This window comes from Vulpes vulpes, chromosome 11 (assembly GCF_048418805.1).
Source record: "Vulpes vulpes isolate BD-2025 chromosome 11, VulVul3, whole genome shotgun sequence".
Lineage (NCBI taxonomy): Eukaryota > Metazoa > Chordata > Mammalia > Carnivora > Canidae > Vulpes > Vulpes vulpes.
In genome coordinates, this window is record NC_132790.1 from 77,118,649 (window position 1) to 77,612,979 (window position 494,331).

Sequence of the window (494,331 nt, forward strand, 5' to 3'; positions counted from 1 at the left end):
CCAGGATTTTTAGAGTCTCTGTGGTAATTCTAGGGTGCAGCCAAAGCTGAGAACCACTGGTCTAGAAAAACAGAAAATTCATGATCACAAAGAACAGAGGATCCAACTTTTTTCAGTGGTCACACCTGCTTTGCCTGTGGAAAAGGCCTGCGGGCTTGGTTGACTCCACACCTTATATTCAGGCATGCAGTCAGCTTTAGCAGGTGACCAGCTGGGCTAATGAACACAGCAGGAGAGCCCCACTCTGGGCAGTCTCTGCACTGCACCCTGTTTAAACAGACAATCACATTTTTCCCAGCACACGCTAGCTGCTAATTACAGATCTTACAAAAATGACAGCTTCTGCTGACGTACATAATTAGGATTACTCGAACTCCATTTGAGGATGCCTGCCATTTCCTCCTTCCTACAAAGCAAATTGCTCATGATTACATATTTGACTGGGAAGCCATTTTACAAATTATTCCTTCTTAAGGATCTAAAACAAAGGACACGTGAATAAGACATCACAGTTAAAGATACTATTCCCTAGCTCACAAAATGTGGGAAAATGCATCTAAGGAAGTCTAACAAGGGACGTTTGATAGGGGTAGGTGTTCAATACAGAGTGGTTCCCAAATAGAGATAAATGTCTACTAAGCAGTGAGACATCCTGGTAAGACCTACAGGTGCTACTTCAGTGGGTCAACACTTGGGACAAGGCAAGTAGTTCCCATCTGAGACTAAATCACAGAAGCAGGGTCCAGTCACTAAGCAAAGATTTTGGGGGTAGACTTCATTCTTAGAAGGGACCTGAGTTCTTGGATAGGGTTGGGTGTTGAACCCTTGGATAAAGATTAATGCCAAGATCGAGGGAGAAGAGGGGGAAAGAAACCCTCAATGGCACTAACTGTGGTCCTGACTCTTTCTATGAGGGCCTCACATGCCATCCAGGTTCCATCCAGGTTTACCCCAGAGGGCCCTGGGTCCCAGTCTGCAATTCCAAATGGCAGAACTGGAGATATTATTGTAGCTAGTAGGTATCTCTGAACTACCAAGTGGTGGTAATAGCAAGAGTGAACCAGCCTGGATCAGGGATGTGAATCACTTAATGAGATTAAATGAAACGGTACTTTAAGGTAGTTAGCAGAGTGTTTGCACATAGTAAGTTTCAATAGTTTAATCTTACATATTTCTTGCTCAGTTGGAAGCGACTCAAGATTGTGGTCTGGGGAACTTGCGTGAATTTACATGTTAAGACAACAATGGACTCAGCCATGATGTGTCAGGGTTCAATCCAAAGAAACAGAAGAACCATGAGTGATAGAGAATGAGGGATTTGTTAAAGGATTGGACTTCCACCTAGTCGTGAAAGCTGGTGGAGGCATAGGCAAGGCCATTACCTCTACCTGATGTTGAGCCTAATTTGGTAGCTAATTTGGTAGTTGGAAAAGAAGGCTTGATATGAACAAGAGAATAGTACAACCTGGAACCCACATCTGCCTTTCACCACCTCCAACCCCGATGCTGTGGTGACTTCCAGGGGAAGCTGGTGCCCTTCCCTGTGGAGTTGCACAACCAGTCGGCCTAGAACAAGGCAAGCTAGTAGGTCAGCAATAATGTGTGTGAGCACCCACTCTTCCTGGTTCCCTGTTCCAACCTTCAGAGCATAAAAATATGTGTGCTGCTTCACAAGTCTTTCTCTGGTGGTCAGTGATAGCTTAGAACCATACAGGGAAGGGAACTCTGGGAAGATAGTCCTATAGTCCCAGTTTAGCTAAATTGGCACCACATACAATGTTGGGGAAGCCAAGCCAAGAGTGGGGACAACTTTGTTTTTGAGCAGGTAAAATGATAATAGCATGATGTCATTTTGATTACATTGTGATGTTGATATCATTATCCCCATGTTGACTGAAACCAGGTCTTTGTCAATGCGTCAGTCAGGCATGGTTGTATTACAAACCACCCAAAACTTAAAACAGTAGTCGGATATTCTCTCTTGGGTCGAGGGGTCAGCTTGGCCGATCCTGGCTGGGTTTGGCTGGATGGCTGTAAACAGCAGGCTGGTTCTGGCTCTGTCTCGCACAGCCCTTCTTCCTCAGACCAGGGGACTAGCCAGGACAGAGGTGCAAGAGCCACGTCTGCCAACTTCCCACTGGCCAAAACAAGTCACGTGGCCGAGCTCAAAGTCAAGGTGGCAGGGCAATCCAATTCTCTCAGAGAGGCAGTGGGAAGGGAGGGAGCGACTATTTTTGGAAAGTAATCTAATCGGCCACAGTCATGAAGTGTCAGACTCGCATTTTGATCTGATACTTTTGACTCCAAATTGCATGTTCTTTCCTCTGTGGCAGGGTTGGAATAATTGAAAAACTTTCCAAGTGATAAAATGGAAGCGGTTTGAAACATTAAAACATGTCAGCAGTCTCATGTTGCTAGCCAGACACCAGCCAGACATCATCAGCAAGCCCAAGGGACTCATTTTTTGCTACATAGGCGTTTTGAGATAAGCAAGGCTTTGGCTATGTTTTCCATATTCAAATTCAGAGCAATATAACACTAGTAATAACAGATTAATATTTCCAAAGTCTGCCATAAATATCCACTTGAAGATATTTATTAGCTCTAATTATAGAAGGAAACGGGACTTAGGCTCATATGATGTCATTAAAAGTGAGATGTAATACCCATGGGAACCTACACTATCCACCTTCCTGACGTGTCTGTTTCCTGGTTGCTGGGATTTGGGGATGATCATTTTGAATGTTTCTATGGCAACTAATTCCCTGGTGCATATTAACGGTACCCAACAGTTGGCTATCCAGACTGTTTCAGATCAGGTGAGCAGCACTCCCTTCAAGTCCCAGGTGACTTACGTTGCCATGTCTGAAATCTTGAACTTTGGACAAAGTCTGCCAGATATGGCTTCTATGTTTCTAGCCCAGTGTGGCCTACTCATGATCTGTCCATCTGGCATGGCTAAGCACTCATCATACTATGCTGAGTTGCGAAAAAAAAAAAAAATCAGTCAAGTTAGACATGAAGCAGGATTTTCTGCTTATAAAATTATTAAGATTGTTAGTAGTTACCCCCAAAATGGATAAGTAGTGTCATTCAGTCAGTAAAGATGCCCCAAGCATTTTTTTGTTTATGAGAGTTGAGTCTAATCTCTGCAAGGGGGAGATTTAAAAGATAGAATTATATTATGGAGACTCTTTTAAGAACAGCATGGAAATGTTTTTCACCCATAAGTGACCCAAATGCATGGGTAGTTAAAGGATTGGAAACTTGGTTCTCTTTATTCATCGTCACTTTTTTAAAAAAGATTTTGTTTATTTGTGTGTGAGAGATAATGAGGGGGTGAGGGAGGGGCTAAGGGAGAGGGAGAGGCAGGCTCCCTGACACTGGGCTCTATCCCAAGACCCAGGGATCACGATCTGAGCTGAAGGCAGACACTTAACTGACTAAACCCCAGGCGCTCGCCATCATCACTTTTAAGGGAATCACTGTATGGATGTAAATAGGCAGAAGGAATGCCTGAATGTGGCCAGATGGCTCCTGTTTTCTTGCTTACACAGGTGTTCCTGCCCCATCTGTGGGCTCAGTGGGTCAGGGCCCTGGGTAAAGAGGCCAAGGACACAACTGGTCACCTCTCCAGGCCTTAGTCTCTTGGCTATAAAACTGGGAGGAGGGCATGAAAAAATAATTCTGAAGGTCTCTCTCAGCTCTGTTCTGATGTGACTTTTGAGCAAGTGAACGTTTATTTCTGTTTACTGATGAAGTTGTCTTGATTTACCTGAAGGAGCAACCTAGGGATGAGTACTGTGCTCTGGGCTGAGGAAGGGGTGGAAAAAGAGAAGGATTAGAGTGCTGACAGGGGCCAGGGCCTGTGGGGAGAGTCAGAGCCCCACTGAATAGGACTGTTGACAGCCCAAACCCATGCCAATAGCCAAAATGTCTCTGAGCCCACAGGTTCTCCTTCCCAAGGGGCAGCCTACTTAATGAGAATGACATCTGTGGAAGCTTCACTCCAAGGTCTGAGGCAAACACAGCCCACTGGTTACTGGCCTAGGTGACATGTAGAGACCCACCTAGCAGGGCTTTTGCATTCTGGAGCTACCCTATCCAACATGGTAGCCACAGGCTACACGTGGCTTTTTAAATTTACATTTAAACTAAGATGAAATAAAATTAAGAAGTCAATTCTTAATTTTGAGTACCCATGTATACACATGTCGCTGCAGCTTGTGGCTACCATACTGGATGATTCAAGTAAAGGACATTTCCATCACCACATGAAGTTCCATTGAATGGCTCTGTTCTGGAATGTGGCATAGTGCTCAAATGCTGAGGAAATATAAAAGGCCTCTCCTGATTTTCCCTTCTTATATTACCTTTCCTTCTTTGCTTGCATTAGAATGGGCTACCATATATTTAGAAGCTGAAAAAGATGAGATATTTGATATTAAAAACCCGGGTTCACATTTCAGCTCTCCCAAGTTTACAAGAGTCACTTCATCTGTTTCTCTGTCCATAAAATGAGGATAATAAACCACCTCCCCAGATTGTGAAGATCAGATGGAATAATCAACATGAAGTTATTGATAAGCCCTCGCACTACAAATTCTCACCGAGTGACGCACAAAAAGCAGAAGGAGGGGACACCTGGGTGGCTCAGTGGTTGAGCACCTGCCTTCCGCCCAGGGCATGATCCTGCAGTCCCAGGATCAAGTCCCACATCGGGGTCCCTGCATGGAGCCTGCTTCTCTGCCTATGTCTCTGCCTCTCTCTCTTTCTCTGTATCTCTCATGAATAAATAAATAAAATCTTAAAAAAAAAGCAGAAGGAGGAGAGATTGTCAATAGAGTTCTGTCAAAAAAGGGTGGGTTTTGGAATAATATTGGTGGCTTTTCAGGTAAGGTAAAATAAGTACACTTTCTATGAAGGCAAAAGCACTTCCCACTCCCCACTCCCTAGGGAGTCTTCTTGCAAACACAATAGGCCTGAGAAGAAGCACGACCTTTTTTTTTTTTTTTTCCACATTGATTATTTATAATATTTTATTTAAGTTCAATTTGTCAACATATAGTATAACACCCAGTGGCATGACCTTTTGATTTTATAATCCAAGGTCAAGAGCCTTCTGCCCCCTGGAACTGTAAACATACACCATGAAAATGACCTCAGGAGTCTCTGGAAGTATTCAGGAGATAATCACAGGGCCCACCATTTGTCTCTCAAGGAGATGAAAGATGAGAGATGTTCTCTTTCTTCCTTCTTCCACCTTACTGCATAAAGTCATGTGAAATCGTATCCAGACTCGTTACTTTCAAGTCACCTCACATCTGCATCTACTGGTTCTTTCCTAACGATAAATTGCGCTTGCTCTCTTCTGTGTGGGTATGAAGGGGTCTTTTTGCTGGCAAGATTGTTTTATTTCCCCAAAGGACCAGACAATACTTGCATTTCTGATGTGGAATGGAGCTGCCAAATGGAAAGCACCCTTCTGGAGGAGATGGGTTCGGAGGAGGGAAGGGCTGGGTTTCTATCTGATTTGCACACCCGGGATGCCACATTTGAGACCCAGGCCAGAGGAGAGCAGCAGCTCTGCTATGCCGAGGCCCAGCAGTGACAGAGCCCAAGAAGGGAGAGGGACTACATGCCAATACTGAGACTGCCTGGTAGTAGAGTGGCTCTATGTCTTTAGCATAGCGACTCACTGATGACTCTGAAAATATTACCTCATAAAAGTCCTTGAAGTGAAATTTCTCTCTTTTCAAAAAATATTTTTATTTGTTCAGTTATTTACTTATTTATTTATTGAGAGAAAGCGTGTACATGCACGTGCACAAGCTGGGGGAGGGGCAGAGGAAGAGAGAGAAGGACAATCTCAAGCAGATGCTGTGCTGAGCATGGAACCCCATGAGGGGCTCAATCTCATGACCTTGAGATCATGACCTGAGCCAAAATCAAGAGTCAGATGCATAGCTGACTGAGCCACCCAGGGACCCCTGAAATCCGTTTTAAGGGCTACGGGGCTTTCCCTTACATGAGATTTCAAATCTCTAAGCTTTCAACAACAAAGGTCCTCACCACTTCCTGGAAGCTGGAAGGAGCCTCAGGTCATATTATGAATTAGTGGTGGAAGCAGGTGGCAGATTTGGAGAGCCCGTGTGCCCTTTGTGAAAGGGTGGTGGGTGATCACACACACATTTAAGTGCAGCAATACACAGGGGCAGTGTGTGGGGTGCGGATGCAGGGCGAGGGGCACCCAATGACTTTAAGATCTAAAATGGCTGAGGGACAAAGAAGGGGGGAAGCCATCTCCTCCCACCAAACCTGGGGCTCACATTCAGTCCAAAAAGCAAGTCAGCGGGCAACTTCTAAGAAGAATCAGGCCAAAACCAATATATACATATATTGCAGTCAGTATTATTTCAAATATTCCTGATTTCGTTACATCTGGGATATTGGACAACTGCTTTGCACATGTATGCACTTTTTTGTTTGTTTTTGTTTTTGTTTTTTTTTAAATGTATGCACTTTTTAAAAAAAAAGATTTTATTTATTTATGAGAGACACAGAGAGGCAGAGATACAGGCAGAAGGAGAAGCAGGCTCCCTGCGGGGCTCCCTGTGGGAACACTGATGCAGGGCTGGATCCCAGGAACCCGGGATCATGACCTGAGCAGAAGGCAGACAGTCAACCACTGAGCCACCCAGGCATCCCGCCCATATATATGCTTTTGGGGAATTTCCCCCTCACTACATCTCAAATAACCCCAGCTGCCCACAGAGAAGCTAGAGTCCTCAGTACTACATGCAAATGCCCTGTGGTTCCCAAGAGCATCATGTGCTGTGGGAGGTGTTGCCAATAAGCTGGGCCTTGTGGACACAAGGTAGATCTTCAGTATTAAAACAGGCTGGAGGACAGTAGATCAGGGTCAAGGGAAGCCTGGGAAATTTGGAGGGGCCCAAAGGATGGTAAGGGGCTTCTATAGTTCTAGGGTAGAGAACACAAGTTTGTATTTCATTTTTTTTTTCAAATTTGTATTTCAATAGAAATAGAAAGGATGACTGTATGTCCTTCCAATACCATATGGGTATTATTCAACAAGACCGACCTAAGGATGATCCAAATCTCTATAGAAACATGCCTCTGGCTTACAATTTATTATTGATTAGGGCTCAACTCCATGAAATTAGATGCTAATTGAGGAAGAGTGGTCAGTTCTAAGTGATTTGATCCTGGTACAGAAGCAAATAATTTCTATTCACCAGCAAATATAACTCCCAAAGGTTTTACTGTCTTGTAAGACACTAATTTCCCATCTATTTAAACATTCTTTCTTCCTCTAAGTGATTATGCCAATCTCTCCTATTCTTCTTTGAACGAACTTTAACACTCTACTGATTCCCTCATTAATGAGTTAAGTAAAACTTTGGCACATGCTTACTATAATTTGAAAGAGGGTTATTTAAAAAAAATCTATAACAATTCACCATATCGACAGTGTGGTTGCCAGCTTGTGATAGAGTCTGCATGATATTGCCCTGAGGTCTCCCCCCGCCCCCAGGGCATTGTAATCTGCACTCTCATTATTCACCCAGTGCCTACCTTGTGCCTGGCACCATGCTGAGGTTGAGGGGGTGGGGTGGGGAAGAAGCAGACACTGATCTCAAAGAACTCACACTTGTATCCAGAGGAAAGTTTTTTGTCTCTTAAATCGACAATTATAATGAAATGTGAGTTAAAGATTAGACACAACAACCCCCAACTGATGCCTGTATTTATGTCGTCCTTCATGTAATTGGCATTTAAATGGATATTTAAGATGGTAGCTGGACATAAAAAAGAACGAAAGGTTGCCATGTGCAACGACATGGATGGAGCTAGAGTATAATGCTAAGTGAAATAAGTCAGAGAAAGACAAATATCATATGATTTCACTCATATGTGAAATTTAAGAAACAAACAAAGAAAAAAGAGAGAAACCCCCAAGCAGACTTTTAAACTATAGAGAAGAAACCTTAATGGTTACCAGATGGGAAGGAGGAACGGGAGGATGGGTGAAACAGGTGACAGGGATTAAGAGAAGAAGAAGAAGAAGAGGAAGAAGAGGAAGGAGGAGGAGGAGGGGGAGGAGGAGGAGAAGGAGAAGAAGAAAAGAAAGAGAAAAATGAATAATCAAAACGGTAAATGGAATCTTCACTGGCTGAACTGATTTGAGCTACTCAAAAGTATGATGATGCTTAAAAGGAAATAGGAGTTTCCTGTCCCGGAGTGGCTTCACCGCATCAGGGCATGCCCAGCAGTCCATGGGTTTTGAACTTTCCTGAAATCTCCGGGAACTGTTTGTTCTTCTTTTGTATTACGGCGGCATTAACTTCTCTAGACTTTTTTTGGTCATGGTGCAGGGGTGAGGGTGGGCCGCAGATGAGCCCCTTGTTGCCCCAGGCTTTACAAGCCTTTTTTAGGGGCCCGTAGATCGCGCCTCTAACAGTTTGATGCGCCCTGACCTGGTGCCTATTCTGATTCTGCCACGAGGTGGCGCTAGTTCACCTGTCAGGGCTGCCGCAGAGCCGCCCTGCAGAAGGAACGCCAGCGCCCTGGGTCCGGTGCTTCTGGATTGCGATCCTTTGTCAGGTTTGCGACCTCGGGCAAGCCAGCTGCTCCCTCTGTAAACGTGGGGTGATGAAAATCACCACCAGTGATGCTGCTCAGGACGGCTCCTTCAGGACGGCGTTCGTGGGCCAACGTGCCCTGGATGGAGGGGTGTGCGAGACAGGTGGTTAGGGCTGGGCTGTGGGCGAGTTGCATGGGACACTAACTAAGCCAGTGGGGTTTCTGTCCTAGGCAATGGGGAGCTACAGCAGCCTTCTGCGCAGAGGAACTATGGGACAGTATCCCCAGTCATGACCCCTGGGGAGAGCAGAGACTGTCCAAAGCTGGGGACTAGATCATTTCATCTTCATTTCCTCCCCAAACCTCCTCCCTTCACTTACCTCTTCCCTTTCTCACCTTCACCCTCTTCATTCATTCATTTGTCCATTCAACAAATATATATTAATCATAGACCATATTGAAGCTATGTTTTAGGTACTTGAATTAATCAGTGAACAACAGTGACAAAGCTTCTTCCTGAAGCTTACAGAAATCCATTCATATTACTGTATGTGTATATGAATTTGTCTTCTTTAAAATGGGCCTCCTGAGCTGTTTAGGGCCACCTTCCTCTCCATGTAAAGAAGCCATTGTCATGCTCCTCTGGGTTGGCCAGCCTTTCCTTCAATTATTCGAGAAACTTCGATGTACTCCCACTAATCTCCCTGCCTCTGTAGCACTAAGCTCACTTAAGTGCATGTCTGTCACATGCCACCAAAAGATGCCTGTTAAAAAGGCTGACCCCTCAAAGAAAACTGAAAATAACTTCTTGATTATGTTAGGATGCAGGACCAGCCCTAGAGAGGCCTAGGGTCCCATGGCAGGATTCTCAGAGGCATCTGGATATCTGGGTCCTGTTCTATTTCTGCAGCCCTAAGTTGGAGAAGGAATATACTTGGCATCCATTGTGTTAGCCTGGAAAGCTGATGTAATAAAGGAAGACTGTTCACGTGTGGTTTCATTTGGATTCTTTTGAAAGCAAGCCTGAGACAAGAATTGGATGCAAGTGGTTGATGTGGGAAATGAGCCTGGGAAGTAGGACTGTAGAAGTGAGGAAGTGAGACGGGGAGGAAGGGAAAGCCAATGTAAAGACACATCCTCAAAGTTGCAGCTTGATTCTGCTGACCCTTCCAAAAAGTATACCGAATGCCTCCTGGAATGATCCAGCTAAAAAATGGAGACAGGAGCTTCCATGCACTGGTTCCTATCCTTGCAGTGACTAAGAGTTGTTTGGGAGTGTTAATTTTCTCAGGAAGCCAAGATGCTTGCTCCCCGGCTCTGTGAACAACTCTATTTTGGGAGAAGACCCTTAGCGTGGGGCTTAGGGAATCAGAGCTGCACAGAGCTGTCCAAGAGCAGTGGCTGGAAGCAGGAGAGGTCTGACCGCAGGTGATGCAGACCCAGAGGTGTCTCCAGCAGTGCCTTCCTGAATTTTGTATTTTATTTTTTTTTAATTTTTTTCTTTATTTATGATAGTCACACAGAGAGAGAGAGAGAGAGAGGCAGAGACATAGGCAGAGGGAGAAGCAGGCTCCATGCACGGGGAGCCCGACGTGGGATTCGATCCCGGGTCTTCAGGATCGCGCCCTGGGCCAAAGGCAGGCGCTAAACCGCTGCGCCACCCAGGGATCCCCTGAATTTTGTATTTTAAATTGTATAACCTCAGGTTAGGTGAGGTGCTGCTGGCCAGATGAGCTCATCTCTGGCTTATATCCAGAATACTAGCCTCTGTGCATAATTCCAGGATTAAACATGGCGAGAAATCATTGAGCTTCCAGAAATTCTGATGCGATCCTTCTTTGACTTTGCACAGTTTAAGTGGTAATGGTGAGGCTGACTTGGGGACCAATAAGTCTGAACCTCCTTTGGAACATATAATTTTTCTCTATCATGTACCCCAGCTGCACTGACTTCCTTAAACCTTTGATTGGCCCAATGGCATTAAAATGCCTGGCTGTCCTCCAGCCTGGGCCACCACCAGCATTGGTCACCATGGTGGCCATGCACAAACCTTGCTTTAGAAACTGTTCTATAGGCTCCAAGTCCCATTTAAAGTTCTTCTGTGATGGTTACAGCCAGCAGCAGAATCTGCAACATTGCCTATCACTTTCCTCCATGAGAGCCTGACTCCGTTAAATACTTTGTGGCTGAGGGGATTATCTGAGCTGTCACCATCATGCTTTGTCACCTGTGCACAAACGACAGGAAATGAATCAGTGAACCCTGCCAGTTTCCAAGGTCAGACCATGAATATCATGGTTGTGAGTCACTGAGGAGATGGAGAGAATCGACTCATAAGTCTCCAGCCACACTTAGAGCTTTTCAAGAGACAGAAGAGCCCTCCTGACCTGTGCCTGTTCTGAGCCCTGCACTTCATGAACTGACTTTGCTTAGAGCCATGCAGCTAGGCTAAGGGAGCACCTGTCACTCTCATGAGAGCATGCAGCCTGTATCATATGAAACCCGAGAAAGAAAAAGACACCAGCCACGAGGCCTGGCACCCATACCTGCACTGCAGAGTTCCCTCCCCTGCTTAACCCACAATTTCACGGAACACCAGCAATGGACAAGTTTGCTTTGTGACCACGATGGAGTGAAGTAGAACAAAGCCATGTTGTCATCACGTGTGAGGAAAGACAAAAGCAAGAGCACTGGGACAAACTACAAAAATGGCCAAATAGCCTTTCTCTCTCTGGAAAACATGAGTGGTTGTTGATCAACTATAGCTTTAACCCTGCTCTGGCCCTCCTATCACCTTCTATATAAAATTACCAAGATGCCCAATCATAAAAACTGCCCCCTTTTCTGACAGCTTCCAGTCTAGAGCAAGACCATATTTCCTGGAACTCTTCCCCCAAATCACCTAACCCAAGCTCTTATCTCATAAGCCTCAACAGCCTCCTACATGGTTCCTCATGTTTGTGGTGTCCCTTGTTGCAACAAGTGCCAAATAACCCAACTTTGATGGGCCAGAGGTGTATTCTGGTGGTATTGGCTGGTGCACTGACAGGCCCAAAGGGAAGGTGGCCTGCACTGATCTGCTGCACAGGAGGGGCCCCTGGGTGCTCATCACATCAGCTGCAGAAGTGCTCCTCTAACCATTTGGCAAGATGATTTGGGCTCTGATACTGCAGGGGACATTGGTTGGTTGGCTCATGTGGCAGATGTTTTTGGTACCTAGAGTCACATCCCTGGCCCTCTTTGGATTTCAGCATCAGCTCTGGGAACAGGTTTCCATATAGGTTAGACTCATCTTGCACCATGTGAAGGTCAAGTCCACGTCTTCATACTTTTATGCCTTGGGATCTTCTCTGAGGCCTTGGGAACCTGCTCTGCTCCTGTAAGTGCTACCTGAAGGGTGCACTGGAGAAGTCCCCAGGACAGCCTCCAACTTAAGGGAAGGGACCTGGTAGAAAAATGTCCCAGAGTAAGAAGAATCAAATTACATTGCTCACAATGCAAACATTGGCTCTTCCTCTGTCCTGGTCCCGTTCCCACTATTCATTCACTCTTGCTCTCTGGGCTTACCTCCCAAATAATGCACCTGCATCCAAAACCTTGTTCAGGTCTGCTCCTTAGGTTACCCCAAACTAACATCCCTGTCCAGAATCCACCCACCACCATTTCCTCCCTGTAGGATTTCTTAGCCATAATATTATTTTTTACTTTCAGCTCCAATCAGAATTTCCCAAGCTCCCAAACAACATTTCACAGAGATTGGCTCAGGGGCAGATGCATTCCTCAAGTCAGTTTAATCAGTCAGTAAACCTCAGAGCTTTTGCTGGGGGTTCTAGGACATAGACTCAGTCTTTGTCACTGGGCATATAGGGGTGGTGGCTTAAAGATGTCCATACATTTTTTTTGTTATTCATCCCTTTGACAGGTGAGATTTGTTTCCCTTCTTCTCAAATCTGAAGTAATAATGTGTGATTGCTTTGAGCAATGGAGAACAATGGAAGGGGTGCTATATCTGTTCCAGGTCTGGCCTTTAAGGGGACTAGCAGCTTCTGTATTGGTTTCTGGGTGTGCTGAGCCACGGTATAAGACTCCTGACAGTACTGCGGCAGAAACCATGCAAAAGGCCCTGGGACTACGTGGAGAGGGGAGGGCAGCTGAGCCCAACCTGCCAGACACCCCTGCTGAATAGCCCAGCATGTGAGTAAAATTCTTTTGGACCCTCTAGGGTAGACCAGCTACAGTTGAATACCACCAAGTGACACCACATGAACAAAGGAACTGCCTAGTTGAGCTATTCCCAAACACCTAACCCACAAAATTCTGAGCTATTATAAAATAGTTGTTTTAAGCCATTAAATTTAGTAATAATTTGTTACAGAACAATAGAGCACTAGAGCAGTGTAGTGGGGAGGGGGCAGCAGGGGAAGTCTGGGATTATTGTAGCCAGAAGAGGAGTCTAAAGCCATCAAGTGGCCATCTTGGAAGACCAGGTAGTAGAATTAAATCAGGGAAAACCAGGGCAAGTGATGGATCCTTGTGATCCCTTTTGAGTTCTGGATCAAACCAGACCTGAAGGTAAACCATTCCAGATTTGCTAATTACATGTGTTTATTATTTACCTCTTTTGCTTAAACCAGTTTGGGTCAGGTTGTCTTTTGCTTGTAAACCAAAATATTCTGAATGATCTAGCCCCCCAGTTTTCCTTTATGTTGTGAAGATAATAAAATTTAATTTTGTCTCAGTGTCTGCAATTGTTGAAGGGCAGTTGCCTGATAAGGGTACATTTCAAAGACATCAGAAACCCCGAACCTGGCTACCTGTCAGAATCATCTAGTGGGGCAGCCCAGGTGGCTCAGTGGTTTAGCACTGCCTTCAGCCCAGGGCCTGATCCTGGAGACCTGGGATCGAGTCCCACATTGGGCTCCCTGCATGGAGCCTGCTTCTCCCTCTGCCTGTGTCTCTGCCTCTCTCTCTCTCTCTCTCTCTCTCTCTCTCTGTCTCTAATGAATAAATAAATAAAATCTTAAAAAAAAAGAATCATCTAGTGATCTTTTAAAAATATGGACACCTTGGCCTCACCTCACCTTGTCTGTACCATTTACTGCTTCATGGGAAAAATGAAAACTCAAAGAAAAGGTTTGAGAGTATGAAACCCTAGGTTCTGAGGGGAGGTGAGGGTATATCCACATATCTCAGAGCTCACCCGAGGAGCCAAAGTGAAGCTTCCATACAAGCCCCCACCTCATAGTCTGAGAGATCAGATATGCCCAGATGGAGCCTGGCCAACTTGGGAAAAGAGTAGAGGGGGCAGATGCTGGTATGTGCCATCAGGGGGCTGTCAAGTGCCGGCTGCATCTGTGCCTCTGCAAGAGGACTCTACCTCCCTGGTCTGCTCTGAAACCCACAGACTCCAGATAAAATGCCAAGCCTTCCGTGGGGGAAGTGTGTGCTTACTTCCTGCCCTCAGCACCGCTATCATTCCTGTTACCACTTCCAGACCCTTTGAAGCTTTTCTCCTGAGTCTCTTTGATTAGAACAATGAGTTGTGTTCAGTTCATTTCTGGTCAGCGCACTCTTGGCTTTCCTGATTTGTGTCCCTGTGCGCACCGTTTGAAAAAAAAAAAAAAGATGATTCTACTTTGCACAAAAATTCCTTTTGATCTCAATGAACTAGACTTGTTCAGCCTTCACACACACACACACACACACACACACACACACACAAATCCTTTCTCCACTTCCTGAGAATCTTGGTCTCCTAGGCCACAGACTCTGAAAGACTGAAAAGTGATGACAAAATCCTCTGAAGTTTGACCTCATATAAGAGCTGAATTTAAGTTCTATAATTTTTCCTCTCTTGCTTTTACTTCACCTGACTCTGGGGACACACACACACACATACACACACACACAGAAGATGTCATTACCACATTAGTTCAAGTTCTGTAAACATGCATTATGTATCTAACAAAAGTCAGAAAGTGTGCAAAGAACTCTGGGCATAGAGATTGACAAAATTGGATTAGTCTAGTAGAGGGAACGTGTGCGGTCCTTGTAATACAGAGTGGTTGTATTTTGATAGAGCCACATATCCAGCAGCCCAGAAGAGGGGCATTTAGCCGAGCTTAGGAGTTTGGAGAGATGATGCATGAACAAATCTTGCACGATGGACAAGAACAAGTTGGTGAGAGGAGAGAAGAGTGCTCTGGGCTGAGGGAACAGTGTGGCAAAAGTAGAGACAAGAAAGTGTTGTATTGGGGACTATGTGTTTTTTGTTTTGTTTTGTTTTAAGATTTTATTTATTTATTCATGAGAGACACACAGAAGGAGGCAAAGACATAGGCAGAGGGATAAGCAGGGTCCCCATAGCAAACCTAATGCGGGACTCAATCCCAGGACCCCAGCATCATGACCTGAGCCAAAGGCAGATGCTCATCCACTGAGCTACCAGATGCCCCTGGGGACTATGTGTTAGGAGATGGTGTTGTGAATCCAGAGGGTCAGGGCCAGACTAGGAAGGACCTTGTAGGAAGGTTGTTTTGGGAAAGCAGGGCATTGTTTTGAAGGGAATGGGGAGCCATGGAAGGATTTCTGGCAGGGGAATACTTAAGCGACATCACTTGGGCTCTAGTGCCAGTTGAAGATGCTTGGATGAGTGAGTCTGAGGTTGCAGAGGAGTCAAGGCTGGAGAAATACTTGGAAATTATCTGAACATAGGTGAGTTATATTTTGAGGATCACTGAATGCTGGGCATGTCCTCACAGCAATTTTGGAAAAATAATTGTTATTTACAAATTTAGTTCTATTTTGTGTCCCACTTGGCAAGTACATCAAAAGGCACATTTGTTTCCTTTCCTGGAATTGTTTTGAACTATCTCTGCCTTCCCAGAAACTGAAGAGTACATATCCAACTCTGTCTGAGTCTGTGCTGACATAGTATTCAGTGAAGATGATATTTTGCAATATTTCTGATTCATGGGTGATTCATCAAGATCATCAGAGCTAACAGTTCAGAAAACACATGGGATAAGGACCTGGAAATGTTCTTGGTACATAGTAGATATTCAAGGAAAATTTATAGTTTTTTAGTTTGGAAAGTAACCCTAAGAGTTTAGAATTCACTCTGGAAAGAGCATTATAATCTGGGTTTATGGTAGTAAACATATCACTCAGACATTTAACTTTGTGCTTTGTAAACCTAAAGCCAAGCCATTGAACTTTCTTGGCTTTTCACTGCATGGCATTGCTTTCAGAAAACAGAAAGATTTTAACTTTTCCAACTCGCACTCAATGGGTATCAGCCAGGTTCTCTTCCCTTCTGTGGTTACTTACTGGACTAAGAGGGAAAAGATTAGAACCAAAGGGTTAGGGGATTTTGTCTTAAGCCCCTGCCTTATGGGAAAGCCTTGAGAAAATCCAGAGGCCCCTTGACATGATCACATAATAGCTTTCCTACTCATGGGAAACAGATGGGTTAACAGGCTGTGACTTGTTTTAAGCAAAATTCCCAAGCATCTTCCTGTATCATATACTCCCATATGATATACAATAAAGAAAAACCACAATAAATCCCATGGGAAGCTATACCCTCTAATTTTTTATAAGCCATGCTTACCTTTTATGTTTTTTTTTAAATTTTATTTATTCATTCATGAGAGACACACAGAGAGAGGCAGAGACATAGGCGGAGAAGCAGGCTTCTGCCGGGAGCCCGATGTGGGACTCCATCCCAGGACCCTGGAATCACGACCTGAGCCAAAGGCAGACGCTCAACCACTGAGTCACCCAGGTACCCCTTTATGTTTCTTTATAAAGCAAATAGAAACCTGCCCCTCAGAGACAGGAATAAAAGAAAAGAGTTTTTTGGGATGGTACTTTGGGGCCACAGTTTTTTTTCCCAAAAGGTGTATAATAAAAGAGATCAAAACACTTTTGCTTTGTGGGAGATCTGACCAGTGGTGGTGGTAGAGGGTAATATCCAGATGACCGGCACCTTTATGCCTTCCTCATACCCCAGCATGAGTCAACTGAGCTGGGTCTGGGGCAATTGAGGATTCCTACTTTGGTCACAGGGCAGGAGTTGATTGGGTAATACCTTGGGGTTAGGTACGCAGAACTTTATAGGTCTTTAGCTCAGTGTCCTGCCATTCTCATATCATCGTGATTTAAAAAAGGGGCGGGGGAGAAACAGCCCGTTCCTGCTTGAGAGAGGAATCATCCCCCCAGTACAGGCACTGTCACTGGCTATCCATCAAGCAGCTTCCCATCTTCTCTGATTGCAGACCCCAGTTAGGTTCTGGGAGGCAATGTGCTCAGCCTATTCCCTCTTTACTGAGATACCTTCCTGGTCACTTTCCGAGCCTCTCAAGTGGCAAAGGTGACCACGTGTCACAGTTCTGACCAGTGAGACAGAAGAAGTCCACTGGGAAGAGGGCAGGCGGCAAGGAGGTGGGGAGGACCTCTGCGGAAGACTAGAAGTAAAGATGTTAGGGACGCCTTGGGATGGCTCAGTGGTTGAGCGTCTGCCTTCTGCTCAGGTCATGATCCTGGGATCCTGGCATTGAGTCCCGCAGAGGGATCCCCACAGGGAGCCTGCTTCTCCCTCTGCCTATGTCTCTGCCTCTCTCTGTGTGTCTCATGAATAAATAAAATCTTAAAAAAAAAAAAAAAAGATGTTAGAGAGGAGCTTCCTTCTGCTGCCTCTCTTCCTCCCTATTTGGGATTCTGGGGCACGGATGCAGTGTTTGGTGTTGTGGTGGCCTTCCATAATAACAAAGAGCTAGATAGCAGAATCAAAAGCCATGGGGGATGCTAAATGGAAGGTTAGGAAGAGTCTGGGTCCTAGATGATGTCTGTGAGTCACTGCACCAAATATGGAACTAGCTACATTTGGGTTGGGCATGTGAGATAACCGAAGATCTTGATTTCTTTAGCCTCCAGGAATTGGTTCTTCAGTTACTTGCACCTGCACTCATCCAGACTGATAAAGCTAATCTTGGCAGGTCCCAAAACACCTTGGCCCTTATTTTCACCTAGCTCCATTTGGAAGGTCACCACTTAACTTCGTTTTCTTTGCTCACAAATACTGAGAGGCAATAAAATGTGTAGGTCAAAAGTGAAGGACTTGAAACTAGATGAGCCTGTGGTCTAGCTGCATTGCTCTCTAGCTGTCTGGCTTCAGGAAAATTATCTATGTAAGTCTCACTCTTCTCAACTGTAGAATGGTACATGATAATGTAAAATAGAATAAGAATGGGACCTACTTCGCTGGCCTATTTTGAATATAAGAAGAAATAATGTAAATAAAGAGCTTAGCACAGGCTTCACACTTGTGGTTATTACTATTGTTTCTGATGATAGTACATATATTTGTTCACAGATATCTTACTGTCTCTTGCCCATATGGTATCGAGTCTTTTATATCTGATTTTTCTCCCAACTCTTGAAATTTCACTCTTCTATATCACAACTCCTGGATTTTTCTTCTCCATAATATAATCCACAGAGTCAGGAATCCAGCCCTGTGGTAATGGTAAGGGTGAAAACAGGGAAGTATGGATCATGGCTCCTTGCTAAAACAAAATGCCTATTGCTTAGTCTGGAATAGAAATCTACCATAAGCCATATTGAATAGCAACACAGGACAGGAATCATCTTAAGGCAACCTATATTATGTTTCCATCTGGATTCCACCTACAAGGTGGGGGCCAGCTGGGTAGGGAGGCTATGCAAGGAAGTGGCAGATGGCTTGGAGAAAGGTGCTGGAGACCTACCTGACCAGCTGGGAGGGCCATTACTCAGATATATGAAGGGATGTCATTACTGCGCACAGAGCTGGAAACTGAGGTAGACAGTGGTGGCTCTATCACCATACAAACCAACCTACCACCTAGAGTTATGTGTGAGGGCCCCCCATGGAGAGTAGTCAAGGATATTCTTGAAGGGTTGACTGAAGAAGAAAATTATTTTCCCAATGAATAGTAAGAACAGGGGCTTCTCATCCTTCCATTACTTTAAGCATCTGACCAACATGGGAAGCAAAACAGGATCTCTCCAAAATAGAAGTCAATAGGCCTCAACTGTATCTCCCATCTGGGTAACCTGAGCTATGGATCTATCTGTGCATGGTGAAGGCTCACAGACAATGACAGGTGGGGATAAGCAGGGTGCAGAGTAGACCCGTATATTGCAAGGTAGAGATGGGGTTGGACAGCTCTGGTTCTGTCCATGACAATGGGGAGAAGGAGGCACTCCAAGTTTTTTGTTTTATCTGGAGCCAGCCTTGGACGTGCCAACATTGACACTTGAAGGGGCGCGGTGGGCTAGAAGCCCCAAATATAGATTATAACAGGCAGAAGGCACCCCAGGATCTGGCATTTAAGCATGTGTTATGGGCCTATGGTGGCTTAGGAGCACAGGGAGTGAGGTTTGTTGGTCTGGTACACCCTTGGTCTCAAGCCAAACTACTGGAAATCCCTCTGGGCCACTTTATTTTTGCTGTTTGTGCTTTGAATCCTGATGAACCTGGATGTCAGGGATGAGAGTCTATGTAAATAACACAGGGGTTATTGTTCTTGCCCACACAAGAGCTTGTATCTGATTGTCTTCAAATCCTGATTGCGAGAGAACTGTGGCAGGAAAGGGAGGGAGTGTGTGCATTGCCCTTTGTGTCTTAACCACAATCACGAAAAACTACAGTGGCAATTTTATCTGTTAGCACAATTTAATCCCACCAGCTTAGCGAAAATGCTTCTTAGCAGCCCTCCCTCCCACATTGCTGTTCTAACTGCAGCCTGTGGTCTCACTAAAAAGGCTTGTTCTGCCCAAGCCCTGGTGACAACGAAGGCCTCTGGAATCTGTGTGTTTCCAAAGGAAAGAAGGCTGTGGGCTGAATGTCAATGTTTTATATTTTGATTAAGAAATAAAGATTTCGGGGCAGCCCGGGTGGCTCAGTGGTTTAGCATCGCCTTCAGCCCAGGGTGTGATCCTGGAGACCCGGGATTGAGTCCCATGTCAGGCTCCCTGCATGGAGCCTGCTTCTCCCTGTGCCTGTGTCTCTGCCTCTCTCTCTCTCTCTCTCTCATGAATAAATAAATAAAATATTTTTAAAAAAAGAAATAAATATTTGTTTATTCCTATTTCTTTCTAAAAAAGATTGAAGTCTGCTTACAGTGAGAATATGATATATATTTTCCCCTTTTTTCTTTGCTTTTTGTATTTGCTTTTGTACCAATTTCTTTGGTAGTATTTCTCTGTTTTTTAAAAATCTATAATTTACCTCCTTCTACAGCTGGGTCAAAATCTCTACTCCAGGGGGTGGCAAACTACAGTTGTGGGTCAACTCAGTTTTTGAAAATAAAGTTTGATTGAGACACAGCCACACTCGTTTGTTTATTAGTGTCCATGGCTGCTTTTGTGCTACAGTACAGTTGTGAGTAGTTGTGACAGAGATCATGGGGCCCATAAAGCGAAGATATGTACCGTCTCACCCTGCGTAGGAAAAGTTCACTGACCTTGCTCTAGTCCATAGTCTAAAATAATTTTAACATATCTTGCCTCAGTGAATTTATCCTTACTGACATGATGTGGTGGCAAGAACTTGTGTTAGTTCTCTACGCCGAAGTTAGCCTGCTTCCACTAAATGCCCAGTCTCACTGGTATCTATCCAACCTGCAGAGACTTCTCTCTTTTCTCTCTATTCTGGACAGGAGTTCAGTCCTGTTCCTTGATTTCCATCCTCCAACACAGCACATAAGTCAGTATATAAGTCTTGGCCAAAAGTTTAAGGTGAGGGATGCCGGGGTGGCTCAGTGGTTGAGTGTCTGCCTTTGGCTCAGGCATTATCCTGCCGTCCTGGAATCAAGTCCTGCATCAGGCTTCCTGCAGGGAGCCTGCTTCTTCCTCTGCCCATGTCTCTGCCTCTCTCTCTGTTTCTCATGAATAAATAAAATCTTTAAAAAAACAGTTTCAGGTGGAAATAAGGTGACACCTTTATAGTGAGGACTAAAATAAGGTGACACACTTTATTAGTCACCTAACCCTGAAAATCCCTCTGGCAACCTCTCTGCCCCCAGTGGAAATACTCCCTGGATCATCTTGCTCTTCAGGACTTTACCATATTGTTTGGCCGATCTCCTCCTCAATACCTACCTTATATCTAAGTGCCCCTCACCTAATCATGGAGAACAACCATGCTTTCTGCTCTTAGCTTACATAATGTATCTGCACACCCTCCAACACTGGTATGTACCAGTTATTGCACAATAACTAAAATATGAAAGGGAACATTGTGTGTGTGTGTGTGTGTGACTCAGGAGGAACCTAGGCTTTCCTACGCTTCAGGTTTCTACAAGGAGGGATATCAGTTCTTGGAATACTTGTGGCCTCTCACTAACCCTCATTTATTCTTCCCCAAGAAGGAAGGATGTCTAATATTAATGACATGTTTGAGATAAGGACTGAGCAGTTTGCTCCTTCCTCAGCCTCTCCCTTCCTGAGACACAGCTGCCTAGAGGCCCATACTCTGGTCTTGCAGTTCAGTGCAATAAGTTCAGCTCAGGGGAGTGGGGCATCTGGTACATGGCGGGCAACTACTGATAAACAGTGGAATTTGACGAGCAGAATAACTCCCATAGGTAGAAGCTTCTGGAGACCCAGGCCATGTATGTTAAGGTGAGTTTCCCTTAGGAGACACTGAAATAAGGATTTGAGTATAAGTGGTTTACCTGGAAAGTGAGTTTGGGAAGCACCAGTGAGGGGGGTGGGAAGGGAATATAGCCAATTAAAGATGTATTATCAAGCCAGCTACCACTGTGGGTGATTAGAGTATAATCCCACAGCGGGCCCTGGGAAATGGTGTGGGATTTGCATGTCAGCATTATCCTACTGGAGAGGTAAGGGAACTGAGGTATCTATACTCTTAGCAGTCATTGATTGAGGACTGCTCTTTATGGGTGACATTCTGGCCTGCCCCACATCATAAAGCAGCCTTCTTCAGCTTTAGGAAAAACCCTCAAGGAAAGAAATGCAGATAATAACAGTTGGAAGTTCTTTAGGAGCTCCCTGAAGCTATAACACCAGAGGGAAGTGAGTGGGGCCAGAATACTGTGTCACTACCAGAGACTCCGATGTCAAAGGGTGAATTTGGCGTCTCCTTCTTTTTTTTTTTTTTTAAAAGATTTTATTTATTTATTCATGAAAGACACAGAGAGGGGTGGGGAGCAGAGACACAGGCAGAGGGAGAAGCAGGCTCTATGCAAGGAGCCCAATGTGGGACTCGATCCCGAGACTCCAGGATCATGCCCTGGGCCGAAGGCAGGCGCTAAACCACTGAACCACCCAGGGATTCCCTTGGCATCTCCTTCTTAGTTAGTTGTGCTTTACCTTTATTGTGTGACTTAAGGATTGAAGGAGTCAAATTTTGGGCTTTGGCAGGATTTGTTTTCTGATCATCTATTCTTATGTCTGGCTATTATATGTGACTATTTTCAGAGGTTATGGGTCTTGGCCCATCTCCCAATAGTCTCCTATAGCTTCCTCTCTGTAGATCCTCTAGATAGGGCTACCTGCCGGCAGACGCCGGCAGCTTCCTCAAGACAAGGGCTGTATTCCCATGATTAGTAGCAGCATCTCTAGTAGCTCAACCATCTCACATCCATGTGAAATGATATTTCTACTCCTCCATACTCTGGATTCCTCCAAGACAGAAGCTAGGGCTGAGAAAAAACTAAAAAATCCAGCAATTGATTGATGTGCTGCTCAGTGCTCCAAAAATCCTTTGGAGAAACCAGTGGTGTTCACTTCATCAAGATCGGTCAGTTGGACTTGGTGATGGAAAGGAATAGAGGGTCAGAAGAAGGAATGGGAGAGTAAGAGAAAAGCTGTCACAGGACCATGGATGCTGGAAAAAGCAGCGTTGATCAGAGATGAGAAAATGAGGGAAGCTGAGGACAAGATAAGCAAAATAAGGAGATCACAACACAGGCCAAGCAGCAAAACAACAAAACTAACTCTCCTGGTCAAAAGAATAGAACTAGTCAACAGAAAGAGAAAAAGGAAAAGTGTGGAGGGAAGAGAGGAAAAGGTATTACTTTGAACAAGGTGTGTTGTCCAACATCCTACAGGATCAAACCATCTTGCTATGTGGATTCAAAAAAGAGATCTGTGAGAAGCAAAGAGTAGTCCAAGAACTGGTCTGGTGGGCGTTCTCCTAGTTCCATGTAGCAACAGAAGACTGCTGGAATAGTTTAAACCTTAGCTATTCAACATGAGAGACACCTAACTCTGGGAAACGAATAAGGGGTGGTGGAAAGGGAGGTGGGCAGGGGGTTGGGGTGACTGGGTGACAGACACTGATTGGGGCACTTGATGGGATGAGCACTGGGTGTTACGCTATATGATGGCAAATTGAACTCCAATAAAAAATATACAAAAAATTAAAAAAAATAAAATGTGAAAAAAAACTTGAAAAAAAATAAACCTTAGCTATTCAGAGAGTGGTCCACAGACCAGCATCAGCATCCCCTGGGAGCTCATTAGGAATGCGGAATCTCGGGCCCCACCCCAGACCTACCAAATCAGAGTCTGTATCTTAACACAATCCCCATATGATTTGTGATCACAGTGAAATTTGAGGAGCATTGGATTAAACGATAGTATTATGGGATGTCTCACAGGCTCTGAGGACAGGGGTCTAGCAAGACCTCAAGAACAAACTAGAACCAGCAACCTGAATACTAACAAGGTATCCCATCTATCTACTCCTGAACAATAAAGTCCAGTCAGGAGCTTGCACTCCTGAAAACAACAAGGTTCAATCACAAAAGTGGAGATCACACTCTTGGAAATAAAATCTTTCAATTGCCAGGTTTCTCTACTTTTAAAATGATCATTATGGACAAAATTAAAGCAGAGTCCATAGAGAACAGAAATTTGAACACTTGATTACACTATGAGGAGAAGGTTGAATTTCTTTTAGAACTAAATGGAGACATCTGTTTTGTTTAAATTAAGGATCTGTAAGTACCAGCTAGGGACAGAGTTGACAGCCATTTCTACAATAAAGTAATAAATCATGGGGATGGTTAAGGAAGCAAGGAACCCCACATTCTTGCTTTGTTAAACCAATTAAGCAATAAGCCATCTGGGTCCTTTTGTTAATTACTGTCAAACACAACTTACACAATTGAATTCAGCCTTTTATTTAATTATATTAATTTATTCCAGCAACTTCAAACACTCACAATGCCAATAATTAAGTTTACTTAAAAAAATAGAGGTCTTGTTTAATTTTTAGTTTGCAACTATTAATACCATTTACAAGGTTGCCATCTGAGAATTTTTAGCTCCATCTCAGCCTCAGGATGTTAGGAGAATTTGTTTTAAATATAGAATGTCTGAAGGAAGCAGACAGTGGCTAAAATCTCTTCTCTCAATGGGCTGATGAGTCTATCGAGATCAGCACTATCCAATAGAACTATTTGCAGTGATAGAATGTTCTGTATCTGTGCTCTCCAATACAGTAGCCACTAGGCACAAGCAGCTATTAAGCACTAGAAATGTGACCAGTACAACTGAGAAACTGAGTTTTAATTTTTATTAAAAATTAACATTTAATTTAACATTTAAATAGCCACATGTGGCTAATAGCTACTGTAGACAGCACAGGTCTGGAGTGTATTCTGAGGAAGGAAAAATGCAGTGGGCTATTGACTTAAGCTGATGGAAAAAGAATACATAATTATGATAGGCATTGCTTAGAAACCCTCACTTCCTACCTAGTTTTTCTTATTTGAAACACTCTAAATTATGAGACAGCCCAGAGGAGATAATAATATCTTTGAAAGGAGGTTTCTAAGCTGACCGTGTAGAGATCAAACTCCACTTAGAGGAGAAATAGGGGGATAAATGGTGTCTTCTTAACAGTATAATCAACTTCACTCAACAGCTCCCTATGGCCAAACTAGGTAGGCCAGGTCACAGCAAGGAGAGCCCTTCAGCTCTTGCTAGCACTGGCTCTGCTCTAGCTGAGGCATGTTCCTCCCCCAGTTATGAACATTCAACCTGCAGGCACATTTGGGGATCCCAGGCTCAGAAATGGCCACATCAGCCCTAATGGGTATTGATACCCAACTCTGGTTCCTTTCATATGAGTTTTGGCTCAAGTGCAGGCATGTCCCTTCTGAGGAGGCTTGTTTCTTTATGGAGGTTGCTATTTCTGATTCAGTCAATGCAAACCCTATGACAGGGCATCAGGAGAATTTCTCAATTGTATATACTTTGTTACTGGGAATGCTCAGTCCAAGCTGACCCTTCCAATACCAATGATTAAAGAGAAATACATTGCATGAGATTCTGGTTGGGGTTAACCAAGCTAGAGAAGGGCTAGGGCAGGGAGAATGGAGGTAGAAAGTATGGAGGAAATTCTCATTTACATGAAAACATCCTATTCCAGGTCTGCTGACTTTCCAGCTAAGCTGAGCTGGAGAATTGGGTCAAAGCTCTTCCATCTTCTTTTCAACTCTACTCTTCCTCAGTGGCCTCCCTTTCTTCTTCTGAGCTATGGCTCAGCCAGTGAACATGGAATTTGTCCTAATGAGCTTAATCCAAAGTTTTTGGGATGTCAGGCCATTATATCCTCTTCACACTTGAATTTTCATGGTTGGCTACACAGAGGATCCAAGGTAAGGCCATTTGCAAAAGATTTATCTATTAGATTTATGTATCATTGGAGATGTTGCCAGAGACTGCCCATGCCTCTTTCTTTTGTCAGAGATAAAAAGCAATTATCAAGTGCTCAATGGGAAAAAAACCCCTAATCTTCCATACTATGTAATGACCATCTACCAGTGATGAAGACAATGAGCAATGAATTTTTTTTCCTTTTTCTAAAACAGCCAGCAGTCAATGCAATAAGGTGTAAGAAGCAAAGACTTTCTATATTCATTCATGGAGCTTTCTTTTCTACTGTCACCAGAAGCACAAACACAAAAGGGTCTGCTTCATGAAATAAACATGCTCTTTCAGTTCTCTGGGGGCTGAACTGTGATGACTAAACTTCTGTTTTCCCTTTGACAGTCACCGTTCATCCACAGTGTTGACATTGTCAAATCGCCACAGCTGGCTGGCTTTTCCATCACACTGGTGCAAATACAAATCTTTACTGTTTTCCTGCACCACAGCTTCCATGCATTTTCCAGAAAGAATGTGGACAATCATTCCATTCTGAAAAGAGAAAAAAAAAAAAAGGAAAAGAAAAGAAAACCAGTCAATTCTCTACAATCAGTCAACAAAGAAGGATATTTCTAAGCTTTGTGTTCATTATTATAAGAATTATAGAGGTGGTCTGGGGATCCCTGGGTGGCGCAGCAGTTTGGCGCCTGCCTTTGGCCCAGGGCGCGATCCTGCAGACCCCGGATCAAATCCCATGTCGGGCTCCCGGTGCATGGAGCCTGCTTCTCCCTCTGCCTACGTCTCTGCCTCTCTCTCTCTCTCTCTGTGTGTGACTATCATAAATAAATAAAAATTAAAAAAAAAAACTTAGAGGTGGTCTGAACTGGCTGATAGGAACTGTAGTATGTTGGCTAATATAAAGTATAATTTAGGGATGCTTGGGTGGCTCAGCAGTTGAGCGTCTGCCTTCGGCTCAGGGCATGATCCTGGAGTTCTGTGATCAAGTCTCACATCTGGCTCCTTTGCATGGAGCCTGATTTTCCCTCTGCCTATGTCTCTGCCTCTCTCTTTCTGTGTCTCTCATGAATAAATAAAAAGAATAATAAAAAGATTTTAAGAATCTTTAAAAATATAAAGATTTTTATATTTAAATCTTTAAAAATATAAAGTATAATTTAGGTAGCCCTAAAAATAAATATTATTTGGAAGCTTGAGGTCATTAATTAAATTGTCTTTGTTGAGATTGTATAATTGTGCCAATTCTTAGAGAGTTGTGGTTAGTAGCATGCCAGTGTACAGAGCATGTTCAGTCTTTATACCATATTGGAGACATTCACTGTTATCCTTGTCTTGCATATTTTTGCTTTCGAAAATATTTTAATCTGGTCTCTGCCCACTCTGGATCCTGCAATTTAGTACTGCTGCCACCGGGTTGCAGTAGAAAGTGAAAGCTCAAGGATATATAAAGTGCCTAAGTCAGTCATGTTTGAAGGATGATAGCCGCTTCCTACTCAAAAGCAACCAGATTTAATATTGAGTCTGCCTATCCTTTTTTCCAACAAAAATTGATTTCTATTTTAAAAGGTTTTATCTGTTTATTCATGACAGACACACAGAGAGAGGCAGAGACATAGACAGAGGGAGAAGCAGGCTACCTGCAGGGAGCCCAATGTGGGACTTGATCCCCAGACCCCAAGATCACACCCTGAGCCAAAGGCAGATGCTCAACCACTGAGCCACCCAGGTGCCCCCCAAAATTTATTTCTTTGTGAAAAGTTAAACATTTAGACCAACAATGCTGATAATGTCCATTTGGTTTTTTTTTTTTTTGAGTTATAATTCACACACCATAATATTCACTGTTTTATAGAATACACCTTGATGGCTTTTAGTATACTCACAGATTCCATGCAACCCTCACTGTAAAAAGAAACCCACCATCCATTAATAATCATTTCCTGTCTCTCCCTCCTTCTAGCTCCTGGAAATCACTAATTTGGTTTCCATATTAATGGATTTGTCTATTCCAGACATTTCCTATAAGTGAAGTCATATAATATATGACCTTTTGTGATTGACTTCTTTCTCTTTGCGTAGTGAAATAGTACCTAATTTCTTTTTTCTTTTCATTGCAGTAAAAACAAATTACATAAAAGTAACCATCTTAACCATTTTTAAGGGTAGTTATGTAGTATTAAATATGTTCACATTGTTGTGAAACACATATTCAGAACTTTTTCATCTTTCAAAGTTGAAACTATACCTATTAAACAACTCTCCTCTCCCCCCAGGCCCCTGGTAACCACTATTCTATTTTCTGTTTCTATGAATTTGACTACTTTAGATACCTTCTACGGGTGGAATCATATCGTATTTGTCCTTTTCTGATACATTTATTTCACTTAGTGTGATGTCCTCCAGGTTCATCCATGTTGTAACTTGTGACAGAATTTTTCCTCTCCTTTTAGGGGAATAGTATTACATTATATACATATGAATATATAGGTATTTATAAATAAATAGTATTCCATTTATTTATTTATGTGGAATACTATACCACATCTTGTTTATCCATTCATCCATCACTGAATGCTTGGGTTGCTTCTACCTTTTGGCTATTGTAAATAGTGCTACTATGAACAATACTTCACTCCTTTTCATGGCTAAACAATAATACTTTTTTAAAGTCTTAGTTTTTAGTATATGTGCTGCCGAAGCAAGCACAAAGTCTTAGTTTTTAAAGCCTGAAATACACTGGGTGTATCTTACTAATCTTTTACTTATTATTTTAAAATGCTCTTTTTAAAGCATTTCTTATACATAGGACTTGAGTTGAATGGTCCTTTGTGACCATTCATAATGGACCTTAACTTGGTTTCCAAGATGTCTTTGAGCATGTGTGGGCCTGAGTCTTAGATCCACTTATCACCAAGTAGAGAAGGAAGGGCCTTTCTATTGCTCCTAAAACCACATCACTGAGGTATTTGGCTGCTTCTATAACATACTCCATGGTCTTGCTGGTGACCTGAGCTAATAAATTTCAAAAAGGGACTGTCTCCTCTCTCTTCCATGATCATAGTCAGAGATTTACAAAGACATGGCAAATTAGTCTTCAAGAGGCTGTTGGTCCAACTTTGCTACAAGGTTGGCTTTATTCCTCCTGAGGCCTTAACACCAAGTCCCTAAGTTCAACAGAGGGGCACCAGCCTGTATGATAACACTTGACTCTTGGAAGACTCCAGAACACAGTCCCAGCCAGAAGCATTGCTGAACACTTCCTGAGTAGATTACTCACCTCTTGGAAGTCCCAGTGCTGTTGATGGATAGCAGGGCCTTCCTTGGTGCAGTTCTGAAGAATCACCTGCTCTTGCCTGACATCAAAGCACAGGTGCTGTGGGCTGCCATAGAGGATCTGCTTCCTGCTGGTGTGCTTCAGGTGCTGTGACAGAGGGGATGATTGTTAGCATAGCTAGAAGGAGATCTTTTCCAAAGCTAGAGATGAAGGAAGGAGAACTCAGGTCTAGGGGAATCTTTAGATCCTATTAGGGTCAGCAATACAATCTCTCATAGTCCAAGCTACACATACAATCCTAGACCAGACCCAGCCACTGAAATCGCCATGTGCCACATGCTGTTGTGTTCATGATTATACATTTTGGCATGTTTCTCCATTATTCTTTTTATTGCATCATAGGTGAGGCCATAAGGAATACCTGTGTATCGTGTGAGTGCACTGCCTGAAGAGCAGATGGGGGACACTCTTGAGGCCCAAGGTTATCTCTTTCTGGAGAGATCTAACCTGGCCTGTAACTAATTCTCCTGCTGTCTGTTGCATCTGCCGACTCTCACTCATGGTCATTTTTAGCTCCCATGTTTTGTAGTGTTGGATTGTGCATATCTTTGCAGAGGGGCTTTAGCTGTAGGAAGCCTGTGTAGCCTGGCTGGAGAGTACCTTCTGATAAAACCATTTTCTGTTTCTGCCAGGTACAGCTTGAATGAATTTTTATATTAATTTTGTGGCTGGGAGACAGAGTTGGGTTCATGGGTGTGCGACCTGTGCATTCATGTGAGGCCTCATGCCTAGAAGGGCTTAGTGTTTTTGGTTTAATATACTTAGTTTAATGCTCTATTGTCACTACCTTGAAATTTTTAATAATTATTGAATGATGGGCCCCACATTTTCATTTCGTTCTGGGCCTCACGAATCAGGTAGCCATTCCTACTACCATACATATATTTGAACCCGAAACCCATATTAGGTGCAGGCTGGTGGTTAAAATTTTTTTTTTTTAAAGTAACTTTCTCTATACAAAGACCCTGTGGAGACAGACAAGCTTCCTTTTCATCTTCCTGTGGGAGTGGGTGGATTTTTCTAGTCAAACTTTTCACAGATGTGTTACTCTTTGAAACTCAAAGTTGGCTTTCTATGATATCTCATTTCCAGCTTCTCATCTGTCACAGGCTGGAGTTAGGCTCTCATTAACTACTCCTGCCTGTAACTAATGCCTCTGGATTCCCCTGGCTCCCTCACCTCAGGCAGGATAGATTGGCCCATGCCCTATGGCTCTATTTTCAGCTGCCTCTTGATTTTTGGGCCCTGGAGATTTCCCTTTGTTACAAATTCAGTTAGTTTTGTGTTTCTTCTTAATTTTTATATGGCATATATAGGTGCTTTTATGAGAAGGGCTTTCGACTTAGCTAGTTCATGATTTTGCTACATGTAGAAATCCTTGCTAATCTTCTCCTTCCCAATAAGATTCAGAAAACCCACCAACACTAACATTCTGTTTGCATGCAGGAGACGGGATTATTGCCAGCTGCAGAGGAGGAAACCAAGACTTGGAGGGGTTAAGAAGGCTTCTGATATCATACAGTTAGAAAATGGTGAGTTGTTTCTACCACCTTACACGGCTTCCTCACTTAGCACTTTATCTCTCTGTCCCCCTCCCCTGTGCCAGGTGTGAATGCCTTTTGGTGTGTTCTGGAACACTGGTTAAGGGCCAAGCCAAAAGAGGCCACGTGCATCCTGAGCACCTGCTTCCCCACAGGCCCTCCAGATGCAGGCTTTCCCCCAGGGATCCCGGGGGAGCCTGGCCTCACGGGTCCTCCCTGCAGGGCTGGAATCCAGACCCTCCAAGACATGTTCTGGCATTTGCCCCCAGGCTCTTGGGGCCTCACCTCACTTGTTGGAGCAATATCTCCAGCAACTTGTACTTTGTTGTTTGTTTTCAATAGAGGCCTTAATGCAAATCCTTGTCATAGGCCAAAAGAGATTTGGGGACAGACTAGTCTTTCTAGGTTCATCCAAGTCCTGAAAACCCTCAGCATCACTGAGGCTTCCACCATCTTGGGAGTTATTTCGTGATGGAAATTTTAAAGAGAAGCTATACCCTAAGATACAAAGAGACCTTCCTGATAACCAAGAGGCCTACAGGATGCTACACCTTCCCCTGACTCAGTAACCTTCTTCTTTCCTCAGACAATAGAGGGCATGAAGTTTACCAATCATTGGGGTACTGAAGGAAGAGACATGGTTCTACCCTTCGACTCTTTCTTTTAGCTTCTGGAAATTATAACCCAGGGGTTTTAGAGCCCCATGGACCAGAGAGAGCTTCAAGGGATCTATGAACCCTGGGAATTGTTAAAATTTTGTGCAGATGCACTTTTTTCTGGGGAAGAGTCCTTAGAATTCATCACCTTCTTAAAGGAACTGTGTGACCTGTGATGGTGTCTGCTAGTCTGACCTCTGAGCTTTCAAGCCCCACCCCTTCACCTTATCCCTTTGCTCCACCTCTGGGCAAGCTCATAAGAAAGCCCTGTGCTTTATTCAATGGTGTTGGCAGAAAGTTCAAACCAGGTATGCCCAGCCAGAGTTTGGGTACCCTCACCTGGCCCGCCCCCCGACCACATAAGAGCCAAAGCCAGTTGTCTCTTGCTGTCTCAACCCAGTTGCTGGCCTACCTGGGAGCCTGCCCAGCTCTCCCCCAGAAAGTCTCATAGCATGAATAATGATGCTTTCCATTGTTTCATTGCATGTGTGAAGTCATGAGTCTCCATATCTGAACCAAATTTGGGGTCAAGGGTTGATCACGTGTCCCACAGGGCAACCACAAGATATAACCTAAAAAAGGTTAAGAACCATGGGCAGGGAACAAACAAGCCACTAGACTGACCCATCCTTACTAGGCCTACATTTTCATCAGGTGTCACCTGGATTTCTCAGCGCTGATTTCAGATTGTCTGTCCCATGGTGAGCTACTGCTATCTGAGAATGGGAACTCTGGCTCAGGGAGCAGCCTCTCCCTGTGGTCAGGGTGCCTGCCGAGCATATTCAGCATCTCTCTTCAACTGCCCTTTGGGCAGCCCCATCCTTGTTGGGTCCAGATAGGTCCAGCCGCATTGCAGAGTGGGGCCTCAGGGAAAACTGTGTGATTTGTCTTTATTGCTGCCTCTTGGTCCCTCCCTGAGCAAGTCATCAGAGCACTGTAACCTGGGGAGTGGCCCCACCAGCCCTGGCATCCCAGAAGAGCTTATGTGCTATTCCCCTCTGCTCTGAAGGGGTGTTTGTTCTCTCTGCTTTGCTTCTGACCGTGGAGTGAAAGGCTTCCTCCCTGTGGGAGGAATTTCACAGACCAAATTGCTCTGTGCATGGGAAATGTTCTGAATGAGGCCAATGCTCTGCAGCTTGGAGCCAATGACTCCATCTGTGTGGGAGCCCTCCTCTGGCAAGCGGAGCAGATGGTCATCTGAGGCCACAAGGCCTGTCTGCTCCCAATCCAGCCCTCCTCTTATGCTTCACATAGACCACAAAAACGTGTGTGTGCAGAGACACCCACACAGACAAACAGAAGCACACACGCCAGGCTCCTGTGGTGCCCTATTGATTCCCCTTTGTGAACTCTGGCTCCCTTAGAGCCACATTAAATTCCTGAAAGCCACACCACATTTGCTTGCGAGGCCTCAGAGTCAGAGAACTGAGACAAGACTGCAGCCATGAGTTGTAGGTTTGAGACTCCACTGCAAGTGGGGAACACTTTCTGGGCTCGCCTTGCCTCCTCAGTGCTTCTGTGTCTACGGTGCCCACTTGCGTGACCCTCCCTCCCGTCTCTGGTTCTAGCTGGCCGACGATCTCTGGCTGGTCCAGATGTTTCAAGTGGTGGCCTGGCGGAAATGTGAGTGCCCACATGGTGGTCTTCTCTGATTTTGGATGATAGATTTTTAATTTAAGTAGGGAGATTTTCCATAAACTCTGGATTTCAAACATCTTTCAAAACTTGGGGGTGATCTCATAATATTGGGCCCACTTTCATACAAAAGAGAAAGCATTGCTGAGGCTGGGGAATGGTGCTGCTGCCCTTTCAGATGGGCACATGTTCTGCAGACACTCCTCAGTCTCCACCCAGCTCACTATGCTCTCTTTCTTTCCCTGCCTCACCCTGGGCATATATGACCTTGCAATCCCTGGGCTAGTCACTCTCTGAGCCTTAGTTTCCTCACCCGTTAGATGAATGGCCAGATACTCTCCATTTCCCCCAGGCTTGGATAATTGTATTCTCTGATGATGGTCCATGTCTGTGCTTGTGCCTGAGGGTGGGGTAGGCAGAGCTGGGATGGGTCACTGGAGTAGGGGACACAGGACTACTGAAAGGAGATGTCCTTAAAGGGAAACGAGGAGCATCCCAGGAAAGACCACCCTCAGGTCTTCCCCGGCTGTTGAATGCTGAGAACTCTGACTACCTACCTGTTGCTGCCGGCTGTCACTGCAAGGAGCTAGCATCATGGCACAGCCCGGGAAGTCCCCTTCCGCCTGGCAGTCTGCACAGAGGCCAAGTCCGGTATTGTGGAGCTGGAAGTGGACACCCATGCAGATATGAACCCCCCTGTCAACTGTAAAGACACCTGCTGTCCAGTGCCATTCCTGCAGTATAGCTCAAGGTACCAGGTTCAGACCACAGAAATAAGCAAGGTCAAGCTGAAAGCTTTAACTCCCAGGGACAGGAAGCAGGCCACACTTGTCATGATGAAGGGCCCTGAAACAGGCTTTGCAGCAATCCAGTCACCTCCCTCCAGGTAGGCATGAAAGCCTCTGAGGCCCCAATGAGCTGGGGACAGTGTGGCTAGGATCATGGTCAAACATCTGAACATCCATCCAGTTCCTGTCTTGGGAAGCTGCCCCCACCCTTCCTCCTCATCTTCCCTGGGTCATGCCTTGCCTTTCCAGAGAACCTCAGCCTGCACTCAGACGGGTACAGCTCAGGGTAGATGTTGGCCAGAAACCAGTGGAACATCCGACACCCCAGCCTTCTTTGCAGCTGCAGACGTTCTGTGCAATCTGGCTTCTCGGCCTGGGGCGGGAGAAAGACACAGGTAGGGAGACAGGTGAAGGCTGCTGTTCACCACCATTCACATTTGGGGAGGGACAGAGGTGGCTGGGAAGAAGCTGCAGGAATGGGACTCAGACAGGGGACCAAAGCCATAGTTCCCCAGGGCTGCAGACAGGAGGGAAGGTCATGTGTTGGGGGAAGAGGTCTGAAGAGGACAGAATAGGATGGATCCTCCGTATAGAGAGCTGTGGAACCAGTAATGTGGTTGTGAGGTCACTCCTTCCCCAAAATCCTTCATTTTTTCAGTTGACAGAGACCATTATATCTGTGCTTTAAGGACTTCCCTGTGAAAGCCAGTGAAGCAGTGGGGCTTTGCATCTAGGCAGGTGAGGTGCAGCACTATAATGAGCCTTATGGAGGCAGGAATTGACCCAAAGGCCACTGAGATTAAATAAGCTGGGAAATTGTGGGTGGGGTGGGGACAAGGCAAGTTTACTCCTCTTCTCCTCTAAGTGCCCAACCTCCTCCATTAATGAATCATTCCTTTGGGCTATGCTATCCCCTTTCTTTGAAATTTTCCTTTATAATACAGTTGTCCTGGGATGGATATCAGGTAAGTCCTTAACACTTTAGTATAAATTTATGTATTTGGCTGTATTGATAAGATGTAAGGAAACCTACATATACATTTGCTACTAAATCCTGGATATCTTTAGGGAAGACAGAGGTGCTAACGAGGAGATGGAAAGATCAGAAACAAAAACAAAGAGAGAGGGGTGCCTAGATGGCTCCGTTGTTTAAGCGTCCGACTCTTGATCTCAGCTCAGGTTGTGACTTCAAGCTGAGTTGGGCTCCATGCTGGGTATGGAGCCTACTTAATAAAAGAGAAAGTGGGGTAAGGAGAGGAAAAGAGAGAGGGCTAGAATAAGAAGTCCATGTCCTCTAGGATGGCAACTAGACACTGGGTGTTATAACAGGCTGTATCAAGTGAGTTTGGTTTGATTCAGCTTTCTCCCTCTTCTACTCCTCAGATGGCAATGTTGGAGGGGTAAGGTCTGAATCTGCCATACTGAAATGCTCTCGGCATGCTTCTCAAACTGCTATCCCAAGCACCTGGCTCAGAAATGCCCAAGGAACTTGTTAAAATGCAGATTCCTAGGCCCTACACTAGAGACTATGATTCCATAGGCAGGGGCAGCACCCTGGAATCTGCATTTTAACCCTCTCTCCTGGTGAATATTATCCACAGGAACCTTGGGAACAACTTCTCTAAGTCAGGAATGTCTTATTTATTTAGCATATTTACCTAACATTAAACCAAAGAGATCTACTATTTTCCTTTAAGGAAATTAGTATAAATTTTTTGTAGTTTCTTGGCATTCAGAGTGTTCACTTGAGACTTTGCCAGCCATTCTGTAGAGTTGGACTTTGGTCCCAGAGCAGGAACGTTCCTTCATGCATATTCCATCACCTTCAGCTTTCTTGGTAATGAAACAAACTGGTACATCTAGCCAGCCCTTGTCTGACCTCAAATGAGGAAGGATGCTGACAATGAACTTGCCCTTCTGTACAACCTTGCCTGAGAGGAAAACAAAACAAAACAAAAAACAAGAGGATGACAACTCTTCCAACAGTGAAACCCCAGCCTTGTCTTTTGAGTGCCCAGAATTTCTGTATCTCAAAATCCATACGAGGATTTTGGGGTTGGGGTAAGAAAGGGGATGGAAGGATAGAAATTGTAGAGCAAAATGAGGCAGTGATATTATTAAAATCTTTTTTTTATAAATTTATTTTTTATTGGTGTTCAATTTGCCAACATATAGAATAACACCCAGTGCTCATCCCGTCAATATTATTAAAATCTTGATACTGATGTAAGCAATAGGACAGTTCCAAAACATGAATTAATAGGAATGTTTAAAGGGGTGGAAAAAAGTCTTCTCATTTACCAGTAGGAGGTGCCATTGTCTTTGTGAAAGTCAGATGAACAGATGGGGAGATTTCTGAATCAGAATAGAGCTATGCTGAGTGAAGTAAGTCAATCGGAGAAGGACAAACATTATATGTTCTCATTCATTTGGGGAATATAAATAATAGTGAAAGGGAGTATAAGGGAAGGGAGAAGAAATGTGTTGGAAATATCAGAAAGGGAGACAGAACATAAAGACTCCTAACTCTGGGAAACGAACTAGGGGTGGTGGAAGGGGAGGAGGGCGGGGGGTGGGGGTGAATGGGTGATGGGCACTGAGGGGGGCACTTGACGGGATGAGCACTGGGTGTTATTCTGTATGTTGGTAAATTGAACACCAATAAAAAATAAATTTATTAAAAAAAAAAAAAAAGAATAGAGCTCGGCCCTGCAGTGTAGGCTGGTGAGGGGCTTTTGGGAGTTGTCCCGAGACCTTTGCGGGTGGTGGAAATCTTACCTCAGGCGTCCCCACACCCTGCATAGCAAACATTAATGGGAACCCACATCTGAAGTTGAATAGTATGTATGTGTCAGCCACAAGAATTGAGGTGAGTGGCAGTTGAAAATGCACTGTTTGTGGACGTTTAATCAAATGTTTAAGATTTTAATTTTTCCATGGCTTGTATTAGATCTTTATGTTTATACTTACATTTGTTTCATGTCTTGGATAATTTCATAGCCTTGAGCATTTTGCCCAGGTTGAAAAGGCCCTCTGAGACCTGTTACTGCTAATATTCCCTGCCCAATCTGTCCTCTGCCCCAGTGTGTCCTACACCCCATGGATGTCATCCAACAGACATCAGGGGGCTGCCGACCAAGACCAGCTGGGATGCCCTGATGCTTGGGAGAGACGCTGGGGAGAGACAGGCAGCCCTGCCAAGTAGAGGAGCCACTTGAGAGGAACAACTTAAGGGAAACACAAGGTGGAAGCTTTTATTCCCCCCCACCCCAGGCTAGAGGGGGAGGCACTCCCTGGCCCACTCTCCTGCTGGTGGCCCTTGTGGCACGTCCAGAAGCCCCCACTAGGATCTCTCCTTACCTTGCTCAAGGAGAAGGCCTCTGGGCTGTGCCTGTAGAAGGTTTCTTTGAATGAGCCCAGCCAGGTCTCAGCGATGCGAACCTTGTTCCGCACAGTAGCCTCCTGATCAAAGGGGGAATGGGTTTCCTGATTTCGGTAGATGTGCCCCACTCGAGAGCAGGGCAGGATTTCAACAGAGCCACCACAGAGCCAGACCTGCCAGAAAAGGAGAAAATAAACATCTAAACACCATTCCGAGGACATGGGAAGTGAGGGACCCTGACAGGGGCTGGCAAAATGTACACGATATCAGGAGCAAAAAATGGTTAAGAGAATTAGAATCCTCAGGGTGCCATAGTTTCCAGATCTGGGAGTTCTGGGCAGGGGAGTGACAGGGTGGAAAGAATGAGTATATTTGTTCCAGGACAGAACCAGTGGAGTAAGGGGGCCACATCCATGCAATGTGACCTGCCCCTGAAGCACACCTGCAGCACTTTTAGAGATGTGGCCATGTGGATTAGCACCCCTGTTCCTCAAAGCTGCTTTCTCGGGGAGCAAGGGGTCCCTAGTTCTCAGAGAATTTCTAAAAACTCATGAAATCTCCTGCTGCAAAGGCACCAGAGCCATTTATGTGAAGATCAAAACAAGTTTTCCTTTAACATAGTCGGTCTCTCCTTCTTTAGGAGGGCTCTCCCTGTTCACTAATGCTCCTGCCTCCTCCCAAATACCTGGAATTCATTTGATAGGAAGCCTTTCATTTCATACTTGAGGGTAAAGAAGAAAGATGAAAACATTCCTAGCATAGGCAGCATATAAACTGAAACACACCACACATGGAGTTCCCAAACTGTGTGCCAAGGTACCCCCAGGGTGCCCCAGCAATCTCAAAGGTCTTGCAGACAGGCTCTTTTAAATGTTTGGGAGAAACATAGTGACATCTGTTGGATGTTCTGCAAACTACAAGCTTGAGCTAATTCGTGGTTTCAACGTTAGATGGCTGCACTTGATAACATTCATCCTTATTGGGTTAGGTTTTCAGTGGTTGCTGTGATGAAAAAGCAAGTATCGTGTTAAAATCGACATGGAGGGACATCTGGTGGCTCAGTGGTTGGGCATCTGCCTTCCGCTCAGGGCATAATCCCAGTGTCCTGGGATTACGTCCCGATCAGGCTCCCTGCTCCGCTCCATGGGAGCCTGCTTCTCCCTCTGCCCATGTCTCTGCCTCTCTCTGTGTGTCTCTCATGAATAAATAAATAAAATATTTTAAAAATCAGCATGGAATGGGAAATGAGGGTGGCGGTGTCTGATCTGATTCCAAGGTTTGAGAAGTTGTGTGGGGCTCAACAGGTGCTAAATTTTTAGGACAAATACTTATTTTACTTATTTTTTAGAGCTCTAGTAGTTCCCTCTTATCCATGGGGGATATGTTCAAGAACCCCAGTTGATGCCTGAAATCACAGATAGTTCAAGAATCTATATATACTATATTTTTTCTTATACATACACCCATATATGCCCATGATTTAACTTATAAACTAGGCACATTAGGAGATTAACAACCACTAATAAAATAGAATGGTATAATGATAAACTGTAACAAAAAGTTATGTGAATATGGTGTTTCTCTCTCAAAATATCTTCTTAGAGCATACCCAGTCTTCTTGTGATGCTGTGAGAGGATAAAGTGTCCACATGATGAGATGGAGTGAGAGAAATGATGCAGGCACTGTGATCTATCATTAGGCTACTACTGACCTGACCATACCTCAGAAGGTGGCTCATCTGTTCTGGGCCATGGTTGACCAGGAACACCAGAAACCGCAGATAAGGGGGGAACCACCAAATTCAATGTGCAGAACTGCTTGGCATTTGTTTTGACCTATGGGTGCTGTGAATAATGGCTGAGATGCTGAGGGTGCCATGCCCAGAGAATGTACAGGAAACTTTGTGCTACGGTATACATGGCTGATACCATGCCCTTTCCTATGGGCAGGTTTGATAGCTGGGTTCACTAGGGAATATAGGGCATGAGAGAGATGGGAAAGGGAGTTTTGACACACCACATTTCATGACTTTATACTTTGCCTGCAGCCTCAGACCCACCTAGGGGCATTTACTGGCTGCCAAGCTGGGACCTTACACAGGACTCCATAGAACCCACCTGGCTCCTCCTTTGATCCAGGACATACCTTGAGAGATAGTTCGAGGTTTTCACCACCCTGCAGTGACATGAGAGGGTCATAGGCTCCAGTGTTTTGGAAGTAATGTCTGTCCATGGCCACAACCCCAATGGGCACCACAGGGCTCCTGGGCAGAAAGAAGACAGGAACGATCAGGTTAATATATAAATTACGTAAGTCCAATTATTAGAAAATCAAGACAATTTTTTTTTTGCACTTCTAAGCTTATGGCTTATCAAACTTCTGTTAGAGTCACACTCCCTTGAATGGACCCTTGGAAGTCCTGGTTGTGCCTAATGTCTTCATTCTGTGTCCCTGTACTAGACACTCAGAGGCCACCAGAATAATTGGTTGGCATTGGGCAGTATATGACGGAGATGGACTGTGGCTAATGGAGATCCACTGCCCAGAGGTGAGCACCACCACCCTTGTCCCAGAGGCTCTTCTTACAATGTGACATTGACATTGCTTTCCCTGAGAGGTGGGGTCTATATTTCCTTCCCATGAAGAAAATACCTGTGATTATGTTGGAAGTGACCCTGGGTGACTTCTAAGGCTTGGTTAGAGAAGAGGATAATGTACTCTGAAACACTATACTAAGTGAAAGAAGCCAGACACAAAAGGTCACATATCATATGATTCCATTTATATGAAACATCCAGAATGGATCCATCCATAGAGACAGACAGTGGCTGCCAGGTGCTGGGAGGGGCGGGGAGGAGATGGTGGGAAATACCACTTAATAGGTATGAGATTTTACTGTATTGTGATGGAAATGTTTTAGCACTAGATCCAGGTGGTGGTTGCACAACACATGCACAACATTGCTACTTGTTTGTTTATTTTTAAATGGTTTATTTGTGACATGTGAAATTCACCATTCATTTTTAAAAATTATTTTTATTTTTTAAGATTTTATTTATTTATTCATGAGAGACACAGAGAGATTCACAGAGACACAGGCAGAGGGAGAAGCAGCTCCCTGTAGGACCTGATCCCTGGATCCGGGATCCCACCATAAGCCAAAGGCAGAGGCTCAACTGCTGAGCCACTCAGATGTCCCTCACTCATTTTTTTTTTTTAAAGGAGGGGGGGATACAGCTTGTTTCACCTGGCTGGCCATCTTGGGATACATAGTCTCAGAACCCAGTGCCATGGGTAGCAAGCCCCACGTGCAGAGATCTCATGGAGGGAGTGGGTGAAGTTCCCACGGAGGTCCCAGCTGATGGTTAGCACCAACCTACAGATATTCAAGGAGCCTCAGGGCTGCCTCCTGCCCCACCATCTTGAGCCATTTCCTGCCATCCCAGATACCATGGAGCAGAGACAACCAACCCTGATGCTTCCTTTCATAATTCCCAGCCAGCAGAATATGTGAGCTTAATAAAACTGTTGTTGTTCTACGCCATTAAGTTTGGGTGGTTTGTTATACAAAAGAAGATATCTTGAACATCTTCTTAAACAGAATAATTGCTCAAAACCCAAACATGCTCCAACACTAAAGCAAGCAAACAACCCACAAAATTTGATGTATTTTGAGAGTTAGGACGTCTTAGCATTCACCTGACTGAATCCTTCCTTTTTAGCAAGAAAATACCTGAGGTCAGGGAAATTCTTGGGGGAGGTAGAGTTAGGTCAACATCTCAGTTCAAGGGATGCCTGGGTGGCTCAGTGGTTGAACATCTGCCTTTGGCTCAGAGTGTGGTCCTGGGGTCCTGGGATCTAGTCCCGCACTGGGTTCCCTGCAGGGAGCCTGCTTCTCCCTCTGCCTGTGTCTCTGCCTCTCTTTCTCTCTCTCTCTCTCTCTCTCTCTCTCTCTCTGTCTCTCATGGATAAATAAATAAAACCTTAAAAAAAGAATAAAAAGATCCCAGCTCAGGCTCTCTCACTGCCCCACTAAGGGGCGTCCACTGAAGCTACCTGAAAGAGTTTAAGCTGGACTCCATTCAAATAAGAATATAACAATAATAACACTAAGGGTTGAGTGCCTGGCATTCTCTCCATGCTTTTCATGTAGTGACTCTTTCAATCTTCACAACAGCCCTGTTATCCTCAATTCACTGATGAGGAAACTGAGGAACAGATTAACTTGCTAGGAAACTGATGAGACCAGGATTAGATCCTAAGCAGTTTGGCTGCCGAGTCCCTCCTGAGGAAGCAAAGGAGAAGCAGGCTGTGTGATAGAGCCTCACCTGATGGGGCTGATGGGGGACTGGAGGACCTTCCTTTCTCGCTCGGGCAAAGGCTCCCAGTGGAAATCCAGCTTCCAGTCCAACACCCCGCGCTGCAGGTCCTTGGAAGGGTAATATTGGAAAGTCTTCCAGTCGATCACATCTATGACTGGAGACACCACCCGGCTCCTGGAAAGAATTGTGGAATCAAATAAGAGATACAAACCATTCACTTGCTGGGGGATAGAAACATAATCTACACCCGTGTTGCCTAATACGGCAGCCAGTAGCCACATGTGGCTAGAGGGCACCTAAAATGTGGTCTGTCTGAATTGAAATGTGGTGTAAGTATAAAAAACACACTGGATTTAGAACACTTAATACAAAAAAATGAGTAGAGATCTCAGTAATTTTACACTGATTACATGCTGAAATGATAACGTTTTGGATTTAGTGGGTTTACTAAAATATGTTATTAAAATTAATTGCATCTGTTTCTTTTTCTTTTATAATGTGACTATTAGAAAAGTTTAAATTATATACATGGCTTGTTGTATTTCTATTAGACAGCACTGTTCTAGAAAACATGTTTTTCCCTAAGCAGCTAGGGGCCCATTTCATTAAAGAGCATGCCTGCCTCTTTCTCTTTTGAAAAACTTCTGTTGACAGCACCCAAAGACAGGAAAGCGGGGTTCTAGGCTTAGCTCTGGAGTATGTCTCTGGGCCTCAGTTTCCTCATTTGTAAAATGTAAAATGAGGGAGGCAGAGATTGAACCACTTCCCATAAACACCTTTCTCAGCTGAAACATTCTAGGACTCTTGACTTCTTTTTGGGCCTTTAATCCCTTTGAGAATCAGGGGGAAACTATGGGCTTGTCTTCACAAAAATAATCATATGCATATATCCAAAATACTATGCACAGTTTCAGAGGGTTCATGGGCCCCTGCTCTAGGATCTGGTTTTTATTCTTCTCTATATCATACAAGTTGATTGGCTTTAAGACTCAGGACTGCCAAGTTCCAGAAGTGTCCCTGGTGTTGAGCATGCAGTGTCTATAAGCAAACCAAAGTCCTGAGTCTAGGCTTATCTGCTTGCTCATTTACTGATGCTGTTGGTGGTTGTATTTTATCCCCTTGTTGTTGTTGTTGTTGTTGTTGTTTATTTTGTTTTGTTCACACATCCTCAGAGAGGATGATGTGGAAAATGGTACAGGCCAGAAACTTCACTTTTAAATAAACAGGTAATCACTCAGGTGTACAGGAGCTAATCTCCACCTAGCCAATATCTCATTCACATTTTTTTCTGGCCTGTCATGACTGTTATTTCTAAAATCTATCCCATGGGGCCCCTGGGTGGCTCAGTTGGTTAAGCCTCCAAATCTTGATTTCGGCTCAGGTCATGATCTCAGGGTCATGAGATCAAGCCATGCATTGGATAAAATAAAATAATTTAAAATCTATGCCATTACATGGATCAGGCTTGAACTTTGGGGATACTGGAAGATGCCACTCTAAGAGAAAAGAGATTCCTGGCAGAGAGATACCAGCCATACTGTGTTTACACTTCTATCAATTTCCATCTCTGATCCTTCCACCTCAGACACAGCCAGGCTGGAGTGGCCCAGGCTACCTAAAGAGGGCCAGGCTGGTCCTAGGACTCAATTATCTGTCCCTAAGTGACTGACATTGGCATGAGGAGTCATGGGGTTTATACTTAGAACAAGGATCCCAATATGATTTTCTTGCCCTTTTCACATTGTGCCCTTTAGAATGTAAGGGAAACTTAATCCCTTTGGGTCCCCACTACTTCTGGCATCCTGAATTGACCTAAGAAAACTGAGAAGCAGGATCAAGGAAGAAAGGAGGACACCCAGCCCCCCTCCCAAGTCCCCACTTACTGTGGAGTGAACTGAACAGATGGGATGGATTTGGCTACTGGCAAAGCATTTTGTGGAATTTCAGAATCAAGAGCCAGGGAAGCCGTGCAGCAGAATCCTGAAGAATCCCATCAAATTTGTGCCATCTTAGTAATCAGGACAAGAAAGGAAATAACATCTGAGCATCCACACACCTAGCTTGTCCTAGACCTTTGAGCTGTGTCTTTCCTGACAAAGGTGTACATTACTTTTGACCAGAAAAATGGCAACTCTAGAATTTATCAAATGTTTCTTTTTGCTCTGTCTCGCCGGAACCCCAGAGTCCTATGCGAAACTCACTGTTAAAAACTATATTACTCCAAATATCTAGTGCTATCTTTTCCTGTCTGAGATCTCCGTTTCCTTCTATTTTAACCAGACACCTAAGTGATGAATCACGAGACACTCTGAGTGCCTTTTGGATAGAGATGAAGAGGATAGCAGCTGCTTAACCATGGCTGAATTAGGGAGTAACTTTAGTCTAGTGACTCAAAAATGGTGATTTAAAAAACCCAAACAGTATTATATTTAGCTTTGAGTTTCATACCTACAGATGTGTCTGGTGTTCTTGGAATACACTTAAAGCAAAATGGCAATGCTGCCCTGTTTGACTTGGAAGGAGCTAGAAGTGTCTGCTTACACCATCATTCTCTCTTTCAAATTGAGTTTTAACTCTCAGGCAAGTACAAGGTTGATTTTCTCTTAAGACCTTCTAAGCTTCAAGGGGTCAGGCACTTGGGTTTCAAAAAACAAACAGAGGTAAGTTGAGCTGTCAACCAAGACTGGTTGACTGCAAAACGTGGGGTCAACTAATAAACTACTGCCCAAGTATTCAAAAGCCAACTGTGGCTTCAACCTTACCAACCAAACCTAGGTTACTTACAAGGCCTAGCTTATCTCATCCCTTCTAATTACTTCTGCACCTCCAAGTTCCTCTGGGCCTGTGGTCTCTAAAGTCATTTTGGGAGTTCACTCAAGTTCTTGGTGCTGTGGAAAGTATCTTATATCAAGAAGCAAAAGGCTCTGGGTTCTCTCATCCCAGAGCTCTTGCTTCTCAAGTGTGACCTCAGGACTCGTGTCAGCTGTTGCAGTACTGTATCATGCTGGGGCCTATGTGGTAGGGTGAGGGCTGGAGAGTTTCCCTGGGGCATGAGACCAAAAGAAGGCTGCTAGCTGCTTCCCTTGTGGGCTGGAAGTATCTTGGTCCCCCGGCTGCTCCTCACTACACACACACATACACACACTCTCTCACATGCTCATACTTTCTTTCACACACATATACACACTCATACTCTTTCATACTTTCGCACGTACACACTCATACTCTCACAAACACACACACTCTCTCTCTCACACACACACACATACTCACACTTTCACATAGGATTCCTCAGATTGCTTTCCATCATTTAACCCTTTGTAGGGCAGAGAGCGATGGGAGGTGGTCTGTTCCCTGTCCCTCCTTGCTTCTCCCCATTGAGCAGGCTCAGCCCTATAACCCATTATATAGGAGGAAAGTAACGGCAAATCCATATTTATAAGTAGATGGCTTATGTGTCTCTAAAATAGAGGACCAGACCAAATTCAAATGGAAAACGGCTTGGACAGCCTCTGGAGCCAGCATCACCCCTCAGGAGTTGTTGTCTTTCAGCACTTCACTAAGGGACTGCCCCTTCTCCATTGGAAACTTTCATTTTTCTAGGGCCGTGACTCTCATTCTGTGGCGTGGGTATTAGAGTTCACATATAGCACAAGGCAGTTGACAGGTGGCACCTGGAACAACAGCTACCCTTGATCTTCATCTTTGTTGCTTTACATGGAAACCAACTACCAATCAGCACCTCTAACACTGCTCTAAAAACTGCTCCTTGAGCAACTCTGTCTGGGGCTGCTATGTACAGTTATGTGGGTTGTGCACTGCCCAAACTTAGAGAATGCCTCAAATATCATAGACATTGTAAATTTGCATAATTCTAAAATTTCTGGCAGTTAGCATTAAAGTAGCTTGTTCTAAAAAAATGAATGTATTATGACACATGTTCTGAGAAATGAGAGTAAAGGGTAATGAAGAAGGGATTCCTTTTACCAATTCATACAAAGTTGCCATATGGCTCTCTATAGACCTGTTCTGTGGGTAGGGGCAGGGAACCAGGGCTAGGAACTAGGCCTGGAACCCTCTGAATAGGATGTTGAGGAAGTTATGACTCTTTGACATAATTGATTTGTGGCTTATTACCTGTTACTCATCATCTCATTCCACATTTTTAATGAAAATTCTTAAAGACCTTTGTCTATCTTCTGCACAATAGGTCCTCACCTGGTGACCGAAATCTCTTGCCATGAGCATCAGCGGCAGCTGGGACCCCTTTCCTCTCCTGAAGAGTAGCAGCTATTAGAAGCTGTGCCTAATGGCTTCTACAGCTTTGCTTTACATGAGGTGAGCTGCCATGGGAGGCTGGAGGAAACACTAGAGCAAAATTGCTGTAGGACTAAGCAAACCTTAATAGGGGGCACTCCCCCGCCAGCCACAGCTTTCAGAGCATCACTGTGTGTAATGGAAAGGGATGAGAACTCAGACCCAAGAGAACTGACTTTTCTTTCAGACCCTCACCTGCAAAGGCCTGTAAGCTGAACATTAGGTCCCAAAGAAAACAGGGCACACAGGAAGCTATGAATGAGGCATGGGATGACAAAAAGATAGTTAAACCATAGGAGAGAGGGGACCTGAAGAGGAAGCCAAACCAGAATGGGTCTAAGACCAGAGGTCGTGTGTGTGTGTGTGTGTGTGTGTGTGTGTGTGAGAGAGAGAGAGAGAGAGAGAGAGAGAGAGAAACAGAGGGGGGGGGGAGGGAAAGAGGAAGAATGAAAGGGAAGGAGAGGGAGAGGGGAGACATTTGATAAAGAGAGGAAGGGAAGAGCCCAGGAAATGAAAATTTCACAGACCCACCTCTTAACTGTGGAAGGTTTCTCAGGGAGCCCCATTTTATTTATAGCTGAGGACACTGAGGTATTGCCAAGTCTTCCTCTCTCAGCCTAGAGTGAGAAATCTCCAGATCTGCGAAAATGGCACCAATGTGAGAAGCAGACATGAAGGCCTCATTCTAATCAATGTTTTAACACATGTCTCACAACCAGGGTGGGGAGGGGGATGAGTAAATATCACTCCCTCATCAGCTCCTCCAATTCTTAAAATAATTCTTAGACAACAAAAAGAGCAGGAGACCGAGCATTAGAACACCTGACTCAGCTGTAAAGTCTCTGTGTGCCCCCACAGATCATTTCACCCCGTGGAGCCCCACTAACTCTGCGAAACCAAAGCAGAAGTACTTGCCTGAGGCATCTCACAGGCGGGGGTCTTTGAAGAATTATATGAAAACAGTCTACAACAGTCATACATACATAAGGCTTAATGATATCAATTCTTGAGTTCCTAAACATCTGCATTAAAGAAACATAGAAAATAGCCTAGTTATTGAGTGGCTGAGTGACCCTGAGGGGTCTTCTTGCCCTCTCTTGAACTCAGTTTTTTTTCAGGAGTGAAATCATGGGATAGGACTAGGGGATCTTACAGGTCCCTCTGAAAGGCATCTGTCTATGACACAGGGATGGGAATTAGATGGGGAATAGGCGGGATCAACTTTAGCTCCCACGCCACAGTCATTGTGACTTTGAAGACGGAATCCAAGATGGCAGTTTGTAGGGTTTGCATGTTTGCTTGTCCCAGTCCTGGTTCTGGATTTATACATGTATCCTTCTCTTCTGAGATAATAGCCAGGAATGGGCAGTAATCTGTGTCACAGTACTGGGCAAAACTAATCCTTGATTTCATTTGAGCTCCGATTGTTCTTTACTAAAAAGGAATTGCTGGACTGTTAACAATTTACGTTGTATTGCTTGCAACCTCCTCTATCTAGTGGATAATGCTAATTCTACCAGCATATTCTTCTATCTCCTCATCCAGAAATGTCTTTCCTATACGTTGTCACCCCCAACATCAAAGGAGACAGTGAATGTTTACCGTGGGGAGGAGTATAAGAATAGGGGTCATAAGGCTTGGTTCTGGCATCAGCCTTATCTGGAAGGGCATCATCAGAAGTGATAGTTTGTTGAGTTCCTACCGTGTAATACACCTCTGCAAACCCCAAGGGTATGCCTGAGGGAGTCCCAGGTGGGCTAGCCACCAGGTTTTGCTTTTCCTTTGTGGGATATTCAGATTGAGGAAAATGGTCGACAGGACACGTTTAGGAACTGTATGAGGAGAACAAAGAAGTGGGGAGCAAATGACAGCAGGATAGGGGAAGAAGAACAGAGAAATGGTCAAAGAAAAATTTTGAATGTTTGACTAAGGGGTGTGTAATGCAGTTCTCTATGATCTCACATTCCTGAGACATTGGTTATAACATTAGAGACCCCTCATCCAGAAAACCAATGCTGGTTTTTGATGGAAGTTTAGCAATCACAGAGTCTAGTGCTTTCTGTTGAAGGGTAAGTACCTATGAGCAAAATATAAAGACTTTTTCTCAGGTTATATTACAATCTTGATTAAAATTGCTGACTTAAGGGGCACCTGGGTGGCTAAGTGGTTGAGTGTCTACCTTTGGCTCAGGGCATGATCTCGGGGTCCTGGGATGGAGTCCCGCATCAGGCTTCCTGCAGGGAGTCTGCTTCTCCCTCTGCCTATGTCTCTGCCTCTCTCTGTGTCTCTTATGGATAAATAAATAAAATCTTTTTAAACAAATTGCTGACTTAGGCACTAAAGAGAGTGATAACTATAGAAAAATGTTACCCTATCCAGGAGTATTTGCAACTTAATAGAAGCTGTCCTCCAAGACCCAGTGTTTTGTTTTGTTTGTTTTCTTTTTGTTTGTTTGTTTTTTAATCTAGAGAACAAGGCAGATGGACTGGAGGACCTCTAACTTCCTTCCAACATTACCTCTCTATGCTTTGGAAAAGGCTCAACTTCAAACATCTGAAAAAAAAACAACAACAAAGAAACATGTTGCTCTCTAATGGTAGAGACTTGGGGCCTTTTTCAATGGTGTATAGATGTTCTGTGAGTGGCTGGGGCTGTAAACTATTTCTTCCAGTCCCACCTCTACTCCCCAGACCCCAAGGGCAAAGTTACCTGTCACCAGCTATTCTGCTGAGGAGAGGCTCCAGCCAGCCTGGGTGGCACTCACAGTGGGAATCCATGAAGACCAGCACATCCCCGGTGGCCCTGGTGGCCCCCAACATCCGGGCCCTGATGGCACCCAGCCTTTTGTTGCTCCTGAGCAACTTCACCCCCTCCAGCCTGGCCACGTATTCGCTGAGAGAAGACTTGAGTTGTCCTAGAATCAACAGAGTTGTGGTCACTGGGGACACAGATGCCATAGCCAATGAGACTGTGATGCCATCCCTAGGATTCTTGTCATCAATTCTCTCTTGGGAGCTGTAGTGAGCATAAGGGTCCTAAGACCCGATACATTACATTGTAGTTGCTGCTAAGATGTCAGTTGCTTCAGTAATTTGGGGTGGTTGGTATTCCCTCCAGTAAAAACCAGGAGAGATGGTGTGATCAAACCAGGAGAGGAGAGAAATGTCCTGCTTTCTCTAACTGCAGCAGTGAGGTTATGCAGATACTGTTGGTGCCCTACTCAAATGCCCCATAGTTCCTTTTACTGGTTTGATTTGGTTTGCAGGTACCCAGCAGCTATCGGTTTGCTGCTAACTAGTCTGCACCCTTCTCTGGAGACATTCCTTTGGGTATAAAACTGCCTCTTCTGTGAATGCCAGAGAGTTATGCAGAATGCCACCTCTGGCCCCAGGTGCCCAGGGTCAATGACCAACCTAGTGCAGGGTTACCAAAGCCCACTCCTTTGCTTCAAGGGAGGACAGATTCTGAGGTGCAGTTTGCACTACTGAGCTCTCTGTGGGATCAGGGTATGGCTAGACTTCATCTGAAACCTCAACCTGGCCCAGTTCCTTCCTCTGCCTCTTATCCTTCCTCTACTCTCCTACAGGGCTCCCCTGACAGAACACTCCCTAAAAATCACAAGCACATGAATCCCATCTCAGGCTCCACTTCTAAGAAATCTGACTTAAGACAGCGGTCAAGGAGGTCAAATCCAGAGATCCATTAAATGTGGCCACTCGTAGGTCATTGGTAGGACTGGCCAAAGTGGTCTCATTGCAGTGGTAGGGATGGATGGGCAATGCAGTGGGTCAAAAAGAAAGTGGGATATGAAAAACCAAGACAAGAGTCTAGACATTCTTTTAGGAACAATGATTCTATAGGAGATAAAGGAAGAGAGAGGCTTTTTTTTATTAGGTTTTATGTTTAAGGTAAGAAAAGTTGTATGTGCATGCACACACACAAACACACACACACACGAATACACCAAGATGACCAAGTCAGTCAAGACAGAAGGAATAAAGCATTCACAAAGAAGTAGTGTCCTCCCTCCATGAAGTCTTGGAAATGGGGTCCCCATCCTCTGAACTAAGAGCTTCTCAAGGGCAGGGATTATACCTCATGCATTTCCACTGCTCTGATCCCTAGTGCAGGGCTGGCCCATGGTAGGCACTTAGTACATGTGTGTTGAAGAGAACTATGCCAAAGAGCAAGAATGTCTCTAGTTCCCCAGCCCAGAGGTAATCTTGACAGGGACATGTGTAGTAGCCTTGCTACTTTGGTGGCTGGGTCTCCAAGGAGCTGGGGAAGGCTCAGGCAGCCTGACCTGAAAACCGCACCAGACTCCCTGGAGAGCTGCCTTCTGAGCAGTATATGGCTCCCCAGGAAGACTGTTCTGCAGAAGAAACTGTCCTGAGCAGTGGACATAAGGATTCCCAGTCATTGGCTGTTGAATTTCTTGGTGATAAAGTATTATACCAATTTATTACTTTATAATTATTTTTCTGGCAAGCTTGTTAGTTCCAAGTCCATTCCCTAGAGAAGGGCCTCTGTTAGCAAAGCTATTAAAATTTCTGAACTTGATTGTGTGAGAACCAGCCCCTCAGTGGCTCCACTGTACTGAGCACAGCTAGTTGTTTTATCCAACATTCATTCTCCCCTTCTACCTTACTAACTGAAACTTGATTTTGCTCAGGACAGCTAAAAACAGTAATCTACCGAGACCCCATTGCTGTTAGTAATAGCCTTTTAATCTAACTCTGGTGGAAATATATTAGGTAAAAAAATTCTGGAAAAACTATTGTTTTACTAATTTTTTCTAAAAGGACAAACTTGGCTGACCTCTGCCTATCTGCATTTCACTCTTTCCTGCTTGGAATGCGATGTAATGTCCAGAGGTAGAGTGGCCTCATTGGATTATGAGGCCAAAAACCACACTCCAAGTAGGGCTAAGTGAAAGCAGAAGATGCTGAGGACTGGACACCTGGGCGGCTCAGTTGGTTAAGCATCTGTCTTTGGCTCAAGTCATAATCTCAGGGTCCTGGGATTGAGCGTCAAGTTGAACTTCCCATTCAGCGTTGAGTCTGCTTCTCCCTCTCCCTCTCCCCCTCCTCTCTGCTCTTGCTTTCTCTCTCTACCAAATAAATACATAAAATCTTATTAAAAAACAGAGTGAGAGTATTAAAAAAAAAAAAAGAATATCCTGAGAACATTGGAGGTCCCCACTGCCCTAGGACGCTTCCATCAGCCAACCCAGACCAGCCCAGGAACTGATCATCCATTTTGCCTAATGGCCAACAGCCATATGGCCTAGACAGCCATATGTACCTCAGTGACCTCACACACTTCCAGAGCCTCTGGCTAGTTTGACCTGCTGCTATGCACCAGCTGGACAAATTCTCAACATGAGGACCTTTGGAAGAACCAACAGAGGTATGTGGCCACTTGATCCTGTTTTCTGTCATTCCCCCTAGAAAGTTTTTATTTTTTATCTCAGCAAATGTTCAGTTGCCCTTGGAGCAGTCTGTTCTCCCCACAGGACCAGAGGGGGCCTCCACAGGCCATTTTGTTGAGCCAAAAACATAGACCTGAGGCCCCAGGCAAAGAAGAGCAGTGGTTCTCAAAGTGTCATCCATGGATCAGCAGTATCCGCATCAGCTGAGATCTTGTTAGAGTGCAAATTTGTGGACTCAGTGCCAGATCAGGAAACTCTGGGGCAGAGCCTAGCAATCAGTGTTTTAATAAGCCTGACAGGTGATTCTGATGTACATTCAAGTTTGAGAACCACAGACCTTCTTTTGTCTCCACCTTCTTTTAGCAACTCAGCCATGCAACGGGCTGGACCCTAGTAGTGAATCTCTTGTCAGTGGAAAACATCTGAGCAGATTCTGCAAGTCTGGACTCTGGGCCTGACTCTGCTGCCCTTGGCATGACTCAGCCCTGGTCAATTCTCTTCTGTAGACCTCAGTTTCCTAGTCTGGAAAATGAGTAAATCAGGCTAAACAGGAATTATTTAGTGACTAGCACACATCAAGTGTTTCACCCAGTGTCTAGGAGGCAGTGAGCGCTTAGGAATGGCTACCCTGCCATGATACATGAGTGTCTTGAGGAGAAGCATATTGGACTGCATGGAGGTTGGGACTGGGAGAGATAACCCTGGGATCAGGCTGGAGTGGCCCCCTTGAGATCCTTGCCAGGACCACCTTGCCTTGCCTGGCTGCTTTGCCTTCTATGTCTTCTCCCCCCACTTCCTTACTCATTGTCTCAGGGCTCTTCATTGATGAGTTACCTGTACCTGAATCCTCATCTGGAGGGAACCTTGACGATACAGGCTCCAAACCCCACACTGCATGGGAGCCCCACCCCCCACCAACCCAGGGTCTAGGCCCACCCGAGGAGCCGGGAGGAGCCCATAGCCACCTTGCTGGCTGAGGTCGTCCACCAAGATGATCTCCTTCAGAAAGGCCCTGGGGACCGTGTCAAGGATGCTGTGCACCGTCCTCAGGAGGGTGGACCAGGCCTCGTCGTGGAAACAGAGGATGATGCTGGCTGTGGGCAGGCTGTCCCAGGGGGGCTGCTGCAGACACCTGCAGGGAAGAGAACCAGGGCATGGGAAGAGAAGACTACAGGAGCATTGGACATCCTCTAACTCACTCCGTAAGCCCTGGCTGGGGCTCCTTTAGCCAGATGGCTCTCCCCCAGTTCAGTAGCTCTCTGGGTTTGCTTGAAATTTCCATGTAAAGAGAACGCATCACACCCTCACAATAGTGCTGTCCACTGCCTTCCAATACTCAAATCCCTAGAGCAATGTTTTATCCATGCCTCACTCATAGCATTTGAGAGGTGTGGCCACCATTCCCAGCAAACAACCATTCTAACCTGTAAAATGGGAATGAATGACATCATCAACCTCGTGGAGCTATTCTAAGGCTAAAATAGGATAAAGTACACAGTAAGTGTCCCATGAACACACATTGTCATTTATTTAAGGGCAAGAACACTATTTTCTTTATTTTTGTATCCATATAATCTAGCATAGCACCTGGCACATAATAAACATTAAGTATTATTGTTCTTGAAGAAAGGCAAGGATTGAACATTTGTGAGTGCCAGTAATATGCCACATACTACTGGGCTAAGGCCCTTTACACATATTACTGCTTGTTTACACTAAAATAAGTCTTTGGCCCTTACTTCATTTTGTGGATAAGGAAACTGAGGCTCCGAGAGTGGGCAAGACTTATCAAAGCTCACACTATCAGTAAGTGGCAGAGCTTTAAGCTACCCTGGCCTTTCCCCTCTGCTGGTTTTTGGGTGGATAGGTGGGAGTGTGAGGTACCACCTCTGCCCTAAGCCTGCCTGGGTTCCCTCCTTCCTTTGCAGATGAATAAGATGCTCTGTATTTGCTTTGCATTTCATCTGCTGAGAGTTCTGAGTGAGACCACAGTGGAATAAATTAGAACAACAGTATGCATGGAGCAGTGTGTAGCTCACAATTGTTCACAAAAGGTGCTTTTTTCTAGGTAGCTTTTAAATGTCCCTCCCTGAGGAGTATTTGCATTGAGTAGGGGTTGTCCCAAGGACCTCCAACTTCCAACACCTAAAGGCAATTTGTGATGGTTGACCTGCTTGCAGACAGACAACAAGATTAAGGCTGGCCCAGCCTGAGGGAAATGCCGTGCTGTTCCTCAGCTGAGCATCCCTCTGCCTGCTACAGTTCTAACCAAGGCTGAAACTCTCAATGTGCAAGACACCTGCATGTAATTCCAGGCAAAAATCCTATGCTGGGGGCTGGTGGGAACTGATATTAGGTAAGTACTTTAAGGTAATAACAAAATAGAAATCCTAGATTAAAAAAAATAACCCAAATGTAAGAATATCTCATAACCAGCTGTCAATTATTTTATTAGTTTATATATTTATGCATTATTTCTTTCCCTAAAGGATTTGAGGTCACTCACAAGGAATATGTACAATAAAATAATGATAATATAAAGTAAGGATGAAAAGTCAAGAGGAGGGAAATAGAAGTAAGAATAGAAAGTCAAGGGGCACCTGAATGTCTTCAGTCAGTTAAAGATCTGACTCTTGATTTCTGCTCAGATCATGATCTCAGGTCGTGGAATGAGTCCTACAACAGGCTTTGTGCTGAGCGGGGCGTCTGCTTGAGATTTTCTCTTTCTCCCTCTGCCCCTTTCCCACACAATGCTCTCTCTCTATCTCAAATACATAAATAAATCTTAAAAAAAAAAAAAAGAATATAAAGTCAACATTTGGAGAAAGAAGATAAATATATAGGCCATAAAGGGCCTTGGAGTTTCCAGAAACTTTCTTCCAGAAAGAATTTTAAATTTGAGCTTCCTAGTAGCCAAAGGAAAATAGAAGTTTATTCTGTAGCAGAATTGTCACAATCAGAGAAGCTATATGCTTCTATATATTATCTATATAAGATCTTTTTTAGAGAAAGTGATTCTCTTTCTTTTTTAAAAAATATTTTATTTATTTATTCATGGGAGACACACAGAGAGATAAAGAGAAAGAGAGAGAGAGAGAGAGAGAGAGAGAGATAGGCAGAGGGAGAAGCAGGCTCCATGCAGGGAGCCCAACGTGGGACTAAATCCCTGGTCTCCAGGATCACACGCTGGGCTGAAGGTGGCGCTAAACCACTGAGCCACCAGGGCCGCCCAGTGATTCTCTTTCTAGTACTTTTTTTTTACAGTTTATAATTTTTATTTTGAAATAGTTTAAGAATTGTAAGTAGTTGCAAAAACAGTACAGAGAGTTCCTGTGTTATCTTCACCCAGCTTTGCCCAGTGGTGATAGATTACATAACCTTCCACCATGAGCAGAATCAGGAATTTGACACAGTTCAAATAGTATTAGCTCAAAGACTTTATTTGAACTTCAGAAGCTTTTACATCTAGCTCTAGTTTTTAAGAGAAATTCCTATGAGCTTTGGAAAGAGGTCCCCAACTGGGTGACAGTGTCCTTAGTAGCATCCCTATGACAAAAAAAAATAATGAATTTTTAAAAAAGATTTTATTTATTGTTTATTTGAGAGATGAGAGTGAGTGAGAGAGAGAGAGTACAAGCAGAGTAAAGGGCAGAGGGAGAAGGAGGTTCACCACTAAGCAGGGAGCCAGATGTGGGGGCTCTATCCCTTGACTCCGGGGACCGTGACCTGAGCCAAAGGCAGACGCTTAACCAACAGAGCCACTCAGGTGCCCTTGAAATAATGAATTTTATGTGCATGTTTACAGGTTGCTTTCAGGGTTGTTTTCACATCACAAGTTCAAATTGCACCCCCATCTCCTGTAAGGTTTTTGGGAGATTAATTGAGTCCCGGGTATGTGCTGTTGATTCTGCTGAATGACTTCACCCCTGCAGCCCCTCCCTGCAGTCACCTTCTTCTCCCCACCCCATGCCCTCGTGAAGCCTCCCTCCTCCACCCCAACTGACTTTAAGAATGTCCACTCTGCACTCAGAATTGCTCTAGATCTGCTCACAAACAGGTTCAAAATTTCCTTCGTGTCCTCTCTATTTCCTTTGTGGTTGGGAGTGGAGGAAAATCCAGCGGTCTAGGACCAGGGCCTCCGGTGGCTGTGAAAAGAAATCATGCCTCGGTGAATTCAGTGGGTGCAAATCAAACCGAAAACATTACTAAGGCAGTGGCTTGGGGGCTGGCTGTTTTCCAGCTCTGATAGGAGAGATGCTTGGGGACAGAGAGGCCTGCATGTGGCATTCTCACGGCTGCAGTTTTATAGGGACTGAGTCTATCACTTGAGGGCAAACAGGGCCATGCCTTTTGGAGGGATCGGTCTTTTCTCTCCTCCAATCCACCGATCACAAGCACCAGAAACAGCGCCAGTGTGTGGTGTGCGTGTGAGTGCATGCATGTGTGCGTCCTTGAAGAAAGTGGTTAAAGAGCTTAGGCTTCAGACTCATATTCAGATTTGAATCTTCACCCTGCTGCTTCCTAACCCCTGGGGTAATATATTCAATATTTACAAGCCTTAGTTTCCTCCTCTGAACACTGGATTATATTTACCCCTTGGGCCTGTTGTGAGAATCTAAGAATAATTATAGGCACTCCATAGACAGTGGCTCTTTTATAGCTCTCTTGGAAAAAATGTAATTAGCATGTATACTGTATTTATGATTATCTTTGTAAAACATAATAATCTTTAAGCAACCACCCTACAGTGTAGCGTTACATGCTGCCTGAACCACTTTTGGAAGACTTGTTTTTCCACATCTGCACCAGGGGAATGCTCCGCTTCCAAGCTTTTGTAAGGAACAAATGTTTAGCTTAGCACAGTGCCTGGCCTGTAGTAGGGGCTCCATCAGTAAAAGGGATTCCTATTGAAACTCTAGCTATTTGGGACCACACTCCTCACACATTCCTCAAAGTCAGGAGACAGGAGAGCTTTCTGTCCTGCTAAATAGCTGGTGAGCCCAGGGCTACTGACTTCCCTTCTTCGGCCTTGGAGAACATGCTCCACGGACCAGGAGTCTAGCTGATGATTCAAGCCATGGATACTGGGGCATCGCCACTTCCTAGCTGTGCAAATGACCCTGGGGAGCTGCTTAGCATCTTGGTGTCCTGGTTTCCTCAGGACGGTGATAACAGCACCCGCTTCGCAGAGCTGCTGTGGGGAGGACCGGCCTTCATAAAGCACAAAGCTGCCATCGTTAGAAGCTGTACCATCACTCAGAAGATGATCATGGAAGCTCTTCCAGCCTGGAAATTCTGTGTTCTTGACTCTTTGGGGCCCACTACAGGTAGGCGAGGGGAAAGCAAGAGGAAAAGCCAGGCGAGCCGGGATTTCGAAGAGAATTTGGTTAAGATTCCTCTCACTCCAGCTGTTTTGCTGGAGGATTTTCTGGGTCTTGTGGAGAGATACAACTGTGCTCTTGCTTCACAGTGAGAGAAGATGGAGAAGAGATGAATGGGGTAAAGGAGTGTGACTGGGATAAACTTGACTAAGCTGCCAGCTTTTTTTGAAAAGCCAAGTGGGTTTCTGAGAGCTGTTGCAAGGCTAAGGGAGATGCCCCCCAACTCGAGCTGCGGTGATGAGTGCCCTGGCAATAACAGTTCAGACACAACTGTCACCTGCTCTACAGAAAGCAGCTCACACAGTCTCCAAGACATAAACAGACAGTCTGGGGCACCTCTTCAGGCAACCGCAGGACTGCTGGGAGCCGGAAATAACAGTGGAAATAATCTAGAGTTTCAGGAGAAGACAAGCATGGGCTCTGAGTGAATCCTGTGGTTTACCAAAAGGCCCAGCACTCTTGGCAAAGTTCTAGAGTGCAATGCTAACTATTAGAAACAGAAGTTTGGCAAGGCCTTGTGTCTCAGAGCACATTAGATACTTTTCAGAGGAGCCAGGAATTGATTATTTTGTTTCTGGTGAATAGAGTGACTAGGTGGAGGGGCCTGCAGACAGTGTAGGCTGTGTAGCCTCCAGATACCAGTGGAGGAAGCCGGACCCGCTGTATGCATGGCCTTATGGAGGGGGTCCATGGTCATCATTCCAGGGATGGGAATCATCAGCCTGTGGGTAGCCCTGAGTCTTGTGGGGATGGGCAGATAGGATGAGACCCCTCCATGCCCACAGACCCAGTAGTAGCACAGAGTGGAGGAGGGTGTGACACTTGATGCCCTGAAATTAGCTAAACCCCATTCACCTTGCTCAAAACCTGTCAGTTTATCATCTTGGGAAAATTCTATATGTCACATGGACAGAGATCAGCTTTGGCATTAAGTTTTAACCTTGAATCTGTTCTCATGTGGCTTGGGCAAATGACATAAGCTCTCTGATAACCATCTTGTCCTTCCTTTCAACAATTTCCAGATCCACAGACCCAGTTATATCTACAATAATCAAATCTTTTTTTTTTTGCAATCCTTTTGATTCAAACAAGTCCTTTTTGAGCATGTAATATGCTTAACCTCCATTTTCTTATCTGTAAAGTGGGGGTGTTAGAAGGGTCAAATGAGTTAATATATATAAAGTACTTAACCCAGTGCCTTACTCATAGTAAGAGTTCAATAAATATTAGTCTTTATTTTTTCTTGCAAGCCTTCTGTGTGCCAGGATGCCTCTCTAGGCCTCAGTTTGTTTATCCATAAAATGAGGATAACAAGTGAAGTTACTTTAGAGGGCTATGTAAAGATTATATAAACAAAGAGATGCTTTGTTCATACCAAACTTTTAATAAATGGAAACTGTTGCAGTTTTTTTAGGTTTTTAGGTTTTTTAGGTTAGTGTATGCTGGCTAGTTTCTGGTATTGCTTCTGCTTCTCATCATAGAAGACTGGTCTGGTCAGTTGTTCTAAAAATAATGATCCCTGATATTTGTAGGATTTTCCCATGTGCTTTGTCATTTAATTCTCCTTCTCATCATGGGGGCTGTTGCATTGCCCAACTCCAGGGGGTGCCATGCCCCCACAAGACCACGTGATGGTGCCTCTTGGAGGAGTTGTGCAGCATGAGGGTGCAGTCTACCACAGAGGATCTCAGACAAGTGACTAGAACTCATATAGATCCCCTGCTGGACCCATCCTCTGTATAACACTAGCCTAGCAGTGAGATGTTCTCAATTGCTCTGGCAGTCTTTGGGAACAAAGTCCTGCTGTACACCCAAGTGGCCTTGGTGGCTTCCATTTTGTTTTGTTAAAATACAGGAAGAATTCTCCTTGAGAGACTAAGGCTTGTGATAGCAAGCATCCCCTCATCCCTTATTTGATATGAGTGGGTAAGGTTGAGGAGATCCTGAAGGAACAGAAGGAAATGTGGGGCCCTGATCACTTGTGTTTGGGAACCCTGGTCCCCTAATATCACCATGGGGACATGAGATCCCTAAGGAGAAAGAGGGCACAAGGAGGGAGGTGGGGAATGGGAGTAGAAGGCAGGTGGTACTACAAACCTACCATCTGCTTCACAACTGCTCTTCCCGCCTACCTCCCACCAATTTTTAGAGCTTTGAGGGGTGGGGAGTGAGAGGTGTAGGTAGGCCAGAACTAGGGAGAGAGGTTAAGTAGTGATCCAAAGAAGCTATTGGAAGCCTCTAAAAAGCAAGCAAAAGAAACCCAAAACAAACCCTCTAAAAGTCCAGCCAAGATTGTTTAAAAGGGGACTTAAAGTTCATTTAGTGCAACTCCTCCTTGCAAGTGCTCTTTGGTTGGATACAGAGTGAGCACACACTCAAATGTCTACTCAAATGTCAGGCAGCCAGGGGACAGTGACCCAACCCATGGGGGTTCCAGTGAGCTAGAGACCACATGGCCTCCCCGAGAGCAGCCAGTATTACCAGGAGGAAATTCAGCTCAACATTGCCAGATCTTTCTGATTTTCAGAAAAAAGCCATAAGCCTGAATTGTTTATGGGAAATCTCTCAATTTTTAAATGTTGGTCACACTTCCAAAAAAAACCTGTGGCCAGGGGCGCCTGGCTGGGTCAATCACTAGACCATGTGACTCTAGATCTCAGGATTGTGGATCCGAACCCCATGTTGAGTACAGAGATTACTCAAAAATAAAATCTTAAAAAAAAAAAAAAGTAAAACCGCAGCCAAACAACATATCTGCGACAGAACACAAGCCATGGGCTGTCATTTTGTGACATCTGAGTTATCCCTAACTCCAGGGACTCCTGTCCCTTCATCCCAGGCAAGACTTTGCCTTCTGCACATCTTTTCCCTCGAAGACCCTCCTGCTGGGAGCTGGCACTGTGATTACAGTACAGCCTGAGCCAGGAGACTGGTCTGGAAGGGAGAACATGAGACTAGGTGTCAGAGGGCATGTGTCATGTGCGCTGAAAGAAGACCTATGCCATGCTCAGACCTCTGAATCCCTTGTGAGAAAGGGAAGTAAGGGACTTTGAGCTGGTCCGTAACTTCTCTGGTCCTAGTTTTCACATATGATGAAGGAGGGGTTCACTCACTATGCAATGTCTAGACATTTCCAGCTTTGCTGTCTGCAATCTGTTCTCGGCACGGGGGATTGGGGAAATTAGGGTGTAATGTCCTATTAATATTCACTGTAGCCACCACCCAATGAGCGTTCCTATACACCAAGTGCTTGCGAAATACATACGCTATCACATGTAATCCTCCCAAGTGCCCTTTGGAATAGGTATTTTCATGCGTGCAGAGATGGTCGTTATAATTCTATAATTCACCCTCATATGCGTGCTCCTTTGCAACATGACTCTGCCACTTTTCTCATCAAGAGGGGCGACCTATTTCTCCACTCCCTGAACCTGGCTGATCTTGTGACTTCTGATAGATAGAATGTACTGGAAGCGATATTCTGGGACGTCCAAGGGTAGATTCCAAGGGGCCTTGCAACTTCCACTTGCTGCCATAAAATGCAGTGTAAGGAAGCCTATCTACTCTAACAGAAGTTGAGAGGCCACTTGGAGAAAAGCTGAGGTGCCCCGGGAGGGAACCAGGGTCAGCAGCCAGATACATGAGTGAGGCCGTCTTGGATCCCTCAAGCCCACCTGACCTCCAGATGAATGACAGCAGCCACAGGAGCGACCCCAGATGAGGGTGGCAGAAGAAATGCCCAGCTAAGTTCAGTCCTAATTATAGACTTGTGGATAAATGGTTATCGGTTTAAGCCACCAATATTTTGAAATAATAATTTTATGGGGATATAATTCATATATCATAAAATCTACCCTTAGAAAAGTATACAATTCCGTGGTTTCTAGTATATTCACAAACTTGTGCATCCATTACCAGCATCTAATTTCAGAATATTTTCATCATCCCCAAAAGAAACCCATTACCCATTAGCAGTTACTCCCCATCCCTCTGGCAACCACCCTAGCTCCAGGCAAACACTAATTTGTTTTTTATCTCTATAGAGTTTCCTACTCTGGACACTTTATACAAATTAATGAAATCACACAATATGTAGCTTCTTCTACTCAGCAGAATGTTCTCCAGGTTCATCACTACATAGCACATGTGTTAGTATTTCACTCCTTTTTACTGCCAAATAATATTCCACTGTTTGAGTATACCACATTTTGTTTATCTAATTGCCAGTTGATGGACAGTTAATGTTTCTGTTTTGGGTTGTTTTGAGTAATGCTGCTATGAACATTCATGCACATGTTTTCATGAACTTATAAAACAAGTTTTTAGAACATAGGAAATATGTTTTCAATTCTCATGGGTGTATACCTAGGATTGGCATTGCTGAGTTATGTGGTAACTGTTTAACATTTTGAGGGGCTGCCAAACTGTTTTCCAAAGCAGCTGTATCATTTTGCAATCCCACCAGCAACATGTGAGGGTTTCAATGTCTTCACATCCTTGTCAGCATCTGTGATTGTCTTTATTTTAGCCAGTGGGTGGTAAAATGGAATCTCATTGTGGTTTTTGATTTGTGTTTTTCCTTACTGGCTAATGGTTTGAACATCTTTGCATGTGCTTTTTGGCTATTTCTATGTATTCTTTGGAGCAATGTCTATTCGAATCTTTGCCTATTTTTAAATTGGGTGTCTTTTGGTTGGGTTGGTTTGGAAGGGTTCTTGATCTATTCTGATACAAACTCCTTATTAGATTTGCAAATATTTTCTCATTCTTGGGTTGTCTTTCACTTTCTTAAAGCACAAAAGTTTTTATTTTCATGAAGCTCAATTTATCTGTTTTTTTAAGCCATTAAATTATGGGGTGGTGTGTATGTAGTGCTAGATAATGGATACACATTCCCATTTTAGAGATGAGGAAACTAGAGCCCAGAGAGCTTAAATGACTTGTTTTAAGTTACATAGCAGATACCTGATTGGGCAGTCTGACTCTTCTTCAGTTTGGTTGCCAGGAAGCTCAGAGTAAGGAATAGGATATTTTGTCATTGAGAAGGTTCCATGCATTGCCTACCTTTGATCTCATTTTGTCTTCGATCTTGACTTTCCCTCTTCCTATCCAGTCATCTAACAGATATTTAATGATAACCTGACACCTGAGAAAGATGAAGTAAGTAGGTATGATCCTTGAAGCAGAACCTATGGTGCCCTGCCCACACCTCCTTGAGCCATAGCAGTACAGCAGCCTGCCTTCCAATTGCCTGAGGGCTTTCTCTGCCTACTGGAGATGCTCTCTCCTTTGTTGGCCTAAAGAGCTGGAGAATCGACCTCCCACCCTCTCCTGAGAGCTGCCCTCAACCAGTGACTAAAAGTGCTGTGGTGGGCACCTGGGTGGCTCAGTGGTTGAGCATCTGCGTTTTGCTCAGGGTGTGATCCCGGGGTCCTAGGATGAAGTCTCACATCAGGCTCCCCACAGGGAGCTTGCTTCTCCCTTTGCCTATGTCTAGGCCTCTCTCTCTGTGTGTCTCTCATGAATAAATAAATAAAATCTTAAAAGAAGGGGTGGGGGCAGAGGTATTAATACCCAGCAACCCTGACCCTGAGGAGGTTGGACACAGAGATGTGTGTTTCATAGCGCCTCGCAGGTTCCCAGCAGGCTGAGCCCTGGCTGCCCACAGAAACAACTGACCTTTTATGGCCTTCTATTTTCTGCTCCATGGTCCCAGTCCCCAAACAGGGCTCCCTGGCATCGTTTCCAAAACGAATTCTCCTCTCAGGGTCTGCTTTGGAAGAACCCAAACTAAGATAGTCTCTGATGTCATGGAGTTTATAGCCTCTTAAGCTGATAACCAAATACTTATCTAACAGCTGTAGCAAGTGCGCCAAGGAGACACTCAGGACTGGGGCAGTGATGTGAAAACCAACACCTGAAGGATGACCTGGATGCAGCTGAAGGAAGGTGTGTGGGTGGGGAGCAGTGTTCCTTACTGGCAGATGTCTCAGCCCCTGCTCAGGCCTGGAGGAGAAAAGGAGATTGGGTATACCAGGAACTGAAGGGAAGATATTCCAATTTTATTTCCCCTTATCTTGATTAACATTATATTCATAGCAGTTTTTCTATTTTTATGATGTATCCTTAAATCCTTGAGGGAATAAGGTTGGTAGATAAACAAACGAGTGAGCTCTCTCCCTGGGCAAGAGAGAGCCTTGCAAGGGGCATGGGCAAGTCATTTAGCCTCTCCACATCTCACATTCTTTGTCAAGTGGGGATGCACATTCTCCCTGCTGTGTCTCTGCCATGGCTTTGCTGGGGCAATCAGTGAGGCGGTGCACAGGGATAGCTTTTGGACATTGCAAGGTGGTACCCAAATGTGACAGGTAGTTGTGAACAGGTTCCATGAAGAAATGCATGTTCTTATTATTTACTAATGGGGTTACTTTCTTTGTCTTTCAACCATGTCGCTGGTGGATATCTTTCTCTTTCAGTTATACATCCAATAGCTCACCCTGACCTCATTTGTCTATCTTCTGAGTGCCAGCAACAGGGAAGGAAGACCAAGGGCTTTGGAATCAAATCAACTCGGCTTTGAATCCTGGCTCTATTTACATCCCCTAATTAGCCAACACAGGGATGCTGATAGGTTTCTATTACCCAGGGGTGCTGCTTGGATTAAAGGGATCATCCTGGCCCAAGAGGGCGGCTGAATAAATGTTAGCTTCATAGCTTCACACTCCAAGATCAGAGGAGTCCAAGGTCTGTGTTTGTACACAGATGCACGCCCTCTCTGCATGCAGCTCCAGGATCCCCTGTGAACTCAGAAAACGCATTTGGGTGATGATTCTGAAAAGGATGAGTCACAGCTTTGCACCAGATGGCCTGGCTTTGGCACAAACACTGCCCACCCCCCATTTCCTCACCTGGCTAGGGCAGAAAGGTTTCTGCTGGGTTTTCTGTTTGGGGGTTACTGACCTCCAGCCTCCACCAAATAGGCAGGGGTCCCCAACTCAGATGAGTTTCCATACTGCTGCCTTGAGCCCACCAAGGTAACAACCTGGTTGCTTATCTGCATCCCGCATGCACCCCAAGCTCCTTGGGTTTGGGGCTGGGTCTTGCTCACCTTCTCACCTTTCATAGTTGCTAAATAAATATTTGTTCAATGAATGAAGGTAGACATTGGTCTTGCTCACGAGGAGTATATAGACTGGTTGTATAAACAGGAGGGTAATACATAGAGTTTTTTGAAAATCTCAGGGATCAGTGTATTTTGTCTGTAATTGGTAGGGCTCATCTCAGGAATACTAATTCTAGGCCAGGCCTGGAGATAGAAAGGCTGGGACACAGCCTAAGGATGATCCTTTGAGGGATGGACAACATTCCTACAAATGAGAGAGTAGCATGGGACAGGCTTGAGCCTATAGCTGAGGCTAACGCTGCCAGCCTATCATTCCCCAGAGTTGGAAAGAAGTCACACAAGGACCACACAGTCCCCTTCTCTTCACGGGGTCCTCAGAAGCCTCAGAGCCTTCTTCTCAGGGACTCCAAGCAGCTGTGGCTTTGCTCTGATCCTGGCTCCCCAGCCCCGGAGTAAAGATGGGCACTGCCAGGGAGTCACTGGTCTGAACCCTGACCACAGCCTCTGAGACACCCTGGGACAGTAGTCCCCCTAAAGGCATAGCCTCCCCCAAATGGTGACCAGGTGAACTTTCTTGCTCCTCTGTATCAAGGAGTTTGATATTCAGACATAGAGGGAGGGTCAGTAGTTGGTAGCAGGTCATAGAACGGGCAGGAATCCAAAGATGAGGCAGCAGAAGCCAAAAGGCTGCCCAGTGCCTCTCAGATGTTAACATACACCTGATCTACCTGCACCTGTACCCCCCCACCCCTGCCCCGGGTCATCTCTGTCAATGCAGATTTGGATCTAGGAGGTCCAGTGGGGCCTGCGATTCTGCACTTCAGGATCTGGATGCTGCTGACCTCTGGACCAGAGCTTGGGTAGAAGGCAGTGGTCTCTAGTGGCAAGACATTGGCAGGTAAGTGGCTGTGAGGGCAACATGAGCAGGCTCTGGGGACAGCAGCCCCTGGAGGATGTTGGGAAGGCCCAGGCCGAGAGGTACTGTGGCTTGGGAGCCTCTTTCTTATCCTCCTCCCGCAGCCCCCTGCCCTCCTCCACAGACTGTCCCTACACCTCACTCACCGTGTCTCTGCTCCTTTGCACCCCAAAGGGCAGCTGCACATTTGAGTCACTTAGGAGATTCCCAGTGAATTGTATTTAATTGGTTGATCTAAGGTGGAGCCTAGATAGGCGTGATGATTTGTAAAACTCTCCAGTTGATTCTAATGTGCAGGCAGGGCTGTGAACCATTGGCCTCATCAGAGTTCCTGAAACTCTGACATGAATGTAAATCAGCTAAGGATCTTGTTAAAAAATAGAGATTTTCATCTATTTAGTAGGTTTGAGTGGGGCCTGAAGTTCTGCATTTTTGACGCTGCAGGTCTGAGGACTAGACTTTCAGTGGAATTACCAGTTTTCCTAAGGATTAAAAAAGATAAGACGGGAGTTAACCACCTCTGATCTGATCCCCAAGCCTCACCTGAAGCACAATGAAGACTGATGCATTGACTACCAGGAGTACATTTGATCTCAGAGAGTTATAGTCAGCTTGTCTATACCACAAGCCCACTGAGGGGTGACAGATCCAGGGTGGAGATCCAGGAGGGGTGGTGGGTGGGGGGCAGCGCTCCCAGCCATGGCTGCGCTAGGCTTGAGGAGTGACAGCTTGGAACGTGTGTATTCCCTTTGTGACTCGGCTGGCCAGGACTCGGAGCCAGCACTCCGACTGTCCACACTGGGTTGTCTTCCCTCCCTTCCTGGTTGGGAGGGTGGATAAGCTGAGTCCCAGCACTAGCTGTCTGCCCCAGCCTGCTGCTTCTTGCCCTCCCCTCCCTGCCCCTGTCCCAGGGCCGTGGCCACTTGCTCAGATTTATTGATGCCTGCCTGCCAGCTGTCTTCTCTGCCTTTTGCAGCCCAGGTGTCAGAGCCAACAAAGGGGTAGGGAGTCAGCCTGGGGTGGCTCCCTGCCTGCCGGGAACTGACCAGACAGGAAGGTACACTAGACACAACCCTCTCCTTGACAACAAATCTTTTTGTATTTTTAAAGACTGTTTATTCATGAGAGACACAGAGAGGCAGAGACATAGGCAGAAGGAGAAGCAGGCTCCCTGCAGGGAGCCCAATGCATGACTTGATCCCAGGATCCCAGGATCCCAACCTGAGCCAAAGGCAGATGCTCAGCCACTGAGCCACCCAGGCGCCCTATGTTGACAACAAATCTGCTGCCAAAGTGGCCTCTGGACAGGAGGGAGGGAACAAAGGAGAGAAACCCTTCCTGTGTCTCTCCACCTGCTGTGAAATGCCACTGCCCACCTGGTGCCTCGAAGCCCCAGTTCTCAGCCCTGGCTGTGCATCACAACCACCTGGGGAGGCCCAGGCCCTCCCCGGGCCAGCTAAATAGGAATCTCTGGGAGTAGGACCCCAGTATGAGTAGTTTTTAACACTTAGCAGGTAATTCCAATGTGCCACAGAGTTTGTGATGATTTCGCAGCCCGTGGGGGTAGAAAATAACTCTTTGATCAGAGATAGGACAGTGACGTGATGTCCACAGCTGCCTGCTCTGACTTTTCTCCATTTCTCATTTCACTCCTAGGCCCTATGCTCAAGAATATGATAAGGACAACTTCTGTTTGGACTTGAATACAGAGAGGGGAAGTCATCACACATTCTATCTCATTCAACCTACAACCCCACTCAAGGCTGTTATTTTAGCTACATTTTAGAGGAAACTGAGGCATACAGAAGTTGAGTGGTCCCCCAGGGTCCCCCAGTAAGAGCTGGGGCTGGGATTCAGCCCCAGGTCCGCTGTTCTTTGGGTATATGAGTTAGTCACAGTTGTGGGGATATAAACCAGGGAAACATGGACCAAAATAGAACACAAGTTATAAATTGACGCAAGTAGGTAGTGCAAAGCCAGGTATGGAGCTGACATTTATATTTAAGTACAAAACTCTGGGTCGTGAAAGGGGACTGTGTTCTTCTCTGCCTCTCTTTTCTATTTTCCAATCCCAGGACTACCTCCTCCATGGAATCTTCCAGAACTCTACTCCCTCTTCACTCGCTGTCTATATCAGCAGTTCCCCAAACTAACTTTTAAAAATCAGATCACTGCCCTCCAACTCTGAACTATGGAGAGTCTCCAGCAAAGACGCTTGAAAATCTACATTTTAAAAAAAGCAATACTGGGGAATCTGACAAGTACATACTTGGGTGAACCAGTGATATAGCCTCTTGCTGCTCAAAAATGTGGTCTGTGGACGAGCAGCACCAGTACCAGCTGGGAGCTTGATGCAAGTGTAGCATCTGGGGCTGAACCCCTGGCCTACTACATTAGACTGTGCATTTTAACAAGATCCCCGGAGTGGGGGCGGGGAGGGGGGTTTACACATATTTTAAAATTCGAGAAGTGCAGCTCTGTCTAGCCTGTTAGGTATAGAGAGTGTCCTCAGATCAGCAGCATGAGCATCACCCAGGAAATTTGTAGAAACCAAATTCCTGGGCCTTACCCTTGACCTACTGAGTCAGGCACTGTAGGGGGGGAGGCCAGGAATCTGCATTTTTGTAAGCCCTCTAGGTGATCCCACGTGAACTCAGGTTCGAGGGCCACTGCCTGGACCAGGCTCAGTCAGAAGCCTCTGATCCTGGCAATCAGTGGCCCCATGATGGATGCCAGGACGATCAAAGGAAAGCTAGGCCTAGAAGAGCCTTGAAAGCCGTCATGCCACACAAGGCTGAGTGGGGCAAGACCCATTCTTCCCCAACCCCCTCGTGGACGGCAGCTTTGAGGGACTGAGTCAACCCTAATCTTCAGACTGGGGCTCTTTATTTCATCTATGTATTCATTCACTTCTGGTCCCACCCGTGTCCCCAGGATCTTGCCCTCCCCATAGCATGGCCAGTCTATGGGGCTTCATGTGTTCTTATAAAGAATGTACTGGTTAGTGTGCATGGAGCTCACATTTCCCAGGGATGTCATGCCATGGACCTCTTTTCTGCATCTTACTTGCTACGCTCCGTGTGGTGCTTAAAGGCCTCCCTCCATCACTGTTGTGCGCCCAGTCTGTGGCCTCTCCCTCCCGCAAAGTACCTCTGGGGCTGCACCCAGCTCCCCTAGCGCCCTCTGATGATGTGCTCCGGTGGCTTCCCACTCCTTAGTACGCCCAAGGACACTGTGACAGATGTCCTCCTCCGTGTCTTCCTGTGGACCCATGGGAGTTCTCCCTAAATTTGTAAGTGGAAAACTTGAAAAACTTGAAATGCTTTCAGCCCAACTACCCAGGTAGTTAAGAACATGACTTTGGTGCCAGACACACCTGGTCAGGTAACCTGGCCTCAGTCCCTTCACCTTTCTGTGCCTCAGTTTTCACATCCATAAAATGGGAACGATAATAGGATCTAGCTTATGGGTTCATTATGAAGATTAAATGAATGAAAACCACTTAGCAGGGGCCCTAGCACATAGTAAGTGCTCAGATGAATGTTCACTATAATTTGGCCTTTATTTTCAGGGCCTGCCTTTTGATTGTTTGCACTGATTTTTTTTTTCTATTTTGGTTTTGCATCATTACTGATTTCCTTGCATGCCTATTTTCAAAATGACCTTCCTAGAGGTCCTCAGAGAAAACCTATGGCCTGGGGGGTACGGGTGGGGGTGATAAGCAAAGGCCAGAGTTGGTTTGGAGATTTTGATGCATGAATTGGGGCCAACAGGACTTGTCTGGGTTAGGACAGGCTTGTAGGACACCCTGGGATGGGAGGTGCTTAGCACACTACAGCTGAAGACAGAGGCACTGGGATTTCCAGAATTCTCCTAGCCCTAGTGGGAAAGCAGTGCATACAGCTGTATTCTTAACACATGGCTGTTCTTTTATGAGCTGTATTTGGGCCTAGTTTTAAAGTGGTGAGGGAAGCAAAGTCGTGTCAACCTGGAGGGAGAGTAGGGGGTTATTGCCTCACTTTTGTAGATAACCCCTTGTGTGTCCTGAGAGGGGCCCCAAGGGGAGATACCAGCACTGGACTGCAGAGGGGAGCCAAGAAGCTGGGGGCCCAGGCCCCAGCCACACAGGCTGCATGGAGTGGCTGGGGCCAGCAGAGGGTGCCACATACCTCTACACAGAGCTGACAGCTGGCCTGTGATGACCAGGGCAGGCTGGGCACAGGGAGGCCAACTGTCCCTGTTTGCCTGGGACTGAGGGGTTTCTCAGCCGGGAAAGTCCCAGACAAACTGAGACAAGTTGGTTACCCTGGCTTGAAGAGGCAACCACTGAAGCGGTGCACACACATACACACATATCAGTGCATATTGTACACATGACACAAAATGTACCCACATTCACACCACACGTGCACAACACACACCCCTGCACTTCACACCACAGGCATAACACCTGTAACACACTTGCACACACATGTGCACAACTTGCCCAACACATTTATAATATACACACAACACACTCAATGCACACATGCAACACACACCAAATGTGTGTTGCACACATGCAACACACACCAAATGTGTGTGCACACATGTACCCACAAACATGTAAAATACTGCTTAGGAGTGTATATTTAAAGATAGCTACTATACCTTGTCTATCCTTTACCCTAATCTTGAATAACTGCACGTTCATGCAAAATAAAATTTCTACTTTATAGGAACAGGAGCAGTCTGTAAACTCACACCACCACATGCACAGCATACACAATACGCACATGTACTATGTACAGGCACATAACACACATGCTGCAAAATTCACCCATACTTGTACCACATGCACACAAACACTCATGCACTTCACACTGCATGGATAGCATACATAGCACACATACACATATACAACTCAAATAATAAGTTTTTACCACACATGTGCAACACATGTAACCCACAGTCACACAAGCACATCATGCACATGTAACACAGTCACAACAGAGTATCATGCACTAGTATACCACAAAAACACAAACAAAACAAAACCCCAATTACAACACACACATGCACAATGCATGTCACACCATGTGTAAAACATGTGTGGTCATACAAGTACCACATGTGCCACTTCATACATTAATGTGCACATACATGTGAGAACATGAACACATCCACAACACACATGCATATGTGACTACACATCATATAACTCATACCTATGCACATCACACCACAACACATGCAGTCACTAGGCACACAGGCACCACATAATGTACCACATACATATACTACACACAACACATATACAATCTGTTTAATGCATACACAACACAATGCATACACAACATACACATGCACAAACACACACATACAATGCACACACAGATATGCATATGCACAGCACAGTTGCATAAGGCAGACACACACACACACACACACACACACACACCTGTAGGTAGCCTGAGACCCTCCTGTTTGATATTTCATTGCCAGCAATGTTTCTTACTGGCAAAAGGAGGACATTCATTCCTATTCTAGGCCAAAGAAAAAATGTATCCAAAGAATCTGAAAACAATATATTCTTCATTAAGCCATCATGTCTTTACTGTCTGCATGGAAGAGACCTGAGCATGGAACAAACATTAGTAACCATTTAGCTTTGGTTGTAGTATATTTAAAACTTCTGAGAGCACAAAATTGCACTGGCGTGGACCTGGCTGGGCCTGGAAATTTCCTGAAAAGAGCCCAATGTGGGGCTTGATCCCAGGACTCTGGGAAAATGACCTGAGCCAAAGACAGATGCTTAACTGACTAAGCTCCCCCAGGAACCCCAAAAAGAGCTTTTTAAGCCAAGACCTGAAGTTGGAGCAGCAGGGTTGGGATGGGTAAAATGAGTGAGCACCCCCACACACCCGCAACACAATCTAAGGAGCCACTCTCAGGGGCAGACCTGCATTTGCATTACCCTGAGGGTGAGTGCCCAACAGTGAGACCAACAGGAACACCAGGGATCAGAGGAGTACATGGTTTTGCTCTTGACTGCAGCTCTACATGGATCCATTCACCTAGAAGTTCAAAACATGTGTTTGATCGCAGGGAAACTCTCTGGGCTCTAGGAAGAGCAGTGGCTTATAGAGATGGGACTTCCCCGAATTAACCAGCTGCCTTGGCCCTGGATGCTGGACCAGAGCCCTCCTCTGCAGCCAGCCATGGTGATGGTTGGGGAGGACAGGGGATGTACAAAGCAAGCTCTGCAACTCCCTGGGTCCGGCCTGCATATTGTCACACTTCCCAGCTTGCCTTCTGTGGTGGGACCACACTCCCAGGCTAGGCTGCATCTGCACAGCATTCTAGCCCCTGGGCACTGGGACTGTGCTCTTACTCTAGTAGACTAAGGAGGGCAGCATGGAGTGGCAGTCCAAGGAGACTGGAGCTTCTTGGATTCAAAACCCTGCGTTGGTACCTGCTAGCTGTGTGACTGGACAAGTTACTTGACTTCTCTGTGCCTTGTTTTCATACCTATAAAATAAGCCTGATGGTGATACACTCATCTTACAGAGTTGTAAGGACTAATATATGAACAGCTCTTAGATTAAAACCAGGCACATGGTAGGAGTCACATAAATGTTAGTTTCAATTGCTCTTTTGGCCCAAAATGAAAGCAAACAATAACAACAATCATAATATCAAAAGTATCAGAGGCAGCATGTTGGAGCTGGAAGGTAGGTTGGAGAACATCTACCCAGGCTCACTATGTGTTGTATGGATAAGGCTGTTTGACCTGATAATCCTGAGACAGGATTAGAACCAGGATGGGGAAGCGAAGAGCAAGTAAGGGGCCCTCCTTTTCGCACCTGGTTAAATCACTGGACTCACCCAGAGTTTCTCACTCAGTGGTTCTGGAATGTGGTCTGAGACTCTGCATTTCTAACAAGTCCCCAGGTGATGCTTCTGCCACTAGTCCAGGGACCACACGCTGGGAATTGCTGCCCTAAGGACGGTGGAGGCAGAGTGGAGAAAGTTGGCATCCCTGAGTCCTCCGCAGATAACGGGCCTGGGGATCTGGGGAAGGGAAGCCAGGGCCTTACTTACAGTGGATGCCGTACCTCGGGCAGCGCCCTCTGCAGGGGGATGCGGGCACTGAGCGCCTCCTCCAGGCTCAGCGGGGTCAGCTCATCTTCAGCTACCTCCCCATCCTCCTCCTCCTCGGCTGCCCAGTCCTTCCCTGGAGCCTCTTCATCCTGCCTTCTGCTCGGCTGTTTGATGAGCCGGTAGCTCCCACCTCTCCTGCCCTGGGTCTTGTTCCTTCTGGCCCTGGGTGAGGCCACTGCCACCAGGAGCTGATCCTCCCGCAGTGAGATAAAGGGGGGCAGGCCCTCCAGGGGGCCGTACTCTTGGCCCTCGTCCTCGGCCTCCAGCACCCATTCCTGGGATTCCCCGAAGTCCAGGCGATACCCAGCATCCAGGCTGCGCTGGGCGGCCCGGGCTGTGGGCGCAGGGTGCGGGGCGATTGGGGGAGGGTGCAGCATGGCCACCATCAGCAGCGCGCACCCCAGCATCAGCAAGAGCAGCAGGAACTGCAGTCTGCACGGTCCATGCCTGCATCGCTTCCTTAGGAGCATGTTGCTGGAACTTGCCAAATGCAACAGGTCATATTCGAGTTCGCTGCCTCCTCCTGCTCCAGGTTCCTTCGGGCTTGCAGGAGAACCTGGCTTCCTAGTTCCACCTGGAAGTTTTTTCCTGGTCACTTAACCTGCTCCTTTCCCCCCCATCTGACATCTGTGTAAGAGTGACTTCCACTTACAATCAGAAAGCCACGGGACCCAAGTCCCACCCTGGCTCCTCTCTGAGTGGACTTCTGTTAATTGCCTCCTGAAAGCCCATTCACAGGGTCTTCAAATGGAATTGTTTTGCCCCTTTTACCCCTTTTATCTCCTTGGGGAAAAAAATTATTCCATTCTGCTCAGGTGTCTAGTCCCACGTGTTTCATCTCCCCCCCTCGCATGATTGGTCAGGTTGCTATGCGATGTCTTGGGGGGAGCTGGTGGGTCCTCGGTCCAGCAGAGCTGACAGTCGTCCTCCTTTGGACGCTTCAAGTCAGGTCAGATCAACAGATGTGAAGCCGGCAGGCAGCGCCTGATCTCCTTTCACACATAGCTCTGAACTCAGCTGAGAGCCCTCTGCCAGACACATCGGAGCCAAGCGTGCGCCTCGCTCCTGGTCCTAATGCCCTCACTGTTCCCAGGCTTTGCACAATCCCACGGAACACAGCTCCGGGGCAAAATAAACACTGTCACTGCCAGGACCAAACCCAAACAGGAACATCCCAGGAGTTCAGATTTGAATCTCGTTCATAGGAAGACTTCTCTCCCCACCCACAGGGGCAGGAAAGAGTATTCCTTCCTGATTTCAGAAGGGCTGTATCTGTGACATAGATGTAAACAGCTAACTGTTTATTTGCACCCTCAGCCTCCCACAAGTGATCTGGAAAGTTAGGCTGAAGTCTCCCTCCTTCTTGAGGACCATGGTCCTCATCCTTCTGAAAATCAGGGAAGCTGGGGGGAGATGCTCCTATAAGCCCCTCCTGCCCCCAAGAGCTTGTAATGCCTCCTGTACACGGCCAGTAAGGGGAACCATCAGGAGAGAAGGGGCATGTTCCTTCAGTTGTGAAACCTCCTAAATTCAACCAACAAATATTAATGAGCACCAACTATGTGCCAAAACTGTGCTGGGGCTGGAAATCCAACAATGAGTAGAACACCAAAATTTGTGCCTCATGGAGTTGACATTCTAGCTAGAGAGACAGGCAGATAATTAATTTAAAAATGCAGTGGGCCAGGTGGTTTGATAAGAGCTAAGGAGAAAAGTGAAGCAGGGGAGGGCTAGGGAGCATGTGATGGGAGTTGACAAGGGACACTGCGTGGCAAGGAAAGGTTTCACAGAAGAGTTAGCATCTGTATAAAGAGGAGGGCCAGGCAGTTATATGGGGATGAGCACTTGGGGCTGAGGGGATAGCAAATGCAAGAGTCCTGCAGCGAGCATATGCCGGCCTTTCCAGGAGCAACAGAGAACCTAAGTGGCAGGAATGGAGTGAGGAGGGCAGAGTGTGATGAAGAACAGGATGAGAGAGGTATGGGGTGGGGGGTAAGTGGTGAGGAGGGATCATGTAGGACCTCGGAGGAGGGCATTGTAGGGATTTTGGCTTTTCCTCTTTCCTCTGAGTGAGATGGGAACCCTTGGAGGGTTGTGAGCAGAGGACAGACACAATTGACTTAGATTTGAATGGTATCACTCTGGCTGCTGTTTCGGGATCAGACTGGGTGAGCAAAGGGCAGAAGCAGGGAGACCAACTCAGGCACTGTTGCAGCAAGACATGGTGAAGGTGTGGACCAAAGTGGCCTCTTTGGAGGTGGTGAGGAGCAGTCAGCAGGCATATATATTTTTTTAAAGATTTTATTTATTTATTTATTTATTTATTTATTTATTTATTTATTTATGAGAGAGAGAGAGAAGCAGAGACACAGGCAGAGAGAGAAGCAGGCTCCATGCAGGGAACCCAATGTGGGACTAGATCCCGGGACTCCAGGATCACGCCCCTTGCCGAAGGCAGGCACTAAACCACTGAGCCACCCAGGGATCCCCAGCAGGCATATTTCAAGGATGATCCTATAGAACCTGCTAATGAATTGATATCTGTTGTAAAAGAAAGAAGAGTCAAGGATGATTTCAAGTTTTCGGTCTGGTAATTGGAAGGACAGAGTTGCCATCGACCAAGATAGGGAAGGACTGTAGTAGGTAGAAGGGGATGTCTGACAGCGGCTGTTTGGACCATGTCAAGTTTGAAATGTCTTACAGAGAGCAGAGGGGAGATGAAGGGTGGGCAGCAGGATATGCACTAGCTGGAGGTCAGAGGGGAGCTCTGGCCTGCCGATGGTAAAGCAGCACAGGGATAGTGTCTGAATCCATGAGATCCAAGGCGGGGTTGTAGATGGGAGAGAGAAGGGAATGCAGCATGCTCGGAGTCCCTGGGCTGCTGGCTGGAAGAGCTGATTCAGGGTGACTAACCATCACTGTGAGGTGTGTTTCTTCTGATGACTGCAGAACTGCAAGGCAGCCCAGTAACCAGGGGTGAGTGGCGGAAAAACTGCCATTAGGGAATTCCTGAAATGAATTGCTCATTGTTTCTGTTTTGATTTTGATCTTAGAATGTGAGCTTAAACATCTCATGGAAAAAAAAAATGTTTTTCCCTTTGAATCACTTGCTTCTTCCAGAGCTCAAGCTCATGCATGTATGTGTGTGTTTTCCCTGAAGACATTCAGAACCAGAGGTGACATAGTGGGTTATATGTGATTGTCCTTCATAGCCTAGCATAGTGTCCCAATGGACAGCAGTAAAGATGGCTAGATTGGACCATATTTTCCAAATCCCACATCAGGGTATACTGGGGTGGGAGTTCTATGGCTTTCAGGTTCAAGAGGCAGGCACTCTGGGAGATGTAATTTAGAATTTCTGGGACATTTTGAGGTTAACAAGGATGAATCTGGGAGGCTTTCAGAGAACAAGGAACATGCAGTCTCCAGCCTCAGAGCAGAACACCCTCCCCCACCTTCTCCAGCAATAGAGGTTACAAACTCACCGACCACCTCCCACCTCAGGGCCTTTACCTGGCCAATCCTTTGCTTGACTGCGCCTTCCCCAGAAAGCCAGCCATAAGGCTCATTAACTTGCTTCAGTGTTTCCTCCAATGTCACCTAGTCAGTGAAGCCTCTCCTGACTCACCTTTTCACACCAGAAGCCCCTCCATCTACGCATGGCGCTCTCTGTCCTCTTGCCTTGCTCTCTGAGGATCTCTGTGGATTTCCCCAACACTTGGTAAGTAAGAAACTTGGTTCTTTGTTGTTGATGCCCCCATCCCACCCCCATAAATGGTAAGCTCAACAAGGAGAGCCATTCCACCTGTTTCTTCATTGCTGTTTCCCCAGAGGGCTGTGTCTGACATAGAGTGGGCCCTCAACAAATATTTGTTGAATGAACATAGGGACAACAACTTAGCTATTCTGATTCAAGTGAGGTCTGCATGGCCTCTGAGACTTCGGGATTTTGATCAGCCCTAACAGGATTCCACACAGCCCAGAATCATGGGATGATACTTGATCTGCTCAGAATGAAATAAAATTCCCATATACTTCTCCCATGGGCGGAGTCATCCCGAGTGGAGGGAGCCGTAGGCCTTCCTGGCTCCAAGCCACTGGGACCCTCTACGTATGCTGCTCTGTCCCATCCTAACTCCTGTCTCGTGGTTGTGTTGTTTTGCTGATGGCTCATCTTCTCTCAGGTGGAGCCTCCCCTTCAGCACCCAGATGTCAGCAATGCATCCTCAGTCTAGAATAGAACCTTGGCTCTTAGCTTCTGTTTTCGTGAAGCTGGAATTTTCTGCTTGATGTCTTCTGCTCAGAAACAAAACCAACCAAGCCATCGATCCCCAAACACAACACAAAGTCCTTTTAGTCTTCTTTGCCTATTCCTCCCAGCCTGGCTGGCTCAGTCAAAAAAGCATGCGACTCTTGATCTTGGGGTCATGGCCTCAAGCCCCTGTTGGGTGTAGTGATTGCCAAAAAAATAAATAAACTTAAAAAAAAATAAAGAAATGAGACTTACCCTCAAGATGTCCCTTCTGTCACTGCCCAAAGTCTCAGGGGCTACCCTGCCCCTGTCCGGGGCTGGATACAGTCTGATGGCCCCTGTCCCCTGTCATCTTTCTCCTCTTTCTCACCTGTGTTCTATTATGGGTTGAACTGTGTCTGCTCAGAAGATGTTGAAGTCCTGTACACTGGTACCTAGGAATGCAACCTTATTTGGAAATAGGGACTTTGCTGATAATCAAGTAAGATGAGATTATTAAGGTGAACCCTAACTCGACATTACTGATGTCCTTATGTGAGGGGAGATTTGGGCACAGACACACACACAAGAGGAATGTCGTGTGAAGATGAAGAGATCAGAGTGATGCACCCACAAGTCAAGGGACACCAAAGATTGCCAGCAGACCACCAGATGCTAGGGGAGAGGCCTGGAACAGATTTCCCCTCACAGCCTCAGGAGGAACCAATCCTGCCGACACCCTGAGTTCAGACTGCAGCCTCCAGAGCTGTGAGAAAATGAATGTCTATGGTTCAAGCCACCCAGCCTGTGGCGCTCTGTTACAGCAGGTCTGGAAACTAATACAGTTCCTTCTGCCTGCCCACTTTCTCCTTCCTTCAACTCTCCTTCTCCCTGTCTTTCCTTTCTCTTCTCCCATTCCACCTCTCATCCTGTATCACACTCTCTTTGGTGCGTGTGTCTGTCTTCCCACAGTGCAGTCAGCCCTGAAGGAAGGCTCCTCTAAGGACTGGACCTGGCTTGGCTCTGGCCTGGGGCTCTTGGTTCTGGTTTAAGACAAGCCAGGTCTGGGTCCCTCCTGAGTCTGTGGCCTGGTTCTCCTCATCTCAAAGCTCCTGTAACTAACTTCCTTCCTTCCTTCCTTCTTTCCTTCCTTCCTTCCTTCTCTCTTCCTTCTTCTCTCCCGTCCTTCCTTCTTTCCGCCCTCTCTTCCTTCATTTCTTCCATCCTCTCTCTCTGTCCCCACCATGGTTTTTTTCTGATCACTGAATTGTTGAAAATGCCAATCATATTCTAAAACTATGGTCAACCAGTAATTCCTGATGCTGGGTAAGTGCTGGGGAATGGTTTGAGTTTTGTTGATTCTTAAATTGAGTTTTCAATTTTAAAGTTGAGAATCATAGACTCTAAATGAATTTTTTTTTTTTTTTTGGTTTCGTAATGGTACATAAGGTACCAAGAAAGTTATAACTTAGGGTTTGGCTGTGGGGTTTCTTGCTTGTTTGTTTTTGTATTTTTTTTAATGATTCATTAACTTTTCTAACTTTACTGAAATTTGCAGCTTATACCTCGATAGAACAGGGGTATTTTAAATCACACAGCTGCAGACAAACAGGAGCAATACTGGGAGCTGGGACAATGAACCCTCCAGTTAGGTGCCCATTGGGATTTCTGCATGTTATGTCCTTTAGCTTTTATCTGTTTTCCCACAGTTCCCAGCACCTCTAATGTAGAAAAGTCTGCTATTTACCTAAAAAAGAGTTGAGTTTTCATTTTTTAAAAATATTTATTTATTTATTTATTCATGAGAGCTACAGAGAGAAGCAGAGACATAGGCAGAGGGAGAAGCAGGCTCCCTGCAGGGGAGCCCGAAGCAGGATTCAATCCCAGGACCCAGGGATCAGGCCTGAGCCAAAGGCAGATGCTCAACCCCTGAGCCACCCAGGTGCCCCCAAAATTGAGTTTTCAATTAAATTTGGTATCAGGTCAAAGTGTTTGAATAAGTCAGAGACTGAGAACCTTCATTGAAGAACAATGGCCATCAGCTAGTAAAGAAACCCTCTGCTGTGCAACAAGAGTCGCCTGGCCCAGGTCATTCAAGACATCATCAACAGGTGACTGATCACCATTCAGTTCCCATCTGAACTGGAAGCGAAGAGAAGAGCCAGAAATAAGATGAAAAAAACAGTTCCCTCAAGCACTTGACTACAGTCGTGTCCTCTGTGTGATTTTGTTATAACGTGGGGATGGCTGTTTGCTTTTTTGGCCTCCCCTGTTAATGATCACTCCATCTTCATCTCTCCCACATGTAACCCAGTGCCTGAGTCAGAAACACGTGTCAGATGCATGGTTCTTGGAGATGAGACCTGATGTACACTACACATTGTGCACTCAATGAATTGTTGACAATAAGGTAACAGCCTGGGATGGGGAACCAATGTTTGGCTTCAGAAAGGGGAGAAGGGAGTGAGTGGCCATGCCAGCCCCACTTACTCCTTTCCTTCAGAGCACCTGACAGGACTGGGCCTGAGGTGGCCAACCCCACTCCTGCTTCTCTGATATAACCCATTTGGCTCAGCTTTCTTTGTGCAAAGATCGTACTGGGAAAGAACATTACCACTGATTAGGGTGTGTCCAATGTATAAATGCCATGATGATAGGCATTGACAGAGAGTGGTTTTTACACAGGGCTACCTCAAGGGAAGAGTGGCATCTATGATGCCTGTAAGCACCCCCTCTGTGCCCAACCATCACCAGCAGGGTCATCTTCAAATGCAAAAGTGACCAAGAATATAGACACCTTCTTAGGTCCTTCTCAGATTTCCTGAGCTAGAGTTGATGGGGTGGGCCCAAGCATCTGTGTTTTAATAAGCCCTCCAGATGCTTCTGACATCTGCAAAGGATGGAGAGCTCTCTCAAAAGGAATGCATATCCTTCAACGTATATCATTGTCACATCACTATGTTGTACACCTAAAGCAGGCTCCATGCAGAGAGCCTGATGGGGGACTCGATCCCAGGACTCCGGGACCATGCCCTGGGCCAAAGGCAGATGCTTAACCGCTGAGCCATCCAGGGATCCCCATGTCTGCTCTATTTCAATTCAAATAAAATATTTAAAAAATAAAGAAGGCATCTCCCTTAACATGACAAAGAAAAAATCCAAACTCGGTTTGCTTCTGTCTTTCTCTCTAGTCCAGGACATATCCTTCCTGGGCATGAGAGGGAAGCAACAGAGCTCAGTTTCATGTGTATAAACTTCAGATGTGCAAGGTCACATTCTCCTCAGTGTGGATTCAAAAATAAAAACACTCTTCTGGCCTCACACATAAACCAGTCTTGGTTGTTCACAGTTTCCCCATCTCTCTCCCCAGGGCAGGCTCTATGTTATGGGTGCTACACAGGGCCCGGGCATGAGAGGGAGCACACCTGTCCTCATCCTTGTTTTAATCAATGCCACGGTGTCCTGAAAGGGCCTGCAAACCCTTACAGAGGTTCTGCTGAATCCACATGCTCTCCAAACACCAGGCTTCTTTGGGCCACAGGCTTCCTGAGACACAGCTGCACCCCTCTTCTCGGGGGGCATGGGGAACTCTGTAAGACTGCCTCACTCCCCACCACCCTAAACCCATGGAAGACTTTTCTCCTGCTCGCACGCCATGCTGGTTGAAGAGGACTCTGGGGGCTTGTCACTGCCCAGGACTGTACCTGAGCATGGGGACACTGGTCCTCTCTCTGTGGGCCTTCTGTCATTTACCTCCACATATACTTTCTGCCTTGGGAATTAGCTTAGAGGAAGGGCGTAGGGCCCTTTCCAGGGATTTACTGGGATCCAAGGTCTCTCTACTCTCCCTTCAATCTTTCTGCTTCTGGACTAGTGGGTTTAAAATATATAGATTTAAATTTTGCTTGTTTGTTTATTCCTAAAGAGACTGTAGCAGCTGTGGTTGATTCACTGCACTAGATCCCTTGGCCTTGCTCTGAGCTCACCTGTAGCCACAGATGGGCACTCGATGGGTACCCAGACAGTGTGCCATGGTGCCCGCATCCCCCTGCCTGCCTGCAGATCTCTCCAGCATCAGGGAATTCGCACTCCTTCCTACAGAGCAAGTCAGGAGTGCTAGGGACTTAACTGCAGGAGCATCTTTAGCCATTAAGGAAAGGAAACTGGAGATAAGTACCTCAGTGAAATATAGCAAATAAGCTCAGCACAACCATTCTGAAATGTGGTCTCCATCATTCATTAGAGAATTCCCAGCAGGCGTGAGGCCTCGGTTGTCCACGGTGGCAAACTGCTCATCAATACACCCTTTATCCACGTTCTCCCTTCTTTGTCTCCTTCTCACCACCCACTCATGTGTACTTCTTGGTTCTCTTCCCAAATAAGCTGCTTACATCCAAGTTCTGACCTCAGGGTTTGCTTGCAGAGGAATCCAAAGTAGGCAGGGATGCCGACCAGCAGAAATATTTTATCTATCCCTTTTATTTTCTGGTTGTGGAGGAAAGTAATTGCTGAAAGAAATAACTTCCTATAGTATCCTGCAAGATTATTTGTGTTCTTTTTGTGTAAGTCTGAATGTGCAATGAGATGGATAGCTATGTAATCAGCACTCTTTTAGATCTCAAGTCCTCAAAAGAGTGAAACATTCTTCAGCATATTCTATATGATGTCTAGAATAATATGTTGAAGGGTAAAGGCCTGACGCTGTAAAGTCAGTCCATCTTAAAAGAACAGTTAATCCCAGGACCCTAACAGCATTTTGGTATTCATGAATTATCCAATTCCACTGAAAGAAACTTTTTAAAAAGATCTTTTTATTTTGTTTTCAAGTCATGATTATGTATTTTTTAAAGATTTCATTTATTTATTTGAGAGAGATAGAGAGTACGCACAAGTGGGAGTGGAAGGGCAGAGGGAGAAGGAGGAGCAGACCTCACCCCTGCCCCACTGAGCAGGGAGCCCCATGCAGGCTCCATCCCAGAACCCGGAAACCATGACAGACACTTAACCAACTGAGCCACCCAGGAGTCCTATGACTATGTATTCTTTAAGGGCAACAACTTTTCTCCTAAAAACAAGAATTCAGAAAATTATTCCTGCTACTCAGTAGGCTGCTCAGCAATACCAGGTGGGTGTCAGATGGGGAGGGCAATCATGGACACTCAGCTTATCCCCCATGGACCCATCCAGATAGTGGGGTGGGGTGGCAAGAGCACTCCTGACTCTGCCTGCCTGGGGAGGCCTAGACTCAGGCAGTGGCCATGACCCAGTTCGACATCTTGCTGAGCCCAGAAACAAGACTTCAGACAGCTCCTGCCAGCTCCACACGGTACATGTAACAGAAAAATTACTCCATACAAATTCAAGTGGTGTGCATTTCAGCTTCATGTTGTGAGAACACTCCAGGAGAGTCTGTACTTATTTCTTCCATCTTCTCAGCTACCACTGACTCTCTTGTCTTTGTGAATGAGGACTAAGATTCTCATAACCACCCTAGACTAGCCACGTGAGCCCTCTCTGGGTGACATCTGTCACTGTCAGTGCTATGATCTACTCTCAACAGACTCTGCTCAGGGGACCTCTGGCTCTTGTATAGGACAGGGAGGCTCTGTTTATAGTCTTCAGGTGTTCTTCCTTTTTTTTGGAGTGGGGAGGCATTTATGTCCCTACTTAGTCTATTGAACCTGAAAAGCCAAGCATTTGACTTCTTTGTAAGCAGTTTTCTTCAGTGCCATCCTTTTCCCAAAGCAATGAGGATGGGTGCCAGTTGTTAGAATGGGGAAGGCTAGCTAGGGTACAGAAGAAATTACAGAGAGCAAACTTACCAGTTATCCTGCCATTTGAGTTCCAGGTATCTTTGCAGGTCTAAGGGATCTAGGAGAACAATGCTCCCCTGTCCTTCATTATTCTTCTAATTCTGAGAACAAAGGTCTACTTTCTGTCCTGGTGAAAAAAGCAGAATGAATTCACTACCCTCTTTACTCAAAAATGTGTAGTTTGTGTATGTGTATGTGTATGTGTGAGCATGTGCACGCATGCATATGCACTTACAGCATACATTTGAAATAGACTTTGCAGATAATTACACTGACTTGAATGGGTTGAAGGGATTAAAGATGCTGCCAAACCTTTGGGAGTACCTGGAAGAATAATTGCAAGGGTGTGGTGTGCATTTGGGAGATAGAAATGAGTTATGTGACCAATATATGAGGTTTGAAGTACCTATAATTATTCTTTTGGAAAAGCGCTGTGAAGCCCTACTAGGCATATTTATTATTATATTGTCTCCATTCATTCTGAAAACATTACTGAATACCCACTATGTACCAGGCAAGGTGCTTGGCATGGTGGATAAAAAGATGAATCAGATGTGGCCAGTAAGACAGGTCCACAAGCAATTATAACCACAATACTGCGCTGGAAGTAATCACAGAGATGCCCACAAACTAATATTTGGGTAAATACGAAGAAACCAAAATAAACTGTAAAGGCCTGACATTTCCCCAAGCCTTTTGGTAAACAAAAGTGCAATTACCTCTCCACCCTTTTGTAAGCTGTAAGATCTTAGAAAGCTATGTGGAATCTTGTGTGCTTGGCTCCTGCTGGTGCTGAGACTTCAAAAGGCTTTTTAGTAGTGTGTTAATAATGAATTAAAGCCAAATTGATTCCAACTTTGAGGCTGCCACTCTCAAAGCCTTGCCTTTGGTTCTGTGAAGCTAAGAAGGAGTTTCAACAGATGACCCTGAGGGAGGAGGATAATCCTGCCATGGATGATGAATACTTTGTTTACACAATTTTCCATTGTGTCTTGATCCATGGAAGGTGGGTCTAGAGGGAAAATTTTTGTTTTCATCAGCTCAGAATTCTGATCATATGGAGAACTTTTTTCTTTATCAACTCTGTTCCTGGACTTTTTGTATTACAGTTTTAGGAAAATATATAGAGAGACACTGAACTAGAGAGGCCCTGGTAAAAGGGATGAATTTTTGTGTTGGTCAGTTCTCAGGTTCTATTTCACTCTGGGAGGATATAAATGATGCGAAAAGTGGAGAAGAAAGAAAAGAAAGAGGCAGAAAGGGAGAGCCACCATGAGAGAGCCTAAGTTGATCCATATAATAAAGAGATGAGAGAGAAGAAAAGGAAAAAAAATGAAGAAAGCCCTATGGACTGGGCATTTAGAGTGAGATATGTCGAGTTTAGAGGAAGAGATGCTCTGTACTAAGAGAAGAGAGGAAAGGAATTTTAAGATGTGGCTCTGTTCTTCACCTCTCAATAGCAGAATATGCATTCTTCTCAAGTGTCTATGGAACATTCTCCACAATAGACCGTATGTTAAACCTTAAAACAAGCCTCAATAAATTTAAGGATTGAAGTCATATAAAGTATTTTCTCCAACCAAGTATTTTCTCCGTATGTTAAACCTTAAAACAAGCCTCAATAAATTTAAGGATTGAAGTCGTATAAAATATTTTCTCCAACAAATACTTTCTAAAGTATTTTCTCCAATTTTCAATACCAGAAGGAAATTTGAGAAACTTACAAATACGGAAATTGAACAATACACTCCTTAATAACAAATGGGTTAAAGAGGAAATCATATGAAAACTTAGAAAATACTTTGAAATAAATGAAAATTAAGATACAACATAGTCAAACTTATGGCATGTAGCTGAATAAGATTTAGAGGGGAATTTATAGCTCCATATGTCTATACTGAAAGAGAAGCAAAATTTCAAATCAAATCTATCCTACTACTTTAGGGTACTGCAAAATGAACAGTGAACTAACCCTAAAGCAAGCAGGAAGAAGAAAAAATAAAAATCTTGGGCATTTTCTCATGTAAATATTTATAAAGCTGTCATTTTATTTGATGACCATGTAGTATTTCATTAGATAAACTATTCAGTGGTTAATTTAACCAGTCTTGTACCAATACACACGTAGGTTGTTGTCAGTTTTTTTCTCTTATGATAATCTTGCTTTAAATATCCTTATACACACAAACTCTCATATGAATGTGCATATATTTGTGAATTCTGGGAAGTGGAATTTCTGGGTCAAATAAAATATGTATTAAAAACTTTAAGGCTATTACAAATCATACTCCAAAGAGGCTGAATTAATTTACACTTGCAATAATAAAATATAAAAATCCCTGTTTTCCCATAATATTACCAATACAGTGTTAGTAGCCCTTTTAATCTTTGCCTACCTGATAAATGAAAAATGGTACCTTAGCAACAAAAGCTCCAAGGTGCCTACTAATAAATCTCACAAAATTTATAGGGCCAACTATAAACTTTATCAAAGGAATAAAAGTAAAACTGGAGAGCAATACCATGATCCTGGGTTAAAAGACTCAATATCATAAAGATGTGAATTCTCCTAAAATTCATCTATAATTTCACTCTCATTTCATTCAAAGTTTTCATTAAGCTTTCTATAGATCTTCACAAGCTATCCTACAATTCCTACAGAAGGGTAAAGAACCAAGAATGGATAATTACAAAGAGAAAGGAAGGAGATTCCTCTTCCCAGACACCTAAATTTATAAAGCTATAATAATTAAAATAGTGTGGCATTGGCAAATGAATGAGAAAAAGATCAATGGAACAGAATAGAGTTCAGATACAGACTGATAAAAATGTTAAAGTCTGATGATACCAATTCAGTCGAGGATGTGGGGGAAAGGAATTGTTCACATTATTGGCAGCAGTGTCAACTTGTACCTTTGAGGAGCATTTTGACAATATCCAGTAATATTGAGGATGTACATATTGGAAAGCCCAACATTTGCACTTCCGGGAAAACCTTTTGCACATGTTCACAAAAAACATGTGCAAGGATATTCACCAAAGCACTATAATGGCAAAAATAAGAAATAGCCTAAATGTCCACATAATGTCACATAATGAAGTACACACAAAACTCTAAAACATCGTATCAAGTGAAAAGTTAAGTTGTAACAGGACAATGTAATATCTGTGAATTTTTGAAACAGTCAAAATGACACTACATAGTAAGCCTATGTGGTAAACATAAAAATTATTAAAAAGTAAAATACTTTTAGGAGATGAGCACTACTAGGAATGGAGAAAAAATGGATTGGAGTGGGGGCAGAGGGTGTAGTAATATTTGTAACTTCAAATATTAATCAAAACCAAAGTTCTGAGGCCAATATGACCACAAATCAACTTTTTAAAAACTTGTGATGTAACTTTATGAGTGTCAATTACATCATTTTCATTATGTTTGAGACACTTCTCATCAAAAGAAATTTAACTGGTATCTTACTGAGATTTGAATATCCATTTCTGCAGGGCCTCAGCATTTATTCAGGGTATATTAATATCATCTGAGAATGTCCTCAGAGATGTCCATTGAAAAAGGCAAACCCCTGGCCATTTTTATGTTTTACCGTCTGGTAGAAACAAGATCTATGGAAATTTAGGGTGCTATTTAGGACATTTCTCTCATCTTCATTTTGTTATTCTTGTCATCTATCCTTTCTCATTAATGAGTAGATAATCTTAAAACCAAAGGTTCCTATGTTTATTATAGAAGGGCAAAAATAAGGGAAGGAAATGGAGAGATAGAACCTCCATAGACCTTTCTTCCATTTCCTGGGAAGAATATCCCTTAAAAGTATAGCAAGCAACTCCCCACCAAATCTCTAAGGCCTGAATGAAGAAAGCTGAGGTGTGCTAGAAGCCACCTTAAACTGAGCATGGCAGGAAGCTTATGCACTGCTTCCTCTTTGACCATGTATCTGGGGACTTGGCCCCTAGTCTAGCTTCCCCATTGTGTCTCCTCCCAAGAACCACAAAAACCCACATACTGTCATGTTCCAGGGACAAACCTAAATGACCTGCAATTAGAAGCCACACTCTAACAAAGCCTCTAACTTCTCTTACTCTTTTCCTCTCTAAATTTCATTTTCTGTTTCTAGTTTCTATTGCTCAGTCTTCAAGTTAACTAATCTTTCCTACTGTAGCATCTAATCTGCTATTGATCCCATCCAGTGAGTCATTACATTTTTCATTGTAGGCATTCTTGTTTTATCACTAACAGTTCTATTTGGATCTTTTTTATATCTTTTGTGTCTCTAACATATTCAATGTGTTTTCCATTTTTGAACATATGAAATAAAGTTATAACAATGGTTTCAATATTCTTGTCTACTAATACTACCATCTGTGTCATTTTTTGGTCTGTTTCTATTAATATTTCACCTCACTATGGGTCATATTTTACTGGTTCTTTGCACGCCTAGTAGTTTTTTCTTTGATGCCAGATACTGTGAATTTTATCTTTTGATAAATTTTTCCCTCTGTTCCTTTAGGTGGCCTTGCTGTTTCCTTGCACACATGTTCTAATCAGAGCTCATATGAAGGCTCACAGATACTTGCATTGGAGCTTTCTCTGAGCACAGCTCTCCACTCTCCAATACTCTGCCTTGTGAACACTAACCACCTCGACATCCTTGGTCCCCAGCTCAATCTCTTCAACTTACGCTCCACCTGGTTCCTCTTTCCTGCAGTGCAGCCTGGAAATAGTCTCTAGGCAATCCTCTGGGGGAAATCATAGGACTTACCTCACTTGTTCCCCTCTCTTGGGGATCCTGTGGTTACTGATGGCCAATGCCTGAAACCATTGTTTTATGTTTCTTTCCAGTGTTTTTAGTCACTCCTGAATTATTCAAGAAGAAAAAAACATTTCTATGGTGCTATTTGGGTCCTCTGGAAGCAGACTGTGGGGTATAGTTGATATTCATCATTCATGGATTCTGTATTTGTGAATTTGCCTCCTTACTATAATATTTGTAACCTCAAAATCAACATTCATGGTACTTTCACATTCATCATGAACATAAACAGAGCAGCAAAAATTTTTAGCATACCTGATATGCCCATTCCCAACTGAGGTCAAACAAGGCTTCTTGTTTCAGCTCTTATATTGTAAACAAGTATCCTTTTCATGTTCTATTTAGTGCCACATTTTTCCCATTCTTGTTCTTTTCATTGGTGCCCCAAGCCTGGTACTGAAGTGCTGGCTAGTGTTCAAGAAGGCTGTGATGTGGTCTCTGGAGAAAATATGTGTGTTAGATAAGCTCCATTCAGGCATGAGTTATAGTGCTGTTAGCTATGAAGTCAATGTTTATGAATCAATAGTATATATTGAATAACATATCTTTGAGCATAAACATAAAAAAAGGTTATATATTGATTGGTTGATGAAAGTATTGTGACCAGAAGCCTAGGAACCCAACCCCCAGAAGTAATGGTTCAGTATTTGCTAATTCTGTATTCACAACAACTGCATAAAACATAGCAAATCTAAGTTCTTGTTATTGTAGAATAAACTATATACTCGATTTTATTCAGGTGACAAAAAAAGAAAGAAAAAGAAAAACTACTAGCAGTGAGAGAAGAGAGATAAGGAAAGTAAGGCAGCCTTTAAAGGTCATGTCATCCAGGCAGTTACCATGGTGGGTCACCAGAGCTTAATATCCTTGGGGACCTCTGGCAGCCAGGGTACAACATGTACCTCAGAGTGATCTCAAACCAGGGGAGGAGGCTGGTGTATTTATGCACCAACTCCAATCAGTTGGAGACTGCTGGGAAGGGTCAATTTTTGACCTGCTGGGAAGTAGACAGAGGGACTGGCTGCCAAAGAAAGTCCTCAGGCAAAGAGGTACAGATGTTGGCAATTGAAGTCCAGCCTAGTTTCCTACTATGGTGGGAGAAGGGGATCTCCTACCGACAGGATGATCAGAGCTACAAACTTAGGTGCCTCCAGAAGCCAGGCAGGTAATAAAAGCAAGAGAAACAGGCGAGGTGGGACTGCAGGAGCTGGCAAGTTCCTGTCTCTGTCAGACAGGAACAGCTGTCACTGAGGATAGCCAATTTTTGCCACGCAGGAAAATAGGTCTATCCTTGCCAAATCTTTTGATTTTTCAAGAAAAGTGGGAAATTCATATTTTTTAAAATGTGAAATCCCCAATTTGCAAAAGTTGGCAATAGCTTCAAAAATTTTAAAATACACCGTTAAGGCCAAAGAAAACATCTTGGCAGGCCAACTTCAGCCCACAGACTGCCAATTTGCAACCTCTCTGATAGAGGATGTGCAAAACTCCACCTGTTGGGTATGAGCCCAGGAAAATATATCTTTATCTCCTGTGCAATCTAAGGCATTCTGGGAGGGGCAAGAGGTGCCGAGAAGTTTGCCCGGACATGAGAGCATGGTGAGGCACCTCTGTGTCTGTCTAGTGAGCTTACCTCTCTCCTGCCTTGAGGTTTATTCAATGTCCAAGGACCACCATTTGTTGTGGCTGGTGGAATTCTCTTTGATTTCTTGTTACTGTTCTGGCATTTTTCTTCTCATGAAGAGATAGCTGAGCCTACTGGGTTATTTGTCTTGCATCTGCTTTTCTGCACAGCCAGTCAGCCCTTTCCAGAGTGGAGACAAGGCTGCCTGCCCAAACTTCCACCTGCACACAGAACAGAGATTGTCAGGAGGAACTTGCAAGTCAAGTGGCAGTGTTTGTGGAAGTGGAGACTAGGGAATTAGCCATCATGTGGCATTCTCTGTGATGCAGAGGGAGAGAGAGGTCAATGGTTGTGGTAAGTGGCAGAGTACCTCATCAGTCAGGGGTTGGGGGTCAGCCAAATCACCAGGAGATACATATATATTCTTCAATTATAGGCCATTATTCTTAAGTGGATCTCCCAATTGGTGAGTTGCAGCCTGGCTGATACCACCAGCATGATTCTTTGACTCATGGTGACCAATAAGGCCTCTGTAGCCAATAAGGACTTTTTTCATTGTTTGTTTTTTTGTTTTTGGCTGAGTCCAAGAAGGCTTGGCTGTTCTGGCCTGTGACCTCATTGTTTATCATTATGTTTTAAAGCTTCTACCTCCCTTCCTTAGGCTGGATCAGAGCTGGAGAGAGCAGGGTAGATGTGTGAAATAAACTCTAGCCAGTGTTACTATAATCTTGAACACCCAAACAATGGGTCACATGTCTACAACTCATGACTTCTCTGCAGCTTGGCTGGCCCTGAGCTCTTCCACTTTTAACCACCATTTGAAACGGGAAGGTATTAGAAATAGCTAATCTGTGAACATTTACAGTGTAAAATCCAAATGGGTAGGGAAGAGATCAATTGATGAGCAGCCCAGTCTTAGCCCTCAGGGAAAGACTAGAAAATACATTTAGTCTGATGTACAAAGGTCTGACATGATCCAGATGCTGCTAGTTCAGCATTCAACTCTCCCTACACTGTGCAGCACCTGGAAGGGAGAGGGTGGGGTGCTCTAGGACATTCAGGTATCAATGTATTTGACAATGAAAACAATGAAGACAATGGTCCCCAAGATGAGGAACTGGAATTTACTCCTTGGATGTTCTTTGTATAATGTCCCAATTTGCAAGAGTGGGAACATCTCTAGAGGAGGTTTTCGAAACCTTATGTGATCTCTTTATAAACATGAGATGATTCTTGAGAGAAAATATATAGGCTGGGGATGAGTCTTGACAAGAGTGGTTTGCTAAGAAGCAAGAGTGGGACAGGTTGAAATGTAGGCCTTCCTTGAGTTTAGAGAGGAGGCAGGGCTGGGTTCCTGAACAGAGAATTCTCAGGGCCTGCTAGAGCCTTCAAGTAGGCCTCGTGTTCAGAAGGCTATGTATCCAGACAGTTTGGGACATGAACTCCCCAGGCATTTCTGCAATTCTTGAAAGAAGTACATTGCCATGGGATGCCTGGGTGGCTCAGCGGTTGAGCATCTGCCTTCGGCTCAGGGCATAATCCCGGTCCTAGCATCGAGTCCTACATCGAGCTCCCTGCATAGAGCCTGCTTCTCCCTCTGCCTGTGTCTCTGCCTCTCTCTGTGTGCCTCTCATGAATAAATAAATAAAATAAAATAAAAAGAAAGAAATACATTGTTGTGAGTGTACCTTGAATGTACTGAGCAAGTTTGAAGGTAGGTCTGGAGGAAATTTCTGAAAGATTGTCTTAGAGTCTAGAATTGAAGTTTATGCACCTGATTCTGGGTTGGTCACAGATGTGGTGGGCATTTGATCCCAATCCAAATTCTGCAACTCAGTCTATGTGTAGTCCTGGAAGTTTCTATATATTCACAGAAGGAATGGGCTGGATAAGATGTTCCCTAGGGATTTTTCACCACTAATGTTCTATGATGTTAACTGGACATGCATTATAAAATGGAGATTTTACTTGAGCCATTTATACAGAACCTGTGAATAGTCATACAGCTAGAGGAAAGTGAATAAATCTTAAACATCCCAGGTAGCCTCCCTTCTTTCTGAATAAAACAGTTCTTGGAATAACCAAAGTCTTAGCATTTGCAAATATAACCCCACGGAGGACCGAGTCATCCACCACAAAGAGCTTTAGGCACAAGACTACCCTGAATTCCCATTAAAAATGCCCATGCTCTTGGCTCAAATATTTATTTACATTTTAGATTATATTTAAATATTGATTTCAAAAGATACACACACACATAGCTCTGTAAATAAATCAAATAAATTAATTAGGAAAACTGACTGTGGTAGCACGCAATCTAGCAGTGAAATCACTCTCACAAAGTGCAGAGTTGAGCTTGTAAACCAATCAAGATAATTGCGTCCTTGATTGGGAAAGATAAGTGTGTTGTTGAAGGCAATCGTTTGCTCCTTACTAGGACTCTTGGAGAGACCAGAAGACAATATCAGAGGGAGGCCAAAAGGCATTTCTTGGGTTGGGTATCTAGGCATTGGTACTTTTTCTGTATGAGTCATGGCAAGAAAGCATGCATCTTGAAAAGGTAGCTTTGGATTAAAAATTGGAAGGCTTGCATCATGAGAACCAGCATGATCTGCCTTGTAGAGTCTGTCCAATACTTTTTATGCTCTGCCTTTCCCTAAAAATAGCAGTCACCATCTGCATTTTATTTGTTTATATTTTAGGCCTTTCTTCTGAAAGGATTTATGGGAGCTCGTGTGTACATTGAATTTAATAGGACGGAATAAATAGCTAAGGACTTTGGGTCAAAGGGAAAGTCAGCTTAAAGAATAAGATGAAACCAGAAGTAAAGTTAGCACATGAAGCATAGACCATGAAGTCTATACAACTGTTAAAAGTAAATTGATCTTCCTAGCAGCCAGTGTAAAGAAGGGAATATGATTGGTCATCAGATCCACAGTATTCATAGAGTAAGAACATTCTGACTAAATAATCAATAGATTCTCCTGGTCATTGTCCATGAAACCTTGGGTCCAGGGTTTCAATCTTCGTTCTATTTTTTTCAGGGCTTTAATCTTTAAATGGCAAGTACCTAGAGAGAAAATGTCTCTGTTGATCAGGTAAAAGCAATGTCAAATGCTCTGACAATCAAGAAAATGTAATACAAGAGTTATATTCTTTTTGGTTTGAAAAAAATAATTGTTCACACCAGGACTTATGCCTGTGTGGAGATCCACTCCACACTTGGGGGGAGGTGGGTTAGAAGAGACTGTGGATAGAGGCAAGATTTTCTTCAGAAAATTCTTTTTTGGACATAGGAACATTCAAGTGTCCAATGTTGTAGGTCCTAGGTCAGTGGATCTCAACCCTGGCTGTGCATCAGAATGACTAAGAGCTTTGAACAGTATTGAAACCCAGTTCTCCAGGGGATTTTATTGTGTAACCAGAGATGAGGACCACTGCCCAGAGCATAGATGAGGTTGTTTCAGGTGGAAAATCCAACCCAGAGTAGCTACTACCAATCACCAATCATAGCCAGAGTTAGTAAGATGTCCTTGCTATATCTGACTGCAAGGGATGGGAGATCTTGGTGAACAATGAGGAAAAATGTACCTGGAGATAGTAAAGGAGTTGACGTGTTGTATCAAATCATTGGAACTTAGCCAGTTTGCCTTGGAGGATGCCAGCCCACAGGCAGGACCTAAGCCCTTTCAGAATGGGGCCTCCTGCTGTGACTTTGGTTTGTAAGGTGACCAACCATCTCAGTTCTCCCAGGCTTACCAGGCCATGGGGCTTTCATTTGCTGGGGAAATCCCAGCAAACGGAGATGAGTTGGTCATTCTACTGGTTTGGCTTCTTCTTAAGACACATCAAAGGGTAGAAAGGGATGACTTGGCCAATGAGGAGGAGTCAGGCCTGAGACATTTGTGACTCCTTCTGAGGCAGGACTGTGGCTCTCTGTGGATATTTATCTGGTGAGCTGTGGTCTCCTTTTTAGAGGGGCTGCCAAAGGCAGGGTTCTCTGCCTTCACCTCTGTCCCTATCTCCCTGGGACATCCTTGTGTCCTCTCCATATTCCAGCAGGGGCCCAGGACACCTTTGGTGTCTCAAGGAAGTGGAACTTCCCTAAACCCTGAGCTCTGTTCTGTTGGACTCCCTAGGATCATGGCTCTCTTCCAAATTCAGGACACAGACTTTTAAAACTCACTGCCTTTTACTTGGAAGCTTTGTCCTTAAAAATCAGGTGAGCAGCCCCGGGGTTACATACACTCAGATAATGCAGGATCCCCACAGGCACATGATGACCTGCTACCAGGGTTGGTTTTTATGGGCATTCAGAAAAGTCCTCATGATCAGAAGGGCCCATGTTTGGTTTAATGGTCTACCAGTTTGAAATCTCTAATAAATTTTGAACAAAGCATCCCACATTTTCATTTTATACTGGGTTCTACAAATTATGTAGCCCATCCTGCCTGCCACCCCAGCCCAAAGATTTCATTCTATCGCAACAAATTGCCTTCTGCTGCCTTTGCCAGGAGTGCCGTTATGAAAAAAAATTGACAATAAAATGGGTAGACTTTACCTCAGAGACTCACAAGCCTGGCCAACTCCTGAGACTGTTTTATAGCACATCATTATAAAGTGCTTCCAGATACCATATATGTAAATAACCTCAGGTGCATAGGTCTAATAAAATATGGCAAAATAATTTTGAGTATCCATTACTTTTTCTTTTAATATAATTCACTCAAGTATAAATTTGTATAATTTAATTTTTAATAATGATCATGTTCGACAACCAGCTAGCAAGATTCCTGAAATTTAACAACTGGCTCTCTTAAACAAGCACCAGTTGGCTCCAGCACATCATTACTTCTGGAACTGGGCTCAGTGATTAACAGTGCTGTGATCAATTAACAGTGTCTCTTAAGGACACAGAAGGGAAGATAGGTGGCACACATTGTCTGGAATGTCAGTGACTTCATAAAAACAACTTTTGTTTTTTTAATTGCCAAGAGCCTGGAAAGGAAATGGCACATTTCTCCCTGGGAAGGAACTTGTAGATCTTGTCCTTGGTTTACGATGCTTCTTCAATGGTATCTGACTGCATCTCACTGGCATTATCAAAGTTCTGGAAAGAAAAGAGTGAAAACAACCTGGATGAAAACTCCATTAAGTACCGTATACTACAGAAAAGTCAACTGCTGAAATGTGGGAGTAAATAATTTTGCGGGTTCTTTTGTTTGAGTAAAGGGAGTGTTTAAGGTCTGAATTTCACAGTTTAATATCTCATCAAGACTTTTGCACCAGCTTTCCCATTTGTCTTTTGTTTTTCTTGGTGGTATTCACCTGCAGATGAGCAGATCCAGGGTCTGCCTGGTTCTTGAAGGTACCAGGTAACAGCTGCCTGAGTAGAAGCACGAAGGAGTTAATGTGTATTCCAGTGTGTCAAAAAGTGTCTTAATGAGTTGTTAGTATTTGGTACACCTGCACCAATGGCTGTGACTTGAGGGCTTCAGATACTGCTTTGGGAGCTGAAAAAGTTCCCTGAGATTTAGGGACTAGGTTTGTTTTCCCCGCTCTTGCTATATCTGTGGTTACTGCAAGAATTTGCCCAGAGTGGGTGTTTGATAAACCTTCATCCCAAGTCGATCAATTGGAGGGTGTTAGTTACAGGGGAGAGGTCACCATTCTTACAGACTTTTTCTTCATTTCTTTATTGAGTTATAATTTACATGTATTAAAATACACATATCTCAAGTGTATAGCTTATAGCTCAGTATTGTTTTGCATGTACCTATATACGTATCCGTGTGACCACCACCCTATCAAGATGTAGAACATTTCCTTCACCTATAAAGTTCACCTGTATCATTTTCCAGTCAATGTCCACTTCCTCAGAAATAAACACTATTTCCATCTCATCTTAGGGTTGCCATAATAAAATATGATAGGCTAGATGGCTTAGACAACAGAGATTTATTTTCTCATGGTTCTGGAACCTAGAGATCCAAGATCACATTCCATCCAATCCAGTTCCTGTCGAGAGCCCTCTCCCTGGTTTTTTGTTTTGTTTTTTTAAGTACAATATAAACATTTTATTTTTTTAAGTACTCAATATAAACATTTTTTATAAATTTATTTTTTTATTGGTGTTCAATTTGCCAACATATAGAATAACACCCAGTGCTCATCCCATCAAGTGCCCACCTCAGTGCCTGTCACCCAGTCACCCCCACCCCCCACCAACCTCCCCTTCCACCACCCCTAGTTCGTTTCCCAGAGTTAGGAATCTTTCATGTTCTGTCTCCCTTTCTGATATTTCCCACTCATTTCCACTCCCTGGTTTGTAATGACTACCTTCCTACTGTGTCCTCACATGACCTCTTCTTTGTATGCGTGTGAGCCCTTTGGTCTCCCTCCTTAGAAAGACACAAATCTTATTGAATCAGAGCCTCTCCATTATAGCCTCATCCTACTTCAGTTTCTTTCCCAGAGGCCCCATCTCCATGTACAGTCACACTGGGAGTTAAGTCTTCAACACAGGAATTTGGGGGGCACACAAACATTCAATACATAATAGACCTCTATCACAGATTAGCATTGCTGGTTCTAGAGCTTCATATACATGGGATCATACAGTATATGCTCTTTTGTGTGTGCTTTTTCTTTAAGATTTTATTTATTTATTTCACAGACAGAGAGCAAGAGAGAGAGAGAGAGAGAGCACAAGCAGAAGGAGGGGCAGAGGGAGAAGAAAAAGCAGGTTCCCTGCTGAGTGGGGAGCCTGATGCAGGGCTCAATCACAGGATCCAGAGATCATGACCTGAGCTGAAGGCAGACGCTTAACCAACTGAGCCACCCAAGCACTCTGGGTGTGCTTCTGTTGCTCAGTGTAATGCTTTTGAGATTTGTCCGTCTTGCATGTATCAGTAGTTCATTCCTTTTTAGGAACAAATCTAAGTATTTGGGAATACTGAGTAGTATTGTTTTGTACAAATAAACCATAATTTGCTTATCCATTCTCCTATTGTTGAACATTCAAGTTGTTTCCAATTTACCAAGAGATGTATTCTTTAAAAAAAAAAAAAAAGATTTATTTATTTATTTTAGAGACAGAGAAGAGGGGGAGAGGCAGAGGGAGAGAGGGAGAGAATCCCAAGCAGACTCCCCACTAAGTGTGGAGCCTGATGTGGGGCTTGATCCCAGAACCCTGAGATCATGACCTGAGCTGAAACCAAGAATTGGACGCTTACTCAACTGAGCCACCCAGATGCCTCGAGATATTTATTCTTTGTAGGGCACTATGTTAGCTTTTGGGCTATAAAGAAATGTAAAATATGTCCCTGCCCATCAGAAGCTTATGCTTGGGATCTGTGCTTGAAAAATAGCCAAGACTGTACCAACATATCAAATAAAATATGACTCTGACTCAATGAATAGAGACTGAGGCAAGGACTCAGAAGGAAGAATTTTTAAAGGAACATCAGTAAAGTCTGTTTGTAAATACATGCACTTAGAAGATGAGCCAGCTTAAAAACATCTGCCAGAGAACCAAAGACAACTTCAAGTGAGGTCAGGGCTGGCAGGTATTCGGGTCTGTTGCAGGGTACCTCTGGGAAGCCTCAAAAATGCCTCATCGCCTATGTCCTAGGCCAAAGAGCTTAATGAAATGGACACAGGGTGAAAACATTCCCCTCGGAACACAGCTGGCTCTGGTTTTGTTTTTGTGGTTTTCTCCAAGAGGGTGGGGAGGGAAAGGCCTGTCCTCAGAAGGACAGCTAGATGCCACATCCGTGGTGAGGAAGGGCTCTCTGTGGACAGGCATAGATGTTCCAAGTGGTGAGAAGGCAGAGTGGGCAAAGGGGATATTGGTCCTGGATCCCAATTTGGAGTCTAGAGGGCGTGTATTCAGCAGCTCTGACCCGAGAGTGGATTTGGGTGAGTTGGGTAGAGTTTGGGGCACCAAGAAAAGTACCATTACAGTAAAGATGGGGCTGGAACATGACTGTCCCCTAAGGGGACCTGAGAGTCTATGCAGAGCTGCTGACACCTCTGTCCATGAGGCTGAGAGTTGAGGTCTGGTGTGTTTTCATTAACATTGGGAACCTCACCTCTTCAAGTCCTCTAATTCTTAGGGCTTTGCCTTCCCTTGCTCTGATCACAGAGCATGTTTGAGTTGAAAGTGACCTTGAAGTTCCTAAGCATTCATAGGTGAAGGAGTGATATGGGCAAGTTTGGGGAGATTTCTAGAGGGTTATTCAATGAAATCTCCTAACCATAATTTCATGACTGTGTTGGTGGTAAGAACATCAATAATAGCACATATTAATGCTTCACTTGCTTGGGTTTTAAATTTTCTTTATGTTTTTTTTTCATTGAAAGGATAAAAATCACCTTATATAAAATTTGGAGAAAAAATGAGAAATCTTTCTAATAGCATCTCCTCACAGATATTCCAGTTTACATCATATATACTGTCTTCTCACATGCTCACCTCAGCATTTTCTGTGTTGCTGTAATAGTCTTGACAATGATTATACTTAATAGCTGCCTAGTATTTAATGTTGACTTACCATAATTTCCTATTTTTTATTGCTGGACATCTTAGTGTCCAGGCCTTGCTATTATCTGTAACTCTGCAACAGAGTAAAATTCTTTTTATACCCAAAAGTGCCACTTACCGCAGCCCTGAGCGAGGACCAAGATGTCATCAGTGATTGAGGAACAGAAAGATGGAAAGGACTCATGACTTAAAACTGCATTTTTATGGGTCCGAAGAGAACCAAAAATGGAAGTGCAGTGAGAGAAACTTCCCAAAGCATAATTTTTAAAATGCTGAAAAAAGCATAATTCTCATACAAATATATTATGAGTACACGTCAAAGTTTTATTTTGACTCATTAGTAAGAGAACCAGGTGTCCAAGATGTATGAGATGACACATATATGGTAGTTAAAGAAAAAATGTGGAATAAGTTGGGCACCTGGGTGGCTCAGTCAGCTGAGCCTCCGATTTTCAGTTTTAGCTCAGGTCATGATATTGGGGTCCTGGGATTGAGGCCCTCATTGCACTCTGCACCCAGTGGGGAGTCTCCTTGGAATTCTCTCTCTCCTTCTCCCTCTGCCCCTCTTCCTGCTCGCTCTTGTGTGCACATCGCCTCCCTCTCTTGCTCTAAAATATATAAGTAAATATTTTTTTAAATGTAGAATAAGTTCACTAAGTTAGATACAGAACTAGTTATTTTTCTTCAAGGCAACAAAACTCTAACCTTTAGAGTTATAGTTTCTATCAAACAGAAGTCTTTTTGATCTCTATAGGAAAAAACTTATTTGTACCACTATTGGATAAAAACCATTTGTATCTTAATGATTTTCAACAAATTAATAGCTAATCTTGGAGAGCTCTACAATGTTGAGTCAAGAGTTAGTAGTAAATCAAACAAAGTTGCATTCTACTGGAAAGTTGAATGATTTTGAGGCAGACTTGACAATGAGGGTCATGCATCTATATTGCTTTATTTCTGACTTTTGGATATTGTTTTCTTGAAGAGAGGAGTCACCAAAGGGGAAACTCCATATTATCGATGATATGGACAGCCTCTCTAGCTGTTTCTGTGCAGGATGGCACAACTGGGTTGTTCTCATGGGCTACCCAGGGCCTGCGAACACAAGAAAGGGAGTTTTGAATAATGAATGCCCTGCACTGGGATAGAGAGGGAGGGCCCCACCGTGAGAGAGGAAATAGGAGTGGAGCTCTGGGATTTGGCTAGAGTCTGGACTGCCCCTAACTCCCAAGGACTCTTAGAAGGGCTGCCTGGAGGGGATCCTGCATGGCTCAGTTGGTTAAGCATCTGCCTCCGGCTCAGGTCATGATCCTGGACTCCCAGGATTGAGTCCTAGGATGGAGTCCCAGGATCAAGTCCCAGGATGGAGTCCCAGGATTGAGCCCCATATGGGAGAGGGGGGTGGTCCTTGCTTAGTGGGGTGTCTACTTCTCCCTCTGACCCTCCTCCTCCTTCTCACCATCCCCCCTCTTACCCACTTCCCTCTCATCCTCTCTCTCTCTCTCAAATAAATAAATAAATAAAATCTTAAAAAAAAAAAAAAAAAGCCTGCCTGGAAGAAAGGGACTTTACAAGCTCTGATAGAACCTGTTCATTTTAGAAATTTGAGTGATCCTTTCCTTATAGGGTAGAGTTCTGCCTCAGTACTTTTGAACCATTAACAGTGCTGTTCCCTTTCAGCACTGCCACTTTCTTACCCCAAACATCCCTTAGCACCCTGAACCTAGAAGCCTAAATGGCTGGCTGTACGTCTGGCTCTTTTCTTTCCTTCTAGACCCTGGCCTGGGATCATCTTTACCCCTCCCTGCTGTTCCAGAGCAGAAGGGGGTTCTGTGCGGCAGAGCAGTGGGGATAGCTGCTGGTTAAGGAAGAGAACTCCAGTTCCCACACTTCCAGGACTTTCCGGATTAAAAATTGGAAAGTCTCACATCCCAGGAACCCCCTCAGTCCAGGCAAACCGGGACAGTTGGTCACCTTAAGCCCAAGCCCACTTGCCATCTGAGCAGCTGTTGGATACTGCTATTGCCACCCTTGGTGTTCTTTTAACTCTTTCTGCTGGGGTTTCCTAGTTTTAATGCTCTCATTGTAGCTCTCTTAAATACCCTCTTCATTTGTGAAGCTCAGACCATACGTTGGGACTCATAAAAGCTTCCTGTGTATTTCAGTCTGGAACAGAAATGGGTACAAATTTTGCATTTTTGTTTTCTAGCAAGGAGATATTTGTGGAAGCTTCCAAGAAGACAAATTGAACAGGATGGGGTGTTTGCTTTCATGGATCAGAAAAGAATCACATTGCTTTCTTTTGATAATGACACAGAGTTGTGGAGTCACAAGAAGGAAACAGAAAAAAGTATTTTCTAGTGGAGATTTGTGAATAAAGGCTCCTGCATGGAGACCCAGGATTGCAAGACAGAGATTGATGGTGGTTGACTATGGTCCACTCTTGAAGTCCACTTAACTTGTCATGCGTATTTACACCTGGGGGCTGTTTCCAGATGCTCTCTCTAGGCATTTATTCTGCTCCAGGGTCTCTAGAAAAACAAGTTAATAACAAGGGAGGAAAGGGGGACTGTGTCAGTGGAATGGTCCATGGTCGAACTCCTCTTAGGGATGAAGGCAAAAGCAGATCCCTGGATGAGGGGGCATCATGCACAGCTCTGAAAATAAAACGTTATTGGCTCAAGCCTGAAACTGTCACTTTCCACTGAGATGGAATATATTACTCAGAAAAGAGAAGCACCAAATATTATGCAGTCTGACTTTGGGGAAAGAAAAAAAAAACACCCACTTCTTATAAAAACACTTTTTTGGGATGAAGGATTTGATTTCAACTGATGAATCATCACTGTTTTTTTACCACTGAGCCAAAAAATGAGGTTTTTAAAAAAGCATTTCTTGAAGCAAATTCTTCCATTGCTTGGGTTTCCCTCATCTGAGAGAAAAGGCATTCTAAGCACTTATATCCACAGTGCCAGAAGCTGTCCCAATTAGCGGGAAAGATATAGTGGGACAAGATTCATAACTATCAAGCTCCAGAGTCATCGTGAACAAGTAACCTCAAGGTAATAATTATGATTTAGAAAAGAGAAATCATCAAAAAATAAATTTTAAAAGACAAATTTCAATGAGCAAAGAGTATGTTTTAAATGACACAATGAATGTCAGAAAGGCAAAGGAATTTAAGAAAGCTTGGTGAGCATGGTAGGAAAGGTGACCTGTCTTGATTTGCCAAGGACAGTTTTATTCATGCTTGAAAAGCACCCACTTTCATTCCCAAAATGTCTTGCTTTGGACAATGAGTTATATGGCCACCTTAGGTGTAGTGGTTCTAAAACATGTCTGTAGACCCTTTGACACTCTTACCATCAAGAAGAGGTCTACATCCCCTCCCCTTGAAAATTGGTGAGATTTTGTAACTGCATGGATAAGTAGGGTGTGATATGATATGGCTTCCATCCTGCTCTCAATCAGGACACACACCCTAGAAACCCAGCCTCCACATGGAGAGGCCATGCATATGAATTCCATCCCATAGCTGTGGCTGAAGTCCCAGGAGATAGCCATCATAAGCATTGGACAGCTGAGTGCCTTTTCCTTCAAAGGATTCCAGTGCCTAACTTTTGAGTCACTCTAGCCAATGCCAGCAAGAACAGGGATGAGCTTTCCCCTTTGAGTGCTCATCAACATGATGCAGTCTGTTGTCATTGTTTTAAGACTAGGCTTTGGGATGGTTTGTTATGCAGCAATAGACAATCACAACACTACTGTATTTTTTATTTCTTAATACAGTCCCAATTGTGATATATACATTTTTTTAAGTGATTTGCCAAATGTCTGTTTTTCCTCCTATATTGCAAGTTCCATGAGAGCCAGAACCCTGAGTGCCTTATCTACTGTCGTATTTCCAGCACCTGACTGTGGCTGTTTACACCAAAGAGGCTCTTAAATATGTTTATAGAATGATTGCATGTATACAAAAGCCTGAAAAGTACAAGGGAATGCCAACAAAGTGGGAATGAAAATCAGAACAGTTCCTGAGGATACAAAAAAATTATCTTGGTTATTAGAAAATCGAGGAAGGGTATATTGCTCGTATAAGACATCTGTGGAGCTGGTTGCATTTTGTAGTTTTGCATTTATCAGCTATCCAACCACATTTGGGTGCACACTAACACACTATTTCAACAAAAGCCTTTGGTAATCTTTTGACAACTTTAAAAGTTAGGTTCAGGGTATATTCTTGGCTCAGGCAATTTCATTAATGCATTTATACAAGATTTAGCTGTACCAACATACCAAAACAAGTGTCATCTCTCATAAGTGGAAAGGTCTATATCTGACTCCACTCTTCAGAAGAGAGTTTGAAGCTGGGTAAATTTAAACTGGCAAAGTAGGAGACCTAAGAAGTTAACAAGTGTTACTGCAAAATACTTAGCTACTATTTTTGAGAATATGTGGAAGATTGAGGTCCCAGAGCAGGGAAAGGTTACAACAGTGCCCATTTTTCAAAAAGAAATAACTTCTCAAGAAAGGGGGGAAAAAAGAACAAGACACCAGTTTATAAATTTGTGAATGCGGCAGAATTTGAAGTCCTGAGCAACCAGCTTGGCTGGAAGAAGATAGATTCAGGACCAGCTAGTGGCCTCTGATGGGAGTGACAGGAGATATAAACAATGGCAGAGTTTGAATGACTGTAGGGGCTTCTCCGGGTGTTGACTGCAGGTCAACAAATCAAATGCCAAGGAGCTGGACCTGAGAAGAGTTGGTGAATATCTCCTACTACTGGTGGAGAAACAGACCACCTTGTGAATTGGAGCCACTCAAATGTCACATAAATTTCACTGGTCATCCTTCAGTGTATACTACTTCCATCTTCTGGTTCAGTTTCTCCAGTGACTGCATCTCCAATCTCCTTTGAGGTAGGAAAAGGGTAGACATCAAATACCCAAGATGGAGAAGGGGTCCTCACCCTATGATATTAGCTGTGATGCACATACCCCCTTCTTTTTAAATCCAGTGTTCTATCTATCCCATTTATAGTGCAATGGACTGAATGTCTGTGCCCCCATCCCAATTCATATGTCAAAATCCTAACCTCCAGTGCAATGGTACTGGAGTGTCCTTATCAATGGCACACTAGATTCTCTTGTCCTCTTTCCACCATGTGGGAATACAACAAGAAATCCGCAGTCTACAACCCTAGATGAGGGCTCTCACCAGAATTTGAACAGATTCTGATTTCTAGCCTTCCAGAACCATGAGAAATAAATTCTGTTGTTTATAAACCCCTCAGTTTATGGTTATTTTGTTATAGCAGCCTGATTTAAGACATCTACCAAAACTCTGTTCTCCCTCCCTCTATAAGTTTTCCCTGATGTGCTCTACCATTCCCCCTCCCACATGCTCCCTAGAGTTAACTTTGCTCTCCTCTTTCGAGAGTAAGTTAAGGCTATTGTAGTAGAGACCATCTGCACCCCACCAAGATCCCTGTTAGCTGGGCAGGTACACTCATCCCAGCTGCTCAAACCTGCTGCCAGCAAAAGCTTCTCCCAGAATTATGTAGGATGTTAGGCACCCTCCCCATGGGGAGCAGCCTATAGCCCACAACTGACTGATAAGGAGTACAGGAGCCTGGTCTCTTTGACTCCATGAGGGACAACTCTGGTTAAATTTACACTCTCTCCAGATATACCTCTGGGATCAGACTAAGGCTAGACTTCACAGTTGAATTCACATCTATGCCTACATCCATCATGCTTCCCTCATTTCTTCACAGATTTCTTCTGATCTCCTTCAATAAATCACTTGTCCAAAATTTCTCCTCTCAGGCTCTCCTTGGAGGGAACCTAACCCAGGCAGACATTGTCTCTTCTGGGAGACTTTCTTTCACCATTTCCCACCAAACTGAATTAGGGACCTACTTTTGCACACATACCTCTACACTGAGGTTCTCACCAAGTACTGGAATACTTGATTTACTTGTCAGTCTCCCCCATGATCCACTTGAGAGTAGAAACCTGACCCATTGATCTCTTCCTCCCCAGCAACCAGTATAGTGTTTATCTGGCCTTTAGCTGGTGCTCAGAAAAGTTTGATGAGTTGAATTCTTGGGGACATTTTTGAAAGAGAATGTGCTGGTGAAATATACAGAAGTAAATGGATGAGACATATTTGGTCTCCTGTGTTGGAAGAGGGTTCAGAAAAAAAAATCACAAGAGATGGTTATAGAAATAGGATATGAGCCATGGAATATTGGTTAGCACCATTGGAAATGGAATGTAATCTGTCAGGTGGGTCAATGAATGATTATCAAGTCAGTTACTTACAAGATACAATGGAAGGTTTTTAAAAAATAAAATATGTGAGCCTGCCTTCAAATAATTTAAAATCCAGTTTGGGAAAGATTGATTGTAAATTTATAAAGAGCCATTCCAGAGCAGAACACAAACCAACTTCTAGCCCCAGTGAAGAACAGGAAGAAATAGTTTTAAGCTATGGTAAAAAAAAAAAAAAAAAAAAAAAAAGGGAAAATCTCTAAATCAGCTTTCTGACTGGCAGGGCACTAGAAGTCTCATTAGCACTGACAAGGGCTCTATCTTTGACCACACTTGAATCGGGCTCCTCTATGTCCTCTTTTTGACAAGGCCTCAACCTTGGCCTATGAAAGCTGCAGACTTCCAGAACAAATTTTTTGTCCACCTTTCACACTAAGAGACTTAAACAACACCAGTATAGTTTCTAACAGCTCAAGGGCGCATTCCTAGAATGATGGCCCAGTCTCCTTAAATTCCTGCTTGAGAAAACTCAATGCTGCCAAAAGAATTTACTGTTTGTTCAAAAACATGACTATAGGCTCCTGACCTCTGTTTTCTTAGAAGCATTAGTTTTAAAAACTTGCAATTGTAAATCTTTTCTCTGTCCTTTTGTAATGTACTTTTCACAAGCCAGGGATGTTTTCCTCAAGGACCTGGGAGCCATCACTTTGAAATGTAATCATCAAGAAAGGTAGGGCCCTGTCACCCAGTTTCTTTGGGAGGATAAGAGCCTGACTTCAATAAGCAAGCATGGGTGGACTCTTCAAATCAGTCATCTTGACCTGACTCCAACTTTTAAAAGCACTTTTCCTTTAGCACACCCCAGTACTTAAAAAGCCTCCTGCCTTTCATTTCAGTGAAGTCAAACTGAGGTCTCTCCCCTACTGCAGTAGTACTGGATAAAACCTTACTGCCTTAACTAGTGTTTGGATGTTTCTCTTTGACAGCACCCAAAGGAAGCTAGGACTTCAACATTAGTGGACAGCTCTGAAAAGAAGAGCAACAGGGTTCCACTTCAGGGGTTTTGTCCTACAGAGAAGTTAGAGGTGGACAAGGTGACCTTTTAAGCCCCTCTCCTGACCAATTTGTCAGATGGTGGGTAAAATATCCTCCAGGAGCTCTGTGAGTTTCAGGGAAGGATCCAGCAATGAATTATGTCTCCAAAGTAAATAGAAAAGTTGTCTTTCTAGCAATTAAGAATAAGACTGGTCCGGACTCTCTGCTTCTCCATTGCTGAGTGACTTTAGATAGATCACAGAGCCCCCTGAGTCTCAGTTTCCCCATTCTATAAAAATAAGGGGTTGCACTAGATGATGTTCAAGCTCCCTTCCCTGAGTTCCCGAATTATTTGGAAAATCCCCCTGCTAATCACCCTTGATGGTTATATTGAAATCCCTGTCAACTGTGTGTTGAGGTGGGGGAAGAGCTCTCTACTGTGTGCCGAGAAAGAGCTCTCACACCTCTTCTAGGGCCATATGTGGCCAGGATCCCCTGGGAAACCAAAAGCACACGTGGTTGCCAGAGAGTCTAACTCTGTGACTCAGAAATTGCCATCTGCTAAACAGCTTTTAATTGAAGCTCCAAGAGGCAGAAGCTGGCTGGAAAAATCTTGCAAGTTGATCCAATAGGATTATCTTCTCTAAAAGAGGTTTTTCTATGTTTAATTAGTTGGAAGCCATTTTGCTACAGATGGATTATTCAGGTGTCAGTCCTTTTGGTGCCCTGCCCCCTCCCCTCTGTGTTTGAATCCCACAGATTCTTTACTTAGTAGCACCCTCTGATTTTTCCTCCCCTGAGAGACTGCACTACCAATCTTGAGACACCCAGTGTCACAGAAGCCTTTTCTCCACCATTCAGGATGCAGGTGAGCTATTTCAACATGGATGGAGAAGGCAAATGTAACCAGTTCTCAATATTTGGTGATCTGAGTCAGTTACATGCACTAGGAACCGGAAACTCATGGTCACATTGATTTACACTGAGTCACCAGCAATGCATGGCCTGAAAGACAACACTGATCAAAGGGAAACTGAGTCATTTCAGGGGCAGAGTGTTAACCCTTTGCAATCAGGATTAGAGAGGGCTTTCAGCTTCATATGCAGCTGGCAAGAAGTGGGTGAAAGAATAAGTAGCCAGAAGTCAGGTTTCTTCCGGTCTGGGATTTGGACTCCTGCAATTCCTCGTCTGTCCTCACGGGGCAGAATGTGAGATTCTGCTATAAACATGGGTAGAGTCCGGGAGTGGAGGGAGGCACAGAGTTGGAACCAATGTCAGACATGGCTGCAAAAATGAAGATGCTGTTCAAAGTGCTTCTAGGTTTGCAAACTGGGTGAAACACTTGATTTCAACTCACAGGTAGTTAATACTTTCTTCATATAACCTTTTTATTATGGAAAATGTCAAAGCATACAAAACATTTAAAGAATTTCCATATACCAATTGCCCAGTTTCAACAATTTATCAACTCGAGGCTAATCTTGTTTCATCTATACCCTCACCAATCTCCTCATGCCCACCTCACTCCCCATATAATACATATAATATCTTCACATTTTATAAGGAAACCAAGGCTACAAGCATAAATGAGGAAGAATAAATTGGGTCAGTTATTCTCAATGAGTGGGGAGAGGCAAAGGGTAGAGGCTATATATTACATTCTTTGGTGTGACATGTGTGTTTTGGAAAAAGCAAGGCTGATAATACACTGCCATTATATAATTTTTATTTGAAACATGATAAAACAATACCTATTGTTTTCATAATATAAATTACAGAAAGCAAAGCTAGACAAAAGTTTTCATGAATCAGAGGGTGGGAATGACATCAAACCTCTCAGTCTGTAAGATTTTTATGTTGATCAGAAAGAGGTCATGGGTGAGAATAGGTCATAAAATATAGAATTATAATCTATTCAAGGTTTCTTCCCTCTTTTACCTCCCAGGATTTACTATCGTAATAGCTGGGAATAGGAAGCCATGGCTATTCTCTTTTATAGCATCTAGCACAGTTCTAGCTAACCAGGAGTCTTCACTAAATGCCTTGGAGAAATGGCCTTTCCTAAAGTTGTAGTTAAAGTATGAACCAGTGGGAGATTTAGAGGAAATTGTTCATGAACAGCTTTCACATGGCATTTCCAAATTGGAACAATAAGCAAACCTCCAAATTGGAAAAATTGCTTAAAAATAAGCAAACTCTGTAGTTTTAAAACTCCGTTCCCTGGAACATTATAGCTGCAAGAGGGCATTGGCAAACGCTGACATGTCCCAATCAACTTTGGACGAACTGAACTCTGTATTGCTTCTGTTTTATATTTGGGTTTTGCTATACGATTTCACCAGCATTTCAAAAACAAGTTCTACTGCTAAAAAACCAACGATGATAGTCTCCTTCTACAGGAGAGGAGCTGGTGATATGGAAAGGGAGATGTGACTTGCCCAAGCTCACACAACAGGGTAGGGGAGTTGCTGGGGCCAGAGCCTGGTATCCTGGAATCCATGAGCAGTTGACATGGTTGTTGGATTGGGAGCCACAGACAAAAAGGGAAAATGCTTTGGAATGAAAGTGCTATCCATATAAGTTCTCCTGCTCTTCCAACCCCAGGTCAGGCTCAGCAACTTTTCAGTGGTTTTTCTGTAATGGTTCCTGTGAGGAAGAGGCACTGTGGTCCAGTAAAACAAATGAATAAACAAACAATAAGCAGAATCAGATGTATAAATGCATAGAACAAATTGACGGTTGCCGGCGGGGGGGGGGGGGGGGGGCATTAAGCAAAATGGGTAAAGAGGAAAGGGAGATACAGGCTTCTAGTTATGGAATGAATAAGTCATGAGAATAAAAGGCACAGCATAGGGAATACAATCAATGGTATTGTAATAGCATGGGGTGACAGATGGTAGCTACACTTGTGCTGAGCATAGCATAATGTGTAAACTTGTCGAATCACTATGTTGTACACCTGAAACTTATACAACATTGTATGTCAGGTCTACTCAAATAAAACATTTTTCAAAGAAACAAAGAAAAGAAAATGTCCTAGATCACCAGTGTGCTGCTGGTCGAGGGCACGTATGCTGTGCTCCTGAGCTCTCAGCCAGAAACTCACCTTTGCTAAATGTTCCTCTTTCACTCAACTAATTCCCCAGAAAGGAGAGTTGGACATTCCACCATTAAAGAGCAATAGAGGAACTTTGGACTGGATGTTTGGGAGGATTCTTGCAGAGAAAGCCATTGCTGGGAGACATGGCAATATGATGAGAACATAGGCTGTGGTTTTCTCTGCTGAGCTAGAGAACCCTTGACTCATGGACCTCAGAGTACCTGCTGGTTAAGCTAAGGCCATGTCAGTGGTTGCAAATGAGTGGCCAGTAGATTGAGCACTACCCTCAGGCATATTTTGTTTAGGTTGTATGGTGTTTGAATATTTTTTTGAGTTAGTCACCTACTTGAGAGATTAAAAACTAGATTTCTGGGAGCACCTGGGTGGCTCAGTCAGTTGAATGCCTGGCTCAGCTCAGGTCGTGGTCTTGGGGTCGTGGAGTGGGGTCATGAGATAGAAACCCGCATCAGGCTCTGCACTCAGTGCAGAGTCTGTGCCTTCCCCTCTCCATCATGAGCATGCACGCACCCTCTCTATCATAAATAAATAAATACATAAATACATAAATAAATAAAATCTTTTTTAAAACTAGATTTCGGGTGTCTGTTAAAAAAAAGAAAGAAAAGAAAGAAAGATCTGGTAACAGTGAACAACACTGACAACACATTCTTTTCAGTCTTTAATACATTCTTTTGTTAGCTTTAGTCCCCACCATTCCCTACTACCTTATACACAGCTTGCTTCCCTTGTTCAATATACCTCCTGGACCCTGTAGCCATCTGGCGTAGTGACTCCATATTCTGACAAAGTGCTTCAAACAAAAATTCTCAAATGTAGCATCAGAATTTTCTTAGTCTTGCCCAAGGCTCTACCCAAAAGATTATTCCAGTGCATTAATAAGCCTCAAGATTTGCACTATAAACCAGCAGCCCAGGGGTTCTGAGGCAGGTGGTTTTATGTCATCATTTAAGAAAAGCTACTATAAAATCAAGGTTCTCAATATCAGGAACACATTTGAATCACCACAGGGAGACTATACAATATATTCAGCTTTTAACCCCAAACCAAAAGAATCAGAAAACACTAGAGGCACAGCCCAACATGGTTAATATTTCTTCATTGCTTTTTTAAAAATTCCTCCAAATACATGCAATTCAGAAGAGTTCATTCAACTCGTTTAAATTTCTCATCTAAATGAACCAACTGTTAACATCTTGCCATATCCACGCCATCACATGCACTTCCTCTTGGCCAAACCAGTCAAAAGGAGGTTGGAGATGCTTTCTATCTTACCCCTGACCATTGCAGTATGCCTCCCTTTAGAAAGAGTATATTGTTTTACACAACCACACAGCATAACCAAGCCTAAGAAGCATAATTGTTTCCTTATGATTAGATTCAGGTCAGATATTTCCAGCAAGAATCTCATACAGGTTCTTTGTGATGTTCTGTATCTCCCACCACATCACATCAGGAGGCAGAAATGCAGTGGTTCACAAACTAAAGTATGCACCTTGAGGGCTTGTTAAAACCGGATTGCTGGACTCTACCCTTATAGATTCTGATTCCAAAGGTCTGGGATAGGGTCCGAGCATTTGCACTTCTCATGAGTTCTCCTATGATACTGATGCTGCTAGACCAGCCTCCCAGCGTGGAGAACAAGGTCATCCCAACATCGCAATAAGTATTGGTGATTATGGCATGCAGCCAACAATGGGAACCACTGCTAGTCTGGTCCCTTGATACTCAGATACAGTTCTCAGAGCTACAGCAGCAGCATCACCCAACACCTTGTGAGAGATATGCGATCTCAGGCTCCACCCCAGACCTACCAACCCAGAATCTGCATTTTAACAAAATCGGCAGTGATCCAGATACACATTCAGGTTTGAGCAGTTCTAGAGCACTTGGGAGCTTCTCCCACACCTTACCTGCTGCCTATGGCTCTGCACCCATGGCACCCGTATGGCTGAGGTGGTGACGGCTGTCTCTGGGAGCCAGCTGGAGCCTGCAATAGTTGTGGGGAGGGCTGTGGCTTTCAGGCCACAGCCCCAACCCTGGCCAGGGTTGGGGGAGGATACCACCTACCAGTTTCACTCCTCCCCACTTTCCCACCCTCACTTTGGGTTTGTCAAGTCGTTCTAAAGAGCCCTTAATTGAGTTCCATCCCTAATTTGGATGCCTTGTATTTCCTGCTCCTCTGACTTGGGTTTCCTCCTCACATATTGCCTTGTTTAGTCTTGGGATTTCTGAGTACACAGCATTTTGCTAAGCCCTGAGGATATGCAGGTGACTAAAGCAAATTCCCACCTTCGGGGAGCCTGCAGCCTGGTTCCATTTCCCAACTGACCACCTGCATGGCCTTATAAGGTCCCTACCTCAGCCCCACATTTCCACTTCAGTTGCCTGTTGTTCCCCTGGACTCCTTGGCTCTGGGCCTGCAGAATTGAGTCAGACATAGAATTTGCCTGACCTCTTTTTTTTTTTTTTTTTCCAGTTTAGAGGTGGTGAGGGCTATTTGGGGCCATCTACCAAGTATCATCAAATTGTCATTCATCAAACACATAGAGGAAACCAACTATGCACCAGGCCTTGGATCCCATGGAGATGCGCTTCCTGGCCTTTGATTACACACAACATGGAAGAGGAGATGAGGCCCTTACAGAAAAGGACAGAACACCAGGAAGAATGTGTTTGGAGACACTTGTGAGATTTCAGACTGGAGAGAAGTCACTTCCCATTATGGAATTAAAGCAGGCTTTGTGGAAGAGGAAGTGACATTTGGAAAAAGGCAGTTGACATCTTCAGGGTTGGATAAAATAACCAGGTGGCTTGGTTCTGCTTTTAAACAGGCCCAGAAGTTGCTCAGATTCAGACATTGTTTACTGCAAACCCACTTCCTCACCCTGGGCGTCAAGGAGAAGGCAATATATTTGCTCATAAAGCATTTTACAAGCCTGAGCAATGGGGCATGGATCGTAAAAGACTCTAACTAATTCAGTGCTGGGGTGGAAATAGCTTCAACATGTGGGAGGAGGAGAACCAAGTGGGTAATGTGACAACTGGGGATTGGAAACAGCCGTCAGAAGGACTGGTCTGCACTTTCCACTCCTGGCAGAGAGCAGGTCTATCAGGAATATAAGCAGATGGCTGGACCAGGGAGTTTCAGAAGCAAATCTGGGGCTGGCTAAACTGTTGTCCTGGGTGAAATTGAGTTTGGGGATAACCAGGAGAACTGGACAGGAGAAGAATCAGAAAGAGGGTGGCAGAGACACCATCTCCCCATCTCAGAGCGCCAGGCAAGGCAGAACCATGATTCCCTAGCTTAATCATCAGTTCAAAAGGAGGGCCCTGCTGGGGGTGGTCAGGGAGGGCTTCACGGGGGAGGGAAATCTTACAACTTGAGTTGAATCTTTTCAGGTCGATGAGGAGTGATGGGAAAGTAGAGTACAGTACACAGGAAGTACAGGGGTGTGAGCACATGTGCTGTGCCTGGGAGTGATGACACTATGACCGACCACCCTGGCTGCCCCTGTGCTGGCCCTGCCTCTTCACCTCCCCACCCTTGCATCCCTGCCCTTTGCTATAAGCTGGGGTACCTCCCACTGTGACTCTGGCCCAGCTCTCTGCTTGATTTGACTAATAGGATGAGACAGAGAGAGGTCTTGCAATAAAGGATTAACTCAGCAACTCTGATGGTCCAAACCATGAGCATTGCAAAGGAAGCTGTGGCCCTGGGCTGGTAACTGGTTCCTAGGAGGTAACCCCTAAGTCCTCAGAATAGCTTGCCTAATAGCTTGGGCTCCATGGTATCAGCTTAATCTCTGGAGAGGCTAGGGTTAGCCACACAGCAGTCAGCCAGGCCTATGTGACCAACCCTCTTCCACCACCACCACCACCCCTTAAGAACCTTGGGTACCAAGTCTTGGGGGAGCTTCCCTAATTGGCAATGTTCCATGTATGTTGTTATACACTGTTGCTGGGAGAAATAAGTATTGTCTGTAGAACTCCACTGGGAGAAGACAACTGGCATCTTGTACCTGGTATCTCTTAGACTCTGACTTGTGAGCTACTACTGATTTATTTAATCTGCATCTTTTTACTGTAGCAAATTGTAGCCATGAGTATAACAGCTTTGCTAAGTTCTGTGACTCCTGGTGAATCTGAGGGTGGCCTTGGGGACTTCCCAGGGACATACAGTATGCCGCTCCTGAGCCTAGGCCTGAAGAAGCCTCAAAAATATTTGTTTCTTCTCTGACATTCATTCAGTTGCCTTAAGAAGGGTATGCTTGAGTCTGCCCACCAGTCCAGTAGGGGAAAGAGAGATATATGGAGCAGGGCCACTTCTAACAGGTTTATCCTACGTCAGTTTACCACCATCTGGCTGTACAGGAGTGAGCCCCATTGAGAACAGCAGAACCACCCATCAACATCACAGCTGAACCATTCATCCCTGACACCAAGCTGATCTACAGGCTCAATGGGAAATTATACACACTTGTTCTAAGCTGCTGGGCTTTAGAGTGATGTATCTGTCATGCAGTAGTAGAATCGATAGGCCCCCAAAAAACTTCGGTGGCCCCAGCCCTGCTGTAACTGATACCAGGGCCTCAAAGAGCCTCCACAAGCAGGTTAGTCTGAGGGGCTGTCCATCCTCAGCTTCCAAGTCAGGATAGAAGTCTCAAAGTAGCCACCCAGGTAGCTTCACTCATGCAAATACAAATGATCAGTGTCTCCAAAATATGCCCATGTCTCACGAAGGCTTAGGGGAAAGGGAATGGGTAAGGGGAGAAAGGTGGTCTGAAAGCAGGTTTAGGTAAGAAAGCAGGTTTAGGGAGAAAGAGTGGGTCTCAGGGAGAAGTGCGAAAAGAGCAGAAAGAAGAATAGAAAGAAGAATAGAAGAGCAAAAAGAAAAATAAACATGAAGAAAAGGACTGTATGGAGGACAAGGTGGGGAAAAAATCTTGGGAGTATTTCTTACAACCTTCTATCCATGTACCTTCCAAAATGCTGCAGGCTTCCCAGGCTCAATCCTGGATTCATTTATGTCTTTCCTCAGGCTACTACTACTCTTCTTGGATACACCATTGACCTTTTGGATTTCACCATGGTTTTGAATTCTCTGGTACTGACTCTCTGTACCTTCCCTCAAACAAGTTTGCTTCATTCCTGGATCTATCCACTCCCAACTTCCCTGGTGTCTCACCCCTACGTGATGGAACCCTAGCCTCCAGGATCCTCCCCCAGGCTGATGACCTGTAGCCCAGGACTCTACAGACCACCTGTGGCAGATTAGATTACTTTAGAACAAATATTCACTACCTTTACACCAACACCTTGAAGGGAATTACTCACACACATTGATGTAGAGGTTGGCCATGTTACTTGGTTTTGGCCAATGAAATGTGAGTACCAGTAAAAATTTTCTCATTCCAAGCTTATGTCTTAAGGGACATCATATTTCTTCCTGTTCCTTTAGGAGATTCTGATCCCCACCATGAGAGATCATGCCCCAGGTCACTGCTGTCCTTTTATCTCAGGTCCAGGAGGAGACATGGGGGGCAGATGTGAACCTGATCCTCAGCTTGAACTAGAGCTACCTTGATCAACTCACAGGCATTAAAACCAATTTGGGAGCAGCTTATTATGTAGCACAGTATAATGGTTGCTAACTAATACACTACCCATGAAGGGAGAGCTAACATCTTGCTGAAGTAGGACCCCCATTATGACATTAACTACTACAAATCACTATTAAGGAAAATTCCTTTTATTCAGAGACACTTCCATAATCCCATCCTTGGTATCAACATTTTTAAGCAACATAGAATTTGGCTATTATCTGTTCATGAAATTTGGGGAAATAATGCTAAAACATGAATTCTCTGAAGAAAACTCAAGTGAGAACTGGTCTACTATCACCAGTCCAAATGAAGGCAAGGTACTAAGTGTTTTTACTGTCTAAGGGAAAGAACTTGTACACAGACACATTGAGCTTCTTTTTCATTTGGCTACTTTGATGTCAGAGGGATAGAATTCTTAGGGTGTGGGAGAGCTCGCTTGGTACATTGCTACAGGATGTGCTTATAAAGAAAAGAGTTTGCAGGGCTGAGAAGATAGGTACCTTGGAGTATGTGAAAGGTTGCCATGAGGAAGAAAGATTAGACTAGGTTTCTATGTGAGGTGGAAGACACAGGAGTCAGATCAACATTCAGAAGAATTCTCTGAAAAGAGACATCATGTACTGCCAAAGGAGAGGAGTTTTCCATTACTGGAGCTATTTAAGTGTTGAGTGGATGACCTCTTTAATTCAGTAATGAAACTCAATAAATTTCACTCAATAAATGTATCTGTAGAGCCTGCCACATGCCAGGTGTTATGTGAGGTGCTGAGTGATGAACAAAGGGAGCATAGCACCTTCCCCTCCTAGAGTTTTAAGTCTGGTGGTGAAATTAGATATGATACATGCAACACACATAAGTGGACATATCGTGGCAAACTGTAGAAAGTGCCTTAAGATTGCTTTACATTGGGTGGCCAGGGAGGATAGTAACAGACATTTGTCACTAATGTGATTGATTACTTCCATGCCTGAAACCTTTTAACTCGGGCAAACTTCCCCAGGACCAGAATATGACTTGAAGTGGCTATAAGCAGTCAGGGAACTCTCATCTCCCTTGATCAGTGACTGGTTATAGGGAAGTCATTTACCATTGAAATAAATATCATTTCTGGCCAATGAGAGGAAAGTCAAAGTCTGCTGGCTAAACCTTATTAGAAAAGTTTGCTATTCTGATAAAAAAAATGAATAGACTCAGATGGAATGGCCTTTTCTCTTTGTCCTTCCTTCTTTGTTCAGACTGAAATATTTGGATAATACCCGGAGATATGGCATTCATCTTGCAACCATGAGGCTGCAGTTCAAGTACCCTAAGAGTAGAGGGATGGAAAGACAAGAAGAGCCTGGTTCTTGACGGTATTACCAAGCTGCTGCATCAATCCCAAACTATGTACCCTTGACCTCTTCTTAAGTGAGAAACACCAAGCCCTATTTGTTTAACCTACAGAGGTTGAGTTTTTGCTTACTTGCGGTCAAACACATTCCTAACTGATGAGTCCAGTAGAACTCTCCAAGGAAATAACATTTACTGAGACCTCAGGGATGAACACATGCTATCTGAGTGGAGAATGAGACAAAAGCATTGCAGGTAGAGGGGCAGCATGTGTAAAGACCCTCAGCAGGAAGAAGCTTGGCATGTTTGAAAAACTAAAAGAAGGGCTGATGATCTGAAGTTATAACGAGAAAGCATGGCCAGATCAGGCCACGCCTTGTAGGATGTGATGAAGATTTTTCTTTTACAATGTATACTGTACATGATATTCAAGACTGGAGTAACGAAGCACCCCTTCGGGTCACATGTCATCAATGCATGCCATGTGCTACTGACCTCTTGCTGAGCCTGGACAAATATTTCCCTCTATCTTTCCCTTAACCTGATTAGTCTGGACGTGCATCAAGAGTAGGAAAATGGGATAAAAATATTTGGTTGTGTGATTACTGGCTGGTTTGTTTTGGTGCTAGCTATTGATAATACAAAGAGAAAAGTAACCATCTTTTCCCTTGGAGTATGGGTTCAACCATTTTTACTTTGACTGGTAATGGAAAGCAGCTTTCTACTGTTCATCATTAAGACTTTCAGGAACCTAGTTACTTTTTTTTTTCTTAATATGAGGAGAGTTGATAAAGGTACTATTTTCAAACTGTGTAGGGAAACTCCAAGGAATAATGCAGTATTTTTGAGGCCAGAAACCAGAGGATACTGACATCACCTCTAGGGCTGAAGGACTGGTAATGGCAGACATAGCAGAGTTCAGAGAAAGAAATTGTTAATTGACAAGGGCTTCCTAAAGGGGCTGTGACCTGTTGAAGGATAATCAGCCCACAGAGACTCCACAAGGAGGAAGCCAGAAGAATAAACATCCACCCTGGCTCTCCCACTCACTCCCATTTCCTCCCAGTGGTCCTCATTGGCAAAACCCAGCCAAAAGCCAGGAGCATGGGAGAAGATCCCACTGACTTTTAAATGACTAGAAAAGGGAATATAGGGTTTAATGTAACAGAAAAACAATATAGGAAAGAAAATTTGCATTACATTTGGAGAAGTAACACTCTGTTTATAACTATTTGTTATAATAGTTTTTAAGAGTCTAAATTGTGTCTGTCAAAGTTATTCCATTCAGAAAAAATCATCTCTACTTGGAGCTCCAGGCTGTTAGAAAGAGGCAGAACCATCTAGCTTCAAAACCATGTCAGTCAGGTGTCTTTGGGCTCCAGGAGATGGAATGATGCCAAGCCAGGTGGGAAGCAGGCTGGTGGGTATTCCCTCCCGTCACTCCCACATTTGTTTTAACACATATGCTGAGCCCTCCTGCCACCCTGCCCTAATGTTGATGGTACACAGAGCCATTTCAGACCAATGATGCACTATGAGGACTGTAGAGGCTTATCCATGGGATCTCAGACTCTGTAATGAGGAAACTCTTTAGTGGGGACAGCTGAAATCCAGACTCACATCCAGTGGATTGACATGGACACCTTGGCCTCGGTCACCATGACTAGGCCTTAACTTAGGGAAATACTGAAGTCAAAGAAAATTAAGTCCCAGAGCATCAATGGTAGAAAGCATGCACATGCACTCCATGAGCCTATAACCACATTCTTTCTCCACATTCCCCTTGGCAGAGGTGGGTGGGACTGCTTTGTCCTTACTGTGCGTTGCACCCCAATGTGGGTGTATGCAGGGTGGCTTGCCCTGAACCTAGCTGTGTTTAGAAAAGGCCCAACATGGGCAGCCTGGGTGGCTCAGTGGTTTAGCTCCGCCTTCAGCCCAGGACGTGATCCTGGAGACATGGGATCGAGTCCCACAGCGGGCTCCCTGCATGGAGCCTGCTTCTCCCTCTGCCTGTGTCTCTGCCTCTCTCTCTCTCTCTCTCTCTCTCTCTCTCATGAATAAATAAATAAAATCTTTAAAAAGAAAAGAAAAGGCCCAGCACACCTGGGCCTGACGAGGAACAATAAAGCTAAGAGATAACACCAAATAAATCCCACACGTGGGATCTTAGTACCTTGTCTTCCACCCATTAGAAAAATCAAGGTCTAGTAAATATGGACATCACTTACCAACGCTTGGACCTTGCTGCCACCTCCCCCACACACCCTGCCATCTAGTATGTCTGCATTTGCCCTCCACCAAGTCTGGAGTTGCTGTATGACCACCTGCCACATAGTTCCACAATGCCTGAAGGACACATCCTTTCTCGGACAGTTTTTGACCCATTCCTGGCATGTCCTAGCAGATCTGCCAGAGCAAACTTCACATCTGCAGCCTCATGACTCTAAGTGATGAGATTTCTGTAGAAGAAAATCAATACTTGGTTGCCACAGTGGAGATTTATCGTATTTGCCATTACAGTCTGATGGTTAAAACACGTGAGTGGCCATAATTGTCATTGATTGGTGTGCAGAGGAGTTAATGGAAACAAGGAGGGCCAAGTAGGAGACACACAGTTCACTCAGAGCTGGACCTCGTATTTGCACCTTCACAGCAAAAGAAAGGCATTGACTGAATATCAGGCACCAGCAGAGATTTTACCAACTGGGTTTGGGCTGAGAGGGAACCTTATGGGACTGCCCCTGGGGCTCATTTCTTTCCCCTTCCTCCTTTCCCCTCCTCCACCCCTTTTATTTATTTATTTTTAAAAGATTTTATTTATTTATTTATTCATGAGAGACACAGATTGAGAGAGCAGAGAGAGAATCAGGCTCCTTGCAGGGAGCCCAATGTGGGACTCGATCCCGGGTCTCCAAGATCTCGCCCTGGGCCAAAGGCAACACTAAACCACTGAGCCACCCAGGCTGCCCCCCTCCACCCCTTTTAAATCCCACTTGCCAAACTTGCCCCCAGACCCAGTCCCCAAGCCTCTCCCCTCAAGAGTCCATAAATCCAGCCTTTCAGAGAGATCTCCCTCTTCGAAACTCTGCCACCTTTATCGTCTGAGACCCCAGAACCTCTACTACCATCCTGACTTTGGCTGTCACTCAGCAAATGCTAGTGTTTTGAGAGTTTTACCTACTAGATTGAAACCTCTTGGCAGTCAAGGACTCTTTGTGACCCAGCTCAGTCATGGCTACTCTTAGTATTATCATGGATGATAAATTAAGATGCTGATTCTCTCCTTCGTGATACAAAGAAATGCCACATCTCCTGTTTACTCCTTTTGTTATAAAGTTTAAGGTACAGTTTGTCCTCCAACTTTCTTCTTATCCCTATCTTTCAGGAAATGCTGCTTTTGAGTTGCAAACATTGCTTCCTCTGAGTCATCAACACAGGGACCCTCCTCTAAAGGAGTTTTGTTCTGGAAGGTTTCAGGGGATGAGTTTCTTTACTACTGAAATTGAATGGATGAGACGCTTAAGGCAGCATTCACAAGTCACTTGTTCTTCTGGAACCTCCAGAAGCTCTACAGAGAGGAGAAGCTTGTAATCCAGTCAGGCTCAGCAGAAGAAATCAGAGCCTGGATTCCTCTGGGGAGTACCAGTGGAGTCACATTACTAATGAAAACCTAGGTTTATTTCTCTCTCAGAAATTCCAGCCTCTTGTAGGGCAGTCACTTCTGGAACCCCACAGAGGATGTCTCAGATATGCTCTCAGGAAAGTGCTCTTGGCTACCCCATGGTGGCCACCATGTTCCCTGGTCCTGCTCTGACTCTGGTGAGGTCCACAGTGCCTATGTAGATCCTTCCAGCACAGGATAACTTAAAGTAGCAGTTGTGGTAGCCAGTCTCCAGATGCCTCCACCCCCATTCTTGCTTTCTGGTTTTCATGCCTTTGTGTAGTCCCCTCCCATGCTAGATAAGGCCAACCTATCATCCAACAGCATGTGACTTCTAACTAGGGCAAAAAAGACACTTTGGCAAAAAAGACATTTTTAACCTTCATAAGACAGGAAAATTTACTATTCCATTGTAAAAAGAGATTGAAATAGAAAGGCAGGACAGGGGATAATGGTATGAGAATTATTGCACAATTTATCAAGATACAAGTACTCAGACATTCTTTTGTTTCTTCAAATCCCACAATAATTATTCTGTGTAGCTGAAGAGTCTGTCCATTTCAGGCAGATCACCCTCATTCAGCTCTTTATGTTTCTATGCAGCCTAACTCCCTTGCCTAAAATTGGTACCTCACTTTCCTAATTTATTCTGAAGACCAAATAAATATGGGCTGCACACATTCCCAGGGTCTATCATATATTCACGAAGCCAGGAGGGATGATGCTGGCGGTGCCCCCTGAGCTCATATGTCCATCTGTCTCTTTGAGGTTATCATCCCTTTGCATAGATACACATTTTGATGACATTTTTGGAAAATCATTAATAAACATCAATGACTATTGAAAAATTTGGAGTTTTGAGGAAATAGCTTCTTGTGGGGAGGCGGGGCAGGGATAGAAAGATGGGGCAGAAGATTTTAGTTCTCATGAAGAATACGAATAATGTATATAGCCGATCCTCATTATTCACTGTGTACTTGCAAATAGCACTTACTTGCTAAGATTTATTCATAACCCTCAAAATACTTGCAGTGCTTTCATTGTCTTTTACTGACGTGTACAGAGAAGCAGAAATTTTGAGTTGCCCAATATGCACATTCCCAGCTGAGGGGGTCGAAGGCCACACTCTGCCCTCTTGTTCCAGCTCTCACGTTGAGGTATCCAGAGGATGGAGGGATTGAGGTAGTGCTGTGTAGTGTAAGCTCAGTCTCTGGGGCTGGATGAATAGTTTGACTCCCAACTCTGGCACCTGTTAGAGTGGCAGCCTAGGGCCAGTCACTTCACTCTTCTGAATGTCATTTTCTTTTGTAAAATAAACAAAATAGAATTGACTGGAAAAAATTATTTTTAGGATTTTAAGATTATAATCTTTGTGAGGTGTGTGTGTGTGCATGTTTCCCCTAAGAGCAATGTTTCAGTATTCATTGATTAAGTGTTCCCAATAACTTTATACAACAAAACTATCATAAATAACAAAAATTGTGATCCCTGGGTGGCTCAGCAGTTTGGCACTTGCCTTCGGCCCAGGGTGTGATCCTGGAGTCCCAGGATGAGTCCCACATCAGGATCCATCAGGAGAAGCATGGAGCCTGCTTCTCCTCTGTCTGTCTGTCTGTCTGTCTGTCTGTCTCTCTCTCTCTCTCTCTCTCTGTGTCATGAATAAATAAATAAAATCTTTAAAAAAATAACAAAAGTCAACTCTATATTGGTCTAAGCCAATGGTGGGCATTCTGCTCCGTCCAACCACTCCAAAAAATGACCATAATGGAGAAGTCCAGTGAGTGGCATATACAGGACAATTGTCCAAGATCTTAATTTAAAGGCTGGAAAAGTTGGCCAAGAAGTCAACAGAGGCAAGTTGACATTATTTTTCAATTAGGTAGAGCAGTAGTTGAGCTATCCAGTCTGGAATCAGACCAATAAGAGGAGTTACATGGACTCTGCCCCAAGCAAATCAAAGGGGAGTCCATTCAGTTCAAAAATAATGTTTATTATAAGTGCTTAGCTCCTGCTACATACAAGGACTAGCTGTGAGGTTTTCAACTCCTATACCAGAGGCACAATAGTATACAGAGAATCCCTCAGAAGATACTGCCAAGTTTTTATTGTAAAAAATTAATAATTATTCTGTTTCTACAATAAGTATCCACTGTTCCAGTGAAAACTGTCAGTATGTGGAGTTGAGTGATTTGTGTGATATGTTCAGTGTACAATAGACCATGAGGAAGAGGTGATTCACAGCAAACAAACAAACACCCTGTGCCTCTACTGGTATACCTCCTGAGTATATGAAAGCTCTGAGAGGAGATGAGTCTAAAAGAAAAGTGAATAAATTGTGTAATAACTTGATACTGACTTCTTCAAGCATCCCCATCAGTACCTATATTTGAAAGTACAAAATTGCCGAGTCATGGGGTGTATAAGTAGATACAGCCCACTTTCTGAGGTCTTGGTATCAGTCTACATTCCCCTCCTTTCCAGTTTAAGATAATTCTAGTAGTGCCACATAGTCACCAACACTTGGTATTAGCAGTCTCTTTAACGGGATCTTGAATCTTGCATGGAGAGTCTCAAGGGTAGAGAAAGCAGTTGGAGCTTGTGTGTTCCAAGGAGATCACTCTGCCAAGACAGTCCACAGTTCCTGATACATGGTCCCTGGGAGCACCAATTCTGTGTGAAGCTCTTCTTCCCAGCAATTCTCTGAGCTCCAGCTGTCTACAGCTTCAGGGGCCACTCCTGGCAAGACTTAGACCAGTGGCTCTGAAACATCGACATTCATCTAAATCAGCTGGCAGTCCTATTGAAGCACAGATGGCAAAGCCACCCCAAAGCTTCCTGTTCAGTAGGTCTGCAGCAGACCCTGAGAGTTACATTTTTTTAAAGATTTTATTTATTTATCATGAGAGACACAGAGAGAAGCAGAGACATAGGCAGAGGGAGAAGCAGGCTCTCCACAGGGAACCTGATGCAGGACTCAATCCCAGAACCTCAGGAGCCAAAAGTAGACACTCAACCCCTGAGCCACCCAGGCATCCTGAGAGTTTACATTTCTAACAAGTTTCCAAGTGATGCCCATGCTGCCAGTCCAGATATTAACCTAGATAAAGGGAAGTAGGCATTCTAGGGAAGGATGAGAGAAATGATTCAAAGAATGTTGGAGAAGATCCAGACAGAATGAGCTAAAGGGCAATAGGAATGTATAACTTGGCCAAAAAAGTGCTCAGTGTGTGCTGGACAAAGCCTGACAGTGGAGAAGGATGCAGATGAAGCTCTAAGACCACCTCACAGCACCCAGGTGCAGGTGGACAATCTATGGTCAATGAAGGGCAGTGGAAAAGATCTCAGTTTGTTTTCAGATCTGCAGTCATATCTGGGGAATCTATAGTTTACAGGTTAGACACTGAGCAGGTGCAGCAGGAAGGAGTAGGCTCTAAGTCCGGTTGTCCTCAATTGTGTGCCTCTCTATCACTTAACCTCTCCCTCCAGGCCTTACTTACTTTACTTTCAGTAACCCCTCAGGGTTGCTGCAAGGATCAAAGGAGAGTTGGACAATGAGTCACTTCGTGAATTGTGACATTCTGCAGAACACCACACTTTAGCTACTGCTGGGGATGTGGAAATGAACAGGACTGTGTCCTTGTCCACAGGCAGGCAGGTCCTGGAGCAGGAGGTTCTGCACACACACACACCTGTACATCCTACTAGGACTTTGCTTCTCTTCATCTCCCTTGTTACCATCTAGCCTAACTAAGCAGCCTCATCGCCCTCCCAGGCCACTCAGCAATCCCCTGGGTCTTGCCCTGTAAGCCAACTATATGGCAGCCAGGGGGATTTTTTAAAAATCTAATCACATCATGTCGTTCACACACTTCAAACATTCAGACAGTTTCTTCCTATTGTCTTGAAACCAAGTTTAAGCTCTCTCCATAAGCTCCAAGAGTGTATACGCTCTGTCTGAGCCCATTTTTCTAGCCTCACCTGGGACTCTTCCCAAAGATGCCCACCCCACATTCTTTCTCAGAATGAAAAAAATTTCTCTGTTTGTTCTCTGTCTTCTGCCAGAAAAGCCCTTTCCTTCCACTCCTCCCCCTGTCTGCTCACCCTTTTAGATCTTACAGTGGCCTTTGGCCACCCTGCAATCTCAATTAGATCATCCCATGAAATTCTGTTTCATTTATTTCATGGCTCTTTGTAATACTTACTTTTCGTTTGTTCAGTGTATGTTTTTCTGACCCAATTGATAGGTTCTGAAAGCTGTGATTACATCGGTTTCATTCATTTTTGTATCCATCAGGGTGTTTTGGATGAAAGCAACAGAAATCAGTCTGGCTAATATAAGAAAAAGGAAATTCACTGGAAGGACATCTGTAGTTAGTAGTCAGGCCAGAGAACAGGGCTTGGAAACAAGCAAGAACAAGGCAGCTCAAAAAAGTAGGAAGTTAAAATGGCAGGAAATGTTCTGGTAAAAACAGCCTGATTGGGGTGTGAGATCCCTGAATGCCAGCTTGTTTTCAGTCTCTTTAATAATCTGTTTTGGTTTAAAATCCAGAGTGAGAACATTTAATTGTCCTGGCTTAGATCATGGACTCACCCTTGGCTTGGGGAGGGAGAGAAGCCTCATTGGACTGGATCCAAAAGAAAGTAGTAATCTCCATTAAAAAAAAAAAAAAAAGTGTTGGTTGGCTCTCCCAAAGGGGAGAATGCGTGCTGCCTATCCTCAAACAAGTTTATCTACTAGGCCACTATATTGATGCCTGCTGAATATCCAGACAGGGTAGCTACCCAATAAAAACATTTGTTCAGTGAATAAATGAAAATTTGCTTCTGGGCAAAGTTCAGAGCTTGTTCAGTACATATGCTTTAAAAAAAGCAATTGTAAATGCCAGTCTTGCTGCTTTGGAATATGAACCTCTTGGTGCATTTAAAGATACTTGGAAGCACTCATCCTGATTTAGTGTCACGGAATCCATAAGCAATCAGGGATACTAGGGAGTCATATACCTTTAGATGAGGACAAACCCAAAGTATTCCTGAAATGTCATGCCCAGAACTACTTTTAATGATCTCAGAAGGTGGTGATTTTTATCTCTCTGGATAACTTTCTCTGGCATTAAGCAGGAAGATTTTCTCTCCAGTCTTTAAGGATATACAACCTATCACACACTGAGCCCCCTCACTAGAGATTGGGCAATAAGACAGGAGGCATCTGAAGAGAGTTTTCTCTCTTGGTGTCTCAGGAGAACAAAAAAAAAAAAAATCTATGGCCTTCCCTTAAACTGATAGAATTATGGAGGAGGAAACTAGATATGTGAGAAAGGAATGTAGGGCACTAAGTGAGAGCTTAGTCTTATCTGGCTAGTTAGTGGATTCTTATACTTCATGGTTTAAGGATTTCTTTTTCTTTTCAGGATTTGTAGGTAAAATATTTTTAATTTTCAAGAGAAGAGGAGAGAATAGAGACATTTCCAGTTTCCATTTCCAGGGCCCTTTGGCTACATTCCCAATGCCAGAAAGTTTTCTCCAAGGGTCCTAGGCCAGATATCTGGATTTTTAGATGAGTTTTGTCGCCAAGAAAATTTTAGAGAGGAGACATGTTTCAGTTATTGTTTGTAGCTTTATAACCCCCCCCCAAATAGTGACTTAAAACAGCAGCAATTTCTAATTCTTCATGATTCTGTGGATTGACTTTATCAGCTGAATTATTCTTCTATTGCACACAGTATAGCTGAGGTAGTGCTCATGAACTATATTCAGCTGCGAGTTTGGCTGGATCTGGAACATCCAAGATGGCCCCTCATCCTCCAGGACCTCTCATCATCCAGTAGTTCAGACCAAACTTCTCAATATCATAGCAGTTGACTTTCAAGGAGCATCTCAAGAGGACAAGCCCCGACATAAATTCATTTATCGACCCTCTGTTGATACTATTTTGCTAATGTCTCTGACGACCAAACCAAGTCTTGTGGTCAAGTGCAGAGACAGTGTGGGAGGGGAGCCCACAAGGGTGTAAACATCAAAAGATGTGGTTCATTGGAGGCTACCAGTGTATCAGTGTATCCCCCAAGAGAGCAGGGCAGCTGTGCAGGCTGAACCTCCCCAGTTGTCAGTGCTTAGGTAAGGATGCATAACCCAATGTCCAGCCTATGATTTTGCAATTCCAGAAATTCACTATGATTGGTGCATCTAGCCCCATCATCTTCTCTGAAGCTGCCTCTCATCTACAGACCCTGCCAAAGAAATGAGTTTAGGTTGTTGTGTTTTTAAGATCCTGTCTCCTTTATTTTTATTGTAAGCCACTGATATTTTTGAGGTTGTTTGTTATGCGATGGTACTATGCCAGTAGCAGACTGATACAAATCTCAAAGCTAAAGGTCCTGATTGGCCACTTTTCTGCTCCACTGACCACTTAGGGCTTGGGTCTCCCTAATCTTGTGGTTCTACCAACCACTAGAGTATGATCCTGATCTGCATGTCTGGAGCCTAGTTACAGGCTTGTTTGGGTATCATCTTTGGGAAGAAGAAAAATGCATAGAGAAGCACATAGGTAATATTTTAGGCCAAAACTTGGAAGTTGAAGGCCTCATTTTCATTTACATTCAACTGGCAAGAATATAGTTACATGACCAACCCTAACTGCAAAGGAAGTTGTAAAATAGTCTCTACCTGAGTAGCCAGGTATCCAATGAAAGAAGAGGAAAACAGCTTTTAGTGAACAATTAATAATCTCCACTTATAGATGGAGACAACGGCTAAAAATCTTCGAAGATTTTCGTGAATAGTAGGATAGCATGAGTTATCATAGTGACATAGTTTCTGAAGCAAACTAGACAGTGAAACAAATTTTATGCTGGCTTGTACAAGCAACTGAGAAAATGTGATAGTCCTGGTTTTCCTGTGTTGTTTGACATGCCTCCACAGTACAGTGTCCACTTCATGGTCACCTTTTAGGAAAGACAAAGACAAACACAAGTGTATTCAGAGGGAGTGACAGGGTGATAAAGGCCTCAGAAGTAGGCCAGAAGCAGAATGGTTGAGGACTTAGGGACTTTAATGTTAAAGAGAATATTTGGGGGACAAAATGGCTGCCTTCAAACGTTTTAAAGTATGTCATGGTGAAAAGAGATAAAATTTATTCTTGAAAGTCTCCAGGAATAGATATAAGATAATAAAAGGAAACTACAGAGAAATATATTTATGTTCACTATAAGAAAAGAAGATTCTAGCAGAGAGGTCCAAAATGATTTATGCCTCAGATGCATTTGGGACAAGAAGCAACTGAAAAAATGCTAATGCTTGTCAAGTACCCATGATGTGCCCAGTACATGGTCAGGCACTTTCACATACTATTCCTTCCAAGCTCTGAAAGTCTATAAATGAAGAGGCTGTGCCCTAATTCTTTCTGAAGTCCTCTGAAGAGGCCACTTTACTCCACATAAATTCGTATTAGTTCCTATCTGGAAGTTTCCTCTTTTCCTGATTTTATCTCCAGATTCCAGAGGCAATTTACTGCAACTCTACATACTTTTCTTCAAATTCTATTTTATGGGACTCACTGATAATTCTGCAGAGAACATACATGAATTAAATTTGTGGGGTGGAACTTCCTAGGGAGAAAATCCTGGGATGTTGTATGTACCAAGTTGTGGGTTCTGTGGTAGATGGAGAAGCTGGCTATGGCAGGGAAAGAAGGAATCCTGTCACTTAGTAACTTTCCAATTCCCAGCAGAAACCTAAGATCCTTGAGAGGACGTTTATAGCCCGGACTAACATAGCTTTGTGGTGACCCTTATGTCTACTGTGTTACCGCATGGGGGAATCTGGAGAATGCTGCCAAGGAGGGTGAGTGGGCTGGTTTGGAAGCTCTGTCCAATGCACAGATGTCTAGTATCTTCCACATACCTCCTCTGGGAACTAGTGGGGAAAGATGCCTTTTCTGATACATTAGGAATTCCTCTTTATTAACTGGAGTTAAGAGTCTTTTTCTTATTCCTTATATCAAAGTTCCTCGATCTTCCAGATGTTTCCACTTGTTTCTCTTAACTCAACAGTCACCTCAGTCAATCCAGAGTCCCTAATGTTATGTTCTTCTATCAGTGGGAATCTCAAAGCAGGAAAGAGAAAGCGATGTTGAGGAAGAAACCTTAACACTCCAAATCTCCTTAAAGGGTGTGAGAAGCTTTAATGTTTTGTACACAGCTGCAATGGAGTGCTAAAAACGTCCCACACAGTCCCAGGAAATTGAGAGGGAGCTGAGAGGGTGAGGAAGGAACCTATAAGGACACATAAATATCCCAGTTAAGCTCTGAGGAAGGTGAACAGAGGACAATTCAAGGCCCCTGGAGTCATAAAGTGACTTGCCTGAGGAGCCTGCTTGAAGAATGAGGGTGTCCAATCTCTCATACCTATACACAGTCCACCCTTCAGCCCCCAGTCTCTTGTATCTTTGAAGCCCTCAAGCATCATATTTGGCCAGATGTTAGTAGAGGTTTGCTATGCTCAGGAGTCAGGAGCTCTAAAGTGTGATTGGGAAGGTTCTGGTCTTGTGACCTTGTGGAATAGAATGCTCACAATCCCATTCAGCCTTTCCAGTGATAAAAACTCCAGCCAGCCTCCTTTGATTTACCTAATGGAAATCATATTTCACCATAGCAAGCAATAATTTTTCCCAAGACAACAGGGTGTAGACTCAAATGAGAAATGCACATATTCTTCTTACCAGCTTTCTAAGGCCCTCTCATCTTTTGTCTTCAGCTACTCTTGTGGTAAGTGCTATCAAATTAGCTAAGAACAGTCCCAGCTGAGCATCCAAGAGGAGTGGACCCAGAGAAGATTGGGGATGGATTGGGACTCTTCATCAGAATTATTTCCTTGTTCTAGATTCCAATGAAGTGAAATTATAGAGTTAAACAATATTAACATTGTTCAGAACTTTGATACACATTGCGAAACTGCTTCCAGAAAAGTTATACCATCACTGCTATCTTGGGCTATTTTTCATATTTTGGTCCCTTAGCAATGTCCTTTTTATTTTTTTTAAAGATTTTATTTATTTATTTATGATAGACACACACACACACAGAGAGAGAGAGAGAGAGGCAGAGACACAGGCAGAGGGAGAAGCAGGCCCCATGCAGGGAGCCCAACGTGGGACTTGATCTTAGGACCCCAGGATTACACCATGGGCCAAAGGCAGCGCTAAACCGCTGAGCCACCCAGGCTGCCTGCAATATCCTTTTCCAAAGCTAGTGGCTATACTGTCTTCCTGAATTATATCACCGGCCCCCATTCTTAGAACTTAGTCCCTAACTTTGATACTTAGAACTTGCCCCACTCATTTGGGGCAGGGAACATTTGAAAACTGAGTTTAGAATAAATCCTTATTCATATGTGAAGCTCCCACTTCAGGATTTCACCAGCCTCATTACACAACCAATACATTAGCTATACCTTTGAAATGAACTCATCACATTAACTGGCAACATTTTGTTAGTGAAGGAAATAAGGGAAGGCTGTTTTTCTCTCAAAAAGAAAGAAGTGTCCCCAGGAAATCTCAGGTTGCCTCCTATATGTAACTTGTTTAAATGTTCCTATCATTAAAGGATTTGCATTGTCTTAGTCTCTTGATGGGGAATAGACTAAGGAAGACACTCAGGAAAAAGATATATTGAGATCTCCATTAAATTGCTCTTCAATTTGGGCTGTGTAATTAATTAAGGTGATTTTGACAAGTAACTAAAAAGCCAACTCAAGAAGTAATTTATGATCTCACACCAAATGATCCAACAGTGTTTTCAAGGAACTAACTCTTTCCTCTTCTACTCTATCATTCTCAATGTGTAGTCGGTATTGCCTCCATGCTAGCTCCTCCCAGTCACAAGACAACTGTGACCATATGTTGCTGCCCTAGCCTCAGACAGTTTCTTACATGTCAAATCTAAGGTGTCTATTAAACATCCAAGTGTAGTTGTTGAGAAGGCATTTGTGTGTATATCTCTGGAGTTTAGGAAAGAGAACTGGTCTGTGTATATAAATTTGTTAGTCATTGCCATAGAGGTGATGTTGCTGATGTTGCTGTCCTTGATAAGCACAGTTTTAGTTTAGTGTAAGGGCAAAATCCTGTTCGGCGTGGTTTAAGAGAGAATGGTTGGAGAGAAGATAAATACTGTGAGTCTAGAAAAAACTTTTCAATTTTTCTGCAAAGGGAAGCAAAGAAAATATAATCAAAAGAAGGGGGGTTTGATGGGAAAATAACAGCATATTTGTGCAAATAGGAATGATCTATAAGACAGTGAAAAAATAATGACATAGAGGAAAAGAGACAAATTATTGGGGTAAGGCCTTTGAGTATAAGAAAGTGATTGGGGATTCCTATTAAAGAAGATATTTCTTTCTAGAGGAGTACAGATAATCCATGTATAGTATTGGGTGGAAAGCAGATGGTGGCTGGTGGGTACATAGATGTAGTGCTGGGAGTTCATAGAAGCTCTTCTTTAATTGTGAAGAACAAGGTCATCAGCTAAGAGTTAGGATGGAGGGGGCGGAATTGGTGGTTTGAGAAGAAAGAAAAAGATCTGAAATTGTCGTATGAAAGTAAATAGACTAGGAAAGACCATGTGATTGGCAGCAACAAGAAAGGCACATTTGAAGTTCATGCCTATAATATGAGATGATAATAAAAACACTACATTATGAAGATTAAATAAGTTAATTTATGTAAAGTAATCAGAACAATGCTTGGCATGTGGTAACACTGCAGAAGTATTAATCATTCTTGTAGTAGCAGAAAGGGATAGTTTGTTAATTCAGCAGAACTGAAGCAGTGGGTGTGATTCCAGTTGAGTTACATTATTTATTATCGTATATCATATGTCTAATGGTAAATGTAAGTAATAGTATGCACAAGAAATAGTAGTAAAACTAGAAGTAAGAACATATTAATCTTGAGATGACTTTGAAGCACCCACTCAATGTCTACTTTACGGCAGCCCTTGAGTCATCTAGGTATTAGGAATCAGGATAGCTGTGGTCTTGTGGGGGGGGGTGAGTAGAACGGGGGAGTGACAAAGTCTTCTGAGAGATGGACAATAATTCTGTTTCTTGATCTGGTGCTGGTTACACAGATGTGTTTCATTTGGGAAAAAAAATGTATCAAGCCGTACACTCGAGAGATGTGCGCTTTTCTCTGTATTTCAATGAAAAGTTTTAAGCACATAAAATTTTACTTAGAAAAATTTTAACAAGTATAGAAACAGAGGCAGCCCCGGTGGCACAGTGGTTTAGCGTTGCCTGCAGCCCAGGGTGTGATCCTGGAGACCTGGGATCGAGTCCCACATCGAGCTTCCTGCATGGAGCCTGCTTCTCCCTCTGCCTGTGTCTCTGCCTCTCTCTCTCTCTCTCTCTCTCTCTCTCTGAATAAATAAATAAATCTTTTTTAAAAAGTATAGTAACAGGGAGATGAATGTCTGCTAATGTCAGTAGACTACCTCAAAGAATGATAAACTTGATCTTTATTTAAATTTTCCTTTTTGGGATCCAAGTTATCTTGAGTGGATTTCTTCACCCTGAGCATGAGTCCCAAGTCTCTTTCCCTGGGGAAGTAGCCCTGCATAATGCAGAGATTTGAGGCCCAGAACTTTTTCCTTCTCTTCCCTGCATCCTGGCATCTTTAAAAGTAGATGAATCTCTTCTCTGCAGAAAGTTAGGTAATCTTCAAATTATTAATCTCTACCATCTCATCGAGATCAACATTTATGGGACCCCTGGATGGCTTAGTGGTTGAGTGTCTGCCTTCAGCTCAGGTCGTGATCCCCCGGGTCCTGGGATTGAGTCCCCACATCGGGCTGCATGCAGGGAGCCTGCTTCTCCCTCTGCCTATGTCTCTGCCTCCCTCTGTGTGTGTGTGTGTGTGTGTGTGTGTGTGTGTGTCTCATGAATAAATTAAAAAATCTTTTTTAAAAAAGATCAACATTTATCAAATTCTGCTAAGAGTCTTGAGTTCTTTGATACAAGATAATGTGAACCACTAGCTACTTTCTCAACTAACAAGTCACTCTAAAACAGAGGCAGAGTCTAATGCTGCAGACATTCTAGTCTCAATTCACCCACCAAGTGTTCTGCGTCTGCAGAGGGAAAGCAGCGTATCTCATCAGCCTGGGGTGTGAGATGGGGATGCTGGCTAGGTTATCAGCCAACAGAGTGTCAGGACTCACAGTCTGAGATGTCTTATGACCAGCCCAGACACATGAGACTGTGGTTAAAGCTATGCTCTCAGAAGCTTGGTGATTTATACCCCCACCTCAGTCCCCTAGATGGCTTCATGAGAAAATAGAAACCAACTTGGAGTCCAATTCCTCCCATACAACTAAAGGGAACAGACATCCAGCCCATGAAGCAGAGGTAGCAGAGCAATGAGGTGCTTGCAGCCAAGTAGAGATCAGACCCTTGGCGCTGAGCCCTAACCCTCTACAGATGGCTCAGCTGCCCAAACCTAACCCTGACCCAGACAAATGAAGCAGCACCTACTTTAGACGAGCTCAGAGTGACCCAGCTTCATCCAATACAGTAATTATTGAGAAGCCAAAGCTATGGAAACTCGACTCTTGATATCTGTTCTTCATGCATCTTGTATGACCATTTTCCCTCTAACTTTTCCTTTTGGCTGGAATGGATGACTTCACTTGCCGCTAACCACAGTGACTAAGACTTAAAGACTGTGTTTGCTTGGAAATAAAATTTGGCTTCAATGGCATCATTCTGCCCCTATGTGGTTTGTATGTCTCCAGACCTCCTTGTACTGTCTAGAAGACAAGAGTTCTGAGACTCAGTGCTTCTGGCAAGTCCACTTAATGTCATGGCCGAGTGAGAACTTTATTCATTTACAAGTATTTAGCGAGCACCCATTCTGTGCCACAAACCACTCTATCTGCTAAAAATACGTCATGAACAAGATACACCAAGTCCCTCTGTCATAGAGTTTACATTCTAGATAGAGGGAGACAGACAACGAGCAAGTAAACAGATAACATTTTTAAAGACAATTTCAGCTATTGGTAAGACCTGTGAATAAAAACTAAACAATGTGGTGAGAGGAAGAGTGACTAAGGTGGGAGTGAGCTGCTTTAGTGGGGTGGCAGGAACAGACTTCTCTGGGGGAATGTCACATCTAAGCTCAGATTTCAACAAGGAGGTGCATGTAGGCAAAGATCTGAGGGAGGTATTCCAGGCAGAAAGAACAGCAAGTGCAAACACTTGAAGGCAGGGACCAGCTTGGTATGTTTGCAAACCAAAAAAAAGGTCAGTATGGCTAGAGTAAAGGAAAGAAGGCCTACAAAGCATGTAGGGGCTAGATCATGTAAGATTGTGGACTGTGATAAGAAATAAAATTTACGTGCTTGATAGGGACAGATCATTCAAATGTACTGCCAAAGGGAAAGAAACAGTTTTGAGTGTGAAGGACGGAATATAGCAAAGTGGTTAGGGGCTCAGGCTCTGGAAATACAGCTCTCTTGGGCTATATCCTGGGTCTACCACTATGCTGTATAAGCTGAAGCAAGTGGCTTAACCTCTTTGGGCCTTGGTTCCCTTATTTTAAGTTAAATATAATGGTAGTTTCTACCTCAGAGATATTATTCTGCTTTGAGGATTAAGGAAGTTTATACATTTATGGAGCTTAGGATCATTCCTGACGTGGTAATACTTACATTTTAAGTGTTCACTGTGGCTATGTTATTATTGTATAGACATATTGATTATGAGAAAAGGACTTTCAATGTACTTTTTACTATGTTACATTTTACATTTTTATTTTTTTAAAGATTTTATTTATTTATTCATGAGAGACACACAGAGAGAGGCAGAGACATAGGCAGAGGGAGAAGCAGGCTCCTTCTGGGGATCCTGATGCGGGACTCGATCCCAGGAACCTGGGATCACGACCTGAACCGAAGGCGGATGCTCAAACACTGAGCCACCCAGGTGCCCCACATTTTGCATTTTTAAATGGTTATTGGAATAACATTGTCACAAATTGTATTATGTGTCCTTAATTCTTCCTTCTATTCTTCTCCCATGGCTTCTATATTAGTCTGCTAAGATGAACAACAGAAAACTTTTTTAAATTTAAAATTAATAAAATTCTGGGTGGCTCAGTCAGTCAAGCAACCAACTCTTGGTTTCAGCTCAGGTCATAATCTCATGGGTTGTAGGCTAGAGCCCCACATAGAGCTTCAGGCTCAGTAGGGAATCTGAAGATTCTTCCTTTACCCCGCCCTCCACTTGTGTGCATGCACACCCTCTCTCTGTCTTAAATAAATGAATAAATATTTTTAAAAATAAAATAAAATTAATAACAACAGAAATTTATTTTCTCACATTTCTGGAAGCTAGAAGTCCAGGATCAAGGTATTAACAGGGTTGGTTCCTCCTGAAGGCCATAAATGGCAGATCTTCTCTGTCTTCACATTGTCCTCTCTCAGTCTGTGTCTCTCTGTCCAATTTCCCCTTTTTATGAGGAACCAGTCATTTCAGATTAAGGACCACCTTAATGCTCTCATTTGAATTCGACTACCTCTGTAAAGACCCTATTTCCAAATGAGGTCACGTTATGAGGTGCTGGGGGTTAAGACATCTTGTAGGAATTTTGGTGGACATAATTCAACAGCTTTACTGAGTGGAACATATCTCGTCATCCCACTCATTTGGGGCTTGGTCATATGACTTGCTTTGGCTAATAGAATGTGGGCAAAAGTGACAGTTTCCAATTCCAAGACTCTCAAGAGACATTTACATGTTTCCACATGCTTCTCTTGATCATTTGATCTCTGCAATCAGGATGTCATGCCCTGGATCACCACGGTGACTTTAGACAGAGCTTCAAAATGAAACTAAGCAGAACCTAACCTAAAGTCTTGAGTCCAGCCTAGCCAACCTGATCCACATCTGGCCCACCATCACCTGCAAACCAATTGGCAAGAAATAAATAAATATCTGTTGTAACAATAAGCCATTAGAAGTTGTGGAGTTATTTGTCATGCAGCATTATCACAGTAAACATGGACTAATAAAACATTAAAAATATTTCAAACATTTTTCACTCAGAAAATAATAATCAACTATCTTTGTTTTTCACCTCCATTCTTCCAATCTTGATCCTGGAGCCTGCATACTTTTTTTTTTTTTTTTTTTTTTTTTTTTAAGTAGGCTCCATGCCCAGTGTGGAGCCCAGTGCAGGTCCTGAATTCACGACCTTGAGATCAAGACCTGAGCCGAGATCAAGGGTTGGATTCTCAACTGACTGAGCTACCCAGGCGCCCTGCCTACACACATTTTTAGTGTTGTTTAATTGTGTGTCATTATTTCAGGCTCTAATTTTTTTTCTATTTAGCACCATGTCAGCCACTTTTCATGCAGTTTCATAGTTGTCTTAATAGTCAAATTTCCTGTCTACATAGCACCTCCTTCATCTGCTCCTCTCTGGGGGTCACCTGTGAACTCAGGCCACCTCTACCATATTTCCTTAGTCCTGACCATTTCTAATGCTTCCAGATTGTTGCAATTACAAACACTATCATAAAAGGGTATGGTAAAGCCAGGCTGCCTGCAGGCCTGCCTCCTGACCACCAGGAGGCCCCCAGGATGTGCCAGTCTTAGCCATCTCGCCACTAGTCCGTGAATGGTTTTCAGCCTTGGTGAATTTTAGAAGTCCAGCTGTGTCAGTGCTCCCGAATAAGCCAGATGCAAACAGACAGTGATGTAAACCAAACCTATGCATTTCCAGCAAGGAGAAGCTCCCCAGGTTAGGGATTAGATAGCTGCTATCCTGTAATGAGGTTTCCATTTTTCCAATGCTCTTGTTCTGGAGGATCTAAGTCTGTCCTAAGATTGGCAAATCAGAATAAGAATAAGAGAATAAGAGAGGAATGAGGATTCTGAAGGCTGTTTCATCCAGCCTGGGAGGGAGGTCTGATGAGAGATCATGCCACATTGTGCTGGGGACTCAGGTCTCTTACCTCACCCTATGCCAGACTGTCACTGAGTCCCTTAATCTCTGACACCTTGGTGTTTCTGTGTTCTCTAAGGAGGCCTCAGCTGCTGGAGATGGAATGAGTTCCCTCAAATTGCTTTTGTGTGGCTTAAAAACTAAACTGTCACCACTTGGGATAGTACATTTGGGCTAATTTCTAGTAATATACTTGAAGTATTATAAGAATATTTGGAATCAGAAGACCCAGGTTTGAGTTTTTATCCCTTATCAGCTTCCTGGATGGCCTTCGCTGAAAAACGTAATCTCTTCGAGCCTCAGTTTCTCCATCTGCTCCTGCAGGGCAGACTTTCCAAGGTCATTAAGGTGAACATGTTTTCAGATGCTGTTAGTTGTTGTTTCTGTGGCTGCCCGGGGCTCTCCTTCATTGCATAGAATTCTCCAGGCTCACCTAACTCCTTGCAAAGTTTGCCATAGTAGAATGGGTCAATGGCTATTACACCACAAAGAGGCCCCCAAAAAGCCCTTCAGAGATAAAACAGTAGCAGGAGATGTAAATAACTGCCTTCCTTCTGCACACATCTCCACTGCTCAGTGACCTGAAATTCCATCCTTTGTCTTCTCTCTTGAGCTCTCATTAAAGAATGGCTTTAATTTGGGGGCCCAGAGTGGTGTTGGTGATGTATGGAGATCCTAGAAAAATGTCAGGGTGTGCAAAAGTGACATGAGCCATGAATAGAATGGCCAACAATAATCAAGATAATCATATCTCGGGCCTTTCAGTTCTCAAAGTACTCTTGGAAAAAAGTACTCAAAGTACTTTGAGTACTTTTTTTTTCATTATTTGTAGTAATCTTCATTATTTGTAAACTGAACAGCATCTATACCAAGTGCTCCTGGGGTTTGTTTTTGTCTTCATCTTCTAGGTGTATTAAAAGTGGAAGGTGCAGGTGAAAATTAGCAATTGGTATTTGTGCAATTGATGTGTGTGCATTTGTGTGCATGCTTGCACATACATGGAGGGGACATAAAAACAGCAGGAAACAGAGAAAGAGAGACAGAAAAAAAGTGGGAGGAAAAAGGTGAATAGAAGAAGAGGAAGGAGAGACACTAAATGCTTACAATGCTAAAACAGAACTGAAAGGAAAATGGAAAGAAGGATAAAAGAGACGAAGAAGAAAGAAGGGGTGAGATGTAGCAGGAGAGAAGAGAAGAAGAAGGAAGAGAAAGTATCAGGGAGGCAGAGACACACCTCCCAGGGTGTCGGCTCCTCAAGCCAGTTTCAGGAAATGAGGCACGTCTGCCAGAAGTCACTCTGCTGTGTTGGCTCTAAACTTTTTAATTTCGTTAGAACACCCAGAGATGACCATGGGCTAAGAAATCATCAGTTCATACTAGCAAAATTCAAAGGATGTTGGAATAAACTCCAGAATAACACTTCATTATCAAAGATAAGCATTTCTCAGTATTCGCAAATTGCCGCCCATCCTCCTGAGCCCCCTCTTCCTGGACTCCAATGAAATGATCAATGTCAGGGACACCTGGGTGGCTCAGTGGTTGAGTGTCTGCTTTCGGCTCAGGTCATGATCCCGGGGTCCTGGGAGCGAGTCCTGCTTCAGGCTCCCCCGCAGGGAGCCTGCTTCTCCCTCTGCCTATGTCTCTGCCTCTCTATATCTCTCATGAATAAATAAATAAAATCTTAAAAAAAAAAGAAATAATCAGTGTCAGATTGGAGTTCTAACAAGTCCAGTGGGATATTTTGATCATCTCCCAGAAGGGCCCAGACTCAAGTATTTTCTAGCCAAAATGCTTATTTCTGTCTATGACTCTCCACAAGGTAGGTATTATCATTATGTCTGTTTTTTAGAGGAGAAAACTTGTAGACACTAAGTAGCTTGCCTGAGATCAAACAAATAGTGAGGATTCAGACTTCAGTCTGACCGCAGGGCCCGAGGACATGACAGGTGTGAGCATAGTTAAAAACACACCTGGGGATCCCTGGGCGGCTCAGTGGTTTGGCGCTTGCCTTTGGCCCAGGGCACGGTCCTGGGGTCCCAGGATCGAGTCCCGCATCGGGGTCCCGGCATGGAGCCTGCTTCTCCCTCTGCCTGTGTTTCTGCCTCTCTCTCTCTCTCTCTCTCTCTCATGAATAAATAAGTAAATAAATCTTTTTAAAAAAAAAGAACAAGAAGAAGAAGAAGAAAAGAAACACACCTGTCTCGTGGGAGACATTCAACACAGCTGCCACCTCTGCTACTAGACGCCACCAGGTGTCCAGGGAAATGGGCGATTCCTGTCACGGTTGGCCAAAGCAGTTCTCTGCCTGCTTTGCCTTCTGCATCTCTCAGCTTGCCTATGGATGCATCTCATGAACTAAGCCTCAGTCATGTATTGGAGCTTCCAAGATGTTCTGGGAATTGTTAAATAGTGGGCAAGAAAATCCATACCTCTGGCCTGGACTGATACACACAGCATGTTCGGGCGGAGTTGTCATTAGTTGAAACACAACAATACAGCCAAAGCATCTGTTAAAATATCAAAATCCTTCCAAACTAGTTGGTAAGCCATCACTATCCCCGGCTCCCAAGTGCCTGCCACCAGCCAGGAAATCCCAGTTCTCCCCTAAGATACTCCCTCAAGGCCTCAACTGTGATGGTTAATTTTATGTCACTTTTACTGGGCCACTGGGTTCCCAGATATTTGAGCAAACATTCTGAGTGTGTCTGTGAGCCTATTTCTATATGAGATTAACATGTAAATCAGTGGACTGAGTGTAGGTCCCTAACATGGGTGGCCCTCATCCAAATAGTTGAAGATCTGAATAGAACAAAGACTCCGGGCAAGAGGGACTTCTCTCTGACTGACTGTGTCAAGCTGGGACAGTGGTGTCTTCCTGCCTTTGGACTCAAACCCAGGCTGGAAGCTGACACCACCAGTTCTCCTGGGTCTCCAGACTCTTGCTCCCAGGATCACTCAGCCTCTGTAATGGGAGCCAATTCCTTCTATATTGGAAGATAGATACATACGTACATACATATAGGGGGAGAGAGAGAAAGAAAGAGATTCGATTTGGTAGATATTGATATTGATACTGATATCTGTTTCTCTGGAGAACTCAGACTAATACATCATCCAGAGTGTTGATGCCTGACCAACAAGCAGCCTTTGGGACCTTCCCTAAGCCAGTGTGCCAGAGTATTATTGTAATTAGTTACTGCCAGAGATCCCCGAATAATCAAGCATTTTGGCTTCGCCAACAGGGGTGTGCCTCTGACTGTGCCAGGCAAGAGCATTCCTGGAGAGCACAGAATGGCATTCAGGAGGAGTCACCAATCCGACCTTCTCCTACATCACTCCATGTCCCATCCATCCTGCAGAAGGAGCGGCAGGTTTCTCCTGCCTGCCCAACATCAGTGCCTGTTTCATCACGTCTGAGCCAAAATGCTTCAATAAGTCATTGCTATCTGTGGGTGGAATCTACTGAGGGGAAGCGGGGGACCTGGGAGAGGGAAAGGGGTGTAGTTGTTACTACGAGAGGCATATCCCATAGGTGTTTGACTTGTAATAGGTCTGTGTCCAAGATCCAGATCCCCGTGCCTGTAAGTCCCTGTGCCGAGAGCCCACGTGGAAGGAAAGCTCAGTTTTGTCTTCATTCTTCCCGGATCCATTCATATAGAGACTTATATGGGCAGGAACTGCGTGGTCTTTTCCACTCTGCATGTATTTTCCAGCATAATCAGATGTAGGAGGAGAACGTATCTCATCAAATAAAGAAGTCAGCTTGTCACAGAAACTTCTGTAGGAGGGGGAAAGACTCAGAAAAGCCACAGGAAGGTAGACAAACCCCCAAGTTTATAGGGAGTTGCTATTTGTTGTCTGTGCTCAGCAGTAAAGCAACCTCACCATTGGGGCTTTCTAAAAAATCGTCAGTCCCTGTGTGTTAGTGTGGGTTCAGCTGCATGCAGTCCTCGGGCCTCTGATTCTAGTCATTCTGCGTGAGAGATGTGTGAAAAGAGGGAACGTGTTCATGTGTAAGAGCTGGGATAAAAGAGGGAGGGAGGGCGGGAGGAAGAGAATATAGAAAGCAGAATTAAAGCAGCACTTGAGACAGATGGCAGGAGGGGAAACTAAGACATTTCCTTTCTTGGCTTAACTAAGGAACGCATCAGAGCTGAGTGATCAGCTCCAGAAGACCACTGTGTGAGAAGGCCCAAGGGGGAGCACTGGGGGTGCCCAGGAGCTAGAGCAACCCAGCCGGGGGTGCACACAGAGCCTTGGAAGCTCCTGAGTGGGCTGCTGTCTGTCCCCTCTCGCTCCTAGGTTACACAGGCTGACCAGAGACTAGCACCTGGCATTCCCGGGCGAGTCGGCGAAGTCCCGCACTGCTGCTTAGCCTTCCGATCGCTCTCCTCTACCTTCCCACAGCTTCTTCGGGAGAGGATGCAAGGAATCCCATTGGTGGCAAGTTATCGGTGGCCAGCTCCAGACCCAGGGCTCTTGGCTGGCCACTGAAAGCCAGAGGATGCAAGGGGCCCCAGAGAGGAAGGGCAGACTCCTGGGGACCCCTAAAGATGCAAGATCACCAAACCAGGAGCAAAGGTAGCGTGGGCTCCTTCTGCCTCGCCCGCACAGAGCCATGGCTATGGGAAGGGAGCGAGGAATGAATGAAGACTTTCAGGAGCTTAAATAAGCTTTCAGCTGGACTCGTGATGTCTCCTTGGCATGCTAAAGTGTCAAAAAGTCATGCAACTTTCCCAAGGTCCAGTGGGCCAGCCTGATCTCCGACCTACTCAGAGGAGTTTTGCAATACATTCCTACCCATTAGTATAATAGGAAGGAACTGTCTTTCCCTCTGAGCAGAGGGTGGACTGCAGCAGATTGTATTTTTCAAAAACAGCTGCTACATCTCTCATTGTACATGTCTTCTGGAACAGGGATCGACAGACCATGGCCCACAGGCTCGCTGTCCAGTTTCGCGATGGAAGTTTTACTGGAACACGGTCTTGCCCATTTCGTCTATGGCTGCTTTCCTGAGGCTGCTGGGGGTGGCGCGGTTTCCCAACCAGCATGGGGGGAACTCAAGCAGAGTCGTGCTGCCTGCATCCCATTGCTGGCATGAGCTATGTTCCCAGAACTACTCAGATGCACCACTGTCCCTCACCTCCACTGGGCTTCCTCCATCAAGGTGGATGGGCTGCAGTCTCAGGTCCCCATCTCCACTCCAATGCCCCCGAACCCCACCCCAGCTGTCTGGGACCACCTGCCTAGCCTCCCATGTGACGCTTCTCCCTCCCTGCTTCTCATGGCTGGAATGCAGGTGGTGTGGTGGGCCACTCCCTAGGCTAGGACGGAACAAAGACAAGCAAGAAAAGGGGAAAGCCAGTCACTGTGAAAGAGGTCACAAATTTAAAAGCTGCCTCTCTTTCTGGAAGGACTCTTAGGGTTTCCCCCCACAGGGCAGCTTTTAATTTAAATTATTTCCAACCCACAGCCAGACTGTGTTTCTCCAAGATGGGTCAGTTCCCAGGATGGCCCATGGCAATGTCTGTGCAGCTAAAGGGCTGAACTGTCTCTGGAAGCCAAAAGGACAGCCGAGAGCACTGGAGAGATGCCCTTAGTGATGCACATGCTGTAGTAAGACACTGACATGCCACATCCTCCCCCCAAGAATTGTGGATGATTCCAAATGGACTGGCTGCTCTGGGGAAAGGCACACAAGTTCATCTGAAGGGTGATAGTCAGGGCACAGTTGGCAAAAATGGCCACTTCATTTTATGGCTGATTCGGTAGCTGTTCAGCTAGCTTAAATTTCTTTGAGCATTTAACAATTAACCCCTTCCTAGCATGTTCTGGAAAATAAAGTATCTTGTAGAGTCCACTGGCATTTGGCTCAGGTCCACAGCTTGTTGTCTACATGCTCCCTAGCAACAAATGAGCTGATAATGGCATTTGTGTAAACAGATCAGGTAACATTTATTGATTTGTGCTTTCACGGACTTTTTCGCAGGTTCAAAGTTTGGTTACTGCCTTTAGAGAATTAATTGTACTTGACTTTTTCATTAAGGGTGAAGAGGGAGAAAGTTAATGAGCCTGAAAACCTCAGACCTTCCCCTGTATTTGCAGAGATTAAAATTCCTGGCACCTCAGTTTCTTCCTCCAGAAAGAGGACATGGAATTATCTACCTTGCAGGGATGTCGTGAGGATCAAAAGGATGGAAGACCTCTGTAAGCTGTGAGGTGTCAGAGGCAAGTGAGAGATTTGTTAAAACTAGTTCCCTCCTCTCATCTCCTCTCTCTCCTCCTTCCACACGCACATAAACTCCAAGTGTGCAAACTCAAAGTTTGCTGTTAAAATTACAGATGATCAGACCTGGAAGCACTTGATCTTATTCCAGCTGCCTGTTTACATTGTCATCACAAAACCAAGCTATGATTAGACCAAGAGCTCAGGCTAAATTAGTCACAGATTTGGCAGGATTGGCCTCTAGTGTTTTGACAAGAGTAAATGTATAAATGTGTGTGTGTGTGTGCATGCACACACACATAGGCACATGCACACATACACATACATATGTACTCATGAATACCACGCGTAATCACTCACTGGGATCACTCTGATTAAGGACACTGTTAAACCCTATGGACTCTGCAAATGTCCCTCCAAGACACTCTAAGATCCTGCATACTATCTCACCTCCGCATTCTCTTTCCTGTGGATATTCAACAAAAAGCTGTTGGTGGAAGGCTCTGAGAGTGTTAGGCTGAGCCTGGGTGCTCCTTCTGGGCACAGCATGTGGGATTCTTGTGTATTTATTGCATTTGGGGTTTCTACAACTTTATCCATTTTCTTTCCCATGCACGATCTTTATACTAGTAAGCTGGCAATGGTTCAGTCCCACAAAAAGCTTCCTGCCTTAGCATACTAGCTACTGCCCTGGAAAAACTCACCTTGGGTTCTATTGAATCTCTTCCCCTTGCACTTCCAACGTAGATCCTTAACTGCAGGATAGAACTCCCAAAAGAAAAGAATCCCTGCCCCTGAGATAAGTGTATCAATTGTAGAGACAAGGGGGAAGCATCATAAAATCCTAACAATTTGCTTGGGATCCTGAATGTAAAATTCTGCCATAGTTTCTTCTCCTTCTTGTAAAAAAAAAAACAAAAAACAAAAAAACAAAACAAAAAAACAAAACAAAACAAAAAAACAAAAACGAAACAAAACAAAAAAAACTGTGTTTGGAAAAATGACCTCGGGCAGGAGGAGAAGAATGGTGGAGCATGGCTGTGACTTCTCCAACTAGATCATTTCCACCAGCATATTCTCCTGGAACTTCCATTCCTTGGAACACTATGTCAGGTTAGCAACATGGCCCAAAGATCTAGGCAACATTTTTGGTGGATTTTGAAAGAGGGTCATGCCTTGAATGAGGTAATTTCAACAAAGAGCTACAAATTCAGTACTCTTTACTTATTCCTTATGCTCATTCTGATGGTATGAGTCTTAGAGAGACAGAGGCCAAGGAAACTGTCATTTGGTGAAATCCACAAAAAAAGGGAACAGTTGAGCAATTTCAGGAAAACCAACACCCAAGGTGAATTCAATATACAATGTTTTCTACTATCATTTGCAATCAAAGGATTATAAATGGAAATCATTTTTTAAATATACAAATTGTCTCCATTTTACAGACCATCAGATGTCTGCCTCCCAGATCAGCTATTACCCCCAGACAACTCTCCCCACACCACTCTGGGCATGTACTGGCCCACCCTAATCTTCTACACTGCTCTGCCCTCCAATCCTCCCATTGGGCCCTTCGGGTTTCACATTTGCCATTGCTAAAAGCTTCTAGAGCCTTGCCATCTTCTTTGAGCCTTCCCTTCTGCTTCTTGCCCTAAATCTGGAAACTAGGTCTGTCCTGAAGACACCATTTCCCCCTGAGCTCTACTGAGTGGAGGCTGGTTTGTTCTTTCACATTTATCCTCCTTGCTTCCCTACCACTTTCAAGCCATTTTCCATTCTTCTTCCTGCAAAGCCCTAGCTCCTCTAGAGCTCATGTTTCCAAACTAGACCATCTCAACCTGTCTCTAGTCCTGTGTTCTAACAATCCATAAGGGATCATCCCTTAATCCTGGAAGTTTCCAGCACCTGGAAACTGTCTTTCTCTCCACTCTGGTTCTGTAATCACAACTTCAAATACACATATGGATGACTCATCTACCATTTGGCATTCTTATTCTTTGACTTTTTCACCTCCATTTATCTTTCCCCCAGGGCCCCACACCCAGCCACCTTTGTCCATAGTCATTCTGACCTTATCACCACGGATAACGGCATCATCTCAGAAACTTTCCTGCTCACATATTCAGACAACCCATTCCAACCCACCAACCCTGCTTCTCCATGGAGACTCTCATTCCAGAAGTGACTATCTCTTTATCCATTACCCCCTCAAAAGCCTACCCTCCTATTTCTCCAAATTATATTTTGTGATCCACCTTTCCACTCACTGCCTGGCAACCTCCCCTGACTCTCCGACCCTCTCCCCCTGCCATTTGCTCACCTGGTTAATTCCCAACTCAGGCTGAATTCACCCCTCCACCCACTCCAGACCTCTATCTGAGTAGCAGCACCTGCTGCAGCAGAGTGCTCAAAGTAACAATGGATCTCAGATTAAATTCATGGTGACTGCAGTCTTACATGGGTTTTACCTGGACAGCCTACACAACTGCCAACATATGCCCGGCCACTCTTGAATAAGAGCCTTGTGGACTTTCTTTTCTGTCCTCAAACTGCCCACACACCTTCCTCTGGCTTTACATTCAGATGAATATCTTATCTGATATTTTACTGAACAAACAGAAGTCAGAAACTCTCTCATCCTCCTATTAACAAATCTATCAGTTTATCTTCATCTGTCCCCAAACCTCTGCTTTCCCTCCTACTAAAACAGATGAAGCATCCTTGCTCCCATCTAAAGCCAACACCTCCCTCTCACCTTCTCAAAGTTGTCACTCGTGAAGTTAGGCCTTCTCCTTAACTCTGCGGACAACCTCATAGCCATATGCTTACCCCAAGTATCTCTCAAAAGAGTGTCCCTTATCTCCCACACCTTATCCATGGGCAAGGCCAGGACTCATGGAGTGAGAGAGACACCAGGGCACCTATGAGTGTGACCTTTAATCTCTAGCCCTCAGTGACTTTCTTGCTTCATTCTAGTCCTGGTCCTGTCTCTAGCTTCTTCAAAGCTGCACCCCAGTCTCTTTTCCTATCTTTTCCCCAGACTGTGACAAACTCCTATCTCCTTTATAACATTTACCACAATTAGAATCAAATAATTGTGTAATTATTTGTTTGGTGTCCATCACCCCTACTGGAATAAAAGCTCTTGGAGGCCAGGACCAGATTGACCACATTGACTATTATAATCTTCCATAACAACTCTCTGTTCCTCAGTTTCCCTGTCTGTAGAATGGGAATAATGAAGACACAATAAATATTGGGTTTTATGATTAACAGTATCCCCAGCAGCTAGTAAGTTCCCAGCACATAAGAGGTACTTCATCAATTGTTATGGAAAGAATCCATAAATGAAGGAATAATTTCAGGACTGAGGTATGGATGAAGATTCGACGGGTTGAATACTTTTCTGAATTTAGTAAACTATGAGAATGGTGGCAATAAAAAGTCCTGAGGATACAAGCCTTCCTCTTTTTCTGGTGGTTGATGAAATGAGCTCTCTATCTTCCTCTTCCATATTTGTGGCCACTTTCATTCTGCTTCCCCAGGTGCCTATTATCAACCCAGGGCCAACCTGCCCCTTCCTCCCCAGTTCCAGGGGAGCCCAATGAGAGAAATCTTTGGCAAAACAAAATCATTAGCTCAGCTTCCCCCTGATGCCCTGGCTAAGGCTTATCAAACTCCTCAGGGAAATAGAAAGGCTGGGAGACTGTTCTCCTCATTCCTACAACAGAGTGGTTGCTAAGGAAACAGCCCCATCCCTAGTCCCCTTCTGGGCCCCTCAGGGCCTTCCCACTCCTGCCAGGGCCTACACCACTCTCCTGAGCTGAGCCCTGCACCTCTCTCCCTTCTGTCCAAGAGAGACTGAATCCAGGCCAGAAAGCCAAGGAGGCCCTGCAGAAAGCTTCGAGGCTCCAGTCCCTGGTGACTCATTGGTCTCGCAGGCCTCAGCTCTCAAAGCCGATACCCCACCCCCATTGCTTCTTCCTCCAACACTGCAAGCACCGAAGCACCAAATGCCCAGATGCTGGCTTCAGCTCAGCCCCACAGGATTGTAGCAAGCAACCTGGGCATCTGACAAAAAGAAGTAATAGCCACGCCCTGTTCACAGTGTCAAGAAGTAGGGGGTGTGGGGGCAACTCTTGGTCTCTGGCGGTAGTGTGTCTCAGCCTGGCAACCTGGACTACAGGGCTCGGGGGAGTCATGTCAGCACTACCTGCAGATCCCAGCAGCCAATCCCAACGGCTGCATCTGCAAGAGCCATTTTCTTGTGTTGCTTCCCCTCACCCACTGTTTCTCTTCCAACCTCCCTCCCTCCTTCCAGATGGATGGGTTTCTGACTTTCTTCAGGTTTCCCTCAGGCCAGCTATCTACTATTTGGTTTTACCTCAAAGGTGCTATGGCCTTCCCTACTCCCCTTTCCTAAGCCGTGACCCAGATCTGAGTGGCCGCTGAGCTGGGAGTGGGAGAAGCAGCCCCTGTTTGCCAGCTTCCTAAAATCCTCCTGTGTCTGTCTCCCTCTACCCATCAGCCCTTGCTTCAAGGTGACCTTGCTTCACAGAGTCAGTCCTGGCAGACATCTCTTTTCCTCAGTTCCCCAGGAAAACCTGTGGCTTTGCTATCAGATGGAAGCTCTCTTAACCATACAGGTTGCTAATAGAAAGCTCTTTAAATATTTGTTTTAGGGACGTCTGGGTGGCTCAGTGGTTGAGCATCTGCCTTTGGCTCAGGGCATGATCCTAGAGTCCCGGGATTAAGTCCCACATCAGGACTGAGTCCTGCATCGGGCTCCCTGCAGGGAGCCTGCTTCTCCCTCTGCCTGTGTCTCTACCTCTCTCTCTGTCTATCGTAAATAACTAAACAAAATCTTTATAAATAAATAAATATTTGTTTTAGAATAGAAGTAACAGAAAAACATAGACTCCTTCCAAACCAGCCTTTCCTCTATATTGTTCTGAAGGGACACTCCTGCGTCCAAAAAAATAAGATCTTTGGGGGACAATTCCTGTGATTTCCAGTCATAGAAATATATATCAGAATAAATCAATGATCAGAAATTCATTGTTAGATTTAAGTGGACACTGAAATCTCACATTAACAGTGGTAACTCCTTATCTCTTTGCCTTTTCAAAGGGGAACCTACTGGTGTGTTGGGCTTTTAGGCAGGAAAAAAAAATATGTTACTGTTCCAAACACCCTGACTGAGTTGAAAACATCCTTGTGGAATGTTTCATTCTGTGTTTGACTGAATGAAAAACGAGGTAAGGGGCAACAGTATGTGTAGGGACCTGCCTACTTAGCTGTGTGAACTCAGGTGAGTTACCATTCCTCTCTGAGCCTGTGTCCTCATCTTTATAATGGGGATAAAGCTGCCATCCTTACACCAGTATTGTTAAGAGTCATATTGAGATAATTTATGTGAACCCTCTTATATGGTGTGTGACACAGAGAGGCAATCAGTGAATGAAAGTCACCACAGGGAAAGGTGGCCTATATGCAGTGTCAACCAGGGTGTGTGGAGGGAGTTTGGGGGAGGGGCTGATTGCTACCCAGGGCCCCAGATGCCTTAAGCATGCTTGTCCATTAGGCTCATCCTGCTCAGGCCCCCTGTCTTTGATATCTGAAGAGGTTCACTTCCTAGGGACTTCATGAGGACAAGTACAGGTCTGATGAGGATGTCTGAATCCAGGAGATGGGATGGAAACTATGTGTTTATCATAGTAACTAAAAATTGAGTTAACTAAAAATTGTGGTTAACTAAGAATCAGTAGTGGGGCAGCCCACCAGGGTTTTTGCCCCCTCTTCTTCAGCAAAAGAAGCTGTCAAGTCACAACTGAGCAAATCTTCAGGCCACTCTTCCTATGCAGATGTAAGCCAGGGACACCCCTGTCATGGGAAAAACACCTTTTTCATGACTAGCAAAGCTGCTCCTCTTGTGACATGTAACAGTCTGAAGAAAATTTACATAGTTATTATAAGAACCCCAGGAGTTGGAGAGAAAGGATTAATCATGCTTCACAACCAACCATGGCCACCATCAGCACCTGCCATCACCACCACCAATACTCACACTTCTCCCACCATCATCACACTACCAACCATGATCACCATCACTTCCACCATTTCCACCATCAGAGTCACTATCACTGCCACCATGCCACCAACCCTCACCACAGTCTCCCTCTTTGCCACCGTCACCACTCCACTTCTACCACTATCATACTACCTCCTACCATTACCACCAGCATGCCTCCCACCACTCCACCTCCACCCCCATCCCCACCTCCGTTACACTGCTCATCACCATCATCATCCCTGGTACCACCTTCATACACACTCGCCATCAGTATTACCACCATCATCAATAACACCCTGCTACCACCACCACCACCATTACTCTCAACATCAATGTCCTCACGAACAACAGCATCACCATCCCCAGCTCCATGGCACAACCCACCTCACCTTCACCAGCACTCATGAAATTATTGAAATTTAGATCTTTAAGTTTAGAAAAAGAGCTCATGGCCTAGGCCCATTGGCCCAAAACCCAAAAATATAGTTGAGAGAGAAAATTCGTGAACTGACTTTGATCCTCAAAAGGGAGACAGAAAAGGAAATGGTGGTTTTGTGTTTTTGAGGCCATAGCTCTTAGGAGTTACTTTTACCCTGGTAATGAGCAATATATGCGTATAGAAACACACAGCTAGTCTTTGGGACCTCAGACTTGAAGAGCCCTTTCAACAGAGAAAAAAAGGATATTTTTCCTTCTTAAATGATGGCCAGATCTACCAGTCTTAACCCAACCACCTTATGAGGCAAAGAGACTCCAAAAACAGCTCCACATCCACCCTCATAGGACAATCTGTCATCAAAGGAAGTGGCAGGATGAGATCAGCAGGGAGGCAAATGGTCCCAGTGAAGGTAAGCTTTGAAGGTGGTTAGACACAAAGCCCAGGCTTTCTGATATTCCCAGTGAGTGGAGGAGGCCCAAGGGTTTGTCTTTAGGGCCCAATGAGACATAGTCATCTTACCTCAATTGATAAAAAGAAAGGAAGAAAGAGAAATTGGGGGAAAAAATGTAAATCAGAGGCAATTGATTTACTATGTCGATTGTGGTGTGAGTGGCCAACCTCTACTACAAATCGAAGGAAACCTCATGGAGAGTGGGTAAGAATGTGTTTGTCCTGATCCAGTCTTTCCTCTTCTTTCATCATCACCTGGTTCTGTAATCCTCACTGCCACCATCCCCCGTTGTGTGTCATCCCTTCCACATTCCCAGATTTTAGGCAGTCAGAGGACAGAAGCTTTCTTAAATAAAAATGCCCTGGATGTTTTGGTTTTTACACTGAGATTCCCACTCTCTCCGACTTCAGTTGCTGATGGTTCCAAGCTAAAGGTTCAGAGCATTAGCAGCTGTATTCAAAACCTTAAATCTGCCTTTGCTACTGGGACATGAGGAAGTGTGCCCTCCTTTTCCCTGTGGGCTGTGGAATGCCTGCTCCTGGTTTACTAGGAACGCATTGTGCTGCTTGAGCGGCCGGGCTCTCTGCCTCTCTCCCCTGTGTCCTCTCTGCCTTGCAAGAAGAGGAAGAGGTTTTAAAGCCCGCCCTGTTTATTGGGTGGCAAGTGATGTAAACAGCCTGCAAAGACCTGTCCTGAGTCATCACCAGCCCTGGTAGCAGTCGAGTGGTGCATTGTCAACAACTCAGCACCACCACCACAGTAGCTACAGTCCTCTGAAGTTTTTAATTTCATGGTTTGTTATTTAACTATTTCATGCCCACGTCTGGGCCAGCTCCCTAGGCAGTGCTCCAGCCACACACTGCCCAGATCAGATGGGACCAAGGAATGCAGCCTGGAACTCTGAATCCAATCCCAAACACCATCAGGGTGGCTGCCATTGGGAGCACATCTAGTGACACTAAAAGTCCCAGACAGACCTGTGTCTCTAAGGCCACCAGCTGCCCGGGGCAGGCCTGTTAGGCTCAAGCTTGAAGAGTGTTTAGTTTCTAAAATTCTCAGTCCTTAATATCAAAATCACTAACCTTAGGGCCCTATTTAAAACATCTGATGTAGAGAACCCTGGGTGGCTCAGCAGTTGAGCATCTGCCTTTGACTCAGGGCGTGATCCTGGAATTGTGGGATCGAGTTCCACATTGGGTTCCTCGCATGGAGCCTGCTTCTCCCTCTACCTGTGTCTCTGCCTCTATTTCTCTCTGTCATGAATAAATAAATAAAATATTTGAAAAAAATTAAATAACTTAAAAAAATAAAACATATGATGTAAATGCACTGAAATGGAATCAAATTATGAACATTATAGTTTTAGATTGATGATTGGTTTTTTTTTTGTTTTTAATATTATCAGCCTTAGCAAAAATCTCTGTTGTGTTTATGAAAATTTTATGTGCAATATGAAGATGTGTGCTATGACTTCAAAATTTTTATTTTGCAACAAAAAGCCCAGAGGATCTTCTGAAGAAAAACACAAAAAAGCACAAGAGTAGTAATGCAACAATGATCCCTAAATAGCCCATGTAGTAAAATTGAAGGGAAAAAGTTCTAATGGGTTCCATTCTAATTCCAGCTAAGTCCTCCTCAGAAAACTGAGATAAAGTATGTGTGTGTGTCTAAATGTGTGTGGGGGGTGTAAATGCATGTGTGAGTGTAAGCCACAGGAGTGTAAGCATGTGTGTGAGTGGGAATGTGAATGCATAAGCCTGTATAAACGTAAGTGTAACTGAGTGTAAATGTCAGTGTGTAAGTGAGACTATGTGTATGGGTACTGAGTGACTGTAAATGGAAGTGCACTTGTGTATAAGTGCAGTTTATGTGATATGAGTGTGCAAGTACACATCATGTGAGCGTGAGCATAAGTGTGTGTACCTATAAGTTATAAGTATGAACATGAGTGTGTGTGTTAGGTGTGCGGATGTGTAAATGTAAGTTGTGTGGGCATGTGAGGAAAAGTGTGTGAGTGTCCACGTGACAGGAGTATAAATTGTATTATGAATGCGTGTGCAAGTGCAAGTTGTGTGAGTGTGTGCATTTACTATGAAAGAAGATCCAAAGATGCAATCTTACAGGATCTTGACTCTGAAAATCAATCTAAGCACGCATCCCAGCTTGTGTAACCCTGGAGAAGCCATCTCGGGAACTCGTAATGATGAGGATAACCATACATCCCAATTTGCTCAAGTCAGAGCTCATTTATGCCTGTTATCCTGGCATAATTATCATTATTCTGTAACCATATTGATGATGTGGGTGAAGTATAGCTTATATCAGTAAAATAAACACCTTTTGAGAGAGCAGGCCAATGACTTTTTACAAATACACACACCCATGTAATCATTCCCTAGATCAAGATACAAATATTTCCATCACTCAATCTCAAAAATATCTTGGTTTGGAAGATGAGTCGCCCTAGTAAAGTCTTCCAGGATTTCTCCTCAGCTCACCTGAGTGAGGGTGGATTTTACTGCCCATTAACATTATACTATCTTCCGGCCTCTGTATCATCTTTTACTCAGGCTGGAATCAGTAAATATATTGCAGCTGTTTAGGAACCAGGAAGGGTTAAATTACGTCGGCTCAACTTGATGGGCTCTGAGGATGTGTGGATTCTGGAAGGTGGAAACTATTAGAACAAACACCTTCATGGAAATTACCATTAATCCAAAGTGTCTGAACTTCCCTTTACCCTGTCTCCATCACTCTGGCCTTCCCCTGCCAAACTTTCCTTTCATTAAAGGAGTGACTCATCCCCATCGGGAATCATATAGGATCTGTGGGAAAAAGTATGGGATTTGGAGTCAGCCACGCTTGGCCTTGCAACTTAACTGTACCATTAGCTAGCTCTGTGTCTTTGGGCAAGTCAGTTAACTACTTAAGGCCTCAGTTTCCTGATCTAAAAAGGATAACATGATCTACTCTGCAGAGTTGAGGTGAGGCTTAGATTTAATGAATAACAAAGTGCCTGACAGATGGGCACCCAATACATGACAACTAATATTTAGGTCAGATTTCAGAATCAGAGCAAGAGCAAGGTATGGCCAACAAAAATGGCTACGGCAATGTTTCCAATCCCATTCATTCTTTCACAACTTTGCCACTCCCTTGAATGCCTCGATGAGTAACATGTGGCAGAGGCAATGCTACATGACTTCCAAGGAAAGGCGAAAAAAGACAACACAGCTTCTGCCTAGCACTCTCTCTCAGGATGATCACCTCTGGGAACCTGCCACCATGCTGTGAGGAAACCCAAACTGGCTCACATAGACAGACTCAGTGGAGAGGCCCACGGGGAAAGGAACTGAGACCCCCTCAGCCTAAAGCCACTATCAACCACCAGACTTGTGAGTGAATGAACTTTTAGATGATCCTAACCTTCAGCCATCGTCTTCCAACTGAGGCCCCAGAAATTGGGAAACAAATTTAAGCCATCCTTGCTGTGTCCTATTCAAATTCCCACCCCATGAGTCTGTGAGCTTAATAAATGGATATTTAAGCTTCTAAGTTTGAGGGTAATTTGTTATACAGACATAGCAACTGGAGCTAAATGTAATCAGGGTGTTGTGGGATGGGGCTGACATTTCTCTCAGACATCTGCATCAGGCCAAGTCAGCGTGAACACAGCTCTCTGCTATATACACTCATCCTGTTGCTTGTGATTAGAACCTGGTGTACATGTTCTTGCTCACAAAATGAATTGATTCCATTACTCAAACTCAGAATGATTTCCTATATGCAAACTCCTAGAGCCCTGTCTGTTCTTTAATACTAACGATTTACTAGCCTGTGGGAAATGGAAGCATAAAATAATGTAACTATATTATAACCAAAGATGCCTTAAGTTATATATGCAAATTGGCTGTTATCCTCTTCAAACAGCAGTTGTGAAAGCTCTAATCCTATTTTCTGTCTCACAAAGATGGAAACTACCCAGTGCCACGGATGCATCTGGGGAAGGAGGGAGTTATGGCAGACTAGCCAGGCCTCCAGTGACAGCCAAGGGCCATCAGGAAAATCAGGCCAGAAAGTGAGGCAGCAGCAAGATCAGCTTTCCACATTGGCCCAAGGCAAGAACAATGGGTCCAATGGCCTAGAGCCTGTCACATTGTCATGGCAAGGAAGTTAGTATAAGAGTGGTGAGACTGTGGACTTTGGATCAAACATACTTGGGTTTAGATCTGGTTTTTCCACAGACAGGCAGTGTGACCTTGGTTAAATACCTTAACCCCTCAATTTTGTCAACTGTAAAAATAGTACTTACATGTGGCAGAGGCAGCTTGCTATCTACCAAAGATATGCATTCCTCTGGCATAGTCCAGTTATGGCTGGGAAGCAGCTGCCCAGCATCTAAGTTGGACCATGTGACTAGATGGACCAATATGGCCAATGTATTTCATGTGTCTTGCCTACATGGTCACCCCTTTCATGGTGACCTTGGAGGCCAAAAGTTGAAGATGATGACCTCACAGGATAGACTGAGGCTGGATCTCTGCCACTGCTTGGAAGAGAGCCACTTAAGTGGGAACATGCACATCAGACTTTGTGTGAGTGAAAAATAAACTTTTACCAGGTGAAGACACTGAAAATTGGGGCTGTTTGTTACAGAAGCTAGCCCGCCTTGACTCATACATTGTTTTAGAGAATGGAGACAAGCATAATTGTAGATAATTATAAAGTTTTTTTTTTTTTTTATCATCTGTCTTCCCCATTTGACTGATGCTCCTTGAGGGCAAGGATTGGTCCCTGTTGAGCCATAGTGCCCTTCTCTGTGTCTGGTACATACCAAGCACGGGAGCAAATCTGAATTGGTTATCTGCAGCCTGATTAAGAGAAGAAGATTAAAATTAAAATCTGGGCGTTCTAGCAATAGAAGAAAGAAAAGGTTGATGTTTAAAAAAAAAAAAAAGAAGACCATTACATCAATATTTCAGTACAGAATGTACTTACTTAAACACTAATCAAAAGGACCAAACACAACAACAAAAAATAAACCCAAAAACCCCACCTAGCAGTAAAGTCACGTAATTTGCCAGTTTGAAACTTTGATGCCAAAGGAGTCCAAAGAAATGAGTTTTCCCATTAAAAGTTTTGGAAACCAAAGCTTACTCTTAGATTTTTCTCTCAAGTTCCACAAAGCTTTTACAAGTTAATTAAATGGTTGGCTTCACCACTCGTTTGTGTTTCCAGCAGATGAAGCAGAGTGAGCTAGGAGAGCAAATAATGGTGTAAATACAAACTTGGTAGCAAGAATTGTCCCTGAAAACAGCACTCCGAAGTTATCAGTAACTTCGGAGTTTTCTCTTTGAATTATCAGGGTGAACAAGCAGAACTTGCATTTCTATGGAGCACTTTCCTTTTTATTGCACTCACTGTGTTCTCACAACAATCCTCAGAGTTCGGGCACGTTTTATTGTCATCATTTCACAGATGGAAAATCCATGAAATAAAGTGAGCCGTGATTTGGCCAACATATCAGGGCTCGTGTATGAACCAGAAGCCAGGACCCTGACTCTCAGCACAGGACTTACTCTCCACCAGACCCCCCAGACTGATATGGGTTCAGCATGGACAACAGCCCACTAGGAACCAAGCCAAACAAACTGTCTTTGAGCTCAGTCCAGGTAAACGTCTCATGCTTGCATGTGTTTCAGGGTAAAAAGGAAACTAAGACACTGTCCTACAACAACCACCCAGCGAGGCAGAAAAGAATTTAAATAGGTGAACAGTTAAAAAATAAAATGTTAAAGTAGCAATTCCTCTTAAGAACAGAAAAGACAAGGTAGGACATAAGGTGCTAAATGACAAATAAGCAGTATATCCAAGAAGTGTCACAACCATCCAGGAGAGGGAAGGAGTACACAGGGCTAGAGCACCAGGTAGGCTGGATGGAGGAATTGGGATTTCAGAAAAGAGTAAAATTATGTAAGAAAAACTGGCTTATCTCCTCAGCACCCCTCCCTTATTCTTTTGAAAACATATCCTCCTTTCTTCAGGAGGATTGTTCCTACCCCTGTTCCAGTTATTTGAGATTGATTCTGGATGAGGCTGCCAGTGATAGCATGCTACACCTTGGCTTTAGTGGGCATGAGACTTGTTCCAGGGAATTAGAATTTTTAGGGGAAAAATAAAGAACTGAAACTAAGAGAAGAAAGCAGTCCTGCTTGCATGAGACAGCTGGTGGCCATGGGGCCTGCCTTGTGTAGAAGATTGGGCTGCGAAAAGGCAGCTGAGATGAGAGATGGGGCAAGAGAGTACTCGTGGCTTTGGGAATGTGGCTCCAGTAGACTCCTGCCTACCCTGCAGGTTATGGTTGCATCAGGCTAATCACTCTGTTCTCCAACGGTGGTCAAGTGGAGCTCAGGCCACTTGCAAGCATAGTCTTGCCTAAGGCAATAGGTGGAGAGGGGAGAGGAAGCCACCCTCTCTTAGGCAGAAACTACTAAAGGAGTCTACAGGGAAAGTGGGAAGATACAAGGTCTTTGGGGACAGTGAAGAAGCCAGGGTCTCTAGGGATGAGAATTGACATAAAGAAAGAGTGAGTGAGATACCAAACTCTGAGCACACTGAATTTGAAACTAGAGCAGAAGGTGTCCATGGAGACACTGAGCAGGCAACAGGATGTGGAAGCGGGTCTCTGGGGAGAAATTAAAGCTGATGCAACTCTAGTGAAAAGAGTGCTACACTCGGAGTCCAAAAGACTCCAAAGATAAAGGGCTTTTATACTGATTAAACCAGTTTGTGAATTTAAGAGAACATTATTAATTTGGGAGCTATCTGCATGGAGAATGGCATTAATTTGGGAGCTATAACAACAGGAGTCATAGATGTAGAAAATTCTCAAGGGAAAGAAGAGAAGAGAGTCTCGGATAAATGCTCACAAGTAGTCAATACGATAAAAGCATCAAAGAATTAAGAGAAGGCAGGGTGGCAAAAGCCAGGCAAGCAAGGAGTTTAAAAAGGGAGAGTTTGAGCAGTGGTGAAAAAGAACCAGTGAAGCCAGTAAGAAAGTTGATGAGAGAGAAGCCTGTTTAAATTGGAGGAGCAGAAAGTTTTTGGTGCCTGAACTTGGATATGGCGGGATGGCAGCCAACTGCTGGAGAGAAGTCACCGGTGAGGTGATGTGTGCTATCAGCCGCCACCCCATTCTCCATTTGCCAGTGGGCTCCTGCCGACTTCCTGGTGTGGAATCCCCATCTCTGTGCCTGAGGATTCCTTCCCTCAGAAGCCCAGAAGTCTCCCCTGCCCATAAGGCAAGTCACAAGTCATAGGGAATTAATACGAGTTAGTGTATGAAGACCCCACCTCTCTCGCCCTGCCCCTGGGGTGGGGGCAATGCTCAGGCATGGCTTTTGCACCACTTCTCAGAGTTTCCACCAGGATTAAGCTGCAGGTGCCCCCTGCGGTAGCTGGCCTAACAGGACGCTGTTTGTTATCGGTGTTCCTTTGCCCGTCTTACTTCTCTGGTCCCCTAGCGGCATGGTCCCTGCATTTCCCAAGTAAATGGCTTGGACTCCAATCCTCGTCTCAGCGTCTGCTCGGAGGGAAACCAAGCCAAGACGGGAGATCGGGAGATCGTGTAACTTACAGACCCAACTAGGGTGGGTCTGTAGAGCGAAGGGTGAAAAGGGGCCGCTGTTAACAGTGATGCTGGGGCAAATGGGGCACAGCAGGACTTGGCGTACCTAGAGGTACGGCCTCCCTGGTTCTGTGGCTCTTCTTTGAGAGGATGGAATTCAGGTACCCATGCTTCAGAGTAACAGGGAGTGACGACGTGCAGAGAGTAAAGATGCCTTTTCTTTAGTGAGCACTTGTGCCCTGTGCCCCGTTACCTGGAGGGCTCTGCAAAAGAAGACGTCAGCTCAAGAGTAGGAAAACATCTCAGGAAGAGAATGGACCAGAAGAAGTAGGTCAGCGTCCAGCCCCCAGAAAAGCAAGGCTTGTGCATTTCTGTGATCCTGGGCTGCGAGGCCGCGAGTGATCCTGTCAACCGTAGTCCCTAAGATGCTCATCTCACGGCATCGCTGGGCACCCCCTTCCTGCTTCCTCTCGCCTTCCATTAGTCATGTCGGTGCGCTACTCTCCGCAGCTGCACAAATGGACAAATCTCCTCTGACAGCTCCTCCGAGCCCTCTCTGCTGGTGCCAGCAGCCCTGGGGATATCATCTGGAAACCTGGATCCTTTAGTACCCAAGTCCTTCCACTTCACATGCTTCCACATCTACCCTTTTATCCTCTCCTCAAAAAATAGTTTTTTTTTTTCTGCCAGAAAATCTTTCAAGAAAGCCACTCCATTTTCTCACATGGTTGGAGAGCCGCTGGATGTGATAGTGTAGAAAAAGGACAAGGCACCAACATTTTTTTCCCTGCCCTGTGCCCAAATTAATCCCATGCCTGGATTCAAGATGGGAGTTGCTTGTGTGATGTTGGTGGTGCAGATGATGTGCCCCTGAGGGGGGCGGGGGGCTCAGCCCTCCTGTGCCAGGTGTGGTGCTGGCTGCTTCCTGTGGCTCTCAGGACATCCCTTCCTGGGAGATGCATCTCATCCCTCTGACTGCCTGTTCTTGGCAATCTGGGTTCCAGCTGCCCGACTTGAATGTAGAGTTGATATATAAATAGATCAACATGTGCCATGTTAAGCTCCTTCTATATGTTAGCTCACTTCATCCTCACGATTCCATGAAGTAAATCCCGATATTCATTCTGTGTTACAAGTGAGAGCAGAGATACAGACAGACTAAGTAGCTTGCCCAAGCTCTCAGATGGTAAAGTTTGCATTTTGAGCACGGGAAAACAGAAAAGCCGGTGGGGTACTCCATTAGATGTACAGTTAAGGGGGTCTGGCCGGCTGGGTTGGCTGAGATGGGAGCTGCTCTGATGCATTTCAGCACCACAAAGTTCTCATTAGCTTAACAGATTAAAATCCTGCTCTGCAGCTACACTCCTGTCCTAGACCTCAGACCCACGGGGGAACTCCCATGCACAGCCCAGGGAAAGCTTATCAGGACCCCAGATTGTGCTCTTTACCTCCAAAACACAGCTCCTTCCCCTACTCTTCACTTTGCAGTGGGTTTTTTTCTCCTGAGAAAAGCTGCCCTTCACTGCGCCTTTGCACCATGGACCAAATTCATTGGGAATTTGGGAAGACCCTCAAGACCTCCTCCTCAGGGAAGACCCTGAAGACCCTTAGCACCTGCCCACTGCCCTTGGATCTTACACACCTGGGTCCTTCTCTGCCCATGTCTTGCACAGAACTTCACTTGTCGTCCATTATGGCAGACAATAGGCAAGTGGCTAGGTGTAGCTCTCAGCTAGACCAGCAATAAATGAACAGGCCCCTCTCAACATTTATATTCAAAGGGCTATTTGCTGAGCCAAGTTCCATGGTGATCCCCAAACGCACTCATAATTTCCTGCCTTGATGGCTTTGCTCATGCTGTTCTCTCTACCATGGATGAGTCATCTCTGACTGCCCATCTGGTAAGGCACAGTACTGTGTAGCCACTGCTTGATGCCTTCACTGAGCCCATCACTGGATGTCTTCTGAACCTCTCCCGAAACCCTGTAGGTTTTCTGTCTGTATCCCTCTTAGGTGATATATGTGCTGCATTCTTCTCTGAGATATGCATATTTATGTTCACGTTTTCTTTTCCAGTCTGTGGGTTCATCAAAGGCTGACCCACAGTAATTCAACTGTGCTTCTTCAAATTTGCTTAGCAGAGAGCCTGGCATGTGGGGTGTTTTTGAATGAAAGGAAAGGGCATACTCATGCAGACAGGGGAAAAAAGCAATGTCTGGTTAAGAAAGCTTTAGAAATTGCAAATAACGTATTTGTCAAATAGATGATATACTGGATGCATCAAATAAAATAATATTTATATTCCAATTCCTGTCCTTTGGACATGAGGTGCAGGGTAACTCTGAGAATCCAAATAACCAATTTGCCATTTAAAAGAATAGATTGTGGGATCCCTGGGTGGCGCAGCGGTTTAGCGCCTGCCTTTGGCCCAGGGTGTGATCCTGGTGACCCGGGATCGAATCCCACGTCGGGCTCCCGGTACATGGAGCCTGCTTCTCCCTCTGCCCATGTCTCTGCCTGTGTGTGTGTGTGTGTGTGTGTGACTGTCATAAATAAATAAAAATTAAAAAAAATTTAAAAAGAGTAGATTGCATAATCTAATTATATTAGTCATGGAAGGGGGCTTGAGAGAGGTTGTCTCATAGCAAGGCTTCCTTAGCCTCCCTCCTCACTTCCATCTTCCAGTGGAATGTTGACAAACCAGCTCCAAAGTTTCATACTTTCTCAGTAATTTTTATTTTAAAGAGTCTGATATAGAATTGATGACATAGGGCAGCCCAGGTGGCTCAGCGGTTTAGCGCCGCCTTCAGCCCAGGGTGTGATCCTGGAGACCCAGAATTGAGTCCCACATCAGGCTCCCTTCATGGAGCCTGCTTCTCCCTCTGCCTGTGTCTGCACTTCTCTCTCTCTCTCTCTCCCTCTCTCTGTCTCTCATGAATAAATAAATAAATAAAATCTTAAAAGAATTTTTAAAAAATTGATGACATAAAATTTACAGCAAGGTCTTCTTCATTCCTTACTCTTGAGAAGCCATGTACTTTCTGAGTAGATTTGGGGGTAGTGTCTAGTAATGATAATAAAGATAGTACCCATAGTGTAGTAATAGCTACCAAGCTCTTCTAGAATTCCTCACTCAGGGCATTTTGATCACAGGCAACAAGAACTAATTCTGGCTAATTTAAGCAGAAGAGAAGCATTAAGAAGCGTAAATGTAACATATGCTGTCAATATATGAGACATGTAATATATGCTGTCAATGTTCCACTCAGATTCACTGTATCTTTGGCACATTCAATCACCAGCCACTGTGAATGTTGGCTACAAACAGTGCATAGCCGTCCCCTTCTCCAGACAATTGGCCTCTGCCAACAGGAATCTCCTCATCTGGGGGATTACCCTCCACCTCCCAGCAACCCAGGGCAAATGATTGACTGATATGGGGTGAAAAAAAGCCAAGCCCTTATCTCAAGGCAGGATTTGCTCTGGAGTGCCATTCACACCCATAGCCACTAGGCTGAGGCTAGGCCCCTGCTGAGACAGCATCTTAGCTCTTTCCCTGTCTGATCCTACTTCTCTCACTTCCAGATTTCTCTTGAAGGCATCAGTAATCCATATGCCAAGAGACCCCATCTGAGGTTCTGTTTCTAGGGATCCCCAACCTAAGACCACAAGGCATTGGGAAGCCCACAGAACTGAAAAAGGATGAGACCCACAGCAGCCCTGGGAGACTCTAGAGAAGGAACTGAAGTCTGATCTCTTCAGTCTGCCTCTCTCAGGATGAATCAGCTCCAAACATTTTCAAGGTTTTGTTTTTTTTTTTCTGCCTGTTGAAGATTCAGATTAAAAGAAAATCCACATCCTGGATCACATGCCCACCTTAGTGCAAGGATAGAACAGGGCATCTCCTTTAGTTGTCTTCCCAAACTATCCAGTTTCCTGGGTACCTCGGTACCTTGGTACGTTGGGGTAATACCATCTCACACAATCCTTAGAACAGGCTATAAGGTAAATCTGTTATATAACTGAAGAAACTGAGGCATAATTCAGGAAAGACCAAGGATCACACTCAAAATTTTTTTACTTAAAAATCCTACTTTGTAAAAAAAAAAAAAAAAATCCTACTTTGTAGAGTTGACTCCCCAATATCCATTCCACCCCTACATGGGTAGTAAGCCCATCATGGCAATCCCATCCCCCTTGGCAATTACTGGTTTAAGATGGGCATGTGTCTATGTCCCAAAGATACATGAGGGAAAGTTTTCTGGGCCCTTCTGAGATAGATAGATGATAGATTGATAGATAGATAGATAGACAGACAGATAATTAGATATAGAGATGATAGACATAAGAGATATATCTCCTTGTTCCTGAAACAAGACCCAAGAAGATAGCATGCCCAACTCCCTCTGGACATTGCTAAGTCTGGATCCAACAGCCAAAAACTTCTTCAGCCATCTTTCTCACCCCTGTTGTTCACAGGGCAGTGGGCAAGTCTGAAAGAATCAGAGACGTGGAACCCATTTGGAGCCTGCTAACCTTCTGGTGTCTTTGTTATATGACAAAACAAAATTCCTCTATCATTTAAGATATATAGCTCAGGCAGGGGATTTCTGTTCCTTTTAGCCAAATGTAACCCAACTGACATACTCACTACTGTGGACTGGAAAGATGCCAAAAGAATGATGACATTTTCAAAGATTAGTCTCAGGACAACTCATGATTTTGAGAATTGCCATTTACTAGCTATGTAACTTTGGACTAGTTATCTAACCTCTCATGTGTAAAATAGAGATAACACTTGTATCTACTCTGTGGCATGGTCATAAGGAATAAATAGGATCAGGCCTTTAGAACAAACGCCTACCACCTGGCACACAGTGGGTGCCCACCAAATACTTGGCTATTGGACATGCTCTTGAAAGAAAAGTTGAAATAGAATAAAAAATGACAGGCAGTCTGGGTGGCTCAGCGGTTTAGCGCCACCTTCAGCCCAGGGCGTGATCCTGAAGACCCGGGATTGAGTCCCACGTTGGGCTCCCTGCACGGAGCCTGCTTCTCCCTCTGCCTGTGTCTCTGCCTCTGTGTGTGTGTGTGTGTCTCTCACAAATAAATAAATAAAATCTTTTTTTAAAAAAAGTAATAGAATAAAAAATGAGTATTGGGGATCCCTGGATGGCTCAGCGATTTAGTGCCTGCCTTCAACCCAAGGCCTGGTCCTGGAGTCCCAGGATCGAGTCTCGCATCAGGCTCCCTGAATGGAGACTGCTACTCCCTCTGCCTATGTCTCTGCCTCTCTCTCTCTCATTTTGTGTCTCTCATGAATAAATAAATAAAATATTTTAAAGAATGAGTATCGATTGCTTTCATATATAGCTGGTGGATATTTGACAATTTTTTTCCTATACTCCCTCCAGATCATTCCTGATATCCATATACGTATCCAACTCAGCCATCATATCCTCTCCTGTCACATGGCATAATGCTGTCTGTGCACCCACTTGCAAGTTTGTTCATATTTGAATTATGAACTTCTAAAGGGCAAAGATTCTCCTGCTCTGTTTATTTGAATAATACGATTCCAGGAACATGGGAACACAATATAGTCTTAGCTCAGCGGTTTCTAACCACAGGTCAAAAATCAAATGGGACTGCATTGGTTCTTAAACATTTTTGGATCATGAACCCATTTTGAGAATCAAATGGATGTGTGGAGCAACTCCCAGACAAATAAACAACCAAGCAAAATGTCTATATGTTGTGTATCTTCTCGTCCCCCAGGCATGACACTCCCTGAATTAAAGTCTTTAAAATAAATGGAAAAATGAAATAGTTAATAAATACAGCCATGGGTCAGCAGCTTCACAAACCACATCTTTTTGAATCTTTAGAAAAATTCCAAGGTGAAGGGCTTACTCTTGCCTTCCGAGCAGGTATCATGTGTGAGGCAGGTATCATGTGTGAGGTTGTAGAGCTAATTGTTCCACTGTCCTGGCATAGAAGGCCTCCTTGTAGCCTCCCAGGCCTGCCATAGATGGCCAACCAAATTTGTAGGCAGAAACAAGCATTTTCATATCAGTTCTGCTGTGAGGAAACTGAGGCATTTTGAGGAGAAGACCTCATTGAACATACAGGTAGTAAGATAAGGTCAACCCAGGTCATCTGAGCCCAAAGAGGCCTTCATTCATTGGTTCTTTCCTTTCATTCTCCCATACATCTGAGCGGTGTATGTGCCAGGCACTGTACCAGGATCTGTCACATGCAGAATTAGAGAAGGAACTCATGGCAAGTAGGCCTGGATTTGGATTCTAGTTCCAAATCAACAGCAGCTAGTTGCCGTGTACCTTGAAGAAGCTAATTCATGCTCTTAGCCACAGCTTCCTTATCTGTAAGTGGGGTTAGTTGTGAGGGTTGTCCTACAGGTCAAAGGGACCTGGGTCAGGAAAGCAATCTGCCCAGAGGGCCTGCAGAGGGTAATGTACTGGACAGTGGTCACTTGCAGACACATTTGATCTATTTTAGGCTGTCAGATGAGAAGCCCTTAAAGAAAAAAAAATATAAAAGTCCTGTCACAGAGAGGGAGCCAGTAGAAAGGGCAGATCAGGGACCAGCATTGGCATAAGGAACGTTAGCTTCCTCCTCTCTCCAGACCATTCAGCTGACACTCCTCTTTGTTTTCATGGTGAAAAGGGAAAAATATTTTCCTGGCAGTTGGGAGCAGAGTTTTTCCATTAATCTTCCCTTTGCATGTTGTTTCACCAAGATCCAAAGTGACACAAAACAAACCCCAGAATTTCACACCAAGGTGGATGGAAAAATACACCCTTTCCAGAGCAGGGCACAGCTGTTCCAGGCAAAGGAGAAAAGGGCTGTTTCATTGGGGGTATTATCAGCACCCCTACGGCAGTACCCCAAGAGCACACACAAAGCAGCTTCCCCTAGAGCTCCCCAAATATTTAAATGCAGTCCTGAAAGAGGGCTTCAAAGATTTCTGGACATCTAAATAAAAATGACTTGCCTAGGAAATGTGAAGACTGACACTGGGGGGCCAGCCAACCACATGAGTCCTATCTTCTGCCCAAAGTCTCCATCAGTGGCTAGACCCCAATTTTTACATTCAGGGCCTCATCAGTTTCCTTCCAGCCATGCTGAATAATATTTAAAGTGGATTCCTGTGGCCTGTCCAGTCTAATATCCTGTCCAGATATGGGCACTCAGATATGGAATGGATCCCCCTTCACACATATAGAATGAAATAAACAGGGAGAAGAAAACCAAACAACATACTGGCGCCGAGTCTAGTTGAGATTGACTAGAATGTGCCTTGAAGTATTCCCAGTGTTTGGCAGAAGATCAACCTCCTGGATCAATGGGATGGTTGTTTTGCCACTGAATAGCTAGCTATTGATTTTCCAATGGGTCTTTTCTTTTTCACCAGGATGGGACTGGGGTTGAGAGGGTCAGTCAGTCATCTGAACATGAGGATAACATCTTGGCTCTGGACCCTGTCCTGCTACTTGGAGGTCGCTGGGTCAGCAGAGGAGTGAGGGGAGGGAATAAGATAATCCTAATTTGTGCATGTCTCCCTCCAGAGGCATGTGGAGCTATGGGGCTGGTTCCTGTCCAGACTCTACAACTCATGGCTGTGTGTGTTTGGGATGGAGGAGGGGGCCACATAGCAACACAGGCTCTCTCTGATCCATCTCAAAGCCCCTCTCCCAGACCCTTCCAAGAGACTCATTCCTCTCCTTCCATCAGCTGAAGAATAAAACCCTTTGTGAATATTGACCCAAGGGTAGACCCCCAAGAAGTCATAACCTACCAGTTCCACAAATAGCCAGACTCAAATCCCAGTGTGGGCTTAGCTGGAACACCCCATTTTCTTTGAACCCACAGGGTCTACTCACTCCCTACCATGGTTGAGAGCACAGCTAATGTTTACATTGATGCCTTCATATGCATCTTCGCATTTAATCTTCACTCCCATCCTAAGAAGATGAAGAGGAAACAGCAGTAGGACATTGATGAACTCCCTCAAGGTCACCCATCTAATAAGCAGAGAGCAGGGATTTGAACCCACCACAGCTGAATAGTCTCCCAACATGTTTTGTTGCCTCCCACTGGCTGGATGAGCAAATGCCCCTCTGAGATGCAATTTTCTTATCTGTAAAATGGGTTTTTCTGATGTTTACATAAGTTAATGTTTGTAAAGAGCCTCACTATGTTGAATACATAAGGCCTTTTTCTCCAGCGAAGTGTGTGAGAAGGGGTGGAAAATGGGTGTTGAGTAAGAAAATTTTTAGGAAATTAAAGTGTGTGAAATGGATCTTTTCTATCCATAGATAGCCAGCCCTTTCTGAACACATTTTGCTGGTCCCTCTCACTGCTCACCACTCTCTCCTCCCAGACGGCCAGTCACAGATTGCAACATCTAAGATGTCGATCCTACTGGGGGTTGCAGAATTATGCCATTTATGATTTTGGGGTATTTGCATATTTTAAAGGGCCATAAGGAGAGGAATGCTTCATGTAATGGATATACTTGTGGTGGGATTTGAGGCACTGAGGTCTTTAAGGTTCTGCCATTTAGATAGCCTATTCATAAGGTTGGTCCTCCAGCAGCTGAAGACCAGAAGCATCACTGCCCAAGAACCAGCAATGGCCACTGTTGAGGAGCGCAAGTCTGGGTAGAAAGAAAGGTAGAAGGGTTGACTCTAGATTACGAAGCCACCTTCATTCCCATTAATAAAATTCCAGAAAGGGAAGAGTGAAGTGGGACCCATCCTGGGCCATGAAGCAGAAGACTTGAGTTCAAGCTCTACATGCCTACTCTAGACCTGGCTGTGAGCCCCGCCCAGGCTCTCCACACAGTGTCGCACTAACATCACACATCCAGCGTCACCTCATCCCAACTTGCCTCTCCTCTTGAATTGTCCCCAGCATTCCCATGATGGACTGATCTGAAAGCCCCTGACATCACTGGCTCCCTCTGACCCTTGGCCTCCCGACCTTACATCCACGAGGTCTCAGACACATTCAGTCACTTGTTCCCTCAGTAATGTGCAATGAGACCTGACCACAGTCGTGAGGAGCACCACCGTGACTCTTCCTGTCCTGTCCTCCCCATCAGGGCCCTCCTTGAGTAACAGGCCATCACCACCCAATCTCTCTGCTCCTTCTTATCTGCCCCACAGCTGCCGGGAGGGAGGGGGGGGATCTTCCTAAAGAATTGCTTGGATCAGATTACTTGTTCCCTCCCTCTTAGCCCCAACATTATCATCTGTAAAAACTCAGAAGGATAAGCATCCTGGCAGAACTGTAGTGAGGAGTGAAGGAGACCACGTAGTTATAGAAAAACTCTCAGCTACACAACACATATTCAAGAACAATTTGTTGAACTTACCTGACTTGTTTGGCTTTGGCCAGATTAGCCAGCTACCAGTTACCAGGGACTTTCAGGTCTCCGGGCACTGAGCCAGATAATTTCTACACATCCTCCTTTGTTACCTTCTCATCAACCCTGTGAAGAAGGGTCTCTTATTATACCCATTTTGTGGCTGAGTAAACTGAGGCCCGGAGAGCTGAAGTAATCTATCCATGGTGTCTTAGAGAAGGGGCAGAGCGGTGACTAAAATCCAAGTCTAACTCTTATTAGAGAGTTAGGCTCCTGAGAGCCTCTCTCAATAGTTTCCTTCTTTGTAAACACAATGCTCGGTGTCCTTCCCTCCTCACAGAGATGCTTGGAGAATCAAATGGCTAATAAATCCAGAATGGTAGACCTGGGAGGTAGTCCTCAGAGACCATCCTGTCCAAGCTCCTCATTTTGTAGACTAGGAGACTAAGGATCTGAGGAGAAATTCATCCAAGACTCAATAGTTACTGGAAGAATCTGGAACCACAGGTTTCTAACCACTCTTTCTTTTCTTGTAGAAAAAAAATACCATGAACACAGAAAATCAAATGGCTTAATAAAATATTTAAAATAGCCCTTGACTCAGCAAATACACTCTTGACTCAGCGGTCATGTCAAGAAATAAAACATTCCAGCATGCAAGAAGCCCCCTCTCATGCCCTATGCCCTGTCCCTCTCTTAAAGGTAACCACTGTCCTGACTCTTATGGGAATCATTTACTTGCTTGTCTTTAGAGTGTCATCCCTGAAGTGTGCATCCCTAAACACTGCAGTTAATTTTTCCTAATGTTGAACCTAATAATGTAATATCACAGTACGTCCCCTTTTGTGTCTAGCTTCTTTCACTAAATACCATGTTTGAGAGTCTCATCAATATTGTTGCATGCAGCCGTAGCCTACTTATTTTCATTGTTGTGTAGTATTTGTAGAGGGTAGTATACTGTCTCCCAAAAATTCATGTCCACTCAGGACCTCAGAATGTGACCTTTTTAGGAAATAGGGATTATTTTTTTCAGATATAATCAGTTGAAATAAGGTCATACTGGATTAGAGTGGACCTGAAATCCAATGATTGGAATCTTTATAAATAAGATGGCCATTTGAAGATGCAAAGCAAAACAGAGGGGAGAACATGATGTGTAGACAGAGGCAGAGACTGAAATGATACAGCTACGAACCAAGGAATGACCATGATTGCTGGCAACTACCATGGAAGAGACATAGAATAAATTCTCTCTCAGGGTCTTCAGAAGGAGCCAATCCTGCAGACATTTTAATTTGGGACTTCTAGCCTCCCAAATTATGAGAAAATAAATTCCTGTAAGTTTAAACAACCCAGTTTGTGGTACTTTGTTATAGGAACCCCAAGAAACTAATGCAGTATTCCACTATATACACCAGTCATGGTTTGCTTATAAATATACGACCATTTCTTGATCCATTCTGTGGTTGAGGTAGTTTGGCTATTTCAGATTAGAAATGATTATGGATAATGCCTCTCTGAGCATTGTTGATTTATCATATGTCCTGATGCAAAAGGACATGTGACTCTCTGGATGGTATGCCTCCAATGTATCCTACTGCTACCTGAGTGGTCATCCTTCTACAGCCATGGCAGTAGAACCTTCTGGTCCTGGTCAGATGAAGGCAAAAAGGACAACAGTGCAATCAGCAGAGCTCTACTGGTGATGCAGCCTCTGACCTGCCCCAGCTCCAGCTCAAGCTTCACAATCAGGGACCTCTCAACCTCTTCTGCCCAAACTCTCCCCTACGCCTCCATCCCTGGCCTTGCTATGGCACTGACCCAGTCATCCCTTCTTGTGTTCAGGAACTACCCTCCTCTGCCCTCCCTGACTTTGGCCTTGCCACCCCAGCCAGAGTCTCTGAATTCCCTTCTTTTGTTGGTTGCCTGGGTTTAGGACCCTACTCTATTCTTTGTTGTCTGCTGGGGTCAGCCAATGCGTCTCAGACAAAAAGTCCTTAACAATGGGCCCTTCATGCAAGGGGAGGCTTCTGAAATATTTTCTTTCCACCTACCAGGAAATCCATTGGCTTTAGAGAAAGGCCACTCCTAAGGACAGAGAAAGGTTAAAGACAGAGAACACAGGCATTATGGTGCAGAAGAGGTAAATGGTGTATGTAGTAGAAACGGAGAGGCCGGTGCATATAGTTGTAATATCGTCTTCCAGTGGCAAAGTGACAAGAAAAAAAGAATGTTTGTGTCAATCTCCAAAGGGCTGAGGTAAACGGCTGCCTTCACTGAGTGCCCATTCCTCAAGATGAGTCACTTCCTAAACTTCCAGTGCTATGAGTATGATTGTTTATCTGACACGAACATTGAGCTTGTTTTCATTGCTGCAATACTATCCCAAAGCATATTGGGTTGCCTTGTTTCTGAGTAACAACATCCTCTTATTATGAATTCTGTATTTCATTTGGACCTATCTTCATAGCATTTGTATTACTCTGTACAACTCGTTCTGGGAAATTGTGAAAATAGCAATACTGAGGTGGATAGAATTCTTTTTTTTCCTTTTATTTTTAGGGAAATCCTACTGCTTTGATTTTGAAATCTGATGACAAATCTGTGGTTAACTCCACCCATCAGTGCTCAGAAGCCAGGAGTTGAATATTTTTTTCTGTGAGGATTTCAGCAGCCAATATTCATTCACTCTTTCTAAAAGTCCCCCTACAGAGAAGATCTGAGAAGGTGGTGGGTGAAGGGGAGGTGCGGTTGAGAACTAAAATGCCTAGAGTTAAGGTAAATGCAAAATTTTAAAAAAGAACCATGACTTTTCGGTGATGCCAATGTCTTCCCTCCCAACTCATAAGTTAATTGGGGGTTTGAGGTATATAGTCAAGGTTCAATTAGGGAAGCAGAACCTTAAGGAGTAATACAGAACAATGCAGATTTTGTATTGGGATTGACCTTGAGTAATGGTGGGAGCCAAGGAAGATGTCTGTGCAGAGCTGTTACCTCTCATTTGGTGAGGGGGGGCAGGGTCAATCCTGAAGTTGCTGTAGGTTGGCAGGCCTGGAATGGAGGGAAGGTAGGACATGAAGTGGAGGACAGCAAGGAAAAGATAACTAAAACATATGGAAACAAACAATAACCCACAAGAACAATCTGAAATGCATTAGGACCAACCGCAACCCATATCTGTTTCCCATCATCTCAACTTCAACTTCATGGAAGCTAGGACCCTTCATCATGGAGCTGCACACACACCTGTCCAGGACTCAGAGAAGCTACAGGAGGAAGTCCAAAGAGAGTAGAGGAGATGCAGGCCCAGTGCTGCCTTGCATCAGCTGAGTCAGCCTGTAGATCAATGGATGAACAGCGGCAGTACCTTGTGCCCTACCCTAACCTTCAGAGTATGGTGGCTTCAGCTTCACTTCCAGCTTCCAAATCTGGAAATTGCAAACGTTTCATATGGCAGTTCTAGCCCAGACCATATAGGGAAAAGAATTCTGGGAAATTTGGTTCTGGTAGCTAGGTTAACATAATACAAAACCATCACAGAGGTGCAGTCAGAAATACCAGGCAGATGTTAAGTGTGGTGCTCCGTTCAGGAGGCATCACTAAGCTGACATAGACATACTACTTATGTGCCAGACATATTTCTAAGTATTGAGTATATTCATTATATATACTCACTTAATCCTTCCAACAGCCCTATGAAGTAATTGCTTTTATTATCCTTATTTCACAGATGAGGAAACTGAGTCCTGTAGAAGATCACAAAGCTAGTAACTGAGAGGCAAATCCTACCACAACTGCAGTAATGCTAGGAAGTCTTTCATTCATCCTTGTTTTTGTATGACTTGCCATTCTTTAATCCCGAATTCTGCTTTTATTTACTTTTCTATTTTTTAATATATTTGTCCCTCTGTCTGAGAACTGAGGGCCTCTGGTTAAGTTTCATCAATGTATTGCCCTGGTATGATTATAGCTCTCCTCTTCCCTACAAACCAACCACCTGAAAAAGAAATCTATGTATTTTCTCATCTCTTCTTCATTCCAGGGTAAAATTCTTTGCCTGGGAAGAACTCACCAGAGTATTAACCAGGTTCATTTCTCAAGGTTATATAAGGTGGCGATTAAGAGCCCAAAATTTGAATTTCATCTTCACTGGGTACCAGCTGAGTGACCTTGGGCAAATTATGGGCAAGTTGAGCTATTGTTGTTGTTGTTGTTGTTGTTTGTATTAGTTAGTTATTGCTGCATAACAAATTAATCCAAATACTGGTTTAAACAACAATTATTAATTCTTGCTTGTGAATCTGAAGCTTTGTGTGTCTGTGGGTCTGCTGATCTAGGCTGGCATCAGCTGGGTGACTACTTCAGCTGTGCTTCAATCTTCATTGATTTAGAGCCTATGTCTATTCCATGTGTACTCAGTGTTGCTAGGAGGCAGCAATGACTGAGCACAAGTTCTTCTCATGGTAATGGAAGAGGTGCAAGAGAAACAAAGCACTGCCCCTTTATACCTAGGCTCAAATCTGTCATACCATCATGTCTATTCACATTCCATTGGCCCAAGTGCAACTCAAGGTCAGGGAAGTACAAATATATGTGGCAAATAGAGATGGCAGAGGGTGTAGACAAAGAGAGGGGGAAGAACTGGAGCCAATGATTTATATTTAACATTATTATTATTATTATTATTATTATTATTAAAAAGCAAACAACTATTCTTAAATTCTCTTGTAAATACATTTCTAGATCTCAGAAGTTTAACTTCCAGAAGAAAAGCAAAGTGAGTGGATATTTCCAATTTGGACAGTTGACTAAATGGACAGCATTCAGAGGAGAATTTCAGGCTTGTTTCTTTGCTCTCCTCCTAACACCTCTAGGTCAAATTCCACCCCCTGATATCCATTGTAAATTCTTGTGATCCATGGGCATGAGTCCATTTGTTAATGTCATCTACATAGTGATATCCTTCCCAGCATCAACTGCATGCCTTAAATATGATTAGGTATACTTGAAGCCTAACCTAGGAGACACAGAGCCCACTCCAAGGTCTCACCGTCCTCCATTCCTTTCTAAACACCCAAGGACATTTCATTCCCAACATATAAAATTTGGGTCATGATTCTCAAGAATTCTCGGGAGAGATCTTGCTTCCAGGGAGAAAAGTCTGTTCCACCTTTGTGACTCAGGTATATCAGAAGCACATAGTTTGAATTTCCTTGCTTCTACACGTCTGCATCCTATAGCTTCCTATTTACTATGTTAATGTGTCATTTATTTTAAAAAAATGTTTTGTTCCCGTGGTGGTGAGTATCATCCATATTTACTCTCTTGGGGGAGCTTTCTTCATTTATCTTCTGGAAAAAAATAAAAGCATTTTTTTGGAGCAGAATTAACATTGGTCAGCTGAGTTCCCTGTAACTGGGGCAGCCTTCCCCTGAAAGAACCTTTTACTTGCAGAAGTCTTAACAACAACAACACCAAATCCCTTTGCCAATTCCCCACCACACTACAGACTCATTGAAGAAAACAAGTCATATTGTCTTCATATTTAAATGTACACAAGGCCTGGTACAGTTGGAATTCAAATTATCTTTGTTAATTAAGTGAGTAAATTCCAAACCTCTGTGACAGTCCTTGTGGCTTCTACTTCTGAAAACAAGAACATTGCCATGTTAAGTTGCAGTGGGTGTGAAAGTTATTTTACAGGGAAAGATCAATTCTAAGCAAAATTATGAATGGACATACAATTCTCTTCAAATCTCAGAGTCTCAATTCTGTAGATCTCACTCTTAAAGTCCTGCTACCCTACATTTCTCTGGCTCCTTCCCATAATGCAAAAATATAGATGGGATTTAAGTCTATTTCTTTATTTTTATTCTCAATGATTAAGTGAGCACCTACTGTAAGTTGGGCAATATATAGGTTTTAGAGATTAAAAAGTCAAATACGGCATGGTCACTGCCCTTAGGGAGTTCACAGTTTAATGGGTGATATAAATGTGTAAACTGATGATTATCATACAGGATGACAAACTCCCAAATGCAATAGGAATCCAGAGAAGGTATTCCCAGTCCTTCCTGGAAGAGGTGACATCTGAAATGATTCTTGTTGGACAAATAAGAGTTGGGGGTGGGGTACAGTTCTAGCAGAAGGAACAGCATGTACAAGGGCTCATGTTGGACAGCAGTGAACATTCTTGGAACACCACAGAGTTCAGCATGACTGGGGAAAAGGGTGTGATTTTGGGTGTGGCCAGAGCTGTAGCTGGAGAGGGAAGCTGGATCATGCCTGCCACCTATTAAGGCATCTTGAGAAGTGTTGATTTATCTTGGGGGCAATGGAGAGTCACCAAAAGTTTCTAACAGGAAAATGACTTGATCAGATTTGTGATTTAAAAAGATACAGATGTGAAATCAGGAAAACCAGTTATGAGACCATCGCAATTATCTGGCAAGAGCAAATGGCCCTGTCCAGAGGTCTCTGCTCAGTGACAGGTCAGTTGTGATGCCGAGTTTCACACTACAATGATCTGCAGTCTTTGGTCTATGTGCCTTTAAGATGTTACAAGTTTTGGCTACTTTATTCACACTAGATTTGAATTTCCTTGTTTGGTGGTCATTTCATCCTGCCAAGTTTGAAGTTTACAGCCTACAACGTTTGATGGCTTTTCAGTACATAGTTTTTAGATGTTTTATTTTTTTCTTTAAGTGGAAAACTGCGAGGATTTTTCATGCTTCAAACCCAGAAGTGCATGAATGACTTAGTTCAAACTTCTCCCAAAATATTGACTTTGGGTAAAGACCAAATAGCTGAATCTCAGGCCAGAGCTCAGTAATAGGTTAGGTATCTTTGTTGTTTCTTCTTTAAAAAGAGAGAGAGAGAAGACGAAAGAGAACAAGAGGTTCTCATCATTTGAAGAATTAGCATCTGAAAAAATAATATCCATATAAAGTTCTCTGATTCTATAAAGGATGGCAGTATCAAATTAGAACCTTTAGATCAAAATGTCAGACACAGTATTCCCCATCACGCTGAACCCACTCCTGCCACCTTCCTTTGCTCCCTGGCTATCTCAGCAGTCTCTCCCTAAATTGTCACCACCGCCAGGGCAGGATCCCAAGCAAGAGTGGCTTAGGCTGCTCGTCACTAGGATATAAAAGAATTTTCCAGTGATTCTCTAAAGAGAAGCAATTAGCAAGTAAAATTAAAATTTTGCTTTCCATTTTTTCAGTCCTAGCAACCCATACCTGATGCTTAAGGCCAAATATAATGAGATGGGATATAACCCATTTGCTGTCCCCTCAAAACTCCTTTAGACCAGGGCTCTGAATGGTGTGGAAATTTAGGAGTGTTTTGGTTAACTATTACTGCACAAAACCACCCAAGGACATAGAGACTTAGAAAAACAAAATAGCTCATTTTTTCCCATAATTCTGTGGATTGACCAGGTGTTATATATGTCTTGTTTGTGTTGCCTGGGGTATTGGGATGGTTGGAAGGTTCTCAGTGGTTTCGCTCACATGACTGCAAGTTGGTGCTGGCTGTCGACCAGGAGCTCAGTGGGGGCTGTCAGCTGGAGACCTCAGTTCTCATCCACTTGGACCTTCCACATGGCTAATTGGGCTTCCTCACCATGAGGCATCTGGATTCTAAGAAGGGGTGTTCCAACAGGGGAATGAAGATAGAAAGTTGCTCTTCTACATAGAGTATTTCTACTATGTTTTGTTGGTTAAAGCCAGTCACGCAGCTAGCCCAGATTCAAGGGGAAGGAAAAGAAATCACGTCCTGCGGGAGAAAGGACAAGGGAATATTGCAGAAGAGCCCACAGGATGGGAGGTGTAACTGCCATGTCTCCAGCAGGAAGTGGAGTCTGCCATTCTTATTGGCAGTGAGTAAACAACTACCAGGATGCTCAGATCCTCACCCTCGGGAAATTTTAATGCAAAAAATGAATTGAGAAAGGGATGGTAGAGCAGAAAGCTGAAAAGATGAAACAGAGAAAAAGAGAAGCAGAGGCAAAAAGCAGCTAAGTCATGAGGTTCTGATGGACTCAATGGGGCAGAAAGAAGTTCTGGGAAAACACTCAGTTCTGGGAAACAAGATGTTTGGGACACAGCGCAACTGTTGGTTTGAACAATGAGCCCATTAGTTCTCTTTACATCTGACGTCATCACCTAGCCCTCACCTTTACTCCCTGTACTCCAGCCCCACTGGCCTTTGTACTCCTTAAACTCGCCCAAATTCTCACTCACGGAGCTTTGCACCAGCTGATCTCTATGCCTGAAAGACTCTGCCCCAGCCTTTCTCCCAGCTGGCTCCCCTAGGCTCTCGAACCTCGGTTACAGTGCCACTTCTTCAAAGAAGTAGTCCTGGTCCATGTAATCTGAAGTAGCCTCACACCCTTCTCCCTTGCACTGATGAATATTTGAATTTCCTAAAAATAGAACAGAAACTATTCCCCAAATACAAGCGAAGCTAAGGACATTTTGTTCCCTGTTAATTAACAATATTGGACACTTTCCATTCACACCCAAGGACAGTCAAGATGAGTCAAATAATTTCTGCTCAGTGGAAACTTTTGAGGATCTTCCTTCCTTCAACAACTCACCATCTGCCCTCCCACCACCGCAAACACACATTTATAAATATGTTTGGGGGCAGCCTGGGTGGCTCAGCAGTTTAGCACTGCCTTCAGCCCAGGGCATGATCCTGGAGACCCTGGATCGAGTCCCACGTCAGGCTCCCTGCATGGAGCTTGCTTCTCCCTCTGCCTGCGTCTCTGCCTCTCTCTGTGTCTCTCATGAATAAATAAATAAAATGTAAAAATATATATGTTTGGGTTTGCAGATGATATGCAGAAACTATGTGTGTATTTTTCTGAGTCTGGTCCTCTAAGCAAGCATTCAATGTCCAGGGCATTTTAGTCACTGGATATTATAGGAAGAGCATCTGTGGCCAAAAACTTTTGAATGCCCTCAAAAATATCTGACACCTGAGAAAAATGATATTGTTTTTCAAACAGAATAAATATAACTTAAGAAATGCTTACATTAAACATATGCTGGGCATCATACAATGTCCATTTGTCCATTGCACTATGTCTATGTGCTTCCCAGGGAGAAGAGGTATCAGAGTACCTTTTAATATCTTTGGGGGGAATGGGGATGCTATCAAAGGTAGTGTGCTAAGCATTGCTGAACCTCTTTAAATGGTTCTCACACTTTTTGGTGTGCCTAAGACTTGACCAACATGGCCTCATCTACACATACATCTGTACGTGAAATCCTTGCCACACTAACAAGGTCTAGAGAAGTAAATTGGCATGTACTTGATTTTTCAGTTAGGGCTTTGTATGTGATCTGTGACTAGGATTCTTAATTTCCTGAGAGAGAACCAGTCTCAAGTACATTCCATTCACCCTTTAGTACACTTGTCCTCATCAGATCCCCACCCCACCCCCAAACCTTTTTTAGTATAGAGGACAAGGATCTCAGTGTGTGACTGGGAGAAGGAAGAGGGCAGTGAAGGGAGTCTCAGGATCAAGGTTCCCCTGACTCTGTCTCCAGGCTGCCTCTCTCATCCCACTCTCCTGCCTCCAAGTTTCCCAGCAAATGCAGCAATAAGGGATTAAGGACCCATCAAGAGAGTCTTCTGGAAGCCTTGGGAACTGGAAGAGGAAGGAGGTCAGGAAGTGAGGAGGGATAGTGGGGAAAGCATGCAGAGATTACAAACTCCCTTAAGTAATTAATGGAGGTGGGAGGTTACTTAATGGGAAAACCCCTGTCAGTCCAAGAGAGGTGGGTTTTGAACCGCCAATTCTGTGGTGGACATAATTTTCCATACAAGTTAACTCTCAGAAGTTCCCTGCCAAATATTAATTTCCTTCCTCCACATTGGAGTTCTAGTGTCCGAGCTTGTTGCAAAGCATCTTCAATATGTGTTTAATATTGCGCGGGCAATCGAAGAATGTGGGAATTTGTAACAAATCTAAAACAGCTTAAAAGCAAGGGTTTGCTGTAAAGAAAGAGCTTTGCGGTTGTCATGTTTTCAGTCTGTTCACAGGCTGTCATTCCAGACCATTCCAGAGTGAAAAGAAGTCATCCTATTTTTAAAGACCTCCAAAGTACATTCCACTGTCTTCTTTCACAGCCTAGTCTGGTGCCGACCAGCTCTCAGCGCGGGCAAGTCCTGCTTAGGATCTAACTAACTAAACTCTACCTGCAGGCTCTGGCCACCCAGCCATGGGAACCAGAGGAATCTTCCACCATCTTTGATGCCATCTTCCTTAGGCCTTCCAGAAGGTCAGTGAGCCTTTGGAGCCCTGATAATCCTAACTTCCATAATCTCCTTTGAATCTCCTGTTGTTCTAGAAGCTCAGTATTGAATTTCCCCCACTAAAGAGGTCTTTTCACCCTCTGGAGAGAAGGAAGCAGCTCCAAGTAGCACTGTGAGCAGAGCTTAGTTTAGAGGGTGAGTGGGTGAGGGAGCAATAGGTCCTCGTGCCCACACAGGCCTGCCTGCTCATACTCCCAAGCCTGCCAGCTGCCATCAACTGCTCCCCCAGCAAGCTATGCTCCAAGTCAGGGGACTAACATCCCTCCCCCACGCGTGTCCTTTGCTCTTCAAGGAATAGGGGCCAAAAGTGTCAAGGAAGCATGGCCTCACCCAAGAGGAAAAGGAAGCTCAAAAGCTGGGTCAGAGGGTAAGGTACTACTGGGTCATAGGATGCATCTGGCCTTAACATTTCCGAGAAAGGAAGGGAGGAAAGAAATCAGATCCTAGTGGCCTCCTGAAGGCTGTTCAGCCTCTGAAATTTTTCCCACATCCCTCTGATTGCCCAGACTAAGGCTTAAACTGGCTTGAGAATCTCTTTTAGTTTATATCCTGACTCCAATATAAAGGCTACACAAGAAAGAGAATGTAGGTCATGAGCAGGAAGGGTTGCCATGCCAGATGATTCCAAAGGGTACTATTTGCACAGGAAGGTGGAACCCTGAAAAGCAAATATGTGTGGGTAAAAGGTGTATGGGGGTGTACTGCCTATATTGGGATAGTGTCTCTGAATATATGCACAGTTTAGGAGCTCCCAGACTCCCTATGGCCCCGGTATATGGTGTCCAGAATACAGGCTATACTGATGTGGGTGGAAAGAACACTAGTCTTCAGGTGAGAGGTCTGATTTCCACCCTAATCTCTAGGGAGCCACTGGAGGTCTTAGATTTTACTGGGCTAGATCAGTGATTTCTACAGAGGCTACCTATTTTGTGCCAAAAAATCTCACAGACCTCCATGTGACACACCTTCCATGGTGAGTTGAGTTCTAAAGATAAAATATTGGGTAAAACTCTTGCCCTATAAAAATGCCCCCTTGGGCAGCCCCAGTGCTGCAGTGGTCTAGCACCACCTGCAGCCTGGGGTATGATCCTGGAGACCCGAGATTGAGTCCCACGTTGGGCTCCCTGCATGGAGCCTGCTTCTCCCTCTGCCTGTGTCTCGGCCCCTCTCTCTCTGTCTCTATGAATAAATTTAAAAAAATCTTTATAACTAACTAACTAAATAAATAAATAAATAAATAAATAAATAAATATAAAAATGCCCCCTTAAAATCCTTTAAGTTACTTGCAAACACAGAGATATACTTATTTTGATAGGACTTTGTTAAGATCAGAGACCCACTGAGGGGAAGTAGGCACATCTACCAATCATGCCCAGCCCAGGAATCCCCTAAATGAGAGGAACTGCAGCCAAATTGCTAACGTTATTAAGTGGCTATGGGTTTAATTTTTGTTTTGCTGTTTGTGAGTTTGTTTGCTAAAGCCGTCTCATCAAATTTGCATAGGTTCAGTACACACATGATGCAACTCTATCCTAAATGTATTTAAAAATATTTGTTGATTTAAAAAAAATGCATTGTGGTTAGTGTGACTAGCAACTCAGAAAAGGTTTTATAGGAATCTGTGTTTTATTTATTGCAACACCATCTATGCACATTTGCAAAAACTTTTTAAAAAGATATACAGGTGTGGTGAGATATGTGAATTATCCAGGGATAGATGATGCTAGATGCAGATGGACCAGCTGGCCTCTGGCTATATGGCGGAGATGGGCAAGTGGGAGCCGAGTTAATGAGATGGGCTAAACCATGCACAGCTTAAAATCTTAACATGTCTATGCTCTCTAGATAAGCCCACGCTCATTGACGCAGAGCCAATACCTTGGCTTTCAACCCACATTTCAAAAAAAAACAATTTTGAAAAAGGGTGGTTGGACTTATTTTTATTTAGCCCCTGGATTCCAATTATACATGCTGCCTTGTCATTTTGAGGATTATCTGTGGAGCTCTGAACAGCCCTGGGAGGCAGGCAAAATGAGTATGTTTCCCATTTTCCAGACTCAGAAACCAAGCCTCCAAAATCCAGGGATCTTGTCTGAGATCCAACAGGGTAAATAAATGCTAGAATTGTAACCAGAATCCAAATTTTCTAGTTTAAAGACTATCTGAATTGTTAATGGTTCCAAAACATTAACATAAAACATAAATTTTATCGCGGTGCTTATCTGGAAGGGTTTGTTTATTCTTGCCCAAAACAGAGGAATGCCTATGTGACCGCTGAACTTTCCTTCCAGCCCCAGAATAATTCTTTAAATTCCCAGCCTGAATTCTTCTAGATGGGTGTCCTCTGGACCCTGTTCGTCTGCCCCCCTCTGGTGGCCGTTACACAAATAACAGGTCGTAGAGCAGTTCCTAGGGCAGCAGTTGCTTTCTCTCCCATCAATCATTCATGCCAACAGCACCTACTATGAGCCGGGCTCTGCACGAGGTGCTGGGCATAAAATAACAAAACCAAAAAAAAAAAAAAAAGGCTAGGGCATTGCCTTCATAGTGGTAGACAAACTAGTGAAAAGATGACTACAAAATAGTGGGGCGAGGGGTCATGGGGAAATATGCAGAAAATACCGGGAGTGTACCAAAGATGCCTGGGCCGGCCTTCTGGGGGAAAGAGTAGATAGTTAAGAAAGGAAAGGCAGTGCCCAAGCTGAGTTCCCAAGGCCAAGTAGCAGTAAGAAATGAGAAGAGGTATTAGGAATTCAGGGAACTGCCAGGATCCAGTTCAAGATGGTGGAATTCAGACCACAGGTTGCAAGGACAAAAGCAAGAGGTAGGTCAGAAAGATCACTGGAGCCAGATTAGGAAAAGCTTTCTATGTCACACCAGCTTTAGAGCTCAAAACTCCTAGGCTAGTGGTCTCCAAACTTTTAAAATCATTTTCTCCATCAATAAGAATATTTAAATGTGCCTCCCCAACATATGGGTATTCATTTAAACATTTTATACCCAAGCAGTGTTGTGTTATGATTAAGAGCATGAGGTCTAGAGCCAAATTGACTGGGTTCAAATCCTGACTGTGCTACTTATTCACAGTGTGATCTTGAACAAATAACCTCTCTGTACCTCAGCATCCTCATCGACAAACTGAGGAAAATAGGAGACCTAGCCTGTAGGATTGTGGGGAGGATTAAATGAATTAATTCAAGGGGAAAACTTGCCTGACACATAGTACAAGTTGTATTAGCTAGTATAGTATATGCGTGTATGATTTCGTGTTATTATGAAAGTGGAGTTGGTATTTACAATAAGTAAAAGCTGGGATGCCTGGGTGGCTCAGGGGTTGGGTGTCTGCCTTTGGCTCAGGGGTGATACTGGAGTCCTGTGATCAAGTCCCACATCGGGCTCCCTGCATGGAGCCTGCTTCTCCCTCCTCCTATGTCTCTGCCTCTCTCTCTCTCTCTATGTCTATCATAAATAAATAAATCTTTAAAAAAAAAGATAAATTCAGATTATTCTAGTACTTGGTTTCGAAATAACTGAAAAGGAGCTTCACCAACATGCATAGATACCAAGTGCAAGAAGCGTTTATGGACTATGCCTAATAAATGGTGATATTCACCTTCCTGTCTCATCCATCAATTATGCAATGTATTTGTGAAAATTTAGCTGAGACTTTGCATTTCTCCTAAAGCCAATCAGTTGTTCTTGCAAAATAATCGGACATTTTACCTTTTCAAACTATTAACAAATTAGTTGATTTTAAAAGATTTGTATATACTGGGACACCTGGGTGGCTCAGTGGTTTGGTGCCTGTCTTTGGCCCAGAGCATGATCCTGGAGTCCCGGGATCAAGTCCCACATCAGGCTCCCTGAGTGGAGCCTGCTTCTCCTTCTGCCTCTCTCTCTCTCTCTCTCTCTCTCTCACTCTCTCTCTCTCTCTGTCTCTCATGAATAAATAAATGAAATCTTTTTTTTTAATTGTATATATAACATTAGAATATCATGTTGCCAAGTTTCTAAAATAAGTAGATAAAAAATAAAAATAAAATAAAAAACAAAGCAAGTAGATAAATGAGCTTTTATAGGTGTCCCACTTACATAATTTTCAGCCTCAAAATCACATAACTCTGGAGAAATTTCCACTCTCCATTTTCAGTATAAACTCATGCTCTCCAAAGCATGGGTTTATTTTGAAAAGCTGTTACTCTCTACCACTTTGTTACAACATAACCTTTGCCTCCAAAAGACATGTGTATTTATTTTTTTCCAAATATTTTGTAGGTACATTTTACTGACACCACTTTCGTCAGGGAAAAGGTCAGCAGATTGAAAACATTGTCTATTTATAAAAGAAAGATTCATAATGTGTTTACGCTCGGTATCTCTTTTAAGTACTCTGCCACAGGGAAACCCTTCTCACTTTGCCTCATATTGATGTGAGACAAGCTAGATTTCTTATCCCCATTTTTTTCAACTTCTGGGTATGGAGTGGTACTTTGCTTTTCTCTTCTTTTTATTAAAAATACTCATATATACACACATAAAACAAAAAGCCCTCACTGGGCCTACAAATGAAATACATAACCCTCCCGCCTAGCATAATTTTAATCCAGAGGTATGCAGTTCAAGGTTTAACAACCTGGAATCTTAAAAGAGGAAAGACCCTGATTTGTAGTATTTGTCAACTTCTGTGGTTAAATATTCTCACCATGGGCAGTTTCAAGCTATCAACATGCTGTCCCTGATAGTAGAGTTGAGAAGAGATGCACAGCAGCAAACCATTATATAAACTGTCCATCATCCAGATGCAAGAAATGTAAATGACCTCAAGAGCATGCATAATAGCAAAATGTAGTAAAATAATTAGGAGTGATAAGTATATTTAAATATGCATTATTTTTGTTTTTAAAATAACTTAATTATAAGTTTCTGTAACTTTATTTTTAATAATGGCTGTGCTTATCACCCAGCTCACAAAACTCCTGAATATTTAATAATATGCTCTCATGGCCCATTATAAATCTGTTTCACACACCACTTTGACTCTGTTATGCTAAATCCCATCTGCATCTGTATTTGTACATGAGTCCATTATGTGCATGTTGACTATAAATAGTCTTTACTTCTGAAGGAAACACTTTATATGACAGACTTCTGATTTTTTAATATAATGAGCTTTTAAATTAAATATTTTTTAAAAGAATAATTTGGTCAAGTTTTGACAAAAAATGTTAATAATCTGTTTTATATTCATGTTAAATGCTAATAATCTGAATTTAGATTGTATTTCAGGGATTGGTTTGAGGATAATCAGCATCTTTTCAATATTGACTTTGGAACTATAAATAAACATGTCTGTCCATTTATTCAAGTTTTCTTTGTCTCTCTGTAAAGTTTTGAAGTTTTCCTACTGTTGGACCTTTTTAAAAAGTGTGCTACTTGGTAATACATAATTCTAGTTGCCTAGTTGGCTAATAGAATGGATGTTTCCCTGATATTTCCAAACTGGTTTTTAATATTAAATTAAAAACTACTGATATTATTTATAAAACTTACCTTTTAAATATTTATTACATATGCAGAGTTCTTATTGGAAAACATCTTTAGTTTTAAACAATGTGTAGCAGGGCTCCAGAATCAATGCTCAGAATCCCACACAGCTCCAAAATAAACGGATTCAGGTTGGAATCCCAGCTCCACCACTCACCACCTACTTTACCTTCTGGAACTTTATTTCCTTATCCATAAAATGGAAGCAACAATAAATGTGTCTCAGAGTGTTCTTGTGAGTATTAAATGAGCTAATACCCATAAAGCACTTTACAGAGAACCTGGCAGGCAGGAAGCACTTAGACAATAAAAATTATTTTATATTCTTGAGGTACCTGAGTGTCTCAGTTGGTTGAGCACTTGATTTTGATTTATGTCATGATCTGAGGGTGGTGAAATGGAGCTCCGCAACAGGCTCAGCACTCAGCAGGGGGTCTGCTTGAGATTCTTTCCTCTCCTCCCCTGCCCCCACTCCTGTTTCTGCTCAATTAATTAATTAATTAATTAAATTTTAAAAACTTTTTAAAAATTACTTTATATTCTTTAACCTCTTGGATTTGCCACGTATATTATCACAGCTATATATAGTAATACTTTCATATTCCTTCTTAGCAACACTGACATTCTCTTTTTTCTCTCTTTTTAACTAAGATTACTGGGTTCTTTTTTTTTTTTCCCTATTGAATAGGATTGACCACAATTTTGAAGATGTCAAATCGTGTTATTTGCCTCCCAATCTTACCCTTGACCTTGCTAAGTAATGCTTTAGCCTTTCATTGTTAAGTATGATGATGACAATCAGTTTAAGAAAGATATTATTGCTCCTATTTGTTTAAAAAGTTTTCCTATTTACTATTTCTTAAAGGAATAAGTAGAAGGTACTTTTTGTCTTTTAGCTACTAATGAGGTGAATTATAAAATATTTGTATAGGATTCTTTTATTACTTTAGTTACTCAAGCAATATTTGACCATATTCTCCTTGTAAAAATGTTAAATAACACAGAGCTATACAGAAAAGATAAAAGTTGGGCGCCTGAGTGGCTCAGTCAGTTAAGCATCTGATTTTTTATTTCAGCTCAGGTCATGATCTCAGGGTCATGAGATCAAGCCTAGCATCAGGCTATGCACTGGGCATAGAGCTTGCTTATGAGTCTCTCTCTGACCCTTCCCCACTAAAAAAAGAAAAAGAAAAAAATTTTAAATTCAAAAAGAAAAAAAAGAAAAGGCTATGTTCTATTCTTTTGTCCCCATTACTATCTCCATTAACCCCATTCTCATTTCTCAAGATATCTTCTCTAGAAAGAGCCTCTTTATATTAAATTACAAACACATCTATAGATACATAAATACATAGTTCTATTTTTAAATATTAATGGGATCGTTCTATAATATAATTGAGCCTACAAGTCTTGTTTTGTTGTGTATTTTTATGTAATGTGTCAAAGATTTTTCTCTTTCAGTTCATATAGAGTAACACATTCTTTTTTAGTAGCTGCTTCATATTCCTTAGTATGAAACTAACACTGATTTAGTCATTCCCTTACTGATGAATATTTAGGTTGTTTCTCTTTTATGTGATAAAAAAAAAAAAACCCACTACAGTAAACATTCTTGTAGACATTCTTGTGCCTATACAAGAATATTTTTTAGGACACAGCTATAAGGGATTGCTGAGTCACAGATTAGATGCATTTCTAAATGTAGTAGATTCCACTAAGTCACCATTCTAAAAGGTTATTCCAATTTATTCCCCCACCAACAATATCTAAGATTTTTGTTATTGTCATGGATATATTTATGTTTTCTTCATCCTGAATAGATTTTGATCATTTTCTTCTTAATAGAAAATCATTCATTTAACCCACATTTCAAAACCTCTAGTACAGAGTTCAACATAATAATCTATATAATAAAACCTATAAATCTCTCCTTTATCTGTGCTTATGTCCCTTTCCTTATCCTATGGTGTTTGTTTTTTCCTGTTCTTTTTTCTTAATTAGCTTTGCAAAAGGTTTCTCTTTTTTTCTTGTGAAAAAAAATGTTTCTTTTTTTTTGGGGGGGGGATTTGCCACATATATTATCACAGCTATATATAGTAGGTTTATATAATAGCTATAATATAGTAGGTATAAAAATGGTTTCTCTTTTTTTCTTGTGACAAAAATGTTTCTTTTTTCAAAGAAACATGTCTTTGATTAACAATTGACCCTTGAGGGGATCCCTGGGCTGCTCAGCAGTTTAGCGCCTGCCTTTGGCCCAGGGCGCGATCCTGGAGTCCGGGGATCAAGTCCCACGTCGGGCTCCCGGCATGGAGCCTGCTTCTCCCTCTGCCTGTGTCTCTACCTCCCTCTCTCTCTTTGTCTATCATGAATAAATAAATAAAATCTTTTAAAAAAAATTGACCCTTGAACAGCATAGGTTTGAACTGTGAAGTCCACTCCTAAGCAGTTTTTTTTTTTTTTACAGTATAGTATTGTAAATGCATTTTCTCTTCCTTATAAGCTTCTTTGTTCTAGCTAACTTTATTGTAAGAATACAGTATATAATAAATATAACACAAAAGACGTGTTCATCAACTATGTTATCAGATCAACAATAGACTATTAGCAGTTAAGTTTTGGGGGAGTCAACAGTTACATGTGGATTTTCACTGTGCTGGGTTTGGTGCCCCTAATTCCCATGTTGTTCAAGGGTCAACTGTACCTAGCAAACTTACTGATTTTTTCTTTTCTAACCACTAATCTCTGTTTTTAATCTTTATCAATTCCATCTTACTTTTCTTAGTCATATTTTCTTGGCTCTCTTTTTTTAACTTCTGATTAAATGGTTTATTTTTATTCTTTTTTCTTGTTTAATTATAAAAGCTGTTAAAGCTCCTAGTGGTTCAATGTGCACAGCCTTGGCCTTCTCGCTTATGTAATGTTCTTGCTATCATTGTTTTCTAAATAATCTTTAATTGCACTTTTGATTTCTCTTTGATACAAAAGTTATGTAGGAGTATGTGGGGTTTTTTTCTTTTTTAAGTTTTGGCATTAGCATTTGATTTCTCTGCATTGTAGTCCAAGATTGTGGCCTGAATGATTTCTTCTCCCTGGAATATGTTAAATTTTTTTCTTGTGGCCTGATCGCTGATCACACTTCACAAATATTCCAGGAGCTTCAAACAGAGAATAGATTATCTTCAGGGAACAAAGTGTGATATATATCTGTGGTTGGGAAAATATTTTGATACAATCTGATTAAAGTCAGTCAACTGAATCACTGAATGGAGTTTTTAACTCACAGAAGAAGTGCTTCTTTTATTGTAAGGGTCAGGCTTTGTTGAGACTTTAGAAGAAGAAGAATGAGGAAGACAAGGAGGAAGAGTAGAAGGAGGAAAAAGAAAGTTAGTTTGCTCAGAATTCTAGATACTAGGGTTTAAATATTAAGAACCAATTTTGGAGGACTAACTAACTATAGAGATTTGTACTATCAACCCTAGACTTAAGAAGGCATGAGAAATAATAGAAGCCCAATTTTCTATCCTCAAAGGGATAAGTGCACAAGGAGAACAATTAGAGAGGGCATAAGAAAGTTAGATATGGGTGAGTGTTTTTGAGTGGGGGCTGTGGTCTTGCCCCCTCCCAATGTTGAAACTCTGAAAGAGGGAAGGGAGGATTTGGGTTTGAGGATCTGAAGAAACCCCTATTTCTCCTCTGCAGCCCTAGAAGAAGGGACCCTCTCCAAGTGTTCTATGCCAACATGGTATGACCACCATGGAGTAGAAAATGGTGACAGGGCTGGCCTAGACTCCCCCAAAACTTAACCACTAGTAGTCTATTGATGACAGCTGCGAGGGCTGTCAGGGGAGTTCACCAGGGCAAGGAGTGCAGGGACATGCATGAGATAGTCAAAGGCTTTGGCACTGAAGTCACAGACAGACCTCAGGAGATCTGCCAGAGCTGACATGAGGCCCAAGGCTCCTGGGACCCTCGAGAGGGACACAGATCTGGCCAAGGAAACAGACTAGCTATGTTCTTTGGCCACCAAGAAAGAAGGCTACCATCAAAGACCAAGTGGGACAAGATTGTGCAGTGAAGACTGGCCTTGTCTCACACATCCTCCAAACTATAAGGTCATCTGAGCCTTTTAAAGTCAAATGAAACCCAGAGGAATGGAAAAGGAGCTTTGAAAGAAGCAAATTTTCTTCGTATTTTAACATCTCTGGGAGGGGGATGTGAGTTATAATCAATGGCCCCTTATAGTTAGTTGCTCCCAGCTGGCCAGTTTGTAGTCATGACATAGTTGCAATTGTCTATTTATGTGTGAAGATCAAAAATACCAATTTCAAAACTTGCAGAATAAATGGGAATCAGCAACTTGGAAGAAAATCCCAAAGCAATAGGAAAGCATTCATTACCCTTAGGAATAAAATGGTTGTATGGAGGGATGGGAGGAGTCAATTAAACACTCCTAAAACAGGGCCCAAAAGTAGGGGTTGAAGGTTGGGTTCCCCAGGAAGTAGATGTTGAGATGGAGATAACCATGCAGAAGTTTTATTAGGGAATGCCCTTTGGGATCAAAACCTATGGAAGAAGCAGATTAGGCAAAGAAAGGAATTGAGCTATAATGTAGTCACAACGAAGGCCTCAGCCCAACCCATGGGGAGCTCTGAAGCTGGCCAATCCTTTACAGTAGTTCCAAGTTGGGGCAAGGGTCCAGACCTTATATGCCTGTGTTGGCCAACTTTCAGGAGGCATACCTTGGGCGAAGTGACCCTCTTCAAATAAGGCAATCTGCAAAGAGAACTGACAAGAAAGTGCTCTCTGCCAGGAACATTCCCAGCAGCTGGGGGAATAGGAACTTCCTGGCTGAAGGAGAATCTTGGTGGCACATCACAGCTTTCACCACTGCAGGCTTGCTCTACCTATTTGAAGATTTAGCTTCAAAAGCACCCAGCATCAAAGGTTTTTAGGTTTTTTACGGATTCATTTTAAGAAAAGCTATACCACCAAAGCTCTTGATGGCATAGAGGACAGTACTGTGCAGAAAACACATAGATGATTCTGAGTCAAAAAAATGATACCACCGGATAACGGTACTGCATACAATTGTGCAGGCATGAAGGCAGACCCACACCCAGGATAGGTGTCCATTGCTTTGAGAACAAATAGCCACCAAGTGATCAGTTGGTCTCCTGGAGGAGAAGTGCCGTATCAAGGGCAGAGCTTGGTCTCTGTTGCTGGCAAGTTGGACACTCAGAGTGGGCAATAACTGTATCAGTTTTTTTTTTAGTGGGTGTCCATGCAGTTAGGTCCATGTGGAACTTCTATCTCTGTACCATGGCCACTCCATTCATGGGCGCATTAGATAATTTATCATGCCAATTCTGGGAAGAGCTAATGATGAAGTCTGGCTGATGTCAACTTTGATTTGGTTGGGTACTTTGTCCACTTGGATATTCAATTCTGGTTCTGTGGTGGATGCTTTATGGTGGACATGAGCCTATAATAAAAAACTCTTCACACTTGATGCTCAGTCCCAGAGCTTTATCCACTTGTCCCTACCCCAGGATTTTTTGTTCCGAATCTTCCAGTCATTGTCCTTCTAGACCTCTAGACAATACATCAACCTTTTGACCATTGCCTATGAGTACATAAATATTCTTATCTTGCACTACTTCTATTTCCACACAAAGTGCATAGCAGGGGTACTACCTGCAGCTCTACCCAACAAGCTTTTCCCTTACCATTTTCAGTGCCAACCTTGAGTGTGGTTGTGACACAGTAGCTTCATTTTCAGCTTTTATCCACATACTGAACCAACAGAAATGTACATCAAGTTAAGGTTTTTCTTCTTCCATCAACTGGTCTTATGGGATCCCTCATGAGGCTATAAAAGTAAATGGAGGACAAATGCAAGTGCAAGGATGGTGGGTAGTGGGGGCTCTGAACTAGCTACCTGCCCATGAAGTTTGCTCATGTCCTCTAGTCTTGCTTAGGCTTAGGTCCAGATGTACCATTTCCATTTTATAGTGGATTGCTGCTCAGCTCACCAAATTTGTGACTGAGAAGATCCAATAGTTTTGTATGAGGAACTTAATTTCAATATCAAAAATCAGAATCAGTGGTAGCTAGATTTTCTCCTTCTTTGGATCCACAATAAATATAGTATTTAGAAAGATCTCCCAGGATTTCAAATTTCCAGAAGGAGCAGAAAAAAATGGGACAAGAGATGATTTGGTTGTGAGGTAAGGATCCATGATGATGGGAATCTGGGATTGGGGAGCAAAAACAGACTAGTCCTAGGCAGTAATGCCTGTTTAGGGACAGAGTTAGAGGCAAAGAAATTCCTAAAGGGAGTGGTTGACTAAGATGGGGGCATTCTTAAACAATGAGACTACATATTCTGAGTATTTATATATTTGAGGTTCCTTAAGTACCTCTTTTATTAAGCACAGCAGAGATATGAAGCACAGCTGAAGGTGAGACTGCCTGTATTTGGTTATGTAATAGATTAAATACGGTCACAAATTCTTTGCCACTCCTCCTAAAGTAGAATCTCCTTCCCTTGAATAGAGGCAACCTCTATGACCTGTTTTGACCAATACTATATTGTAGACATGCAACTGCTATGCAGCTTCCGAGATTAAACCTTCAGATCACCATATTGTAAGGGAACCAAGCCTCTGAAGAAAGAGAGGCCATTTGCAAGAGCACAAAGCCACCAGAGATGTGCACGAAGTTGAACTTGATGCTGAATGCAGCCTAATGAATGATCCCAGCCAACATCTCCTGCAGGGGAGGAACACCCATCTCATCCCTGCCTGAATTCCTAACCCACAGAATAGTGAACAAACTAAATGGTTGCTGTTTTAACCAAGTAAGTCTTAGGGGGGTTTATTGTGCAGCAGTAGATAACTACAACAGATTCCTACAGTGTTCAGTGAAAGTGGGCTTAAGAGAAACCATAATCTTGATGATGACTCTTACCCCTCTAGAAACAGTAGAAATGAAACTGTCAGCAGTCTGAGTGAGGAGCCGTGGAGAGAGAATTCAGAGACAGTGATTCAGTAAGTCTGTCTCTTTAAAGGAAAATTATTTTCTATTTGGTTTTCCAGGGCTCTCTGTCATAAAGGAGACACTGACTTTATTATTAGAGCAGCTCATATGATTAAGCTAATGTTTCTATATTCCTCCTCCTCAACCACACCTCCTTCTCCCCACCTCCACCACCACTGAAAACAACAAAATCTTTGCTTGAGGCTTATTCTGCAAGTATGACATATGTATATAAAATCATCCAAATAAAAGAACTTTTTCAATAAAATGAATTTAGCCAAAAAAAAATCTTTTTAGAACTTTTACAAAGCTTTCTTGATCTTGATGAACAAGTAATTGCAGCAGGTCCCAAGGGCATCTGTCCACTCAGCTTTACAGAGAGCTTCCCAGAACTTATCCCCCTTAAATCCAGTTATCAGTGAAAAAAAAAAAAAAAAAGCCAGGTCTAGATGGTGGTGTGGACTCTGGCAGGGGAGAAACTGATTTCTATTCCCAGTTGCCTCAATATTTGTGCCTTCAAGTAGGCCTCAGATTTCTCATCTTTAAAATGGAGTGTTATTCATTCAACAAGTATTTATTGAGCTCCTACTATGTGCCAGGCACTCTTCTAGGCATTGGGATACACTGGCATACAAAATAGACAAAAAAGACAAAAATATCTGTCCTCTTGGAGCTTACCCTCAACTGAGGAGAGACAATAAAATACAATGAATCTGTAAATTATATAATATAATAGAAGGTGATAAATTCCATTGGAAAAATAGAACATGGTGAGGAGCAACAGTATTACAGGAGGAGGGGAGTAGGTTTTAGTACTGAATAGTACCACACCCATTGGGGTAGAGCTCAGTGAGGAGATGACTTTTGCACAAAGACTTGGAGGAGGAGAGGAAATGACCGTGTGGGTACCTAGGGGAAGAGAGTTGCAGGTAGGAGGAACAATGAGGGCAAAGGTCCTGAAGTGGGAATATGCCTGGTGATTCAAGAAACAAGAAGATCATTGTAGCTGGTGAGGAGAGACTAGTAGTTGGTGGGATAAGCGTCAACCACATAGAACTTTTGGCTATTGTAGGGTTTGGCTTTACCTCTGATCAAAGTGGGGACCATTGGATAGTTCCTAGCAAAGGAATGATATATTCTGATGTGCCTTTTCAACAGAACCCCTCTGGCCTCTGAATTGAGAACAGACTCACAGGGAGCCAGGAAAGAGGGAGTCTACCACAATACTCTAAGAGAGAGCCGAGGATCCACGCCCTGACTTTCTCATTTGCTTGCTGTGGGGGCTCTGTTGAGTAGATGGCACATAAAACACGGGGGAGAGAATGAGAGGAATGTAAATGGTTTTTCTGGTTCTCTTTGACACACAGACTCTGTACTGGACTATAGCTGGAGGCTGAACAAGTCCCGGCTGATCTTTTCTGGGGGTATGACAAATGTGATGGAGGTAGTAAGGGAGAAAGGAAGACTGTTTCCTTCCAAGTTTGTTGGCAACTGCTTGTCCTAGAGGAGTGGCTGGCCAATCCAGAGAAATCTGATCCTCACTTGACGTGTATTTTGGGGAACTGAGTGCTCATGCACTCTTTGAACAGGAAATTCAGGGAGCCTGTCAATAATGGCTGAGTTTTAAAGACTGAAAATACTCTCAACTAGGAGCACTGGCATCCAAGTTCCTTCCAAAAGAGTTGGGAGAGGAACCTGCAGCCAAATATGCAGCAGGACATGTGGGCTCGGAAGACAGTAAGTTCTCCTGGGCTTTTGATCTTTTATTGTCACTTCCTTTTACATGTGATTCACAGATAATCTCATGCCTTCCCAATTCAAGGGAGTGTACAATGAATGTTATAAAGGAAACCGTCTGGAAGGATTTAGCCCCAGAGCCTGAATTCATCCAAAACACACATCAATTACTTGGAGTGAGCTGATTACCTTGTGACTCGTCTTATTCCTCTAAACACGTGATCATGGCTAAACAAATCCACTTCATCAAGGGTTCTTCTCAGTTGTGGTTTGGTCAATCAAAACTTGCTGCAGTTTATACAGAAGTTTAGGAACCCTGAGGAAACTTGAATTCAAAAGGCGGTCTATTGTATCTTCCATTGTCCTTTTTCTGTACATGTGGCCTCCTTTTCTCTTTTTCCTCAGCTCAGCCCCAAGGCTCTCACTGTTTCTTTCAACCAACACCCTTTGGGTGCCTTCTATGTACTAAGCACTGAGCTCAGCTTTACAGATTCAGAGTGAAATAATTCAAAATCCCTGCCTTTTGGCTGTATTTGCTGTAAAAAGTAGAAGGATATATACAGAACCCAATGGACTGAGAACAAGGGCTGCAACTAAGTACCCCAAAGAAGGGTTAGGTTGGCCTCTGTACCAGGTCTTGGGCTGTGAGATAAAGAGAGAAAAGCATATTCATAGCAAAGGAAATAATAGCTAATAGTTACAACCAGCTCCCCCCCAAATATGTGTATACATATAAATTAATTGTAAATTTGTTAATAGGAAAGATGTATAGCACACAATTGACCAATAATAACAAAATATACACTCATTATTGTAAATTCCATTATTGCTAATTAATTCTCATAAAATGTTTTCATTGATTTTTGCTGAACTATTGTATCCACAACTAATCTATGGTTGCAAGTGACATGACTATTTGTTGATATATTTTTTTAGGATTTATTTATTCATGAGAGACCCAGAGAGACTGGCAGAGACACAGGCAGAGGGAGAAGCAGGGGGAGCCTGATGCGAGACTCGATCACAGGACCCCGGGATCATGGCCTGAGCCAAAGGCAGATGCTCAACCACTGAGGCACCCAGGCCTTCCAATATTTTGTTTACACTTATGAGTGAGATAACAGTGAGATAAAAATGCATGTCAGAACTTTACTCAGTGGTTGGTAACATGAGCAACTTTGCTGAGTCGGGTAACGGTTTCAAATGTTGGAAGAATATTTTCTCAAGTTTTTATACTATTTGCAATATAATAGCTATAGACATGGCACATTTTTAAATTTAATCTGTTATTAACATGTATCCATCACTCAACAAAACACTGCATCAAATCCTGATTTGTAGCATTTGCTGATTTCTGTGGCTGCCATAGCCAATTTCAAACCACCAACGTGGCAAATAGATGCACAGTAGCAAGCTCTCATGCAATATTTCTAGAATACAGATACAATAGACACAGCCTCAAGGGCATAAATAACAGAAAAAATGTAGCAAAATGGAAAGTGAGGAGTTTTGAGCACTTATTTACTTTTTTAATATAATTTATTTAGTTAAAGGTTGATATAACTTAATGTTTAATAGTGGCTATGTTTAACAACTATCTTGCAAAATTCCTAGAAATTGGACACTTGGCTCTCCTAAACCTGTCCAAACCACCTCCACCACACCTCTGGACCTAGCCCACAGTAGGAATTCAATTCGTGACAGCTGACGTGCTTTCTTTTATGAAGGAGCGAAAAATAGAAATGGATTAGCCAAGGTGGGTAAAAAAAAAAAAAAAAAAAAAAAGATTGGCATGAGTCCATGAAGAACAGGCTTTCCAGAAAGCATCGGTGATGTCTGCCCCTCCTTTGTCTGAGTGCTTTCTGTGTCATTTTCTTCCGGAAGTGTCAGGCCCACTTTGCTCTGTGAAGGAGAAAGATCTCTGTGGAACGACCCACATGTGTCAGTCTCCCTCCTGAGCAGGCTGAGCGTGATGGGCTTCCCCACAGAGCAAATAATGCCCTCGCTTTGTGTCCAGACAAGGGCGCTCACCCCTGCCTGACCTCACACACTGTGTCAAGTGACATGGAGAGACTGTCTCCAGCGGCTCAGCCATCTTCACACCCAGCAAGATCTGGAAATAGTTGTGACTGTGCACAAGGAGCATTTCTCAAGTGTCAATCAGGAAAACAATCCATCCTTCTGAATTCATGTGACAAAACCCACAGGGAGTAAGCTACTAATATTGAAATAACAAAATCCATATGTTCCCCGACAGCAGTTTGGGTTTTAAAATACACCTCATCATCTCTGTGAGCTAGTGCTTAACAATGCCTCTTCAGGCACCTCCACCAAGCAACAATGGGCTTGCTCTCAGGATGGCAAAGAACCCGTGTTCCAAGTGGTGGTCCTAAGGGCTTTGTAAAATGTGATGGCACCTTTTACTTGGAGCCCTCAGCTAGGTTTCCTTTGCCTACAGGCTGGAGAGCGGGGACGAGTAAAGAGGAACAGAGAGAGTAAGAGGAAGTCACATCTCCAAGCTAAGCAAAGTTACGGTCAAGCTAGTAATGGATTCCCATTTCCCTGGTTGAGTGCCCAGGGATGGCGCTCCATCTTCTTTCTCAATGGCTGTAAGAGATGGCAGAGAGGACCAGCCGACACTGGACATCTAATACTTTGTCTGACACTGTCCCTGCTTCTTGGATTTTGCCTTCCCGTTTTCTGAGAATCAAGCCACATGGTTTCCAAGGAAGCAGTGCAATATTATCCTGCTCCTCTAGCTACAAGTGATCGGTTCAAGGGATAGGCATCCAGCCCAATTTAGGCTAATCAATCTTATCTCTTAGGAAATTTTGACTTTGGGCTTTGGAAAAGGGATGGGTCTCCCTCTAGGATGCTGAATCTGCCACATGGAAAACTTCGGTCCAGTTGATGGCCATGTTCCTCTATGTAGATTAGGAAGGAGACAAAACTGGTCATTACAAGAGAGAAAGGAAAAGAAGACAGCAGAGAAAAGCAGAGGCAAGCCATGGTGAGAAATTGCTTCAAGTCCATGGTTCCATTGGGATCTTGAGGCCCAAATGCCCTGCTATCTCTAGGTCCCTATTACTTCTATAAGCCTTTTCAATCCTTAAATAAAGAGCTAGTTTTCTAGAAAATCCTGTGGTGGCCAGCAGTGTCTTCTGATCAGCTGATTAGTCTACCATAAGGTTTCCTATTTGCTGCTATGAAAAATTACTATTTTTGAACCCTTATCAATGGCAATAATAATAATACTTATGAAACATTAACAGGTAGCAAAACAGTGCATTAAGAACTGTACCTGATTCAATTCATCTAATCCTCCCAGTGATCCTGTACAGATGGTTTTATTATTATCCCTACTTTATAGATGGGTAGCATTGAGTCTTTGATATTTCTTTTTTTTTTTTTTTAAGATTTTATTTATCTATTCACGAGAGACAGAGAGAGAGAGAGAGGCAGAGACACAGGCAGAGGGAGAAGCAGGCTCCCTGCACGGAGCCCAATGTGGGACTCGATCCAGGGACTCCATGATCATGGCCTAGGCTAAAGGCAGGTGCTCAACTGCTGAGCCACCCAGGCTTCCCGAGTCTTTGAGATTTCTATAATTAAGTGTCTCTACCTCATGACTGCACTAGAATACCTGAGCAGTTTTGTCCCTTGTGCAGTCCTATTTGTCTCACTAAACATCATGATTTTTGTTTCATAAATATAGCTATTCTACTCACTCATTTTTTTTGTCTTTTGTCTGTTTGAGGAAAGGATTTGAGGAGCACTTCTTTAAAATATATATGAGTGTGTGTATGTGTGTATATATGTGTGAATGTGTATAGTTATATATGTGTGTGTGTCCATATAAATATATTGCAGTGGGAAATAATAAATTTCATTGAATGCTCAGTTGGGACAAAGTGCAAATAAGACATGAATGCAGGAATAATGACAGTGCAGCCAAAGCATCAGACCCAGGATAATAGGGAAGACACTGATCACAGCATTGTTTACAATAATACAACACCGGAAACAAAGTATGTGTACCACAGAAAGAGACAGAATATATCGGGACACATCCATTTGAGAAAATGTACCATAAAGTCAGACTAAGAACATTGAAAAAATGCTCATAATAAATTTTTTCACTAATAAAACAGAATGTATGTTGTGATACTAACTTTGTAAAAATTTAAGGGAGATAGGAACAGATCTCAGGCCACAAATCCAAGTCTGCAAGAAGTAATACTTCTTTACTTTTATAACTTTTGAGTAGTAAGAATGTACTCACATAACAGCTACACACGTACCCAGAGTTCTGGACACTGTATCCTGAAAATTCGATGGGACCGTGTTCTAACTCTTCCTACCTGTGCCTTTTCCCCATTTCCTTTGTTCCCAATGCCACAGACACTTTGGTCACTTGATAAAGCCTAAGGAGGAACAAAAATCCATTTGAAGAAATACACATCAATATTCTCATAGGGTATGTGATACGTTGAATTATTAATCTGCATTTGTCACTCTCTTATAATAGTTATCCACATCTAGCCAAAGATCCATAGAGGCCGCCCATGCTGACTCTTGACTGGGCTAGACTGTGTGACACAGAGTCTTGAAATGTGTGTGCATGACTAAGCCACTGTCTTGCACTGTTGGATCCACTATGAGAAAAATATACTCCATGTAGTTGCTGTCTCTTTGGTCTGGTTCCCTATGAAACTGACCTGAACCCAACCCGAGACGGGAGCCTGGAACAGAATGCCAACCCAGCTAGATTGTAGCTGACCCACAGAACCGTGAGCATAGACTAAAGGATTGTTTGACACCACTCAACTTTGGGATGGTTTGTTACACAGCTTTGCTGTGGTAATGGTTTGCTAATACACGTGCACCATCTCCCTCCCCACAGTACTTCTGCTACAGGAAAACCACCAGATCCTACCCCTTTGAGAAGAAGAATGCGTAGCTGAGGGGTTTATCCAATAAAGTTATTTGGTGTAAACAAATATCCCTGTTGGCTTTCTGACTTGGTCTCTGGCAAGAACTTAGGTAGGCCGCCCCATGGTATTGCTAACTCAGCATCCGTGTTGTTTGGCCAGCCTGTATGGGCCTCCAATGATAGTAGCCCTCCCATGCCCACCCCCATGCAAGCATGGGCCCTAGATAATACCCCACAGAGTCACGAGCAAATGTAAGTTCCTGATATGACTCCCACAACAGCCTCTATGATCAACAGTCTCCTTCACCTCCCAGGGCCTTCTTCTTTGTGCCCCTTAGATAGGACCTCCATGGAGCTTACCAAAACTCTGCTCTTTTTGCTTTGTATCGATCAATATGGCCTTAGCCTGGGAACCCCAAAGCACTCCCCCCATGGACCCTAGTAAAGGCATGTGCCCCAGGGTCTGTTGCTGTGTCTACACCCTGCCTTGACCTCCCTCGTGGCCCCTGGAAGCATGCTGTGTACTTCCTCCAGGACCCGTGAGTGATAAGCTGATTTCAGTTTCTCTTGTGGCCTGTTGTTCACCCACAACTCATGATTCCAGACCCTGTGCTTCTTTAACAAATGTTTTTTTTTTAATATTTTACTTATGTATTCATAGAAACACACAGAGAGAGAGAGAGGCAGAGACACAGCTAGAGGGAGAAGCAGGCTCCACACAGGGAACCTAATGTGGGACTCGATCCGGGGTCTCCAGGATCACACCTCGGGCTGTAGGTGACGCTAAACCACTGCGCGCCACCAGGGCTGCCCCCCTTAACAAATGTTAATTTAACAGACCCCTACTAGTCTCCTTTTTCAGTTCATGGGATCTGTCTGAAGTGTGTCCAGAGAGGAAACAAATGGACATGACTCAGTATGACTTCACTGCTCAGAGCCACATAGTTCAGGTGAACATCAAAATGTTTGCTAAAGACCCCAAACCCCAGGGTATGTTTCCAGTGTGGAGACCAATTGTCTCTCATCTAGGGTACATTGTCTGGTATTTCCAAGGATGAAAAATAATCATGTGTGTAAAGCTTTGTCGACCTGTGCTCCCTGGTGGAAGTCCCAGTCATCTCATATTTGAAGTAGGAACAGAAAGAGGGGCTGATACTTGGGCATGGGCCAGGCTTCCAGCTGAAGGAGAAAGCAGCCAAGCCAAAGAACTGTGTTCAAAATGGGTCATGAGGGAAATGGGGAGACTCCTTCATCAGAAGCTGGAGGGCAGAGACAAATGGGCCCAAAGAGCTAAGAATGTAGAGGCAAGAAGCAGTAAGTCATCATAAGTGAATGGAAGATGGTCTACAGAAATTCAAGAAAAGGGGGATTAATTCCTAGGACTGGAGTCTCCATGCTCCTTCTGAGGATGTGAATGGCTCTCCCTAGAGGTATGCAATCTGACTAAAAAAACCAAGCCTACTGCCTCATTCATAGTAGATATTTAATAAATGGTTTCGTTTCTTTCTTTCTTTAATCTCTTTCTCTATGGCTTTTCTGAGTACTTAGGGATCTCCTTCTGGACTTCTAATATTCAAGGGATCTTCTGCCTCTTTGCCCCTCCAAGTCTGCTAATCACTGTTCTCATCCAAGTCTTTAGACAGCCAGTTTCTGTCTTCCTCAAACACAAGGTTTCACTGTATGTCATAAAGTAAAGGGCTGTCTATGAAAAAAACAAGCATTCGCTTGTGTCTGTCAAAGGTTCTAAAGAAATAATTAAAATGTTTAATTTCTTGAAGTTAAATGTGACCAAAGATCAGTGCCAAAAATTGGTAACAGACATCTTTTTTCCAGCAAAGATGTATTGGAGAGAATTCAGAAGTTCAAGGAGTGGGGTGAGTTCTCCTGAATCAGAAAGACCACATCTAATATTCCTCAGCCATTAGAAACGACCAATACCCACCATTTGCTTCGACGTGGATGGAACTGGAGGGTATTATGCTGAGTGAAATAAGTCAATCGGAGAAGGACAAACATTATATGGTCTCATTCATTTGGGGAATATAAAAAATAGTGAAAGGGAATAAAGGGGAAAGGAGAAAAAATGAGTGGGAAATATCAGAAAGGGAGACAGAACATGAAAGACTCCTAACTCTGGGAAACGAACTAGGGGTGGTGGAAGGGGAGGTGGGCGGGGGGTCGGGTGACTGGGTGACGGGCACTGAGGTGGGCACTTGACGAGATGAGCACTGGGTGTTATTCTATATGTTGGCAAATTGAACACCAATAAAAAATAAATTAAAAAAAGAAAAGAAAAAGAAAGACCACATCTCCTATCTGGGTCTGCATTGGTTTCCCCCACATGGGCTTCTATACCAAGCAAGGAATGTCAGTATTATCAATTGACTCTGTAAAAGAATAAGCCCAGCCAACCCCAGGAAAAACAAGGGGAAGAAACACTGCTATTTCCAAGTTTTGTTGATGATGGAAGGAGGGTTTCAGCCCAGGGAGCTGCCGGAAGAAGGTCTGAAAGAGAGAGAAGTGCCAAAGAGCTGATGGGTAACAAGCTATAAACTGGAATAAGCAATGCTGTTCCCTGTGCCACCCAAATAAATTAATATCCCTCGTCTCCTCTTCTTGGAGTCTGCTTCTAGGGAATCCAGATTAAGACATGAAGATTGCTCAGATGCTTTTCTTCTTGTAGAGAGACTGTCTTTTTGATACAATTAGCTCATAAACTGGGTGTCTTAAATAACAGAAAAAATTGTTGTCTCACAGTCCACAATCAAGGTGTCAGCAGGGTTGGTCCCTTCTGGGGCAGTGAGGGAGAATCCGTCCCGTGCTTCCTTACCTTCTGGTGGTTTGCTCGCAGTCCTTGGGATTACTTGGCTTGTAGATGCATCACCTGAGCTCTGCTTTCATGTTCTCCTGGTGTTTTCCATGTGTTCATGCATGTCTATGTCCAAATTCTCCCTTTGTACAAGGACACCCGTCATGTTGGATGAGGAGCCCACTCCAGTGTGACTCATGATGACATAACTAATTATGTCTGCAATGAACCTGTTCCAAATAAATTCACATTCTCAGGTACAGGGAGTTAGGACTTCAAAATAAGAATTAGGAGAGGGGGACAATTCAACCCACAACAATGGGTTGAAGTACAGTATAATGGTTAAGGCGTGGAAAGAAAACTGACTTGGTTTGAATTCATACTGTACCATTTCCTTGTGCCATGACCTTGGACAACTATTTAACATCTCTGAATTTTAGTTTCCTCCTCCATAAAATGAAGATGCTAACAGTGATCTCAGAGAGTTGTTGGCAGGATTAAGTTCAGTGATGATTCTAAGTGCAAAATAAATGAGAACAAATAATTCTTATTACTGTTGGTAGCTTGTTGCCCATCATTCCTTGGCACTTTTCCCTCTTGTGAAATCTCTCTGGGCACCAACCTGGGTTGAAAACTTCTTTCCCTCATTACAACTTGGAAATAGCAATGTCTCTTCCTCTTGTTCCTCCTCGGGTTGCCAGGGCTCTTCTTTCTTCAGAGTCTATTGATTAATAACACTGACATTCCTCACTTGGTATATGAGAAAATGGGAATATGGGTATATGGGCAACAAGTGTAGTGGGAAATGGGAAAGTGAATCAGGAAAGGGGAATCTCCAATCGAAAGTCTCTGAGCAGCAGGCAGCCACCATGGGCAGCTGGACCCTAATTCCACAGAGGGACTCCAGGAAACAGAACACAGGCCTCAGAGTCACTGCTCAGAAGGATGGAGGAGCCAGGGTCTTTATACACATCAAATCCCATTAATCCTGCCTGAGAGCTACTCCCAAGGAAGGGTAGCACTGACCTCCTGATACTCCTGGCCCACAGTGTGGGCAGACAGAGAGGCCTCCTATAGCTTCAAAGAAGGCCCTCAGGCAAGAGTTGCAGATACTGGTTGTTGAAATTCAGCCTACGGCACAATGAAGGCCCTAAGGATATGGTAGAGACACTTCTTTAGATTTTTACTCAGGTCCAATCAGCATCCCAATGGTTTGGTGAACCATGTTATTGAGAAAATTAAAGTTGAGCTTGAACAGCAAATGATCCAGGACCAATATCACAAGAGCCACCAAATTAAAATTAAAATTTCTGGAGAATACTCATTCTCATTAGCAGGAACACTGCTAGCATAAAGCCAAATTCATTTTCAAAAGCAGTCCAGGGAACTTCATATGAGATTAGGATCATTAATGTTAGTAAATCTGGTGTCAAAAACCAAATGCCAGTAAGTCCAGGGTGTTCGCAAATTCAGAGCTTGGTATTGTCTGGGTCAAAGACACCTGGGCTAATGACGGGTTCCAGCATCCAGGGAAATGCTCTACTCACAAAATAAACTTCTGGACTTGTGTTTGGGACCCTTTCTTCAATCCATGTGGTACCTTTTCATCCATCCAGATAAAAAGTGCAGGTCAAGTTCACCACTCCCTGTCCATCCGCCCTGCAGTAGGCGCTTGGTCTGAACTTTCAGAACACTTGTCTGCTCTGGTAACATCCTAGGATGGAGTGCAGCAGGCAAGAGGCTGCCCCGGAGTCCAGCTGGGACATGCAAGTCATTCATGCTCGCCCTCCTCAAATGAGGGTGGGCTGCATCAGAACCCTCAAGTCTGGGTCTCCTCTAAGATATCTCTTCTATCACTTATGTTCTTATTGCCTTATATTTTTTTTAATTCTCATTGTTATTCAAATATCCCTGCATATGTTGTGTCTCTGCAAAGCCATCATTAACTCCTTGAGGGCAAGGATGACTAATTCTACGGTTTGGTGTACCCTGTAGCTTATTTGGCCTTCTTTCTTGCCAACAAAACTCTTTTTTTTTTTTTTTTTTTTTTAGAGATCAGAAAGGGAAGGGGCAGAGAGAGAAGGAGAGAGAGAATCTTAAGCTGGGTGTGGAGCCTGACTGGGGACTCAATCTCAGGACCCTGAGATCATGACCTGAGCTGAAATCAAGAATTGAATGCTTAACTGACTGAGCCACCCAGGCACCTCCCAGAACTCTAATTTTGTTCAGGAAACAAGGTGTCCAATTTTTGGACAGTGAGACCTGCAAATAAATCTGTTGTGAGGGCTTCTGGGAAGGCTTTTGCCTTAAATACGAAGAGGGCAATAATAGTGATGTTAGTCCCCTTTCCTACTTTGTTTTCCTTCGAATAGAGATGTGATGACTGGAGCTGAAACGATGGCCTTGTAACCATGAGGGAAAGCCTGAAAAAACTGCACAAATGCTGATCCTGACATTGCTGAACTCATAAACCCACGCGGCTATTGCCTACATCTAAACTTCTTGTTATATGAGAAAAATAGGCCCCTGTGTGTTTAACCCACTGTGGATAAGTTGTCTGTTGCTTGCAGCTTCACAGTCGTCTTTGCCAGAAGAAAGAGCAGATACAGTGGGAGCACAACCTCCACTGCACTGTGTTCATTTCTGCTTCCCAAATCCCACAGAAGTACATCCACTTGGCAAAACTTGTGTCTCCTGTGAAATCTGAGCTATAAATATATATCTGAGATGTAAGGAAGTATCTGGTTTCCTAGTGTTTAGATTGCCTACTACAAAGGGGTTGGGATGGAGTTGAGAGAGCTAGTCTGCACTACCTGCCACACTATGATAAGTAGGGAAATGGGAGTCCCCTGCAGGCATTCCTAAACCAGGCCTGTTGTATCAAAGTACCACACTAGCTGCTTAGCAGACAAATCCCAACATCTCAATGGTTTAGCACAATAGAAGTTTATCACTTAATCCTGGGTCTTGCTAATTGTGGAAGGGGGATGGGAGTGCCCTGTACTGCAGTCATTCTGGAGTCCAGATTGACTTCTTTAGTATTCAACTGGGAGACAAAGAAAGAAAGAAGAAAGAAAGAAAGAAAGAAAGAAAGAAAGAAAGAAAGAAAGAAAACGAAAACGAAGAGGGCATGCTCACTTCTTAAAAGTCTTGACCTGGAAAGGACACTATTTCCACTCATATTTCATTGATGAGAACTCACCATGTCAATTCTACCTCATAAGATACAAGAAACATGGTCTCTGGCTTGGCAGCAATCTCCCTACAATACTTCTACTCCACAGATGGAGAGAACATATCTTTGGTGGACAGCTAGCTGTCTGCCAACCGCTAAACTTGATAGAATCACTTTGGATGGTTTCCATCCCTAACATAGGGCATTGGGGCTCAGTGAGCCTTTAGTAGATAAATGGAAGAATAAACGAATCTTTGCATCTCAACTCAATGATTAAATTTAAAGAAGCTAAAATCTTTTTAATGTCAGTGTCTAAAAAATCATTTTTTCGTACCAAAAAAAAATCATTTTTTCCTAAGAATCATTTTAAATTGTTGCCACGTCTTTTGAAGCAATGGAAACATTTATTAATAATTTGAATATATCATTTTAAGCTCATTTTATGATACTGAGGTTTTTTGGGGGGTTACATTTATTTATTTATAATCTCTATACCCAATGTGTGGCTCGAAATCACAACCTCTAGATTGAGGGTCGCCTGAGTCACCTGAGCTACTGACTGAGCCAGCCAGGAGTCACCAGTATTGAGGTCCTTTTTATTTATTTATTTTTTATTTTAATTCCAGTATTTTAACATACAATGTTATATTAGTTTTAGGTGTACAATATAGTAGTGATTCAACAATTGTATGCATTATTCAGTGCTCATCATGTAAGTGTACTCTTAATCCCCTTCACCTATTTCACCTATTCCCTCACCCACTTCCCTTCTGGTAATCATCTGTTTGTTCCCTATAGTTAAGAGGCTGGTTTGGGGGCTGTCTCTTTTTATCATTGTTCATTTATTTTGTTTCTTAAATTCCACATATGAGTGAGATCATATGGTATTTGTCTCTGGCTGATGTGTTTCATTTAGAATTACACTCTCTAGATCCATCCATGCTGTTGCAAAAGGCAAGATTTCATTCTTTTTATGGCTGGGTAATATTCCATTGTATATTTATCTACTACCTCTTCTTTATCTATTCATCTATCAATGAACACGGGCTGCTTCCATAATTTGGCTATTGTAAATAATGCTGCAATAAAAAAAAAAAAATAATGCTGCAATAAACATAGGGAAGCATGTATCTTTTCAATTAGTGTTTTTGCATTCTTTGGGTAAATAATCAGTAGTGGAATTACTGAATCACAGGGTAGTTCCATTTAAATATTTTTAAGGAAATTCCCTGCTGTTTTCCACAGTGGCTGCACGGGTTTGCATCCCCACCAACGGCGCACCAGGGTTCCTTTTTCTCCGTATCCTAAGCCAACACTTGCTGTTTCTTGTGACACTGTGGTTCTTAACCTAGGAAGTCTGTGGACAGGATTCAGAAAGTCTGTACTTTCGATAGGAAAAAGTAACATTTTATTTTCACTAATCTCTAATTGAAATTTCACATTTCCTTCAACTCTGGGGGCAGGTAACCCATCATAGGAACGTTAGCAGCACCTGTGACTGTCACTAAGCAAAATCAAAGACAGTTTTATATTATTTTAACATCGTTTAACAACTACAACATACTTGTAGCTAACAAATTATTGCTAATGCTCATCACTGCTTTGAAACTATCATAGTCAGTGGATCTGCTACTAGATCTTGATTGCATGCTAGCAGAGAAGCACATACTCTCTTTTAAATATTTTGATAGTTGTGCTTTAATAACATAGTTATACTATTTTTTTGCATTTAAATTTTTCTTCTGCAGGGAGGTCCAGAGGCTTCACTAGATTGCCAAAAGGATGCACGGATCAGGTGAGATTAAGAGGATAGAACTGGAGGGTATTATGCTGAGTGAAATAAGTCAATCAGAGAAGGACAAACATTATATGGTCTCATTCATTTGGGGAATATAAAAAATAGTGAAAGGGAATAAAGGGGAAAGGAGAGAAAATGAGTGAAAATATCAGTGAAGGTGACAAAACATGAGAGACACCTAACTCTGGGAAATGAACACGGGGTAGTGGAAGGGGAGGGCGGGGGTTGAGGTGACTGGGTGACAGGCACTGAGCGGGGCACTTGGCAGGATGAGCACTGGGTGTTATGTTATATGTTGGCAGATTGAACTCCAATAAAAAAATATATTAAAAAAAAAAAAAAGACCCCCTGCTCTGGAAAGTGTGAGACTGTTCGTGCAAACAGCTGCCCACCACCCTTTTAAGTATTGTTTCTTTTCCTTTTGCCCCTCCCCCACTGCACTGCCAGCCTAGCCCCCCTCCTCCATTTTTTGGGGGATCTTTGATTGTCCTGATCTCTTCTCAGAGGCTGGTGGGAGGCCTGTATCCTGCAGAACTGGATAGGGTGGGCCTGGCGGTGCCCCGAAGGGAAGGGGAAGCAGGGGTGGGGGTGGGGGGATGTGGTCACGGCTGATTCCTCAGCCTCACATCAAATCACTGCACATGTCTGAACTGTGTGGACACTCTCCCCGAAGACCCGAGGGCACCAAAGCAGCCTTCCTGTTTCAGCTTTCTTCTTCCCTCCCAACAAGCCCAGGGCTTTCGCCTGAACAGACAAGCTTTGGCAAGGAGGTGCATAAGGGTTGCTTTCCTCCCTGGCCAACATTCACAGCTTCCTCTTGCACGGTTCCAGGAGATGTTAATAAGTGCTATTAATTGGGGCCTGATTTGCATATCTTATGGATTATTAGCTGTTTGTAGCTAATGGGGATCAGAGTTTGCGCATACGCCCCCAGCCCCCTCACGCCCGCAGGGGCCTGGATTACCCCAGTCTGCTCTCCCGAGCCTAGTGACAACCGGGAATACCAGGTTTAACATGCCAGGGCCAGGGCGCCCCTGGAGATGCGGGACACCCTCTCCCAACTGGGGGAGGACACAAAGGAAGCCCTTCCACGGCGGCGCCTGGGAGCACGGCTGCTCGACTTCGGGGCTGTGCTGTGTGATTTAGTCCGCGGTAGGAGATTTTTGCTGGCACCCCTGCCCCCAAGCCCTGCAATCACAAGCATGCTGGTATTAGAATTCTGAAGAGGGTTTTTTTTTTGTCTGGTTTTGGGATTTTTTTTTCTCTTTAAATCATGGTCTTTAAGCGCTCTTTGTGCTTATAATTAGTCGTAAGCCCGGGGATGGCTCAATTCGCTTCGCAGTGCCGGCCCCGCCCCCCCTGCTTGCCCAAGTGCTGTTAATTAGCCCTGCAAAGATCCGCAAGCCTGATTGGCAGCAGCTTTTGCAAAGGTTCCCGGCCCTCTCTCAGCAACAAAGAGAAAACGCCTTAGCATCTCGACATTATAGCTGTCACCGATTCTTGGCTTTTTCGTTTTGCCACTGCTGAGGATTTCATGGACGCATTTATTTATTTAGAAATGTGAGCACCAATGTTTTGGTAGGAATTGGTAAATCTTGTGTTGGAGAACTAACGTCATGTTCAAGATTTGTCACAACGGTTAGAAGGGATGGAATGGGGGCAGGAAATTCATTTTTAGATTAAGGATAGGGCTAACAGTTTAGAAAACTGCTTGGCAGTGTCACTAAATCTAAACAGAGCCACATGCCCAGACCCAGCAATTCCACTCCCGGGTAGTTCCCACGGCAATGCACTGAGTACTGCGCCCAAAAAATACGGGATTGTACTATCATTGTAGCCTCCTACTGGAAACTGCCCACGGGCCAACAACAATATCATGACTTTTTTAAATTGGGGGAATTCACACAATGGATCATGATACAGCAATGAGAATACAAACTGCAGCCACATGCAACAATGTGGATGAATCTCAGAAATGTAAAGTTGAGCTAGACACAAAAGACAATGTACTGTGTCATTCTGTTTACAGAAAGAACAAAAATTGGTGAAAGTAATCTATGCTATTATTCCAAAGAGCTGTGAACTTTGGGTGAGAGGGGCAGTAGTGACCAGAAGGGTTTTCTGGATGTGGTCATGTTCTATTCCTCGACCTGTGGGTTAGTTATAAGAAAGCTGACAGTGTATGAAAATGTATTGAGTTATAAACATGTGTGTGTACTTTTTGTATATTGTATATTGTATTTCAGTTAATACATTTTTTTTTTTGAATGGGGCTAGGCTGAGGTTACTTACTCAGTAGGAAGTTTTAAGGTTGACCTGCTCATTTAGTAATTTAGAGTCGGCAAGGTTGATTCTCCTCCCTGGCTAGGTGAACCCTGTGTGGAATGTATTATTCTAGAGGGCTGGGCTGCTTTGAGGACAGGTCCCTTGGCCATAGACTGTGGTTCTGAAAGCCTAGGAAGTCATCCTAGTCACAGCTCAAAGAAAACCATGTAGAGAACCTGAAGAACGGTACATACAGCGGGGAAAGTCAGGGATGCAGACAAAGGGATGTGACCGCATGCAAAGTCAGCCAAGTTCATCTCCTAGGCCCCCTAGGCATGGTGTCCAGGGCCTGGGAGCATTTTAAAACCCTATGAAAAGTTTTGAGGGCTTAAAAATACATGTAATGATTCCAAATAGCAAAGCAGAAAATTATATGATCGAAGCCAATAAATAATTAAATGTCTACAAAACATAACATTATGTAAACTAATTCAGTGTTTCTCAAACATTAATGAGCATATGAAACCACTGGGGATCTTGTTTGAACTCACATTTGGATTCAGTAGGTCTGGGATGGGACCTGTGACTCTGCATTTCTAACAAGCTCACAGGTGATACCAAAGCTTCCAGTCCATGAACCACACTGAATAGCAAAAAAGCTGCAGCTCAACCCAACTCTTACACAGTTGCAAATATGATAGATACCAAAAATATAAAATGAATATTTCATTTCTACAAAACTCAAAATAATAATTTTTATTATGGTAAAATATACAGAATGTAAAATTTACCATTTTAACCATTTTTTTGTGTACGGTGAAGGCACAATAATAACATTCATACTATTTTGCAACCATCATCACTACCCATCTCCAGAACATTTTCATCTTCCCAAACTAAAACTCCATTCCCATTAAACAATAATTCTTTGTACCTGCCTCTCCCTAGCCTATGGTAAGCACAAGTCTACATTCTGTCTCTGTGAATTTGTTAGCTAACACATTTGAATTTGAATTTAACTATCAGTTATAGCATGTAAGTAGAATCATACAATATTTGTCTTATTTCACTTAGCATGATGTCCTCTAAGTTAATGTCATAGCATGTATCAGAATTTCACGTATCTTTTAGACTAAATAATATTCCACTGTATGTATATACCATATTTTGTTTATATATTCATCCGTTGATGGGCATCTGGGTTGTTTCCACCATTTGGCTATGCAGCTGAGTGTGCAAATATTTATGTCCCTGATTTCAATTCTTTTAGGTGTATATACCCAGGAGTGGAATTGCTGGATCATGTGGTATTTCTGTTTAATGTTTTTGAGAGCCACAATAATAAGTATTTTGAGACTTATGGTAAATTATCATTTGGTGACCCAGATGAACATATCTCCCCATATTTATGCCTGATGTAATTCCCTCCTGCATTAACTATGGGCTGGGCCTGTCACTGCTTTGAGTAAAAAAAAAAAAAAAAAAAATGTAGAAGAAGGAATGCTATGCCAATTCCAAGACTAGACTTTAATTGATCTGGCAGCCTCTGCTTCCTCCCTCCTGGAAAGCTTACTCTTGGAACAGTCCTCCCTGGAACTCAACCACCATGCTATGAGGCAGTCCAAGCAGCCACATGGAGAGGCCCACAGGAAGAACCAAGGCCCCCAACTGATAGCCCCAACTGAACTCCCAGTCAAGCTCCACCTGACTCCAAATGCCCAGGCATTCCAGACATTTCATCCTCGGCTGAGCAACTGCTCAAGCATTCAGACAATTACAGTTACCCGCTGTTCTAGCTAACCCTACTTGGAGGAGAACCATCCCTGAATGGTGATACATTGTTGTTTTAAGCCACTAAATTTTTAGGTGATTTGTTACACAGCATTAGCTAACTGAGACAAAACCCTTTCAAATGTTTTAGAGCAAGAGCAATATGCATTTGATGTGAAATTTGGGAAGAATGTAAGATATTTGATAGAGAATGAAATTGGCCCAGAATCTTCAAAGACCTTAACTATCCCAAGAAAGATGCAAGGTAGCTGGTGGGAGTCAGGCTCCTGAATAACTCCAGTCCCTGGAACCAGCAGCTGCTGCAGGACTTTTGTAGTTGTTGTGGCTGTTGTTTTGTTTGAGTTAAAGGCCTGGCAGGCTCAGATCAGCCTGTCAGTTAGCTATTATCATCCTTACATCAAAGAAGGCAGCTGGGGATTTTCCCACATATATGGCCTGGCATATGGCTTCCGGGGGATCTGAACTCGTAATTAGAAGCTTCCTTTTGCCCAGAAATTATTGTGAAGCTGAGCGATAAGAATTAAATCAGCCAAGTCTGGTCCCAAATTCCCATAAGCATGGCAAATAAGCAGACTGAACAGGCCTCCAAAGAGTGGCTGGGATACGATAACCACTCACCCTGTGCCTGAGTCCCTGAGCCCTCTCTCACTGCAAGACAGACAAGGCAACTGGCTTCTGCTTTGCTCTGCTCTCCCAAGCTGGTGCCCCATGGCCCATACCTGCAGGAACCACCCTGACCTGAGGCAGAAAGAATGGTGGGCTGTGGTTCACTCATTATTTGATAATATATATTATGAATGTCCTATATGCCAGGCAGGCACTGTGCTGGGCATATGTTGGTAGATAGACTAGATACAGTCCCTCCTGCCATGGAGGTTGCAGCTCAGTGGGGGAGACAGATGATCAACAGGTAAGCACATAAATACCATCCAAATGCATCCATTCCTACCTTGGAGATCCTTTGCATGATGTCTTCTGGAGTTGCTCTTTACTCTCATACTTTTGTTGTCAGGTGTCAGCATCAATGTAACCTCCTGGCAAAGGCCTTCCCTGTCACCCAGTCTAGTCCATCCCTCTGATTTCATTCTTTGAGTAGCACTTACTATGATCAGATGTTTTCTTATGTGTTTATTAGTTTATTATCTCTTTCTCATCCGCAGAAGGTGAACTCCAAGAGGAAAGGATCTCATCTATCTTATTCACTGCTATGTCTGGAGCCCCTAAAACATTGCCCAGCATATAGCAGGTGCTCAGTAAATTTGAATAAATCAGTGAATAAACCATGGCATATAGTTGGCACCTCACCTTCATACCACCAAAAAAGTTTTCTTTTTTATCATGTGCAACTTAGCTGCTGATTTTACTTACTTTTTGGCATAAATGAAAGAAAAAAGAAAGATTGTGATTATCTGTACATTTTTCTTAAAGAACAAGTATGTACTGACGGCCAATTTTATCTTCTCATGAAAAGCCTGGGGTCATCAGAGAGGATTGACAGTATTCCAGCCAGAAACAATGCAAGGGGACATTTTAGTCAGGGGGATCCTTAACCTGCGTAAATGTGTTACATCCAACAGGCCTTTAGCAATCTTGAAATAGTGCCCGCACCCACATTATGATTGTCACAATCAAGTGACAATCCAGTCAACCCTGGAACTCATTATCAAGTATTTCAAGATCATTGTCCATCCAGCCCTCCACTAAGCACCTACCTGCCTGGTGTGGAACGGATCCCTTGCTGGACAAGGGTCTATAAAGATGAACAAGACACAATGTCTGACCTCAAGGTGTTCAGACACCACAAAGGAGGCTGAGACCCAAACCAATAGGTATTACCTTGAGATTCATGCAGTGATGGAGCTGGGCAGAGGAGCACACTGGTAGGATACCTAACACAACCTGGGAGGGTCAGGGTCAGGCGCTGCCCAGAGGAGGCATTTCCCAAGTTGAATGTCAATGAACAGAGAAATGGGGATGGTGGAACAGAAGGGACAGAGAGGAGAAACAGCTTGAGAAGTCAGAGAATAACAAGTAGCAAAGGGTGCTGGAGCAGAGGTGGGGAAGAAGAAAGGGGTGAGAGATAAGCTTAGCCAGGCAGCAGGAACCATTTGGCACCACCCTGGACCCCAGTTCTGATGATGAGATGCTATCTTGTTCCTTCTGTCCTCCCTGTCTTAGTCTCCCACGTGGGACCTAGTAACCTGCTGTGCAAGAACAGGATCCAGATTGATGAAGCGCAGCGTGAGCATGTTTGTCATCGTTGTTCATTTCTTTAGGAAGACTTTTTCGCCTACATTAGAGTCTGAAGGTAAGCATTTTTCTCTTGTCCTTCTTTTTGCCCCTAGTAACAGCTAGCTTTTAAAAAGTCAGCATATGTCCATTAACATTGAAAAACTGCAGCAAAGAATCCAGGAAATTTCCATTGTTTGGACAACTGGCAAGGAGCTTTCTCCCAGCATCAGGCCACTGTCTCCCCCACTCTGCAGTGGGAGAGAAGGATGAACAGCACACTGGAGGGACAGATTAGCATGTAACAGATCCTGATTTTTGCTGGTTTCTTAGAAACCTTGGAGACCCGAATTTTGTTTTCCTCTTCCACAATGAAAACGTGAATATTTCTTGTGGTTCCTTCTGCTTTGTTAATAAAAAATTTAAAACAATTAAAAAACAACAACAACAAAAGAAGCTTGGCCACTAAAATAGGAGCCATTGTGCTGTGAAACCTGAAAGGGAAAATTTGGAAGAAGCCCTTCTGGAGTAGATTTCCAGCTCCCCTCCCGGGCTGTTCACCAAGGGGCAAACTAAATCCCTTTTAACATGAACTGCTCAGCAAGAAATGTTTTGCCCACATTTAAACCGATACCCAGAGTTCCCTTGTTCTCTTAAAACCTGTCGTGCTGGATTTACACGCACTCATGTTGGGAGACTTGGAGTGGTGGGGGCCAAGTGCTGTGGAGCCTTCCAGAGAGGAGCAGAGGGACCTCAGATGAGCCTGTGGCATCTCCTGCGACATGCTGTTCCTGCAGCTGCCTGGGGGACTAGCTACAGGGGGCCAAGAGCAGCAGGAGACAGCAATATTTAACACCAGGATCATGGCCACTGGAAAGGGCAAGGAAGTCCCTTTTGCCCCACAGCAGCATGACCCTGAGAAATGATGATAGGTTCGGGGACGAAAGGGGAGAGACTGATCTTGTAGTAGGGTTGCCAGATTTAGCAAATAAAATTAGAGGATGCTCAGTGAAATTCAAATTTCAGATAAAAACAAAAGAAATATTTTTAAGTGTAAGTCCATCCCAAGTATTACATGAGATAGCCTCATACTTTAAAGTTTTATTTTCCATTCTTTTAATCTGACATTCTAATTTAACTGGATGTCCTCCATTTTACCGGTGAACCCTGCCTTGTAAATCTGTAGCCCATCAGTCCCTCCCCCTAGCATTTTCTTTTCCCTTTCCTCCTCTTCTGGCACACCTTCTTCCTCCTTCTTCTCCATCAATACAAGAAAGAATCTGACAACAGTTCCCAAAAGACTGAAGCTCATTCAGTACCAGTATGTTCTCTTGCCTCAATTGGCATGTTGTTTTTTTTGTTTTTGTTTTTGTTTTTGTTTTGTGGTCATCAAATGTCTGAAGACCTCATTCCCTGCTGAAGTCACCCAAGCAATATGCAGCCAATAAGGGGAGAGATGGAGGCACCCTGCCTTAATTCAGGTAGACAATGCTGAAGTGTTGGAGGGTTTGAGCTGTTCTCACCAAGCTCTCTACTGTGTCAGCACCTGCCCTGAGAAATTCAGTTCACAGTCTGTGGATCTCATTGTTGCTACCAAAGCCTGTTGCTGCTCAGGAGGCAGCGAGTAACCCCCGACTATTGCATGGGCAGATCTAGGATCTTTGTTAGTTTCAGTGAATGTCAGAGTTTGCATGTGGGGTGACAATTAAGTGGTAGGTGGTTTGGGGACGTGGGGGGGGGGGTGGTGGTAAACTATCAACATGGAAGCTGATGAAAGGCACCTGGGACCTAAACAAATCAGCAAAGTTAAACGGGTTTGGCTATGTAGAAGGAATACTAATTGCAGTCATTTGGTGCGCCTTCTATCGTGGATGCCTAACTGATGCCACAATACTTAACGTGTACCGTTATATATGCCTTCCACTACCTCTGTTATAAGTGTAATTTGATTAAAACAGGAGACTCCGTGGGCGCCTGGGTGGCTCAGTGGTTGATCCTTTGGCTCGGGTCGTGATCCCAGGGTCCTGGGATCGAGTCCCTTTATGTCATCCCTTCCCCTCCAGGGCAGACGGGACCTGACTTGCTCCTGAAAAATAGAACACAACAAAAGTGATGGATGTCACTTCTGAGATTAGGAAAATGCCTCTGACTTCTGCCCTTCTGGCCATCTCTCATGCTCCCCTGCTCTCTGGCTTGCTCACTCTGGGAAAATCCAGCTGCCCTATGGAGAGGCCCACACGGCAAGAAACCAAGACAGGCCTCTGGCTAATAGCCAGCAAGAACCTGACACTTGCCAACAGCCACACAAGTGGGCTCAGAAGAGGATCCTCCCCAAGCTGAGCTTTGAGGGGCAGGCAGCCCTGATGGTCTCCTTACTGCGACCTTGTGAGAAGCTCTGAACCACAATGCTAACTACTCCACAGGAAGTGAGAGACAATAATAATTATGGTTATTAATTTAGTAATAATAAATGTTGCTTGTTTAATCCTCCTAGATTTGGGGGTAATATGTTATGCAGCAGCAGATAATAAATATAGTCACTTATTCAAGACTGCACCTATGGGGTGCCTGTCTGGCTTAGTAGAGCATGAGACTCTTGATCCCAGGGTCATGAGTTCAACCCCTACATTGGGCAAAGAATTTATTTAAAATTAGAAAAATACTATGCGATAGGTATGTCACTGAGAGAAGTGGTTGGAAGTGTAACCATTCATTGTATTCTACGGCGCAGACACAGCATCGAATGAGGAATCTACAGTGCACGCCCATGTGTGTGTGTATATGTGTGTGTGTATGTGTGTGGTGGTTGGGGACCGGGTAGGAAGAAAGACGTAGAAACTGGTGGTTTACTGCATCAATATTGCCAAATTCTTGTAGCTCTAGCGGCATTCCTGCCTGTCACTGAACAATCTGGAAAGCTTGATATTATCACTCAGACCTGCTGATTCCTGTTTGCAAACTGAATCTCCAGTCACTGGCTGGACCCCAAAATGGTGTCTTGCTTCTCCCTTTGATTTATATTCGTGGGTCAGCTTGTGCCAGCCGGGTCACAGACCACTTCTTTCCCTGACTCCCTGGATGTTAATGAACTCTTTGGGAAGGTATGCCAGTTATTCAGAGCTCTTGATCTTTGACTTCAAACCTACTCTTCTGTACTCAGCTTTGTGACCAAGACCCTGGGACTTCACAGACTCAAGTTCTGCTTTGTCAGCGGCTCCTTGCCAGGTTCTGCCAAGAGGGGGCGCTAGAAGGCACTTGCAAGGCTTCCGGAAGAGGCAAAGACTTGTTCCCTCAAGGTTGTTTCCCCTTTAGTTTCCTGTTCCTACAAGCATCGCCCCAGCTGAGTCAGGTCCTGTGGCAACAGCTGAATACAGCTTGCAACTTCTTTAACACTGCACAGCCAACCTCAGGGGTCCTCTCAGAAACACCAGCATGCGCTGAGTAGCACCCACTTCTCAGAGGTTGCAGGTCCCAGTCCCCAGGACCTCCTTTGAGTTCCAACTTTTAATAATATCAATCTCTTCTTCGAGTCCCCCCAGCCCGAGGAGTGGTGGCTGCTTCCTATAGTTGCTACCTCCACAATACCTTAGAGAGCTTGCCTTTTCAATTACCTAATTAACAATTATGTCAATCAAGTCCTCTCTTGTAAAAACAAATGGATGTAATCTGTCTGATTGTGCTCTGGCTGATACAGGGGCTCCCCCTCTACTCCCAGCCTCTGACCAGGCTCAGTGCCAGCTTCCCACCTTACCTCTTCAAAGACAGCTGCCCACCCACAAGGTGCACAAGCCTGTCAGGGCCTCTGTCAGAGGTTGTGTGCCCTAGGCCCTTGCTGGCTTCACCCCAGTCCCAGCCTGGTCCTTAGGACAGAGCCAAGAAGTATGGACCAGAGACACCAGCCAACATCAGGGCCAGACACATCGACAGTAGGGGTGGAGGAGAGAGGCCAGTACAAAGAAGCCAGAGCCCAGCTCAGGGATCACTGGTGCCTCATAATGATGGTCTCTGACTTACGATGGATCAACTTAGATTTTTCAGTTTTATGATGGTGCCAAAGCAATGTGCATTCAGTAGAAACAGCACTTTGAATTCTGAAGTTTGATCTAGTCTGGGCTAGTGATATGCGATCCGGTCCTTGCTCATGATGCCTGGGCAGAGGCAGCAAGCTGCAGCTCCCAGGCAGCCACACGATCACCAGGTACACAACCAATACCCTTACAACTGTTCTGTTTTTCCCTCTCGGTACAGTATTCAATAAATTACATGAGATATTCAACACTTTGCTATCAAATAGGCTTTGAGTTACATGATTTTGTCCAACTATAGGCTAATTAAGTATTCTGAGCATGTTTAAATTAGGCTAGGCTAAGTTATGAGGTCATGTGTATTAGATGCATTTTCAATTTACAGTATTTTCAGCTTATGTTGGGGTTATGTCCTGACGTAACCCCATCATAACATGAGGGAGATCTGTATGTCTATACTCAGGGGGAGTCACAGGTGACAGCTGAGAACAGGCGGTTATGTGGAACAGTGCTGGGCCACTGGGTCTGAGTACCACAGGGGCTTATGGTTCACCTGCTGTTGGCTGGTTTTACTTGCTGATGCTACACCTTCATGGTTGGCTCTGTCCTTTCTTTCTGTCAAAGGGCTCAGTGTCACAAGTCTCCAACTGACAGGTGGTCCTGAGGCCAAGGAAAGGACTGTATTTTTAAATATTTTGGGGTGACTTAGGGGGCCCTTTAAAACACAATTGCTAAAGCGAGGAGGCCAGAATACAAACTTAAATTTACATGTGAAACTCAGTATACCAGGTAGGGTCTAACCAGAAAAACTGAATTCAATATAAGTATCTAAGCAGACGGGGATACAATGCAGTGGATTGGTTACATAGGCAATGGAAAATCTGAGCGTCCAATCAGTGCATGGTGGGGCCCCCCAGAGATTAGCACCACAGGAAGCCACTTCAAGGCAGGAAGGACAGGGGGAAGAAGTGGTGTTGTAGGTCGGGTTCACCAAAAGCAGACTTAAGCATAGTTTGGGGTGTAGGACACTTAACCAGGGGTCAACCCCCAGGAAGGGAAGCAGAAGCAGCCGGACATCAGAGGAAGAAGGTGCACTGCCTTGTAGACTAAGGCTCGGCCAAGCCTGGAGGGCGGCCCTCTAGGGTGTCTCCATGGAGTCAACATGAGGAGGCATTTACTGCCCCACCCCCTCAGTCCCCAGCTGTGGGCTGCTTTGGAGAGAGGCATGACCTCTAGCCAGGCCCACGCTGCAGGAGCTGATGCTTGAAAGCCTGCGGGCTGCACCCCCTGCTGTGGGGGCAGCCAGTCCTTCCATGAAGGAGATTTAACCATTTTGTGTTTACCACAGTACCAGAACCCAGGGATTTAGGTTCTCTGAAGGAGGCAGGAAACACTGGGCACCTTAACAGGGGAGGTAGAGTCAGGAGACAGAGCTGCTCACTGAGATCCTGCCGAAGCAGAGAGGGAAGGGAAAAAACACCTGCCCTCCTCCTGTTCTCCTCCTTTTAATGTCTGACCCGTGGCTCCCGCTGGCCTGGCCAGAAAGAGCTAGCAGGGAGCTCGAGGAGCTCCTACAGAAGCTTGAGAGACTCAGCCTGCGGGTATCAGCACCCTTGGGCAGAGCTGGGGAAGAGAAAGGACTGGGCCATCAGGCCCAGGAAATCAACTTCTCCTCTCATTTTCTCTCCAAAGGCCACCTAGCTCACCTGTGATAAGCTCTGGGCTGGCCCACCCAGCACCTTCTCCAAGAGCAAAGGGTTCACCCTCTCAGCTGCTGGGAATGCTGCTGGCAGACAGCCCTTCAGCTGGGACCCTCTCTGGGGCTGGCGAAGGCTAAAAAGCATCAGTGAGCCCCAGGCTGGACCCCTTCCCATGGTGCCTGATACCTCATGGCTGATGGAGACAAAACAAGAAGGTCAGGCCCCCTCACTCCAATTGGGGACCACCCCGAGTGGTGAGTTGAATTCAGAACTCCCGAGGGTTGGGGCACCTGGGTGGCTCAGTGGTTGAGCATCTGCTTTGACTCAGGTCATGATCCTGTGTAGGGATCAAGTCCTACGTTGGGGTCCCCACAGGGAGGCTGCTTCTCCCTCTGCCTATATCTCTGCGTCTCTCTCTGTGTCTCTCATGAATAAATAAAGTCTTTAAAAAAAAAAAAAGAAAGAAAAAGAACTTTCAAGGGTTGATGGACACCCCCTCTGAGACTTTTCCTTCTGTCCGATCTCACTGTCTCTCTTCCCTCACAAATCCCTTCCTTTACCCTCATAAACCTCCTACACACCAATCTCAGAGGTTTCTTCCTGGGAACCCAAACTGGGACATAAGTGTTAGGCTCCCAAACTGAGTTAACTTTGCTGTGATATTTTCAGCCTTAGGGGAATCCTCCTATCATACCAGGGAGTGAGGAGCCCTCTACCTGTCCTTCCTTTGGTCACTCAGACATCTGTGGCTGGAATGTTCTTCCCAGACAATCAACAGGCTCAGTCCTTTACCTCCTTTAGGTCTCTGCTCAAAGGCCATTCTCCAGACCAGACTCCACCTCACCTTTCTTCGTGACATTTATTGTCTCTGGCTGATGATTTACAATTATGTGTTTATTGTGGCTCCACCCTCTCAAGAACAGGGACTTTGGTATTGCTCCTGTTTAGCATAGTGCGAGTTCAGTTAAATTGACTAATGAATTCACTCAGTCACTTAGTACCAAGTGCCTTGCCAGACACTAATGATGCCTCTAGAAATTTCTGGTCCAGTGGGGAAATTAGACAAGTAGGAAGATAGTGATAACACAACGTGGCAAGTGCAAGAATCAAGGCATAGTTGTCAACCGATGAGAACAACTCAGGCTGCCAGGGCAAAGCTCCAGAGAACAGGCCATGAGGGATTGGCTCTCCAAGGAGGAGCAGGTAAGACAGGTCCTGGAATGCGTGAACGGTAGCATGGTCCCGGCATGTAGGTGGATGACAGCCGAGGTCTCTGGGACACTGGGGTCAAAAGGGCAATTAGACAGGGAAGGCCAGGCATACCCAGAGACCCAGCACTGCTGCTTCTGGAAACCTGTTCCTCAGAACACTCGCATGAATGTGCAAAGATTCGTGTGCAATGAGGATCACTGCCACACTGGTTACAATGGCAGAAAATAAGGAGCAACGTAAATGTTGATCAAGAGAGACATGGTTAAATAAATCAAGGAAGGTCTGTACTTCGGAGTACTGCAGCTATTAAAGAGTTATATGCACTGACTTGGAAAGACTGTATGTACATGATGCAATAGTAAATGGGAAGAGAGATTGTGGAAGTATAGCAACATATTCATACTCCTTTTGTTCAAATACACACACACACACACACACACGGCATATTTGTGTTTATGTAAATAGAAAATCATCTGAAAGTAAACTCAGCCATTGACAGTGGGATGGTGGGATGGGAACAGACCAGGGGAGGCTTTCATTTCAGGGTATTATTTGAGTTTGTTGAAACTGGCATGGATTAACTTCCAGATTAAATAAAAGGAAAGGAAGAGAGAAAAGCTCCTAGGAGCTTATGGTCACCAGGCATAAGGGACAAATGGAAGGTCCACATATACAAAGTGGTCAGGATAATTGACCAAAGCAGGTCAGAGGAGTTAAAGCAAACGAGAGGTAAGCATCAGAGAGGTAAGCATCAGAAAGATGAGCAAGTTCAAGACCAGGGCAGGGCAGTGGGGAAGGAGCAGAGACCTAGGTGACCTGATTCCAGGAGCAGCATCGTGGACTCTGACCTCGAAGCCACTTCTGCGAGCCTTATGTGTGTGCAGCAGGCCTTGGCAGTCAGAAAGAGCCACCCATGGTTCCACTGTACCCCGGAGGGGGCAGGAATAGGAGAGTTCAGAGGATGAGGAGGTTCTCCCAAGGCAGGCCCAAGCCTTCTAGCTTTCTCGAACCTTGTCATATCCCCAAGGACAGAGAAGATGAAGTACTTCTGCCTTTTCTTATCAGCTCCTATCACCAAAGATCTTTTCTTCTTTGCTTATTGCAAGACTTCTCATAACCTCTAGCAAGCTTTTCTTTTTCGTTATCAGTCTCTAAGAGGGGATGCTGTATACAGCATTTCCAAAAAGTATTGGGCCACAGAGCACTCCTTCATTAGGTAATATATTATTTTAATTGCCATCAAGTTTTAATTACACAAGTATTATGTGGGTGCTTTGTCCTTGTCAAGAACTCCAGGCTACCATGCTGGAGAGAAAGACTGTGTGAAAAAAGAGGACCTGGAGGATGAGATACCCCATGGAGAGAGAAGCCAAAAAGAAAAGGTCCAAGGCATGGCCGCCTTGCAGGTGAGGCCATCTCGACCCTCCAGCCCAGCCCAGCTGAATGCAGTCACAGGGGAGAGTCAGATGGTTCTCTGTGTAATGGAGAGCACTCCTTCATTAGGTAATATATTATTTTAATTGCCATCAAGTTTTAATTACACAAGTATTATGTGGGTGCTTTGTCCTTGTCAAGAACTCCAGGCTACCATGCTGGAGAGAAAGACTGTGTGAAAAAAGAGGACCTGGAGGATGAGATACCCCATGGAGAGAGAAGCCAAAAAGAAAAGGTCCAAGGCATGGCCGCCTTGCAGGTGAGGCCATCTCGACCCTCCAGCCCAGCCCAGCTGAATGCAGTCACAGGGGAGAGTCAGATGGTTCTCTGTGTAATGGAGACAAGCCAGCCCTGCTGAACCCTGCCTGAAGCGTTGACTTGCAGAGTCAACAATAATTGATTTTTGTTTAAGCCACTAAGTTTCAGTTTTAAGCCACACATTTCAGAGTAATGTGGTTCATTACTCAACAATAGATAACAGATATATTCTCTTATCCCAGCCCCAATGTCAATCTCCCCCTTCCCCAAGGCATTTGTTTTTATCATTACTTGGCTTTTTAAAAATAGTTCTATCAAGTTTTTTTTTTTTTGCAATCTATTATGTGATTTGCAGCTGTTCTGAGCATTATATAGACTCATGCTGACATAGAGAATAGAATTATAGAATACTGGGCAGCCTGGGTGGCTCAGAGGTTTAGCACCGCCTTCAGCCCAGGGCATGATCCCAGAGACCCGGGACTGAGTCCCGTGTTGGGCTCCCTGCATGGAGCCTGCTTCTCCCTCTGCCTGTGCCTCTGCCTCTCTCTCTCTCTCTCTCTCTCTGTGTCTCTCATGAATAAATAAATAAAATCTTAAAAAAAAAAAAAAGAATTATAGAATACTCACCCAGTGAAATAGTATTACAACAGTGAGAATGAATGTTGCCACACACAAAACGTGAATGGATGAAGCTATCATAGCGTTGCTTTGAGAACAGCAAGTTGCAGAAGACTGATACAGATCATTCTCTTTTCATATGATTATTGGCCATTTCGTCTTCTTTGATTTTCTGATTCATTTCTTTTGTCCATTTTTCTTTTGGATTGTTTGTCTTTTTCTTACTGATTTGTTGGAATTCTTTGTACATTTTAAGAGGTGTTCCCCAAAAGTAGAGTACTAGGGATTACTTGAATCTTGAGAAACATTTCCAAGAATAGAGTTTAAAATTACCAAACCAAACCCACGAGCAGAAACCACCCTGGAAGGTATTGAAAAAAAGAATGGACAAAATTAACAACAAATTACCAGGCTCTTTGACTTCTGGGCTAAAATTTCAAGGATCAGAGATCCAAAAGAGTTTCAGGCTCTGTTGCCAGATAAGAAGCTATTTATATAAATTCACAGTGCACAGAGATTCTATTTCATATTTTCTTTGCTACCAGTAGGAAATGCATCATTTAACCTGAGATATGGCCCCCTTTTTACCCATTTCTTAGGATAGACCAATGAATTATTATTCCTCTTCGCAGTGAATTTATATTGCACTAAGGAAAAATAGACTCCTTTAACCCCTGAAGAGTCACATTTCTTTCACTTAGGTCACTTGATAGGGCCATTATAGGCTCAGATAAGACACGTGGGACTCTGCTTAATATCAGGCAATTTTCTTGTGCCTCTTCATTTATTAAAAGAATGTATCCATTAGCAGTCATTAGTACATTCTGTCAAGATGGGGGCTAAATTATCCTCAATGGCTTAAGAGAAAATGCTTTTTGAAGAAAAATAATGGCATTAATTGCTCAGTGGAATAGATAGGGCTTTCTTTGTCACAACCTCCCCCTCCTCCCCCCAGTGCAATCGGACACTGCTTACCTCTGTGAAAGATCCAGGCCACGTTCTCCCTACCCTATGAGTCAGCTCCTCGCTCCAGCCCGTGGCCTCTCCAGTGGCAGACCACTATCCACAGGGAGTACCCACAGCTCCTCAGCCCATCATGGTGAGGAGCCTTGACCAATTCCTCTTGCTCCCTAATTCATCCAAGGGTGAAAGAGGAAGGAGACGCCTCGCTTAGCAAACAATCTCATTTGGAGGGATCAGGAAAGCTACAGGAAGCAAATCACATTAGAGAAATAATTGCCCTCCTGTAGCTCCAAACTGAAACCCATCTCCTTTTTGACCTTTCATTTGGAACAAACGCTCTCTGGAATATGTGGTTCGAGGAGGGAGGTTGTAGGTGTGTCTGTTTGTGTGTGGTATGTTTTCATAATTACAACAAGTTTCCTCTGTAGCTTTTTTATTAAAAAGCTCAGTTTAATTAGTGAAAAGCTCCCATCTCCTAAATATGGGTGCATCTCCAGGCTTCATCTTTCTCTTCCTCCCTCGCTCTCAGGTCACATCCGTTCTCACAGGCATTAGTAATTATATCTGTTTCAGTTAAGATATGTTCAGAGGAAGGTAATAAAATACCAACTAACAGTAACATGAGTAACAAGGACATCTAATAAACTTTTGTGTAACAAGGAGTCTGGATGCAGGCAATTCCAGACTTGGTTCAGTGAACCAACAAAGACATCAGTGACCCAAGCCTCTGACCATCTTTCTGCTTTGTTGCCATCAGTGTGTCAGCCATACCTCTCAACATGTCAAGCCGCATCTCTCCAATAATCCCATTCTCTCCTGACAGCATCACAAGAGGAAAGAAAGAGATGGAAGCAAAACAGCCTTCTCCTCATGGAGGTCTGTTTTATCAGGAAGAAAGTCCTTCCTAGAAGCCCCCTGGCAATTGGCCAGAACTGGATCACATGCTCACTTTGCTGTTTGATTGACCCTTGATCAAAGGGAAATAAGTTATCATATTTGGATTTCAGCCAATCATGACTTATCCTCTCCATTTGGGCCATGGCAACCCAAACACAGGTGGGATTTTCTCAAAAGAAGAATTGAGGAGGCAACAGCTCTCAGATCTCCATTTCCATTTCTCTGTTCTTCTCACCTCTAACTACATCTTTCCAACTGCATGATGGGCAGCATTACCTCTTTGCCCTACTGTCACCTCAAGCTCAGTCATTCTGAAAACAGATTCCTTTTCTTACCACTTAATACTGCCTCCCCTTTTTGCATTTCCTAACTTTTCCAGTGGTAATTTCATCTACCTGTTATGGAGGCTCCGAACCTTAGGATCACTTTTGAGGCCCTCTCTGTCTAGACTTCCTGCTCCTGTTGGTCCCCAGGGCAAGTCAATTCTTTGTCTCCCTAACATCTTCCACTCTGGCTCATCATTCCCACTCTTCTCACCACACTCACAGTCATGCTGTTCCAGTTGCACATGGACCACTTCATGTCATCTGAAATGGGCCCCAGCCTCAGGGTCCTGCACTCTGCAAACAGATTCGCCTTCTTAAACCCTGCAGTCCTCATTTCTCCCATACCAAGGACCATACTCCTATGGGAGAAAGATTCAAACTTCTTAGTTTGGGTTTTAAGACTTTTCTACATTACCTCATGAAAAGGATTCCCCATTTTTCTCTGCTCTGGCCAGACTGGTCAATTCACTATTCCCTGAAATATGCTTTATGCATTCCACTTGTCCATACTATTCCCTTTAAAAAGAAACTTCAGGGTTAAATAATTAGGCAGGTTATATGGCCACAATGGCCATATCACCAGTGCTTTGCAATGTGTCAAAATAATAGTTGCATGGTAAATAATGGTATAATACTCATTGTTGAATATTGAGGAAAGTTTTTTTAAATATTCCATTCTAATTATTAAACTTCAGAAAGTTCAGAGCCCTTTTAAAAGATAAAGGAAGAGGTACCAAGGTGGCTCAGTTGGTTAAGCGTCTGACTTGGTTTTGGCTCAGGTCATGATCTGACCCACCCCTTTCTCTCATGCTCTAAAAAAAAAAAAAAAAAGAAAAAAAGATAAAGGTAGCAGCACTCTAAACCAGGTCTACAATGGATCCTTCAAAAGAGTAGCAGTAAATCTATACAATATGATGTAATCGATCAGTGGAGAGACCATTCATTTGCTCATTCATTGGTAATCAAGGGATTGCAATTTTATTGCCTGACAACTGCCACCAGAATTCTTGGCAGGAGAACTCTCTATATTTAGGAAAGTATCTTGACAAATTGCTTGGGGATAGAAAGTGAAGTTCAGACAGAATGTGACTACACTATTTTTATCAGGATGCCATGCTCATGTCTAGGTAAGTGAAGAACTTATCTTCCTATTTCTTCATAAAGAAAAAATAAACCACTTAAAGAAAAATGGCAAGGTTATCAAGACAGAACCTTGTGTAAAAAACCAAGAGACACATTGAACTATTTTCTGTTCAAATATTTTATGAGAACTACAGCAAAAAAGAAGGAGGCCTTGGGCTTAGCTGCCAGGATTAGGTGAAGGTAGGGTCTGGTACCAAGTTGCCCATAGGACTTCTCTGAAGGAATTTGTCGAAGTACAGCTTTTTGTTGCTATCTAGGGTTTATAAGCCTAGTGGGAATTCTAAGGCTGTGTCTCTTCAGAGCTTTGTTGAAACTCTGAACTCAAGTTCTTCATTTGGAAGATAGTAGGTGGGGGTGGGGGTGAAGGGACACTATATTACACCCAGGCCTGGTTTCTATTGTATTTCCTATGTGCATCCACACATTTATGTTAATCTGACTTCTCATTTTTTTATTCACATTTCTTTGGTAAAATTGTCTATATCAGTAGTGATGCTTTTGGCTGAAATGACAGAAACTCCATTTCAACTGATTCATACCCTAAAGGAGATTTACTGGCCCATGTAACTGAAAGAGTCCAAACGTAGAGTAGTGTCCAAACTCCCTCTCCTCAGCCTCCAAGCTCTCTCTCTATCCTTTGCTTGGTCCCTCCCTCTTTTGTGGATTGCAACTCACTATTTTTAACAGGATGACCATAGCATCCCCTGGTTTTTCAGTCTGGCCATAACAATGTCCTCAAGAAGAGGGACCACTTGGCTCAATAACACCACTCTTAAAAAAAAAAAAAAATAACACCACTCTTAAGAGTGAGACCTTCTGGGTTGCCTGAGTGGCTCAGTCTGTTAAGCATCTGCCTTTAGCTCAGGTCATGACACCAGGGTCCTGGGATCAAGCCCTGCATTAGGCTCCCTGCGAGAACCTACCTCTTCCTCTGCCTGCCATTCCCCCTGGCAGTGCTCTCTTTCTGTCACATAAATAAATAAAATTTGTTTTAAAAAAGAAAATAGTGGAAAATAAATAAATAAATAATAAATAATAAATAATAAATAATAAGAAAAGAGTGAGACCCTCTTACCCCGAAACTCCTGTCACACCTTCCATCTCATCTCATTGGCCAGAATTTGGTCAGATGTCCACTCCCGAGCCGATCCCTTTGGCCTGAGGAATGTCACACTCTAACTGTCTCAGGTCTGGATGCCTAGTCTAATCTCTGTGACAAGGAGGCAGGATTACTCAAACCAAGCAAACCCATACTGCAATGGGAGGTGAAGTCGGCTTCCCTAAACCTCAGGCCCTCATGGGCCTGAACAAAACTCCCTGAACAAAAGTCAGGGGACTGGCCAGAAACAGGCAAAAGGAAATGGATGCTGGGCAAGCATCTTCAAAGTTCCTTCTGTACAAAATTGTAGAATACCTATTTCATCTCATACCATTGAACAGGATACAGGCCTGTCTGATAACCAGAGGCTGTAATGTTCACAGAGTTCAAGTCTGCTAGATCTTTATCTAACAAAGTCTAAAAATTTCCACAAGGAAATGGGAAACATGTAAACAATTACAGCTCTGTGGGTAACTGTACACCAGCATACGTGAAACCAATTGTTTCCACTCCATATGGGATACTAATCAGCTTAATTACATGGAAAAAAAACAACTCAAAGAATCAAAACTGCTCCAATGTTTCATCAGAGTAAACCAAAAAAGCATGAAAACACACTTTCTTCAAACAGAAAAACAGGTAAAATGTTGGAAAGGATCAATCAAAAATGAACTAGGCTTTCATTGCCGTTCTTTTCACCAGGGGAACATAAAGACGTTGGAAAATATATTCTTTTCAGATAGAAAAATAGAATGTTGAAAAAGATGAATCAGAGACTGAGAAGCTTTTAGTTGTCAATCATTAAATATCCATTTTTCTTCTGCCACCAAGTTTACACTCAGAATTTGCATAATATCTGCAAGATACTGTGTTTATTGGTTTTGTCGGTGGGGTGAGCAATATGTCCATCCCGCCCTGTTTGGGGCTCAAATTGACTTAGAAGTACAGTTGATCCATTCTTCCAACAAAACATCTATTGAGGGGCCTCTGACGTACCAGGCTGCCCCGTGCCTGCTGCCTAGTCACGTGGCCAACCAGCTGCCTTCCTTCCCTTTCAGAGGAAGAGGGTACTTTGGAGGCCATCATCCGATGCCCTTCTTTTGAACCCCTTGATCCTTCCTCTGATGCCAGCTCAGATGGGTCACTGACTTACTGGGCTCCGACTACCAAGAAAGAACAGTACAAAATGCTGTATGGGAAGATAAAGAGAAATCACTAACATAGCTCTTGTTCTGAGACCCTCACAACCTTTCTGGAGACATAGCACCACCAGAAAAGAAAGAAGAGCCCATCTTCTTTCAAAGAGTTGGTGAACTGACACCCGAAGGGTAGGTAGTGCAGAAATGAAATATGCCCTCTAATTCCCAGGTTAACATGGTTTGTACGCAAGGTGGGAGGGTCACTGGCACGAATGGAGAACAGTGGGAATGAACCAGTAAAGGCTAAATGCTAGAAGGCTTGGAAGTCAGAGATAGGTTTAGATCCTGTGAGCTAAGGGAAAGGAAAATAGTTTACATCTCAAAAGCAAGGCTGTGAGACAGTGCTTCCTCCCCAACCCAAAAAATCATGCGTGTTGAAACAGCCAATGAGATATAGTGGAAAGAGTAAAAAGCCTTTGGTGTCTGGCTAGCCTCGGGTTGAACCCTGGTTCAACCATTCACCAGCCATGTGACCTTGAGAAAGCTACTTATCCTCTCTGAACCTCAGTTTTCTCGTGTAAATAAAGAAATGAAATCTGTGATCTAAAGTTGGGTCATCTAGTGTGGTTGACATGAGCCCTTATGCAGCTATTGCACTTGAAATGCAACTAGTTCAAATTCAGATGTACTCTAAGTGTGAAACATACACCAGATTAGGAAAATGTAGTATGAAAAAGTAAAAGGAAGAAAAATATCTCATGATTATTTATATTGATTACATGCTTAAATGGTAACATTGGATAGATTGGGTTAGATAAAATACATTATGGAAATTCATTTTATCTGTTTCTTTTTACTTTTTTTAATGTAACTACTGGAAACTTTAAAGTTACATAGCCATAATGTTAGGCAAAGCAGGGGGATCCCTGGGTGGTGCAGCGGTTTGGCGCCTGCCCTTGGCCCAGGGCGCGATCCTGGAGACCCGGGATCGAATCCCACATCGGGCTCCTGGTGCATGGAGCCTGCTTCTTCCTCCGCCTGTGTCTCTGCCTCTCTCTCTCTCTCTGTGTGACTATAATAAATAAATAAAAATTTTTAAAAAATGTTAGGCAAAGCAGGAAATGGTTATTTTTCTCTAGTTGAAACTGGAAGTAGGTGGGGCACCTGGGTGGCACAGTTGGTTAAGCATCTGACTCCTGATTTTGGGTCAAGTCATGATCTCAGGGTTGTGAGATCAATCTGACATGGGGCTCTGCCCTGGATGTGGAGTCTGTTTAAGATTCTCTCCCCTCTCTCCCCCTGTCCTGTCTCTCTCTCTCTCTCTCTATCTCTAAATAAATAAATAAATAAATAAATAAATAAATAAATAAATATTTAAAAGAAAAAAAGAAAGAAACTGGAAGTAGAATTTTGTTCCCTAATGTCTTTAAAATCAGTGAATATGGTAATTTGTAAACATGGCCACAATTTCCATCAATGCCATTTGGCCGTGTCCTCCTACTCAGATTCTGGGCTGGACTTGCTACTTGCTTTGCCATTGTGACTTGAGCAAACAGGATGCAAGCAGAGGCTGTCAGACTGCTTGTGCATCAGGGCTAATTCTCTTGCACTCTTGAGAAATTCACAGCTAAGTTAATAAACCCAAGCTAGCCTGCTGAATGACAAAAGATAGATGGTCAAGTTTCCCCACTGCCCCAGCTGTCACAGAGCCTGCTACCAGACATGTAAGTGAGGCCATTCTAGGTCATCCTGCCCCACTGAGTTGATCTAGCTGACCCATAGAATCATGAGAAATAATAAATGTTTATTCTTTTAACATAAGTTTTGGGCTGTGTTGTACAGCAAAAGTTAACTGGAAGAGTGTGGATGGATCCATGACAACCAGGATATTAGTAGAATCTTCACCAGAATCTAGGGAAGAATGGAGACTGATAAAATCCAATTAATCTGGTCTCTATTTGGGGGGTGAGCTTCCAATTTCATTCATACACACACACACACACACTGTGATGTGCACACATACACACACACACACCTCAGAGAATTGGAAATGTGGGTTCAAACAGATTGAAGATCTCACACAGAATTTTCCAACCCTTTGAGGCATAAAGATTTCTTTTCCTGACAGCAAAACACTTGTACATCTGTATTCTGGTAGTTGTTTATTAATATCTATAGACTGAGAACATATATAATGCCCACAGAGCTCCTGTTGGTACTTAAATGCATTTATGAAATTGAGGTAAAAGAGGGCTTTCCAGATGGATCAATTGAAAAATGGTGCCACTCAGGGATGACTCAGCCCCAAAGTAGGACAAGTGGCTTGTGGAAGGGAGTTGGGGCTGGTTTCAATCCTTGTATGAGCCCCCTCAGCTGGGCACTTTGGGCTGGAGGACAAACCATGTAACCATAGAGAAGCCCTGATGACCCAAAGACTCACGGATTCAGTAAAGCTTTGAAATAAAGTTGTGTTTGGCTTCTGGGAATGGTGTCTGGGTGGATTTGAAAAATAGTCACTATTTCTTTTACAGAAAAGACCCCCCAAAAAATCTTTGAGGGTTGAAATGGATTCAGAGACTCCTTGCTATAATTTTACATTCCCCAAGGGTCTGTAGTCCAAAGCTGGGTTGAGACTACTCAAGATTGTATCTAATAGCCACAGTGAGGCAAGAATGAGACCGACATTGTCCATCTCTGGACCAAACTGAGTTTACCACTGCAGATCAAGTGTGAGAATTGAGGAAGGAAGTACAGTGACACCTTACCACTTTGCCCCACATTGAAATCATAGGACTTGGTGCTAAATGAATCCTTTTATGTTTTGTTCACACATATTTTTCTGTGGAAAAAAAAAAGCCTACACATGAATAATCTTAACATAAAATTCTAAGTTATTAATAACACTTAGCTTGAGCCATGAGTTAATTTAGCCACTCAACTATCCCAGCGTAACCAAAATATGCCACCTTTAAAAACTGCTTCAGTGTGTCAAAACTCCCCCCAAAGGGCACCCTTCCAGAGTGGGCATTGATGCATTATTCTATCACTCTTCTCATCCAGCCAAACAGTAGATTAAATATAAAAATATGCCTTCATATCATGTTGACTGTTCCCTTGAGACCCTGTGATCCTCTGTAACAATGCCCCGTGTTTATATAAGGTATTCGTTTTTCTAAAGCCCTTTTGTTAAACCACAGAACTATTTTTAACAGTTAAAATAAATTTTTCTTTCACAATGATCTTATGGGATGACAAGGGCAAGTATAACACTTTTGCCTGCTTTAGAGAGGGTGGAAATTGAGGGACAGGGATGGTATTCTTAAAATTATTAGTGGAACTAGTCAATGCAGAGCTCTCTCCACTACGTGAAGCTGCTCTATACAGGGCAATAGGAAATCACAGGTACCATATATTTCAACTCATTAGTTAACCCAACCCAGTGGCCTACTGGCAAATGTTAAGCAACTGAATCTCCAAGTGACAAAGCCATGATTTGCAGCACTTGTTAATTTCCATGGTATAAATACTCCAACTGAAGCTGATTTCCAGCTACTGTGTGCTATCACCGAATGCAGTTAGGAGATGCTCAGCACCACAAGATTGTTTAGTGTTTCTATACAATAGAGCTAAGTAACCTTAAGAACATGATAATAGTAAAATGTAGTAAAATAATTAGCATGTGAAGAACTTTGAGTGTTTATTACCTCCATTTTTAAATATGATCTATTTAATTCTAAATTTATACAATTTAGTTTTTAATTATGCCTGTGTCACCCAATTCCTGAAAATTTAACAATTGGCTCTCATCATTCGGAGAAGCTGGTTCTGCAAGCCCCTGACACAAGCCCTCCTTTCAAGTTATTTGAAATATAAAATAAAATATGTATCACCTCTAGGGGGCATACCTAATTGTACACCTTATCACCATTCTCTCCAACCAATATACATATTTTGAGAAATTTTAGGTTGCACAAGTGAACACATAGCAATTTGTGGATGACCTAAGCTCAAAGTCAAAGAAAAGTGCTAGAACAGTGGTTTCCCACGTAGATGGCACATTAGAATATCCCCACGGAGCCTTACCATTCTGATTCCTGGGTCCCACTCAGATCTTAATTCAGATTTGTTCTGAGATGGGCCCTGGCATCATCTTTGTCTATTTTTAAAGCTTCTCTGTGATTATGATATGCAGCCAAGGTTGAGAACTATAGCACAGTAAAAACAACAATAATAATAACTACCCAAGTAAAAGACCCAATTAGTTAAGAAAGGGTAGGCTTGGGATCCCTGGGTGGTGCAGCGGTTTGGCGCCTGCCTTTGGCCCAGGGCGCGATCCTGGAGACCCGGGATCGAATCCCACATCGGGCTCCTGGTGTATGGAGCCTGCTTCTCCCTCTGCCTGTGTCTCTGCCTCTCTCTCTCTCTCTCTCTCTCTCTCTGTGACTATCATAAATAAATAATTAAAAAAAATATTAAAAAAAAAGAAAGAAAGGGTAGGCTTTATTTATGCCGGGGTCTTGAAGATCAGTGTTTGTGCTCTTTCCCATTGTTATTATTAATTCAGTGTATTCTCTGCATCCATAAAACTACCTTGTTTAAGAAAAAATGAAAATCAAATAAGCAGGTAGTACCTTGGCCTGGATGAAGACTCTGAGCCCGATTTAGTCTCAGTGCAAGACCTTGCCCACTATAAGACAATTACAGTGTTCCAGCAGGCTAGACTTTTTGCAACCTCAATGGGAAAAATACTTGTAAGGTATATCAATATATAAATAAGAGAAATGCTTATTATTCTCTTTTTTTTAAGATTTTATTTATTTATTCATGAAACACAGAGAGGCAGAGACACAGGCAGAGGGAGAAGCAGGCTCCACGGAGGGAGCCCAACGTGGGACTCGATCCCAGGTCTCCAGGATCAGGCCCTGGGCTGAAGGCGGCGCCAAACTGCTGAGCCACCCAGGCTGCCCAATGCTTATTATTCTTAAGACAGAAAGCTACAAACTATTTCTGAGTACTTGTAAAATTATTTTGAATAGAGCCATTTGACCAAACAATGACTTTGCTAATTTACAAATTATTCCTTTTATTGATTGAAACACAGAGGATCCTCCAAAGGGAAGAGTGATTTTACAATTTTTTTTTATCAGTGTTTGTCAGGGATTTGAGAGTAAGGGTTCTGCATTTATTCAGGACTATTCTAAAATACGGGCTTTTCAATAACACAGTTGTACTCAGAAACCCCTAATTTACTCAAGAGAAAATGTAAACTCTATCAATCAACTTGTGGTTGTGGTTACCTGATTGCATACATTTGTCAAAACTCAAAGGACTGTACACTAAAAGTGGTGAATTTTACTATAAGTAAATTACATATCAATTTTTTAAAAATGAACACAGGATCTTTAAAAAATTAAAATTAAAAAAAAATTTTTAAAGCCTGAGTGGCTCAGTTGGTTAAACATCTGTTTTCTGCTCAAGTCATGATCTCAGGGTCTTGGGATCAAGCCCCACATCAGGCTCCCTGCTCAGTGAGGAGTCTGCTTATTCATCTTCATCTACCTTTGCCCTAGTTCATGCTCTCTCTCTGTCTTTCAAATAAATAAAATCTTTAAAAACTTAAAAAAAATGAACACAGAGATGGGCACAGATAAATCCTTGCAAAGGGGAAAAAAAGACAGGAAGACTGTCTTTTTTCATTTTGCTAAATTGGAAAGTTTTCACTCTCTAAATAAAACTACATTAGTCTCGACTATTAAAATAGCTCTTCTGAAGGTACCAGTTGCATTGCAGGCCAGTGTCTCCTTTGCCCTGAGACTAAAGACCTACTCAGTTGCCTGCAGAATTGTGGGTGTCCTGTTTAAGCACAAGCTATTTGTCATTGAGAACCAATAAAATCAGGCATTAGAAATCATGATACTGCCTAGTAGAATAAATTTTCTGTGAATTTAAAAGCAACCATAATAGACTGTTTGACATATGTCAGGCACTGCAATGAGATGATCAAACTTTTCTTTGCAGTGAAACCACTCTGGCTTCTATTCTAAGAAGTGATGGAGGTGATGGGAGGAAGGTGTTATGAATAGAGTGGAAGCGGGGAGGCTCATTAGGAGGGTATTACAACATACAGATGAGAGATGACGATGGCTTGGTCCACAGTGAAGGTGGTGGGAGAGGTAAGACGTGGTTTTGAAGACAGAGTCCACAATCTTCGCCAATAGATTGGATTTGAGATGTCAGAGAAAGAGAAGCCCAGAATGCCTGACAGGTTGGAGCCTCTTAAGAGCTAGAAGGTTAGAGTTCCCATTTCCTGGGATGGGGAAGATAGAGGAGAAGCAAATTTCAAAGGTCAAGTGTTCAGCAGGTGAAGTGTGAGATAATCTACTAGATGTCCAGTGGGCCTCTCAAGTGGGCAATTGGATAAATGAGTCTGGAGTTAGTGGAAGGGTCAGTGCTGGGGGTGGACGAGCTACAGCCATGATGCTGGGTAACTAACCATTAGGTGAAGGAGGCAGGAAAGAGAAGAGGTCTAAGGACAGAGATCTGGAATATTGCAACATTAGGAGGTCATGGAGTTCATGGGGATAAGGAGAAACCAGCAAAAGAAACTGAGCAGGAGCAGCTAACAAGGTAGGAAGCCGGTGGAAGAGAGTATATTAATAGAGGAAACACCTACTGTATCAAGGAGGTCTTGGAAGCCAAAACTTTAGCGAGGCACCCTGAAAGCTGAGTGGCCAGTAGGCTTCCCCGGATCCCAGCCCAAGAGGCCACTCTTCCTTCCTCACTGTCACCTTGTCAGTGTCTGTCTCTGTCACATGGCTTATTACACTCCCCTGTAATCTATCTCAAGCTCTCCTCTTCATCAATTCACTATTTCCAGTGCCCAGCATACTCGCAATAAATGGTTATTGACTAAACAAAGGATGAGTGAGTGAGCAAATGGTCAGGAGTGGGAACTGGACCTGAGAGAAGTTGATATGCCTCCCCTCCCCAATATCCGAAGAAAATGTACTCTGTCTTCAAGTGCCACCAGAGTTAGGGTTGAGCTGGAGCCTCATAGGTCGACTCCCATGAACTGTTATATTTTCAGGAATTCTGAGAGCTGGCCATTAAAAACAGCCATAATTAAAAACTACATTATGCAAACTTACACCCAAATAAATGCATTAAAAACAAAGGTGATAAATATCCCAAAATCTCCATATCCCAATTATTTCACTATGTTTTGCTATTCTTAGGTTTGCCACTTCTATTGTATTTGAATGATGGAAACATTATAAAATGGTGTGCTCCTGGCTACTTCTTCCCAACATCACATTCAGTGACACCATGTTGGTAGCCTGAAACAGACTATGGTGAGAATATTTGCACTACAGGAATAAGCACTTTCTAAAATCAGGACTCCTTCCCTCCAGTCTGTTGTTAAACATTCGCCATCTTACCACTTCTTATTCTATATTTCCTACAACGGCCTCCAGTAGGCAACCTTTCTTCGAGGAGGAGAAAAGATCACTGAATTCTCTGAGAAAGCAGCATTTTCCTCTTTCAGTTGTTATCTTTTACTTGTGTGGACTGCAGGTGGACAAAACAGCCAGTGGATTTCACTGAAATCTTTCTCTCCCACCAGCGGTTTGACGGTGCACAAACAGCCAGTGTTTAGCACCATCAATCAAATGGGTTTCAACATCACCACTGATGACTCCTCCCCCAGCCACCACCCTGCAGACTCTTCTACTGGGTTCTCATGAGAGAAAAAGTTTAGATTTATAAAAATCACTCATTATTATTTAACTGGGTCGGCAGCTGAGCTGGTTATGAAACGTTTGTCTGGATCGGAAATGTGGGTATAAACTGCCAGACTTTAAGGAATTTTTAAAAAAACATATATGGTAAATGTGGAGGAGAGTAGGATTATTCCCTTTGAAAGCTAAGACTCCAGCCTGATTCCTCTCCAGGTCTCTTTCCAGCTCCCGGATGATGCAATTCATCTCCCCACTGGAGTGCATTATGCTCTCTTTAAAGACCCAGAGCTAATGGAATGCTGAGAAAATCAATCCTTTCTTATTATGCAGCCCTGCTGTTTGGTAAATGGAAAGCAAATTCTTTCTCCTTCTAAGTAAGCAAAAAGACAGCCCTGGGAGACACCTTGATTATACCCTCTACATGTCCTGAATGAGAGTCTCCACACCGTATCTGTGTCTAACATACATTTAATTTGAAAGGCCAAGTGCATATCCACTCACAGTTCCATGGAGAAACAGCACACACGCACTCTCTATCCTTCTTTCTCTTCTGAAGAGGGTACACATCATAATGCAATATTTTGGAGGAGATATATTCAACTGACCTCTAACATCCATAATAATATCTACCATTTATTAAGCATTTACCATGTGCCCAGTATCATGGTTTAAGCATATTTTTTATTTTTTTTTTAAGCATATTTTTTAAACAGCAACAATAAGGTTTATTGTATTTTCACACCTGTTTTGCATTGAGCCAATTAGGTGAGATAAAGAACTGAGGTCATTGTAGGGAGCATAGTCTGGATTGAAACCCAGTTCTGTCTGACTCCAAAACCAGGGCTACTAAACGCTTTGTTCCATGCTGATGATCATGCCTCACTTACACCTCATCAAGTGAAAAGCTATGGGCAGTTTCAGGTTTAATATAAGGATTTCTGTTACAAGGGAGAATTCATGGCCTTGCAATAAGACGATGAGCTCCCTGTTATTGGAGGAATTCAAGGAGAAATTGAAAGAATACTTCCCAGTGGAAGCTTCATAATTTGGTAGGCTTCTTGTTCTAAGAGGAATGGTTGGTCAAATCTGTTACTTCCCAAAGCTGATTTGGCACCAGTGAAACAGAGAACATATTTCTGGTAAAAAAAAAAAAAAAAAGGCGACTTCCACAAAACCAGACTAAAAATGAAGAACAAAAATGCAACGATTTAGGCCATCATGAGGAAGGACTTCTTTTTAGTCCAGGCAGTGAACAAGGCTCCTCTGGGAATCATGATCTTCTCTCTATGAGGTTGTTCGTAGAGAAGCTGATGACCACACATAGAGTTCCTATTGCCTCTAACCCTTGTCCAGAACTTCATTGTCTCTCACCAACAATTTTGCCCCATTTTCCTGACTCATCCCTCCACTGGTGTCTCCACAACCTAGATCCTCCTCACACTGATCTGAGTTATTACTACCACCACCCAAGCCAGTTTTACTTTTCACTCTCTTGCTTAAAGACTTCTTAGCTCACATTGGCAGGCTGAGTTCCCAGGGAAGCAGGTGAGACAGAGACTGGCAGGTCTGATGTTTACTCAGGAGAGCTCTTGAAATTAATACCCGTAGCCAGGAGGAGAGGGGACAGGATCAGACACATGGAGAAGTCATGGCAACAGAGCTTCAACTAATTCCCAGGGGGGCTTCTTGATACTGGGATGGCCTTCAGAGTTCTCCTGAATTGGGGTAAGATTGACAGGCTCTTTCTATTCCTCTGTAGACCAGTCATTGGATGCAGGCTGCTCCAGGAAGCTGGCATGAGCTTGGGCAAGGAAAGAGTGCAAGAGGACTGAGAGGAAGGGCCATGAAGCCCACAGAATAAGCCCTTCAGTCCAGAAAGAGGATCTGGGCAACACAGCACAGCCTCTCCGCTCTGCCCTATGCCCGCAGAATAGACTCAGCTCCTTCCCCTGACCTGCGAGGCCCTTCACAGTCTTGCCCCTGCTACCTGTCCAGCTCCAATTTCCTCCATTCCCTATGGCCTAACACAGATGCATTCAGCTTCTCAGGGGATTCTTAAATGTGTTGTCACTTTCATGATTTGTGCATATGACTAGGATGCCCCTACCTGCTGTGTTAGTCTCCTCTGCTGTTGTAACAAATCACCACACATGAAGTGCCTAAAAGCAACATGCATTTATCTCCTCACAGTCCTGAAGGTCAGGAGTCTGATCTCAGTCCCACTAAGCTGAAACAGAGGTGTCAGCAGGGCCGTGCTCCCTCAGAAAGCTCCAGGGAAGAATCCAACTGTCCTTTCCAGCATCTAGAGCTGCATTCTTCGCATTCCTTGGCTGGCCTTTCCTTCCTCTCTCTTCAAAGCCAACAGCAAAGGAAATATCTTGCTTCATTGTCACCTACACTTCTGTTGCTGTTACATCTACCTTTGTCAGAAGTACCTCCTATGAGGGTACTTGTGATTGCATATGGGGGCCCACCCAATAATACAGGATAATCTCTCCTACCTCAAGATGCTTATTCACATTTGTAAGGCTCTTTTGTCATATAAGGTAACATTTGCAGGCTCCAGGAATAAAGGACCTAGATATCTTCGGGGTATCTGCCTTGACCCACCTCCCTCTCTTCCAAGTCCCAGATCCAGCATCTCCTCTTCTGTGAAACTTTGCCTAATATTCTCAGGTAGATTGAACTGGCACCCCTTTCTTATTCCTCAGCACTTTGTCCACATCTTTATTCTATCAGTTACCCTGTTATTCGGTAATTCATTCATGAAACCGCCCATTCATTGAGCACCTCCTGTGTGCTAGCCACTGTTCTTAATTCTTGGGGTTAGAGCAATGAACAAACAGGACAAAAGGCCCAGCTCTGTCTAGCTTCTATTCCAATGAAAGTAGACAGACAACTTAAAAGTTAACATAAGTACTGTGTTGGAAAGAAACAAGTAGGCAAAAAAAAAAAAAAAAAAAAAAAAAAGGCAAGAGTGCGAGTGAGAGTCAGGTATAGGAAATTAGGAATGTAGCAGAGAAGATGGAGATAGTTGCAATTTAAAATAGGTGGCCAGGGCACCTGGATGGCCCAGTGGTTGAGCATCTGCCTTCAGCTCAGGTCATGGTCCTCAGGGTCCTGGGATCAAGTCCTGCATCGGGCTCCCTGCTTGGAGCCTGCTTCTCCCTCTGTGTCTCTCTTTATGCCTCTCATGAATAAATAAATAGTCTTTTTAAAAAATAATAAATAAATTAATTAATTAATTAATTAATTAATAAAACAGGTGGCCAAGGAAGGCCTCAATGAAATGGTGACATTTGAGCAAAGCCTTGAGTGAGATTTGGGTAGCTATCTGGCAAAAGAGCTTTCTAGGTAGAGGGAAGTACCAACGCCAAGGTTCTGAGACTAGCATATGGCTTATGTGTTTGGGAAACAGAAAAGAGCTCCTGGAACATTTTGTACAGAGAGGTCATGTGATCTTACTTTTACCAGGATCTGTTTCCCGAGGCTGCCACATATAGCCACATGGGGTGGACATTCCACAGCACAGTCTAGGAGCTTCCTTTTACATTTAGTCCATGTACATAGACTGTATGTGTAACAGAGCAACTGTAATGGCTACTGGCTGAGAAAAAAATGAAGGAGATGCCAGGGTGGAAGCAAGAAGACCAATTAAAAGGTCTTTATAATTATCTAGGCAATCTATTTACTGCTAGGACTGCTGCATCCCCAGCACCTTGAACAGGGCCTGGAACACAGTAGACAAAGAATGAAATGCCTACATTCTGTATCACAGTGTAAGCTAGACTTGAGGACTCACATGTTTGTATTCCCAGGGCATTCAGTGGTTGTTTCTTGGATTTATAGTCTCAAATGAAATGGTAGACTTGATTTTTCAAATCTAAAATTCTGCCAACCCAACTGCCATCTGGGCTTCTCCACTAGGATGTTCCAATACCATCTCCAATTCTACATCTTTAAGCTGACTTTACCCTTTCCTCCCCATCCTGCCTGAAACAAGTTCCTCCTTGCTTTCCTCATCATCTTCCCACCTACGTTTGAAAACTGTTATCTTAACCAACCTTGTCCCAGTCCAAGTCCTGGGACACTTCATTTTTCAATTCCACTGCCCATCACTCAATCTTGCCCTCACCACATCTCCACAATGCCATCCGTTCTCATCTCATTCTCCATCTGCTACCAAGTTTCTGCTTCTTGCCATCCCTCCCCGTTCCTGGGATGCTCTCATATCCTTTACTCTATCTCCAGAACCTACATCTAAGCTCATATCCTTTGTGGTCCTTCATTAGTCCTTACTGGCCCATCTCTCCATGATCCCATCCTCCTCAACATTCTTCTGGCCTTTGTGGTCTGGCATTTGACAACATCTAGGGAGGAGGTGATGCGTAGGGAAAAGAATGCAAGCTTTGGAGGCAGTCAGTTGGGATTCGAATCCCAGCCACCTCCTTGTGTGGGATCTTGGGAATTCATTCATACTCTCTGGGCCATAGTCTCTTCATATTAAAACTTTTAAAAAAGATTAAAACTTTAAAACGTCTACTTCATAGACCTGTGTGAATGTCCAAACATAATGTTTACAAAGCATCTTGAATGCATTAGGCAGTCAGTAAATGCTGATTCCTTCTTCCTTGCCTGCTTGTCCCTCGCACATAATTCCACTGCTTGCAGTTGGGATTTTGATTCCTTTCCCTACCACCTTATTGTATTCAGTTAAATTCTTATTTATAAATATATGTTAGTTACACATTTATTTCAAGCCATAGTGGCCCAGGTTAGAACACAAGATTTTGGAAAGCCCTTTCTCAGTAATTACCTACTTAGATATGCATCAAAATCATCTTACAATTGTCACTGTCAATTTTAAAAACTTTTTTGGATATTTTCAAATATACTCTACAACAGAAGAGAACACGACAATGAACCTCCAGGTACCTGTTACCCAGCTCCAATAATTGTCAATTCTTAGCCTTGTTTCATCTATCCCTTACTCCAAATTTTTGTTTCCTAAGCACTTTCCCCCCAGAGTATCTTTTCTTAAAATATTTATTTATTTATTTATTTATTTATTTATTTATTTATTCATGAGAGACAGAGAGAGAGAGAGAGAGAGAGAGAGGCAGAGACACAGGCAGAGGGAGAAGCAGGTTCCATGCAGGGAGCCTGACGTGGGACTCGATTCTGGAGCCCCAGGATCACGCCCTGGGCTGAAGGCAGCGCTAAACCGCTGAGCCACCCGGGCTTCCCTCTTCCTCTTCTTATAAAGACATCAGGCCGATTGGATTAAAACCCCACTTTTATGATCTCATTTAATCTTAATTATTTCTTTAAAGGCCCTGTCTGCAAATATAGACACATCAGGGGTTAGGGCTTCAATATTTAAATTTGGGCGGAACACAATTCAGGTCCATAACAAGACTTTTAAAAATCATAATTGTAGCATCATTATTATGCCTAAAAAATAATAATTGCTTGCTATTATCTAATATCCTGTCCATAGCCCCAAAACATTTTTTTAAGTTGGTTTGTTGAGTATATGTGCTGCCAAAGCAAGCACAATGGTTAGTTTTTTTTAATTAAGGTTCAAAAGGTGGCCCATTGATTTAGAAATACAGAGTCCCAGTTCCCACCCTGGAGTTGTGATTTAGCTTCCCACTAGCTACCTCTTCAGAATTATCATGACTCCATAGAGTCATTTTATTTTACCCCAGTGGAAGTTGGACCATATTTTAATCAAAATTATTACCAACATTGATAGGGTTCCATCAAGAAAGTAACTTCTAGAATAAGTGTCCTTTTTAAATTGAAGTATAGTTGACATTAGTATCATGTTAGTTTCAGATGTATAACATAGTGATCAATAATTAGATATCTTATGCAATGCTCACCAAGTAAGTGTGGTAATCTTACAATGTTATTATAATATTATTGACTATATTCCCAATGCTGTATTTTTCATTCTTATGACTTATTCATTTTATAAATTTGTGCCACTTAATCCCTTCACCTATTTTACCACTACCAATCTCTTCCTTCTCTGACAACCACCAGTTTGTTCTGTATATTTATGAGTCTGTTTCTGGTTTTTTTTGTTAGTTTATTCATTTGTTTTGTTTTTCATATTGCATAGGAGTGGGATTATATGGTATTTGTCTTTCTCTATTGGACTTATTTCACTTACCATAATACTCTTTAGATTCATACACATTCTCACAAATGGCAAGATTTCTTCTCTTTTTTATGGCTGAGTAATATTCCATTGTGTGTACATGTATATATGACATCTTTATTCATTCATCTGTTGATGGAGATTTAGCTTGCTTCCATAGCTTACCTATTATAAATATGCTGCAATAAAAGTAGGAATGCATGTATCTTTTTGAAATATCCAGAAGCAACATTATGAGATCATGTGGTATTTCTCTTTTTAGCTTTTTGAGGGACCTCATACTATTTTCCATAGTGGCTGCACCAATCTACCTTCCTACCAACTGTGCATGAGGGTTCCCAGAACAAGTGTCATTAAGTAATAAAATTCATTGATCAATTTCCCCTAGAGCACAATTCGTTTACAGTTTTGCCACTTTTATTATAGTTTATGGGAATCATTTTCATCAGCATTAATTCCTTTCCCATTCAAATGTTACAAGGAGATCTCATTCATTATCAGGTTTTCAATCGTGTCAGATTTCACCAATTATAGCATCTGCCTCTATGAGTTTCATTTTGCAGCTGTTATTTCTACCCAATCCAATTTTTTCCCAGTCAGATTTGGAGGTCTACATTTTTGTCAAGATTTGATTCTTCAGGCCTTCTTTCACCAATAATCATTTTCCCTCCATATGTAGTTTGAGCTGCTGTTACTCTTATTTTGTGTTGCCTATTTCCATCAGGGATATTCGTTATTACTCTGATAACAGACTGAGAGCTTAGATTTATTTCTTCACTTTTTTATGTATCTAAGACATAGCAAGGGAGATAAAGTGTAGGAGTCAGAAAATGAGGAAAAAAGACACACATCGCCTGGGCAGTGGCGGGGGTGGGGTGGGAGGTTGGGGGCTGGAGGGACAGGGAATAGAGATAGATTGAGACAGAAGCTACAGCTATCTTGGGATGGTGCTTGCTAGGCTCTCCGAGGGGTCCGGATGTCTTGAGGGTCAAAATGACAAGATTAAAACAATATGGAGGCCTCAATATGGTTGCTGAGCATGGGCTGGGCAAATAGTGCCCGGGCTTTAAATACTAGGAGGTTAAACAAAGTGTCACTCACTCTGCTTCCTGCTCCTTTTATGGCTCCTCATATTTCCTTTAAAAAAATATATATATATACATATATATTATTTATTTATTTATTCATGAGAGACACTTAGAGATGCAGAGACATAGGCAGAGGGAGAAGCAGGCTCCCTGTGGGGATCCTAATGCAGGACTTGATCCCAGGACCCCGGGGACCATGACCTGAGCTGAAGGCCGATGCTTAATCACTGAGCCAACCAGGTGTTCCTCCTCATATTTCCTTCTTATCTTTGCCTAGGAACTGAATTTCAGCCCTCTGCTCTTCTTGAACTTCAGACGGACTAGAGCTTCCCCAAAACCTCTGGTCTTTCCTTTCTCCTGCCCAGAAAGTACCTTCAACAGGGGTGACCTCTCTGGCTGGTTTTCTCAGTGCCCAGCACAGTGTCCTGCATACAGTGGGAGCCCAATCATTACCTGTTACTGGTTTATATTAAACTCTCACCCTTATGACTTAAACTCTCATAAGCTAGGCCACGGTTAACAAATCCAAACACATCTAACTCGACCTACCACTTCCTGGGGTATAAGTGGGTGGATGGAGCCAGATTCAGCAATTCTGAACTGTTGGGGGGCCTCTCAATCTGTCTGCAGAATTGAAGCTTGAAAAGTTTTATTTTTTGCCGACGTTCCCTAGCAAATGCCTGCTGCACTCCCACACACTTAGCCAGCAAGAAGAGAAGAGCTGCTGCAAGAATTATTCCCTCTGGGACCAATCATCACAGGAACAGCCCTCCTGGAGGCTTTGTCCAGCTGGGGAGGGTGTGGGGGCAGGGAACAGTCCCTCTAGTCCAGCCCCCCAACTGCCACTCACAGAAGCTCAGGAGGAGGAAGTGACATGGAAGGACTTCAAATGGCAGACCCTCATGGTGGCAGAGTGAGGCCCTGGTGGGGGTGCCCATGTGGAGGCCAGGAGGAGGGACACAGGGACCAAGCCAACAGAGCAACAAGTAGATAAGGAGGGGACTACAGGGCTAAGTTCTTTCAGATGTTTTAAATGGCTTAGAATAGCAGCATTCATAATGTAAACTGTGTGATTACAGTGTTAAAACCTGAGGATTAGAAAAAAAAAAAAGGAACAAGAGAAATCTTCTGGCCTTTAAAGGAATAGGAGAAACAAGATGGAGGTGGGCTAGATTCAGTGTTTCTCAAATTTGGCCGCAGGTTGGCTTCACCTACGGAGCTTCAAAAAGACTAGGGCCTGGGCCTCACCCCCAGAGACTTAGCTCATTGGTCTAGGGTGGGTTCTGGGCATCCAGATTTTTTTAAAAGCTCCCCAAGGGGTCTAATGTACAGCCAGCTGGGACCAACTGAGCTAGACTCAAGACAGAAAAGGAAATATGATCTGCTGTGTCTTCTGCAGCCCAGCAGTGCAAGGGAGAAGAAGATTGGGCCAGACCCCCTCTGGTCTGTGGCAGGCTGTGTGGCTCAGTGGAGAGGGCTGCACATGTGCATCTTCAGGTCTGGGTTCCAGTTTGGGATTGACCACTGGACAGTGTGACCTTTGATGGTGGGGGTACTGACCAGAGAAGACCTGAGCTAACTCTGTGCCAGGCTGGTCACTTCTCCCTGCCTGCAGTTCCCTCATATAATCTCCAGCTCTGAAACATTCCAAATCTCTACTTTCATTAAAATAGCCCAGTCACTTCTAGTTCAACAGATTTTTTTTTCATGAATTATTCAGACTTGGGAGTTGAATGTTGAAAATAACATGTTCGAGTTGTCCTCATTAGGAAGCTTTTAGCTGCGGATCTCCTGTCTTCCACTGTATTTACAAAGCCTGGTATCTGCAGTTTGGGGGATGAACACAGTCAATCATTTGCAAAGTCTCCAGAGACTGCCACGTGGAAATAAAGTAAGTAATAAAACCCACACAATAAATGGAGATGGGGTAACAAAGGAAGCAATCAGGAGCAGCCATGGGCACTCAGAAGAGTTCCACAGCCTTCAGTAAGCTTCCCAGCCTTGCTGGGCTTCCGTTTCAGTTCCATCCATGAATATTTATTTCATGCCTACCTTGTAGAAGGGAAATTAAACAGATGACCCTTGCCCTTGGAGGACCCCTAACCTGGAAGATTGTGGCAGACACACAAATAGCCAACAACGAGGGAGTATGAATGAGAGGCAGAATGTGGTACAGGCTTTTTTAACTTCTGACTTACTCTTTGACTTTGAACCACAAAACAGTAAATCAGGGTAAGCAGAAAGTAGAACTGAGTGATGACACCCCTCAGAGGGGCCCGGAACCTCTGCACGGGACACCAGGACATCATCAGAGATGTGGCCACGTTCCAGACAACACAGAGTTTCATTGTAGCTGCATCTAGAGATGGAGTTGCTACGGTGTGGAAATGAAGACCTAGTGGTCTGTATAATAAAGTTATAAATACATGGTGACTCTAGAGGAAAGGTATGTCTCCAGAACAGGAGATCAGATTCATTTACTTAGTTTTTAAGATCATTCTCTTTATTAGTGCCTCATAATTAAACAAACCTCACTCAGCAGTAGAGAAAGTTCTATCTGGTGACTGTGCTCATGCATATCCCTGCAAGAATCAGCTGACAATAATATCTAGAATTTACACAGTACACATCAAGGAGGTGAGGAAATTAAAATGCTAAGACATTTAGGATATCATTTTACTTTTCATTGGAAAAGATGGTTGTAAGCTGTTATAAAGTAAACCAGTAATTCCCAGCCTCTAGTGTGCATCTCAATCACATTTATGTTTTGCTAAAACACTGATTGCTGGTCCCACCCCCAGGGCTTCTGATTCAGTACGCCTGGGCTGGAGCCAGAGTATTTGCATTTCTAACAATTTCCCAGGTGATGCTACTGCTGCTGACTAGGAACCACACTTCAAGAACCACTGATAGGGATACATAATTTCACTATTTAAAATGCTGTGTAACAGCAAATAAAATGCATTTGAGGACTCTCACAGTGCTGTGTTTCTTCTGCTCTACTGAATAATCTCTCTTATCTATTCGTGTTCTGACTCAGTTCTCCTAACCTATAGCACTGATCTCTAGTCAATCAGCTGTAGAAAAATGTGTCCCTTCTTGGCCACCATCATCTTAAATTACCATTGGCACATAAGTGCTATTGCAAAAATCTGAAATTTGGCTCATCAGTGCAGATTATTTTCTCCTCCAGTATCTTCATGAGTGAATGAGATGATTTTTTAAGAACTTGTCCCAGCCTAGGATCTCATGATTTTATGAAGCAATGTTTTTAAGAAGCATGGTCCATTTGTTTTGGAAGGAGGTGAGAAACCAATTTTATATACATTCATTTATATACCAATATACTAAGTCTCATTTAATTCTCCTGTAGCAGGACACCTGGGTGGCTCAGCGGTTGAGTGTCTGCCTTTGGCTCAGGGCGTGATCCTGGAGATCCGGGATCGAGTCCCACTTCGGGCTCCCTGCATGAAGCCTGCTTCTCCCTCTGCCTGTGTCTCTGCCTCTCTCTCTCTCTCTGTCTGTGTCTCTCATGAATCAATAAATAAAATCTTTTAAAAAAATAATTCTCCTGTAGCTGTTTGAGTTAATGGCCATCTTAGAGATGGAGACATGGAAGTTCAGAGAGTTTGAGTAGCTTATGTGCATCACCCAGCTAATGAGTAATGGAATAGATTTTGAACTCTGAGTGCCCCGGCTCTGTCCAGCAAACTGCAGACTTTTCTGCTGTGGAGGCAAAGTGAGACTGGTGTAGGGGAAATGCTTCTTCCCACGGACTTCTGCTTCCAAACACCACTGCCTTGGGTGTTTGCACCCAAGAGGGAGGCTTTGGCACCAGGCCCCCTTGTTTATAGATCTGGAATCCCACACACGTGGAAAGAGAATGCAAGGCCAAAAGAGAGGGCAGAGGGCTTGGCCAAACCCGGATGGCACAACTGTCAACACAGCAAAAATACAGGGAAAGGCAAAAACATTTCAAAAATACAACCATGGCCATTTTCTTCTTGCTAGAGCCAATAGCATTTGACTTTTGATTTGAATGGGCTTTTATTTTCCTTAAAAACAAAACAAAACAAAACAAAAAAGCTGTTCTATTTGTAGCTCTCCTAATGACAATGTTCACAGGGAAGATAGGAGGAAACCTCTCTGTGACGCGGGTGTATCTTGCCAATCTTAACATCAAGTAACTCAAAATCACAGGCTGGAGTGACAGGGAGGAAGACAGAGCTTCCTAAATCTGAACATTATTGAGAAGGAAGTAGGCTATCAGCCTCTGCTTACCAAGGTTTCCGTAGGGGCCATCTAGTCTTACATAAGCAGTCTTCAAATTATTTGTGATCAGAAAGCCCAGCTCAGCCAGTCCCATAGGCTGCTAGCAATTGAACCAGGGACTTCTTAGAGAATTGGATCTTGGAGCATGAGCAGCAGAGCCTGAAGAGTTATTTAAATGATAGCCTGCCCTGGGAAGGAGCCCATGTGGACAGATTCCAGGCTATGAAGCCAGGTTTTGCAGAGAGAGGAGGAGCTGTGGTCCAGCCCAGTGTTTCTCAAACTTCTGTGTGTCTACGAATCACCCTGAGATTCTGTTAAATGCCGATTCTGATTCAGTAGGTCATGAGTAGGCCTGAGATTCTATATTTCTACCAAGCTCCCAACTGTTGTCCATGCTGCCCATGCACAGACCACACTCAAATAGCAAGAGTCTGGAGAACTTTCCATGTTGAGTCTTGAGTGTCTTACAGGAATCAATTTTCAGATCCTCGAAGCCCATTTTTACTCTTTTCCAAAAGCTACCTAAGAAAGAGTGAGGTCAAAGTTGTACATTCTCCTTTTGAAATGGACTTCTCCTACCTTACAGAGCAAAGGCTCTCCTTCTCTTCCATCAAAGATGTTAGGAGGGTGCCTTGCCTCTGGGTGCAAAACCCACTAGGTCCCCTAGTAAAGCAACAATGTGAAACAAACATCAGTCTATTGCTGATTAAGTGACTAACTCTAATAACTGGTTACAAATATTTTCACAAGTCAAATGGTATTGATTCATTGCTTGCAACAAAGTCAAAGATGTGAATTATCCACTGAGAGATATTTCAAAATAATTTTGAGAAAAAAAAATCACTAAGTGATTTTGAGCATTTAACTTAAAAAGAATTCAAAGAATTAAATGACATTTCTATAACAAAACTTCCCATCCCACTGCTTCAATATGAACAAAATGTCTCCGCATTTACATCAAAAAAAAAAAAAAAAAAAAGAAAAAATTGGGTGAGTATCGATGTTGAATCTTGTTCCCTTCTAGCAATAAGTAATAGTTGACATGGATATATTACTGGTTTTAAAAAACAGAGCAACAGAAAGAAAAAATATCTATGTCATGAAGAGATGTGTTTCCAATAAGCATATTGTTTAAAAATAACAATTACAAAATTTGTGTTGTTTTCATCAATTGTGTACCAGTAATCACTGTAGGACTCAATCCAGGAGAGATGTTTTAACCTTTAGAGATTAATGAACTCTGAATTTATATATATATATATATATATATATATATATATATATATATAATTTTGTTATAGAAAAATATGACAGAAATTATGTTTTATAAGGATAACATTTTATAAGGTAAAGGAATGGAAAGATGAATCAAAGAGAAGAAAGAACAATGGATCATTTAAGAACTTGTTCTATTTCTAAAAGGATGCTGATATCAAATCACTATGGCATATAGATTCCATTGGAAGCATTTTCAAAAGTTATATAAAAATCTTGTTTTAGGGATCCCTGGGTGGCGCAGCGGTTTGGTGCCTGCCTTTGGCCCAGGGCGCGATCCTGGAGACCCGGGATCGAATCCCACGTCAGGCTCCCGGTGCATGGAGCCTGCTTCTCCCTCTGCCTATGTCTCTGCCTGTCTCTCTCTCTCTCTCTGTGTGACTATCATATAAAAAAAAAAAAAATCTTGTTTTAAATGTTAATACTTTAAGAGGTTGTTCTTGTATGCTTTTATTGGAAATTATGTATCAAATTACTACAGAATATAGATTTCATTGGAAACAGTTGGGCTTTTTTTAAAGATTTTATTTATTTATTCATGAGAGACACACAGAGAGTGGCAGAGACACAGGCAGAGGGAGAAGCAGGCTCCATGCTGGGAGCCCAATGTGGGACTCGATCCCGGGTTTGCAGGATCATGCCCTGAATCGAAGGCAGACGCTCAACCACTGAGCCACCCAGGCGTCCTGGAAACAGTTTTTAAATTATGTAAGAGGCTTGTTTTAAAATGTGGGCATTCATAATAAACAGATTATCAGATTCTTTACAACTACTTAAACTTACATAAAAAAAAGTTTTAATGTAAACAAAAATTATGTGCTGTACATAGCTTTTCAGATTTTCTTTAAAAGTTCATAGGAAAATGAACAGTGTGAAGTCCACGCGTCTGAAAGCGTTTCCTCTGACCTTCAAGGCATACCGAGATGTATCAAGACAGAGTCATCTTGTCTGTGATGCAGCCCTCTCTGACCTCTCAGGCAAGGAGAGCAAACCCTTGTGACTAGTGCCTCCAAGTCTGCCTGAGACCTAATTCCAACTTCATGCCATTATCCTGCAGTGTGATTACTTCTAACTATTCTTCATCTCATCTCCAGCAGCTTCTTAGCCCTGGCATAAAGGAGGAACTTGGTGCTAGAGGGCCGATGAAGGATGGATGCATGCATGCATACCTGGACAGATTCTGGGCTACATAGCCAGGTATTCTAGATTATTCGGGATAAAATCACTTATTTTTAGAGTTAAAAAAAAAACAGCTCTTCAATACCCTGCTGTCTGTATAATAGCATTTCACCAGGTTATCACCACCTCCGCTCGTATTATACAGTGAAGGGCACACATGACTGGAAGGAGTCAATGTCATGGCAGGATAGTTCCCTCAGCCTTTAGGAGGATGTCTTTGGTATCTTGGTTTTACCAATACATTTTTTATTTTATCTACTTTTTAAATAACTGTACTCAAATTATGGGTTATTTGTTTGTTTTTTCTTTTTTGGCAGTGGGGAAGGAGGAGCTATGGGGAATGTTGATAGAGAAGATGGAAGAGAATATAGATTGGTTTCTCCAAAAGAGATTACTTCCTTGAGTTACTTAATACACACTCTCCATTCCAGTCATCTTGTCCTCCCTTATCTCCATTCTTCCTTATTTAACACTTACAAATATGTATAAGGTATTAGTAATAATAATATGAACTTTCATGGATCTACCACACTACTCAAGAAAGAGAACGAACGTCAGTTCTAAGTCCCTTCTGTGCCCCACCTTCATGCCATTCTCCTGACTTCTCCCAAAAGTAAGCAATACTCTAAATTTTGTGTATATCATTCCATCACTTTTTTAAAAATAGATTTTCACACATGTCTTAACAATATATGGATTAGTTTTGCCTGTTTTTGCACTTTATATGTTATCATATTGCATATATTTTTCTGCAACATGACTTTTTTTCACTTGACATTTCGTTTGAAAAAAGCATCCATATTGATGTACATAGCTGAAGTTCATTAATTTTCATTGCAGCAAGGTATTCACTGTATGAGTATGGCAAAATGATCCAATCTCCTATTAATAGCCATTTAAATTGTTTTTTTTTTATCATTTTTGCTATAAAAGAAATGCTGTGGTGGACATATTTGTGCATGCCTTGATTGCAGGTGTGTAAGAATTGGAATTCCTAGGAATTCCTAAGAATTTCTGGGTTACAGAACATTTTATGTGTATGTCAAATTTACTAGATAATGCCAAATTGTTTCTAAAAGTGGTTGGAATAATTTATACTCCCACCAGCAGTGTATGAGACTTTATGTTAACCTATAGTGTCACCAACATGTTTTTAAAATTTTTTAAATCAATTTTGGGGTTATAAAATGTTATCTCATTCTAGTTTGACTTGTATTTCCCTAATTACAAATGATTGAGTGTGTCTGACCTTTTATTGGAATTCATGGTTTCTTTCTGTTCCTTTTGCCCATTTTTTCAATGGGGTTTTTGCCTTTTCTTATTGATTTTTAAAATATGTGTATTATACACATGTGTTATAAAACATAGGTATTATATTCATTATACAGTATACATTTTTTTCTGGATAGAATTTCTTGTCAGTTATGTTTTACAAATTTCTTAAATTATAGCTTGTCTTTGTTCTGCCATCTTTTGATAGTCAGAATTTTAATTGATAATCTTAATTTTAATGGAGCTGAGTTTGACAATACATTCCTTGCACTTTTTGCTCTTGTTTAGAAAATTCTTTCCTGTATTGAGATCAAACAGATATTCTCCTATATTTTCTTCTAAAAGTTTTTGAAGTTTTCCTTTCCACACTCAATTCTTTGATTTACCTAGAATTCACTGTTATGTACAGTCTGGAAGAAAACAAAATTTTTTTGCCCATAGGTATATCCAATTTCCCCTACACCAACAATTGTGTGGTTTGTACTTTCCTCACCGATCTGCAGTGCCAGATTTATTGTATAAAACATTTATATCAATGCACAGGGCGGTTTCTGAGGTCTACTCTGTTCCATTGGTTTCAGTTTTTAAAATCCCATTTTGGTATAGCTTCTTTCCAATTGTGCTTCAATCAATGTAGGGAAGTCATACCATTACCTTTATCATGGCTAAGGGTTTGGGGGTGGGATATCTGGTAACTACCTATGTCTACCTCATAGCATTGGTGTAAAGTGATCAAACAGGATATGACCTACACAATGCTTAATAAACTCCCTGGCCCAAAGTAAGCCCTCAGTAAACTGTAATTATCATTGTCATGGTAATCTGTAGTGTCTGTAATTTACTTTCCTCAGTGTCTACACTGAACAGTAGCTACAGTCTTCAAAAAATAAATTATATGAGGATCTTCAGGGAGGAGCCAGGCCATGTAGCATAAATTTCCTGTTTTATCCCAACAAAACTAATTAAAGGTAAAGAGGAACTAAGTCATGAAAAAATACGTGTGTGTATCATAAGAAGAGATATTAAAAAGAGAGATGGACTCTTTTGCCAATAACAAGCCTAGGCCAGATCTGAGAGAGTATGAAAATTTCATCAAGATTTAAATTTAAGGCATCTTATGGGTTGTGATGGTATTACAGTATGTCCACAAATTCTTTAACATTCCTCTTCTCAAAAAGTGGAGCCTGATTCTCCTCCCCTCCAGTGTGGGCTAGACTTAATGACTTACTCCCACTGACCAATAGATTGTGGTGGAAGAGATGTTTATGTGACTTCCAAGATTAGGATCCAAGGCATATGGCTTCCTTCTTGCTCTCTTCTGAATCATTCACACTTGGAAGCCAAGTGATGTGTTGTGAGAATACTCAGGTAGCCCTAGGGTGAGGCCCATGTAGTAAGAAATTGAGACTCTTTAATAGCCTGTGAGGGAGCCATCTTGGCAATAGATCGTCCAGTGCCAGTCAAGCCTTCAAATGACCGCAACCCCAGCAAAATCTTGACTGTAGCCTCATGAGGGATGTTGAGATAATAAACGTTTGTTGTTTTAAGCCATTAAATTTGGAGTTAATCTATTACATAGCAATTGATAACTAATCCATGGGTCCTCCACAAGAATGAGGAATTAATAAAAAATACAAAATAAAAATAAATTTTAGGGCACCTGGGGTAGCTCAGTTAGTTGAGTGTCTGACTCTTGGTTTCTGCTCAGGTCATCAAGCCTCAAATCGGGCCCTTGCTCATCAGGGAGTCTGCTTGAGATCTCTCTGTCCTTCCCCCTGCTTGCATACGTTCTCTCTGTCTCTCTAAAAAAGTCTATTAAAAAAAAAGATTTTATTTATTCATGAGAGACACAGAGAGAGAGAGAGAGAGAGAGAGGCAGAGACACCGGCAGAGGAAGAAGCAGGCTCTATGCAGGGAGCCCAATGAGGGACTCGATCCCAGGACTCCAGGATCATGCCCCAGGCCAAAGGCAGGCACTAAACCACTGAGCCACCCAGGGATCCCCCTAAAGAAATCTTAAAAAAAATAAAAAATAAAAAAAGCAAATAAATAATCAAAAAATTAAAAAATAAAGAATAAGAAGCTGAAATGGAGAAGACAGTGATGGATGTGAGGAAATGACTTGATGTTTGGATCTTGACAATGACAGGGTGGGTAGAGGTTTCCATAGTTCAGTGATATTTGCTCAAAATTAGAAGAGGTACTCTCTCATTTTTTAATTGTTTACTTTAATGAGGGAGAAAGATTAAGATGAAGAACAGCATTTTAAGTACATCATGTGTTTTCATCTTTATCATTGAATAGCTCCGTTTAACAGATGAAGAAACTATAGCTCAGAATTGTATAACCAGTAAGCTGAGGAATCTGCCCAACTCCAGAGCCCATACCCTTAAAAGTTATGCTGTACTGGAATCTCCTATGATACCACAGTCTGTCTAATTATAGAATATATAATGTCAACTATCTGATTTCTTTTTTTTAAGATTTTATTTATTTATTCATGAGAGACACACAGAGAGAGGCAGAGATATAAGCAGAAAGAGAAGCAGGCTCCCTCCAGGGACTTGATCCCAGGATCCTAGGATCACGACCTGAGCCAAAGGCAGACACTCAACCCCTGAGCCACCCAGGTGCCCCTGCTATCTGATTTCATAAACACTTACTGAACACCCACAGTGTAGGAATCTCACTACGCATGTGATGCCAAATTAAATTTGGGCCAGTCCCTGCTTTTGAGTTGTACACAATCTCAAAATATACCTAAAAGCTGTGTGCTTCTCTCCACCTCTGCTGGCACACCCTACTCCAAAGGCACCATCATGCCTCACCGAGACCTCTACAAATAGCCTTCCCTGACTGGTTGCCTTGCTGTATTCCTGCCCTTCTCCCTCTGTTTTCCATGTAACCAAAATGATCTTGATGGGCAACCTGATGGTTCAGCGGTTTACCGTCACTTTCGGCCCAGGGCATGATCCCGGGTTCCCGGGATCGAGTCCCGAGTCTCACACTGGGCTTCCTGCAGGGAGCCTGCTTCTCCCTCTGCCTGTGTCTCTGCCTCTCATTCTCTCTGTGTCTCTCATGAATAAATAATAAAATTTTTAAAAATGATCTTATTAAAATACCATTTTAATCATACCATTCTCCTGTTAATACCCACCGACAGCTTTCCATGGCACTCACAATATAATCCAATCCCCTCACCACTGTGGGCAAAACCCCACAAAGACTAGTCTCTGCCTATCCCTAATCCCTCTTTCCCAGTGGCCTCATTCTTCAGCCACAGGCCACTTCTCCAGCCCTTGGTCCCATTAGACCCCCTTCTTCCTGGAAAACATGTCCTGCACTTAAATGTCATCTTCTAAAGGGAGAGTTTCCAAACCACACTCTCAGCTGCCCTCCCCCATACTCCACCCACCTTTCTGTCTCACAGCACATCATGGGTTTCCTTACAGAAATTATTACAATTGTATGCACTACAATAACAAATAACAATATTTGTTACAGCCAATAACAAATATTGTTATTTGTTAACAATAACAAATAACAATAACAAATAATAACAAATAACAATAACAAATAACAATAACAAATAGGGTTAGTTTTTGTTATTTGTTATTTTCTGTATTCCCCACTGGAATGTATATCCCTTGAAGGCAAAAACTATGTTTATCTAGATCACACTCTTTTATGTCCAACCTAGTTCTCTGCCTGCATAGAGTGGATGCTGAATAACTATTTATTGAATGAATCAACCAATCAGCTGAGAGGGGGAGAGACTCTGCAAATAGCTACAATGCAGGTGTCAAATAATGATTAGCATTTCTCAAATGCTCCTGATGAGCCAGGCAATGTAGTCATACTTTTAAAATCTTGCTTTGTTGAGTTCCTATATTGTTCCAAGTCCTTACAAACACTTTTTTCTTGTTTCCACAAGAACTCTGCAGGGCAAATCCTATCACCTTCATTATTTCAGATCAGGAAATGGTTGTACACAATTCATAACACAGTTTATAGAAGATTACTAGACCAAAAGTGGCAAAAGTCAAGATGTGAACAGAATGGACTTCCTGCAAAGACTACATCTTTGCCTCATATCACATCATCTCTCTAAAACTTGGTACCTTATAAAAAACATGGGCTAAGATCAAATCCTTGGATCACCATCACCCTATTCTAACCAACAAATAAAGAACCAGCTATAACCAAGGGATATACCAAGTGCTCCCTTGCACTTACTTAATGAAATATAATTCTACATATTAATGCATTTATGTATATTAAATGCTTAGCATAGGGCCAGGCACAAAATATTCACTCACAAATGGTTACAATAACTGGGAGGTAGACTCTCAAGGTGGTTAATGACATGGACTATGGAGCCAAACTAAACCTGAATTTGAATCTGGTCTCTTCGACTTACTACTTATGTGACCTTATGGTAAGGTAACTCATATCTCCATGTCTTCTTAGGTTTGCTGTAATATTATTATTTTTTTAAGGATAGATAGATTGATTGATTTATGAGAGACACAGAGAGAGAGAGACAGAGACACAGGCAGAGGGAGGAGCAGGCTCCATGCAGGGAGCCTGACGTGGGACTCGATCCCAGGTCTCCAGGATCACACCCTGGACTGAAGGTGGCACTAAACCGCTGAGCCACCGGGGCTGCCCTTGCTGTAAGATTAAATGCATTTCAAATGTCTAGTGCAGTATCTGGCACATATTAAAACAACCAACAGTCAATAATTTTCATTGTGTTGGCTATTGAAGTATCACAGAGAAAATGTTTAATTCTCCTTGGGGCACCCGCCTGCTGTGTTACCTAATGTTAGTACCTGCATTTCAGGGTGCCACACAAGCATGGAACCCATTAATGATGCTCCATTTATTTGGCCGTAAGGCTGACCCCGTCCTCTTTCAGAATGTCTTCTGATAATATGAAATATTTGTTTCTACTGGAATTCTTAATTTGTGGTAATTGCTTACCAAACGAAGCAAACATTTTTACAGTCAGAGTGATACAAGAATTGTAATTGCAGAAAAAGGGAATATTGATTAATGTCATTTTTTTTTTAGTGGAAAAGAATGTTGAAGCAAGAGAAAACCAACCTCTAATATCAGCTCTGCCTTGCTGCTCATGCTTGGGTTAGTTAAATAACTTTCCTGAGTTTCTGCTTCTTCATCTATAAAATGAATACAGTAAAACTTTCTTGCTAGATTATAAGGATTATTTGAATGTATGTGAGTCATACATGGGAGAGTGAATTGTGCATTACAGGTCCTTAATCCATAGCAAGTAAATACATTTGCTGATCCAAAGAGACCCAGACCCTAAGTTAGTTACATAGCAAAACTAAAAAAAAAAAAAAAAAAGTCTTTCTTCATCATAGGTTCTAGCACATGGATTACAAACTGATAGTTTCATTTGGATCACATGGCAGTATTGAAACATTTTGAATCTGTTGCCAATATTTAAATACTGGCAGATATATTAACACTGTTGGATGACTTCCACCCTCTTCGAGGTACGTTTTCACTAGAAGTGTCAGAAGAGGCAGTAGGTGTTGCCTCTTATAAATTAAAACACTATGTTAATAACTCACTTATTTACAATGGAAAACATTGACAACATGAGGAATCAGGACTCAAGTCTTCTCTCATCAGCACATTCTTTTCTAGGAAGAAATGCACATGGATGGCCTGATTGTAGACAGAAGATTTTGTGATGAAGAGGAAATCAGAACAAGGGGCGTTTTCAACAATACCAATAGCCAATGATATCAATCTATAATGAGCTCAACCAACCATATCCTCCACCAGGAGAGAGCTCCAAGGGGCAGTTGCCTGAGTCTTCTTTCTCTAAGGACAGCCCTGGAAAACACCATCAACTTTTAATTCTTTTGTACCCCTGATTCTTCTTTGGTTAGGCTCCATGCAGATGTAGTTCAATTCCAGTCCTCCTATCTAATAAAATTGATGTGTAGTGTGTTAGTATAATATTTTTAAAAGTAATTTGGAAACAAGTTCACTGGAAAAAATGAAGAAATTATAAAAGAAGAATGCATTTAACATTGTATTCCAAAATATTTATTTATTTATTTATTTATTTATTTATTTATTTATTTATATTCCAAAACATTTTTTTTTAATTTTTATTTATTTATGATAGGCACACAGTGAGAGAGAGAGAAGCAGAGACACAGGCAGAGGGAGAAGCAGGCTCCATGCACCGGGAGCCCGACGTGGGATTCGATCCCGGGTCTTCAGGATCGCGCCCTGGGCCAAAGACAGGCGCCAAACCACTGCGCCACCCAGGGATCCCCAAAACATTAAAATGTACCTTTATGTGCCAATCTTTTGACCTAGGGCTAAGGCTTGTTCTTTAAAGTTTATCTCATTTCCCTTTCATAAAGCCCACCTGTAAGGCATCTTCTACAATTTCCTTTTAGATTTCTTTAGAGTAGAGCAAGAATATAAGCAATGTTTCTTAGATTCTAGAGCAGAATCCTTCTAGATTTTTACAATTTCAACCCAAAGTTGTCACCTTTAGATATCATACAATGACATCTTTCTTAAAAACACTTCTGACAAATTTTTCACAGCATCTAACTTAATTTCATCAAAGCAAGATTCATCATTTTTTTGCACTCATTATTTCATTGATTAACATAATATTTTATTTAACTGTATAATTACAAAATGCACAACTGGGCAGCCTGGGTGGCTCAGCGGTTTAGTGCTGCCTTCGGCCTGGGATCTGATCCCACGTCGGGCTCCCTACATGGAGCCTGCTTCTCCCTCTGCCTATGTCTCTGCCTCTCTCTCTCTCTCTCTGTGACTCTCATGAATAAATAAATAAAATCTTTTTAAAAATGCACAACTGATGTAAACAGGTTTAGGAACAAACCCAACTGACTCTAGGAAAGCCTGTAACAATTGATAGGTGTACAACAGACTGGACTTCCAGCAAGTTTTAAGTGAGATGTGGGCATTCATCAGTATGTCTTACAGAGAAAACAGTACATCAGCTTACGGCTTATATAACTAGTTGGATCTATGCTCTCTTAGATACAGTCACAATCCTCTCTTGCCTACATGAGAATATACTCACTATTTAGCTACCCAATATGTGAATACTAAGTCGGGGAGATTTCCTTCTCATTTATCACGCTCATTTTGTAGCTCCAAATTTGGAACTTACCTTGCTATAGCCATTATATGGTACTTCCAGGATCTGTTGTAAGAATCAAATGAAACTGTATCTGTAAAAATACTTTAACTCAAAAGCTTTCATATAAAGGCTGTCATTCATTCTGTATGTCTTTATCACAACATCCTATTAGATTGTGGGTTCCTTGAGGATAGGAATAGAATCATTCTGTATAAAGCCACTAGAGTACTGACCACACAGTAAGGACCAAGATTACTTAGGGGTTGGTTTTATATGGATATATATGTCTTCCTTGTTCTTATCTGCCTGGTACAAGCACATGCTGGAAAGAAGATCCCATCAATTGTGCCTGTCCCATAAGTACTGAAGCACTGTAAGTGATCAGGAAAATAATGAATTGTACAGGATCCTTCACTCCAGAAGGAATCAGCTGGTGGCAGCTCCTAGGAATTATCAGGGATGACAATGGAGATTGACAAGGAAGATGAGCAGGTGGTTTTGTCTGAAAGGAACAGCACATTCATATAAAACCACAGCTCAGTTTTTTTGACATGTTTCTTTGCTCTCTTCCTATGCTATAAAAAGTCTGTTTTTGAAATCGTTGAATATATTTTTTACAGGCAAAGTTTCTGTTTTTTCAGGAAGGATAACAACCTGCCATAACTGATTTATTTCTTCCTGGTCACTGGTAATATCTTTGTGGTGTTTCTTTTCTTTTTTCTGTTCTTTTCTTTCTCTCCTATTTTTTTTTCAAATGTGGTGGGTGGTGATAGAAGAGTATAAAGAAGTGTCTGTTACAGATAAAAAGCATCTGAGTTCTTGATGTCCCAAAGCCAGAGCAAGTCATTCAGGCTCAAATATTCTACACAAAGATTCTTCAACTTTAAGCTGCATTAAAATCTCCTGGAGGGTTTGTTAAAATAGATTAATTGACTCTACCTCCAGAGTTTTTGATTCAGTAGGTCTAGGATGAGTCCCCAGGAATGTACATTTCCAACAAGTCCCCAACTGATGTTGACACTACAAGTCTGGGACCAGACATTGAGCATCACTGCCCTAGCCCTAGGATGGTATTAGTTCAGCTACCATATATTGAACCCCTACAATGGGCCAGGCTCTGTGCTGGGGACATCAAGATAGGTGAGGAGCTCATAGTCAAAGTGGGGCAATAAACAGACATATACATGGACTCATTTATTCCTTGAGTGCTGTTAAGGGAATACAGCATCAATGTTTTTTCTCTGGGCCTTAGTTTACCTTCCCTCATTCCAGGCCTCTGGTAGTACTATTTGGTAGTACTGCTTTTTTTTTGACATTAGCTCTTCCCTCTGTGACCAGGGTGGAAAGCTAGTTCCAGAAGGTCACAGTTGAAAAGGAACCTTGGTTTCTTGATGAGTGGGTGTAGAAGACTGGGCCTGATTTCTTTTTATTAACATGTCAGTGCAGCTCCGTTCTAGGCCAGGAAAGCACTGAGGAAGGGCCCAGGGGCCTGGACATAGGTCAGTAGCACTTTGGTGTGGAAGGCAAAGTGGGCATGTCAGAAATTATTCCCCCACCCAGTCTCTAACCTCCAAATCCTTATTTCTTCACATCCAATGTCACCCTTAATTTAAAGCTTGGCTTAGATGCCATCATGTGTATGAACACTTTGGCCCTCTCCCCTCCACTGTCTCCACTGAACACCCCCCATCCCAACCCCATAAACAGTTACAGCATTTATTCTTGCCTCTCCTGGGGCAGCTGCTTCCTCCTGCCTTTTAGAATAGCCTGGTCTCGTCTCTCTTGCTGACTGTGAATTCCATCTTTTCTTAGAGTTCTCCATTGCACATGGCACCACATCTCACACAACATTCAACATCAGAAAAATGAAGCATTTTCAGCATCAGAAAAATGAAGAATGAATACACAGGGAGTTCATGCTACAGAAATCACTTCTATCCCCAACCCCACAATGTGAAGCAAAAGAAAGCAGATGAGCAGTTGAGACAGAAAGAAATGGGACATAGAGTGGGTAAGCTGGCTCATTCCAGAATTTGGCTACAGACTGGCCTTGTCAGGGATTATGATTTAGTGGAGGATCACGGGAGTTCCAGGATTCCCTCATTCACTCAACTGTTTACTTAGTTTTTCCTTTCTTCTTTAGCATTCCTAGTGTCACTTAGGATTTTCTTTCGTCTTTAGTGTTCCTAGTGTAACCAGGCTTCCTTGGGCAGCATCTGCTCTCACCCTGAACCTTCCTTGGGACAAAGCTCAGCATTCAATGTGTCCCTCAAAACAGACCCACAACGCACTCACAAAAGAGACAATTTAGTGAAGATTTGGTGGAGGGAAGGGAGCGGGGATTGGCCTTACACACATAAAACAAAGACTTCTCCAATACCTGAAGGGCCTCTTGCATCCCTTCAAAATCCTCTTCCAGTCAGCTCCCTCACCCCTCCTTGCTGTCTTCCCAAAACAGCTTCTAAAGCCCTGTTTGCTGCCCCCATGCACTTCGGATCTTCCTGGATGTAATACTTCACTCTGCAAAATGGAAGCCTAAGAGTTAGCCAACCGCAATCACCTATGGCTCCTGAGCAAGTCCTCTGGGGCCCCAGAACATCCCTTTCGCACACTCAGTCAACACAGACATATGAGCTTTTCTTAGCAAGCCTCTACATTACTCCCTGCTCAGTGATCATGCCATTATGGAGTCCCTTCCCACACAGATTAGAACTGGGTTGTGTGACAAATAGACTCCAGTGATAGTAGACTGTATGACTTCTGGACTTAGAGAAAAATGGCCTCAAAACCTCTACTTTATTCTTCCAGGATACCTGCTTCTAGTGCCTTAATCTGTAGTAAGATGTCCAACTATCCTGAGGCCACAAGCCAGAAGTATCGCATGAGAAATCTCATAGAGAGCCTTGGAACTGAGTTAAAGAGAATGAAATGCCCAGCCAGCCCTCAGCTGATTTGGCCCCAGTCATTTGAGTCACTCCAGCTGAGGGCCCAGATGTGGCATAGAGCAGAGACACTCTGCCCAAACTGCAGATTCCTGAGAAATTCTTGTTGCATTAAGCCAGTAATTGTGGGATGGTTTGTTATATGGCAACAGATAATAAGAGTGTCCTGCCTCTGAACAGCTAGCTCACTGGGTGCTGGGAAAGCCGAGAAGACACCCTTTCTTGAGGTTGACACAGATCACACCATGGGAGATCCTACTATTGTCCCATGAGCTCTAAGTCAGCTCCAGGGCCCCAGATGAAGACAGCCCTATCTCCTTGCTTCTTCATAACCCTCTGCCCCATCACCCTTCCCCTAACCTTCACTAGTCCTATGCAAAGTCAAACTCCCTGCTATGAATCCCCAATGAGTTTCATGGCTTCCAGAATAAAATCCAAACTTCTTATTCCTTTGCATGATTTGGCCCCTGCCTAAGTGTGTAATTTCATCTCAAGGACTCTTCTTTGCGCTTTCTCTGTCTACCACAACCAACCACACTGGCTTCCTTCAGTTCTTCCAGCAAACCAAACTTCTACTGCAGGGCTCTTACCCACAGCATTTCTTACCTGAATGTTCTTTCCACACTATTTCCAGGGGTGGTCTTTTTCCTCATCTTAACTGGTCTCTCTCAGCCTTAATGATACCTCTTCCAAAGAGGCTTTTTCTGACTCACCCTCTAAACAAGAATCCCAGTACCTCAGTCCTTATTTTTTTTTTAAGATTTTATTTATTTATTCATGAGAGACACAGAGAAATAGAGAGGCAGAGACATAGGCCGAGGTAGAAGCAGGCTCCATGCAGGGAGCCCCATATGGGACTCGATCCCAGGACTCCAGAATCATGCCCCAAGCCAAAGGCAGATGCTTAACCACTGAGCCACCCAGGCATCCCTCTCAGTCCTTATTTTTGTGATAGCATTTATCTTCTCCAACAACATTTTAAAAATCTACCCATTTACCTACTTGCTTTTAGTCCATCAGTCCCACTAGAATGTCAGCTCTAAGAGGTCAGGGAATGTATCCATCTTGTTAGTAGCACCCAGGAGTGTGCCTCACTCATAGTGGATGGTTAATAGACATTTGCAGAATGTTAACACCAAGAACTATTCTTGCACCTGCACACACAGAAGCTTTCATACATCCACCAGGACCTTCTTGCCAAGATTTCCCTTGCTTGTAAAGCCCTGCAACAGTCCAACACTATAAATAGATTGTATTTCTAGATACTACCAAGTCTAGAAGAAAAATAATTTTCTAGTTCTTATAAAACCATTATTAACTTTTCACTTTTTATTATAGACAATTTCAAACATACACAAAAATAAAGAAAATGGTTTAGTGCACCCATGCAAATTTCATCCCCAGCCTCAACAAATATCAACTCTCAAATATCAACAGCAGTCGTGGTTCATTTATTCTATCTTCCACTACCCCCATATTATTTTGAAGCAAATACTAGATATCACATAATTTTATCTATAAATAGATCAGTATGCATCTGAATACTCTTTTTTAAAGGAAAAAACCATAATCACAATAAGCTGATCACACCTAAAAATTATTTAACAGCATGAAATAGCCAGCCAGTGTTCAAATTTCCAATTGTCTCATAAATGTCATAAATAGTGTGGCTATCTATCTCTCTCTTTTTTCTTTCCAGTTTTTTTTTAAGATTTTATTTATTTATTCATGAGAAACACACACAGAGAGAGGAAGAGGCACAGGCAGAGGGAGAAGCAGGCTCCATGCAGGGAGCCTGACGTGGAACTTGATCCCAGGTCTCCAGGATCACACCCTGACCCAAAGGCAGTTGCTCAACCACTGAGCCACCCAGGAGTCCCTTTTCCAGTTTGTTTAAGGCAGGATCCAAATAAGACCCACACATATATATGCTTGGTGGGTGTGTCTTTTAAGTCTCTAATCTTTAGAGTCCCCTTCTACCTCTATCTCTCTGTTTCTCTGTCTCTCTCTTTTTCTTATTGCAATTTATTTATTAAAGAAACCAGGGTTGTTGTCCTCTGGAATTTCCTATTGTATTAGTCTGCTTGCACTACCATAACAAAATAGCCTGGACTAGGTGGCTTAAACAACAGAAATTTATTTCCTGACAATTTTGGAGCTATAAGTCCAAGATTAAGGTATTGCCAAGGTTGGTTTCTGGTGGGGCATCTCTTCCTGGTTTGTAGGCAGCTACCTTTTCGGTGTATCCTCATATGGTTTTTCCCTCTCCTTGTGTGTACTTGGAGAGAGAGGGGTCTCTGGTGTCTCTTTCTTTCCTTATAAGGATTCCAGGGGCTCATCCTTATGATCTCATTTCACCTTAATTACCTCTTTACATGCCTTATCCCCAAATATAGGCAGATTTGGGGTTAGAATTTCAATATATGAATTTAGGGGTAGGAGGAACATAATTCAGTATAAAATACATATAGTCTGGATTTGGTTGATTGCATCCCCATGGTGTCATTTAACATGTTCTTATGTTCTCTGGATTTTCTGTATCTTTTGATAAAATGATTTCATCGTGGTACTATATACCTTCATCTATAATACTAGTTTATATAATATGAAACCTATATTTATTAACAGGCTTATAGTTTAATTATCCAAAGTGAAGTTCAATTCCTCAAAGCAATCAAAATACAGAATATATTTTCTTGTATAGTCCTATCAAATTTTTCAAAGGTATAATCATAAAACACAATAAAGAAAGCCAATATTTAATGAGCTCTATGTGCCAGACACTTTGCCTCTACTCTTCAGAACAATCTTGTCGTGGGTATATTATTTCTTGCTTTTGCCCATGGAGGAAATAAGATTTTAGGAAATCTTTTTAAACTGGCTTTTTAAAACATTTTCTCAAACATTTGGTTAAACACCAAGTGACTTGAATTCACTTTTGAAAAAGCTTTAGATGGGATTGGGTGGGGTATTAACTTATGAGAATCCTCCCTGGGAGGGCTAGACTAGGTTGCCAATTAATATTCACCTAGTTAGTGATATCAAGTTTCACCACAGCAGCTCAATCCATGGTGAGACTAAAATGAAAAATTCATGTAGATGGATACACTCTTCTTAACCTCATTATATTTCCTATTATTTGTCAAATTCTCACTACCTGTGCTTTTTGCTATGTTTACACATTTTTACCAAATTTTTATTAAAAACCCTCATTTAGTTGGACTCCAGCCCTACAGTTTTTTAATTTTGTTTTTACATGAGGATTAGTGTATATAGGGTTCTATAATCCCACCTTGTGGATTAATTCAAACAGTCTTCACAACAACTCTATCAGGTAGGTATTTTTATTATTCCTGTTTTATAGAGGAGAAAAATGAGGATCAGAGAGTTGAAATAATTTGTCTGAGGTCACCTAGCCAGTGAGTGGTAGCATTTAGATTTGGATCCAGAAATCTGGCCTCAGAGTCTGTTCTCACAAGGTCAGAGGCTTATGTGAACTCACAGCCTTCTTTAACCTTCAAATGTCGAAGGTGTGGCCCTCACAGACCCAGACCGTTGTTCTTTGGGGGACCATGATGCCACAGGCACCATGATGCAATCTCTGGCTCACCACTGCCTGTCTCAGTCTGTAACTTCTTGTTCTCCACCAACCAGGCATGGCAAACACTCGGTTTCACACCGGAGCAATTCTAATTCCTGAAAACCAGCTTACACATCCAGTCTACTCACTCTGAGGCATACCAGGACCCTCCCATCAGCCAGTCTTCTATTTTCCTCATAGCAGGGAAGCCTCTTTGGAAAAAGAACTTTGGGTCAGAAAACTGAGAGCCAAGGGAGTGAATGATGCATGATGGGAAAGTGTAGCCCAGCACGTAGAACCTTAAAGTGGGGAGGAGGAAAGAATCTGTATAGTGTTCAGGGCATGAAGGAACAAACCAACTCAGTCATGTGCTGGGTATTCTTGACCTGTTCTCACCCTCCTGAATGCACTCACCACCTTTCTCCATCCTGCTCTGTGCTCAGGGAAGCTGATCCCAGGGGACTGCAATCAGCTGGGCTCCCTCACCAGCAGGCTTCTGATGGACTCAGCAATAAGAGGCACTTGCAGTGGGAGGAGAGGGAATTCAGCTTTGCATCCTAGCCATGGCCTTGTGTGGCCTTAGCTGGGCCCCCCTACAACTACAGCTCCTCAATGGCTCCAGCTCACACAACCTCTGGTGAAACTCTCTTTTCCTCTTGCCCCTTGCAAGCCTGAAAGCGTGGTAAGGGCTTCCTGCTAGCCTCTGGCTGTCTCAACACCTAGTTTGTTCCCTAGACCTGAATCACACCTCTATAGGCAGTTCCCTCCTTAAAGTCTCTTCAGTTGTGCCATCTGGGTGAAGTGGATTTCATGCTGTGACTCTGATTCAGGCACCCAGGTGTATACATGGGCTGAGCAAGGGTGAGTCAGAAGAAAACAAGAAAGGGCAGAGCGGGGTGGGCATGTTTGGGAGATGACCCTGCACCAAAGTGTAAATGTCGCATATCCTCAGACATAGTGCCGGCTGGGCCCAACAGGGGATTTTAGGAGGACTTATTTACCAAACACCAATTTGGGTAGCCAGGCCACGCCCTTCCTTTTACATGAGAATGATCATCCAAGCCCCTTATGGTCTTCACTGTGGCCTGCCAGGGCACCATTACTCTAGAACAGAGTGGAGAAATCCTCACGAGTACCTCTGCACTTGTTTTTGCAAACATTGCAACATGACCTTTCTAGTGAAGTTAAATGTACCTCTGCCTCATTTCAGACCTTGGCTCTACCTCCTTGCTAGCTGAATAAATAGGTAATCCCTCTAGGCTTCCATGTTCTCATCTGTAAAATGGGGATAACAATGGGTTTGGGACAAAGACTAAATGACCTACTACATGTAAAGCTCTTAGCACAGTGCCTGACACCAGCAAAGACTTAAAAGTATTATCTCTACCTCTTAAGTAGCCACGTGACCTTGAGCAGTTCACTGTTTCCTCCTCTATACACTAGAATAGTAACACAGACCTCATGAGTTGCAAGGAGATCAAAATAAAGAAAATCTCAACGAAAGCATTCTAGAAACTGTAAAGCAAGGTCTTAAAAAAATATATATATATATATAAAATAATTATTATCACAATTAAGAAACTAGCAGGGGCTTCCTATATTTCAATAAGTCTTCACACCATTATCCATAATGAGATGGAGGAGTAGATTAATAATAAGGTTCATGAGAAGGTCTTAGAGAACAAACTACTTAAAAAAAAAGTTAAGAAAACTTCTGAGAAGTGGATTTGGTTTCATTTGAGACTAACAACTTAAAGTACCTCCTGAAAAGGAATTTCTACCACAATATATTATCCAAATTCACTGATCATTAAGCCAAATATGAACAATGACTAGAATACACTTGATCAGATGCCCTGAAATGAGTATGTCACCCCAGGAGAACCCCTAGAGGAGTTTCCCTACCTCCTCAACCATCCAGAGTGCACCACTCCCCTCATCAGGGTAGCACATTTCCCTGCCTACACCTAGGAGGGCAGACAGGCCCTGGATCCTGGGCTGTGACCGTGTCTTTGGAAAATTAGATTCTCAAACTAGACTACTTTTGTTTTCCTGCCTTTCATTGTCTGCCTTTCCCTTCATAATAATAAAAGCATTAACTTTGTGGTAAGGGTTTTAACATCTTTACCATCTTTGTGGTAAGGGTGTGTGAATCAGCAGTATCAGCGTTACCTGGAACTTGTTAGAAATGTACAATCTTGAGCCCCACCCCAGACCTTTTGAATCAGAATTTGCATTTTAACATGATCCTCAAGTGATTCATAGGCTCAGGCTCATTAAAGTTTGAGAAGCACTGTTTTAATCTTTCTGAACCTCATACTTAAAAAAAAAAAAAAGATTTTATTTATATATTTGTGAGAGACAGAGAGAAAGGCAGAGACTTAGGCAGAAGGAGAAGCAGGCTCCCTGCAGGGAGCTCAATGCAGGACTTGATCCCAGGACTCTGGGATCATGACCTGAGCTGAAGCCAGATGCTCAACCACTGAGCCACCCAGGCATCCCTCTGAACTTCACACTTACCTTGCAAGGATATTGTGAGGATTAAATGTATTCAAAGTACCTGGCAAGTCCTAGATGCTAAATACATTATCATCTTTACCCAGCACCTGGCACTGCCATTCCTCTGTGCCCAGCTCTATCTGCCTTGTGCCCTTCTCCTTGGCCTGGGCTTCTGAAAGCTGACCTTAACTTGCTTACTCAGACTCTGCCACTTGGCCAGTGCCCCAGACTGACCTCAACTCTTTCCTTGGAGTCCCTGGCAGACTTGCTGGGGCCTGTTGCTATACTTCTCAGCACTCCCTGCTGACCTAGACTGTCCTAGACTCATCCCTGCTCTCCCCAGGCCCCACCTTTCTTGGCCTGTCCCTACTTTTGGATATCAAAAACCCTGCAGCAGCACTTATTTTAGTCATGTTGCCATTACTCAAAATGACCTTGGAACTGCTCCTTGCAATTTGCCTTTACAACCTCACACAACACCTGGCCCAGCATAGGCACTAACTAAATATTCCTTAGGGGAATGAATGAAGAACAAGCCTCTAGACTGGGCCACAGTATTAGGGTTTATATCTCCTTTTGGGGATTCAGTCTCTTTGCTTTGCTTTTTTCTCACTTTTTTTTGCCATCCAAAAAGTGTGATGCAGAAGGCTGAGATTCAAAGTTGACCCAAGAAGAAAGAGCCAATGAGAATGTTTGAGCTGTTAGGATTCTAGACTTCAATTCTCTATGCAAGGGAGCTCTCGTGGCCCCATAGGGCCTAGCCTTGCTCACTATGACTCTGCACTGGAGCGTGAGACCAGAAGGTAATAGTGTTGGACACCAGCCCGACATGACTTACACTGGAATCTCCTCTCTACACCCATCAGCCTATGGAGGCCCCAGAGCCAAGTCTAAGGGAGAGGGATGAGAGTCTAGAGCTATGTTGTCCAATGGTAGCCACTAGCTACATGTGACTGCTGAACATTTGAAATGCATGCGATTGAAAAATTGAATAGTTAATTTCACTTAATTTTAATTTAAAAAATTGATACTTCAGGGCAGCCTGGGTGGCTCAGAGGTTTAGCGCCGCTTTCAGCCCAGGGCCTGATCCTGGAGACCCAGTATCGAGACCCAAGTCGGGATCCTTGCATGGAGCCTGCTGCTTCTTCTGTCTGTGTCTCTGCCTCTCTCTGTGTATCTCATGAATAAATAAATAAAATTTAAAAAAATAAAAAAATTAAAAATTGATATTTCAGTCATTTAAAAAGCTATTAAACATGTTTGTAACAACATGGGTGTGTAAATCTACATTTTTTCAAGTTGTAAATTTTATGAAATCTAGAATTCCAATGAAAATCTAGCATCCAGGGATCCCTGGGTGGCGCAGCAGTTTGGTGCCTGCCTTTGGCCCAGGGCGCGATCCTGGAGACCCGGGATCGAATCCCACGTTGGGTTTCCAGTGCATGGAGCCTGCTTCTCCCTCTGCCTGTGTCTCTGCCTCTCTCTCTCTCTGTGTGACTATCGTAGATAAATAAAAAATTAAAAAAAAGAAAATCTAGCATCCAAGTTGAGAGGTGCTTTATGTACACTGGATTCCAAAGAGCTATTATCAAAAGATAACATAAAAGATCTCATTAATATTTTTAATACTGGTTACATGTTAAATTAATTACTTTGTTAAATAAAATGTTATTAAACTTAATTTTCAAAATATAGCTACTAAAAATTTTAAATTATGTACATAATTAGAATATGTACTAATTACACTTGTATTAAGAATTAATGTGAGGACCAGACAAGGTACTAGAACCCACACTGGAATGTGACCAACATGGGACTTGTAAATGCTGAGCCTCACAGATGTTAAGATATCTCGGTTGCTCATATAGCCTCTCAGGAAACTCCCATGTCTCAAGTGGGGTTCCCCAGGAACAGACATTGAAACGAGGATTAATGTGCAAAGCAATTATTAAGAGAGTGCTCCCAGGAGAAGCTGGTAGGAAGTGGAGGACAGGATAGGGAAGCAGGGAAAGCCCAGCATGTGTGATTTTCGCAGTCCTGCAGAGAGTAGCTTCAGCCTGAATGAGACAGCAAATTCTGGAATATAAATTATACTTCAGAGGTTGTCCCAATTCAAAGTGAGGGAGGCTGGTTTTCATAGCCCTGACCAATCAGTCCTTTGTCAAAGGCCTCCTCAGCAGGGAACCTAAACTCCTGGATACCTCCTCCTTGTGTTACTAGGCAAAGCAACTCTAGTAGCCCAAAGAGTGTTCTAGGAAAAAGAGTTACAAGTGTAGACTATTGAAGGCAAGTCACAGTGAAGCCAGGGGAGGAGTGACCATAAACAGTAAAGAGATGTGAGGATTCTGGGTAGTACATCAACAGTGTCCACTATACTCCATCACAAAAGGTCACCTGCATACATCTCTTCCTGACTGCCTGAAGAGTAGCTGGAGTAGCAACCTTACGCTCTCTCTTCAATTCACCTTCTGGTTTTCAGACTGTTTTCTACAGAGTTTCCTCTTGGGTCACCATCAATCCAGGAGAGCCCAGCTGGTAAGGGCTCCATGCACTCTACCTGGCTAAAAATGAAGCAATTCTACTTTTATTTGTATTGCATATAGGGTTTCCATGTGTGCTTTTGCTTAACCATAGGTCTCTATAGCTAAAAGAAAGCCTTGAAAACTACTGTGATAGACCATGGCCAAAATAAGTGTATTTGTTTTTTTATCACTGCATAACAAATTACAAAAAACTTAGAAGCTTAAAATAATAAACCTTTTTTTTTTCATTTCTGTAGGTCAGAATTCCAGGCACAACTAAGCTCAGAGTCTCAGAAGGTTGCTATCCAGGTGTTGGCAGAGGCTGTGGTCCCATCAGAGGCTTGACTAGGGAAAGATCTGCTTCCAAGCTCCTTCAGGCTATTGGCAGAATTGATCTCTGTGTAGTTATAGAACTAGGGCCTGTTTTCTGACTGTCAGCAAATATGGGCCACTCAAAGTTTCATGCCATGTGGCCTCCTTCATAGTGCCTCTTATGACATGACATCTTACTCCTTCGAGGTATATTGGAATCACTCGAGTGCATGCTAGCAAGACAGAGCTATATACATACATAACACAATCATGACAGTGACATATAACAATCACAAGAGTGACACACTTGCCATATTCTAGAGTGAGTTCCTGGTCCCACCCACACTTAAAGGGAGGAGATTAAACAGGGCATAAAAATGGAGCCATACTAGGATCTGTCCACCACAATGATTATGGAAGGAGGATGTTTAATTGGAGGCCTCAAGGTAAAAGCCTTGCTGTGTAGGAAAAAGAATTGCTACATTTCTAATTCTTCCATTCATACCAACCTGGTCTTAAGCCAGCAAGCAAGGTCTTTTCTGTGCAGAGCCTAAAAGATGTTGATCTATTTCCTTGCTTTCTGACTTCTTATACCTGTGTGCATTTTGACAACACATTTTCAGCCAGTATCTCCAAACCACTGGTTCAGTCTTGGTCTCCCCCTGGCTAGTTACATAGCCCTGTCTCTGCAACCTTACAGCTGTTGCCTGTGGTCCCACACCTAATAGTCTTTTTTCAGTTAATATCCTATATTTTCATACATTTTATCAAAACTGTCATATAGGAAAAAGCTACAGCTCACTGGATCAAACAAAATACATTATAATTATTAAGCAAGCAAATCTTGGTAAATTTCTTCAGGTAAGAAGAAACTATTTTAGATGAACTGTACTTGACTATATTGATAGATTTTATATCATTTAGATTTTTAGTTTAGCCTTGTAATTTTCAAAGAACATCTATAGGATATCAATTTTAGGGAATTTGGCCAGCTTTGCTAAAAGTCACATTTTGTTGAAAGCTTGTTGAATTTAGAGCTCACATTTTATATAAAACTTGAAGACCTTGATGCTTAATAGCTCCAACCTATTCTCTCTCTAAGGTCTTAAAATGTCATTATACTTTATTTCACCAATGAAAACAGTTAATAGTAAATGTTAGGAAAAAAAATAGTAAATGTTAGGGAATAAAACAAAAACATGTTGTTCATCAAGCATTATCATAAACACACACACACACACACACACACACACACACACACAAAGCATAAGAATCACCAGAGAAACAAAGGAATTTGAGAACTGAAGATCATTTCAGAGACGGACAAATCAGGAATGGCAAACATTTAGCATGGATGCCTCAACTTTCCCAGCTGGTGCCCGTAGCAGACATCATCAATCCATCACTACATTCTTCTGCTGAGTCTGAATAGAGCTTCAGAGTTCTCGGTTCTCTAGAAACTACTACTGTTTTAGATAAGGCTCTTTAGTTACAAGTAATAGAAACCAGTTTGAGCCACCTTGAGCAAATAAGAAGGAAATTCATAGAAGCATACAAGGGTGCCCTAAAGGAGGCACAAGAATCAGCTAGGCCTCAGGAACCAGAAAGCCAGCAAGACTCTGTCCCTTATCTTGGTGTGTTTCTGCCTGTTTGTTTCAGTTTTGCTCTCTGCTGTCAGGCTTTCTTTGTATCTCTAATCTGCTTGATGTCACGTGGCCACTCAGAGCACCCAGGTTTACTTATTCAAATTACAGCCTCCTACAGTGAGGGTATCTGAATCTTGGCATCAAATTCCTGAGGAAGAAATTCTGACTGACTGTGCTTGTGTCAGGGTCCAATCAGCCCTAATCTAAAAGGAAGTGACAGTGCTCAAAATGGCTATGGACCTAGTGTCCACTCCTGAGGAAGGGGGAGTAGTTCTCAGAGAGCGCAGGAATGGCTCACAGCCCAAGCAGAAACTCAGATATGTGTTCCATTGCTATTATCAATCAACAGGCAGTGGCATAAGAGATGAAACATACTTTCTCCTTAGGGTCTAGATCAGAGTAGACCAATAGAACTTCTGTTGATAATGGACATGTTCTATATCTGCACTCTCAGATGTGATAGCCACTCACCACATGTGTGCTGTCAAGTACTTGAAATGCATCTGCGGGACTAAACTTTTTAATCTTATTTATTTTTTTATTTAAATTTAAATGTGTGTGTATATATATATATATATATATATATATATATATATATATATAGCAAGTGGCTATCCTACAAGGCAGTGTAGTTTAAAAATAAGGAATCTGAGCTCCCAGACCACATAGCTAGTTCATAACATAACTGGGAACTGAAAGCTTGCTTTCTTCTATCTTTTAAAATTTTCCATTCTCGGGGATCCCTGGGTGGCTCAGCGGTTTAGCGCCTGCCTTTGGCCTAGGGTGCAATCCTAGAGTCCCGGGATTGAAACCCGTGTTGGGCTCCTGGCATGGAGCCTGTTTCTCCCTCCTCCTGTGTCTCTGCCTTTCTCTCTCTCTCTCTCTCTCTCTCTCTCTGTGTGTCTATCATAAATAAATAAATCTTAAAAAAATTTGTTTCCATTCTCTTTTCATTGGAATTGAGGAATCTGCATAAAGATTTTCCCAGATAATTCAAGTTTGCCATTTTAAATGTCTATACCTAACCATTCTTTGATGTAAAGCTTTCTGAGCCATACTGCACACTTCTCTGCCTTGTAAAAAAGCCATGTGGCCATAATTGTAGACTTTTCTTAATAACACAAAGTGTGAACCTCAGTTGTCATCTTGGGTAACAATAAGGAGGCCCTCAATAAGAAGCCTGAAGTGAGGCTTACAGGGCTGTCTTCCCCACACTTAACGGCTCTACAGCTGGAAGTGATTTGGCTGTTTCCTCTCTCCTTGTCACATCTTGATGGGGTAGCTCTGACAGCATCCCACATCCCTTCACTAGCTCAGCAATGAACCAAGTACAGGAACTCGATCCATTAGTTAGCTTAATTTCACCCACGGTTCTAAACCATTAGGCCTAGGGAAGTTTCACAACTGAATCACATACACAGGGTTTCGTATAAAATCTTCAACAATACACAGTTTTTCTCTTACAGGTCTATAATGATGTGAATCTCATGAAAGCTGATTGCAGGATAAATGGTATGATGTTTTATTTTACCTTAATTGTGCCACCCTGAATGTGTCAGTATGGCCATGTGTATGGTACCAAGGCAGGATAGAATTGTGCACAAAATATTTCAAGACATGAGACTGAAACTAGGTGTGGATTATTTTAGATTACTTTCCTGGGATCTTTTTCCACAGTGTATTTTCAGGTCATGGAATAGCAACAGTTTTATAAATCTTTTTGAAAATGTTCAAAAACCAAAGTGAATTCTAAGAATACTAAGAGAAATAATAATAAATTCATTTCCATATTCTCTACTTATAGAGGGGCCAGACTTGCAGTAATTGTATCTATTCAAAACATATCTGAGAGCATGGGAGCCAGAAAGGGCTCAAAGCAAAGGGAATAGTTGTCACAAAGCCCATGCACTAGAGCCCCTGACCCGTAGCCAGGAGAAACAAAACACTCTGATGGCCTTAAGCCTAGGTCTCATGCTCTACTCCTGGTGCCCAGACTGAGGGTGTGTGAGAAGGGTGGTTCAGAAGAAAATCTGAGGGGCGCCTCGATGGCTCAGTCAGTTAAGTGTCGGGCTCAAGTCATGATCTCAGGGTCCTGGGATCGAGCCCTACATCAGACTCTGTGCTCAGCGGGCAGTCTGCTTGAGGATTCTCTCTCTGTCCTTCCCTGTGCCCCTCCCCCTGCTCCCTCTCTCTCAAATAAATTAATAAATAAATCTTTGGAAGGAAATCTGGGCTCTGCTTCCTGGACCACCAAAAGCCGACATGACTGTGCACTCTGTTCACCATCTCTGGAGAGAATATGAACCATTTTAGAAAGATTTCCCTTACACAATTAAAATGTTGGCTTTTTTGGCATCTGTGAGGGTAGAATTCAGTTATCTGAAAAAGTTGTTTATGTAGAGGCACCACCACCAGACAGGTGCTCTGCATTTTTCACTTGGTCTTCTGAAACAGCTTGAGGATTTGCTCAAGGGAAGCACTCATTTTGCCTATATGCTGCTTTATAAAATAACTTCACTAACGCTTTCTTCGTTTCATTAGTTATTTATAGTCAAGTTTTGATTATCCACTAGGCAGGTTCCTGGCACCGTTTTCAGCCCTCTGTTTGCCTTTCTCACCTCCCACTGACACACACTTCTGCAGCTTGTAGCAACTTAGAATTTCCCCTGAGTCACAGCTCCTCTACTGCCATTGCCAGCTCAGCCACCCCTCCCCCAGCGAGTCTACGAACCCAAACAGCTACCTGCCTCTCCTTAACCTTTCCCAAGAACCGGATGAGGTCACCAGAGAAGACTCTGGGCTCCCTGAGCAGCATACAGAGAGCCTCAGAGCTTAGGCAAAGGCTGGAGAAGGGTCACTAACTGGGGTGGGGCGGGGCCATCCAATAGCTTCCCATCTCACTTCACAGCGTGGCATCATTTTGTTTGAAGTGTTATGTATTCCAAAGACATGTGACACACCCTCCCCTCCTCAAATTCCACATGAGTACAAAAACAAATTCCTAAGTTGCATCAGAATATTATTTCTTTTCTATCTGCACGTTGGGCCTCAGTGCAAGTGGCATTGGCTGGGGGATAGCTTCTGGGTCTCCTGGCTGCTGAGCCAGAGCTGTTTCCAATGCTACCTTAGAGCAGTGGTTCTCAATCTTGTAATTCTGATGCCTAGGCCTCAGCTCCAGAGCTTCTGATTTTATCTGGTCTGAGGTTAGGCCTGAGCATTGGGCTTTTCAAACATCTCCCAAGTGATTCTAATGTGCAACCAAGGCTGGGAACCACTGGCTTAGAGCCTCCCTTGGTTCATAGTGATTATGGATGCACCTCTTCAGTTGCACAACTGTGGCTCCACTTGTTTAGAATAAATGTTTGACTAGGAAGGGGAGAAGATGTACACACACATAGAACGATTCAGGAGCTAGTGTACACTGCCAGAGTCAAAATTTAATTCACTCATTCAGTCAAAAAATATTTTTTGGAAGCTGCTAGTAGAATGGGGTAGATGCAAAAATGCAGGATAAAGTCACTAACCCCTGGGATATAACAGCTCCCTAGAAGAAGCTTTTGGACATGTTCTCTGGACTCCCAGAATCCCCTACAGGGACAGTCAATTCTAGCCCTCTCTCCTTCCTGGTTTATGCCCAGTTACTGACTCATAATTCCCCTGCATTTGCACCTGATTTGACTGAACATATATAATCCTGGTGCCTATAGTCTCTTGTTGCCCTGCAGAGTGCAGTTGCTTGAATTATGACAGTTATCTCTGCTAATAAAGTTCACTTTTTTACTGCAGAGTTATAAATACATATGCAGCTTGCATATTCGAGGAGGCATGTGGGAGGAAACGCTGAGCTGTGGGGCCCTTCTAGAACAGAAGCCACTCCCTGGCACCTGCACATACATAACTTTCCTGATACATCCCCCCCTCACCTCACAAAGGCTTATCTTCAGGGCTTTCTTTTAAAAAGGATTTACTGTAAGCAACCCTGGTGAGAAGATCAGAAATTAGCATCCTTGACATTTGCATTCCTTTCTCGGCCCCCAAATGGATTCACACCCATCAGCTTCCCTCTTCCCAGGGGAAAATTGGTCCCAGTCTCTGAGGAACTGGAATGGCGTTAACTGGGTTGTAAAGCGACAGCCAAATGGGAATTAGGAAGAAGGGCAGCAGGAAGGGGGGATGGCCGATCTTGTATATTTGAATTGTGCAAATAAGTTCACTAAATCTAGGATATGCTCAGGGTGCTCATGAGGAATATAAAGAAGCAGTGGACAAATAAATCTGGCCTGTTATCTGAAGGAGAAGAGCTAATGGAGGGATTTTCTAAAAGGAGCTTTAACTTTTTACTGAATGCAGTAACACTATACATTATCAATCAGCTGACTATAATTTTACAATTTAGCCTGGATTTTGAACTGCTTGCAGGAGATTGTACCTGTGGGTAATAATAGGTATGTATGGTGAATGTTATATAGCATATTTCTTTAAAATTTGCAGTGAGCTACTTTGGTAATATTTGCAAAGTAAATTATGATTATGTTGGGACACAGCATGGAGCAGTCACTGCTGGTTGTCTAACCAACAGTTTTCCCTTACTTTCCTTGCTAGTCAAGTATTGGTTTGCAAGGGAGGCAGCTGGGTTTCAATCCTCCCCCACGTGACAGGTTGAGAGTGACATTACCCTAGCCCCAGGATCAAAGGGAAAGAGGATTGGCCTCAGCCAATCTCAGTGGCCCATTCCCCTTGCAGGAGCTACTTTAAGGGTGGGTATGCTGGATTGTCCGCTGCCAGCATGGACCCCTATTTTCCTTTAAGTCTATGACCCATGCTGTCCAGAATCTGTGCATTCCAGGACATTGTGCACAAGAGAACCTCAGGTCAGGATTTGCAAAGAGGGTGGTGTTATTCTTCTAGAGATGGTTGTAGCTGTATATGTGGGCAGATGAGAGAGTCCCAGCAGCTTCGTAGCACAAATTTGAGGAACTACACACTTAGGTGTTTGAGGCTAGGGTTGCTTAGGGTCAACTCCTCTGATCTAAATTTAAGAATAGAGTTTCTGGACTCTGCTCCCCTCATTCTCCCAGGAGTTATGTATGCCCCCAAGTTCTACGGTGAGCCCATTAGAGCCAGAATACATAGAGTGGCTTCTTTATTTTTCTGTCCCGAACCCTGACTGATACAGTGGCAGGGGTCCAGTTGCGGCCAACAGGGTGAGGGCTTTTCTTTCCTCCTGAGAAGTAGACTATAGAAGAGACAGCCCCTATCTGCCTCTGGATGACGTGGCATTTGGATGTGATGCCTGGTACAGCTGTCACCATCTGCTGCCAGCCTGAAATAGAGCCAATATGCAAGTAAAAGGAGAGCCAAGAGAAATGCCCAGCAAGACGGCTGAAGTCCTGAAGCACCTGCAGCCAATGGGCTTCTAATTGGTGCAGACTTCTTTAAGGAAGCAAATGTTAAGATAATTTGACAGCAGCTTCCATGTTTTCTGAGGATGAGGCATTATATGGTGATTTACACCTGTTCTCCATTCTTTTCTTAAAGTCTTCCTACACACCAGGCAAATGAATACATAGGTGGTCTCTGTCTCAAATGCATCACTCACCTTTAAAATATCTATATGAATTATTGGTTTGCATTGGCAGATGTGTTTACAATATTACTGCACCTTTTATTTTTTTCAAACTCCAGTTATACTTTAAAATAGGCTTACATTGCCAAGGCATTAGTACAATCCTATCATTTTGAATTTCTTCTTGTTTTAGCCATATACAGGGCGTCCTCACTTTGCATGGTAGTGCAGGAGTATAAAAATGGCCATGCAACCTGAAACTGTACAAAGCCATCTTAATAATTAACAGGAAAAATTACACCTCCAAAAAATCTTTTTTTTTCCAAAATATTAAAAACTTACTTTCATTTACAAATATATGGAGATATTTTAAAAATAATAAGTTACATTTATTTAATAGTTACTTAAAATAATAGAAATATTAATTAAATGTTTTACTTCTTTGAAAAATTTTATCAAGAGTACTCTGAACAGTGCTTACCTTCAGAGTGTCTTTTCTCTGCCTTGGCAAATTGTCATATCCGTTCTAAGTTTAGATCCGCTTCCAACATTTTATCCTTTACCCGTACAGTGAAATACCCTTGAGAGTTCCTTTAATGTGAAAATGTTGCCAGTACCACTTCCTCAGAGACATCCTCCTTTTTGTTGCACCACTCATTGATGATAGATTTGCCTTCTGGCTGCGTACCTAAGTTTCTTGAATAGCTGCAGGATCAACATTCTCACTATAGAAATATATGTTATTTGCAACTCAAATAATCGTGATATAGGAACTATTATTGCTATAATCGTTGTGAATTCCATATGGAAACTTCCTGGTGAGTTCTAAATCAGTTATAGTGGTAGAACTTGAAGAGAACTGTCTATAAACCTTGGGAGTTTGCCTCTGGAAAAGCAAAAAAGAAAAAAAAAGTGTTATATGAATTCTCCCATCCTACTGACTTCCTAAAATGCTGTTGTTCTTTTCCCTCTTGTATCCACAAGGAATTGTTTGGGTAAGAACCTATCTACTCTTCTGGAAAAAGAAAAGAAGAGTGTGAAGTCAAGTTTTTACCTGAGGAAAGCCAACTAGGCACAAAGGAAATTCATTTTGTGAAGTCATTATCCATACAGGCTAGCAATCATTAGAGTCTTCCGGGTTGAGTGGCAGTACCTGCCTGGATCAATGTGTTAAAAAGGACTTTGAGACTATGTCTAGGTTCAACAGAGAAGAGTATTGCAATTGATTACCAATGTCTGTCACAGTTAAGGAAGAAGAGAGTTAACGGCACATGCTCAGGCCATTCCTAATCTAGGGGCTCCCTCTTAGTAAGGTCAGATATTCAAGTTTTCCAGCATATAAAAATGTATTTGATACCTCAGGGATGGACCTGTGACAACCAAATCATTAAGAAAGTGATATACAAATCAGAAAGTTTATTGACTTGATTTAGAAAGAAAATTATGAACGTGCACCTATTATTAAATGGGAACTTGAATGGTATAATAAAGGAACTTGACCTTTGGAGTCAGGCAGACCTAGTTTTGCACCAACGCTACAACTCTCCGTAGCTACATACCTCCTTTATGGTATTCTGTTGATAAGGACATTGATGCTGTTTCTGGGGCAGTAGGGAAAAAATGTCCTGGTTAATTGACTATGTCTAAAACAGTCACAATGGGAAAGTGGGAATGGCTATTATTGGTACATATTGTTATAAATTCTAGTTTTTTTTAAGATTTTATTTATTTATTCATGAGAGACACAGAAAGAGAGGCAGAGACACAGGCAGAGGCAGAAGCAGGCTCCATGCAAGGAACCCGTTGTGAAACTTGATCCCAGACCCTCAGGATCACGCCCTAAGCCAAAGGCAGACGCTCAACCGCTGAGCCACCCAGGCATCCCTAAATGTTTTTGACAATGAAATGCATGCTCTCCCAATAAGAAAGTCTATTTTCTAGAATTGAAAAACTGCTTTGTGAACAAGGATATAAAAGATGATTGCTGCATGATTTGTGTGGCTAGTATCACTGAACCATCTTAACAGTATAAACACAAATGACATAAACATAAGTAAGAAACAACTGGTTCGTTGTACTGGACACCCACTCTTCTGCTCAGAGCTGGAGAAAAAAATGGTCACATTTTGTATCTTATCCATCCTCCATTTTATATATACCTTATAGACCAGTGATGACTGATAAAAATATAATGCAGGCCATTAATGTGAACCACATAGGTTATTTTACATTTTCTAATAGTCATATGAAAAAGGTGAAGAGAAATTAACACATTTTTACACAAACTCTACCAGTTTTATTACCCATATACCTTATGCTGCACACCCTCACTTTCAGAGGGTAATTTTTATATTTAACTATTGTGGTTTCTCTGGCCAAGGAAGTATCTCAGAGGAGATGGTTGGGGGGCCGGTCCCTCCAAACCTTAGACCTCTCTAGTTTGCATGTACTGCTGTTTGGTAGACAGCAGCTGCCTAGCCTGGCACTTGTGGTTCTCTTTGTGGGACACTGGTCTCTCCACAACCACGACTGTCAGGCCCTCAGCCAAGTTAAACTATTTTTCTACCTTGGATTCTTTTGAAATTTCTCCTATAATCATAATTTTTTTTTAACTTGGAGAAAGGAACAGGATTCTTTTACTTCTTTGGGCTGCATTTCTGGAACCCTTACTGCTTTTCTCTAAACCAGCAGTTCCCATGCTTGAGTGAGCATCAGCATCACCAGGAGGGTTTGCTAAATTATTGGCCCAGCTCAAGTTTCAGATTCAGTAGGTCTGAGGTGGGACTGAATCATTTGCATTGCTAAAAGTTCCCAGGGGATGGCAATGCTGCTGGTCCAGGGACCACACTTTGAGAACCACTAACAAGTATCTTCCATGTCTGTGGAAGAAGGAAATGAAAAGCTTTGTTTTTGAAACTGAAAGAATTTTGGCAAGTGAAAAGCATTAGGTTACATTTTGCCTCCAAAATAAGTCAACTCCAATTCTGAAGCAGCATCTTAGCATGCTCTAACACCCTTTCCAATATTTTTTCCCCCAACCTTCTGCTAGAGGCAAAGCAACCACACATCTGACTCTGAAAGACCTCTGTTACAGCCCTCTATTGTTCCCCAGTGTGGTAAGCATCTGGGCATGCATGTTGGCAGTCATGTGCAGCATGGCTGGAGACTTCTTTTGACTAGTAGCATCCTTTCCCTAACACTAGGACCCCTCATAAAAGTCTTTGACCCAAAGAGTATTGAATGATTGAGTGAATAAATGATATATGTTTGGAAAACTATAAGGGGACTATTCACGTGTTAGTTAAAACTTTCCTAAGTATCAGAGACAACGATACAAAAAGTTGTTAAAAACCAAAACTAAGGATAGCCTGGTTGACTCAGCGGTTTAGTGCTGCCTTTGGCCTAGGGTGTGATCCTGGGGACCTGGGATCGAGTCCCACGTCGGGCTCCCTGCACGGAGCATGCTTCTCCCTCTGCCTGTGTCTCTGCTTCTCTCTCTGTCTGTGTCTCTCATGAATAAATAAATAAAATCTTAAAAAAAAAACTAAACTAAAACAACAGAAACACTTGGACCTCCTGAGAACTCATTATAACTTTCATATCACTTACATGATGTCAATTACATACAGTTCTAGATACCTATCATGGTGTTACAGACAAGGCTTCCATTTGACATAGATACTGTTACTTGGAGTGATGGACCTAATGTGTGTTATTATGAAGAAAATGGATTCAGTTACCCTTAAACACTCAGTCTCAGAAGGCTTTTTTTTAAACTTCTTATTTTGGGAAGTGTCAGATATATAACAATGGACCTTCATGAAACAATTGTCTAGACTCAATAAGGATCAACTCTTGGTCAATCTTGTTTAATTTGTAACTTCACCCACTTCAAAATACATGTAATTCTTTTGAAACAACTTCCAGTGTCATATTAGAGCATGAATGAAAAGTTTTAGTGTGTATCTCTAATTTATGAAGATTATTTTAAGAACATAGTGACACTATCATTATCACATTTAAATAATAAATTCTTAACATCGCCAAGTATTTAACTAGTGTTCAAATTTTCCCATTGCCTCATTAATTTTTTTCAGTTTGTTGACTCAAACAACTTGTAGTCAAGTTGTATTGTTGTATTCAGAACACAAATAGGTTCATAAATTGTCATTGGCTGATGTGTACTTAAGTCACTCTTTTACATCACTAGGTTCTCATTCTTTCCCTTTTGGATTTAAAAATATTTTTGTTGTTGTTGAAGAAACTGGGTTGATTGCTCTATAAATTTTCCTACAGTTTGGAGTTTGCAGATTATATTCCTGTTGTACCATTTACCTTATTCTCCCTTTATATGTAATAATTTCTTCTGAAAAGTTTATATTTTATCTTTTCATTAAAAAATAGTAAAAAGTGGCATACTTTACACACTTTTCTTCTGCCTTGCTATTTTTCATTCAACTTTATATGCTGGTGATCACTCCACTATACTTTACAGAGGAATCTCTGATTCCTTTTTTTCTTTTTTTATAGCTGTATATTACTCCACCATGTGGATGTTACATAGCTTATTCAACCAGTCCCCTACTGGTAGACAATTGATATGTGTGAAGTTTGTTGCTACTACAAATAGTGGGGCAACAAATAGCTAATACTTGTTTTTTTTTTTTTTTGCCTGGGTATCTTTGGAATAGATTCCCAGACAGGAAACTGCTGAGACAAAGGATAACTACAATTATTTTTATATATAACTTTGTTAGAAATTGCAGAAGCTCTGCCTTTAAATGCAATGTGTTTCTAGAAGTTTTGCTATAAAATGAATCCTGAAACATCCTATTTTAGTTATCTATTTCTACATAACAGATAACCCCCACAAGTAGTGGCTTAAAACATCATCATTTATTATTTCTCATGATTGTGCAGTTTGGGTGAGGCTCCATTTGCTTGGCTGGGACAGCTTGTCTGGCACTGGAGAATCCATGTGATTTTATTCACGTTTCATGCCTCAGCTGTAGGGGCTAGGACAGTGGGATACTGGCCGGGCTTCTTTCTTTCCATGTGGTCTCACATTATCCAGAATTCCAAGCTTTATAAGCATGGTGTCTAAATCCCAAGACAGTAAAACTGGAAATTCCAAATTCTCCTAAGGTGTAGGTCCAGACTCATATGATATTATTTCTGCAATCTGCAGGCCAAAGCAAGTCTCATGGCTTTCCAGATTCAGAGAAGGGAAACAAACCCCATGGCCCATTGGATGGAATAATATTCATATATAACATTGAAAGTAACTATTAATGGCTATCTTTCAGGCAATCTACCACAGGTCCCAACTGCATATATGCATTATATAAACCAAAAACCCATACCCTATTCTTTTTTTTTTTTTTTAAGATTCCATTCATTTATTCATGAGAGACACAGAGAGGCAGAGACATAGGCAGAGGGAGAAGCAAGCTCCATGTGAGGAGCCTGATGTGGGACTTGACCTCAGGACCCTGGGATCACAACCTGAGCCAAATGCAGACGCTCAACCACTGAGCCACCAGGACCCCCGTACCCTATTCTTATCTACTTCAGCATCAGCAGAATCTGTGGAAAGAGTCCATAAAGGTGGTGAGAACTGAAACACCACTTTATGCTGCAGTGTTAAGTGTGGGTGACAGTACAGCTCAAGGGGATCCAAAAGGGAGATAACATCTATCAAGGAAAAGGGAGATAGTTTTGCTTTGAGGTGCCTGATCATCCATCCAGAACATAAATCTGTCAGCAACTATTGTATCCTTTTATTCTGTTAGTGTTTACTCAAGAACACTGTTCTAGGTTCAAAGAGTACAGTGGTGAACATAACACACAAGGTCCTAGCTCTTGTAGTACTTTTTTCTGGATAGGAAAATGCAGAACATGGCAAGGGAGAGAAAGATATATAAGAGAATATCATGCACTCAAAGAAGCCACAATGTATAGTAGTTTAAAGTGGGGATAAGTAATTATGGCCTAGCTAGAACCGGAGATAATGGAAAGACAAATACAACATTGTATAAGTGGAGGGAAACAAACACAGAGTACCTGTTCTGCATCAATAGCTATAATATCAGCAGGACTGACTGCAGAGGTATAGGCAATACTGAGGAAAGGAGGGGTTCAGAGGAAATTAGAGGAAAGGAGGGATCATGGTGGCCTGGAGAGGTCAGGGAACACTATAAATGGGAGGGGGCATAGTGGGGACCAGAGCCCTCTTTTGTGTATCTGGTGACAAACTGGCAAGTCCTAGGGGTTGTTGTGTGATTAAAAGTCCTCACCAAGATGGCTTTACTCCAAAACGGCCTCTCACTACTTGCTAAGAGAAAGACAAAATGGGGTTTTAAGACTGATTGATCTGGTAGGTAATGCAGTTCTGTATAAAATATCATATTATTCAAAGGCCAAAACTGGAGTCCTATGAAAGATGTTTAAGGCGTAGTCCTTGGCTGTCATATCTTCATGTTCTCCCTTGGTGATCTCATTCAGCTACGTGGCTTTACATAGTATCTAAATGCCAATGACTCACAAAAGGATATCTTCAGCTCTGACATCTTGCCATACTCACATATCAACTGTTTAATCTACATACTCATTTGGAAGTCTGATAAGCTTCACATGGCCAAAATGGAATGCTTGATTTTTCCCTGGAAAAACTTTGCTACTCCCTAATTTCCCTATAAGTTAGTGGCACCATCAGTACCAAGTTACTTAAGCCAAAACTTGGGAGTCTGTCTTGACTCCTCTTCCTTTCTAACACTCCACATCCAACTCATCAGCTTGCCCTGATTCTACCTTCAGAATGGACCTCAAATTCAACTACTCTATGCTTCTTCCCTGACACCAAGCCACCATCAAGCCTCATGTCCTAACCAATCTCTTGCCTCCTCTTATGCTCCCCTCATTCTATCAACACAGAGGCCAGAGCAAACTTTTAAAAAGTGAAGTCACATAATATCTCTGATTAAAACCCTCCAACGGCTTACCACAGCAATTAAATTAAAATTTAAACCCCTAGCCTTGGCTTACAAGGCCCTATATTATTCTAGCCCTGACTTTTGCTTCAGCCTCACCTTCTGTTACACTGTCCCACCCTTCCAGCTCTCCAGCCACAATGGCCTTCTTTATGTTTCTCAAACATGCTGAGCTTTTGGCTTTCTTGGGAATTTTACACTGCTCTTTCCCTACTCTCTTCTTTGCATGGCTGAAAACTCTTCGCTTTTTTAGGTCCCAGCTCAGATGGCACCTCCTTCGAGATACCTCTCCTGACAATCCTATTTAAAGGAACCCACAGTTAAAATTCACTAATCAAGACACAGAGAGAATAATGATGAATAATGTAACAAAGTATTAGCTCTTCTGATACTTATATTCTAAATAGAGAGAATACAAAACATGGTAAGGGATATATCATTATTCTCTATAGCATTGATCATACTTGAAAAATATCTTATTCATCTTCCTATTTATGTCCATACCTCATTACATTCAGTATATCTTAACAAAGGGAGGTAGGACAGAGCTATTAGCTGTCTTGTTCTCCACAGTATTTCCAGCTTTTATTATGGTGCTTAACATCTAGTGGATCTCAATGAATATTTGTTAACTATATAACGGAATGTGCTTATATTAAAAATTATAGAAGTAACAATATGGTTATAAAGGAAGAGCTAGTTATAGAGGAAAAACTGTTTATATCCCCTTTATTCAAATTATATCCTTCTAAATCTTGACTTCCAATCCCACCCTAACATTGTGCTGATGTCAAGGGTTATTGGACCCATTCATTACATTTGCCACCAGGGAAATGCATGTCAGCCTAATTACTCCAGTGTGACATACATTTCCTAGAGGGCAACATACCTCTTTGCTTCCTGTAAAACTGTGTTCTTTCAGGGCTGTGTTAAATGTTGGTGCTTCAGTTATGGTTTCTGATAGTCCTTTCTTTGTTCTTTGACATACGCAATCATGACCTAACCAGAATTAAATAGAGATAATGGAAAGACAAACACAACTTTGTGTAAGTGAAAGGAAACAAACACGGATTAGGGCATCTACTCTGTACCCTGTACGATGTAACACAAACAATGAACCTGACTTAACAGTCTGATGCTGGACAAATTATATAGTCTTTCATGGTTCAACTTCCTCTTTCTGTAACATCTGGATAATGGTACTTATTCTTCCTAACTTCCTTGTGAAATGTGTATTGTTTTATATCATAGAATTATAGAATGTTAGGCCCTCAGGTATCTTGGGAATCATCTAATCCATATCCAAATGTGGAAACTGAAGCCTGGTCAAGGCAAGTGATTTATCTAAGCTCGCGGCTAGCTATTGGAATGGCTGGAACTAGAACTCAGATCTTCTGACCCTTAGACCAGTGTTGTTTTGGTCTTACCATATTGCAATGTTTGCTGTTGTTTAGCTTTTCATGGGTGTCTGTATTGTCTTCAAGTTAGCTTATGTAATTCTTGAGGATCATACTAATTTGTTTCTCTCACAGTGCTTATTTGATCATATATAAATATCTATTAAAAAAGCAATAGTCTGTACATAGCATTTGCCACCCTTCCTGTCAGCTGTAACTATCTAGTTGCTTCTCCTCATTCATTGAAAATTTTAGCACCCAACTCACTTGTCCTTTCCATGTGACCGTTATTCTTGGTGATTTCAGCAAGCTCACAAATGAACTATATGACACTTGACCACTTAGTTTACTGAACTCCTCACCTCCAATGAGATTTTTCTCTACCTCATGTCAGCTCTCCATTCTTATGCTCATATATTGTAATGTAAATCTTGATTTTTAAGCAGTCCATTGTTTGACTACTGTCCCTCATCTTCTAGTTCGCTTATCATAATATCCCAACTCCAACCATTCTTCAACCAAATTAGGAACTCTGATTCTTTGGCCCTGTGTTTCACTGTTTTTCCTCTCCTCACTCTTTCTTCTTCATCCAGTCTAGAATCCCTGGCCCATCATTGTAATCAGTCCTTTATGTACATCCACAATTTCATTGCCACTTTCTTTCTCCGTCACTTGCCTGGAAAAACTCCAGTCCTTGTTAAAGCCAACTGTCTACCTATCTTGTCCCCAAACCCAAACAGTGGAACAAACCTGGTTAAAACAGTCATAACTTGTGCTATTTAAATTTAGGATTATAAATTAGAGGAGGGCCCTCAGCAGTGCCCAGTAATTCTTCATTTCCTTAGTTAACCCTCTCTCATTCTCCTAGACTTTGTTTATTTAAATCCCACATTCTTAATACCCAATCTTCACTCTTACCTGATATTGTCACCCACTGATATACTGCGGAAAAAAATAAAATTAAGTGAAAGAGAGCAACTGGCTCTTTTCCAATCTTATCTTCCCCCATTTCCCCAACCTCTACACTGTAAAATGAATGAACTGTCCATGCTATTAGGACTAAACTCTCTGTTGAGAGATAGTTCTCCATGTGTCTCTCATATCTGTTTCGATTCAGACTATCTCATCAAGGATATTTGTAGAGTGAATAGCCTTGGAAGATAGAGATAGTATCTTCCTTTGGAACAAATAGTAGGAGTATAGTGAAGCTTACTGTCTATTATAATAAAAATAATGTCTTTCTCTGGAGCAAAGGACAGGCATATTTACTGCCCAATGTAAAAGATTCAGGTTCACTAAGCTCAGATTTCCTTACTTGTAATGCAACCCACTGCACGTGCAGGCATTACCTGGCCCTCTTCCTACATTGCTCTGTGGGAATAGAGGTTCAGGAAATTGATGCAATAAAATTCTGATCTCTGGCTACTGCTATTGCTGTGAGAAATGAAATCCTTGGTCTCTGACCCAGGCATCTCATGTTTTCTGCCAGCATCCATGAAATTATGACAGGCTAACTTAGCATACAAGTTAGATAAAATCTCAGACATTTCAGAGTTCTTGACACTTTCTACTTCTGAATTGCATCTCATTTCCCTCTTGCCTTTTCAATGACTTTGCTCCTACAGGTATCTGTTCTCTCTTTTGCATTGTCAATTTTTCCCTTTCAACTCTATCACTCCCCAGCCTATACAGGTGATGTAATATCTACCACCTTAAAAGACAAAAACAGCTCCCCTTAGGCTTCTCATTTCTCTTCATCTACTGTTCTATTTCTCCCCTGCCTTTAAAAATAAGACACCTTGAAAAAGTCGTCTTTATTCCTTTTCTCCACCTCTTCACTTTTCATTCTCTTCTAACTCATTCCAATCAGATTTATTTTTTTTAAGATTGTCTTTATTTAAGAGGGAGAGCACAAGCAAGGGGAGCAGCAGAGGGAGAGGGAGAATCGGGCTCCCTGCTCAGCAGGGACCTGGGATCATGACCTGAGCTGGAGGCAGACATTTAACCGGCTGAACCACCCAGGCACCCCTCCAATCAGATTTTTAGTTATGCCATTTTTCTGAAACCCTTCCGAAAGTTGTCATCAATCTCCATATGGTGTAATCCAATGATCCTAAAAAATCCAATTTCTCTTTCTATTGGACTTAGCAGAAATCAACCAGTTGACCACTCTCTTTCTTGAAATACATTCTCGAGGGGCACCTGGATGGCTCAGTCAGTTAAGTGTCTGCTCTCTGTTCGGGTCATGATCCCAGGGTCCTGGGATTGAGCTCTGCATCAGGCTCTCTGCTTCTCCCTCCCCTTCTGCCTGCACTCAGCCTACTTGTGGTCTCTTTCTCTGCCAAATTAGAAAAAGATAAAAAAAAAAGGAAGAAAAAAATAAATACATTCTTGGTTTTGGATTTTCTTATCCCACTCAATATCCTTTGCTGGTTCTTCCTACTCTACAGAGAAGATTATGTGGGTTTTGTCCTTCATTCCATTAATATAATACATTAATTGATCTTCAGGTGTTAAACTCTGTATTCCTGAAATAAATCCAACTTGGGAATGATATATTCTTCTTTTTTTAAGTTGCTTAATTCGATTTGGTAATATTTTGTTAAGGATTTTTTTTATCTTTGTTCATAAGGATATTGTTCTGCAGGCTTTTCCTGTGATGTCTTTGTCTGTCTTTGGAATCAGGGTAGTATTGACCTCCTAAAATAAGTTGGGAAGTGTTCTTTTTCTTAAAGAATTTGTGAAGGATTGGTCTTATTTTTTCTTTAAATATTTGATAGAATTCACTAGGGACACCATCTGGGCCTGGCTTTTGTTTGTGAGATTTTAAATTACTAGTTCAGCATCTTTTCTTGTCAAAGGTTTATGCAGATATTTTGTTTCTTGAGTCAGTTTTGGTTGTGTACCTCTAGGAATCATTCCATTTTATCTAAGTTGGTTGATCTATTGGCATTCAGTTGTTGGTAATATTCCCTTATAATTCTTTTAATTTCTTTTTTTTTAAAAGATTTTTATTTATTTATTCATAGACACACAGAGAGAGGTAGAGACATAGGAAGAGGGAGAAGCAGGCTCCATACAGGGAGCCCGATGTGGGACTCAATCCCGGGTCTCCAGGATCACACCCCAGGCTGCAGGCGGTGCCAAACCGCTGCGCCACCAGGGCTGCCCCAATTCTTTTAATTTCTGCAGTTGGTAGTGATATCCATTCCTTCATGATTTTAGTAATTAGTGTCTTTTATTTTCTTGGTTAGTCTAGGTAAGGGTTTGTCAATTTTATCGATCTTTTCAAAGAATCAACTTTTTAAAAAGTTTTCTCTATTGTTTTTCTGCTATAATATTCATTATTTCATTCCTTCTGTTTGCTTTGTGTTTAGCTTGCTTTTTGCTTTCTAGTTTCTTAATGTGGAATCCTAGGTATTTGATTTTTCAAAATCTTATATAGGCACCTAGAGTTATATATTTCTCTCTCAGCACTGCTTTTTATTTTTTTTAGAGACAGAAAGAGTGCGAGAGGGTATGTATATGCAAGTGACAGGAGTGGCAGAGGGAGAGAATCTTCATGTAGACACCTTGCTGAGTATGGAGCCCCACTCAGGGCTTGATTCCACAACCCATGAGATCACAACCCCAGCAGAAACCAAGAGTCAGTCATGCAACTGATTAAGCCGCTCAGGTGCCCATAAGCACTACTTTAGATGCATGCCATGAATTCTGATTAATTTCCCTTGTGATTTCTTCTTTGACTCATCAGTTATTTAGAAATGTATTGCTTAATTTCCAACTATTTGGTGTTTTCTCGGTTATCTTTCTGTTATAGATCTTTAATTCCATTGTCACAGGACATATTTTATGTAATTTCAATTTTTAATCTTCTGTATTTTATTGGAACTTATGTTGAGCTATAGTATATGGTATATCCTGGAGAACATTCCATATGCACTTAAAAAGAAACATGTATGCTGCAGTTTTGGGGTGGTATGTTTTATTAATATTAGTTAAGACAAGTTGTTCAACAGTGTTCTTAAAGTCTTCTTTAATTGTTCTATCAACTGTTGAAAGTGGGATGTTGAAATCTCTATTATTGTCTAGTTCTCTTCATTTTTGCATCATACATTTTGGGAGTTGGTTCTTTGATGTATATATAACTATTATATCTTCTAGATGCATCGACCACTTATCAAAAATGTTTCCAGTAATATTTGTCTTAAAGTTTGTCTGATATTAACATAGCTACTCTAGGCCTCTTATTATTATGTTTGCATGCTATGCTTTTTCCATTCTTTATTTTTAATCTACTTTATTTTTGAATTCAGGTGTGTCTCTTGTAGGCCTATGACACAGAGTTGGGTTTTGCTGTTTTATTCTGACAGTATTTGCCTTTTGAGTAGCATGTTTGGTCCAATTATACTTAATGTACTTAATGATATAATCTGAATTCTTTTGCTATTTTGATAGTTATTTTCTATGTGTCTCATATCTTTTTTATTTTTAAAGATTTTATTTATTTATTCATGAGAGACACAGAGAGAGGCAGAGACAGAGGCAGAGGGAGAAGCAGGCTCCACGCAGGGAGCCCAATGTGGGACTCGATCCTGGGACTCCAGGATCACACCCTGAGCTGAAGGCAGACACTCAACTGTTGAGCCATCCAGGCATCCTGATGTGTCTCATATCTTTTTTTTTTTTTTTTTAGAGAGAGACTTCAAACATGCATGAGTGGGGGAAGGAGGGGGAAAGAAAGAATCTTAAACAGGTTCCACACCCAGTACAGAGCCCAACTCGGGGATTGATCTCATGACCCTGAGTCATGACCTGAGCGGAAGCCAAGAGTTGGTTGCTGAACTGACTGAGCCACCCAGATGCCCCAATGTGTCTCATATCCTTTTTATTCAGTGAACTCATGAAATCATGAAGTACTAATATATTTGGAAACAACTCAATTTCTCACTGAACAAAATATGCAGAGTATAGAAAAATAGAAGAAACAACTCGTACTTTTGTCATTCAAATACAACTTTAATAGTTATATTTTTCCAGTCTTTAAAATTTTTTTCTATTCAGATTTTTGCTTGCTTTGTTTACATAGTTTATATATTATTCAATTACATATCTTTAGCTTATGCAGTCTATTACATTCATTTCCTATGTATTTCAGCCACAGAGCAGCCATCACCAACAGAGATATTCAAAGCAGTTAAGCAGAAACCCCTTTGGAAGAGCTTTTGACCAAATGAAATGGTTCTGAATGGCCTTGTTGAAATAACTACACTTGTCAAAAACTGGATACATAAGAGGGCTGGTTTGGAAGACAAGATATCTGAGAGGCACCTGGTGCATCAAGAGTCTTGGTTATACACTTGGTTTTTAACTTTCTACTTTGTGAAACAAAACAAAGGCAAGGCATCTTCTCTTGTACATTTAGTAAAATTCACTTGTAAATGGCTGGACTAAGTTTCTTGGAGGAAGAGTATAGACTATTTTTTTTACTATTGATTATGGGTTGTATGTGTATACATATATATAATCTCATGTGATATTAAGCTTATTGATTCCTTGGCATTCTAACCTTTCATCTACTTGTCTGTTAGTTTTTGATGATGCATTTGTCAATTTCTCTATGTAGTTCTATCAAACTTCACTCTATGTGGTTGAGTGCACTTAAGTTTATGATTGTATCACGACTGTAGTTTGTCTTGGTGGATAGTTCCTTCTTATAATTACTATGTGTCACTTTATCAACCCTTCTTGTTTTAAATTGTTATGTTGGATATTAGTGTTATTAGATGACAATTTTTTGGTTAGTATTTTCTTGGTAGTTTAAAAAATTGCCTTCCTTCAAATGTTTTGGTGATATATTCTAACCATATACTTGCAAACAGCACATGGTTGGGTTTATTTCTTTATTTTTAAAAAGTTTTTATTTATTCATGAGAGACACAGAGGGAGGCAGAGGGAGAAGCAGGCTCCATGCAGGGAGCCCGACGTGGGACTTGATCTCGGTTCTCCAGGATCATGCCATGGGCTGAAGGTGGCACTAAACCGCTGAGCCACCTGGGCTGCCCTGGGTTTCTTTAAAAACCCAATCTAAATGTGTTTTTTGTGTCATTGTTTTTTAATAATGTAAACCATTTATATTTATTGTGATTAATAACACTTGGACTTCTCTCTAGAATCTTGTTTTCTATTTATACTTTTAATTTCCTTTTTTTTCTTCTTTTTTTTGCCTGCTAATCCAGTGACTAAGTTTTCTCTAGGTTATTTTTTCCCCTCTATCAATCTGAAGTTAGGCATTCTAGTTCCCTAATTTTGGTGAATACCCACCTTTCAATTTTTAATATGTATACCAGTAGCAGACTCTGTCATTTCAAGGCTGCCATAATCTTTTAAATAGCCTTTTTATATTTAGGATAATTCCTGGTTATACATCTCACCTTCCAGTATAAAATTCAGAACTCAGATTTCCTGCCTCCATTACAACCAGGATGCAAGCCTATGACATAAGCTCTGCTAACCAGAAGCACCTGTGGAAACGTGAGGACTATGAGTATATAAGCTCTGCACACAGCTTCTATTTTGCTGGTGCAGGTAAAGATAGAGGTATCTAGTCTGTAAAGGTGGGAGTGGTTGCAAGATCAAAGTTCTGACACAGAATTGGCCTTGATGCTGATAGCAGGAACAGATGAAGAAAAACTGAGCTCATGGCATTTGGTGCTTGTTGGGAATAACAGCAGTTTATCATGTCAGTTCTGTTGTATGGTTTAAGGCAATTTTAACCCAAGCTGGTTTGTTTGTTTGTTTAGCTTACCGAGTAACCCTGGAACTGCTGAATGTCAATTTAAGAAATTCTTGCTTGGAGTCTCTTGTTTGCAACAAAGAATTTTAACCAATATAATAACCTGTCAAAGTCTAAAATTAAAGTGTATATCACTTCTTCTGAGTAAATCAAGCCTTTAATTCAGAACTCCCTTCTGCCATCATCTACCATATTTTTAAGGGCTAATTATTTTATGTTTGAGAGAGAGAGAAAGAGAGAGAGAGAGAGAGAGGAGGGGCAGAGGGAGAGAGAGACTCTTAAGCAGGCTCCATGACCAACATAGAGCCTGACTCAGTGCTCAATATCACCACCCTGATCATGACCTGAGCCAAAATCAAGAGCCAGATGTTCGGCAATGAGAGTCATCCAAGCACCCCATTAAGGGCTCATATTTTAATTTCATCTGGTTTTAAACTTCCAAAACACTGGTACATAAAAAAATATTACTGACTTAGACTAGCTGAGATTTTGCTAACTTATTTGTTTATTCTTCCTTCTCCCATCTTATTCCTTTTGGGTTTGACTTTTTTCTTATTGGAGCAAATTCTTTAGTATGTCTTTCAATGAAAAGCTGTATTAAGTTCAAAAATGTGTTTATTTTTTTCTTCCTCCTGAAAGATAGTTTAGCTAGGTATAGAATTCTAGTTTCTCTGTTATAGACTCTCCATATTTGAAGATAGCTTCCATTGTCTTCTGTAAATCGACAGATGGGCAGCCCTGGTGGCGCAGCGGTTTAGCGCCACCTGCAGCCCGGGGTGTGATCCTGGAGACCCGGGATCAAGTCCCACGTCGGGCGTCCTGCGTGGAGCCTGCTTCTCCCTCTGCCTGTGTCTCTGCCTCTCTCTCTCTCGCTCTCTCTGAATGAATAAATAAATAAATCTTAAAACAAAAATTCCGACAGGTCATTCCTGTCAAAATGACTGCCATTCCTTTTAGGATAATTTGACTTTTCTCACTGGTAACTTTTAACATTTTCCTACTGCATTTGGTATTCTGTAATTTCACTCCTGTGTACAGGTCTCAGTTTTAGAAATTTATTCTGCTTGAGCCTCAGCATTTTCCTTTGATTTGATAACTCACATTTTTCTTCAGGTCTGAAGAATTCTCACACATTATCTCTTTGAATATTGTCTCTCCTTCATACTATTTTTTCTCCACTAGAAACTCTTTTAGATGTACAGTGGGTCTTCTATTTCTATCCTCTAGGTTTCTGAACTTGCTGCTTTAGCAGCTTATTATATGCATTTCTGTGTATTTCAGTCTCTTCATAAAAATCATTTTTATAATATAAGGATTATCTGGCTCAAAAGTCACCAGTAGTGTTATTTCTTACCATATCAGTTACCTGCCTGGCTTTCAAGGCTCTCATGCATCCATGCTCTGACATTAGGTAGGTAATTATGGGCAAACCACTTCTCTGGGCCCCCGTTTCCCAACACAAAAAGATTAATAAAGTTATTGAAAAACTTGAAGGAGGTGAAGCACTTAAGATGCTGCCAAGTGCCCAACACATAGCAATATCCTATATACAGTTTAGTGTGGTTGCCCCTCTCAACACAATTTTCCCAGTGGTCACATCTGTATGACATCTTTCATCCTACCATTTTATACATGAATTCTGAATGGAAGCTGTTAAAAGTTCTAAGATCTTGCTTCTTTCATTGTAATGATTGGCTGAAGCATGGTCAAATGAGTTTAACTCAACTGATTACTCATTCCCTGAGACTTAAAATTTGAAGTTCCTTTATGACAGCAGAATACTCAAATTGTGAGTAGAGTTGCTAGCTATAGTCAGAGGGAATGAAAATGACATTTAGAAAAGGCAGAGAGAGGGGAATGAGTGGGGGGAGACAGATTACTGACACCACTCAAGTTCGTGGTCTCATTAGCTTTGATGTATGGAACTTTTTGATACTATGGATTCCTTTAATATTTGAATATTTTATAACAGGGAGAAATAACTTTATAATAAAGATTGTGAAAGAGTTCATCAGAATTTGAACATGAATCTTACTTCATTTTATTGCTCAATTATATAGATTTTTTTATTTCTACTTTCCAGAATGATTGTTTTCCCATCTCCAGCTATGGAAAAGTAGCTGTAATAACATTGTATTTGAATGGTCCTACAGAGTTCCCACAGCCTTTCATATCATCATCTTATTTGATTGTGTGAGATGAGTAGGCCAGGTAATGTTCTGCTTAGTTTTTACAAATCATGAAATTAGGACTCAAGTTACCTATTATTGTTCAGGATGGAGAAGGGTGAGAATTGAGGTAGGTATTGAGCGTTCTCTATCAGGAGAACTCAGAGCTTACTATTTGCAAGGGTGTCAGAGACAGTGTATTATAAAATATTTTCATCAATTACTGTTAATTAGGATTTCAGAAGGGCTCTGAAAAGTTTCATTAGCTCAATCATAAAACCTATTAAAATGCACTCTATCCACAATTTAAATTCATACTCTCAAATGTACTTGAGGTTTCCCAAAAGTTAATCTTTGCCATGTTCTGAATCAAGTTCCTGTTGTGCTTTTAAACTCTAGAACATTAACCTTGAGAAGATGTTATTGGGGGCGGAGTAGAGGAGAACGGGGTATATTAATTCCTGCCTAGACATCCACAGTGCTTAACAGGTTCCTGTACAAATGAGGGTAAATTCCTGCAACCCTTGACTAAGATAGAACTCTGTGTTGGATATGGAACATGGGTAATTATTTACAAAGGTGACTTGTAATCACAAAGTACTCTAGCAATATTATCACAACACCTTTGTTTTGGGGAACTCAAATGCTTTTACAACTTAATGCATTCACCCTCACTGAACTGACAAGGAGAGGCTGGATGACAAATATCTGCTGAAGTTGTTGGAAGTGAAGAGGAGTGAGGTACTGAAGTTAATGCAAATCAAGAACAGTGTAGCTTCCTCTTTAGCCTCGGCGTGGTTACCTGTTAGGAGAACCTTTCCCTTTCAAGTGGCAAACATAATTTATGATGAGGATTGTTAATTTTAGGTAAGAAACTGCTTTTATGGGATCAAGACATTGATACGTTAAAGACTATTGGAAGGATCATACTATTAGTTCACCAGCAGTGTGTTTCATTTTGCACTCTGACATTGGCGTTTTTTTATGGGGCTAAAAGATAAGCTTTTTGTTTTAAGCACAGCATTGTAATAAACGGACAGTCCTGGCACAGGTCCCCTTTTCTCCTGCCATCAAACTCAAATCGATCCTCTAAATAAAGTCTGTCCCGAGAGACACAATCGATGTAGGGAAAAGGGGACGTTTTTAAACGGGGCCTGACGTCACACATTTGTGCTTTAACCATCTGTACCTTTTATTAACCAGGGGCTGGAGCCGCCCAGGCGGACAGACACAGGCGCACAACAGCCTTCTCCCACACAAGCCTGGAATGGTAACAGTGTGCGGCTGCCTTAGAAAGAAAAGCCGTTTCAGAACTGCGGGGTGGCGCGTGTGCGTGTGTGTGTGTGTGTGTGTGTGCGTGTGTGTGTGTGTGTGGCAGGGTGAGGGAATCATTTCTTCTCCACCCGAGGATGCTATTTATTGGAAATCCAGCACATCTTTTGTTTTTTTAAATTGATTTCTCTCGAGTGGGAGGCAAAACCCTTCAGATGAGAAAGAAGAAAGGGGGTTAAAAAAAAAAGCAAGTCGGGCAGGAGGATTTTGGAGAATTGCAGCCTTGCTTCGGATTGGGACTACAGGCAAGAGAAAGACTCCGGCGTCCACAACCTGTTTGGCTGCAAAGATGCCGCCGGTCCGCCCGGAGTGCAGCATCGCTCCCCCCTCCTCGCCCCCCTGCCCCCCCGCCCCCCCCGCCCGGTGGCTGCCCCCGGGAGGGCAGCGGCCCCACGCGTCACCTCTCACACCCTGCGGCGACGAGTCCAACCGAGTCCGGGGGGGGGGGGGGCGTGCGCTGGGGAGGACGCGCGCGGCCCGGGCAGTCCGCGCCCCCCGTGCCCCCTCCCCCCGGCCTCGCCCGCGGCCCCCGCCTCTCCCCCTCCCCCTCCTTCCCGGGCTCCTTCATCCTCCCCCGGCCCACGGGCGCGTTCTCACTCTCCCTGCACGTGCGCGCCGGGTTCGCCCGGTCCCCTCGCCGCTCCCTGGAAGGCGGCGGCCCCCAGGTGCCCACCTCTCACGCCCCTTCCGGCCCTCACCCGGCTCTTCCATCCTCGTCGCGCTCTGAGGAGAGTCCGCGCTGCACCTCCACGTGCGCACCCGGGGCCGCTACCCCGCGTCCCGACGCCCCCCCCCCGCCCGGGCTCCGCCCCCCGCGCCCCGGGCGCGCGCCCAGGACTACCTGGCCGCCCCTCCCCCGGCCGGGCTCCGCTCCCGCCCGCCTCCCCCGCCCGGCGCGCGCCAGCTCGCAGCCCACCCCTCGCCGCTTCCTTCTCTCCGCCCCCTCCCTCTCCAGGAGGGCGGGGGGCGCGAACGAGCGCGGCGGCGTGGCCAATGGGCGCTCGGCTTACTCTGGCCTCTCCCCCGCGCGGCCGCCAATCGCGGCGGGCGGTGGTGGTAATATTGTGGAGTGGAGTTTGGATGCCGCGGCTGCCGCGGGCTGGAGCGGCGCGGCCGCGGGGGCTGCCAGGGTATTTCGGGAAGGGGGCGTGAGGAGGAGGCGGCGGCTGCGGCGGCGGCGGCGGCGTGCGGAGGCAGCTGAGAGAGAAAGAGAAAGAAAGGGAAGGAGAGGGCGGGGGAGTGCTCCGGAGGAGGCGGGACCCGCCGGGCTCCTCACCTCTCGGCGGCGGCGGCGGCGGGCGGCGGGGAGGCGGCACCGCCCCCTGCCCGCGGACTCCTCGGCGCAGCCGGCCGCCGACCCGCTCGCTGCCCCCCCCCCCCCCCCCCCCGGGGCAGCGGCCGAAGCTGGGGGCGGAAGCGGTGGGCCGGGGCGGCGGTGGAGGCGACCGCCATGGCGTTCCTCAAACTCCGTGACCAGGTAGGTGAGGGGCGGCGGGGCGGCGGGGCGGGATCGCGCCGCCCGGGGAGGGAGGAAGGAAGGAGGGAGGGCGGCGGGCCAGCGCTGTGGGCCGCCTGGGCGCCCGCTCGGCGGGGTGCTGCCCCGGGCACGGGCGCGCGGAGGCCGGGCGGGGGCCCGCGCGCGACCCGCCTGTCAGCGGAGCCGCCGCCGGGGGAAGCCCACGTGCGGCCGGGGGCTCGCCGGCGTCTCCGGTCGCCGCCGCCTGAGGGGCGGGTCCCGCGCTGGCCGCCTGGGCGCCCGCGGCCGGCGCCCTGCCGGGTCGCCGCCTCCTCTCTCCTGCCAGGTGAGGCTCGGGCCTAACAGGTGGCTTCCCGCTGCTGGGCGGGAGCGGTGCTGGCGGCCGTGACCTTAGGTCACGACCTTGCTCGCCGGGTGGTTCGAGGCGCGCTCTCACCGGGTTAAAGGCGGTTGCTTCTGCTTCGGGACTAGTTGATTCAACCTGCAAGTTCCCAGACTTGTTTTCTGTTGCTTTCTCGTGCACCATTTTGGTTACTTTTCTTGACTTTGGAGGAGCTGGTCAGAGAATACCTGAAGTGCCGAAAAGAGTGCCAGTTGTCTCTTTTGGACTGAAAATAATTGTGTCTAGGAACGAAACCGCGGCTGTATCAGAATGATTTGTACGTGGAAAGATGGATAACAAGGCTTTCGGGCGATGCAGAGGCTTTCAGAAATTTGAATCCCTCCTTTAAGGAAAGGGAAATCAACGTGTGGAATTTACCGAGTGGCGGTGTTACAGTGCTGAGAATTTATTTTTGCCATTTTTTTTTAAACAGATTTAAAATCTGTTTAAAAAAATCGGGCAGATTTGAGGGCATTGGCATATATTGGGGAAACTATTCTTAAAGCGAATACCCCTTTTGCAAAAACTGGGGAAAAACTTGAGATGTCTTTTTTTTTTTTTTTTAAACATCGTCTGTTAGTGAATATGGTGCCTTAAATTGTGAATCTTGGTATCATCAATTCTCTCATTTCATGAGTGAATTTTATGTTTGATGTTTAGGCCATTGGCTTGACTTGTTTATCATTAGTTATCAAGAAAGTTTTAGCCGTTAACATCCTCAGGAATGATACTTTGAAAAACCCTACTGTTCACTGAAGTTTATACATTGTATTTCAAATGATAGAACCGCATTGTTCAGTATGATAGCCACTAGCTTACATGTGGCAACTTAAATTTTAACAATTAAAATTAAATAAAAAGTTCACTTAGTCTTTTTTTTTTTTTAATTGAGTCTTGTAGCCACATTTCAAGTGCTTGGTAGCCACGTGTTATTGACTATGGTATTAGTACAAATACAGAACATTTATATCAGAAAGTTCTGTGGGACAGGACTGTTAAAAAACAAGTAGAACATAGCTAATTCTTGCTAACATAGCTATTCCTGTATAGCCGAGTCACTTTATACTCTTAAAGGTGTAAAATTCAAGATCAAGTCTTTAATCTTTACCAAACTAATGGCACTTTGCGTTTCCAGAAGTCACAGTTGAGGTAATGGTTGATTTTTGTTTTGTTTCTAGTCCTGCACATTTGAAAAAGTAATTTTTGCAATTTGCATCATAGTGTGCATTAGGAATTTGGTGAACTTTCTGGAGACTATCCCATTTTATTCACCACCAGGTTTAAACAGAAACAAGATTATGTTTTTCTTGGACATAAAATCCAGTTGCACCTTTGCATTTGTGTATTTAGGAATTGCAATTATAAAGCAATTGGGATGCTACTCCAGTTTTATGTAGTACCTATTAATACTCCGGTGGTGGTGATCTATAAAATGTCACCTGTAAACTTAAGGATACTTGGGCAAGTTAAGTGGCATGGCTCAGGGGGAAAAACATTGAAGCTTACCTCTAAACTACTAATTGACTCGTCTGGTCTCTCTTTTGGAAGACTTTGAGAAATGAATTTGGTTTGCCTATTTCAGAGGGATTAGCTGGTTTAGAAGTCTTGTATGTTGATATTTTATTGGCTATTTGAAATGATAGTAAAAATGAAACGGAATACAAATACTATTTTAATCTTTCCTATCTACAGAAAAAGGACTTCAGCAAGGTGATTTATTTTATTTGGAGGAAAGGAGGAGAAGGATAAAGATGCAGGATTTTAAAGCTAGAAGGTCCTTGATGTAGCATTTAATTCAATCTTCATTTTACAATTGGGATAAGAAATAGTTCAAGCTACTTTTTTTTTCTGTTATTGCTATATTCAGATTGTATTTTGTTTTCTTTTAGCTCTGTAAATATAGCCTAATACGTAGAACCTACTAATGGGTAGGAGTCGTTCTTTGTGCACATAAGCATCAGGTGGGTTCTAAGTGGTTTAAACATGAAATCAGTGAATAAATAAAGCAATTTGTTTTCATATCCAATAATCTGGGAAGGCAGCTTTCCCCCTTTTTGTGGCAACACCTTAATAAGGGGGTAAGGACAGGATTGAGTTTTCAATTGGAAATAAATCTAATTGCACCTTTGCATTCATGAATTAGGGGTGTAATCGTGATGCTGCTCTGATTTGATATACTATCAGTACTCAGTGTAGTGGTAATAATGTGAAATGTCATCTGTAAACTTGAGGACACTTGGACAAGGACTCTGACTAGGGCACTACTTTTTGTTAGTAGATGAAAATAATTTTTAATTGTAAATGAAGTGAAAATAATTTGTTTTCTATTTGTAGGACTAGAAACATGAACTTTTCCCTCAAATTTTCCCCCACAATAAAGTGTCTAGACAGCATGGATCTCTGACAAGTGTAGGTTTTATTCAGTAGGTATCACTGTGCAGACTTTTGTCCTTGCATTTAGTGAAAATGTCATATGTGATTACATTTAAATTTTTAAAATTTTATTTATTTTCTAGTTTTGAGATATTGACATAGAACATATGTAAGTATAAGGTGTAAGTATAATGATGATTTGATTCATGTATATAATACAAAATGATAATCACACTAAGGTTAATTGACACTACCAGGGGCACCTGGGTAACTTACATGTTTGTGTCCAACTCTTGATTTTGGCTCAGGTCGTGATCTCAGGTTTGTGGGATTGAGCCCTGCATTGGGCTCTGTGCTTAGTGCAGAGTCTGCTTGTCCTTTTCCTTCAGCTCCTCCCCCTGCTTACCTGCACGCAGGCACTCTCTGTTTCTAAAATAAATAAAATCTTAAAAAAAAAAAAGTTGACACTACCATCCCTCACACCATTACTTTGTGTGTGTGTGTAGATAACATTTAAAATCTTTTTTTTTAAACAACTTTGAAGTGTGTGTGTGTTACTAATTATAGTTAGCATGCTGTACATTAGATCCCTGGAACTTATTCATAGCTGGAAATTTGTAACTTTTGGCCAGTTGCATAATTACATTTTAATTTATCAGCAGTGATTCATAGTATGCTCTAATAAGAAAGAGAAGACTGTTTAGAAAGAGTGTTTAGGATGTGTAAGTAACGAACTCACAACTGGGAAGTGGAATGGCAACTGACACTTGGCTTTAGTATCTAGAAGACAGTAGGGAGTAATGGAGATTGTGGCAGATAGGAGCAGATTTGTTAGTTGCTGCTTAGCTCCAGGATATTGTTGCTGTGCAGGTGTGCCTAGTATTTTTAGAATTCCAGTGTTTTTTTTTTTTTTGTTTTTTTTTTAGGAAGCTAGAGATCCAGATAGTAATGAGAAATCTCTCTATAAATTGGGAGATTTGGCAAGTTGGGAGTTAAACCATTGATAAAAACTTAAAGCTATAATTTTACAAAGGGTTTGGTAGGGGACCAGTTTGTAATCACAAGTATAGCTCAGCTTCAGAAAACAAACTGCAAAATAAGATTTCTATTTTGTCTTTTTTTTTTTTAAAGATATTTATTTGAGAGAGAGATAGAGATAGAAATAGAGAATGCTCATGTGTGAGTTAGGGGGATGCACAGAGGGAAAGAGTCTCAAGCAGACTCCCCACTGAGCTCTACAAAGGGCTCAATCTCAGGACCCTGAGCTGAAATCAAGAGTCAGAGGCCTACCTGACTGAGCCACCCAGACATTCCAAAATTCCTATCTTAAAAGAACACTTTTCTTTCAGATAGTCAAATGGTCATAAACTTTAAAAAATTGAGATATAAAAAATTAAGATATAATTTATATACCATAAAAGTAATCTTTTTAAAGTGTACAATTCAAGCCAAAGCAAACTTGAGAAAGAAGAGCAAAGCTAGAGGTATCACAATCCCAGATTTCAAATTATACTACAGAGCTATAAAAATCAAAACAGTATGGTACTGGCACAACAGTAGACATATAGATCAATGGAACAGAATAGAGAGCCCAGTAATAAACACATGTTTATTTGGTCAATTAATGACAAAAGAGGCAAGAATATACAATGGGGAAAAGACCATCTGTTCAGTAAATGGTACTGGAAAAACTAGATTAAGTATATGCAAAAGAGTGAAACTTGACCACTCTCTAACACCATATGCAAAAATAAACTCAATAGATTAAAGACGTAAATGTGAGACCTGAAACTGTAAAACTAGAAGACAACATAGGCATAGTATATTTTTCTAGATATGTCTCCTTAAGCAAAGGAAACAAAAACAAAAGTAAAATATTGGGATTACCCCAAAATAGAAAGCTTTTGCACAGTGAAGGAAGCCATCAACAAAAAAGACAGTCTACTGAGTAAGAGAAAATATTTTCAAATGATCTCATAAGGGGTTAGTACCTAAAATATGTGAAGAATTTACACAACTCGGCACTCGGGGGGCTGGGGTTAATAATCTGATTAAAAGATAGGCAGAAGACATTTTCCGAATAAGGCATACAGATGGCCAACAGACACATGAAAAGATGCTCGGTATCACTCATCATCAGGGACATGCAACAAAAAACAGTGAGATATCACCTAACACCTGTCAGGATGGCTAGAATCAAAAAGAAAAGAAATAAGTGTTGGTGAGGACGTGGAGAAAAAGGAACCCTGGTGTACTGTTGGTGGGAATATAAATTGGTGCAGCCACTGTGAGAAACAGTATATAGGTTCTTCAAAAAATTAAAAATAGGAAAACCATACAATCCAGTAATGCTACTGAATGTTTACCCAAAGAAAATGAAAATGCTAATTCAAAAGGGAATATGCACTATTTATTTCAGCAGTATTTACAATAGCTGAGATATTGAAGCAACTATCAGTAGGTGAATAAAGATGTCTCTCTCTCTCTCTCTCTCTCTCCTCTCTCTCTCTCTCGCACACATGCACACACTGGAATATTCATCAGCCATGAAAAGGACAAGATCTTGCCACTTTTGACAACATGGACATACCTTAGAAGGTATTATGCTAAATAAAATAAGTCAACAGAAGACAAATACCGTATGATTTCACTTACATGTGGAATCTAAAGCAACCAACCCAAAAAAGCTGAAACAGTCCCATAAATAACTGTTGGTTGCCTGAAGGGAGGGGAGTGGAGGATGGGCAAGGGGATGAAGGAAGGAAGAGGACCAAACTTCCACTTATGGAATGAATAAATCACAGGGATTTTGTTTCAGCATAAGGTATATAGTCAGGAGTATTGTAATAGCAGCGTATGATGACAGGTGGTAGCTACACTTGTAATTGTAGCATAATGGATAGAGTTGTTGAATTGCTGTGTTGTACACCTGAAATCAGTGTAACATTGTGTGTCAGCTATACTTTTTTTTTTTTTTAAGGATTTATTTATTTGTTTATGATAGACAGAGAGAGAGAGGGGCAGAGACACAGGCAGAGGGAGAAGCAGGCTCCATGCTGGGAGCCTGACTTGGAACTTGATCCCGGGACTCCAGGATCTCGCCCTGGACCAAAGGTAGGCGCTAAACCGCTGAGCCACCCAGGGATCCCCTATACTTTGGTCTTAAAAAAGTTCAATAAATAACACCTCCAGAAATGTGCAGTTCAGTAGTTAGTATATTCACAAACTTGTGCAACCATTATAACTATGTAATTCCAAAACATTTCTATCCTTTCAAAAAGCAATTAGCAGTCACTCCCCATTTTCCCTCTCCCCACCCAGCCCCTGGAAAGTACTAATCATCCTCTGTCTCTATGAAATTGCCTATTTTGTATATTCATATAAATAGAATTATTCAATATGTGACTTTTTACATCTGACTTCTTTCACTTAGTGTAATATTAAGGTTCATATATTCCTGTAGCATGAATTAGTTAATCAGTTGGTCATAAACTTTATATCATGTTTAAGGGTTTCTTTTAAAGAAATTTCTATACTTTTATGCTGTTTCATTGCTTTTTGTAGTGTGCAAATGTATAATCTATTTCTGCCTCTACTTTCTGAGTTTATTTATTTATTTATTTTTAAAGATTTTATTTATTTACTCATGAGAGAGAGAGAGAGAGAGAGAGAGAGGCAGAGACACAGGCAGAGGGAGAAGCAGGCTCCATGCAGGGAGCCCAATGTGGGACTGATCCACGGACTCTGGGATCACGGCCTGGGCCAAAGGCAGATGCTCAACTGCTGAGCCACCCAGGTGTCCCTCTGAGTTTGTTTTAAAACTGAAGTTAGACTTTGCATTAGTACTAGAGGATAGTTTTTACATTTGGGTCATTTTTGTATAGGAGCTGCCTTTGTGTTCTCTTCTGGGGTCATTGGGTAAGGATTCTTGATATGTTGAATTTTTTTTTTTTTTTTTTTTTGGACAGGGTTAGCGTATATCAACAAGTAGCTATTGAATAGGTGACAATAATTTGACTATTTTGGATAGTTAGTAAGCTGTCACTTGATTAAGTGTCCAGTAAGGATAGAGTGTCATTTGACTTTTCAGGAGAAAAATAGATGATCCTTGAAAAATCTTAAAATCAGGGACACAGAATATGTGAAATATATATATGAAATGCCTGAAAAACACTTATGCTCAGATATTCAGTTACTGTATATTGAGTCCCCTTGCTTTGTGCTGTAGACTGTGGGCACACCTCATTGGTGTGTGTAGTTGGAAAGGTTGGGAGATTAGCAAAATTAACAGTGACTACATTTTGAAGTACTTTGAATATAAGGCTTAGAAGTTTGGACTTGATTGGAAGGTGTTGGGAAGTTGTCATAGGTGGGCTTTCTTAATCTAGGGTCTGTGAAGGGCTTTCTGAAGGAAAGTGCATACATGTGTACTTAAGAGGCCTCATAATTTCTACTAGGTCCTCTGACAAGTCGATGATACTTAAAAGTTAAATAACCACTACATTATAGTTTTAGAAGAGTGAATTACAGAGGACAAACAGGAACACCTGAGACCAGTTAGGTGGCTACTGCTATAATTCAGAACATATGTAAAACATTTTAGTGCAAGCCAAGTACATTAAGTACTAAGCAGAAGTTTGAATGGGAATGAATACATCTCTAAAGGATCCACAAAGCTATATTAATGGCTCACTTAAGTGTAAAACTAAGAGTGTCATATCTACTGACAGTTGACAGTTTTTTTGTTGTTGCATAGTCCCAGTAGGGTAAATTATTATTATTATTTTTTAATATTTTATTTATTTATTCATGAGAGACACAAAGGGAGAGAGAGGCAGAGACACAGGCAGAGGGAGAAGCAGGCTCCATGCAGGGAGCCTGACGCGGGACTTGATCCTGGGACTCCAGGATCAGCCCTGGGCCGAAGGCAGGCTCTAAACTGCTGAGCCACCCAGTGATCCCCGCAGTAGGGTAAATTAAATATGAGAATACAATTAAACATTGATAATTCAAGTAGTTAGATTTGGGTTGTATTAGGTTTTCCAGCATTTTATCTTATTTCCTTTTTATTTTTCATTCTAATGTAAAATTTATATTCAGTGAATGCACCTCCTGTGGGTTGAAGTGAGATACTCCTGGAGAAAGTTTTGTGCCTGGAGAGAATAGTTTAGGGTTAAGTCTTTTTGTTCTGGACAATGTATTTTGTGGATAATTTACATTAAACCTACACAGTGATAATCATAGAATTATATAGTACTTCTCATTCAAAGCAAAAATTAATGAAATATTCATTACTAAACCAGTAATGTTTTAAAGTGTAACGGTACATTGTACATAATGATTAAAGTTCTCAAGGACTTCAAGTTTAATTTCTACTCCTACTCTCCAGTCCCAGTTCTTAGTTAAGTGATTCATCCACTTTCTTTATGTGGTACTGATTTTTTAAAAAAGGATTCTTCTGTGTGTATACTGATTGGCATGCAAAACTAAGTCTGAATAGAATTACTCCCACAACTTTAGTGGAAAGTTCACTTTTGCCTAGTAAATTTAAATTCAAATTCTTAATTGGTGATGGTTTTCTTATTTATTATAGACATAAAGGTATGTCTTTTCTACTCTTAAGGATTGAAGGCCACAGATAATATTTAAACATACGGCATGGGACAGTTAAAATACTTAAGGAAAATCAGGAAGCAGTTGCTTATGAAACATATACTTGTTCCAGAGCCTAGAGTGAGAGTTATTATGATGCAGTACTACATTTAACTTTATTTCTTGTTACCTAAGTTACCAACCCCCCACCCGCCAACTTTGTATCTTGTAATAGGAAGTATAAATTAGTCTGGAGAGGCAACCTTTTCTCTTGTATAAGTTTCTGGATTAAAAAGTTTGATAGCTGTTTCTTTTTTAAAGAGCTTTGCTGTGATCTAATTAACAGACCAATTTAAGTTATACAGTTCAATGGTTTTTAGTATATTCATAGAGATGTGTGTCACCTCAATCAATTTTAGATCATTTTATCATGGTGAAAAGAAACCTCTTACCCCTAAACTATCATTCCCCCAAACCCTCATCATTCCTAGCCCTAAACAACTACTAATTTATTTTGTTTCTATTTTTTTGCCTGTTTTATGCAGTATGTTTGCAAGGCTCATTTGTACTATAGTGTGTATCAATATTTTTATTGATGAATAATATTACATTGTATCATACCACATTTTATCTGTTCATTCAACAGTTTATAGGCATTTGGATTATTTTGACTTTTTGGCTACTCCGAATAATGCTGCTATGAACATTTGTGTAAAAGTTTTTGTGTGGACATAAGTTTTCATTTCTCTTGGGTACTTAGGAGTGGACTAGTTGGGTTATATGGAAACTCTTTATTTAGCTTTTTAAGGAACTGCCAGTCAGTTTTCCAGAGTGGCTGTATTATTTTACATCCCCACTGGCGGTACATGAAGGTTCCAGTTTCTCCACATCCTCAGTAACACTCTCTTTTTTTTCATTGTTGTCATCCTAGTAAAGTGGTATCTCCTTGTGCTTTTGATTTGCATTTCCCTGATGACTAATAGTGTTCAGCATCTTTTTATCAGATCCTTTGCCTATTTTTTAAATGGGCTCTTTGTCTTTTCATTATTGGGTTGTAGTGCTTTATATATTTTAAATGCCAGTCTCTTACAAGATACATGATTTGCAAAAAATTTATTCCATTCTGTAGGTTGTCTTTCTACCTTTTTTTTAAAAAAGATTTTATTTATTCACGAGGAGGGGTGTCGGGGGAGAAGCAGGCTCCATGCAGGAAGCCCAATGTGGGACTCTATCCCGGGATTCCAGGATCACACCCTGGGCTGAAGGCAGGCGCTAAGGCAGGCGCTAAACCGGCTGAGCCACTCAGGGATCCCCCCTACCTTCTTGTTAGTATTCTTTGAAGGACAAAACTTTTAATTATGGATTCCAATTTGTCAGTGATTCATAGGGTTTTGACTAGGGGGGCTAGGTGGATAGGGCATGCAAGAAGAGGAGTTGACATGAGAATGAGATAAATTCAGTTTTGGAAATACTGAGGTCCCAGTGGGACAGTTAATTGGAAAAATTATTACAGGAGGCAGTTAAATGAGAGGCTGGGCTTAGAGAAATGTGTTTTTCATGGTAATTGAGGTGAATGAGGTCATTTAATGAGATAAGTTCTTGGCCAAGGAGAATATAATGGAGAATATGGAATGGGTGGAGGAAAGGAAGCATGAGAAACTACCAGAGTTAAGAAAAAAGCATGGGGAGACTACTATCACAGGCCAGTAGACTGAAGAATTTCCCAAGTTCTACCTATACTGTGCTCTTCTAGACACAAAGGCCCAAGTTTTTCATCACCTTTTAGCTTTCTTTTTATCCAGCACACTGTTAAAAACTTTCTGTGAAAATGTTTTTCCTTGCCCCAATTTCTTTATTTTCTAAGCCAGTAATTCCTAAGTTGGGCATACATTGAAATCAGTTGGCCAGCTTTAATACAGGATTTTGGGGTCCTATTAGATATGCTGAATGAGGATTACCTGGGGTAGTGTCCCAGCTAATTTGTGTATTTGAAAACCTAAGGTAAAGAGTGGTTTGCTCTTTACCAAGCTTGTTTACTTTTTTTCTTGGATCCCAGCTAACTTATTTTCCAGCCCCTCTTGCATTTGGGGATGGCCCATATGATTGAGATCTGGCTATAGAAAATTAAGCAGAAGTGTTGAGTGTGTCTTCAGCCCTGGCAAATACAAACCTTCCTTGAACAATCCTTTCTTCTCTCTTCTCCTCTCTCCTGCTGGCTGGGTGTTGTCTGCCAAAGCAACTTTGGAAATGATGGGTCCAAGAGAGCTGAACTTCTGTCAGCCTGGGTCATCTCCAGCCTCTTCATGCCCACAGCTGATCATTAACATGGATTTTTGGACTTCATGTAAGCATGAAATAAAAATAAATTATTATGTCACACTTTGGGATATATCTATTATAACATCCATTGTTACTTTAATCCACATAGCTCCTTAGCTTATTGTCCAAATTCTGTTTTGGGATCATCCATTGCCTGTGGTTTCTACTATTTATATTTTAAAACTCATTTATATGGTAAGTTAGTCTTCAGCTGTTAACTTCCAGACCTTATACCTAAATAATGTGTTTTCTTTGTAAAAATTTTCATGGAAATGATTATAATTAACATCCTGATTATTTTATTATATAACACTTATGTGCCTGCTACCTGCTGGTCCTCAATACTAGGGGTATACCTGTGTATAAAACATGATCACTGTCTTCTAGTGTGGGAAAGATGGAATTAGATAAGGGCAGTTATCTTATGTGTGCTTTGAGAGCATCAAGGGAGAAATGGCTGATTGAACCCAATGGTGGAATTGGGGGGGGTCCTTGAAATTTTTGTATTTTATTTTATTTTTTGAAGTTTATTTTAATGGGATTTTATCTACCCATGTTCCTTTTATAATTTTGTTTTCTTTCCTCCTCGATGTATAAGAGCCATACATAGTCTCTATAAAATATTTTTAGAGGAGCAAAAAGTACAAGTGCATTTCTTGTAGATTTGTGTACATGTGGGTATTTTGAGTGTATATTTTTTCTTAATCTCTACTACCAAGAAAGAATAGAATGCTTTATTTAGAAGAATTTGCAGATCTTAGTTCTAATGCAGATTATATTGTTAAACATTTACTTTCATTAAAGTCTTTTGTTGTTTGTTTTGTTTTTAAATAAGTATTATATGTTCTCTTTTTTCCTTTCGAGGGAATTGAATTTTCTTTTTTTTTTTTAATAAATTAATTTTTATTGGTGTTCAATTTACCAACATACAGAAAAACACCCAGTGCTCATCCGATCGTCAAGTGTCCCCCTCAGTGCCCGTCACCCATTCCCCCCCATCCCCCGCCCTCCTCCCCTTCTGCCACCCCTAGTTCGTTTTCCAGAGTTAGGAGTCTTTATGTTCTGTCTCCCTTCCTGATATTTCCCACACATTTCTTCTCCCTTCCTTTATATTCCCTTTCACTATTATTTATATTCCCCAAATGAATGAGAATTGAATTTTTTTTTTTTTGAGAATTGAATTTTTTGATTAGAAATGGTGAAAGGCAGAATGGACCTGCCTACTATTAGTATCGTATTCTTACTAGTGTAAATTAGGAAAAAGTCAGATAATTCAACAGGACTTTGAAAGACTGTGTGTGTGTGTGTGTGTGTGTGTGTGTGTGTGTGTGTGTGTTAATAGGTAAACAATAGTCTTCTATATTGACTAGTTCTCTGAATGGTGAGAGGCTTCCTCCACTTTTTTTTTTTCCCTCCACTTTTTAAAAGCTTACAGGCTGGTCAGTGTGTAGTTCCAGAGTGTCACATTGGGTCTTGCCAAGAGTGAGGAGTGTGTCCCTAGGAGAACTAAAGACAGTTAGGCAAGCGATAACCACATCCTGAAGGAAAGGAGTTGAATTTGATGGTTGAAAACAGCTGGCTTTCAAGGGATGTAAAAGCAAACTGCAGCATCAGGAGTGAGCAGTGGAGTTGAAACCAGGTGAATAGGTCAGATTAGCAAGTGTAGTGTTTGTCAGGTAGATCCAGTAAGTAGCCTAATCCAGGATATAGGCAGGTAGTTAGAAACTAGCGTGTCTTTGAGGGCTTGAATGATTTGTATAGAGAACATATCTGGAATCAAGAGACTTTAGGGATGCCTGGGTGGGTCAGCTGTTGAGCATCTGCCTTCAGCTCAGGGTGTGATCCCAGTCTGGGGATCCAGGGGATCGAGTCCAGGATCGGGCTCCCTGCGAGGAGCCTGCTTCTCCTTCTGTCTATGTCTCTGCCTCTCTCTGTGTCTCTTATGAATAAATAAATAAAATCTTAAAAGAAGAGAGAGACTTGAAAAGATGAGGTCAAGGGGCTGTAACCTTTCAGACCTTCTCATTTGACACCATAGCAGGGACAGTGAGAAGGAACCTGGTTGGAATATTTCCCATTTTCTAAAATAGTTAAGAAGTGTAAATGAAATACAGTATAGATGTACTATAGAAAGGTTTTGGAAGATTTTGTGTTAATCCAACTCATTTAACAATGAATAGCTTCTCTATTTTAATGAAAGACAATAAATTGTTTTAAATATAGTCTATTAGTAAAACAAGTTATCGTTCTTTTACTATAAAGCTGAATTTCTACATAACACCTTCACTTAAGTTTAGATAACTGCTTAACTATTATAGATGGTCAGTAACACGGATTATTTTGGATGTCTTGGTGCAATATTGGTTTTAGAAGCTCTTATGTTTTGGCTATGGAATTAATGCTTTTGAAATGTCACTAATTGCCTTGTTTGTATTTTCTTTTCCTTAACTAGCAATTTCTAGCTTCTAAGACTTCTCTTGGACTATAAGATTCTATTATGAAATCACATGAACTTTTACCTACTCACCTTGTAGTTTCTTCAGCATCTTGGAGCTACGGTTTATTTTTTTATTTTTAAATATTTTATTGATTTATTTATGAGAGACAGAGAGAGAGAGAGAGAGAGAGAGAGAGAGAGAGAGAGAAAGGCAGAGACAGGCAGAGGGAGAAGCAGGCTCCGTGCAAGGAGCCCAACGTGGGACTTGATCTTGGGTCTCCAGGATCACCCCCTGGATCGAAGGTGGCACTAAACTGCTGAGCCACCCGGCTGTCCGGAGCTACAGTTTTGAACATGAAATTTTTCTCTGACCACAGCTTCTTTCATTGCTAGTTCTCCCGCTTTCTCACCCACAGTGAACCTGAGCTTTGCTGTATTGGAACCAACTTTATATAGTCTGCTAGGTCCAATTTGGCCACAAACTGGCCTCTTGAGAAGCCTTGACCTTCCGATTTGAGCATTACTGGTTAGGGTGGTATTTTGTGAAGCATGGGACAACTTTTACTACTGGTGTTTTTCTTGAGATTTTTTTTGTGGGTGACCTATCACTAGATGTTACTTCCTTGCCTCCAGTCCAGACTCCTGAGTAGAACTTGGTATTTAAGCTTTCATTTCTGCTTTTCCACCTAGCTATCTGCTTTCTTTTAGTGCTTTGATCCAATCTCTTGAGCCTCTGCTCCTGTCTTACACAATCTCTTCTCCTTCTTCTCAATCTTCTGCCTTTTGCTACTTGTCCATTTTCCCACTCTCACACGCTTCTCAGGCTGGACCTTTTTTCTCCTCAGCAAGCCTGGTTTTTTTTTTTTTTTTTTAAACATTTTTTTTTAATCTTTATTTATTTATGATAGTCACAGAGAGAGAGAGAGAGGCAGAGACACAGGCAGAGGGAGAAGCAGGCTCCATGCACCATGCATCGGGAGCCCGATGTGGGATTCGATCCTGGGTCTCCAGGATCACGCCCTGGGCCAAAGGCAGGCGCCAAACCGCTGCGCCACCCAGGGATCCCAAGCCTGGTTTTTTTAGTGGAAACTTTCCCCTGCAGGTCCTTCCCTTAGCGCTCTTATGTCAGTCTTATATCCTATCCTCTCTGCTTTCTACTCTTATCTTTAGCCCTGACACTACCCTTTAAGCTTATAGCTCCAGACTTTTCTGCAGTTTTGTCAGGCAAGAGAAGCAAATGACTCAAAGAAAAATCTTAAGTAAATAAGAGTAGATATCACCATATATGAATATGGCAAACAGTTATGATAATCTTAATTGAATGTCTGAAATGGTAGAGCATGTGTTTATATTTTATTTATGTATTCATGGGAGACACAGAGAAGCAGAGACATAGGCAGAGGGAGAAGCAGGCTCCCTGTGGGGAGCCTGATGTGGAACTTGATCCCTTGGCCCCGGGGATCATGCCCTGAGCCAAAGGCAGAAAAGCTCAACCACTGAGCCACCCAGGCCTCCCAAGTATGTGCTTGTAATTGTGGCTCATTGATTGATCACCTTTGTGACTTTGGGCCAGTTACCTCACTTAAGTTTGAGATTTCTCAGAAAGGGAAATAATAGTGTCTATCTCACAGATTTGATGAATTAAATGAGTGTATAAAACCTCTTATACATAGTTAGCCCTTGTTAAATGGTAACTATTATTGTACTGAAAATGACTGGCTTGAGAGATCTCAGCAGCTACTAAATCTACCACTGTCTTACTGTGTGATCTTGGACAAAGAAACTAAATCTGAGCCTGAGGTTGGTTGGTTGGTTTTAACATCTTTTTAAAGATATAATTAACATAGCACAAAATATACCCATTTTAAATAAACAAAGGAGTTTCTTTTTTAAAGTAAATTCACAGAGTTGTGCAGCCATCACTACAGTCTATTTTTTTTTTTTTTTTACATTTTTGTCACTGAGAAAGAAGTCCCATATCCAACAGTCACCTCATTCCTCCTAAATCCAACTCCACCATCCTGCCTTTCCCTCAGCCTTAGGCAACCACTAATCTGTTTCTATGCATTTGCTTATTGTGGACACTTCAAATAAATGGAATCATAAAATATGTAATCTCTTATGACTGGCTTCTTTGACTTACAGGGCTTCTTCAGAGGTTCATTTATTCTGTAGTAGGTATCAGAACTTCATTTCTTTTTATTGCTATATTGGGTTATTTCCACTTTCTGAATAAAATAAAATGGGCATAGAGATATCTTCATTGAATTGTGAGAATGTTGATAAAGTGCCTATTATGTAGTAGCTGTTCAATAAATGATCACTCACTCAGTCAAACAGTTTAAACTCCTATATTCCCTTGACTTTCTCAGTCAACCTATGGATTACTTCTACAATATTTATTCTCCTGTTTCAGCTCTGGGACCACTGGAAATTGGTGAAGGAAGGAATGAAACCAAGTTGAATATACTTCATTTTTTTGATGTCTAACTTGCACCCTCAAGGCTACTTAATCCTTATCATTCCTCTTCTGTATCTATTAATCTTTAATTTCTGCCTTCTCTATTTTAACAGGTAGTTGTATCTCCTAATTGACTGAAAAAGAGAAGTCTACCTACCCATTAAGCTTTCTTATTGATCTCCTTCCTTATTGCAGATAATTTATTTCTACACTTTGCTTTTTTCCTTGATCTTTTTTTATTTTGATTGAGAGAAATGAATATATATATCTATTCATATATATATGAATAGATATATAAAATATATATATATGTGTGTATATTTTTTAAAGATTTTATTTATTTACTCATGAGAGACAGAGACACAGGCAGAGGGAGAAACAGGCTCCATGCAGGGAGCCCGATGCGGGACTTGATCCCAGGTCTCCAGGATCACGCCCTGGGCTGAAGGCAGCACTAAACCACTGAGCCACCCAGGCTGCCCGAGAAATAATATATATTTTCTTAGAGCATTTTCTGCTATAATCCTAATCATAGTTTCATCTGAGATTTAGATGTATTTCTTATTTTTATTTTCTCATGTTTTTGCTTTTCTATTCCTGCTCTCACACATTGTTATATATTGGTGTCTGGATGGACACTACTTATTAATCAAGATTCTAATACTCAGAGTGGGCGAAACCAGGTAAGCAACACCCCCTGTAGGACTCAACCTTAACAAGGCTTATTTTGGTTTGGGTATGCATATATTACAATATAACTTTTAAAATATTGCTTACTTTAGTGTAAAGTAGTAAATCAAGTTCATTTGAGTTGAATTTTTTTCATTAGAATAGAAAAAACATTTTCTTTTTTGTTGTGTTAAGGCTAAGTATATGTAATATTTTAAAAAAAGTATCCTTTTATTATTATTCCTGGAGACAGAAATCTGATTCACGCTTCAGGTAGTCTTCTCTCTGAACTAAATTGATTCTAAAATATGCTGAGTTTGTATAGTTAGTTATCATTGGTTTTACATTCCTGTGTCCATCCTGTCAGATGATCTTTCTTTTGATCCAGTTCAGTTCTCTCCAGCTATAATTCAGTCATTTTTTTTAAACATTTTATTTATTTATTTATAGAGACACAGAGAGAGAGAGAGAGAGAGAGAGAGGCAGAGACACAGGCAGAGGGAGAAGCAGGCTCCATGCAGGGAACCTGATGTGGGACTCGATCCCACGAGATCCCACGGATCGAGATCCGCCCATCTGTCACCATACAACATTATTACAGTGTTACTGACTATATTCCCTGTACTGTATTTTTCTCCCAGATCTCCGGGATCACGCCCTGGGCTGGAGGCGGCGCTAAACCCGCTGAGCCACCAGGGCTGCCCTATAATTCAGTCACTTTCCATTGCTTTGTCTACAGTAAGGATCCTGTATAGTTGATCAGCCTTTCAACTTGGATTCAGGGAGCTAGTACTTTTTTTTTTTTTTAATTTTTATTTATTTATGATAGTCACACACAGAGAGAGAGAGAGGCAGAGACACAGGCAGAGGGAGAAGCAGGCTCCATGCACCGGGAGCCCGACGTGGGATTCGATCCTGGGTCTCCAGGATCGCGCCCTGGGCCAAAGGCAGGCGCCAAACCGCTTCGCCACCCAGGGATCCCCAGGGAGCTAGTACTTGATTAGAGCAGTGGTGCCTTCTTTTCTTTAATGGTTTATTAAGGTATAATTTACATACCATAAAATTCATCTGTTCTAAGAGCACACTTCAATTATTTTAGTAAATTTAAAGGGTTTGGCTCCCAGCAGCACCACCCTCCGGTTTTAGAAGATTTCAGTCACCTAAAAAGATACCTATTTGGGAAAACCTCAGTTCTCCTCCTATGTGTTGCTCTCTTATTGTCACATTACTACCATACTCATCACACTTCTACACCAGATGGGTATCCTACAATTCAATTCAATTATGACATGTTGACCTGGCAATAGCATCAAATCCCATAGGTTAAGGGCTTAGTCCTATGAGAATGCCCCCTCCCCCCCTTCTCTGTAGATGCCAGTTGCAAGTCCAGGTGCTTCTGACTGGCTGTAAATCAGAAGTTCCCAAATAATTTGCTAGAATGGCTCACAGAACTCAAACATTTTATTAACTATATTACTAGTTTAGTACAAAAGGATGTAACTAGGGAACAGCCAGATGGAAGAGATGCATAGGGCATGGTATGGAGCCTTCATGCTCTCAGGGTGTGCCACTTTCCCCAAATCTTCCTGTCTTTACCAACATAGAAGCTTTCTGAACCCCATTCTTTTGGGTTTCTGTGGAGGTTTCATTACATGGGCACAACTAATTAAATCATTGGTCATTGGTGGTTGAACTCAATTTCCAGACCCTGAAGTCAAGAGTAGGGGTGGGGATGGGGGTGGGACTGAACGTTACAACTGTCTAATCACCTTGGATGGTTAACTTTGGGTGGGTGGGTGGGGTCCCAAAAGTTAGCTCATTAACTTAACAAAAGACACTTAATGGCTCAGTTCCTAAGAAGTTCTAAGGATTTTAGGAGCTCTGTGCTAGAAAAGGAGAATGAAGACCAAATATATATATATATATATTTTAAATATATATAAAAGACACTTAATGGCTCAGTTCCTAAGAAGTTCTAAGGATTTTAGGAGCTCTGTGCTAGAAAAGGAGAATGAAGACCAAATATATATATATATATATATATATATATTTAAAAAATATGTATATATATTTTAAATGTTTTTTATTTATTTATTCATGAAAGACACACAGAGAGAGAGGCAGAGACATAGTCAGAGGGAGAAGCAGGCTCCATGCAGGGAGCCCCATGCCGGTGAGACTCTAGGATCACGCCCCCAGCTGAAGGCAGCCGCTCAACCGTGAGTCACCCAGGTGTCCCCAAATATATATTTCTTATTAAAAATCACAATATCTCAATACCTCATGCCCATTTTGCAGTCACTTCTCATTTGCTCCAGGTGATAATAGTCTGTTTCCATGATGTGGCTTTTAGACCTTTTATGTAAACAGAATTGTATGATCATTTTGTCTGGCATCTTTCATTTTGAGGTTCATCCATGTTGTAGCATGTATATTCTTTATTGCTCAGTAGTAATTCATTGTATGGCTATACTACAATATTTTGTTTATCCAATTACCAGTTAGAAATTTGAATTGTTTTCAATTTCTGGCTATTATGAATAAAGTTGCAATGAATATTCATATGTAAATCTTTGTATAGACATATGTTTCCATTTTTGGGGAAGATTTATAGAAGTGGAATTGTGGGTCATATTGTAAAGTTTATGTTTAATGTTTTAAGAAGAGTCAAACTGTATAATCCCTATTGCATATTGCTGGATTTGGCTTGCTAATATTTTGTTGAGAGTTTTTATAATTTTATTCGTTGATATGAGGATAATGTTGGCCTCATAAAATGAATTAAGTGTTCTATTTTTTAGAAGAGTGTGAAGGATTAGTATTGTTTCTTCTTTAAATATTTGATAGAATTGAGCTGTAGGCAAGGACTTTTCTTTGTGGTAAGCTTTTAAATTGCTAATTCAGTGTTTTCACTTGTTATAGGTCTATTCAAATTTTTAATTTTCTTTTGAGTTTTAGTAATTGTGTCTTTTAAGGAATTTGTTCATTTAATCTGATTTGTTGGCATAAAGATGTTCATAGTATTCCTTTATAAAACTTTTAGTTTCTCTAAGGTTGATAGTGATGTACCCCTTTTCATTTCCAATTTTGGAAATTTGTCTTCATTCTTTTTTTCCCTCAAAGACCATTTTGTTGGTCTTTTCAAAGAACGGAGTTTTAGTTTTGATTTTTCCCTATTTTTCTTTTTTTAATGATATTGATTCCCCTCTAATATTTATAACTTATTTCCTTCTGCTTGCTTTGGGTTTAGTGTTCCTTTTTTTAACTTCTTAAGATAGAAGCTTACTCAAGGTCTTTCTTATATTGCTGCGTGCAACCATAAATTTCCCTTTAAGCACTGTGTTAGCTATCCTCTAAGTTTTGATGTGTTTTATTTTTGTTTTCATTCAACTTAGAATATATTCTAAGTTCTCTTGATATTTTGTCTTTGACCTATAGGTTATTTAGAAGTGTCTTTAATATCCAGACATTTGTGGATTTCCCAATTTTTAAAAAATTTAATTCCATTGTTATTGAGGAACATTTCTTGTATTCTTTGTATCATATCTGTCATTTCATTTTTCTTTTTTTTCTCCACATTAAAAAAAATTTTTTTTAATGCATTTGAGAGAAAGCGAACCTGCGAGAGCAGAGCAGGGGGAAGTCAGAAAGAGAGGGAGAAGCAGACTCCCTGTTGAGCAGGGTGCCTGATACAGAGCTCCATCCTGGGACTCCAGGATCATGACCTGAGCCCAAGGCAGATGCTTAACAACTGAGCCACCCAGGAGCATTTTTTAAAAAAGATTCTACTTATTCATATGAGAGAGAGAAAGAGAGAGAACATGAGCAGGAGGAAGGGCAGAGGGAGAGGGAGAAGCAAACTCCCTGTTGGGCATAGAGCCTGATATGGGATCCCAGGTCCAGTGATCATAACCTGAGCCAAAGTCAGGTGCTTAACTGACTGAGCTACCCATGCACCCCTTCCCTACATTTTAATAACAATTTAGCTTAAGAAATTCAGCATTGTTTTTTGAATTATTATCCGTACCAGAATGAGTAAGATATATACTTTTATTAAAAAAAATTATTATTGAAGCATAGTTGACATATAGTGTTTTATTAGTTTCAGATACACAGCATTGTGACTTAAGAGTTCTATACATAACTCCATGCTTACCATGTGCAGTGTGGCTGCCCATCTGTCACCATACAACATTATTACAGTGTTACTGACTATATTCCCTGTACTGTATTTTTCTCATCTTTGTGACTTCTTTTATAACTAGAAGTTGGTAGCTCTTAATCCTTTTTGCCAATTTTGCCCATCCCCCCATTCCCTTCACCTTTGGCATCCACCAGTTCTCTATATTCATGAATCTATTTTTGTTTTTTTGTTTGAGATTCCACATACAATGAAATTATAGCTTTCTCTGATTTATTTGACTTAGTTAACACACTCTAGGTCTGGTCTGTGTTGTTGGAAATGACAAGATCTAGATCTCATTCTTTTTTATGGCTGAGTAACACTCCATTTTATGTATACATTATATCTTTATCCATTCTTCTATCAGTAGACACTTAGGTTACTTCCATATCTTGGCTATTATAAAGCAGCAATAAACACAGGGGTGCATATTTCTTTTCAGATTAATATTTCATTTTTGGAGTAATGGAATCCTACGGTATTTCTATTTTAATTTTTGAGAAATCTCCATCCTCTTTTCCACAGTGGCTGTACCAATTTACATTTCTACTGGTAGTGCATGACGGTTCCCTTTTTTCCCACATCCTTGACAATACTTGCTGTTTCTTGTCTTTTTGATACTAGCTAGCCATTCTGACTGTTATGAGATGATATCTCATTGTGGTTTTAATTTTCATTTCAGTTCTTTTAAGATTTGTTTTATGGCCTCGCATATGTTGTATTGTAGAGAATACTCCATGCATACTTGAGAAAATGTGAATTTTGCTGTTGCTGGGTAAAATCTTCCGCATGTGTCAGTGAGATCAAGTTGGGTAATGTTTAAATTCAGTATTGTGACTGATTTCCTGTTTACTTTGTTCTATCCATTATTGAGGGTGGCATGTTGAAGTCTCTTATTAATATATAATTGCCTGTTTTTCCCTTCATTTCTTTCATTTATTGCTTCCCTTATTTTGGGTGGTTTTGTTAGGTGAGTATGTTTTTATTCATTATATCTTCCTGTTGAATTGGTGTTTTTAATACCCTCTTTGTCTTGAGTAATTTTTTTTTTTACTTAAAGTCTATTTTGTCAGATATTTATAAAACTACTTCAGTTCTCTGATGTTATTGTTTACATGTTATATCTTTTTCCATCGTTTCAACCAGTTTGTGCCTTTGAATTTAAAGTGTCTCTTGTAGATAGCACATAGTTGGGTATGCTTTTTTATCCAGTCCAACAAATAGGTCTCTTTGATGGACTCTTTAATCTTTTCCTGTTTCATACTATTTTTGAAATGGTTAAGTTTGCATCTCCCATTTGCTTTTTGGTTTTTGTACATCTCATGTCTTTTTTGTTCCTCTGTTCTTTTTTTACCTTTTGTATTTTCTTTTTACCATTTAAAATCTTCAACTTTTTAAAATTATGCTTTGTGTTTGCTCTAGGGATTACATTATCCATCAGAATTTATCATGGTCTAGTCCATATTAATACTAATAATGCTCCAGTAGAGCTCTATTTCTTTCTCTCTCCTTTGTGCTATTATTTTTATGTATATTCATTTATGTAATAAACCCAACAGTATAGTATTTTAATTATTGCTTTAAACAAACACCGCTTTACATTGCTTAAACAATGCGTGTCTTTTTATTTTTATTTATTTATTTATTTATTTATTTATTTATTTATTTATTTATTTATTTATTTATTTTTTGTATTTATTTATTTTTTGAGAGAGGGAGTGGTGCAAGTGTGAGGTGAGGGTTGAGGGAGGGGCCGAGGCAGGGGGAAAGGGAGAGAGAGAATGTTATGCAGGCTCCATGCCCAGCAAGGAGCCAACATTGAGTTCAGTCCCACAACCCTGAGATCATGACCTGAGCTGAAATCAAGAGTTGGATGCTTAACTGACTGAGCCACCCAGGCACCCCAACAATGTATGTCTTTTAAAAAAGAGAAGAAAGGAGAAAACAGTTTTTTGTATAAACCCAATGTGTTTATCATTTCCAATCTCTGATTCTTCTTGTGGATTTGAGTTACCTTCTGGTGTCATCATTTCCTTCCTCCAGTGTAATTTCATTCCCTCTTTCCTTTTTTTGTGCTATTATTGTCATTTATATTATGTCTTTTTGTTATAAGCCTAACAATACAATTTTATAAGTGTTTTATGCAATTACTTTTAAATCAAGAGAAGTGCAAAAAAAATTTCTTTATTGGCATTTTTCTGTTATAATTATCTTTGCCAGTATTATTTTTTCATATAAATTCCAGTTACTCTTATTGCTTCTTTTCATCCTGAATAACTTCCTTTAGTATTTGGCTTACATCTGTATTTTTCAAAGAATACATGTTAGGATTAGTGAGCCCTCTCCCATCTTTTCAATTGGGAATTCACATGCCTTATGATTCTTACACATTGTTGTTAGTTGAGTGAGGATTGAGGATTTGCAGGAAATGGGGCTGGGGTGGGTAGTTTGTCAGGGCCAATTCCTAGAGTATTTTGTGTTCTTAGTCATGGTATTTGAACTTTATAGCTGTGGGGAGCAACCACTGGAAGATTTTATACAGAGTTCTGTCATCAAATTTGAGCCTTGAGGAAAGGACTTTGCAAAGACTGGACTCTGAATGCTTGTTAGAGATAGCACTGACATACTCCAGGCTCTAAGAGGAAGGTAAATCTGCCTTTTCCTCTGGAATTCCTTCTTCGTTCTTTTGAGCAATTAAAAGCTGTTTATATTCGAATAGTTACTTCCTTGCAGGCATAAAATATTTATGGATTTGTGATAGAGTGATATATAGTTTGTAGAGTGGAAACCATGCCAGTGGCCTATGAAGTTTGTGAAACAGTTTGAGAACCACTGTTGCAGGATGAACAGATTGCTTACCACTTGTGTGTATGGAATGGAGTGTATATTGAAACATGCAAACATCTGGCCCCATCTAACCTTTTTTTTTTTTTTCCTCTTTTTATTCTTAAAGGCTGGATGTATGTAAGCCGACTTCTTACTAGTTTTCATATGACAGAGAAGTGTTTGATCTTTTTCTTATTTGGTACTCTTTTTTTTAACATAGGAAGGCTACACACACACAACTTCAATATATATGGTTTTATTTTATACTTGTTAGGAAAAACTAAAGAGCAGAAAACTTATTTATTCTAGGTTTTTGCTACCAGCTCTTTCCAGAAGTATAAAATAAAAGGAAAAATATGTCCATCTCCAGTCTTGTCAGATTCTATTGTAAACTGTCCTTGTGATTGTCAACTTGTCAGTGTTTTTACCTTTGAGTAATTTCTGTGGGAAATGACCTTGTTCCTCGACTACTCTCAGTAAGTGCCTGCAGTTGGTTTTATGAATGCAGGAACTCATTTTTTTTCCTTATTCATAAAACCATTAAACTCTTCAGTTTTCAAGGGTTTAACATAGTGTTTTCACTTAACTGATGGAAGTTAGAATTGAAGCTGTGAGGAAATTTGTCTGTTTAGTCTTGAGCTTAAAATTTCCCAAAGAGTAAGGGCCACAGAAATGCCCGGCGCCAATCACATAACAAGGAATTTAGGCATATTATGTCATAAGCTTTCTAAATACTAGCATGCAAAAACAACCATGTTTACCTAGCACATTCAGTACTTTGGTAATATCTCTACTAATACTGGTGAGAATACAGGAAATTGGTCCCATTATACAGTTTGATTTCCCTATAGCACTTTCTGAAGTAATTCTATTTGTCTACATTTATGGTCTGTCTCTCTCTACTGGAATATGAGCTCAAAGAAGGGTAAGAATCATGTCTCATTTATTGTGGTATCCCCATCACCTGTAATCATGCCTACATGTGGTGGGCGTTCAGATAATTGCTGGATTCTAATTAGGTGTATTGGAAATGGGATGCTGGTACCTGTATTTTGAAAGAGAGCGTCCCAAAGTTGAGAAATACTAGCATGTCTTCCTTCTCTGAGTGCAGTCATGTGTGTAAGGTACATATGTATCTTGACTGAAAGATCATTGTTAGAGGCTTCCTTCACTCTTGAAATCAGAAACCTGTGGTTGAGTTCCCCTAGAAGGAAGAATTTAGTTCAGTATTATTTTCCAAGTATTGTTTGTAAGTAAGACTCAGAATGGACAGTTGCTTTCCATCATCAAGTAATTTAGGAAAGGTGAGAAGATAGTACAAAAATGGAGGGGAAAGGCAAGGACTGGTTTCCTAGGTGATTTTTCTCTAAAACAGTGATTCTCAGTGGCAGGGTGGGGATATTACAATGATTGGAGACATTTTTGGTTGTTATAATAGGGGAGAGGAAAGGATACTCATGGCATCTATTGGATAGAGGCCAGAGTACTGCCAAGTGTCTACCCCCCAACAAAGAATCATCTATTCTGAAATGTCAGTATAGCAGAGTTTGAGAAGCCATTCTCTTAACAGGCTGTTTGGAGAAAGCATTGGTAGTTAACTTGGAGTTTGGCAGTTAGGGATCCATGGAGCCTGCATGTGTATACACCCACATGTGCATACCAGGTTTTGGCTCTGGACAAAACTGAAAGTCTTGTGTAGAGAAATTTATAGGTGTGGAATTGGCTTCTATTTACTTAGGAGTTTGATTGTAACTAACCTAGTTTGAGAGGTCCCTAAGACCACTCTTAGATTCTGTAATTTTCTAGAAAGACTCATAGAGGGCAGCCCCGGTGGCGCAGCGGTTTGGCGCCGCCTGCAGCCCGGGGCATGATCCTGGAGACCCAGGATCGAATCCCACGTCGGGCTCCCTGCATGGAGCCTGCTTCTCCCTCTGCCTGTGTCTCTGCCTCTCTCTCTGTGTTGCTCATGAATAAATAAATAAAATATTTAAAAAAAAAAGACTCCTAGAACTCAGCAGAGCCTCTTATATTCATGGTAATGGTTTATTACAGTGAAAGGATACAGGTTAAAACCAGGAATGGGAAGAGGTCTGTAGAGCAGAATCCAGAAGAGTTCCAGATAAAAACTTGCGGTTGTTCTCTCCCAGGGAAGTTAAGCAGACAGTGTTTATTTCTCCCAGAAGAGTGTATGACAACCTATGTGGAGTATTGCCAATTAGGAGTACTGTCATCCCATCTGAGCCTTGTGGCCCAGGGCTTTTATTGGGGGTCAGTCACATAGTCTCCAGTCCTTTAAGAGGACAAGCTGATACTGCATGGCCTAAAGCCTTCACAATAAATCACATTATTAATCTATGTGTCCGAAGGTCCCCAGGTAAATAGAGACATTTTTGCCAAGCAGAACATTTCAAAGACTTAGAGGTTACCTTCTAGAAGCTGGAGAAAGGCCAAATCTTTCTTTGCAAGGTTAAGCCTTGACTGTACATATTGGGCCTGCTGTTTTTTTCTTTCTTGGAAACCATTATCTGAGTGATTCTTATAGGCTAGTTTAGGATGTTCTGTTATTGATCAATAGTTTATACCCAAATCTTGTATCTTAGAGACCTTTTGGTACAAATAAATCAGTGGTTCTCCAAGTGTGCTTTGTGAGCCCTTGAGAGTCTGTGAGATCAAAGCTATTCTCAAAATAACAGTAAAATACTATATGCCCCTTTATTTTGTTAATATTTGCACTAATGGTACAAAAGTAATGAGTAAAAAAAAAAAGTAATGAGTAAAACTGATACCTTTTTAGGAATCTCAGCAGTGGCAGCGGACTGGCTAGCAGTCTGTATCCTTAACTGAGGTGCACTCGCAGTAAAAAAAAAAAAAAAAGTTCCCATTTCCCTTAAGAATGTTTTTAAGTATAAATTTTATTATGAATTTGAATCCTGAGCATTTGTATGATAAAGTGAGTATGTACTGCACAGGAAAAGCATTTCGTGAGGAAGTTGCCAGCTGAACTAGGCTTTTTATTTTTATTTTTTTTCAATGAAAGACTTTTTACTTGAAAGAGCAACTGATAAACTATGGTTTTTCAGACTTGGATATTTGGCAAATATTTTCTTGAAAAGGAACAAAATAACTTGTCATTTTGAGGAAAGCAGCTGTCAATATTTGTTACTAATTATAAAATTTGAAATATCCAGAAGGAAATCAGAATTTGAGAAAATCTGTGTTGTTTACCTTGAGTTTAGCAGCATCACAGTGCTTACAAGACTTGTGACAATATTGGTAGTGATATTAGTTAAGTGTGGACTTTTTTGATATTGTATATGATGAAATGTGTTGGAAGACCTGAATAACTACACGAACCAGTATTTTCTTAAGGACTGATTCACAATGTTATAAAAACACTCATGGATAAGTGATACATTCAAAGTGCATAGATTTCCGTGTGAAAAAGTATGAAAAGTTTATTGATAGTTTTGTATTCCACATTGCAACTAGTCTTTGAGAGATACCACTTGACAAGTTTTGATGTAGTATTGAAGGAAGATATCCACAATTATCTGAAAAGGCTTTTAAAATATGCTACTATTTTCTGTCTATGAGAAACATAGTTATGCGTACAGATTTTTTCATATGCGTGGATCAGTATAATTTATCATAGCAGATTGAATGCAGAAGCAGCTATGAGACTCCAGCTACTTTCTATTAAGTTAGTCATTAAAGTGATTTGTAAAAATGTAAAACAGTGCCACCCCTCCCACTGATTTTTGAAACTTGTTTTCAGGGCAGCCCGTGTGGCTCAGCGGTTTAGCGCCACCTTCAGCCCAGGGTGTGATCCTGGAGTCCCCGGATCAAGTCCCACGTCATGCTCCCTGTGTGGAGCCTGCTTCTCCCTCTGCCTGTGTCTCTGCCTTTCTCTCTCTCTCTTTCTCTCTCTCTCTCTCTTTCTCTCTCTCTCTCTCTTTCTCTCTCTGTGTCTCTCATGAATAAGTAAATAAATCTTAAAAACAAATAAAACTTGTTTTCATAAAGCTTTTTATATTGATGTGTAATATATTAAGTGAATTAAAATAAGATGTAAACAGTTTCTCAGTTTTAATTTTGAGTATAGTAGACATCAACATAAATAACCATCACGAACAAAACTCTTTGGGGGTCCTCAACAATTTAAAACTGTAAAGGGGTCCAGAGACCAAAATTTTTTGAAAACATGGCTTCCTGAGATTCATCCCACAGATATCGTTGAACCTAAATTTGTGTCTCTTGTAGGATTAGGCGACCAGAGGCTAGAAGATTTAAATTCCTTGGGCTCAGTGGAAAGTTCTGGCTTTTTATTTTGATCTGAGTATATTTTTTAATGTATAAAATACATAGAATTTATAGTGGTTAAATTTTGACTACTTATGGCTGAAGTATTATTTCTAGATTGAACATGTAGAGAATTATATCTGGAAGAATGACAAGAATTGCAGGCAGTGGTAAATAAATTATTTTCTAGAAGTTTCTGGGCAAATGAAAACGCATTATTGTATGAGAGTCTTAGAGAATCAGATACATTTAACAAACGCTTTACATACCCATAAAAAGGGGTTATGATAGGGTAATTTTAATTATTGACGTGCACTGTAGCTTTATCTAACCCTAAAGAAAAAATAGGATTTCTGTTTTTTTTTTTTTTTTTTTTTTTTCTGTTTTTTATAAACACTGAAAATAGCTCTGGGTTGAGTGAATTGTTGGTAGTTACTTTGGATGTAATTTCAGGCAACATTTAGGAGAACTTTAAAAGTGATTTAGAGGGAAAGAGACTTTCCACAGATATTTTTTAACCTATACAACATTAATCAAGATTACCTTGATTTGGATTCCTGGTCTTAATTAAACCTTTGTAGAGAGCATTTTGCTTGTCTTTAGGTAAGGCTTTGAGAAATATCTGCAAAGTTATGTAGACAGTGAGGTGTGCAAAGCTGTAGAAGATTCAGAAGAAATTAGGAAAATTTGTCAGGAGTCAAGTTAAAAACATAAAGGCAATGCATTCTTCCCCCTAGATAGAAATATTTTTGTTAAGCTGATTTTATAAATATAATTTTTTATATATAGCTTTCATCTATGGTGGATTTATGACCCCTAATCACTTCATAGAGGGGATTAAGAACTAGAATATTAGGAAAAGACCATAATTTTTTTTTCTCAAGTCCTAGTACAAATAATACTTAGCATTGATATTTGTATACTTGGATGTTTTTCACTAAGTGTGAGGAAGTTCTATCTTTAGAAAATCTTGCCTTTAGAAAAGATTTTTTTTCTAATCACCAGTGTACTTTTTGGGAAACAGTAGATACAGTTATCTTTTTAAATTCCATGTTAACATTTTATACTCTACTGTTCTCATTTTAAATCAACTGACTTATACTTACATTTCCTATTCTATCTAAATAGAGACATGAGATATTTAGGGCCACAGATCTTCATAAATTTTGTGTGTTTGTGTGATAGAACCCATCAGAATACTGTTTTATTGCCTCAGGTGTTAAAAAATTATCACTCTAGGGGATCCCTGGGTGGCTTAGCGGTTTAGCACCACCTTCAGCTCCGGGTGTGATCCTGGAGTCCTGGGATTGAGTCCCCCATTGGGCTCCCTGCATGGAGCCTGCTTCTTCCTCTGCCTGTGTCTCTGCCTCTCTCTCTCTCTCTCTCTCTGTCTCTCATGAATAAATAAAATCTTTAAAAAAAATTATCACTCTAAAAGTAAAAAAGTATATATATTATCCTGGGATGCCTGGGTGGCTCAGTCAGTTGGGTATCTGACTCTTGATTTTGGCTTAGGTCATGGTCTCAGGGTCATGTGATCACCCAGGCTCCAGGCTCTGTGCTGGGGGTGGAGCCTGCTTGGGTTCTCTTTCTCCCCCCCCCCCCCCACTCTTCTGCCCCTCCTCTCTCTTCTAAATGAAAAAAATATTTATGTACACACATATATAAATATGTAATTCTAAATCTAGACTATATAAAAACAAAAAAATATTTTTATTAGTTTTTATTGTGGTAAAATGTACATACATAAAAATTATTTTAACCATTTTAAGGTGTACAATTCATTGACATCAAATACTTTCACATTGTTGTGCAGCCATCATCACCATCTATTTCCACTTTTTAAAATCTTTACTAAATGAAACTCCATACACATTGAATGTTAACTTTTCATTCCCTTCATCCCCCAACCCCTGACAAATAGAAGTTTGTCAAAAAATTCTCTATTCTTTTCTGATTGACTTATTTCATTTAGTATCATATCTTCAAGGCCCATCCATGTTGTAGAATGTGTTGAAATATCTTTATTTTTTAAGGCTGAACAATATTTTAGTGTATATATGTGCCACATTGCTTATCAATTAGTCCATCTGGACACCTTGGTTGCTTCCCAAGTGTTCTTTTGGCTCTTGTAAATAATACTGGTATGAACTTGTGTGTATAAAGATGTTTCATTTCCTGCCTTCAGTTCTTTTTGGGTATATCCACAGAACTGTAATTGCTATATTATATGGAAATTCTCTTAATATTTGAGGAAACACCATAATTTATATATTAATGGCTGTGCCATTTAACATTCTTACCAGCAATGCCCAAGAGTTTGTTTCTCTGCATCCCTGTCAGCATCTAATGTATTCTGGATATTAACTCCTTATCAGATACATAATTTGGAAATACATTCTTCCATTCAGTAGATTGCTTTTTCACTCCATTAATAGTGTCTTTTCGTGCACAAAAGTTTGATTGAGTTTATTTTTTCTTTTGTTACGTGTACTTTTGTCATTGCCAAATCCAACATCATGAAGTTTTTCCCTTGTTTTCTTCTAAGAGGTGTTTTTTTTTTTTTTTTGATTAAAAAAAAATTAGCTCCTGTGTTTAGGTCTTTGATCTATTTTGAATTAATTTTTGTGTATGGTGTGAGGTATGGGTCCAACTTCATTCTTTTACTTGTGGTTATGCAGTTTTCCCAACATCATTTGTTGAAAAAAGACTATTCTTTTCTCTATTGAATGCTCTTGGCATTGGCACCCTTGTTGAAATCATTTGATCACATATGTATGGAAGGGTTTATTTCTGGGCTCTGTTCTATTGGTCTGTGTGTCTGTCTTTATGGCCAGTTCCATACAGTTTTGATTACCGTGGCTTTGTAAGTTTTGAAATCAGGAAATGTGAAACCTCCAAATTTGTTCTTTTTTTCAAGATTATTTTGGCTATTCAGAGTCCCTCGTGAATCCATATGAATTTTAGAATGGATGTTTTTAATTTATAAAAAACAGTGTTGGGATTTTGATAGGTATTATATTGAATCTATACATTGCTCTCTGCAGGTAAGGGCATTTTAACAGTATTAAGTATTCCAGTCCATGAACACAGAATATCATTCTATTTATTTGTGTTGTCTTTAATTTTTTTCAGCAGTGTTAGTTTTCAGTGTACAGATCTTTTGCCTCTAGTTTATTCCCAAGTGTTTCTTTTTTTTTTTTTTTTAAAGATTTTATTTATTCATAGAGACAGAGAGAGAGAGACACACACACACAGGCAGGCTCCCATGCAGGGAGCCTGACGTGGGACTCGATCCTGGGTCTCTGGAATCATGCCCTGGACTGAAGGCGCACTAAACCGCTGAGCCACCCGGGCTGCCCTATTCCCAAGTATTTCATTCTTTCGATGCTGCTGTAAATGGAATTGTTCTTTTCATTTCCTTTTTGGATTGTTTGTTGTTGTGTGTAAAAAATAACTAATTTTTGCATTTTGATTTTGCATCCTGCAACTTTGCTGAATTCATTTATCAGTTCTAATAACCGTGTGTGTGTGTGTGTGTGTGTGTGTGTGTGTGTGTGTGTAATCTTTGGGTTTTTCTACCTGTAGGGTCATGTTGTGTGTGAACAGAGCTAATTTTACTTCCTTTCCAATTGGGATGCTTTTTCTTTTTCTTGTCTATTAGTTTTAACTGATGGAGAAATTAAGTGAGAAATGGTATTAGTTGATTTAGAAGTTTATTTATCCAAAGACTTACTATGGAAAATGTACCTTGAAACTTTTACATGTTGTTCCATGGAAAGGTGTGGGGCTTTTATTTACAAAGTGATAAAGACCATCTATATTGCCAAGAAAATTAACTCTGTAGATTTAAAATGGGGTTTAATTTTGGTTTTGTTTTGCTTTGTTTTGCTGTCTCAAAGAAAGCCTAATCACAGATTGTTTTCTTCTAGCTCTTGACCTTGCACACATCTTTTGTGTTTTTTGCTTGCTTTTAAAGATAACTAATTATCATCCAATTATTCTTTGGATTTTTTTGTGTTGTTAAAGATATTTGTGTAAGAGATGCCTGTAACTGACATTATAGATATATAAAATGTGAAGTTATTAAAAACACATAGTACACTGGAAATAAACTTTAATCATCTAGGTAAAATCTTAGATAAGAGAACTGAGGCCTGGAGATGATGTTAACTTGCACAAGTTTGTACAGTTATATAGTGCTAGGACTAAAAGCTTTTTGGTGATTTTTCTCTCATTCTGTCTACCAGAACCTTTGATTACTGCAACAGCCTTTAACCGTCTTTCTGGACTTTAGACTCTTCCTTCAATTTATTTTGGCTACTGGATCCAGAGCATGTTTCTAAAATATAAATATTTGATTAGTCATGTCAGTGTGTATTTTTCACTTACTAGCCATTATCTTCAGGATAATATTAGCATTAAATACAACTATTACATGTATTAGTCTATTATATGTGTTGTCTGATTTAATTCTTTAAATAGTCCTTTGCTATTAATTATTCTAGTTTTATAGATGAAGAAACTGAGACCAGGACCTAAATGCAGGATTGTCTGATTTCAAAGTTTATGTTCCTAGGCACTATATTCTGCTACTTACGTAGGATGTTCAAGGTGTTTTGTATTGTGATTCTTAACCACTTTTCTAGTGTTTGGTTGTCATTTTTTTTTTAAGATTTACTTATTTATTTATTCAAGAGAGACACAGAGAGAGGCAGAGACATAGGCAGAGGGAGAAGCAGGCTTCCTGTGGGGAGCCCGATTTGGAATTCAATCCCAGGGTGCCAGGATCACAACCTGAGCCAAAGGCAGACGCTCAGTCTCTGAGCCACCCAGGTGCCCCATGGTTGACATTTTTTAACTGTAAGTTCCTTGAGGGCGGAGATCATGTCCCAGACCAAGCAGTTGCATAATACATAGTAGGTAATTGGTTAATGTTGAATAGATTTTAAGCAATGAGTGAACAGCACAGGAGAGTGAAAATAGCCCAATGTAGGAAGACAGAAATATTACCTTGGAAGGAAAAGATTCCTCTGATTGACCGTGTGCATCAAAGGTCATTCTGGGATTAAAGTGAAATTGTGAGAGGTAACAGAATGAGGGAATTGAAATCCAGGGAGATGATTAAAAGTAGCAAGTATTTGGGCACCTGGATGGCTCAGTCAGTTAAGCATCTGCCTTCAGCTCAGGTCATGATCCCAGGGTTCTTGTATCTAGCCCCATGTCAGGCTCCCTAGCTCATTGGGGAGTCTGCTGATCCCTCCTACCCCCCCCCCCCCCCCCCCCCGCTCATGTGTACTCACTCTGGTGCTCTCTCTCAAATAAATGAATAAAATCTTAAAATAGCAAATATTTGTTCTTGACTTACATGAATTGTATAATTGGATTTTAAGAATTTGAAAATTATCTGACTTAATGTTTTCAGGTCTTACGGAGTTAGGACAGAAGTGTCTAAAGACGAGAGACAAGGAAAGGTTACTCCATTTTTCGCTAAGCAGAAGAAAGAAGATTATAGAGCTTGATGTGGCTTTCAAGTGAGATTCTAGAATAAATTATTTAAAGAGTTACTTGTTTTCAGGGAAGGTGAAGCACTAATTATTAAAAATTAGCCTAAATTCGTTGAGTCTCTTTCTAGTTGTATATGAAACTTGCTGTCTTAAATGGATTACAAGAGATTTAAAGCATACTCATCAAATTTGCTGATAGATATGGGAGGGATAGTGCATTAGCAGGGATGGACTAGATTTTGCTGTAGTAATGCCCAAATCTCAGTAGCTTAAAAATAAGAGATTTATTTATTGCTTATAGTACATGTCCATTCTCATGTCAGCAGGGTACCCTGCTTTGTGTTGTCCTCATTCAGGAACCCAGGCTGGAGTTTTTAACTTCCGGAACATTACTTATATTTGTGGTAGGAGAAAGGGAACCTGATGAATTACTTATCAGCCCTCAAAGCCTTCTGTCTTATCACTTCAACTCATATTTAATTGATCCAAACAAGTTATATGACTATATCTAATTTGGATATTGGGTCAGTAGGGAAATGTAATTCTAACATCAGTTGGAAGGAGGAGACCCAGAAATAACGGCTGAACGTCAGTATTGACTAAGGTGAATGAAGATTTTCGATGACAGATTAAGGAGCTAAATGGGTTGATTGTGATAGGCTAATGTGAATAGGTAAATCAAAGGGAAATTGAATAGGGAGAAATGTAAGATCCTGTCTGTCTATCCAAAAAACTAATTCCAATAACATATTTTTGATGGAGGGTGGGATGTGGTGGGTACATGTTGCTGGCTTATCAGCACACGTGACGGAAAAGTATAGTGGTTGGTGCAAGGAAAATGACACGGAGGCCTCAATTCTGACTATTCTGCACCTGAATTATCACATTTATGGCAATAGGTGTATGTTCAGAGGGGAAATGCACTGAATTTGAATACACTGAAAATTGAATATATGAATAAGGCAAATAGTGCATAACTGGGAAAACTATCCTATCCTAGATGGGGAAATGGGGGACATCGTGACTGCCTCAAATATTTGGAGGTATGCAGGAGAACTTTTATCATATGTCAGACTAAGAATAGTGGGTGAAAGCTACTGGAAGAGATTTCAGCTCAGTGTAAAGAAGAATTTTCCTAGTTTAAAGATAGCATAGGATACTCCTTCCTAGAGATAATTCAGAAATTCTCCTGAATTTCTGTGATGCTTAATGATGGAAGAATGCCTGTTATATGCCAAGAACTTTCATAAACATTATTAATTCAATGAGTGGATAAATGTTTAGGTAATTATTTGTAACTTTGCTGGTGAAAAAAAGTAAAATTTAGTAAATTAGCTAATAAAACATTTCTACCTTTATGCCTTATTACATATTGGAACTATACTAGGAACTTTATGAATTTTTTTCTAAGCCTTCAGTCTCATTTTATATAGATGAGGAAACTAATTCAGAGATTATAACTTGCGCACGTTTATTGCTGGCTAGTTGATTAAGAATTTTAACCAAAGATCTCCTTGATTTCCAAAACTGCTTTTTCACTATCCCACTGCAGTAGTTACCTTGTTGTCCATATCTACCATGTTTATGTCTAGGGGGACCAGTGCTCCCTTACTTTTGAATTCTATTACTCCATCTAATTCTATTACTCCATCTGTACTTCTCCACATGGTTCTAATGGGACTTCCTAGAGGTCTCCACTACTTGGTCACCCCCTACCTCCCTTCACATAGGCCAGTCAGCATTCCCTGGGAATTTTTAACTGAAACCAGGGAAGAGAATCATCCTTGTGTGGTGATAGATGTAGAAAGATGTAGTACTTGAGTGCTTACCATGTCTGTGGTTGCCACTCTTTAAAGCAAGCTGGACTGCACTGAGAGAATGAGGTCTACTGCCTGACAAGCTAGTGTTGTGGCTGTGTGTGTGGTTCCAGTTGTTCCCAATGGCCATCTGCGTTCCTTTCCTTGCCGTGATTTAGTTATTCCACCCTTCTCAACTACGTGAGAAATCCCTAGTAGCTTTAAACAATTCCTCTTTTGCAGGAGTAGAAAGGATTGAGTAGGACCTTGAACAGTACTGGTTACTTTTGACAGATGAGATGTGGCTCTGGGGGTGGCTATGTGCTGGGGAAACCTGACAGGGAAGGAATTAACCATTGAAGAAGACAGTCACATGAGTGGCTCTTGAAGATGCAGTTTTTGTATATTATGTATATGTTGAGGAAACGTGGGATTGTTAACAATGGTGATTTTTTTCAGAATTAATTTGTTAAAAGCCATTTAACCAAATGTAGCCTGTGGTATACTGAAATCTTACAACAAAGGCAGAGCTCTCCTAGGTGAGTAGTATTTGGAGTCCTGGCCCCTTTCTCTTTTCTGTCCCCTTTATGGCTACTCATATCTCAACTTTGATATGATCCAGAAAGATTTTTTTTTTTACCTCCCAAAGTCTACTTTTCCATATTGGTTCTTAAAGACGAGGAACACAGCAGCTATTGTAGGGATTGGTGAAGGAAGTAAAGGAAGATGGGGAAAGGATTTATTTATGTTTAGTGAGTACTTAAAGTGTAGTGAGTACTTTATATGAATTTGGGGCAAGTGATATTATTCCTATTATGTTTAGGGGCATTCAGGCCCAAAGAGGTTGCATGACTGTACCAAGGTCATAAGGCTAATCCTAGATCTATTCTAACTCTAAAATTTGACCATTTCATGTAACTGTTAGAGAGTGAGTAGTTGTGCAGTCGTTCATGTGTGTAAGTCAAAGATCAGAGTTAGTTGCATCTGACTTCATCTAATAAAAGATGAAGGCAGGGCAAAGTTAGGAGCAGGAACAAAAGAGGAAAAATGGTTCTATAAAGGACTAACGAGAAGAAACACAAAAATTGATGATAGGCAATATTGATAACTAACTGAGGAAAAATGGTTCTATGTGGGACTAATGAGAAGAAACACAAAAATTGATGATAGACAATATTGATAACTAACTGGATTATGTTCAATGATACCCAGAAAAGGTATATATAGCTCCATTCTACCACTGAACAAAGTGCTGTATCAAAGTTATAATACCTACATCTTTACCTTTAAAAATGAATGATTTTCAAAAAGTGCGAATTTTTCTCCACTTCAGAGTTAACAGGAACAAACTGTCTTTCCTTTTCCCAAGTGGATTTAAAAGACATGTGTGGAGTTTCTGAAGGGGGATGACCTTGGCATTACAAACTGAAAAGGAACTCTATAAGCATTAAGTAGAACTGAGGGTAAAGAAAGTACATTGTTTTCTTCCTTCTTCCTTCCTTCCTTTTTTTTTTTTTTTTTTTGGTTTTTTGGTTTTTTGGAGTAAGTCTCTCTTAGGTAGTTGATGCTGATAGCAGACAATCCTGAGAGAAACTAGTGTTCAGCTCTAAAACTTCCATTACCTTACTATTTAAACAAACAAAAAACCCCTATACATATAAATGGCTGCTGGGGCTTAGCATGTTTTTGGCAATTTCATATGGTGTTTGTTCTGGGTCCTAGGGTCTTGCTGCAGTGCTTTGTGATTGGAATTGGAGTGGTGACCTGGTGGACCTCTAGGGCTGCATTCTCTTAACCAGAGTTGGGTCTGTTTGACTTGTTGTCATTCTATACATTCTCATGAATATGTGTGAAGGCATAGGCATACACACGTATTTTAGATGAAATCATCTGAAATCTTAATTTCGGTGAAAGGATACTCTCAGATTCAAGTTATATATATCAGAACATTGCTGTTATAGTAAACTTAACTCATTATCTTGTATTCTTACATGTCTTTTTGGAATTTACAATATTTTTGCCTATAATTCTGTTTGGATCCAACGTTAATGACTATTGAAGCCTGTGTCTGGAATTATTTTCAGTTAACGATTAGAGATGATGAATTTTAGACTTTGTTTATAAGCTCCTAGCTTTGTGTGATACACAGACAGTAAAAATGACAAGTTTGGTGCAGGTTGACAGGGATGTCTTTGGTACATTGTGTTAGTAATACAGACATAGTAATAATACTGTGAATCAGATTTAATAATAGAAATGCAGAGCTTCTGAATAGAGGTTCCTTATGCTTTGATTTTTAATAAATAATTTTATAGAAAGGCAACATAAGTTCCTAACTACAAGGTGATGTAATTGAACTTGAATTTATAAGACAGTCTAAAAATCAAGCTCCTATCAGGGGCCTCTTTTATTTTCTGCCTTTGGTTTAGTGTAGTATAGGAGATCCAGCGAAATGACTTAAAGGCATACCAGTCTTTCATAACTGTGAAGAACTCTCTGGTCCTAATTCACAGGACATAGATTTCTTTCCTTCCATGTTCATGCTCTTAGCTCATGCTTCTGTCCTATCTTATTTGGATTGATATAGTAGTTCTCTGACCAGTGTACCCTTTTCAAGTCTTATCCCTTTTCAGTTCAGTTTTTTCTTTGTTTTGTTTCTTAAGTTCCACATGAGTGAAAGAAATCCTGAGGTATTTGTCATTCTCTGAATGTTGTACTTCACTTAGTGTTATACTCTCTGATCCATCCATGTTGTTGCAAATGACATTTTATTCCTTTTTATGGCTGAATAGTATTCCATTATGTACATATACCACATCTTTATTCATTTATCTATCAGTGGGCTGCTTCCATAGTTTGTTGTAAATAATGCTGCAGTAAACATAGGGGTGCATGTGCATCCTTTTGAATTAGTGTTTTTTATTTGGGGGTTAAACACCCAGTAGTGCAATCACTGGATCATAGGTAGTTCTATTTTTAATTTTTTGAGGACCTTCCATACTGTTTTCCACAGTGGGTACACCAGTTTGCATTCCCATCAACAAACTACGAGGGTTCCTTTTTCTCTACATCCTCACCAACACTTGTTTCTTGTGTTTTTGATTTTAGCCATTCTGACAGGTGTGAAGTGATATCTCATTGTAGCTTTGGTTTCCATTACCCTGGTGATGAGTGATGTTGAGCATCTATTCATATGTCTGCTGTCCATCTGTATGTTTTCTTTGGAGAAATGAATGTTTATGTTTTCTGCTGAGGTTTTAATTGGATTATTTGAGGTTTTTTGGTGTGTGGTTACATAAGTTCCTCGTATATTTTGGATGCTAAACCTTTATTAGATATGTCATTTGCAAATATCTTCTCAGTAGGTTACCTTTTAATTTAATTGATTCTTTGCTGTGCAGAAAGAAGCTGCTGCTGCCTTTTTTTTTGTTGTTGTTTAATTTTTTTTATGTAGTCCCAGTAGTCTATTTGTGCTTTTGTTTTCCTTGCTTCAGGAGACATCCCTAAAAAAATGTTGCTATGGCCAATGTCAGAGAGATTATTGCTTGTGCTCTCTTCTAGGATTTTTATGGTTTCAGGTCTCACATTTAGGGCCTTAATCCATTTTGAGTTTATTTTTGTGTAGTTGGGAAGTGGTCCAGTTTCATTCTTTTACATGTAGCTGTCCAGTTTTCTCAACACCATTTTTTTGAAGAGACCGTCTTTCTCCCACTTTGTATTCTTGTCTCCTTTGTTGAGGATGAATTGACCTTTATAATCATGGGTTTATTTCTGGGCTTTCTGTTTTGTTCTATTGATCTGTTTTTGTGCCAGTACCATCCATGCGTACTGTTTTGATTACTACAGGTTTGTAGTATGTCTTGAAGTCTGGGATTGTGACACCTCTATTGTTTTGTTCTTTTCAAGACTGCTTTGGCTATTTGGGGTCTTTGGTGGTTCCATACAAATTTTAGGATTATTTGTTCTAGTTCTGTGAAAAATGCTGTTGGTATTTTGATAGGGATTGCTTTAAATCTGTAGATTGCTTTGGGTAGTATGGACATGAGCATGAAGTATCTTTCCATTTGTTTGTGTTGCCTTGATTTTCTTTTAGCATTGTTTTATAGTTTTCAGAGTATAGATCTTTCACCTCTTTGGATAAGTATATTCCTAGGTATGTTATTATTTTTGGTACAAATGTAAATGAGTTTGTTTTCTTAATTTCTCTTTCTGCTACTTCATTGTTAGTATATAGAATGCAATGGATTTCTGTATACTGATTTTGTATCCTCCAACTTTACCAAATTCATTGATCAGTTCTAGTTTTTTGGTGGAGTTTAGGTTTTTTATCTATAGTGTCATGTCATTTGCAAATAGTGAAAGTTTTACTTTTTCCTTACCAATTTGGATGCCTTTCATTTCTTTTTAGTTGTCTGATTACTGTGGTTAGAACTTCCAGTACTATATTGAATAAAGGTGTTGAGAGTGGACATCCTTGTCTTATTCTTGATCTTAGGGGAGAAGCTCTCAATTTTTCATCATTGAGGATAATGTTAGCTGTGGGGTTTTCCATATATGGCCTTTCTTATGTTGAGATATGTCTCCTCTAAATCTGCTTTTGAGAGTTTCTGTCACAAATGGATGTTGTACTTTGTCAAATGCTTTTTCTGCATCTGTTGAAATGATCATATGGTTTTTATCCTTTCTCTTGTTGATATGATGTATCAGATTGATTGATTTGATTTGTGAATATTGAACCACCCTTGCATCCCAGTAATAAATCCTACTTAATCATGGTGAATGATTTTTTTGATGTATCGTGGGATTCAGTATGGTTATATTTTATTGATGCCTTTGCATCTGTGTTCATCAGAGATACTGGCCTACAGATTTATTTTGTGGTGTCTCTCTGGTTTTGGTATCAGAGTAATGCTGGCCTCACAGAATGAGTTTGGAAACTTTTATTTTTGGAAAAGTTTGAGAAGAATAATAATGAGTCTTTCTTAAATGTTTGGTAGAATTCACCTGTGAAGCCACCTGGTCCTAGACTTCTGTTTATTGGGAATTTTTTGATTATTCAATTTCATTGCTGGTAATTTTAAAATTTTCTGTTTATTTTTCAGTTTTGGGAGGTTATATGCTTCTAGAAATTTATCCATTTTTCTAGATTGTACAGTTTGTTGGATATAATTTTTCATAATATTATAATCCTTTATATTTCTGTGGTGTCAGTTGTTTCATTTCTGACTTTGATTCCCCCCCCCCCCTTCTGATATGTCTGGCTAATGATTTATCAGTTTTGTTGGTCTTTTCAGTAAATTAGCTCCTGGTTTCATTGATTTGTGAGAATGATCTTTCTTTTTTTTTCTTTTTTCTCTTTTTATTTATTTATGATAGTCACACACACACACACACACACACACACACAGAGAGAGAGAGAGAGAGAGAGGCAGAGACACAGGCAGAGGGAGAAGCAGGCTCCATGCACCAGGAGCCCGATGTGGGATTCGATCCCAGGTCTCCAGGATCGCACCCTGGGCCAAAGGCAGGTGCCAAACCGCTGAGCCACCCAGGGATCCCGAGAATGATTTTTCTTGATAATTTTTAAATTAGATTTTAGAATTAGACAATATTTTTAATTTGAATGTAATTTTCAGACACAGTATAAAATAAAATTCAATAGAAATTTAAATACCTACCACAAGGAATAAACAGATATTAATACTTTACCGTATTTCCTATATGTCTCTTTAAGGCTGATTTGTAAGTATATATATAGCAGGAGCCCCATTCCCATTTTTCCCTGGATATTTGCCTTGAAAGTTTAACATTTATACTGTGTTTACATATCCATAAACTATATGCTATCATTTTTGTGTTTTCTAAACTTTGAAATGGTATGTGTGTCCTTTGCAACACTCTTTAAAAACTTTATGTGTTGATACTTTTGTTATAATCACTGTATTCCTCATACAAATAAATAGTCTATTTCCTTAATTCTGCCATTAGGTAGTTTCCAGTTTTGAGCAAAAAAAAATAGTGCTACACTAGATATTCTGGTATGTCTCCTTACTTGTGTACATATCAAAGTTTCTCTGAGATTGATGTGGGGAAGTAGACTTACTGGACCATAGCATATATACATGTTCACCTTTACTGTGTGATTTTTATTTTCTCCCAAGTGGTTATACCAATTATATTGTCTCTTTACTCTCAAACCTTTTAAAAAAGTTTCTACTTATTTGAGAGAGAGAGAGAGAGAGAGAGAGAGAGAGAAAGAGACAGTGTGCAAGAGAGTGAGCATGAGCAGAGTGCAGGGGCAGAGGGAGAGGGAGAAGCAGGATGCTGGGATCATGACCTGAGACGAAGGCAGACACTTAACTGACTGAACCACCTAGGCACCCCTCAAATTTTTAATAGTTGTTTCAATTTTGTTTTTACAGCTTGATGGGTGTAAAGTAATATTTTGTTTTAATTTATATTTCTCAAGTTCATAGTAAGATTGAATACATGTTCACATTTTTGACCAATTGGAATTTTTTGCATGAGTTGCCCATTTTGGTTTTTTTTTTTTTTTTCACAATGCGGTCGTGTGTGTGTGTATGTTCACTATGAATTTTATTGGTTTCACTCTATAAACATCCAGATAATATTGCTAGACTTTTCACTTCGTTTACGAGGTCTTATTCAGAGCTTCTAAATTGCAGTATAATCCTACTTACCAATATTTTATGTTCGTTTTCTCCTTTCTTGTATAAGAAACTCATCAAGGTCCTAAAAGTATTTAGTTTCTTATTAAAATTTGCAGTTTCTGGGGTAGCCCTGGTGGCTCAGCAGTTTAGCACCGCATTCGCCTGGGGAGTGATCCTGGAGTCCCGGGATCGAGTCCCACGTCAGGCTCCCTGCGTGGAGCCTGCTTCTCCATCTGCCTGTGTGTCTGCCTCTCTGTCTATCATGAATAAATAAATAAAATCTTTTAAAAAAAAAAGTTTGCAGTTTCTTTACCCACTTAGTTTTCTGACCCACCTGGAATATTACTTTTGTGTATGTTATAAGATTCCATTTTTTTTCCAAAATAGACTTTTCCTTACCCTTTGGTTTTCTATATACATTTTAAAAAATTTCAAGACCCCATGAAAATTGAGTTTAATCTATATTCCATTGAAATTATGGATTTTTTTTTTAAATTTTTATTTATTTATGATAGTCACAGAGAGAGAAAGAGAGAGAGGCAGAGACATAGGCAGAGGGAGAAGCAGGCTCCATGCACCGGGAGCCCGACGTGGGATTCGATCCCGGGTCTCCAGGATCGCGCCCTGGGCCAAAGGCAGGCGCTAAACCGCTGCGCCACCCAGGGATCCCGAAATTATGGATTTAATTTGGAAAATTGACATTGTACAATACTGAGTCTGAAAAAAGTAGATGATTCTCATGTAGCAGCTACTCAAACCTTTGCCTATTGTCTGCCCAAGCATATTTTCACAGTTGCCATCAAACAATAATAGCTCTTCCTTCTCTTCACTAAATCTTGCATGAGTGTTCCTCATTGGCAGATGCTATCCTTAAATCATTTGAGGGAAAGGGATTCTGGGAAACGTAGTTCCAGATTTATGTCCTGTGATGCATAGGAGACTATAGAAGGGGGTATTGATGATGCAGATTTTACAGTACACAAGCCAAGCAAGCATAAATAAATGTGTTCTTATTTCTCTCCTCCTCTTGACATACAAGGGGGTTTTGATTGTTGTATACTGCCCCCCTACCCCCGCAACTGACTTGTTTTGGAGATCTATTTCAATGGGATGTACATTTATAATTTTGCTAGCTATTGTCTGCTGCTGTCTGCTGAGGTTGTATGAATTTCTATTTCTACCCATAGTCTGTCACTTTCTATTTTGCATCCTCTCCTATTAAAAATATTGTTTTACCTTCATTTGGTAAACTCCTTATTGTTTAAACACTGTGAAGTTGGGGGATCCCTGGGTGGCTCAGCGGTTTAGTGCCTGCCTTCGGCTCAGGGCCTGATCCTGGAGTTCTGGGATCGAGTCCCACATCAGGCCCCCTGCATGGAGCCTGCTTCTCCCTCTGCCTGTGTCACTGCCTGTCTCTGTGTGTGTCTCTCATGAATAAGTAAATAAAATCTTTAAAAAAAAAAAAACAACACTGTGAAGTCTTCCTGGCAGAAGTGATAATCTGATGGTATGCATGTACGTGTACATACTCAGTTCATCTTACTCTATTATATTAGGATATTTGTGCTTTCTCTGTGATAAATGTGATATTTCATTTTTTATAAAAATTTTCTCTGTGCCCATTTGTAGACATAGCCTTTTTTTTAGTTATAATTGTATATCCTTTTATCCTAAACATATTGGATATGTGTTTGTCTCCTGTACTAAACTGTAGCCCTTTAGAACAATGCTGTGTTATTTCTTTGTTGGCAGCATCTAGCACATAGTAACAATTCAGTAACTACTGGAATGAATAATACATAATTCTAAACAGAGGGTATATGCAGCTTAATGACCTTTTTGTATTTAGCACAGTATATTATACTAGATGCTTTACATACATGAACATAACTCATTAAAACCATTGTTTAATCTTCTTGCTATTGAGTTGTATGAATATTTTATATATTCTGGGTACTAGACTCATATATAATTTGAAAATAGTTTTTCATTCTTTGGGGACATTTTCTCAATTCTTAAAATAGTGTCCTTTGATGCACAAAAGTTTTAATTTTGGTAAAGTCCAATTTGTCAGTTTTTCATTGTTGCCTAGCTCTTGGTGTCATATCTAAGAAATCCTTGCCAAATCCAAGGTGATGTAATTTACTTGAAAATTTTGCCTAAATGCACATGGAATATTCTCCAGAATAGATCACATACTGGGTCACAAATCAGTCCTCAAAAAGTACAAAAAGATTGAGATCAGACCATGCATATTTTCAGACCACAGTGCTATGAAACTTGAAGTCCACCACAAAAATTTTGGAAAGACTACAAATACATGAAGGTTTAAGAACATTCTACAGAAGAATGAATGGGTTAATTGGGAAATTAAAGAAGAAATTAGAAAACCTACATGGAAGCAAATGAAAATGAAAATATGAAGTCCAAAACCTCTGGGCCGCAGTAAAGGCAGACCTAAGATGGAAGTATATTGCAATACAGGTTCAATATTCACAAATTAATAATGTAATACACTACAGTAACAAAAGAAAGGCTAAGAGCCATAGGATCCTCTCTATAAATGCAGAGAACGCATTTGACAAAGCATCCATTCTTGACAAAAACCCTCAACAAATAGGGATAGCTAGAACATACCTCAACATCGTAAAGACCATGTGGGGAAAAACTGGGAGCTTTTCTGCTATAGTCAACGACAAGACAAGGATGTCCACTCTTACCATTACTATTTAACATAGTACTAGAAGTCTTAGCCTCAGCAATCAGACAACAAAAAGAAATAAATGGTGTCCAGATTGGCAAGGAAGAAGTCAAACTGTTACTATTTGCAGATGACATGATATTCTGTAGAAAACCTGAAAGATTCCATCAAGAAATTACTAGCACTAATACATGAATTCAGCAGAGTTGCAGGATATAAAATCAGTCAGTGTACAGGAATCTTTTGCACTTCTATACACCAATAACAAAGCAACAGAAAAAGAAATCAAGGAATCAGTCCCATTTGCAGTGGTACCCAAAACCATAAGATAGCTAGTAATAAACGTAACCAAAGAGGTAAAAAGATCTGTACTCCAAAGTATAGAACACTTATGAAAGAAATTGAAGAGGACCCCTCAAAAATGGAAAAACATTCCATGCTCATAGATTGGAAGAACAAACGTGGTTAAAATGTCTCTACTGCCCAAAGCAATCTACACATTTAACGCAATCCCTATCTAAATACCATCAGCATTTCACAGAACAAACGATCCTAAAATTTGTATAGAACCACAAAAGACCCCAAATAGGCAGAGCAATCCTGAAAAAGAAAAAACTGGAGGCATCACAATTCTGGATTTCAAGCTATATTACAGAGTTGTAGTCATCAAGACAGTATGGTGCTGGCACAGAAATAGTCACATAGATCAGTAGAACAGAATGGGAAATCCAGAAATTGACCCACAATAGTCAACTATTCTTTGATGGAGCAGGAAGGAATATCTAACGGGAAAAAGACAGTCTCCTTAACAAATGGTGTTGGGCAAACTGGACACCAACATGCAGAAGAATGAAACTGGACCACTTTCTTATACCATACACAAAAATAAATTCAAAGTGGATGAAAGACCTAAATATGAAACAGGAAGCCATCAAAATCCTAGAGGAGAATAAGGTAACAACCTCTTTGACCTCAGTGGCAGCCTCTTACTAGACACATCACTAAAGGCAAGGGGAGCAAAAGTAAAAATGAACTTTTGGAACTTCATCAAGATAAAAGCTTCTGCACAGCAAAGGAAACAGTCAACAAAACTAAAAAGCAGCATATGGAATGGGAGAAGATATTGCACACAACATATCTGATAGCATTTGTGTCCAAAATCTATGAAGAATTTATCAAGCTCAACACCCCAAAAATAAATAATCCACTTAAGAAATGGGCAGAATACCTGAATAGACACTTTTCCAGAGAAGACATCCAGATGGCTAACAGATACATGAAAAGATGCTCATCATCACTCATCATCAGGGAAATTCAAAACCATAGTAAGATGGTTACCTATGGTAACCACCTCACCTATGTCAGAATGGCTAAAATTAACAACACAAGAAACAACAGGTGTTGGTGAGCATGCAGAGAAAGGGGAACCCTCTTGCACTGTTGATGAGAATGCAAACTGATACAGCCACTCTGCAGAACTGTTTAGAGGTTCCTCAAAAATTAAAAATAGAACTCCCCTACTATCCAGCAATTGTACTACTTAGGTGTTTACCCAAAGGATAAAGAAATAGATTCAAAGGGCTATATGCACCCTGATAGCAGCATTATCAACAATAGCCAAACTATGAAGAGAGCCCGAATGTCCACTGACTGATGAATGAGTAAAGAAGAAGTGGTATATAAGTAAATAAAATATGTATACAAACAGTGGAATATTACTCAGTCATCAAAAAGAATGAAATCTTGCTATTTGCAATGATGTGGATGGAGCTAGTGTATTAGATTAAGTGAAATAAGTCAGCTAGAGAAAGATAAATACCATATGATCTCACTCATGTGGAATTTAAGAAACAAAATAGATAAACATATGGTAAGAAGGGAAGAAGATTAAAAGAGAGAGAGGGAAACAAACCATAATAGAGACCTCTAACGATGGAGAACAAACACGGTTGATGGAGGGAAGTGGGTGGAGGATGAGCTAGATGGGTGATCAGTATTCAGAAGGGCACTTATGAGCACTGAGTGTTGTATGTAAATTATGAGTTACTAAATTCTCCTAAAACCAATATTGCACTCTATGTTAACTAACTAGAATTTAAATAAAATTTTAAAAAAATAAAATTTTCTCTAGGAGTTTTATAGTATTAGCTCTTACATTTAGGTCTTTGATCTTTTTTGAATGTCATGAGGTAAGGGTCCAATTTCAGTCCTCTGCATGTGGATCCAGTTGTCTCAACACTGAGTTTTGAAGAAACTATTCTTTTCCATTGAATAGGCTTAGCATACCTTATCCAAATTACCAGACCACAGATATATGGGTTTGTTTCACACTCTCAATTAAATTCTATTGACCTATGTATTTGTCCTTATGTTAGTACCATACTATTTTGATTACTGTAGTTTTGTAATAAGATTTGAAACTGTGAGCTGTGAATTTTTTGTGGTCTTGTGCACCAAGAATGTTTTGACTATTTTGGTCTCTTGTATTTCTATGTGAACTTTATAATCAGCTTTTCTATTTCTGCAAAAAGAAAAAAAGCTGTTGTGAGTTTGATAGTAACGGCATTGAGTCTGTAGATCACTTAAGGTATTAAGTCTTCCAGTCCAGTAACACAGAAGTATTCCCATTTATTTAAGATTTCTTTAATTTTTTTCAACACTGTTTTGCATACACTTTAAATTTATTTTAAAGTATTTTGTTTTTGATGCTATTGTAAATGAAATTATGTTTTTAATTTTGGATTGTTCATTGCTAGTGTATGGAAAGAACTGATTTTTGTGAGTTCATCTTATATTCTCTGACTTTGCTGAATTTGTTCATAGTTTTGACAGGTGTTGGTTTCTTTCTTTTTTTGAGATTCTTTAGGATTTTGTATATCTAAGATCATACCCTCTACAAATAAGAGATAGTTTTACTTCTTTTCAATTTGTATGCTTTTTATTACTTTTTCTGTTGAGTTAATCTGGCTAGAACTTCCAGTGTAGGGTTAAATATAGGTGGCAAAAGTGGGTGTCCCTCTCTTGTTCCTGATCTTAGGAGAAAAGCATTGAGTCTTTCAGCATTAACTATGATGTTAGTTGTGGCTTTTTCATAAGCACTCTTTATCATGTCAGGGAAGTTCCCTTCCAATTTGCAGTTTGTTGAGTAATTTTATCATGAAAGCATGTTGGGATTTTGTCAAATACTTTTTCTCTGGGTAAGTTGAGATTATTGTGTGGCTTTTTCCCTTCATCTGTTAATTTGGTATATTCATAGATTTTTTTTCTTTTTGATGTTTACCATGCTTACAATCTTGGGATAGATTACATTTGGTCTTGGTTTAGAGTCCTTTTATTTTCTTTTTTTCTTTTTTCTTTTTCCTTTTTCCTTTTTTTTTTTTTTTTTTTTTTTGTTTAGAGTCCTTTTAATATGCTCCTGGATTTGGTTTGCTAGTATTTTGTTGAAGATTTTTGTATCTATATTCATAAGAAATATTGGCTTATAGTTTGTTTTTCCTTGTTATGTCTTTTTCTAGCTTTGGTGTCATGGTAATGCCTCAATGAATGTGGATACCCAGTTGTCTGTGTGTTGAAGAAAGTATGCATGTGTTCCCTACCCTTCTATTTGAGAAGGATCCATGTTAATTCTTTAAATGTTTGGTAAGCTTAATCAGGGAAGCCTTGTAGTCCTGGGCTTTTCTTTGTTGGAGGGTTTTTGGTTACTGATACAATCTCTGTGTGTTTAGTAAGTCTGTTTAGAGTTTGTTTCTTCCCTCAATTCCCTTACTGTAGTTGTATTCCTTTATTATAGGTCAATGTTATTTTCTTCCTTACTCCTGTAGATTTTATGATTATATAACTAAGAATCTCTCTTACTCCCCACATGTATACAGTAGTATACTAGAAAAACTGTTGTGTATCATAGTTATTCTATCTCCAGTATAGAGTTCATTTCCCGTTAGTACTTAGAGTTTTTTCATTACTCTGGTTGTCCTAGTATTTTACTGTCCAATACCGAGATCCCTGTTGACATCTAGGTCATTTCTCATCTTCTGCTAATGCAAACAATGCTACAGTGAATAACCACCTACTACAGTGCAATTCTGTAGACTTCACAGGTTCACTTGGTCCTCCAAAAGACTCTTGACTTCACAGACACTACTTAAAACTCTAGGTTTCCCAGGCTACCCATGGCTTCTAACCAACTGGCTATAAATTTGGGGCTTCCCACCACCCCCCTCCGGTTTAATAATTTGCTAGAACGATTTTCAGAATGCAGGAGAATGCTGTACTTATAATTATAGTCTTATTATAGAAGTCTGAACCTGAAAAAGGGAGAGACGTTTAAGATGAGGCCTGAGAGGGTCCCAAACTCAAAAGTTTCTATATCCTCAGGACATGTCACCCTCCTAGCATGTTGATGCTTAACCAAGTTTCAGTGTCAAGATTTTTTATTGAGGATTCAGTTGATAGGTATGATAGGTTGAATCATTTTTAATATGATTAAACTCAATTTTTAGCCCTGTTCCTCTACCTAGAGGTCAGGTGGTCCGGTTAATATGATTTGGCTAATAGCCTCAACCCTCTTAGCACACGATTGTTCTTTCTGGCCAACCTCAGTCAAACATTTCAGGGGTCCACCATGAGTTACCTTATTAGCATAAACCCAGATACAGTCTGAGGGGCTCACTGTGAATAACAAGGACACTTGTATCACCCAGGAAATTGATAGGTTTTATAAGCTCTCTGGTACCCAGGACAAAAGACAAGGCAAATTTTTTATTATTTAGCAGTTAACATATATCTCTGTTCATGTGCAAATATATCAACTAAAAGGGAAATTTTTCTTCCTCTTCCCCCTCTTCTCCCCGACCTTCACATGATTTAATAATCAAAACCAAATAAAGTTATTCTTGAGAGGTTTTTCTCCCACTTTGAGTTCCATGAATAAAACTTGTGCAACCCACTCCCAACAAATAACCATGCTTTTCTCCGTATCCTTCATATTTCTCTGTGCAAATGTCTTTTTCCTTATATACAGCCTACATATAGAGACTCCAGTGTCACTTGCTTTTTTTCACTTAAAAATAAGGAAATACATATCCAAAATATATCAGTAGAATGAATATGCATTCACAGTTTGGCTAGATATTGACAGATTGCTCTCCCACAGAGATTGTATTAATACATTATTTCAGTCTAGAACCTGATAGTTTCAGACTTCTTGATCTTTGCCAGTTTGAGAGATGAACAGTGGTTTATACATGTAGCTTTAATATGAATTTCTCTTACAAAGTTGAGCATCTGTATGTTTTCACATTTGTGCTCCTTTTCTATGAATTGTTTCTATTCTTTGCCTATTTATTAGTGGAATTTTTTTCCTTTTTCTTATGTTTGTCATTTGTTTTACTTTGTGGCTACATTTTTTTCAGTGCAGAAATTTAATGGTTTTAAATGGTTAGATTTATGAATTTTTATGGCTTTCTAAGTTTTTGTGTCTTCCCTTTTAGATGATTTTAATAAAACTATTGTTTTGTTTTGTTTTAGTACTTTTATACTTTTTCTCTATTTTTACTAAGATGTAATTTAGCAGTGTGCCTGGGTGGCTCAGTTGGTTAACCGTCTGCCTTTGGCTTAGGTCATGATCCCAGGGTCCTGGGATTAAGCTCCCTGTTCAGTGGGGAGTCTGCTTGTCCTTCTCCCTCTGCCCCTGTACCCTGTTCAGGCTCTGTCTCTCTAAATAAATAAAATCTTTTAAAAAATGTATAATTTAGCTGTGGTAAAATTTATCCTTTTTTGTGATATCTTAACAAATGCATTTAATGACTACCACAATCGAGATTTAAAACACTTCCATCATCCCTAAAAATTCATTTGTGCTCTTTTGTATTCATCTCCTCCTGAGGTACCCAGCTCCTGACTACTTATCTCTTCTCTGTCCTTAAGATTTTGCATTTGCAGAATGTCATAAGAAATTGAATCATTCAGTATGCAGCCTTTCACTTGGCATAATGCATTTAAGATTTACCCATGTTGTTGGTGTATTCAAGTCATCAGTTGGTTCCTTTTTTATTACTGAATCATTTTCCAGTATATGAATTTACCACAGCTTATTTATCCATTCTCTAGTTGAGGAATGTTTGGCTTATTTCCAAGTTTTGGAGGTTATGAATAAAACCAATATAACTGTTCATGTACAAGACTTTTTGTGAGCATAAATTTTTATTTTATTGGGTTCATACCTAGGAATAGAATTGCTGAATTACATGTTAATTATATATATAACTATAAGCAACTGGCAAATCATTTTTCGAAATGGCTGTACCATTTTGCATTCCCACCAGTAATGTATGAGAATTACTCTGCGTCTTCTCCAGCATTCAGTATTGTCAGTTTTTTTTTAAATAAAAAAAAGTCGTTTTACTAGGTGTGTTATAGTACCTCATTGTGCTTTAATTTGCATTTTCCTAGTGAGTAATGTCTGTATATTGGCTTTCTTGAACTATCAAACTGTTTACGTCTTTTGCCCATTTGAAAAATTGGGCTTTTCTATTACTTATTATAGGAGTTCTTTATTTTGGATAGAAGCCTTTGTTATAGATCTGATTTGTAAGTATTTTCTTAGAATGTGGTTTATATTTTCATTCTTTTCATGATCTTTTTCAAAGAGCAGAAATCCTTTATTTTGATGAATTGTAATAAATCCATATTTTATCTCTGGATTGTACTTTTGATATTGTCTCTAAGACATCTTTGCATCTTTTGTTTTTTTTTAATATTTTTTTAAATTTTTATTTATTTATGATAGTCACAGAGAGAGAGAGAGAGGCAGAGACACAGGCAGAGGGAAAAGCAGGCTCCATGCTCCGGGAGCCTGACATGGGATTCGATCCCGGGTCTCCAGGATTGTGCCCTGGGCCAAAGGCAGGCGCCAAACCGCTGCACCACCCAGGGATCCCCTCTTTGCATCTTTTGTCCTGTGTTTTCTTCTAGAAATTCTGTAGGTTCAGATTGTATGTTTAGATCTGTGATCTATTTTTCAGTCATTTATTGTGTTTGATATTAGCTAGAAGTGTAAGTTTGTTGTTTTTTTTCCTTGTCAGTGGATTTTCAGGTTGTTCCAGACCATTTATTGGGAAGATTATTTTTTCTCTGTTGACTTGCTTTTGCACCTTTCTCAAAGATCACTTGATCATGTCACCTATTTCTGGACTTTTCTATTCCATTTCATCAGATCTATATGTCTCTCTTGCACTGTCTTGATTACTGTAGCTTTCTAGTAGTGTGAATCCTCCAACTTTAAATATTGTTTTGGTTCTTCTTTATAAATTTTACTTTTCCATATAAATTTTTAGATCAGTGTATTCTTTTCTGCAAATGCCAAAGGTACTTTGATTGGGATTGCATTGAGTCTGTGAATTAAATACGGAAAAATTGACATCTTAACAATATTGAGCCTTTGAATGCATGAGCGTGATACCTCCATTTAGGGCTTTGATTTCCTTCAGCAATATTCTATAGTTTTTAGCATAGATACTCTGCATATATTTTGTTAAGTTTATATCAGTATGTCAGTTTCTGGGGTGCTGCTACAAATGCTATACTTATAAAGTTTTTATTTACAGTTCACTGATAGTATGTACAAATATAATTGTATTTCACAACTTTGCTAAAATTACTAAATACGAAAACGTTTTCAGAGATTCTGTGGCATTTTCCACATAGATAATCATGTTGTGTGCTAATACAGGCAGTTTTCTTTCTTTCTAAGGTGTATGCCTTATTATTTCTTCTCATGGCCCTATTGCAGTGGCTAGGACTTCCAGTATGATATTGAGTAGAATTGGTGAGAGCAGACATACCTGCCTTGTTTCCCCTTAGAGAAATCAGTCAGTAGTTTCCTAGTACTTTTATAGTTCTTTTAACACAAACATTTCAATATAGTGATGGCATAGCAAAGGAATCCTATTACTTTTTTTCAGATGGCTTCCAGTTTTCCTAATATCATTCATTAACTAAATGTACCATATGTATGTATGTCTGTGCCTCAACACATGAACTTTAATCAGAGCACTTACTGCATTGCTTTGCTGTTTACTTTTTACTTCTTTTTCTTTCTTAATAGAAGATGAACATTTTGGGGGAATAAAAAATGGTGCCTACCCTCAAGGATCGTATCTTGTGAATAATTGGTATTATATTGGACCATTTGAAATTGCCAATATTATTATTTTTTAAAGATTTTACTTAGAAAAAATAAAAGATTATACTTAGAGTGTGCATGTGAGAGCGCACAAGTAGGGGGAGGGGGCAGAGGCAGAGGGAGAAGCAGGCTTCCTGCTGATCAGGGTTAGGGTTAGGGTTAGGGAGCTCAACAGGGGGCTCCATCCCAGGACCCTGGCAGCATGACCTGAGGTGAAAGCCAGACGCTTAACCAACTAATCCACCCAGGTGCCTGCCAGTATTAATTTCTAGCCTGTAAAATCTTATATCAACTTGGGACCAATACAGAAAAACAAGAAAAGAAAATGAAAACTGTGTTCTGCTTACAAGGCCTAATTATCAGTGTGAGAAATGTTCGTGCATGAGAAGTTGTTCATCACTGTTGTGTGCTTATAAGTGAAGCCATGGAACTGGATATACTGATGTAAATGGGATACAACCACTGCCCTTGAAGGAGATTCTCTCTGGAAGACAGGATCTTTACAACATTTAGATATGTTTAATTCTGTGATGGATCTGTCAATATATGCACAAATTTAATCTCAGTTGGAATCTACTTGTAATCTTAGCTCCATGTGTCTCAGTATCTTGGACTACAAAAGACTATGGTGGTGATTTGTGTAAGTTACTGAGAAGGCTAACACACTTTTGTATGTGATGATTTTGTGTGAAAAAATACTCTGTACATTGTTCAGTTTAATGTGACATTACTTCAATCACCTGGTATCTTGTAGATTTCCTTTTGAAATAACTTGATGTTTTAAAAGAAGAAAGACATTAAAGAAATCATAATATAAAAAATAAAACTATTGAATTTCCCTACTCCAATTTTTTGTGTTTGGGTACATTATATGTGGAGGGGAACTATAATATTTTTGTATTATATATTTGTATAATACCTAGACTCTTAAGCTGGTCTTTCACTACTTTGTATTCCAAGTCTGGAAAAAGGAATATATAAGAGACTGTATGTAAGCTTTATGAAGTCAGAAACTGTTTTCTCTTGTTCACTGTTGTATTCTTTGCAGTTAGCACATAAGTAGTTATTAACAAATGATTATTATTATTCCTGGTGGGGAGGAGGCCAAGCTAGTTGGATTTGATTACAGTAAGAAAATGTAATTTTTACATGAAATATGTTGATTTTAGTGCAGATGAAAGTTATTATAATCACATGGTGCTTGATAAGCATCAGGAGAGTTGTTGTTTAGGCAATTAAATTGTATTGGTAAATATATAGTAACAGAGACTTTTAATCATTTATTCAGGAATTTGCTTATGGTATCATTTTGTGCTTGACTATTAACAAGATTAAAATATACCATTAAAACCTATAAAGTACCATGAATTCATTTGAAACTCTTGTTTAAAATACATGATTCAGAAAAGATTATCTTTGTGTTAGTAATAATGGATAGAAGTACCCAGGAAATTTACTTTTTTGTATTTACTGCCACCAAATGGCAAATTAATAATATTACTATATCTATTAAATTAATACTGTAAGAAGACATTCTAAAGGTAATGTCCCTTTAGTATTGTTCTGACAAGGTTAATTCGTTCATAAAGAATTTTGACAAGAGAAGAAAAAACAAATTTTAATATGTTTAGAACTCTACCTGACCTTCTACCAGAGTAGATAGGCTGGTTTCTATCTTCTTTAACATACAGGAAAGACATAGTGCAAATCACTATGCCAAAGATGATAAAAACTGATAACTCAGCCTTAATAAGAAAAGTATTTGAGAAAATACTTTTATACGGGAATTTCTGACATTTATTTTGTCTAGGTTATTGTACCTGAGATTGATGGCTCCAGAATATTTTAGGTCTAATTTTATTTATTTTAAGATAAGCCATTTTATTAAAATTACTGGGATATTATCCTGGAAAAATTATTATAAGTGTAAAAAAACAAAACAAAACAGAAACAACCCAAATGTTCAGTTTTTAGGAAGTTGGTTAAATACAATAAGATATTACTTTTAATGTTATATAGTTACTGAAAGTGTAATAGAGGAATACTTAAGGATATGGATAAAAGTCCACATTAGTAAATGGAGGGAGATGAGGAGAAGCAAATTACAAAACATTATAGTATCACAGTTAATTAAAAAGTACATTTATAGAAAATAATTGTGTTTATGGGAGGTATTGTGATTCCTTAAATATATGTATTTCTAAAATGAACATGTCTTAAATGTTCAGAAATTATGTAGATTGAATATTTTATACTTTGTAGACACATCCCCATGGCAGCATTTTATTATAGGAAATATATTCAAGCAGTTTTTTGGTTTTGTTTTCTTTGTTTTTGAATAATGAGAATGTCTTATTGCAAGCAATTCTGACTCAGGCTTCACTTTTTGAGTCTCTTCTGATTGGTTCATATTAAAAAAAAACCTTTACAAAAACTCTTTGTTACACAGATTAATAATTTTCTCTTTAGCAGAAGGATGAAACTTCTGAATTAGTAAGATTTTGAATATTATCTAATTATTTAGTGCTTTGTTAAGGTACTAGTTATATTTATAACCTAGCCCTTCATTTTTAGGGTCAGCATATTCTTGCTTTTGATATCTGTTTTCTGCCACAGGCCTGAGATTGGAATTGAAGCAATACAACTACTGCTTCCACCAGAGGAAAATAGTATGGGAATTCCTATTATGGTAGGTTATTTTCCAGTAGTCTCTGCAATAATATAGGCAGCTCTTGTAATTCATTAGTTTGTTGGTATTTATGCCTTCTCATAAATTAAGCATAGCTTTTCTATATAACTATATGTGTGAATCCTTTGTGTCAGTCAAAATCCTGTCTTGTAGACTTTTTGTTTATGTGTGGTGGTCCCTGTATTTCTGGAAAACTTAATTATAACAATTTAATTCAAATAGATTTTTAGGGAAGGAACTTAAAAATCTGATTTAAGATTTCTGTGATTTTTCTGTTGTAGTTTGGAGAAGAGAGTTTGAAACAGCTGAAAATTATGGTACTGCAATTAGTTTTTTTTTAACTAGTAAATTACTAGATGTTTTCATTCTTAAATTGTATATATCACCTTGCTCATAGCTCATTCTCTTACATGTTGTATGTTTGTGGTACATTCTGTGAACATTATCAGCCATTCACTAATCATTGGGGAACCTCAATAACATGAGTGACTCCTGTTTCTAGAAAGTAGTTAAAAAATCTCAAAATCTAGGGGTATTAGACTGAAGATGTTTGTGAAGACAATATAATCTAGTTTGATACCATTGGCATTGTTTGCTAGGCGTCTTATTTGAAATTCAAACATATTGAAAGGTTCTGTAGAAAAGAAAAACCTATGGCTTTGTAACTGACTTCTTTACCATTATCAAGTTTCCACTTGCTGTACTTTCTGTTAAATATTTTTGATCCTAAATGGTAATACCATTTGATACTAAGTAGACTTGAGCAAAGTTGTTTTGCAACAAAACAAATCACCCTTATTGGGTTTTGTTGTAATTTGTTCTTGGTTAAACTTTTCCTGTTTTTTTTTTTTTAAAGAAGAGAAGATGATTAGAACGCTACTATTATGTTGAAAACTAAAAGATTTTGTCCATCTGTATTCTAGTAGGAGGGGAGCAGATTATTGGGAAACATTTATTACGTTGTGTTCTTCCAGTTTGGAATAATTTTGGTGACATTGAAGATTTATATTCTCTTGAGAAATTTTGAATTCTGTGTGAATTAACCAGTTGTGACTCTTTACCTGACCTTTCAGTTTTGTCTATTAAATTACCACTTTAAAAAAAAACAGCCCACACAGGATGCTTCTCGTTGTTACCTGGATTTCTTTTACTGAACAGAACCCCACTGGAAGCTCATTTCCTCATATACCTTATTTCTGTTCTTTGTAAGTCATTTTCTAGGGACACCTGGCTGACTCAATTGGTTAAGTGTCTGACGTTAACTCAGGCCATGATTTCAGGGTCCTGGGAGTCTGCTTTTCCATCTGTACCCCACGCCCCCTTCATGTGCTCTCACTCACTCCCAAATAAAAATAAAATCTTAAAAAAAATTTAAAATAAAATGATATAAACAAATCATTGTCTAGCTCTTGACTCAGTAAAAGCTTTGGATGAGTCTTGAAATATTCCTAATTCAGTCAAGGATTTGAATAATGGATAGGCAAGACAGAAAAAGAAAAAATGTCAAATTTAAAAAAGTAAGGATACGATTTGTTGGGGAAAATGGCAATAAACAGCAGACACCATCAGTGTTATCTGGCTCACTTATTTTTTCTTTCCTGGTAATGTAGAGTCACAAATTTAACTACTTTTGCTACATGATCACTGTATAAATTGTAATTTTTATCTTTTACCACTGGATGGTGCTTTTGCATTGGTTTCTGCAGACAGTCTAAATTTGCATAAGGAACATTAAAAAATTCATCGTAAAGAACAATGAAATTAAAATTTGATAGTGATATAGTTGGTCACATAAACATTAAAATATAACTATTATTTGTGATACATACTGTAGTTTTAAAAAGATAAAACCCTTGTGCATGAAATGGTTAAGGGTTAAGAGCTGTACCTGACCGTATTTTCTAATACAGTCTTCAGTCTACCACCTTAGAAATATTTTAGGTGTTTTGATTTTGTAGGTGATACTATAATTTAAATGGCACTTAAATAAAACAGTTTGATTTGTAATGTTAAAATATATATGCAGATAGCTCAGGCTTTTAAAATTGTTGTTTGTTTTTTAAAGATCTTATTTATTCATGAGAGACACAGAGAGAGGGAGGAGAAACAGGCTCCCCACAGGGACCTCTATGATCAGGCGTCCCTAAAAATGTTTTTGATAATCACCTTGTTTCTATCTGGAAGCCATCAATTGAAGCCTTTTCTTTCACAAATCCTATATTCAAATTATCTTTTGTGAGCTGCCAAGGGACTTTTTGATAGTTATCCTGCTTGGGCAATTTGGGTTTATTTAGGATTATAACAAACAAAGCATGAGTTTATTCGGATCGTAACAAAGTTGTGGAGGTGGTAATTCAAGAAAATAATTTCAAGTAAGAAAGCATTCACTTATGTTCTTTAACAAGAAAAACAGAAACTCTAGAACATCAGTGTCTACACAGCTTTCTCTGAGACCTTCTTTCTCCAGTTCAGTCTTTTGTTTCTTTTTCTGTTCTTTAGAGGATTATTTATATAAAAACAAGCATCTGAAATTACCCCTTCTTGTATTCTGCTCTTCACTAGCTATTTGATAGCTTTTGAGGTATGAATGAGGAGACCGTTATAGCCCAGCAAGTTTCAAGTCTTAGTTGCTTTGCTCTATGATCAGTGCCTAGCTATTTCGTCCCTTGGGCTGAGTATGGAGCTGCTAAATGGCTTTGGCCTGACAGATTTGCTTCTTAACAGTGAATCTTCACCTAGCAGTATTCACATTTTGGTCCTAAATTTTATTAGTTACTGGAATGTGAACTTTTGTCATTTAACCCTTGTAGAGGTTATTTTTCTTGCCTATAAAGTGGTGATTGAGTTTAGCAAATAAGAATCATGATTAAGAAGTAGTGTTACTCAGAAAAAAATATGTGCACATAGGAAGGAAAGAACAAAGTACCTGCAATCCTGCCACTAAGTTAACTAATCTGTTGTTGCTTTAAAAATAAAAATCCGTTGTTGCTTTAAAAAAAAAAACCCTTCTGATTATTATTTAACAAGATTTTGTTAAAATTATGTTAATATTTAGTTAATTAATGTTAATATTTAACATAATTAGAATCTTATTTTATATATTGTTTTGTTCCATATTGTTTGTCCTGTGTTTTTAGAAAATTGTTTAAAAATTTTGTTTCTAAATATTCAGTTGGGCGCCTGGGTGGTTCCATTGGCTAAGGGGCTGCCTTCAGCTCTGTTCAGGCCCACTCAGGTCATAAGTCCTGGGGTCCTAGAGGGGTCCTGGGATGGAGCCCCAGTTTGACTCCCTGCCCAGCAGAGTCTACTGCTCCTTCTCCCTCTGCCCCCTCCCCTGCTTTTGCACTCATGCTCTCTCAAATGAATAAGTAATCTTTAAATGTCATTCAATTTTATTGTATGATATATGCTATATGTTAAATTGTTTTATTGTTCAACATTTAGGTTGTTTTTAATGTTTTGTTATAAATGATGCTTCAGTTAAATCATGATATGCAAAGTTTTGTAGGCCTCACTTTTTCTTCTGTCTACATTCTTGTAAGAAATGCTAGTTTAAAAGCTTTGAAAGACTTACAGTGAACGCTATTGACAGCAGTTGGCAAACTTTTTCCCCAGAAAAATCACAGTTTACTTCTTTTATCATCCCTCTGGCTTGGACAGTTGCATGCAGTAGCCTGCTGTTGTTTTCTGTGTTTAGTATCACCTCATTTTTAGGCCATCTTTTACACTGCATCCACCGTGAACATCCACTGTGAGACTTCTAAGATACAAATCTGATCATCTCATTCTTTGACTTAAAATTTTTTGGTGGTTTCCCCATTATTCTGCAGGTTAAAATGTATATATTTAATGTGGCATTCAAGACCCTTCATAATTTAGCCCCTGTCTGATTTTTCCAGCCTTATTTTAATGCAACCCTACTATATATTTTGTTGATAGGCAAGTAGGAAGGGAATATTGTAGACAGGGGAAACCTATTCAGAGGCACAGCTGCAGGAAACAATATGGTACATTTAAATTGCAACAAGTACATTTATATATGTGAAACTTAAAGTAGTGGTAGTCTTTAGTGTACTTTAATAAGACAGTTGACTAGGGGATCCCTGGATGGCTCAGTGGTTGGGCATCTGCTTTTGGCCCAGGGTGTGGTCCTGGAGTCCTGGATTGAGTCCCTGCATGGAGCCTGCTTCTCTCCCTGTGTCTCTGCCTCTTTCTCTCTGTTTCATGAATAAATAAATAAAATCTTTAAAATAAAAAATAAAAGTTGACTAAATCAAAGGAGGCAAATAGCATTTTATCTATGATTTAGAAAGTAAGCAGTGATACAGAGAATTATGAATCAAGACTCTTCGTTACAGGGACAGAAATCCCAACTCAAAATGATTTAAATTCAAAAGGAAATGTATTGGCCAGGCAGTAGCTGAATGGTCAAGGGGAGCAAGATAATAGGACTTGGTGACAATAGATTCCCCATCACTTCCCACCCTTTTTAAATTTTGTCCTTTTTTTTCCCTCTTCTGCAGGCAGTTTAGCTTACATTGTCCTTATCTGTAATCCTAAAAGAAAAGAAAGTCTCTTTCCTGATAGCCTTGGCAAGAAAGCAAAGTCCTAGGGAAGAGACTGCCTGATTTTGATCATTTGTTCATCCCTGAATTAGACATGTGACTACGAGTAGGTGGTACTCTGGCCAGTCCTGTGTCTCTCCTATACCTTTGTACCAGGTGAACTGAAAGGAAGGGATTCTTTTGAAAGAATATGTTTACTGCAAAGATGGATAGAACCAGTGAAAGGAGAACCAAGAATTGAGAGACCAATTAAGAGGTGGTTTTGATAACTCAGGGGAGGACTGAAGTGGGTTCTGAAATAGATCGCTCTGAGGAAAGAAAGTTCAGGAGGATTTAAGGTAAAATACCTAGAAGTGGGTGACTAATGAGAAATGGGAGATAAAGTAAGGTTAGGCTTCTAGGAAATTCTTTGTGTTCTGGGCTACCGTGTATATGGTGATGCCATTACTATTAATCAGGAGGTTTAGAAAAAGAACACTTTGGGGGAACGGACTAGAGATAAGTTGATTTTCACTTGCTGAGTCTGAGATAATTTGGAATATGCAGATAAAATGTGCATTTGGAAGTTGTGTCTGGAGGTTAGGACTTGAAAGAATCACATGTGATGGCTGGTATTACAAATGAAATTGTCCAGGAAGAGGTAGTAGACAGAAAAGTAGGCTGAAAGAAAAGCCAGTATTTAAGTATGGGTGGTGCAAGAAAATCCAAGTGGGAGGGGCCAAAAAAGAAGGTTTAGAAATATAGGTGAAATAGTTCTGGAAGAGAGTTTTAATAAAGAGCATTGGTGGGACGCCTGGGTGGCTCAGTGGTTGAGTGTCTGCTTTCAGGTCAGGTCGTGATCCCGGAGTCCTGGGATTGGAGTCCTGCATTGGGCTCCTACTTCTCCCACTGCTTAAGTCTCTGCCTTTGGGTGTCTCTCATGAATAAAAAAAATAAATCTTTAAAAGTTTTTAAAAAATCATTGGTATCTATAATTGTAGTTTGAGAAAAATGAAGATTTTGCAATATATTACTGTTGCTGATCTTAGACCAATTTCAATTGAATGGTGAGTATAGAAGTCAGATTATAGCAGGGGGAAACAAGTAGAAAATGGAAAGTTAGCTCATGAAGGAAGCAAAGGAGTTTTGTGGAGGTCAAGAGGAAGCGATAGAGACAGTAATAAGGGATAAATCAAAGTGATAAAGGAATCAAGATTGACAAAATTTATAAAAAGATGGAAATATTTTTGAATAAAATTATTGTTTCTTCTGTGCTTTTAAGCTCCTTCCCATTGATTGCAAAGTCACTGAGGTATGGATACCTGCCTTGCAAGAAGTGTTTAAATAAATGACTACTGAATGAATGAAAGATCAGAGAGGGAACTTGAAGATACAGTATGTTTGAAGGTAAACCAGAAGGGAGTTGAAGGAATTCATCCCTGTTCTCTTTCTCTCTGAGGTAGAATGCCAAGAAAGTGTTTCCCCAGCTTGCTTACCTCAAAGCAAGAATAGATTTGAGAGTATTCTTAAACTAAGAGGTACTGACACAAATGGAGTAATACTTTTCATTTCTGGCATCTTAATTTTGAAATCAGGACTTCAAGTCAGATGCTGTTTGGTTCTCACCAACTCAGGAATCCCATTTGCTTCCTTAACTGTTAATTTAACTTCTCTTGGATGTGTGATTTGTAAGAAGAGCTAGGCTTTGGAGACAGATGGTCCTGGGTTAGGGTCTGTTTTTCTCCACTTGTCAGCCATATGATTTCCAGTGTTTAACTTTTCCAGTTCAGATTTTTATCTGTGAAATTGGAAGTAGAAACTACTTTGTAGGCAAGTTAAAAATGAGTACACATAAAGTGCCTAGTATCATCATGCATTCATATTACCTGGGATGTTCATCCCAGCCCCATATGAGCAGCCAACCTTGTTCTATCTTCACATAAAATAATGCTAGATAAAAGTACTATCTTATATTTAACAGGATTTTATCTTGCTGCTTGTTATTATTCATTGATCTAGTTCTTATCTCTAGACTTATACAATTTGATGTCTTTTTATAATGACCTTCACTTTAAATATTTTAAAGCTGTCCTATTCTCCCTGACTCCTTTTCAGACAAAATCCCTGTAGCTTCATTGACATGACATGGTTTTTAGATCCACATTGTGCTGGCTTTGGGTATGTTCTAGTCTCATTACTTTAGATGTGGTTTGACCTATGTCTAGGAGATAGCATACTTTTACTAAAGGAGAAAGGTGAGATTAATAGGAAATATTTTTTGAGGGATGCCTTCGGCTCAGGGTGTGATCCGGGGTCTGAGGATAGAGTCCCGCATCGGGCTCCCTGCGAGGAGTCTGCTTCTCCCTCTATGTCTCTACCTCTCTCTGTGTGTCTCTCATGAATAAATAAAATCTTTTTTTAAAAAACCATATTTTTGAGATAAAATTTTCATTTTAATTGGTCAAAAATAAAGTGTAATTTTACTATTTCATATTCTAAAGTGTACTCTTGTCAATGGCATTTATAAAGTGATTGCCTTTATTCTGTTTTAAGATAAGTTACTGATGACTGATTTTTTTTACCCCCTTTTAAAAATCCCTAGAGGACAGCCCTGATGGTGCAGCGGTTTAGCGCCACCTGCAGTCCTGGGTGTGATCCTGGAGACCCGGGATTGAGTTCCACGTTGGCTCCCTGCATGGAGCCTGCTTCTCCCTCTGCTTGTGTCTCTGCCCCCCCCCCCCCCCCCCCGTCTCAATAAATAAATTATTTAAATAAAAATAAAAATCCCTAGAGCCTTCAATATCATCTAGTACCTAGTGTGTTGTGATTCATTAATGAAGGTGGGAAAAGTACACTATTGAAATAAGATGCAAGATTCAAATTTTTAGTGTTGTACATAGCATACTTTTGGTTGTTTTCTCATCAGTCATTACCCACTTCCTTCCTTGCAGGCCCCCAGTTTTGTTTGGTTGCTCACTGCTCACCTACATGACTTGAAGAAGTCTTTAATAGTGTAAGCTAATCATGGTAATCTTACTCTTACCTAGTAGTGATTTCTTTAGGAAGGAACATAAGAGGCCAGGACTGGTCAAATGTCTGGAAAAGTCAGTTTAGGTAGCTTCTAGGAAAGTTTTCATACCTATAAAGGGAAAAACAGCGGGAAACTTACCTTTCTGGGGGACAATATGTGTCTGATATGATGCTTTGAAGTATGGCAGGTATCCATGACTATGAAGGGAATTATCCTAAGGTCCATACTGAGACAGAAGACTTAGCTGGAGCCTGGTGTCAGTTAAGTACCTTAGAGCCACCTTAATTTCACTGTTATTTATGCTAAGTCTCTTTATTGTTTAAGCCAGTTGAGTGTAATATGCTATTTTTAGTTTAGTTTAGGATAGCCCTAATGTAGGGAACAAATGTTTTTGAAAGTCTGCTGGACTGTTCCAGTAGAACAGTAGACACTTTGTGGGAGGTCCATTAAGATGTAATGATGAGTCTCCTAATTTTAAGATCACATTAGAAGCCTATTTAGGTGAAAACCTTCAGGGGTATTCTAGCATACTAAATGTTCTGCTGTTGAACGAAACAGACAAAAACATTTCTGTACTGCAATAACTGATACAGATTTAATTACCCAGATAGTCAAGAATGAGCTATTTATCAATTCTGACAAGGGCCCCTTTCCATTTAAGAAGTTCAAAATTGACCACATGTAAAGGAATTGACTTTATTTTACTCTGAAGTAACATTAAGTTATAATGTTTTTTTTTTTACAGGTTTATCAACGGTATCAAATCTATTTATGCAAAAAAAATTCCATGCCTGGTACACATTAGAAACACCCTTTCCTTTTTTTTTTTCTTTAACAATAGAAGCTGTTCTATAACGTTTTAGATAGCACTCTTTAATAAAAGGAGCTGAAGAATATGAAAAATGTTCTAATTATCTGAGTCATCACTTGGACTTTAAAATAGTTACAAGTTTCAGTATTTTTGTCTCCACCCTTCTACAGTTTAGAAAGATGTGAATCATTTTCTTTAGTATTTCCCAAATGATAGCTACTTTGAAAGGGAAGTGGTATATGTGGTTCCAATTTGTGTGTGAAATAACTAGTGTACACTTCAGTTCCTGATTTTAACTGCACTTTGTGGGATTCCCTTGGATGTCTCATGTAATTATTGCTTATAAAGGTAAACATTGGGTAACCATAGCAACTTTTTTTTTTTAAGATTTTATTTATTTGAGACAGAAAGAGAGAGAGAGAGAGAGAGGCAGAGACACAGGCAGAGGGAGAAAGAAGTAGGCTCCATGCAGGGAGCCCGACGTGGGACTTGATCCTGGGACTCCAGGATCACGCCCTGGGCTGAAGGCGGTGCTAAACCGCTGAGCCACCCAGGCTGCCCACCTTTATAAATATCTTATTTATAAATTTATTTGGCAGGGAAAATGGAGTTACTTTGAATTACATGGTATTTTGAATACATGAATCAGTATAACTTTGTATCAGTTGAGGCCCTGGATAGGCAGTTCACTTTTCCATACATCCAATTTCCATACATCCAGGATCACGCCCTGGGATGAAGGTGGCACTAAACCACTGAGCCACCGGGGTTGCTCGCAACTTACTTTTAAGTTGAAAAATTGCCCTAATTTTTAAAGTGCAGTAATTTGATATTACATTATATCCAGTGTCACCACATTGTACAAACCATAATGAATTGCAGATAATCTCACCTGTTTTTTTTTTTAAAGCAAAGCTGAAGTTCAGCCTGTTTAAAAGTTTTACACTCTAATTTGTAATATTGGACTTAAGTTGTATTTGATGCAGTTACTGAGAGATCATAATTACATTAATAATAATGTAAGATTATATTTCAGAGAATGTACTTATCCTGGGCCTGGAAAGACAGAAGTCAAATGCCAGAGATTTTGCTAATTAGCATAAGTCCCAGCCAAAAACTATACTAATAAGAGACATATCACATAGAGTATTTAAAAGTAATACAGCTTAAATAACTACTTCAGTCTGGCCTTCAATTCAGTCTAAATGATAAATACTTTTGCTTAATTTCAAACTGCTTCTTGAGATAATCAAAACTATGAGGAAAATAATCCAACTTTTAAAAATATTGCTTAAATGCAATGCTATATACTTGACAACAGAATGTTTTCCTCCCCTTTCTCTGTTAGTTTTGGCATATTGGGTGTATTCTGGAAAACTACCTATGTTGTTATATTTGACTTGTTAATTTTTTTTGCTTGCATACTTTTTGAAGGAAATAACTAATTCTTTTGAGACTCCAGTCTAAAAACAATCATTTAAATGTTGATTTAGGTCTTAAGTTCTCATAAATAAATCTTTAATCTACACTCTTTCCAGGAAGCCTATTCCATTTCCTGTCTGAACTGAAACTCTGTTTTTTCATAAGTATATGCTTCTCTAGAGGTCTCAAGTATTGTTCCTTTGCTCATAGCCAGTATATCTTAGGAATGGCTTTGTGTGTGTATGTGTGCATCCTCTTGGAGAGAGGGAGAGGAGTAGAGTTAGCATTCTTCTAGTCATCCATTATAGCTATTAAAATGTTACTAGCCTGCCTAACCATAAGAAAAAAAAAAATCTTCTTTTGAGGCACATACCATCTGGCTAAGTGACTCTTCTGTTTTTTTGTTGCTATTGTCTGTTGAATCTCACTCCTAGTTATACATCTGGATCAGAGTTGTATCAGTCATCTATATGATTTCATTTCTTTGTAGATGACATTTTATATATCATACTTCACAGTTTAACAGCTTCTACATCAGTAATCTTCTCTACTTGGCTCTTACCACATACTCCAATAACCACATCCCACAATTTTTCTTGTACTACCTTCACTTCTGTATTTTTGTTGTTAACCATCCTAGACCCTATGACCCATTACTTTCAACTGCCAGCTAAATGCTCACACTTACTCCTTTTCAACTTCATACTTTCTCTTCCACTTACCTTACCCACATCAACCTTCCTTCCTGTGTCAAAAGAGATCTCTTCATAACTCAAGATGACTTTCCACTTCCATATAGAACTCCCTTTTTTCTGTATCTGTGAAATCTACCTTCCTCAGTTACTTTTTTTTGTTATTCCCCCTTTTTAATCTTTTTAAAAGATTTTTTAGCATTAAATTTTACTTATTTTTAAAATTTAAATTAAATTAACATATAATGTATTATTAGTTTCAGAGGTAGAGTTCAGTGATTCATCAGTCTTCTATAATATCCAGTGTTCATTACATCACATGCTGTTCTTAAGGTCCATCACCCAGTGACCCCTTTTTGACAATACCAAGTCTTCTAATTCATGAACACAGGATATGTTTCCATTTATTTGTCACTTTAATTTCTTTCATCTATGCTTTGTAATTTTTAATGTACAAGTCTTTTACCTCCTTAATTACGTTTATTAGTATTGTTTATGATGCTTGGTATATAAGGTTATTTTCTTAATTTCCTTTTCAGATAGTTTATTCTTAGTGTATAGAAAGGCAAGTGATTTGGTTGATTTTTTTTTTTTTTTTTTTTTTTTTTGTATCCTGTACCTTTACTGAACTAATTAATTCTAAGATTTTTTTTTTGTGGAGTCTTAAGGGTTTTGTACATAATAAGATCGTGTCTTCTGCACGCAGAGCTATTTTTACTTTCTTTCTGATTTGAATATCATTTATTTTTTTCTTGCCTAATCAGTTTAGGAAATCCAGTACTTTATTAAATAGAGCGAAAGCTTTCACTTTTTTTTTTATCACTGCATGTGTAGGCTTTTCATATAAGGTCTGTATAATTTTCTTCTTTTCCTAGTTTGTTTTAAGTTTTTATCATGAAAGGGTGTTGAATTTTTCAAATGTTTTCTTCTGTATATATTGAGATGATCATATATACACATTTTTTTACCCTTTATTGTGTTAATGTCATGGGTTATATTAATTGATTTTTGTATGATTAACCATGGTTGCATGTCAGACATAAGTCCTATTTTGCCATGGTGTATGATCCACTTATTTATTTTACTTATTTTTTATTATTTGAGAGTGTGGGTTGGGGTACAGAGGGAGAAGCAAGTTCCCTGCTGAGCAGCGAGTCTGTCCTGGGGCTCCATCTTGGGACCCTGGGACCCTGGGACCCTGGGATCTTGACCTGAGCTGGAGGTAGATGCTTAGCCAACTGAGCCACCCAGGCGTCCCTCAAATGATCCTTTTAATGTACTATTGAATTTGGTTTGCTAGTATTTTGTTGACAGTTTTATCAGTGTTCGTCAGGAATTTTATATTCATCTCTAATTTTGTTTTTTGTATAGTGTCTTTGTTTGGTTTTGGTATCAGGGTAATGCTGGCCCATACAATCAGTTCATAAGTGTTCCTTCCTCTTGAGTTGTTGTTGTTTGTTTTGGTTTTGGTTTTTGGGTTTTTTTGGAAGAGTTTGAGAAAGATTGGCATTGATTTTTTTTAAATGTCTGGTAGAATTTACCAGTAAAGCCATCTGGTCTTGGGCTTTTGTTTATTGGAGATTCTTGATTACTGCTTCAGTCTTTCTGTATTCATGATGTAGTCTTTGGTAGGTTGTATGTTTCTAGGAACTTACCCATTTATTCTAGGTTACTTGGTTGCTTGGCATTATAATTGTTCACAGTAGTCTCTTATCCTCCCTCCTTCCCTCTTCCCATGACATCAGTTTTAGTGTCTCCTCTTAAATTTCTGATTTCATTTGAGTTCTCTATTTTTCTTGGTCTAGCTAAAGTTTTGTCAATTTAATATTTTCAAATAACCAACTCAGTTTTGTTGATTTTCTTTTTCCTTATTGTATTCTTTAGTTCTGGTTTTATATTATTTTCTTCCTTCTGCTAACTTTGGGCTTAGTTTGTTCTTTTTCTAACTACTTCAGGTGTAAAGTTAGATTATTTGAGATCTTTCTTTTTTAACATAGTGTTTGTTACAGTAAACTTGCCGCTTAGTACTGCTTTTGCTATATCCCATAAATTTTGGGATATTGTGTTTCGTTTTTCTCTCAAGATACTGAAATATTTCTAACTTCCCTTTTGATTCTTTCTTTGATCCATTGGTTATTCAAGAGTGTTAATTTCCATATATTTATTACTTTTCCAATATTGCTTTTGTTGTGGATTACTAGTTTCATTCTGTTTTGGTCAGAAAAGAGATTTGGTGTGATTTCAGTCTTAAATGTGTTAAAATTTGTTTTGTGACCGAAGATGTCATCTATCCTGGAGAATGTTTTGTGTGTGATTAAGGACAGTGTATATGCTGCTCCTGTTGGGTGGAATGTTCTTTATGTTTCTGTTAGGTCCATTTGGCCTATAGTGTTCAAGTCTACTGTTTACTTGTTGACTATTTGTTTGGATGTATCCATTACTATCCATTACTGAAAGTAGGATATTGAAGTCTGCTACTATTATTATATTGCTGTCAAATTTTTCCTTCAGTCTGTCAATGTTTGCATCATATATTTAGATGTTCTGATGTTGGGTGTGTATAATTGTTACATCTCTCTAGTTTTGTCCTTATATGTCTTTCTTTGTCTCATGTGACACTTTTTGACTGAAGGTTTAATTTGTCTGATACAAGTTTAGCCACCCTACTCTATTTTTGGTAACATTTGCATAGAATATCTTTTCCATCCCTTTGCTTCCAGCCTATATGTGCCCTTAAAACTAAAATGAGTCTCTTGTAGACAATGTATAGTTGGAACTTATGTTTTCTTTTTTTTTATTAAATCCATCCAGTCATTCTGTGTCTTTTGATTGGTTAGTTCTTTTTTGAAATCAAGTTCTTTAGCCTTCAACATGTTTATCTTGATCATTGCCTTCTCTTCCATAACTCTTTATGGGTTAATACTACTCAATTTATTATTTTCTCAGAGTCAAATTTATTGAAAAAATTTAATCTATGATTGCTACCACTACTTTCGGTACCTTTCATTATTTTTCTCTGAAAAGGGACATAAAGTCATAAAATGCTAGAACTGAAAACAGCTGTAAAAATCATTTAATCAGATTCATTTGCTTCAACAGTAAAATGAAGGTGCTAAGAGAAATGAAGTAATGTGCTGACAGCTAGTCAATTTTTGTTAACTTCATCTTACAAATTTTATATGGAACCCTATGTATGTGAAGAGGCCTTTGATTACTGAAGAAAATGTCACCTATGATGTTCATATGCTTTGTTTCAAAGAAAATAATGTTGCCTTCAAACCAGGCTTAATATTGTGATAAAATTAGAGAGATGTGTATATGTTATCTGGGAAAAAACAAAAGGTAAAAGAACTAGTGAGCTGTTCAAGTTATGACAGATATCTAGGAAAAGTCAACTAAGGCTGCTAGCTCCTATTGTGGCTAGCAATAATCCAGCAATGTATATTCATATTATTGACTGATCTATCATAAAAATCTAAACTATGTTCTTTTCCTTAAGACAGTAATGTAGGTAGCATATTTATTAGATTTCTGTGTAGTAGAACAGTTAAACTTTTAAAAAGTTAGTCTTTATAGGTCTAAACCAGTGTTGTGTAATGATCATCACTAGCCAGATATGGCTGGTTAAAGTAACTAAGGAACTGAATTCTTGATTTAGTTTAATGTAAATTTTTAAAAATACTTGATTTAGTTGTTAGAACGTTAAAATATGTTTGCAACAACTCAAACACCTTTATTTGCATCCTCAACTGTAAATGGTTTGAGATCTAAATACAAACCTGTTACTTCTTTTTTATTATTTAAATTCATTTTGCTGGGATGCTTGGTTGGCTCAGTCAGTTAAGCATTTGCCTTTGGCTTGGGTCATGATCCCAGGGTCCTGGGATGGAGCTCCATGTCAGCCTCCCTGCTCAGCTCCATGTCTGCTTCTCCCTCCCCCTTCTCACCACTCATGCCCTCTCTCTGAGATGAATAGATAAAATCTATAAAAAATAATTCATTTTGCCAACATATAGTATAACACCTAGTGCTCATCACATCACATGCCCATCAGCCAGTTACCCTATCTCCCCACCCCAAATCCATAATTTCTAAGGAAAATTTAATGTTCACATTGATATATGCTTTAAGTATAAAATATACAACAAATTTTGAAGAAAATAAAAAGAATGTAACATATCCACTATGTTATATTTATTATAAGCTGAAATACTAATATTAAATTTTACAGATTCTCACTCTCTTCCCTCTTCATGCTCATGCTACTCTCTCTCTCTCAAATAAAATCTTTTTAAAAATTAAATGTGTTCGCTAGAAGAATTTAAATTATGTGGCTCGTTTTTCATTTCTGTTGTATGGCACTTGTCTACACTTTGGGTGACTAAACTCTGGCACTGTAAATAGTTTTATATTTATTGATTGATTGTAAATACTTTTAATGTTAAACCTAAAAAAATAAATAAAATGTTTTTAACCATTTTCTCAGAAATGTGATCAAGAGGAAGTTTTGATATTAGATGTTCTAGTTAGTTGACCATTGGTTTGAGAAGGCACCCTTTCAATAAATCAGAGGAAAAACAGCAACAGTGAAGTTTATGAATAGTTTTATAAAAGCCATCATTTTTTAAGAGAATGAACAATTAGAAGATATCTTTATATACTAATTACAATTAATAAATTCATATGCTGTACTCCTGCCAGTGGCTTAATTTAATTAAAGTGGCATATTTGTCTTGTACCTTTTGTTTAGGTCTTCTGTATTTACTGCACTTTACTATCATTTGTATTCTTATCTTGTACTGGATAGTTTTTTCATGTACCTCATTTAGGCTGCACAAGGTCTTTCTCCCCCTGTTTACTGAGGTATAATTGACAAAAATTTTATTACTTAAAGTGTACAATGTGATGATTTGAAGTACATATCCTTTGTGAAAAGGTTACCACTATCAAGCTAAAAGTATGTTAACACATCACCCACCTCTCATAGTTATCTTTTTTTTCTTTTGCAGTAAGAACACAATATCTACTCTCAGTAAGTTTCAAGTATGTAGTTCAGTATTATGAACTGTAGCCATCATGCTGTGTGTTGAGATCCCCAAAAGTTACTGTTCTTAAAAATGAAAGTTTGTACCTTCTGACCAAAGTTTCCCCTTTCCCCTACCCCCCATGCCCCTGGCAACCCCCATTCTACTGTCTGCTTCTATGAGTTCAGTTTTTTAGATTCCATGTATAAGTGGAATATAGTATTTGTCCTTTTGTGTCTGGCTTATTTATGCTTATTTTATTTTTTTAAAGATTTTATTTATTCATGAGAGGGAGGGAGGGGCAGAGACACAGGCAGAGGGAGAAGCAGGCTCCATGTAGGGAGCCTGAAGCGGGACTCTATCTTGGGTCTCCAGGATCACAGCCTGGACCGCTGAACTGCTGAGCTACCGGAACTGCCCCCATGCTTATTTTATTAACTTAAATGCCCTCCAGTTTCATCTGTGTTGTTGGAAATGGCGGGCAGGATCCTTCATTTTTACGGCTGAATAATACTCCTGTGTGTGTGTATATGCACTTTAAAAAAAAATCCATTTGTCGTTGACACTTGTTTCTATATCTTGTCTTTGTTAATACTGTTGAAGTGAACTTGGCAATGTAGATGCTCTTTGAGATAATGATTTCATTTTCTTTGGATATATACCCAGAAGTGAGATTGCAAGATCCTATAGTAGTTTTATATTTAACTTTTTGAGGAACCTTCATACTGTTTTCCATGGTGGCTGTACCAATTTATAATCAGTGTTCCCTTTTCTCCATATCTTTGCTAACATGTTATCTCTTTTTGATACTAGATGTCATACCAGGTGTGAGGTGAAAACTCATTGTGATTTTTTTTTTTTTTTTTTTTGCTTTGTATTTCCCTAATGATTGAGTACCTTTTCATTTACCTGTGGCCATTAGTATGTCTTTTTTAGAAAAATATTTATTTAGATCCTTTGCCTACTTTTATTTTTATTTAATAGGGTTTAAAAAAAAAGATTTTATTTATGAGTGAGAGAGAGAGAGAGAGGCAGAGACACAGAGGGAGAAGCAGCTCCCCGTTGATCAGAGAGCGCGATGCAGGCCTCCATTCCAGAACCCTGGTATCGTGACCTGAGGTGAAGGCAGACGCTTAACTGACTGAGATACTCACATGCCCCAATCCTTACCTGTTTTTAAAAATCAGGTTTTTTTGTGTTTTTGTTTTTTTGCTATTGAGTCATATGAGTTCCTTATATATTTTGGATATTAATTTGTTATTGGATATATATGGGTTATAGTTATTTTCTCCTATCTCATTGGTTGTCTCTTCATTTTGTTGATACTTTTTTTTTTTTGCTGTGCAAAAGCTTTTTAGTTTGATGTAGTCCCACATGTTTATGTTTGCCTTTGTTGCCTGTGCGTCTGTTGTAATACCAAAAAATCCTTAGATTGCATCAGGTCTTTGAAGGCGGAGATGATATATGACATTTTATTTTATTTTATTATTTTTTTTATATATGACATTTTATAATGTCCTATGTGTATAGTAGAGTGGAAATGATAATATGGAATATTTGTTTAATCATTTGCTATTGTAATTTTTTTATAAATTTATTTTTTATTGGTGTTCAATTTGCCAACATATAGAATAACACCCAGCGCTCATCCCGTCAAGTGTCCACCTCAGTGCCCGTCACCTAGTCATCCTCATCCCCTGCCCACCTCCCCTTCTACCACCCCTAGTTTGTTTTCCAGAGTTAGGAGTCTCTCATGTTCTGTCTCCCTTTCTGATATTTCCTACTCATTTTTTCTCCTTTCCCCTTTATTCCCTTCCACTATTTTTTATATTCCCCAAATGAATGAGACCATATAATGTTTGTCCTTCTCCGATTGACTTATTTCACTCAGCATAATACCCTCCAGTTCCATCCACGTTGAAGCAAATGGTGGGTATTTGTCATTTCTAATGGCTGAGTAATATTCCATTGTATACATATACCACATCTTCTTCATCCATTCATCTTTCGATGGACACCGAGGCTCCTTCCACAGTTTGGCTATTGTGGACATTGCTGCTATTGTAATTTTGAATGTATTAAAAATATTCTTGCCAAAAGGTTTTTAGATTGTTGCAATGTTCTGAATTTTGAGTAGGATGGAACCAAATCTCACTGTCCTTTAGGAACTTTTTTATACTCATCTTAGAATTAGACAAGTACAGAATTGCTAACACTTCATTTTCAAATCATAAGAGTAGATGTTCAAGATATAGATTTTAAATTAAGATTTGGACCTGACTTAGAGAGTCCAGGGTCCTTGGATATGATGTGACAAGTCCTATTACTCATTTTAATAAATTTGGAAATGGAAGAAGGCCTAGATTGCTTTAGCTCTTGTAAGCACTAGATGCTTATGTAAAAAACCTAGGAATTGTTCGTGATTACCACCTTCTCCCTCATGGGTATGGCCATCTACTGGCAGGTACTATAAATCCTATTTCTAAAATAGATCTCCGACTCTGCATTTACATGCTCAACATCCTTGTTAAAGGTACCTACTCTTTGGATTATCGCAACAGTCTCTTAACTAGTCCTTTGGCTCCATTCTTCTCAAATTTGTTCTCTACACGGAAGCCACATAATCTTTTTAAAGCAAAGTATGACTACCTTGTTTTAAAATTTCTCATGACTTCTCAATCAGAAAATACAAACTTTATAATTTGCTTTACAAAGCCCTATATAGTCTGAGTTTACCTATTTCTCCCAACTCCCATCTGTTACTGTTCCTCATGATTGCTCTAGCCACACTGACCTTCCTCTAGTTTTTTACCTTTCAAGAAATTTTTCCTTCTACAGTTTATCGTAGTTTGCAATTATATAGTATTTATTTGTATGTAAGCTCTGTTAGATTAAGGATTTGACTGTTTATTCATATTTTGTTTCTTTAGCATAACAGAAAGCCTGGCACATAGTAGATGATGAATAAATATAGATAAATGGTTAGGTCATTGACTGAATGGATGTTACTGAACCTTCCTTCCCGTATATGACTTGAATAGTAGTATCCACAAGACATGATGAGGATTCAATGAGAATATATTTTTTAAAGATTTTATTTATTTACTTATTGAGAGAGAGCAGGAGGAGGGACAGAGGGAGAGGGAGAGAGAATCGCAAGCAGACTCCCTGCCAGAGCATGGAGCCTGACTCAGTTCCCAGTCCCACAACCCTGAGATCATGACCTGAGCTGAAATCAGGAGTTGGATGCCTGACTGAGCCACCAAGGCACACCACAGTGAGAAAATTGTGATAAATATTTGTTTTCTTCTCCCATCCCCTCCGCTGAGTTTTTTGTTTGTTTTTTGCTTACCCAGTATAAATAATATAGTAGATTAATTCTTTGGTTAGTTTTCTGGTTAGTTATTGTTTCTACTGCAATTTGTTGCAGCTAATGTTTATAATCCATTTTATTTATTGAAAAATTTAAGTATACTGTTCTAAAATGTGGATCACTTACTAAAGGAAGGGTAAGGTTATCACTTAGTGATACTGATAGCTTCAGCTCCCAGTAAAAGAGACTCAAAATCACATTGACTTAAGGTAGAATTTCTGTTTCTTTGTAACATAAGAGTTGGGAAGTGGGTATTCTAGGGCTTTTTTGGCAGTTCTGTTCCACAAAGTCTTCAAAGGACCCAGATTCCCTCTAGCCTACTCTTCACCACCTTAGACTCTGGTCCTTGTTTGGTTTAAGATGGTGGCATGTCAGCCATGTTCCAAGAAGTAGGGTGGATATACCATTTGTCCTTGTTAGGAATAGGAGATTTTCTGGCAACCACTTAACACTTCTACTTAAAATATTGGTTGGAACTTTGTCTTGTGGTTCCCAGCTACAGGGGAGGCTGAGAAGTATAGACTTTGTTTTGTGAGACTCTGTACTACCTAAAAATTGAATGTTCTAGTTGAATAAGATGGGAAGAATGGATGCAGAATATAGAGGTCTTTGTAAAAAACCCACCAGATTAATAATAGGTAGTATTAATATATGTTAACATGCGGAGTATAATAATATTAATAACGGGGACACCTGAGTGGCTCAGCGGTTGAGTGTCTGCCTTAGGCTCAGGGCGTGATCCCAGGATCCAAACCCACATTGGGCTGCTTGCATGGAGCCTGCTTCTACCTCTGTGTCTCTATCCCCCCTTTCTCTCTCTCTCTCTCTGTCTCTCATGAATAAATAAATAAATCATAAAAAATAATATTAATAATGGAAGAGTTAACAATTCATTATTACCATAATACCAGTGGGATCAAACCACTTGAGATTATTGGATATCAGTGGTTGTCAGCCATTTTGGAAGTGTGGATGGGTAAACATTTAAAAAATAGCTTAGTTTGTAAATATATTATGTGCATATTTAATTTGCATATGTTATAAGGATTTTGAATCCATCATTTTTAAAATATGTGAGGTCATTTTTATACTGGTTGTACGAAGAACTGGGAAATCTGATAACCTGAAGAACAGCTATTTAACAACTTTTTTCCCTTCCCTCTCCTTCCTGCCCCATTTTCTTTTAAATCTGTTTATAAGGCTTTTTCTTAACTATATGGGCAGATGAGGTCTAGCTCAAGAAGATTGTTCAGGATTCTTGAACTATGAGAAATGTTTCTTAAACATGGTTTAAACTCACTTCCTTACCATCTTTCACCACAAGCTTTTTATTTTTTAATAACTCAGACTAGCTTGGCACAGAGTAGCCACTATATATACCCTGAGTAAAATTACTTTTCTATGATAATATGGAGGTCACAGATTTGCAAGGGATAAGATGAGCTTTGGATTCAGTCTCTGTACATAAAGAAAAAAATAATTTGTGTCAGAAGAAGAAAGGTAGTGTAACAAAATTAGGAACGTGGGATGCCTGAGTGGCTCAGTGGTTGAGCGTCTGCCTTCCGCTCAGGGCCTGATCCCAGGATCCAGGATCGAGTCCCATATCGGGCTCCTTGTGGGAGGCCTGCTTCACCCTCTGTCTGTCTCTGCCTCTCTCTTTCTTTCTCTGTGTGTCTCTCATGAATGAATAAATAAAATCTTAAAAAAAAATGGAAAGATTATGAAGTTGTCAGACTTGAAATAAGTTGGCTTATTAAAATTTAATCTAACTTGGCCTAAAAAGTAAGTGCCTCAAGAAAAAAAAAATCACATCCCCTTGCCATTGTTCAACTGACAAAAGAAGTTGTTGAACCTAAGTTTGCACAGTCTTTGTTAATTTTTCATCATTAATATTTCATACACTCCTGTTTTCTTAGTTACAGACCTATCTCCTTTTCCTTTAAGCTATGAATTCTTTGAGAATAGGGGCCTGTCTTAACTCAGTACAAGATTATAAAATAGTGCCAGATGATCCTGTTAGCTTAAATAATAAAAAAAATAGTGAATTATTTATCTGTGTATAGTATAGTATATTATGGGCCAGTAATTTTTACCCTCTTTCCTTAGACTGTAAAATACAGTGAATGTGGAAGAATGGTAATACCCGTAGTCCTACTTCTTGCTTAAGTTTACTACTTCCTCTTCTCAGTAACTGCTCAGTTTGGTTTACTGGAGTGTATGACAAACTTTTTACAGTCTCCTAAAACGCCTGAAGAGGGTGGGGAGGCTGTACTTAGCAACTGAATTGCGATCTCCTGACACCAGTCTGAACCACCTCACCAGTAGGGGGAGAAAATGGTAGTAGTCCTCTCTTTACTACTGCCTTAACAAGGGGATATTCTTCTACTACCCTAAATATCCATAATAATAAGACTGTCTTCATTTCATTTTAAACCAGATTCTGTTAATGTCCTTTGATAGATATTGAAATGAAACACAGAGGGGTTAGGTAATTTGCTCAAGGTCATGGTTAGGTTTGTTGGTAGGAAGCTGGATTAGAATACATACAGTTTGGCTGCAAAGCCTTCATTCTCAGTCAGTCATGGTGCTATTACTGTATTTTTCCTAGATAAGAATCTCTGGAGATTATTTTTCTTAGGTTATAAGTGTAAAGAAATTTAGGCTCCAGGAATTTAAGTAGCTTGTCCAAGAACACAGCTAATAAGTAACAGAATCAGAATTTGAATTCCAAGTAGGCTGACTTCTTGAGGCCTTAATTTTTGTCATCCTCTATCATTATTTTATATCCTGTCAATTTCTGCATTTTAACTTGCTTACCTACTAGAGGTACAAAACTCATTTTACTGCACTTTAATGCCGCTTGTGTTTCCTGATTAAAATGTGTGTATATATAATATGTTCTCTTTCTAAAAATTTTTAGTTTATTTATTTTAGAGCATGAGCGGGAGGGGCAGAGGGAGAGGGATAGAGACTCTCAAGTAGACTCTGGGCTGAGTGTGGAGCCATCGAGTGGGGCTCAATCTCCCGATCCTGAGATCATCACCTGAGCCGACCTGAGCCGAAATCAAGAGTCAGAAGCTTGACTGACTGTGCCTCCCAGGCGCCCCTGTATGTAAACTTTTAATGTATACATATTTGTATATACATATGAATTCCCTGTTGTCTTTTATAATTTTAATTCTCAATTCCAGAGTCTTGTGACATGAGATTCTTTTCATTGAAATTGTTTATAAGTGGAAGGAAAGTGTGTGCACGCACATGATGTATATAATAAAAACATAGTCCATGCCTTCAAGGAGCTTGTGTTCTAGCTGGGAAAGACCTAAGTATGGAAGTTTACTTAGAACAAGAAAGAGGATGTACCTGTTTAAGTCTTAAGTAGGTGAATTTATACACTGGATACTTTGGAACAAGTTAAAATTGCCTATATTAAAAAGAGGAATTTGTTTGGGGTGGGAAAAAAAAACCCTGAAGATAGAATATAGGATACTGTTACCATAGTGGTTTCATTTTCACTTGTTTCGAATATCAAGATGGTATTTTTTATGTATCCATGTGGAGATAGTTAACATAATTTTGTATGTCAAAATATTTGCATATCTTTAATTTGGCTTAAAACTAGTTTATATTTTATGTTTTAAAGTACAACTATGTGAATTAATAGCATATTTTAGTATCTTGGTACAGTTATGATTACAGGCTTTTTCATATATTGATGTCCAGTGTTTTTTGTTCTTAAATTCTGGCATTCTTATATTATCTGTATCTTCTGAGTTTTTGTTTTTCTTTTTATGTTTTGGTAAATAGGCTTAAACACATGTAATAACACTAGCCCTGAAATACCTATTTAAAAATAACTTGTTTAGGAATAATATGGCAATAAATAGTATATTCTTTTGTTACCTAAACTCTTCACAACCATTATAAGTTACCTATTTTTAAGATTACTTTTACACTCTAGTATTATATAGGTTGCAAAGATCTTGAGAGAATGGAAGGGTGAGGGATACCATTCATAAGTGCATGTGCTCAGTGGAAGCAGAGTAGATTTGAAAGAGCATGTGTTTAGAATTAGGCACAACTTTACTAATTTATATGCCTTTGGATAAAATACTTAGTTTTTGTGTCTTTTTTCCCCTCTATCGTATGGGAACATACCAAGGTTATTCTATTAAATGAGAATGTACAACACTTAGCACATTATGAATGTTCAAAAATAACTGTTATGTTTATGAATAAAAATGCTAGATGATAGGAGAAAGAACAAAGATTGAAGGGAAACCACGATATTTTCTTTATTTTTTTCTGTTGGGAACTATCTGACTTATTTAGTAAATAGAGAAAGAAGGGGAAACCTAACTATAAATTGACACTTCTTTGACACTTCTTTGTAGCTTTGAGGAAATTAATTTTCCCTAAAATCTTACTTTCTTTATGTTACCCTATGTCTTTTTGACTTACAAAATATTAATCTAAGAATTTTAAACAATAGTTTTATGCAGCTATTTAACAGATTTTAAGGCTTTATTCCATTTCCAGATGGGAAGGTAGAATTATTTAATTTCTTCAGTAAAATTGAAATGATCCGTAGACATTTTGAGCTAGGATTTTTACATTGTGAAATTTTTGTCTTTTCTCTTTAAAAAATATGACCTGATTGACTAAATTCAACAACCTACAAATTGTTAGTAAATCTTAAATTTCTTTGTTTGAACTTCTTTGCATTTTTGAAACTAAATACACTTGGTTTATTAAAAATTATCTTCGTAAAAAAAGAATAAAATAGATTTGTGTTTTTATATTCTCAAAATATTTCTCTATCTCTTTTTATGGGTTCACTGCAGACACTCTTATTGCAGCTGTCATTATAGGGTTAAACATTTGCTATATTGTAACATACGAAAGCAGTTAAGCTGTTTGGAATTGTTTACTTGCTAAAACCAGTGTTAGTCAGCAGAGGCAGTACACCAGATTTCCTTGTGGCTTTTAGTGGAAAATGTTAAAAGCGCACTCATTTTTCAGTTATAGAATTTTTCAGTTTGATCTGGATTAGTCACAGAACTGGCATGAACCTTCTAATTGTGAAGGCTGTCCAAATGCACTATTTTTTTCTCCTGCTAGAGGAAGTTACATCCCGAGCAGTAGCTCAGATCTCTGGTAAGTGTAACATGTGAGCATTACTAGGCATTTCATCCTGCGGTTCTGCAGTCTTTGCTATTCAGACTGTTGCTCAGTTGGAATGCTTCTGTGGGGCTGATCCTGATGTTCGGTAGATATTTTTTAAGGACCTACTCATTTGGAGGTATCCGTGGCGATTTGCAAGATCATCTGAGAAACAGGAAAGCATCTGAAATCTACTGAAAAGGATAACTGTAGCGGTTTTCACAGTGGAAGGAAACTATATTGGCACAGAGCAGATGATTGAATAAAGTAGTTGGCTCAAAGAAGATGCACAGTCTGCTGTTTTTTCCTGTGAATGAAGACTATTTAATGGAAGCTGTATTCATGTGGAGATCAAAGGAAACACTGGAATGATAAACTACTGGGCTTTTTTCCTTTCTTTTTTTAAATGAAAAGCCTGAAGCAGTAATTTGAGCTCAAATGCCTTCTAATTTCTTCGCAGCCTGCCTGTACCATTAGGATCCACTGCTAACACTATTTCTGCCTGGTGCTGTGCCCTTTTGCTGGAGCAGCCACAGACAACTGCCTGATGGAGAAAGAATGAACGCTCTCCCTTGCTTATGCTATCGATGGGAATAAAGCTATCTGTGTTTCTTCTATTATATGGGATATCTGGATTAATCAAGCTGTATTCTAGTACCAAGAGTCCTATTGTCTCTTGTGGTCTGACTCATCGCATGTAAATGTACTGCAGCTTTGCTATTAATGCAGTGTTGTTGTTGTTTTTTTTTTTTCTTTCCCAAACACAGAAAGAATTGTCAACCTCTGAGCCTTATTTTAAGAATTTGTGCTGAGCTCTAGATATTTTTTTCTGGATAGTATCTGCATTAAATCAGAAGCTGAAGAAATGAAGACAAATTAGAAGTGGAAACAGAATAGTGAGATTTTTTTTTTTCTCAATTATAAGCAAGTCAGCTACTGGTAACTGTATGACCTTGCAGGCAAGAGTGGGTATAGCTGTAATCATCTCTGTCACAGTAATTGTTTCTCATTTCATTTTGCATTGTGTGGTGTTGTCACTCCAAACAATGATCTTTTTATGCAAGTAAATTTCTGTGAGACAGAGAGCAATGACTATTTTGTTAGGAGAAAAATATTTTTAAATGAGCTTATATTGGACTCTGTTTTAGTTATCGACATGTTGATATGAAATATCTTTTAAGTATTGCAGTAACCCAACAGAAAATAGTAGAATTTTGTTGATTTTAGGAAGTTATGTTACATAGTCATAATTTTAAACTTCAGTTTTTCTGATAGTACTTATTAACTTTAAAAAACCAGCTGCGCTGTTCAGAGAATGATCGTAACTGTTGTACAGAAGAGGAGGAAAAACTACTTGTGCTCTTCCAACTGTGACTTTTATCACATAGCTTAGAATTTAGTATTTTAAAAGAGCGAATGAGTCGTGTGTGTATTGTTGTTTTGGAGGAGGTAGAAGATGAATCTCCTGCATTCATTTCTAAATTGCCACAGGAAAATAAATCCCTACATTCATCATCTTCTGGAAGTGTATTGGTAAGATATTAGAGTTTATGTTTACTATCTTCTACTGAACTAGCAGGGTAAATTTTATCTGTTGAGAATAAACATAAGTTGGTTTCCGCTAGTTTCATTAAAAACCCAAATTAAAGCAATATAGATGTGTAAATATGATAGAGTATCACTTGTGTATAAAATGCACACATTTCTGATTTTTACTTCTTCAGATGTTTAGATAACATTTCAGACTTTACTTACTATCTCTTACTCTCTTAAAAAGACTTTTTAAAAATAATTTGAGAATTGTAGTTCTGGCAACCACGTTTCTATTTTCATTTTGTGGTTTTAAAAACTGCTGTAGCAAGAATGAGGAACTGTATGTTTTAGGAAAGGTTGACTGCTGCTAGCAATACTGAGGCACAACCTTTTCTGTAATGAATTTTATGTATTTACAGGTAGCACTTTTATTTAAAAAAGAATCATCTTTAACCTTCCTTTTAATGTTGTTGTCAATTGGTTTCTTATTTGTCTAGTATAATATGATACCTTATCAGAGAGGCTGTGGTGTTAAGAAATTGTTATATTTAGCCATGCACGTGTTTGCCTTTTCATGTTATTCAGGTGTATGATATTTTTTGATCTTTGAATAGTAGTGATTTTCATCAATCGTCAGATTTTATTTCTTTGGATTTATATCTGTATAACATATAATGCTAACCCATGCAAGTTATTTAACACCCCAAACAGAACTTTCAAAAAGGCCCACCTTCCTGGGCCTCAGTGTGGCCTAGGAATGACTTGTCTGACAAGTTATGTCTCACAAGCAGATGTTGAGATACCACACTTGTATTTGGAAGAAAATTTGTTTTTATCATATATATGTATATATACACAAAAGGCTTCTACTCGCAAAAAATGAAGTTTTATTGTGTTTATTATCTATGTAATTTTGGTCATACTGAGTTGATTTTTTTTTTTTTAATTAGGCCTTTTTTATTCAGGCAGGAATCCTATACTTTCCTATGATTTAACTTCATGAAACTTTTGGTTAATGTCAAAAACCAAATTGATTATCGTTGGTAAAAGAAAGAAAAAAATTAGGTTTAAAAGTTATGTGGGAATATCTTTAGAATCATCCATGCAGTATGATTAATATTTTTATTACTCTCTTGTATTTTAGCCATCACTGGTGCAAGCTATATTTAATGGAGATCCTGATGAAGTTCGAGCACTAATATTTAAGAAAGAAGATGTTAACTTTCAGGTAAAACAGTTAATTCACTGATACTGGCCTTTAAATCTACTTGTAAAAACTGTAGGAATTAAGATTTTGTTAAAAAGATATAACACATTTCTGTAACAGGTGTTTTAAATGAAGGCAAAAGGGTCTTGAATTAATTACCTCAAAAGAAAAAACTAGACATACAGTCAGTGTAAAAACTATAACCTGAATAAATGAGGATCCAGTGAGGGTCATTTCCCCAGCTTTTTACTTGGAAATTTTTCACAGAAAAGTTTGAATAAATATTCTGACTACCCATATACCCTCCACAAAGATCCTGCAGTGATAACAGTTTGCCACATTTACTTTCCCTCTTACATTTACACATATCACATATATATATATATGTATATATATATATATACACACGCACATACATACATACATACATGTATGGTTTTCCATTATCTTTTGATGAATCTCCTTGAAAGTAAGTTGTAGATGTCATGACACTTCACTGTTAAATACTTGTATGCATTTTAGGTGAGCATTCTTTTTTGTGAACGAACTTTAAATAAAAGACATTTCTATTAAGTTTATAATATATCTAATTTTATACAATATATATAGTTTGAGATCAAATTTGTTTTCTGTAAATAAGCATTGTAAGCATTATATACAGACTCATCTGTTTGAGTCTGTCAGTAAAGAAAGACATATTTGAGAAGTCTCCAATCTGAAAGATATAGTGATTTAACATTCAGGACTGACATGACAGTTTTATAAAGATTGGGTATATGGATAATTTCCTCTGTGTTTCTCTAGTGGCCAGTAGTTAATTTACTAAATTGAGGCTAAAAATACATAATTTACTATAAAAAAATCAGACACATAAATGTGTGTTACTATTACTGGAAACACACAACATTTTCCATACATAATTCAGTCCTCTGAATTATTGGGGTTGAGGGGGTCTTGAGTCATAAAGTTGCTATAGCAACACCAAGACAGATGACCTGAAATGATAGGTGTAATTCTACAAGTCTGCAAGGTCATCTCAAACTCTCCCCTTTCCTTCATTCTTTCATAAAATACTACTGTGATAATATTAAGTAGATATAAAAAAAAGTATCTTTTAAAAGTTGGAGTATCCAGGGGATCCCTGGGTGGCTCAGCAGTTTAGCACCTGCCTTTGGCCCAGGGTGTGATCCTGGAGTCCCGGGATCAAGTCCTGCGTTGGGCTCCCAGCATGGAGCCTGCTTCTCCTTCCTCCTGTGTCTCTGCCCCTCTCTCTCTCTCTCTCTACATCTATCATGAATGAATGAATGAATGAATAAATAAATCTTAAAAAAATAAAAGTTGGATTATCCAAATAAATTTGATCTTTAGCTAAAGTGGTTCATTCTCACATTAGGTAGTAATCAAACAAAGTGCTATCATTACATTTTTTAAAAACCTTCCTAAGTGAATTGCCTTTAAGTTTATATTTATTGGATACATGTACCTAATTCAGGGTGTATTTATTTATGTATATTTTTTAAAAATATAACTTACAGATTTATTTGAGAGAGAGAGAGCAGAGTTAGCAAGAACACAAGTCGGAGTGGCTCAGAGGGAGAGGGAGAAGCAGGCTCCCCAGTGAGCAGGGATTTCCCCATGCCTCAGCCGAAGGCAGATGTTTAACTGACTGTGGCTCAGGCGCCCCAGTACATATTTTAAATGGAGTGCCTGGTTACTTTACCTAATTGAGGTGTCCTGAAGAGTTTACTTTTCTTAGGACAGAAAATAGTGATGGTGTATAGACTTATGAAAAGGATGAAAATGGCTTTTTGTTCTGTTTAACTCTAGTTTTTTGGGTTTGTTTGTTTGCTTGTTTTCTTAATAGTACTAACAAATCTTATCTTGGTGAGAAAGTTTGCACTGTAATGCTATTTACCATGATTACTTTCCATTACTACAAAGTCTCATAGCCAATTCTGCTTTCTGCTATAGTAATCAAATTATTTTAAATTTAAAAAATTAATCTTTTTGTGCATCAGTTCATTCTGGTATGATATCCTTGGGAACTATTGCATATGTGTAACTAGTGTGTGACTCCCTCCCTTTCCCCCAAAAAACATTTATGAATTTTAGCCTCTACTTACAGTTTCCTTTCTTTACTTTTAAGCATCATTTCTTAACATCTCCTAACTTGTGCCCTTACTCTGAAACTAAAAGCGAGGTTAGTATTTCAAATCAGTAGGTCCTTCTTGAGAGTGGATGACTCTTCTGTTATCTTTTGTGATTCATGGGGTTTTGACAAGTTTTTTTTACAGCTGCTTTTTGGTCTTTTCTCATGTGACTTCATAGTTAAGAGTGTTGTCATAATTTACAATGTGTTAAATCTGTGGCCATTTTTCTAATTCAAGATAGTAAGTTTTTTCTTTTAAGAGGCAATGTATACATTTGTTTAGTAAAACAATGTTTTGTGTCATATAGAATGACTCTTGATAGGTATATGTTTAAGCTTCATGTCTGTAACAATGGTGTTTTTAAAAAATAAAGTAATTGAGAATAACGTCTTTTTGAAACTTAAGGTTTTTCAAGTTCTTGTTTATAAATTTTTAGAACAGATATGCAAATTTAGATTTGTTTCTGTACTGTTAAATATTGTATTATTTTGGATTTATTATTTTTACTTTTTTCAGTAATGTCCTGAAGTTTTGGTTACTACGGACCACCAAATGACATCATTTTATTAACACATCTAATTAATTTTTAACAAAACTTTAAATTTACAATGCTTTTATATTATTTGGTCTGAGAAGGAAGTCCTCTATTGTAGAAAGTAGGTAAGATGATTTCACTAGAAAGTACTAGCGTTTCATATTTGGAAGCTTTAGACCACAAGTAATTGAGTGCCTAATTAAATAAAGATTTATTGCTTATATAATAATTTAATCCAGAGCAAGGTGATTTTAGGGTTAGTTAAGACAATAATGTCAAGCTCTGGATGAGCTTCTCTGTGAGAGTCTGTTTTCTTACAGTATTTATGACTGCTGCCTTATGTGCGTATGAGAAACAACCAAATAAAGTGGAAAGGGGCCACACACTACAAGTTTTCTTTTTTCGTTTTTTATTAAATTTTTTTTAAAAAGTTTATTTATTCATGAGAGACACAGAGAGGCAGAGATACAGGCAGAGGAAAAGTAGACTCCCTGTGGAGAGCCCAATGTGGGACTTTATTCCAGGACACCAGGATCATGACCTGTGCCGAAGGCAGACGCTCAGCCGCTGAGCCACCTAGGTGTTCCTGTTTCTTTTTTTAATCAAGCAAAAGCACCTTTTCCAAAATCTCCTCAAAACTCCCCAGAACCTGGTTCTGTTGGATACTGGCTTATTCTAAACAAGCCCACCACCAAAGGTAGAATGGGATTAATTTTTTCCTTAGGTCAGTCATTGTTTATTACCTGATTCATCCCCTGGAGCAAGAATAGAGGCTTAACATCTGGTTATATTGCCATTCCATATATGGAGAAAATCAGCATTTCTTTAGGAAGACATAAAGGGGGAAATAGTTTGGATAGGTAACCTAAAAGTCACTTGGACCTGGAAGAAGCACTGTTAATCGAAAAAGTGAAACACAGTCAAAAATTTATAAAGGCAGAGTGGTATGTATATATAGTGTAAAGAATGATTGGAATATAAGTTATTAGACCTAAGTACTCATATTTTCTTACCTTATTTATATACATAACTTGAGCAAATCGATTTAAGTTCTTTGGGACTCACTTTCTTTTATTGTAAAATGTGTGGGTTTACAATAATGGCCTTCAGTCCTTTTTCCACTCCAAATTTCAGATGCTCTAAAAATTCAGAATAATCCTGAATGACCTGCTTTTCCCCAAAGGGTTTCATTTGTATTTCTAAATATATGTAGCCAATATCATAATTATTACTTACTTTCCCTAGGATTTACTAGAAACCTTAATGGCATGTTGTGGAGCCCAAATAATGAAGTCTGAACTATTAATAACACATTTCAAAGGAAAAGCCTAACTTTGTAAGAAAATTATTTTCTACACAAAGAAGTTGTTTTCTTCCATCCAAAGTGATAGAAATTGGTGTTAATTATGGAATTTTATTTCAGAGACAGTGATAGGTGTAAGCCTATGTTACATGATTCAATTCATACAACAATCTCATAAAGTTGGTAGAATAACATTTCCATTCCACCAGTAGTTAACAAAACTTAGAACTCAGAAAGGTTAAACATTTCCAGGATCAGTAAATATAGCAAAACAGGGATTTGAACCCATGTCAGACTTGATAGTAACTGGGTAAATAAAGTAAATTGGAGAAAGAGAAATCTTTCTCTTTTATCAAATAGTGCCATAAAGTGTAATGCTTCACATATGGATTTCTCCCCCTAAAAGTTATGTCCATGTTCTATGGATTCCTACCTTTTAAACTGTAACACAACTACGATCCTAATTTTCATGGTACTATTAAATGTTATTGAGTGTTATTAAGTGCTATTAAGTGTTAGCATTGCAAATGAATGAATACATAAGCCTCTCTGGTATCTAATTTTTTGGCTGGATAAAAAATGTCATTCAAAGTAATATCAAACTAGGGGAAATTATAATCTAGCCAATGCTGTTTTTAGTGTTTAAAACAGAGGAAGACTTGGATTATGAGTGACACCTTTTAAACACAAAAGAGTTGATTTAAGAACTAGTCAATAAGTAGATCTTTCCTATATCTTATCACATAACTTAATATTTTTGAAAATGCTTTCTTATATATTTTATTAGATTGTGAATTTAGCTTTGTCATTCAAAATATTTGGGGATTGGTTTGCCAAATTGCCTTTGAAATTATTAACATCTTTTAAGCTTTCAAAAATACCTTCTGGGATCATTAAAATGATGTTGATTTTACTTTGATGATGAAGTGGTCAGCAAGTATATACATATACATATCACACAGATTATTAGGTTTCATGATTATTGTAATAATATTGTTGGCAGCTAACCCAAAGTAGTAAACTCTTAAGTTTGTACAGGTTGCCTGAATTCCTCCCACCCCCATTCTTTACCATGCTTTTTAGTCTTTTCTGGAAATATGGAAGAAATGCTCTAATCTTCAACCAATCTTTTTTATGATCCCATGTCATTTGTTCTGGTGTCAGTATTCCAAGCTGTTGATGTTTCTACACTCTTAAAACTTCTCTGAGTTATTTGAGGTCATACGTACTCTCTATCGTAAAACAGTGCACATGTACACACTGTACGCACATGTATGGTCATCCGTAGGTACTCACAGTTACTAGTGTTGGAACCCATAACTCTCAGCCCCATCTCAAGTATACCCACCCAACTTCCAGCTGGCTTCCATGCAACTTGGAATAGAAATAGGGGAGTGAAGAAGAGAGAAAAACCAACTCAGTAAACACTCAGGAGAGAATTCCTCTATAGTTTCTCCATGCCTAGAAATGGCACCTCTCTTTTGTTCTTGGCAGTGCTTTTAGATTTCAGCCTCAGATTTTTAAGTTTGCTTCACCATTATTCAGTTTTCCTTGAAGATCTATAAATGAATGTATGTACTAAATGTCATTGTGACTTAAATGGCTTTTGGGTGTTCTGAAACAAAGAAGATACTGTCTAAATGAAACCAGCTATTTGTGCAGCTAGAAACTGGTGGTGACTTATTTTTTATGTTCCAATCATGTATTGTTTTTTTATTTAGCATATATATATATTTTTCACATCTTTCATTTTTTAGCCCTAATACATTTGAGGAATATGTATTGGGAATGTAGTATATTAATCCATATTAGTAATGAAAGCTTTCTCATTTTTCTTGATAGTCATATAGTTTTGCATTGTTTATAATGTAATTTATTTTACCAGTTCCCCTTTTATATAACATTTGGATTATTTTTAATCTTGCTAATAGAAAATAAATTGGGATCCAAGAAAACAAAAATTCTGCTTCAGTGGACATGCAAAAATTATAGAATGTTTGTATTTGTAATGAATTATTAAACAAATTATTGTCTTTCCAGATAGACTAAATGTCTTCTAAGTTCTTTGAAGGAATTTTAGTGGACATGTATATATAAGTAGGTGTTGGGTAAACAATGATATTTTTAATAGAGATGAAGTATCTTGTATACTCAGAAATAAAGCTGATTTTTTTATACTTATAATCACATATAAATAAATGATTGAAGTTATATAGTATAGCAAAATTTTGTAAATGCTGTCCTAAATTTCAGATGGAGCTGAAGTTATTAATTGGTCTCTTAGGTCTTAGCTAGCATGTTAGCCTTTTTTCCCCCTAAGTTTGAATGAGATACATAATTGACATACAATAAATTACATATACTTGAATTGTACTATTTCTTAAGTTTTGGCATATGTATATACCTATAAAACCATCACCATAATCAAGGTAGCCAACATTTCCATCACTCTCAAAAGATTTAATTTGCCCCTAACCTCTGGTCTGTTTTGTGTCACAATAGGTTAATTTTTATTTTCTAGAGTTTTATATAAATGAAATCATACAATATGTCCTCCTTTTGTATAGCTTTTCTTTTCACTCAACAATTATTTTGAAGTTCATCCACCCTCTGGCATGTATTAACAGTTTATTCTTTTCTCTTGCTGAGTGTAGTATTCCATTGTATCTATAAAAACAATTTGTTTATCCACTCAACTATTGATAGACACTTGAGTTTCTTTTTTTTATCCATTAAAAATAAATCGGCTATGAACCTTTCTATACAAGGCTTTGTATGAAAATAGGCTTTCTGTTCTCTTGGGTAAATATCTAATGGTAAGGTCAAGCCATCTGGTTAACTTCTAAAAAAAATTGCCAAATGTTTCCAAATTTGTTGTATCATTATATATTCTCACCAAGATATGAAAATCTGTTTTCCACCAAAATTTGGTATGATCGGTCTTTTCTAATGTTAAAAATTCTGATAGAATGGATACAAGGTTACCCATCCCACAGTGTATCTCATTGTAGTTTTAATTTGCATTTCTGTGGTGACTAATGATATTGAATATCTTTTCATATGCCTCTTGGCAATCTGTATATTCTCTTTGGTAAAATGTCTTTTCAAATGTTTTTGCTAGGTTTTTTTTTTCTTAATTGTTTTTCTTGCTCTTGAGTTTTGAGAGTTCTTTTTATGTTCTGGATACAAGTACTCAATCTGTGTTTGTGTTTTCATTCTCTTAAGAGTTTATCTGAAGAGCAGAAGTTTTAAATTTTGTTGTGTTGAATTTATCAATTTATTCTTTTATGGATCTTGGTTTTGGTGTTCTATCTAAAAAGATATCTACTGAGGTGTTCTTGTATCTTCCTAGAGGTTTTATAGTTTTAAATTTCACATTTAGATCTATAATCTGTTTTGAGTTAATATTTACATACTATGCATGATATATACCACAGATATTCAGTTAAAATATTTTTTGAAAAGACTACTTCTTCACTGAATTGTCTTTGTATCTTTATGAAAAATCTGTTGATAATGCCTGTACCATAACTGTTGTGATGCTATAGCTTTTTAATAAGTCTTGATCACCAACTTTTTAAAAGTTGTTTTGAGTAGGACCTTTTGTTTTTATATAAATTTTAGATTCAGCTTGTTAATTTCTAGGGGAAAAACTGGATTATGTTGATCTGTAGGTCACCTAAGCAAAAATTAACATCTTAACAATATTGAGTCTTCTGACCCATGAACAAGTTATAGCTCTTTTATTTAGGACATTTTTTTCTCAGCAAATTTCATAATTTCACTGTGGATGGCCTTTTATATATTTTGTCAGATTTACCTATATTTTATAAATTTGTTTCTGCTATAAATATTTAATTTCAAAATATGCTAAATATTCTGTACTGAGGGTTTTTTTGTTGTTGGGTTTTTTTTTGTTTGTTTGTTTTTGAGTACTCTGTCTAGTGCTCTAGGAAATAGGAGGTTTTCACCCTAGCTGATAGGAACAGGACACTTCCTTGTTCACAACCGAAGCACTGTTCCTTCATAATCCATATATTTTCACTGGGGGTGATATCACCTCCAGCTTGGCAAAATCTATATTTTGGTTGTGAGCATGTGTATGTGTGTGTGTGAGAGAGAGAGAGATCGATCAGTCACATTATTACAATGATTTATGTATGGCCCCCCAAAGGGCCAAACTGGAGAGATTAGGTACACAGTGGTATTAAAATTTCATGAGGGTAGTTGGGGGCGGGGGGGGAGTCTCTGAAACCTCCTGGGTCAGGGTGATAAGAAAAAGGTTGAAAATTATTACTTTAATTACTTTGGATGCTTCTTTTCACTAGACTCGGTATTTTTATACACATGTGCTGCTTAGTACTTAGCTGAGTACACAAGGGGATAATCTGCAGATCTGTGGGATTTCCTAGCTGTACCACCCTCTCTCTGTTACTGTCTTGAGAATTCTAACCCTTGTATTCCCAGACTGTCAGCTCTGTCTCCTTAACTCAGACATATATGCCTATTAAAATATACATAGCTCTGTAAGCCATTGAAAATAACTTTATTGATTGAAACAACTGACTGACATTCCACTGGATTTTTCACATTTACACCTTACTTATGTATTTGTGAAATGGAGTTTTCTGTTCTAGTGTAGCAGTATTTTTGAAATAGAAATTCTGTGTATTAGTTTTCTAAACAATAGTATTATATTGGATAATTAAATTGCCCAATCATAGATTGCATTACCTTACCTTCTCTTATTCTAAAAGGACCTGGTATTGATACTTACTTTTGGGGGTACCTGGCAGGCTCAGTCAGTAGAGCATATGACTCTTGATCTCCGAGTTATGAGTTCAAGCCCCACATTGGACATGGAGCCTACTTAAAAACAAAAAACAAAAAACAAAGATATGTGATTTCGGGGTTTAATTTTTTTACTGTGTAAAGCAAGTGTCTGATTACTGCTAAATTTGTAGAAGAGAGCAAATTCAGTGTTTAAAATAGGATTTTGTGTGAATTTGTCTTTTTAATATTACTACTGTTAGAGCAGTAGATTATGACATAAATTAATACTAGATTCTAAACTTCCTAGGGCACCTGGGTGGCTCAGTGGTTGAGCATCTGTCTTTGGCTCAGGTCGTGATCCCAGGGTCCTGGGATTGAGTCCCATATCAGTCTCCCCACAGGGAGCCTATTTCTCCCTCTGCCTATGTCTCTGCCTCTCTCTGTGTGTCTCTCATGAATAATTAATAAAATATTTTAAAAAATAAACTTCCTAAATAGAATTTGCCTCAGGGCAAGAACCAGTGCCTTCCCTTTTGTAGTACAGTTAGTATTGGAAAGGGATCTTAGAAATCAAGTAGTTAAATCATCTCTGTTAAAGATGAAGCAAAGCCAAAGCCCTTGGAGTTTGATTTGGTCACTTATATTTAGAAGAGATATGGGCCCAGTTTTCTTAATGTCCAGTTTTCTCTGTTAATGTTGTCTCCTCTGGTTTATCACCCTTCAGTTCTGCCTTTTGGCTTAGTATTTTACAAGAAATTTCTTGGCTTTTCTCATAGCTATAAGTACATAAGCTCTTAGTAAGTACTTGCTAGCTTGATTTGGTATAACTTGGTATGTTAGTTCATTCCCTTGACAAATTAGTCCCAGTTGTGCTGGGTACTGGGAAGACAAGTCCAGTGAGACATACTATTTTCCTCTACTTTTCCATGCTCTTTCCTGACTCAGGATATCAGTTGTGCCCTCATGGTCTCCACCTCCCTTGCCTCATCTTCAGTTTCTGTTCATTCTTTAGGTTGCCCCTAATGGTAGGCAGAATTCCTAAGATGGTCTACAGGAATCTCACCTTCCCCCCACACCATGTGCATTTCTGTATAATCTTCTGTACTATAAATATGATAAGATAGCACTCCTGTGATTAGTTTGTGACATCTGGCACAGTTGACTAGGAAAGTGAGATTATCTGGGTGGGCCTGACCTAATTACATGAACTCTTTAATTGTGTATCTAGAGTCAGAAACAAAGGCATTAAGGGTTTTGATGTGAGACAGATTGTCTCTTGCTGACTTTGAAGGGGGAGCACAGGTAAGGATTGGGCAGTCTTTAGGTGCAGAGAAGGCTGGCTGTCAAGAAGGAAAACTGGAAACTCAATCTCACAACCACAAGTAACTCAATTTTACCTAAATGAACCTAAAAGTAGATTCTTCCTTAGGTCTTTTGATGAGAACAGAACTCCCTGACGCTCTGATTTTAGCTTTAGAAGAGATCCTGAGCAGCCACACCATGCCTGGACTTCTGCCATACAGAACTGTGAATTAATAAGTGACTGCTGTCTTAAGCTACTAAGTCTGTGGTAATTTGTTATGCAGCAGTAGAGAACCAGTATAAGTCTGAAATATCTCTTTTTTCTGGAACACCTTTCTTGGTCCTCCAGGTAACATTATGGCAGCCTAATGTCCATAGCTCTCTAGATGTTTGTAGCACTCATATTAATTAACCTGTGTTTTGTTTAGTACCTTTAGCTCTCTGGATATAGGGACCTGGTTTGGATTATTCCCTGTATTTATACCCAGCCTATCGTAAATAATAAGCATTTAAAAAGTGTTAGAAGTGAATAAATAAAAATAAGATATACTCCCTGACTTAAACAAGTTTATATCTAAAGGTGTTTGGCTATGTTGTGTTTGGGTATTCTTGTTTTTGTCTATGGGATGTGTTTGGGTTTTGGTGGGTGGCAGCCGTCTGCTATCAGTTGCCCAAGTACAAATGAAGTTTTAAACTGGCTTCTTCTTTCCATGGTCATTTTGCCTTGCATCCCCTTTAGTACTTGTTTAGACCATTTAAATCACTTGACTAGGAAGGGTAAGCTCCTTGAGAAAAAGAAAAAGAGAAAGAAAAAAGCATGTTCACTGAAAATGCATGTGGACAAAGGCACTCTTAAGAAATAACTTTATCATTTGCAGGATTCTGTTGATGATCTGTCAAGAGCATTGACTTTAATGGGACAGTGGGGTGGGAGACAGACCTATTCTACACAATTCTTTGCCAAGGGGACTAAATTCCATCTTGCCTGCAATGCTCAGGAATAGAAGTTGGTTCTAGGGAAGGCATTTAATAAATGAGTTTCCCTGACAAACTACAAAGCAGCTCTACTATTATTATATTAACATCTAAATCATTATCAGTAAATAAAAGTAAAGTTTGCAGGATTGCTGAACACATAGCACAAAGCAACACAGGAACAAATGGAAACTTCACAGGTGAAGAGGGGATGCTGGGAGCTGTCACTCATTGGTAAGAACTGCCTAATAAGCGAAGTGTATAGTTTTTGATGACCTGGGGTTCACTTTTCATGCTACCAGAACAGTGGAACATATATACTATAAACAAGTCTGAATAGCTGATATATTGGTAATTGTGTGTAATCCAAAGTACCCGTAATAGCCAGAGTCAGATTTGGGAAAGGAAACTTCTTGTTCCATCCCACCCCAAATCATGTATTTACAAAGAGAATATCTTTTATTTGAATTACATAATTATAAATCATCTACTATTAAAGGGAATGATTTAATTAATAGATTAATTAGTAAATATTTTCCATAAAATTACAGTGACAAAACCTTGAGATACATTTTTCCAATCTTAGAATTACTTATTGAGTAAAACATGTAAATTATATAAATATTTTAAACTAATGTACCATTGTTTTCTTTGGTAGTTTTTATACACAATTAAGGATTTGAATATTACTTACCAAAGTGATTTAAAGCGTGTTCTCTTGTACAAGCTCAATAAATTGATAATAAGTTAATCATTTTAAGATACAGGTATTTTTGTATCTGAGAAAAAGTGCTTTATGTCAAGTTTTTATCATTAGTTTGGAAGATGAATGTGTACAGTATTTTGGTTTCTGTTTACGTAGAAACTAGATTACATTAATTGTTTAGTTTTTTTAAGATTGTCTTACACAAATTTCTGTAACATAATTTCTCTTTTTATTAATTCCTTTATAAAACCAAATTGGTGGTTGGGGAAGGGCATAGGTGCAGGGGGTGAGTAGCTTCCTTTTTCAATTTTCAGGTGAGTTTTTAAATTTCATTTTGAATGTTAATTTGGGAGAACAAACGTGGCCAAACCAAGAAAGGAAGCTACTGTTCTTATTCTTAAGCTGGAATATCATGTCAGAGCCTGTGTCTTCTGCCAATTTTTTTATATGCTTTTCCTTTTAGTTCAGTTGTATTTTAATTCATATTTTGTTTTATTTTAAAGATTTTATTTAGTTATTAGAGAGAGAATGCCCAGAAGCAGGGACAGGGAAAAGCTGACTCCCCTCTGAGCAGGGAGCCCAACATGGGGCTCGATCCCAGGACCCTGGAATCATGACCTCAGCCTAAGGCAGACAGTTAACCCACTGAGCCACCCAGGTGCCCCTTAATTGATATTTTAGAAGAACGATTGTCCATTGTTTGTTTTTCTCCTTCTTTCTTTTAATCTTTTAAAAAATTGTTACGTATAACACATTCAAAATACATAAAACAAATGTAGACTATTATGAGTTATTCAAATGTAATCACTACCCAGATTGAGAAACACTGGTTTTGCCACAAAGTGCCCTTGGTGCCCAGCTTATGATCAGAACTGTTTATTCCCGCCCTGCTGTGTAGCCATTTATCTGACTTTTATAATAGTCTCTCTCTGTTTTCTTTTATAATTTTGCAACTTAATTATTCCTCTCTAACCAGTACAATTTAATTTTGCATGTTTTTAAATGAATCTTACAACATGTATTCTTTTGGTCCTAGATTCTTTTGCATGACACCATCTTATTTCAAAAATTTACCTGTGTTATGTGTTATTTGTAATATCCCACCAAATGCATACACCACAGTTTATCCATATTTTGCTATTGATGGGTGGTTGGGTTGTTTCCAGTTTTGCCTGTTATGAACAATGCAGCTACTCATAAACACGCCTCTGTTGCACATGAGCATTTCTCTAGGGTATAGACTTAGGCATAGGATTTCTGGTGTATAGTGTATGCATATATTCAGCTTGCAGAGAATGCCATATTATTAAACAACTTATACTCCCATGAGAACCCTATGAGATTTCTTGTTGCTCCAAAGTTTCGGACACATTCTTGGTTTTTGGTGTTTGTCAGACTTCTTTATTTAGTCATTCTGTTATGTATTTGTTATCTCATTATTTGTAAAGTTTGAGGTTTTTGGTGACAGTGTCAAGTAACTTTTGAGATGTTTGTTAGACATTTATATAGTCTTTTTATGAAGTGCCTATTAAATCTCTTGTCCATTTTTCTTTTGAGTTTTCTCATTAATTTACCATTCTTTATACATCCTAGAAATAAACCTTTTGTGAGTTGTGTATGTTGCAGATGTCTTCTCCCATTTCAAACTGACTTTGCGCTCTTTCTTGGGTCATTGAACCCCAGTCTTAATGTAGTCAAATTTTTCAGTATTTTCCTTCATGGTTAAAGCTTTGAGCTTTTGATATCTTACAAGGTCTTGCCCTAACCTGAGTATTAAAGATAATATCCTTCATTTGTTTCTGAGAACTTTATCATTTTGCTCTTTACATTTAGCTTTATAATATAGTTGCAGTTAAATTAGGCATATCATAATGAGAGGTAGTGTTTCTGTTTTTTGTTTTTTTCCTTTTCCACATGGGTACCAAGTTGTCCCAAGACAATGTAATTACTCATATTTTGTTGAGCTGTTCCTCATTTTTTGAGTTTTGAGAGTTCTTAGTATATGAATGCAAGTTCTCTGTCAGGTATATGATTTGCAGATGTTTTCTTCTGGAGTATGCCTTATGTTTTTATCTTAACATGTTTTCCTCAGAGCAAAGGTTTTTCACTTTGATGAAGTTTGACTTCAACTTTGTGGATTGTCCTTTTGGTGTTCTGTGCAAGAACTCTTTGCCCAACCTACCCATTTTCTCGTATCTTTTCCTCTAGACATTTAAAAATCTTAGATTTGACAGATCTACAATTCTTTTTGAGTTAATTTTTCTATTTAGTGTTAATATAGATTGGCGTCCATTTTTTGGCATGTAGATATCCAGGACCATTTGCTGGAAAGGTTATATCTCCATTTAATTGGCTTTGTACATTTGTTTAAAATCAATTGATTAAATTTGCATGGGTTTATTTCTGGACTCTTTATTCTAGGTATGTCTTTTTTTCTCATATTACACTGCTTGATTACTGCAGCTTTATAGTAGTTATTGAAATCACAGTCTGAGATCCCCAACTATGTTCTATTCACTCAGAATTGCTCTGGCTATTCTAATATATTTGCCTTTCCATGTAAATTTTAGGTCCTTAATATATACAAGGAATCCTGCTGGGATTTTGATTGGAATTACATGAATCTATAGATAAAATTGATGTTTTAGCAATAATGAGTCTTAAAATTCATGAGCATGTTGTTTCTGTTCATATAGGTTTTAAGTCTTTCATGAATGTTAGTTTTCAGCGTACAAATGCTGCATTTTAGGTTTATAATCAAGCATTCTTCTGTTGTGTTTTTTTTTTTCCACTTTCATTCTTTGATTCTTTCATTTTGTAAATGCACAGTCTTTAAAATTTTTTTCAGGGGTGCTTGGGACACTCAGTTGGTTAAGTGTCTGCCTTTTGCTCAGGTCATGATCCCAGGGGCTGTCATTATCCCACCGTCTGGGATCAAGCCCCATGTCAGGCTCTCTGCTCAGCAGGAAACCTGCTTCTCCCTCTGCCTACCACTCCCCCTGCTTGTGTGTGCATGCGCTTGCTCGCTCACTCTCTCTCTCTTTCTCTGTCAAATAAATATAGTCTTTAGAAAAATTTTATTTCCAGTAAATTGTTATTACATGGAAGTATACTTGCTTTTTGTATATTGACCTTGCATTCAGCAACTTTTCTAAACTCATTCTTGGATTTTTTTTAATACATTTTCTCCGTAAGCAACATGCCATCTATGAATAGAGACAATTAGGTGTTCTTTCCCAATCTATATGCCTTTTCTTTTTACTGACTAGGACTACCAGTCTGAGAATGAGTAGGAGTGATTTATTTCACTCTTTCACCATTAAATAGGATATTGTTTGTAGCTTTTATAAATAACCTTGAACAGATTAGTTTCCTTCTATTCCTAATCTGATAAGAGGGTTTTTTTCCCCCCTTCAATCATGAAAAGGTGTTATTTTGTTAAATGTACTGATGATGTGGGTTTTTTATTTAGTCTGTTAATATGTTAAATTACATTGGTTGATTCTAGAGTTATGATCTTAGAATAAACCCCACTTGATTATGATACATTATTCTTTTCGTGTATTACTGGATTCACTTTGCTTATATTTAGTTAAGAATATTTATGTCTATGGTGATGAATGATACTGTCTATAGTTTTCTTGTAATATCTTTGTCTAGTTTTGGTATTAAAATTAATAACATGTTGGTTTCATAAAGTGGGATGTAGTCCCTCTTCTGCTTTCCAGATGTGCAGACTGGTATTATTTCTTAAATGTCTAATAGAATTTATCATTGAAACTATCTGGGTTTGGAATTTTCTTTCTCGGAATGTTTTTACCTGTGAGTTTAATTTAATAGCTGTAGGACTACTTTTTTGTTTTTCCATAAGTAACATATGTATCTTTGAAGGACTTAGTCTTTTCATCCAAATTGTAGAATTTGTATGCATAATGTTGTTCATAATATCCGCTTAGTCTTTTTAATGGCTTTGAGGAATCCCCCCTTTCATTCCTGATACTGATTCTGTCTTTTTTTCTTTTGTGGTTCTGGTTATCAATTTCATTGATCTTTTCAAAGATTAGCTTTGAGATTCATTAATTTTCTGTAGTTTTTCTGTTTTCACCTTTGTTGATTTCTGGCCTTTATCTTTTCTAGCCTTCTGCTTGCTCTGTGGTACTTTGTTCTTTTTCTGGTTTCTTAAATGAAAGCTTAAATTATTAATTTGAGAACTTTTTTGTGATAGAAACAGTTGGTAGAGAAATTACCCTCTAAATACTGCTTATAACTTCATCCTTAAAATTTTGACTTACTATTGGGATGCCTGTGTGCCTCAGTGGTTTAGCGTTTGCCTTTGGCTCAGGACATGATCCCTGGGATCCTGGGATCAAGTCCCACGTTGGGGTTTTCACAGGGAGCCTGCTTCTCCCTCTGCCTCTGCCTGTGTCTCTGCCTTTCTCTCTGTGTCTCTTATGAATAAATAAATAAAATCTTAAAAAAATTTTTTTGACATACTGTATTTTAATTTTCATTTAGTTCAGAATATTTTCTGATGCCCAGGGAAATTTCCTCTTTACATGGGTTATTTAGAATTAGTTTTCTTTTTTTCTCTACTATTAGAGTATCATCTTTGATTTCCAAATGCTTAGGATATTCCAAGCATCTTTCTGTTACTGCTTTCTAGTTTAATTATGTTCTGGCCAGAAGTATATGCTTGTATGTTTTCAGTTTATTTTAATATCTTAAGGTGTGGTTTGGAACTCAGAATATAATCTGTTTTGATGAATGTTTCAAATGCAGTTGAAAATAAAGTGTATTTTATTGTTAGGTAGAGTGTTCTATAAATATCAGTTGGGTTTAGTTGGTAGTGTTGTTCAGGTCAACTCTATCTTTGCTGATTTTATCTGTTGTATGTTCTGTTGGTTATTGGGGGAGACATGGTGAGGTTTCTTTTTTTTTTTTTCTTTTTTTTTTTATGATAGTCACAGAGAGAGAGAGAGGCAGAGACATAGGCAGAGGGAGAAGCAGGCTCCATGCACCGGGAGCCTGACGTGGGATTCGATCCCGGGTCTCCAGGATCGTGCCCTGGGCCAAAGGCAGGTGCCAAACCGCTGCGCCACCCAGGGATCCCGGTGAGGTTTCTTATCATTGTGGATTACCTATCTCTCCCATTATTTTTATTAGTTTTTGCTTTTGTATACTATAAAGCTCTGTTATTGTATGTATATTAAGATTGTGATGTCCTTTTGATAAATTAATAACCCTTTTGCCATTACATAATGTCCCTCTTTGTCTCTGGTAATTTTTTTTGGTTCTGCATTCTAAGTGATTATTTTTAAAGATTTTATTTATTCATGAGAGAGAGAGAGAGGCAGAGACACAGGCAGAGAGAGAAGCAGGCTCCCTGCAGGGAGTTTGATGCCGGCCTCAATCCCAGAACCCTGGGATCACACCCTGAGCCAAAGGCAGATGCTCAACCACTGAGCCACCCAGGCATCCCCTAAGTGATATTATTGATGTAGCCATATTAACTGTCTTTACATTACTGTTTATATGGTATACCTTTTAACGTCTTGTTAACATTAAACATATCTATATCATTACATTTTAAATGATTGCTTATAGATAGTGTATAATTAGGTATTATTTTTATATCCAAAATGACAATATGTATCTTATAATTGGCGTGTTTAGATCTTTACATTTGACGTATTTATTGCTTTGGCTGGATTTAGGTCTGCTGCTTTTATTTGTACCTTCTAATTTTTGCTCCTCTTTCCTCTTTCTTTCCTTCTTTTGGATTATTTGGATTTATTTAGAACTATTTTTATGTTCTTCATTGGCATTTTGACCATATCTCTGCTTATTATTTTCTTTAGTAGTTGTCTAGGGATTATATCTTTCCACAGTGTACACAGAGTTAATATTTTACCACTTCAAGTTAAAAAAAAAAAAAATAACAAACCCAAAGCCCTTACTTTCCCCACTTTATGTTAAAGTTGCCATGTAATATATGTAATACATTGAACTCCCTCCCAGAAAACATTAAAAATTTTTGCTTTCAAGAAATTGTGCTTACTTCATAGTTGAAGATCTATGCTACCCTCTGGTATCATTTCCCTTCAGCTTGAATAACTTCCTTTGGCATTTCATTTTAGACCACGATTGCTAGAAATAAAATTTGTTTTTCCTTCATCTTAGAATGTTCTTAGCTTGCCACTTCTAAAGGATGTTTTAATGTGATGCAGAATTCTTGTTTGATAGGGTTTTGTTTTTGTTTTTGGCTCCTCTGGCCTCCATGGTTTCTGACGAGAAATCCATAGTCTTTCAGATCTTTCTTTTATATGTAGCTAGTCTTTAAAACAGTCTAAGAAAAACTATTTTTGTCTTTATCTCTGAGTTTTAACAGTTTGCTTATGTGTATTGCATGATTTTGTTTGTGTTTATCCTACTTGTGGTTCACTAAGCTTCTTAAATCTGTAAATTTATATCTTTTACCAAAATTTGGGAGATTTTGCAGCCATTATTTCTTCAAAAACATTTTTCTTCTGCAGCACTTTCTTTATATTCTCCTTCTGGGACTCCAGTGACACAAATGTTAAGACCTTTGATGTTGTCCCAGTCAGTATTGTATTAAATACACATTTTCATACTGAAGATCCTCCTGGATAAAAGGATAATTTTTTTAAAGGTGTTAAAAACTGTTTGATAGGTAACTAAGGGGGACAAAACCTGCTTTAAATTCAGCTGCTAAATGAAAAGCAGCATGTAAATTATATATCACTTAAAGAATATGTAAAATTATAAGAAGTCACCACACAGACTTGATTTTAAAACATTTTTATAATTTAGTAAGATTGATCATTTTGTTCACCACCCCCCCAAAAGATTTCTCTGTGTGGTGTACTTATATTGATTTCACTGGTGTCTACCAACCATGAATAGCCATGTTTGTATATGCTCACTATTTTGGAGTTTGTGCATAGAGTTTGGAATTGAAATAAAATCTTTTGGCTGTGTCTATTGATTTAACTGGTATATTTCAAGTTCAAGATTTTTTTTCCCCTTTGATAGTAGCAGCATAATCTGATACTTTTTCAGTTCTACTCTAAATTAAGGTTATAAAATAGGATTTGCTAGTATTGCATATTCAGATTACCTTTATTAATAATTTGGAATATATGCTTAATAGTTAAATATCATAGGTGTGGGTAGTATATGTGCATATATTTGTGACAATCTAGTTTTCTTTTTTCTCAGGTTGTTATTGTATAAAATGTTACCTTGTTCTACAGATTAATACTGAATGTTGAGTGAAGGCACCTTTGGGTAGCCTTGTTCAGGTCTTTGTTTATAAATGGAATAGGTTGTCTAGTCACTCCAAGGCACTGATTTAGTTTCAAAAAAAAGCTTGATCAAGAAGTATGAGTAGTAGTTAGATGTATCTTCCTTGTTTCCTAGCCTTACACTGAAACTCTTAATAATTGGTTTAAATGGAGAAATCTTTCAGTTACATCTACAGTCTTGTAAATAAGAATGTGATATTTTTATGCTCAAATGATTTGTCTTTTGGTAGGTTCACCTGTGTTCTGTGATTCTTTTCTAAGAAATGAAAATCTCTCACTCTTGTTCACAGACTTTATTCCTTTAAAGTATCACCTACTTGTAACTAACCTAAATAGAAAGCTGTAAAAAAGAATGTTAAGATTGTCACATTGTGGAAAAATTTTCTTGAGTGGGATCATACTTCTACAGTTATAGAAGAGTAAAGGAATCCCTTGTACTGGTATAATTTTTAAAGGTAGATTTTTTTTCTAGAAACTAACATATGTCCAGATATTTAGAGATAAACACAGGCACATCAGGAATCCCTGAGAATTTCCCCCAAACTAATGTCAAAGCACAGATCCAGGCAGTTCAAGGAACACTAAGCAAGATAAATGTGTAAATGTAATAACTACAACAAAAAACATGTATATCATTTTATAATCTATAGTAAAAGATAAAAAATACCTGCAGAGGAGCAAAGGTAAGAATTATATTCAACAACTCAGAAACCATGCAAACAAGAAGCGAGTAGAGGGCAATGTTTAAAAAGGTAAAGGAGAATAAAGGCTTTCTCAAGCAAATAAAAATTAAAGGAACTTGTTACTAGTAGACCTGTCTTGTAAGAAATGTTAAAAGAAGTTCTTATATGCAAGGAAAATAATACAGCCCAGAAACCTACATTAGGAAAAGCGTTGAAGGAATATGTCAAAGTAAAATGAAAATATTTATTTCTAAATGATCTAATATATAAGCTTGTTTAAAGTAACAATTTATTCCGTTATGTGTGCTTGTGTGTGTGTGTGTGTGTGTGTGTATATATATATATTTACATATGCTTATTTACGCTTCTGTGTAAGTAAAATGGATGAAAACATGATACAAAGGAGAAGAAGGAATTAGGATTAATTTTTCATTATAAAGGTACACTACTCATTAAGTGGTATGTGATATTTGAAAATAGTTTTGGATTAGTTGTAAACATATACTGTAAAACTCCAGGGCAACCATGAAAAATTTGTTTTTAAAGTATAACCAATACACAAAGAATAGAAAATGGGTTCATACTGTATGTATTCTCAGTTAAAACTATGGAAGGCAGGGGATCCCTGGGTGGCTCAGCGGTTTGGTGCCTGTCTTTGACCCAGGGCGTTATCCTGGAGTCCCGGGATCGAGTCCCACATCAAGCTCCCTACATGGAGCCTGCTGCTCCCTCTGCCTGTGTCTCTGCTTCTCCCTCTCTCTCTGTGTGTCTCTCATGAATAAATAAATAAAATCTTTAAAAAAAATGGAAGGCAGGAAAAGAATAGAAGATAAAAACAGGAACAAAAAATGAGGGAAACAAATAGAAAACTATAACAAATATCATAGATATTAATCCAATTATATCAATAGTGCTCTAAATGTACCAGTTAGGGACAGCTGGGTGGCTTAGTGGTTGAGCGTCTGTCTGCTCGGCTCAGGGCCTGATACCAGGGCCCTGGGAACAAATCCCGCATCAGGCTATCTGCAGGGAGCCTGCTTCTCCCTCTGCCTAGGTCTCTGCCTCTCTCTGTGATTCTCATGAATGAATAAATAAAATCTTTTTTTTTAAAAATGTACCAGTTAAAAGGTAGAGATTGTCATAGTGCATCAAAAATTAAGACCCAATTATATGTTTTCAAGAAACCCATTTTAAATAAAAAGAAACTTAAAGATTAAAAGTAAATGGATGATGAAAACATACCATGCTAAAACTAATCAAAGGGAGGATTAGCTATATAAACAGTGGAACAAGTAGACATCCATCTATGTAGATTAATATTCTAAATAATTATATATATAATAATATTTTAAATAATCTAAATAGATTAATATTTCACCATTCACAAATTTAAGTCAAAATGGATCACAGACCTAAATGTTATACACAAAGCTATAAAGTTCTTGGCACATAATATCAGAGAAAACCTAGCTGATCTTGTGTATAGCATTGTCTTTCTAGATACACACCAAAGGCACAATCAGTGAACAAATTGATAAGCTGGGCTTTTATTAAAATTTTCTGGAAAAGACAGTGTTGGTAGTACAAACCCCCAGAATGGGAAAATATATTTGCAAAGGTCCATCTAATAAAAAGTTCCTAAAACTCAAAAATAAGATAGCCTGATTTTTTAAAATGCACCAAAGTCCTTAACAGACACTTCTCTAAAGAAGATACAGAGATAACAAGCTTATGAAGAACTGCTCCACATCATCTGTCATCAGGAAATGCAAATTCCCTCGCAAGAGTGAAGATACTACTGCATACTGAATAGAATGACTACAGTTGGGAATACTGACAATACTGTATCTAGGATGTAGAGAAAGAGGGAACTCATCATTCATTGCTGGTTGGAATGCACAGTGGTACAGCCACTCTGGAAAACAGTTTGGCAGTTTGTTAAAAAACTAAACATACTCTTAACCATATAATCCAGTCATCGTATCTATCCAAATAGTTTGAAAACTTATTTCCATCATAAACCTGCACACAGATGTTTAAAGCCACCTTATTCATAATTTCCAAAACTTGGAAGCAACCAGGATATCCTTCAGTAGGTGAATGGATAAACATACTGTGGCAGAGCTAGACAATGGAATATTATTTAACACTAAAAAGAAATGAACTATGAAGCCATGGAAAGACACGGAGAAACCTTTAAATGCATATTGCTAAGTGAAAGAAGCCAATCTGAAAAAGCTACATGCTGTATGATTCCAATTATATGACATGGAAAAAGCAAAACCATAGAGATCATATAAAGATGAAAAGTTGGTGGGGGATGGAGATGAATAGGTAGAACACGGAGGATTTTTTAGGGTACTGAAAATGGTCTAATAACATAATGATGGATACATATTATAATACATTTGTCCAAATCCATAGCCTTTACATCACCAGGAGTGAAACCCAAGGTAAACTTTGGACTTTGGATGATCATGAAGTGTCTGTATGGGTTCATCACTTAAAACAAATGTTGGGGGCTATTGATAATGGTGAAGGCAATGCTTGTGTGGAAGTAGGGAGTACAGTGCAAATCTCTGCTTTGCCCTCAGTTTTACTGTGAACGCAAAACCTCTAAAACGATTGTCTTAAAAATTTTTTTGTAAATATTAAAAATGAGGGGAAGAGGTGGCTTTTTTCCTTGCTGCTGGCTGTTGTTTGGGGTGAACTAGCTTGAGATGAACCTATACCCACTGTGGTTATGTAGTACCCACTGTGGTTATGTAGTTGTGGTTGGCAGAGTAGAAAGGTAGAATTTTTTGAGAGACACCTAGATGGTGTCTTTGAGTTGCTAAATCAACCAGCTTTATCCCTGTCCTAGGTAAGTGTAAATCTTTTATTTTTTTAAATCATTTTTAATTGGTATTCTTCCATACTTGAAACCTACAAAGGATACAATTAAAGAACTAACTATAAACATTAATTTTGTGTCCTGAAAGATAGTGCTGCTTTACAAATCTCACTAATAATATATTGAATTAAGAGAATAACTTTCTCTCTCTTCCTGCCTCCCTTTCCCCCTTCCCTAACTTCCGTAGAATATATTCATTATTGTATTTTTTTAAAAGATGATTAAGGGGCATGAAAAATCTCCTTGTCTACTTTCATCCAAAATGATTGTTACTCGCAAAAACTTAACATTTCTAGTTACTTTGCATTTGGAATTGTGCTTCTATTTGACTTTAATTTTTATCTGTCTTATGAATTTTGTCCATGAGTTTGGTCAATTTAAGCCAGGAGATTATTGAGCATCCATTGTATTGCTCTGGACTTCTTAAAGTTTGGATTGCATTTGTAGTGAAGTGATTAGGTTTTATAAAGCATCCCTTGCCATGTGTAAGATACATTATTTGAATTGAAATGTTTTTTGTTTTTTAGTTTAACAAGCAGAATTAACTAATAATATTGTTTAAAATATAACTGATTGTAAGTTATGTATTCATTGGTGAGTTGTGTGGTAAAATATTCTTGCTACATGTTTTCAGAAGCTTAGGAGTTTAGACATATGTACCTATGCAATGTCTCTAGCTAGTATTTAAATATATGTAATCCTGGATCTCTAGTTAATGCAGAAATGCAGGTTTTCTTTTCTTTTTTTTTTTTTTAAGATTTTATTTATTTATTTGTGAGAGACATAGAGAGGCAGAGACACAGGCAGAGGGAGAAGCATCTTGGGTCTCCATGATCACTCCTGAGGCGGAAGGCGGCGCTAAACCGCTGAGCCACCCAGCCTGCCCTCTAGTTAATGCAGGTTTTCTAAAGGGATGGGAAGAAAGATAGCATGCTTTATTACCTAATTATTCCTTAGCCATTCCTTTTTCGTTCTGACTATAGAAAGGAAATAGAGAAATGCATCATTTATGGGCTATAGTGATAGTTCTGTTCTATTTGCAGAATAAACTAGATTTCAGCCTCCTAAGGTGTGCAGAAACAAAGCCTCCAACTCAAATTGCTGAGCAGTTTACTTCCAGCAGTTCTGCTGCTCTCAAGATTCTCAAGAGAAGCCACTAACTGGCCTAGCTTTGAATAAATAGGGATGGAACTGATTGCTTACATTTAATTGTAGTTGTCAGTAGAGCATTTTGATGAAGAGCATGAGTTTGGAGGCAGTTTCCGCATCTTTAGAAATAATATGTTAAACTCTACAATAATTCTGCAAAATAAAACCGCTATTGGAAGTGCTTTATGCATTGTCTACCACAAAATAAAGATCTGTAGGGTTGCCCTCATTTTCTGAGAAACTCTTCTCATTCCACACTGTTACTGTGATACAATATGTTGATACAGTATTTGTACGTAAAATATAACTTTTTTTTTTAACCTATTCTTACCTGGTTAGTACCTGAGAATCTAAGCAAAATTGAGTCCATCAGAGCACTATTTTAGGGTTTTGGAATGAAAAGACTTCTCTTCAGACTGCTGAAGTTCTAAGAGTAAACCTGAGGATCTATGATGGATGACTTTGTTTCCTACTATGCAGAAAAGTGTTGTTGGTGAAGATTAAAAAAAAGAAGAAAGCTGATGCATGGAAAAACAGATAAAAGATGGTCCTGAATGTTTCAAGGGTTTGATTCTTAGTTGTTCTTGTGGCCTAGCCATCCCCTTCCTTATCTAAATTTTGGTTGTTTGGTACTCAGTCCCAGGAGGTATTTTACTACTTTTAATAAGTATATTTTTCCTGAACTGGTTTGATTTAGACATCTGTCACTTGTACCCAGTAATGATATCTAATATATGTATTTAATAAATAGTAACTATTAAGAGAAGTAGACTATTTAATGTACTTAGTTAAAACACTTTTTACTCCAAGCTACTTTGTTAAATGCTGATGATTTTTCATCTTATAATCTAAAACCTCCATAGAAGTTTTCAAAGTATTTCTTGGGAAAGAATCATAGCATACATCTTAGAACTGGCTTTTGATTCCTTTATGGAGAGTTGTCTGTACCTAGGAATTTGGATAGCCTGTGTGTTAGAGGCAATTCTAGAATCTTTGTTCTAGGACCCGAACGTCAATTATAGAAGTCTTCTAAACCTACACATTAGAATATGACTAATGGCAGGTTTTCTTCATTAATATTTTATTTTGTCTAAACTTCTATAGTGCCTATGAGATACATGTGAGCCAGGTGCTATATGGACATAAAATTAGTTTATTTTCTCTAGATATTTATTACTCAGTTATGAAGCTATGACATAAACCCAAAATTGAGTAATTACCAAAATGCCAGTTGTGTGCTACAGATGATAATGTCAAGGTAGAGAGATATGAGTGTACTAACATTGGCCTGAAGACTTGGTGAAGGAACTAGAACTTGAACTGGGCCGTGAAGAGTAGAAGGAATTTGAGTAGGGGAAAGACATTCTGGGCAAACGGATCAAAGGTGAAAGATGAAAGTGTGCAATAACTTATTTTAGTAGAGATTAGCTGTTGTGGTTCCAGCTACAAGTTAGTGGCTTTTGAATATCAATTTATGGGGGTGGAGTGGAGATGATTGGTGGTGATGACCCACTAAAGGCAATTGAGCAGGGAAGCTAATGGTTTAATGAATGTGAAATTGCCTTCCAAATTTGATCTGCTAGCATATAAACCAGTTGGATCTCTAATATGCCTTGAGGATGAGAGGATAAGGTTGGAGGGCTGTTAGTGAATTTAAAAATGAAGTTACCTAAAAACACAATCTAAGGATTTTTCCAAATAGCTGTAAGTATACAAAGCATTACTTCTATACCAAAGTAACTAGAATTCTCTTACTTGAAGCAGCTATCGACATCCACCAGTACCCTACAGAACCATTATCCCCAAAGCCGAGATTTACCATGAAGCTTCCTTGAGTGCAGTTTTGAGAACAGTCAGGCATCATAACTTATTTATGAAGGGGTAAGACAGGATTGGATCTGGTAAAACCTAGGTTAAGTACAGCTGAGCTCTGTGGACCTGAAACTGAGCTCCCTGAATATTACATATGAAGGTTTCAGTCTGATAGCAGTACAAATAAAAGAGAAAGGGAAAAATTATTAAGAAAATTATGATAAAAAGTTCATAAGAAAAATGAAGTCAGGCCACAGAATTTTTTGAAGGAGAATGATTAGTTGTTTTTGTTTTTAAAGATTTTATTTATTCATGAGAGACACATAGAGGCAGACACAGGCAGAGGGAGAAGCAGGCTCTCTGTGGGGAGCCTGATGCGAGACTCTATCCTAGGACGCCAGGATTATGACCTGAGTGGAAGGCAGACGCTCAACCACTGAGCCACCCAGGTGCCCCGGAGAATGACTAGTTTTAAGCAGACCATGGTTAAATGGATAATGGAGCATTACAAATAGAGGCTGTATGATAAGTTAAAATAGCACATACCTTGGAGCCCAAGTGCCTGTACTTGAACACTGATTCTGCCACTGCCATATGATCGTAAGTTCCTTAAATCTTTCTGTGCCTTATTTCTTTATATGTTAAATAAGGAAACACATTTAGTTCTTAAGCCCTGCAGAGTAAATAAAGTGCTTAGAGCAGTGCTAGCATGAAGTAAGTCCTAGATAAGTGTTCATTGTTGTGACTGCTAGGATTACTATTCTTAAATTACAGCTCATATAAGTGAATAGTTTCAGTACCTGGACAGGGACAGAATTACAGAATTGAGTACTTGCTATGAAGGTCATAGTTGAATGCGTATATGTAAATGAATTCTCACAGTCTCTATCCCTATATAAACGTTCTATTTCACTTTATCATTTCTAACTTTTCTCTTTTCCTCCCTTATAAAGTTCCTTTCCTCTTATTCCAGCCTGATCCTAAAATCTGTTTTACATTAAAAGTTTTACACAAAATATTGAGAATGTACAGGTGCAGTTTTTAGTTCCCAGATTTACTTAAGTTACATCTAACCCTTTTCCTGGCCTGTGCTTGGGATCCACCATGGATTCCCTTTTTTCTCACAGCTTCATACCCTAGGTTGTACAACCTTGTTTGCCTGTGTTTTGTAAACTGCTTCTGGAGCTCACTGTAACACAACATACAAACCAAAATATAATTCAAGATTTTTTGTAATACTTTTTAAAAAAAAACTTTAGCTTGAAGAAATTGTAGACCAGCTGTTTTTTGTTTTTTATTTGGGGAGAGTGAGGAGTTAGTTTTTTGTTGTCCTAATCATACGCAAAAAATGTCTTTTCTGAGTACTTATATAAGAACTATAAGAAAAGTGTACTTTAAAGTTTATGATCAAAAACTGTGATCAACTTAACATTTGTTGAGTCTGGTGTATTTATAATTTTAGTTGAGATTATTTTAGGAATACTACATTGAGATGCAACAGTTTCTTAAAAAAATGAATATCTAAAAAACATTCTTTTTGTAATGAGTACCTAGTATTTATGAAATACCTGGTATAGTAAATTATTTTTAGAATTTTTAGTAAATAGCTTTACAGTTGGTTTAAATGTTATTTTTAGGGTTTTTTGTTTGTTTTACTTTTTGAAACATGTACATAGTAATAACTCCAAGCAATACCAAAGGCCACAATAGTGAAAAATAACTCTTTCTCACACTTTAAACCCTAGTCTGCCAGTTTACTCCGAGATAATCACTGTATTAGTTTCTTGGGTATCCTTTCAAAGTTATTTTATGCATATTCAGGCCTATCATACAATTGTTTTGAAGCCTGCGTTTTTTTCATTTAACACTGTGATATAGAGACTTTTCTATTGACAAGGAACATTGAGGTCTGCTTGTTATTTTAAATTGGAAGCATAGTGTGATACTGTGATTTATAATATATAAAGTATATATTTGGTCTTCATTCTTGCTTCTGGCACTGAGTTCCTAAAAACCCTTGGAATTTCCTGAGAGAGAGCAATGAGGGATGTCTTTTTTATGTTAATGAAGTGACTTTGGGAAAGCATAGAATGGGTGCTTAGATGCCTTTGGATCCAGCTTTGTGATTTGAGGATGAGGACTTTCTGTTCCCTTTTGCCCTAGTACCACCACCTCTGAGGAGTAGAGGAGCTGGAGATTAAGCTCAGTTTCCAGTGGATGGTGTTTTAATCAGTCGTGCCTATGTAATGAAATTTCTATAAAAACCCCAAAGGAAAGAGTTTGGAGAGCTTCTGGGTTGCGTAACCAGAAACACACTTTTTACTACTGTGCTGGCCTCCAAATGTTACCAGGTTGTAAGTTCTTTGTTAAGCATCTCTGTTTCTCTAACATCTGGCTGTTGATTTGTATCTTGTAATATCCTGGTAATAAACTGGTAACCTACTGAGAAAACTGTTTTCCTGAATGAACCCTGTGAACACTGTAGCTAGGTGGGAGCCGGGGAAACCTGATTAATAGCTGGTTGAGGGAACCCTGGGTGGCGCAGCGGTTTAGCGCCTGCGTTTGGCCCAGGGCGCGATCCTGGAGACCCGGGATCGAATCCCACGTCGGGCTCCCGGTGCATGGAGCCTGCTTCTCCCTCTGCCTATGTCTCTGCCTCTCTCTCTCTGTGACTATCATAAATAAATAAAAATTAAAAAAAAAATAGCTGGTTGAAGTACAGGTACACATCCTGGACTTGCTTTGGGCATTTGAAGCAGGGTGGGGTGGGGGGTGGTTATAGGACTGAACCTATATCCTGTGGGATCTGATGCTGTCTCATAGTTAATAGTGTCAGAATTGAGTTGAATGGTAAGACCAGCTGGTATTATGTAAAGCTGGTATTGGAGCACTGCCTGGATCTGTGGAGGGAAAAAACCCACACAGTGGGATTGGATGTAGAACCCATACATAGTATTTCATTTTACGGATGTACAGCTGAAGTCCTTTCATCTAATAGCTTTCATAACTGGTAGTTAGTAAGCTAATCAGAGTCTGACAGAGGGAGCCATAAAGAGTGATCTTTAAGCATTTTACTGTAACAATGTATATTTGCCAGCCTTTTTTTTTTTTAAGTGAGCTGAGACTTTTTTTTGTTGACAGCGTGGAGTCCATTGTTCATTGTTATCTTCCTTGTATGAACCCTACCCTCAGTACATTTTCTGTAACCCATTTTGGGTTTCTTTAGGTGATAGGAGAATTTAGCCACTTAAGAATCAAATATCTCTGTTTACTGTTTGCCTTAGTGATTGAATTCTCAGCCACACCCAATTCAATAGTACTTTTTTTAGTAGCTTGCCATTATTGAGTCTTTATGTGGTGTTCAACCTACTGATCATAGAAACAATTTTTTTCATTCCATTTTATCAGTTTAAATAATATTTAAATAAATCATATAATTAGGATAGCAGGTATAATTTGCACAAACAATTGTGGTAACAAACATATTTTACCCTTGATAAATAGACGCCCAGTGGTGGAAATGAAAGTATAAGGGCTTATTAGTAGCCTAATAGTCAAAATACATGGTGTGCCAAAGTCACCATTAGTTTTACTCAGGAAACAGAGAATATTGATTAATCATGTGAGTCAGGTAAATTAAGGTTGGTTAAGAACTTCTTGTGTTTCATTTTAGATAACCATTCCGCTTGGTGGGCATTTAAGTTATTTCCAGCATTTTCCTTCTTAAAATAATCAATTAGTACACTTAGTCATTTTGTTTGCATATATATAAGAATATTTTTATCTAAAACAAATTCTTTGAAATAAAATTAATATGTACAAGGGGATAGTCTTTTTATGTTAATAAAATTATTGAAGGAGATCTTAAATATTTTATTATGTAATTTTCAGTATTTAATTATAGTAAAATAAAATGTGATAGGTAGATTTATTTTTGTAAAATTAACCAAAGTGTTCCTTTTTTCCTTCAATATGATTTGTAGAGAGGAAAACTATGCTCATGAGTCATAGAATACATGAATAGTATTCAAGGTATTGAGTCATAGAATTCCAGACATCTCTCACACATAAATGACTCAATTTGTGCACGCACTGTGTATGTGTGGTTTATCCTTTGTAGTAGACATGTTTCTCAATTTGAGAAGGTCTGATCATATTTAAACACTAGAGAATTTGATATCTTAATGATTAACACTGAAAAGCCTTAAACCAAGGATCCTTTTATTAAAATGACTAAGACTGAATATAGTCTGAGATTTCGGGTGGTTCTTTGTTAGCTTTTTCAACAACTAGTGAGTTTTGTGCAAAGCATTCTGTTTGCTGAGGTAAATATTGGAATAAAAAAACACGGTCTTGTGGAAATTAATTGAGGTGGGAGAGACAAGAGCTCTTAGCTTAATAAACAACACTATAATAGCTCCTATACCAGCTGCTTTTTACTGAAGCACCTGTTATGACTATAAGGACGAAAACAGTATCACAATATATTGAAATTATATAAAGAAGCCAGTGAAGAGCCAGTGATAATTGTATGTTCCACACATCTTTATAATACCTATTTATATGCTACTATTAAACCTTTTTTGGATTGCCTATTAATATTTTTAACCCCTCTTTTGACTAGCATAATTTATTCTCAGTTGTCTATTCGTTCTTAGAGTAATTGGGGTATTACCAAAAGAGAAAATTATTACAGTGTGAAATCTCATTTTCTTAAATCTTGAAAGCTATAATATTCTAATATGGTAAAAGACCCCAAAATACAATACTTACTTAAATGAGAAATTTATTTCTCTTAGTAGTATATGAGTTAGTGGTCCAGATTAGTGGAGCAACTTTGTTCTCTAAGATTATTCAAGATTGCGGTGGTCTTCTAGGATATTGGTCTACCTCTGCAGGGTCAGAGCTGGCTCAGTTTCATTCACATCTGTCTTACAGCCTGTAGGAAATGGGAAAGCAGTAATCCAGATGTAAGGTAATTGTCTTTTAAGTTGAAGATGACCTGAAAGTTGTGTCTACTTCTAACTCACATACCACACTGGTCCACAATAAGTAACAAAACTTCCAGGCAGATTTAGGAATATATTCTCTCACTGTGTGGGTAAAGTATCAGCTACAACTTTATTCCTGTGGACAAAGGGGAAGATAGATAATGGAAAACAACAGCGTATCACAAAACCTCTATCCAAAAAATTTCACAATAAATCTAAATAAATAGCTTTCACAGAAACAACACTCTTGTAACTTTAGATAAGGTGTAAATAGGAATTAAAAATCCATGAATGTGACTCTACCTCAAGATCTTCAAGTTTCTTAAACTGGAGATCATTGGTATTTGGTGGGGGGAGGAGGTACATGAAGCCTTGCATTAGATATAGTGTCTTTTCTTGAAGGAAGATTTGGAAGAGTATATATATTTTTTTCAGTTGAAGTATAATTAAATACATTACTATTTTATTAATTTCATGTATACAATGTAGTGATTCAACAGCAACAGTTTTTTATACATTTCTCAGTGCTTCTGAAGATAAATGTATTCTAAATCCCCTTTATCTATTTTACCCATCTCCCAACCCACCTCCCCTCTGACAACTGCCAGTTCTCTGTATTTTAGAGTGTTTGTCCCTTTTTTCCTTTGTTCATTTGTTTTGTTTCATAAATCGCACATAAATTTGTATAGTATTTATCTTTCTTTCACTGACTTATTTCACTTAATGTTAAACCTTTTAGATCTATCCATGTTGTTGCAAATGGCAAGATTTTATTCTTTTTTATGGCTAAGTAATAGTCCAGTGTGTATGTATAGTACATCTTCTTTATCCGGTTATCTATGGCTTTATCCAGTTATCTATGGATGGACACTTCATAGCTTAGCTATTGTAAATAATGCAAGAATAAACATAGGGGTGGATATATTTTTTTGAATTAGTGTTTTTTGTTTTCTTTGGGTAAATAATGGAATTACTGGATCATATGGTAATTCTATTTTTAACTTCTTGAGGAACCTTCATACTGTTTTCCAGAGTGGCTGCACCAATTTGCATTCCCACCAACAATGCAGATGGGTTCTTTTTTCTCCATATCCTTGCCAACACTGATTATTTCTTGTCCTTTTGATTTTAGTCATTCTGACATGTATAAAATAATATCTTATTGTGGTTTTAATTTGCATTTCCCTGATGATTAGTGATGTTGAGCATCTTTTCATATGTCTCTAAGCTTCTTTGGCTATCTGTAAGTCTTCTTTGGAAAAATGTCTATTCAGGTCCTCTGTTCATTTTTTAACTGGATTATTTGGGTTTTTTTGGTCATATAGATTGAGTCCTTTAGATTCTTGATATATTTTGGATATTAGCCCATTATGGGGGATATTTGCAAGTATCTCCTTCCTTTCAATAGGTTGCCTTTTTGTTTTGTTGATGGTTTCTTTCACTGTTCAAAATGGAAGAGTATTTATTTTATATATTTACAAAGATAGGAAATATTTTAGAGCCACAAACAAAATTGACAGGCATTTTAAGAAAAACCTTAATATTGTTTTAAGGGATAAGTTTAAATCCCCAGAAAAATATTTTGGGGTACATGTGGAAACATTTTGATAGGCAAACCATTTGGTTTGTTAAGGTTTGTTTTATTTAGGTCAACAATTCCAAACTGTGTAAAACTGTGGAAGTATATTGGAAAATAGGATGAAATAAAAGAAATTTGCCTGTATATATCAGCAGCATAGACATCTTTATTCAAGAAAGCCTAAAAAGCTATCTCTCTGTCACCTTAGATTTTATTTTTGCTGTGCTTTAAAAAACCATTCCTTTAAGGCCAAAATATTTTTTTCAGGCTTTTTTTCTCCTAGCAAGGTAATATTCTGTTACTGCGACTTACTGACTTAGACTAGGGTTATAGAATTAGTAAGTTGGTAGTTAATGATTTTTCTTCATTTAAAGTATACTGGAAAAAAATATACTGAAATTAATTTTATGTTAAAACTTATGTTCCACCTTTCCTCTTCTTACAGGACAATGAAAAGAGAACTCCACTGCATGCTGCTGCCTATCTTGGAGATGCAGAAATCATTGAACTGCTTATTTTATCTGGTATGGTAAAGCTCTAATTAATAAGAGCACATCATGCATATTTTGTCATAATATTTATCAAAGCTAGTTGACTTTATATTTGTTTCATAAGCTGAAATTTGTTTGTTCATTCTGTAGCTAATCTCGTATCACGTCCCAGATACTGCTCTAGTACTTAGAGTATGTTGGAGAGCAAAGCAAAGATTATTGCCTTTGGTGGGGTATATACTCCAATAAGGAAAAACAGGCTGTAAATACAAATAAATGTTATAGCATGTTAGGAGATGATAATTACCATAGAAAAATGAAAAAGTATGTCAGAATAACAGGGTGAGATGAACAATATGTAGGCTCAGGCATTATATAGAATATTCATAGTAGGCCTGATTGACCAGAGTAACTCAGAGTAACTCTGAGAAAATTGTGGGTCTTCAAGGGGGAGGTGATGTGGCACAGACCAAGTGCAGTAGTGGAGGTAGTGAGAAATGATATGATTGTGATATATTTTATGACTGTTGCCAATAAGGTGTCTGTCTTTAAGTAGCTTTTATCGAACTCTTTTTGAGGGCCCATAAAATACATTTTAGAAACTTGTACTTTTATCTTTCAGTTTCTCCTAAACTGTTTAAGACTTTACTATGAAGTAATGGTAGAACTCTTTCTTATAGAATAACTCCTATTGTGATCAGACTGCCTATAGTCAAACAGATCTTAGAAATATTTTTGTTGTAGCCAAATTATTACAAATTTTATTTATTAGAAAATTCAAATGTGCTTAAATTTTGCTTCTGTTGCTAGATTGTAGATATACACATAATGCAATTGAAGAAATAGTATCATTCATTTAATATTTGGGAATAGGAGCACTTAGGGAATTTTTGAATGAAGATCCCATTCAGTAGCCTAAATAGAGGGGTGCCTGGGTAGCTCAGTCAGTTAAGTGTCTGACACCTGATTTAGGCTCAGGTCATGATCTCGGGTCATGAGATCAAGCCCTACGTCCGTCTCCATGCCAGGCATGGATTGTACTTGAGATTCTCTCTCTCCCTCTCCCTCTGCTTGTGCTCGCTTTCTCTCTCAGTCTTTAAAAAAAAAAAAAAAAAAAAAGCCTAAATAGAATTTTACCATTTTTACATTTATGAAAATTCTAAAATCTGGGTTTTATTACAAATTGCATGATCATATACATTTTTAAATATTGATCAGCTAATATTCTTTTTTTACTGAAGTATTATTATTAGTTTTAGGTATACAACATAAACATTACTCAGTGCTCATGTCAGCCCCAGCTGATATTCTTATACTAGTTTCTTCATGAGTAACTTCATCACAGATGTACTTTCTTGAAGATATCTGTTCCTCTGTGGATGCTAGCTCACTCGTTTCCAGCTTAAATTTATTAGAGATAAGAACTGAGGAGATGCAAGAGAAAAATCATATTTCTTCTTAATTGAGGCTTCTACTATAGTAACATGAATTGATGGGATATAGGTTATATATGGAATTTTCTTTACAAATATTGCCTAAGAAACAGTTTCTTTTTTAAGACATGGCTATGTTAACAACAGTACAATTCCAGTTAAATTAATATCTAGGACTTTGGATAAGAACTCTACTGCTACATTTTTTTATTTTAACACAGTTCTGTTCATTTACTTCCATTTTAACTTAAAGATTTTATGACTTAAAATGGAGGATTCTTTTTCTCATTTTTAATTTTTAACCTAGGAAAAACTTTTCAGATGCTCCATTTGACTTACTACATGGCTTTTAAAGTGAATGTTTGCATCAAGGATTTATAGAAAGTTGACTTCCTGGTTTTTGTAAGTATGATAGTCAGATGAGCCTTATGAATTCACATGTGATAATATCATATCAGCTTTGATATGAACATTTGAGAGAATTCTTAATTTCTTTTAAATAACTCAAAGAGAAATAATATATAAAATTAGCCACCATACATGTATAAAAAAGCTATTTCAACTTTAAAAAATAATTTTAGTGGGCACCTGGGTGGCTCAGTGGTTGAGCTCAGGTCGTGGTCCCGGGGGTACTGGGATTGAGTCCCATGGGCGGCCTGCTTCTCCCCTCTGCCTATGTCTCTGTCTCTCTCTCTCCCCTCTGCCTATGTCTCTGTCTCTCTATTGTCTCCTATGAATAAGTAAATAAAATCTTTAAAAAGAAAAGGATACTTTTTGTATTATACTGTTTTATCAGTCTCAAGTAGCTGTTTTTAGATGGAGTAATAAAAATCACAAATTAATTTATAGTTTTCAGAATAAAATTGAGTTTTTACATTGGTCTCAAACTGTATTATTTCCTTGCTCCAAATTTCTTTTGACTTTAATTTCTATTAGTCTCACATTTGTACACTCTGCTCTAACGCCACTGGCTACTGTCTCTGAGTCTTTGAACAGCTGCTTCTTTAGCCTCAAACTCTTTTTTCAGATAGCCACATGACTTGTTCCCTTACCTTTTTCATGTCCTTGCTCAAATGTTAACCTCCTGGGTGAAGTCCCTGATCATTGCCACCGCTGCCACCATCTTTTCCCTCTACTGTGTTATTTTTCCTACTACTTCATGTTATCTGATAGCCTTTTAAAATTTTACTTAGTCATTTCCTGTCATTCTCTCTTTACTAGAATGTAAACTTCCAAGACAAGGGAGGAGGGACAGAGGAAGGGAGAGAGTCTAATCAGGCTGACATGACAGCATGGAGCCTGATGTGGATGGGTGGGTGGGCGGCCTCCATCTCATGACCTCGAGATCATGACCTGAGCCAAAATCAAGAGTTAGATGCTTAACTGGCTGAGCCACCCAGGTGCCCCAGCAATATAAGTTTAGGCTTTGTTTACATTTTGGTTTCAGTTTCCCACGTCTTTAGTGGAAGTGAGAATGGGAGAGGTGGGAATGCAGTAGGAATGTGGGATTGTTAGGGGTTCAGGTAAGTGAAAAAGGGAAAAAAACAAATGATTTTTTTCCCTATGGACGCAGCTCAGGCTCTTCTGTATACTTTGTTTCTCTTCAGACTACCACCTAGGCTCTAAGAAAAATAAATAAATAAAAACTTACTTGGATCTGGAATAAAATGAGCTGGAATGAAATCAAAGGCTAAGCTTATGTGGAAGATTCTCCAGGATCATGTTAGTTCACAAAACAACTTTTCATAATTAAGATTGAAATCCCATTCCGCATATTTTCAACCACAGTGATATGATACTACACATCTACAGTATTTTTCTAAAATAAAAAATGAAGAAGATAAAAAGGTTGACATCAGTCTGTAGAGTCCTGTCCTTCCATGTTAATGTTTCAGGTTTTGATTATTCTCTAACTTCCTATGATGAGAAATTAGGAAACTGTGTTCTCTAGTTTGTTTCATTCTTGTCTTTTCATTGTTAAGAATTATGACTTTACATTCTATTTTGTAATCAGAATTCCCACTGTTTTCACACACCCCAGTCTTTATTCATAACTTCTCTAGCCCTAGGTTTTTTATTTGTATGTATCTCTTGGTTGAATAGACATCATCATCAAGTTGTTGGAGGGTTGGCTTTTTTGAGGGGAGGGAGTTTTGTTTTTAATTTTCAGTAAGAGCTCATGGATGTCATATTCTTATTTGGGACTGTTGCCTTTTTTTCTTTAATTGAAGAGTAGATTGGCTAGTTCTAAAATTCTTGATTCATGATGCTCTTTCCTCTCAATTTTTATAGATGCTGCTCCAGTGTCTTCTAGCACTGAGTGGAAGTCTTGGATCAGGCTCTTCTCTGCTTGCCATTTCCATTCCCCCATAGCACCCTCCACCACCATAGTCACTTCTCTTCTGCCTGGATGCCTGTAGGATTCAATTCGTTATCACTAAAATTCATTACTAACTTAGGCTAAATCTGTTGATTATTTTTGCTGAGACATAATGTGAGTGTGCATTTTTAGTTCTAAAATTTAGATTTTTATTTCATGTATATTTTCCATTAAATCTTTGAATATTTTATTTCCATGTTTTTCTGTCAGTAAATTTTTCTACCATGTTTTTTTGGGGGGGAGGGGTTCTCTAATTGTAATTTTGTCTCTTCCATTTAGTTTTTTTTTTTTTTTTTAATTTTTATTTATTTATGATAGTCACAGAGAGAGAGAGAGAGAGGCAGAGACACAGGCAGAGGGAGAAGCAGGCTCCATGCACCGGGAGCCCGATGTGGGATTCAATCCCGGGTCTCCAGGATCACGCCCTGGGCCAAAGGCAGGCGCCAAACCGCTGCGCCACCCAGGGATCCCTTCCATTTAGTTTTGGGTTATTGCCTTATACCTGTTACTCATTCATGTCTGTATCAGGTACTATTCTAGGTGCTGTGGGTAGAACAATGAATTAAATGGATGGAAGTCCCAGCCTTCATGGAGTTTGTTTTGGTGGGGGAGATAATAACAAGTTAATTTGCATAGCTTGTCTTGTAGTGATAATTTGTATGGGAAGATTAAATAAATACATGTTGGATGGGGATCAGTTGCTGTTTTATGTTAGGTTATCAGGAAGGGATTCAGGGATATAAGACATTTGAGCAGATAACTGAAGGATATGAGGAAGCAAGCCTTGCACACCAGGCAGATATTTTGAGAAAACTGAGAGAACAAGAACAAACACCGTGATGTGGTAGCATGTTTGGAGGCAAGTGAAAAGAACAGTAGGAGATAAAGTAGCAGAGGTAGCCAGGTTCCAGATCATGTGGGCCTTGTAGGCTTTGGCAAGGACTTGATTTGGCCCTTAAAGTGACGAGGAAAACCAAAGGGGAGTTTTGAGTCAAGTGACATGGTCTTACTTAGGTTTTTAAGGTTCACTCTTGCTGTGGTTCAGATTCTTAGCTGTGTTTTAAATCGTGTTTATTCTGCTTTTTGTTATTTCTAAGTTTTTATCTGTGATTGTTTTTTCCTTTTGTCCTTCTTGATCTCTGCCAGCTCTCAGACTCTTTGTATTGTCTTGCATCTATCTTGGAACTCTTTGAGGTCTCTCTTCAGAGCTTACTTTCTCTGAAGTTGTGCAGAGAGTAGTTTGCAAATTCATCCTTTCCTCTCCTGGGATAATTTCTTTCAGATGAACCTATTAACTATATTTTACTCAGTCTCTCTTCTCCCATATATTTTTCCTCTTGTCCTGTGCTGGATACTTACACATCTTTGAAGAATTTGCTTTTCTCCAGAGCATTTACTTACTAATGAATGAGTAGAGTGTGGGGCGGGGGGGGGGGGGGGGGGGCGGTAGGGGATGGCAAAAAGTGAGCATTAGTTAGGTTTGTCTGTTCCACTAGCTCTCAAACTAAATGGATTTTCTCTCAGTCTAGGAGAGTAGTTTCCTTTAGCTCTTGGTCTACTATATGTAGTTGGTGTCACTTGGCAGCTCCTTAGATCACAGATTTTTAGGTAATGATCTACTGGTGTTTGGCCCTTGCCCTCCATCTTCAGCTGGGTGAAAAATAGTAAAGATTCCTGGTTGGTTCCTCTTGCAGCACTACTCCACTTTGTTCTTCTATGTTATGAAGTTAGGGTACTGTGAATTACCCACTCAGCTCTAGATCATCTAAAAGATTGTGAGAAAGGGATTCTGGGACACAGGAAAAGGGGCAGTTATATGCACAAACAGACTCTTTTAGAAGACTCAGTAGCCTTCCCAGAATCGGAAAAAGCTTTACTTGGTTTTATATCCTTCCTCATTTTGGTATAGAATTCACTATATTTGGTAGAAATTTTCATAGTTTGGTTTGCAGTTACAGCTGTTTTCTTGCACTTAGGGTGGTATTTCTTCACATTGTTTTTTGTTGAGGTTTTTTTGTTTGTTTTTAAGAGTAAAGCTACTCACTTTCTTTAACCTGCAGTCCAGAACTAAATTCATTGAAAATCATGTTTATACATGATGAAGCTCCAAGAATTTTGGATGAGAGGTATCATTTATGACATGTTATATCTGATTGAACAAGTGAATACTTCCATAGAATCAATAGAAACACTAAAGTCTAGTGTAATTTCATGATTGTTATTTATTGGAGTAAAATAATAAAAGGAAATCATGCTTACGAAGATCTCAAGTACTATGCTAAATTTACTTTTTCACTCTTAACTCTGTGAAGGTATTATGGATAGGGAAACTAAGTCATTTAGAGATTTAATAACTGGCCAGAAGTTACTCTATTTTAATCTCTTGCTCCCTTCTATTCACACCCCCCCACCTCTCTCCCCCATAGCAAAATTTGTATAGATAATTACTTTTATAGAAGAACTTCTGTTTTGAGGGCTAAATTTTCTGGCTACATAAGTATAGATACTTTTATGGGAGCTATTCATTTAATGTTTATATTTAAAACCATAGGTTTAGCAGTACTTCAGACTGTTTCCAGTGTATGATTGAATGGTTAAATGACTGTTGTATAAGGCATTAGTTAAAGCTTCATTTGATCAGTCTGTTTTAGAAAATATAGCCCTTAATAAGGAAATATTACTATTATATATTAGGAATTAGACCTAAAGGATATGATCCTTGAAAACTGACAGTCCTGGTATATTAGTTTGTTAGGGATTCCATAACAAAGTACTACAAGTTGAGTAACTTAAACAAATAAACGGAAATTTATTTTTTCCACAATTCTAGTGGTTAGAAGTCTGAGATCAAGATGTTGGCAGCATCAACTCCTTTTGAGGGCTGTGAGGGAAGGATCTGTTCTAGGCCTCTCTCCTTGGCTTATAGATGACCACCTTCTTTTTGTGTCTTCCATCTGTACATGTCGGTGTCCATATTTCTTCTGCTTGTAAGGATATCAGTCATACTAGATTAGGGCCCATCCTAATCACCTCATTTTAACTTAGTTACCTCTGTAAAGACCCTATTTCCAAATAAGATCACATTCTGAGGTGTTGGGGTTAGGACTGCAGCATATGAATTTGGGAAGGGTGAGGGGGATCTGGCGTCCATAACACCATCTTAAATGATACAGTGCAGCAGCTGGTTCTTTTTCAGCATTGCAGGTGGAAAGTGGAAATGTATTTGCTCTTTGCTTATTCCACTCCCAGCCTGAAAACAGAATCTGAAGCTTTTGGTAGGCTGCCAAAGGAAAGCATTATTTCCAGTTTGAGAAGCGTAATGAAAGTGTTTGGCTCCTAGCCCAGCTCACTGGACATGGACTGTCTCCTCTGAGGCTTAGGAGCAGAGAAGAGAACTATTCTCTGCAAGGAGAAGTTTAGAAAATTATTAGTGGACTACTGATAATTATTATAAACACCTGTGGAAATGGAAATAACTTTAGTAATATCTACTATTAAATACTTAGCCTAAATCAGAGGTTAAAAGACTTTATGTGAAGGGCCAGACAGATAACTGGTAACTACTTGATTCTACTCCTACAATGTGAGAGCTACATAGTTAAGTGAATAGGTGTAGCTGATATTGCAGTAAAACTTTATTTACAAAATAGGTGGGCTGTAATCGAAGACACCCTGATATAGATTATAAAGATGCTGCCTTATCTACTTAAAGTAGGGCAAGGTATTTCCTAAGTATGTAATAATTTATTCCCAGTACCTATTTCAAAGTAGGATTTAGAATGTTATAATGGGAAATGGATCACACAGCTCACTTATTAGCACAGCCCTTATTTTCCTGATAAATTAGTTTCAAAACTTAAGGAATTGGCAAATCTTGTTGATTGATTAGATTAAGGAGAGAACAGATGAGTTGAGACCTAGAGTTAAATGGGGTGTTCCTGATTTGAGTTCCTGACTCGTGGCATCCACTTTGCAGAAACAGGAGCTCCCTATGTTGTTTCAGCATAGGGCCCATCCTCCCTCACCCTCTGCCCCCACTCCCCCATATACACACACAAGGTATAGGAGGGCAGAGATTATGATGAACAACATAAAGGTCTAGGCTGTGGGGAAGAGCCCCAGGTCACACAGTGTGCTGTTACAGAGGCATTATTAGATCATAGGTCCTGCTTCTGGGCTCCTTCCATTAATGCCTGTCTCCTTATAAGTCAAGACTCCTCTTCAGCTGCATTGTTGTCTAGAGCCCAGAATAGACAGATTTAAGTAAACTGGATTGATTATTTATTTGAGAGAGAGAGAGAACTAGTGCTCGAGCAGGGATCAGGGAGAGAGGAAGAGAGTCTTAAGCAGATTCTGCACTGAGCATGGAGCCAGATGCAGCACTAAGTCTCACAACCCTGAGATCACAACCTGAGCTGAAACTAAGAGTCGGATGCTTAACAAACTGTACCACCAAGGCGCCCCAGATTTTTAATTTTTTAAAATTATTTTCTTGTTTATCTTCAAATAAGCTAGACATTGGCCTGATTCTGGAAATCTTACCTTAATTTTTTTCTTTCAGAAACTGTTAGAGTAAATTTTTATATGTATGAATTATTAAATGAAAAGACTGGGTGAGAGGAAGCTGGTTATCTGAATTTTTCTCTATAATCTAATGGTGGTATCAAATGCATACAGCCTGTTTGGGTTACCCTGCAATTGTTCTTTGCTTGCCTTTTTTTTTTTTTTTTTTTTTTTTTTTTGCTTTTAGCATTTCAGAAATCTAATCACATCTACTCTGGAAGATGAATCTATTCAGATATTTGATGTGGCATATGTGCTGGCTGCTTATTTATCATCTTAAGGGAAAGCTCATGGATTTCTCCTACATGTGGATTTGTGGGGGAAAGAGAGCCTAGTCAAGAAAGCATTTGATACATGGTGGGGCATAACTATTTTGGATTTAATGAGATGTGCTCCTAGCCCTTGAGAGGTTTTCTGTAAATGTGGGTTTGCAGTAGTTATCAGTGATATCCCTAAATTGCTATCTCAATTGTCTTAAATTTCTTAGCAATGCTTCCTCTTACCCAAGAGTCTCCTAGTAACCTAACTTCAACAATTGGGATGGGGCTGCTATTTTATATTCTCTTCTGTTTTAATGACTAGGAGAGAGGAAAGAAATTAATATTTTCTTGGTGACTTACGGTCATCCTTATAAGCCACAAATATTATACTCAGCTACGTACAGAGTATGGATGTTTCCACCAGAACTGTTAACATTTCATTTTCTCTCTTCGAAGACTTTTATATTTTAAATCTGTATGATTTTCCCCCCCTTTTTTCATCTTCATTTTTTTAGTCTTTGTGCCTGGTTTTCAGCTGTTAGACTGGTAAACTTTACTCTGGAAATATCTTTTGCATCACTGGAATGACTTTGTAGCTTATGTTTATGAATATACAACTAATTTTGGAGCTGTGTATAACAAAAGTTTGGTTACCTTCAGAATTCCTGTGAGTGAGCTCTAGGAGCCTGGACAACTGAAGTGCGCTGTCTTGTTTGTTGCTCATACGCCATTTTTCTCTTTATACTCAGCTGCTACTTTTGTAATGTACATTGCTATGCCATATTTGTTTGTTAATATGTAAAGTGTTACTAACTAATAGATGTGGGCAGGGGAGATATTCTGTTGGTGTCCTTAGAAATAGTTCAACCAAAAAAAAAAAAAAAAAGAAAAGAAATAGTTCAACCATTTGTCATATACTTGACCTTTCATTTCAAAGGAATTCAAACATTTGATTAGTGTTATTAGAAGAAACACATGATTTAACAAAAGATAAGATGAGCATCTTCTGAAAAAGATTATGATCAGATATCTAGAATCCAGTGGTGTTGATCTTCCTGGAGATAAGTATCTTTAGAATCTAAAAAGAACAGGCCTAATTTTTTTTTATCACATAGTCTGTTGTATTAGTACCAACTAGTAGTATTTTGTATACTCAGTAAACCATAAGTGGATTCTTTGTGGTAGGTCACTCATGGTTTTTTGGAAATTAACTTTAAATATGTCACTAAAATTTGTTATTAAAAGTGAAGAGAAAGACTAATTAATTAATTATCATAACTTAGAGTGAAGAATGAAACCAGCAAGGTCTATATTTGAGGCTGCCAAATGGCTATCAAAATTAGATTTCCTTTCTTTAACTGTGTGCCTGATAACCCATGGTTAAAAGAAAGAACAAAACTATCTTTACTTTCTACTTAGTTACTTTCCAGTTTTTTTCATTGCACGACCACTCCTTTTATTCCTCCTTAAATACCTACCTACCTACTCTTTCTTCTTTCTTTCTCTCTTTCTCTTTCTCCTTCCTTCCTTCCTTCCCCTCTTTTCCTTCTTTTCTTTTCTTTTTTCTTTTCTTTTCTTTCTTTTTTCTTTTCTTTCTTTTCTTTTCTTTTCTTTCTGAATAAGTGATATTTCAATTTTATTTTAAAAATTTGGAGTATATATATGTAAAGGTATGTGATAGTGAGGCTGCCTTTCTACTCCAGTCCCCTATCACCCAGCTTTCACTGTACCTTACCACCTACAGAAATGCAGTATCTTAGTGTTCTTCCAGGGATTTCTTTATGCATAGAAAGCAAATATAAATATAGATATTTATACTTAACCCTTCCATTTTCTGCATAAAATTGAAGAATATTACTCATCCAGTTCTCACTGCTTTTTTCACTTATTTCTCACATTTTTTTTTTAAAGATTTTATTTATTTATTCATGAGAGACCCACAGAGAGGCAGAGACGCAGGCAGAGGGAGGAGCAGGCTCCATGCAGTGAGCCCTGCCTGGGACTCAATCCCAGGTCTCCAGGATCACGCCCTGGACTGAAGGCGGCACTGTAAACCGCTGAGCCACCGGGGCTGCCCATATTTCTGACATCTTTATGAGCACATAGAGGCTTTTTTTGTTTTGGTTTTGTGTTTTTTGGGTTTTTTTTTTTGGGGGGGGGGTTGTTTGATTTTGTTGTTTTTGTGACTACCACATTCTATTTCCTTAGTTAACACCTGGAATCAGAGTTATATTGAACTTTCCCCATTTGCTGAAGACCTATTATCAGGCCTTATTCTTTTCTACTTCTGTCTATCCAGAGTACTTGTCTTTCAGGCTATAATGCCAGGATTTGCCCTTCTACTATGCACATAAGTAGAAAGTTGTAGAGAGAGGTACAAGTATTATGGAGAACCCTTGATGTTCTAAGCAGATAAATGGGCGAATGAAACAGCCTAGCTTCTATATTGTCCCTTCACTGTCTCTAAGGTCTCCAACCTTCTGACCTATAAGCATTTCAAATATTTGCACTCTTTACATTCTACCTGTTACCCAGAACAGATGCTTACTCAAATGTGGTTAGGCAGTCTATGTTTTAAAGCATCTTGGTCTCCCAAGAGCCTAGCAGATAGTTGTTCGCAGGTATAGTTGAATATATCACTCTCTCTAGCTATTTCTTTATTTTGCTGAGTCCCTTTGTTTTTCCCAAAGCCTAATTGAGCAATCATGAGAACTGTCATATTGATTCTTAATTCTTCAAGTGTCAAGTGTCCTCGTGTCCTCACTGTCATTGAATAGGAGTTCAGTTGCTCTCAGAATTCCAGCTACTTCATTTGTGAATGATTTTATATACCTGCATTTCATTTCATTTTTCTCTCATGTTTAGGACTTTTAAATCTACTTTTAACCTATCCGTGCTGTATGTTTATTATTTAACTTTTGTAATGAGGCATTAGGAGATCTCTATAAATGAAGAAACTTAAGGTCAGAGGGATCACACAACTATCTAGGAACCCATACCTAGTAGTTATTAGAGGTATAACTTAGTCAGTGTACTTGATTATTCCCTGGAACCTCACACTCAAAACATGGAATGCAAACATTAGGACATCTGAATTCTAGCCTTGGTTCTACTATACTGGACTTAGAAGTTAAGCTATTCTCTGTACCTGTGTTTCATCATCTAGAAAATAAGGTTAAACTAGCTATCTAAGGCCCCTTTTTACTAGCTCTAGTTATGATCCTAGATATAAATCTAGTTGCTTATAGTGTAGAACCTGTCGCCTGTTTCTCTATACTTTTAAAAGCCGTGACTGTTTCTCTCTACTTCAATATATACTAATCCTACAATTTGGTTGCTGCTTCTCTTGGGAATTTAGGTACCAAATCAGTGGATTTTATGTAGGCAGTAGACACACACACACACACACACACACACACACCCCAATTACATAGTATACTTTTTTTGGTCTTACTAAATGTATTTATATTCTGTTAAGGACAATTCTTGTCCATTGACTCAGTGATTTTTAAATAACTGTATACAGTTGGGTGTGTTTTTAAATTCTTTAAACCTTTATTTATTTTTTTAAAAGATTGTATTTATTTATTCATGAGACAGAGAGAGAGAGAGAGGCAGAGACACAGGCAGAGGGAGAAGCAGGCTCCATGCAGGGTGCCTGACGTGGAACTTGATCCCTGGTCTCCAGGACCATACCCTGGGCTGAAGGCGGCGCTAAACCACTGAGCCACCGGGCTGCCCAAATTCTTTAAACCTTTAGATATAACCCAAAAAGACATGTGGTTTGTTCATTTCTTTTTTTCTCAATTTTTTTCCTAAGTCTATAGCCACTATCTGTTTTACACAATAACTTCATAGTACTAATGCATTTTAAATCCTCATTGGAGAAATATTTTTATATTCTGTTGCTTTATAACATGATACATTCATTAGTAAAGAAAAGTAATGAAGACTTTGTAATGGTGTGCATTTCACATAGGATTATTCTTATTTAAGTATTTGTTTTTTAAGACACATTCTTAAATGGGGTCTTATTTTTACTCTATGCTCTGTATAAAGGTGCTTTTCTAATCTATATATAAAATAATGTTTTTAATAAAAAGCTAATTATACCTTATTGGATAGTTTTGCTTTGTAATGTAATGGTAATTTATTAGCAGGAAGTATAAAAAATAAAGTACTACTTTTTCAGTTGTTACTTATCCAATTTGGACTATATATAATTAATATTTCAGGAGATTTATTTAAAATATTTTATGCAAATTATTTCAATTTATTTTTTTCTTCTTGTTGCAGGAGCTAGAGTTAATGCCAAAGACAGCAAATGGTTGACACCTTTACACAGAGCAGTTGCATCTTGTAGTGAGGTAAGAAATTTCTCTTAGTAAATATACTGTATATGAAAACATTAAGTAGGTTTGCCTATGAGCCCATATTCAAATTCTGTTTGCAAAAGAAGGAAAAAGCAAATGAAAGTACCTAGACTGGTTATTTTACTTTAAAATTTGTACAAACCAAGTTAAGTGTTCCCATTTCTCTTTCGTGACTGAGTAAGGTCTCTTGGAGAGTCTGAAGTGCAGAGAATAGAAAACCTTCCTTGTCTATGTCCTACAAGACAGACTATTTTGTCTTATAAAATCCTCCTCAGTCTTTTCTCTCCTGGACATGCTGCAAAAGGTTCTGCTGACCATGATCAAGAAACAATGTCAGCAGTATGTAACAAATCATTGAAATACTATTTAGGTAAACACTGAAATGAGCTACAAAAACCTGATGTGATCTCACATTTTGCCAGTTCTAAATATACAACTTAAAAATGTTAGGTGTTTTATGGGGAAGAACAATTTCTTATTTCTAACCCTGTATACTATTTGTTCTTCAAGATAACTGACATTTTTGGAGAACATTCATTTTTATATTTGTCATATCTTCCAGGCCTCATGAGATCCTTGCAAGGATAGATACTTTGAGGGATTTGTAGTTAATGATTTGCCAGAAACTACTCAATTTTTGAGTAGTAGAGATGGAATCAAAACCTAGACCTTTTTTTTTTTTCTGTCATCTTACTCTTTTTGTAAAATATATTAAGTACATTTTTAAAAAGCATTGTGCCCAAAGAACTCTTCTATTCATTCTTCTTTGTATTCCTCATTATGAACTACATCTCAAACCCAGAACAAGTGAAGAGATGTAGGGGCAGAGTGGCTGGGAAGGATTTCAAACCCTGTGATGTGACAGAGGCAGTGTTAGCTGTAGCATCCTAGCTAGGAGAAGAGAGGAAACAGTGGGTAGTACACTGGAGCACACCTCCTACCTTGGATCTGAGTTTGTGGTGTGCTATAGCTGTTGAAATGTGGAACTTGGATCTGGAGAAACTGGCTATGTGATTTGAGGCAGATCTGGGGATTATTATGAAAACTAAGACGTTAACCTAAATAGTTTGAAATTCCGTGGTAATGTTAAGTTTGTGATTAGCCCCCTTGTAAAGAATTTCCGTAAACAGGGCAGTTAAAGAAGATAAACATTAGTATCTTTGGAACCTATTAACAAATTAGTCAGACCTATCCACTTTTTAGTATAACTCCTGGGATTATAATTTTTAAGACTGGTGGAGTTTTGCCAAATTAAGTCCTTTTTTTTTTCCCCCAAATTAAGTCCTAAGAAGGAACACTTTGCATATTTGTAAAGATTGCAAAACAGACCAAAAATTCTTAAAGAAAATAGTTAATGTTAGAGCAAGATTTCAGGTTCCTCCCAAAGACTTGACAGCTGAAATTTTTAAAACTGTGTACATAGCCTGAACTTGAGGGCAAGCTATAGGTTAGAAAGCCGTGATCTTAGTAAGTTTCTTAAGTCTGCTTTCCACCTAAAAATTACTGGGCTATGTAGTACTCTTTTGCAGGAAACATACTCAAGATTATCAGTTTTATGATTTTTTTTTATTTTTCCTATTACATCCTGAGAGCAAAAGAAAGTTGTACTTCATTTCATGTAATAAAAAAATATAGTCACAGAGAGGAATGGAAAAGACAAAATTTTAGGCAGCTTTGGTTTATGCTTTTGAGATACCATGAGAGAATCAAACCCTATACAGGGTGATCATAGTGACTGTTCGTTCTCTCAATCCTCTAAGGCTCCACACCATTGGAGAGCATTGTGGAGAAATTAATTCACACAGAGGATGCCTTAGGGCTAATTCCCCTTACTATACCTAGATTGAGAAAGGCTGCTTCCAGTTACATGTCTTAAGCTCCTTCACTCTCACTCTGTGACATGGCTTCCACACACCTCATCATATCAGCTGGCCAACTTGTTTCATCTCTACCAGTGATTTGTGAATTCCATTCTTCTAGTGGAGTGGACAATTCAGCTCTATGTAAATGCCAAGTATTCTTCTGAATGAATTGATTTCTGAGTATTAGGGCTTTGTGTGTATATGTGTGTGTGTGTGTTTTGGTTTTCTTTCCTTGTTTTTTAAAGAAGCCATATTACGTGGCACATCTACATTTACTTTTTTAACTCAACTTTAGGAATTACATTTCAGTTCTGTCAAGACACTGAGCTTTATATTATTACATGAGATATTAACAGCCCTTCCAAGTATTAAGTTTATTTGCAAATGTGTTAGCCCTTCTTTTTCCTGTGCCTGACTTCAAATCAGTTGTAAGAATTACTAAAAAGGCAGAGCCACAGCTAGTGCTATATACTTTTCCAGATTGACCCTGAGTGTTTCATAATCTTACTAAAATCAGTGTCATAGGATATTAGCTGTTTTTTCAAAGTCAGGGCACACCTGCAACATTTCTTATTGGAAATAATGGAAAAATTGGGATTGCAGTTACTATGGTGATTATTTACTATTAGTAAAACTGTGTGTACCCTTTATTATCCCTATGTCATTCTTCAATGCGTATAATGTGCTAGTAATATGATCTAGAATTTTATTAGGTTATGATATCAGGCTCATTGATTTGTAATTTCCAGAAATTTGCCTGTTTAGGGACACCTGGGATAGCTCAGTCTGTTAGGTGTCTGACTCTTGCTTTTGGCTCAGGTCATGATCTCAGGGTAGTGAGGTAGAGCCATGGGTCAGGGTCTGCATTGGATGTGGAGGCTGCTTAAGATTCTATTTCCCTCTCCACCCCTCTACTCCCCCACTCTCTCATGCTTTCTGTCAGAGAGAGAGAGAGGAAAGAAAGAAAAATTGATTAATTTACCTGTTTGATTTGGCTTATCTGTAGAAATTTTTTTTTTGAATTTTCAAATATCACTGCTATTGTGATCTGACATACTGTTCTGAGTAGTAACTGATGGACATATTAGTCAGCTTGGGTTGCCATAACAAAATAATATAGACTGGCTGGCTTAAAGAACAGAAATTTATTTTCTCATAGTCTGGAGGCTAGAAGGCCTAGATCAAGTCCTGGCAGCATCCATTTCTGATGAGGGCTCTCTCTTCTGGGCTTGCCAACTGCTACTTCTGTGTTTTCACGTGGTAAAGAGAAAGCAGTGTCTTTCTCTTCCTCTTCTTTAAAAGCTACCAGTCTTATCAGATTAGGTTGCCTCCCTTACATCTCATTTAACTTAAATTACCTTCTAAAGACTCTGTATCTCCAAATACAGGTACGCTGGGAGGTTGGGCTTCAAGATCAAAATGGCAGGAGAGCACAATTTGGTCCATAGCAGTGAACCCATGGTTCTCACTTTGGTCTTTGTTAATTCTAGGGTCTTAATAACTGTGTGTATAGTCTTTCTTAGGTGCCATCTTACCTTCCCTTACCTACCGTTAACTGGAATTATTTTTGCTTTTCAGTGAAACAAAAGAATAGTTTTGATTTTTCTTTTTCTTACTAATGGAGCATAAGTATTCTCCAGATTTCTCATAAGATTTAATGTCTGCATTGTGAATTCCAGAATGGGAATGAATAAGGCAGGCCTAGCATCTATAGTATGCAATGTCTGCCTAATTTATCCAATTATAAATTCTTCATTTTGTTTTCAATTATTTTCTAGTTCGTCTATCAACATACTGGCTAACATTTCCCAGTGTAATGTTAGTTTTATCTCCCAAGTCACAATATATACTTCTTGAGTTGAAGAAGGCTGATGGTGTGTTTGTGCCACTTTCTCTCTGTATTCTTTTCTCCATATTCCTTTTTTTAATTGAAGTATAATTTACAGTAAATGCAAAAATGTTGTGTGTAGTCTTAAGTTTTAAAACATGTATCCACCCATGCAACTTTTTTCCCAATCAAGTTATGGAAGATTTGCATCATTCCAACAAGTTACGTCCTGTCCCTTTCCAGTCAGTCTTCCTTTTCCCCAGAGGCAACCACCATTCTGATTTCTTCCACTGTAGAATAATTTTTGCTTAATGGAATCGTACAGTGTGTACTCTTGTGTCTTGAATTCTTTTTTTCAACTCAATACTTTTGAGATTCTTCCATACTGTGTGCACCTAATTGTTCATTCCTTTCATTGCTGAGGAATATTTCATTGTATAGATATACAGTAGCTTGCACTTCTAGTTTTTGGCTTTTATGAAGAAAAGACTGTGGACATTCTTGGATGGGTGGGTCTTTTTTAAATTTCTCCTGGGCAGATAAGTAGAGTGGAATTGTGGGGTCTAGAGTAAGCCTCCATATATTTATCTTTATTTGGTGCCTGACTTCCTTAGCAGATTGGTAGATTACTGGGCATCTCTCCAATATTTTGTCCTGTTAAATACTTACGCTACTTCCCATATTTCAGTTATCATTTTTATTTGAACTGCTTAAAAAACTATGTGTGAATCACAAATAATAGTATTTTGTTTAATCTTCCTTGCTACTTTACATATTGATAGTTGCTTCTTGCTTTGAACACTTTTCTTTTTTTAAAAAAAAAAAGATTTTATTTATTCATGAGAGAGAGAGAGAGAGAGAGGCAGAGACATAGGCAGAGGGAGAAGCAGGCTCCATGCAGGGAGCTTGATGTGGGACTAGATCCTGGTACTCCAGGATCACATTCTGAGCCGAAGGCAGACGCTCAACTGCTGAGCCATCCCGGCGTCCCTGCTTTGAACACTTTTCATGTGCTTTTTTTTTTTTTTTTTCTTTTTTAAAGAAAACCAAGGGTCACTGGGGCACCTGGGTGGTTGAGAGTCCCAACTCTTGGTTTTGGCTCAGGTCTTGATCTCAGGGTCCTGGGAGGAGCCCCACATTGGTCTCCCAGCTCAGCTGGGAGTCTACCAGAGGATTCTCTCTTTCCATCTCCCTTTGCCCTTCCCCCTGCACATGCTCTCTCTATCTCTTAAAATAAATAAATAAAAATATTTTTTTTAAATAAAAAAGGAAAGAAAACCAAAGGTCAGTATTATTACTAGGCTTTAGTTCATTTATCTGCCAAAGATAGGATTATCACTGCAAGGAGAAATTTTTTGCCAGGTTTAGTTTTGATTATATTGCTTAATGTAGATAGCATACTGGATTTCTTAGTATCTATCTAGCCATGAGTCCATTTCATAGATGTGTTGTGAAGATTTCCTTGTGCTTACAGGAAAACAAATCCCTTTGGATACTAGGCTTTTAAATTGCCTTGTTAATACCAACTTTCTCACCAGTTCACATGATAGTATCTATTTCTCTGTCTTTCTCTCTCTCTAATAAATTAGATGCTAATGACTTTTCCATTTGTAAAATAAAATGGATTCTAATTTGGGAAATAGTATGTTTTAAATTTTTATGTATTTAATTGCAAAATACTTAAGCTATTCCTTAAAACTATTGAAAGTATAAATTAATGTTATCTAGAAAAACAAGAGAATAATGTTTTCTCTCTCTCTCTCTCTCTCTGTGTGTGTGTGTGTGTGTGTGTGTGTATTTAAAGAGAGCGTGGTGGAGTGGGGTGGGAGTAGAGAGAGAGAGAGTCCTCAGCTCCCTGTGAGCTCAGAGCCTGACTCGAGACTCATCTGGATCTCACAACCCTGAAATCATGACTTGAGTCAAAATCAAGAGTGGGATGCTTAACCGACTGACCCACCCAGATGCCCCTTTAAAGAATGTTTTTAAAGAATATTTGTCACTATTTCTTGGACATTTTGATATTATGCCTTTCATTGGAGAACAAATAAAAGGGAATATTTTGTCTCAATATATCTTATAATGGCTCTGAGTAGTACTGCCTTTGGTTCAAAATATTTTGTTTTCTTGAGTAAATTCCCACTTGATTATAGCAAGTTCTACCAGACTTCTTATTTCCTCAGGGAATGTTAGTTTTTTAATATATACACAGTTTCTAAAACTGTTAACTTCGTCTTTTGTAACTTTTATCTTCATATCTTTCAGGAAGCAGTGCAGGTACTTTTGAAGCATTCTGCAGATGTTAACGCTCGAGACAAAAATTGGCAAACCCCTTTACACATAGCTGCTGCTAATAAAGCTGTAAAGTGTGCTGAAGCTTTGGTACCTCTCCTAAGTAATGTAAACGTATCTGATAGAGCGGGGAGGACTGCATTACATCATGCAGCTTTTAGTGGACATGGTGAGGTAGGTGGTGTCCAATAAGACAATGATTCTCTCTCCCTTCATCCTGCCACTCCCCACCCCAATTATTAATGAATTTAACCCTTTTTAGCCATTCAGTCCATGGTAATAGCAAAACAAAACAAAAAAAACCCATCTTGTTTATTTTTGCCTGATTTTGCCGTTAGCAAACCCTCACATTTCTTTTCATGATATAAATTTCTCAAATTTAAAAGGTTACTTATCAGATATAGCCTGTGCACTTGAATTTCATGATCAACCTGGAAAGACAAAGAACACTGCCAACTATACACTACGTGAAAAGTATGTTCTGTTGTTGTAGAAAAAATAATCCAGAAAGATAGAGCAGTTTCATAGTGCTCCCAGAAAGATAGTAACAAAGGAAAGCAGAGTTTAGAAAAGATTTCTTACAGTTTATTATCAACATTTAGTCAAAAATTCTTTGGTAAGAGACCATCAAAAGAAAAAAATGTAAGAAAATTAATATTTAATTATACAACAAGCATTACCTAATGTTAGGTGGTTTCACAGCAAAGAGTTGGGTTAATGTGTACATAGAAGGTTTAGGAAAGAAGAAAACACAGAGTTATAAGAATTTTTGAGGACAGCTTGTCCATTCCTTCATTTTTGTTGCAGACACAGAAACTCAGAGATAAAGAGACATTCCCAGGATTGCATGGTTGAGAGCTAGTGGCTGCAGTGTTTTTACTGTTTCTCTGGGTTTTTTTGCAACATAAAGAATCCTTGCTTTCACTACAATTAAGGTCACAGATGTGTTCCTTTTTTGAAACATAGAATGCCCTTTCCTTTGGGGAAGCTATTGTAAATATGATTAGAACGAAATAGAAATACTGTTCTTGATGTATTATGAGGTAAGCAGACTGTGTAGTGACCTTCAGATCTAACCATATTATAGATAGTACATTTGTGTTTGAATTAAATTTAAGACATTTCTGGGATAAGAATGCACTTTGCATTTTAAAAACACCTTAGGCTATTAAAAGAAATAAAAAAATAAATATTTTTAGACTTTCCAGATTTGTACTTCATTGTTCATAAAAAAGGACACAAAGTAGCATCTTTAAAAGATACTGATACTTGACTTCAAAAGCACGCATTGTGAATCTTTTTTTTCATTATTTTGTCCTATTATTTATTAAATTATGTTAAAGGGTCTTCAAGGTTTAATCTAGCTCCTTCTTTTCTACAAATGCAGAAATTCAGTTCCAGAAAGATTGAGATGAGTTGTCATCATAAAAGATATACATGAATAGTTCTACTTCTAAATTTTGATGAAGCTGTTTATTTTTATTACAGATGGTCAAACTACTCTTGTCTAGAGGTGCCAATATTAATGCTTTTGACAAGAAAGATAGACGGGCTATTCATTGGGCAGCATATATGGGTATGTATGTTTTAAATTTAATTTTCTGACCCGATAATATTCAGGAAAATTAGTACATTTTAGTTCTTGCATATGGTATAACATCTGTTTTTTAGGATAGTGGGAAGTTACACCATATCTAAATTTGCTGCCTAAGTGGAACCAGCCTGGTAATGGGAGAGGTTTTCCAGAACCAGGAGTGTGTTGGGTCTGCTTCTAAAGGCTATTTGAAAATAATTCTGTTTATCTTTAAAGGGAGAGACACCCTAGATACAAGTCTGGGAAACATAATTTAAGTTGTTTACTAAAAGCCCATTCTTTTATCCATCCTTGTTTTTTTTGTTTTGTTTTGTTTTTGGGGTTTTTTTTAAGATTTTATTTATTTATTCATGAGAGACACAGAAAGAGAGGCAGAGACACAGGCAGACGGAGAAGCAGCTCCATGCAGGGAGCCCAGTGTGGGACTCCATCCTGGGATTGTGGGATCCGACCTCAGCCAAAGGCAGATGCTCAACCGCTGAGCCACCCAGGTGTCCTCCATTCTTGTTTTTATGGGAATATTAAGGTTGAAGTTACAAAGGTGCTTTAGAAAGCCTGTTATTTTGGGCCACCACTGGGTTGAGTTGAATAGGCATCATCGTGCTTGATTTCTTCAACAGTAATTTCACAGAAAGAAATTAAGGCTTAGAGTATAGGTTTCTCTGCTGTAACATGATACATACATTCTTGAAAAATCTTAAGATTTGTAAAATTGCACTTTAAAACTAACAGAGCTCATGGGAAAACAGTCTTGGGGTATTCCACCCCAAGGTTTTAGTCCATCCAAAACCATGCAACTTTGTGACCAGACCACTAACAAAAACATTAATTGGTTCTGGAGGTAACTTGGAAAGCCAGAGAGCAGGCAGATCTTGAGCATACCTCAAGATATTTTTAAGAGCACGCAAAGAGCAGAGTAGAATATTGGCTTGTGGATGCTCTTCCTTGCTAAAGATTATAATTCTGCTTCTGCTATTTTGGCTCCTCTGGCTTAAGAAAAATCACATATGGACTGATCTCTTTTGATAATACTGCAGTCATTCCCTGATTTACCAATCATACTACCTGATTAGAAAGACATCTAGCTAGCTTTCTTATAGGCATAACTTATCCTGAGTACTCCCTGCTCTTGGTTTTATCTTTTCCTGTCTCTCACATAAAAATAAAAGATTAAAGGAAGATATGATGGAAAATTATTAATTTTTAAAACTATAAAATTATAAAATATGATAGTGGAAGAAAATAAATGAACTCAAACCAGTTACGTAGATAACTCCAAGGTCCAGGAAATTTTTTGCCTGTAATAGAAAAACCAAAAGCATTAGAATCCATATTGAATTACAGGTCTGACCTTTAGCATGAGTGTAAAGGAATATAAAAGTGAAAATTCCTGAAAGTTAATATCCTATTCAGATATCCTGTTTTGAAACCCAAAAGCTGAGCATTTTGAGCTTCTGGTGTTCTCACACCAAAGATTTGTGCCTCTAGTTATATCATAGGCAGTTTTCTTCTGTTACTTGGAGGTAAAACATCCAGAAGCAAGTCTCCTGTAGCATTCTCAAGTCCCCTCCTCTCAGTCTGTACATTTTTCATAGTTTAAGTCTTGGGGACTTTTCTGAATATTCTAGTGTAGCTTATCCTTCTAAACACTTTAGGAGCAGCTAGTCTGCATAATTTTAAACTGTACATCTAACATTAAACGGGTTAAACACAAACCAGAATGCATCAGGTCTTTTACATCCAAAGAATTAAGATTTAAGTAAGCAGCTGTTTTCATGAAGTTGAAGGCCAGAGGATTTTGTGGGTTGCCTCTAATTGGACTCCCAGAATAGCTGTGTGTGTATATATCAGGAGGCCTCCTCCAATGGTTTTGTTTTTCTTGATGCACAGTGTTGCTTTTCAGGCCAGTTGTGGATTAAAAAAGATATTTTGTGTTTCTTGGACCTTAATTAAATTTTGAACATAGACACTGAGGATTTATGATTCTTTCCCTGTCTCATTCAGCACGCAAAAAGAGGAGTATTGACACATAGCTTCTAAAACTGTTCCACAGGCATTCAGGATTAAACAGAGCTAACTAAACATGTTTAAGTAGGGAGCAATTGACTGGTCTAATAGACTAGTCAGAAGTCCAGTCATTGTCCCCTCTAGGTTGTACTGAGAAAATCTGTCAATATTAATATAAGAGATAGTAAAATTTCATGTAGTCTTATACTTTATTTCTCACAAACTTCCTTATTTGCCCTTGTCTCCTATCCCTTAGTTGAAGTTCCCCTTACTTTTCTGGTAGGCATTACCATTTATCCTTATGCTGTTACTGAATTATCTGTTAGTGTTTCACAGCAATACCTCTATCCCCAAAGAGTTGATCATTTCCTCCTCCCTACCCCATGTTTGCTCTGACCATGAACCTCTATTAAGATCCCTTTTGCACATTTATCTTTTTTGTTGGTTTCAGTACTTTCAGCAATATTCAACGAACTTCTACCTCAAAATCATCTTACCGTGTTGACTCTGACATAGAAGGTGCTGAATAAATATTACCTTGATTAGCAACTCATGTTACTTCTTTTTAAAGTAGAGCATAATTTTGAATAAATGTGAAATGGTATTTTTTTCTCTCCTTTCCTTTTTGTAAAAGCTTACAAATTGTGAACATAGCTCACTTTACTTTTTTTTACGCATTCATGAGGAAAAAATCTAGGGAATTTTCCAAGTAAAATTACATATACCATGCACATCTAATGGATGCCATTTTCTAAAACTACACCTAAATGAATTAAATGAAATCTAGTCCTTTTGGTAGCATCAGTCTATAAATTGACAAGAAAGACATATACTTGTTCTGCCAAGGGTCTACCTACTAGAACAATATCATTTATTTCATTCTGGAACTCTCTTCCCTTTTTTCTTTTAAGTAAGTCACCCCAAACTGGCTGTGGAGAAGTACCTTTTTTCATTTTCAGTAGTCCAATAAAGGAATTTATCCATATTTGTGAAATGTGACTAAATAAATATTTGTCAATTTTAAGATTGTGAATTTGCCTACGCATAGCTGCTTTCCAAATAAAGTTTTATTGGTTTGGGGGCACCTGGGTGGCTTAGTCGGTGAAGTTTCTGCCTTTGGCTCGGGTCATGATACCAGGATTCTGGGATCCAGCCCCGTGTTGGGCTCCCTGCTCAGCAGTCTTCTTCTCCCTCTGCGCCTCCCTCCTTCTCTGTTCTCTCTTGCTCTCTCTCAAATAAATAAATAAAATCTTTAAAGAAACAAGTTTTATTGGTATTAAGAAAAATTCATACTTCCTAGAATCTACTAGTTTATACACACAATTAATATGATCTCTGTCATTTACTTAGAGTGATGTATTGGTTTTGAACAGTTTTCCAGTATATTTGTATTATGAGCCTTCTAGTCTTTTTTTTTGTTTTTGAGATTTTATTTATTTATTCATGAGAAAGAGAAAAAAGCAGAGACATAGGCAGAGAGAGAAGCAGGCTCCATGTAACAGGGAGCCTGACATGGGACTCGATCCTGGGACTCCGGGATCACGCCCTGAACCAAAGGCAGACACTCAACTGATGAGCCACCCAGGGGTCCCTGAGCCTTCTAGTCTTAAACATCAAGAAAGCTTTGTTTCTTTTGGCATATTAGTGAATAATACACATTGCCCAGTTGAAAAGCTATATTTATGTGTGAGCCTCTTGGGTACTAATTTTGATTATATTACAATAAATGCAAGTAGTTATCCTTTATAGAGTCATAATCAGTAATGTATAGTGAGTGATCTTTTATACCAGTTAATAATCTTATCTGATAATTATGCTTGCCTGGGCACCTAGTATTTGATAGTTATTCCTTTGATTTTTTCCTAAAAATATAGTAGATATTTCTTAATAAGATTGGGGGAAAAAATAACTGAAAGTATCCGTTTTAATTGGTAATTTACATATAAACGACAAAATCTGCTTGATTGAGCATCTTGTATCCTGCCTTAATTTTGTCAGGGAGTGAGTCCTGTGTTTGAAAGCCTCATTTTTTTAGTTACTAACTGTATTTTTTTTAAGATTTTTTTTTTTTTTAATTTGCGAGAGGGAGAAGAATGACAGAGCATGAGCAGGGGCAAGGGGTACAGGAAAAAGCTGACTCTCTGCCAAGCAGGGGGTCCAATGTGGAACTCAGTACCAGGACTCTGGGATCATGACCTGAGCTGAAGGCAGACACTTAACCAACTGAGCCACCCAGGCACCCAGTTCTTAATTTTATATACTTGTTCCCTATGAAGGGATATTAAAAAATGATGTCATGAGCAATTTATTTAATGTAACAATGTAATTTATTTATTGGGTACTTCTTTTGTATACAACACTGTTCTCAGCCCTGTGGAACATAAGAGCATACAATATTTGCCTTTGAAGATAATATATTTGGGAAGTTACTACATAAAAGTAATTAGGGGCATTAAATAATGATTCCAAGTTTAAAAACCCATCAGAAGGTATTATATACTTATTAGTATTTTACAAATATGTGGTGCTTTTGGCTTAGATGGTTTCTAGAAAAGAGAGATGACTGGGTTTATTGGGGAAGATGGGAACTGATGTAGGCCTTGAAGGATTAGTAGCAATGCTTGGAAAGAGATATTCAAGCAAAACATTTCATGCAGTGAAGGAATCCCATGAACAAAGGCACAGAGGTGGGAAGCATTGTGGAAGAAGGAGAAAGCACTGTATAATCTAATCTTCTAATCTTACAAAGACCAAAAAATATAAAAGGAGAATAGTGGTTCTCCCATCTTGGCATACATGTTTCCCTTCCTGGCCTATTTGTATGGTAGGGCCTGGTACTATTTTTGACTAGTGAATTGAAAGCAACATCACCTCTAGGCCAGAGCACTTCATTGCTGATTTGAGATTTTACAGTCTATTCCTCTTTTTGGCACAGTGACTGGCCATGTTCAAGATGGTGTCAATTGTATGAGCCTGCGTCCTTGAGTGACTGAACAGACCCCTCTTGCCAAGCTATTTTAGTGTTGATAAGAAGAAAACTCTAGTTAAGCCACTGAGATTGAGGAATTGATTAACCACAGCATATATAACCCTATCCCAATAAAAATGGATAGCAAACTAAGTTGGTTAAGGACATTGTAGAAATTATAATAGAGAAAAATAAGTTTTTAACTACATTTACTAAAGACCTAACATTTTTAAGAAACATCCCCAAGCCACTCCCAGATTTTCAAGTAGAAGATTCCACCAAGGAATGTTAAAGAGAAACATAAACTAATGTGTAACATTAGGCATAAGAAACTTCAGAACTTGAGAACGTATTTAAACAACCTTGAAAACAAGATCCAGACAAAAGGAGGATTATCTAGACAAAAGGTGGTCACTGGATAAAATAATCAAATATATTATTTTCAATTAGTTACCGCTATCAACATTTTTCAAAATTATCTGAGTTCTTATCTTTTTCTTCCATCCTTTTTCTGGTTATAACTTGATTTATTGGTGATCTCTGCATTATTTAATTTGCATTTTTACCTTTTAAAACTATTCAGGATTATATTTCATATTTTCCTATGCTCATTTTTTTCTCATAAATACATTTTCAGGTCACATTGAAGTAGTGAAATTACTTGTGGCGCATGGAGCTGAAGTGACATGCAAGGATAAGAAGTCTTATACACCTCTTCATGCAGCAGCCTCTAGTGGGATGATCAGCGTAGTCAAGTACCTTCTGGATCTTGGAGTTGATGTAGGTTTATAGATTGAGCAGTATAAATGAAGGGGGCATTTTATACGTTTGTGATTTCATTTTTGGCAGAAGTTATTTCAAATTTTACAGATAATTTTATGCAATAATATTTTTGTCTTTTAATTAGATATTTGTAGTTCTTTATATAATATATAGTGCACTAATATCTGATCATGTAATTGGTCAAAGTATATTAAAAGGTAAAGGACATTTCAAAGGTAAATGAATAATACAAATCTGTCTTCTTCATCACAATCCAAGCCCTGTAGCTCCATTTCCATCTGTGGAAACCAGCAGATCATACAGTTGGGTTATTTTCCTAAGTGGCTAGGTTACTAGTAGTCTTATTTGCTCAGTTTAATACTCCCTAGGTTACTAGTAGTCTTATTTGCTCAGTTTAATACTCCCTTTAAATGACTCTAGCAGTGCACATTACAGGATATTGGCAAGAGCTTGGCAGGAAAACCAGAGGCTTCTTGCCAATCAACTCTAAGTGTTCCTTACTATATAGATTTGTTTGGTTAGGAGGGTTCTGACTTTTTGATTCCTGAATTGAGATAACTAAGAATACCTGTCACTTTCACAGGCCATCCTTTAAGCACTTGTGCTTTTATACCCTTCTTAGTATATTTACTCTTATTTTAGGTACAGTTCTGACCAACTCATCTGGTTCTTCAAAACAGATTAAAAAGAGCAAATTAGAAAGAGAAGAGTTTTAGGCTCTGCTAGAGGGAGGGCTTTAGATCAGCTTCAAAACAAACAAGAAAAAGGTAGGTAGTAGTCTGGTTGAATAAGGAATGTAAGGCAGAATTGGAGAGCTAAATATAAGACTCTTAATTTAAGGATTATATGAAGCACTTTGCCTAAAGCAAACAAGTAGTTACTGAAAATGTCAGTATTATGAGATACTGCAAAAAATCAAGACATGTTGTTAGGTAGGGTCTTGTAGAGTACAAACAGATGTTTTATTTCTCAGCATTTTCTCTAGCTGTTCACTAGAGTTAGCATAATGCTTTACAGTACCCCTCATCTAGATAAATGAGGCATCCTTGTTTATGACTACTGTTTCACATTCATTCTGGTGCAGTTTTTAAAATTTGCTTATTAACAGTAAAATAACATTTGTAAACTGGTGACACGGCGTTCTTTGGAATACATGGTCAGACTTAGAGCTATTTAGTGACATGGTGGCCTCCAATTGCATGATTTACTAGTTTCCCAAGGCTTCCATAACGAATTATCATAATGTGAGTGACTTAAATTTGATTTCTCAAAGTTTTGGAGACTTTGAGGGAGAATCTAGTCTATGTCTCCTAGCTATTGATGATGAAATCTAGGTACTTTGAGTAAAGTTAAGTGTAATTTTTTCACTTTCTTGAATTTCTGTTACCAGGGATGTCAGAAAAGAAAATGTTAAATAGAGTTGTGATAAGTTGGGGCCAGCTTCAGAGTTAGAGGGCACAGTCTCCAAACAAGACCACCCTTACTTCTGATCAACTACAAGGTTGAGGCATGCCCCAAAACCACCTTCAGGTTTGATAAATCACTAGAAGGATTCAAAAACCTCACTGAAGGGCCCTCGGTGGTTCAGTCAGTTAAGTGTCTGACTCTTGATTTTGGCTCAGGTCTTGATCTCAGGGTTGTGAGTTCAAGCTCTTAATTGGCCCCATGCTGGACATGGAGCCTACTTTTAATAATAGCTCACTGACAGATATTATACTCATGATTTATTATACAAAAAATGTACAATTTAAGATCAGCTAAAGGGAAAAACACTTAGGGCACAGTCCAAGAGTATTCTAAACAAAGAGCATTTATTGTTCTCTCCCCAATAGAGTTAGGACTTCTTAATCTTCCAGCATCAGTGTGTGACAATATACACATAGTAATGCAACCAGGAAAGCTCATTTGAGCTTTGTTTCAGAGTTTTTATTGGAGCTCTTGAGAAAGGTGTGATTGATTGATCACTTGCCCACATGGTTGATTTCAGTTTCCAAGTGCACTATGATAACTGAGGGCTCCAAAGCCTGCACCCTAAATCACATCTTTGGTTTATGCAGTATGGTCACATCCTACCCCCAGACTGTTGTCTGTGGCCAGTCCTACTCTAAGATCCAGTGTAGCTAGCTCCCACCTTAAACAAGGACACTCCTATCAAGTATGCCATAGATTACCTCCCAGAAGACAAGGGTGAGAGCCAGACAGTGCATTGGGCAAAGGTCAAATTCTTTACACAAAAGTTTTGTGTAAATTTTATTTTGTGAGAAACAATGAGAAAGAAAATTCCTCCAGGATTACTTCTCAGTATTGAGCATATTCATTTAAGCACATTCATTCTGGTAAAATGTTAACATGTAAGGCTGGAAAATATCTACAGCCCGACTTTCTTGCAAAAATGAAATAGAAAAAGATGTCACTTATTTTTTTTTAAAACCTGATCTTCGTTACCAACTTTAATCTCTTCTCAATGTAAACGTTAAGGCTGAAAATAAGCATGTTATTCAGTATACCTCGGAATTTTCAGTTTGTGTTCATTTGTCATGATTCTTAGAGTTAATTCTTATAACTGTACCTTACTTTGAAGACTTTTAAAATACGTTACTTTGTTTTCATTTTCCTAAAATTTCTCTCTTGGGATCATTCAGTTTTGTCATGAAGTAGAACATTATATGTGTAAATTATATTTCTTGAATGTACAAAATCTTCTTGACACTAAAATGCTGTTATTAATGTTCATTATTTTAAAAGGACTTCAGAATTACAAACTTTATCTGTGTATTTAGTCTTTCTCATTTTAATAACTTGATTGCAATCACAACATCGCTAAAATGGGTCTCATTTTTGTAGCAAGACTATTTTAACTTTGAGATTTTTTTCTTCTAATAGATGAATGAACCAAATGCCTATGGAAATACACCTCTTCATGTAGCCTGCTACAATGGACAAGATGTTGTAGTGAATGAACTTATAGACTGTGGTGCTAATGTAAATCAAAAGAATGAAAAAGGATTTACTCCTTTACACTTTGCTGCTGCATCAACACATGGAGCATTGTGTTTAGAGCTTCTAGTAGGCAATGGGGCTGATGTCAATATGAAGGTATGAAATAAAATCAGAATCCATACTATAGTATTTAGGAGTTTGCTGTTTAAAACAGTATCAGTAGCAAATACCGTTCAGCAATAAAAAGGAACAAATTACTGATTGACACAGGTACACAGGTGAATCTTAAAAAAGCCTTACACAAGAATATAAATACTAGTCCCACTTATATAAGGTTCTAGAACAATTGAAACTCCATTTATATGGGATTCCAGATTCTACAGTTGGAAAAAAAAGAAAAAACAGTTGCCTCTGTGAGGAGGGATTGATGAAAACTTTCTGGGGTGATGGTAATATTGTGTTTTGATAGGCTTTGTGTTATATAAATGTTTCTCAAAACTTATGAAATGGCACACTTAAGATTTGTACACTTTGTTGCATGTAGATTTTCCCTTAGGAGGTAACAAACCAAACTGATGTTGAGCCATAGTTAATGATAAACATACCAAAGTGTTTAGAGATAATATGTAGTCATATCTGCAACTTTTAAAAACATCAGATAATTGGGTAGATGGGTAGATTAAGAGATTGATATATGATGATATGCATATAGTGAAATCTTAGTGGTAGAATCCAGGATATGGATGTTCACAGTAATCTTTGAGCTTTTCTGTTTTGAAGTTTTTTCCAGTTTTATAAAAATTGAAAGACCATTATCAATGTTATGTATAAGGAAAAAAAATGTTATATATAAGGAATAGTTGGTTTTTTTTGTTTTTTGGTTACAAACACTTTCAGGAATGAGCATTTAAATTTTAGAAATATGTAAAAATTCTGGAGCCAAAATAAATTTACTTTCACTATATAATTCTGTGCAAAACCACACGCATTCAGCCACAGTTTTGAACAACAGTATTTTACAATGTGTAATCATCATCTTAGTTTTTCCAAGATGCTTCCCTGATTGTTTCTGTTTTAATTCATTTATTCATTCTTTAAGTATTTACCAGTCTATATCTTGTGTTATGAAGAAAAGAAAACCACAAATAAAATTGAACTGTTTAGGGTTAGTAAGAACATTTAAACTTAAAATGTTTTTTTCAGAGCTTTAATTAAGATTTCAACTTCTTTTTTTGAGTATCATGAGCCAGTGTCTTTTACATTGTCATTCACATTTTCTTATATTTCTTAATTTTAGAGAAACCTTTAGTGATGCCACTGACCTCATCTGATAGCTGCAGTAGCAGCAGGTCCATCTATAATTAGGTCATTGATCTGAATTACCATCTCTCAGCTATAGGAAGAATTCATAGATATCACATCTAAGGAAGGAAAGGACCTGAGGTATCATAAAGAACTCCTATTATATGCTTACATTTAAAATGCCTCTTCTAAGAATATACATTTAAAGCTTCCAGTTCTTAGTCAAATCACCTACTAAAGTTTTAAGATTTTAAATAATTATGAAAAATTTATTGATACTAAATTTGAAGAATTCCAGCTGTTTGGATTATTGGGAACTAGAACAATATCTAAACTCTTGTGAAGGAAAGAAGTTTGTTACTTGTTTCCTCAAATGCCTAGTAGTAATTTTTAATGAAGATTAGATCTTAACATTTCTCAAAAGATCACAACCAAATTTTTTAGTGTGTATGAGACCTGTTATGATCAAGTGACTGTAGTTAAATCATCATTGTGTGTTAAATATTAAGTATCATGGCTTACTGATATCATTAACTGTAACCTATGTTTTAGTTTCTATAGGGCTGTCTTTAAGAGGTAAAAATTGGACTTATTTCTTTTATTCAGTGCCATTTAATCATGAATATTTAATATAATTTAATGATGATCATTTGATTCATATGTGAGTGCATACATACCTGACTCCAGTGGTTAAGTAGACTTGATGGCTACAAGACTAGGATGTTTGTTTAGAAATAGATTTCCTAAAAAGTTGCCTTAATCTTGCCTGGGGTGTATGACATCCCATTTATATGCAATTGTCCAATAATCTTATAGCCCAGTGCCTTTAGAACACAGTTTCCATGTTGTTAATGACCTCTAAGATACCTTCCAGCTCTGAAATTATATAAAAATTATTAATAGCCATGTGTTTTCAAACATGTTAATTAATTAAAATTAATTAACAGATAAACAGTAAGAATGTATATTCACTCAAGAATATTTCTTCATTCCCGATTTTTTTTCAAAAAAATTTATCTATATATATAAATATTTATCAAATCTATGCCTATAAAATCGTTGCTTCATTAAGGAGCTAATAAGGCTTTGACACTTGCCTTTTATTATAAAAAATTATACTTGTAACCCTCATGTACTCTTTATCAAGTCATCTCTTTTTCCTTGCTTCATCTTTTCCTTCTACCTCATTCTCCTTTTTGGTGTTTCTGTCCCTGATCAAGTTGTGGATGACTAGAAATTAGAATGTAAATTTAGGCTTGAAATAATTCAATTATTTATTAATAGGTTTTTAAATTGGCTATCTTACAAACTACTACATAGGGTTAAAATGAATGAAAAAGCAATATAGGTCTGGTTTTTATAATCTCGTTTATTAACATGAGCCCTACTGCTTTGGTTGTATCACTTAAATGCACATCTTTTCCTACTTTGCCTGAATAAGAATAAATTTTGGTAGGAGTGCAAGCTGGTGCAACCACTCTAGAAAACAGTATGGAGATTCCTCAAAAAGTTGAAAATAGAGCTACTCTTGACCCAGCAATTGCACTACTGGATATTTACTCCAAAGATACAAATGTAGTAGTCTGAAGGGGCACCTGCGCCCTGATGTTTATAATAGCCAAATTATGGAAAGAGCCCAGATGTCTATCAATATATATATATATATATATATATATATATATATATATATATATACACACACTGGAATATTACTATTCGGGTGGAATAGTACTATTACTGGAATATATATATGTGTGTATACACACACACACACACACACACACACACTGCAATATTAGCCTTCAAAAAATGACATCTTGCCATTTGCAACAACATGGATGGAACTAGAGGGTACTATGCTAAGCCAAATAAGTCAATCAGAGAAAGACAATTGTCATATGATCTCACTCATATGTGGAATTTAAGAAACAAAACAGAGGATCATGGGGAAGAGAGAAAAAAAATAAGACAAGGAGAAATCAGGGAGGCAAACCATAAGAGACTTAACCATAGGAAACAGAGTTGCTAGAGGGGAGAGGGCACGGGGTAACTGGGTAATGGACATTAAGGAGGGCATGTGATGTAATGAACACTAGCTATAAGACTGATGAATCACTGATCTCGACCTCTGAAACTGATAATACACTATATGTTAATTAGTTGAATTTAATTTTTTTAAAAAAGAAGAAATTTTGGTGAGATAAAATAGCCTGAATAGGGATCCCTGGGTGGCGCAGCGGTTTGGCGCCTGCCTTTGGCCCAGGGCGCGATCCTGGAGACCCGGGATCGAATCCCACATCGGGCTCCCGGTGCATGGAGCCTGCTTCTCCCTCGGGCTGTGTCTCTGCCTGTTTCTCTCTCTGTGTATGACTATCATAAATAAATAAAAATTTAAAAAAAAAATAAAATGGGAAATTGAAATTTAAAAAAAAAAAATAGCCCGAATAATTTGATTTAAAATTTAAATGTGCAAAGTAATATGTTTGGCTTACTTGCTGCTGTTTATGGTCACCTGTGAAACCAACTCTTAGAATTTTGATCTTTATTTTTTGTTTCAAACTCTTAATTTGGGCAGCCTGGGTGGCTCAGGGTTTAGCGCTGCCGTCAGCCCAGGACATGATCCTGGAGAACCAGGATCGAGTCCCACATCGGGCTCCCTGCATGGAGCCTGTTTCTCTCTCTGCCTGTGTCTCTGCCTCTCTCTCTCCCTCTCCCCCCCCCCCCCCCTCTCTCTCTCTCCCTCTCATGAATAAATAAATAAATAAATCTTTAAAAAAAAAAAGGGAACTCTTAATTTGGTCTAAAATTAATTAAGGTGACTTGAAAAAAAAATCTACCCATTGTCTCCCCAGTTCAGAGAGAAATAAATGTACTCTCCTCCTTTCTAACATGTCTTAAAGTGGACTTTTCAGTTGGTAACCTGAATCTTTTGGGGGTTTTTGTTTGTTTTAGTATGTTTAGAATATTTTTATATCAGTAAGCACGTAGAAAGTAAAAATACTAATCCAGTGCCACCTGTAGGACTCCACTTACTAGCTATGAGACCTGGATACATTTCTTAACCCCGTGGCCTGTTAGCTAGGCTCAATACTACATATGTCATAAGGTTTTAAGAAGCAAATGACTAGTATGTATGAACTTACTAGTTTTAAAACTGCCTAGATAGTGCTTGCTATATGTATATAAATGTTAGCTGTAATTATATTTCAAATATCATCATTTTGTGAACTCAATGAACTCAAATTTATAGCACAGTTTAGGTTTTCTTTGTCTGTAGGTAAAAGACTAACATTAAAAAATCAAGATATGTTATATAGGGAACATTTTGAAAAGACATTACAACCTGGAATCCCTTTATTAAAACACTTTTGTGCTTTTTTTTTTCTGATTGGAAGAATAACTAGTACATAGATAAAAACTAGGTACATAGATAAAAACACCAAATATAGTATAGACTATATATGACAGATACTGGTATGTTATATGGATGTTTTACAAAGATTAGTGTATTTATTCTGTACAACAGGCCTATCAGGTACAGGTAATATCATATCCATTTTCAGTTGAGAAGTGAAGGCTCAAGAAGGTACATAGCTTCTCTTAAATCTTGCTGTGGTAACTGGCAGAACTGGGATTCAGCTCAGGCCATTCTGACTCCAGGGCCTACCTTGTTTGTTCACTTAGGTTTGCTGGCTTTGGTTTATTTTGTTTTGTTTTCCCTCCTGTGCACACACTGCTTCCAAAGGTTTGAAAATTCTTTGAGATAAATTGCCAATTGGATAGCTTGTTTGCCTGAAAAAATTAATATCAAATTATGGAATCAAATGTTGATAGATATTACAAAGTTCATCTAGCACTCCACTATTATAATGACATGAGAATTTCTTAAAGAGATCTGCATTATACAGTTCTAGTGTAAACTTAGGACATTGGTCATATTTCAGTTTTAAGTATATATATATATACACAGAAAGATATGCTGAATATTGCTGAAGGATTAGGAATTACAGAATAGATTCTTTCCTTCCTTTGTAATAGTCACATATGTTTTGATGAAGTCTTTTAGAATTTCAGAGTTTGTACATTAAATACACACATGCACAGCTAGTCTAGTTACTTATTTTAAGTAATATGAGAAAAAAGCTAACTATTTATTGCAGATTATTATAAAATTATGAAGCTTTTAAAGTAAATTGTAGTGGTTGAAGTTAATTCTTTCACTTTTCCTTGGTTGAAGGAGGGATTCAGCATTTCTTAGAATGAAAGAATCATAACAATGTGAGCAAGTTTTTAAAAGATGGGAAGTACATTCCAGCTGTACCACTACTGACTGCGACCGTGATTGAATTGTTAATATTCTTATGCTTCAGTTTTCCCACCTATGTAATAGGAATGATACTAAGATTACACTGTACCCACCATGCAGAGCTTTTTGTAAAATGTAGGCATTGAGGGGTTTTGGTGTGGGTTTGTTATTGTTGTTTTGTATATTTGTGCTTTATAATATAATACAATATTTATAATTTTGAACAGCTGTTTTACCTCCATAGTCTTGAACTAAAAATAATGCTTGAATAATAGTTTTACAAAATAAAGATGCAAGAAGATATTCAAAATAAAACTAAGGGTTACAGATAACAAATAACAATAATTTTAAATCTTTTTTACTTCAGAGCAAGGATGGGAAAACTCCACTGCACATGACTGCCCTCCACGGTAGATTCTCCAGATCACAAACCATTATCCAGAGTGGTAAAAAGTATTTCTGTTTGTTTTTTTTCTTAAATGTAGTAAAACATCCACAAAATGAATGGTATTGAGGAATTGTTGTAGCTGTCTATAAATTTTTAATATTTGATTTCAGGTCTTATGAAAATCAAATAATAAAAGTATAAAATGCCATGTATGTGTATCTTTCACAATTTATTTTTCATTTAGTTTTGTTTTGTTTTCACCTGAATTATAAATACAATTTCTCTAGCAGTTGTTGTGGGCTTTTTTTAAGCATTGCTAAATAGAAAACTTTGTCTTTACACCACAGTTTGTATTATACATTAACAAAATTCTGTTGCGTTTATCTTTTCCCCTTTTGAATATTTTGACCTATTTTTAGAACTTTCATTTATTTTCAGAACTTATTTCTTTTGCATTTGAATTAGTACGAGGCAAGCTAAACCTTTAAATAAAAACTCTTAGGTACATTATGTTAGTATTTCCCAAGCCATATTCAAAGGAATTGTTTGTTTGTTAGTAGTCGTTGAGATAATAGTTGTTTCGGTTTTGCAAGGAAGTAGTAGTAGTTTCATGATCAAATGATTCCTAAAGCATTGCATGCAATCTTGATGACACATAGAGTGCATTAAAGCTCTGAAGTCTTGCTTTAAAGAAATATGTTTAATTTTATTTTAATACAGTGATTTTCAGACTTTTTAGACCCCAAAACCCTTTTGTCGTTTTAAAATCTGTTAAAAGCTTATGCTTAGTTCACAAAAGTGTTTTTAAGTGTAAAATCTGTAACTCTAGTGCCTGGCTCAGTAAATGTCCTAAGAATGAAATCTAGTTAAATTACTATATCCGTTAGTTTATGCTTGAAGTGTTTTATGTTACTTCCATGTAATATATTTGACTTGATCTTAATATAATCCAGCATCTGATAGTACATTATTTATCGTAGGAGCTGTAATTGACTGTGAGGATAAGAATGGAAACACCCCTTTGCACATAGCAGCAAGGTATGGCCATGAGCTGCTAATCAACACTCTTATTACAAGTGGTGCTGACACTGCAAAGTAAGTACTTACCATAATGTTGATAGCTGTGATGACAGGGAAACAGATAAAAGTGAATTGCAGTTTTCCAGAGATTTCAAGTAGGAGTGTGGATTTTGTGCCCAATATGGTACTAATTGCTTGAGCTTTTTCCTTTTTGTGATGGTGATGTCCTAGAATAGATATTTAATGTGATTTTGTCTGGTAAGCCAGTATAGTATATTTTTATTTATATTTTTTTTTACCTCAGTGATTATGAATTACATGCAGTTTTGGTCAGAGCTTTTCATTGTTATGATCCATTTATATAAAGATTTTGTTTGAAAGATGGATTCTCTTGCATGTTCCGCAGAAGTAAACACCCTACTTCAGTTGAAGTTTATCATTCCTATGTGTGTCTTGAAAGATGGATTCTCTTGCATGTTCCGCAGAAGTAAACACCCTACTTCAGTTGAAGTTTATCATTCCTATGTGTGTCTTTATGTTTTTATTATATTTTATTACATTTATATATATTCATTAACTTGTTTTAAACCTTCTTTGAAATTTTCTGTAAATGGGATGCTACCAAACACTCTTGCAACTTCTTTGATTTAGCCATGTAGATAAAAATTTGGACTTTTTTTCACATCTCAACAAATACCGGTAGTTTATTCATTTTATAAAGTTTAATTATTATATAGAGATTTCATAGTTTATTTATTCTACTTATTTGCAAACCTAAGTTGCTTCCAATTTTACAAAAATTACTACAGTGAGTCTTTTTGAACATTTTGTATTGTAATGATTCTCAGTGGTGAGGCAGGAAGAATGGATTTCACACCCTAGGCAAATGTCCAGGGACCTTTTTCATTGTTATACTTTGGAGGAGAGTGTTACTGGCATCTGGTTTGGATAGAGCCAGGGGGCATTGCTGAACATCCTGCATGCACTGGGTAGCGCACCACCACCCTTTCCCCCTGCAAAGTCCATCATGACAGTAGTGCGAAGTTTGAAAAATTGTGCTCCTGGAGGAAAACTGCTGGATAATAAATAAGCTATAACTACCTTAACCCTTTTTCCAAATTGCTCTTCAAAATATTAAAGGTTTTGACTCCTCTAATTATCTTCTCACTTTAATAGTTTCTTTGTATTTTATTAAATTTTTGTTTATTCTTGTAATGAGGTGACTGTCTTACTTATACTTTAGGCGTGGCATACATGGAATGTTCCCCCTCCATTTGGCAGCCTTAAGTGGTTTTTCAGATTGCTGCAGGAAACTTCTTTCTTCTGGTAAGTGGAACTGTTACAGAGTGATTCTTCTTCTTTTTTTTTTTTTTCTCCCAAAGCCCCCCAAATTTTAATACAACTTCTTTATCTTGCTTTTCCAAAATTACTTATAGATGATGTGTCCAAGTGTGAATCATTTATTAAGCCCCGTTAGATTTAAGATTCTAAGATTTAAGCCCCGTTTAATTTTAAGATTCAGTTTTCTCTTCAAATCTGGGAAAGCTTTTATTTTTCCAGGATTTCCTTTTGTCTGTTAGTTGGGGAATGAGATATGGAATGTTTCTAGAGCAGTTTCTATTCATTCAATGATAGTTTTCTTGGATCATCTCCCTATGTCTAGAAATAGTATCTTCAGTTGCATGCTTCCTTTTTAGGAACTGATAGCCATTCTGTAATACCTTCTAGGTTTGTGAAACTATTTATACCATATCTAATTACTGTGTTATACCATAATCATAGTCATTTTGAAATAAAATGACTATAGCTTTCTATAAATACTACAAACTGTGGTCCTTTTTTAAATGCATAGAATTACTGAATATATATAATTTAATTGATTTTAAATGATAGTCTGTTTCTCAGAGTGTTAAAGTTAGACATATTTTGTATGTTAATACTCACAATTGGTCAAAGAATGATGGGTAAGTTTCAGTGAAAATTAATATATTGTGTGGGACAGACCCTTCTGTGTTTTTCTTAGTGATTTTTTTTTAGTTATTTCTTAAGTTTTTAAAAGCATATGTATGTCCACAAGTATTCATGACCCATTTATCTATGAAAGAGAAGTCTAAAATTTCTCGAGCGTTAGTAATAATCCACAGATAGCAAAGCACCTATGGCTTCTTTTTAAAAACAGCTTTATTTGTTTTCTTAAGATTTTTATTTGAGAGGGAGAAAGTACAAGCAATGGGGAGGGGCAGAGGAGAAGCAGACTCTTCACTGAGCAGAGAGCCAACCTGGGGATCCATCACAGGGCCTCAAGATCATGACCTGAGCTTACACAGATGCTTAACCAACTAAGCCACCCAGGAACCCCTAAAAACAGCTTTAGTAAGAGATAATTCATGTAACATGCAATTCATCCATTTAAAGTATGTATAGTTCAATGTGTGTTAGTATATTCAAAAGTATGGGACCATCATTACAGTTGGGTTTTTTTTTCAAGGATTTATTTATTTTGAGAGAGAAAGAGAGCAGTGGGAGGGAGAGGGGCAGAGGGGACAAGCAGACTCCTTGCTCAGTAGGGAGCCAGGCATGGGGCTCCATCCCAGGACCCTGAGATCATGACTTCAGCTGAAGTCGAGTACTTAACCCACTAAGCCACATCCCTTTAGTCAGTTTTAGAATATTCTCATCCTCCTGTTAGCAGTCAGTCCTCATTTCTTCCTTTTCCCTCTCTAAGCAACCACTATTCTGCTTTCTGTCTCTTGATTCGCCTGTTCTGGACAGTTCATAGAAATGGAATCACCCAAGATGTGGTCTTTTCTTTCACATAGTGAAATGTTCTCAAGGATCATCCATATTATAACATGTATCAGCATTTGGTTTCTTTTTTGTTGTTGAATAATATTCCATTGTATCCTATGGCTTTTAAACAAGTACTCCAGCACTTATCCTAAAACTAGCCCCACTCCTTTAGAGGCAGTTTTTTTGGTAATATTTTACATAATTAATCTATTTTCAATAATCTTGTGTCCTTTTGTAAATCAATTTTGTTTGAGATTGGGGGGAATGTGATACTTGACATTTCTTGACATAGTACTTTTTATGAAGTAACCTATCTGTGATGCTATATAAGATGTATTCCATTTTTCTAGGATTTGATATAGATACCCCAGATGATTTTGGCAGGACCTGTCTACATGCAGCTGCAGCTGGAGGGTATGTTGACAAAATTTTTACCTTTTTCAGAAAAAAGTAGCTGGTCATGTCAGTTTTTCTCTTATCTTTGTTTCTCTTTATTAGTTCTGGGCTGCCTCAAAGTAGAAAACCATAATAGGAGTGGTTTGGGAGAAGATAGTCCAGAGTAGTAGTAGAAATTGCTTTTTCTAAATCTTCTTCCACCTAAGTCATATAAATTGTGAGTGGGAGAGATGGAGCAAAACTGTAAAAGGAAGTGCTGCTTTCTGTAAGAGAAATTATTTCTGGTTAAATGAAAAGAATATATGTCCTCAAATGAGAGCAACAAAACATTAAGGATGTTCTGAGTTATCCTACTGTTCTTTGAGAGGGTATATAGGGCTTTTTAATCATAATTTTAGAAGGAAAAGTGTCAATGGTTTGTTTATGTCTTGCCTCTACTCAGGACTAATATACAGGAAGAAATATTTGAGTTTGAAGGATTTTGGACAAGGTTTTAAATACTGCTGCTAGGGGAAACTAGGCCATTGGTTTGAATAAACATCAACTTTCAATTAAAACTCTTGGTCCCTGAAGCTTGCTGCTAATCTAATGTTTCTGATTAGTTAGATCCTAAATCTAAAATACACCATTTAATTCATGGTGACTTACCAAAACCATTATTTGCAAGAACTTTATTCTTGATAATTCCTTAAAAATTCCCAGTGTTTTCAGAGGACAAATGTACTGAACTTCCACTAGGCCAGTCTCAGATGCAGAAATGGGTTGTGAATGTATGCCTGGGTCCTTTTGTTCTTCCAAGGTCACCAAAAAACCTTCCTTAAAACCCAGCTTCCATATTGCCTCCAGAGAGAGAGAGACAAAAGACAACATGACTGTCTGGGTAGGTGGCAGTCACAGTTCCTAGTGTGACATGATAATGATGTTCAGGTTTTTGAAAACTAAAGTACAGAAATACACATGTACTGTACTCTCCTATAATTTTAACTGAGGATACATCTAAGCAATTATAGTATAGGAGAAGATAAGAGAAAGCAAATTGGAACATTATCTGGGTTTCCAGGTTTGATTTTTTTTTTAAACCCATTTTCATTTAATTTAGTATTAAAAACCATTTAAATTTAAACCATTCTATTAAAAGGATGTTGTTTGGAGTTTATTTTAAAGGTTCCTAAAAACTCTTGGGAACTCTTTTTTTTTTTTTTTTTTTTAGATTTTTAAAAATTTATTTGAGATAGTGCAGCCTGGGTTGGGGGGTGGCCAAGGGAAAAGCAGACTCCCCGCTGAGCAGGGAGCCCAACAAACGTGGGTGGACTCCATCTGAGGATGCATGAGATCATGACCTGAGCTGAAGACAGCTGCTTAACCGACTCTCAGGAACTCTTTTTTACAAATGTGAGCTTTCTTTTAAGTAGTGACAACACGCTTCATTTGTTATTTCCTATCAACATGCCAATATATGTGTATACATAACTTTTTAAAATTCTAAGTAATATGAAAAAAAATAAATAAAATAAAATTCTAGGTAATATGAATTTTAATGTTTTATTTTTTATAAAATATAAATCACACCATTTTATTCATTTTGCCTTCATTTGAAAACATGCTTTGATAACTTATTTAAACTACCAATTTTATTATGAAATATTGACAATTAAGTCTTTTTTTTTTTTTTTAAGATTTTATTTATTTATTCATGAGAGACACAGAGAGAGAGAGAGAGACAGAGACATAGGCAGAGGGAGAAGCAGGCTCTACGCAGGGAGCCTGACATGGGACTTGATCCTGGGTCTCCACAGAGAGAGAGAGAGGCAGAGACACAGGCAGAGGGAGAAAGCAGGCTCTACGCAGGGAGCCTGACATGGGACTTGATCCTGGGTCTCCAGGATCACATCCTAGGCCGAAGGCAGCACTAAATCCCTGAGCCACCCAGGCTGCCCAACAATGAAGTCTTTTAATTGTATTTTCCCTGAATAGGAATTTGGAGTGCCTAAACCTTCTGCTGAATACTGGTGCAGACTTCAACAAAAAGGACAAGTTTGGGAGGTAGGCTATGATACCATTCCTCTATAGAACCTAATTAATGTTATTTTACTTAGTGATTTGCATGATCTTCTAACTAGCTTCTGAGAATTAACAATTCAGCATCTTTTGCATTATGATCTTGCAAAAGAGGCTCAAATAAGTCAGTAACTTCTAAATATTCATTTTTACCCACAGTCTTCTTCCACTTATGTCCCTGCCACGGCCCCAGGCTGCTAGCCACAGTTTTACCTTAAAAGCACCTCTGTATCTCTTGATATCATTCTTCTTCTTCCTCCCATAATTATACTATGGAAATGTAAAACCCCATGGTGCCTATATAATAGGAAGGAAGTAGATCACAAATATATATGAAATTGTTGTTCTCCCCTCCTAAAACTCCTCACATAAACATATACACATAACAACATATCATTATACATCCCTTCATATGATTGATAGGAAAGCACCTGTGAAGTGACAGAGTCCCTTTGTAGTCTTTTAGCCAATCTTTGTTCTCACTGTGACTAGCATTTATGGTAGCAGTACTTAAAGCCACCAGTATCTATTATGTTAACTTAGAGTAGGAATTAACCCAGCATGTGCTAAAACCAACCATACAGGAAAGGATTGAAGGCAGTTTGAATTAGGTTAAAAAAAAAAAAAAATAGAGGTGGCAGTGTGAGCAAAATAATGGGTCAGGAGTTTGAGAATTATCTCAAAGTCTATGACAAGAAAGTGTGTGTGTATCCGAAGGAAATGTATGGGTGTATGTTCAGTGCATGTGATGGGATCAGTGCAGAAGTAAATAGAATTATGTATGGTAGGGAATCAGAAATGCATATAGGGAAAAAAAGCTATTTGACCCTATAACTAGTTAGAGGAATAGACTGCTCTCATAAGCCTACTAATAAAAGGAACTAATGACCTGCAAAATCAAAAATCAATTTATTTGGCTTTGCAGTGCAATATTTTTACAGTTAATTGGCTTTTACGATTGTAGTTCAGTATATTAGTTAATTTGTAGTACTTGAAGCATTTTTTACTGTACATAGCAGAACGGGATTCTGAAGCATATTCTGAATTTAGAAGCTTGAAAGTAATTCAGGGTTAATTGTCTTTCTTAAAATGCTATTACTGTGTACTATACTGTTATCCAGTAAAGTAAAATAATGTTTTACTATCGTCTCACTAGGTAAATGTTTTAGAAAAAATTATAACATGACGACTCTGGACTGAATTTACCTTCACTTTTCTGTTTTCTTTTCCTTTTTTTGTTTTTTTTTTTTGTTTTTAATGAAAACTCGAATCATCATAGAGTTGCATTTCAAAGTTAGGGACTCCTAATTTTAGTAACATTCTGTTGCATTTCAGTAACTGGGAAGAAATCAGCTACAAATATTCACCCTTTAGAAATTAAGAACAATAAATATCTCTTCTGATTGGTGAACTATCTTCGAAACTATGCAGTTTTTGCTTGAGAGACTTGGTATTACTATGCAGCTTTACTGCATAGTTGATAGAATAGGGCATTCTTTTTAAGGCTTCTATATTTCTCTTATCCTTTTTTCCTCTGAGATATGACCAAAACTTCTACCTCTGTACAATGAAACATTTTTATTCGTATAAAGGGAGATTTGTTAAAAATTTTCAGAAGTTTCTGAGCAGAATATGAAAGTATCTATAATTCACTCAAAAGACTAGAATTGTTACTGTGGGGTCCATGAGATAATTTAATTGTGTTTCTATCTTATTTTCTATTCTTAGAAGCTCTCTGCCATCTTACTTTCTCCTACTAGCTCTCTGGCCCTCTAAGGACATAGCATATGGTAGAATTCAATGTCAGGCTCACTAATATAGTATTTGTAACTAGATCGAGTAAGAGGCAGCTGTGCTCTTGTTTACTGGTGTATGTCCCTGGCTTTTATTTTTCTTATATTAACTTGGGCACAAAAGATCTCCGCTGCACTATGCTGCTGCCAACTGCAATTACCAGTGCCTGTTTGCTCTTGTGGGATCAGGAGCAAGTGTGAATGACCTTGATGAAAGAGGATGCACACCCCTGCACTATGCAGCCACATCAGACACAGATGGCAAGTAAGTATCATGTGGTGAGAATAAAGTATTATTTCTATAAACTAGAATCTTCCATGTGGATGGCTGTTTTTATTGAAAATTTATATTTTCTTTTTGTACTTTTTGTTGTCTTTTCCTGAGTCTCTAGTGTGGGAAATAAATTGGTTTCATAATTATTCCTAAATCGTAATCCTCTTACTACCTATTTCTACTTAGCAACCTGCCTTACTGACTGATCTGGTAGAAGAAACAAAGACTTCTTCTTGTCCTCCCTGCCAAAAGCACACCCTAGTATCTTCTCCATGTTTTCTCCCTCTGATTTCTCAGAGGTGGCAGTCTTGAGTTTGTCATAGGGAAGGGGTCCGAGAGGAGATGTGGATGATGCCAATAGAAGGTGGGCAGAGATTGGACACCAGTATCCATCAGAGGTAGAGATTTTATATTTCTAAGAGATCCTTATAAATTGGTTTCCAAAAAGGGAATAACCAAACTGACAGAATCTGGCACTTATTTGGTACCAAATATTGCTTAAATAAGTAAATGAGATAATGGAATAACTAAATATTGGCCAAGAATGCCTGAATAAGAACAAAAGAATAAGAGATGTGTAAATTATTCTTATAATTAATATTCACCTAAAGTTGATCAGAACCATTTATAGCTCCTTAATATATATTGCCTTGGAAGAAAATAAATTCATTGGAGACAGAGATCTTTAGTCTGTGGTATTTTCCATGTGTCTGGGTCAGTTAAGAGGAAAAATACCTTTAAGGAAAAACAAAGAGTGGTTTGTAGGGGAGAATTTTATAAAATATACTTCAAGAAGTTTTAATTAACATAGAACTATTTCTTTGGTTTTTAATACTTGCTTCTTACCCTCAAAATAAAATGCATAATTTGAGAGTATTATAAATTATATAACTAATACCAAAGCCATTTCTATCAGTGGCATTTTGTTATGTTGGATTCATAGCTAAAACTCTAATCTTGAAAGCACTAGTAAAATGTACTTTTTGTTTACAAGAATCTATCACTTTGTAGAATTTTATATATGCCCAGAATAGTTAGGTACAGATAGATTTTGGGAGAAGTTAAATTATTTGAAATATGTTTTTAGATAGTAGTTCTTTAAAGAAAATCTGTGGTAAAGACTTTGTAAAAAATATATATATATTTTGGTAAATAGTTAAATAGATAATCTGTTGATATATAAATTTTATAGCTTCAGGATTTGATTTATAGATTCTCTTAAAATAGGTTATACCCAAAATGTGTATGTCACCACAAATAATCCTTTACTACTATTCCCACACACTAATTATTAGCTGTAGTTCAGCCAGATCTACATAAATTCCACTGAGAGTGGGACACCTGAGTGGCTCAGTTGGTTAAGCATCTGCCTTGGGCTCAGGTCTTGATCCTAGGGTCCTGGAATTGTGCCCTACATCGGGCCACCTGCTCAGTGTGGGGCCTGCCTCACTGTCTTCCTCTGCCTACCATTCTGCCTATTTGTATGCATGCAGTTAAACATGGTCTCTCTGTCAAATAAATAAAATCTTTAAAAATTCCACTGAAAGATCACACACATAATACATGCACATAGAGATTACCCAAGATCCTCTTGCCCTTAGACAATTATATTAAACCTGAATTTTTATGCAAAAATCAGAAGAATAACAGTGTTCAACCCATTCTGTTTGGGATTTGGTTTTATTTTAAACCAACCTACTATTTTTTGTAGAAGTATATTAGTACTAAAGAGATAAAATCATTAGTTTTCTCACCTAATATAAACTGTTTTGAGCAATAGGCTAGTGATATTTATTACTTAAACAGTTAATTCTCAGATCTACACAAAGCAACCCGATGTACTAAAAAAAAAACATGAGCTTTGGGATCCCAAAAGACCCAGTTTAAATCTTGGGGGTTTTATATTATACCTTTTTGAGCCTGAGCAGGTAATTGCCAAGTAAAATCTTCTTTATCTGTAAATTTGCAAAGAAACCTACTTAGAATTGTGGGAAAAACTGAAATTAGGTGTATAAAACAATCTAGCACTGCCTTTTTTTTTTTTTTTTTTTTTTTTAAGATTTTAGAGAGAGAGTGTGAGTGAGTGGGTTTAGAGGGAGAGAATCTTCAAGCAGACTCCCTGCTGAGCATGGACCCTGACCCAGGGTTCAATCTCAGGATGAGATCATGACCTGAGCTGAAACCAGGAGTCGGATACTTAACCTTAACCCACCCAGGTGTCTCTCTAGCACTGTTTCTTAGAGCCTATTTCTTTAAAGAATCAGAATCCCAGAGGTCATGTCTAATGCCATCACTTATTAACTCAATGATATGTTCCCTGAGAACTTTCTGGAAGCTATAAGCTACAGTAACCATTTTAGGATACCAGAGGCTTCTTTTCAATAAATGATTGTTTTGGTGGCTTAAATAGTAGCATTAAAATGTTGATAAAACATTGGGCCACTCGGGTGGCTCAGTTGCTTACGCATCTGACTCTTGATTTCAACTCACCTCATGATCTCAGGGCTGTGAGATTAAGCCCCGTTTGGGGCTTCATGCTATGTACAGAGCCTGCTTAAGATTCTCCCCCGTCAGTCCCTGGGCGGCTCAGTGGTTTGGTGCCTGCCTTTGGCCCAGGGCATGATCCTGGAGACGCGGGATCAAGTCCCACATCAGGCTCCCTGCATGGAGCCTGCTTCTCCCTCTGCCTGTGTCTCTGCCCCCCCCCCTCTCTGTGTGTGTGTGTGTGTGTCTCCCATGAATAAATAAATAAAATCTAAAAAAAAAAAAGATTCTCCCCCGTCCCTCTGCCCCTCTTCCCCCTACAAAAAATTTTAAGATGTCAATTTATTTTTCTAAGTTACACTGATTTAATTCCCAGGTAGAGGTTGGATCATAAAAGAATCTCACATGATTAACTCCTACTTGTGGCAAAACAAGTGTGAAATATTTTCTAAAAGAAAACAAAATCCCCGTAGTATCAAATTACTATTATTCAATAACGTATATTTGTTGGTTTGTTTTTTTAATGATCATTTACTAATCCCATGTCAGCATCCCCAGGGAAAGTTGTTTATATGTTAATTTTTGACATTGCTTTTCTGCTATTCAAGAGTGACATAAGTAATTATAACTCTCCTCTGCCTTGTGTCCCTCAGTCTTCACTTTGAGTAATTGGAGAAATACATGAAATCTTTCCTAACTCATTCTCATTCTAGTCCCCCCCCCCAAATATCCTAATGCATTCATTCATTCATTCATTCATTCATTCATTTATATTTTAGAGAGAGACAGCAGGAGCCAGAGGGGCAGAGGGAGAGGGAGAGAGAATCTCAAGCAGACTCCATGCTGAGCCTGCCACCAGTCTCAGTCTCATAGCCACGAATCACAACCTGAGCCGAAACCAAGAGTCAGGTGCTTAACAGATTGCTCTATTCAGACACCCCAGTGGCTGCATTCTTTATAGACAATCATGACTCAAACAAATACATGGTCACAAGAAACATGTTTAATGCGCTAAATATTAATAAATAAAATTCTCTTCACCAGTTCAAACGAAATAGGACTGGCTTTGAGCAAGATGGTTAAGGATCTTCCCCATACCAATGTGTGTGTATAGGAGAAGAAGACTGAGATGGTTTTTTCTGATTATACGTAAAGAAGAAATCCTTCTCATGCCTATTCTGTTAAGATATCCACTGTAAACATAGCTGTTTCTGTACGTGTATATAGATCATTTCACGTCTGTCATAGTCTAATCAAAGTTAAAGACTTGGTATATGCCAGTCACCTGGGTGGCTCAGTGGTTGAGCATCTACCTTCAGCTCAGGTCATGATCTCGGGGTCCGGGATCGACTCCCACGTGAGGCTCCCTCCAGGGAGCCTGCTTCTCCTGTTGCCTATGTCTCTGCCTCTCTCTGTGTCTCAAATGAATTAAAGAATGAATGACTTGGTATATGCCTTTCCATAGCCTTTTCTATGTTCATGTAATTGAATACATAAATATATTTATGAGTATATAGATATATTTCACCTAGATCTACTTTTATGGTGATAGTTGGCATTTTTCACAAAAATGGGATCATATTTTGACTTCAAATAGCATTGTGTATTTTTGTCAGTTTTGAACTTGATATAAATGGAATCATAACAATTTTTTGTTTGGAGGTTTAAAATCCTTAGATTTATTCCTATGTGGTTAATATTTTATTGCCAAAATAAACCTATCTTTAAATTTCCTTTTGTTGTGATACAGAGAAATACATTGGACTTTTGTATATGACTTTATTTTCAGCAGCCTTTTATAACTTGATTTGGATATGTCTATAATATAACATTGGGTTTAGTGGCTCTGCCCCTTGTTGTAACACTTTGGGCATAGTTTACATCTCTGTGTTCATTTTGTCTGTGCAATGGGGAAAATAGTCTAACCTAACTCATATAACCAAATGAGTTATAGGATATCTGAATTGCTTAGAACAGTACCCATAATCTTAAGGATTAACTGTATTTTTTTTCTTTTTTTCTTTTTTTTTATTTGGTAAGAACAAACACTATTATAAACTAAAATGAGAGAGAGTAGAGGAAAAAAGGCCTCTGGTAACAATACCACATTCCCTACCTGGGCTGGGTGTTCCTTACCCAGAACTCTGATCAGCCATGGGACTCATGGGTGGTAGGGAAGAGTAGGTGAAATTTATTTTTTAAAAAATATTTTATTTATTCATGAGAGAGAGAGAGAGAGACTGACTCAGAGACACAGGCAGAAGGAGAAGCAGGCTCCATGCAGAGAGCCCAACGCGGGCCCCGATCCCAGGTCTCCAGGATCACACCCTGGGCTGAAGGCGGCACTAAACCGCTGAGCCACCCGGGCTGCCTGTGGAGTAGGTGAAATTTAAATAGTTTGAAATGCACTCTGATTTAAATTTATATGCTTAATTGGAATGATACTTAATTTGTCTAACACATTAAATATAACAGTAGTATAGCTTATTACTTAGCTATTTAGCCATGAATAATTCCTCCAGATTTTGCATACATTTTATTTTAGGGGAAAGGAGAGATTAAAGAGAATATCCATATCTTAATTTTCTGACTTTTATTAAAATCAGTGTATGTCAACTTAGAATGAAAAAAAAAAAAAAAAGAATTGAGTCTCTCTCCTCCACCTTATTTGCAAACTAAATGTGAGGTCCAGATATTCAAGATCAAGTAATTTTGTGGTTCAGTATTTTATAAGTACTCAGGTTAAAGTATCACTCTGCTATGTACCTATTACCACTTTAAAAAATCTACAGATTGTTAATGTGGATGAGAAGTAATCGCTGAATGTCAAAGGTATAAAACTGCAATCAATCAGTCAATCAATAAAATAAAGTATCACTCTAACTCATTAATCCCTATCTTGAAGTTATTTGGTAGCATGAAAAGAACACTGGATGACGAGAAGAGACCTAAGGTCTAGTCCTTGCTTTGCCATATGCTAGGCAAAAGATTTTGAGTAAGTGATTTGATTTTCCTGAGAGTCCGTAATTTTTTTCCATTTGTTAAAGATAATGCTTTATCTTACAAAGTAGTTATAAAAGTTGATACTGCCTACCTAGCAAAATCTAAAAGGCAGGCCAATAAAAGGAATTTTATCATTTCAAATCAACTCTTAGTCTTTGTTTTGTTGCAGGAGACCAATTATCTGAATAATGTGAATGTAAAAATATAAAATAATATGATCTGATAACTGCATGTATAACAAATTATTTGAAATCATTTATTGCTGTACACTTGGACTAGTCACTATAAATAATGCATTGAGATGTGCTCTCCTACTTTAGAAAGTAAACATGAACTTACCTACTTGTTTTGCTTTCCTTAAATAAATCTTTTTTTCAGTACTCATGTATCAGCAAGTTATCTTAAAATAGTTTGTTCCACTGATAGAATCTGTCTTGTCCTCAGGTCTTAACTATTTCTGCTTCATCTCTCTCATCTAGAGAACTTGATTAAAGATAAAAAGATATGCCCTCGGGTGAAATGTTTGTGCCTACATAGCAATGAATCTGTTTGTCCTCCAGGTCTTTTATGCATTCCAGTGAGCATTGACCTCTGAGTTAAACACCTAGGAAAGAAAACTGGACACAATTATATACCGTCTGGAACACTTTGTACAGGGCCCTCAGAGCTAGTTAATGAACACTAAAAAACACCAGCTTTGTCACTTCTCAGTGTGATGTGGGGTTTTTTTTCATCATAGTGATTGACCATGTTTGACTAATAATTTTAACTGTATATAAATATCAAAGTCCTGCTTAAATGGATAGACATTTGCTGCCATTGATGATATTATAATAAATATAGATTCTGCAAGTAATTCCTAAGAGATTGAAAAGATGTTAAGCAATTCAGCATTAAAGAAATAAGTGTTGGCCTGCGAGTGAATCCTAATGTGTATTATGGACTTTGTTGATAATGTTGTGCTAATGTAGTTTTATTGATTGTAACAAATGTACAACTTTGATGTGTAATACTTATAGGGAAGTTGGGCCTGTGTTGGGATGGGGTATATGGGAATTCTCTGTACTTTCTAATCAATTTTGCTGTGATCTTACTACTCTAAAAATAAAGTTTATTAACTTTATAGGTTAAAAAAGGTTAAAAAAAGTGTTGGTATTGAAAAGAATGGCCCTTATAGGTAGATAGGTAAGTAGATATCTGATTGATTGATAGGTAATATACAGATACATAAATGATACAGTTATATATATGATAAATTTTATATATATGTGTGATACAGTTCCTGAAAGATCAGTTACATTGTTTTAGAGTTCTTTTTTGTTTACAGTTTTGATATAACTTTAGTATGCTTTTGGAAACTTGAGAATTTCTTTATAGTCTTTATTTTTTTTTAATTCCAGTATAGTTAAACATAGTGTTAGAGTAGTTTCAGGTGTACAGTATAGTGTTTCAACAGTTCCATATATCTGTCACCCAATGTTCATCACAAGTACACTCCTTAATAAGGAAACTTAAGTTTTTAACAAAGAGTATTTGATTATGAGTTTTCTCCCTAGTAGCTGAATTAATATTTAGTTAGACATATTACAATATTAGACAAATTACCAACAAATAATTATGGACTTGGAATTTGAGCATGAATGGAGTTTAGCATACTTAGTTGGATTTCTATCTCCCATTCCATCTAGCAAATGAATAAACAGAGGCCATTTTACCATAAAGGCAAAATGATTTGATTTGCTCAAAATCACTGGTATCAAACTGGTTCTACAGACTTTTAATTTCTAATTCGTTGCTCTTTTTTTGCTGCAGTAGCAAAATGTTTTAAAATTATTTTTCTAACATTTTGATAGCACAGGAATGAAGTAAATCTATGGGAAGATCTTTCTTGTTACCTACATACCATTTTATTTTATTTACACCTTTCTCAGTCCTCTGTTTCAAGATCATTGAATTCTGACCTTGTTATCTTGAGTTTTTTTTTTATATTCTTTCTTCAGCTTCCTCAAGAGATATTACACTCACTATGTGTTCCAGATACGTCAGCAGTAATATTGCCAACATTGGATGCTCACCACCACTAAATTTAATCCTGTCAAATATTGTTTGAGTGGAATAGGTGGTGCCATACATAGTGACTGTAAAAGACAGCCCTCAGGTATACCTAGCTTATTGACAGACTTTGGAGATACTCACTTTGAATGAAGAAAATTCTCTTATGAACATTTTGCTTGTATTCATATGATAGTTACAGTCAATGTCATTTAAATGATAAATTTGTATAGTGTAGATATGTTTGTGGTTTTTACGTTACTCAAAAAAAAATTGCAAGAAATTGTAAGAAAAATTGTCAGTTTTTAGTTTCAGGCTGTCTGTGCCATTTGTTAAAATGCAAGATTTAGAATTTTGAATGTTATTACTATATATAGGTGCCTGGAATACTTATTGAGAAATGATGCAAATCCAGGGATCCGTGACAAGCAGGGATACAATGCAGTTCATTATTCAGCTGCTTATGGTCACCGTCTATGTCTTCAGCTGGTAAGATTCCTGAATTGTGGAAAGACTAAGTGATTTTATATTCTAATAACATAATGAAAATGGAAATAAATGAATCAAGAAACAAACACTATTGCTTTTTAATATTTTTAGAACCTATATATATATATAAACCCCCTTTTAAATTCATACTTGCCTCAGTAAGATATCTCTCATTCTCTTTTCCCTTTCAAAAAGAGAAAGACAATTAGATCTCTGGAGAGGTCTACTTAATGTCCTTCCCTTATAATACCCCATGTTGATATAGCATTTCTTTTCCTTTTCCTTTAAATAAATGTTTTCCAGAAATTTCTAAAGAACTATATCCATTTCTTATATGAGAAATGTCCCTGTGAGAGTTTTTTCCATATACTCAGAGATTTCTGAAAGGCCCATTCTTTTTACAGTCCCTCATAGAGGAGGCAGTACTTCTGCAAGGGAACTTTTCATTTCAACTGTGATCTCATTCTTGAATATACATGCCTTTCACCCCACTTTGCCAAACCAAAGAGAAAGCGAGGGACAAGTTAAAAGATTCTCACGTCTGTAACAGATGATTCAAGTTAAAGGTTTTTTTATTTAGACTTACCTTACAAATTATATTAAACTTTGCTTCCTTTCAAAGGAGAGTGAGTATTAAAAATAGAAAAAGCAGATTGACGTATTTAATATGGAACTTAAAACTCTGCTATCAAAAATAATATTTCTTTAGGTTATTGTGATATGTTGTATACTAAAATCTTAGACCCACGAGTATAGATTTGTGGTCTATTGTACACTTGTTTATTTAAAAGACTTAACTTTTGGAGTCAGAGCACAAGTTAAAAATAAGATTTAACAGAGCCTTCTATAAATAGAGACCTGTAGTTAATATTTATCTCTAATATATGTGAATACTTCCTAAGCTAAATATTCTTATTTTAAATTTTATTTCAGATTGCAAGTGAAACTCCTTTAGATGTTGTAAGTAATAATCAATTTTCTCCCCTACTATTCAGAGTCTTTTAATTATTTATTTGCTCTCACTAGAGCTGAAACCTGTTATATGCATTCCTGGGAACAAAGACAGTGACAGAAACCATATATTTAGGGGATGAGGTTGGTGGTTTTTACTTGGGGGTGAATAAATAGCATTTCCCTCAAGCTAGTTTATAGCCAGCCATGGCTCAGAGCTCTTATTCTGTGGTCCTCACCACCCTATCATGATGATCTGTTGTATAAGCTTGCTGAGTGCAGTTTGGTCTGAGATTTAAAAATTCATATTCAAGTATCAGTTTTCATTCTAAAATGGATTTAAACTTGGAAGAAGGGGAACAGGAATAACTGCTATAATATATCTGAAGTACCATTTCTGACATTCAAATACTTTTCTTTCCCAGTTAATGGAAACCTCTGGGACAGACATGCTGAATGATTCAGACAATAGAGCAACAATAAGCCCTTTACATTTGGCCGTGAGTACTGCCTTCACAGCCAACTTGATGGCTGCTTTACTGAAAATATCTGTATGGTTGTTTGACTCAAACAGTACCCAGAACTTTTGGGCCGGGTGTGATCATAAAATTAAACTTCATAACAACTTTTTTTCATTCAGAGACTTCCTGAATGCACTTGTTATGTTTTATTTCGTTTAAAACACAAATAGTGGTCTTTGGGTTTCCGCCAAAGACTACTCTAAGGAAGAGAATATACCTGTGATGTGAATTTTAAAATGCACTGCTCTAATGAAGTAGCCTTAACTTGCTGAGCAGAACTATATTTTCTGAGGTATTTCTACAACTTTTTATCTTGGAGCACTATGTGTTTACTGGTCCCTCAGTTACTCATGCCGTGGAATTTGGCACTGTGATCTGTAATGTCCCTTCTAGCTTAAGATGCCTCTAAATATTTCCTCGTAATGTCAGTCACTAAGAGGAGAAGGTTAGTGAAGTATAACAGTTCTTTAAATCAGTTGTGTGAATGAATTGCTTTAGGAAATTTCAAGCAGGGCCCAATCTTGTTCTTTTTGTGCTGAAAGAAGAATCTGTTTTTGGAACAGAGCATGTTAACAGTTGTTAAGGCTGAGAGGAAGACTGAGAATCAGGAGACTCAGATATAGTCACTAGCTATTTGGGAGATTTCTCTCCCAAATAAGTAAATGCTTATAAGGGTATATACTTTTAGTTAATGAGGGGATCACTACAAGTTCAGTGATCCCTTTGTTTCTTCTCACGTATGCTATTATTTTTTATCATATCCTGCATATCTTCTAACACTGATGCATCTGCATTGAATTTTCTGCCCCTTTCTCCCCACTAATACTTCCTACCATTTTCTGAATAACTAAGGAAGTATGCTGCGGCTTCCTGCTTCCTTGCCCTTTGGGTCTTTGGAAATGCTATCTACTCTCCCACACTTGCATAGGAAATAAGTCATCTGAAAGGGCAAAATCAGCATGGAGAAAACAGCCATTTTACTGTTGGTGGTAAGAAATGAAATCATCTGAGCAGATGACTAGACAGCTTTTCTTATATCATCACCATCGTTCTTATACTATCACTGCCATTTCCTGAGCACTTACTAGGTGCCAGGCTAAACACTTGTTTAAACACTAGTTCTTGAACATGTTATCTCAGAAACTTACTTTTTTTTTTTTTTTTTACTAGTTTTTTACTCTATGGCCATTTTGAATAGTAGTGCTCTATATGAACTTGGCTGTGCTGAATGTTTTTAAGCTGAAGTGGAAACAATTTTGTAACTTGGTAATTAGGATCGGTGAACTGATTATACCACTACTTTTTACATTTTGTATCTCTTCCTAGGAGGTTTCCAGAAATTAACTTGAGGTGATTATTTTTTTTCCTTCCAAACTCTCCCAATCTAGGACACCTTGATGCTGTGAAAACACGGTAGTTTGAGGTCTTAGTTCTTGTCTTTGCACATAGTACATGTACAAATTCCTTGTCTTGGTCCTACACAAGGATATCATGAGGGGCAGACCTCTCTAGCAAATCATTACAGCTTCTTGTCATCCTTACTTTGTGTCTTCTTCTTGTTATAAACTATCCTCTGCATATACTGTTTTTCTCAAAGTTTTTTCTATTAGTAGCATGATTTCATTGACCCAGTGTTGAGGAACAAGATTAAATATAATCCTAGGACAGTAGAGTTCCATAATCTCAAGTTACTTTAATATTTAAGGTGGTTGAAAATCTCTGTAGGTAGTCAGAAACATCAGAGGTCATCAGTAAGGCCCAGAGCAACTTTATGTCTTCCTGGTACTTTCTGACATTTTCTACAAGAAATAACTTTACAGCCCTTTGCTGTAATGTGGGGCCTTCTTCTAGCTATATATCTTTTTTCAGATTTAGCTCAAGTATGGTATAATTTTACATTTTTCAGTTCCCGGTGAAAAGTTTACATGTAATAACAAACTGCTAAGCTGTAGGTCTGAATGGTATCAGAAATGACGTATGAAAGTCCTTTTAGCGACAAAATGGTAATTTGAACTAGAGAGGACATTCCTTGTGTGCCACAAGTGGGTCTTGTTGATTGCTTTGTCTTGTTCACATCTAGTCCAACAACAGTAATAGATGTTCAGTTGACATGTTGGTTTTTGAAATGAATTATGTTTGGAAAGCCTTTTTATCAGAGGCTGTGGTAAAGAAGGGAACTTCAGTCTGACAGACATTTAAATTTTCGTCCTCTGTTGTATAGCACATAGCAGTTACTTAAGCTGGGCTCAGTCTTAAGTATTTTTGTGCTAAAAGATGTTTATTTCTTAGGTACAGCATGTTACGGAATGAAGATAGTCATTTCAGTTTGAAAAACCAGAAGACTCAAATACTAACTTCAGTTGCTGGCTAGCTCTATAATTTAAGTATAGTAAAATTTTATCAGGGAGTTAAGTGGAGCACTGAACTGTGATTAATAGCACAGGCTTTACCATCATAGACTTAGAATGGCAGGTTTAACTGAATCTATGTTACACATTCATTAAATGCCAGGAACCAGACCATTGTATGTTAGTGATAAAGTCACCTGTCATTTGAACATTTATTCTTTGCAGAATACACATTCTCTAACACCATAGCCTACATTTGTTTATTAGAAAAATTTATACTTTTCTGAACTCTTCATAGGCAAGTTTTTCATGTCAAATGTAATAATAGTGTGAAGACAAGTTTGCTTCCTTTATGTTTTATAAGGCATGAGAAGTAAATCTAAATATATATTTTTTTAATTTATATTTTTATTTATTCCTAGGCCTATCATGGTCACCATCAAGCACTGGAAGTGTTGGTACAGTCTTTGTTAGATCTTGATGTGAGAAATAGTAGTGGAAGAACACCCTTAGATCTTGCAGCATTTAAGGGCCATGTTGAATGTGTGGATGTACTCATTAATCAGGGAGCCTCAATTTTAGTAAAAGACTACATTTTGAAAAGAACACCTATACATGCAGCAGGTATGTCAAATATGCGTGAATTTAGTTACCACTTTCCATCTAATATTCTAGCCTTTTTCAGTTTTTGTGTGTATTATACTCTGGTAATTATTTTAATTTTTTTAATTTTGTTTTAAAGATTTATTTATTTATTCATGAGAGACACAGACTAAGGAGGGGTGGGGCAGAGACCTAGGCAGAGGGAGAAGCAGGCTCCTCGCAGGGAGTCTGATGCAAGACTCGATCCCATGACCTGAGCCAAAGGCAGGCGCCCAACCGCTAAGCCACCCAGGCATCCTGTGGTAATTATTTTTATAATGTTGACTTTATAAGGTCAATTGAGGGGTGCCTGGATAGCTCAGTTGGTTAAGTGCCTGACTCTTGATTTAGGCTTGGGTCATGATCTCAGGGTCCTGGATTGAGCCCTGTGTTGGGCTCTGCACTTAGCACGGAGTCTACTTGTCTCTCTGCCTCTGCTCCTCCCTTCTCTTGTGTTCTCTCTCTCTCTCTTTTTCTCTCAAATGAATGAATGAATAATGAAATCTTAAAAAATTAAAGAGATCAAATGATTCTTCTTTCAAAGAAAAGCCAACAGCAAGATTATGATTGCTTTTAAAAAATCATGATCTACCTTAGAAATTTATATATAGTAAATTTATATAGTTGTGTGACTTCTGTAATACTTTATCAACACAATGCAAATTTTTTTACTACTTTTTGATGGAAGTTATTTTGGATTGGTACATGCTTTCATTGAACAGTTGGTGAACATGCTGGCTTATTGCACCAGAGTGCTATGTTAAACATGTAGTCAGACAGGAGTTACAGAGCACCTACTTTATGCAAGATCTATTCTACCATATGATTTTGTGATGTTGTAAATATGTGAAAATGCAAAATTATGTAACCATGTCATTATATGACTTGGTACTGCTGTATTTCAGTTTCACAACTCTATACGAGAATTAGCAAATCAGTATTTATCTTAAATATCTAAGACTGTGATATACTGGAAGAAATCCTAGCTAAGTATTTTTTTTCACATCCAGTAGGCCTCTTTTATATGATTACATTCATTTCACTTGGTCTGTTTTTATAGAGTGATTTTTAAGGACATATTTTAATATGGGTCTTGGACTTCTGTTCCTTTAGGAAACTTGCATTTTCCTAAAGGTAACACCAGCTGTTGCTCCAAAGTAGCCTTTCAGAAACTATTAGATATTCAAGCAGGGCTCAAAACCAAAAAATTTTTAAATGGATTAAAATTCCTAATAAATGTGTATATATAAACTGCTATATGTTGGGATGCCTGGGTGGCTCAGTGGTTGAGCCTCTGCCTTTGGCTCAGGTTAGGATCCTGGGATCAAGTCCTGCATCGGGCTCCCTGTAGGGAGCCTGCTTCTCCCTCTGCCTATGTCTCTGCCTCTCTCTCTGTGTCTCTTATGAATAAATGAAATCTTTCAAAAAGCAAAACAACCAAAAAACTACTATATGTTCAGAATTATGTCAAAAAGCAATCATTTTCTATTATCTTATTCTGAAAAAAATGAAGTTTATATATCATTCTGCAACTTGAAAAATTATGTTGTAACCACAGATCATTTGCAGAGGTGATTTATAAAGCTTTCGTGGAGTGGTGCACACTTAATTGGTCAGTATTGAATCAAGACGCTAGCCAGTCCTTCAGTGGCTGACCAATGTCAGATAGTCTGTACATCTCATCTGCTGGAAAAGCTAGCTGCTACAGGTTATTATTGATGCCTACCTATATAATAAATGCAAACCTGGTTTTATAGATACCTTTTAAATTTGGAGATTGTTATGGAGCACTTTATTCATAAGTCATGAAGAGGACATTGCGATTTTTTTTTTCCAAAAGGGAAAAAAAGTTTTCTCCTATATTGGTATTAGACATGATGTTTTAGGTATTGAGTTTAGAAAACACAAAACTCCTCAGGAGCTACTATGTACTGAGTACACATGGGTCCAATAAGAAGTGCCAGGACAAACAGTTTCCTTCATGCATCCCCAAGTGAGATGCTTCAGTGACAGCTGTTACTGATCACTATGAGAGCTGCTGGCAAAGTGTAGCATATAGATAGGAGTGATTTTGTTTTAATTAATAACTCTTAGAATTTAATATAGCTGTTAGAAGGTACTGTGGCATATTAGGGCACCTAGCTTGCTTTCATTATTTTGTCTTATTTTAATTAGGAAGAACAGTGATAGATATTCCTTTCTGCATCATTATGTGACTTATTACTTTAAACTTCAAATTTTATTGTATTATGGGAAGGATCTGAATTTTGCAGAGGATTAACTTACCTTAAAAGCTTACTGTTTTCTTTAGGCTACTTCTGTTTTATACCTTTGCCCATTTTTTATGTATTTGGCCATATAAATGCCGTCTTTAGGTAGATCATTTCTTCTTATTATACATGTTATCAGTTGAGATTCTTTCATAGTACCCAACTAAAAGGTAGCTTAAATGACAAGTGTTTACCCTCTCACATAAGATGTTCAGAGGTAGAGTCAGCTCCACGATTGATTGATTAAGCAGTGGTGTCAGAACACTCTGTTCTTTTGCCTTTTCAGTCATGGCACAGTATGAGAAGGATTTGTCATTATTGGGGATAAACATATTTCCCACAAGCCCTCAAACTTCTTAGCATCTCAGTGGCCAGAACTGGACCAGCACTCATCTTAAAACCAGTCACTGGCAAAGAACAGAATTGTGATGGACTTACCTAATCACAGTTTCATCCCTTGGCTGAAGGCAGGCCACCTTCCCTTGATCACTCTGCCACCCCCAGAGAGCCAAATAAAATGAGCATTCTATTAGGGCAGGTGGCTGTAATTTACCATGAGGAATTTATATCTATTCAGTTTCACCAACAAAGGCAATAGAAACCTTTGTATGTATGTATTTTTTCTTTGACTATTAAATTCAATGAAACTATCCCACAGTTATATCTAGAAGATGTGCCCTAAGATGGAAATTTTCTATTTTACCATTGTAATTTCTGAAACATTAAAATATCACTTTACAGCAACAAATGGTCATTCAGAGTGCTTGAGGCTACTTATAGGAAATGCAGAACCACAGAATGCAGTAGACATTCAAGATGGAAACGGACAGTAAGTTTTAATAATTTTTAAATTAATTTTAAGATGTGTGTTAATCTTCATACTTTTGCCTCTATTCTAGTAAGTCTCTTATGGTATGTAACTGAATAACAGCAAGTTTAGTTTTCCCATTTAAGTATACTTTAAAGTTGCATTACAAAAAAGCATGTTTAGAAAACAGGCCAGCACAACTGTTTGTTTTTCATAAAGTGGAGTCTTAGGTAGTAACACTGAATCTATTCTGTTGTTGCTCAGGACTCCTTTGATGCTCTCTGTTCTCAACGGGCACACAGACTGTGTTTACTCATTGCTGAACAAAGGAGCAAATGTAGATGCCAAAGATAAATGGGGAAGGACAGCATTGCATAGAGGGGTAAGTAAAAATATTCTCATTGCCTTTCAAAAATTTCTTAGGATCTCATTTTGCCTAAAACTGAACTAGGCTATGTTTATGTTTCTTCATCAGATTTTTACCAAATAGTTTTTGAATAATAATTTTAAACTACTGAAACACAACTTAATCCAGGAAACAATACTGTTGGAACAAAATTTGAAAACCCTAAGTAAGACCTTGAGTAGAATTAATGTCAGTTTTACTTTTTCTTAGTATCACAACTGTTTTCTTATACATTTTTGCCTTCTTTCACCTTTGAAACCTTTCACCTTTTTCTTTTTTATTTTCACAGATTTATAAGTTCTTTATTCCTGTTTTTCATAATACTTGTATTTTGACAGAGTTACTGCTCATGGGTTTTTAAGCCAATTCCAATAAAAATACTGAATTATTCAAAAAATGATAAATACTTTGATGGACAAATATGAGGAATACAGGCTTAAATTTTTTTTAATTAGCTAAAATTGGCAGATAGTACCCAAGATAATATATTCAACTACTTGCAAATACTTTTTCTTTCAGGCAGTTACAGGCCATGAAGAATGTGTAGATGCATTACTTCAACATGGTGCTAAGTGCTTATTTCGAGATAGCAGGGGCCGGACACCTATACACTTGTCAGCTGCCTGCGGACATATTGGTGTTCTTGGAGCCCTTTTGCAGTCAGCAGCATCTGTGGATGCAAATCCAGCCATAGCAGACAATCATGGATATACAGCACTTCACTGGGCTTGCTACAACGGTTGAGTATACAGATACAAATCTACATTAGATGTTGTTAATGTACCAAGTAGAGACAACAAACTATAACACATTCTGATATTTGTGAATATTTATTAGATAACTACAAGATCAGTAGGAAGCTAAAAAATACTGTACTACATAATTTTAGCTTACTCCTATCACTTATCGTGGTAAAGCCAAGGTACTAGTTTGCCAAAGATCTTTTGAGGTAGGGTTTCATTAAATTTGAAATTTTTGCATTTTTAACATACTTTTGTAATGTTTACAATGTCTTTAATATAGTATGCTTGTAGTTTGATTATGTTCTTTTACTTTCTAAGTGTATTTGTATTGGGGAAAAAAGACAGGTAGCAGAAAATAAAAACGCATCGCATTCTAAACTGAAATCTATTTTCTGAGCACATTGTAAGGTAGATCCTTATATCAACTGTAACATGTATGCTTAGCATTTTAAGGGAATAAAATCTTAGAAGATCACAGAACTAGAAATTTGAGAAACTTAGAAACTTTTATGGTTAACTTTGCTGCATGATTAGAACATACTGACCATTGACTTCCAAGAAGATTACAGCTAGTCAATCCATCTATAGGTAGGCTCCCTAACGGTCACTCAGAAATATAAAGCTATGTTTAAGATATAAATGTTTTTTGTTGTTTTTTTTTAAGATATAAATGTTCAAAATGAAGTTCAGCTTATGACATGTCACTAATTAAAATAATTTAAGTAATGAGGCATGTTGAGAGATAATGATTTTTTCCTTGTGTAAGACCACAGATTTTATCATGTTAGAAAATGTTAAGGTGGAACGCCTGGGTGGTTCAGCAGTTGAGCATCTGCGTTTGGCTCAGGACATATCCCAGGTCCATGGGTGGAGTCCTGCATCAGGACTGCTTTTTTCCAGGCCTGAGCCTGAGGAGCCTGCTTTTCTCTCAGTCTTTGTCTGCACCTCTCTGTGTGTGTCTCTCATGAATAAATGAATGAATAATCTTTTTTAAAAAGAAAAATGCTAAGGTGCATTATATACATTGTAAACAGCTTTGTCAAAATTTAGGTTTAGAATCTTAGGAATATGAGGTTTTTAATTCGATTTGAATTTCTTTTTTTCTTTTTTTTTTTTTTTTTTCGATTTGAATTTCATTGTAGCATTTAGATTACTGTTAGTTGTGAGAGCATACCTGGAAAACTAGTTCACAATTCTGACAACTTTCCCTCAAAATATTAAGAAAATTTAAATTGCCTCTTGATATAAATATTGACTTGCTTAAAAAATATAGTATCTGTTCTAAAATCCAGCTGACTGCCTTACCAGAGAGTTGAGGTTTCTTTCTGTAATGTGCTGCTTCATAGTTCTTTGACTGGAGCCATTTTGACAAATACTGTTGAGTTACTGTAAAAGGGAAGAAACCTGAATCTTGCAAAATTATAATTTAATTAAATGTTTTCATAAGTATTTTCGAGATGCAGAATTTTGATTTTCATATTAATCCTTGTGTCAGAATTGAGTTCTAACCTTTTGCTATAAGGAAGTTTTGGTTTCTTCTTGAGAATTGTTCTGTGATTGGGCATCCATCATTTCTGAGTACTGATTGTACTATCAAAACTTGAACAGTAAAATGTATTGCTAATTCATAAGCTTAGTTTAGTCTGTTTCATTTTTACTACCTGAGATCCTGAGCCAGAACAGTTGTGAAGATTAAAAACCTTTGGATTTCAACTTCTCTTTTCTCCTTTTCTACTCAATAAAGTTGGTATTTAATGAATATAGTGAAGTGGCCAAAGAGTAGTCCTGAATTTAAAAAGATACTGTATTTTACCATTAGAATTTGATTTGTTTTTATAATGTAACTTGGCATTTTACAAGTATGAGGAAAACGAAAACCGTCTAATATTGTAGGGAAACACGTACAGATGTGAATTTTATTTAAGAAATGAAACTGGGTTTTTTGGTTTATTGGTTTGTTTTGTTTTTGCCTTTTTGTTTTTGTTTTTAGAGGAGAGGGAGAGAGGAGCACAGGGAGAAGGAGAGAGAATCTTAAGCAGGTTCCACACCCATTCTCATGACCCTGAGATCATAACCTGAGCAAATATCAAGAATTGGATGCTGCCTGAGCGCCACCTAGCCACTCCAAGAAATGAAACCATTTTTAAGCGGACTTTTATTGCTTTGATTCTTTTTTTTTAATATGTCAGTAAGAGTTAACCATTAGAAGAATCACACACTAAGCTATCTTTCTTCAAGCAGAGCATTTAGTTGTAAATACACTACTGTTGTACATGCCCTTTGGAGAGTTGCTATCTATTACAAAATTTATCAGGTCTTTATGGAAAACACTGTTTCTCTAAAATGAGTTCCTACTCGGTTATTGCTAAATTTAGATTCTCTGAGCACAATATGTATAAGAGACAAAACAGACAAAATTTTGCATGAACTACGTGCCTGGTTCCCATTTAAAGATCATAACAGGTATGTCTAACTTCCAGAACATAGCAAATTTGTGATGATTCTGAATTGAGCTGAAAAGAATTTGATGTGTGTTGGCTATATGCAATAAGAGATTATACAGGCAGTCTAATACCATATTTATAGTCAAAACTATTTTATAATTTGACATTCTGAGAATAGAAGATGTAAAATGGTTTTGCTTCCACTACTAATTAGTGTATGGCCAAAAACAAAATTGGAAGCACTCTTAACCAGCCAGAAAAAACAACCTTTCTCTCAAAAGTAAGATGAAATGATGACAAAGTTTTAGAAGAGAATTGGTTATAATACTAAATTTTAAAGTTCACATTTTCAGTTTATGTAATCATTCAATCACAGAACTTAAGAGTACTTACATTATCCCTGTTTCTTTTAAAAACTGATAAATTTTTATGAAGCTATAAGTGTCCTCAAAATATCCCTCTGAAACATGAAGGAGACCAGTTCTATCATCTTTTCATAAACTAGGATGCAAAATGATAAGTTTTCAGCTTGATACAATTATTGGCGGTAATCAGTAGCCCAGACCTCTCTTTTTGGAGTATGCAGTCTACTCGGATAGTATTTCTCAAACCTTTCAGTTTCAAGATCTGGGATTTAGAGCTGTCAATATTTATGGTACTAGAAATGAGAACTGAGAAATTTAAGGATATTTGTTACTTTACCTTAAAATAATAATCATTAAATATTAATATAAATAACAATTTTAGTGAGAAGGATGGCAAATTTCTTTACTGGCTACTTTAGGAGAAGACTAGTTTGCAATGGCATCCCAAGGTTCCCCAGACCCACACCTTGAGAACTATCCTAGGAAAATAGGAAACTCTTAAATCTGTACTGGATAACTTTCCCTGGCTACTTCTTGTTAATGAGTTGACAGTTAGAATTAAAGCAAGGCTTCTCAACCTCAGGACTGTTGACATTTTGGCAAAAATTCTGTTGTGAGGCACTGCTATGTGGGTTGAAGGTGTTTAGAAGTATCCCTAATCTCTACTTGCTAAATGACAGCATTCTCTTACCCCATGGCTAGTTGTGATGAGCAAAAATGTCTCCAGATATGGCTGAATGTCTACTGAAAGGCAAAATTGCTCTAGTTAGGAACCACTGGATTAAAGAAAAGAGCTAACAGAAGATGGAACAATTAAAGGTTTTCCTAAAACTTACCTTCTTTTCCTAGTAAGGAATAAGGATTAAGTTGAGCTAGTATTTGAAAATGTTAGAGTAATTAAAAAGAAAAGAAATATAGCATCACTTTGTTAGCCAAATATTAAGCCATGGAAATAAATGCAGACCTTGTAATAAGAATCTAATTTTTTCCTAAAGCAGGTCCCAAATGACTAATGAAATAAAAGATGCAACATTTCATTTGCAGAAATTAGTATGGCAGTTGAGGCGTTTTAACTAACATCCTGGCTTTGAAAATTAGGTAAAGAAAATCTGAGGTTTAGGCTTTTCCCTGTCTTCAAAAACTCCTGGGTGGCTTATTCGGTTGAGCTTCCAAGTCTTGATTTCAACACAGGTTACAGTCTTGGGGTTGTGGTATTGGGCCCCACATTGGGCTTTGCACTGAGCCTCAACTCTGCTTGAGATTTTCTCTCCCTCCTCCTCTGACTCCTGTGAGTGCACAGTGCACACATGCATACTCTCAAATAAATACATAAAATCTTAATAAATAAATACAAACTGTGCACCCCATACCTGTCAGTAATCTATATACTTGTCCTTCAACCTAGCAATCTCATTTCTAGGAAATTGACTTAGAAAAACAAAAACTTTTTAAAGTACTGGAATATTTCATTACAGCATATTGGTAATATAAGAAACAAATTAGCAATCACTTTGAAATACATAATTAGAAATTAAATTATTTATGATACACTTTAATACTGTGAAGTTTTTCTAAACATTCAAGAATAAGATTTGTATATATGCTATAGTGGAAGGATGTATACAGTTTATTAAATGAAAAACAAGTTGTAGCATTTAAAATTTGCATAAAAATTTTAAAAGGAAGTACATGTTTGTGCATGCAGTTATATATGCTTACAAATTTCCTGGAACTATTAAGTTAATAGTGGTTACAGTCTAAAAAGTAGGGCTGGAGATGGTGGTGGGGACAGGGATGTGTACTTTTTCCCTCTAGACACTACTATAGTATTTGAGATTTTATCATTACCTCATTACTAAAATTAGAAAATATTTACATTTTGAAGTTAATTATGCTATATAAATATACTTTATAGTATGCTATATAAATGACTTTTCAAAAAATGGTATTTCTAACTGATCATCATGAAAAAGAGACTAAATTTTTTCCCCACAAAACAAATATTTATTGTGTCAATAATAAATTTCTATAAAATTACAAGAGGCTTCTGAATTTCAGGTCTTAAGGTTATACTTTGGATTTTAAAACTCCTAGAAAAATAAATAAAAATTAATTAATTAATTAATTAAAATTCCTAGAAATGTGATGTTTAATACATTCAGTGAATAACATTCTATTTTTATTTTTTTGTTTATTTTTTTAAAGATTTATTTATTTATGATAGACATAGAGAGGCAGGCTCCATGCCAAGAGCCTGACGTGGGACTCGATCCCAGGACTCCAGGATCGCGCTCTGGGCCAAAGGCAGGCGCTAAACTGCTGAGCCACCCAGGGATCCCCCATTCTAGTTATTTTTAATCCACGTAAAGTTTTTTCTTATTTGTGTTAGGGATATGTGGATGTAATTGGGCATTTCAGTATCCTTTTATTTTTGGATTTTAATATCTGATCTCATTTACTTATTTAGGTCATGAGACATGTGTAGAACTTCTCTTAGAACAGGAAGTTTTCCAGAAAACGGAAGGAAATGCATTCAGTCCTTTGCATTGTGCTGTGTAAGTAAAGGCAGATGAATCAGATTTGGTTGACTATTTAAGAAATACACCATTGCTGTAAGAGTGATCACTTTGTTACCTTACACAGGATAAATGACAACGAAGGTGCTGCTGAAATGTTAATTGATACTTTAGGTGCCAGCATTGTGAACGCCACAGATTCAAAAGGAAGGTAGGAATTCAACTATGTAGGAAATAGCTTAACTTGCAATAGGAAAAAATTTTAACTACTGGCTAGTGTGGAAGAATTAACAGAGAACCCATTATTAATTAATAGTTGATTTTTATATTTGCAAGTATAAATTGTTATAAAATTTTATGTTCTCGTTATAAAAAGCTTTATTATTTTGATATTTAGTCAGTCTTCCTCTTTAAAACTTGTAAAATGTAAAGGTCCCTCCACTCCCTTTTAAAAGGTATGTTTGTTACCCAAAGATTATTGTTAAAAGTTTTCTAAATAACAGTAAAGGCTGGAGAGGGGAGCCTGCCATTTTGTAATAGGTGCCAATATTGGGTCAGGATTTATTTCTTCAAAAATTTCTTTAATGATGTAATTTGTTTTTAGCAATTTTATGTTATATTAGTTTAATTAAGGACCTTTTATTAGAAATACAAATTACTCCGGCAGAAATAAGTAAATCATTAAACCTATTTGTATCCAGGCAATGATTTTATAGCCTAATATGTAAACCTTTGAAAATTGCTTGTCATAAATTTAGGAATAATTTTTTCTAGAGTATACAATGTACAAATTTAGTGAAGCCTTCCCATTTCTTTTTATTACAGAACCCCTCTCCATGCAGCCGCCTTCACAGACCACGTAGAGTGTTTACAGCTGCTGCTCAGCCATAATGCTCAAGTCAATTCTATTGACTCTTCTGGGAAAACACCTCTCATGATGGCTGCAGAAAATGGACAGACAAATACAGTTGGTAAAGACACTGGTTAAGGCTTGTATTATTCTAATACTGTAATGCTATATTGCTTCTATATGTTTAACTTACGGAAAACTTAGACCCCAAACTTCTGACTCTAAAATTTGCCAGTTATCTCCCTAGTCCTAAGATTTAAAACCCTTAGCCTGCTTTCAACCCATATTTTTATCTAGGACCACACAATGTTTTCATTTGCTCTTACTGATAGCACAGTCTTACTACAGCGAGGCAGTATAGGATAGCGATTAAGACACTGGCTCTGGGGGGCCCCGGGTGGCTCAGCAGTTTAGCGCCGCCTTCGGCCCAGGGCGTGATCCTGGAGACTGGGGATCGAGTCCTACATCGGGCTCTCTGCGTGGAGCCTGCTTCTCCCTCTGCCTGTGCCTCTGCCTTCTCTCTCTCTCTCTCTCTCTCTCTCTCTCTCTCTTTCTGTATGTCTCTCATGAATAAATAAATAAAATCTTTAAAAAAAAAAAAAAAGACACTGGCTCTGGAGTTAGATGGACTGCATATGAGTCCTAGATCTACCGATTAAGTGACCTTATGCCTTAATTTTTTTCACCTTTAAAATTGAGAAAAGTAACCATGCCTACTTTGTTAAGGTTATTATGAGAATATGAATCCAGAGCACTTAACACAGTATTTGGAGTTTAGTAAGCTCTTACAGCGTAAATGTTAGTTGCCATTGTGTCTGTGACTTACAGGATAATATGATGATATAGTGTATATACATTTTAGGTTACAGTATTTTTCTTGTACTTAAACTATCACTTGAGGGATCTTGTTGCTTTATATCTTTATTTCTCTACAGTGAGTTTATTAGTAATCTGAGTGTTCATAAATATAAAACCTGATGTAATTTTTCCTCCCAGAGATGCTGGTTAGCAGTGCTAGTGCAGATCTGACTTTACAAGATAACAGTAAAAACACCGCCCTCCATTTGGCTTGTAGCAAGGTAGGTACACGTTTTAAGGGTATGTTTTCATTGTTTATATTAATAATGGCATTTTCCCCAAACTTAGTAAAGTTTTTCTACTTTACTAAAATGAACACAGCTAGAGATAGAACCTCTCTAATGATGACTGACATCAGATTTCTTGAGGGGAAAAAAAAAACACTGACATGTTAGGCACCATGATGTATGAAAATCTCCAATGGGCTAAGTAAGTTTTGGAGTGTAAGCCTAAATTTAATTTTTGTCTTCCTTTAATCTCTCCAGTCTTAAATATTCCTTCCCTCTCCCCTGACCCTACTCTACCAACACATTTGAACAAATATTCAAGGTATTATTAGCTAAGAAAATTCATGGCATATATATGGTAATGTACATATTGTTTGAATAAGAGTTGAGGTTTATTGAGTTTATATATTTATCTTTAATGATACGTAAGTTTTTAAAAGTTATTTGCCATAATTTTAGGGTCATGAAACTAGTGCCTTGTTAATACTGGAAAAGATAACAGATAGAAACCTCATCAATGCAACCAATGCAGCCTTGCAAACGTGAGTATTTTCATGTCTGGTGTAAATCTTGTGACCTATAATTATAAGTATGATTCATAGTTATTTTTCTAACATGAGACCATTGGAATCAGTCTCAGCCACAGAAGCAGTTAAAAAGTAAAGAACTGTTTTTATAATTGACAAAACTCATCACAATTAAAAGGCTTATTATTTAAAAAGGTTTTGTACTGAAACTTTATATTGAAAATACTGTGTTTTTTCCTTAATCTAATTACATAATTTTTTGTAAGAAGATAGTACTATTCTGTGTGTTTATGGAAATCAACTGGAATAATATGTTATTTGACTCTAGCAATAAATGAAAAGCTTGATATGTGTCTGTAAACTAGAGAGAGTTCAGAAAGAATCAAGTTCTTAGTGTGACAGCCATCTTTCAAGTGACCTCTTAGATCAAAGTCTCCCATTTTTCTCTCCCAATTTCTGTTTGCTATTCTACTTTGAGTCTTGGCTTAAAAAAAAAAACAATTTTATAACAGTTCCCATTCATGTATCAATCAGATTTCTTGAGGGTCCCAAAACTAGTCACCTGTAAATTATTTTCAAAGTTTATTGAAATTTGTGCTATTGCAATTAAAGTTTTTTATTATATATATACTTGCCAAACTCATTTCTTAAAATAAGAATGCAGTTTAGTTATTAAAATCTTTTTAAACATTGAATCTTAGGAGTAAACAAAAGGTATTGGTGAAGGTGAATTGCTTGGGCGGGGGCAATGCTATGGTCACGCACCTTGGCAAGGTTTGATAGTATACTCTGCACATTGATTTTGTTGTCCCTCATGTCTGTCTTCATTGCTCTTAGGACTGAATGCCTCAATTTTGTATTTTTGGATCATCACAAGTTAGCAAAAAAGCTCTTTAACCAGAATTGAGAAAGTGTGTGTGTGTGTGTGTGTGTGTGTGTACATGTACATGTATATACTCAGAGCCACATACCTGTGTGCATGTACATTTATAATATTTTCCCCCCCTCAGACCTCTGCATGTTGCTGCCCGAAATGGGCTGACAATGGTGGTTCAGGAACTTTTGGGGAAAGGAGCAAGTGTGCTTGCAGTAGACGAAAATGGTAAGTAGTTCTGTAGTTTCTTTCGTTAACCTGGATTTTACTAGAGGCTTTTATCTTTTGATCCATATTTGAAGTGAAGAAATGTGGGTATTTTATATTGGTCAAAAAGGAGAACTGAAATAAACATTGAATCATACTTTGGCAAAGTGGATAAGGGTAAAAAAAAAATAAGAAAAATCTATGTAACAAATAAACTTCTGATTTCACTAACTTTGGTTTAGTGTTATCACCTTCATTCATCTTAGTATTCAAAGAATTTGTTCTGTCAGCAAATACTTACCAAGGCCCTTAAGAACCAGGTTCTTATCTAAGTTAATCTTCCCACTATCTGGATCCTATTCCCTTTTGCCTACTTACAATTCTTCATTGTTTCCTGTAATAAGGACTTTTTGTAGGAACCTTCCTAGATTATTCCCATGCATATATAAACATTATTTCCCTCATCTTAAAATCTTCAATTAATCTAACTACTTCTGCAACTACTGCCATATTTCTTGATCTTCCCCTTTGTTAGCATAATTACTCAAGTGTTGGCTCTCCTGCTGTCCCCAGTTCTTCCCCCCCTTCATTCTCTCCTGAGGCCCCTCTGGTCAGACTTTTGCTCCCACCACACAGCTATACTGTCCTTAAGATCACCAGTGATCTTCATGATATTGAATCAGTTCTTAGTTCTCATTGTACCTCGTGTATCAGAATTTGGCACAATTGATTATTCCTTTTTCTTTTCTTTTTTTAAGTAGGAGTAAGGGTTTTAATAAAGAATTTAAAATATACAGGAATAAGGGAGTAAGTGGGGATGTGAACGTTGCAGTGTGGCATAGCAAGTGTCCAATATTTCCCCAAACAATCTCTATATTTTTCTTTATGCTACATACTGTTACATAGATAAATAGGTATAGATCACTTTAGGTCAGGGTAAGAGAGGAGTCTTAAGAGTTTGATTACAGTACCCTTCTATGGGTGAATCCAATCTGCCTTCATTCACAAATACTTGGTTCCTTCAACTAATAACTGGGGGAGGGTCCGTAGGGTGCTATTTTAATGGTTGGATTAAGTAATAACCAAATTCACTGGAATTGAAATATGTTTTTTATTTTATTTTTTTTAATTGAGGCATAATTGACATGCAACATTAGATAAGTTTCAGGTATATACTTTTTTCTTTGTTAAACTTTGTTTACTTGACTTTTAGGACTTTACACTTTCTTGGTTTTTCACCCTATATTACTAGTTACTCCTTCCTAGTTTCTTCTGCGAAGTTTCTCCCTCTTCTCCCCCATATCCTTAATATTTAGAGAGCTGTAGGACTCCATCTTTGGTTCTTTTTGCTTTCCCTATCTATATGTAGTCCTTTGGTTCTTTGATACTACCTATATGCTGAGAATTTCTGGATTTATATCTCCAGCCCAGACCTCTCAGAGTCTATATAGAGATGTGATCCATTTACAGATCCAGCTGCCTAATTGACAGTATTGTATGAATATCTAATAAAAGCTCAAACCTAACCTGTCCAGAATTGAACTGACTCTGTCTCTTTTCCTGCCAAGCCTGTTCTCCCCACAGCCTCCTGATCTTAAGTTGATGACAATTCCGATCCTTATAATTACTCAGGACAAAAACCTGGGTTGTCCTTGACTCGTCTTTCTCACATCCAGTGTATAATCCTTCATATACAACTGATGCACCTCCAAAGTATATCCAAAATAGACCCACTTTTTCTATTCTTACCACCCTGGCCTGGATCCTTTTAAAATATGAGAAGATACTAATTTAAATCTCCCTTCACTTACAGTGATCTTCAAGGCCCTACACAATCTGTTGCCCTATTACCTCTCTAACCTCATCTTCTACTCTTCCTTCTCTCCATTCTATCATGCCAGCCCATGCTCACTAGGAATGTATATGTGCATTGTGATTCTTTGTTCTGGCTTCTTTTCCCTGCCTGGAACACTCTGTCCCCAAGCAAGTCTTTGACTAAATCCTTTAACTGTTTCAAATCTTTACTCAGGTTTTATCTTCTCAAGCCTATTATATATACTACAACCTGCTACTGACCTCTACTATGGCATTTTCAGTCCTTGTTACCTGCTCTTTCCTTTCTTCTTTCTTCTTTTCCATAAAGCTTATCTTCTGTATGTAATTGAATTTTTTATTATGATTGCGTATGTCCCCCAGTAAATGAATATAAGCTCCATGGAGAAAGGGACTTTCTATCAGTTGCTTTCACTGTTATATGCTAAGTACTTAGGAAAGTGCCTGGACATAATGAGTGGTTATTTGTTGAGTGACTGTGCCAAGCACTATGCTCAGTTCTGAAGATAGGATGTGACTAAGACCATCTTCTTCCTTAAATGGAGAGGAGTATAAACAGGCTACTACAACACACTGAAAGTGGTTCATTTGGAGAAAACTTAAAATGCTGTAAGAACACATAAGAGAGTTCAAACTCTTTCTTACAGGATCAGGGAAGGCATCCCAAAAATGTGGCTTATAAGCCAAAATCCAAAGGACAAATAAAAAAGTGGGGAGAGAGCTTTCTAAGCAGAGAGTGGCATATTTAGAGAGAAAACACAGGATATTGTAAATATTGGAGTTGTGCCAGAGTCTCTTAAATCAAATGGCAAGGGATCGGTGCAGTAGGAAGCTAGCAGTTTGAGGGGAGCAAGATTAGAATGGGAAAACAAAGTAACATTTACAGGTGAGAGAAGGTGGTAACTAGAATTATGGTAGAAGCACTGAAGATGAAAAGATACATGTTTCTAGAGATCTTATGAAGGAACTCAGTGAGACTTTGTATGGGAATAAATCTCACACCATCTGGCTTGGAGTGCTGTGTGGATGATGGAAATGCTTTTAAAATTGGAATGTAGGAGGAAGAGCTAGATTCATTTGGGGACATGAGAAAATTTCAGTGGAAACCCCAAGTGGATAATGGGACATACGGACCTAGAGACCAAAAGCAAGATCTAGGTTGGATATAAAGATTTGGGAACCATAAGAATGTGTAAGTCATGAAATCCAAAGAAGTAAATGATGGCATCTATAAGTTCAGACTCATATAGCTTTTTTTTTTTTTTTAGAGATTTTTTTTTTTTAATTTTTTACTTCTTTACGGTAGTTACACAGAGAGAGCTATAGAGAGGCAGAGACATAGGCAGGCTCCATGCACCGGGAGCCCGACGTGGGATTCGACCCCGGGTCTCCAGGATCGCGCCCTGGGCCAAAGGCAGGCGCTAAACCGCTGCGCCACCCAGGGATCCCCTCATATAGCTTTAAAATAAATTTTCATTATCAGCAAATTACATTTCTAGAGATACAGTTATTACATATAGATTAAAATGAACAGCCTAAAATGCTAACCTTAGATGTTTGGCCACATTATGAGACTCTGAATCATAAGCTAATACTCAAATTTTGTTGATCATTTTCAATATTTTATATAGATTTTTCCTTATAAATAAACAGAAGGGATAATATAACAAGATAAGGAAGGTCATCTGTGACCACCTGGGTATCTTCTAACACACTTTGCAATGTGAGAGAGTAATCAGGGTCCAAAATTGACAAGTCAAAGCCATATATTTCCATGGATTTTTCTGGAGGAAGCAAAATATTTTATACTTGCATGAGTTAGATTAGACCCTTGTCTTCAGGCAATTTGCTTCTCTTTTATCTTTAACTGACCATATCAACTCCATGCAGAAGAGAGGAGCCTGCTTTCTGTCATATTCCAACTATATAACACACCTGCGATGCTCTTCTCCCCCTACCTTACTCTCATTCAGGCATCATGACCTGTCTAAGGGGTTGTTCTGCCTACAGAGTACAACAGGCACCCTCAGGCTTTCAGAAGATCTCTTGAAGTGTGGGCATTGAAGCACTCTCCTCATTTTAAGTAAACAGGTTTAATTTTTAAAAATGCACACCCTTCAGTCACTCCTGCCAAATTTTCAGGGGCATCAGCTGTTCCCTTTGACTCTTTAAAAGGGGGAGATTTAAGAAGGGAAAAAAAAACATTTCTTCTTTCTCAAGGATAACATGGCATGGATAAAAATATATAGGAGAACTGGAAACAGTTAAAGGTCTAGTAGTTAGAATGGGTAATCAAACCATGGTATAATCACAGTAATGGAATGTACAACAATAAAAATGAATTGACTACAGTTATATACAACAACATGGATAAATCTTGCAAGCATAATGTTAAGCAGAAGAAGCCAGATATAAAATAATACATACTATATGATTCCGTTTACATTTGGTTCAAAAAAACACTGAACCGTAGCATTTATGAATATAACTAGAAAGGAACTCATAGCCATGATTACCACGTAAGTCAGGATAGTGGTTACTTTTGTGGAAGAGAACAGGGATAGTGATTAGTAAGGTATGCTGGTAATATTCTTTCTTAATCTGAGTAGTGATTACGTGAAGGTTTGTTTTTTGATAAATCATTTAGCTATGTAAAAAAAATGTGACATTATAAAATACATACAGTTTTCCCTTGAACAACACAGGTTTGAACTACATGGGTCATTTAATACATGGATTTTTTTTTTAATGGTACTATAAATGTATTTTTTCTTATGACTTGTCTCTAGCTTTATTATAAGAATACAGCTTATAATACATACAATATGCAAAATATATATTGTTTTATGTTATTGGTAAGGCTTCCAGTCAACAGTAGGCTATTAGTAGTTAAGTTTTGGGGAGTCAAAAGTTATACACACATTTTCGACTATGCAGGGTTTCATTCCTTTAGGCACCCTCCCTGTCCCCCCACCCCTACATTGTTCAAGAGTCACATATATGAGCGTAAAAGCTAAAGCATTTATATATATAGCAATAGGGAAAAATGTATCTAGATATGCAATGGAGAAATGAAGCTGTAAGTTAAAACTTCTAAGACATTTGCTGCTAGAATTCCAGTTGGGGGTGATCTAAACTTGGCATCATATGGTGTGCTCTCACCATCTTCTATTTCACTTCATCCTCAAGACAGGGTCTTGTACCAGCCAAGGTAACAAATGTTTACTTACTCAGTTTGTTGATACTTTGTGGTACCTTAATGGTAAGATCAGGCTTCTAAAGAAAGGAAGAGTTGAAAAGGAAACATTGGGTTTTGACTTAGGAAATAAACAGGTAAACTTTAAAAACTCCTGTTTTTCATCAGTGTTCTGTGTCCCTTAGAGAAAAGCTGGTCAACAGCCAGATGCCATTCATTCAGTGAACATCTTTGATCACTTCTGTGCCTCATTCATGAAACTGTACACATTTAGATTTCTCAGCATGTAAGCACTTAGTATAACTACAAGTTAACAGATTCTTCCACCACTCTGAAGGAAGCTTGATCAGTCTGAGGGTTTTTGTTTGCTTGTGTTTTTTCCATTCTAGCTCAATATCTTCTGTGAATTCAGGTGTATATGGATAAGTTTTGAGATCTTGGAGAAATCATCCATCTCTGGGCCTCAATTTCCTCTTCTATAATACAGTGTGTGTGTGTGTATATATATTCTCCCACCTCCCACCCTAGAACTTTTTTCTACTGTTGGGAAATTTCTGAATCATTCTAATTAAGCCAATTTATTATAAGCCAAGTAATTTAAACTGTGTCTAAAATTGAAGACCATTAGACTTATTTCCTTATCTCAGGATGTTTAATTATTTAAATTTTATTTTTAATTCTAGGCTATACCCCAGCTTTGGCCTGTGCTCCCAATAAGGATGTGGCTGATTGCCTAGCTCTCATTTTGGCCACCATGATGCCTGTCTCATCAAGTAGCCCTTTGTCATCCCTGACATTCAATGCCATTAACCGTTACACCAACACCTCAAAAACAGTCAGCTTTGAAGCCTTGCCCATCATGAGGAATGAACCTAGCTCCTATTGCAGTTTCAACAACATTGGCGGAGAACAGGAGTACATATACACTGATGTGGACGAGCTCAATGACTCTGATTCTGAGACCTACTAAGAGGCTGAGCCAGAGGTCTAAATGAGGAGTTCTGACACTAATGCTTCAGATTGTGCTTTTTCAGGAAAAAAGGCACTTTCTAATTCACATACAAATTCAACATGAGAAGAAAGAAAGATCGCAGAGTGAGCAAATATGAGAAATGTGATGACATTAGGAAGAAGAGTTTTAAAGGCAAGTTTTGCAAAAGGAACTTCTAGAATCTTGAAATAGACTTGACCAGAGGAAAACACTTTGATGTCAAATTACTTTGTGGAATTGTTTAATTTGGTTTTGCAGTGCCAGGAATAATTTGAGACACTGCACCCTAATCTGCTTATACAAGCAACACTATTGTAAAAGAAGAGATAAGGACACTAGATTTAAATTTTACCAATAAAACTACAACTAAGTTTAAGGGCAATAAAAGTTTGGTACATTAGGCATTATGTGCACAGCAAATTGCCAAAGGACCAAGTAACTTAAAAGTTTTTTTAATAGAATGCCATTTTGTGGAAACAAGAATAGGTGAAATGAGACATTATCTAAACCAAACTTTAATATTTCTGAAAATGAAGCTGAGATTTGGTTTTAAATGTTGATTTTTTTTTAAAGAAAACATCTGAAAGCCTTCGAATACTGTATTAAACCATGAGAGAAAGCAGATGTATTTTTACATTTTTTCTTTTACATAAAAATTTAAAAATTCCAACTTTTATAATATTAGAATTAAAAACCAGCTGGCTGAGTGCAGTCAGGGTGAAAATACTTGTGATGTAGACATGAGCTAGATTGGGGTCGGGTGGTTGTTGACCAGTTTTGAATGGTTTAGGTTTAAAATTGAACTATTTTTGTTTGAAAATGTAAAGAATTTCCTAGAAGAAAATTTCATGAAATCAGAAAGTAGATTATTTTCACCCTATTGCAGCTAAGTGGTCCTGGGGAATGGAATTTTCGACCTCACTACTTTGGATGGTACACCTTCATCACTTATGTTACTTTTGTGCCTCCACAATGAATTGGGGGATTTTATTTTCACTGTTTAGTGAATAATCAAAAGGAAAAAAATCCCTTATTATTGGTAAGTTAGCATCATCAGGCCTCTTGGAAGGCATTTCTCTACTGGGTCCTATTCAAGATTTAAATATGCTACTACTTGAGGAAAAAAACAATTGCCTGCCGAATTGGAAGACTGCCTTTCAAATAACAGAGAGAGAGAGAGAGAGAGAGAGAGAGAGAGGGAGAAAGGCTGATCTTTAGGCTTTTAAATAACAATTTATATGGTTCTGCTTTTACTGTAACTGTCACTTTCCCAGTAAGAATGATTTCACATATGTAGGGGGTCTTACAGATCTGGGTCAAGTTCCATAAATTTTCACAAAATGATACCCAATTTCATTTTATCTTTTTGTATTGTGAAACTGGAAACTTTATGACATTGTAAATTTCAGCTGGTTTTTCTGAATATAAAGTGTGAAAACACAGAACAGTATTTTGATCTATTTGATAATTTTGTGGGGTTTTTGAAGAATTAATGAGCATGTACATAGAAATAGTGACTGCTTGAATACTGTATTTACTTGCACTCTTTCAGTACATCAAGATTCCTGTATATTTTAGAGTATAATAAAACACAGATGTGAGTTGTATTTAATGAATAATGTATTTGTATCTGTGCATATTACCTAAAAATCTATAAAGTTTCTAGGGCATTGACTACTAGATTTTAAGCATTTTTTTCTAAAATATTTACAGAAATTATAAATGTAATCCTTCATCTTTTCTTTATAATATAAAGAAGTCATAATGGACCCTTCCTAATTATTAATGGTAGGAAGGTGAAATTTGCATTTTAAAGACAGTGGACTACATTTTCTATTGTACCTTTTGAAAAAAAAAAAAAACTCAAGAGGATTCTAAAAGTATACATATGTGTGCTTTCTCTTTCCTTTTAGGAATTCTCTTCTGAATTCCCTGAGGGAATTTTCTAGAATCTCAGAATTGAAAGAGACCTGAGGTTCATCCAGTCTAACCTCTTAACAAATACAGGAGTCCCTTCTACAAGGGTGATCTTTCCACCTTGAACACTTCCAGTGACTCTACCTCACCAAGCAGTCCATTCAATTGTTGAGCAGCTCTAACTGTTAGAAAGGTCTTCCTTAGATGGAGTTGAAGCCTCCCTCCCGGTAACTTCTGTCCTTGGGCCCGGGTCTGTCCTCCAAGAGAACATGAACGTTGGAAGGATGAATCTCACGCCCTCTGCCATGTCTTCTCTTTTACAGGCTGTTTGACTTATCTGCTGAAGTGATTTCCAGAAGGACTCATTAAACACAGTTAGATTACCCATCTAATGAAATCCAAGGTGTAGCTATAAAGTAACAAGCTGTTTTTAACTTATCCTCACACATGCCAGAACTTAGATCTTGTATCACTCTATATAAATGAGGCTATTACTGAAAATATTTGTGAGATGGTCCTTTCAATTGCTTGCCCACTAGGAAATCTGTTTCATTGCTTTGTGATCGCATTTTGTGACAGTCTGTCCCCAGCTTGATCAGCCACTTCATTTGGTCTGCACCTAATGAGGGGAAATCCCAAACTGCTGGTCCAAATAGTATTTGAGCAGCCCTAGTATTGTTGGAGTATGTACATGGACAACTTCAATGAATGAACACAGCAGCACAGTAAGTTCCTTTATAGTTACACCTTGTATGTCAAAAGCATTCAGGCCCTGCTCTGTAGTGGTTTTTATCCTCATACAGAATAGAAAAGCCTGTTTGCTTTTTTAACTTCTGCATGAAAGATGACATCTGAAATATCTGATGTGTATTATAGTAATACCAGCTTCTGCTCTAGAACTACTTTGGGGGAAATGGTCGTAATAGCAAATGACTTCCTTTAACAAGACACTCAACTCAAACAGTGCCATTTAGTTCAGGAGATCTCTAAGTGTAGCTGTCATTTTGGGGTTTAATTTGGCTTATATTGGACCTTTTAAATGAAATAAAGGTTTTTTTAATGCAATAAATCAAGTGTCTTTCTTTTTTACATATAAACTTCTTTATCTTTTAATATCTAATTAGTATTCTAACTCATTTTTACCTTTCTTAAAAACTTGATGACTTCTTGACAAAGCTGTTTTAGAATTTAGATGAAACCTGAGTGGGCTTCTCAAATGTATTAGTTCAACAAATATTTATTGCTTGCCTACCATATACTTGAGGGTGGGAATGGGCAGAAAGTGAGCCTAGAAGCTGTGTCCTCTAGGAGTTATAGTCTCATCATGGAAATGCATATACCTGAAAATAGAAAGTATAAAATTATAATTGAGGTACAGATGAACTGCTAAGGAAGGTCAGAGAACAAAAGATGACTTTGGAAAGAACAGACTTTCTGGGAGAGATGACATTTAGGTTGGACATTAAGGAACAACTATGCTTTGAGCAGGTGAAGAAGGGGCAGATGCTATCCTAGGTGAAAGGAACAAAATCAGTGGTTTGTAAAATGGCTGGTGGAAGAGAGAGAGTGGAATAGGTGTCAGCATTTAGCACTCCAGAGCACAAAAAGACCATGTGAACCTACAAAAGAGCTAATTATACATTTGTACAGAGATGAGATAACAAAAGTGAGAACAAAAAGATATAAATAGGTGAACTGGAGGAGCAAACAAAGAGGATTTTCATAACCTTGCTCAAAATCCTCTTATGCTGGTAATAATAAAATGCCTATAAGTATTTGTCATGTATTGGGTAGGGTTGTAAGTGATTGAACTACATCTCAACCTATACAACTATCCTGTGAGGTAGGTACTATTAATAGTACCATGTAACAGATGAGGAGTAAGGCAAAAAAGGTGAAGTAACTTGCCCAAGATCGGCTGCCTAGTAATTCACAAAGCCTGGATTTAAATCCAGGCAGTTATTTCTATAGTCAGTGCTCTTAACCACCTAAAGACCTCTAATATGCTTTCTGATCCTTGTTGAAATTGGTGATTTTGAAGTTCAACCACATGCTTGACAACTGAACTATGTAAGTTCCTTTCAATTTTATTCTAAGTCACTAATTTTAGAAGAAACATCAATATGACTGCAACATGTTTATTGAACATCTGCTAATTACCAGAAACTGCTACGTCCTGAGCATGTAGCAGTGAAGGAAAAACAAGATTTACCCTTACAATGAGTCTAAGAAAAAGGCATACTTATGTTTCAGTTGCTGTTGTTGCACCAAATCTCTTCAACTTTAAATAATTTAATAATTCTCACTCATGCTTTTGCAGGTTGGCTGACAGGCTTGGCTGGGTGACTGCTTCACACTTGGAGATCTGGCTGGGCTTAACTATTTGCCATGAGTTGGGCTTGGGTCTGCGCCATCTCTGTTCCTCTTCGAACTTGGACTAGACAGCTGAAGTTGTCTGGAAATTCTCTGTGATGATGACAAAAGCACAAGAAGGCAAGCCCACTCACACAAACACAGTTTATGCTCCTGCATGCATCACATCTGCTAATACACCCCTGGCTAGAGCAAATCATATGACCAGGCCCAACCTCAATGGGATGGGGCCATTTTGGCTCTGCCTATGGGGAAGAATAGTTTTGAGTTCAGTTTCCACAATTCACTTAGCACTGAAATGATGAACCAACCAGTCATTGTTTTCAGTTTGTTCATACTTTCTTAGTAGTCTTTGCTTTCTGCCTATTCATTCCTTTCTTGTATCCCTTCTGGTGTAGGTGGTTCAGATGTAAAACAGTAGCAAAAATATATCTTAAATTGTAAAGTTCTTTGACAGTGTAGAACTGATTGGATAGGTGTTGGATTTGCTCTTTTCCAAAGGTAAAGAACCCTTTCCTTTGCCTACCAAAACTCCACAAGAATGTAACAGGAGGGCAGCCCAGGTGGCTCAGCGGTTTAGCGCCGCCTTCAGCCCAGGGCCTGATCCTGGAGGCCCGGGATCGAGTTCGGCATCGGGCTGCCTGCACGGAGCCTGCTTCTCCCTCTGCCTGTGTCTCTGCCTGTCTGTCTCTCATGAATGAATAAATAAAATCTTTTTTTCTCCTAATAAATAAAATCTTAAAAAAAAAAAAAAAAAGAATGTAACAGGAATCCCCTCTGGTGTCTGTCTTACTGTGACCATCCCTTTTAAACCAGAGCTCAGTCTAATAGAAGATGGAAAGTAAAGCTTGGCTAGTGACTACTTTTAAAACAGAAAGACACTGATGCATAAAGCACCCCACTCTATCAAGATCATTTCTCCATCTCCCCCTCTCCAACACTCTTTTTAAATTTATCGTTAAGTAATCTCTACATCCAATGTGGGACTTAAACCCACAACCAGAAGATCAAAAATCACACATTCCACTGACTGAGCCAGCCAGGCGTCCCCTCCCATATTTGTAGAAGTCTCCATTTCTCCACTTAATTCCTCTTTTTTGTGCTCTCATTTCTTTGTGGTTATTTTACTCCTCTTGCCCTTCTTAAGATATTTATTGGTCTTATCTGAAATTAGGACTGAAATACAGGCTGAAGTAGTATTTCCTTAATTAGAAAAGTCCATAATTTAATCTTAAAATATATTTTCCTCTCTGTCTTTCTCTAAACTTTAAGAAAAATTGCATTTTTACTTTTAAGACCTATTTAGCGAAAAAAAAAAAAATAAGACCTATTTAGCCCTTGAGCAAACACTTATTGAGTACATATCCTGTGACAAGCACTGTGTAAATACTGGAACTTCACCAGAGTTATAGCAATGAACCTGGCGAGGTTCCTGCCATAAGGAAGCTTATGTTTTAGTTGGGGAGACAGGAAAGAAGACAATGGTGATTATTCTGTAAAGAAAGATTTGTGAGAATAACTTGATAGCTATTTGAGATTTTGGTATTTGGGAGAAGTCCTTGAAGATAAAGAATACCTTGTCTGTGCACTAGGGGGATTACACCAAAACTCTGATGGGAGACACATATTTTGCTGAGAATGTGGAAGAATGTTGAAGTAACAAACTAATAAAGGCAGGAAAGAATAGATTGAGAGGGTGAACTAATCCACAAAGGCAAACCTGAAGATTTTTGCTGAGGTTACCCTAACCCAAAACCATGTCATGTATCATCCAGGGATCAGTTGTCATTTGATCTAGGTTGATGGAAAGTGTTTCTTAGAGGCCTGCTGGGTCAGCCATCCCCATTCCATGACATGTAACTTGCTTCATCTTTAGCTAGAAATGGAGATGGTACAATGCTTAGGATTGGACAGGTAAGCACTAAGCTCTAATATTTGAGCTTCATGCTAATGTAATAGTTGGCTACCCGCCCCCCCAATGGGAAGTTGGTTTATTTCTGATACCCAAAATAACAGCAGGTGCTATAAGTAACACTGTTTGAAACCTAGTAGAAATAATCGAAATGTATTTTTTATGTTGATAGTAAATTTTTTACTTGATAGCCTGCTTCTTGTGCAACCTGCTTTTGAGCCTTTATGTATTACACCACAAAGGTGGCAGGACCTGGCATGTATGAGAGAAAAGTTGCTTGTGGTTCTGATATTCATAGGAAGAAATGGCAAAATCCAAGAAAATGTGAATGAAGACAATTTAAGGTATAGGGACATCTAGAAAAGAGTTTTGTCTTTATCCACATGTAGGTAACAATATGTATAGGGGAATGGGAGAAAAGGCCATCAATTGCCTGCAGTTAGGCCACAAATAGGAATAGATACTGTAAGTGGTCCAATAGCTTTTACCAACTGATCTCAGTGAAAATGGCAGAGAAAGAACCTCTGAATCTCAGTAAGAACACTGATCTTTGTGGCATTTTAACTTGCTTTAGTGGCATTCCTCATTTCAGCTCTGCACTAGTGTTGGCAGCTAACAGTCCACAATCCTGGTACAGCCTAGTAGTCACAAGAGAGAACAAAACAAAGCTAGAGCTCTTTTAAAGCCTCGTTTCCAAACAGTTGCCATTATTTGGCCTAATGGTTCCCTGGAATGCTTCACAAAGCTGTCTGTAGTTGGGCTAACTCAGAGTGGACCCAGTATGAAAAATATTCTCCCTGGACAGGTGTTTGTTGAAAACAATTATAGGCAAGAGTTTTAATGTTGCACTTGCTTTAGGTGATTAATAAGAGCTGAAGCAAGCAATAGACTAACCAAAGAGTTTAACAGGAAAAGCGGAGGGAAACCACATCCATAGGAGCTTTGGAAAGCTCTGGCAATATGTAAATGTATTTTTGTAACTCTTTTTTACTCTTACCTGATTTAAAAGACAGCTGCATAAAGCTGGTAATTATAAATCTATGTTGGTAGGGACACTGCATAAAAATATAATTTGTGAAACCACAAAAGTACAGGAAATAGAGTTATTTAGAAAATGTTTGTGTAGTACTTTTGTTTTATTAATCTGAATTAAATTGTTAGAAATTAAGATCTTAGTTGTAAGTCCCCAGAATAAAAAATAAGAAAATAACTGTAAAATACACAAAAGACCAGAAAATTAAATGGTACCTTAGAAAATATCTAACACAGAATAAGGCAGGAATGGTGGACTAGAGAAACAGAAAGGACACAAGACAGACAGAAAATTAAGAGCACAATGGCTACCTTACCAGTAATTACATTAAATGCAAATAGGTTAAACTCTAATTACAAGATAGAGATTAATCAAATGGATATAAAACATCCAATTGTATGCTGTCTGCAAGAGACATGCTTTACATTCAAGAACAGAAGTTGAAAGTAGCAAGATGATAAATACCATGTAAGCAGCAACCAAAAGAGACCTGTGGCGGCTGCACTTCTAAGTAACCAATGGATCAAGGAATAAATTAGAAAAATATTTCAAGATAAATGAAAACAAAATTAGAACATTCCAAAACTTACGAGATGAGGTGAAAGCAATGCTTGGAGGGAAATCTAGCTGTAAGCAGTTAAAAGGAAGAAAGATCTCAAATCTATAATGTAATCCTTGACCTTGAAAAACTAGATTGAAGGAGTACAGACTAAACCTAAAGCAAGCAAAAGAAAGAAAATAATAAATATTGGAGCAGAAATGAAGTAGAGATTCAAAAACATAGAGGAAAAAAAGTTGTTCCTTTGAAAAGATTGACACGGTTGATAAATCTGTAGTGCAAATAATCAAGAAAAACGAGAACACTCAAATTACTGAAATCAATGAAAAGGGGAGGGGACATTCTACTGACTTCATACAAATAAAAAGAATCAGAATAATATGTATTATTATATACCAATACACTTGCTAATCCAGACGAAGGGGACAAATTATTAGGCAAACTATGATAACTGTTTCAAGAAGATACAGAAAATCTGGGGCATCTGGGTGTTTCAATCAAAGATCTGCCTTCGTCTCAGGTCATGATATCCGGGTCCTCGGATCAAGTCCTGCATCAGGCTCCTTGCTCGGTGGGGAGTCCGCTTTTCTCCCTCTGACCCCCCACCCCTTGCTGGTGTGTGCACATGTATGCTCTCTCTCAAATATTTTAAAATGAGAAGAGTCCAAGATGGTGGAGTAGGAGACCTTAGTTTCATCGAGATTCCAGGATTTCAGCTAGTATAGCTATCAAATTCTGAACAGCTGTGAACTCAACTGGAGATCTAAGGATTGCTGCAAGTCTACAAATAGAAAAGTGACCACTTTCTGCAAGGTAGGAGGTGCGAAAAACTAAATCTGAGGCAATATATGGGAAGATAGACCTTGAGAAGGGAGGGAGTCTCCCAGCAATCTGCACCAGAGAAAGTGATAGAGCAGCGGAGCACAATAAGGAACTTTTAGAAGTCTGCCTGAAAGGTACTCAGGTGGTGAAGTGGGGGCAGAATTGTGTTCAATGGGACAGTGTGTTCTCAGGATCCCCAGGAAGACCAGGGATGCCTGAGTGCAACAGAGTTCCCAGGCATTGGAGTGGGGAAGCCAGTTGCAATCAACAAGCGCAGAAGTGGGCTCTCAGCTCTGGGTTGCCATAAACTGAACCAGAGCACAGTCAGCATGACTGCTCTCGGAGCTGGGGCCCAGCAAGCAGCAGAACCCTGATGAAACTCTCACCTAACTCTGGAGGAGGAGTGGCACAGGGGCAAGCCACAGGAGTCTACAGGATTTAGAGGCTCAAAGCAGGGTTGTGTGCCTGAGATAGAATCTCTCAGTCACAGACTAGGGGAGCACAGAGTGCAGTCAGAGACCAGGGAGACAGGAGTGATAGACTGCTTTTCCCTGAGAGCACACTGAGGAGTGGGGCCCTGAGCTTTCATCTTCGGGACCGGAGATCATGAGGCCACCATCTTTACTCTCCTCCTCTAAAGCTGCTCAGAAGGCCTGCAGGGAATAAAAGCCACATAGAACAATCTGGAGCTCATTTAGCCTGGCCCCTGGGGAAAGGACAGTACAGTTCAGCCCAGAGCAAAGACACCTGAGAATCAGTACAATAGGCACCCCCCGCCCCAGATGATCAGCAAGAACATCAGCTAAGACCCAAGTTTACCGATCACTGAGAAATGCAAAACTTCAGCACCAGGGAGTATAGCATACATAATTCATGGTTTTTATTCCCACAATACGGATCTAGTTTTCTAACTAAAATACACACAGGATTCAATGTATTGCTCTGTTCTGTTCACCTGTCTGATTTTATATATATATATATATATATATATATTGTTTTTTTTTTTTTTTTTTTTTTTTGGAGTCTTTTCTGATTTGTTTAGTGTATTTCTCTGGGGTCGTTGCTATTTTAGTATTTTGTTCTCTCCTTCATTCTTCTCTGGACAGGATGACAAGACAAAAACTCACCTCAAAAAAAGAACAAGAGGCAGTACTGATTGTCAGGGACCTAATCAGTATGGACATAAGTAAGATGTTGGAACTAGAGTTCAGAATAACAAAGATACTAGCGGAGCTTGAGAAAAAGCATAGAAGGCACTAGAAAATCCCTTTTTGGAGAAACAAAAGAAAAATCTAATCAGCTTGAAATTTAAAAAGGCTATTAATGAGATGCAATTAAAAAAATGGAGGCTCTAACTGCTAGGATAAATGAGGCAGAAGTAAGAATTAGAGATAGTGAAAACAGAATGATGGAGAATAAAGAAGCTGAGGAAAAGATAAACTACTGGATCACCAGGGGAGAATTCAAGAGATAAATGATACCACAAAGCGGAACAATGTTAAAATAGTTGGGACCCCAGAAGAAGAGGGAAGAGAGGGACAGAAGGTATATTGGAGCAAATTACAGTGGGGAACTTCCCCAATCTGAAGAAGGAAATAGGCATCCAACTCCAGGAAACAGAAGCCCCTTGAAATCAATAAAAATAGGTCAACACCCCAACGTATAATAATGAAATTTGCAAATCTCAGAGAAAAAAACCTGAAAGCAGCTGGGAACAAGAGTTCTATAACCTAGAAGAGTAGAAACCATAGGCTGGCAACAAACCTATCCACAGAGAATTGGCAGGCCAGAAAGGACTGGCATGACATATTCCAGGTGCTAAATGAGAAAAATATCCAGCCAAGAATACTTTATCCAGCTAGGATGTCATTCAAAATAGAGATAAAAAGCTTCCAGGACAAACAAAAACCAAAAGAATTTGTGATCACTAAACCAGCCCTGCGAGAAATTAAAAGAGATCCTTTAAACAGAGAGTTCAAAAGTAAATAGACCAGAAAGGAACACAGACAGTATTCAGAAACGACTTTATAGGTAATATAATGGCACTAAATTAATATCTTTCAATAATTAATAAATGGGCTAAATGCCCCAATGAAAAAACACAGGGCATCAGATTGGAGAAAAAAGCAAGATCCAATATGCTGTCTGCAAGAGACTCATTTTAGACACAAAAATTTAGATTTTAAGTGGAGCATGGAAAACCATTTATCATGCTAATGGACATCAAGAGAAAGCTGGGGTGACAATCCTTATATCAAACACATTAGATTTTAAACCAAAGATTGTAGTAAAAGATGAGGAAGGATACTATGTCATAATTAAAGGGTCCTATCCAACAAGATGTAAAAATCATTAAGTATTTATGCCCCTAACATGGGGACAGCCAATTATTTAAACTAGTTAATAAGAAAATTAAAGAAATATAGTGATAATAATACAGTAGTACCAGGGGACTTTAACATTCCACTCACTGCATTGAACAAATCATCTAAACAGAAGATCAGCAAGGAAAGGGCTCTGGATGACACATTGGATCAGACAGACTTCACAGATATATTCAGAGCATTCCATCCTAAAGCAACAATATACATTCTTCTTGAGTGCACATGGAGCATTCTCCAGAATGGATCATATACTAGGTCTCAATTAGTACCAAAAGATTGGGATCATTCCCTGCATATTTTCAGACCACAATGATTTGAAACTGGAACTCAATCACAAGAGGAAATTTAGAACACAAATTAGGTGGAAGCTAAAGAGCATCCTACTAAAGACTGAATGGGTTAACTAGGAAATTAAAGAAGTTTTTTTTTTAATCATGGAAACAAATAAAAATGAAAACTGAGTTTTCATTGTTCAAAACCTTTGGGATGGGCAGCCCCGGTGGCTCAGCGGTTTAGCTCTGCCTTCAGCCCAGGGTGTGATCCTGGAGACCTGGGATCGAGTCCCATATCGGGCTCCCTGCATGGAGCCTGCTTTTCCTTTTGCCTGTGTCTCTGCCTCTCTCTCTCTCTCTCTCTCTCTCTCTCTCTCTCTCTCTTTCTCTTTCTCTCTCTCTCTCTCTCTTGAATAAATAAATAAATAAATAAAATCTTAAAAAACAAAACAAAAATATTTGGGATGCAATGAAGTCCATCCTAAGAGGGAAGTATTTTAGTGACAGAAGTCTCTTTCAAGAAACAAGGATCTCAAATACACAACCCAATCTTAACCAGGAGGAGCTGGAGAAAGAACAGCAAATAAAGCCTAAGCCCAGCAAAAGAAGAGAAATAATAGAGAATAGAGCAGAAATCAATGAAATAGAAACCAGAAGAACAGTAGAACAGATTAGTGAAACTAAGAGCTGGTTCTTTGAAAGAATTACTAAGATGAATAAACTGGTCAGATTTATCAAAAAAAGAAAAGACCCAAACAAAATCAGGAATGAAAGAGGAGAGATCACAACCAACACTGAAGAAATACAATTATAAGAACATATTGTGAGTGATTATATGTCAATAAATTAAGCAATCTGGAAGAAACGAATGCCCTCTTGGGGATGCATAAACTACCAAAACTAAACAGGAAGAAATAGAAGACCTGAACAGACCCATAACTTGGAAGAAAGGAAGGAAATTGAAGCAGTAATCCAAAATCTCCCAACAAAGAATCTAGGGCTGGATGGCTTCCCAGGGGAATTCTACCAAACATTTAAAGAAAAATTAATACCTATTCTTCTAAAGCTGTTTCAAAAAATAGAAATGGAAGGGAAGCTTCCAAACTTTTTCTATGAGGCCAGCATTACCTTGATCCCAAAACTAGACTAAGACCCTAGCAAAAAGGAAAATTACAGACCAACGTCCCTGATGAACATGGATGCAAAATTCTCACCAAGATACCAGCCAATAGGATCCAACAGTAAAAAGGATTATTCATGCCCAAGTGGAATTTATTCCTGGGCTGCAATAATAATAATTCCTGGGTGGTTCAACATCTGCAAATCAATGTGACACACTATATTAATGAAAGAAAGGACAAGAACCCTTTGAGCCTCTCAATAGATATAGAAAAAGCATTCAACAAAGTATAGCATTTTGGTTTAAAACCCTTCACAGTGTAGGGATAGAAGGAACATACTTCACTGTCATAAAACCCATATATGAAAAGCCCACAGTGAATATCATTCTCAGTGGGGAAAACCTGAGAGCTTTTCCCCTAAGGTCAGAAACATGGTAGGAATGCCCACTCACCACTGTTGTTCGACACAGTACTAGAAATCCTAGCCTCAGCAATCAGACAACAAAAAGAAATAAAAGGCATCAAAATTGGCAAAAAGTCAACCTCTCACTCTTCACAGATGACATGAAACTATGTGGAAAACCCCAAAAAAAAACTCCACCACAAAATTGCTAGAACTCCTACAGGAATTCAGCAAAATGGCAGGATATAAAATCAATACACAGAAGTTGGTAGCATTTCTATACTCTAACAATGAGACTGAAGAAAGAGAAATTAAGGAGTCGATCCCATTTACAATTGCACCAAAAATCATAAGATAACTAGGAATACACCTAACAAAG

General features: G+C 40.0%; 2 protein-coding genes and 4 long non-coding RNA genes across 22 annotated transcripts; 3 read left to right on the forward strand and 3 right to left on the reverse strand.

Moving 5' to 3' along the window:
- Positions 1-23,785: 23,785 nt before the first annotated feature.
- On the reverse strand, positions 23,786-72,513 carry GALNT15 (polypeptide N-acetylgalactosaminyltransferase 15). Of its 3 annotated transcripts, XM_026006450.2 has the most exons (10): positions 71,201-72,513; positions 51,663-51,829; positions 47,976-48,180; positions 40,956-41,123; positions 38,773-38,890; positions 36,605-36,799; positions 33,486-33,617; positions 33,014-33,118; positions 28,568-28,711; positions 23,786-25,824 (listed from the first exon to the last, which is right to left on the reverse strand). In XM_026006450.2, exons 1-10 carry the CDS (start codon positions 71,728-71,730, stop codon positions 25,678-25,680), a joined length of 1,911 nt encoding a protein of 636 aa, XP_025862235.1. In that variant the 5' UTR covers positions 71,731-72,513; the 3' UTR covers positions 23,786-25,677. The 3 variants fall into 3 exon arrangements, with proteins under 3 accessions (XP_025862235.1, XP_072582900.1, XP_072582901.1); XM_072726799.1 differs by lacking the exons at positions 51,663-51,829; positions 71,201-72,513 and adding an exon at positions 45,798-45,905 and having other exon boundaries at positions 47,976-48,106; XM_072726800.1 differs by lacking the exons at positions 47,976-48,180; positions 51,663-51,829; positions 71,201-72,513 and adding an exon at positions 42,833-42,923.
- A 619-nt stretch (positions 72,514-73,132) lies between these two features.
- On the forward strand, positions 73,133-75,835 carry LOC140594528 (uncharacterized). Its single transcript, XR_011995392.1, has 3 exons — positions 73,133-73,238; positions 74,865-74,981; positions 75,445-75,835. It is a non-coding gene; the product is annotated as an uncharacterized lncRNA (long non-coding RNA).
- A 5,478-nt stretch (positions 75,836-81,313) lies between these two features.
- LOC140594456 (uncharacterized) lies at positions 81,314-290,695 on the reverse strand. Its single transcript, XR_011995260.1, has 4 exons — positions 290,612-290,695; positions 87,767-87,978; positions 86,389-86,571; positions 81,314-81,431 (listed from the first exon to the last, which is right to left on the reverse strand). It is a non-coding gene; the product is annotated as an uncharacterized lncRNA (long non-coding RNA).
- Positions 201,768-209,741, forward strand: LOC112925616 (uncharacterized). The gene is made up of 3 exons (XR_003236168.2): positions 201,768-202,052; positions 207,135-207,264; positions 209,249-209,741. It is a non-coding gene; the product is annotated as an uncharacterized lncRNA (long non-coding RNA).
- Positions 203,890-217,637, reverse strand: LOC112925617 (uncharacterized). Its single transcript, XR_003236169.2, has 3 exons — positions 217,408-217,637; positions 216,442-216,793; positions 203,890-209,271 (listed from the first exon to the last, which is right to left on the reverse strand). It is a non-coding gene; the product is annotated as an uncharacterized lncRNA (long non-coding RNA).
- A 501-nt stretch (positions 290,696-291,196) lies between the features above and the next one.
- ANKRD28 (ankyrin repeat domain 28) lies at positions 291,197-484,142 on the forward strand. Of its 15 annotated transcripts, XM_072726802.1 has the most exons (32): positions 291,299-291,390; positions 296,690-296,743; positions 297,126-297,259; positions 301,974-302,081; positions 346,405-346,477; positions 373,215-373,298; positions 405,899-405,977; positions 418,877-418,947; positions 424,906-425,106; positions 426,421-426,508; positions 432,139-432,281; positions 435,168-435,380; positions 441,200-441,278; positions 442,201-442,315; positions 443,484-443,566; positions 445,381-445,444; positions 447,401-447,469; positions 449,402-449,542; positions 457,468-457,579; positions 458,513-458,539; positions 458,956-459,030; positions 461,822-462,023; positions 465,053-465,140; positions 465,384-465,501; positions 466,045-466,264; positions 471,545-471,632; positions 471,721-471,804; positions 472,419-472,564; positions 473,440-473,522; positions 473,988-474,070; positions 475,066-475,157; positions 480,849-482,768. In XM_072726802.1, coding segments are annotated over exons 4-32 (3,210 nt in total). In that variant the 5' UTR covers positions 291,299-291,390; positions 296,690-296,743; positions 297,126-297,259; positions 301,974-302,079; the 3' UTR covers positions 481,136-482,768. The 15 variants fall into 15 exon arrangements, 13 of the variants coding, with proteins under 13 accessions (XP_072582907.1, XP_072582908.1, XP_072582902.1 ...); XM_072726801.1 differs by lacking the exons at positions 296,690-296,743; positions 297,126-297,259 and having other exon boundaries at positions 291,250-291,390; XM_072726806.1 differs by lacking the exons at positions 296,690-296,743; positions 297,126-297,259; positions 301,974-302,081 and having other exon boundaries at positions 291,197-291,390.
- Positions 484,143-494,331: the final 10,189 nt, after the last annotated feature.

Coding starts and splice junctions, on each gene's coding strand:
- GALNT15 (XM_026006450.2), bottom strand. CDS start 71,730: ATGCTCCTAAGGAAGCGATGCAGGCATGGACCGTGCAGACTGCAGTTC. Junction 36,800..38,772: donor ACCTCGAACTATCTCTCAAG/GTATGTCCTGGA, acceptor CTTTTCTGGCAG/GTCTGGCTCTGTGGTGGCTC. Junction 33,618..36,604: donor AGGCCTTCTCCTTGAGCAAG/GTAAGGAGAGAT, acceptor CTCCCGCCCCAG/GCCGAGAAGCCAGATTGCAC.
- ANKRD28 (XM_026006452.2), top strand. CDS start 371,954: ATGAGTCGTGTGTGTATTGTTGTTTTGGAGGAGGTAGAAGATGAATCT. Junction 466,265..471,544: donor TCACTGGGCTTGCTACAACG/GTTGAGTATACA, acceptor TTACTTATTTAG/GTCATGAGACATGTGTAGAA. Junction 471,633..471,720: donor AGTCCTTTGCATTGTGCTGT/GTAAGTAAAGGC, acceptor TACCTTACACAG/GATAAATGACAACGAAGGTG.